Source organism: Melospiza georgiana, chromosome 8, assembly GCF_028018845.1.
Source record: "Melospiza georgiana isolate bMelGeo1 chromosome 8, bMelGeo1.pri, whole genome shotgun sequence".
Classification (NCBI taxonomy): Eukaryota; Metazoa; Chordata; class Aves; order Passeriformes; family Passerellidae; genus Melospiza; species Melospiza georgiana.
The window spans coordinates 16,319,834-16,795,586 of NC_080437.1; the positions used below are offsets into that span (position 1 = coordinate 16,319,834).

General features: G+C 38.6%; 4 protein-coding genes across 7 annotated transcripts; 1 reads left to right on the forward strand and 3 right to left on the reverse strand.

Moving 5' to 3' along the window:
• Nucleotides 1–11,957: 11,957 nt before the first annotated feature.
• Nucleotides 11,958–277,839, reverse strand: ADK (adenosine kinase). Of its 2 annotated transcripts, none has more exons than XM_058028956.1 (11): nucleotides 277,704–277,839; nucleotides 262,794–262,868; nucleotides 243,773–243,826; nucleotides 206,952–207,030; nucleotides 158,427–158,599; nucleotides 153,140–153,248; nucleotides 88,821–88,991; nucleotides 58,383–58,418; nucleotides 52,165–52,279; nucleotides 30,124–30,210; nucleotides 11,958–13,136 (listed from the first exon to the last, which is right to left on the reverse strand). In XM_058028956.1, the coding sequence occupies exons 1-11, from the start codon at nucleotides 277,763–277,765 to the stop codon at nucleotides 13,012–13,014; spliced, it is 1,086 nt and encodes a 361-aa protein (XP_057884939.1). In that variant the 5' UTR covers nucleotides 277,766–277,839; the 3' UTR covers nucleotides 11,958–13,011. The 2 variants fall into 2 exon arrangements, with proteins under 2 accessions (XP_057884939.1, XP_057884940.1); XM_058028957.1 differs by lacking the exon at nucleotides 277,704–277,839 and adding an exon at nucleotides 269,335–269,440.
• A 324-nt stretch (nucleotides 277,840–278,163) lies between these two features.
• On the forward strand, nucleotides 278,164–296,545 carry AP3M1 (adaptor related protein complex 3 subunit mu 1). The gene is made up of 9 exons (XM_058029716.1): nucleotides 278,164–278,241; nucleotides 285,779–286,054; nucleotides 287,080–287,251; nucleotides 289,484–289,621; nucleotides 291,484–291,569; nucleotides 291,925–292,058; nucleotides 292,760–292,967; nucleotides 294,076–294,220; nucleotides 295,518–296,545. The coding sequence occupies exons 2-9, from the start codon at nucleotides 285,782–285,784 to the stop codon at nucleotides 295,616–295,618; spliced, it is 1,257 nt and encodes a 418-aa protein (XP_057885699.1). The 5' UTR covers nucleotides 278,164–278,241; nucleotides 285,779–285,781; the 3' UTR covers nucleotides 295,619–296,545.
• Nucleotides 296,546–298,475: 1,930 nt separating this feature from the next.
• Nucleotides 298,476–353,165, reverse strand: VCL (vinculin). 3 transcript variants are annotated; one of them, XM_058029715.1, is made up of 22 exons: nucleotides 352,755–353,165; nucleotides 335,545–335,615; nucleotides 329,521–329,671; nucleotides 327,583–327,691; nucleotides 325,106–325,228; nucleotides 324,688–324,848; nucleotides 318,906–318,996; nucleotides 317,989–318,136; nucleotides 316,960–317,113; nucleotides 315,895–316,070; nucleotides 314,724–314,914; nucleotides 313,185–313,384; nucleotides 312,306–312,434; nucleotides 311,163–311,312; nucleotides 310,455–310,563; nucleotides 309,197–309,499; nucleotides 308,490–308,614; nucleotides 307,985–308,170; nucleotides 304,882–305,091; nucleotides 302,576–302,779; nucleotides 301,749–301,853; nucleotides 298,476–301,055 (listed from the first exon to the last, which is right to left on the reverse strand). In XM_058029715.1, exons 1-22 carry the CDS (start codon nucleotides 352,920–352,922, stop codon nucleotides 300,909–300,911), a joined length of 3,411 nt encoding a protein of 1,136 aa, XP_057885698.1. In that variant the 5' UTR covers nucleotides 352,923–353,165; the 3' UTR covers nucleotides 298,476–300,908. The 3 variants fall into 3 exon arrangements, 2 of the variants coding, with proteins under 2 accessions (XP_057885698.1, XP_057885697.1); XM_058029714.1 differs by lacking the exon at nucleotides 304,882–305,091; XR_009114770.1 differs by lacking the exons at nucleotides 298,476–301,055; nucleotides 301,749–301,853 and having other exon boundaries at nucleotides 302,761–302,779; nucleotides 304,163–305,091.
• Nucleotides 353,166–401,293: 48,128 nt separating this feature from the next.
• Nucleotides 401,294–409,666, reverse strand: PLAU (plasminogen activator, urokinase). The gene is made up of 11 exons (XM_058029269.1): nucleotides 409,637–409,666; nucleotides 407,983–408,093; nucleotides 407,349–407,400; nucleotides 407,075–407,179; nucleotides 406,400–406,565; nucleotides 406,060–406,145; nucleotides 405,745–405,934; nucleotides 404,962–405,116; nucleotides 403,899–404,039; nucleotides 403,166–403,314; nucleotides 401,294–402,347 (listed from the first exon to the last, which is right to left on the reverse strand). The coding sequence occupies exons 2-11, from the start codon at nucleotides 408,040–408,042 to the stop codon at nucleotides 402,153–402,155; spliced, it is 1,299 nt and encodes a 432-aa protein (XP_057885252.1). The 5' UTR covers nucleotides 408,043–408,093; nucleotides 409,637–409,666; the 3' UTR covers nucleotides 401,294–402,152.
• Between the last annotated feature and the right edge of the window lie 66,087 nt (nucleotides 409,667–475,753).

Below are 475,753 nucleotides of genomic sequence, written 5' to 3' on the forward strand. Positions count from 1 at the left end.
CAGCATTTGTGTTCAATGCTTTATCTACAAAAGGGATTTGGGGGACAGGGAGAGATCCTAAGGCTCCCAGATTGTTTCTCCAGCCAGATTCAGGCTGGGTCTGGTTTGGCTGCAGTGTAAATGAACCTTTCACCACGTCTGAATGAGAGACTCCTGCATCCCTCTAAAGAGCAGCTCTGACAGAGAGTCACCAGTGTGGGACAGGCCTTTGGGCATCTGTGGTGCCCTGGAATTTAAGCAGAAGCTCTGATATAAACCAACAGCCCAGGTCAAGCACTCATCCCTCCCTCTGCCATCCCAGAATGGAGCAAACAGAAGGGACCCTCCTGCTCCCAGCTCAGCTGTCCTGCAGGCTGGCAGGACAGGACGGTGCCAGCGCAGAGCACAGCGCTACCTCCAGACACCTCGGGGCAAGGAATGAATAAACAACCTCACCCATGGGCTGAGAGTGCAACAGCAATGAAAATGAAAGTGATTGGATACTCTGTGAATGCATGGATAATTCTCATAGCAAAGACAAGAGAAGGCACACAAAACATTGCTTTGGTAAATGGTGCAGAAAAGGTCTGTCAGCTATAGGTGTCTCATGTATACTTTGTAGTTTCACTGAGGTATTTTGCAGCAAAACAATCAAGACAAATATGCAGATCCCAATTATGGGACAAGCATCTTCTTGCATTGTGGTGCTAGGAGTTCTCTGCCATCAGGTTTTTTACACTGCGCTGGGACTGTCTGAGAGATCAGAGCCCAAGTAAGACCCCAGTCCAGCTGCCAGGTGTGTTTGTGTGGCCTTGAGGGCACAGGGACTGCATGGGTGAAGTGGAATCACTTTCCCCACTTAAACTGTGCACGTACAGAAAGACCTTGGTGTTTAGTTTGGGTTTGATTTCTTTTTTGTTTTCCTGTTTTTATTTTTGTTTGGCTGTAACAATGTGCTTAATTTCTGGCTGATCAGCTTCTGTGCTTTAATACTGATGAATCTGCAGTTGGACTCCCCAGGGTGTCATCCATCTCACATTGAGCCCAAACACAGGATGCCCGCCATCCCATATCCACCAGAAGGTTCACCAGCAGATGCTGAGTAGCCTCATGATTTTGTCAGACCCCACAGGTTTGGAAAAATCATTTGCCGGACCACCAGGCAACAAGCAGCAATTACATCTGGCAAGCCTAAATCCAAAAGGGAATATTATGGGATTTAAAGCCATCAGGGACCATTCCACACCACAAAGCAACTTTCTGACTTATTCCACGCTTCAGCAAGGGCAAACAGAGAGGTGAGGGCCTTGTGTGAGGGCCCTGAGAGCAGGTCCCCACCTGGCTGTTTGGCTGTCTGGGCTCAGGGCCAGCCTGGAGCTTGCAGAGCTGAGAGCTGCCCCACTCCTTGGCTGGCCTGGAAACAGCCAGGGCTGATGCCCCTTCCTGTGGGACCTGCTTTTAAGCTAAGCCCCTTCCATCAGGCCCCATCTGAGCTAAAGCTCCTGCTGTGTTGCAGCCATGCCTGTCCCTGCTTTTGGACCATTGCTCTGGATCCTACAAACCCATGAGATCCTACAAACCAATCCTGACCTGGAGCTGACTTCCAGCCTGGTCTCAGAGCTACCTTTTCACCAGGAACCTGCCTGGTGTTCACAGGCTGTGCCTGATCCTTGCTCCCCACACTGGACCTGCCTTGCTTGGCTCACTGGGGAGCTGTGGCACTGCTGAGACTCTGTCCTGCCAGCTGTGTTTGTGTGCTCAGCTTCCAGCTCACCTGTCCTTGCAGAGAGCCAGCTCTTGCTGCTTCCTCAAAAAAATCAGGCTGCTCCTCTCAAAATCTCCACAGCTTTTAAAGACTGATGATCTCAGCAAAAATGTTAGCCCATTTTCCTTCACAGAAGAGCAGAAATGGTGGATTCATCCAGGAATTCATGATACTGAACCATGGAAGGAGCAAATGAATAGTCTTACATTGTTTCTACTGCCCCAGGGATAAGAATGCTGGTCTGGACACTTTGAGAACTCTTTTTCTTGGACCTCTATACTTAGACAAAGTATAAAGGTGTCCTGGAAATAATGCCATGAATTCACAAGCAGAAGAAAATAATAACTTGTGAGAGCAGCGGCACTTAGATCTCTTGGAGTCCAGGGGGTTTTTCAGTTTTGTGCCCTTCAGCCCAACATTGCAACTTGTATCACACAGGTGCCACAAGGAGTATCACTGCCCCAGCATGTGTCATGAGACTAACAAAAAATGTTTAAAAATTTGCTCTGTCTTACTTACTGCTCTTTGAACAGGGGGTCTGGAGAAGCTGTGGTCAACCCATCAGGATCCTATTTTCTTCTTCCCATTCTTTCCTCTCACGCCTTCCTCCCCTCTGCCCCTGTTGATTTTGCTGGAGGTTCAGCCTCATTCCTGGAAGACATCTATTTGTGCCTACTGCTAAACTCTGCAGCAGCTGCTCAGACCTTTTCCTACCACTGTGTTGTGATGCAGTCATGATTTTGCCAGAAAAGCGGTGTTTGCCTGCCATGAACCCGAAAGAGTTCAAGACTGATTAGGAAGGCTGGCTGGCTGGCAGGCAGGCAGCATGACTGACTAAGCCTGGTTTCCTTAGGAACCCAGACTGAAAAAGTGAGAAAGTAAGAGCATGTGTGTTCTGGTAGGCAGTGAATAATCCATTAAAACTCTTAATTAAAAATTTAAACATGTGTCTGCTAATTACATCACCCTTTTCCTGCCCTCAAAAAGCAGCAAATGAGCATGGTTGCACACCTGCCCGTGTGTTTATTTCCTTAGGATGCTGCTCACTTGCTCAGCAACACAAATACCAGCTCAGGTAGCAGCTGCCATTGTAAAAACATTCTGGGGAAAAGTGATGACAAATATTTTCTTTTTGTTAATGAATGGCCAAACTGTTCACAGAAATCCTGCTCACTGTTGCTGCATGTCCTGAATTTGTTGATGTTTTTCACATATCAATCCTGATGCTACGAGTTCCCATCTCAGGCAGGGCTATTTAATGCCAGCAATACACACTTGGCTGAACAGCTACCTGAAGACCTGTAAAAACAGAAAGAGATGGAGTAAATGTCTTAAAAAGCAGGCTGAAAGGATATGGAAATGAACATGGCATTGCCTGTAAACTCAGAACCTGCAGAGAGGATCTGGACCCTCTGGAGCTCCTCAGTCCTGCAAGGATAGTGTGGTGCTCCACATTTGAAGCACATATGAGGAGTCTCAGCATGGTAAAAGGACAGCTCAGATTAACTGTTATCCATGCAAATGGGCACTCCCAGCAAATGAAAGCTACTTCCCCTCTGTAGTGACCCTGCAGTGAATCTCTGGTACACGTAGCTCCTCAGCTGCTCTGAGTTGGCTGGGTTGCAGCCACTTGACATCGGGCCACAGCCTCTGATTTGGGAAGGCTGTTTTATTCACTGCCTAGAGGAGTAGGATCATGTTCAATATTGCTGTTGTTATTTATTACAGTCATGAATTTGGCAGGAATTAGCCAGATTCTGGCAGGTAGCGTATGTCTCTGTACATCAGCATTACTGTGCTGCACTATAGTGGGTACACTGGGTGAAAAATCAATTCCCTGGTTTTTGGCTCCTGTCAAAACAGGCAAAGGCCAGAGCAGGAGGGCATGTGTGTCCACTGGCACACATATGGACACTCTCACCAGATGCTCCCCCAATATGCTCTCCTCAAGACCTGCCTTCATACCATGGTCTGCTGAAGCACAGACTGCTGAACCTCTGAGGAAAGGGTCCAGCTGGGATGTGGGTTTGTTTCCTTGGGCTTCTGAGAGCCTTACTGGTACTTCTCAAGGCCCCCTTTGACTCAACCTAAAAAGGACTCAACAGCAGGAAACTCTGAACTCCTACACCCCAACATTGTGCATCGCTAACAAAGCACTGCCTCGAGACTGAAGGACCTTATGAGGTTATCTTTAAAGTGATATTTTAATGCATTCACTGACTGTTTAAAAGCTTCACAGATGATGTCTTGGGATTATGTACTGGAGAAGGCTTCATTATCCTCAGGAGTACAGACAAGGAGACAGCTGCTCCACTGCTGAGTTTCCCACGTTGAGCTCACATTCATCCAAGATGGCTGGAGTCAGACAACTCAATTTAGGGGCTTCCAGAATGATTGAATGATTTTTCATTGAAGTGAAGCATCTTTTATTAACCGGCCCTTTCTTTTAAAAAATGGGGGGTTGTTAAAATCTGAGGTGTATATATAGAGTTTAGGATGCCACAGGGCAAATCTAGGAGCATATGAAAACCCCAAGCAAGGCTACAATGTTTATTGGCTCTAGTCAGAAATATCGGGGCTGGCAGGATTGAGCTCTCATCACAAGGGAGGGAACCCAGAGGTGCAATTCAAAATAAAGGCCAGTGTTTACAAGGTGTCAGCTCCCAGTCCCAGGGCTGAAATTCCTGAAAGCTCACCTTGGCTCCTTTTGTCTTTCCCCACCTTGACAGGAGTGTGGTGTGAGAATGTGCATGGTTTACCTGGTAAACTGCCCTGCTGTGTGGGGGTCAGGGCAGGGGAGCTGGGGTGAGGAGCAGGTTGGTGAGGCAGGTGTTTGACACAGGCTCATACACTCTGCTGAATGCCCTCAGGTCACTCTGTTGGGCAATGCTCACTCTGCTGACCAGGCTGAGCTTTCTACATTGCTTTTGCCCAGCTGGAAGCTGCAGTGGCAGAGCCCTTGAGGACAGCCTGAGGCTCTTCACTTGTTTGTCCTCTCCAGCCCAGACTGGACAGCACAGAGTGAAGCAGTGTGGTGGGGGGAGCCAAGACACGGGGCCTGGGTTTCTGCAGGTCAGCATCACCACCCTGTGTGCTGCAGTGGAGGAGAAGCACCCAAAGCTTACACCAAACCTGCTCTGGGAGTGGGAGGATGTGTCCACAGCTGTGCTCTCCAGACAAAGCTCAATTACGTTCCATTTGTGTAAAGAATGAGTGTGTTTAAGCCATAAACAGTAACAACCAAAAATTCATTTCATTGAGTAGCAAGATCACCCACCACTTGGGAGTACCCGGAACTATTTACAAAATGCTTTCATACTTCAACAGGGAAGAGGCTGCATGTTTCTGACTGTGAAGCAGAAGGCAAGCCTATAATAATGCCTCATCTTTACCAATCATTCCAAATTATTCACATGAAATATCCTGCTTTCTCTTTTGGACTGTAATGAAGCTCCTGTTGAACCAATTATTCACTAGCTATTCATGTATTGTCAAAAAGAAAATCACAAAAGCTTTGTCATTAGGAATAAGATTTGATTGGCAAGGCACATGGCTTTGGGGTGGGTTTGCTTATTCCACCTTTTTGCTCTCAAGCCATAGCTTTCAGCTGGCAATTTCCACTGCTATAATCTGATGGAAAGTGATAAAATGCATCAGACTGCAGTACTCAAATGAGAAAACACTCCAGATTAGTAGGAATATAATTATGTTTTTCATGACATTGATTTTTTATTTTCTAACTGATAAAAGTAAACAACTGAGGGGAGGGGGGGGGAGTGCCAAAAACCAACATTTAGACTTTAGTGGGATAATTAACTCAGCAATTAAACATATTTTGTATGCAGCATTTGTCCTCCAGAGCACACAGCATATGTGATGTTTGTCCTTCATTCAAATTCTTGCTTCTTGCAATCTTTTTATTTCAGCAGGAGTGGCAGCCGGTGGGAGTCCTGCATGAAGGCCCCTTCCCCAGCACTTTCCTTTTAAAGTTGAGCATTCACAGCTAGGATTTGGAAGGAAAGGGGCAGCCAAATAGAATTGTGAAATGAGCAGAATTGAGAGGCAAGAGGTCTGTGCAACAGGCATTTGTGTCTGTTTTCTTTTTGCCAGTGATGTTTGCAGGGGAAGTAAACCAAGCTCCTTGTGATCCTTTCTGGCCTGTGTGCAACCCAGCAGCTGCACAACTCTGCTGTGACTGGGGCTGCAATGGCAAATGCCCTGTGCTCTGCTCCCACTCCATAGCAGAGCATTGGAATGGGCAGGTTATATCCATGGAAAATTAAAGAACAAAAATTAAAGCAAATTAAAGAGGCCAGTCCTAGGGCTCCCTGTTGATGTAACAGAGCTGATTTCTCACTACTGTGTGAAATATAGGAAGAGACATAAGAAACAATGGATTGTTAGAAATCTCACTGGCCTTTTTAGCACAGGCTAGTTCTTCTGTCCTCAGTTCATCAAAGAGTGAATGAGTCTTCAGGGAAGCTGATTTTCTCACATTTTCTCTCCAGTAATACAGAGGAGATGTCCTCCCCACTGCCCCATCTTTATCTCTTTTAGGAAAATTAGGTCATTAGGAAAAAGTTCCTCATCTCAAATAAATAAAGCATACTCCTTATGATTTTGTAGGTAGGATGAAGAGGGACAAGCAAACACTGTGTCAGGAAGAGGTGAGCAGATCTGTCATGCTCAGGATGACACAGTACCTCTGTATGTCAACAGAAACTGCAAAGCTGCAGCCGATAGTGTGCAAGTTAATACCCAAGCACACCACAATTATCTTTTTTCTTTGAAACAACAATATGCAAAGCTTTCTTCAGGGCAGAACTCTGAGCCTCAGGGAAACCCAAATAACTTTCTATTCCGTGAGACTCCCATGGCCCAATTTAAGCTGCTGCTGCTGCAGGGTAGAAGGGCTAACTTCTGAGCTCACATAAATTTCTATAGTAAACACACTATGACAAGTCATTCCAAATTAATTTCTTCCTTTCCCAAGCTGAATTTGTTGGGTTATGTGCTAAAATCTTGTTTCTTGCTTTGTCCTGAAATGTTTTGGTGCATAATAAACATCAAGTCTCAAAAGGCTGTTTTACTGCTAATTTCAGGCAATGAAATATATTATGTACGTATTCATGTTACATGCAAAACATGCTGTATCTGGAGCACAGCCTTCCCCAAATCCAGAGTGTTCATCTTGTGAAATCTGTCACCATTTACAGAATGCAAAAGTTGCACTGACAAATGCTTTTTACTATCAGACATAAAATGGGTTTGTTATTGTACTGACCTTGGGAGACAAATAGGAAAGCTTTGTCCTTACCCTGCAAGACAGCCACAGCAGCTGGCTATGCTTTAGGACAGGCCAGACTAAAATAGGTCTGTCCATGTGAGGCTGATAGAAGAACCCTGGAAATTCTGCAAATTATCTGAGTGCCATTAATAGACCCCAAAATAAGTAATATCTCTGAAAATTAATCCCAAAGTGAGATTTAATTTAAAATTCACTGATCCACAGATTGACAACAATCTAATTTTTTGAAGAAAGCTATTGTGATTAGTAACTGCCTCACCTCTTAAAAAACCCCAGACCTACTCTTTTTATAAAGCTAATTGGGGCACGAGGTGTGTTTGAACTCTGCCTTGTCCTCTGGAGGGACACTCTGTAGCCAGAGCAGCATAGCCTTCTAATCACATACATTTGGTAATTATCACCACAGAGGAACAGCCAGCAAATACAGAGGAGATCAGGGAATGTAACTATTCCCTGGGACCCAAAAACTAGGTATGTTCCAAGCAGAGCAATTTTTAAGTACAGTGAAGTCTCACTTGTAGCATGGATATGAAAAATAATAGGTAGAATGAGAGGTGATTTTCAAGCTGAACTTTTCTTGAAATATTCTCTCATATGCCGTTATTATTCCACAGTAATGCTTCTTTTAGGGCAATATTTTACACCAATGTTACCATCTCCATGGCACCACAGACAGGGAGGCTTTCTAAGCCCACAATTTCTCTCACACTCAGTTTAGGAGCTCTTCCATTTTTTAATGCATTTACACTGCACCACTGACTTGAGATATTTGATCCAGAATAATGATAATGCTTTGCTTTTCTTCATTACAGCCCTTACTCAAGCTCCTTTACAAATGTCACTCGGGAGTGCCAGTGCCTTGAGAGGCAGAAAGCCCAGCCAAAACTTGCCTGTGAGTATCTGGTAAAGGGAGGACCTGAAGACAGATGCACTCCATCCTTCTCTACTTGAGAGGCAGCTCAGGTCAACATGACTCTAAACTTTGGAGATGATCTGCCTGCTAAGCTACAGCACATTTATGATTTGCAGGTTTTGAGTTTGACTTGGCTTCATTTTTTAACTTTTGCATTTGGCAGCTGACAGCTATTAACTGTCACACTCCAATAACCAGGGGGTAGTTAGAAAAGCATTAAATATTTGCACTGTGCAGCAAGGCTATACTTCATCTCAGCACACATGAATCCTGTGCTCCTTTCACACTGAAGAAAACCCACCTTATTGCTATTCAAATCTATCCCTCTCTCTTCCCATACTGCCATTACACATGCAAGGCTCGTCAGTGTCACTGACACAAAAAAACTCTCATGTCTTATACCAACAACAGTGACACCTGAAAAAAAACCCAGACACAAAAGAATTATTGCTTTTTAAGAATTTTGCTTATTTGGTCTTCATTTTCTAAAAAGGTCACTTATTCCATGTCTTCATAAAAGTATTTCTCCTGCCCTGCAAGGCTACATGTTTTCTTTCACAGGAGCAACTTACAGATAATTCTACATGAAAAGTGGGGTTTGGTAACTGAGGTTTGTCTATTTTCTAGGTCCCTGGTAAATTATGAACCTTTGTTTTGAAGACAATTTTTTCCCCTCCTTGTCTAAACTGCCATTTTGAGTCTAATCTTTTAGGAAATATCCTAAATAGGCACTCCTTGTGGTCTGCTTTTAAAAAAGCAAAATTTATTTTGGCCTCTGCAGGAAGCATTTAAAGCACATAATGAATAATGTTTGACACAGGAGTCAGTTAGCAGTCATTTTAGATTAATAACACTGCCCAGAAAAAAAAACCTTGCAGGGGATTAGACCAAGGGAAAGATGCTTAGGCAATAACCTCTGAGCCAGCTGGTTGCTGAACTATTCACAATAGACATAACTATCTCTGAAGGTCTTAAGTGTGAGAATTATCTCTGGGAAGAGAACAATGAGTTAGTGAGATATAAAACAATAGTCTCATGCTCTAACACAAGCAGTTAGCACTGCACATGTTCTCAGTTAATCTGCAAGGCTTTCAGACAGCAGCAGTTGGTGCCCAAATTAAGACTTCCTCTTTCCCTTTGATCTTATGTAAAAACTAATGAATTGTATAATCTCCAACACCTCTGAAATCCCGCTGGTTAAAGGGAAACTCTCCCTACCTTTCCCATGCCTGTCTCAATTCGCTAAATGGGAGCTATATTTAACAGCAGGCCAATCACATGATCACTGAAAAGGAACAGCACAAGGATCTGTAATCCTAATGCTCTGGAGCTGTGATTGCTATAAATCCTTTGCAGAATGATTTCCTTTAAATCCCAAACATGTCATCACACTTTTAATTAACATTTCTTTATGAAAACTGTGGATAAGACCCTTTAAATTAAAGATTGTTCCCAGACTTGTCATCTTAAAAGAGTGTGCATTCCTATTGTCATTTTCATGTAGCATATTTTATTTCACTTTCATATAAGTAAAGCTTTTTACTTTCCCTTCCCCCTCCTATCTTAACCCTCACACAAGTAGTAACAGCTAGCACTATTTTTCAAGGGTAAACAAATAGCCCTACATTAGTTCACACACAAAACAGAGCATTCAAATATTCAAAAAACCAGCAATGAACACAGGCAGAGATGTGGCTGATACTGCCCTACTTGAATTATTCTTACCACTTTCACTTCTCAACTTTACCATCTAATTGAGCTTATCATCTTTACATATAGAAAAAAATGAAGAGAGAAAAGTGATTTGCCCAAAGTTACACAGTGGCTCACCTGCAGAAACAGAAGCACAGCCTTTATTTCCTGATTCCCAGCTCATCATTCTGTTCAGCTATTTAGCATATGGCTTTCAGAATACTTACTGGGCCTGTTTCCTTGCCTGTTAATCTGAGCAGCATTGCAACCCACTTGGTATTAAAACAAACCTAAAATGCCCAAAGGGCTCAGGAGATGCACTTCTATTTCCAGCAAAAGGAAAGTTTTATACCAGTGAGAGATGCTTTGGCTGTTGGCTAGTGGGAAGTGGATTTCCAGTATTTGTTTTCCTGAGAGTAACCCAGGTAAAAATGCTGTTCGAATAATGGCTCAAGTTCAGTGACAGTCACTTCTGTTATCCCATCTGGGATTTGAGAAGTGGCACACATCACTGGCAGACAACTCTTTCAATGATGTTTTTCAGAAAGCCCAGTTTTCTAACACACCTCTGTGTGGAATAAGCTGGAAGACAGAGAAAGACTATTTGTGAAAGAAAGTATCAAGGGTGAAAACATTATGGATTATATAGACAAACCCCTCCTTCAGCAGTAAGAAACAGGAAAGGAATACAGATCCTGCAAAAATTACAGAATGAAATCATCAGGCAATCTGACAGCACAACCTGAAATTATTTAGCATGATTTAGCAATATATTTCTAAGTATCTATATAGCATCCAAAAATATCCATTGACAGATATTGGAGAAATAATGAATGGCTAAATAGAGCAGGTCAGACTCTGATGCCCTTCTATGAATTGGGTAGTAGTTTACTCCTCAGCTGCTCCCACTGGCTTCAAATTATGCTTTGTAGCTGACACTCAAAGCCAAATGTCAGGTGCCCAAGCTCATTGAACAGATCAGTGGAAAAGCTCAGAACAGAACCTCTGACTTGACTCCTGCATTCTGAACTGAAAACAAGGAATAGAGGAAGGTGGGAGGGAAGGAAGGAGGGAAGGAGGGAAGGAAGGAGAAAGAGTCTCCACAATGTTATGACTACTTGCCTTTACATGTCCTCCTTTTCTTCACAGTATACAAATGTCCTGTAGTTTCATTAGTAAGATAAACAATGTTTACATATTTATATTCATTTTAAATCAGACATAATTATCAGGCCAGGACATTGGTAAAGTTTTTTCAAAATGAATGGAAAGCATCATGGGTATAGAGCAAGAGGAACAGCAAATTTAACCACCAAACCTTTGGGGCTTTCCTTACTGACAGGCAAATTCATGCAGTAAGTGGTGTGGCATATGTGACCATATATTAAAAGCAGGGACTGCAACGCATCCATCTTCAGCCTGTCAGTTTTTCTTGATTAAAACATATCACATGGATACATCAAGTTAAGAAATTAGAAATTAACTATGAGATGTTAAAAAAAATCACATTCTTCTGATCAACCCATAAAGCCTGAAGATCATGCACACTGCAGACTCTTAGTTTTGTTTGCCATTCTATTTCCACTCCAACACATTCATTTCTCTTCCTCTCACCTATGCTCGAACATGAGAAATATACAGCCTAAAGCTCTTTTGAGAGTGGCACTATGATGAAACCAGAGCAGTCTTACTTGCACAAAGCTGTAGCGTTGGCAGAGAGACAAGGGCTGTACATGGAGCCATTCTCAGGTAGCCAGAGTGAGCCAGAGGCCCTGCAGAAAGGAGGGACTCACCGAGCGTGTCCTGTCCTTGCGGAGCCGGGAGCACTGGCAGAGGTCGCCGGTTGATGCGCTTGCAGGAGTCCCACACCTGGTGATCTCCACGATGACAGAGCCTGCTGTCCAATGTGTCAGACTGGACAGTGACCAGCAAGGGAACTGGGATCTCAGCCTTGATTCCTCCCTGTGCTCTTTGCAATAGATAAACTACAATAACAGCATTCAGTCTCTGTGTGTCCTTTGTTCAATCCTGGGCAGCAAAGTGTGAACCCTGCACTGACTTAACATTCTTTGGTGAACCGTAGCCTTTAATTTTTCATCTCTTCTATGCTACATGCACCAAGTTGATGTTCCTTCTCTTCCTTACTGCTGAGATCACCCTTCAACACCCACCTGGACACTGAAAGTCATGTATAAAACATTCAGATTTAGCATTCATGTGGGTTAAGCACCCATATCTTGTTCCCATTTCAGTAGGATACACAGAAATAAGACAGACACATACCAAAACAAAACCAGGAGTTACTGTATGACAATTTTTTATTTATCAGTATCAAATTACATAGCAAAGTAATGAATGCAGTGTCAGATCACCTTTTTGAATACTGTAAATACAAACAAAATCCACCATATTGCTTAATTATCCAAAGTAAATTAAAAGTTTAAAAATGTGCGTTTCAGAGATTCCATTTGGCATATCCTGTCAATGTATCCTGCATAAATATTTCTGTACCTCATTTTCATTATGTGTACCTTAATGCAGCCTCTAGAAAACACACATGGAGGAGATAGGACCTATCTGTATGTTTATTTTCATCACCAACTCATGCATCTGCCCTGAAATCACTGAAAGTACCTATCTGCTAGCTCACCTGACAGATAAAAGTGACTGTACCTATAGACCTAGAGATATACTGAGAGATAAAAGTGGCCAGACCCAAAGCAACTGCCATCAATGCAAGATGGCTGAGTGCAAGATATCACAACTGTGGATCAGGCCTTTAAATTACTGATAAAACAGTGATGTACTTTCATGGAAGCTGGACTATCTGATGGCCAGGTCTTGTACACTCCAATATGTATGGAAATTCCTGGGACATTTACACCACTCTTTACACAGGTCTGACTCTACTAGATAGATAGAACAACTCCCTGTTTATAAGGTTAAGTTAGGAATAAAGTCAGGTCTGTTGATTTCATGTAAGTTCAATAGGATTTGGCCACAGCTGGATACAAACTAGATAATTCAACAGAAGTATTTTAATGGTGTTAATCAGCAGTGTCATTTAAATGGGACTTCCTTGGAAATCTTGTGTAAATAGAACACTTTTTCCTGATGGATGAGATAGTAAGCTTCACTTAGCACTGTTCCCAAAAGTTAAGACTACTGAGATGTGGTAGATGTCTGAAATGGAAAACACCATAGAAATATATATTCTGTTTAGAATACAATGAACAGAAGTACAGAAGCGTTGATGCAGGTACTGGAAAGGTAAGGAAAAGGAAGGAGGAAAAATTTAGGCAGCAATCCCATGGCAACACAGAAGTTACTCTTGATCCCTCCAATTCACCACTATCAGTGGAAGTCAGGCTTCTCTGGGAAGGTGCAACCTGAACGCTTGATAATGACGCTGGCTGCGTAATGCCCGGCCCGGATGCACTCAGTCACCGGCCGGTCATAGACGAGCTGGGACAGAAAGCCTATGGGACACAGTGAGAGAGACAGAAGGAAGAAAATGGTCAGATTAGTTTTTTGAGTGTATCAGTTTGTTACAGGGCAAAGCACTGGCCTGCCTGTATGTACCCCTGCAGCCCGGCCAGTTTAAATTGAGAATCACTCTTCAGTGAACTGCAGGGCTGGAATGGTGGTGCTGCTGTTTCTTCATGAAGTCTCCATTTGGTAGCTTCCAGTAAATGAAAGATTATCAAGACTGATCATTATTAGTGTTCTCAAAATTATTTTAACAGAATTCCTGTTCTCTTCTTTATAGAGATAACCCCTGATTCCTCAAAGAACTACTTAAACACAAAGAAGTTTTCCCTGCAGAAGAGAGTTCCTTCTGCTCTTACTGGCTACAGCTACAGCCCCAACACAACTGTGTGCAAGCTTTTCTCCAAATAAGAGAAAGACATGTAATAGAGAAATATTACATTCAGAGTTACAGGTGCTCACAGTGCAAAGAAGGTGAAAACAATTTACCTGATGAGGAAAGTTAGATGACATCTGCTGCCTTTGATAATGAGACATTTAATCTAAAACTTCAGCAACAGCAGGTACCCCATAGCATGTGCAGATACCCCCCTTGAACAGCAAACTGTGCAGAGAACCAGGCGCCTCTCAGGATCGGGGCTTCAGCTGCCACAGCCTGGCATGCACAGCTTGGAAACTCAGGAATCACCTGAGCTGAGGGCTTTGGAAACCTGAGCACCTCCTAAATGAACAGAGTAGGCAGTCCTAAAAAGGTACTTGGAGAAGTTTAGTACAAGCAGCACCAGAAACTTTATGGATTGACTCCCTCATTTCTGAAGCATTTTGTCTTGGCTGAAGCTATTGTGATCAAAAGCATGACAGAACTTATGGCAGAGGTAAAATATGTATTTTAAATTTGGAAGAGGCTTTTAAGATGTGAGAAGTAAACTTAGTATCTCATAATTTAAAAACCCGCTCTCATTCTAGAGGTAATATTTTATTCACTTTTATCCTGTTTTTAATATGTTTCAGATGTATCTCTCTTCCTTGTCCAATCACAGAAGGAAAGTGAGACTTGCCCAAGAAAATCAGAATTCTAGCAAGCTGAAAGATGTTCTTTTTAAAGATTTCATCCACCATTTCAAGTTTCTGTCATGCTCAGGCTTTGTGCCTTGACAGTACAAATGTAGTCTTGAAACCAAGTCTCTGCTAAGTACTGTGCAAAACTCATAAGTACCAACTTCTGACATATTACAAATTTTGATTCTAAGCTGATATGTTTTGCTAGCTTGCTTTCATATTCACTTTCTCTGTTCATCTGGTTTACTATTGGGAAAAGGTTCCACATCATATTGTGATGCTGTCATTTAACCTGTGCTCTGTTTCTAAATATTTCCTTTGGTGATACACTACAGCATAATTTCAGACAATAATAAAAATATTTCATCCTATGCAATGATGTCTGCTCCCGTAAATATCATGGAAAACAAGAAAAAGAAGGTTAGATTAATGAAGGATAATACTGGTGAGCAAAATACCTGTTTCCATCAATTACCAATCTCTATCTTGTCTTCTTGGTCATGACTGATAGTGAAAAGAAGCCTAATCGATCTACATTTTCCTCTAAACTGCACCAAATTGGAGAAGAGTTTGAAACTGCAAAATCTATAAATCAAACACTTTTCATTGGAATGGGGAGGCCACACAGAGTAAGCAGATTAGTTAAAAAAGGAGAAAACTCATATGTTTCTGACATCAATACTTTTCTAGAGAACTATGTATTGGCTGGAATTTCCCAGATTTGACTGACACTGGCTGGGAAAAAATGACTCTTTCACCAACAAAAGGTAAGTCCATAAGCACAAGTGAAGAAGACAGGAGTTATCAATATACAAAGATAAGAATCTGAAACAGGAAGAAATTGTGCTGTGAGTGCTATCACTGATGGCAGTCAGGGATGACAGACAACACAACTGTGGCAGGACGGTCCAGCTGCAATAGTTGGGTAACAGTTGAGAAATTCAAACAGCATGCCTGGCAGAAATCAGCTCGTTTCTGAATAACAAGATGAAAATGGTCTGCTCTCCATTAAATTAACATGCATTCTTAGGAGAAACTTTCTTGGATATGTGGAGGGTGTCAATCATTAAATTTAAACTGCCTGGGAGGCAGGAGCTTGCCAGTGTGCTTCTGGGTGGTTAAAACTTGAGAGCAAGTTGTAACCATATGTAAAATGAGGCTGTTAAGACAGTCCATTTCTGACTCAGTAAGTATGAAGATGCACTGGGCAGGTCTCCAAAGGCAAATATGGGGCTAGCTTTTGTGCAGAGCATGAATTCAGAGAGAGGTTTATACAAGAAAGAACAACTATCCCCTACATTTATGATCAAGGCATCAAACATACATGAAGATGAGAAAATCCACAGAGCAAAGGACCATCAAACATGAATTACTTTTCAATACCAACTAGACTGACACTGTTGTCATCTCCCAGGCTCATTGTAGTTTCAAGTTAGTATGAGTCTTTTGTCTTCAGTGAACCTACTTCTTATTTATTCTGATCTAAGTGAAAGCAGAGTCAGGTGAAAAACCATCTTGTTCTAATTGGGGATAGAAATGAGAGATCTCTGTGATTTAAGGGTGTTGCAGAAATGACATTAAGTACAGCTGTCATATATGACATATGTAGAAACTGCAGTGGGGAGTTTGCCCTCAAACCATTCTCTTGTCTGCTGAGTTTCTCTTAAAAGGTATGTGTTTCAAAGATGAAATGGAAATAGCAGTATCTGACACAATACTGCATCGAATGACAATACAAACACACATATCACAAACAGAACTACATCACACAGTAAGACTAGGCAGTTGGCAAAGCAGACCCCGAGGGAACACCAGAAAGCAGTGCTGTTTGAGCAGAGAAGCAAAGAGCTCTATCAGGTTGGCTGCCTTAGCTGCAGAATGTTCTTTTTAGTTAATGCAGTAAAAAGCAACATGGTCAGAATATAATTCAGAGTTTGCCTCCCCCAGTGTATAAGGCACGGTGATGCAAACCCCATGAGTCATACTCTCAAGGCATCGATTCAGATCTGAGTTCCAGCTGAAGAAGTTACTCCCCCATCTGTTTTTCACCATGCTGCTTTGCTGCTGGTATAACCCGATACCCTGTCAAAAGGAGCCAGATCAGTTTAAACAGTAGGTGTTGAGCAGGGGATCTTTGCTAACACAGCTGATTGAAACTGAAGTGGGTTAGTGAGCACTCAAACAGCCCAACCAGAGAGCAGGGCAGGGGAGGGAAGATGAGAAGCAGTTGAAGGCTGTAATCTCTTAAGGTGCCATGATTGGAAATGCAAGAAGATAAGCGAGCATGGCTTCAGACTTACTTCACACTCCTCCTACAACTTCAGAGACCAAAAGGGCAGAATTGAACTCTGATCCTGTATCACAGGCCTGGAATCACAGACCTAGATCATCCCAGCACATACTAAAGTAGCTCAGCATCTACTTCATTTCTTTGTGGTCTGAACCGGTCCCTGGCTATCACTGGAGTGGACTGCAGAAAGCAGCAGTAAACTTGGGCTACACCAGACAGCCTCACATCAAGTATTTTACCAAAACAACTTGAGGCAATATTGTTTACCATGTTTTAACTGCAGCTGGAGCATTTCTGCACTGCTAGAGCTCTGGATGGAGCTCTCATCACACTAGCTCCAGGCTTTCCTGTCTGCCTCCTGCCCTGTTATCCAACATGCCAACTGCTTGTGGAGGAAGGGAAAATGCAGTTGCAGGATGTCTAGCAAGCCATCTTGGTAAGCTTTCAGAGTAGACTGGGATCCTTTTGCCCTTCACAGGCATGGATAGCCAAGTAACCACTTGCACCCAGTAATGGTGAGAACTTCTTTGGAACTGGGTCCAACTCATCCCACTTATCTTCCTAGAAAAAAGACAACTTTGCTTCAAAAGTTGCTTTAAACCTTGGAGTAGTAGAAAATGTATTTGCATTCTCAGATGATAGAAGTGATCACAACACACCAATAGCTATTTTTGGCCCTTAATTATTTTTTTTCTGCTCGGGAGAAAAAAAAGCGACTCTGGAATCACTTTGCTCTGAAAAGTGTACCTGAAATAACTGAGAGTTAACCTTTATTACCACCAGCTTCCTTATTACATATTCTCAAAGACAACGTTTGTAATAGTTAGGTCTACAAACAGAATGAGGGAAAAGTGAAGTTGCTTTGTTCCTTTTTGTGCTCCCCACCAAATGAAAGTCCTATAAGCCAAGAAGTGGTGCCAGACCCAAACTAAGGCTCTCACTGGGACCAGCTCAAATCTCTTTGGGGCTTTGGGGATGTCAGTATAAGTTTGAAAAAACACAGCAAGACAGTCCACTGACTGACACAAAAGGTGCTCTATTCACTTTGTTACTCCCTAGAGTTGAGTAGAACTTAAACATCACTAAAAGAGAACCAAGCTGATTTTCTAGAAAACAGATATTTCAGAGGCAATTTCACTGAAATCAGTGATTCATTTGAAAGTTTTATTTCCAGATTATTAGTGGTAATTCTGAATGAACACTTAGAACTAGTGCAGTTGGGCAGGAATGTGGGAGTCCGATAGTGGAGATTTAAAACAGTTCTGGTCTGCCCCAGTAATGGTTTAACAACACTCAAAAACAGCTCATATTGAAGCCAAATGTTTCATTTCAAACTGTACACTTGACAATTAATTTTAATGACTGTTAATTACTAATGCTGGCTGAAAATCCATTTATAGCCTCCGACACTCAGCTCCCCACTACTTGTCTTTCTGCAGTTTCTCTCACACTTCCAACCTTTATAAAATGCCCACGGCAAAATTAATTTTTTTTTAATGCAAGAGAGAAAAGCTGAAAAAATCCAATTATCAAATGCATCAATTCTAAACAACTACAGGCTGACCCTGAGTCAGAGCCCCTCAAAACCTTTTTGCTATGTGATGTTCCCAGACAATTCTGCTTCCAGATGAACCCTGAAGTATATAATCTATGCTAGCCAGGCCATGCACCATCATAATTGTCCCAGCCACAAAAAGGATCCTGATCAGCTTAGCTGACTCCTCTTTTTTGTATTTAAAATTTGTACAGCTTAATTTGTAAACTGCACTTTTAAAAATGGTGTTATTCCATCATGGGGACAGTTGCAAGCACCTTTTCACACTCTTGTTCACATACAGAATTTATCACAGTTGCTGGGATGCTCATCTATTTTTATGTGATCCCTCTACATTTCCAGGCCAGGAGTGTGGGAAGATGCAGTTTTCAAGACACATTACCCAGTCAAAGCCTTGTGGCTGATACGATTGGGGCTTTTTTTGAGGTCTTTTAGCACTGTTGGAGCGGGCTAATGTTGTAGCATGAGCCTGGTCAGTAGTAATCGAGTGGCTGGCAATGCTGCTGCCAAGAGCCAAGCAGCCACCCTTGATTTTGTGAAAGATGTTGGCATCAGTGGATTCTGCAACACAGTCACTGAATGACCGTACGTCAACATGCTGAGGTTTCTCCTTTTTTAATTTTGTGGCAGATGGTGGATATTACAGCCAAGAACTGTGGTAAGCCAGAGGCCCTGCCCATTGCTATCAAACCAAATGTTGGCTATTCGAAATGGAAACGTTTTTGATTAAGGGTGGGATTTGGCTTCTGTTTTCATGTCTTTTGGCACTGTGGTCTGACACATCAGACTTACAGTATATAAGACAAATTAAATGTAAGTATCTTCAAACACTCTATATTTCTTTCAACCTTTAAGCACTTTAGCACTTTCACAGAATTTATTGTAAAAATGATACCATACATGCATATATATGTTATTAACTATGAATGTATATGCATAGAAACATGTGTCTTTTCCTTTCCTCAAAAATGAAATGGTTCTGTGCTTTTAACAGGACTGTAGTGCCAGGCTAATTACAATTGAGAGAAAAAAGGTCACCAACCCTTCCGTAAAAATGGTCATTTAAGATGTATATCTAACAAGTGGCAACCTTGAAATCTCTCACTGGAAAGAACATTAGAAAATCCTTCCTGACTATACCACTGGAGGAAAGTTTTAATAAAAACTAATTAAACTACAAAAATCTCAAGTGGTTAACTGATTTTAGGGGCTAAATTTCTGGCAATTCTAATTATCCTCTTGTGGCTTCACTTAGTGTTTCACAACCATGACAGATGACAATGAAAAACTGCAGTTAAATTCATCCTCCCTGACACCATGCTAAGCACTAGCTTCTCCCTCTCCAAGTAAAATCAATACCATGTTTGAGTAAACACGTTTACAGCTTTATTAGGATGTCTTGCTTGTTCTGTAACAGCGACTTGAAGCTGTGGTAGCAAATCGACTCAACTCAGTTAAACCTAGAGAGCTGAGTAAGAGGCTCATCGATAAGGTTGTTATATAAATAAACTGCAGGAGACCAGAAAGCTGGAACAAACAGCTTGGTAAATGTCAATATTTTTACTTCCAGAGAATGACAAAACCATGAGATCACGACTAAAATGTTTCAGAAGTCTATATTTACTTTATTTATAAAATGGTCACGTGCTAAAAGCATTTCACTGCCTTTGTACAAGAAACTTATTTTATAATCAGCAGCATGAATACTAAACCAAGCACGTTCTAAGAAATGCAGTGATATTGGTATCACTATGCCTATCCCTCTTGTTTTCTTCTGATTTATGGATACATTTTCAATGCATTGAGTTTCTGTAAGGATCACTCAGATGGGTGTACATATTTTTCAGTCTGAGGTTATATAGTCAGTTATGGACACATGCAAATAATACAACTTTGCATTTACGAGACAACTATGAATAAGTGAAAGGAGTGTTTTCAGTTTAGCAGCCTTTTCCTGGAATGGAGAGGAGGTGTTGAATACACAAAATGAAAAAAAGAACACAGTGTCTAAAGCTTTAAAGCACTACATGTGGAAAATGTTAATGAAAGATTTCTGCAGAAATGTGACAATAAAAATAAAAAAAAAAGAAAGAAAACTTCATTACATCCCTATTATTCCATTAGGAATCAGTTACTCAAGGCTGAATAATTTCATTGCATTGCACATGATTGCCACTGTTTGGCTTTACTGGGCCAGCTCACTGCAGCTCAGAGAACAAGGTGTCATCATAGTTCCCAGGGTCTGTATGTGCTCAGCCCACCAGAAACTCCCTCCAAGCAGTCTCATTTCTCTGATGCTTTCAAGTAGGAATGCTGTATGCTGCTCTGTTGTGGTTTGGTCCTGAAGGCTGTGCCATAGATTGGGAAAGTAGACCCTGAGGTGAAGCCTACTTAGATTGATGTGAGATTTTCTATCACTGCCCTGTGCCTTGACTGCATACTCTCCACCTTCTGAGAGGGAATAGCTCAAAGCTGGAGCCTTGTTATATTTTGTTATAAATATAAGCAGTATTTTATGCTCTGACATCCTTCCACATTAAACATCCTCAGTGGACTCTATCACCTGTTGCATATCACTTCTATCAAATTCCCCAGTGCATCTTACTGTCCAAGAAAAGAACCATTTCAGTCTATAATGTGCTCCAAGAATAACGTGAAAGAGGAAAATGCTAACAAAGTTATAACTTCTCATGGTTTGGTCCTATTTTTCATTTTTAAGTCCACATCATGAGCATTGGGAAATTTCCTTTAGGATCAGGATCTGGTTGCCTTAGGCTTGTCTCCGGCAGCCTCTAGGGGAAAACATTTGATTAAAAAAACCCCCCTCCAAGCTTACAAGGAGCTGCATGTGCCAAACCAGAAACAGATATTTTCATTGCAAGCATCTTCTCTATTTGAAAAAAATACTCTCCAGGCTGATCTTTATCTTTGTTTTTCCTAAAAGCATTTCCCAGAAGCGTTCTGCAAAATCTAAACTTTTTAGAATTTTTTGAGACAAGAGTGAAATAAACTTTCTTTTATTAGTACCTGTGGAAAGTTTCTGAGCCTCAAATGTGTTGTATTGACACTAAATAGTGCCAATTATTACATCTACTGCTTGCAATAAAAGGAAGAGAACTGCACTAATTTACTATAGATACAATCAAGTTCTGAAGATAATAAAATGGAATAATATGTCCTATCCTCTACTCAGTTTTTAACATATATTAAAGTGCAAAAAGGTTGCACGAATGTAACTTCACAGCCAAGATTCATATGCATGAGTCTCAGGAGTTTTATTTGCAGGTGTGCTTCCACACAGCCAAGCCAGCAGTATGTAAGGAGAATGAGAAAGCAACACCCAGGGCAGAGGGAATATGGGAGCTAGGCAGCCTGTGAATTTCCTGACTTTTGTGGGCTGAAAGAGCCTACCCTAGCATTATATTCATAATGCTCCTATTTTAATACAGTGACACTTAATATCTTTTGCCTCTTTAAATATCTGTTAGAATTCTGGATTGATAGCAAAAATGTACTGATCACCAATACCAGTAACATCCCTTTCCACTGCGTCAGAGACCAGTGTCAGATCAACCTACAAGCACTGCTACTACCACTGCTTTTAACTGCGACCACCTTCTTTCTTCTAACTTCTTTTTACTGCAATCTTGCCATCTTCCCACTTCAAGTATGAGCCCATTGCAGTGTGGGGGAAGTGAACAAATTCTGGGAGACTTTACCATGCTGTTATATAACAGAGGAGCTGTAAGTGAGAGAGGACCCAGCTTGTGAACACCACGGCCTGAGAAGTGTCCTTTTGGCCATTGTGTCCCTGTCCTTAGCACCCACTGAGGCATGTGAGATGTCAAACAGACAATATCTTTCAGTGTGGTTTTGTATTTCATTGTGTGGTGTTTTATCTCCTGTGAATACAGCATCAGCTTAATCTGACACATCATTTCTTAGGGGACTATATCCTGCCCTGATTCCCAGGGGAATGTTCTTGATGATCCAATCTGACGAGTGCCTCTGTCTCTATTCAGAATACATTAAAATAACACAAAAATATTGCCAACAGTCTGCAAGCAAGGTAATAGTAACTCATTAAAGTAATTTCTAACCTTCCACATGAACATTTTCTTTATCATTACATGATTTTCTAACACATGACACATTAACATAAAATGAAATGTTATGAGGGTAGGCATAGTAGGCATGACAAAGTATTTTAAACGGTGATGACTTGCTTTGAGGCGTTAAGTCAATTTGTAATTGTCCCATAGCTATTACAGTAAAAATTGGAACTTCATAATTGGTTTTGAAAATCTATTTTTAACAGAGTAGGTTTGTTTTTTTAAAGTGTACACAACCTATTTGACGTTTATTTTTCACAAAACCTGTCCACAATGTCACTGAATTTATGGTGAGGTAAATTAGGTCTTTTAAAAACCAATTTTGCAAAATATTAATCCTCTTGCTATGTACTGAGGCTCCCTTAACACTGAGGTTTCACTGACAGGAAGAGAGACACAGAGGCTAAAGGAATCAAGTCCTGCTTCAATCTAATCAGAAACTTCTGAGGGTTTTTTAATTCCATACACTGATCCTTTTAAGTGGATCTTTTGCTTCTACGTGTTATTTAAGAAATGACAGCAAGTATAATATGTTTTGCCTTAGTTTTATTCTACTATGTGTTTTTCTAGATTGCCTTTAAATGGAACAGGTGAAAATGTGAATTACTATATTTACATTACTGTGTTATAAGAATACATATGTAATGAAATTAGGAGGAACAGTTAGAGACTAAGAGAAGGGTAGCAATTAAAACAATGAAAGCAGTATAATCACAATTATACTTGGACAACACATGCAAACAGGTTTACATATAATATCAACACAGAAGAGGGTATTCTTTGCAAAGAAATAATTTTGAATGGAAATTGGTAAACAAAGAAATAGGGAGTTGAAAAGAAAACAGAAATATTCTATGTATTTTTCTGAGTGATATCTATTTTTATGGTTTTGTTTAAGTAGCTGCAATTCAAACTGTGGCAAATTTTGAAAATGAGCCAATACTAATGTTGAAATTAGCATTAGCAACTGGCTACACTATTGATCAGAATAATGATGTGCCTCTAGCTGAGATTGAGAAAAAATCATCTGGGAACATACAACCTGGTCATTTTCTAGTTTGTAGAAGGTCAGTTACAGAGATAACGTAGTCCTCTAATAGCCTGGGTTTATGTGGGATGTTTATCTGACAGAGTTCTGAATGCCATCAGAACACAGGGGTGGTAAGTCATGGACATGTTGACAGGTTATCCCCTAGCAAGCAAAGATTGATGCCCTCTCTGCAGCTCAGCTATTATACTCCTGTACGCTGTTTATAAACCAGGAGTAGTAAAGATGGGAAAAAATGGGCTGTCAGTCAAAGTGCTGATGACACTAAGTGAGTATTTTTATTTCAAAGTCTCCTATCTCGCCCGCCATGATCTCAGTAACAACAGGATTGCTCAGAGGCAATTAGCCACCAATGCTGGACAAATGAAAACTAAGAGAGTGCTGCTTTCTGTTATAACAGTTATCTTTACTTCAAAGAAAAGCCAGAATGATTCAAAGTAGTATCCCCTCTCTCTTTGCTGGTGAAGATAAATTTTGTAGCAAATATCAGCCATTACAAGTTCCATGCACACACATATTTAATTGATATCACCAAAAAATTATCCCTTGCTCCCAGCTGGCAAGTAGCTCTGCAACTCAGAGCTCTGGTGTTATCAGAAGGGAGTACTTCACAGCAGTGACATTTTGTCCACTGTATTTCCCTCTATTAAATGTGATTAAAAAATGATGGCAATTTCCCAAGGTATTTCACACAAGTATAAAAACCTTATAAAAATTAAAGACCACTATAAGTGGATGAAGTAGCTTCTGATATTATGCTCCTGCTGTTCAGTTAAGAACTGTTCCTAGCTCCTTCTACTCCTATTTCAATGAATCTAGAATGTTCTAGGGGTGGTGAATACTGGAGGGAGAGCAGCCCTTACAGATTTATACAGAGAGGAAAATAAAACAAATAACAAAAATATTCACTTTTAGTGTAAACAAATTCTTCCCCAGTGTTCAAGAGCCCTAGAAATCTATTAAGTAGCTTTCTTTTTAATATAGTCACAAGCTTACTGATAAATTAGTATTCTGAAAAAACATTCAAATTTGCCTCTGCTGAAAGCATTATCAGATCTTTTTGCAAGTTTATCACTCCTGGAATAGCCATATAGGAGCTATTCATAAGAGCTCATTCCTCACATGTGCACATGCTTCTATCCCCACAATGCTTGCATGAGAAATACATAAGGGACTTATTAGACAGAGTCATAAGTACAGTCCCCCTTTGCCCTAGAAGAGATTTATTGCAAAAAGATGGAATTCTTACTCTTTGAGCTTAATTTTTTAATTCGGACAGCTCCTACTCTGCAGCCACCAACATTGCCCCCTGAGGATGATTGAGTCTGGATTTCCAGAGGAGCAGGAACTGGCACCTGGAAACTTAATACCAATAGGATTAAAATTCATAGGATCATAATACAATTTAGGTGGGAAGGGACGTCTTTAGGTCACTTGGTCCAGCTCCTGGCTTAAGGCAGGGTCAGCTCAGATGATATCAAATCCCATCAAGATGATTTTTTAATTTTAAAAATCACTAGATTCCTTCCCTAAATGATGGGTGCTACAGAGCAACAGCATAAGAATTATTACGCTGGTTTTAATTATGTTTCCATTTTATCATTATTACACTTGTTTAAATCCACCAGCTTCAGCCAAGGTATTCCAAAGCAAATCTAGTGTGTTCAGAAAACAGAACCAGACCTTTATTAAAAGAGGTTTCTGAATCAAACACTTAATAGTAGAGGAGTAATGATGGCCAATTTTTCTGTGCACTCTGTATTCTTTGTGAACCTGTACTTTTATTTCTTGTGCTGTGATTTTATAGATACACATACACATATGTTCATAATGTATTTCAAGAATGTTTCACATGAAATAGAGTATTTCAATATTTCAATAATGTAGAAGTATATCAAATATTAGTTAGTTCTGAAATCAAAGCTGATTGTCACTCTATTGAAAATCATTTACCTCATGAAAAGAGGCTACAATCTAAACAGTGTGAGAACCTTTAGGCAAATTCCTACAAGTCCAAGGTCTGTATTTAATTTGTAGAGACATTTAGATTAAGATGGAAAAATAATGCTTGCAATTAACCTCTCTATTAAAGATGAGGAAATGGCTTTACTGAGATAGTTTGAGTCAAACAGAATCAGAAAGAGGGAAGTATCTTCAGTAAGGGCTGTGGTCCCTAAAGAGGAGATAAGGATGCCATGAGGCCCACTCACAAAAGGACATATAAAAGAGGATGACTCCTCTTTTGCTGCTCTCCCTGTCTCTATCAGAGTAGTCGTCTGATAGTTGAGACAGGAGCTGACCATCTCATAAGGCTCATGCTGGGCTTCACAAGAAAGAGAAAGAACTGCTTATTCTTGAAGAACGCGCACCAAAAAATTGTGACTGCAGCTTTCAAACTAGCTAGCAGCCTTATGAGATTCCCCAGCACATGAAAGCGCCAATGCCATTTTTAAATTGACAGGTGGTTTGAGCCATTGACCTCCCCTTTGATACTGACAGAGGCAAATTGCTATCAGCTCCTATCTGGCACTGTACAATGCTTAATGAAGAGCTCCTTCTACCCTGGGATTCGTTTTCCTTGAGAATGGTATAACATCTTTATAGCATGGTGATAAGTAATACACACTTGCTGCAATCGTTCTGTCACTGCCTTATCAAGCTACTTGAAAATGATTTGTGGTTCCATTTCATACTCTAGTACTTTCCATGTAGTATATGACTAAATCATAGCAGATTATGAAGTCAATATATTTATATTGATGGAACCTGAAGAAACATCGATTTACACCTTCTCCTATTCATTTGTTATGAACTCTGTACTCAGTTCCAGTGACTAGACAGATTCTAGGGGAGAGATTTTGCAGGGAACAATGGCAGCAACTATCAGAACAGATGCTGATTGTTTTCATTAGTTACGGTGGCAATGACAAAGGGGAGTTCAAACAGAAGGCAAGCCTACTCTGGCTGAAGAGAGCAGGATGGCACAAAGGAAAGCATATGATGGTCAAACTGCTCATATTTATTGCCATTATCACTTTGATTATTATTACTGCAGTGCTTCAAACTGGGGCTGACCAGTAATAAATAAATGTTAATTTAATGATATCCCCAAACTCTACAAACTAAGGCTGTAATTTCATTAAGAGGACTTTTGTGGCATAAGCCATGCCAGCAAACCTCAAGTGATTTTTCAATGTCATAAGAATCTGGAGGTAGAATTGCAACTTGAATTTATGGGTATTTCAGGGATTTATAACCAAATATCTGTGCTACTCCTGAAAACTACAAGAGGTGCTGAGATGCTACAAAGGAAACCATTATTGCTTAAACCTGTAAAAGGTAGCAGTGTTGCTGGTAAGCAATAAAGGCAGAACTATGTTAGTGTTGTTTAGAGAAGTGTTTTTAGCAGAAAGATACCCGCAGAAATTTTAAAATCCAGTTTCTTATTCATGCACTGCACCAGCCTGAGTGGCAGATGACTTGATGATTGCAGTAAGAGGCAGGAAATTCAGAGATATTCCTGGTGCCAACTTAATAAAACCCACGTTTCAACTGAAGAATGTGGTTTATTTCTTGCTGCTAGCGCTGCTAGCTGTTGGGGTGAGCTAGTTCTCCTTGGAGGCTGGCAGCTTCAGAAATGCTGAACTCAGGAATCAACTCACAGAGTTACAAGTGCCCAAAAACTTTGTGCTTTAAACTTTGTCTTGACTTTAAGGTCTCAAGAGCTTCAGTCGTTAGTCTGGTTCTAGTAAAAAGAAAACCACACTGTTTTCTTCTTTTTCAACTTTTACGTGGAGAAAGATATGAGGGGTGATTTGCCAAGTTGGCATAATTATTGAGAAGGAATTTCCCTACGATCTGTGAGTTATACCTCTGGAAGACAGTGCCTCTGTAAAAGACCTTTCAAAAGACCATGATAGAGTCCAACAAACCTGACCCCCTAATGCAAAATAAACCTTGTGTGATGGGGTTAGTTCTCATTATATCCCACATTCCCCTCTCAGCCAAGACACCTGCTCCAGAAAAAACACTGTTCAGTTGTGTTAATATACTGGTTCCAGAGAAGTATGGGAAACTTTGCCATGGGAGTCTTGTTCTCTGCTGTTTGAATAAAAGAAATAGGTTTCCAGGAGGGGATATTGTCACACTGAGTGAATTTTTTAGTTAAGGTATTAATTTTGAAACATTTTACTGCAAGGACACCGAAATCAAAACATTACATGTCCTGTTGCCTAGGTAGTAAGAACTGATAAAAACCTCAATCAAAGAAAGAAGCAGAAAAGCACTGAAGAGAATATAACTTTCCTGCTGTAAAAATTCTGTCAGGACAGTAACAAAGCTGGCTCTGTGCTAGACCCAATGCCAGAAGATTTGCATGTTGGGCAGTATTACCTACACTACTGCACAGGGCTTGCTGCTAAGGAGACATTCAAGAACTTCTCCAAATGTGTTCCAAACACACATTTTGAAAACACACAACAACAAGTGTGCCACAGATAAAATACAGACATTTCCCTCAAATGAAACACAGACCAAATCAAAGCCTATCCAGTCCAGTATCCTATTTCCTACATATGGGAAGGAAAATAAGGTGACCCCTTGAAGAAGGAGATCACAGTACGTATAAGACTAGAATCAGCTGTGTAGCAAGACTGTTATGAGTCCCAATTCTCCCATCTGGACTAAACTCAGGAAAATCTATTTTCTGAGGAGAATAAATGATCAATTTATTATTTATGGAGTGCCAGAGGAGAACTGAGATATCCCAGAAGCCAATGGAAGAACTCTGGATGGATATCCTAAAGTTCATGTTGCTTTGAGTCACAGGAGAGGGAAGCATGGTGCAACAGGAGGCTGAGCTCACACACTCATGCTCAGGTAAGTGTCTCACTGCAAGGACAGCTCAGACAGGTTTGCCATTACAGAGGGAAAACCAGCTGTGGTCCTTTCCCTGATAGTGAGGGAGAACTGTACAGTGCACTGGACTGCATTGTACTTCTGCCCCAATGAAAAAGCATCTGATGCCTCAGATGTTTGTGGGGCAACTGAAGATAATATACATCCATAAGCTGTGATACAGGACTTTTGCTAGGATTATCCCAAATATACATGATCTTGCTGTATCTTAACACTTAGAATGATAAGGGAGAGTTAATCTTTTAGAATATGTCCCTTCATCCCTGTCTTCCACAGCTGAGTATTGTGCACATCATTTTTCCTCTTTGAGAAAGGAATCTCACAACTGATCCAAGACCAGCCTGACAGGATGTGCCCCAACTCCTTACACTGCTGGTGGAAGGCAGTAGTTTGGAATAGAGACTGAACTGGTTTATATCAGTCTTGCCATTCAGGATATTCTGATTAAAGTAAATGTTTTAGCCCTTCTACAGAAAACCAGCAGCTATGGCTGTACCAGGGAAAAGGATGTAATTTAAAGAGAAAGGCTTTTGAGCGTTCAATTATTAAATTTGATCTATTATATTATAAAACAGTTCTTAAAGCCCTGATTTAGTTGCAATATTCTTCCTGCAGCTAACATAGGAAAGAACAAAATTAGGATTCTTAAAACAAAAGTCCTGATTTCAAGAGGCCTAAACCTGAAGAACAGAAAATAAATACAACCTGAGATAAACATGGCAGACACATGAAAACAAAATATGCAAGGCCTATTCTCTCTTCCCCCTCCACAAGAACAGCAGCTATCTGGCACAGCTGATAAACAGAGCAAATGCATATAAGGACAAGCACTTGAAGATGATCTTATTTATGTTAGTCACTGTTACCTACTGGTTCAAATTCAGTCTTGTTTGTGATTTAGGAATAATAGACAGCGACAAGCATGCCCTAAAAGGTGTATGAATAATATGACCTAATGTGTTTCCCTCTATTTCTGTCCTTTTTGATTCATGAAAGCACTGAAGTAATGAGTAAAAACATTCCCATTCTCAGACAGTTTTAAGTATATACTGAACATTTATCTTTGGTTTAAATGCTGTATTAAGTAAGGAAGGAATTACTCACCTGCTTAAGATTAAGCTTATGTTGAATATTTTGTTGAAGTGGGACACAATTCTGAAGCTTTAATTTGGTAACACACTGCTTGCTATCCCCTTTGTAGCTACAAGACTGAGCCCTGCAATTCTATTTATAAAGTCTCTTTTGTAATATTTCCAGTAAATTAGTGACTAATGGAGCTCCTTACAGCTACTTCAGACTGGATATTAGAGCCTTCAGGATGCAGTAGTGCATCACAGAACTACATGGATGAAGGTTACAATGAATGACAGAAATCTTGGATTAGATTGAGTTTTGGCTTATATAGAATAATTTTTTAAACAGGCACAGACATAACATCCTCTTTTTTCCTTAGAGCTTGAGCCAAATAAAATAGTAAGTTTACAAATGGATATTAAGCAATGCCAGATATTTTCAGGGTTTGTTTTAACAAATTAACCCTTTGCATTCTTTTCTGATGTCCAAATAATTGTATCGGAAGCAGATGTTCTACCAAAATTTACATGATCAGAGACATTATGCTCACTTATTAACATACTGTTTAATATTCACTACAACCTGTTTTAAAGAACAACAATGTGTTAACATTTAAGCCAGGAGGGATTTCTGTACACTATATAGTACTTGATGCAGCTTGTTTATGCAACAGTCTGACAGATACAATTAATCTCATGAAAACTACCAGAGTACAGCATAAAGGCATATTATTTTTGAAGTAATACAACACACTTTCCCTTTGGAAGTCAGAACTTAATTAAATCATATAACTTCAGGATGCAGAGAAAAGATGTAAAAGAATGAAGCTTGTTCTGAAGGACAGCTGAATGAAAAAACAGTAAATTTTCTATAGAGAGAATAATAAGATAATCTCCAAACAACAGAAAGAAGTAAGAAATACCTCCAACAAATGCATCTCCAGCTCCATTGGTATCCACGATTTCACTCTGATCACTCACCAACACAGGGAAAGTAGTCACTTCATTTTCTGTAGAGAAAGGGAAGAATAAAACATGAGTTACTTGGCAATCTGACTTTGAAATGCACAACAAACAGGGAAAATCAAAACAAGTCAAAACTATGACCTTTAGCATGATAATTTGGTTTAAAATAGATTTGGTTTATAATTCTGTCTGTATTTACTTCATAGGAATATGGGAACATATTCAAAAAAGCCATAATTAGTGGGCATTTTCATCATTTAGTCCCAGCCTCATTTATTTCCTCTACCTCCTAATACTAAGGAAAAGAGAAAAAGAGAAAGGAAAAGAGTAAACGAAAAAAAGTAAATCAGAAAGGACAACATAAAACACCTGGGCATATTCACAAAACTGAGAAAAACTCATCCTGCCAAAACCAGTGCTTTCTACCAGTTGCAGGAAGGTGAGGTAGCCTCCAGAATGGCCAAGTACAAGCCTCCAAAAGATCAACTGAAACTGCTGCATTGTTAAAACCAAAATAGATGTGAATTAACTGAAATAAAGCTGTGAAATAAAAAGCAAAAACAAGTGTAAATCAAAGTGCTTTCAAATTATACCTTTAAAAAATCCATGTATGTAAGAAGCCTTGGAAATTGCCATCTGACTAGATTTGGTTTCAAGATTTCAATGATTTCATTCTCTTCCTTAGTATTTATTTTAAAAACCCCAACTATTTCCTTCAGCTCCCTGCCCTCTACTGGCACTCATTAAATGTATTGCAATAGGTGGATACTCAGCATCTTCACCTCCAATTCACTGCCACACCACAGTTCAGCATAATTACACCACTTAGGTATGATAACTTTAGAGTTCCAGGGTTATAAATTTAATATATGCCACTAATTAATCAGCTATGGCTTTCCAGGTGGTAATGTCATAATGACGTGATAAAAATATAATTACCACCTTGTCACAATACCTTGTTAAAGTGTAAATTACCCCTGTAACAGAGCCAATGGAAGTTCTGCCTCTGGTAGTCAGTATGCATTAAACTGTCTCAGAGCAAACAGATTGTCCTTTGGCAGACAGCAGGAATTACAAAAAGGGGAGGGGGAAGAAAAGCCTGTCAACCAGTGAAAAGAAAAACCAGCAGAGCTGTTTTCTTTTAATTTTTGGTAAAAATAGAAATAAAATGGAAAACAGAGCTGCCAGTAGCTGAAACCTGGAGATGAGTAGTTTCTTCACTGTCCAGCAACAGAGCAGATCATAAAAATCACTCTTACACTGACATACACAGTAGCAAACAAGGAAACCTAGTTTGGAAGGCACATAAAGAATTCACAGTCTCAAATCAGGCAAGTCTGTGTATGCTGCAGAGGTACCAGAAGGATCCTGGTTTCTGTGAAATGCAGTGTATCAGCTCTACTGCTCTTCACCATCTGCTACTAAGTGAACCAGGCAGATATAATGATGCTGCCTCCAGAGGGAACTGTTGGCTGGCCCACCAGGAGGGGAGGGGAGCATTAGCAACAACCATCCATGAGAGGCAAAGGAAAAAGGGTAATGAAAAACATAAGATGAATATTCCAATTAAAGAACAGGTTTCAGTCAGTTCTCAGGGCATCCTACTCTCTACTCTGTTAAGAACGCTATTTAGAAATGTGCTTCAATGCTGTGTTGTGCTCTTAAGTCTTCAAGAGCAATGTTTTTTAGTAATTTTAACAGCATTCATTTGAATTGGAAATCATGAAAGAGAGGTCTTACATTAAACTCTGCCAGACAAGCAGAGTGTATTCATCCATTTCACAAGAAGGTATATTGATTTGCTCTAGATAATACTAAAACAATGAACAATGTGCTAAGTCTGTTGAAGACACATTGTAATAAACTAACCTGCTCCTTCCCAAGTGTGCATGGGCACACACAGATGTTCCATGTTAAATGCACAGCAGACAATTGCATATGCATACAAATGTCTGTGTTTGGGCACACAGAGTGAATAATGCACACTGTATTTTGAAAGCTGTAAATGGGGTATAGCATCAAATAAGATTCTATTCAAGCAAACTAGCACAAATGAAAGTACTCATCATCATATTTTGCCTTTCTTTTCCTCTGTCTTGACTCCCTCCCTCAGCTCCCTCTAGTATGTGCAGGTAAGTATTGCACTAGGAACTCCTATTTTATTCTTTCTGTAGTAGATATAATGATAAGTAACTGAATTAGTCTAAAACCCCAAATATATTAGGAAAGTCAATTTTTAAAATTTTTCTTTTTTCTGGTCACAGTTTTCCATGTCTGCCTGGGTAATACATTTTCTTTCTGCAATTTCCTATATATTTTCAAGCAGAGCAATAGTCTCATCTTTTGAAGTACCAAAGTTTAAGAAGGAGCCAGCATGGCTTTGGAGGACATATTGAATTACAAAATATGACCATCTGCACATATCCAATAGGCAAATTATCTTTCTTTAACCTTATCTTTAGTTGATTCTAGCATAGTAGAATCAACTAAACTAGAGCTGACAATAACATATACTGTAAGATCAACAAAAGAATACCAAAGTTTGGGGTTTTTATTCCTTTCCTTTGCAATAAATGAAGTAAGTTAGAATTAAAGCTGCCATTAAATTACACTGCTGTGTCTGTGTAACAACATCAAAAGAGCTAATTTCTCTTACTGATCTGTGTTTTGTAGCAACTAAACACAACAAGATGAATCACGATGAAGCAGAAGTCTCCATTCTGAGTATCCTTTTTTATTTTTTGTCAATTTAATATTGCTTTAACTTCATTTTTGATCCATTGTGTTATAAAAGTCACAAATCCATCATAGCGGACACTGAGACACCTTGGCTAGGTGCACCGCTCGTGAGTGGCCTTGCTTTTCAAAGTCAGTTCTGATTTCATTCATCATTCTGAGAGGTTATGAAATAAATAATAATTACATAAGTCTTTTGAAGTCCAAGTGCTGCTGCTCTGGGCATAAAATCCAGTGTTCTATTTTTATGTAACAAATATCTTCTATGATACAACATATTCCACTTGGATATGATTTCCTGGAAGCCCAAAATTGTGAGGGCAAATTGCAACAAGGTGTCTACAATTAGGGAAATTTTAGAAAATAAGCATTAATGAAATCTAAAATTTTGGGGCTTTGATTCAACTTTCAGTGACTTTACATTTGTCAGGAACTCAGCTCTTTCAAAATGACATAGAAATAATCAAACCCAGACATTTAATGTGACTTCATAGGCTGAAGACAAGGTAAGTTCACAGGTAAATCAGAAAGATAGAGCTCATTGGTTAATTTAGTTCTTGTTAATCTCTCACATTACATATATAAAAAAGTGAAATCTCTATTTAATTTCCCAGGCAAAAATACATGCTAGCATATCGAGTTTAATATATTACTGTAGGCAAAACAGTCTGGAGAGATAATAACTGGACAGCAATAGTAACTGAAAAAACCCAGTGCTCCTTTCATTCTAATACTCTTAAGCTCCCAAATGAATACAAGCCAATTTCACAATGTTAGCAGGAACAATCGAACTCTGATGATAGATGCAAATACTACAGGTCTGTCTCTAAACCAAATTAGAATCACAGACTACATGTCTACTCTTAGTACAGTAATAAACACCAGCAAGCAATCGTTACATCCAATTAGGCTGAGTACTTTCCTTAACTGGGTCATTTACCAGTCTCTCTTGCTCTTAAAAGTAGATTAAATGTGTAAACTTACATTTAATTACCTGTAACAGAACTCTTATGGGCAACATGTTGGAGTGTCCTTAATTTTGTTTTAAAATAAAACAAAAGGAAGAAGGTAGACCTAAAATACATACAAAAAAGGTCTAGCTATTTCCTCAAATAATCTTTTGATCCGTGGGTTAGTAGTGGTAGTACAGATGCTTACAAGATGGAGTCACATTCATGTTTCTTTTGTGAGCTTTAACTTGTAAAATAACGGAACAACTGTGAAACAGAATTCTGTCCCGTCCCCTCCTCACCTCCACCCTCTCTAACTTTCCTTAGATCAGGGGCCAAATAAAAAAAAAAAAAAAAGAGATAAAAAGAAAAGAAAAAAAAAAGAGACAGGAAGAACTTAACAGAACATAGAAACCTGAACCTAAAACCTATAAATGTCTCTGGGCAGCTGTAAGGTAAGAAGTAATGAGAAAAGTATTTGAAACCAGACCATATTGCTTAGGATGATTTTTAGGTCTCACCTGTCTCCAGAAGGTAAACCCCAAAAGGCTACAGGCTCTAAATCTCTGTATCTTCTTCAGCACATCAATACATCTTCAAAAACCCTCAGTACAGCAATACTTTCTCCTGTTTTGTTTGACAGTAAAATAATGCTGTGCTGTCCTTCACACAATGACAGCACGCTTGCTAATGTCCATCAAAGAGACACTGCAGCTCCCCCACCCCACAAACACAGCCCTGGCCAAAGCCAAAGGCAATGTGGGGCAGGGCTGAACCCCAGCTAGGAATCCCTCACACCTGCAGTGATGATGTGCCCCAAACCCAGCGCAGCTGATGCAGCCTGTCCCTTCTAAGCAAACAGAAGGAGATCTGCATTTGCAGGCTGGGACTTCCAGGAGCCAGTTCTGGATGGCCACTCTGGTGCTCTGGCACTTGGTGGGTGTGTGTCGAGCTGGCCTTGCTTTGCACATCAACACCTCCTCCCTCCACCAGCTAGGTCTGTGCACTGTGGGCCTGGTGCTGTAGCTATGTAGGCTTGTCAGAAAAAGAGGGAATCTCTTTGTGCCATTCAATGGAGTTACAGCATGACAAGCAAGATTCAAGTCAGCCACACGCTTTGTGGGATCTTTCTATCCAGTATTTTAAAGGTACACAACAAATGATGCTGTATTCTACTGAATCCTATATGTACCCAAGGAATCTTTATAACTAGTAATGCAGCAGTTGTTTATTCTTTATTGCTATAATAAACAAATGACCCTAAACAAGTTACAGAGCAGTTGTCATTTATAATGCTTTAGTATGTCTGTAAATATTAATTGATTTCCATAATAAAAACCCCAATTAACGGGTCTCTTTAGCAATGGAGCTAAAATTATCTTCGCAGTTTGCTAAGCAAAAGTGTTGATCAGGATGTAAAGTGCTGTCCCTCAGAGACAGCTAGTTCATTTTCAGTAGAAACAGAAAAGGAATATGATGCCAAAGACTTCAAATCTCCTGTGGCTCTAGACATAGTCCCATAGATACCCATAGGGGAAATGACAGTGTGCAGACCCCATTTTCCTCTGTCCTAGGAGGTAAATGAGACTTGTCTTCCCCTTATAGCTCTCCTCAGACATATAAATTGTACCATTATCTGGTCAAGAGCATTTTGATTCAGAAGCCGTATTTGTAGCCTCTCACGGAAGTGTGATTCATAGGATTAGAGTTAATAAGGGAAAGAAGGTTCATGTGAATCAACTTGTACACTCATACACATCAACTATTAGCAATGATGTAAAATTAAACACCATTTTTGCACACAGCATGTGTCCTCTGAACCTACACCCAATTCTGTCTGCAATCCTGTTAATTCAACATCACTCCTTTGAAATAACTCTTGATTTATATCAGCACAAGATTGGCCTCAGAACTCTGTAAATAGTTACAGCAATTATAAGAAATGTAATAGCATTGACTAATGGCTCATGAACATCTTCTAGGGGCAAAAATTTGTTTTGTTTACTTTATCGAAGGTGTGGGGCACGCATAATGTCATTACTTTCTATATCTCACTGCCAGTTGAATCTCTACTTTATTTCTCATATTAAATAATTTTTAGCACAAGTAAACATAACACTTTGTTTAAAAGATGGGGAAGAAAGAGGTCAACAGAAAATACTAGTTCTGCTTCAGTTTGTTGCTAATAAAACATTTTTAAAAATATATACATGCATATATATATATATATGGAAAAAGTGCCCTAAAGAACAAGCTGCAGAATTTTTCTGGCATGTGTCACAATGTTTAAGGTTTAGAATGGCAATGAACTCTGTTGAAAAAGCCTTTTGAGCACACAGGAGTATTGCCATTTGCCCAGCAGGCACTGATTTCAGAGGCAGCTGAAACTGCGCCCACTGAACTGCCAGGACCGCACTGCTCTAGCTCAGCAGGGCTGCTGGAGACAGAAGGTCCTGCTCAGAGCTCCAGCCTCTCCTCTGCCTTCTGTCTGGGCTCACAAAGGGCTGGAGGACTCAGGAAAGGCAAGGGGTGTGAATTCACAGGCACCAAAATCAAGAAAAGGTATTTATTTCACTGCTACAACACAATGACTGTCTACGAGTACTACGAAGAGCTCAGATCAAAATCCTGAAGACAGGAGAGATGGGTTACAATAAACAAAGCCCATAAATTGTATGATCCTGGTCTCTGTGAAGAGCAAGCTCTACCACAGTGAGCTGAGCCACACCAGTGAGCACAGGGTGACACAAAACCACATCTGGCCTTGGATATTAACAAATGTAAGTGTCTCTCCCTGCACTGTAAATCCTACATGCACTGCTTTGGGCTCTGTACATCTTAGTTGATCCTCACATGTAAAATACCAAGCCATACAACTCCAGCATTATTTTTTGAACTGTGTACAGGAATTAGAAATACAAACAAATCTATTTCTATTTGTAAATAGGTAGCCAAGACTCATGAACACACACAGATGATGAGAGCTGGAATGTCAATGTCCAGTGTAAGGAACCCATCCCAAAGGTGTGTCTGGGTTACAAGGACACATGTTTTGCTCACATACACTCTTCAGCCTTCTGAAGTGTGGCTATGAGGACTGTGCAAAAATGAGATCTCTAAGCTCAGAAACCAGACCATGTGTGCATACACTGACCAACACACCAACAGGAAACATGTATGCTTGTACTTCACTTTGTGGTGTTCTACAGATGTATTTTAAACCACTGCACAGCTAGGCCACCAAAACACTGCCCTATGGGAGAATCTTCTGACAAGTACCAACCTATAAATCATGTCAATGCAATTCCTACTCAAAAGCTTATCATGGCATTGGCTAAAAACAAAACAAAACTAAATAAGAGAGAGAAAAACATATTATAATTTGATTTTGAGTAGGACAAAAACTGTATTCTGCCTCACATTTTTCATACATTAAGCATATTGCCCTAGCGGGGTAAACACACCTGTCAAAACTTGCAAGCTTTCTTAGCTATACCTCAGTTTCAGAGTGGTGAACACAGAAATCACATCATTTAAATAAATGCCATGTTACATGACAGCTTTTTTTATGCTACACGATAATCTGAGAAGCATGGGTTGTCAGTGGAGGCAGAAATGGGCCCAAGGCACTTCCATTTCACTTGAGCATCAGTAAGACTGAAAAGAGAAGGAGTGAGCATTAGGTCACTACAGAGCAGCTCTGAAGGAGATTTTTCTTCTGGGAGAATTTATATTTAGTTTCATAAATAAAATCAGTCCATTGGAATGAGAGAGACAGCCTTCCCTAGATATATTACTAAAAATAAGTTAATGTATATATCTGCTTCTCCTTGAAAAAAAAAATTTGTTACTAGCTGAACATTGATGAGGTAGCCTACCACAGAAATTCTACAGCACTGCCATTAAAAATTCAGATTACATGTAGAAATTTCAATTTTTCACCCTTTTATCTCAGAGCTCATCTCTAGAATTTTACTTTTTTTTTTCTTCTCATTCTATATTTGCAAGCTCCATGTTGCCTTTAATTAAGATCTCCCAAGACTACTTGTTTGCTTTTGAAGAATAAAACATGCTTACTAAATCAATTTTATCAGACTTTAGCAGGTTTTAAATCTATTTAGATCATGTCACTGCAATGGAGACCAAAATTTATTCTAAGGTCAATGAGGAAATATCCTACTCTTAAAATGCCAGTTGAAACAGAGAAATTCTGCTGTTTTTAATGGAATTCTTTAAGGGTTATACCAGCCTAAGATAAAAATATGGCCCAAAATAAAGGAGCTTATTTTTCCCCTACATTAGTTGCAGATAATTTATTAGATAATTATATTTAATATATATACATATATATAATATATATAAAAATACTCTGAACTATGATCTTTGTAGTATCATGTTACCAGTTTAACCATTGACATAAACAGGATGGTAAATCTATCACCTTTTAAAAATAACATCACACACATTTTGATGTAAATTATGCACCCCTGAATTTTTACAGTTATTGACTACGCAGTGGATTAAATTAATTTCCACACAGTTACTGTAATCAGCTTTGACAAAGAGTTTCTGGCAAGAGCTCTTGGATCATATGTTTGTGTAGGAAGGCCTTTAAAGCGTTGCAGTCCCCCCATATATGTGCACCCACAAAGGGAACCCAACAGGCTTTACAGGGCATGCACTGTCATTTCATGTAAACCCCAATGCTTTAAAGTGAGGCTGCTTGACAAAAGCAAAATAAGTGACCTAGGAGAAAAATCAGAATTGTCCAGCCTCTGTCTCTGCAGAACATTGTCAGACTCCTATCACTGCCTGTCACTCCTGGTTACTTTTCCTTTAAGTATTAATTTGATGAATACTTCAAATTTAAGTGATTCCAAAATAATACCCAAAATGACACACTTATCTTTTTAGAAGCAATAAAACATTTTAAGATTAATCAAACTTCAGTTGGTGCCTACAGGTGAGTTCAACTCATGATCTCTGTAATATGTATTATTCTTATATTGTCAAGATGACCACCAAGATACGTTTTAGAAGTAAAAGAATCCTGCTCTGAGGAGTTTCCAATCTGAAAAGCAAGGTTAGTAAGCAAGTAAATAGATGTATATAAGCAAAATATGGAGACTCTGCTGATACAATTAACTTATAAAAAGTTATGAAAAAAGGCAAGAAGCAGATACTGCTTTAAAAACTGCAGAGACATGCAGGAAAAACTCTGGTTAGCCTACAGAGTGAGATAATTTGAATTGCAACTCAAAAATGTGGAAAAAAATGGAAAATATTTGTTATTTGTTGCTTTTAGAAGCATTTCAGCAGAAAACATATACTTAATGGCTATTTAGACAGTTTCACTGCTTTTTTTGGCTATCTTTTCCTAGAGGAAATAAAACCAGATTTAAAAGGAAAGATGTTAACATTTTTAAAGAAAAACTTTCCTTTCTCTGTGGTAACAAATATAATGCCTGAAACTCTCAACTTGCCAAATTCATCCTTTTACCAAGCTTCTACTCATCTTTGTCTAATCACTTTTCCTCTTTTCCCAGACCCTTCACCATCACCTGTTGATTTTTGTTGATTAAAGCAATGACTGAGGTGTCTACTGCTGACCAGGAGGCTAATTGTAGCCAGTGATCCTGGCACAATCTGGATTTTTACACTAACACAAACTGAGAAGGCTTCATTCTTCTTCCACATAAATACAAATCTGATCTTGTTGCTGCTACTCAGTGGTAACAGTCGGGAGCAGACTGTGCCAGGGAGGAACAAAGCTGCTTGGAAGCAGACTAATGTTTGGAGCAGGATTCTCTGCTGAATGCACTCATCAAACTCAACTTTTGAGCCTGTGTTGATTTATTCAGCCAGTCTCTTATTTCCTTTCTGCTTTAATTCTTAACTACCTGTGCATTTGCACATTCAGGATAAAAGAGGAAGAGTGGTGCTCTCCTCCTGCAGCTTGGAGCTTTCTGAGCAGTCTCTGGTTCCCAGGGAGTCCATAGTGCTCCCCTCCATGGAGAGGGGCTGTCCCTCCCCACACATGTATCTGACTCCAGCAAAGGGTGAGCTTCAAGCCTAACCTATTCCTAGAGTTTGCCTTGGCCTTAGAGAGCCAAACCTCCTTTCTCTTTTTTATCAACTTCTAACATACTTTAATTTTTGTATACATTTCCCTCAGCTATTGGAGAGCACAGCTTCACGTACTCTCACCTTCTAAAGCAGTGCATTGTCTCCTCCAGAAGCCAACACACAACACATATCACAACACAGATATCTAATATGCTTTACTTTGTCCTTCCAAACATCTGTTTTGACTACATACACACAAGACCATTTTATGTTTTCTGCATGTTACTTTTCACAACAAAACAACTGTGCCCTGATTTTTGAAAAGTTCAACCTATCTAGACAAGGAGGAAATAAAAAACAATTCTTAGGTTCTTTTATAATATTTGGTTTTAGCCACGTATAAAAATGTCAGTGCAAAAGGCAGATACTTATATTTCATGATGTTCCAGAAATTGAAAGAATTGCAGTTTTAGCATTCTACTAACTAAAGTCTTTATTGCTCACAAAAGGATTTTCATATTTTTGTACCAATTTATAGCAGACAATAGGTGTTGTAATGTAATCCACTGCAATTGTAATTTTTGACCAAATTGCTGTTGATAAATAATGCAAGTATTACGTTATTAAATTTTTTACAATTAGGTGACTGAGAAAGCTGTTTATTGCCTTCCGTTCTACCCTCTGTTAATAAGATCGTTGTTGCAGATGTTCATGTGTGCTGCATTGATGTTTAATGGTGCATGATGCTCTAGGTGGTTCCCATAACCTTGCTTTGTCTACTATGAGCTGACTCAATTGATATGATAATAGAGAAAAGAGGTCTGAAACAAGCTGGGCTGTACTGGCACAATTTGCATAACCTTTAAATTTGCCATCACTTGATAGCCAACTGCTCCTAAAAATTCTTATTCAGTTGTCAGCGAGGACAATGTACTGTACAAACAGCATTCTGCACTTGGACAGGTGCGGAGGGAAGAGAGGGCACACACACTTTGCTGCACTGTTGTATTCTATCAAGAAATGTACTTATTATCAAATTTATACAGCCAACAATTTGGAGCACAGTTCTGCAGTTCCATTTTTGATCAATTGCTATTAGACACAACGCATGGCCTGGCATCTTTTCAGGTTCACAGTACAGTATCACAGTGTCACATTACAAGGGACATAAATATTTGGTTCCATAGACTCCTCTCTGATTTAGTTTTGACTGCTAATCCCTGGGGCAGGCAGAAGAATCAGGACAGATTAGGGAGGCAGTGGGGGGCACAGGGTAGCGAACTACAGCAAACAAAATCAGTGTATGCAGCCTCCTAAACTTTAAATCTGCTGTCAGACTGCTCTGTGCATTCCTTTTGAACAAACATTAGTGTTATATCATTCAGTAGGTATAGCCAAAACAATATAAAACCAGTCCATGTTTACCCTCTTCACTAAATCTGCTGTCTGTATATACTCTATGCCAGGTCTGCTTACTTCACTGTCTTTATTATTCATAACAAAGAAAACAGTTAGGGTGAAAATAAGACAGAGCCTACTTTCATTCACATGGGATCAACTACATAAACATTATTTTTGGCATCCAGAGGTTTATATCCTAACTGCCACTTCACAGCTCAGGTGTATCAAGGCCTGGTCATTGGTATCACACTGACAAGCACAGCCTATGTTTCACATATGGCATTTAAATAATTTCCACTTTGCATTATCTCTAAGAGCTACTGTGGAAACATAGATCATAAAATCTCACAATTCCACCTTTAGACAATTAACCATTTCAAAGCACTCCAATTAGCCTTCCACATGCCCTCAAAGTTCATTCTAGACATTTTGTCATCTTGCACAAAATAAATTCCAAGTCCTCAAAGTCAGGCAAAGCAGGACCCATTCAAATCCACTTTGTCTGTTTTTTCTACTATCGAGGATCTCTGCTCTGTGCCTCCTGGAGCTAAGGATTTGTCCACCATTCAGCCATCTACTTCCCACAACTTTCATTGTCTGAAATTGGATGCTACACTAGAGAAACTTCTAATCAAAGGGTCAGTTCCTGCAGTTAATTTTCATCCAGGGACACAATACATACCCACATTTTACTCTCCTTCCACTCTGTGCAATTATTATACAGAGACTATTAGAGCAGGTGAAGATTAGAGGCTTGAAAACATAAGTTCCATCATTTATGGCAAAAGCATGACACAGATAGCTACAATTTAAACTTTTCTACAACATCCATTCAACTGTAATCACAAGATAGGAAATAAAATCTCTAAATTAAAGATGATGGGCTACCAGAGTCTGTAGGGCACCTTCTGAGTACAGATTCTGCTGTTCAAACTCCTCTGTGATGATTTGTTATGAAGTGAAGTGCTGCCAAGTAAAAAACAGGCTAACACTGCCAAAATAATGGAAAAAATATCTCCTAGAGAAGATAATCTGCCTAGGTGCCAGTGGTCAAAGGGTGCAGTTTTTGTGCCACTCACTTCTACCACACAAAGACCTCCGGGTAAAATGTGTTATCAAATCTTTCAGCTCACATGAAGTTTGCTATCTCTATAACCTCTACGTAAACTACAAAAATTGAATCACAGATTCCAGACAAGGTACAACACACATAAAGACACATGAATCAGTATAATCCATTAATATTCATGAATGTTTTAAGTTCTCCATGACCATAGTCAATAGCCAATGAAGTGAAATGAGATCTTTCCATTGATTTCAGAAGACACAGGCTTGAGCCTCAGAGACAGCAACATCACATTCTCTCAAGCACTCCAGCTGATAACATACACTTTGCTAATTTGCCTCTTCCCACCCAGAATTTAAGGAATAAACAAGAGATGCTATCTTATTTCAAAGCGGTTTTGTGGAATGAGCAATGTACCATCATAAAGGTCCATATGGAGCATTTAGTATCTTTAACTGAAGAGCAGTCAAGACCACATAGCTACTCATGTTGTTAATGCCAGAATGAGATTCATAAATAAGATCTGTTATTTATTTAAGGAAACACAAAAAAGGCCTGAATGTGTCATCCTCCCAAAAGGTTGAGATTTTATTTTGCTTTAACTTTGGTCCCTGGAAAGCAGTGATTCTGACTCTTAAGTCTTCTAACAGATGTAAGCCCATCCAATATATTTAAAGATTGATAAGCAGAGTTTTTAGTTCAAACTGGCCTTGACCTTGGACAGTGTGACATTATCTGAAAACCATTAATGGTCTGAAACCAAAGGAAAAGCTCCTTAATAAAAGCAAAACAATACAAAGGTACAAAGGCAAAACAAAAACCAACAACCCCGAAACAACAAAAAAAATGAAGTTTTATTAAAACTATTGATCCTGACCTAGGGCATTACAGACATTGATCTTCCCACATCTCCACAGGAAAAAAACAACTTAAGCCAACAGATTATTGATCTATTATGAAACCTGCTGAACAAGCCATACATTTAATTCCTTACAATGAAAAAAATAATCACACCAAATTAGGATACTGAGAAAATCTATTTCTCAAAAATTATTGGTAAAAAAATACTATTGGATTAATTTCATAAACCAGACATCCTGTTAGTATGATTCAACCCTAAAATGTCGGGAGGTGAGAAGTGTAAGCACTGTAAACCTTTAAAGAACAGGTTTCAGATTTCAACTCATTAAAGCACATGTTCTTAGGGAGAAATGGCAAGTGTCCAACACTGAATACTGCAGGAACATGACTGCACAGAAAAGGACAGTGGCGAACTTTAAACTTAAAGCATACATTTAATTAAAAGTGTCTAGGATTATTATTTTCTATGAAACCAAATACTAAAGATTTGGATTTTCTTCCATTTTTTCAAAAAGATATATTTAGACTGACATAACATTGTAAATGTAGGGACAGTTGCTGAAACACCGAAAATCACCAGAATTCGGTGTTACAGGGAGATGGGGGGGCGGGTGGGTATGTAGGTGGGTATGTAGGTGTCATTTTCAGAACACAAAGATGACCTTGACAAAGTTGCATCAACTACATGTATATGTGAAAAGCACAACTTAAACTTGGAAGGCTGTTCTACTTCCAGTGCTTCACAATTACTGATTCTGCTGTTTCACCATCCTTTCCAGTTGAGTTCTATAATAAAATTGGTGGTTTTCAGCATAAGAGAAAATAGAGTTTGTTTTCCTTATGTGGCTCTGTCCCTGTATTCTTTGCTTTTTCTTTGCAGACATCATTCTACAGCATTAACAGCCAATGCTGAAGCTACTTCTATTCCAACTTGGAACTTGATTCTTTGCTGCTAGATGGAAATTAAAAACAAAGCACCATGTTTAATGCCTCATTCCCCTCCACCAAAACCACTGCAGTTTAGAGGTACTTTCCTTCCAGAAAGAGAATGCTTATTTGGGATTCAATGGCCCCTAAATCAGTATGTTACTGTAAATTCCTTCAATCTTGCTCTCCAGAGTCAAGCAAGAAAGGCCTGAAGTGATTTAAGGGTTGCCTTACCAAAATCCCCCTGCCTAAGTCCAGTTTCAATGTTAACTGTGTGTGCCAGCTCTGGGGTAGTGTCTCCTGCCTAGATATACCATTTCTGAGGGAGCAGTGCTGCAGGCAGTCTTCTTGTGAGATATTTAAATTAATTTGGGATAGTAAAAACAAAAGCCGAGAGTGAAGAATGTAAAAGTGTCCAAAATTAAAGGGCTACAGAATTCTTTGTCAATCAATGCAAAAAAGGTGCCCATTTAAAAAATGATCTAGCTTTAAATACACAATGATGGGCTCTAAACCACAAATTACCACACCATAAAGAAAATTTGAAGCCATAACAGATAATTCTATGAAAATGTCAGATCAATCATAAGTGGCAGCCAGAAAAGCAAGAAACTGTTAGGAACTATTAAGAGAGGAATACAGAACAAAGAAAACAACAAAATTAAGCCACTTTGTAAATTCCTCAGGAACCTGCAAGTTGAACATTCTGGTCCCCTACTCACAAAGACTAAGCAGACCTGCAAAAAGGTGCATTGAAGGGTGGCTCAGAGTGTCAGAATTATGGATCAAACACAGAACAAGTAAACAGAATACAAAAAGAGTTTGGAAAAAACACTCATCCAGGGGAGGTAAGCAAGACTTCTTCAAAATCAAAAGTAAAAAGTCACTGTACATGAAATGGTTATGGACTGGTCAAGCAGGATGTATTTCTTTACATAACATAGTCTCTGTGACACTCCTTATCACAAGACATGTATAATAAAATCCTATTCTGGCCTATTCAGCACAAAGACAACATCTCTAGTCCACAAATCCCCAAGCAACGTTTTGCTGGAGTGTAACATGGAACTATTACTCCAGATTTGCTCTGGTTTTATCCTCTTTCCCAAGTTCCCACTGCTGTACATTTGCAAACATCACGTAAGAGATAAATCTTTGATCTGCCTCAGTCTTGTTTCTACTCTTTCATTCTGTATTGCCACTCCAATATCATATAATTTCTACTACCTAAGCAGTGGACTTAGCTATTAATAGTTATGTCTCCTAGAATCCTTTTTAGAATTACAGTATAAAAACTCAATTCCTAAATCTATGTATCAGTATCTGAGACACAAGCACAAAATTCCTCCTTGGGAGAATAAATACAGGCTAGTTCTAAGGAAGGGAGTAGTGGCCCATACTTATTGTCATTTAACAAACATGCATTTTTCTACAGCCTAATTTTTCCTCAGAACTGTAGAATGTAAACTCATTGTAGCACCTGAAAATGGAGCTAGGTTTGATATTCCTTACTCCTGGTTATTATACATGAATAAGGGATTTCCCACCTTACTCTCAATTTCTGGGCTAAATTGGTGTACTGACACAGTAGACCACAGAAGAATCCTTTTCTTAAATCAATATGAAATTACTGAAACACACACATGTGCCTACTTACATATGTGCATACCCATTCTTTGAGGTGCAACACTTGGTACACTTAAGTCCAGTCAAGATACCTGTATCCAGGAATTTAGGTTTTAATAATGTGTTTCACCTCTCCAATAAAATGCTCAGTCTTCCACTCCCATGCAGCATAAAAGCATGAATGGTCTCTGTTACAAAAAGGTATTACCAGATTTTCTATCCATTAATCCCTACCAACAAATGCTAATTATTAATTTAGATTTTTTAGTTTCATAAGACACAAAAAACCTGATTATTTTGGGCTTTCTGGCTCACTTGTTAAGCCATTAGGGGACTAAAATGTCCTTTTTTTTTTCTAAACCCACTTTTGTTTTTGAAATTAACCTGTTTGTGAATATAAATGTACAGGGAAGAGTGAAAGTGCGCAATTGTGTGAAAAAGAGAGCACATGGTAATAAAACTCAGCTGCTATTTCCCTGGGTCCAAGGTACTACTCTGGAGTGTAAAAATGCATAGGAAGCCTAGTTGATAAAAAAAGGGCAAGTCAAGTTTTTCCTGTCTGGAAGGTCAAGCAGGAAAGCTGTAAGCAAGGAAAAAAAAAACATCTTTTCTTGCTTCTTAGAGAAGAACACATTATACTCAGGAACTTACAGAAGAAGAGCTGCAAACAGACCCACTATAAAATGTCAGCAGTGTCAATAGTATGAAATACTTCTCTGCTATACAGGTATGCTTACAGGGTAACATGTTGGTCTGGGACTGCAGCACAACCTGACAAAGAAAACCTACTGACCCTGTTTAGAGTGAGCTACGTGCTTGAGCATCAGCCCTCTTTATTCCTCTCAAAAAGCATACCCCATCATGTTATTGTGAGCTAAGAATGGCTCTTAAAATCTCTCATTGCACACCCAGAATGTGATAAACCTTCTTAAAAGAAGGGGTTTAAAAATCTTCTAAAATACTTAAGATCTAACATACTTACAAAGTAAAAGAAGTTTCATAATTCACAAGACATACTATCATTTGTCATTATTTTAATTAAGATCAGGTTTTAGTTCTATTCAAACATAGAAAATTTTAATTAGTGAGCATATCTGCACATATTACCACAAGAACAGCTGTATTGGGTGACACCAACACCCATTCAGCTCAGTTTTCTGTTTCAGATATCACATAGAGGCAAATGCCTACTATTTCTTCAACAGCAAGGGCTTGGTAGGCAGGCTCCAAAATTTGGTAACATTGCAACTTTATTGTGACATATTAACTTGGCTACACTGCACTGACTTTAATTTATGGACTAGATCAAACAACAATGATAATACAAAAATCTACAGAACTGTTTCTGCATGCACTATGTGGTAGGTGCACTAATGAAGTTTTAAGATGAACTTCTCTCTTTTTACCACATTTGCCCAGACTGCTAATAGATTTCCTGAAATATCTCAAGTAATATGTCCCAAAAAATGAAGATTTAAGTGGCTAGCAAGTCCAACCTGGCTTTAATGCTTGAATCCTTAGAAAAACCTATTTTTCACTGCCATAGTCTAGCAAATGAGGTTAGTACAAACATGCCCTTAAATAGAGGTGGTCCTGCAAACATCAGGGGGGAAAAAAGAATGGAAAGTTCTATGTTCAGCCCTGAACATGCCAGATTTCATCATTCATAACTTGAAAAATGCTGAAGTGATTTTCTTTAAATTTGGATTGTTTTTCTTTCCTCTATTAAAGCTATAAAACAAGCCAAGTTTAAAGTTTGTAGTTTCAGCTGGTCTTGAATTATGCAAATATTTCAATATAAAAGCATTTTCCATTGCTGAACTGATTTTGCTCAAACTTTCTGAAGATTTCCCTCTGAGCCAAGACCAGTCACAAAATGTATCTGACTAAAAGCAATTTGTTTAAAACTGTTATGAGCAACTCTGACAAACTTTAGAGCACACATATAGATAGGACATCTATGCTCCTACCAGAGCTTGTGATTTGTAGTGCATTTCTTAAAAGCTCCAGCTCCTGAAATCAGGAGACTGCATATGTTCAATAACTTCCCCTGCTTATGTATATTTCTTGTGGCTATAGAAGAAAGTATTGAAATGTATCCTGTAGGCTTAGTCAAACCTCAAAACTCAGTCAAATCTGGAATCTCAGGCCTGCTAAGAGGGATATTATGGAACAAGGCTGTGGTAGTGGGATTAGAGTCTTGATAGCCAAGTAACTCCCAGGACAGCTGAGGAGCATCTGCACAAGAAATTAACCCAATGCTGCTCCTTTCCCTACGTATAATCCTCTGTGCTGAAAGCTTTTGTCACAGGTGTCTCTCACAGGCTGGCTTTTCCACAAGAGTTTTATCAAAATTCAGTCATGTTGGGGATCAATGATAGAGAGAATTACAATCTTTTTGTCTGTGCTCATTCTTAAAGTCACTGAGAATGTCCAGCACCCTCCAAGTTTTTCAGTTAAAAAGATAAAATTCAACATCACCAAAAAATGCACCTCTGGCTGCCCAGAGGTGTTGCAGATGTTCCCAGCCCTGGAAGCATTCAAGGTCAGGCTGGACAGGGCTTTGAACAACTTGTTCCAGTTGAAGATGTTCTTTCCCATTGTGGGGGGTAGGACTAGGTGACCTCTAAAGGTTCCTTCCAACCCAAACCATTCTACAATTCTATGACATGGAGAGGAAAACCTCAGACCACAATAATTTCTTTGTGCTCTGTGGAGTCTTATTAGAAGGTGACAGTTAATTAAGTCAACACTTCATCTGTCACAGCTCCTGTATGCCAATCCTAAACACTCCTTTCCTTCCCTCTAAAACATACTGATCACACTCAGATTGAATTTGAGCTTGCCTCTTCCTTGCAATGACAGAGAACAGGAAGGAAGGGGAGAGAAAAGGGGCCTTGGGGCTGGAGTCCTGTGATGGAGCAGATATGAACAGACAGCAGAAAGACCCAATGCACTCCAGGATAAAGACAGAGAAATTTTTCCTCTGAAAACACAAATAATTCTGACAGCCAAAGAAAGTGGATTGACAAATGGGAATGGCTTAGATTGAGACTGCTGATGTAGTTTTTTATTCTTACTGTTTCATTGATCTGCTCCAGCTGCATGGACCTCTAAGCTGTCTGTCAATCCATACCTGACTTCCTACAGCTTGTGGTCTATTTGAGGTAAGCCACCAGTATTTTTAGTTGACATTAAAACAATGTTGTATAAATTGCAGCAATTCATAAGATGACAAAATCTTTGCAGTATGGCTAGGCCAGATTTTTGGAGGAAGGTGTTTTTCAGCTGTCTCAGTCTAAGCTCCCTCTCTCACATGCAAGAATATTTTCCAATCTGTTTGGTCAATCTTTTCTTTTGGCAATAAGCCGTGCCTTTCTGCCCTATGCTCCACTCCTAAAATACCTGTTGATACTTCCATTCTCAGAAATGAAGAACTGTTGCCACAGTCATCTCCACATGTAATGACCAGCTGTATCTGCACTTCTTCATATCACACACACCTCTACTGTGCCCTAGAAAGCCCAGGTCAAATTTTCAGCATGTATCATTCTGTGCCCCTTCACGAATGGCCCAGCAATCTGCAACAACCCCTTTTATCCATCTTATTTCCTATCCTTCCAGCCAGAACTGTATCCAAGTACATCCCCTCATAATTTCCATAACCTTATCCTCATTTGACCTACACAGAACTCTTCAAAGAGGTGCACCCTCCTCTCACAACCCAACTCCATGGTTGCCTTGGCTTGGAACATCCTTAGCAGGGCCTTTGAGAGAGCAAACAGAGCTCTGTTACAGATGTCCCCACAGCCTCTGGCTGCCTGTCTCATTTTGCCAGGCATGGGGCAGGGGAAGGGAAGGGGGCTGGGGGTGGCATCTGGCTGTGACTGCACAGAGCACAGCCTGATCCAAGCCAGACACGGCTGGCCCTCCTGATTGCCCGGGCACTGCTGACTCAGATCCACCTTGCCACTGGTGGACCTTCAGGTCCCTTTCCACAGTGCTCCTCTCCAGCCTCTCCTTCCCCAGTTTGTACACACAGCCAGGGCTGCCCCATCCCTGTGGGCAGGGTGCAGAATCCAGCACTTGCCCTCGTTAAACTTCATACAGTTGGTGATTGCCCATTTCTCTAATTTGTCAAGGTCTCTCTGCAATCTGTCGAGGTCTCAGCATAAACATGTTCAACATAACAAACATGTTGTTCTTATTATTGTTAACCTGGACAAAATATACAGCAGAAGGTATGAACAAGCATACCCAAATCCATAGCTGACTCTGCAAATACTATTTTAATCTAGACACAAGCTCTTTGAGACTTTACTGTTCCCTTAGAAAGGCAAGATAAACAAGTACACACAGTCTGCTTTTTCAAAAAACATACCCCCATGCATTAGAAAAAAGATAACAATTTTATGCTGGTAACTCCTAAATGTAGTAATTCTTTTAAAGATAATTTAGAAACTTTTATACATTCCACAGCAGGTTGTAAGTGTAGACCTAGTTAGCTCTGAAATAAGTATGTAAGCAGCACTCTATGCCATTCTATGGCATCATCATATGCTAAACTAAGGGACACATTTTCCTTCTTCCATTATTATTTTAATGTGAGGAGGTGGGAAAAAGATGGTCCACACCAAAGGAAAAGGGGGAAAACAATAACAAATTGGTATCTCTTTCGAGAATTGCCCCACAGGCCAAACATTTTTATGTTCTTAATCATTATTAAATGACTTAACATGACACACAGAGCCTGGCAAATGATTGCATCCTGACACAAGAACGAATTACAAATGAAATGAAAGATCAAGCTGTATTAGAGGACTGCCTCTGGGAAATGAAAATCTTTAATTCTCTTTTATTATTGACATTTATTTGGCTGCCACGAATAACAACATAGCAAAGAGATTCAGCTATGCTTGTGCACTGAATAGCTTATCCCACGGCTCAAAACTGCCTTAACATTTATCATGTTTGCTTTTGTAGCTGACACCATTGCATACAGTCTCTATCCATCTCACATTTATCATGCATATAAAGTGCCTTCTCTAATTTAAGTTCATTTCATAGCGAACAAACAGCTAAGATTAGCAAGTGTCAGTCCTCAAATAAGCTCCCGGTTGTAAAAATATCAAAGGAGGGATTAATGGATTTGTTAACAACTCCAGTTTGAAGAATAAAAAAAGTACTCAGTGAAAATTAAATAAGAGCACAGGAGGGTTACACATAAGATTTAGGTTTAATACATTATTACTAGCTCATGTATAAAAACATTTTTATGCTGCTATTTTTCAGTCAAGTGTACAATACTCAAGTGGAGTGCCTCCTCATGGGCATTCACAACAGGCAGTAACTCTCTGGAAGGAACACTTCCATCATCATCAGTGCAATACACCTACCCAGCTCTCAGTGACTGCTATCTATTCCCTTTAAAACACTTTGTAGCTAACAAAATAGGGGAAGGAGCAAACTGCTGAAGAAATAATTCAAACTGCTGCTAGGAATGATCTTTATAGCAGTGACATACCTGCTTAGTGCCTAGCCCCTGAAGCCACAGTCTGAAGCCAATTCTGATTTTGAGGCAAATATTGTATGAGTAAGCACCAGTCCCCCAGGTGCAAAGCTTCCTCTACTTCACTTGATTTCCAAAGGAGGAATTCAGCCCAGCCTAATAACTCACCTTGTGAAGGAATGAGCTACTAAAATGGTTCACCACAGCACATGTTTTTAATAGCTTTATTTAGTCTAGAAGCATAGGTGGACAGAATTAAAGAGACTGTCAAAAGGTAGGCAGTCATGTTTATAATGCTTAAATCTGTGTGTCGTACATCATCAATTCAGGCAGCAGAAACTGCTTGAATCCTGCTAGAACACCTTTTTCCCACGTACTCTTATGAGAATTGAAGAGCAGACGGCTGAGAAAAGCTAAAGTGAGACTTTCTGCTCAAAGTAAAAAAAGCCTGGAAATTCACTTAGTACTGGATTTCACTTCCTCCTCTTTGCAAATGTTTAAATATACTACACTGTTGCACAGCTGTTCTCAGCAGGCACAGTGTATTCTTGTTTGCAGCAAAGATGGCTACACAGATAAAATCTCAAGTCATAAAAGTCTAAGTAAAACCAACTGCATCAATATTTTAAATCTATGTTATAAAAATGTTCAGAACTAAATTCTCAGGCATTCTTGTGAAATAATAGCTTCTTAAATTCAGACTCCTGAAACAATTAAAAACATAAAAGATGAGAAACACAGAGTAACATCAAAAGGCAAATGGTCAGACTACCATTTGAAAATTGTAAAACCTCAACTTGTAATTGATTAGCTGGAATATTTACTGTGGGCGACAGTGGAGATTTGGAAAACATACCTGTAGCCAATACAGTGTCATCTTTGCCTTGGGTGAAGACCACAATTCGCTGCCTTTTAGTGTTCACCTTCGGCAGGGCTTGCGTCTTCCGGGCTATCTCTTTAATGTTTTCAGTCTATTAAGAGAGAGAAAGAAAATTCTTGTCACAGCATACTGGAGTGGTGGGAACTTTATTAGCAGATCAAAGATTTATTTTCTTACAGCAAGGTATAAAATAGACTTTACTGTCAGTAGAGGAAGATTTTTGAAAGGAAAGAGGGCATTCTCCTAAGGGCTTATGTAGTACTATGAGACTATTGTTTTTAATCTTGATAATGATAGTTCAGCTATTCCAACCACCGCAACACTGCAAAGCTAACAAAGGAATTACAGAACATTTCTTAATGAGCAATTAGTGGGTTTCTCTGCTGCTGACTGGATTCTAACCATACCTATCATAAAACTAAAAATAAAATTGGTTAAGAGAGGACTTTGGATAAACTCCGAGCCTGGTTTTCACCCAATTTAGCCAGGTTTTATACTATGGCCACACCTCTGACTTCAGCACACTTACAAATACTTTCTCTAACTTCCCTACAATAACTGATCCCATCAAGCAAACTGTACCCCTGAGAGGGTGTGCAGCCCAGCTCCCACTAGCTGGTTGCATAACTGAGATGCAGGGAAGCAAAGGGCAAAAGGAATTTCAGTGGGGCACAGAATATAACCAGTTTTCTGCAGGAAGGCTCACCTGCAAAAGCTTCAGAAATCTTCGCTTTAAAAGGATATTGTACTTCATTCTGCATGTAGGTAGGAGCAGAGAACGTGGCAGACTGAACCAAAGCTCTCATTCATCCAGTGTCTTACACATCAGAAGGTTTGGAATGTTTAAATTAATGCAGTAAACTCTAACAATACCACTTGTCACTAGAATATTATAATTTCTATTCTCACCATTGCCCTATGATCGAAACAAAAGGGTTTCAATTTCTAATTGACTTGGTTTCCAAGCTCATCTGTAATACGTATTTCTGTTATTTGTATTAACATCAAACCCTTTTATAATGTTATATGGGAAACTTTTGCTCTCAGATTTCTAACTCAAGTCAGTAAGTTCTACAAATTAACTTTGGTGTAACCTATTTCTTGCCATAATTGATATATATATATAGTTTTTTCTGTTATTTTTATAACATTAGGAAAGAAGTATGTATGACTGTAACTAATCACTGTGCTATTTACTGTGCACCACTTTGTTAACATCTGTGTTAAATAAAGCTGTATTTTTCCCCCAGTTTCTTCTTTGTGCAAGGAACTGTAATGAAATACAGCACTGGCCTAGCCTTGAATAATATGGAAACACAATAATACTTTCTGCATTGCTTTGTGTACTGTTTGTTATAATTCCAAACTCACCTGACACGATTACTATTACAGACAGAGAATATGCCTGGGTTAATATATTTACCAGCACCCCTTAATGTGAAAATAACTACATTTTCTGCAACACTTTCAGCCTCCCTCTAGTTTCTTCCCTAACTTTGGGTAGTCAGTGAACCCATTGATTTATATACATGTGGCAAACATGAAAATAGTTTCCTTTTATTTGTTGGTCTCTTCTCCTCTTTTTAAAATTCTCTCCTACTTTTCATTTCCATATATGATACTCTCACTTGTGTTATTTCTTCCTCCTCCTGCTCAGACGGCTAATAAAGCTTTTAGAAGGCAATGCCTGCTACCAGAGAAGAACAGAACTGAGGGCAGTAACAGGGGCCATCTTCCCACTAATTCTCAGAAGGCAAGGAGTCTCTTAAAGATGCCAAAGAAAAAAATTGAAATTACTGCTCTTCTGTTTTGAAATGTTTTTTAAGAGGTTTATGAACAGCAGGTATCAGCTGGTGGCACAAGCTGTTGAATATGGGATGGATGGAGAATGCAGCCCTCAGCCTGGTAATACACAGGCTTGCCAAAGCCTTGCCACAGAAGTTTAACCTCAATTCTGAGCTACTTCAGGCCTTGGGAATTAAGAGATCCACAAACTTATACACAACAAAGCATCACGAAGATCAAAGGAAACAGGGGAGAGGAGTTTAGTTTTTGCTAAGTAGGAAGTGGCTACTAGTGACTTTATTAGGCACATTTTCAGTGGAGTAAAGCAGGCACAGAAATCAAAGTGCTTGAAAATATTTGTACAATGTATTTACGGGTACGATGAATTTTAAAAAGAAGATTATGAAGTTATAATAGGAGAAAATGGCATAATCAAGAGATGATTTTTTCAGCCTAAGGAAGAATAAAGATTAACTTAGATGAAGAAAAGAGGTCCCTGAGGAAAGAGATTGTGAAGAGTGATGGTAAGGATGAAATAATGTAGACAGGGAAAAAAAGTAAAAAGCACATATGTTTTCAGGAAAAATTTAATATATAATAAGCATGTAAGAGGAGAAGGAAAATATTTAGGTCAAAAAGGTAACTTTTTTCAAAAAGCAGAAATTTCAAGACAGAGAGGTTTGGACACTTCTGATTTTGCAGATTTTGGAAATAGCTGACTAGTGTCTTCTGTGAAAAGTAACTTGACCATTTTTTGCCAAAATTACTTCCCATACTAATTTTTTTCAAAGGAAGAGAATAAATCAGAGCTTCAATGTGAGTGTTCAGGAGGCTTTAACTTTTGCACAGGTTTTTTTTGAAGGTACAAATGTGACATTTTACAATATGTGACTATTTACAGCTGAAGACTGCAGAGGTACTAATGCCTCTCAGTTTGTTGTAAGGCAAACATCATCAAATGCTACCATCTCTGATTTCTGTTCAGAATTAATAGCCAAAATGTGTAATATTTGTTTTGCAGTGATTTTTACCTGCCCATTTACTGAGTCTTTCTTACACATTCTGTGCCTCTGGACATAGCTGAGTGATAAGAGTAAACTGGTTTGTGGCTTAAAGCCTCTACACACTCCCCAAATACACAGGATACTCCCACATACCCAGTTACATATTTGAACCTGATTTAACAAAGCTGATGTACAAATCTCACTGAAGCATGATTTGCCTGTCGGTGCTGCACCTGAAGAATCTCACAGTGGCACCCATGGCAGCAGGTCAGTGGGATAGAGGCAGGTGAAGGAAGTGTGCCAGGTGTCCAGGATCAGACATGGGCATGTGCCAAACTGCATCCAGCCAGAACCACTACCAGACCTTGTCTTCTGAGTCTTGCCTCTGAGCAGATCCCAAATAGCTGGGACTGCCATAGCCCTGACCTAAACAGACATAAATCCTTCCAAAACAGGGCACTTGTGCAGTGTACCTCATTAACTTAAAGACCTAAAGCTGGTCCAGGGTAACAAAACTCCCTCTAATATGGTTCCCCAATGAATATGGACTTAGAGGAGACCTCTAACAAGAAAAGTTATTTTGCATGGCAGCTGCTACTAACCCCTTAGATATTTACTGTCTCCTTCTTTTCAGTTTGCTTCTTGGGTGGACAGACAGAACTGAACCCTAAACTTTATGTTTAAAGTAGTATTTTGGTTTCCTAACTTCTATGTAGAAGGAGCAGGAAGTTACTTTTTTGTAAAAGCAAAACCTCATAAGCCTTTGTTATTTGAAAATTAATGGAAATGCCATCAAAATATAAAGTTTGTATAGATATAGACTATCTATATCTCTATATAGTTTAAAAATGACATAGAACATGAAATTCACAAAAAAAATCTCAATCCCACAGTGATGTTCAGGAAGAGACAACACCAGAAGTAATGTTCTATTTTTGATTATTACAGATAAGTGTTGGTCAGGGGATAGAATGAGGGAAATAATGGTCTTCAAATATCGTGACTGATTTTATAAAAATACTTTGTGTTTCAGCAAAGTACAATAAAAAACTAACTGTGGGAATGGTGCTGCATAAAGATTAAAATTCCTTTGACTGGAATTTCCCTAACAAAGAAATAAACAGATTTGTGTCATGGAGGTGCTGTCTCTCACCTGTAATAAGATTTCATTTCTTCAGAAAAGGTGTCTATTTTGCTGAAGTTCTCTTAATTGTAACTTCTCTTTTTTTTCAAAAACTGTTTCAGATACATTGAACTCATTTCATGTGTAAAAGATGAACTCAGTATACAAAATTGTTGGAATTACTGTGAGGCAGAACAAAAAACCATAAACAAACAAATAACTAAACAAAAGAAGCTGGTCACCAACTGATTTTCTATGCTGAAAGATTTCTGATTAAAAAATAAAAGTCTTTCCAGGTGGCAATTGAAATGCAGCCACCAGCAACTTTTAATCACTTCTATGAAAAACATCCTCTTGATTTTTGCCCTGGTCAATCAAGTCCTTTCCTTTAATTTGCCATGTTTTACCAGTTTTCTCTTCTCAATATAAAAATCAAGCTTTTGAGAGTTGCTGGGAATTTTTCTTGGTTTTAATTGTAAGGCTAATTGAAGCTCTTCAAGTTTTTCATAAGATGCTTTATTATCAGTGTGATATTTTTTTTCTTTTGGTCTCCACAGCACAAAAGGAAAACAAAACTGTGGACACTATCAAGTTTTACTCATCTCTGTCAGCAAACTTGACATGTGAATTGTTGCCAAGCAAGGGAGTAATAAGAGATAAGATCATAATCATTGTGCACTTTACTGATATGCTGTAATCAAATGTGGCAGATTTAGGATGTTCAGGAGGAACTGTGCTAAAATCTCTAAGCATGCACTAATGGAAAGGTTAATATGATGGTAGTTAGCAGACACCAGCAAAAGCAGTTTGTCACTAGAGCTGAATTTAAACCAGGCACATTCAAAGTCTTTAGCTCAAGGGGGCAATAAAAATATAGAATGGGTAGACTTAATACACTACTTCCTTTCTTTTTATTGTCTAGCTACCAGAGGGTACCAATAATATCTTATGCTTCATATTTTGGAGGCATCTGTGAAATTCATTCATTAGCATAAACTCAAAGTGTATTTTTATGCCTAACAATACAGATTATACAAATGAAAACTGACAGTAATAAAAAGTCTGAATTTCTACAAAGCAGCCACGTGAATTTGGGAAACATAAAATGCAATGGGACAGCCCACAGTTTTAATAGCTAAAACAGTGATGGCATTGATGTACCTGCTGGTGTATGGTTCTAAAGAAATCTAAATTGTAGAACAAAAGCTGTCAGTCTTTCCCTCTTTTTTTCCATGCAACCAATCACACCCAGAAATGGCACACTTGGGAAGCGATGTGGTTTGAATTGCGCGGCTTCTATTATTTATGCAAAATGGGTGTTGAGCAGTCAAACTCCTTTCTATTTTTTTACACTGCAAACAAATCAATTAAGGTGGGTCTTATTCCAGTGAAAAAGCAACATGTAAAAGGATTTACGTGTGTTCGGTTCTGCAATTTAGATTTCAGTAAGATCACTTACTATCTGCAAAATTAGCACAAGCCTTGTCACATTAATTACAGTATTTAAAAACTGCCTGTTTCAATTGGTTAGAGACCAATAGCTGATGGTTCTCCAGATTAAGATATCTGAATGTAGCCAATGGGAGGTAGTAGTCAGATAAATATCTTGAGAAGATGAAATCAAAAGCTCTGAAAATCACTGTAAAATCAACAGTATTTACTTCAAGAAAGTAGAGGATCAGACATTTTTAGAGCTCAGATGGAAAACACCGACTCAAATATGTTTTGAAACAATTTCCACACTACCTTTTCTAAAAAGCAGCTGTTTGTAAAAAGCACAGTTTACATTAATCAGTACCTAACAATTTTATATACAACCTCTCTAAAATTCATTTGCATAATGATAATCCGCATATGGCAGGGTTTAAGTTATTTAAGCGGTGTTATATTTCACTATTTAGTGTTGCTTCACCACTGCTTTAGCAGTGAATCCTTCTGGAGTGTAATGCAGCTAATGAGGTAGCTTTTTAACTGAACAAACTGACAGGTCCCATATCTGCAGAGGCAGCTTGAAACCGTGCCCAACCTCTCGGCTTCCCAAGAGGCTTTTCAAAATTCAATAAATAACATCTGTAGGCGATGTTGGGTGCAGACCTAGCAGAGTGCGTCATAACACTGAGCTGGCAGAACAAAGAAACCATGACGACTGCCAAGTTTCCATGGCAACCGCTGCGAGGCTTGGAGAGTATAATAGCACATCAATCATTGTCCAAAAGAACTTCATTATCAGCAAGAAAAAAACCTTTAGGATCTGTTTAGTGTGCAATTGTGGGTTAACTCACCTCAAAGCCTTGCTCTCTAGCAAAAGTGGCAGCTTCCTGAAATAATAAAAAAAGAACAGTTAATTATAAAGTGCTAGATAATGAAGAAATAACACATTTTGAAACTCATTCAGCCAGTTTTCCTTTTACACGATTATCTCAATATAGCCATATACAGTTGTGCAATTCTGATAGCCGCACCAAAAGCTTCTCCCTCTTCCCTCAAGCCCGACAACAGTACAATGTCAACACATTTCACAAGTTCAAATAAAGAAGGTACAATATGATTTTTTCCAAGTAAGGAAAGTTACTTCTGCAGATAGGACTTGAACTAGGAAAAATCCCTCACATATATTTTTAATTGAAATTGTACTATCTCCATTTATGAATGACACTTCATGGGATACATGTTATCAAGCCATTAAAAAAATCATTTGTCATCTACAGTGCATTAAAAAATCAGGATCACTAAATGTGTTCAAACCCTTGTGGTAGAATCAGATGAGCATTTAAAAATATTCTGATGTCTTAATCACTGCTTTAAGCAATTTAACTATGTTCTTTTCCTGAAAGAACAGAGGAAACATCATGGTTATCAGTATGTCCTCATGTCTTATTTATATTAATAGATGCAACTAAAAATCTGTTTTGAAATAAAAGCAAGGGAATGGAAGACAATAGCAATGTTTTCCCCTTACTCACTTTCCATCTTAACATTGGAAATACTGCAGAATACCCTTGAAGTATTTATGTTTTAACTTGCATTCTTCCAGATTATCTTTGCCAAGTAATATTAACAGAGGGATAATCTAGAGCCAAAATGGTGAGTTGATCTAAGTAAAGAGAAATGGATACTGTACCAAACCAATCCAGTGTGCCTATGAGAGGTTTTAGTGCTTCAGAAAACACACAGTTGTGGACCTACATGATCTGTCAATTTGGGGGCAATAGAAGAATTTGAAGTGGGTACAATTGATTATAACAACAGTAAGTTGAGGTTAATAAAATGTGATAAGCTGAAAAGCACAACTCCTCAGGCTGCTTCACTGCAGAAACATAAGGCTGACCGGGTTACCCTTAGCTGATGTTGACAGAAAAACTGAATCATGGTCCTGACAATTGGGTGCGGGCAAGGTTAGCCACTTTGACAATTTACTTACAATTGAATCCCTTCTTGTACATCACACAGTCAATGACATTTGCTAGCCTGGCTGTCAAGAAGGAGTGTAGGGTTCAAAGATATCATGCAGTGTTTTCCTAAACCAGCATGTGATTAACAAAGCCTATGCTCATATGAAAAAAGGAGCCTTGCAAGCTTCCACTCCATAGTGATGCACTTACAATGAACTGCAACACAATCAAGAAAGCCTCAAATGGGACTGTGACACAGAAGAAAAAATAAAATAGGAGAAATAAGGGAGCGATAAGGGGAAGAGAATAAGAAAATTGACTAAAAATTATGTCTTCTACCCAAATAATTTCTTTAACCTCAGGTTTTTGGTCATGCAATTGAAATCGGAAGTTACACTGATCTGTCCTAAGGGATTTCTTTAAAATCCCAATACAGCAGGACATTAACATCTGTGTTAAACTATTGTCTGGCCAGGAAATTGGACACCGGTACATGAAATAAAAACTGCTTCAGTGAAGTGGTGCTTTCTTGTGTGGGAGACTTTGAGAGAATTCATCTTAATTTTCTGTACCCATGCATAGCACATGTGTTTTGGAAGACCTGGCCCTTCCACAAGAAAGGATAAATGATTGCACATTTGTTAAAAAGTATCTCATCTTCAGATTCTCCTGCAAGAGCGTCATCTTTTAGCCTGGTCTGCTGCCCAGCTACATGAATAATGGCAGCCAGCATAAAATCAGAGATTTTCCTGCAGTTGACCTCTAATCTAAGAGTGCCTGAGCATGCCAAAGAACAACAGCAATCTTAATTTTCTTCTCTCCTATCAACTGAACCTCAGAATGACTCCTGAGCAGCTTATTTCAATAAAGATTGTGCCTACAGTCCCCTACAAACCAGCCTTTCTCAGAACAAGATCTCGTTAAGAATTAAGGCCTTTCCAGTAAAAAAAAAAATAAAATAAATAATGAAGCTCAAAACACACATTTGGACTGTAGAGTTTAGTGCTTGTGAAACGCTGAGAAATGTGAGGCAGGCTCTGATTGCCAGGGACAGTTCAAAGTAAATTAACCAGATAAAAGCAACGAGAACCTTTTAGTATCTATTCACAATAACAGTGAGAACAGGAAACAAGCAGAACCCATCTGTGCAGCCCTAGGGCACCTCATACTGAGCTTCACGTCTCTAATAAAGTAGTCAGGTTAAAGTCTAAGTGGATGTAACATGTGGAGACTGCTTGGGTTACAGCGGCCAGCCGGGGCGTTCCCTGGTGCAGGTGATAATCAGTATGATAATCACTATATTTACAGGCTTTCCATTTTATATCTGACACTGAAAATCACGAAGAAGGAGGGATTAAGGAAATAAACAACCCACACAGAAGCTTTACCGCTCCCCAGAGAATGCAGCATTTTCATTCATGCGTGACATGCGACAACAGCAGAGCAAAACAGCGACAGAACAGAATTTTCTTAGGAGGCTTCATTTCACATCAGGACTTCTTTCAGTTTTGATAAACTTTACACATTATTCATTCATTATTCCAACTCAGCATTTTCAGAGCTGTTTCTGTTACTGCCTACAGAACATTTCATAAAACCCTCTCCCCACCTTATCACTGTTTCATACTAAATATATTAAAAATTCACACTCCTTTTTCTATATAGCGTTTTTACTAACTGTGACAGCAAATTTATTGTTGCACCATCTAAAGTAGAAATGAGATTTGCTTTTAGTTGTGAAATGTCATTTGGCTCATGCTGTTTGGGGGGAAAAAAAAATCCTAAGTACACTCAAGCTGACGAAACCTGTGTGCAATGCCACTTAATGGGAGTAACACAATGTCACCAAAGTTAACACACACCCTCTCTTTACACAATAGTGAGCAGTTTACACAGGAAAGCGAGATTAATTAGGGAGATAACAATAAAAAAGACAACTTCCGTTAGTGCTGGCCTTGCTGTTATGTTAGAATTTGCTTGCTAGCTGAAAACTATTTCCATTCTTGCATGTATTTTACTGCTGTCGGAGTCCCAGCTGAAAACTGTTTCCATTCTTGCATGTATTTTATTGCTGTCTGAGCCCCAGCACTCAGTAAAAGGAACTGTTTACAATCTACACACAGGCTAATTTTAACAGGACTTGTTAAAATCCTGAGTCCTTTTATCACAGCCAGTACAAACTATTTGTTTATAAGTAAACAGAAACATACCCTCCAAACACAGAATCCATCAGCCTCTGCAATCCTAGGAGTAACATATAATCCTATGCTAGCCCCCTGTGTTAGAATACTTTTATGATTATAGAGTTAACATGGCTCAACTTTAATAATTGCATGTTCAGTTTGCCATGAGACACAGAAGGCTCACCATATATTGAATATTCTTGACACATCCAAATTTTTTTTTGTTGGTACCAAAGTTTGATGATTACTTGATCAAATTACAGCCAAAATGGTAACAATATGCATAGTGGGTTAAAATTAATTTATGTAGGCCAACATAAAACTCACACAATTGCACTGAACAGCATTTGAAACCACATATTGCCAAAATTAGCTGACAAAGGCTGTTTCAAAAACACCAGCAACATTATTATGTACAATATGCATTTTAACCTTTGTATGGAAAAAAAAGGAGCACTGAAAACTAAATTTGCATTTCATTGCCGAAATCAACATTATCTCATAAAGAAATGATAAAACAGCAGGACAGCAATGATACCCTTGCACACTGAATGCATTTCCCATAATTGCACAAAACAGCAAATGCAGGGGACGCTGAAGATAATCCCTCCCCTGCCATCCTTCTTGGTAGGTAAACATCTCACAGAATAACCTCAACTCACATATTACAGTACTACCCCCTGGATTTACTGTTTTTAATTGGGAGATTACTGACAGGTTTTGAGGGAGTTCCTACTTCATTAACTGTGAACTTCCTGACTTGCCCAAAATGTACCCTATTCACATTTCCAGGAATACCATCCTCATTCTGTGCACAGTCTGTGACGCAGAGGGCTCAGCCCAGCCCGTGAATCAATGCAGCCTCAAGCCTGCACTCACACAGAGCGTGTGGAACTGCAGAGGAAGCTCCCTGCAGCCCAGAGCAGAGTGCATGACAACAAAAAGAAATAAAAAAGCCAACTCACTCTATGAGAAATAATAAATGACCATGAGGACCATATACTTTGTGTCTGTGTTTGATGGGACAATTCCTATGGGTAACAACCATGTTTGATTTTAATTTGAATAGCACTTCCAACACTCTACCTTATAAGCCTTTCTAGAGGACTAAAATATTTTAAAAATTACTCATAAACATTTTCTTCCTTTTTTACATTCAGGAGTATGGACTATTAGTTTTCTTCTATTTACATTGTTTCCTTGAACATACTGAATGCTATGATTTTCTCACTCAGGTAATTCCCTTTTTTTCAGTATAATCATTTAATACCATTCATTCCACTCCTGAGTTCATCTCCAATTCTGGTGTAAAGCTGTGTTCTTTGTATCCTCTCTGGCTTTCCTACACATTGTACTGTTTGTGACAACAAAGTTACTTTCACAACTCTAACATTAAAACCCTGCTATCTAAAAGCAATGTGTGGCACTTGAAATAAACAAATGAAGATACAGGGAAGATTTCTGGAGAAATGATGCCCACTGATATCCACAACTTCATTCTGTAGAAGACAGACTTAAATGATCAAGATTGGCTTAGATTGATAATCTCCTTTCTTAGACGTAGATGCTGAACTCATTATTTCTGAAACAGACATTTTTATACAAGATTTCCTAAAGGACAGCAGACTTGTAAAACAAAAAACCAAAACCAACCAAAACAAACAAACAAACATGTATTATTTGTCTCTCTGCACTATAGACACGAGTCTTTATTGCAATGTAATTACTAAGACTTGTAGTTTACCTTCCCTTAAGTAGGCACATCTGTCCTTCTATCTGTCTATCCCTTCTACCATTTTCCCCATTCCCTAACAAAGAGGTTTCTTATACAATTCTGTGTTTTTAGAGCTATACCTTTTTTTATATACATCATAGGTACTGAGAATCTCTGATTTCAGTGGCATCTGTTGTGCCCCGTAAATCTGAGTATAAACCAAAAAAATGATGCTCTCTTTTGTTAAAATCTCCCTTCTTATTTTCTTGGAAGATAAGTAATGAAGAATGAATTAACATGTGCCCTTCTTTTGGTATTTCCTTCCTAAAACAATTGTCACAGTGCAGGAGATCAACCAGTTTTTAAGAAAGAGACCTTGTGATCTGTGCCATGCCATGTTTTCTACTCTTCCAGCTCCAGACCAGTTTATACTAAATATGACCCTGGAAATGGGACTTGAAGCACAGAGAGGACAATGGATTTTCAATTGCTGCCTTTGAATTATAACAAAGATGTCATAAATACATTCACAAACTTCACAGCAGAGTTGATGGGATGTTCTATCAAATTATCAGGTATTTATTTAATGCAGCCCATGAACATGCAGCACTATGACCTGTCTTTATACCACTTTTTCCTGTATATGGTTCACAAAGCCAGACTAAGGTAAATCTGATTTTATTCCCTGTCCCAATTCTAGGAAAGTAATAGATTCATATACATACACAGAGAGAGAGAGCAATCACAGCAAATCCACAGTTCTTAACATGGTGAATTAACAGCACAGAAGAACTACAAGTACTTTCCTGCGATGCAAATAGGGGTGATGTCAAAGCTGTGGTAATGATAATCATGACCTCCCCAAGGAATTAGAGGTGGATTCCACTAAAGACTGCTGATCAGTTGAAAACATGATTTCAACAAGCAGCTGCTATTATTCTGCTACTTAAAATGAATGGATGAAAAGTCTACAGGACACAGTTCCAGCTGGATCACTAACCTTTAGTGCCAACAGTACATTTATTGTAGTTAGTGGTAAGATACATGTGTTCATCCTCAATCAGTGCTAAAGAGCTATCAGTGGTTACTCCAAACACTGGAGATAGTCCTATCCAGCCTGTTATGTCATTGTAGATGGATTTAGACAGACATTTAAGGTCAACTATTAATACATTTCATTGTGTAAAGGCAATACAAGCTCATATGCCTTTATTAAAAAATGGCCACTTATAAAGGCATTAAGGGCTCAAAGGTAAATGCAATTTCATGCTTTTTCTTTTTTCCTTTTCCTCGGAGATAGCTGCTTTAATATGGGTCAATAAAAAGAGTTTGAGAACGAAAGACAAAAGAACCACACAGGATATTTTCTGAGACACGTGGTGAAATTCTGCCACAGCTGGGAAAGTTTGTGATACACGTGGGGATGTGCTACACGGTTGTAATGCTTCAGTATTATTTTTGTTTGACAACACAGAGGCCTCATCCCTGATTCAGTCAGTAGTGTAAATCTGTTCATGTTTCAGAGAAGGTCAGTGAAAGTGGTCAGAGAACGGACAGACCCCGCACACAGCTTGAGAATCAACACTGAGAACCAGCAAATATCTACCCCTCCCTAGATATTACTGGAAAAAACACAGCTGGCATCAATTGGATGGGCAGATTATCACAAAGGAACACTGAGGGTTTTTTTACCCCACTTTCTTTTACATATGAGCAGTACTAGACCCCAATTTTATTTTTTTTCCACGAAGGATAGATAGTGAGAATTCATATCATATCCTAAAAAAACATTTCAGCTTGCTCCAGAAATACTAAAAGACACTGGCAAACATATGTACACTGCCTTCACCCAGCAGCTGAAAATATAAAATAATAAGAATCAGTTCGAGAGAATAATCAGAATAAGTATAAATACCATATGGGGTTAAAGTTGTAGTGTTCAGAGGGGGTTCTGGCACAATACCAGAGGTTTTTGTCTGAAAAAGCCTAGTGTGAAAAGAATTGAGAAAGAAACATATTTCCTGTCCTGCTTGGGCTCACCCTGGAGTGTTTGTATCACGTACAATTCATTAATATTCAAGCTATTTATCCTCCTATTCAGGTTACTACCAGAACTATAGTTCCTGCCAGAATCTTCTGTGGAAAGAATCACCCTGAGTCAGAGCTTAATGCCATTACAGGGTCTGCAACGGCTGCAGCAGGGACGTGCCTCTGAGCCATTTTGAAATTTTATGATGGATAAAATGGTATTACATCTCTATCTTACATCCTTACCTAAAGATCTGAACTTCTTATGACTCTGTATGTGTCTCTCTCCTCACACATTACAAGCACCAAATTAGTGAACAATACTTGTTTACAACATTTCTCTATACAAATGTCTGTTTCTACCTGAAAAATAAATGCATCATCATCAGAAGTGAGAAAGAAGGAAAAAAGACACCCCTTCCTTAAATATCATTAAATCAGGAGAACATAATAAAAATGAAAACAAAAATATTAATAGCTAGAAGATAAGAGTTCTATTTGTACATAAAAATAGAAGATGTGTGGGGTCTTTTGAAGTCTTTAACGCTGCTCATTGAATGCTCCCAGGGCTACCTTTCTGGCTGGAGGGTGACAAACAGAAATAAAAGCTTGCATCATTTTCAATGAGCCCTTCTGTGATTGTAACCACTTAAACTAGCCTGAAATCAGACTAGACATTCTCATCTAGCAATTTCAGATGAAGAGAATAATCAGACACTCTGCTAAAAGTGCTAGGATCTAGCAGGATTCTCTCTAGTCCTGGTAAAAGGTTAATGTATTTTTAGCAGTGAAATTGAGTTGTTTTATATACTTTGTTTAGTGTGATGTCATGCACAGCCATTTAGAATTGTAACTGAGGCTGTGGCATTGGGAACTCTGTAAAAAGCAATTGTGTCACACTCTTCATGCGCTGGGCCTGCTTTGCTGGTTAACTCTGGCAAAAAAATAAAGTTGCTCACTGCAATCTTCAGCAATAACAAATCTTTTAAATTGATCTTCAAATCACATATTTTACCCTTTCAATGAATTTCAAACCCAGGTGACTTTAGGATTCTTACTGGAGTTTCTTGTGCTGTTTAATGCAAATTCAATGATGCATTTATCTGTATTCAAGATATGAATACTCAAGATGAATTTTGTTTTCTGAAATTTTCAGTTTTAGCTAACCGTAGCTACTTTATGGAAGGAAAAATCTAGTTCTCAGTCTGTACCAGCAGTGCTTTCTCAGAACATGGCCATTGCACAGAAAAACAACATTTCAATCTGACCACAGTTAGATCACTGTGGTCCTGAGTGAAGAACACAAGTTCTAATTCCAGATGTGACTAAGGCACTATTTATCATTTTGGACAAGTTGCTAATTTCTTGGATCAATTTTTAAAAAATCCATAGAAGTTAGAATTTAACTGCTTTTGACCATTAAGTATTTATGGATGAGGGAGTTTGGTAAAGTTTATTTTTCTATTAGAAGCCATTCTGAACTTGAGACAGGCTCGAACAGATCAGAGATCAAAAGAATAATCAAATAATGAAATTAAAGGAATATGATTCCAAAATATTTTAAAATGGTATTAAAAAGACATGCAGTGGCTGAGTTTGGGAGGGGCCTCTGCACATCATCTCCAGAGTCCAACCCCACTCCTCAAGCAGGGTCAGCTAAAGCAGGCTGCCCAGGACCCCCCAGTTTTGAACATTTCCAAGGATGGAGTCTCTGCAGCCTTTCTGGAAAATCTGTTTCAACACTCGACCACCATCACAGCACAGCTTTTTTCTTATGCTTAAATGAAATCTCCAGTAGCTGAATGGGTGCCTGTTGTCCCTTGTCATGCCCTCTCTCACTGCTGTAAAGAGTCTGCCTCCCTTTTATTTACTACCTCTTGTTAGTATGCCTTGCTAACATCTCCCTGACCTCCTCTTCTTCAGGCCCTCACTCTCCCCTCCTCATACAACAGATGCTCCAATCCTCACCCATCTTTGTGGCCCTTTGGTGGCACCACTCCAGTATTCTGAGGTCCTCTTCTGCAAAGCTGCTTTGTACCCAAGTGGTTCCCAGCCTGTCCTGGGACTAACTTTGCTCCCTAGGTAAGAGGACCTTCCATTTCCATTTGCTGAACTTCATGAGATTCCCATCAGGCCTTTTCTTCTCTCTGTCAAGGTCTTTGATATTTGATATTATACTGTGATTTTTCTTGATGAAGCAGGGTTCAGAATTCCTATGACAAATGAAACTACAAAAATACTGATCATTCCACTTTACTTTTAAGACACCACGCTTAAAAAAAAGGAAAACAAAGAAAATTACAAAAAGCAAGAGGTAAAAATAATAAAATAATAAAATGGTGTATAAGTATGCATTAATTCCTATAGGAAAAAAACAGATATTGTAATTATGGAAAATTATATTCCTGCACTGAAATCAGTAATCTTTCACCTAATACATAACAACATCATTATGAAAACAACTTACTTGTCAAAAGTGCATAGTTTAGCAATGCATTACTCCATGGATAACTGTATGCAGATCCCTTTGTTTCAGTGTGACCATTTGCCCCAAGATGCACTGGGTATGCAGCAGTAATATTGATATGCTGAATTCACAGTGGTTTTGCCTGCTGGGCATTTGCCTTCCCTGTTAAACCAACTTTATGTACACACAAACATATACATACACTTACATGACTTTTACAAATGCATATATAGATCATGACAAAACAAATGTGATCTCCCTATCTAAAACTTCCTATGTTTCAGTTTTCCACATGCACTCATTTTCCAAGCCCTTCCTTGTTAAATTAGTGGTTTTCATAAGCAATTATATTCACTAGACCTCCAGCTAGGGAAAAACAAGGTGTCTGCAATGGAATCCCATCCAGTAAAATATAACAATTTATTGGCACCCTCACCTTTTCTGAACACTGGAAGGTTATGAAGACCTACAGCTATGATTTGAGATACATTGGCTATAGCACCATTCATATTAAGCAGTACTGATAGATATTTTTGTTACTATGAAGTTATTTTACCTTGTTAATATAGTTGCAATGACTTATTATCTGTTCCCCCTTCAAGATATCATTTGATATATTCACTAGTTATAAAATTTTAAATTATAAATACATTTTTCTTTCAGCATACTGACTGAAGTTGTTGTACAATTTGCTATGTTCATAAACTCACATAGACAACTTTTAAAGCCAAGATGAAAAATAAAATTTGGACTCAGTCCACACAGAGAAATGAAAGATTTGGTCAACATCTGAATAAAAGAAAATTCTGAGTTTCAACTGTGCTATTTTTACAAGAACACTTCTCTAAATCTCTGCTAAGCAAGGACACCATTCTAGTAGCACCAACTGTATATTCTAAAGGATCATAAAAATCTATAATAGTTTTCAATCAATAAAGTTTTATAAACTTGGTACAGAATGATACAAAAAATTACCATTTCTGATTCCACCATATGTGCATTCTCCACATACTTCCAGACTCAAGGAAATTTTTTTTATGCCTCAGCTACATTTCAGAACAGCAACCATTTCACCTCTAATTCTATTACTTCAACACACTACATTTATTTTCGGATTTGTCTCCCAATTATTCTTTAATTACTGAGATAACAGATTGACATTAAATTTGAGCATACATTTATATATTTGTTAACCAGTTCTATATGCTTAGTAGATGTAAGCAAATGAACCTACAATTGCACCTGATACCTTTCTTATTTTATATATGACAAGTGGAAGACTACAAATTATTCTGAAGCTGAAATTAGTAGTCATTGTAATAGTAGTAGTAATTCAGTTTTGGACAGGTTATTTTTAGCTATGTACTTGCTCAAGCCCTTCACTGCAGATTTCTCACACCTCTGAGTGTTTCGAAGTATAAATAATCTATTTTTTCCTCTGCCTCTAGCATTACATTTGTGTTTAAATATAACAGAAGTTATTTCAAGCTATTTAGTTTGACTCACACTTTCCAACACAAAGGATTCCTGTGATTTTTTTCCAAGATGCTGTGTCTCTTCCATTTTATGCAAAAATTGAAAAGAGCTATAGGGTCAGCTCAGTGCTGTTCTTTTGTTCAGACTGCATTCTGATTTGGGCTCTAGAAATTTACTTCTTTCTCTTACATTGGTAATAATTTTTTTGGCCAAATACCAGATAACAAGTGAATGAGAACATTCTAAAGCAGTAGTGCTATACTCTCAGAACAGAAGTAGTGGCAATAACAGCACACCAGATGCTGCATTGGAGTTTTTTTTTTTTTCTTTTAAAGACAGTTATTTATGGATTTAGGGAAATGAAGAAAAAATAGGCTGGGGCCTCTGAAAAGTGGCACAAATTTGTAAAATCTCCTTGGTTTGAGGTTTATTTTCTTTTCTAAAGAGCTACAAGGAATGTAGTGCTCACATAATTTACTAAAATATAATTATGTTATAAACAAGTCAGAACAGATATTCAGCAGTAGCAAACATGTATACTAGAACTTCCTAATTCCTTGCCTCTTGTCAGATTTTTATATCATGCATGCTCCTCTTTCAGTCATGTTAATCAGCTCTTCTGAACAGTGCTTAAAGAAGCCACATATGATATCTACCATGCCATGTTTTGAAAATCACCATGCTCTAAAAAGGCATTTTGATCTCAGGTTTAGACCATGAAAATGAACAGTTTATTTGGAGCCTGGATGGCTTACATGGCAAGCAGTGAACAGTTTGCAGAGGATACTGTGCTAAAAGTGTCACTTTAAAAAAATAATATTGAAGCAGTTCTTTACAAACATGGCACTTGTCCAAAGCACATATGGAACGTAAATATAATCGTAAAATTTTATGCACCAGATTTGACCAAGGTCTTGAGTGCTAATTTATATTTTCTCCATTTTGCTGGAAGACTAGCTGCATTTGATAAAGCTACTTCATAAGGACTGTTCTCCTAACATTTACACATCACACATCTGGACTTGGAAAAGGATTCTGAGTAAAAGAGCCAACTAATGCAGATCTTGTTTATGTTATGTGCAATTACTCTTGTGTCATGAATCTCTCTGGGATATCAGAATGTGCTGAAGACACTCAAACAATATATATACTTCAAATAAAAGTGCAAAAGCCTGAGTGTTTCTGTCCCTACCAATGATCTTGGTACACACGATCATGGAAGAAAATTAATGGTATTTGTATTTTCTGACAATATTTCACTTCATTTTTATTAATTATTTGTATGTAATTAGAGCTGCCCTTAGCATCTGAAGATCTCTGTTTGGATTGTTTTTCTCTCACAACTCGCTCACTGCAGCCAAGGGAACTAAGTGATGGCAGTTGCAACACTCAATTCAGTTACATAAACACATCTTCCTTGCCAGATTCCCCTGCGGTGTTCCCATTTCATAAAGTCAGGCTGTAGCATTTAGCAATGTACTGTACCAGCAAGTTTCTTTTCATGTCACAAAAGATTAGGTCCTCCGCTCCTGGCAGCAGAGCAGCATGTGTGTGAGCATCACACACATGGAATCCACCCCACACCACGTGGCTGCACCAGCAAGAGAACAGCAAAGAAAAACAATACTTGACTAGCTGCAGAACAAGAACTGGATGTCAGATTTTAGCAGGAGAAAGACAGCCTTCATCCAGAAAATAAAGCAGATTTATTCCTAAGCCTGTTGCAGTGTCAACAGCAATGAGTGTATGCTACACTTTCAACCATACACAAGATGCATGTGCTTCAGTCTGTACTGAGTGTATTTGGCAGTAATGATAAATAATGCTCTGGCCAGACCTTCCCTGTAGATGTAAACAGAGTTACACTTTTTAACATCACAGCTGGAACAAACACACCTCTGACTATGAAAGCAGTATGTGGTAAAAGAGGTGACATAGACAGAGTGACCTAATCCATCACACAGCCCATCAGCTGCAGGGATGAGGGGCTCTCTGGACAGAGCTTCTCCCACACCTGCCCATCAGTGTAAAGCTGGGTGGTCACAGCCCATTGATTTGCCAGATCTTTCCTTCCCCATGGACAGGTCACTGCCAAAGGCTAGCTGGGAAATTAGAGGCTGGATGGCTCTGCAAGGATCAGGCACAATGTGAGTCTCTGGGCATGTTTGTAGCAGGCACTGGAGCATCACAGATGTCTCAGAACTGCCTGAGCTACCAGGCTGAGCTGGTAATTCATGCACAGTCACACAGCTGAAGGTACTTTTGAAGCACCAGCAAACTGAATCATCTAGTTTTGCAGGTTGCCCGTCCTGGGTCAGTTCAAGTGTCATTGGTTGAAGAGTACACCTATGCACTTCAAGGATTAGTTGTAAATGCCACTTGCTGCCTAGATAAATATAAAAACACTGAGGGTTTTTTTCTGAGAAAGAAACATAGGAGAACTGAAAGAATCCAAACAAAAACTGAAGTAGCTGAAATTAGTTCTTAATGGTTAAGAATTACAACACCATGAAAGGGGCTTTTTTGAATCCTTTTACACAATTCTCAGTCAACACTGAAGCTGTGTAAAAAAGCTTCCTTCCTTCTTTGTAACTTAAGACTTAATTTTCCTTTGGGATCCTCTGATCAGATTAAAGAGTCTAAACAACAGCACTGCTATATAAAGCTGGAATCTGAACCACCTGGTCCACATGTTCACTGCCAGGACTCAGGGAGGTTGGATCAAACTCCCTAGCTAAAGTGATTTCCTTACTCTTCTTTAAAACTCCTACAGATAAATGTAATACCTAACAGGACCATGTCCATATCCCTACCCAGCAAAGTGAGATTCTTTCTTTGTGAGAATTCTGACACTACACAATGTAAGGAAGAAAAGATAAACCATTACATGAATGTAGATCAATTTTACTTTCACATTTTCACATGGCATTGCTAAAGGCTGGCTCCAAGTGTTGCCATGTTTGTTCAGTGCCACACTTCTGCTCAGTTAAACAAGAAAAATACCCCACCTCTGTTCCAGCATATGCTTGTCCACAAGTAGACACAATACAAATCTGAGTTAAAGCTGTTGTGCTCAAAATGATGTGCTCTCTCAGTTCAGATTATTGTTTCCTTGTAGACCAGTCTTTATTAAAAGAGAATGACTGCTATGGTGGATTAAGTCTGCAGTCCTGCAAACTGCTTTTCTTCAAGTATCCATACTTAAGTCACACTGCCTACACATGGGAAAATCCAGCTATGAAAAGGAGTGGTCTGCAAGTGTGGCAAGAGTTTTCACCTTTTACTAGTGCACAAGTCATACTGAGGTAATGCTTTACTGCCCAGTGGTTAATGTTGATTTGGGAAATCTAGTACCTGGCTTCTCAATTCTATTGGGTAGTGAGCAACATGCCAAGGTTTAGAAGTTGCCACCTAAATTCTTCATAAATTTGCCATTTCTAAAATAAAAGAAGCAGCAGGTAAAAATCACACCACTTTCTGTGATGCTATTTTATATAATACTAACAACCTGTAAATATCCAAAGGATAGTTTTATTTAACTAACACTTAAAATCAGATAAAGTGTCTTCCTGAATAGTACACATTATTTTCTTGAAACATTGCAGGTAAGTACCAACATTTCACAGAAGACTACAGGTTAAGTATATACTAGTGGAGTCTCTTCTGATAGGAGCCAGTGAAGCTTTTCTTGCAGCTTAGTGGCAAAGAATTTACAGTATTAGGGATGCTAACAACCCAACATCCATTTGCAACATAAAACGTTCTGTAAATCCGTGTGTTGCTGTTTGTTTAGAAAAGTGTGTGACACTCTCAACTTCTACTTTCATTACTTGTGCAGAGAATATTCACAGTTCAGGTGGCATTTGGGTATTTTGCATTTCAGAACTAGAAAAGAAGTCTGGTGACATGGTCATTGCTATGGTAACTATACTTTTGTAGTAAACACTGAAGTAAGTAGGTACATAAAACATGTATAAGTTGTCACTATATAAGTTACTGTTGCCCTGGGGCTGCAATAATTTCCTTCCTTTAAAATCGTTAAATCTAGCCATAAATACTTGGTATCTCTCAATGTCCAATAATTTCAATAAGATGACAAGGCTCCTCGTACATAATATAGTGCAAACACACAAGCATATCCATTTATCAAAATAGGAACTTTCTGAAGAAGTAATTTATTGGCCTGTAAGTAGCAAAGTATGAACAGGCTTCTGGCCTGAATAAAGAAAACCACTTTCAGGTTTGCACTCAGGCAAGACTGAGCTGTTGTGGGTATAAAATGCTAAGGCAATTTCTCCATCACTGGGAAATATAGAGTCATTTCCAGGCATAGAGCTCCACTGGATGTTCTCAAGTCTTTCCCTTATTCTTTATTTCCTCCTCTCATCAAATTATACACCAATGGCTGGGATGTGGAATGTAAAAGACAGGCTGGACCCTGCCTCCTTCAGCAAAGAGTACTAATGTGCAGAAAAAGGGTTTGGTCCCCCTTTTGTCCCAGCAGAGCAATATAACACCATTGTTATGTCTTTCATACACCAACTTGTTTTGGAATAGCGAAGCACAAGCTTAACACAGAGCTTAACCCAAGCTTCTCACACATAGCGACAATGAACTGATACTCAGAGAAAGGCAGCACAGTTGTCTTCCAATTTAGAGCAGGACTGTAACTCTGCTGGTCTGCCCATGGCACAGAATGAAGGCAGGCACCAATAGGTCAAGTGGATCCCTTGGGATCACCTCCTTGGCTTACATTACATGTATGGCTTGGAAGTTTTACACTTCAGAAACAAAGAGAACAGTGTTCTGTGAACAGCTGCATTATATCATCATATCAAATGGATTAGGATGGCCATGGAGACAGGAAGGCCCAGCCAGCTATCAGTGATGAGGGAAGTACAGCTGAATGAGTCTTTTACATAATATATACCAACATATGTCCAGTGACTCGACAAACATCAACAGACACCCTTTTAAACTAGAGAATCCTGCTGCTGCAGAAAAAAGAGAAAAGGTGCTCATTTTATGTATGATGAGAAAGTATCAACTTTAATGCATCATTGATGTTCTGGTCATCTCTCTAATGCCAATATTTAATACTGTTTTTCACTTAAAGCAGATATTTGACCTATGTTTGCTGTGACATATACTGTATCATAAGCATTCATGCTTTCAATATATTTTCTGAGTGTACAAGAACTTAATTTATGAATCCTTTGACAATGACGTCCTTTACCACAGATACTCACTGGCTGTATCCCAAAGGGTTTACCAAATATCATAAGTAATTATCATTTGAAATTTGACATTCGAGCTATATTCAGCTCGAAGATGGAAATTTGTACACAAACTATTCATGATGACTTTACCTAATTATATCTAGAAGGACTAAAACAGTGCAGGCAGCTCTAACATGGGATCACTGAAATGGTAGTTATCATTCCTTGCCTCATGATTTTATAGACTGTAACAATTTATCTTTGGGAAAGAAGCTCAAGGACTGTTTTTTGATTTCTTACTTTTAGATGGACTATCTCTAATTAACTAAATCCCAAATCAAGAAAATCATGCGGCCACATCCTCTTTTCTTAAAAATATCGCCCTTGTCTCTGCTGCCTTAGCTACACCATACAGAGGGAACCTGACACAGAAACTACAAGTCTGGAAAGGGACAACAGGGAGCAAGATCTCCATATTCCTCCAGCAGGAAATTCTTAGATCAACTCAGGCTGTAATGTCCAACTTCACACTAATATAACTGCAAATCACCCCCTCACAGGCTTCATTCACCACTGGTGCTCTCACTTCAATGTGCTGCTTTGCTGATCCAGAAGGTATCCAAGTACAGGTTAATAGGCTGGTGTACTGTGGCTCTTTGTCTCATGCTTACATTTGGAAATCTGTTCTTATGAGTCAACACCAATACAAAACAATTTAAGGTTGGTACCACTTGAGAAGAATAGAATTTTTGCATTGTTGTGTAATCCTTGGTCTTTTCTTTGGAGCTCACGTATGATGCTTTTAAAAAGCCATAATGATGATAATGATAACAACAACAACAACACTATTAGTAATTAACAATAATAATAAGGACAAGAATAATAATAATCCAGGATGAAAATTTACATCAAGTCAATATCAGTAAAAATCAGGGTATGAACTGATAACTTCAGTACTAAGAACTCAAGTGTGCTGTAAGAATTTTGCACAGCTTGAATAGAAATTCTGAAAACCCAGGGTTAGAGTGATATTGAAAAAAAATCAACTAAACTAAGGTAAAAGATAGACAAGCAAGTTACTCATACATTAACTCCTTCTGGTCTTGATACTACAAATGAAAACATGAACGAAAAACATCCAATGTTCTGAAAATGTAATTCCCAGCTAATTTATTTCTCCAAACACTAAAATATTTAGTAGCAACAATAGTTATTCTGTAGTTTTACTACAGGATACTGTATCATTAGTACTCTCAACAGTAGGACTGAGACACCTTCCCAACACAGCTCCTTCATGGTGCTCTTGTGCTGACAGAGGGCCAAATTACGAAAGAGCCAGCTACTTCTCACAGATCTTGCACCACACAAACCCTGCTGTCACATTAAAAACTAATGTGGAAATGCAGGGAATCCCAATCTCCTTTCCCTTTGCTCCCCTGCATAAGAGTTAGGCATAATTCAGTTAATGTATTCTTAGCCCACAAGCTTTCACTCGACTCTGCTAGAATTCAACAGTTGTTTTAAAACATGGGGACTACTACTGAAAGTTGCTGGAAGTATTCATGCAGGAAGCTGAAAAGATTGACAGTGATTTTTTTTACTTATATAGCAAAGACTAATTTGTATTTTACGCTGTTTCAGCAGTCTTTAACTGTTTTCTTCAAAATCACTGGCTCAGTGGCACCATATGGAGCATGTTGAACTTAAGGTACCAAGAATGTGTCCAAGATATATCTCACTCCAGTGTGTTAAAACATTCCACCCTGCAGCTGTCATTATAGGAATATAATTCATACCCTAAAGTTTAAAGAAAAACAGTGTAGCTTACTATGCTTACAAAAATACAAGATTCTTTTGGTTCCAAGTAACAGTCAGTAAATGGAAAACAGTCAATCTTAAAAACTGCTGTCTTAAATATTTGAAATTTCAACTGATCATGAACTGCTTTAATTCTGCATGATTTTTAAGACTGAAAGCAAACAAAGAAAACAAAAAACACCATGGAAGAAAATAAGAGAATTCCTAAAAAACCCATATGAAAGGACTTGTATATCTAACTTTAGCACATATCATCATTACTACTTCTCTTTTCCATTCACTGCATTTATTTTAAAAATTGATATATGAGATTATGGAGCAAAATCCTTAGCTACATTTTGTAATGGCACTGAACAAGTGTATCATCAGTGTTAAGAGATTTCACCTCTCTCTGGTCATTACTTCTCTTTATTCCTTTTCTTTATCTCTGTTTAAAATGTAAGTTTCTCAGGACAAGGCATGCCTCTTACTCTGTTTTGCACAGTATAGATATATATTTGGAAATGTTATGAAAAGTTAAGCATTGCAACTTGCTCCGATGTCAATTTAAATTAGTAACAGGGTTTAGGCAAATTAGCATAGACAAAATTAGTTACATCTCAAATAGTCTTCAGGATCAATTGATTATATTTCAAATCTCCTTCTGTGAATTTTTATTTACATGACAAATAATTTTTCTTCCTTGTGATCCTGAACAAGGATTTATTGCAGAAGATCTCACTAACAAATAAAAAACAGTAGTGCTGAAAATATTTTTCTAATCTAATTAAAGAAATAATTTGAAGCATTTCTACATATTATATAAGTTACCCAATTCTCTGCATCCACCCAACTCTCAAAATCATTATGCTATCATCGAATGTACAAGATTGTAAAACAGAAAAATTAGGGGGTTTTCTTTGTGCTTCATTGCATGAAACACAATTCTAAAAGTTGTTACCTTGAACAGCATCCACAAGACAAGAATGTCTGTATAGCTTACTCCTGAATTAAGCATTTTCCTGGTCTAATAGCATTGTTCAATAATCTATTACCTGCTCTCTTCCCACTAAATCTATGCAAATGTCTTCCAAGGTAGGTAACTTCTGTTAATTTATGCTGCAATATTTTACACAATGCATTTTTCAAATTCAAGTAACAATAAAGAGAAACCTTCTTAAGAGTAGCAGAGGTTAAGCATGGTTAAAAAGTGATAATTGACATTTAAGTTCCTAAAAAAATCAACTCCAATGGAAGAGGTACAAAATGAATCCCTACGGCCTTAATAAAGTCTGTTACAATGAAGACCCTCCCATAAAATACTTGATATCTTTACCATAAATGAAAAAATAACTTTGGGATAGGTAATGTTGTCACTTCCTTGCAGACTTAAAAATTATCCCAAGAATGTGGCTGAAGATGATGTTAACATCCTTAACACTTTGATCTTGATTTTAGCTTGTTCCACCTGAAATATATAATCAAGCACCACTCATCCTGGGACACAGAGTTCTTGTTTGAAATATTCAAGAAACTCATCTGCAAGTAAAGCTAATATGGACTCCTGAAACATAGGGTTTTCAAGGGGTCTAAATAATGGGTCCAACCTCCCACCATTCCACACTTTAGAATGCTCCTAAGCCTGCCCACCTACCTCTCAGGTAATGCTTATTCAGAGATGGGCTACAACTGGCAGCATAAGGCTATGTACTTCTTCATCTCTTTTCATGACTTTAGATTCTAGAAGAAAGGAATTTGGTTCCAGATGATGAGTGTTCTTTTTTGAGCAGTGAGATTCAGTAGTTTGACTCATTATCGTAATTCACATATACCAAGATGCAGCTCCATCCAAATCTGGCATTTACTTTGATGTTCAAATCAAATGCATAGTGTTTGGCAACTATATATGCAGAATTTAAATTGACTGATCCATTTATCTGAAACTGGTATGTGTCCAAGACCACTCACAGATGTATTTCTCCTGCTCTAGTAGAAATTCCAACAAGAGGAAAAAGACATGTTAATCATAGCTGCTCCAAAATAACACATACAGCAAATATTGTGTGTTAAGACCATCTGACTGCCCATCCACATTTCAAAAGAGGTTAAGAAAAACCAGGTAAACTGATGGTAAAGGATACCTGTGATCCCATGAAAATTCGGATATTTTCCCAGTTGCAGCGAGGTCCTCCTTGCAGAGCAATCAGGACTACGACAACAACACATTTTATGGCTACCACTTAATTTTTCATGAGAATTCTGGTTTTTTTTTATTTAAAGGACTGTTGCACACCTTAGAGAGGTCAACAGTCTGAGACACAAGTTAAACATGCCCTGGTTTCTCAGAGGAATTCTGGAGCAGAAATATGCTTTATTAAAAGAGATCCTAAAGAGAACATAGGATCAAAAATACTGTCCATAGCTTGGCCTCTCAGATTCTCAATAACAGAATCCTACAGAAGGGCAGTCACAGACAAAGAGAAATGAACAGAAATGCTGTTGATTGGTGCCTGCAGACTGGCTTAGACTCAGGACAATAATAGCAAGATGAAGAGGCAGAATTTCCCAAGTTCTGAAAAGATAGTGAATTTCCCTTGAATTGAGATCCATGACTTTCCAGCATCAGAAAAATTTAAAATAGAATTCCTAACTCCAGAAATACTTAGGACATCTTCAAACAGCTTATTCAGCTAGCAAGGCTATACCTTGACAACAGCCAAACAGCTTGAGAAGTACCACAAAGGCTGGCTGGGAATCCTAAGGGTCTTCCTCTGGAATGTGTAGCCCCTTGCCATTGCTTTCAGGTGAGTTTCTCCTACACTAAAGGGTTTTTCCTGCTGAAAGCACAGCCCAGCTCATTTGGTGAGACCAGAAGCAGATGCTGATGGCTGGTTCCTTTGCAAGAGTGGAGAGGAAGTCCTTCTCCTTAGCCATGGGGGAAGAAAGAAACTTTGCACTTGTGAAATTATAGCCTTCAGGGAACATAAATTGAAGATAATGGACATAACTGTTCCTAGAATTTCAAGTTCAGAATAGGGGGTTCCCCTCTACACCATTAGAAACATAACCAACAAACAGACAGCCTTCTGTATTTCAAAAGTTGTACTGTCCCAGTCATGAAACTGCTACAATTCTGTCCTTTAAAGAGCAACATATTGACAATGTTACTTATCACATGTGGATTAGCAGTAGTACTACTTAAGTACGGGTTTAATGGAACATTTCTCTGGAGAACTAAAAAAGATCCAAATGCAATGACTAGGAGGGATAAGTTCTGTTAGCTTAGAACAAAAAACTTATACAGCAAAGCAACTTCTCCACACTTCTTCCCTGATAGGTCAGTACTTAAACAAATGTTTTTTCAAGTCAGAATACGACCATCAAACCTAAAAATACAGCTTAAGGACACACTTTGATGTGGCTGCAAAATTATCACCCAAAGGCGTGATAAACAGGGTGGCCTAAGTTTATAAATAAGGCAAGGTTTTAGAGATCAATTAATGCCTTTGGGAAAACTATGGATGCTTTTATCTATCTTTTAAATATATCAGGTATGCTGCAATATACTTTTTCTATTTCTTTTCCAAGCTTATTTCCTGCTTTTAGGAAAACTCTGAAAAAAATTAAATTAGCAAAATAGTTTTGCAACCCTTACATATATTTATGCCCCATTGCATGTGCTTAATAATATATGCACAATTAATTTTCAATTTAACATCACTGCCTAAACTCAAAATTATAATTTAAAAAAAATACAGACTTTAATCAGTAATAGTTTAGTATATGTCCATTCTAAATACCCTCAGTGTTTATGTCAGCACATGAAGGAAAAATCTGTCTTCATTAACTTACTTATACATAGCAACTTTTCAATAGTATTAAGGCAAACATCAGCAGATTAAATTTATTCTTATAAAATCTACAGAAGGAATCCTGGTAACAGAAGATTATATAGCTAATTGGAAAGAAGAGAGGGTTCAAATGCCTAATTTTGCTCTTTGTTGAAGCAAGCCAGAAAAATGAAACTAGCTAATAGATTTATAATGAGATGTGAAACTCTCTTGAGGGAATAAAAATATTATATGAGCTATATAAACAGAGGGAAGGAAGGTGTTGACAGAGAAAGATAACATGACACAAAGAACAAGGCTGAAACTGCAGTTTTGAAAAAATAGTGCTATGCAATAGTACAGAAAAATAGGTTAACATAATAATGATATTGCCAATTCTATTCCAAAACCCCCAAACCATGTTTTCAAGATTCTGAACATCAGCATGGACCTACTACTGTCTCCTCAACTATCCTTCCATTTCTCCCCTTTCAAGAACCTTAGTTCAGACTCAAATTTATAAGCACAGGAAGCATCAATACATACTCTTTAGGTAAAAACTGTCTATTTATATAAAAACCTCTGGCCAAGAACATTTACAGCTGATTTACAACTTATCCATTCATAATAACATTTAAGTCAGTCAATAATTGTTTCTTTGCTGTATTGTCTGGGAGACCCTAACAGCAGTGGCTGCTTATATCTGATGAAACAGAGAGGTTATCATGCTTTCTCTTTCAAAGTCCTTTGTACCACCATGCATTACCCTCTCATCTAATCAGATCTAGTGATTGTGTTGTTTGAGAAAGCTGGACCAGCTCAGTGATTAACAGCAGTCTGGCCCACAGAACTCACTCTTGCTCTGGATGTAAAATTGTTCATCTGAGTAAAGGGGGATGACATCATGTGATAAGGGCAGCTCACCCTTAGATGCTATCCATGGGGATAACATGGCACTGCAGCCTTACAATCCACTGCAAGGACTATCTATAACAGGGGGAGAAGCTCCAGCACATATTGCCATAAGAGGCTTTAGCATAACCTAATCTTCTGAATCAGAAACTGGCTATATTTGCCCCAAACAGGGCTTGCAATGAGGCGGCATCGAATTAACCTTAGCTGGATTGGAAAACAAAGCTTTATTGTAACCTATTTTTCACCTGCATTGTTATCTGCAAATATCTCTGTAAAATTGAAAAGTTCTGAATTTACACTGATTTAATGAAGCATTTGTGAGCATTTCAGCTTCTCTTCTTCTTGTTCATATCAACTGTGTAACTCAATTTTATTCATACTCTTATTTTTGCAGTTCTTAAATTATATATTAGATATTATATATTATACATTTTTGCCTTAGTGATCTGAGTATTAAAAGGCATATGTAGTTTACCTTTGAAAGACTTTCAGAGACATATGTTAATACTATAGTGAAAACTGAAAGCCAGATTGTGCAGGTTCTTTCCTCAAGACAGGTGAGTTTTGTCCAAGATGTATTCAGCAGCTGAACACATTTCAGGACACTTAACTGAAGAAAAAAGTTAGAATTCAATTTTGCTTGTTCCTGGCTCTGCTCTTGCTGTATGACCTTGGGCAAATAACCTTTCAATTGTCCACCTGTAAAACAGTCAAGACTACACACCCACCTTATTGGTTTATTCTGAGCTTTAATGTTTATGAAGTGTTATGAGATGCTCTGGGACGTGCTACAAAGTGAAAAGGGTTATCAATCATTGTCAGTAAAACACAAGCTGCTGAAAAACCGTGGAATCTGCTTTCCTCTCTCAAAGGACATTCTGTCTTGTGTTGCATGTTCTCCAGTATTCACAGTCTTAAAAGTATCTCAACACTGCATAGCATAAGGAAGGATAAATATCCCTAAGCATTCTGAGAGACTACCAGAAAATATTTTTAGTTTTAAGAAATGAAGTCTGTTGGAAAGTATAAGCTTTGCTTCTAAATACCTGCTTGTTTCCCATAACAGGAAACAAGAAAGACATTTTTTGAGATAGGCTGCCTAAATTGCTTAAATAGCTAGACATTAGCTGAAAGCAGCACTAAATATAAATTTAAATACTTGGCTCTCAATTTTCCTTTCATTCATGATGTACTAGGTAAACTATACTAAAATAATTACTTGCTTATTACTCATGAATTTCAGTGCAGCAGCTGAGACAATATAGATAAATAAGATGATTAATTGAGACAGAATGAATCACAACAAAATATGTTGTTGTAAAAGGTATGGTTAACTCCACAGTGATTCATATCATTTCAGATAACAGGGCTTTTATCAAAAACGGCTGCAAGGTTGGGAAATGATTTAAAAGCATTTTATCTTAGAGAGCCACTGCAGTTCACATGGGAGGGGAAAAAAAAGAGGAGAGAAGAAGCAGCAGATTCAGTGTCTGTAGCTGAAATAGCCTTGGGCTGTTTCAGCATCCTTCCCACAGCACATCTTTACAACACACCACTGACATTATCAACCTCCCTTGTGCTAGAGACCCTCTCATTTTTCAGATGGCCACAATTTATTAGATATTCCACTACTGAGAAAGTTAATTCTATGAATTAAGGAGCAATATTACAACACCATAGCTGTCCTATAATTGAAAACACAACATCTATCACAGGAAAAGGGCATCAAAATTCTACAAAGAGATCAAACAAAAATAGTATTTATTTTTCCTCCATTCAGAATTACAATTTCTAATTCCCTCCATTCAGAATTACAATTTTTAATAAGGCTTTGCAGAAATCTTAAATGTAAGATTTATAAAAAGAAATACTATCTGTTTACTGCAGTTTGGAAAAGCAAACACCAGCAGCAGCTGACCTTAAAAACCTCTACCTGTTAAAATAGAAGGAAAGATGAGATGTCTCCTTAAAAATTTTTTTCCCATGTGTATTTAATAAACTGGGTCAGAATATCTGACTACGATTTTTAAGTGAAGCACAGACTCCCTGTAGGGAACTGTGCAAACCTCAGTCTCTCACCCAGCCTAGGAACTGAAGATAATTACCCTCACCTGTGGGGCAAGTTTCTGAGAACTGAAAGCACAACAAAAAAGAAAACATCAGTATATAAACTGAAATGCAAAACACTAACACCCAACTTAATGTCATTTAAGATGATTACTGTTTCTGAAAATTTAATTCCAAGTGAACAGAGATGTAGAAGGTAAAGGCTGAACTCTTAAGGATGATAGCATGCCAACAACCAGTGACTGACTATAACCTCTCAAAATAGACCAGGTCCAGTAAGACAAGAAGAAAATGTTTCTTAAGGGCTCTTTACATAACATACATGCAAGTCAGCTGTACTAAAATGAGTCTCTTCAAGATACCCTGTTTGAAATACCATCTATTATTTGCCTTTCAATAATAATTATAAATGCCTACTTGAAAATACTTCAAACAGAAACATCAACTTAGTGATATTTATGGCATGACCAGCAATTCTTTGCCACGTTCCTCACTCCTTAGCCCCATCTGATACTGAAGAACAGACTGAAATGTTGGTCTCTCTTTCATTATTTATTGACAGTCAAACTGTATTTCCCTTCTTCCCTACACCAAATTACATCTGCCATCTGATTTTCTCCTGACTCCTACTTCTTAATGGTTTCCTCAAAGTCAGACAACTCACCAGTGTAAAAGAACTCTCATGGTTGTGGAAAGCTATGTGCTGGGTCTAGAAACAGCAGGAATTGCACTGTGTAAATTCAAATAATTCAGTTATGCCATTATGAATGCACACTAGTTTGAAGAGAATCACCATGAAGCTCATTTATCTTACAAAAGCGATTATGTCTCATTCAAGATTTTTCTGGGCTGTGGGCAGATTCCTAACCCTGCAGGTATCAATCTGATCCCAGGTAATAATGCAGTAGAGGAAATTTGCAGGTGGAACTGAAGGTTGTTCTCAGTGTCATATCTTGTATGTAATATGTAATATATCAAATTCTGTGGACTGAGAGCTTACAGCAAGGGAATAGACAAATTTGTTTGGAAACTGCCATTTACGTGTAAATCCTAGTGTGTTGAACACAGTTTATACTAGAAAACTTATCAGTATTTCCATTCCCTCCCTCAGCTAAAACAAGCACAAAACTACAGACTGCCTTCAAGTTCAAAATAAGGAGTTCATTAATCTCATCATAATCTCACCAAAATCCCACCAACCCCTCAGTTTTATATTAAATATTTTTCATCACCACTGAAGAGAATTTTCCATGTAATTCAAGAGACTCGCCTTTATAAAGACTTAAAAATGGTATTAAAGGTTGCTGTTCAAACCACTTACATTTGTAGGGATCTTTCTGTTAGTATTTGATACCTCAACTGAAAATATTTTAAACAAAGGGGACACAATGTACCATTCCAGCAGAATTGTGAAGAGGAAATGATGACAAGACACATTTGCTATCTTATTCCAAAGGCATTTATCTCTTTAAAGCTCGGGATTTCTAATTCTAGAACCACCACTCAACCTATTGTCATAGCTTCTTAAAATGTACAAATCTTGTACACAACCTGCTTTCTTTTCAGCACATTTGCTGTCACAAGAGCAGCAATTTCACAATGGGATCACAGATGCTCTGTCTTTGCAAAACTTCAGCTTATAATCCTGTAATTAATTTGTTCAGAGACTGAGTGTTTAGAAGTAACAGCTCTTTACACTAGAGACAAAGAGGATCAAATTTTAAAGAATAATTTTTATCTTTGTTTTCTTTATTATTTTGTATTTCAAAATAATTTCACAATTTCTCTTCTACAAAAGCTCCTCAACCTCTATGGATCACTGTACACTGAATACTACCAGTTATATCATTGGTTTACTGTTTTTGTTGTAAAGCACCAGATGAAAAAGTTCAACGTGTCTGTAACTCCAAAGGTTCTAAATTCTAAAAATTTTCAGTGATGCCCTGCCTACACATAGCAAGAAAACCCAAAAGATCTTTACCACATCAATATCAACAAATATTCTTTTGAGTCATGAACTGGTGCCAGATGTGAAGATCAATCATATAAAAACCTTGCAGTCTCCCTTAAATCCTGAAGAAACTGCTAGCCAAGTGCACATGCAAAAATATACAGACTGTTCCCCCAAGGAAGTTCCTTCCCTGAGGAGATGCCATTGTAACTGACATCTTTTGGGGTGACTGGAAATTTAATTCAAATTCCTGTATCCATGATGGACTTTGATGGGTCACATATTTAATATACACCACCATTTAGCCCTAACCAGGAAAATGGAAAGTGATTCACACAAATTTAGTTTCCTTTACTGGCCTAGATTAATTACTGTATAGGAACCTTTCTACAGCTCTGTGTAAAGGTGTTGCTTACAAAGCTTTCATTCTTTTGACCACCCTGTTACTGGAAGTTACTCTGAGTTGTAAAATATGTATTCTAAGGTGAGCTTTTACAGCCAAATTAAGCAGCAACTTGTGACAAAGCAGTTATCATCAGGAGATAATTGACCTTATTTGAGAGTTAAGCATCCTGAGGCAAAGTAGAGTGTGCTTAATCCTGGCAGGTTAATTATCCAGTGATTATGGTAGCTTGGAAGGTATTACTGCTAAGAACCATTTGCAAAATGACACTATTAAAAAAACCTTAATTTAATAAAAATTAAAAGCAATGACAATAATCAAGTTCTTCAGTCATGTATTGCTAGATAATGACTGCACAATGGCCCTATTTGGTTAACTGCAATGACCATATAATTATTCCTTTTCTGAATGTTCTGTACTAAATTTGTTATATGAAGTACTGTTAATAAATACAAAAAATTCAAGACAAGATGTTTAGGTAGGTTAGAAATGAGATTTAAATAAATTATCAAAACACCAGTGGTCACTGAGTTAATACACTAAAATGGATACATATACTAAGTTGTTACCACAGCATTCAGTGTCTAAACTGCAGTTAAGGGTATGCTGGCATTTACATTCAAAACTAGAATATTTATTCTGAAAGATTTATAACTTGCCTATTTTAATTACCATCTGGCTGAAACTTGAAATAACCAATCTCCATTCAGATGTAAATTTTTAAGTAGAAGATGTAATTTAAAATCACTTTGCCAATTGTTTTTAGTTTAGGAATGGCAGCAATTTGTAATTTTGCTGCACTTGGATGTTTTCGTATTATTAAAAAAATAAACAGCTCAGTGCTTAACAATAGAATTTTATTGGCCTAGAATGTGAAGATAAATATAGGGAAGAATAAAATTGTGTCTAAAAGTATTGTTTGTACTAATGAAGTAACAACCACACAACTTAGTATGCCTTGCTTATTTGTTAACTTATGCACTTACACTAATGGAAGATGAAGCATAAAGCAAAAGGAATCACACCAAATGGACAAAAACTTGGTGTTGGCCAGCTGAAGAGGTTCATGGCCCATCAAGATATACACAGACACAAAAAAATTCCCTGGATGTGCTTGTAGCTGAAATTCACATGGGAGGAGAGAAAAAGCACCAAAACCAAGGGTGGAAGCGACAAAGGCAGAACATGTCAGACTGAGCTTTGAGTTTTGCAAGTACTCTTTATCAGAAACCATACACAGAGAGCAGAAACTCTGACAATGAGAAGACACAGAAGGTCCTCAAAACTAGAAGTACATCACGCCAAGAGCGTGGCTTCAAGTCACACAGAAAGGCAAGACAATAAACCACTGCAAGCAGCATTTCAACAACTCCAAAGCAGCAACAGCCAGCAGAAGCTGAGACTAAAAAGTGACCATGTTTTCATGATTAGCATAAGGAACAAAGAGGGTGGTACTCTGAAGTATTTATATATATTGTACTGCCAAGTTTAAGGATGATCACTAAAGTTTAAATTATAATCTTTTATCCTGAAACACACCAAAATGCTTCAGAAATTACATACAGAAAATGCAGGGAGTCTTTCAACTTTAACAAACACAACAGTACTACACAATATTTTTGACAGCAGGTGAATAATACCATAATAAACAAATGACAGAGGAAAATAATCTAGTCTGAATAAAATTTCTGAAATGGGAGTGTCACCTGTATCATGGGCTACTGCTTATATAAAACACAAATGCACAAAAAAGTAACAACCTCTGAAAAATAGCACTTAATGAAACATTCTGATCTGAATTATCCTAATAGGTCAGTGTAGTAATATTTATATAAAAGATCTTCAAGTTTTAATCCCAGAAATTTTTGTGAAGCTCTTCAACTCTAAAAATATCTAGACTTGGTATTACATAATCTGTGAAGTCTGGCAGGATTTTGTGTCGAGATTACACGGCTATTTAACAAAAATACTCAATACCATCTTTGTGAGGACTATATCAAGAAAAATGTACAAAGGTAACAGTTGGAAATAGCAAGAACATGCCTGGAAAATACTTTTTCTGTATAGTTAACTTTAGTTAAAAGGGTTTCCCTTAGCCCTTGCATTTAAAAACATTGCAATTTTCATTGTTTTAAAAATAAATATGTTAATTTTTAAAATCCTATCTATATCTATAAGGTATTTAAGTATAGATAACAGTGCTAGCCCCTATGTAGACATGCGGACAATAGTTTAACAACTGACTTGTGTTGGTGAAAGTCCCTTTGTCACAATCAGGAATAACCACTCACAGGAGTAAGTTGCTTTTCCATCATTTTCCTGTACTCCTGTAGTTATCTTGAGTGACAAACCCACATTTCATTTAGGTGTGTCACATATTTCAAGGCTTTTTTCAACCTTTTCCTGCTGAGAAAACTAATAAATATTTAAGAACACTTTCTAAAGTGAAGAAAAATCAAAAATGATGAGGGAAACCTGAATTAATTTGGTCTATTAACATATACTTCCGGGCAGAATTTCATGCAATCTGTTTGCCAACTTACACAGCAAAGATAAGCCTTCCTCTGATGGGCTGCCAGTCCATCCACCATAAAATCAATGAGAACCTTTTAAAACAACTCTCTATTTCTTAGTTTTCTCCTCCCACTTCTCCCCAAAGAGTTATCATCATCAGAGAAAATGCTATTAATAGCAGCACTATGGGTAAGGAATTGAGTTACAGGAGCTCAGTGGCAGCCCATCCTATGTTTTCTTGCAGCAGAGTTAAACTCAGGGTGAGGACATGATGCACATGGACAGTTATTACACAGCACCAATGTGCTGGGTGTTTCCTGCTAGAATGAGCAAGTTGTAAATCTCTAACAGGTCAAGTGACATCTTTGGTATCTACTGAAATATCCCAGTCCAGTGACCACAGATTTAACTTTCTAACGACATCTCTCATGGTAAGATTCCCGCTATTAAAAAAAGAAGGACCGTGAATTACCGAATCCTTAAGGTTGGAAAAGACTTCCAACACCATCAAGTCTAACCTTTGACCACCACTGGATCTGCAGCACTGAGTGCCACGTCCAGGCTTTTCTTGAACACCTCCAGGGATGCTGACTCCATCACCTCCCTGGGCAGTTCGTTCTTGACAACCCTTTCAGTGAAGAAATTCTCCCTGATATCCAATCTTGAGGCCCAGCCTGAGGCTATGTCCTGGGGAAACAGGCTATGAGACACAAACCCCAAAGTGCAAGAGATACAAATCCTTCCATCACTCTCTCAAGACTCACCGTTTCATTTCCAAAGAGAACATCCACGTAAGGCATGACCTTCATCATCGGTTCTTTGTAGAACTGGCTTATAAATGGTGCAGAAAGATTCAAGCTGAAGATCTTGTTGTTGGCAGAAGCCTGAGCAGCCACTTTTAATACTGCTTCTGGTGACACTGTCAGGAAGAATCCCTGCAAGCATCAAAACAAATCAATGTATGTTACTAATTTTATATTAGGTACCACATGAAGCAGGCTATTTCTGTAACGTCTCTCCCAGCCCACGTTTGTCATACACGTGCACACATAAAAACTTCTGGGAAATACTGCCTTTCCATTAAGGTATTAAAGACATGACAAAAAATCTGCATATGCCTAGCATCACAGCCTTCCAAAATGAAATCTAACTCCTTACCTCTGCATTCCACGGACTACACTTTCCCATGACAGCTAAGACTAACGTTCATATCTTAAAATGTAATGTATTATAATTCTAAATGTCCCTTTATAGTACTAGAGTCAATCAGACTCTGCTGCTTAATTCCACAGTCCAGTCTCATGGCTCTCTACACAGCTAGGAGACTTTCCTTCACTCAGAACATTCATATTTAAGTAAGTATCAGCTTCCACAAATCACTATTTGTCTACTAAATTGTGAATGCTGATCAAGGCTCAGCATGAGATGTTCTTCATGAGCAATGAAGAACAAGGCTCCCATTTTGAATTTAGCATTGGAGATGGTTACCCCAACCACACATGTTCCAGGAGCCATGTAAAGATCCCCTACAGTTTTATTGATCTACTAATTAAACAAAGGCTTAGACTTGCACTAATTAAACAAATTCTATACGTTTTGTTTTTATAATTCTAAAACTTATTTTACTAACTCTTCTCCTAACTCAGTAAATAATAGCAATTTTCAAGCATGAGCAGCAAGTGTTAAATTTAAGGCCAGAAGTAATGTCTAGGCACAGTGAGAAACAACTTTAAGGAGGGTCTGACAAATAAAACACCATCTCAGTCCTATCTATAACATCACCACCATGACACTCCAGAAGATATAATAGTGATACAGTCTTATTTTCCAGTTTTTATCCATATAATTTATGCCTTTGAATCACCGAATAGCTATATTTTCATCCTGCATACTTCAGTTATCAGATCATTTTAGGCATTCTAATCACTAGAAAATATCAGTCTATAGATTAAAGGCTACTTTGAGAGTATATCTATTTATTTCTCCTTACTCCACACTCTCCAGTCTCAAAGATACATTACTGATTTCAAAATCTGGGCACGATTTGCTAGTTGACAATCTAAGTCCAAAGGGCACAAGAATCCTATGCATGCTGTGGAGCTAGTTAGCACTCTGAAGGACTGGAAGCCTGTAAACATCCAAGCTTCTTTGCTAATTTTACATTCAGAAGAATTAAAATGAACAGTTTCTATAACTTCTAATCTCCATAGTAATCTCTACCATCTTTTAGTATTTTATGTAATGAACAGAGAGATGGATTTTTAAAAAGACTGTTCAAACACAAAATAAAAATCTTTCAAGGGTGATGTGTTGCCAGTTCTGGATAAATGACAGATAGCTCTACAGTGGTCTACATAAATAGTAACCTGGTCAAATAATTAGGCTTCTTACCAATTTTAGGCTGAAAACTTCATCTGAAGTAAAACACATCTGACTATAATTTAAGGTACAGAACACTATTCCCATGAGATCTAACTCAGGCCTGCATCCAACTCCCTTTTCCTTGTAAAGGCATCATAAAAGTGCTGAGACACAGATAGGAAAGTTTGCTTTTTAGATCCTGCAAAGTAAAGGCCAGGAAATCTCAAAGGCTATTGCTCTGTCTTCTGGGTTTCTTAAAAATCACTTCTGGCATTTAATTGCATTCTTCCAGGGGTTTGTTTATATTCTTTTAAATAACTGTTTGACATTAAAACATCTAGAAATTAAGAGTTCTTTGTATGACAACTCTTTTCCAAGTATAACATTTTTTTGCAAAACAAAATTGTAGCAGTACAATCCACACAAAGGAATTAAGAAAGTAGGGAGAAAATAAAATTTGATTTGAAGAGACATTGATTTAAAGAAACCTAATTCAGCCCCTCTCTTCAGGTATTTAAATTGACTTTGTTTCTACTTTTAGTAGAATTCCATGCAGCTATGACCAGTGTAGTTACAGTAACCCAGCTCCCTAAGCTTAAACTACAACCAGAGAAGCCACAGGCCACCCTACTGTGGCAGGCTACAATTGTGTACAGGAATGAATTCCCCTAAAACTCCAGGTTTTCTTATATCCCACTGGGATTCAGAGCAAAGTTGCTCTGTGACTTCCACAGAAACTCAGCCTGCAGACTCTTGCAGCTGCCACTGCTTTTGGTCCAGCCAGATGGAAACAAAGCAATGCCTAAGCCAGCTACTCTTACCTACTCTAACAATTAACTGTCAGCCAACATTAGCTTTGAGTGGGAGAATAAGTGTATCCTGTATCACTGGATACAGTGTATAAAAGACTTTGTAGGAAGTTCTATTCCCACTAACAAGAAGGTTAAGAGGCTCCTCAGAAGATATTCTATACCCACCTACATACCTTAGACTACTACAGAGAGTTTTGGGGTCCTATTTACTTGCAAAACACAAAGATACTTGAAACAACCATGAAGAAAATACCTCGAATCAAAGGATGAGACAGCTAACAAACAGAAATTGCAACAGCCTGGAAAACGTACATTACACAAAAAAATGAAATTACTGTGTATGTATGTTCCTTTGTGAAGGAGGGGGATGCTGGTGGACAACCAGCTCAGTATGAGCCAGCAATGTGCCCAGGTGGCCAAGAAGGCCAATGGCATCCTGGCCTGCAGCAACAATAGTGCAGCCAGAGAGAAGTGTGGCAGTGATTGTCCCACTGCACTGGGCACTGGTGAGGCCACACCTCGAGTACTGCTTTCAGCTCTGGGCCCCTCACTTCAGAAAGGCATTGAGCTGCTGGAGCCAGGCTCAAGAAAGATCTAGAAAACTTGTCTTACAGGAATGGGTGAGGGACCTGGGATTCTTTAGTCTCAAGAGCAGGCCCGGGGGACCCTCATTGCTTTCTACAGCTGCTTGAAATGAGACTGCAGTGAAGGGGGGACTGGTCTCTTCTGCTCTGCCTACAGAAGACAAGACGAAATGGCTTAAGCTGAGACAGAGAAGACTCAGATTAGATATTAGAAGGGTTTTCACTGTTAAGGTAGTCAAGCATTGGAATAGGTTGCCCAGGAATGTGGGGAAGTCACTATCCCTGGAGGTATCTAGGAGGCATTAGAGTCTGGTGCTGGGTGATGTGATTTAATGGATATAGGGTTACAGTGGTAGTGCTGGGTTGGATTTAATGACCTCAAAGGTCTCTCCCAACCTTGATGATTCTATGACAGAAGGACATGTGACAATTGGGCAGCACAGTCATAGGAAGTGAAAGTCAGGAATACTGTACACTAAGAAAACCTATAAAACATTAAAGGCTATCAGATATATTAGCAGCACACAGCATTCCTTTGGCATTTGCTGATAGAGTATACCAGATGCTACTGCTTCAAGATGTGCTACTATTTTCTGCTGCTCAAAATGTAATGAGTGTCTTTTCTATGCCAGGAGGAAGGTACCATTGTACCACAAGCCAGAGAGCAAAGCTGAACCAAAATACAGTCTAGGAAAATGGGATGGCAGATTGAATTATTTATATGAATGTTTATATGTACACATGCACAAAGCAATACCATTCTTAGGCACGGTAAGTATTTTTATTTAAGTACAGTCCTTTGGTGGGGAAAATTCCCCATTTTCCTTGTGGGATAAAAAGAAACAAAATTGAAGAAATAAGAAAAATGCATTCATGTATTGCAGACACATGGCTATGGGAGATACAGTCACTTGTTTGTAACTTAAGAGCTTTTAAAATTCAATGAAACGCCTACAACAGAGGACAAAGTCAATAGAGGATGTTAAACTAATCTCACTCCTACAATATTCAGGAATTCTTTGATGCACCTCATAAGATATGCCAGGGTACTGTGAATATTGGATAGTCTTTCCCATTCACATCGTTTTTCTTTGTAGACACTTAGCATTACCAGAAGGATTTAGTGAGTTTACACACCAGTAATTTGTCTTGTAAGCCACCTCTCTCATTTTTATCACACACACAGACCCAAAAGGTTTCTTCTGACCTACACTAAGCTCTTACAGCACCAGCTATAGCAGATGTGAAGGCAGCAAATTAAGGGTGTCAAAAGTGTCAGCTGCACAGAAACAGATAGTGTTGAAGAGGTGACCTCATGAAACCAGCACAACTCTGGCTGTGGTGAATGCATTTCTGTATAAGGTGTTCTGCCCAAGCTGAGAAGCCTTGTCTTACACTGCATTCATGCACACAAATTCATCCAGATTATGCACATGGAATGTTTGCACAATCAGGATCAAGTTTTTTTTTTTTTTCCTGAGGGAGTATTTCCAAACAAATTCAGGGCAAGATGATAACAAACTGCATTGCAATTTGGGATTTATTACTGTTTAATAGTAAAGAAGCAATATTGGCTCAAAAACATACAAAAAGGTGGTAAAAAAACCTGGGATTTCTTTCAAACTCACTACCTGTTAAAATGCTTTTCTTTCTTTCCAGCTCTTCCACTTTCCTTGTCACGCCCATTTGCACAGTGGATTACATGAAAACAACTTTATCATATGAATGACAGGATTTTGAACCATGGTATTCTGAGCTGATTTGGGAATGCCATTTGGTAACAATGTAAAATCAATAAATCATAAGTGTGCATCAAAATATTTAACTTTCAGGAAAACAGATACAACAGTCTGCTGCCATTTAAGACAAATTCTATTCTGCCAACAGGAAAGGAACACATAATTTAATACAAAATTATTTTATAGTAAGCATTTACATAAAAATACAATTATGATGACATCACAGTCCCATCCATCTAAAGGGTGGAATTTTTCAGACACACAGAAAGCTTGACAGTTACATAGTGACAGTCCTGATAAATATCACAATTCAGTAAAGCCCTAGAGAAATCATCTAACTTCAAATGTGCTGGCAGTTCCAGTGAGAGAGTGAGAGTGCTGAGGTGCTAGAAGAACTTGCTGCATTACATGACAGACACAACCAAGCCAGAGCTTTTGGACCTGGTCAAGTTTCCTACATTGTGCACAAAAAGAGAGCTTGAAGCCACACACTTGGGCACAAGAGGCATCCCTCAGCTCTGCTCTGCCATCAGTGTCACCTGCTGCCGCCTAGCAAAAGTGAAGGGCTTGGCAAGAGTGAGGCTGAGCACACAGCAGTCCCTGTGCTGGAGAGCAACCACAGGTAACTGCTCCACACCAAAGGACTTGCACAAGGCTTCCAGGTGCTCTCCCAACCAGAAGACTCTGAAAGGCTTTTGTATTCCAGCCTCTGAACTGCCTGAGCACAGATGGGGTGCAGCCCATGTACCACCCACTGTGAGACATGGCAATGAAATCATCTTCATCAGAACAGGAATCAGAAGGAATCTCCTTGGAATGACAGAGCAAAAACTCTTCATCTGCCTTAGTACTTATGTGAGCTTAAAAGAGCAGGGAGCAATTTAAAAACTACCTTTAACATTGAAACATCTGAGCACATTACTTGGAATGTGCAAGAATGTCAAGTTAGCAGATTTATCAACCCCTTACTTCTCCAATCTCTCAGTTGTGAGCATTTATATTTGTATCCTGTTCCTGCTTGAAAACACTGTTAAATTATTTTCCTTATTGAGCTATGACAGAATAGTCATGATGATGCAGATGATGAAATACTCATAGTATGGGGAAAAACCCTTCAGAAATAATCAACAAACCCCTACAAATTAAATAATCAACATGACCTTTACTAATAAAAGTTCTTGTGGCTTTAAAGTAGCATTTTACTTTCTCTAGAAAGGACAAAAGCTCTTTGTAACCATCCACTTGGGAAATGTTTGGTCTGTAAATTAGTGAAATAGATTAATGTTATTTAAATCTATGTACCTGTTCTTCCTGTAAAAGGTAATTTAGAATTTAGAAAGTACCTAGACCTAGTATCAACTGCATTTTTGAATTATATTTTATCTCAGTGATAAATCTTATCTCAGTGATCTCAGTGACCAGCAAGCAGTTACTTAATGAAACAAAATCCGCTGCTTTTCGTCCAGCTCCTACTGGAGGCAGTTGTTTTAAATCAGGAAGCAAGGACAGCAAGAATGCAACAATTTCTCTGAGTAATTGTTTTGGCTTGTTCCTGTATGCCTTGTTTATTTTTATGAAAGTATTGCTTTATAACTGGAAAATGACTAAGCCATAAACTATTGTTTTATCATTCTGAGTGGCCAGTGTTTCTGTTTTTGATAAAAGTCAAGTTTCAAACAGTTTTCAGGAACATAGGAAAAAACCTAACTGTCAGTAAATGTGCTTATATTGACCATGACATTTTCCTCTATGATGGTGCCAGCATGTCAGAAGGAGAGGATTGCTTTCAGACTTGAAGAGCTTCTTTGCTGCTGAAGTGAACTCTCATTATTGCCATATTTGTATCTATCAGTAGCAGAAAACCTTCAATATTTGGCATTGCATGCTAAAGAAAACAATTGTTTTATGCATATATTACCAATCTATTTTTAACTTTAATCAGTTTGAAAATATTTTTCAATCCTGTTTACTACTGTTTAAATTTGGCACTCTCCAGGAGTTGTTTTAAGCCATGCTAAGGACAAAATAATTGTGTGACTTTACTTAGGAGATGTGTAGTCACAGTAGAGATGTGAACTTTAACAATGAGGTGTAACTCATGTGGCAGAGAGCAGTAATACACCTACTTTTGGCATAGAGAAACGTCATCCCAAATAAATAAATTCTCCTATTTCCCTGAAAAGTACTAAGTTAGTTAAGATCTAAATTCATCTTGCCAAAATGAGCTTAAGAATTTGGTTTGACAACGCTCCCTTAAGTCGGCCCCTCTGTGAAAAAGCAAAAACACCTCTCAAGTATGCTCTCTCAAATTCAGCATATAGTTTTACATGAGTTTATTAAACTCAGGGAGTAAGATGTATACATTTAATTATACTGGATTTTTAACAAAATTTTGGAGGAAGTACTAAACATCATCTGGGAGATAGGAGCCCAGAGATTTTATTACTTCGATTAATAATTCAACCACTTTTGCCTCTGTTTACCCACTTGCAAAATAGTTACAATGATAAATGCACCTCCATTGGCAGAGCCAGTGGGAGGTTTAATTACTTAACATTACTGAAATGACTGAAATTTTGTGTTGAAAGGTATTATAGAGTATAGGGTATTACCATCAATAAAATATAAGCTGCAGATCAAGCAAGCTATGATGAAGAGCAAGCCACTTCATTTCTCCTAGTATCCCAGAACCACTTCACCACACTTTTTTTTTTCATTGAAAATCAATTTAATCCTTACTGAGAAAGCCATGCATCTTAAAAAATTGTTAAATTGCTGATTAAAGAGAGAAACCATTTCTTTCACCTTTCATCCTTTTAAAATAACTCTTTATTAGGTTTGTCTAACTTGATTATTAATATAAGGATAATGTTGTGTTTAGACCAAAAAGCAGACTTGGACATACTTTTTATTGTTTAGTTAATATCCAGAAGTCTAAAACTTGGCATCAATATTATTGATGATGTTTGGAGCCATGAGATAACTGGTTTTCAATCTTAATTGCCAAATTTTGAGCACAATCCCAGGATCCTCATCCCAACAAATAAACACTTGAGGAAGCACAGAATAAGGTATGGTTAATTTAGGCCCTCGATGATAGTGCAACATTTGCTTTTCTGTATATGGTTAGTTCCATTAATATAATGTGGCATCTCATAAATTATGTAAACATCAACCATATGTTGAATTCATTCAAGTTTGCTGTGTACATAATATTTACAGTATATTAGTAAATTGAGAGAATCTATGTAACTACAAATGCATAGAGAATTTCTAATTCTCTAGACAATTAATCCTCAGTTTGAAAGCTCTCTAAGTAAATACTTTAAACAAGCCCATTTCTTGCTTATTAAAATAGCCTTGAACAAGAAGAGAACAAATAGGAGTATTTGCTTAATTAAATGTGCTCGTATGAGCACAATGGTCTGTTTCATGAATACAGGCTAACACTCAGAGTGAAACAATGACTGATATTAGTAGATAATCACTACTGACCGACTGGGGGTCAAAAGGAAAAAAACCTCTCACCAAGCTCTTGCTCTATACTGGCATATAACTGCTATACCTGTGGCCTCTCTAACGATCCCCAGGTGATGCAGAGGAATGCAACAGTCCCATAACATAAACAAACATGACAATGAGTCCAGTGCCCTGGACAATAAATCTGTCTTAAAGATTTCCCTGTCAAGAATGTGGCTATGGTACAAAATGTTTCACTGAAATTCAGATTTGAAAGCAGATACAAAATAATAAAATATAGGTATCTTTCTCCCTAAGCACTCTAATCCTGAAACACTTCAGCAGAAACCTTTCTTCCCTCCCCCAGCTACCTTTGAGATCTTGTAATTTATAAGAACATAGCAGCATGGGGATTAAATATTAATCAAAGTCATTACCATCATCGTTAGAACATATTTCAAGAGCCCCAAAGAAAGAGCGTATTATTTCACTAATAAAGATGGTATCATCAGAAATATGTAGCATGGTAGGTATGAAGAGGAAAAAAGAAATGATCAAGTGGTAAGTCAAAAGATTTCTGAAGCTTATAGCACTATTCAAATGCTAACTCATCCTTTAACTGAGTCTGTTCAAACAAGGCAGACTCATGGGCAAAACTGAGCTCTATATAGGACCAGAGAAGCCCACAGTATATTTAAAATAAGTAACTTTGCTGAAGGAAAAACCCCACCTATGCTAATAAAATAAAATTTTTTTAAAAGAGGGACCCAAACTCCATCAATATATTAGTGAAATTCTGGAGCAGCTCCAAAGCTTCAGTGGAGATCTGAATTCATATGGTGTGCAATGGGGCTTTCCAAAGCACAACCAGGGCACCTGAAAACAACACTGCTCACAGGATGACTTATTCTTTGCATCAAAGAAATTACCAGCCTTATGAAATAGTACGACTTCAATTATTTGCAAATTAGGGTGTAAATGATTAATAAAACAAACACCTCTCCCAGCCCCAAGGTATTTCCCAGCTGATTTTATAGGGCCTACATATTACTTTCATGTTTAAGCACCACTCTTGCATAGAATTAAGTGCATAGTGCAACAAAAAGCTCAGAAGTACTAAAAATATAATTGGCATAATAATAATAAAGGATATATTTTTTCATTTTCTGGCTTACCAAGTCACGAGAAAGTGAGTTAAATATTTCTTTCAAGTATCACTCTTCTCACAACTCTATCCTCCAAACCACAGTTCCAACAAAATATCTTTCACAGCAAATATAACATTTAATATGAACATGCAATTAGGTCCTAATCACTTGGATTAATTACCACATCAGGGTTTACAATAAAACATTTATTGCTCACACTTCCACACATAAAAATTAATTATTTAAAAGAACATTAATGTTATTGCTTGGCCTTTTAATTTTCATTACAGAAAGACTCTTACATGGCTTTGTTTCTGAACACAAGTAAATGAGGGTCAGGATCTATGCTAATTCTAATAATTATTAAATAGTTGAAATGTGGACAGATGCTAAGCTCTAAACAGAGATATCTTCACTTAAATTAATTTGGGCAATAATAACTGGCTATAGAATATTTTGAATACAAAGAACTATATAAGTGTTTTGCATTAATTATTATAGCTTGAATAAGTACTTCCTTCAAATTCCAAGGGTGAGGGGAAATACTCTAAATTATTAGCTTTTTAGAGCCAAATAATACTTACATTAAGTTTCTATTTCTAATGAACTTATGAGTTCATATCTCAGAAACCTACTTTTAATAGCAGGACCACTGTGACCAGGGAGAATAGAGTAAGTCTTTTACTTCCAGATCTTATAACCTCAGGGGAAACTTCCCAGCTAAGACATTATTTTCTGCAAAGACATTATTTTTTGTAATGTCATATTACTGGGGGAGTAAGAGACTTTAGTAGGCGCTTCACTTTGCACTGCTATTCCAGATGCTTGAATACCCTAAGTAGGTTTTAATTTTCTACTGAATATTTTCCATGCCTCTCTGCCTGAAACTGACTCCACTCCCATCACATTATTTGCTATGAAAATCACACATTTTCTGAGAAAATCGCATTCCAGATACATGAAATATGAGAAAACAAACTTTTTTTTTTTCCAATAAAAAAAAGTTCTAGATCAATAAAAGATCAGGTTAGATGGTCAACCTATGACAGACAACTAACCTTTCTTGATGCAGAATATCAGTGAGATTCCAAGTCAAATGATTCTGAGAAGAGGAAGCCCCTGAAGCTTACTGAGCAAATACCTGTGCTCCCTAAGAATGGGTGACAACACCCCCTTGGCAGTAAAGGCACCAGGGACCTTCTCAGCCTTCAGGAACAGGACCCCAGCTCATGGGACCCAGGTGCCTTCTGTGCCTGCTGGGCTGTGTTTAGCACCAAACGCTCACCTGAGGGTGGGCTCAGGGAACACTGACTGAGGCTGCTCAGACAGGCAACACAATGTGATTTTTCACAGTAGGATTTTGTGCTACTGATTTCAAAAATGCTGTGCAATGCTACACACTTCTTCTGAAACGGTAGAAACACACGGGCACTATTTTTTAATGCATGGCAAAAAACGGATTTTGTAAACTGCCATGTAAATGAGAATTTATAGATCTAAATCAATTTACAACAGTGCAGAACACAACTAGCAATGAAGAAAATCACTACTAACTAGTAATTAATGACTTCTTTGGACTCATATAAGTCTCCAAACTTTTACTTTACGGAAACAAGGTTACATTCAAGGAGATACTTCCAACATGGAAATTCTAGTTTTAGAAATCAGACCTCACCTCCTGAACCAATGTCTCTTCTTGCACAAATTAGTTTGTGTGGTTTAATTCAATTGGCTTCTTTTTACAATGTTGAAATGCATGGGGAAAAAGAAGAGTTCATGTTCTTAAAAATGGTATTAAAAACCATATAAATCAAACTGCTTTTGAAACTCAGGTGAGTTTTATAATATTCAAAGAAATTTCACGTGGAGAAAGAATTTTCATGACAGGGATCAAACATCAGAACATCCTTGGAAGTATTCAAAATGACTGAACACAAAGCAACTGAAAACTTCAGATTTGCTCTAGCAAATCTCTAGGGGTCCCTTGAAACATGAATTACTGTAAAAATCTATGATATACTAGATCTATGAATATTTGAAATGTACGGACAAAAAAGATGTGGACAAACATTCTCTGATGTTCTATCAGCTTCTAAATAAGAATCTCAAAGCAGAGCATCCCAGGGGGTCCCCTAACAATCAGAAATTAGCTATTTTACCCTGAAACAGACACCACAAAATGCATGCACTTTGCAAACAAGCCACGTAGATGCATTAGAACACCTTAGAGTTTGAGATCCTTCTGCAGCCCTTCCTCTTCACATGGAGCATCTCTGAATTCCAAATTACGAAGTCAATGTGATCTTAATAATGCCTACAACCCTATATGTAGATAGTCCTTTGAACAGGAATGAACTCTGTTACAGAATATTAATCAGAATATTAATTATGAAAAAATGTTCCCTGTTCTTTTTCACCCTTTGCTTGAATCTTTGCCCATTCAATTTGTGTCCCCGAAAACAGAGAAAATAAGAAAAATAGACACTAAAGCTATCATAATGTATTTAACAGTGTTAACTTGTGTGCTAATTTATACACTATAACCACAATTTCTGGATTAGACTATCACTGAATAACTTTGGCATATTTGAGGCACATAGCTAAGACAAATGAAAAAGCACTCCTTTTAAAATCAGCAGCTGAACTTATGTTTCAGTGCTTTTATAAGAAAATGAAGATGGGATCTCTCAAAATCACCTACTTAGTTATGAGAGTTTTTAAATCCCTTCCTTATGCTAGATAAACAGAATTTCAACTTTTTAAACAGCCAAACAGGAACATTTTGAAACTATGTAACAGAATAACCTGATTTTAGGGAATAAAATTATTGGGCCATGTCAAAGTAAAATGCAGCATGCATTCTTCAAACATGGAAAGTGTCTGTCTCAAGTTTTTGATGTACTTTTATGCATCTGTATCAACGACATGCCTTAATTTACAGAAAAGTCAGATGATTTGGTACTTACTGGAGCTTGCTTTCTCTTCAGAACAGCTAACTATGGAAATAAAGGATTTCCTTTTTACTCCTGTCCCTACAATGCCTCCTCATCAACATCTCCAGTCCAACCCTGTCATGAATCTAGTAAGAAACCCAAGCTAGCAGAGTGGTATCAAACACTTCTGTAAATAATAAGAAACAGAAGTGATGATGGCACCTTGAAACCAGCACTCAGCAGTCATAGATAAATTCTTTACATTTCTTCAGTTTTCGCATGTTTAGAGCTCTAATTTTCTTCAGTAAAGGCAGTTGAGACACAAATCAGCCATTTTTACAAAACTTTGCCCTGGAGAGCAGTATCTATATGATACTGTTTAAGACATCTTCTGCAGAACAAAATTAAGCTTAAAAAGTTTCCTTCTGAAACAGATGTTCAGAACTGGTACAAATCACAGAAAAACTTATTACAACAGCCACATTTACCCATAGCAATAATCACTGATAATCAAAGGGTTAAGTAGTTGGCAATGACATGAACAACAGAAAAAATTATTTGACAAGATTCCACCCTCATTCCAATCTCTACCAAAGCATCAATTGTAATTATAAATTTTCACCAAAGATGTCAGATTCTTATGTTAATCTCTGCACAATCTGACACTGCCATTCTTCCACTTGTATAGATGTGAACAGTTATCATTTTGTTTGTATGTCACCACAGACAACATAATCAATAGTTTTCATATCTTTCTGTTCATACTTTTTGTTAAAATGAATTTCATGAGTGCTGCTTACTTTTGTTCCACTATGAAACTTGTTACTGCTTGAATAGAGAGTACTTAATCTCAACAATAAACATTATAATGTATGATGGAGTAGTCAAGGGGAAAAAAAAAAAGTTTCAACATTTTTTTCAGTCCCCATTTTAACACAGTCTGTCCTTATCAAATTAATATCTAACAACAGTGACACAAATGGAACACAATGGATGGCTTTGTTCACTTTATTTGTACTAATGTGAAGCACAAACTGCCTTTCACTCCTTTTCCTTTTATGCTCTGTAATTCTGTAGTATGGAAATCTTATTTCATGAAACTCAAAGCAAAAAATTTTAACTGGAAGTAAGTGGTTTATAAAATATGACATGTCTGGATCAATGATTTAAAGAAGATCCACAAAGAGATGGATTGCTTGTTTATTGTTTCCATATGCAAAGAGCCACCAGGAAAGCTGGAGAGCTATTCTTTCTGACCTGTCACTCAGGTGAAAGAACCATGCAGGCACATTCAGCTCTTCCTGCAGTTCTGTGGCAGAACTCCCTCACCTCTGAGCTGTCAGCACAGTTGCTCTGTAACAGAAATAGGCACTGATAGATTTCCATAACAGTTGCAAATGACACTTTTTGAAAAATTTTTCATCATAGGATGATGGCTCCTGTGCAGGTAAACTTGATCCTTACTGTGCTGATCCGTTTACCTATTTTTCACGGAAGCTACTTTAAAAAAAGGTAATTTTTTAAATCAGTCACCAGAGACACAAACTGAAATGCAAAGAGGAGAATAAATTTCATGCTGGCATAGGCTTTTACAAATGAGCACCACTGCACCAATGCTGATACTGGTCTGGATTTTATGTTTGCTAAACTTGAGTTTGGAAGCTGACTTTGTTCATATGCTTCCCTTCCAGGCACCAAAAGAGACCAGACTGCTCCAACAGAAAGAATTTTTGGATATAATGACTTAGCTAAGGTTTGAGGCTCTAGCTTCACCAAATGAGTACTTTAGACACTTAACACCCAACAAACAACATCCAAATCTTCTATTGCCAGCACTCAACTGATTTTATCCACTGTGAACTAGAATGAGTTAAGAATTCATCCACACCTTACCAGTTTACAACTGATACACATAAATAATAGAAAATGCTTATATCACCTAACTGTTAGGTTTAGCCAGAGGTAATTACTGTTAGAAACTGCAGGCCTGGCCTTGTCTAGCAGCAGAGACATTACATGAGTTCCCCTTGAATGAGAGCCTCAGGCCTGTGAAGTTTATGCACTTAACTTTGTAAATCCAACAGGACTCAAGTCTAAGCCTAATGTACATCCATAAACTTGGAGTAATAATACTTCAGGCTGCTGAAACAGCAGACTTCAGAGAATAGCACAGTAGTACTTCTGTATATTTGTATATTATTATATACAATCTCTGAAGTGTCTTCTGACCCTATTTACTCCTGACAAACTGCATTCATACACACAGGAGTTGCAGAAGTCTTCCTGTGAACTTGCTTTTCTAGCAATTTGCTCTCCACAACAATTTCTTATGTCTCATGTACCCTGCCATATCCTTGACCACTCTAATCCTGGAGCAAAGGAACTTTAAAATATTCACTGTTAATAATAGTCCTTGGAAAATATTCCAACAATTTTAAGCCTCTGATACATTTTAGAACTCAGATATTTAACACCATTGATGATTACCAATTTTCCACAATTACCACCATAATCATTCTATGAGAATTCTATGCTGAGAAGAGGATTAAGATGACCAGGAGAGGCTAGAAACTTTTATAAAACATCTTTTGAATGTCTGGCATTTTGACAGAGTAATACTTTGTCTGCTTTTCTGACTGCCTGTTACAAATTTGTATTTGTCTTTGGATATTCCTCTTATGGCAAAAGAGTCTGTTGTGAGGAGACATGTACCTTGGTTTTACTGCAGTGAATTATGCATCTATTCAGAGATCATGCTCTCCCAAATGAACATCCAAGCCTGCTAAAAGAGTCTGCCAACATACTGTGAAGATCTGGGAAATGGCACACCCTCACAAATGCCAGATGTAATTCTGCCCACAAGAAAAGTCAGATGGATTCCTCCAATAAATTCCTACTTCTTTTGTCTGCCTCTTGGTTGATATATGATACTACTGCAGATGTATCCAATTTTATTAAAATTTGTCCCATCAGCTCTACTCCAAAAGGAGAATTTTCAGATTTACCCTGGGTTTGTGCACATTTGTTACAAGCTGTTTTTAAGCTGAAACCCAAGAGTTAAGTTTTATTCCATTTAGTTCAGCAAGGTCCATATCTGCTCAGGCAGTCTTCTGTGTTTGTGGGTGTGAAAAACAACTGTATTTTTCTAAGACTGCTCGGATATTTAAGCCCCCATCTCAGTAAATTTTTCAGTTAGCCCTGAAACTGGAACTATTCTGTTGAATTTGGCTAAATTTGAAAATCTTCATAAATAGTGGAGTCGAAGCTACAATAAATCCCACGGGACTACATGCAAGCCACAAAGATCACCCCACAGCTAGCTCTTCAAATCCTGGCAGAAGCTTCACTAAAGAACTAAACTGGAGAATAACAGTTTTTAGTGTTTAAAAATTAATATTGAAAGCTTTTCTTTAATGAGTGGCTAATAAAGTACTTCACTATGGAGATACTGGAAAATCTGTAATTACAGATATCACTTAATTCTCCCGTTCCAAAGAAATCCCTATTGTTAATGAGTACACAGGAAATTCACAGTTGAAAGCCAAAACAGTTGTCTATAGTCTTTGCTCAATTTGACACTAATAAAATAGTGAACTACTCTAAAAACCTCATGTCCGAAAAATCACCACATGTTAGAAAAGTATCCATGAGAAAGTTAAATAAAGTGGCAATTCAAAGTAATTTTGAAAAGGCTTTTTGAGTGAATATTCACTAAAATTTAAGCACAATAATTTACAAGCAATCATATATACTGGAGAACAACTGCATTTGCTACAAATTCAAGACTTTCCTAAGAAGGAACACTGAGGAGGCCAGGTCAAAATTTTTTTAATTGGGAAGTATTAAGACTTGATATTGAGCTAACATTGTAACATCTTGCACTGAATTACCCATATGTTTAAAGACTGATGAAATAACTCCACATAAATAAATTCCCCTCCTTCCTCTAGCCCCCCAAAATACAGCTACACAAATAGACCGCTTGCTCAGCACTGCTTTAAATACAGAAGCTAAGCTTTTCATTCAACTGGTCTTTCTCTAGTATTACTACCCCTTAGAAAAGCTTGAATTTTGTTTCTAAAAATGACATTTTTGGCATTATGCCCACATTACTTAGGATTCTGAAGATATTGTCCACAGTCATCCTCCCACTTCCAGTCATTCATTTTGCAACTAGCGTTTGCAGAGACTGATGATCTAGAAAGTCCCTTGTGGTAAGATTTTGTATTCCACTTTCTTTTTTCTCCATTGAGGGTAGTAGGTTCTATTCTATTCACATTTAAAGGAGCATGGAGTGTAAAAGCTAGTGATGCCTACAGGAAGACACTTTTCTATTTGGGACAAAGAAGAGATTAATACTGTGTGAGAAACAGGGAGATAAATGTTAACACTAGTGTGAAAATGAATTGGGGTTACCATTTTTGTCACTGTGGGGTCACATTTGGCCTTGTGATGGATGAGTCAGTCTGTGTATGAAATTAACATACACAAGAAACTTTATTAATGGAAGTACTAATTACTCCAAAATGATAAAACATCTTGGGTATAAATCAGATACTGCTCAAGAGCACACCAGGGATAACTCAGTATTGTTACATGAGTGCCCTTCTCACATGAGAAAAATACAGTAAAGATTCTATACATTTCATTTCTTGCAGCAAACTATCTAAAAGCATATTGGGGCTTCCTGTAGAAACAGAAAATCTCTGAAAGGGGACTTTAGAGTTGGCAAAATCAGTAAATTTAATCTATCCACTTTCTTCTGACCTTTAAACCTGACCTGAAAAAAGTGTTCGGCAACATAAATTTGATCTCTAAAGGCTGCTGCAGATCTCATTTTCTGCTGTTTTTCCATTAGGCATTTATGGGACTTGCTGGTGTTACAGGGGACTAGTAAAATGTCGAAGTAATCCTGCAGTTCCTGTGTATGAATTCAGCTTTTCCCAGTGAGATGACAACATTTTTTTTGTCTGCCAGGGTTTTTTCAGATACTGGAGAATAAGATTAATACCATAGGTGTGATGCTATTTTTTTTTTTTTTTTTCATTCGATAACATTAACCAGATCTAGCAGTTCAAGTGTTGAAACAAAAGAATTCTTTCCTGAGCCAATAAGGTGGCTTGGTGCACATCTGCACTAATTGAAATCACAGCAAGGCTTTTCAGGACAGGAATTGTATCCAAAGCATACAGAGGATTTGAAGATCTTGGGTTTGTGTTTGTACATTCTCACAAGTGCAGAGGAAAGCAGCTGCTTCTATTTATGAACTGTGCTGATACATGTGCCTCAACATACCAGTGACAAAATGTGCAACTTAGCAAGCTAAAGATTGGCCAATTGTTTTAACAAGGAAAAGGAAAGGACAGGTATAAACGGCAAGACAATAGAAAAAAATTATAATAATAAAGACATCTAATTTTCAAGTAGCACATTCTATAATTTATGCTATAATTTTCAAGGATTAGAGCTAGAGGATGAAAATAACAGGTTAATACATTATCCTGCCCTTTCATCCACCTATAATGGCCCTTGATTTCCCAGTTCCCTTCTCCCATCTTTTCAGCTATTGCACTTTCTCCATAATACAGCCACCAATTTCCAACCCAAATTCACTTTCTACTCATTTTATGCTACAGTAAATTTTGATGTAAATTCTTCTTTCTGAAGTGTTCTTTTTCTCTTGATTTTGCCAACCTTTCCCTTTTAGATGCTCTTACCTAACAACTCCTTCAGTTCCTCTTTTGCAGTACATGGTTCTACAGGGTTTAACATATCCTCTGCCTCCCTCCTGTTTTGGGGTAATCATCACCAAACACATTTCAGCTGACAGTGGTAGGATCTTCATTTCTTCTCCTTTCTCTGTTTTAGTCCTGCCTTACTCTGTCCAAGCTGAGATCCCTATTTTCAAACCACATTCTCAAATATTTTTTTATGTTGCCCCTTGAATTCTTTTAATAGTTGATGCAGAAAATTTCCCTTACTTATTAGTCGCACCGCTTAAATTGAGCAGACATCACCTTATTCCAACTGTGTTTTAAAAAGGAATACAAATAATTTTCCATTCATCACCTTCCTGAATTGAGTATTTGGGATCTGGCTTCTCTTCCAGGCTTTGATACCCATCTTAAACCAAATTATTTGTGAGCATACACTGCTTGCAACTTCACTTTTGAAACAATCAGCTATCTTTTTTTATCCCATTCTGTCCCACAAGCAGGTGGACAGCTTCCGTTAAGCTCTCCCTTTCCAGGTCCACTATAAAGCTTTTAGCTCTGGAGATTCTGGGAATTCTGGAATACTCAGATCAACATCATTGCTATGTTCTTATTTTTATGTGCTGTCCCTACTGCACACTCTGCAACAGGAAATATTTCTCTGAGTAGCATCCCAGCAGGGCTTGGATCTGTCATTGGGCTCCAAGGCACTACAACAATAGGATGAAAAAAGAATAAATCTGTGTGAAAGTTTATAGAGAAAGTTCCTGAGACAGAGAGGAAAGAGCACAGTTTTGAGTGTGTTTTACCCCATGCAACTCACACAATACTGACCACTGCCAGTCCATATGCTGCAATCGTAGTTAAACAACAGAACTAATGGGGGGGTGGCGGGACAGCTGCAATTCTTTTGTTCAACTGCAAAAGTAAAATCACTCATTATTGATTTAGTCCTGGAAAACCATAAAAGCATTTCTATACAATAATTAAATACTGCACAGCAGAGGGAATTATACCAAAGATAGTTAGGATCCTGACATTATTACAAGAGAAGTAAAACTTAGTTCAATCAATGAATTTCAGTGTCAATGGAAGAAAATTAAGATTGTGATCAGATACAGTCATAAGCATTCCTTTTGGAAAAAAAATCATGTAATTAAAGGTGCTAGTTTCCACATCAAATTCCACTTTGGATGTGGTAAATTCCAGCTTGGTTAAGTATTTCCTGTCTATTTAATTTCATCCTGTAGATCCAGCTGCACATAGTTATTCCACACTTCCTGTTCTAAACTATCACACAGTGCCATTGTGAGTTATTGAGCAGCTTCATTCCTTTTGATTCTTTATATGATGTATCAATTACATCATCTAGAAAGTGCTTTGAGACTCTCTGAGAAGTCACCAGAGATGTCAGGTTGTATCCTTAGCAAACAACATGTAGTGCAAACTTTCAAAAAATCCAACTTTCAAAAGGCAGTATAAGTGAAGTAGGAATTGCTAGATTATGGCAAATTATGTGGAGTAACCAAAAAATAAAACCAAATAAAAATTAATTCCAGACTGAGTTTTCAGAAAAGTTACCTCAATTTCATCATAAAGATGCTGCAGTTTCTTCAAGAGTATTAGAAGGGAAAAAAAGCAAGGAGATTTAGAAGTAATTATACAAAACTAAAAAACTGATAACTGTATTTTTCTGCATATTCTCTCTATCACTTTTTTGCATTATATAAGAAGTACATGACAAAACACAAGTCGGCCCTGTCAATCACTCAGTAATACCCTGGCATTCTTACCAGCTCACAAAGGACCAGAGAAGCTGAGTCCTCAGATAACACCTGGTCTAAGAGCCTTAAAAGCATTTAAAAATTCTGATCAATATATAAAACTGCACCATATATAAAAATACGGATCAACATATAAAACTGCACCAAAGGGAATCAGTTCACTTTTAGGCTGTAGTAAGAAGTAGAAATAGCAGTCCTTGACTGTCCAGCTCCCACAGACTTGGTAAACTTAGGCTTACCAAGTTGCTGATATTTACAGTTTTTAATTTGGGATTCAGTCAAATAATCCAGAATCATTTATTCATACTATTCTTCTATTTCCCCCATGAGTCAGGACAACTAGAGCCCCTCTGAACTGAACTCAGAAATCAGGATCCTTTGACAAGCAAAGTGGCACAATCCATCCTTTACAACCTTACACGGTTCTGTCTGTGTGAAGGAAAAAGAAACAGTGCTCTAGCCATGAACAGGAAACAGGGGCATTCCGGCCAATGACCAGAATTACTGGTGATCCCAAGCATTCTCCACAGGTACCTCAAACATGCAGCACTCGCTCAGTCACAGGCACCAAGTCTGTGCATGGAACAAGAGAAACATTTTTGGAGGACATCACCTTACACATCATCTCTAACCACACAACCTGCTGGTGGGCACATGATTTTTGTGGGGAAGTAAAAAGAGCAAATATAACTTCAGCAGAATGCAGCTTCCTGATGTACCTGGACATCACTGCAAGAATTCTGCACAAATATTTTATATAAATCAAGACTAGTTGGTAGCAACCTTTTCCCCTCGTAACCAACACACAGGAGCATAGAACTTATTCTGGTTTCAGCCTTACAATACTTATATAAGGTCTATCTACACATCATTGCCCTTTTCTCAAGAAACCTAATTATAACACCACTTTTCTATGACATTCTAACAAAGAGATTTCATCATTCAAATGGTTTGAACCAAATTAATGTTCTTAAAAAAAGTCAGTGCTCACTGTGTCTCTAAACCTAGACAAACACAAAGAACAACATATGCTGCCTATAATACCACAAGGCATCAAAGGGTTTGGATGTGGTAGCACTACTGGTGGAAAATCCACTTCCTACCAATGCCAGGGACAAGTAAGATGTTATTAAGACTAATTAGTAGGACATATTAGAAAGACAAAGACTTGCTATGATTCCTTCAGCGCATTTCAGACTAATGACCCACAATAGTGAAAGACCTATTGGTTTTACAATGCAGATCAATGCTTCTATGCAGTGAACAGCTTTTCTTGACTTCCACAATACAAACTACAAGTTGCTCTGGAGAAATGGTAGCAGCACACTAAGTAAATGTAATTTCTCCTTTGTTTACACTTCTGTAAATCACAGTACTAGAACACCAATAAAGCTTCTCCACTCAAGTGAGGAGAAACGAAAGAACTTAATAGCATGTAAAGTTGCAAACATGGAAATACATGTCAGGGAGTCCATGAATGTAAAAAATATCCTGGACACATAGAGACACAGCCTGGGAGACTTCAGCTAAGCTATTTTCACATTCAACCTCCAATCAATTTTACTGCAACACACACATAATGTTTCACATTGGGATAACTTATAATAAAATTTACTTTACTCTTTCTAAACGTATTTGCTGATGTAGGGAAACATGACCAAACAATGAGTCTCTATTTAGCAGTAGAAACACAGAAATTATATTTGCTTTTTTATTAAAATAACATGTGAAAGATGTATTACAGATTGAACTTCCTTTCGGAAACTTTAGCAGCCCTGGGAGACAACACAGCCTATAATATTTCTTTACTAAGAATATCCATAATAGTTTTGGGAAGGTCTTAAAATAAAATTTAAAATATGCATGAAATATATGTTTTTCATGAGTTCTTTTTTTTCCCTGTCTTTGCCTTATGAGCTCTAAACTGCCAATTTTAACGTTTTAATATTTAATTCAATTCACTTAGTCTTTTCACCCTTTGCCTTGTAGGACGTAGGAGAGAAAGGTTGAAAAGTTACAGAAAGGGGGAATTTATCTAATTAAATGGAAATCTTTTAATGATGTTATGAAACCACTCAGAGCAATGTTTTAGATTTGCTCCTGCTGTTGTTTGAAGCTGTGGTGTTAAAAATGCCCTGGTTAGAGTTACAGACTGCTCTAAAAAACTGTGAGGAATTTATGTAGGATTTAAAACAGACACATGCTTTTAAAGTCGAGAACCTTCAAATACTACAGCTAATCCACACAATAATTCAACAACCAACCATGCTCAAATTCCTAACAGATACCATATGCAACCTGTAATAAAAACTGCATCAAGGTATTTCAAGCAATAGGATAATTTCATTTTCCACTCAAGAGCCCTATTTACTTTTAATTAACACAGTCTTATAAGGTGCATGAAAATTATTCCACCATTTTGCATACAATTCTTACACTGAAATGGTTCCTGAAGATATTTTACTTTCTAAAGAGATTGGGTTATTAAGTATATTATTTTTGAGAAAATTACTGCTCATTTATCTAAATATATCTGACAAACATATACCACAACAATACCTTTTATTTTATGTAACTAAAAAAAAAGATAGGACAAAGTGACACATCTGCTTCAGAAGTAGCAAAGGTATGTTAAAAAGCAATAAGAAAAGCAACTTCCAGAGTTCAATGTCATGTATTCTGTAATGGAAAATGGTGCTTTGACAATATAGGAACACACTATAAGGACATACTGAATTTAATGGTTGAGCCTTTACATTTTTCTATCTACTTTTTCATTCTAATATTCCCTCTCTCAACGTCCTCCTCCTCCCCAAGGATTACACGTCTTCTGGAATTGGACTTTCTCACAGGAATAACTGTGGTAATAAAGCTGAACCCAAATTCCTGTAGTAGTTAAAAAATGTACTTCATACAAATAACAGGATGTAATTCCTCTTTTGACTGTCTCTTTAGTTAAGCAATATATTTAGTTGGCTAAATAATTAGGCCATTGCTAAATGTGAAGATTTTTCAAATGTGAATCTAATTAGCCTAAGTAAAGAAGGTATTTCATGGGAAATTATTTTTTGCCTTCAAGGAGATGATTCTACACTCAGTGAAATTGTGTCATCTTATTAACACTCAGCTTGTCTGGTATAGGTCCTGAATGATTTACTCCTGTACTCTGTTCCAAATTACAGATTCAGTAGTTCTTGAATACTAGCAATCTCTACTGAAGTTCTCAGGATTTCTATTAAAATGCTATACTTTGCAGAAGCAAAAATTTGTCAGTGTGAGGATATTTTTTAAAACCAGTAAAGAATTCTATTATGTCAAAAGAAAAATTTCTTTAAATAACTGAATTAATTGTTCATTACTACGATGGGAACTTGGCACTTGTAACTGAGGAGGTTCAACTTCAGATCAGTGAAGTCCATAACTACTGACAGCCACAAGCTCTCAGAATACCAGAAGACAGACACAGTTTCCCCCCTGTCTCCTTAAACATTTAAGGAATAGCTGACATCTATCAGGTACCAGATATTTAGCTAGATGGATTTTTGCCCTGGTCTACTCTGATGGAATTTGTTTTGCAGATATGAGCAATTGGAAAGATTTTAATGTATCCTTGGGCATAGCAGCCTTTTACTCTATGAAGGAATTATAATTCAACACAGCACAGCTATTTAATAAACACAGCATGCACTAAACAAAGTATTTAAACTCTTCCATAAAACACCAAGAGCTCAGTGGTAATTCCTAAAGATGGCATAAATAACAGTACAGCTATACAACTCCAGAGAGCAAAAAAATCTTCCACTGTCCACCTGAGGTAATCAGTATTTTGCAGCAACATCGATTTCCCCTCATGAGAGCATAGGGAAAAAAAGAAACAAAATTAATAAATACATCATGTGACAAAAAATTATTTGTCCTGATTTCATTTTAATTCACTTTATAACTAATTAAATGGCCTAAATTTTGGGTGCTCCCTGCTTCTGCTTCTGACTGGCCACAGTGAACAATTCACAAAGCTTTCTTTGGACTACACAGTATCATTTCCTATGTACTAACACTTTGACAAACTTCAGCAACTTACTAGTGTTCACTAGTGGAAGCAAGATCAGTCCATCTTCCAAAGTCTGGTGTTCACGTCTCTTATAGAAATTATTTGGGAGATAATGCTGTACTTCAGCTGTGACTTCCCTTAAAGAACTACTTTTCAGAGTCCAAACTAGAATTAAACAATTCTTACTCTTACAAATTAAACATTTCAATTAAAGTATTTCTAAGTTATTGCTTAATTCTATGTTTGAAAGCTGTGTTTCTTTGTATTTATAAGTTACTCAATAAAATGGTGCTTTGTCTTTTTTTTTTCTTCCTGAAGTTATTTTATGAACAGATGAAGGAAAAATGATCATAAAACAAAGTAATTTCTAAAAGCAAAATTATTGACTTCAACTGAAATGCTTTCCAAAGATTTTTAATTGCCCTAAATTTGTGAAAAACTACCCAGGAGATCAAGAAATTCATATCAATGAACTGCATTATACTATTGAGAGAACCCTTGGCCTCAAGCCAGGGAGAACAAATAGAAAGGACCATTTTCACTTGGCTGCAAATTATCAAAAAGCTAAGAGAAAGCTATGCAGTTAAAGTGACATGTTTGTATGGTGGGAAAAAGATCAAATATTGATCGTCCAAGCTGAGGTAATTAGAGCAGTTGTCAAGGAGATGTGATGCATGTCGTTAGCCCTACAGAAATGCATCTTTGTTTTATATTGAGTGAATTAGCTGTTCAGCAGTTGGCAGTGATTTTTTCTTTTCTTTCTTTAAAAGGCCATACACCATTCAGTAGCAACATATTCCTGCAATCAAATTTTTAAAAAATAAACATACACAAATACACATTAAAAGCTTCTTCTAAATACTGAAAGGTTTTCTACCTAGACTTTTATGGCTATCTGTCAAATGCCTGTGTAAAACATGCATCTTCCCATGCTTATACCAGGGTATAACCTCCAACTGCAAATGGAGAGAAAGACACACGGCGAGGAACTGAAGCGCCTGCCGCTTCATTAGAACCCTTCCACCTCAACCCTAGGCAGCAAGTCCTTGCAGATTAATGCCAGTCCACTGAGGGCTGGAAGCACACACCACTATCGACAGCACAGAGACCCATCTGCTGGAGCTGGTGCCACCCATGCATTTCATTCAGCTGTGCAATGGTGCCCCTTCCCCAGCAGCGAGCCCGCGGTGCTGGGATCTCAGTGAGCCTCTCCTCCAGCAGCAGAGCCCTGGCTGGCAGCAGCACCTTCTGCCATGGCCCTGGGATGCTCGTGCCAAGAAAGGTCAGAACAGAAGGTGGCACCTTCCAGAAACACATCACTCTGCAGGGTTACCAGCTCCCCACAAAGACATGGCCGAACCAAGAGCTGCAGCTCTGCAAACTGGATTTGTACATGTCAGTCATCAAATCTGCACCTATCAGCAAAGAAGATCATTATGGATAGGACACATAGCCTTTGTGTCTGGTGTAATCTCTTCAGACAAAGAAGTGTTGTTTCTGGTAGACATCTACTAAATATCTTCATCTACCAGACTAGTGGCAAAACCCTCCAACACAGTTCCCCCCAAAATATCCCCAAATGACAAAACGTGAGATGTACAAGATCTCAATTCATAACCATAAAATACCCATCTGACACCTAACTGGGAACTTAATTTGCTGTATCAGGGTTTTTCCTTCAGTGTGATACAACTATTTAAGTGACTTTGTACTTCCAGTTACAAGACTCTTCTCAGTTGTGTATGGCTGTGTAAAACTTCCCACTTGGGTCAAGATTTGTCAGCACTGGATGTCTTCTTTAAGCTAAAATAATAATCTTTCCAGGAAATGTTAAGCAGAGGACTTAGTTGAAAAGGAAAGATGAAGTAACTCTGACTTGAATTCAATTCTCCATAGGATGACAAACACGTGAGGACTATGTTTTATCTTAATGTGCTGCTAAACCATTTTTTAAAATAGTAACGACTGAAAGATATGAATTTGATCAAATTCAGCAATTTATTTTTCCAAAGACAAAGTCACCTCTACAGTTCTATCTTGCAGACATTTATCTCAAAAAAATCTGGTCTGGAAACCATTGGAATAGAGAGTACAGCAAACAGCCACTTTCCAGTAGAATACTGAACTAAGCCTCAAAGCCTTGTTTTCTTATTATGATGAGCCAATATTCTTATTTTTTAAATACTTATCACCATTTTAAAGCTTCAACAAGCACTAATGATAGATTTTCATACTGTTTTCAAGAATTCAAAAAATTGTTATAAAGAGAAAACAAAACACAGCTGCTCAATCTACCAATAAAAAATCTCTCAGCATATTAATATACAAAATGAAACTGCCTGTCTTTACTGCTTTGCCATGTTGTTAGTTTATTCCAAGTAACTCAATAAAAATAACTAGCTTTAACAGAAGCAGACCAGGTACTGGAGTTGATACTTTTTCACAAGCCTCTGTTCTTTTCAAGCAGAGCTGCACACAATGCACAAACCTTTTGCTTCCTTTGGTCATTTACTCTTCCCTACATAGAATCAGATTCCTGGAATACCTATTTACTGGAAAAGGAACACATTATCACCATCTAATTAAAACACTATCCTTATAAAAGACAAACTAAAGCAAAGTCTTGAGCCAAGTACAATATTTCATCAGTCTGGATGCTATGGGGTTCCATAATAAGGCAATGCTTTTCAAAGACATACTAAGCAATCAGACATGAGTCAGAAACTGACAGTCAATTTTTAAGGAAACTTCCCTGTCTGACCATCCAGGAGCCCCTCTGGCAGACACATCTGCACCACCCTTGCTAGCACTGCAGGCCCTTCACAGCAGGAGGCTCCAGTGGGACCCCCTGTTCATCCTCACCCCCAGGCAGAGGAGGTTTCCTTACCAGCTGGATTCCCAGGCTTCCCACAGCAGAAGCTCAGGTGACCAAATCCTTCCAGTAGTTTAATCTTGGTGCAATAACTAAATAACACAATAACAGTTTGAGCTGGCCCCAAGAAGGGACCGTGGACAAAGAACCATTGGGCTTTTACACATCCAAGCATGGGAAGGTCTGGGGCCCTCGGCTCCTGCCATTCCCTGAGTGACCGGCGGTGCCCTGGTTTGGACACAGCCCCCTGAGCCCTGCACTCTGCAAAGTGCTGGCAGCTCACCACCTCTTGACTGGGCTCCCACCCAGAGCTCAACCTGCAGCTGCACCCTGAGCTAGCACTGAATGGCTCCTGAACCACATCCTCCCTGATAAATACTTAAGTACCTATTGCACATTTGCATTCCTGTCATAGCCAAACTCAGAAAAGAGTCTTCATTCTTTCTGCCATTAGAATTTGGTTGAAAATATGATGATACCTAAGTAAAAGCTATCCCTCAGATTGTGAAAAATTGCCCAGAAGAAAAAGTTCTTGTTTAAATTGCTACAGAATTTTACTTCTTTATTGCATATAGAAGAAAAATATATTTGTTATTTTTCATTAGAGTAACAACTTCCCTAATTCATTCTAATGGAGCCCCAGATTTGATATTCCATGAAAACTAAAAGAAAAGCAACTCAAAAGGCCAAACAAACCACTAACCCAATAACCACTGAGCATAGCTCTGATATTCCAGTTTCTTATATCACACAATTGGTCAGTACTTGTCACACATAACAGCACAATGATTCAGAGTAGTCTTGTCCTAAGACAACATTTTCACGGTATATTTTAAGGTGATACTTATTCTTAAAGAGACATTAACATTGTCCAACAGGAGAAATATAGTGGTAAAATAATCATGCCACTAAGACTATTTTATAGATACTGCCAGCTAAATGTTGAAAAATGCTGAAATTTTAATGTAACCAACTGCATATTTACTATCTTGATCAATAATTAAAATATACTTGTCAGAATACATAAACAAGAAACGTGATTTCAAATACCTTCATTTATTATGTTTGTTTACTTGCTTCATCCAAAACCTGATCATATTTACTCATCACTGAAGCTAAGAGTTTCAACAGCACAGTAAATACCACACATTGTGTTTAGCATAATGAGACCTTTAGATCTGCACAGTATTTCTGTTTCAGTACCAGTGCTGAAATTAGGATTCTTCTTACAACATAAGTCAAATTTTTGGCCAACAAAAATGTTGTTTCAAAAACAATCAGCTCTTTTATTTACTACAGGCACAAGGCAGCTGGCCTCTGAATAGGAACAAGGGAAGGGCAGAATTTTCCTCTTCATGTCCTGCTCACAACAGTAGACCTTTAATCTTATGTGCTGGAAACTGCATCAAGCTCACAAATCTCAGAAAGGAAAGCCCAGCAATGGGCCCCATCTCCATCTGCTTAACAGCAAGGACAGACAGCTCAATGGCTGCAGAAAAGAAATCATAAGGTGGCATGCACTGCCCTTTAGTGGCTGGAGAAATCCTCACCCACAAAGTACACAACTGTTAGGTTATCACTAAGCACCTTACTGTGCTTTTCTGAAAAAAATCCTATATGTGCTCCCCAAACTTGCATTTCTCAACAGTATGAAAACCACTAGTCTCATTTCAATGTAACAAATACTTCAACAGGAAAGGATTTCAGGGGATATGTCTAAATGTGCCATGGTTTCTGACTCATCCAATTGCAGAGCAGGATGAGAAAGGAGCAGGCTTGAGAAGACAGGAAAAGAGAAAAGGTGAAATTAAAGAGGAGAAATTTATTTATTGATCAATGTAACACTGGACAGTGTCAAGGGCTTTTAAAAAATATACTGGCATGTAAGATATTAACTACTTCTGGAACTACTCTGGATGATCATCAGTATTACAAGGAACCCAAGCAGCTCTGAGTACTGAACCCTTAATCTTCTCTTTCAATTTACTGCTGTTTTTATTTAGGTAACTTCACATTTGTTTCCCACTCATGCCTTTAGATGGCCAGTGATGACTGCTATTTCGCTTCAAAAGAGTATGTAAGCTTCAGAATTCTTCCACAGTTATTTTTTGTACCACCCACAGTTCCAGGATTGCAGGAAACAGCAGCATGAACTCTGAAAGACCTGATCTCCTCTGATGGTCTAGAGCTCAATGGTTGGCACAATTTCCTCTGGTTATTGTGAGACATTGAAAGGTTGAATAAGAAGTTCAAAGCTCATTAGAAGGAAACACTACCACATCTAGGCTAGTAAACTGGGAAATGAATTTAGTTTAATTTTAAGATCTTCTGTGAACTAGCTGGCCAGTCATAACTCTCATGTACGTTTTATCTTCTATGTGTGAACCATACTTCAAAAGTGTACTGAAATGTTCTAACAGAAGGGATATGTTTATTATCATGCATAGCAAATATTCAGGTCTGAAAATGAAGGCTTTTACATTAGCTATCCAAGGAATTAGTCTTGAAGACTCCTGCATTTTTGTCCGAAGTCTTCACTTTGCACATGATAAATGAGTGAATGCCATCCTGTATTTTCCTCAAAGCTACAGTGAAACAATGTTTACTGTGAAAATCCCAGGTGCTCATTCAGAATTACAGAAGATGACCTGTTGGCCCTGAAAATACCGAAAGTGAAGTATGGTGCAGACACAGAACATGAAACTGCTGCATTTTCCTGATGATTCTTGTATTTCAATAATGATTACTTGAGTCTCAGTACATTTCTTCTGCTTATATTAACATAAAACCATTCAGCAATTCACAGAATACCACAAAGAGTGAAGAAAAGACAGAAATGTATCACATGCAATTTTGGGCTGGAGAAAGGATGTGTGTGTCATTATAAGTCATAACGACACAGCAAATATTTGTTAATTATATTATTAGGATGGCATACCATTAAAAAATCCACTTTTCTAAAAAATCATGTTATTTCCTATTGTTCAAATAGGAACAGATCAGTACTCAAAGTCCTGGCAAAAACATTTCACAGTTGCCCTGTGACCATGCAGACCATGGCACAAGTCCATAGTCCCTGTTAGGCAACTGCCACCTGATTTCTTTTGGTTTTTCAAAAGTTTTTCCCATAGCGTTACTACATGGTTTACAGTTTTGAGTATAGAATTACCTTCTGTGTTAATTATTGTGGATTTGGTAAGAAGGATATGCATTGAGAATCCAGTGGCTGTTGAAAATTCTGCTAGCTGTTCATTTAGTTACATGTCCTGCCAGGAAAACACCAAGTAATACAAAAGCCTTCAAACCAGTCTTGTATCCCATGTGACTGGAACACTAGAAAATGTTTTAACTTCATTATGTGAAATTAATGTTCTAAATCTACATTGTTCCACTGCCTTTCTTTCTTAGGTATCTAATGTATTTTACCAAAATGAAAGGCAGTTTTATAGTATTCTCCCATAGAAAGAAGATGCATTTCCTGTTTACAAAGGGAAAAAATTACACTTTTGTAAAACTCAGATTTTCTCCAGCTCTCTCCTGTACATGAAAAACTTTTCAATTTTGCACAGAATGGATTTTTAACAGTATAGCCTTGTTCAAAGATGGAATCGAAGTTTGGTATTTTTTTCTCTTTGAACATCTTCAAAACTAAAATCAGTAGAAACAGTAAGGTGAGAAGTAAAGCAGTCTTCTTCATGCATTAATGTGCTATTGACCAGCAGATACAGTAAGAAGATAAGACAATTAGTCAAGAAATTAGCCTTTAAAACATGTGCCTTAAAAACATTATAACTTAATTATTTGTACTTTAAAAAAATTATCCATTCAGTTATTTTCACTATTTTCTCAGAGGCAGCATAGTGAGACTGGACTCATCCTGTTCAAAATCTGCAAAACCTGGCATTCACTGTGTTTTACTGGAAAAATCACTTGTGAAACAGAGGCAGCCAGTTGGGAGTACTAGACAGAAGGTCTTTGGCAGAACTTAGTTAATGAATCTAGGCCATGACATCCAATGGAGCACTTGGAGCACCTAAAGAGTAGCAAGGAGTTAAATTCTATAAGCTTTAAGTTATTGTGGGCTGCTTTCCAAAAAGCGTGACTCGCAATACTTGAGCACGCAAGCCAGATTTCATTTCTGGCTCCATCTCACAATGCTGTAATAGTTTAATTCAGTTGAACTAGAGATTCTCTTTTACTATAAAAAAACAAGAGCTAGAACAATCTAAGTGTTTCATTAACTGCAGCAAAATTAATTAGCAATTGATGAGAGAAAGGAAAATCAATAGTGTCCTGCAGCAATTCTGCATGTGTTGGCTTCTTGCAAATTCTGCTGGCTGCTGAAAACCCCCCAGTGTGAAAGATGCCTTTTTTTTTGTTGATAATATATTATATACTACAATGTTTTTTATTATCTTTCTCTAAAGTATGTGTTAAGTCTAGTGTATGTGTGACCAGGAAACAAAGTTTTCCTTAACTTTCTCTAGGAGTACTTTGCAGGCTGAAAGTACCAAATCTAACATTCACTGGTGTAAACACACCATGAGATAAAAACTAAATGTTATTTCTCATGTCTGAAAATTTGTTTAAGAAATTACAATCAGATTTCTATTGTAATAAAGCAAAAATTGAAGTTACATTCAAAACAAATTGCAAACTATATTTAAAAGTAGATACCATCCTGGTATCTTTAGGAAAAACAAAGCTTGAGACACCGTATTTCATCTCAGACAAACTCATTTCCCCTCCTCCTCCTAATAATTCTGGAGAGAACACTTAGATTTTACAATTAAGAGAAGACTCACATTAATTACTTGCTTCCACCTTTGTCACCTTCCTCATCTTTCTTGCCATCTGACACATGAGCATTCAGTCATATTGAAATGATAGACACCACACCAGTGCTGCTTTGTGAGAACTTTGTGTATGCACTGAGAAATGCAGTGAAACAAATCACTTTTTGGTAAAAATGAATCAAAAGTTTTATTATTTACTATTACAAAATGGTGGACATCTGAAGAGCAAACACCTCTAATTTAATTTTTTGGAGCTCTCAAATGTCCTTGTGCAAAAGAGCTTGTGCAAAGCTCACTGCCTTGTTTTCATAAAAAATTCCAAGGATATCCTAATAAGCCAAGCTTTTTATAATGAGGTAAGAGGTACAGCACAAACAAGTGTGGGTGAAACACCTAAACACCCTCCTCTTGCTTTTTTAGTCACATGTTATTTTCTGCTATCCACTACACAAAGTAAGCCCAGAGATATTAACTGAAAATGACTGAAGAACATGTATTGCAGAAAACCTGTTGAATAAGAATGAAACTGATTGCCATTCTTAGAAAACTGAATAGGCAAAAAATACAGAAATTACCTGATTTTTCTCTCTTTTTTTTTTTTTCTTTACAAAGAGCCAGCGGGCACTCAAGTCATCTACCTCTAATGGATGAAGAATTTAATTTCTAGTTCTAAAAAACTGCAGTTTTTTCAACTGCATTTCAGTAGTTTAAGCAACAAAACCAGTTCTTTATGTGTAGGACAGTAACTGCTTGATTTTGCTGAAGTTAAATGAGACAGTCCAACTTTCAATGAGACAGAAACAGACCATAATGCACATTTTGTATAATCACTTCTAACACAAAGATAAAATGCACATAGCTTTTATCTGCTCTTTTAAGGAACTGATGGACAACATTTAGCCAAATACACAAGAGGAGCACTTTTTCTTGTTTACCAACATCCTAAACTACAAAAACATTGTACTTACAAACTTAGGAGCAAACAGTATTATCTGCCTTTGCTAAAAATGGGCTGCTGTTTTTGAATTTGTTTTGCATTATGTTTCTTAACCTGAAAGTACACAGGAAGAATAACAGCCCAGAATTTTCTCATGCAAATACATAAACAAGGTGAGGAATCTTCCCCCTTCCCCAACCACAAGTTTCATTCAGTCTCAGGCTGAGTGAAAGAAGCAGGTTACAATGACATAGTTAACAATTCATATAAATAAATTTAACAATAATTACTCTGTAATCATCACTTATTTACAAACATGTAAATGCGTGCTTTAGTATGTAATTAATCATAAAACAAATATACAGTATATAATATTGTAATTAAGTATAGATTTATTAATGACACAACACTTGTAACTAATTAATGCACACAGTTAATCATTAAGTATCCTGCTAAGTGCTTATTAGGGTGTTTCTACCCATGGACATCTGATATTTTTCTTTGTCAGCTGCCTGCTATCTTCACATTTTGAAACAGCAAGGAACATAAAGGAAGGTAAGACCTCTGAACAAATTATTTTTTAAGATGAATATTATTTCAGATTTCATTTTGCTACTGTGCTTTCTAATTAGAAATTACCCAATAGCTTCTGTCTTGGAATACTTATAATCTAATAATTTGAAATCTCAAAAGCAGGAAGTTCTGCTAGATCCAGATAACTTCTATTTTTTGTAGAACATACACTTTTTTTATTTTAATAGGTATTTGCATACAAAAGTAGTTCTTTTTCAATGACAAATTATTTTATGGTTTGAGTCAATTTTCTCTACACCTAAAATATGCACTAACTCATGAAACCCAAAGCTTGCAACTCATCTACAACTGACATATACAGAATTTAGATAGTTGTGCATCCTGTGCAGATGGGCTAATGTTTCTTAATAATTATGTTTTATTGTTTATTCATGTTGTGGTAATGTTCAAAGTTTCTGATCTAGATTGCAACTTCATTATTGTACAGGTGATCTATACATAAAGGCTGACTCAATTCCTACCCTAAAATTCTAACTTCAGAAAAACTGCAAGTGAACAAGATACAGGGTACAAGTAAAGTAATTAAGAGCACAGAGAAACAATAGTTACCTACTGTTTTTATAACCTCTATAAATTCCCTATTGCCTTTCCATTTCCTCCTCTGTCACTCTAAATAACACAACAATTACATCTCTTTTCTCAATTTCATGTTTTAGCTAGAAGAAAAAAAGAAAGAAACATACTTCACTGAATGAGAACTGCTCAATTTACTTAGTACAGCATTCCTCCCAGGGATAGTTGTACAAATCTCCCACAGATATTTAACAATATACTATATTCAAGGAGGAGTGATGGCTATTGCCGTGTATGCCCTGATTGGTCATCCCAAACTCTGGAGTCAGGCCAGCTGTTGTTCCTGGTGTTTCTGAACACAGTCCTACTCCAAGGACGTTCCTCTGCCTTGCCCCTGTGGGGCACACCCTGCCTAAAGGTGCTTTAGGGGTTATACTTCTTTCATTTATAGTCAGGTTTTCTGGAATGTTTTCCAAGTGTCAGCTTCATCACCGGGAATATTTTTGGTGTGATTTCATATTTTAAGCTGAAGCCATACCCTCTGTATTCCTTGCTTGCCCATCTTCCCCTGTCACCTTGCTTCTCCATCCCTGTCTGCAAGTGCCTCTTTCTGTCTTTGTTAGTCAATAAGTGCCAGTATTTATAAAACAGGACAAGCGTCTAAAACAGGAAATGAAGCTCAAGAATTGGGAGCACAAAGGTATCCAGACATATATTTATATTTCCATTGATTCTGAAACCTGCAGATGTGACAGGGCTTGGTTTAAATGTGTTTTCCTGTAATAGCAGTGAAAGTAACAAAGGTCCTCATGATCCAATCTCACTGGTTAGTAAAATCTTCAATAATATTTTAAAATATCAGACAGATATTATTAAATTCATAACCAGTGGATCACATATTCTTTATCAAATGCAGAAGACTGGATCCTAAAATATTAAGATTTTTTAATTTACTAAATGAATAATTCTGTAAGCTTTTCAAATATTTCAATAAAATCAGTGATAGGTTTTTAGCAGAAAGCTGGAAGAGATGCAGCTGCTTAGTATGTTTAGGTAGGTAGCTTTGTTTTTTGTTTTTAATTACATTTCCAATAATAGGATACATATCCCATTTTTTATTTAATATTTTATCATGAAGGGAACTTCTACTACTGCAAATACTGGAATAAATCTTGGTGGCATTAATGTGTAATTTATATGACAGTAGCTACATGATAGATGTCCAGAGAATCTGAGATCAAAACACTGAATCAGTCAAGAGCACATGCATGTCATTATCTTAAGAGAAACAGTATGCTCCCTTTCTACTTCTGAAGAAATGATTCAAATTTCAATCCAACAATCTGAAATTTTACTTGAAAACAATTAAGCTGCTTTCTCACTATGAAAGAAAACAGACATCATGAACATCTAGCAAGCATTAATTTCTACGGTGTTTGGTTTCTTGATGTTCTAAGAGGGTTTTTTTGTTTCAGAAACAAACACCCCCCCCCAAAAAAACAACCTCAACGCAAAGGCTAACAGATGACTAAATGATCATGTTCAAATTGCCCAGACAAGCTTTTCTTGACCTGAGACCCTGCAGAAATAAATACATATACACTTATCTCCCATGCAGGAAAAAGGACATAAATGCATTGCGAGGAGTGCAACACAATCACTCATACAGTAATAAAGGCAGTGTAAACAGAACTTATTAAAACTTTCCAACAGAAACCAGTAAATGTGTGAAGCATAATAGATTTTATTCTTTTTGAGGAAGAAATGCATGCTGTGGGACTGGCACATTGATCCCTCTCCTTGGCCGCAGAGCCCCTGGCCAACCTCAGTGCAAGACAGCATCAGATGAGTAACAGGCACTCATCAAGCCTCTTTGTCATACCCTTATGATTTGAAATCCCTGAGCTGAGACAAGACAATAAATGAAATAGAGTTAGAATTATATGGTTGATGGTCAAAGACACTGATAAAAATGCCAAGTCCAGTGAGCAGTGATAGCTTCACATACACAGACAATTCTACCAGTTAAACATGCTTTAAAACACGCCTTACAATTTCAGGGATGCTGTTTCACTTTAAACTATTACAGCTATCTTTCAAAACCACATGTAAAAAGACAAGCCACAGGCAGATCTTCACCTGGGAACCTTTCAAAAGGAATTCAGAGTACCCCAAATAATTTTTATTTCAGTAACAATTGAGGTGCAACAAAAGAAGAATGCTAGCAATAGTACGGGTGGAAGGGCAGACTCTGAACTCTTTTCCCTGATGACAGTGACAAGACCTGAGGGAATGGCCTGAACTTGTGTCAGGGCAGGTTTAGGTTGGATACCAGGAAAAGGTTCTTCACCCAGAGGGTGCTCAGACCCTGGACCAGCTCCCCAGGGAAGTGGTCACAGCACCAAGGCTGTCAAAGTCCATTGCTTGGACAATGCTTTCAGGCACATGGTGTGATTCTTGGGGTGTCCTGTGCAGGGCCACGGGTTGGACTTTGATAATCCTTGTGGGTCCCTTCCAAGTCTGGATATTCTATGACTGGAGTTTTTGCACATCTCACCCACAGCAGAACGATCTGTTGCCACTACAGTGCAACATCTGAAATTAATTTTGCATTTTAGCTTTCTTGTGCTAAAGATTTTTCCAATCACTGCTTTTTGGCATGAGCCAAAAATGGGCAACATATAGTATTTGAATTAGTGTTATTATTGTATTTGATCTGCAAAATAAGTATTTCCCTCCAAAGCAAGCTCTGCTGGATGAAATAACTGGGTTTACATAAAGCGTAGTCTTCAGCTCTCCATTTTTTCTTATGTAAACAGTTGTATTTCCCCACATAGCTGAACATCAGGTGTTCACATCTATATTATTCTACCCAAACCCCAAACTTGTCCATGTTAGCAAACTTACTACTTCTATAGAAACCAGAAGTAGCATGGAAACAAGGAGTAGTAGCACAGTTGCTCCTATGAACTCTATACACAAGAAAAGCCTGTCTACAGAATAACAATTTATTACAAATTTTTGAATGTTTCAGAACATTCTGGAAAGGAAGCCACACCTTTCAATACTGAGCATAGCTATACTTATACAAAGATGTACCCAGTCCCATGTCCTACTTCTACTAATGGGTATGAGTGGACACACCTAGGGAAAACAGAGAACAAGGCATGCTGCATTTTTCACTTTCCCCATGTAATCATTCAGTCTCCAGTTGTTCCCAGCTCAAAAATTTTCCTGAGCACACTGTCTTTTCTCATATAAAGCAATACTCTGCAGATCCATCTTTCAAGAACTCATCTTGTAAGCAAATATTGTGCACCTACAAACACCTTTGCCGAAGCTGTAGTACATGTCTACTACCTGCATTTATTTTGAATCTGGTTTCTACTAGCTTGACTAAGTAACACTTAAGTCTCACCTTGTAAGAGAGTGAACACTTGATTTCTGTGTGTCCTCTTACACTATGACTGATTTTTTTCAGCTTCTGTAGTTTCCTTCTTTCAATTGTTACTCTTCAAAAAAGACAATTATGAACAATTATGTTCCTCCTCATAAAGGAACCATTCTTTATATTTGTTTATTGCCTTTCTCTAAACTCATTCCAGTTCTGTTACAGCTTTTTAGAATTGACAGAATTATCAGCATTATCCAAGGTGTGGATTTCTTTGATGACTTAATGATATTTTGTCTTCTGTACCTTTCTCTCTAGTCCTTGCTTTATGGTTCCTAATTTTTGGGTAGGATTTTGTTTAGTTTGCTTTTGTTTTGTTAGTCCTGTTGGCCAGCTGAGAACCATGCATTCCTTCCTAACGTAGACATAGCTGTACTGGTTGAAGATCCCTCACCCCCAGGTTTGTCGAGCCCTTCTAACAGCACAGATCGGATTTCCCTTTGCAGAAGCCATACTGATTTCTCCCAAGTGAACTATATTTAGCCAGGCATTCATTAATACTTTTTTATTAGTCTCTACTAAATTTTCCTGGTAAAATCTCCATCTCACACACATGTAAATACCTAGAAACCTCAGGGATTCCTTGAACAGGATTATCTCTAATAATCTAAACTACAATGTTGAGCTACTTGCTAGGGAAAATATTAATACAGAGATTCCTTTGTGTATGATTAGAATCCTTAGACAATTTGCTCTAAAAGACATACTCCTTGTTTTCAAGGAAAGGAAACACTAGATATGTTTTTATCTTCACCTCAGATAAGGCGGTAAGAGATACAGTTGTCAACCAAACCAACAGAAAATATTTTTATACCCTAAGATTATTTTCAGTTTCAACTTTCTGCCCCCCAAAACGACTTTTTAAAAAAATATTTTTTAAGTAGGGATATGACTGATAAAAATATTTGCTACAGATTTGAACACAGTCATATATGCTTCTTTATATTAACATATGGGAAGGGAACAAGTTGCATCTACATTTCAGCCACCACACTACCTATGAAGCTTGCATCTTCTGGTAGAAGGATGAAATACAATTCTATCATCTCTGATTGTCACAAAGCTGCAGATTAAAGTCATCTGTATTTATTAAACAGAAAGATACTGGGAAAGTCAGAAATAAATATATCTGACTAGGATAACACTTATCAGTTATCAATCACTAAGGAAAAAAACACCTAAGGCTTATTTAAAAACAGCTCTGACAAATCAATTCAGTAGTTACCAAAGGTCTTCTCCAAAAAATACTCCCTTCCCCACAATAGGTATGTTTTGCTTCTAAAACATTGTTGCTGGCAGTTTCATGCTGCTCCTGATCTCCCATGGCTGGATTAAGCCTGGAGAAGCCTGGTTTGCCTGGGGAGCTGGCTGTGCACAGGAGTGCCCCAGCTGGGTTAGTTCCTTGTAGCAAACGTAAGCGTCTACTTGCTCCAACGTGCCTAACTGGATGGGATCAGCTGGTCATACCAAGGGTTATCACAGGACTTTTACTTCCAATAAGCTCTCAATGGAGGCTCTTGCAATCTAATTTTACATGTGTTTTGTGTTAGTCACATTTGCAATTACCCAGGTTACCCTCACCTCCTCATTACTTCTCATTACGTTATTATAATTGAGACTTGACTAATTGAAACCATAGGTGCAGTTTTAGAGCAAGACATAATTTTCCTGTAATAATGCACAACTCCTCCTTCCTTCCTTCCTCCAGTGGAACCATGGGAAATTCTGAGACAACACTTTTCAGTAAAAAGCTTTTAAATATTGATCATATGCAGAAAGTCTACTGATGAATTGAAGAATCATCACTTTCTTACCCTTCACCTCTCTGTTCCTCAAAATATCAAAAGACAGAAATTTGATGAATAGACTGAAGACATAATACCATCTCAGGAAGGCATCACACAGGAGACACAATGAAGAAAGGACATCTACCTTTGCATTTCACATAATTTTTGACTTCCCCAGGGGGTGGACGAGAGCATTTCAACATATGCCAGAGCAGTGCTAATTGCTGCTCTAACGCATGGTGGTTGCCTTCTTTCAACAGCTGTTCTACAGCACAGAACACAGAGTTGAAAGTGCTCCATCCTTTCAGGCCCAGATGCTCCCATCCCCTCCCCCAGCAGACTTCCAGTCTGCAGTTTGGGAAAGCCGTGGGGAAAAGTGGCTCAAGGGGCTTGTTACATTGCCTTTGAAGCTGGAGATCTACTGCAGCATGAATGCACCACTACAGACCTGCCCTAACAGATAACACATAAACAAAGGCAATTCCAATTTTACATAGAATTTTAAAAAACCAACAAACGAGCAAAACCAAGTAATATTAATTTTATATAATTATGCTAAGTAGCAAAATTATAATAGGCCCATTTCTTTGAAATCTTTCAAATTTAACTTTTTGTGTACATAACAGTTTTTATACAGTTACTACTATACCATCTACCCACATCTAAATAAAAATATATTTATAAGACTAAGTTGTACATTAATGTCTTGGAAGTACAAAATAACAAATTACAAGCACAGTGGTATTAGAAATGGTGGTCAATAAATGTACTCGACACGTACTTTTTTTTTCATTTTAAAAAATGTAAATGTGATGTAGACAGATCACAATTATTTGCACACTTCGACTCTCAGCTGTGCTAGGGCAAGTAACTCCTAACCTCTACCTTCACCAGCTGCTCTTCAATATCCCTATACCATGGCCAGTTTTGTGGAGAAATGTTTGTGGTGTTGCTTGGTGACTGGTTAAAATGCCAACATTTATTTTCTTTCACTCAGCTCAGTTCCCTGCTTCACTTCAGAGTGCAGCCCAACAGATTGTATTAGCTCACTAGTGAAAACACAAATTAAGGGCAGGGAGAACATGATTGGGATACACTATATTCTCCATGAGCAAAGTACAGAAATTTCCTAACTTTTTTTTAGATATAGATGTGGGAAAACACAGGGGTTTTTTGTTGTTCTTAAACGCTAAGACTATATTGTCTGCCATGGAAATGTTGCAAGCACTTTTCAAAATAATGAATTTGTATATAGCTATACAACCATACTATGCTGCGTAGCAATTTTTTTTTTTTTCAAATGCCCAAATGAATTGATGCAGAATGTACAGCTTAAGGACTGAAGGTGTAAGACAATTAGTGCTGGTGGGCACAGATATTTTTCTGTGAACAAACCACCTATATGGCTGGCATTTGGTGGTAGGCACAGAAGGGAAGCAAGAGCAGACTGCACTGCTATCCTCCCTCAGCTAGGAGGCTTTCAAGGCCTGCTGATTCTCAGGACAATCCTGCTGCTCTCCCTCCACTCTGCTCCTTCACACTAGCCACAGGCTCATGTTTTTCCATCCCTGAAAATTACTCAGACTCAGAATCATGTTTTCTTCTGCTTCTTAATGCTGTTTCCTTCAAGACTCTTGGGGATACCTGCGACCTTGAGTATTTAGAGCTTATTGACCCATGCATCTCTGGGTTTTTTCCTATGCTTGCAGAACCCTGTTTTAGCTGCCATCCCTGCCTGGGGTGTGCTCCTCCCTGCTGGCTGCACACATTTAGGTTCCTGCCTTCCCATGCAAACCAAAGGCAATGCTCCCCAAGTGGTCAGTGAGGAAAAAATGCATCACCTTCTAGTCCTCAGGCACTCCCATATCAGAGCCTATTCGTCACACATAAAGTAAAAATTACTATTGTATTAACATTCACAAGACCAGTGAATACACTTCATCTGTAGTTCTGAAGTGACAGCAAACAAATACAGATATGAATGTTAATTTGGGAAGATGACACCTAAATACAGACACTGGAACTGGAGTGAGGAAAAACTGCGCTCAGATTTCTTAGCGCTCCCACCAGTCTGAAACAACTTGTACATGTAGTTTGTACAGTTACACACTCAGGATAGTCATGGCTTCAGGATGGCAGTCAGTGTTCCTGGACGAGTTTAAGTACTAAGTTCAAACTATTTGTTTAAAACATAAATACCAAAAAAAAAATCTTAAACACTGGAAAAGGTAGTGTAAGTATAGTTCCTACTATAAATAAGGAATATAGTAGCAGTTGCTGCACATTTCTAGTTAAATGCTGAATGCTTTGAGCACTGTTAGAAACATAAAGGTAACATCATTTTAGCCACTAAAAGAGGTGAGGAAGTTGTTCTCATCTACAGTATATGAGTGCTATTATGCAGTATATTTTACAACATCCTTAAAATGAGGCAGATCAGATTAATTGCACTCACAGGCATCACTGAAACCATAAAGCAAACAGCAGCTCCAGCCAGAGCTCCGAAACTATTTTATAATTCTGAAATTATCATGTACTTAGGACACACTGCTCACTACATTATTATTTTAGAACTAGTTCCCCCAGGTACTGGTAGCTTTCCAGACAAATTAACTTATAATATGTTATGGGAACATTGTTATTTCGGGTCAACATTTTCAATATGAACTCATTGTCTCCATGAAGCAAAGAAATATTATAATCCATTAATATCTCTTTCAACAAAAAGGATGAAATCTTCCCCTGGTTATGCTGATAAACACTTTGGTGTCAAAACTAAGCCTCTTTATCATGATAACCTAGAGTAATGGTCTGCTGCTCCAGGCACTTTACTTTACAGATGAAAAATCAGTTCTACTTTCATGGAATTAGATTAATGCCATAACAGGAAATACTTCTGGGGCTGAACTTGCTTCATGCCTTCAAAGCTGGCTGTAAATTTAAAATACTTCCTGAACTCAAAAGATAAGACAGGAGAGAAGGAAAAAGAAAAACAGTGAAGTGACCCTCTTTCTGAAGAAAAATATTGCTTCCTGAAAAAGCTGTCGAAAGCTACTTGCTCAGGGCATTGTGCCCCAGAAGGGCCAGGGCAAGTCTGGTTTAGTTGAACATGAGGATACTGGGTACATATCAGACACTTGCCATAAATCTGTTCCTTCCCTAATCCTCTACGATAAACTTTTCTTTTTTAGTCATCTTACTTGGCAAAAGCTGGGGTAATAACTTTCTCAGCTTCTCACAAATACAAAACAGCTTGCTATTTTATGTACAATATTTTTCAAGGGTAACCGTCTTGCAAACTGAAAAATGCTGACCCCAAGCCTTAAAATCTGATTTCAATGGTGAAAATGGACAACAAGCAGCAAATTCAGTAACATCTTTATACATAAATAGCCTAATAATGAAAGATGTAAGGCACTCTTAAGAGGAATTTAACATTTATAGGAACAGAACCCAAAGTCTGATACAAAATATTACTATAAAGGCAGACTTCATGGAATTCTTTGCTAACTTTGTCAGGACAGGGAAGGGCTTCTTTTGTTCCCTTTCCCATTGAACAGTATATATTAAGGAGTGTGGTATAAATTTGACATCATATGTATTTAAATGTATGTAATATATCATTAAAAACAAAGGATCAACTATCTTAGCAAATTTCACAGTTAAGTACTGAATAACAACAACATTTACATACTCAGAGGACGATAATATATACAATTTCCATCCATTCTAGATCTACAGTTGTGCCTAATTGAACCAATATTTGTATTGATTATATAATCCCTTTTGCCTTTTATGTTTGTTGCACTCAGTACATTTCTTCCAGCAGCTGGAAAAAAAACTCCACTTACTGTCTTGGCTCCCTGCTCCCACACTTCGCCTCTCTAACATGACTGGTCCAAAGATGCATGGGTTTAAATGTTTATTCCTCTGCTAAGGCACACTTCACTCGATCATGAAGCAAAATTATTAGTTTTAAAAAGTAAACAGGAAAGGAAGTTTATTGACCAGCTCAAATCTAAAACCAGCACAAAAGGGAAAGACAGCTACCTTTTTGTAATGATTCATGTTCAGGCTTCCGTGCCACATGTGGAGAACTGCATGCTATTCCTGAATGCCAACTTTACCTCCAGGTTCAAACAGGTAAATAAGGAGCCCACCCACAAATCACCACCAGCCTTCAAAGGTCGCATCAGAGCCACAAGATGCATAGCCTGCAGCTCACTGCTCTCTACTCATCTCTAAGCATCAATTTAATCAGTAGAAAAAACTACAGAGGTTTGCTAAAGATGAGTGGGAGGTGGGAGAATGCTGTGAAAAGGGCACATAAGTAATGCAACCAACTGAATCCTATGACAGAACTGTGTAAAGCATCCATTTACACATTTTTGAGAGATCAGCTTGAAGCTGAAACACACACACAGCTGTTCAAATTTTCAGAAAGACTGTAGCAAACCAGATGTTTTTCCTTGTAGATTATAACTGAACCTTTCACAAATTAGAATTGGATACATTATTCTGCTAGTATTTTCTGTAATACAAGAGTAGATGTTGGGAAAAAAAACAGCACTGCAGCAGGACCTAAGATCTAGACAACGATTCCATCTTTGACCTTACAGTATGCTCAAAAGTCCAAGAAGCAGAAAGAAAAAAAAACCTCAAAAATCTATTTTGAGATTCCCCCACTATGAATTGAGCCGTAAATACCCATTATTACCCCCATATACAAAATCCATTTGTAATATCCAATCTTTAGAGATTTTGGGGGGTGAAGGATTTCAATACTGCTATGAGTGTTCTTTTTGTTTTTAAGTCCCCAAGATGAAGTACTTCCTCTTGAATACCCCATGCTATAGCAGACACATTCAAGGACAAACAGGCTTAGCGCCAGGGAAATGCAGGATTTCAGACTAGCCTTACAAGTAAAATAGTACTTTTATATACCACATCTAAATAGTACTGAAATGATAAAAAACTGCAGGTACATTGCACCAGTTAATGCAGCAATAGGTCCAGCTGCTTCTAGGATAAAGCAAACTTTTTAAACAACACATCACTGGCATTTAACTCTGAAAGCCGTACAGATTGATGAAGATTGTTAGGGAGACAGAATTAGATGTCCTGTAGGTGTTTTATACTAGTCTTGTATGTGTTTTTCCTATCAATGTTTTACTCCTAAGACATATGGAAATCACAGAACACAAAGGGAAAATGTAATATCACACCTGCATATTTACCTTTGGTAGCTTTATGGAGCAGAATGCGATATTTTCCACTAATTTTATAGAAATATTTTATGCTGATGCATTATTAAAGAATAATAAGAGCATCGACTTCACAAGAAAGTTAAATTAACAGTGGTTTTCATCTGTGGAGTGGCAAATGTATGAAAAAGTCACTATTAAAAGAAAAGGTAGGATATTACAGTGACAACAGAAACACACACACAAAAAGCAATAATAAGGAATATAAACTAATTGGTAAACTAATTTTCTTTCGTTGTTTTTTTTTTCCTTCATGGGTAGGGGGTTTGCCTGCTTTTAGAGATGGATTTTTTTTGTTTTATGGAAGATTTGCTGAATCTGAGACCTTGCATTTTCTACCAATAACTCAGTGAGTTTGATGTCAGGATTGCTGATAAGCAGGGTTTCCACAACAGGCAGGTATCGTGCTCTGTGACGCTGGCACGGGACACCTGCACTCAAGAAGTGTCAAGTTTCCACAGAAATCCCTAAAAAGCTAGAGATAATACTGCACCCCATCTCTGCTTCCACAACACTTCCTTGCATTCGCAGACATCTGTTACTCTTCTCTTTCCTTGCACAGCACTGACATTCCTCTTACTGTGGCTGCAGACCACACATGAAAACACAGAGGCTATACAGGGCACAGGTCACTTGAAAGAAGAACCATTTGGATCTACTATATGGAAAAATATGAATTAAGGACATCCATTTCAGTAACCTATTCATTTGTTTTTCTGGAGTTAAAAGCATCATTATGAAAGGATTAAGCTCCTCTGCAAAATGGATATGTCATGTGGAAACTTCAGTGTAAGACTTTAGCTTTATCTATTATTCACTTGTGAAGGAAAATTTTATAAATTAACATTACTCCTGTCAGAATGTTGTTATATTCACATGTGTTTAACAAAATGCTGCCTCCTTACACCTACATTCACTAGAAATAGAGCTAACATTTCAGTCTTTTAATCAAAAAAAGCCACAGAAATACTGCTGTCCTAAACCTCAAACCCTCAATTTAATAAAAGGGAGGCTTTCAAGCCTGAGTAGAAGCTGTATCTTTTACTCCTTGAATCTTTCACTATGAAGTTTATTACTTCAATTATTGTAATACATCAAGTCTAGAGTAAGACAAGATCCATAAGCAGAACATGTGATCATGACAGGCACCAGCTGTAACACTCATTCATCTACTGGTGTCTGTATTTGTTACAAAAGGGGTGGAAGACTTCACTTGAGTGAGCTCAAACAATCCTTTTCTGTCCCACACAGATACCACATCTATATCCACTTTTGTAAAAGACTAGTCTTCCAGAAAATATTTGTTTTAAAAGAAAAGAACTGGAATACTCAATTTGTTTGGTATATTTAAGAAAATACTCTCCAGATTTCCCCCTGAGAACATATACTTGGTATTTATGAGCAGGCTTGTACTACAAACAGTGATTCACAGGAAAAAAATAATTCTTGAGGTGGTAACAATGTTACTGCTAACCATTAGCTGTTCTTATGCATGGATTTTTTTTTTTTATATTTCAAAGTTCAATTTTAAGTAAAAGAACATTATCTTTTGGAGTGTTGTGCTAAGGGTGGCAAGGGAAGAAGACTGTCCCCTGGATGCATTTGGCCACAGCAGAAACATCTGTAATACAATAAACAATAATATTCAATCTAGAACAACTCAGCTCCTGCCAACGTAACTACTCTGAATGTGGATGCTGACAAGCCCCATGACAAGACTTCCAATTCTTTGCCCCATAGAATTATGTGCCCCAAAAGGACTGAGTAGCTTTTCCACAACTGCTTAGGAGACATATGGGATAGTGTTCCAGCTAACCCTGTGATGAGCCCCAGGCAGCTCGGTCCCACACCAGGTACCACAATGCCAGGGCACAGCAGCTCAAGGCCATTGTGCACACTCTGTGTCCACCCTCACTCAAGGTAAGTAACCTACAGTGAGACAACTTGAGCTGAGAAAACCTGACCTGGCGCTGTAAATGTGCACAATGTCCTTGTACAGTAGCACAGGGCCCTTTCAGGGAGCACTCAGGCTGGGTGCAAACACTGGACACGAACATTTATTTCACACCAGGCTGTATGTGCAAAGGTTATGCTGACAAATGCATATTTGTAATTCAAGAACAGACATTAGAGGATGTGAAAGAGTTTTTGAGGGCAAAACAGATTAGAAGATCTGTACAGGAAAAAAAAATTAGAACAGGCTCTCACGGCAGACGGGACAAAACACAGGCATGGTTTTAGTGAGACCACGAAGACCATATCCAAACAAAAAGAAATTAAATTAAATGGGCAGAAATACAGCCCATTCACACTTCACAGAAGCCATGCTCAGACTATTTAAGAAAAGAGCAACCCTGCAAAAAAAAACATGCCACAAAGCATCACTGAATGGCTACCACATCCTCCTTGTCTGCCCACTATTTCCTTCTGAAAGTGTTTGTTGATTACTTTGTTAGGTTTATCTATTGAATCTAACCTTACAAATCATAAGTGGCCTGTACAAACAGCCTGCATGAGTAAGAATATTTGGTGCTATGAAAACATGAAATGATTTTTTAGCCTTATTTTGAGCAAAGCTACAGGCAATTGCTAGGGTTAGGTGTAGGAGGGTGGCAGTGTGACAAAATGCTTTTCAGACTACAACTGATTCATTGCAAATGACTGACTGTTCTGGCATTAAGCCATGTGTAGCAGCCCACATTTTATAATTACCAAGTTTGTTTTGTTATTTTGGGGCAATTGTTTGGTGTTTCCCTTGTTGTTGTTTGTTTTACCTTTCTGCTACTGGATATACAATAATCTTGGGCTTTCAAAGCAGCAAAAGTCTACACTCTTGGGAGATACCCACATACACAACATTTTGTGAGTTGTCTAAACAACTAAAAACAAAACCACACAATAACTTCAAAAAACCCCTTCGCATACCAATTCAAAACAATATAAGCAAGATTGATATTCTTTTTCTACATATGGGATTTTCAACTTCCTGAAAGCTAAACTATCAGAAACCACTTACAAAGAAGGAAACTGATTTCTGATCAGTCAGTCTTTCAATTTGCCCTCTTCTTCACCAGCAGCACCAAACCAGACATAATGACTCGGGCCTTAGGGCAAGGACTATTCTCACATGCTCATAAGCCAGATACACCCTCAAAGTTTACCTTTTAGAGAAAAACTCATTACTCAGCAACTGCAAAAAAAGCAAAATTCAGGAAATAATTCTGAATGAATTACAGTCATACATCCTCAGCTGAAATACAGTGTTCAGCTCTTGGGAGCCAGAAGCAGGACTCTGTGATTGCAGGGAAATCTGGTGTATGAAAACAGAGTAAGATAACCACAACTAAGAAATTTAGAGCCAGGATGCCACAATCATGTGGCATCATATAATTAAGAGATACTTTGTTTTATATGAGATTGAAAAAAGTGGAAGGATAATTAACATAAAAAAAGAAATACAAATCTACATACACTTGCTGTATTAGTGCTTGTCTACATCATAAAATATACATAGAGTAACCTAGACTGTAATAGAATCTATAGTCATTAAGGTTGAAAAAGACCTCCAAGATAATCAAGCCTCATCTCCAATACAGTTTGTACTCTGTGGTAACTCATAGCAAGACTTTACTTGGACCTTACCCCTGTTTTTGGAATCAAAGTACATCTTGCTGCTCCCTGGATGTGGTGTACATCCAACACCACTGAATGGGATAGGTCAGCAGAGTGACTGCCAGGCTGCCTTAGCACTGCCCAGCCTTTGTACACTGCAGCCTATTCCACCTCACAAGTCACAAGTGTTTCCTCACAACCTGCCCACACTAACCAGATCCATATGGGGTCACTCTCACCTAACTGCTAACTCCATGTCAACCACCTGATATAAAATCATTCCTTCTAGAAGCCACAGCCAGCTCTGAGCTTCAGGACACAGAAAAAAATTGCTCAGTGTCTCTGATGCTGTGGGGAGCAAAGGACATCCAATAAAACTACCATGTGGCAAGTTTAAAATTAAAAAATTCTACTTCAACCATACATTACTGTAGTGTACGACTTGCTACACTAGGAGACCACAAAGGGAGATGTTAAAAAAAATTATTATTTACATTTACTTGTAGAAAGCTGATAAACCTCAAGAACTCTTGAGCAACATGCCACTGCCTTTAGCTGAGGAATAACCTGAGCTGCAGATTACTGAAAGCTGAGAAGGTGTTTTGTGCACATTTCCCTACAGCATGGCTATGATCTCCTACTCTTCCCTTAGCACTTCCTGTACTCCATCAGCTCACTCGAGTTGTAAATGCTGCTCTTGCTTTGTTACAAAGTTTTATTGCTCATTCATATTTCTATTTTATTCTGTTGAATAATATTTTAAAGAGAATTAACAGTATCTAAACCCCAGTTTTATATGTTTGATGATCTAATAAGAGTGATATAAAAGGAAGAGTTTATGCAATAAACAGCATTGATTTAAAGCAACTAGAGGGGCTGAGGCTACTTCTTGTTTTTTGAACTTAAAGGAAAATCAATGACAGTAACTTTGTTCAAACCACGCCTGAATATTTGTGTTAAACTATGTCCCTGTAAGTTTGGAGAGCACCTTAAACTATCAAGATCAGAGCACAAAGTAGCCCTGAACAAAGCATTGCTCAAAGTAGCATAACTCCCATTTAGCTAAATCCAACTGTCAACAGTCCTGCTACATCCCAGCTGGAGCAGCATGGCCACCTCTGAAAGCAGCCTTATCCAACTGCTTTCAAGCCAGTCATAAACAGCTACAACTGCATGAAATATCAGCTTTGAAAGTGATAATAAATGTTGTGCATTTCATAGCAAGTTAAGTAGTTTTCATCATTTCTGTCACGTACACCACTTCTTGGGAGAATTCACTTAAATCCACAGGAATTTCCCTAACTAAATCCATTTTGACAAAGCAGCAACTTGAAAGTGTGCTTAATTTTGCATCTGACTTGTTAGTATCTGAAAATTTATTTTCTGAAATGAAATTATTTTCCCTTTCTTTTTTAGGATTAGCTTGCCAGAGTCAGATGACAAGTTATATTTTTATTAAACTCACCAACATTTATATTAAAAATTCAAATATCCATTATGAACATATGACAGTGTTGAATAAAACTTTAATAAAACTTTAATTAGCAATTATGCAGCATAGTCAACATAATGCATCAAATATTTGGGTGATCTTACCAGCACACAAGCTCTTATAAAAGAGATATGAGAGGTATATAACAAAAGTATGAGCAAACCTGGGGAAAAATTCCACCTAGATTTATGGCTACATTTGAACCACCAACCACAGGCACTCACATTAGCAAAGGCACATCAACCACTGCTGGTCTGGGGCTCCTAACACCAACAATCAGTGAACTTTAACCACATGTCTGGAGAAAATGATTTGTTTGCTTTATTGTGCTTAACCAATGTTACCCTCTCAGGAAAACCACACTGTAAAGTGAATGAGGTATCCCACATCCTAACAAAGTATCTTCAACATGTTGAATAAAAACATGAGCAGCATTACCTATAGGACTCTCAACTCTCTTATACCATGCTCTTTGCCCCCTCTCACTTGATTTCCTTCTATACTGTGGAAAAAGTCACACCTCCTATGTATGACAACTGCTGCAGACTGTACCATTACAGCTCTTCAGATGATTTATGAGGTCCATGACTCAGTTTAAAGGCCCACATGACTGCGGGCTACTGAATCCTGCAGCTCATCAGCAGGAGGGATTCCAAGAATGACAAGATGAATTTTTATATTTTAAATCAAACTACAGCAAGCAACAGAAATCTTCCATGTGACACAAGCAAATTAAACTATAAAATAAATGACAAAGTATAGAGAATATTATCTTGAAGGGCATTTAAAAAAAGAATCTCTGGAGACTAAACCAACCATCCTTTCAGTGTAAGCCCTCTGCTTCCACACACTTAAAATCCAAGATTCTGTTGCAAAATGGCAGCAATCTTTTTAATGTGGCAAGTTAGAGGGAATAAAGATGACAAAAGAATGAAATCCAATTTTTCTGGCCCATTATTACCAAAACAGCAGAGTGTATTAGGGGGTTGAAGGATCTGCGGTATTCCATTATTTGAAACATTATGCCAAACAAGGCTATAGAAAATAAGACAAAGGCAGATCAACCATATGTGCACCCTTTTACAATGAATTTTAGACAAAAAGCTGCTTTTTATCAGACATTACAAGCTAAGAGCTTTTGAAAAACAAACAAACTATAAAGTTCAATATAAAAACCAGTGTACTGAGAAATTTTGGGAAAGCTGTTTTCTCATCAGAGGTTTTGGTACTGAAAATTTTTTATGGCAATTACAAAGCCAAATGAGTCATTAATAATAATCCTTAACATCTGGGAAGAACTGGGTAGTTTATTGTAATATATTCTCAAACATTTGTGGCAATAAACATGACACAGAAGATGAATTCACAATGTTTCACAGGATTCCTAAAAGCTTTTCATTGTTTTTAAACGAGATTTTAATTTGGGAACCTCTTTTATGCCTGCTCTAAAACTTCTTACGCATTTGTCATATCAGGCAAATATTAACTCCCACTGATTTGCACAAGGCTTATTTTTGAACCATCACCCATTCCAGGGCAGTCATCATTTCTGAGTAGTGCTAGGCAAACTTATCAGTGAAGGCAAAGAGAACTCCAAGCAAATAATACTCTTGTAGAATTTACAGCTAACATATTTTACGCATTTCATCAAAATTCCCTATTTAGCTACAGCTTTTCAGCTTGAAAGGACTGTAAACACAGTCCTAGATTTGGCTCAAAACCTGTACAGGATTGTTGTGTAAGATTTTGCCTAATTCATAATGCAATTTTCCAGTTTATTGAGGTCATAGTAAGTATTTAATCTTATTTCATCTAAAATAATTAATGCACATAAGCAAAACATAAGAGTACACACAAAGTAACTGATATTTCATTTTATTTAGCTGTAGGCTACTGCTGCCCTTCTGGTACAGATGAGTCACTCTGGAACACTAATTTTTTGCCATCGGCCACATCAACAAACCAAAGTTCTTATTATCTTGATCCCCATTTTCTTGCTGTACAAAACCAGAAATTTATTTCCACTAGACATTTTGAATTGGCAAAACCAAAACCACAACCACAAAATAATATTAAGTTTTTAGGGTTTATTTTTCTTGTTTTAAGTCTCCCAGCTACCAGTGGAAGCAGCTTCCAGGAACTCCATGGGAAGATATGTATTTTCTATTATTTTTAAACCTAGTCTATTGTTGAATTGAAAACTTACCTGAATTGTAACAAGAGGACAAGACAGTGTTGTAAAACTGATGCAATACTAAATAGTGTCTATTTACAATAAAATGTCAGTGACTACTTTTACCATTATAATATATACAGTACTAATAGGATTGAAAAGATAAAATGATGACTGAGCTTAGATTTTTGGAAAAAACTCCTCTTCCTATAGCAATACTGCCTAATTATTGTTAGGAGGAGGAAAAAAAATTACTTTCCAAATTGCAACCGATTGATCAGTTGCATATGCATAGATATATTTATGAGTATAAAAAGAGCAAGCAAGAGCAATATCTAAGGTTTGCCTAACTGGGATGTGAGGAGAATGGGAAGAAATGTAGAAATACTCTTCCTTCCCAGCAAATATCACCCAGCACCAAAATATCCTGCATTCTGTCCAAAGGCCTGAACAATTCCTCTATATGAGTAAACAAGGAGCAAAGGATGACTCTGAAAGCAGCTCAAATACACATCAACTGTGATTCAGTTATAGCTTTTTAGGTATTATGACCATTTATAGCCTACAGCTAAGAAAATGGAATTCACATCCTGGGTAACATGCTGGATATTGTCTTCTACATGTAAAAGTCTAAATTCATCCTGGAATTTTCTACTTACTTAGATGTTATTGCATTGTACTATCAGAATTAAAACATTTGCCTTTAGGGCAGATGTTAATTGTTGAGTTGCTTTCTAATTGGTAACACAACTTTGAAACAATTATAGCCTCCCAAAATCTATTTTCAAATCTAAAACCAATAGCTTGAACAGTGTGGAAAATACATTAAATGCTCTACCATGGTTCACCAACATGTAAGCTGTATTCTACTATATTAACATTATCTCAATATTTCTGAAAATGAAACATTAAAGCACATATATTCTTTTTATGCAAAAGAGAAAGATACTGCATTATAACATGCCCAGGAGAATTTCTTCCCCAACATCTAAGGATTCATATTTTTCTTTTTAACATCTGATGCTTTTTGTCTTACTTTTCATTATTGTTTCCATTTCAGTTCTCGCACTAGGTCAAAAAGCAAGAATGAGAGGTGCAAGCCATGAATCTTTTGAACTGAAAAGCTGCAATAGTAAATTATCAGTTCAAAGTCCTTCCTAGTCCAGTATGGCATCCCAACAGCAGCCACACATGGATGTCTAGACAAGACTAAAACAAGCACAATATTCTTGCAGCTGCCAACTATTTTCAGCAGAGATGATGTCCTACACAGATCTGCAGTTGCAGAAGGACTGGAGTATTCTTCTGTTACTCCTTCCTGTCAGGTCAGCAGTGACACCACTGCTAGCGATACGAAAATCAGCAGACACAATCAGATTATTTATTAATTAGTAAATAAGTCCCCACAATGCTATCAATCTCAGGTTACTCTGTTAAAATCTAGATATAATTCTAAAGTGGTTTTGCTGCTGTACCCATCTCCTCCAACCTGTCATGCCACTTAACAGAGCAGACAATAATCCCATGTTTTTAAAACAAAATTGAAATTAACTTTCTTACAGATGAGATCAATTCAACCTAGTGCTGTAAAAAACCCCTACAAGACAACTGTTAAGCCTGTAATTCTACATTCTATAAAACAGGATATTTGGTTATGGAGCATGACTGAAGTTTAATATAAAATTGAAATGGTAGAGTGACTGAATTAAGCAGAGAATATGCCTCCAATTACAGGGGGTTTTAATACCCTTTTTTGTTATCTATCTACTAAATCATAATATGGGATGTTTTTCTGTTGTTACTTTTACCACTGTACAACACTTGGTGCCAACTCTGCAATTGGACAGATTACCATAATGACATTTTTACTCAAAAGAAAAGAAAGATGACACATGCTTTCAATTTTACTGACCTAATTTTATCATCATACTGATAAAACTAAGTACTTATTATATTCTTATTTTGAAGGTCTGTAGGCTTTGTAATAGAAAGAAATTCAATGTTTTCAAGATAATTAGAATCTGATTATCTTATTTTATGTATTTACCATGCTAATGTTCAAACATTTGACTCTGCTGCAATAAAAATTTCACAAGATTCCGTTGTCTAAAAAATTTTAACATTTTCTCCTCCTCTTCCATGGAGTATCTACTTCTGCTGTTACTGTGAAATGCATTAAAGGCAGGTCACATGATTTCCCTCATGTCACCAAATGATGGCTCAATTAGGCAGATAAGAATCTACAGTCCTCAGCAGAAACACTCTTCTGCCCATTCTCAGCAGTATAAAGAAGCACTTAGGGACAGCACTAGTTCTGGGGAATGAATACTTGCTATCCTTTATATACACACTCATTGAAAATTTCTCTCTTTCTTCAGCAAAAATTGGTTTCTTCTTATTGTTGAAAATTTTCCATCAGTATTAGTTTGTAATTTTTTTCTACATTCAGTTGTCATTCACAATTAAAATAAATAAAATAATGAGGAATTTACATTTTAGCACATTAGTCTATTAATTCTAAGTTGGATTTTTTCCTCTTGGAAATAAGCTGTCTTAACAACTAAACAAATAGAAGGTATTTCACTTTGACTACAGTCTTCAAAGGACAGGGGAAATTCATATTTAAGGAACAAAGTTCATTCTTACCTTACTCTGCTGTGATCAATGACAGTATGCACAGCTATAAATGCCAGTATTGTCCTGGGTGCCCACAGTAGATGACAAGGTTGTCTCTGCTTCATTCCAATTACTCACACAATCTTCTAGATCCACTCCTGCCAACTGTTTTGCTAAATTTCTTTCTTTTAACCCCACTACTGTGAAGAGAAATCTATGAAAAATTCTGTGGTCTCTCACATCAGGTTATGCAGAGAACAAGACAGAGTATTCAGTACCACCCTCTTTCTCCCATTTCTTACATTTGCCTCATTCTTTACATTTTATGACTCTTTATAATGCTTAGCCTTTACTTTTCACAAAACACCTCAATGTTGTTCAGCACCAATTATACTCCATATGGTCTTTAAAAGACATGTTCAGAGGCATATGCTGAGGCATATTTCATGATAAATACTGTTAACTGCTGTTTCCCACCATTTTCAAATATGCAGGAAAGCATTGTTATATTGCATCTGGCAATACCATAGTTGGAAAAACTATTAGGAGCAGTGGCATTCTGTAAAACAACTTCTGTAACTTCAGCATAAAAAGTGGTAACAAGACACATCTTCTCATCTACACAACTTCAAGAGTGAGAATTGTTAGCCATCTACAAACCATGGGAAATCTGCTGACTTTGGAAGAGTTTGCAATATTTATGGACCATGAGGTCTGAGTATTCATGATGAATACTCACCAAGTGTTTATTAAATTATTTTGTTCAAGCAGCTAAATTATTTAGAAACATGAAAAAAACACATTATCCTTAACCAACACAGTCCTGCCAATAGAAACATGGTGCAAGTATGATTGGGAAGGTGAGAGCTCTTCTGCTGGGGCAGCAGCTGTTACAAAGCGCCTCCATATTAGGGTGCTTATGCCAGAAAGAAGTGTAAATCCCCAGGACAGTTTTCCACAGCACCTGCATCAGCAAAATCCTTCTATTATGGAAAAATTCTAAGGGCCTTTATCTTTTCTTTAAGTCAAACATTTGCGATGATTAGTACTGATGTTTTTATCTTGTTCATATTGCTAAAATGATGTTTTATCTGTCAAGCACTACCTGCTACCATGATGATCTGTATATTCCTTAGAAAGAGTCTCACATGCACTCTTCCAAATTATAAAAATTCTTCAAAACCAGCACTTATTCCTTATTCAAAGAATGTAGTATTTCCTTGAGCATTCTACCCTTAATTTAATGAAAAAGAAAAGAAGAAAGGAGGATCTTCTTTCTTTTGACCAAACCAGACAGTCTGAAGCACATTTACCAAGGTGACCTGGTGCACTGCTGATTGAACAGCAGCCTGACGACCAGGAGGATTAAAGCCACACCACAAAAACTCCTCAGCAGCTCCTTTCAAATGAACGTCCAGAGTCTGCTTTTGGGATCAGTCAACTCCTGTTTCAAATAAACCTGATAACAAACAAAGCTGGCAGGACTCAGCCCTTTGCCTCCTAAAGGGCCGAAGAATTTATCACAAAGTTGTGAAAAGCCCAATCTGCAAGGCATACTATTTATGTATTTAATGTATTGTCACTGAAAATCCATGCAGAAGCATTTTTGCAGTATTAGTTTTTTTACTGGTTTTTTGACTCCAAGTACACAATTACTGAGCACAAAAATCTTCTTGATACAAACTTTTAGGATATTGGTTAGCGATGCTGTAAAAGTATTTTTTCTTTCTAAAATGGTTTGTTTCTTGAAGAATCAAAAAGTAGCCTGCAGGTTCCTATCCTGTTATTTCAAAGCACCTGTAGCCTACAGTGAAGATCAATGCCCCTCAGCACAGGTTAAGTTTTGGGATAAGAAAGAGCATATTTGAATCCCCTTGCATTATGTGCATGCATATTTTAACATTCTGTAATTTTACTGCAAGTTACTGGCTTTGAAATATCATGTCCAAATGTTACCACTTCAATGCTCGTTTCAAAGCAAATCATTCACCATAATCATTTGCAAAAAAAAAAAAAAGTTTTGTATTTAAACAACTGCACTGTCCTTATTATAGAGGGAAATAACAAATGAAACTATAATTTTCACTTCAGACCAAGTAGTGGGCTATCATAAATAGCTTAGCTCTAAGCTTATGCAGTCTTTGCTGTTAAAGAAATAAACTTTCTTCATGTAAAACAGAGCACAGTTGGTGCAGAATTTGTATGTTTTTTGATGTAAAAGTCAATGACATAGATACAATACCTATTTCAGGGTTATGTAGACTATGACATTCCCTCATGTTAATGAGATCAAGTCCTTTATAAAAAAGAAGGAACCTCACATTTCAACCAACTGTACTCAAGACTGGTGACTACGAATTTATGATAAATTTTGGTAGGTAGGAAACAAAACAAACAAGTTTAACTCAATCTAGAAAACTCACAAATTTCAAGTTTTAGTCCTTAGAACAGTCTTAAATAATTGATTCTTTTAAAATGTTATCAGAGAAGTACTGAAACAAAAATTAACACAAGATAGAACCAATATTGTTTCAGAGCTTTTAATGCCTTGATTTGATGGTGCTTTAGTTTTGAGATTTTGCTCTAAGAAAGTTGACATGGTAACAGACAAAATTCTTATGCTCTCATAAGGAGAGCATCGAATAAAGCCTGACATGCAAGAGCAGCTACAGTAAAAATTTCCCTTCCAACTGAGTCACCTTACCACTTACAGTATGAAGTCTTCCCTTTTTAATTTACATTTAAATAAGTGTGTTAAGTCTGCCCAGACTTTATGTATGACTTGAGACTCAGCGTCCCTAAAGGCAGAGGCACCTGGGAGCAGAGGTCTCTGCAGTGAGCTGTGGGTGGCACAGCAGGTCCCTATCCCTTGTGAACACCAATTCTCAGCACTCCCCGGCCTGCTGCTAAGCCTGACTCAGTCTTTGCAGACAAGTAGCTTACAACCAAGAGACTGATTTAATATTTCAGTAGATTTACATATTCTATTAATGAAATAAAAGCATGCCCTTTCCCTTCTTCTCCCCACCCCCCTTTTAAAAAGCAATATACTTTTAAAAGGGTAATGCAATCACAACCATTATGTCAATGAAAATTACACGCTGGGTTTATCTCCATAGGTATCTGTCAAATACAAAGCGTGCACAACATCTTTGGGGTAATAATGATGTTTTATCATTTTAATTACAAACACTTTGAAAAAAATCCCTGAAGTGTACCAATTGGGGTGGTCTGAATTAACAGTAGCTTGATAGCCCAAGGGTAGCAAAAATAGATTGAGCTACCAAATTTCATAGTAGTTATAGCAGCTGTCTTCTTGCCTCAGGGAACCTGGGTATTTAACAAAGCAGACAGCTTGGCATTGGCATCTGATTAGTAATGTGGGTTTTGTTGGACAGAATATGCACAGTTCTATTGTCTCACTGCTTGGTTCGGAATTCAGAGAGCTATGGAATCATTTAGTTTTTACAGTTAGCTTCTGTGTATTCGCTTGCAGGTATTGTAGAAGGTTATTTTCTCACTTATCACTTGCTCCAAGTAGGGAATATTGTTTTGAAACGAGCAATGAAACATGACAGGATTTAAATGTCAGGGTCAGTTGCTTTCCCATTTCTGTGCCAAAATTTTGTTGAACCAACTGTGTAAGTTTTCCTAATTGGGCAGAAAAGTGAAGAAGGTGAAAGCCTTTTCTCCCCTTATCACAGAATTATTTGGAATTTAATATAATTGAGAAACATCATTTATTCTAGCCCAACTTTATATGGGAAAATTTCTCTTCACAAAAGAACTCTATGAGGTAAAATCCAGCTATTGGGGCTTCTGGGAGAGGGGACTGATTTTTATTTTTTTAATCTCACTGTAGCCTGACAGTTTGGATAACTACTGGGGTAGGAGAATGTCTGGTTCAAACCTAATCTGCTTAATAGCAAAAAATCTCAGTTAACATGCTTTATCTAAAAAGGTTTGATCTCAGGACATAACCTTAGCACATACAACAATATTACTCCAAGGTTTGTGTTTGAACTTCATACAGCCAAAAAGACCCCCCACGTGGCTCCTCTCTCTTTCATTCTTTAAGTATACATCACAAATTATTGGGGCTTGTTGGCAGAGTTCAAATCACTGAACTCATTGCAAATAGCCTACTTCAGCTAGAAGTACATTCTTTTACTCTATCAAATCCATCTGAGGTAATAAGACTTGATGTTTTATTCAACAGAGCTGAGGAAAATTGTTGCACAATAGGTTAATTCAAAATGGCAGCATAGAAAATGCATCTGTCAGTGGGGATCAAATTACAGGGCAAGCTCCTCTCAATGCTTAGAAAAACAAGTCTGCAGTTCTACAGATTATGTGCATGTGTGTGTTTAAAGGGGTGGGAAAGGAGCTAAATATCTGAGCTAACCTCCAATTAAAGTCAATCATAAAAACAGCCAATTTAATGAGTACGGATTTCTTTGGGTAATTATAACACCAACCACTTTTTTTCTCCCTCTCTTTTAAATCTGTAATTCTGCCTTCTTTTTATTGCTTGCTTTGTCATTAATCGCCTCAGGAACTTGATTTCCTAGCAACAGACTCTGCCACCAAACATTTGGCTCCTTTTCAACATTTTCTTTGTGAAAAATGGCACTGCTATTGCCGCCTGGCTGTTGCAGCTAGACTGGCTGTGTAAGTGTTCTAATAAGGCATTCTTCGAAAAAACCACACAAAAATCACATGATAAAAGGAGCGATGACTGAACTTCACTAATTACTGTGCTGAAGAAACATATCTGCAATTTAAAGGCTACTGGGGTAGGAGGAGAAGGACTGAAAAGAAAATATGTATGTTCTTCATCTTAAAAAATACAATTAATAACATAGAGGTGAACATTTAGAACTAAATATTTTTACAATGTTACACAGATTGTCCTTAATTTTATTCTATAGAAACAGGAGGTACAACCTTCCTTAAAAGCTGATGACGTATTTTTCACCATAAAGTACAAAGCATTCACTTCGAAGAATGGCATCTTGAAAAGCAAATTTCACAATAAAAAATAAGAAAGAAGTTTCTCATTCATTTTTTCACATAAGTTACTTGAGAAAACACTAAGAAAATAGGTTATGCATGAGAAGTTATACCTGAAATGGTAGCATAATGCACTCCCTAAATATATCACAGGATGACACATTATGTGGCTGGTTTAGACACAGCTTTTTTGTATTTTCATCAAAGAAATAAAGCTGTGGGTTTCTGTATTTATGAGAGAGGAAGGCCTTTTTCCCCATATTTGCTTTGGAAGCCAGTAAATGGCAGATTTACTTCCTGGTTAGATACAGAGCCTACCATCTCTCCACAATAAATGCATCCCACTTCAGCTGTGATTTCCAGAAAACACAATGCCTCAAGACGGTGGGTTTCAGTAAGGGGATGTTATCCCAGGCCACAACTAACTGTTGCTAGCTGCACTTTCTTCTCTATGGCTAAGATACTCAGTATGGTGTTTTCCTGGCCATAAAACCTATTCATCATTGTGAGAAACAGTTTTGCATGTCAAATGGCATAACACACTGGTGCCAGAGCACTATGGCAAAGTTATCAATGGGAAAAAACTATTGTGAAGTTATTCAAACAAATGTCTTTTTTAAGGGATATTTTGCTTCCTGCCAGTGTCTTGTTTCCTGTGATGCACACACAGACCTAGCACATCTCAAAGGAAAAAGCCTATCAAAATCCATTGTAAGTTATCATACTCATCATAGCAGTAAATTACAATAAAAATGCATTCACTGAATATGCCTCTAAAAGGAAGAGAAAACACAAAAGAAATTTCATTTATACTTACATTGTTGTAATAATCAGCATTTTTTCTCAAGTAGAATAGCCAAACTCCATGTAAAATACTGTAGAAAGTTATTTAAGCTTTGCTACTCATTACTGACACCAAGCTTATGTTTTGACAGACTCATGTTGAATCCAGATAATTCCTCCATCAAGCCCACTACACTACCACAGTATCTCTCTGCTTAGACAAGCACTTGGGCATTAAAAGAAAATCAATATAAAAATACCACACTGTTTGTTGAAACAGACCAGGGTGGTTGGAGTTTTAAAAATTTCTCCAGCAGATAGGTGCGGTGCATTGGGTTCATTATGACTTGCTGTAATAAATGACATTCCCTCCTGGAAACTTGGCCTAAGCTCAGAATTCCTGGTATTTATCAGAACTGTCATTATCATCAAAATAAGCTACACTTGATATTAGCTTTGAAAGCACAGAAGATACTGAAGGTGCTGAATGTAGCTCCACTGTGGGCTAACAAATCTAAGCAGCATTAGAAAATTTTATAATCAATGTGGTACAACTGAAGGGCATCATCACTGAGAAACTTCAAGTATTTGCTATGCAGAAGTAGGAGAAGAAAACAGTTGAAACTTTTACAGATCATGAAATAACAGCAAAATAACCAAGATGATCTTCTTGGGTTTTGGAAGCTCCTTTAATGATCCATTCTAGGCTAAGACTCACATTACCACAGATTGGGAACACAACTGCAGTCAATATTGCCATTTCAGATGCTCAGTAAAGTAAAGTTCTTGGGAAACAAAAAAAACCTAAAAAAAATAACCCAACTGAAGCACAGAAGGAACTTTCAAGAAGAAACACATTACTTCAGCACCAAGAAAATATGAGCATCAAATGCCAGTGTTTCATCCACCTCATAATCAACAACTGCAAACATTGAACAAATGCAGGTGTTGGACCAAAGGACAAACTGAGTAAAACTAAATAACTGGCTGAAATAAGGATGGCTAACTGGAAGAGGAGAAAGCACATACCTGGGAAACCATCACACTTGTAAACAATCATGTTCATGTACAGAGAGAAAGTTAAAATTCAGTTATCTGTATGAGCAAGCCATATGGATTAATTGATACAGTTAAGATTTCACAAGGTTAAGTGCAGCTTTTAATGAAGGAAAGCATTTTCTCCTTTTCCATTTTCTTCCCATTATGGAAGAAAAAATTCAAAATTTCTTACTTATATACAGTAACAAAGACTTACCCATTGAAGTCAATTGACTAAAATTCTTCTCAATTTTTTCTGCTCTTCTAAGTAACTCTTATCAACAGATTTTTTTTAACCAAAACCACTGACAATAAAAATATCTTTGCATTTCAGGCCTTTGTAAAATATGAAAATTACCAGCTGTATACTGCAAGTTGCGTTAATAATGTCAAAATGTTTGTGTGCAATGTTAAAGAAGCTGAACACCAGCAACTCCCACAGATGCTTCTTAAAATAAGACAAGGTGCACAAATATGGAGTTTTATCACCCAAGTTTGTAAGATGCAACTCTGACACTTATGATTTCTAAAATGCAAGTCCTGACAGCAAGCACAAACTCACAGAGTAAAAAAAAGCAAAAGGAAAAAAAAAAGAGAAAAAAATTAACTTGCCTGTTCCTCCCCCAAATTTACAATTAGCTTCATGTTGTGTCCCACTCACAGCTCCAGAGACCGAATGACAGTGTTTCATGCTATCATGACTCTGAACTTATTCTGAAATAAGGGAAATGTCTGAGGAAGAGACATCTTCTAGCCTCAGTAGGAACCAAATAAAATTCCTCACAGTGAATTCTAATCAGACACCAGCAGCACAGCTAGCTGATGCACAGTGAAATGAATATGACAGACTGGAAGATATTATGTCAATGGTATAAATTACCACAAGTATAGGCATTATGTCTGGAGAAGGGAAAGAAATTGCATAGAGTTTGACAGTACATGTAGCCTATCTTAAATGATTCAAAATAGAGTAATTTTAAAGGATTAAAATACACCTTCAAAGTTTACTATCTTTGAGAAAGCTGGGGAAGCCTCTGTATTTTGCTTCTATCTGTGATTTACTAGGTCCTATTCTCTGCTAGCCTTTCTATAATTTGTCTGCTGGATCTGATTACCAGATGGCTAAAATAAATGTATTGTGTTCATTCATGGTAACAGAAGTTGTTTTTAAGGGTTTTGTCAGGGCTTCACTATCTTTTCCTTTGTACCTACTCCTCCCTCTGTGAATTGATTAGATATCAGAGCTAAGTTTCACATGAGGGTCATTCTGCTGAATGCTGCATTGAAAAGCTTATTATGTGTTCTAGGAAGCATATACAGATGACCACAGGATATCAGAGACCTGTCCTAAAGCAACAACTGCCCAGTTCTGCCAAGAAAATAGATTGCTTGATAATCTCAGGACATGGATTTCCAGAATAAGTATCTGTCACGGACATACACTCTAATGCAATCCCAGAAATAGGTGACAGTTGGATTGAAAGAAGGAAATTAAAAGCAACATATGCACAGTGCAAAGTCAAGGAAGGTAACAAAACTAAAGTGAAGACAGACAATAGCAGACAAATTAATGACTCAGAGCTACCCTCTACCTCAGGAGTGGTAATTGCTCACTACATAGTTTTGTTTAATCTGGTAATCACTACAAACCCACAAGAAAAGAAGCTAAATGAAAGAAAAGGGCATGCGCACACTATAACATGAAGAACCATGGATGGTTCTACACTTCTCCTCTCCTTCATATTACATATGAAGGAATTACATATTCAATCTGTAATCTGAAGTGATAATACTGTCCTAGAAATCTGAGTGACCCTGTCCTTGAATGCTTTTGCTATACATGTGAAAAAAGTTCTTCACTCAAAACATCTCCTGCAATCATATACTTCCCTAATCTGAATTTCATATAGTAAATATATAATACCATTTATCAGCAGTTCAATTTAATTTTTTTATCCATTATAACATGCTCATCTTGAGGTTTATTTTCAGTTTAGTACAATGATTCTCTGACTCCCAGACAAAGTCTGGATGTTGTAGAACTCGCATCTGAGAAAAATAATTTTTAATATATACAAGAATCAGTGTAGTGAATCACCTAGTCAAAATTTAAGTGATCTAACTGACTGAACACACAAGAGTGACTTCAGAACTGAAATAAGAGGACGGTTTTATCTTAAAAAGTACAAATCTGTTTAGCACCTCATGTAATGCTTCACAGTTTTCCTGAAGCATCTCCACTAAGTTAAATGTTTCCAAATTGTACATTGGAATTTTCATTGGGAATGATATACAGGCATGGGAAAATTTTAAAAAAAAAGGCATTCCCAAACTTAGTGCAGTAAAACTTTTGGGAATATTTATCGTTCCTCTTTATTTAAACTGTACTCTTAGTCTTCCAAAATTTTTCAGCCAACAGCAGTAATTCCCAAGCATGGCATTTGAAAAATAAAGACCTCAGAACATGTGAAAAAAACAGCAATAAAAAATAAGTAGACAATACACCTACAAATATTTTAACCACAGCACAAACACATGGTCATAACAGCAGGACGTATTTTCTTTGTACACTGAGAAGGTTGTAAGTATTTTTTGACACTTATAAAGGGGCAGTCTTGGCCTACACAGGAATCCATAACAACCATGTAAAGCCTACAGCAGTGCACACTAACTGTCTGTAAGAGACATTAACACTACCTAAAAGAAGTAACTGTATTTTCAATGAACTAGTTCCTCCTGGACAATCAATTTTTTACACTTCTTGCCAGCTGTTCCCATATAGCTTAGGTAGCAGAATGGAAAGAGTTGTCATACAGAACCCACATATTACATGCATGTTATGAGGTTTTAATCTGTTTTAGACTTCTGTGTTTGTTAATTTTGACCAGTCATATCCATTTGAGAGCAAGGTGAAAACAAATTCATCACTTCTATATAGGCAAGACATAATCTACACAAACACATTTATCTAGCTTGATTCATTCTGGATGGAAAAAAAAGAATACTAATTGTGAATCTACTAATGCCCCATCCTCAAACCCCCCCTTTATTCCAAAAGCAAGATTAAATCATTAAAATCAGTTTGCCCCACCACCCACATTTAAGAGATTTGTCAAAATCATTGTTTCTGAAATATTGAGTTATAAGGTGCCACAGTAATTACTATGGAATAAATAGCAATTAAGATTGTTCACACAAATAAGCTCAAACTGTTTGCAGTGAATAATTATGCTAATAGTGTTTTTCTACATAATTTGTGCATCCTTCACAACGATTTACTAGAAAATGTGAAATGTAAATTTGATGCATTACTACAAAAGCCCTGAAAATATGTTTAGGTCTTATGATTTTTCCCATCAATTTAAGTGAACATACAGCTAAAACATTCTTCTGCATTCATACATCTGATTTTGAAGAAAACAAATACTGAACTTGAAGCAGTCATTTTCTTTCCTTGTCTTTCTATAAAATCATTCAAAACCACACCCAATAGTCACTGCTCAAACTTCAGGATACTGTAACACAAAATTTAGCATTTTGAAAGGGGCTGAACTTACTGCTATATAATAAACTTTGGCCTTTTCCACCAACTTCCAGTTCTTCTCCAAATCCAGATGCTTTTCCTTCTTATAGCAATTAGCAGCAGCAAGGTTAGCTACAAGAGACCTGAAAGTGATTAAATAACAGGAATTAGACCCTCTGTAAATAACAGTACTGCCAATTTTGCACAATGAACACAATGTCACAAAGATCCTACAGAACATAAAACCAATTAACAAGGAGCACCAAAAGCCACATATACTTTATTTGGCCATTTCATGAAAAATAAATAATATATTTAAATAATAGATTAAATATACTTGAAATTTATATTAAATAATGTATCTTGAATCCAACTACATAGTTTAGATAACCTATCACTATTATATTCTTCTGAAGGCACCTTTGTTGGATTTGAATCAACCTTAGTTTCATTCTGCGATCAACTCCCTCCATATGCTTTAGCATCTACACACTTTCATTGTAACTCCTCTAGCACCTAACACCTAAAGAAAAGTAATCACTCCAGTTTATCTTCTGAAAACTAGTTTCCCTCACTAGAAGCAAAAGGTTGATGTCTATGTAAGTCTTGCCATTTTAGTTTTCCAATGAACAGTTATATTATTGATAAAAGGGCTTGTTTTGGGGTTTTTCCCCCCCATTAGGTTCACATTTTCCTTTAGCAAATAAAAAAGGGTCAGGTTCCTACTTTTAGATGATGAACTGTTAAAAAAAACTTTGGCTTAGCTGTGGATTACTGGAAGACTACCAAAAACTCATTTGTACTTCCTTCTTTCCTAACAAGATATAACACAAGCTGTGGGACACAACTTCCATTACCAAGAACAAAAATACTTGTATCACATTGCCTCTGTTACATGCAAGATCCATTCTATTTTAAATCATCTTCTTCACCCACTTCATTCAGCCTTATGAAACACATAAAACTTACACACGTACTCCTAAAAAGGGGCCATAACAAGACCTCTACCTCTCCACTCTGGCTACCACGACCAAATTCTTCTATGCAGTTGTATTATGAGAATGTTTAATAACATGCAATATTTCAGAGAAAGGGCATTGGGAAACAGATAATTTCCACGCTAACATACAGAGCTTTAAATATAATTTTCAAAATTTAATAGTCAATATATGCCCTTTTAACATTATCACTATTTTGTGATATTTAAGTGCATTAGCCAGATAAATAATTTGTAATTATAGATACAACATTTGGCTATTGAAAACTTTGGCCTTCTCAAGGTGCATGAAACTGATGCTGTATACATCATCCTCTTCTGTACAAGTGCTACTACAATCCAGAGATAGCTCCAGGTGGGAGCAAAGTGCTCATTTGCTCTCACCAAGGTATGCTTCTGCCTCCAGGTGTAAGGAGGTAAATAAGTGAGACATTCTTTATTTAATCAAAAACAAACAAAAGACCAAAATGAAACTTTTATGAACAGTGCAAGTAACTCCTAGTAAACTTCCTGAAGTAATCATCACTGACAATCCTTGTCAGTTAAACAGATCACATATACAAAATGACAACAAAGTTAGACCAACTTTATCTGAATATATCAAAATTACTGTTGTGTCATTTCATCCCATCAGCAGATTTGGGGCTTATCTCTTTAATTCTAAAATCTAAATGCAATGAAAACTAATGTACATTTGGAATAGAGAAAAAAGGAAAAAAAAGAGAAAAAATTATGAACAATTACACTAAGCCTCTGCAGCATTATAAGTAACAGGGCAACAAGTTTCATTCTTCAGGGTATTACTATTTCAATGACAAGAAATCCAGTGGAGATCCAAGTGAATCCAAGAAAGACATGTGCATAACTGTGGTAATTTTCTGTAAATCAAACTTTAAAGCAAATTAATTCTTTCAGTTTTGGCAAACCCTAATATCCATCAAGGACACAGTTTGAAAAAAAAAAAAGAAATCTTGTCTGTCTACGTATGTTGCTAAGTGAAAAGCAATTCTGTTCCAAAAAACTGAGCAAAGACTTTCTATATGTTTCCTTTCACTTACCACATGCCCCTGAAACTATAAACCTAGCTCTGTGTGGCTACATCCAACTGGAGAGATGCTCTGCACATATGGGTAATAAAAGATTGCTACACTGACGACAAAGCAGTGAACTTTTCCAAATTAAAACTGCAAGTCTGACAGCACTCAGTTCAACATGTGGAGCACAGACTAGGTAGATATTTTTCAATGAAATACAGTAATTGGAGACAGCCAGAGTGCTTCAATCAAAACAGCTTCATGGAGACACTGTGCATGTGGTTATTTCTAAGCAGAAGGCACAAATCAAAGTCATAGACTATGACAGGGTGAAGGTATTACTTCAGAGTTTAATCACATGCTAGGATTTTCTTGAAAAGCTCTGAGAAAACAAAGCATATTAGTATTGCTAAACTAGAGAATTCAGGATGGTAGTCATACATCAGATCAGAACCCTTTCTTGCAAAAAGCTAGACAGAGTAAGCAGAAGTTAGAAACATTTATATCAGGGCATCTGGAACATAAATATATACAGCCACTTCCTAGGAAAACCAGGAGTGCTACTAAGTCAGGTGCTCCAAAAGAGACAAGAGAGCTGAGGAAGAAAGTTAGCACATATTGGAGTTAAGACAAGAGATTGATCAATAAAAATGTTATCAGATGGGACAAAGTTGAAGTGATTCTTAGCAATATATAGAATGTTAAAACCAAAAAAACAATCAGAGGGTAATTAAAGACTGAGAATAAACTTGCTCTCACAGGATGGACAATTGCACAATAAAGCCTTCAGCAGCAACCATCAGCTAGTTTTTCTTCTCCCAAGGAGCATGAACTCCCTGCCTCTCTCAAGCATCGACTGAGATGAAGCCACTGTCTAGTATGTGAGCAAATATTTGATATTAAGAAAAAAGAGTGGTTTATGCTAGCAAACCAAAAATACTGCTTATTAAGTCAAAGAAGTATTTTCAGACCTTCTTATGAACAAATTTACCTAAATTTTTACATTCCATTGAGATGCATGTGTTTTGTTTTTTTTTTTAATTCATACTGTGTGCCTACTGGCAGTCTTGACTTCAGTTTCCCATCATGTTATCTAGAAAATGGTGATTCCTGCAGCATGTATAGACAGGCACTGTATGACTGAAGGCAGAGAGAATCACAGAGCAAAAACATCTTTATTGCTTTTCTTCTCTTTGAAAAAGTGAATATGGATCTTGGAGATGAAGGGGGAAGTCTGTAGACATAATTAGTGTCAGAACTCCAGACGAAGATGAATGAACTTCCTTCCTCCACAGACTATGTGCATTCATTCCAGAGAGTAAGACATTATGTACAACATTAAACTGGGAGGGACAGGTTGATAAGCTAGAGGACAGGGCTGTCATTCAGTGGATCTGCAACAGCCTGAAGAATTGGGCTGGCAGAAAACTTGAAGGTAAAAGCAAAGTCACGCAGTTACACACAACAATAGAGACTGAATGCTGACAGGGTACTACACACTACACTACTTCTCTTTTTCAGAGAAGGACCTGGAGATGCTGGTGAACCAGGCTTGGAACATGAGTCAGCAGTGCGTGACACAGGGATGGTACATCACAATCAAGTGTATATGAGCAAACATGGAGAGAGGAAGACAAAGGAAGTTAAAGATCCAGAATGGAGGAGAACCTCTGTCTCCACACCTTATCTGGAGTTCTGTGTCCAGCTTTGACTTTTCCATTACAAGACACTAACACAGAGCAGTGAGTCCAGCAGTGGGCCATCAATATTATTAGGAGGCTGGAGCACTTAAATGCAGAATAGTTTTGGGTGAACATTAAGAACAGATACCTAAGGGAAGACCTTCCTTCTTTCTTCAAATATCTAATGAAAGTTTACAGAGGAGATGGAGCCACACTATTCTTGAACACAAGAAAGAACAGACACAAGCTGAAAGAAGGAATACTGCAACTGGGTACCATCAAAATAATTTCTCCCATGAAGAGCGATCAAACATTTGAAGAGTTTGCCCAGAGAGCTTGTGCAACCTCTATCCTTTGCGATATTCACAACCCAGCTGGACATGGCCGTGAAAAACCTGATCTACCTTTGAAGCTGCTCCTGCCTTCTGCAGGGGTTTATCTCAGATGCCTGCTCTAATTAAAGCTGTTCTAGAATTCTACATGTTATATAGAAAACATTTCCTCCTCTGACTCTCATTTCAGTTCATGTTGCTCTCTACCACCTTTTCTAACTCTACCCAGAACACTCACTAACTTCTCTGGAATTATGGTGTGGACTTTAATTAGGGAACTGCTATCTCACCTGAAAAAATTATACTAACTCCTGATACTGCTTTGAAAGGAAAAGAGCAGGTCCTCAGGACCAATGGCATTGAAAGCCACAGAGAGAAACCAAAAAGGGTAATGACAGATATTTTTATCTTATTCTGAGCCAAAAAGAAAATATTCTTTAGGGTAACTGATGCAATTTTCATTATTGATTCAGTATGTAGTATCAAAAAATTTAAATATTGTCAGAAGTCAGGGAGAGCTGAGGTGTGCCAGTAATGTCTCAAAATTAAGGCTAACCTGATTGGCTGCTTTAAAATCTCTGAAGAAATTGTCAGAAGGTAATCAACAAAGAAGCAGAATACAAGTTCAAGAGTTCTGAGTAGAGGGTGAAAGAATAAAGCAAAGGGCCATGTTCAAGAAAAATTAATAGCAAAAAAGTAACAAATAAAAACATGAAAGAAATTCAGAAGAAATTCTTAAAACATAGACAAACAGAATTATAGGTACTAGAAGAATTTCTCAAAAAGTGCAATAGCAAAACAAAAAGCTTTTTTCTTGTATAAAATTAAATTAACCCTTTCAATCTGGCTATATGCTGACAGCTATCAGCATATAGCTAAACTCAGTATCACCTGAGGCATATTCCTGGCTGGCAAATCAATTATAAGCCTTATGTACCAATCAGCTTGCACATAGGCTGCATAAACATACTTGTTAACCAACTGCTGTCTCCCACATATTTTCTCTCTCCAGAGCAAGTGGAAGGTATCAAGTTCAGGAAGAAGTAGTGTATTATTATCTCACACTTTCTGGTCACAGTACAACTGCTGTTCTCTGAAAGTATATTAATACTGCCCAACCCCAAACTATGGCCTAGGCAGTTCTGTGTCTCAAAACAGTGCTAACACTTTATCATTCAAATCACAATTTTTCAAGGCTGGATACTCCAAGCAAATTAGGCTACATTCACTATGCCAACTGCACCTGTACCTTCAGAAGATATCAAAAGCCCCTGACCTGTTATCACTAGTGATGCAGGCAGCACAGGTTCCTGTTGGCTGTTCACTCTGCTCATAATAATGGGCATCCACATGAGCCTCCTCAGCCTTCTTCTTCAAAATCTCTCCAAATTTATCCTTGCCAATGCACCCGAAGAAAGTTGCAGCTTTGTGAGGTTTCTGAATCATCCACTGCAGATTGGCAGAAGAAAAAAAACAAACCACAAAACAAAGTTAACATATCTGGTATATTATTTTTTCCATTTTTTCTCTCCACTCACCATATTTAACTCTATGCCTACATTTTGACTTAAAGAACACTTGTATGCCTGAAGTAAAAAACATCTTGTGAATCAAAGGAGGAAAGGGCAGCAAAGAAAACAAAACTTACTCTTAATGATCCCACTGAGCCTGAAACATCTAATGTAAAACCTAAATAAATGTAGCTCATGATAAATAAAGCATATTAGTACGTTTTTACAAGGTATACAAAAAGAAGTTCCTTGCTCAAAGGAGTTGCCTCTAAACTTACACTAAATCAAGCAACATACAGTATCTTCAAAGAAAAACTGTAGAAAATACAAAAGAAAAAAAGGAAAAAAATTGTCCACCGAACCCCTCCAAACAAATAAAATAAATAAATAAAAAGGGATAGCATATAAGAAAAGACATTTGAGAAACGTAAGCAACATTATGCAACATTCATAATATATATAAAAGCTAAGTGGTACAGAAAAAAATCATTTTGCCTTACACTTAATTGCATGCAAAAAGGAAATGCTCCCTCTTTACACTGTTAAACCACACATGAAAGTATCTAATCTCCAACTTTACTAAGAACAGCTCTGTCACTTGAATTGTAAAGAGAATAGATGCCCAGCGTTGTTAAGGTACCAGGTTATTTCATAAAGTTTTCATTGTATTAATAAAAAATGTATCATTCAGCTGTTAACATAACTCCATTTTGTGCTAAATTGAAAACCAGCATTTATCAGCAATGTGAAATCAAGAGTGAATCAAAAAAATAAATGTGAAGAAACAATCATAGGCCCTACTCTGCTGGTGGTGAGTCAGCCAACTGAAGTCATTATAATTCATTATAATTACAGTCAGCAAGCTTATCCACTCAATCTATAGTATGAATTAAAGGCTACAGCAATTTTCTGCTATACTAAAACCCTACTTATAATTGTTTCCTAATCAAGATTTAAATAAATGATAATGTCTCCATTTCAAAGCAGCATTCGTGGTAGCTGTGGGTTGTAGAAAGGTCAAGTAACTAAGTTGCAAATACATACTTAGTCACATCTTTATTATTACCAGCTCCAGAGGGAAGAGCAAGAGAGGAAAAAAAGTAAACCTTTGGTCATGTAAAGTCTTATTAATAAAGACAATGGTGGACAAAAGTTGCCAGGTCTCTTTCTTACAGCAATTTTGAATAAAGTTTAAGGAGAAAAAAGATTTTATCATCCAATGGTGGCAGCATTAAATCTCTCATTCATGAAATGCATATGCTCTGCTTATCCATTCCATACCACTCTAACACAAATTAAGAAAATCCCTAATAAGAGAGTTAATACATTTCATACAAGGATATCAATTACATCCTTGTATTTGACACACATTTGCACATACATAATAGCATTTGCACAGTGTTCATTTAGGATGCCTCAGGAACAGTAATCCTTTATATTTGGAGGTATGATTAAGTGGAACAGATAATTTAGAAAGATGAAAAGTTCTGTGACCAACTGTAAGTAAATATGGAACAAATTTCCACACGGGTAAGAACAGAAGTACCTGAAGGTTTGTGCCCCATGCAAGCATGCTTTACTATCACCAATAACAAGAATTAATAGAGATCACTATGAACAACATTTATCAAAGAATCGAACCCAAAAATATCTTCAAAAAACATAAGACTTCAAACTGCACTTTAAGCTTACAACATTTTATCATATGATACTACTTTATATATAAAGTCTGACAACATTTATAGCAGTAGTAACTAATATTTCACATAGATCTCTGAAAAAACAATTCCCATTCAAGTTTTGGCTATTGGCACCAGCTCAGTTTGAATCCAGATGTGATACATGCCATATATAAGCTCTCACAACCCTGATTTTAAATTTAAGTCAAGTTATACTTGAGAATTAAAAGTTATAATCCAGACTTTCCTGAGATGAATCTCTGTATGTGGTGCAGACTACTTCTTCCATCAGCAGTTCTACTCATATTCATGATTATTCAAAATACAGGTATTATATAGGATACTCCCACTGTATAGGTATTATTTTGAGTATATGAGTTAAGGAACACTGAGGAAGACAGCAAAGCAGTTCAGCAGTGTTTCTGCAGAGACCCTCTCACCACAGATCTCCAGTTACCAACAGTCCTTTGAATGATCTGCTCTTATTCCCACAGTAATGGTGGTGAGGTGCTGTCAGCTGCAGAACTCGCCCAAGCTGATCCTCCTCTCCTCAGCTAAAAGGCTACATATTAGTAACAGTAAAAGCAGACATCACATTACAGACTTGGTGAAACTGAATGATAGAAGCATCTCTCTCTGTGGTACACCACCGAAGTTGCACCTTGTGGAATGAGCCACAGCAGGCATCTTTTGCATACATGTGAAAAACACAAGAGAGGTTCTTCAAGGCAGGCACTTGGGGATTTTCTTTTTTTTTTTTTTTGACCCAGAACTTGATTTTAAGTTTGAATAACCTGATATGAAAAAACGGGCTTCTCTGGGCTATTTCACACACTGTTGTTATTAGTGACTCCTTGGCTAAAACTTTCTAAATGGGAATGGGAGTCAGTCATCAGGAGGTGTTTATCATTGTGAAGCAGCCATGCAGCCTTACAGCCAGTATCATATGCAGGCCAATAACAAACTGCACACATTAATGCCAGGTATATGGTTATAGAGACTGAAAATTAGTTTCATAGATTTATGCGAAATAGAAGATTTAATTGAATGAAAAAGACTCTCAACAGAAACAGAAAATGACCCAGCTCAGCGGGAATCAGCATAATGAGTTAATTATCCAGGGTTAGGCTAGGCAGAGAGGCAGCTACTAACAAACTGTATTGACAGTCTGGTCAGGAGAGGTTGGCACCTGGCCACACCATGAATCCTCACCAGCACCCAAGGGAATTTGAGGCTGCTAATGGACCAAAGACAGAAGTGTCAAAAGTAGGAACTTATCATGAAAGAACACGACAGCCTCAGGAGCGGGGTATCACACAGGAAACTCAAGGAGGGTTTATGAAATCTAATGTGTTTCTCTGCTCTAAAGTTTTCTTCTGTCAATACAGCTTGGACATCAGGTACACACAAGGACAGGTCCTGACCTTTTCAGTTAGCATAAACATCTGTGACAGAGAAAGGAGCACAGGAAATAGAACACCTTTCAGACTTCTCTTGAGTTAAACAGATTGCATTTTCCTCACATTTTTCTTGCATGCACTCTGATGAATGAAAAGAAAACTTTTAATTTCAATTATTTTTTTATATTTATGCCTTGCCTTTAGCACAAACCTGTCTTAAAATTCAGCTGATTTCAAAATAAGCATAATCTAATATTAGGTTCATCTAATATCCCTACAGACTGTACAGATTGTTTCTTACAATCAAATACCGAGGCCAGTACTTGCAAAAGAAGCCAGCACCCTGGCTGCTCCAAGACACACTAGAGGGTGACAAAATACTTCTCTCCTTATTTTCATGAGGTTAACTTGGGTTCACAGTAGCAGGACTATCTGTTCATGTGATTTTTGATGATCAGAGTTGAAGATGATGAACTTTCTGGCAAGCTTTAGCTATCAGAGAAGTGTAAGAACCTTTGTGTTCCAGGGAGTGGGTGGTAATTGCAGAGAACAGCACCATCTTTTCTTGCAAGATGTTGAGATGCCAAGAAAACTTGGTAACAAGAAAAGCTTCTGAAGAGTTGTGACTTTGAGACTGCCTGGAGTGAACTATGTCCCACTCTTTCACTTCCTCAGACTCAAAGATGTAGTACACCTATTTCCCACTTTTGTCTGATTAGAAAATGGCTTTTGGAAACAATCTTTCTCCTTTCTTCTGAGTTACAGAAGCACTCCTAGAAGCACTTCTAACACTAGAAGTGACTTGACTTTGATTGGATACTCAGTGCTGCCTTTTGAGAACCAATATCCCTCCACAACCCCCTGCCCCCCCCCCCAAAAAAAAAAAAGAAAAAGCCCCTTCATATTATGTGAAAGAAAATCAGTGGCCTTATACAATTAGAGAAAGGGAAAGTTCTTAACTTTGAATTGCCCAGGCTTATGCTATTTATGTTGAGAATGCCATGCTTCTGCCACAGGAGCAGAATCCAGTATGCCCTACCACAACATTTGATCTGCATTTGAAGCTTTTCTTTGCTGTTCTTGCAAACCTCATTGTAGAGGAGGACCCCACTAATTTACCTCACTGTCTTCAGTTGCAAAGACACTCTCCTTACTAAAGGAGAGTTTTCTTCTGCTGGGTCTCAGTACACATTACCATAAGACTTAAAAAAGAAACATCCTACAGATGAATCCTAGAGCAGCTTTACAGCCTTCTGTCTATAACAAAGATCTTTCAGAAATTATTTCATTTTACTCCAACTCTCTGCTTTGCTTTAAGTGCCACCATTAACAGGACAACACTGATAACTGGAACAAGGAGGCTGATGAAGACACTCACAACCACATTGTTCTCTGCCTGAGCTCCTGAATTAATTTTTTAAGTGGCAGCTAGTAGTGCATTTCCACATCTGTCAGTCATCATAAACTAACAACGCCAAAGCATCCAAAGCTTTGCTTAGACTGACATACCTTCTCTGCACACTGGAGTTTTCAGCTGTGGACTTGAATCCCAAATGCCTAGGAACTGCCAACACAACAGGAAGCATTATGCCCCTTCACAGTGAAGGATCTTCAAAACTCATTAACACTGAATACAGACATCTGAAGTGCATCTGAAGTACGTTATTTGAAGTTGGACTCTTCTCTGCATGACCTGTCAAATCTGATCTTATTTTAAATTGCAGTTCACAGAGGAGAGGACTCCAAGGACCTAAAATTAGCTAAGATTTAAGATGCCTGCTAAAATCTAAACTAAACAATGTGAGCAACTACTAATGAAGTGTAAATCAAAACAGGGATGGAGTATCGCTTACTTTTATATTCTAGATTTTAGAATGAGTCCACATATTTTTCAAAATGTTTTACCTGTCTGTTGTGCCCCTCACCAACTGTGTCTCTGTGATGTCCAACCACCAATATATATACAGTCCATTCAATCCCTGCCCATTAAAACCCCTTTGAAACAGTTTTATGAATACTTTAGATGTTAAAGGAAATTAAATCACAACTCATCTTAGATGGCCATATAAAATGAGAGCACATGGGATCAAAAATTAAATAATATATCTTAAAAACTCAGAAGCCTGATAATATGCAAAACAATACTAAAAAAAGAAAGTGTCACTGTTCCAAGTGAGCTCACTTATTTTTTGTGTATGATATGATTCACCTAGGGCTCAAAAGAAATGCAATAGTACGTTACCATTGCACATTTAATTTCACATTCATTTAAAATCCCTACCATTGGGAGAGAATGAGAAGTGCAAGAGTGAGAAAAAAAACACAAGGCTCAAGAAGAAATTATGCAAAGACATTCATTCACTACCTTCCATCAGCAGATTGATGCCCAGGCAGTGTCTGAGTGGCCCAAGGCCACTTAGAAAAACACTCCCTCCCTTCCAGTTTTATTGCTGGCCATATTCTATGTGGCCTGGATTATCTCCTTGGTCAGCTGTCCTGACTGTGTGCCTTCAAAACTTCTTTCCCTCTACACAGTCTACTTGCTGGGGGCAGCAGAGTGAAAAAAACAGAGAAGGCCTTGATGCTGTGCAAACACTGTTCAGCAATAGCTAAACCATTGCTGTGTTAAATAACACAGGTGACCAACCTAAACCCAGAACCATATGGGCTGCTATGAAAAATTAACTTCATTCCCAGCAGACCCAGTACACCTAACCCCAGAATCACTGTTATGAGACAACACCAGCAAGACCCTGGGAGACAGAGGAGTTACTACAGTTTGTTTCAATACCTTTGCAACTTTCTTCCTTTCTCTTATTTTCATTGATAGATTTTTAAACATTGCAACAGCTATTATCACATAGTGGCCATAAAAGAAAAAAAATGGGAAAAAGAAAAAATAAGCTTATCTTTGTAAAAGCAGGCTTGTGAAAAGGAGGCCTATGTCCTGTACAGTAATTCTTCCACCATTAGCTGAAGCTGCCAAATCTTGCATGAGGAAGTGATATTGTTAAAATGCATGACAACACCCTCAAGCAACTTCCAGTCAAATTAGATAAAAGTGATAACATTTTTTTAAGGAAATGACTATTTAAAGCCTTTCACTGAGACCAATATCTAAATCTTTTCAGCATTTGACTCAACATGTGTGATACAAATCCCTGCACAGGAACGTCTATTAGTTTTAACATGGTGCCACAAGAGCCTTTTGCTACAGCTTTTCAAATTAAGATGCCTATCAAAATATTAATCATTCAGGAGCAGAACTGCATTCACTTCTACATTTACAAACAAATGTAACAAACTGCCTCTAAAAAAAAGTTCTATAACCCAAATAACTATTTTCAGTGCTGCTATTCTTCTGTATTCTGTTTCCTATTCATCATTGCTCTTCATCTGCTTGTTCACTGTTTTATTTTTAGTCTAGCTTGTAAGCTTCTTGCTGTACAAGGAAATACAAGCATATTTTCTGTAATTAAACATTTAGTAGCCATATTCCAAAGTTTCAATGTGATCAAAAGCAAGTGCTCTTTTTTACTGCTCCCTTTAAGTAACACTTAATTCCAACCTACCTTACTCCATCACACTCTTATGCTGTATTTATAATGTTACAGTTCTGCCTCAAATACCTGAAATGCTGTAGCCTCTCTTCTGAAGGTTAATTTGTGTTATCTGAGGCTAAAGGCAGAATGCCTCCTGCAAGGCCTCACAGGGCACACAACTGAGACACAGTTGGCCTTGCGTCCTATTCCCATTTGAAGGGCAGAGTCACCAACTACAGCCCCACTGCCCAATCTGATGTGTCATCCCTGTCCTCAAACTCTGTGCATTCCCTTCCCAAATCCAGGTAAAAGATGACAGACATACAGAACAGGGCTGGTCACACCAGTTCTTCATCACTGTCACAGATGACAGCTACCTGAAGGGTATCACAACAGAAAGAATTCCAGATTTACTTGGGACTCTTCTGCAGCTGTTGCAGTGTATACAACTATTTATTTAAAAAATTACCAATATTGCAAAGCTGTGCATGAAGTAAGGATTAAGAGTATCTTTATCAGTAAAAAAATCCAAATTTACCAACATCCTTCTTGAAGACTGGGTGTGAAATAATGAAAAGTGGCAAATAAAGTACAACAGAGAGTGTTGTTCCTCCCTGGTCAGAAGCAGCGGTGTTCAGATGTGAATAGAAGGATATAAAAACATTAAAATGGAACATCATGCCCAGATAGAGTGAGACAGAATCACTGGGCAACTGTAAGGTACTGTTAATGCCTCAGCCTACTTGTAAAGAATTAGCACTTCAAATAAATTTTAAAAACTGATAAGCAATTTAAAAATACCTTAAAATTCAGTGTAGAACATTGTATATGTATTTAGGTACTATTCTATAAGTGAAGCTGATGCTGGTGAAAAGTGACATTTTTAGGATATTTCATGTATGATTTTGCATATCTGTAACAGAAAAACAAAACTTCCTTTTCAAAACCCATGCATATGTCAGCCACACTCCCCTGCTAAATGATGTGCAGTCTCAATGAATACACCCACACTCAGAAAAGGACAGCATAAAATCCACAAGTGGTGAGACTTCTTTCATTGTCTGGCAGCACAGAATTCACATAGCACAAACTGTAAACAGCTGCCTATCAGTTTCTATCAGCAACAGTATCAAAAACAGATGGCAAAGGTCAAGTCAAAGTTTATTGACAATGATGAACTTGGACAACCTCTATTAAATTACTTCTTCCTTTAAGGTGTATGTGATCAAAGCAGCAGAGAGATTTTCACTCAGTCACATAACAAGCTATTTGTTGAGATTGAAACATCTGGTCAATATCTTCTAACACTGCAATTTCATGCACAGTTAGCAATAGGGTACATTTCTTTTCTTCTTCTTACAGGGTCCATAAGGGTGGCACATATGGCTGATCATTTCATTCAAAAAGGTTTCAATTCCAGGCATTACATACAATTGTCTCTATGCTTTATAGTATTTTAAGTCTACCTACCATCGTTTTCCATCATCACTGCTGTCTGCTCTACTCTTTGCTATAAAAGCCCACAAATATGACAGAGCACTTAAAGCTTAAAAGCTTTTGACTACTGGAGTTAGAAAGCAGTAAAGGCAAGGGAGTTTTTAAGGTGGCAGGTCTTCATCTATCTGTTGTCAAGAATTCCCAGTGCATTAAACTATTTACCAAAGCTCTCGTAACACAGATTATAATTTTTGTTGTAATGGCAAATCTTTTCTTTTTAAGGCATGCCAGAGCAATTGGAAATCACCCTTTTTACTAATTTATAAATTATTATACATTTTACAAACATAACATACATCGTATTTCAAGAAAATGTGTGCTAGTTATAAAAATTTGACGAAACATAAATCCTGTTTCTCAATCTGAAGTAGGAAAAAGACACTAAATGTGATCTACCTCAAAGGCTAAAAAATGCTTGCCTTTAAAATTATGCATCTATGTTGCCACAGCAACAAGTACTGGGTAATGTAAAATGTACTTCACCCTCCCATTTCTAAATCCCAATCTTTTTGGACAAAGAATGAAGGAGGGCTAGTTGCAAGCCTGCCTACACAAAGTACATTTCAAAGAATTTGCCTTTACTACTAAACAGCCTTCTCTTTTATTCAGTGAATATTTATTTGATTTCCACATCTTGTTCCCACAGTGACTGACTCCAAGTAGTATTTGAACCATAGAAGTTTACCTGGCAGTTGTAGGAAGACACTGATTCTAAAACTCTTTACTATAAGGATGCATCACGCCCAGATGTTGCACCAAAGGCACAATGGAGACGTGGGCTTGGAAGGAAAGCAGTAGATAATCTCCATGAGGGAAAAATGTACAAAATGCTTGAACAGAGACATCCTTGAGATGCCACTGAAGATACCTCAGGAGTGTGTTGACTTTTGGCACGATGGCATCTCTTCAGGAGATCTATTCTGAAGGAATGGGATATAACCTAGATCTAACAACAACAACCAAACAAAAAACCAACCAACCAAACAAAACCAAATTAAACAAAACCAGGATAGTCCACTAGAAACTGATGGGTTTCATGTAAATGCCAAGATATGGCCTGTAGGTAACAGAGCATCTTTTCAGGTTGCAAACATGAGCCTAAGAGCCTGTCACCCCATGCCACAAAGACAGACAATCCAGTCAGGAAAGCGACCAATAACATCACCTAGCACTAACAGCATCAGTGTAGAAATTAAGTAATTAGCCAGATTTTAACTGGGTTTTTTAATAAAAGTTCAAAACAAGGAAGGTTTCAGGAGCTCCACACAAATTCAGAACTGATGGTATTAGCACTACTGAATTGCAATATTTTCCCAAAGAAACAGAAAACCATCACACCCAGTAGCAAAGAGTACAAATTCAGCCTCAACTCTATCGTATATATCCAGTAAGGCTTACAGCATTGTGGTGGAGCATTCCATCTAAGCTGATATGGAGTTTATTTCTTCCAGAGTTAATAAACAAGCTTCTCCAAAAGAGAATAGGAGAAAAGAAGTTTTTAAAAAAAGATTAATATAGGGTGTCTTCCCTCTAACTTCAAGGCTTTCTCTTACTGGACTATGAGCCCTCTGACAGACCAAGTTAAAACATTGGAAAGGTGACATTAGGCTTTGAGTCGATCCTTTTAGGAATTAGAATTTCAGGATTGGCCTCTCCTAATTGTTGTACCATATACTTCATCCACAGTTCCACATGGAAATGCTCCCCCTCCAAAGTTCAACATTCTTAAGAAATGATTCCTCATTTAAGAAAGAAAAATGTGAATCAACTGAAAAATCACTGCCTCAGGACAGGCAAATCCCAGAAAAGCCTTTGGATTCCTCACGTGTGACTTGCAACCACATTTAGTTGGAAATGCTCTGTGTCCACCAAACCTGTGACTGGAACAGCCCAAGCTGAGATTCCAGGGGAATACTGGTCCACAGTGTGCAAGTGAACAATGCTTTGGAGAACTCATACATGCTCTCAAAAATAATAAAACTGGCATAGTATTCCTAATGGGAAGTACTCCCTCAAAATTAGAATGTTTTGTTATCAAAGCAAATCCATTAAGTTCTCTGCAATGTGTACAAACAGAGGTGTCTTTAATAGTTCAGAAAAGAACAAGAAACTTCGGATAAAGAATGCACTTCCACATTTCTAACAGCTTTTTATTCTGGTACCAGCCAGACACAAAATCAAGACAGGATATAAAGCTGCATGACTCTTTTTTTATGGTCGCTGCGACAGTAACATTGGGAATTCTGCACAAATGTCAACAGGAGAAATGACAGGGAAATTTTGTAGCCCAGTGCAGAGAACTTCTTCAAGCCCTTCTGTCAGATGCTTCTGCAGTCACTTAGGGGAGACATGGCATGTGGCTCCTCCACTGCAGTTCATGTTAGCCATTCACATAAATAGATGGGGCTTTATTCTAGTCACCAATAACTGAATGGCAAAACCCTTATTTTTACTATTTCTTAAGCATATAAATACTGTATTTTATCTGTTCCAATCACAAGAATCTCTTTTTGCAAGTTTTGTCCATAATGTCTTTAGATTTGCTGTGGCAGTACAACCAATGCTTCTACCAATTTAATTTAGGAGAGTTTCTATTTGCCACAAACTAAAAGACATCCCATTCTGATTCCCAAGATACATTAAAAAAAATAGCAAAATAGATTTATTTTAAACAGACATATTTCTTCCATCATGGTAATTTTTATATTTCATTGTAACAAATCTAATTTTTTTTTAATTTATTTTTACTAAATGTATTACAGAAGTCACATATAATTATTTGCAGTTGAAAGCAGCGCTTGACACTACCTGGATTTCTTGGCACATAGCTCAAACACTCCAGTAAGTTGAAATAATTTTCACAGAACAGATAATTTAGTTGCCAACTCCTGTGTACTTCTGAAAAAGAACTGCAAATTGCTCTTAAATTTGTTTTTTTCCTGAATTCAATCCCTGCTAAGGCACTTGACACTTTACTCCCACGATCAGCTCCACCTCAGCACTGAACTCCAAGACCCAATCTGGCAGGAGTGGAAGGCAATGGAAAGCTTACATTTACTAAAATGCTGGCTTTGATTTTAAAAAAGAGAGTCATCTTCTTGGCCATTGGCTTAAGAAAAACCACACAGGGTCATACCTGATAAACTTCACCTTATCTTTCATACTACAGGAAAACCCAAATCAACAAGAAAGGAGAAATACATAGACCAAACATTGAGAAGATGCTTTGCTTGCAACTGTACATTCCTGATCCAGATCATATTATTTGAGGCAGGTCTATTTTGAAGTTAACAACTTCCTTTTCAAGTTTCTTCTGAGAATCTGGAAAGCCCTGGCCCACTTGGGATCTCAATTAGTTCAGTGTTACACAGATGCCTTACAATACTACTGGCAACTGATCCTTTAACTATAGGCAAAAACAGCAACTCTGAAAACGCATTTGTTTCTCTCCCTCAAATTCACAGATTTTGAATTTTTTGTGGGGACCAAGGGGGTTATCTGTATTTTGGAATGCATGCTATTGATGAGGACTGTACTATAAGGGTGAAATGTGGATTCACAACTTAATTTCAAAAGGCAAGAGTTGGAAGGGCTGCCACACAAGAAAAAACAAAACTAAACCAAAACCATTCCTCCCCCAAAAAACAGAATCAGAAATATTTGCAGAAGGTACTGTTTTCCAAAACATACTCTAGGATTAGAGCAGCTTCTACTGGTATCACAGGCAATAACTGTTATGAAAAATAACAAAAAAATTGAAAAACCTTGTGGCCAAAATTTGGTGTGACATACTCTGGGTCTGTACATGTCATAGAGGACAATCAATGCTATTGAATGAGACAGAAATCCTCAGCTCATGCATTGGTAATACAAGAAAATTGGTAAATCTGATTTTATAATAAATCTGTCATAAAATACCTCCAACTGAGCACATATAATAGTCCATTTACTTTTTAAAGAAATATTTTTAAGTATGATTTATAGAAGAAAATAAAGAACAGTCTAAGCAATAATGTCATTCAGCAAACTGTTGTTTTCTGTTCAGGGACATTGGTGCTTTCAGCAGCACCAGGTAAGGCAACAGCCCCATATCCTGCTTGCACTGGCTGCAGGGCATGCTAATTGTGAACCCTCAACATCCAGCATAGACAGCAGCATGTACTTCATGTGAAACTCTAACAGTACATGTGCTCATTAATTTGGATCTATAATTAACTTTCATTACTCTGGTATTTTATATCATTTTCTGTACAGCATAAAATCTATTCTAGTGGCAGTTCATAAGTATAATTGTATTTATCTTAACATCCATGGAAAACAAAAAATCAAGGCATTTTGGACTGTAAGTATCTTGAGATACCTCCCTTTCAGAAAGGCAAAAACTGCAACATCATTTAAAGGTTTCCTTCTTGAGTTTTTTTATCTTATCATTATTTCTAGCTGCTATATTAATAGTAATTACATCATTAAATGATTTCCCATCAATAACAAATTGTAATTCTATCTATTTATTCACTTCTGAGGAACACACTAGATTAGAAGGCTGTCAAAATGATAACCTGACATAAAATGCAAATTTGCTTTTCTTGAATACATCATGCAAGGTTCAGAAATGCTTCTTAAAACAGAAGCACCAAAGTAGCTTCAGGCAGCCTCTGTACAAAACAATGCCAATGCATTGGAAGATATGACTCAACAGCAACAACAAAAAAAAAAATCTATCTAAACTTCATTAAGAGCAGAATCTGTCAATAAATCAACTGTAAGATAAGGACAAGTTTCAATAGTTATATATACCAGCTATAAAGACTATAAAACTGTTTCCTTTATGCAAAAGCTAACAAGTTATTATACAAAAGGTGAACTCATTAGTCCCTATTTTTAATTTTCCAGATCAAATCCCTATCCATTTCAGATGCTTTTAAACTAAAAGCCTAATTTCTGCTCACACTTATTTGAATGGAATGTGATTGATATCAGTGGGATTACTCCAGTATGCATTAAAAGAGAATTTGGTCCTATTATCTTAATTCTGTTGGTAAATTGTTAGTTGTTCTACACAGTGTACTACCACTCAAAATTAAGTCCTCAGGATGGAAAGACATTGCTGCATTAGTTGGCTACGAGGACATTAATTAGTAACCAGAAAGCAATCTGAAACCAAGTAGACCAGATCAATGCCAGATGCTGGTATGAAAGTTCTCCCTATACATATGATTTCAAAGGCAGCATCACCACTTTTTATTTCTAAAAAAATACAAAGACATTTCTTTTTATCAGCTGAGGTAAAAATACTACTTTAACTAAATCAAAGCAATTCAATATAGAAAAGAACAAATTGAAATTAAGGTAGACCACCCAGATACTAACAAAAATTATTTCTGCAGATCCATTATTTTAACAACAATCATCCCTTTAGTGACATGACATAACCCACACTCTGAAAAATGCCATATTAATAAAAACAACTGGGGATAATACAACAATGTGATTACTCTTATTTTGAGGCAGTCTAGAAGGACTGGACAATTGCTACTGAAATCTAAAAGCCACCCATGACTGGCCAGTAGCAGCAGTGGCCAGTGACAGCAGATACCCAGGTTTATAAAGAACATTCCTATACTCACAGTTTCTTTTAACACATACGAGTGTACAGCAGTGCCCTATGCATAGATGGTATGAGATGACCACGATGGGTGGTATATTGTCACGTCATCACATCATCTCACCAGGATCTAGTTACTATCACCACCACAGCTCCTATTTCTAAAATTATTATTTATACTTCTTTTTGCCTTTTTTTAAGGCAAAAGGAAGTATATTTTTATATATTATATATATTTTTATATATTTAAGGCAAAAGAAAGTATACATTTTATATATTTTCCAAAAAACAAACACAGATATCACAAAAGGACAGGCTGATTTTTATGACACTAAAATCTGTTACGTATTGGTTTTCACATTAAATGAAATTTCAGGGGAGCATGACCACCATTACCAACTTTCTCGGAGTCGACAACTATTTACAATTCAATTTAGGCTACTAAGTTGAATATTTCTAGTGATGAAATGCAACATGGTGCGAAAAGTCTTCATTTCCAGACCTTTCCAGTTGTTTCCTGGAAGTGGACATCCACTAGATTTTTGCAATACAAATAAATCCAGAGAGCAGACAAGGATTTCCTAATTTTATTTCTATGAACCACTTAACAAGTCTTGATCTAAAATCATCACTTGATCCTACCACGGACAAACACAAGGCAAATACTAAACCATATCCTCCTTCAAAGGGTAATGTTGTCATCTTATTGCAAAAGTTCAATACCTTCTTGGTGATTTCTCATGGGCACCTCCTCACAGCACTGACTCCTTCTTCACCACACAACCAAAAACCTCCAGCTCTCTCCTCACCCAGCTAACCCACTCTTTTGTAGCACTCATCTTCTTATTGGACACAGCTGTGGCCTATTAAGGGCAGGCCTGTTCCTAATCTTTGGTGATTGGTACAGCTGCAACTCCTCAGGTGTGAGACTGCCTTCTGCACTATTTTCTTGTATTTTATCCTTCCACAGGGTAAATTAGAAATGAATCCAAATTCAGCTAGTTCAAGTTGATATCTTTAATAGCTGCTCCTATTCCACCACCACTCCCAAACAGAATTACAAAGGAAACAATTAGCTTATAGCTAATCTTTTTTGAGAGACTGTGTGTCAAGCCTGCTGTGTCTAAATCCAGATTTATTAACTCTTAGCTTGCTTCCTCAAACAGCAGAAGTAACTGCCAAAGTGAAGATTCCTTCTTGATTTAGTGATACTAAAAGCTCACCCTTTCAAACAGTATTTTTGATGACTTGTCTCTCAACAACTCAGCTACAGCCTCAGCACACTGTCTTCTAGAACTTTTTATGTGAGCCAAAATAAACACTTGATTTTTCCAAATTTTATCTGTTAAAATCCCAGTCCAACCCAGTATTTTAACATTTTGGAAAGGTTAGGATGACAAATGTAGGAAAACAATGCTGTTGCAGTCATTCCTGCAATTAAATGACTTATAGCATTAATCATGTCAACTTTTTCTTTCTTTTTTTTCTTTCTTTCCTCTGCTAAAAGCCAAAAGAAGAATTCTTATGTCAAGAAATTGTATCCAATTTCCTTGCTAATCCATTATCCATTTTAAAAATTGCTCAAGCCAGAAGAAAAGATAGCAATGTTAAAAAATGAGAGCTAGAGATATGACAAATCTTGGACTGTTTCAGAATGAGGCTTTAAAAAGACAACAACTCTGACAGTACTGTAGGCTGCACATGCAGAAGATACCAAAGCAGGGAGCTGCAAAAATCCTTTTTATCCTGACAGACATCACACACATCTAGACAACTCCCTGTGTTACAAAAAGCTAATCTTCTACTTCCCCTCCTCAGAATAACAAAACCAAACCAAGCCTCCAGCAAAAAACCAAACCAACCTAGCAAAAACCAAAACAAACCTCAACACGCATACAGAAGTCTAAGCTTTCTGCAAAAGTGCTTTGGACTCCTTAAAAACAAAAACAAATACAGAAATCCTCTTCAATTGTTACTAATCTGTCTGTCTACAGCAAGCTAGTTTGCAGATAGCACATTTAGAATTAGCAGATTGCAGTCCTGTACACTGAGGAAGAACTGAAAGTGAGAAAAGACATGTCAGGCAGAATTCTACAGCATTTCAATGAATTGCCACAACTGGCAGTGTGCAGTGATGGATCCCACTGAGAAAGCATTAGTAACCTTTATCCAGTATGGAGAAATCAGCTGATTTATGGAATTCAGACTCTAACTCTGCATGTGAAATTTCTAAGAGAAAAATCCTGAGTTTTGCTAAGATGCAAACTACCTTAAAATAAAGAAGAAGTTATAACTACAGCACATATGGCTGAGCATTATACAGTCATTCAATATTTTGTCACTTTAACAGCATAAATACATCTCAAGATGTACCTTCTTTATTGCAATTCACAGCTATTGTACAGTCACCTCGTTATAGCAGGGGATTACTTCTTACTCACAATTGCATCACCAGAAGACCATGCTGACTTAACTGATTTCCCCTGCAAAAATTCTAGTTTTCTGTCAAGGAGAGTACGCCACCTCAAAACTTCCTATCATAGCTACTTGCAAAACAATTGCAAATTGTTCTACCTTGAACAACCTATTATTCCAAGACAAGGTCTCCTTGAACTGTACTAATGAGACAAATGTACCTGGAAGAGAACCAAGCTATTGTTACCATTACATGGATAAAATTTGTTCAGTCAATCACAATAAATTGTTCCCAGGCATGCATATAAAACTGTTCTGCTTTCATTAAGACAGAGAAAATCTTCAGCATCCCCTAGAAATTTAAATGAAAGATGAGCACTGGGAAGCCATTATAAAGCAATTTTCCATTCCTGTGTTATGTACCAAACTCCAGTGAAAGCCTAAAATTTGGTTCAGAAAAGATGGTAGATAATAAAGTACTTAAACATTTATTATACTGTTTCATACCAAAAAGAAGAGAGATTCTGCATATTCAAAACTAAAATATTCACCTAAACTAAGCAATATATACTCTATGTACAAATAGTATTATATGTGCTATTTTTTGTGCTCTGAAGACAATATCTACCACAAGGCACAGTAAAGGTGGAATTGCACCTAGTATTTGGAAAACAAAATGACTTCAAGTTGAACATCCAGAATGATTTTTTCACTGAAAGGTCTCTTAAGCACTGGAATGGGCTGCCTAGGGAAGTAGTAGAGTCCCCATCCCAGGAAGTAGTCAAGAAACAACGTGGCAATTAGAGCTATGGTTTAGTTGTGGTGGTGGTGTTTGGCCAAGGGTTGGACTCAGTCTGGAGGTCTTTTTCAACCTTAATGATTCTGTGATTCTAAATACGCAGTCTGAGATCTGGACCACTCAGTGAACCCTTCTACACAAACACCAACAGAAGCTATGGTTTATCTTCTACACAAACTGCAGGGTGTTACTACCTATTGAGGACAGGAAAAAATTCAGGCTAGTCTATCTATGAATCCATTTTTTGTTTCAGATCATACTGCACTCAAGAAGGCATTCATATTTGAGATATTATTTGAAGTAACAGATCCATGGCAGAGAGAACAGGTTACAGAATTTCCAGAACAGCCATAATAACTGGATTAGTTTGTGTTTGACAGTGGGGCTTAATATAGAGACAAACAAGAAAACAAGAACTCCAACTACCTGTAACTATCTGACTCAAAGAATAGGGAAAAACAAAGCACAACACTATTAATACCAAATGGAGCAGCAGAAGGGGTTTGAATACATACCTCAGTGGTTCTCTCAATTACAGTTCCCTAACTATTTCTGTGAGCAATTCTTCATGCAGTTACTACAAGAATGTTAAATGTCAAAATGGCTAGCAAAAACAAGTCCGATTTTTCTTTATAAGCAACCTTCAAAAAAAGTCTCATTTCAGCTTTTTAAGTTGCACAAATAAAATATGCTCCTTTTACATCTCAGGAAACCATTAACCAGTACTTTTGTCACACTATACATTCACCATACTTGTACAGCAAATACCCAAATTAAACTAATCTTCTAATAGCTCTGCCTTGGCAAATCAAGAGGTTTCAGCACAGTACAAAGTAAACTAGTCTATCACCCTAATAGTTTTTTTTTTCCTTTGAGTCTAATGATCACATTTCAGTAACCAATGAACCAAACACAGCTTAATTAATTCCTTTACTGCACTGGGAAGTGATTCTTCTCTTGACATTCTGGCATAGCTCCCATTAATGTTAATGGAAGTTAAGCATGTTCATCACAGTGACAACAAACTCTTTCCAATACACTGTATAGAGTCTGCTGGCTAGCGGGAAGGTGCTTTGGTAAGAAACTGCACTTCACAACTCTAAGACAGAAGAGCTCTGTGCTTCAGATCCCAAGCTATTGATTCACAGAAGAGAAGAGCTGTAAGTGGGGATAGTCCTTGTAACTGCTGAGAACGACTTCTGTTTCCTTATTCTGAACAGCTTAACTCTTTCATTTGAGAGCCATACAGAGAAATGCTGAAAAGCAAGAATTTTGTCTTAACTTCAAGCTATTTAGATACAATAGCTTAAGGCATTAGAGAGTGTCCAAAGAGGGGCTATGAAGACAGTGAGGTGAAACCACATGAAGAGCAGCTGAGGTCACTTGGTCTGTTCAGCCTGGACAAGAGGAGACTGAGGACAGACCTCACTGCAGTTACAGCTTCCTCTGAGGGGAAGAGAATGGGCAGACACTGATCTCTACTCTGGGACGACAGTGACAGGACCCAAGAGAATGGCCTGAAGCTGAATCAGGGGAGGTTTAGGTTGGATATGAGAAAAAGCTTCACCTGGAGGGTGATCAGGCAGTGGAAAGTGGTGACAGCTCCCCGGGGAAGTGGTGACAGCACCAGCCTGACAGAGTTCAGAAAGTGTTTGGACAATGCTCTCAGGCATATGGTGTGACTCTTAGGGGAGTTCTGTGCAGGGTCAGGAGCTGGACTTTGATGATCCTTGTGGATCCTTTCAATTTGGGATATTCTGCATTCTATGAACTTTGAGCGTATTGAGAAAACACAGCTTCTAACTTTAAAGAATAGGAAAAATCATATGATGGGACAAAAATGACAATATATTCTTGTGGGTGGATTTGCAGCTCTGAGAAACAAACATCAAGTGCAACACACAAACAGAATAAGATCTTGAGAAAAAAGTACAACTGCAACTGGCACGGAAGAAGCTGCAGTAGTTTAACATATGAAGAGAAGTCTGAGTAGATTTAGATGTCATAACATTCTAGACACAAAATTAATTAGATTTAAGAGTTTGACAGTGAATTTAATTTGGCTAATGGAAGCTTACCTGCAACTCTACCTTTTTTTTTTTTAACTGCAATTTATGCTGTCATTTTGTCCATTTATTATTTCTTTGATCTGAAACACTGATGAGAGTAAAACAAAGTTATATATCAGGTGAAAAACTGTGTGTTTAGATTTCTTAAATTTAAATTTTCAGAATAAATTGTACTTAATAGATTTTTAAATACTTCATAAAAACTGTGATATCCATGTTCAGTTTTACAGCTACAGTTTGTATAATCTAAATTCAAGTTATTTTTAACACACTGAATAGAAGACTGGATTGTTTCAGCCACAAAAGAAAAGTTTCTTTGAAAGACTGCCAGAAATACTTCCATAGCTGATATATAGCTGACACATTAACCTGCTAAATGTTTGTGGAAGTACTAATGACTAAGCAAGGAATATCAAAGAGAGTGAATAAAAGAACAAACAGCTGCCAGCTCTTGGCATTCCATTCTGCTATCATAGCTCATATGATTGGCAAAGGAAGTTACACCTACTTTATAATAATAATACTACATTTGGCAAAGACTTCTAGATGGAAGTATTCCAGCACTCACTTTTCCAAAAGGTGTTGTATGATTCATTAGAAAGATCAAAATAAAATAGACTACTAACTGTAACTGCAGTACAGCAGAGAATTAGAAAATTAACACATCCAGATCAGCAGTCTGCTAAGATATATAATCAGTATTATTTTGAAATTGATATACATTTTACCATCACCTGATTTTGATCTCATTGAAAGCATTCACTTGAAATATATATTAATAACCAACTGACTTGATGTTGAACATGTTACTGAATAATGGGGTTTTTTAATATTATGATACTGTGAGATTCCAATTTTAAATAATCCATTCTATGCTAGGAAAAATTAATCCATTCTGTGATAGGAAAAATTAAAATTTCAGGGGACTATTGAAAAAAGGTGAAAATTTATATATAAAAGCTACTTACAGATTTCAAAATCCCCAAAAGATCTCAAGTAGAACAAAAAGCAAATTAGACTTTATATCTTACTTTTATTCTTGGTCTAGTAAGTATTCAGTGTAAAATGAACCCTGTCTGAAGATGATCAATATTCATAACTTATGTTAATTTTACCCAATATGCTAATCTTGATCAAATAATTTCATGTCTTCAACATTTAATATATTTCAGGTACTGAGTGTAAATAATAAAGTGATATTTTAAAAAATGCTGATTTCAAAATATATTATCGTAAACCTGTAGATTACAGAATTATTATGATGATGACAGGAAGTACCATCATAAATCAGAAAAACAAAGAAAGTATAAATGGATCCTAAAATACTGCAGCTTCATGTAGCTTAATAAAAAAAGGCCAACAAGGATTTTTACTTTAGATGATTCACCTTTCTACAGTGAGATTACTAGGTCAGTGAATGAAGGGAATGCAAAGGGTGTTGTTTATCTTGACTTCAGCAAGGTTGTTGACAGCTTCTCTCATAACATTCTCAAGTGATGAAGTACAGCCTCTGTAAATGGACCATGAAGTGAACTGAAAACTATCTGATGTTCTGGGCTGAAGGTACATAGGTTTTAAATTTTTACCTTAGAAACTCATCAATTAACACACCTTGAGAAAAAAATGAAAATGGAAGAAACAAAACCAACCAATTTCCAGCTCCCAATTCACACCGCTCCAATTATCAACTTTCCCCAAACACCAAAGTCCAAAATTTCTACTAGAATTTTTAAATGCCTACATTGAGAATGATTTCTGCAATTAAAGATAAAACCCTGAACAAATAAGCACTAGCTAAAGAGTTGCTGATTTTCAAATGTACACCTGTTTCCAAGTGCAAAAATGGAAATACTTACAACAGGTTAAGTCACCTTTCCTTGACTTCTGGGTCTCAATATTGTTATATGGAAGAAACCTATTTTTTCTTGGAACTATTTCACTCCAAAGCATCTTCAGAGCCCCACCAACTATGGCATATCATAACTTCTGAGCAATTGATTTCATGCAGCAAGCAATTAATCATGTTTCTGAATAAACATTCAAAATATAGAAAAGTTGAGGGGTTTTTGGGTTTTGTTTGGTAGGTTTTTTTTAACAGATTAGCAAGTTATCCATTTAGTGTATGACTGTAATAAGGAAGTATCAAACAATTTATGCCATGGAATAATAACTACTAGTCATAATCAAATGTTTTGCATACATAAGAAAACAAATATCTGCAGACGTCATCTTAAAACTGTTTTCTACTGAAGTGCATTCCAATACAGCAGTTTGTGGAGTTATCCTGCCTTTTCATTGGCAGTTTTTAACTGCTATCAGTAAACTTCTTCTCTTGCAAACAGCAGCTGTCCACACGATACACAAAATTGAATTATAATTACTTTGAAATGGCAGGATTTTCTTCGACATTTGACCTATGCTGGCATTCAACATATGCTCTTTATTGGCTTTTAAAAGTCAACCTACTTCCAACAGTGTAAATGGACTACTGTAAAGTTAAGTAGAAATCTGAAGGTACTACTTTATCACAATACCCTTTTTAGTAAGCTCTTACTGGCCCCCTGATCTTACAAAATGAAAGTAACACAAAAATATTCTCCTTCCCTTCTCATCACACTTCCATAACATACAAGCAACCAAGCAATTTCTGAAATGGCTGTTGGGACAATGACATATTGTTTCTGAATTTAAAACTGTGATAAAACACTTCAAAAAATGCTCAAGTATCTACCATAATGTATTTTTCCAGGGAGAATACATGGATACTCCAGTTACAGATGAAGTGTTATTCATTTTTGCTAAATCAGAGGTGTAATTCTGCCAAATACTTCATTTGGTAATATCCTGCATGGAAATATGTCAGAAAAACAAATCTATAATAGCTACAAGCAAAAACACCCTGCAAGGCAAGGGAAAAAATAATACCTTGGGGAGAAAGAGTAATATTTAACTGTTACGAAGCCATAGGACAACTATATTTCATTTGAACTGATAACACCAGACATGTTTTTTTTTTGACCACAAATATGTAGAAACTGTCAGTTACTCTGTCTAGCAATCTTTCATCTCTGTAACAAATCTCTGTAGTCACATTTTCAATCCTAAAAGAAGGAAGCAACTTAACTTTTAAAATGTTTCATTTTAATAGAAATAGCTTCTTTCAGGATTTCTTCAGTGTGAATCCCCACTCATAAAAATTTTCAAGTGTACATGCCTCAATAACTGAAGTTCAGTATTGAATATAGTGGCTTCCATGTTCAGCAGTATTACAGAACTCCTCCATTTACTGACATTGATTGGAGATAAAATACTGAATGTCAACACTGACAGCAAGGTGCTTGCTCAGTGGCTCGCTCTCAGAGTGTTTCTGTGTGACCATTTAACCAAAAGAGAACATGAAATCTTTCATGGGGAGCTCCTATTCTCATGTACAGTGTAACCAATGATGTTCTCTGACACAGCTAAGACTGGCTGTATCAGTCTCCCATTTGCCAGCAGGACAGAGGATTTAAAGAATGGGCATCACAAAATTCAATTCTAATTTAAATAGTTATGGTTCTTCCAGCTTTACTATTAGAGAGCGGGGGCATAAAGGCATGCAAGAATCATTTCATACTCAAAATACATCTCTAAGTCCAAACACAACTTCAGATATTTACTCAATTCTACCGACACCTAAATGGTTCACAAGACAGTAGTCAAAACTGAAGATGGGAAGATGAGCTAAATGGCAGAAATGCCCTCGTACACTTGTGTGGAGGCTAAAAGACCCACCAAACAGAAAGCCCCAGATATGTAAGAATGGTGCTTCAGGCAGTCTGCAAAGACCAAGAGAAAAAGCCAAGGGAAGCCAGCAAGTGGCAGCCCTCAGGCCCTGCCTGTTGGTCAGCTCCCTGGCAATGTGCATCTTCTGGACTCCTCAGGCCTTTGCCACACACATATCTTAAGAACAATCTAGCAAACGTGTGCAGTATGAGGATTTCTGGGGTATGCCACCTAGTATTATTCTTTAAAATTATAATCAAAAACTATTAAAAACTCCAAAACAAGTGATCAGTATTCTTTATAAAGGTCAAAACCACTCAAAAAGTGATCAAGTCAATTTGGCTTTGACCTATGGTGAATCTAAATTCCTTTTTTATGTAGTTCAAGAACTGAAACCAGCAAGTCCAATAAAACTGTATTTGAATAATTTTCTGTGACATCAGGTAACCATAAGCAGAATTAATACTGTAAAAATAATCTGTTTTAATAATCCTCAGAGCTATTGCCTGTTCTGAGCAAATTGCACAGTGGTAAAACCACAGTTCCTCTTTTAGTAGCACTGTGGGCTTCCTATTCTTCATGTTACAATATTCAGTACAAAGTTAAGAGAGATACATGACCTTATGCTCACTTCCTTCTCTACTGTAACTATATGAATAAGACACTTTTTATCAGTCATCACCTGCATTTCTAATGTTCAAGGCAAAAGTACTCTAAAAACAAAATGAAGACATTAAATATAATGTACTTAATCACTTTGATGTGGAATATGGCTGTTTTAGAAGAAAATAAGACAGCTTTCCTGCATGCATAAACAAATATCCCTACTGGGTTTTTTTCTTAATTGGCACATGAAAAACACAGGTCTTGGAAAAATAGAAGAAATAAGATTTACCCTAACCTGTATGCAACGTTCTTAAATAATATGTAATTTTACCACTTTTGAAAGTGTTAGTTAAAAACCAAAATTGATAAAAAGAAAGTAACAACTGCATGCCACTGTTGTACTTTTTCACTGAACTACCAATAACACACACTGAGAAAGACTGGTGTTGAAAAATTACTGCCTGCTAAAATGGATTTTGTACAAACCAGAATGCATAGTATAAAAGAAAATTGATCACTACCTACAGAGTGCTATAAATGAGCACAGGGCTTTACAGATAAACATTAACAGGGTTCCTACCCCTTAAGAGCATATAATTGAACTCAAATGGGATACTCTGACAATTAAGGATTGTGAGAATGAGCAGAGACATTGTTATTGCAAAGATGGATATAAAAAGAAACAACAGAGCCTTGCATACTCCCTGCTTGATTTCCTGCAAAAGCCATAATTTGCACACTGCTATTGTTCTGATGGCTGTATGGATTTATCCAAAGGGAAGACTACACACCTTTAATTTAAAGGGTAACAACTGACTATTAGAATGATCAGGTTTGATATTTCTTTTATTAATACAGAACACTAACAGAAAATATAAGAATTCTGTAATCGATGCAGTTCACTGTCTAAAGTAAGGCATTATTTTTCATCCCAGAACAAATGAATGTAGTTACAGCATGCATTTTGTTCACCTCCTGGTTGTGGTGGAACAGACTGAAAGCTGTTTGACACAGCCAAGGAGATCAATATAGATGAGAAGACAAATGACCACCAGCTGTGTAGAGTACATCACAGATGCAATGCACAAAACCCAGAAGAGAACAATCAGAAATAAATGATGTGAAGTAGGAAATGGTCTCTGTCAAAAGACAATTTTAGAACAGTTCTTTTCAGGGTTCTGAGGCAGTTCACACATTAATTCACAGAATGAAACTATATGTGAACCTTAAGAAGTAAATAGGACAGCTGGGGATAGTCCACAGTCATTGGCAACAATGTAAAGTTTAAAAAAAAAAAAAAAAAAAATCAAGTGCCAGGTGAGGTCAGAGGCACCCTAAAAGAAAAGCTAAGAACATTTTAATGCAAATACTGCAGTTGAGAAAAATCAGGCAGACACTTTTTATAGTTTCGGTAAAAAGCTACTCCCTGTTCCAGAATCCATTCCGAATGCACCAGCATGCAAAGAACTGAAAAGAGGATCAGAGACTTTCTAATAAATTACATAAAAAGGGATAAATTCAAAGTTTTCTTCAAGAGTTAGATAGCAGACTGGGAAGAAAACTCTGAGGGAACAGATGGCCTGCCTGTTAATACACATGATCATCACTAAAGAGAAAAGCCCAAATACCCCAAGACAGGAGAGGAGAACGGTAAAGCACAGGGGAATGTAAAAGCATCAGACCAACACAGCAGGCCTGAGCACTGCAGTCAAGTTGTTTAAGAAATACTTGAATAAAAGCTGTTTTGGTGATTGTTTGGGGTTCACTGCTTTGTTTGGGTTTTTTGACAAACAGGCAGAAAACTTGAAATAAGTAGGCAAGAAGCAAAATACTGATACAGCAAGAGAAAATACTCCTTTTCCAGTAAAATCAGTTTTTACAAGATAATGTTTAGGCAACTACAAAGACAAAAGGAGATATAAAAGTATCTGAAAATTTTTCAGACAAATAAGGAAGTATTCTTAACCATTCATTAAGATGTTGAGTTTCAAATATCATTCCTTGACACAAGGGGAAAACCACCTATTTTTAAACATCCTAATTTCTTATCCATGATATCTGAGAAAAGGTGTCCACCCACATGTAACAATATCACAGTGCAGAAGAACAATCCAACCACCAAAAAGGAAAAAGAACACTGCTGTAGAATCTTCCAAAAATCTGCAGAGTTGTCACTTATAACACAGAAGGCAAAAAATAAGGTGAAAGTTATGTATACCATTATACAACTTCATTAATATATCTTCCTTTAATTGTGTTTAGATTTTCACACACTAACTTTTCTCCCTAATATCCAAAAGAAAAGTATTGCAACTTTTTTCATCTGGAAATGGAAAATAGATACGTATGAAATAAACAAAAATTCATCAATACTTATCATAAAGATAAATTAAGCTACAAACAGCATCCCATATTTAATCTGGCACAACAAAGGAATATCTGAAAGGGGTGGCAAGGAACAAACAAACCCCCATATGATTAAGCAGCTAATGCTTTTGCAGGGCACCTTCATAAGCATTTATTCTGTTAGTGATGGCTCATCTGTTAGAGCCTCTGGTTTAGTAAGTAGGAATTAAACACCATGAGAGTCACATTTAACTACACAGATGGGCAAAAGAAAGCTGTAAAGCAGCAGCAGCAAGAATGCATTACTGAAACATGACACTGCAAGCAGCACAAGCAATGCTCCCAACTGCTGTAACACCAGAACAGTCAGTGCAGCACCTAAACATCAAATCTCACTTGTGCTGTTGCTTTAAGCCTTTTCATCTAACAAAGGTCCTGAAATAATATAAAACTTGAGGAAAAGCTGGAGTGCTATTTTAACAGAATGTTCAGTAACCCATATTATACATAATAGAAAGTAGATGCTTAGGAAGAAGGGGCTTAGAGATGCCACTATACCATTATTATTCATATACTTGAGAGAGGAAAACTGCATTTGCTCTGTGATTCCAGATTGTCTGATCTCACCACAGAATTCAAACCATACCCTGAAATGTTTCCTTCAATGTAGAACTGCAGTGTACCACTTGAAAAAAGATTTAAAGCAGCTATGACCAATTTCTTCTTTCAGTAAAATGCAGTGACAAGCTGGTAGAAATTTGTGGATTAAAAACCAGAGTGATGAAAGCAATGCTGGCATTTGCAATGTTTTTGTTTATATTTGCTTCTTTTTGAAAAGGAAATTTTAAATAGGAGCAAGTTTTCAATGAGTTTTACACAGAAAAATTGAAGAGAACACAATACTTCTGCTAGAAGCTAATCACTGAGACAAAGAAGTGCATTTAAATTAACCACTGAGAATAATATACACATTTAGAGGGATGGGTATTGAAATGTCAATTCCTTATGCTATTTAAACATGTAATAAAAGCAGGCTAAACATTTCAGCTTCATTCATAGAATCTGTTTTACAGCATGCCACATAAAGTGAATCTAAATCTATCTCTTAATTGTAGCAGATGCAAAATTAGTGAAAGCTTATCCTTTAGTTATTACAGGACTGCACTCATGTCCATAAATACTGGCTGCAAGTGACAGCTGTACTATGCACAATCCTCAGTTATAAGAATCCTGATAGAAGCCTCACTGCTTTTATTGGGTAATAAAATGCAAGTCACTCCAGTGGAACCATTAGAAGTAATTTTTTAATATGTCATTAACACTACCTCATAAACTAAATTGCTGATTTGAAAAGGGTATGAGGTAAACAGCCCACATTTCCTGGTGGACAATTTACACCTAAGAATGCTGTAGTATAGTATTTTTACTTTTTATAAGGTGACTTTGCTCCTGTTCTTATGCCACATGCACTGTATTGGAGGAACTTCTCAAGAAATTTAATTTCTAGAAGTAATCTAACACCCAGCACTGGCCAAGTGCTGAATTTCCCTGTAGAAGCAGTATTACTGATGATAGTACTCCACAGGACTACATATTTTCCACTTCTACAGTGCGTTTTCCATCTGAAACTTAACATGATGCTGTTGTAATAAGATTTTATGTAAGCCCACTTGCCAGTACACACTGTACCATTACTTTATACAGGTTTATAATACATTTAGGTTTGAAAATACACTTGTTTCCCCCACCAATTATAGCTATTTTCCTCTTTTTTTACTCTTTCCCAACAGTTTTCCAAGTTATCTATAAAACTCTTACAATTAAGTGGGAAATATATTTTCTTGATTTTTTAAAATGTTTTTAAGAAAAACAGAGTAAAGTCTCAATAGCTTGCATGGGCAAATTAAAAAAGACTTTAAAATATGATATTTGCAACACTTCTGTACAAACACCCAGACACAAACACAGGCAAACCTGCACATACACACAATCAGAAGCTCCATTTGAACTTCTGAATTTTGAAGTACCTCCAACAATTGCTAAATTGTTTACTGAATATAAGAGTTCCCTCAATGTAGTGAGTTAGAGAAATAATTTATAACATTTATGTACTGGTTTAGTGCTGTTTCTGAATCTCTGTTCCTGCCAATGTGCAGCTCTTCGTTTGTACTGGGGCTATTTTAGTGCGCTGCGTCTCAGCTAGGAGAGGCCTAATCACTTTAAATCATTTTCCCAGCTGGATACTACAGACTTTTCACCTTCCTCATTAAAAAAAGGGTGTTACACACCCATTTAATGCACACTGGTAAACATTACTTAAATCTGCAAGTCTTCCTCTATTTGTCAATATTAATATTGAGTTTAATATATGGGGAAAAAATCCTATTAATAACTATGACTTCTGAAAACAAGCATAAAACCAAAATAGCTTTATAGTGATGGAGAAAATGTTCCACTCAACATATATCTTTTAATTTTTATGGTCCAGATCCCACCATTTCACAGTTCTCACCACTAATACAGCTGATTATGGTAACTTAAAATATTTTTCCATCTTGCAATTAAGAAACTATTAAATACTGGGACATGTTAATAACTCTCTCTCATTACCACATTAGAAATCATTATTGTCACCACACAGTATAATGTAATGCTGGATTAATATAGTGGAAAATTGCTAATCATATAATAACATTTCAATGTTTTTATTACATTAGCAAAACTGATTAGGAATAAAGTGCAAATAATAAATAAGACAATTTTACAAGCAAGTAGAAAATTACAAGCAAATGACAGCCCTGAGAATGCTGCCATACCAAATAATATAAATATCAATTATGTTATGCTTCTGGCTAGAATTTAAAATACTTCAGAGTTGCTGATACACAGCACTTTTGGAAATTAAATCTATTCTTCTACGTCTTAAATAAAACTAGAAACTCTTATGGCCTTTTCTAATTGCAATGAAATTTGCAACCAAATGGGAATTATTTTAAAGGTTGGAAACCATCTACAATTTTAACTTCTGTTAAATTGTACATATTTTTAAGCACTAAATTACAGCAAGAAAGTTAGCAGATAATTTCAAGTTTTGGCTAGGAAATAACTCTGTAATTTTAATAATTCCCTGTAGCATATTTAGATACTACACTTTTGACTTAGCATGCATGGAATGGAAAATGCCAACAGGATCCCATTTTTGTTAACATCCAAGTGGTTTTTTTCTAAGAACTTTCAAGCAACCACAAACACTACTTTTAATTTAAAACATCCTTTTTGTAGCATGCAAGTTCCAAAAAGCATGATGAAATATGAGATTACAACACAAAAGCCTTTCCCTTTTATCAGGCCTCATCTTGAATACTCTTTCAAAGTATGAAAGATTTATTATAAATGGATTCATTAGTTATTTAAATATTCTGAACAGTGCATATTGCTTCAAAAGCAGTTAACAGCAAATATTCAGATGCTTCTGCAATTTCTTTTGAAATAAAGAATGCAAAACAATTGTAACACAACTTTTACTAATTCTAGCAAGTCTACTGTAATGCAGCTCACAGAATTCGAATTTATCTGAATAAAGTATAATTCATCTGAATTAATCTCAACGTAACTTCAACATTTAAAGATAACAGGAGACTTCAAACCTTTATTCATTTCTGTAGATGTTTTAAGAAGTACTAAAAAGAAGAAAACATTGCAAAGTGTTTCATTTTCTACCTCTCAGACAATAATACTAACCTAAAGAAAGTGAAATTTTTCTAACCCCTTGCTTCCAGCCTCTCTGCCAGATTCACATTAAATTACAGTGCTAACTGATGTTGTTTCCAATTTGGCTCAGTTGGTACAGGCCCTTAAAAAGCTGGCACTTAGGAATCTTTTGGCGTTTCATAGGAAGGAAAAAGTATTCATTAACAAACATAGCTGAGAGTGTGAAGCATCACAAAACACCTGTGAAACTTCATTTTCTAACAGAGGAAAAGAAAAAGTTTCTCTATATTTTGTTTCCTAAACTCATAGAGATATCAGTCTTCCTCTAGTAAATCAGCACCAGGTATTTTCAAGTGTGAATACATTAATGACTCTTATATACATTTGGGAAATACTATGTTTTACACTGCTAGGAAACCCTGAGAAACGCAGAGGGAGGGGCAATGGGATTACAGTGCTTCGTAGAACTAAACCCTGTGTCAATTTCTAAACTCCCGACTTTGAAAATACATTCTTGCAATGCCCAAATTAACAAGACAGAAATACAGAAAAACCAACCTAAAATGTTAAAAAAAGACTTTTGAAATAAAACTAACTTCAGAATTAATTGTTGTTATTTGCTAGATGATATTTTAAATTTTATGTTCCAGTTCACTTTCCAAATGAGATATTTAAATACTCATCTTTCCTTCATTTCAGTTTTATTACCATGATGGTTCAGCTCTTTAAGGAAAAAAACCCAAAGCTCCAGAACTGAAAACCTTACCCTGACATTTATTATAGAAGTTATATTACAGAATCACAAGGTTGGAAGAGACTTTCAAGATCACAAAGTCCAACCGATGCCCTCACACATCAACTAAACCATGGCACCAAATGCCACATGCAGTCTTTGTTTAAACACATCCAGGGACGGTGACTCCACCATCTTCCCAGGCAGACCATTCCAGAACTTCATCACTCTTTCCATGAAAAACTTTTTCCTAATATCCAACCTATATTCCCTTGGCACAGCTTGAGACTGTGTGCTCTGGTTCTGTCAGTTGCTGTGTGGTGAGAGAGACCAACCCCTACCTGACCAGAGCCACCTTTCAGGGAGTTGCAGAGAGTGATAAAGTCATCTCTGAGCCTCCTTTTCTCCAAGCTAAACATCCCCAGCTCCCTCTGTCCTTCCACAAACACACAGGGTTTGTGTTCCAAGCCCCTCACCAGCCTCACTGCCCTCCTCTGGATGTGTTCAAGCATCTCAACGTCCTCCCCAAACTGAGGGGCCAGAACTAGCAGAAGTGTAGTATCTGCAGACCAGGATTACTTCCCTCATGAAAGACTCAAGTAATGCAATCAAGTCCATATCTTATCAAGGTGGTTCATATTTTGGCATGGGGTTTTTACAGTTTATTCATTTTTACCTTAAGTACAATCTCAGAAAAACATTCCTCTGAAAAGAACAAGGTGATAATTCCTGAAATTCACAGGAACAAGGGAAGACTTGATTCTTACAAAACAGATTTGTAAACCAATCATTTTCTATTTTATAAATAAAAACACACACTTAAATTATTGATATAATACTTTTTTGTGTCCTGAAAAAAAATTTGGTTTTTATTTGTCTCAGCGGAAATTTAAGTCTGCCTTGCTGTAATTCAAAAGCATTGCTTCAAAATCAGTTTACTCACATAATCATCAATATATCACTGTTTTAAAATTAGAAGTTAATAGATCCCTAAATTATTTTGTCATCTAGAAGATGGGGTTTTCAACTTACGCAAAGAAAATATTATACCATAAAAAGCCCAACACTCAAACAAGTTGGACCAGGCATTAAAAGCCTGAGTTTACCAACAGAAGCAAAGGTATCCTAGCAGGATTCCTCACCTTAACTGCATGGTGTCTAGGTAATGCACCACATGCCATGACAGATCAATCAGAGATATGTAATTGTTACAACAACTAGACACACACACACACTGCACTGAAGACAGCAAGTTGGTACACATTGAAAAGCTGTTACTTGTGCTTGCAGGATATTTTATTTCCTATTAAAGAAACATCAACAGTCTTGAAAGTGAAGAAAGCAACAAATTTGAACAAAAACATCCATGTGTTTTGTTTCATTATCCAAAAAACCTAAACATACAAGTAAATGCAAGTTAAGCTGCTACTACCATTAAATAACTCTGCTCTAGTACCACAGATAATGTCAATAAGGATAAAGCTGAGCCCAGGCACATTTTTGAAAAATTTTACAGTATTGTGGATCAATCCCAATTGTACATCTTTTTATTTCTAAGTTGTTATTGGAAGTACTTTAAAGAGAGGTTTTTTTTCTACAGACAAAGCTGACTTTTCTCATCTAGTACTTCCCCCCTCGCAATCACCTTCATGAGAAATTGATGGGTGCACATGTAACTTAATATACTGAGAGACAAGTAGAGAATGAGACTCTAGAAGGTCAAAGAGAAAGTAGGTGAAATGAAACTGCTGGACAGCATTCTGCCAAGCGATGCTCCCCTTCCCCAGGAACAAATACTTTTACATTCCAGCCCAACCACAGAGCTAAATATTTCTGAAGGTTCAACAACAAAAACCAAAAGACAAAAGAAACCCAAACAACCCAACCCCAAAAGTCTTTATTTTCCCCTTAGCTGCCTTTCAGTCTTGTCTGGACACTTTACTATGTTTATCTTGTTTTTTTCTTGCATCTCTAGTTATTTTACTCTGTAAAAATTCTTACATAAAAAAATAGTTGTTATCATAAGAAGCTAGTGAATAGCTACCTGGATTTCAGTTACCACTGAAAGCTTACAGGTGGTTCAGAAGATCTGAGGTCACAAATTTTCCTTGCAAGAAAATTTCTGGAGGCTGATCATCAGAAAAAAGTCTAGGCGATGTTCCAAAATGACATAAAACTCTCATAAAATATATTGCTTTACACTGACTTGCCTGATTTAGCCCTTGTTAGGATGCACATATACCTATAAATGACTTCCTTCTGTCTCTAAATCTGATTATTTATTTCCAGTTGTAATTTTTAACAGCTCCTCTGTTTCTGTGGAGGACAGCCATCATGGGACAGGCAGAGCAGTGAGCTTTGGCTTTTAGCACCGTGCTCTGTAGCCAGTTTCAGCATGTAGTAGTGTGCAAAACAACAGCTTAGAACAAACTTTCAGCTGAACATTAAGTTGCCATGTTCTGGACCAGAAAGCATTACTTTAAGCCTTAGGTCTTTTCCAGATATATGACTGTTAGTTAGAATAATGCAAGTCTCAAATAGAAGATCTGTATGTGTCACTGTAACAGCACAGACTTGTAGTCAATAAAAAGCAAATTTTAAAAGCTCTATCCTAGACTGAAGACCTTAAGCTGTACATAATTTTTAACAAAGTGTGACATTTGAAGCACTAACTTCTAGCAAAGGTTTCATTTTTCCTTTGGTATCAGTTCTACACTAAGTTCAGTCCAAATATATTGATTTTCTTTTATGTTCAGATTCTTCAGAAGCCTTTGACGCTCCCTGCACTGCCTTAAAGGAAATACACAATTATTTCATGTCTGCATACTGGCAATATTCGATAACCTCCTGGGGTTTCATGTGAATGCAAACTACCATGGAGAAGAAACCAGAAGTCTGAAAGACTCCATACAAGACAGCTCATGCAACAAAGATATCACTTCTCATAATACTGAATTACCAAACTTACTGCTACTGACAGTAGCACAGCATTTGGATCCCTGAGATGTGAGACAAATAATGAACATGACTGTGGAAAAGTTGTTTCCACCTCTTCTTTTATTACACCTCTGATTATAACCCTAATATTAGCCCTGCTATAATTAATGCTTATCCACATCCAAAGCCAAACTAATGAAAGGGCCAAGTGGAATAGCTCCACAAGAATGGCACAAGATGGGCATTTTTTGGAATTGTCCTTCAGTATGCCTCTAAAGCAGATTCTTCAGGAGTGAAAAGCTATCATTCACTGAGAAATATACAGAAGCATCAAGTGTTTTTCTTTATAATCTTCCCTTACATCTAAATTATATTTCATACTTGTATGCTACATATATTACTATTGAAAAAAAAAGCACTCTCCTTGAAAGAGTGAAAGAGATGCAAATATCTACACTTCAAACATAACTCTACAGTACAGGCTGGATCCTATGTCTGGCAACAACACTCCCAAGCATACTCCAAAACCGAAGCAAAAAAGGAACAGTTTGGAACTGTTTATAAGGTACTCTTTCCATAAGGACAGTGGAGACTGCTGCTTGTTGACAGAATAAGCAGCAACTGAAAAATTCTGTACTAACAAAGAGCTATCATCTCCTCCCTAAGCAGAAAAACTTTCTAAAAAGAAAACTTTCATGTAATGACATCTTGCCACTGCAGTCTGGGTCCCACTGTTTTAAGAGGAGGGGTATTTCTACTGTCCTGACAATAACCTGGAGTGGCTCCCTTGGAAAAAGGAATGTTCCCTTCTTCAGATCAGAACAAGGGAAGATTACAGACTCCTAAGAAGCACAGTGAGCTTGTATTAGAGAACAAATCCAAAGCAAACACTTGCAGAGATCTCAGGGTGAAGAGGAAATTGCACAGAATTTGTCTAGTGTCAGAAGCCATTTCAGCCCCTAGACTACAAAGCAAAACCATCAAAAAGTCCTAAAAAGAAGAGAACAGGGTGGGATTTATTTTAAAACTTTTTTATTTTGGCTGCCTCACCCACATAATTTTAAATTATAGCTTTAGAACTGGGAATATTTGGTGTTGTTTGCATGCTCACAACTAAAAAGGCATGGAAAGAGATCATGAAAAGTGGAAGAGGTCACTTCTTATTAAGCCAGACACATTATAAAAGAGAACTTCAATGTCAGTGGTCAGAGAGTAGTTCAGAGCATGAGTTAGAAAAACAATTTTATGTCTTTTTTGTGTCTTTGATGGAACAGATTTATATTTTAATAGGCAAAACCCTGCTTTCATCTGACTAAAAGCATCTTAAAAACTATGCACTTTTCATAATGCTAATTAAATAAGAAAAACCTGACAAGAACCCAGGTCAGATGACTGTCAAATTCTTCCCCTCCTTCTAAGTCTTCTTGAAAAGAAGAAAAATTAATTAAAACTCATCTTGATATGACTAACAAAATAGTTTATCAATATGTCTCAAAGAATGGATAGGAAAAATTACAAGATTAAAAACATTACAAGAGTAAAAGAAAAACAGAGAACCAAAAATGCCAATTGACTCTGTCATGTTGCAATTAAAAAACAATCATCTCACTCATCTTATTGCTTGCTTGACTTGGAAAATACCCAACAACTATACCTAAACATGGGTAATAAAGCATGCCATGGCATTCTCCATGTTGTGAAGGAAGCTGCTTTAGACTTTAATTATTAATCTTTAAATTGATTCTAAAATTTAACTTGGCCACAATATTTAACAAAAGCAAACCTGGATGTCAAGCTTGTGCTGCCTACATTAATTGCTCCACTCAGCTTCTCCTATTTGCAAGAAAAGTATTGGGCTATTGACACAGGGGTCTCTTGGAAACACCTTCTGATGACCAGGTCAGAGTTACCTATTCTTTTAAGTACCTTAATTCTCAGTATCTTCAAATCTTTGAACTGTACCTAAGAGTTAAATAAAATACCACAAAAAATATCTCATGGACAGAAGCCTGCTTTTTTTTTTCTATTTGCATATATATTCTGAATTTGTGTGTACAGCTCAGATTTTAAAACAGAAACCTGCTTTATTTTTAGCAGGGCAGCTTTGAGTCATCTAGTCTACAATTCTAACACAGTTAGATTGTCACAGAAAATCACACTTAGTCTACTTCACAGCAGCATTCCCAGCATAAAGCTCAAATTTACATTATGTATGTAAATTTAAAAACTGTCATTGCTACAGTTTTTAAAATCATGTTAGTTCTTCTGAAAAAAATTCTATGTGTCATACCTAAAGCCATTATCCAACCATGCCAGAAACAGGGTAGCAGAAAGAGAAAATTTTCCTTTGATTCCTGCCAACTTGCTATTATTTGTGACCCATCAGTCTCAGCTCATTCTAGATCTCTGGATCCTAGAACATGCTTAGTGGAAAACAAGGCATCCAGTTTCTTACAGAATTACTGCAAAGAATTTAAGAAGTAGATATATCTTCATCAATAGCAATGGTAAAATTTGATAAGCTCCCAGTTGAGAGGGCCAAGGCTTGTAATAAAAAAAACTGACAAGGTTATGAACCTAACTAAATAGGCAGACAAATGCTTACTTGAGACTAATTATTTGAGAATAATTTCTTGGAAGAAAACCAAAACTTTTCATATACTGTAAAGTATGTAATTGTTTAAAAATGCAATTAATGACACAATACTTAAGTATTAGATATAATTGTAGCAAAAGTATATTTCTGCAGTGTTCTTGGCATTTTGTATATTTCCATTTAATAAAGTTTTGAAAGTAATAGCTGGAAAAACTTCACAGTGACTCAAATAGACAATCCCTAAAGACTTAATCATGTGTTACCATCTTATGTCATTTATGAGATGGGAGTAGGGCAGATTGTTATAAGCAGCAGTAGTTAGCAACTTTTCACAGCAATTTTAAAAGGTAATGCATATCACCATGTTATCAAGGTACCTGCATTTCATACATTATAACCATTCCCAAAATTAATGTGGGGAACAGTTTCTGTAATTAGACTAATGCTAAATCTTGGACTACCTCACAATTATCTTTAGGAATATTCATAAGCAAAGGATGCAATAATCTGAGATCAAATTCCCTCTCACAACAGTGCAGGGGCCCATGTAGACACAGCTGGACCGCAGTGAATGATGCAGATGAATTCCTGTAATGTGCATCCCCCAGGGAGGCAGAGCTGATTTCCTGGGGTCTCAGCTTGGTGACCAGCTCTGACTTAGCAGAAGGAACAGATCTCCATGGCAGAGTTTAGGGGTGTTCAAGCAGCAGCCTCCCAATCCCTTTCCCAGGAACCCTTGCCCTCACTGCAGCAACAATTCACTGGCTCATGACGTTTCTACTGAGCTAGCCTAGGTGACAGCCTGGTAAATTAAAATAAACCAGCACCTATGTTCTCTGTATTCCAGCCTGCAGGCTGCAGCAATTCAGCAGCTGCTACAGAATAAACTCACCCATTTTGAGATCACAGATGAGAACTGCTGAGGCCACACAAAAGTCAGCTCTCTTCATCTGTCACATCCACTGTAGTCTCTCTTTGTATACAATGTCTTTTAAAAACTTGAACAATGAATACTAACAATGTTAAACATTAATAACAACAAGTTTCCTTTTTCATTTAATAATTATCTACTATAAACTATGGAATTAATCTAGAGTCATGCATATATTACTCCACAAAAGATACAGAAAATCTTAGCTAATCTTAAAAGTTCCAGTGACCTCTCAAAAACTGTTTTTTAAAAACTAAAACCCATTTATTTTATTTACAAATTAAGAATATGAGATCACTGATTTTAGGCTGTATTTTAAAAGACAAGCTAACCAACTTAATTGATCATACAGCTCACTTATACCACTACAAAGACAATAAGATTAAGATGTATTCTTAGGTTTACAAGTAAGTGTCAACACATTAATGCTACCATTGGCAGAGCAAGAGTAAATAATTTTATTGAATTAGTTTATTTGTCAGACTGTAATATCATGAAGAAGCTCAGTATAATTGGGTGCACTCATTTCACTTCAATAGGATCTCTATAAACTTCACTCTGCTTATACTGATATGTATGTAATATAAAGTATGTCTTCCATAAGTAAATACCATTCAATTCCACAAAGTCTGCATCTAAATCCTACAGATGCCTTAGTAAATCAGAGTAGTCTTCTTACACGAAAAATGGAAAAACTAAAACTGTGTAGAAGCAAACAAGTTGAATACTGCAGACATTGTTCAGTTAGTCCAGTGAGGATGGAGGAAGAGTGGAATATAGATCCTTAGGAACAGGATCTTGCATAGCAAGGCAAAGGATGAAGAATGCAGCTATTACACATAAAGGTCTCTTCCTCACTCACAAGTGAAAAAAATCCCCTCAGTTAAAAGCAGAACACAAGCACAGCACTTGAAGTGAATAACTACCAGCTTTCAGTACTTTATAGGTATAGTACAGCAAAAAACTAAGTGGAGCTGCTGCATGTTTTTTAACAAAACATGCTGCATGTGCTTTAACAAATTCACATTATACAAGAGCCATGTTTTTACCCTTCAGGTCTTGTCACCATTTTGAATGGAACTCCAGCAACATGAGGTAAATACTCTGGTACATTTTCTACTACAGTTGAGATGATAACAGGCCTAATGCCTCCAAATTTTATTTTGCAGAAAGAAAAACAAAACTGTGAAACTCAATGCCTATCAATGAGATCAAATTTTACAAAAGTTTTTGTTTGTTTCTTTTTTTTTTTTTTTTAACTAGACATATGTACCAATAACAAGATAAACTATAGGCCTACTCTTATGGGTCAGTGAACTGCTAATGGAGCAGTCCTAGGATTAGACTTCTGTGGGGCATTCATTGCACTATCCCATATCCTTTCTTTGAAAAAAGCAGCACATAATGCTAGTCACTGCAAAAGCCACTGCATCACAGTCTGTTCATGTGATTGACAATTTGTCCCTTTGAAATCATGCTCAGGATCCTAAAAAAGGCACTACTGTACCTCCTGACAAATCAGTCCTTACCTCTGTGCATTGTTAAAAAGTTTAAATAAATTCCTGTATTAAATTTCTATTCTGGTGAACCACTATTACCTCCATCATATCCATAAGAAAGAGAAAGATATACTAATTTATTACAGGCCTACGATGTAAGTTAGCAGTAATCAAAAGTAGAAAATCAGACATACATGCTCTTGGACTGAGCACAAATCATTGAAGGAAAGAAAAGAATGGTTTCAGGCAACAAACCTGTGGATACAACAAAAAAAAATGCGTAAGGAACTTATACCAATATATTTAAACTTTCTGAGGGAAGGATTTCCTGGAATAGTACCTCATAAAACCTGCATGGAGTTCTTAGCTAACAGCAAGATTGTCGATATTTGTGTTAACGGGGGGAAAAAAGTATACTTCCAACAGGAAGCATTCCAAAGATGTGCAAGAAACCTCTCTAACTTGGCATTTCAGATTTCCAGGGCAATTAACTCCCCACTGTATCACTTCACTTAACATTAATTAATTGCTAAAGATGTAGTTATGTAACTTATTGAGCTGCTAAGGATAAAACAGCTCCCGAGCTCCCAAGGCTTGAGTGGCACACCAAATTAATATCAGTGAAGCACAGGGATTTAACCTCTCTTCTGAGATTGCCAAATCAAGATCTCATTCTCCTTCCAGTGTCAACCAGTGGGAGCAAGTCAAATAAATGTCAGTCAAGCCATCAGCCCACTGCTGCATGGAAAGTTTTATGGGGCAAAATGTTCTGACAAAGTCCCATTGTCATTCTACACACAAAAACATCGGGGGATTCACATCATGGCACCTTTGGAACCAGGACTCCTTACTGTGGGGTTACAGATTTTTGCTGAAAAAGAGAAATCCCAGCCTGCACTAATTACTGCATTGCCTAGAAACAGCTTAATTTTCAGGATAAGATAAATTAAGGAACGTGCTAATTAATATCACTCATATATAGCAAGTTAAAGCTGGCATTGACTCAGGGAAAAACAATCAAAAACCAATGAAGTTTGAGTTCGCTCATTCAGCATTCAGGTAGACAATAGCTTAGAGACAGAGTCGAAATTCCTTTGTTGCTTTTGAAAAATCCAAAAAAGTTTTTACAGCTTCAAAACAAGATGTTATGATAGCTAAAGAGGCATATAAGCTGAGTCAAGCAGCAGGCAGCTGAAATGCATACCCAGAAAGAAGCAACTGCCACCATTTATATAGTGCCTTCTGATTCCATGTGGGTGACTGATGTTTGATTACTCCAGAATATGGAAACAGTTTCTCATCATTGAAATAAATGACCATTTTGGATGGATGAACAGAGGCTGCATACACATGCCGAAGCTCACTCAAACACACTGAAGAAGAGAAAGTTTCAAGGTTCTATCTGAATGGATTTAGCAGGAATGTAATGGTACAACTCCTCTGTTTTTCTAAAATATGTCACATCCAAAATCACTTTGAAGATCGTCTTCCTACAATGCTATTGATGTTGCTGCCAGGAGCAAGACCTGAAAAAACAAGTGAATATGGTTCTGGTGCATCAGACAGACAAGTCCATGGGACCAGCAGTGAACCACTCAATTCCACACCAAAGTGATGCACATAAGGACATTTGTCTTTCACTGCTTAGCAGTTACCATCTAACAAAGTCTGTTCTCAAACTGAAAGTGGTGCAACTGGAACACTCATTTTTGAAAGGACACATTTAGGGACCTGGCATTGCAAAATCTGAAAACCAAAGGGTCACAGGCTCCTCAAACCTTTATTTTCTGACGATCCTGATATTGGCTGAAATTATATTCCCAGGTCTATAAATATACACAGAGTTGTACACTACTTTCCAATTTACAGAAAAAAGTCCCACTATCAGCAGCCTCAACAAGTCAGGTCCTCCAGTCCACTGCTGATCCATAACCACATAAACAATAGATCAGCTTCCTTCACAAGCACAAAAAAAAAAGCTTGACAAGTTCCCAGTTTTGTAATCTGGGGGGAAATTTGCTTACATTTTTGCAGAGTTTGTCATTAGGATGAAAAAGCTTTGTTGCTATTTTTGAACTGTCCACATAGCTCTGAATAAGGCTCTGAAAATCATATTAGCTACAGCTGAGTAAAAGGTCTGGCAATTTTCTCTAAGACAAAAAAATCCAAAAAACTATCTAGGCAACTCTCAAATGTTACAAAATTTCTCTGACATCTGTACTGATCAGTTTAGGCATTACAGCAGTTTCCCAAGCTGCATGTTTTAATTCTGATGAGGAAAGGCTGTCTGCTCTGTAACAAGCAGGGACACATCACTGATTCAGAAACACACATGAGTGACAGAACACGCTCGAGAGAGTAAGTAGTTCAGGAAACTGATGTCACTGGCATGTGGTACTGCCTGCTGTGACACCATCAACAGGACATCATCTCTGCCATAGTGGGAATAGCCACTACGTATTATAGTGGCTAATAGTAATAGTATTAGTATTTCCAGAGGGACAAACTTAAATGACTGTTTTTGTTAGCTTTGAGGCACGTTTTGCTACTCCTTCAGCACATACACATCTCATTGATTAGGACTCATCACACAGAGTATTGAGGACAGGTGTTTAAGAAATCCACGTAACTGACTAGTAGCATTTAAATTTTAGTAAGGTATAAATAAGAAAAAAATAGCTCTAAGTCTCAGCACTTTGTCTGGTTTATCTTATTTTACATGGAACAGGACTGAGAAGCAGGTATGTGCACTTGCAGGACAGCATATGGCACTGACAGAAGACCACACTGAGAATGCTACCCCAGGATGGCACAAGCGTGTGAGATCTGGCATAGAAAGGAGCACACACCTCAGGATTTTTTTTTCTGAAGAGAGGGTAAGGTTATTACCCCTGAGTTTATTAAGCCATACCAAACAGAAAATCGTTTAGAGACCTTTTTTGTACATTTTCTTAAAAGCTGGATTAAACCACTGAAAATATTGGAAACACATGTTTGATGGGGCCACCAAGCCCATATGAGCAGAGCTGCTTAAGGAATGAAAATGAAGCTGCTTAAGGAATATCAAACGTATGGCCAAAACTAACTCTGAGGAATTTAACATTCCGGTCCAAATGGTTCAGAAAGCAAAAAACCTACTTCTCTGAGCAAAAAAAATTACCTATTTCCTTTGGGTCAGAAAGATAGAGAGCTAAATGTTCTTTGCTTCACCAAGTAGGAGGAAAAAGTTGTTTAGGGGACTCACTTGCACTTTCTTGGAGTGATAGTCCAGAAACAGTTTTTAGAGAAAGCTACTCATTGTGTAAGTGATTTTAAGCACACAATTAAGCAGAACATTTCTAGTCAATAGCATGATTGATTTCATTAAAAAAATGACAGTTCCTGCAAAGTTCCATCAACATGAAAAAATTGAGAGTATGCTTGGGGTGACCCCTCTGGTAGCCTTTCCATCACCTCCATGCCAGTTATGCATGTTCAATACATTTTGAAGCCTGCTCCTGAGCCAAATCTTGCCTCCTGCTATGCCTCAGTCTAATCTACTACAGAGAAGTAATCCAGAAATTCTCACAAGTGAGGAAAAGATTAAATTCATCACTTATATGCTCATTTATACAGAATGACAACAGAGCGAGGAGGAAACCACTGAAGGACTGATGGAACCCTTGTGTTACGGACCTTGTAGATTACATTCAGTAAGAACTGTTTAACCAAGGGCACTTCTTGGCAAACAGCAATAAACTTTATTTTAAAAGCACAGAATCAGTTGCAATGAAGCTACTTAGATGTTTACAAGATTACAGCTCATATTGTTTATGAAATGTAGCTCTGTGCCTGCAAGTATTCTTTATAGATAAATTTTTAATTTTACATATTATTTTTGGATTAAGTATGAAGTGACCCAGTAGACAGACGTGCTTAATATAAATCCAAAGTTTGGCTAATTACACACATAACAAGTAGTAAAAATTTAAAATACTTCTAAGCCTTTAGAGCATACCACTTTTTATAAACAAGCACAAATCTGTTCATTTTTCAAAGCTAAATTCTTATACTTATGAGCTCATTAGAATGCTAAAACACACAATCCCTTTAGATTAACAGAAGAATTTAATAATAATGGAAGAATGAAAATTTGGATTAATTTACAAGTGCTTGAAATAGAGACTCTTATTCAGAAAAGTGCCATACTTCCCTGATGTGAATTCAAAAGTTCAACATAATTTAGTATATTATTCTGTCAATGTTATCCCACATTTAAATGTCATTCCAATCAACACTTTATTTACTCTTAATAAAGATGTACTCTAGCTTAAAGCCAAACTTCTTTAAAGTATCTAATGACAGGATGTAGGCTTCTCCCAAAAATGTTGCACAGCTCCAAAACTGAAAGGTTACAATTAGATGGCAAGAAGTAATGCAGAAAGAAAAAGGGAGTTATGATGCTTTTGTCAGGTGTCATTATACAAACATTACTGTGAATTCCCAAGAGTTATCTATATGAAAGTTTCCCCAAAATTCTATTTTACATTTTTCCCTTTACCTGCCAGTCCTACCAATTCAAGTTGAAATGTGTCAAGCCACATTCTTCCAAGCTCACATAGCATCAGCAGTAATAAAACTTGTGTAATGAGAATTTCACAAATCTACCAAGGATTAATAAACAATACAGGATTCTCTAGCTGCTAAGTGAGATTCACAGCAACACTAGAGTTGCTAGAACAAAAATAAGCTATTAAGAAACAGGACAAATACGAGGAGCACCCATTCTGAGGATGAAGACTGTGGCATTCTCTGTAAGTACTTTCAGGATAACAAGAAAGAAAATGTGCTGTTTGTTGCCAAGGTCGTGTAGTTTAAAATCCAAGTTATAAAATTCTACCAAATTGAACTTGAAATCCAGCACTTGTGTTAGAAAGATAAAACTTCAAAGACTATTTCTTGCAGTTCTAACCTCAGCACTCTAAAACCAAAAGAAATGCTGAAAAAAATCATGCAAATACAGCCTGGTCAGCAATACCTGCCCTCTCTGCATGTGTAAGCTATTTGCTTTACATACTTTAAAGTCATGAGCCCTATTAAAAGACTCAGAATTTTTTTTTCCTTTCCAGATCAATGTCTGCTGTTAGATGGGCACAGACTTAACTAAAATTACAGAAGGAAGCTGAGTAGCAGTAAAACACTGTCTCTAAGAATCTGAATTTAGTTTGTTGGCAGAACCCTAAAACAATACATTATTTATGAACTGTATGCAGTTACATGTATGCATATTTTATAGATTTAATATAATGGATCCAATCATCTGGAGAGATTGCAAGAGCTCAGATTAAAGCAAGATGTCACATATCATATTAGATATAAAGCCAAAATTTAATGAGACAAGTAAAGGTCAGAGAAGCACACTGCAGTTTCAATTTGATACCCCTACACTTCTTGTTCTTAAGCATGCATCACAACTTCAAACATACAGCAAAACTAAAAGTTGGTATAAGGGATAATTCCAATGCCAAGCTAACAGGAAAGTTAAACGTTGGCTTCTATTCCAGAAATGAAAGGATTGCAATTCAGTCATCCTCTCTAGTCCTCATTTTCCAGAGTATTATCAAGCAATTTTTAGTGACTGATGCTTGATCAATTGAAATTTGATCCAGCAAAGTTATCAAAATGTCTTATTGGTGGGTTAAGGGAAATCCAAAAACCGTCTAATAGTAATACAGCACCTTTAGAAGCATATTACCTGCATTTTTCACTGATTATCTGGATTCCATCAATTTTCTGTACTGTATTGCAGTCAGGAAAGCCCTTTGTTATTCCTTTTACCCTCTTCCTGTTGTTTACATTCTGTCCCTATTTTTCCAGTGAGTACTAAAGTCTCAAACAAAAAGATGCTTCAATAAGACTTGTGTTTAAGGCCTCATAAGTGTTGTAGTTACCCATCTTTATTTTGCAGGTGAACAAATTTACATGCAAGAAGAATTAGAGTTGACCAGGAAAACAGATTGGTAAGGAAGAAACAAGAATGGGACAGTGAGGGAATACAGAATCAGAGCAACATTTGGATTTTTATACTGTTTTTCCATATTACTTATTAACTTTTCTCTCAGTTTTGTCATTTGTCTCATATTCTGTCTCCACTTTCTTCACTTCTTTTCGTCACCATTACTCTCCTAATATTAATTAGTATTTCTGAAGCATAATTTGCTGTTAATTTAATCTTATTAAGGAATGACTAAACTGGTGTCTCATTTATTTTATCTTTTCCATTTTTATGCCTGCTACTGTCATTTCTGGAATATATCAATCACTTTCCCCCTGCCCCTCACATATCATGAGTCAAGCTATGAAAATAATGATTCCCTAACTCTTTCCAGGATCAGTTCAAACAACTTGAATATTCCAGAAAACCTAACCATAATGAGCTTTAGCACTGCCCTTCAATACTTTCACATTGTTCTTGGTACTCCCTTTCACCATTTGCAGGTATTTTTAAGAAATATTATTCTACTGATAAAAATGCTTATATAACACACTTTTGAAGAGTGTGGTATTTCTGAATTTCTTCCTCTTTGTCATTTATCCTCCATCCTCTCAATGCTTACTCCAACAGTCTTCTGTATTTCTTCTGCAACAGGAATTTTTTCTTTGGTCTTTCCATTTACAGAGCTTTCCCTCTAATGTATGATGTGACCCTTCTTCCATATTTCATTTCCTGGAAATATGTCTTCTCCATTGTACCTTAGAAGCATTTCTACAAAAAAAACCCCAACTTTTTTATTGTCCCTCATATGTCCAGACCTTTCTCTTTTTCTGACCCTGCTGAGATACCCTGTCCACAAAATGTCTGCTTTGGGCAGTCAACAGGACCAACCTTCAGCTTTCTGATTTCCACAATGCTCTCCAAATGTTGTTCAGTCCTGCTGAGTGCCACACACTCTCCTGCTCTGCTGCTAGACAACACTGAAAAAACACAGAGGTTCGCTTTTGTACCTTACCAGCCAAATTCCTCCCTCATGGCTGCACTTCACATCTTTCCTTTCTGTTGACATGCTGGAAAAAAAATAAAATCTAACTCTATTCTTCACAGCTTAACTGCAATTCTGGTTAATTCTTTGTAAACTTCTAAAATCTTCACTTGCTTTATAGTTTATGCTACTTTAAATTTTAATTCCAAACCCCATGATTTAAGCTTCATTTTCTTCCCAGTTTTCTTCATAATTCCAAACTTCTTCCTATTGGCTCTTTCTGTGATTACCATCACAAATTTTTCACACATGACAAATACAGTATTTCTAAGATGTTTTTTTCTTAAAGAAATTGGCTTACCCTGCTCAGAAACAGAGAGAGCATTTCTTGAGTAGATGATACTACCTTTGCAGGTACAAAGGAAATATCCAAAATACATGAGCAGATGTAACAGATGATGATGTGTTCATACACCATGAGCAGATGATCACCAGATGATCACCATACACCATGTAAGCAAGCATCTGACAGGTTCATTTTCCCTTTTTAAACACATTATATACTCTAAAGTTTCTCCACCCATTGCCTTTGGGTATTTTTGTTTCAACACAGTGTTTCTTTTCTGACCTTTAAAGAGGGTCTATCTATCTGAAACAAACAATTCCATAACCTTGAGCTGTTTCCTAAGTTCTCCCTTTTTTAAAATTTGATCTTTTTGTTTTTGCACTTTTCCTCTTACACTCCTCTTTCCACTGAGAGCTCAGCTTTTTAAAAAGCAATTTGTCAGACTTCAGGGCCTATTTGCTCATTTCCAACCATTCGACTCAGTAGCATTTCATTGTAGTCAGGCTTCCAAGGATGCCTTTCTTTAACATCTCATTATTTCTGTCCAACTTTTGAACAGTTGGAGTAACCTCTTTTAGGTTTTGGCTCTCATAGCACGTGTTTTCAAGCTTTTCCCATAATGTTGAGAAATTAGTAAGAGCTGTATTCTTAGGACTTCTTCCCTGCATCGTGTCACAGACAATGCACATTCACTCCAAGTGTGGCTACCTCAGCACTCTGAACTTATTTATTGGTCCTTTACTTTTCAGTCACCAGATAAGCTTCCTAAAATACCGTTTCTTTCTCCCATTACTTTCAACAAATTAATATATATTTAAGTTGGCTCTCTCTAAGGTTACTTACACACTCATTCTCCCCAATAAGCCAATGAATATTGCTGCAAAAACTCTTCCAGAATTTCTAATTTAATTTTTGATTTACATTTCAACTACTTTTTCCCTATCATTCTATATTTTTTTCTTCTGCTAAAGCAGAATAACAGCTTCTTTCAAGATTTCCAGAATTCACTTTTTCCCTCTCTCTCATTCTCCCATGTCTCTTTTTAAAGTCTTTTAGTGATGTTATGTTATTCATGCACAACTGTTTAAGTTTCAATCATATTTAAAACAGAAACTAGGAGATGACAAACCTTCTGGAGACAAATACAATTCCAGATGGCAACTGGAGCTGAATGAGTTTCCCAGCTCTGAGCCAAGATAAAGGAAACGTTCACTGACAAAACCTGATCAGTGTAAGAAAGGCACATTGACACAGAAATACCTACATTACACTGATTGAAATTTCATCTATTTCCTTGACTCTATATGGGTTCTGTGTACTTCATAGTACAATTATTGAACAATGCCTGGACTGATAGATTAATGACAGTTAAAGAATGAAACATAGTTTACTAATAAATTAGCCAATGCCACAGAGGTCACTTCAAGGAGAGATGGAATTAAAATCCTGGGCTCTTTGAACAGTTCAGGGTTTAGAAACTCAGAGTTTATCACATACATTCACTTCTAAACCTCCACAAACTAAATGCAGCAACAGAAGGAGAATTTCACGTCTCTCAACTAACAAACAGTTCCAGAACTCCCTCCAAAAGGCTCTCCTCTAATCAGCTGTCAGGAAAAGGCACCACCTTTACACCATTGCCATAGGTTAAGCAGCAATGATATCTAACAGAAAATTATTCCAATAACTTGAGCTCCATTGATCAAGAGATTTTTCAGAAATATCAAAAGCAAAAGATTGTCTTGATCCCATGGTTTAAAAAAAAGCTCAGAACGCTGACTATATTTTAAAAACATACCCATTTCAGAATGACATCGCTATATACATTAAAACATATGCAACTTTCTTTTTAAATTCAAAATATTTTCAAGACATTTGTGGTTTCTGAAAATGAAAACTTTAGTAAGGAAGCAACAACTGTTTTGTAGAAAGGAGCAGTAATTATGACAATAATTTTTCCTTTTTATGGGGGGCAAAGGGAGGAGCAACCTTTATTATAATATAATTTTATTTCTTCCAAATGTGCATTTAATGCTATCTGGCAGTCAGTTTTAACTATATAGGGAGCTTCAAAGTTAATATGCCAGGATCATTAACAAGAAGCCCCTAAGTGCCAGCTGTGTATTTTTAACAGAATTTTTACATCTCTCATAATATGAAAACATGCACACAGGTATATGCTTGAAAGTGTTGTGACAAAAGGCATACTTTAGTTATAGAAAACCTAACACACCTGAAACTAAATTCATCATTACTGTTGTTCATCATACCCATAGCCAGAAACATTCCCATTGTATAAAAGAAAGTTTTATGTTTCAGTCTTTTATGGACAAACTTTGAAGTTCTTACAGCATAAATATGGTTAGAATCACAGAACAATGCAGGCGAGACAGGACATCTGCAATTCTCCAGTCCAACATATCAGTCAAAGCAGAGACAGCCTCAAATTTACATTTGCTGACCAAAGGACTCATCCTGGTACATCATGAAAATCTCCAAGCACAGAGACTCAACAGCTTCTCTGTTTAACCACTGTCGTTGTGACTTTTCCCAGTGTAAGATTCCTAACTGCAGCTCAACCTTGTCCTTGCCTCCTCTTCTTCCAGCACATATCTTTGACAAAAGCTTTTCACTCTTGGTACACTGGAGGTGCAGCTATAACCTTTGCAGAACAATTGTGAAAAGACTAAAGAGCACAACTACAAAACAAGTCACATACAACACTACCAGCATAGGCTGAGCAACAGAATCACAAGTAGCCACTCTGCAGTGCTCATGACAAAACAGACAACACAGAGCAGATCCAAACACAACACTTGAAATTATCAATCATTCTTTGCAGAGGAAGAACAAACCTGGGCCACTTTAACGGAATTTTGAGTGGAACCACCAGCATGATATTCTACTTTGAACTTTTTCACAAGTTCTTCAAATCTGTTAAGAAAAAAATAGAGAAAAAGTTAAACTCTGCAATTTTTTTTTCCAAAACAAGTAATGAAGATTAGAAGTAGATGACATCACATTACTTAAAAATGAAACATTCACATAGATTGACTGTTACACATAATGTAAGCAGGAAAAATGCATTTTGTATTGTGATTTGGACAAACTCAAAGTATGACATCAAACTGACCTCTTCACTTAAAAGTTGCGAGTGGAGTAAACAACCAGGGGGGAAAAAATAATCTGGAGCATAAACACAACTGCAAACTGTTAGAACTGAACTGTTAGATTGGTACAACATACGCTTGAAGAAAAATTACATAAATGAAGATATTCAGATGCTTATTCCACCTCATTAAATTTTATATTCTGTTTCTAGCTTAAGAGAGAAGACTGAGGAGATCTGGTGCCTAGCTCAAAATTAACTTAACCCAAACAGTAGTGCTATATTTTAAGATTTCATATGAAATAGTACATTTAGACACATTTAGGTGAAGAACTTTGATGAACAAATCCAGCAGTATGTGAGAAAATTTGATAAGAGAAAAGGTATCTCCAGGTGAACTTTCAAACCCTTCAAGCCATCCTACTATGAAAATATAGAATTCTCTGTCAACATTCAGTAGTATATTAGGTTTGAATACTAAAACAAATATTTGAACTTTTAACAGAAGTATCTACCCTCATATTTCAGATCACATTTTCTGGTTGAGACCCAGTGACTGTAAGGCACTGTTCACTGTGTAGGATATGTGCTGCAGCTCTGATCAGAGGATACAAGCACTCAGGAACAGTCTCCTTTCTGGTCACAAGCTCTAGAAAAGGGAACTGGAATGAGGGAGTAACGGAGTCTGCAGGAAGGCTAAGCACAAACACTGCATCATGCCTTTCAATTCCAAGTACACTTCAAAATGAGCGGATCAAACAGCAGGACCAAGCAACCTCAGATGATGTCAGACTCAGAAGTACTCCTGCAAGCCAGTCAAAATGTTTACAGTAAACTTTGTTTGCAGATATGAGGTTCAAAATTACTTTCATTACCCTAATTTTAATAGCATGTATTTGCCTTTAATGCTTATTAACAACAACAAAGCTTGCCCAGCTAGATGTATTCCAACACATTTTATTGTGTTTACCTTTTAAGCATCATTTTAAGGAGTGACACATCTTTATTTCAATCACAGTGCAAGTTGAATGCGATCTACCAACCCCACCCTTTCTCTCCTCCTCACAACTCCAACCTTCTAATATTATGTGAACAACAGCTTTGGGGATAGATTTGTCAAATAGTGACTTGTTTGTTTAAAACGTTTTTATTTTCAATATCGTCTTATTAACAAGATCATTTTTCTTTTTACAGTACTTTCCATTTAAAGTGTTTGAATAATGAGCTACTTACCCCTAGTGAACTACCAATGGGCAGACAATTAGAAAGAATCAAGAACTAAATTACTACATATGCTTTTCACAGTTATCCACACTACTAATTATCCACCAGTTCTAAGTCAAGCAATTGAAACCTTAAATGATAGCAAGTAGCCGAAAGTGGGAAAAAAATAACAAAACCCAACATGTCTCTTAACAATTGCTTTTCAAGCAAAGACAAACCATTATGAACCAATTAAGTATTTTGGCAATACTTTTTCTTTAATTTAATTGACATTTTACCTTTTCACTCAATTTGAGTATGTACTGTGCAGTCACATGATTATTTTTGTATTCTTGTATATCTATAAGCATGCAAGTTGATATTTTAATTCTTTTACCTAAAGGAAATTCAAGAAGTTTCCATGTACACATTATTTAATGGCATGTTAAACCTTGCAAACACAGTATACTTGAGTTGAGCACCCATGTAAGCAGCTCTACGTCTAGGTAAGTATGTGTTCAAATAATTATCTTGTAGTTCAAATGAAGAATAAAATACAGATTATCTGAATTTGGAAGAAAAAAAAATGGAAATTGCCATAAAATAACATCTGTATTATAAAAATTTCAAGGTGACAGCTACGCAATCTAATGAATAATCTGAACAAATTACTTTACAATTACTTAATACAGTAAGACAAATGAATGGTTACACTAAAAGATTGAACATAAAAACATGTATGCCCTTTTTTTCAAATTAAGATGGTGAATTTAACATCTCTAAATATCTTCTACATGAAATATAATGAGTTTATACAGCTGCAACTAAAGTAAATTTTGCTGGTCACTTTCCATGATACGACAGAAAGACAATATAAATTCTGTTGGTTTAATCCACAAGAGCCTGAATTGCATCAAGAATGACCTCAAAATTCAGAATGCTCACAGTTTTTTATCTCAAAATGAACAGTCAGATGGACATTTTTCCCCAAGTGAGCAGATGGCACAGGCAGTGTGGGAACTCAGACTTTGTGACTGTGTGCTGCCTGCCTGCCCTGCACAGAGAAGACTCATTCCAGCAGGCCTCAGAAACACAGAGCTTGCTTTTAGAAAACCTCCCCTTGAAGGAAGCAAGTCCAACTGTAGAAACTGCTCCACGACTCAGGAATGCTGAACAGAGCTGCTGTGTGTCCTCACAACTAAGCTGTTATCACACTTAGGAGAATTCAAGAAAATTAGAACCTTATGAGCACAATGGAATATTATTTTTGCTTCATGTTCCATAGTTGCTGGTTTTTCTGGGTATTTCTAAGGCTGTTCTGTATCTGAGAACTGTGACCTTTTTCCTGACCTCACAACATACCATTACCTTAAGTAACAGAATAATAAATCCCACAATCGGCACCATATAAAGGGGCCTCTATTTTTAGTACCATGAATTTGTCCACCACATTAAAGCATATTTTAACAAAAAGAAGTTTGCATTTGCAGCAGCATATGTTTTCAGCTGTGGCACTGATGATCACCTCTAGCACTGACCAAAGGGGATATGTTAATGTTTTGCTCAGTTACAGTAAAGGCAATAACACATCTGTCAGTTGCTTTTTTTTCCCTTCTTCAAAAGAGAATGTACTCCTAATTGAACGTGATAGTGGAAGGTGAGGCTGTTCACTAGCCTCACTTTTGGCAGAATTAATGGTTATTTAAAAAAAAAAATTATAGGGTAATAGTAGAAGAAGCTATTACACAAAAGAGCACAAACAAGAATGAGAATATAATCTTTTTTTTTTTTTTTTTAAGAAAATACACCTCCTTACTTCACAGGAGGTGGAGGCTGATTTTTAGAAGTCACAGACTTTTCTAACATATGCCATACTGTTACCTCAAAGTGGAGACAGCTGTTAGAATTTTCCCCCAGTAAATATCTTTGCTGACAATTGCAACACCCTGTTTGACTCTCAGACCATTCATAACCTGAGCATCACTAGTCACTTTCTCTGTGTGCTCTTACTAAACTACGTGTAAACCTTACACTATTCCTTCTCATAGCACCTCTTTTAAAAGCATGATTTACTGTACTGTAGAGAAAAATGCATTTGCTGTAATATCTAATCCCTTCAGACACCTGAAAAGACCATCTGTGTCAGCTCCCCCTCTGACCAGCTCTTGCCTCTCACCCCAGCTCTCTCCCAGCCCCTTCTCAGCCAATGCAAGCACAAGTCACTTCTGTACATTTTCAAGGCCCTGCAGTGCAATGCACTGAACATACCATCCTTCATTCGCTACATTCACATTTACAACAGCCTCCAGGCACAAAGCTGTCAACAAAAATAGCTTTTCTCTCACTAACCCATGATATCATCCAATGTCCAGTTACTAGAATTTTCTATGACTATTAGCAAAACTACTTTAAATCTTCCTTCAAACTATCTTTCACCATAATGTCATAAAAAAGTCATCAGCAAGGCTGTCTGATTTCCCGAGGCTACTCTCCAGCCTAATAACTGGCAATCCTCTCGTGGATCGATACCCATCTCTCATAACTTGCTTTATACACAAATTCTGAGGGGTTTGGAGCTGGGACTGTCTTCTTGTTACACAGCAACAGAGAGACTCATGTGTGGCTCACCATGATTCCAAAATCAAACTGACAAGAAAAATAAGCACATAAAACATTCCCTACAACCAAAAAACAGGCAACATAAGGCAGTGGAGCTACACTACGGAAAATTAAAGCAATTCAAGTAATGCTGTTAAGTTTTATGACATAATTTATATTAAACTACAAAAAAAACCTTTTTGAACAGTAAAATAGCCACAGAACACCAGTCTTACACTGAGAATGCACCAGAAAAAAACAATTCTGATGCATGTCAGAAGCTACTTATCTGCAAGAAATACAGAAAAGTAATCTCTTGTTTTTCAGCAGGGTATGTTGCCCTGGATATCTTTTGATATATCTGCTTATTACCTAAGATGTACTCAAGAGCACACATCAGCAGGAACTACACATAAAAAAATCACCTGCCAAAAGCAGCTAGAGAGGAGAGAAAAGTATTTTTTCCCTTTTGAATGTCAGATAACCAGATAATGACAGCCTAAATGTAAGACAAAAATCAGGCTATTTCATATAACAATAATAAAGTATTTTCAGTGGATTTTATAATTTGTTTGGTGTTATAAAAATCTTCAAAACCACTAAGATGGAAACCTCTTAAATAATCAATAAAAGGTTGCAAGCTGCACCTAAGTCTATAACTCCTTTTCTTTGAAGGTTATGTTCTAGCTGGGGATGCAGGCATTGCTGATACCTCTAAGAGAGGGAGGTAGACAAGGATGTTGTATGTTTTTAAGGTGTTGGATGACTTTTAATTAGATTTTAATTAAAAATCATAATTAATGGTGATTCTGACACCTTTGCCAGATATTTATTTTTACTGGCAAGAAGCAGTCATATTAAGACATGGCAATAGTTTTAAATGTTCAGCTGTGAGAAGAGCCAGACTAATACGCTGACAGTTAGATGTTTGATCCTTTTAATTGCATTTTTTTAAAAAGCTACTTAAATGTTCAAATTAAGTAACCTGTGTCCAATTGTCTATGAAATCACTCCATAAATTAAAGAAGAAAGTATGTAAGAGAGGGAGAATCATATTTTACAACCTGTTTTAATAATAATAAAAGCTCAGTAAAACTACAAGAACAACACCAAATATTATTTCAATCTTTAAGGAAACCCTCAAGGAATAAACCAACACAAACAAGGAAATAATGCCAAACCTGCATCCTGATTGTTTTGCAGGGCATGGCAGAAGTAGTTATGCGTACATCTGGACAAGGCTGTCATCTGTCACATTCTCAGTTTCATCACAGCCTGGGCCAGTGCCAGAACAATGCAGGCAGCCACACCGCCAGGCAGATGGGGCACATGTTGTGGAAAGACAACCTTCCCTGGTCAGTGTTAGCAGGCAAGCTGAAGCCCTCATAATCTCATCCTAAGAAAAATCTAATTTACATTTAAGAAAAAGGTCTAGTCTTGAGATTGAAACATGGTAATTAAACCACAGAGCATTATTGTTTTAACAGAAATAGAAGGGAGAATATTTTAGAACTAATTCTGTGGGTTTTAAAAAAGTGCAATTCATATTTTTAACTCTAATCAGTGTACTAATTTCTCTACCTACATTGTACAACTCTGTGTTCAAAGTTCAAACCCTAGAAAGGATAGTTACATATATGAACACTTTCCTCCCTAGTCTCTGAGATAGAACGAATTGAGATACAGATATAATTGGTTGCTCTTACTTAAAATTGAACCTGAAAGAGCAAAAATCCCCTTTTGAAATGAGGTACAATCACCGAGGTACATGAGGAAACTTCATAACAGCTGCTTGGCAATGACTGACTTTATGCAGAGCTAGTTCTCCTTATTAGCTTGGCACAGAATTAAAGAGCTTGGGAAGGGGTAGGGGAGCAAAGGGGAAGAACGAAGCATGCTAAGAAGGAAGTATTGCAGACAGGTTAGCACCACAGCCATATAACACAACAGAAAGCTAAATTTGTTAGGAATACGACTGCCACAATTGAATAGAGCACATCATCATATTTTTCTCCTTTATTTACTGAAGTTCACAGAACGGTGACTCTTCATGGAAGCATTTACTGCTGCAAACTAGAATTTCACATGAAGTATTTTCCTAATCACCTCATCCAAACAAACACCAAATGAAAAAAGCCAGTAATTCCAACCAGGTTAGGATTATGAGTACCAAATGTTATTATATGAAAAAAGAAAAAAATGCATAGGCAAATTGTAAGATTCATAGCTTTGAAATATTTTACCACAAATGTTAGTGAGGTTTAAAAAAATGCACTTAAATGTCAGTTTGATAAAAGCCAAAAGAACATTTTCCACATGTGTTTGCATTTAGGCATATTGAAACAAGATGGAAGAAGTAACAGTCATTCAAATGTAAGGTTAAAACATCAGCTCTTAAGATCATGATTTAAAGAAATTTCTCAAAGTTGGTTTTTTTTTTTTTTTAGCAGAGGCAAATTTATGCAAGTGTTCTTGAAAAGCCCCCCCTTATTCCAGATTATCTGGATATCTTCCTCCACATTATCTCAAAAATACATATTATTACACTCAGAAGTATCAGCCACAAGGCAATTTTTTTCTGTTGATATTCTACAATGGTGTAGGAAAATGAAACCAAACAAACCAACCCCACAGCCCTCCCACTCTATACCACTAGGTAATTAAAAGAGCACATTTCTGACTCTGTCTCTAAACACTACAAATACATACACTATAGATACACAGAGCACCTTCTCAAACCTTAAAGTTTGTGTATAATATAGAATTACTATTACATCCCTCCCTCTATTAAATTTCTATTCAAAATATTTTAAGAAGTTTCATATAAGGGCAGTAATTGAGAACACTGTTAATAAAGGAATTCTGTCAGTTCAGTAATTCACTACAACTGCATGCTTTCCTCCCACTGTCTTTTTGAAGGAAGATCTTCCAAAACAACAGCCAAGACTCAACCACTTTGTGGACACATCTAGGGATTTTCAGCACAGAGTTTGTTGCAAAACACCGTAGGCAGGAACAGCCCTCTGCCCTTATGCGTAGCCAAGAAGGATCAAAGGGCATCGCAGGCAGGGAAAAGAATGGAGCACTGACCTCCTCCATCCTTGCATGCACCAAGTCTGTTCTGGAGCACAAAGGAACATGGTCATTTCCTTTGTTATTTCTCAGCACCATTACATTTACACTTGCTCCTGATGTTCCCAGTATACATCTGGCAGCTTGTGTAAGAATACTACTTCAAAAAAAAAAAAACCTATTTTTTGTCTGCCCCTCAGAAGTAGCATGGGAAGAATATGTGTTTTATGAGACCTACTAGCAAATTTTTAGTGTCCAAATTTACTTCCTAACTAAAAACAGTAAAAGGGCAAATTGTTTATCATATTACAAAGTAGTGAACTTAATCCTTTTATCATCAGTATCTTTGATCTACAATAAAAATGCAGGAACAAAAGACTAACAGGTTTTGAAAGTAAGACTAGATTTACAAAATTAAAAGCAAATTAGAGATCATAATCCTAATTATGCAACAAATATAAGAGACTGCAATAGATGCTTCCCACTTGGCACAGCAGAGACCAGGTGTTAACTGTCAATAAACCTTTAGTGAATGCTAATTGAAACTGCTGTTTCACAAGCATCAACTTACTCCAGCTCACATCAAAGTGAAAATTTGTTTAACTTAATAAAGTATTTGCCAAGAATATTTTAAAATTAAGAGTATTTAGTCATCAAGATATCCTAGACTGTATATTTGCGACAATTTGGATTATCTAAAGCTGTAGTACAAATCATATTAAACTGTAATGAACTGACAAAAAAACCCCACAAAAAATCCATAGGCACATTCACACATGGTAGACAGAAATATTTTACTATAGAAATTTTACAGTTTGTAGTTTAATCTGTAAATACATTAAAATTGTAAAAAATGTGTTAGGTGCAAAGTTTGGGTTTGGATTTTGAGCCAAAAAGATATTAGAAAGCTTTGCAGAGCTGTTTCAAAACAGAATTATAAACTAATTGTTCCCATGCATCACTCAGATCAAGAAACATTTAATCTAAGCAATATTCTCTATTAACACAAAATCCAACATAATAGTGACAGTTGTTAACCACAACCTAAGCCAATTTTTTTGTGTTGAAGTAATTTAAATGGTTCACGTCAATGCAATTACATTGCTAAAACATCTATTCTTCTTCAACCCTTGTGCTATTTTAAATTCTTTAACTTGGTAGACAGTTGGCACATTTAAACCAGTAAAACATTAAAAATAGATCAGGAGATATAAGTAGACCAAGAAGACAGTATGCATGTACTCTAAGCTCCTGTTAACATGCAGTGAATTGTTAATAGTTTTCCTCATGAACAAATGATGAGTGCAGAAAACCCTGCTTAGAGCACAACCATCAGTAAATACCAAGAGATATTTTGTGTTTAGTTCTCTTTATCCTCTCTGTTTCTCAATACAGCTCTGTCTTCACTATACATTAAGACAGTCACCTACAGATAGCAGGAAAATGCTATTGCAGGTAAACTGACTCTGATACTCACAGAAGTTTATTTATAGGTTTCTCAACTGTTTTGACCCCAACACTGCTGTCCACAGTGTAGATATTTGCCAAATTTCTAAAATGTCTATTAATTCATCTTGACTAACCCAGTCCAAGCATTGTGAGTTAATTAGGAGCAGCACACACTGGTAATATCAGAATCACTACACTGGAATGTTTTAACCCATTCTGTAGAATGACCATAGCAATATGAGAAGCTGAGTTAAAAGAGAATACATTGAAAGGTCAACACCTGCTAATAATGCAAAAAATTTATCTCAATAAGGTAAGAGAAAGCATTCTTTTTTATCTCAGTACTCCATTTATAAAACAAGGGGAAACCCAAAGAGCTTAATAAGCAATGGAGTGTAAAAATTATTAGCTCTAAAGGAAATATCCTTTTGCCACCAAAAAAGAAAGGAGTCTTCAGATGTGTAATCTGCTTTACTGGAAGAAGATGTGTAAACAAAATAAGACACGTGTAAAGACTGTAAGTGGCATTAGAAGTACCAAAAGTGACAAAAGACTTGATACTCAAGCTAGTCTTTAAAACATTCCCTTACAGAAGAGGGTTTGGGAGTCTTTTTTATCCTGTCTTTCAACAGTTTGCCCTAAATATTTGCCTTTTTTTTTTAAACAAATGAATCATCTGCACTACCCAAGTCTGGAATTTCAATAACACAAAAACAAAGCAACCAGATCAACAGCTTTGATTAGTTACTCTTACATTAAGTTTTTTCCTTGAGTGTTGATATTGTCATCTCCAAAACAAAGCCTCCCATGCTATATCAACAAAAAACCCTCAGACCTTGAGGGAAGAAGTTGAAGGAGAGACCACAAATTGCACACAGAAAAGTAAAAAAAAAAAAAATAAATACAGTCTTCAGTAGGGAAAAAAGCAAAGATGCTAGTTAATCCTAGAAAATAATGCATAACGTTAATGAATTGGGAGTTTTCTCAAAGGCACAAGCTTTTTATGGTGCTCCTCTACTTAGGAATCTTTGCAGCAGATTCCTCTAGAATTAGGGAGCACGTTCAAATTTTAGAAAGTGTATAATGTTCTCAATTAGGAAGCAACTATATTTTCCTCTCTATCTCTAAAATGTGACTATTTTCAATTAACCTTCTTCCTCAAAAATATTTCACTATTATACCATTACCAGGCTCTTGCTAAATTTTCCAGGTTTTGAGATTTCATAAACATGATAGTATAATAATAGTAATAGTGAGTGCATGCTTATTCTTACAGGGAGATTAGTCTCCATTTCAGCACATTTTCTAGTTGGAGTTTTAGTTACTTGACAGAGTATCTCCTGCAGAGATTAGCCTATTATTATTTGCTACAGACCCTCTCTGAAAGCAAGCCCATTTTCTCCAGATGACTCATTAACAAGCACGACAGAATGAAGTGTTCCAGCCTGAAATGCCAACAGCTAAAAATAACTCATCCCACAGCCTATGACAAGTCAGTCCATCCCTTCACTCCACAGGCACCATCTCAGAGGGTCACCTTTTTGGGGAGAATTAGCATATGCAATGAACTGGGGAGGGCAGGGCAAGGCACAGGGGCACCAACCTAACAAAACAAAGAAAGAAAATCACAAGCTACAGCAAAGCTACAAGGGGATAGTACTGCATAAGTCACGTCCAAAATCAATGTTCCAAGCAGCACTTCAAAGACTAATTTCACAGCAAAACAATTAATGGACTGAAAGGAAAAATAGAAATATTTGACACAAATAAGACAACCCTGTGTTTTCCTCTGAAAAAAGTAATTTTGACTTCCCCTGTCTGCAGATACCCTGCCACTACACTAACAAGACATGTTTGGTGACACCCTGTGTAACTCTTCATGGTTTTATTAAGAAGCTTATGGTCAGCTGTCATGTTGCACAGAATTCCACCAGCTCTTTTGCTGAACAGTATTTCTAAAAAGACAGCATTTTGTCACAGGAGATGTGCATTAAAGAATTTTCCTCCACTCCCAAGAAGGCTGCAATGAAGGAGGAAGAAACCTACCTTCCTATCTTTAAGCTTGCAAAAAAAAAATAATCTCTCTTTATGAAGTACAGAAATACATTGTGGACCATGAAATCACAGACTAGTAGGTTAGAGAAAACCTTTAAAGGTCAACTAGTTCAAGTGCAATAAGTAAAGTATCTTTGCCTGGAACAGGTTGCTCAGAGCCCCGTCCAACCTCACTATCAAAGTATTGAAGGATGGGGCCCTTCTCCTGACCCCTTCCAACAGGTGTGTGTCTTTGCTGTGCTGAGGAACCCAGAACTGGATGAGCACTCCAGGTGAGGTCTCACACAGGCAGAATCCCTTCCCTAGACCTGCTGGCCATGCTGCTTTTCAGGCAGCCCAGGACGCTGTTGGCTGCCTGGGCTGTGTGCCCACCATGGCTGGCTCATGCTCACCTTTCTATTTGCTCATGACCCCAAGTCATCCTTGGCAGGGCTGCTCTCAGCCCATTTTATCCCACCCTCATTGAGAGCAGGGGCTGCCCTGAGCCAGGTGCAGGACCCTGCTTGCACTGGGCCTTGTGGAAGCTCATCAGGCTCACATGGGCCCACTTTTTGACACAGCAAATCCCACATAAATTAATTTCTTTGTCAGGAAAAGCCACTGAAACAAAACACCTGTGCATTAACTACCTGGTAATTAACTGTTTCCCAGTTACCACTAATTTGATAATAACATTTTCTTCACAAACTAATTCTTAAGAAAAGATTGAAAAAAATGGAGTTTAATGCAGAAAATAAATGTCTAGAAACAATATGGACATCTTAACAATGACTCTTCAACACAAATACTTAGAAATGCTTGTTGTATTTCACAGCCCTTCTCTCTAGTCTCAAATACCAGTAATTAAGCCTTTGAACTGAGTGGATGTGAGCATAACTACATTGTTACATAAAATCAGGTGAACGTGAGCCACTTCAGCTGTTTAAGCAGCCTTGGTCACAGTTGCACGCTGCTTTATTACTGAGACTACTTGGTGCATTACACTAATGTTAGCATGGCTGAACTGCTTGCAAAAGCACATTTGCTCTTATGCCCAAGGCTGGCTGGTGTTTGTCACACTACAGCAGGAGTACCCAATTCAAACACATTTCAAAAGGTAGTTTTTGCTGGCCTTGTGAGACGATCCACAAGGGAGCATTATTGAGTAGAGCTTAAAGATAGCATCACTGTCTATACATGGTGGATGACACCCCTGCAACCTTGATTATGCCACTCTGTCCACAGGCAAAGTCAATCTTTTTCTAGTAGAAACTCCTTAGGTGTTGTTAGAAACTCATTAGCATAGGAAAATGTCTCAAATTGCAAAACTATTTCCCTCTCCAATGTTTATTCATTAATTCTGCAAAAATAGTAAAAATATAAAAGCCACCCTCCAAACGCTTTCTGACATTAGGGAATACAAGAAAAGCAAGTTGAAGAAACAAACATTCTCTAGGTAAGAATGACTGAAGGTTTTCTGCAGAGACATAATTTGTATCAAGACCATACACAAGTCAGTAGCAATGGAAACATATAAAAAACCAACTTGAACTGATGTACCTTACGTTTTCTCACTTTGTATGCCATGTAATCCTTCAAGTATGAAATTTCAACCAAGGTGACTTAAGACCAACATTTAAACCAATTTTACATATTTTATTTTAATTCCTAAAAATCTAGGCTTTTAAAAATATGTTCTTAACAGGTTATAGTAAAAGTCACAGTCAAGTAATTAATTCAAAATCAGAGTCTTCAGTTTTAATAAGTAGTTTGATATAATGGTGAACCCTAATTTGTTTGCTTTTCCTAGGGAGTAGGAACAAAGCAGCTTTGAATGACAAACAATGCCCTGCAGTCAGTAAAACTCATGAGGTATTAATTTACAGTTTCATCTGTGATCAGTTAAACTGAATGTGAAATCTTAAACATCTTTTAAAAAAAACACCACAAATAGCTCAATAAGATATTTTTTCAACAGTGCTTTAACAAAAACCATACATTATTAACTACTATTGTCAAAACAGAGCCAAATGCAAGTTGTATTTAAAGCCTGCATTCTATAACTAAACAATTGTGAAAAATGTTATCCTTCAATATCTAAGAAGTTGATACAGAGATAACCAATACAGTCTTCAAAAATCACTTTATTGACTTTTAAGTCATACAAGAATAGTAATAAAAGCAAAAGTAACATTAAAAATTAAAAACCCCAATTATCAGAAAGAAGTATGTATATGTGCATATGTATAAAATACATTGTATGTATGAGTGCATGTATTTAGATCACAAGTCAAACACTTGGAAGAGAAAAATTAATCATGTGTAAAAATTGGAAAAGTTACACAGAAGACCAGAAAGCAATCTTCCAGGAGATTCTTCAATTCTGCTGTACAGGAACCTGCACGATTTTCTCTCTCTTTTCATTCCTATGCACATATCCCATTTTCCACAGTGTAAGATGCTCTATGCACAAGGACATCTTGTCATTTCAGAATGACCTTCCATTTCATATTGTGCTCTGAACAGTTCTACATAAAAAATAGCGTATGATCATATTGTCAAAGACCACTGGCATGGAGATACCACTGGTTATCAAGACTAAAGAACTGAAGACAATCATACTGCTGACAGCTACTGTCACCTTAGTGGAGAAGGCAATAACTGCCTGTATAAATGTGGATGGTCAGTTTCAGTGTAAAACAAGGCAAATTACTTCAAATCACCTTCAGAGATAATGAGGAGGCACATCCACAGTGAAAATACTCCCAAAGGCAAACACTTGTGTGACATATACAATCATCACATTGTTACTGGAACTCATACTAACTATGCATTTGTGAACTTGTAGAAAGAACAAGTACATCCACAAAATGAAAATATAAGATATTGCTGGACAAAGATACATCCTGAAGACCTGTAGTATTTAATACTCAGAGATGTTTCAAAGACCTTTTCTTACCTCTTTTTTCAGTTTAGATTCTACAACAGAGAAATCAGATTTGGCTGGCAAAGATTATTAAGCTAAATCAAGCCACAACAGTGCAAACTGAAGAGCTCTAAAAGGCTGATCTGAAAATCTGGAAAAATTGGCTGAATCTGCTGTTCAACTGAATACAGGATTATTTTAATATGCTTTAAACATTTAGGGCAGGAAAATGCAGCAGCAATGGCAATGACAATCAAAGGCATCACATACAAACCTCAAATTAAGATTTTATAAGACAAATAACTATATTTTCCCAAGCCCTTATTGCAAACCATCCAGATTTAAGAATTTAAAGCCTGCATGTTATCAGCACAAATCTTGAATGTTCCTTAATAGGCAGAATCACAAAAAAAAGTATTTTTTCAAATCCTTTGCTTTGCAAACATGCATTTTATCCATAACAGCAGGCCTGAAGATAGCAACCATTATCCATGTGTTCTCTTATTCCTGTTTTCAAGTAATGGTTTCCAAAATATTTTTCTGAACCTAATTGTCTTCCTGCTCTTTTCTCCAGCAAATATACATGAGAATTTATCATACTGTCCTCTGAGCAAGAAAATTTAACTTTGTTTATTATTCAATTTAATGCCTACCTGGTATTTTACAAAATATCTATTCAACTCCCTTATTCCCCTTCAACTATTTCTGAGAAGCACAGAGGTTTTTTAAGTGATCTCATCTGCAGACCTTGTTTTGTTAGCTGGGCTGTCTCCTCTATTTGGAAGAATTTTCTATTTGTCTGGTTAATGTCTTTATTTTGTAGTCCTTTAGGAAACCATATTAGCTCTGTGTGACCTTTTACTGTTGAAGGTAATGCACCCTGCAACTCAAACTTTCAGAGTATCTCCAGGCAGCAGACTTCAGTCATTCCTAGGCCCTGCACAAGGAGAAGGAAAAGAGTGTGCAGACAGCTCCTCACACACGTGTCTGTCTCACTGGTAAGCACAGCAGATAGGTTAAACTCCTATGAAGAGTTACATATGGATAATGCCTTTAAAAGTCTGGGCAGAATTTACACATTTAATTTATAAGTAATCATTTAAATAACATTAGAAGTGAGGCAACTGCATGTATTAGATAATTAGGTATAACAGAACAAGCACCATGATCTGCTTAAATCTATTATATTATCAGTGGTTTCAGCTCGTAACAATAATCTGTTCACAAAGAACTAGTTCCAGTTATACTTCCCTCAGGAAAAATTAAATCTTCTGTAACACATTATTGATAAGAAAGTATTTATGTACACTGTTTGGCCTAGTGACTTCCTTTATTTCCCCCTACTTGAATGCACCAATTTTTTGGTTAATACAGTCAATCTGTTGTATTAAATCTGAACCTGATTAATGATGCACTGTATCAAGCTAAGTAGAATTCAATTAGTGTATAATTGATTAGTGTGTAATTGGAGCAGAGCTCTAGATTTACCAACATTAATTAGGACGGCTTATTACAGATAATTTATGTTATCATAATATAAAACAGAAAATAGAAGTACTTGGTTTATCAAGAAAGCTTAACTTAAGATCAGGTGGACATCGTCACAGATTAGAGAGCACACAAACTAATGCCTACAGAGTTCTTCAAGACACGTAAATCATAACAAGCTAAGTCTTTTAAAGAAAGTTAAATTGCTGATTAACCTTTTACCCTGGATTTCCTAAGCAATTAGACTGTTCATACTAATTTACTATAATAGACCATTCTAACAGAATAGGGTACATCTCCAAAGCTGCTACAATTAAACATCAGATCCTTTCAGTCAGTACGCAATATTACCAGACTGAGAACAGAAGGATGATTATTACTCAAAAATTAAAATCAAACCAAAATTCACCCCAAAAAAACCCAAACCACCTTTAAGGTTAAAGTGTACACAGCATATGCCTTTATTAAAGCAGCAGAGGGAAACAAGCAGCAGCAACCCAGCTACCAGACCTCATCCATATTTGCTTAAAGCTCCTTTGGATGGTAACTCCAGTCTAGACAGAGGGAAGAACCACACATTCCCCTGAGTACACTGCCACAGTAATTATGTTCATTATCTTGCATGCTAACAACAAAGATATAATAATCTACCAGTGAATAATTCATACATTGTCAGGTCCCTCTATCATGTTCATTACTAATGGCACTACTCACAATGCAAGTTAGAAAGCAATTTTTTAAAAGATGCATTTACTATATAAACAACATCCTGAAGTCATTTTTACCTTCTTGGTCATTAACAAACTTAGTACCAGTGAAATATGATTGGGTTTAAAGAAATATGAGTGAATAAATAATTTTATTATATATTTAAATGAATATCAAGCAAGAAAAGTCAAACAGCCAGTCAGCAAGTTCACAGATAAAAGTTAAAAAATACTTTAAGAAGTAAGACCTTAACACTTTTTATTGCAAGCTAACAGCAAAAGAAGACTCAAAAAGCTTAAAGAACAATCATTGATTCTCTCCATCTCCTCTCCCAACGCTCACTTCATTCATTACCAGAATTAAAACATCTTACCACTATTTTTATCTGAATAAAATATTTTTATCTAAATACTTTAGATAAAAGTATTTAAATAAATACCATACTTATCAAAGAATCTAAACAAACATCAAATTTAAGCACACACATTAACATAACTGACCTACTTGCCAACTACAACCAATAATTACAGCCTCTGTTCATTATTAAAAGTAAATTCAATCTCCATACCTACTATTTTGCCTCTTATTTCCACTTGAGTTTATAAATTTCTTTTATTGTATCTGCTGAACTTCGCTTGGAAAAGTTGAAATCAGTGCATCTTTATCTTTTTCAAAAACTGTTTCAGGTTTAGAACTGCCTGTCTTACAACCCACACATTTAACTGAATTCCCTGAGACAATGTACTTAGCTTCAATAACCTGAACACAATAAGGTACAAAATGCCTTTCTTCATTTTTTCCCAGCCCTGCTCTCAAATTCTGTACTAGTCCCTCCAAAATATTGTTATAGGCTAATAGGCAATGTAGTTACACACATTATTTATTCATACAGCTTAGCACCAGTGCTGCTCTCCACATACACAAGACTATAGTGAAACGCAACAGGAATAACCACAATTGATCATAATGTTCTGATTTAGTTTTTGCACACTTAGGAAAATCCATTCACACTAAACAAACAAAAAATCAGTTTCCTGCTGAAGATAATAGTGAATTAGCCCGTGTCAAAAACACGACTTTGGCAAAATCAAACACCAAAATGTGATGAAACTAATATCAAGTTAATTCAAAGCATATGCATCACCCATGCCCTTCAGCACCAAGAAAATATTTAGCAGAAACAATTGGTTCTCAGGCTCCCCTTGCACATTTCCATGACCATTCCACTTCTGCCTTCAGTAAGGCACAGCACTATGACATGAGCCCCCTGTAACAAAGGGCACCTTCACAAACCTGGGGTTATGCTTAGCACCATTAAGAATCTAAGACAAATAAGAAAAAGCTCAGTATGCAGACATTCAAGTTCAGTTGTATAAAAAAACATTTAAAGTTTAAGAGCACTCTATGGATCAGAGGTCACTACATGAATGAATGAAGAATGAATCAATTAATTAATTAATTAATGCACTTCTTGCCATTAATTAAGTAATCCAAGGTAACAGAATTAACTGCCTCAAGTGGTTAAAAATTTCCCATAACATAAGAGTATTTGCCAATGTCACCTACACTTGGTAATCCAGTATTTAAATTGCTTGAAGACTTACACTCCAAGTTTGTGCAATTTCACTTTGTTTGATACAAAACACAGTGTACATTTCCACATGGCCTATCTGTATTTGCTGGCTCCACAAACTAGCCACAGCATTAACAGTTTATCCAGAATATTATCACCAGGTGCAAAGGTTTAGAAACAAAAAGAGTTCAAATTTTACTGTCACACACCTCCCCCAGCTGTTGCTTCTCGGGGTGATTTCAATATCTGACATCTTTTCAAACTTTCTAGTATACTTAACTTCCTAATTTTCCTAATGAGTATCTTCTGAATCTAATATGCTAGCAAATCATTCTCACTTATTACACAAGGAAAGGCTTTTATTTTGAAGGTTTTATTAAACAGACAGAATGTTTGCCAGCCAAATCTTCAATGCATACTAAAAAATGAAAGAAAAGAAATGCAATGGTAAAAAATGTGATGGTATGTGGAAACGCATTTTAACAGGAACTCCAGAAATATTCAGGTATGTTTGATTTTTAATAGGTTACAATGAAATTATTCCCTGAACAAACTGTGATAGCCCTTTTATTTCTTTCCCAGCACTGCTGTCACTCCATTATCTACTTTATTATACGAGTACTCATGCTCCAGTTGGTCTCTAAATAAATCATCCTCATGTAAGTAAGAGAAACTAGTTCCATTCTTAAATTATGAAATTTAGATCAATTTTCTGGCACTTTAAATCAATGTAACTAATGGTCCAATTTCAAATCAATTTGATGCATGTAATTTACAATAAGCATGCACATCTTTCCTCTGAAAGGCTAACAAATGAATTTTACAACGACCACACCATGACTATGATAGGAATTCAAACAAGTTAAGAATGCTCAGCTATAAAGTTCAGGAAAAAAACCCTAAACAAACCAACAAGAAGACACAAGCCTCTACCTCCAAACCTTTGAAACTTAGCACATGAGCAGCACATAAAAGGTCAAAGTGCTGACTTCACCACAGTGACTCAAAGGTACTGTCTGTACTGTCCAGCCTCTCTCATCCCCAGAAGTCAGTCATTTTTTTCATGCCTGGTCTACTGACAATTTGAGACACACTGGTACATTTTCCAGAAGTTTAAGGATAGAACTGATTTCTCTCTCTCTCTCAGTCACCAGTGATACAATAACAACACTCACCAGAAATCCCAGTTCACTGCTACTCAAGATCTGGTAGACATAGAAAAAACCCAAAACTATTACAGGCTGAGGAACAGTCATCAAAAAAAAATCAAATCCTATACATTAGAGAATCAAGCCTCAGTCTAGATGCTCAAGTTTAACCTCAAAACCAAAGTCACAAAACCAATCCTAAAGAAACAGCTTAGTACTCTAACAGTTCAAGAAAACTGAAGATGATTTAACAGGCTTCAAAGCAAATAACAAGAACATGAAAATAAAAAGTAAACCTCAGAGAGGACAGTAGATGCATCATCTATCAAATTCCTCCTCCCTTCTGTCAAAACTCAAACCAATTTCTCTCACTTACGTCAAGAGTCAGAGGTGGCAACTCCCCAACAATGCTGCTTATATCACTCACTACCCAGGTGGTGCAAAAGCACAACTATTCCATGTCTTTCTTTTGCTACTCCCAACAATTTTTCTATGTTCTATTGCTATTTAATATCTGTGAACTTTGTTTTACTTAATTGATTTTTCAAGCAGCAATTACTCTGACAACTTAGTATTGCAACTGAAATTAAAAATAGAAATTAGACCTAAAAATCCTGCAGTGATGTTAAAGTCTCTATTAAAACAGTTTGTGCTAAGCCTAAATGCAGAACTTGAACTGCAAAAAGAGGAGCAACCAACTATTACTACTCCAAATTCAGTCCCTGAAGAGCCAACTTTTTATAAAATCTTAACTGTATGAAGACATCCCTAAGCTAACAAACAAGCTTTATTAACAGCCAGTACATGCATTTCAGTCCAGTCCTGACCTCTGTCTTTTCTTTAAATCCAACATCAGTGGCTATTCGTTTCCCAGAACAGTGTGAACTCTTCCGCCATGTCTTCACTTATTTTTTTCTTCAAATAAGATAGAAGCTTCAAATGCATGAACAGCTATGAGCTCAGCAGCAGAAGCCCCACATTTGCAAGGTTTAACAATGCAAATATAAGCATGCAGATAGCTTGTGGATTGCCCCAACAAGTCCTAGATCTAGAACTCATTTCAAGCTCCTATATGTGGAGCCATGATGGAGCCAGACAATTAGCTGGCCTCAGAAGTAGCCACACATTGCACAAGTATTTCAGGGCAGCTGTCACACTAGCTCGTCTGCTCCCACAGCCTGAGTTCACAGCAGCTCAGGCAGGTAAGGCCTGCTCCTCGAACATTCTAGCTATTTTGTTTTGTCCAAAAAGAATTCAGTTTATGTCCTCACAGATCACTCTGCAATGGCAAGTTAAGTGAAATAGGTGGGGACAGACGAAAAGATCAATTCAGAAGAAGAGGAAATCCAAACCAGACGCTAATATCAAGGCACCTACACAATACATTAGTTCAATATAGTCCAGACAGAACCCAGATTAGCTAAAGGTCTTTTCCTCAAAGGCTAATTCCCTGCCGTGTTTTTAGGATTATACATAACATCCATCTTCCCAACTGGTATTCCTGCATGTAATTCCAGTGAGTCAGCTTAATTAAGCATCCTTCATTTATGTATTAACACTGACTGAGATAACCTACAGTCTACTTAAAAAACAAACAAAAGCAGCCTTCCAAGTCTGGTTTCCAGAACTGTAGTAACCCATAGCATTATACATCACACAATCATGATACTTCCCCTTATCTCCCAAAACCAGCCATAATCTCACTTTTCCACTGCCAAGTCCACAGAGGAGGTAAGGTTAAAGCAGAGTGTCTGCCCCCAAGGTAGGGTACTTGGGGCAAATTACTTGCACTCTATCAGCACCAGAAAGAATGAGGCTAACACTGCTTTGTATCCTTGAAGATCAAGCCTGTACCACCTCATTCCAAACCCATATTTGCATGATGAGAGAGCAGGAAGAAAGAGCAAGTCCAAATGAATTCTTCGTTCTGCTAGGAGAAACTGAAACATCAAGCACAATGTGGAAAGCAGTAAACATACACATCCTGGCTAACAGAAATGTGCATATTAACCTATAATACACTAAATACACTAATTTTATATTGTTTAGATAAACATTTAACACTTGCAAACAATTCTTCAAGATAAACACCAGTTGAAGTCTGCACTTAATTCAATCAAATGTTCTTCATTAGGATCAAAGTTCATCCAATTCAACAAAGTTGTTTTAAATAACGCCAAGTACTCAGAGACAAGTCTTGACGTAATAGGAGAAATGTCCCTACTCTGTTCCCTCTCATTGCATCTTTGGGTGTTTAATGCAAAATTTAACATCTGCATATATCTTCTCCTACCTCAGTTTATTAAGGACTTAACAAGGAAAAATAATTCATATCATTAACTGTCAAGATGGTGCTTGCAGGATTGTCATTCCTTTATCCAACCAGCTTACCAATTTCAGCATGCTTCATCTTAGACCAGTTTGCATGCCTTAAACTTCCAGACTGGTTTCATCTTGGTTAGCTTCTCTTTTACATTAAAAACCACTCTCCAACAGTCTGCATTTTCTCCCTATCAAGGCTGTTGTCAAGTCTGGGACAACATCCCTAACGCTGAAGTTTTTAAGGCACAAGAGGCAAGCTGTTCCTGGGAGAACGCCAAGATTTCCACCCTCCTCCTTTACTTGTGCACGTGTCTGCACACAGTGAAAGACAGAGCTCCCCCAGACAGGACCAGTCACAGCACAACTGAAACAGGACAACTCCAGCAATTCCATCTTTCAGAAAGAGTGGAACAACAAGGTAACAAATGAAAACCAGCTTACAGATTTAACACATCTACTATATGGATAACAGATGAAGAAGAAAACAGGCTATATTATTTAAAAAAACAAAACAGAGGAGCATTATAAGAGGCCAGTTTTCACTCTCCTTAAAATGCATCTATTAAGGATTCTTACTTTTGCAAGGCAGAGTGTTAGAATAGCATCCCAAGATGCAAGAGGTGACACAGGGCACTAATGTGTAACCCTGAGTTCTAACTTCTTTTATATAAGAGGTTGGAAAAATTATGGTTGGGAAAGAAAAGTTGAAATAAATAGATAACTGGAAAAAAGTTGGAGAAGGGACTTCCAATAATCAGTGAAGATTTCTGAATTTACACTACAAAGATGCTGAATCCTGTTCAGATGGTATCTTTAAAGAATTGTCTTTATTTATCAAATGAAGCTGGATGCTCTCGGACAATATCTGTTTTACAAAATCTATCACAACTACTATACATTAGAAATTTTAAAAAAGACATGTTACTACTGCATCTTGATGTTGAACACCCTATCTATATTCACAGTCACACTGACTAAAACATGAGTTTGTGATGTGTTACTTCATTACACTCAGAAAATGAATCTCTAGTAATAAGAATTTAAGTGAGGCAGACCTATGACACACTGAACATGAGAACTCCATGTGGGAATGTACCTTGGATTTCACATTCCTTCAAACAAGGGATCATTCTGTTTCACTACTTCATACAGAAGCTGGACAGCATAGCAGCAGTCACATAATAGAACATAATGACCCTCCCACAGGCAGACCAAATAGTCAAGGAAAAAAAACCTGAAAAACTGAGGTGTATCTGGAATCACATACCTAGCTACAGCGATTCAGAAATTTCATCCCAGTTTACTGACACTTTTTTGTATGGCTGATCATTTTTGAGCCTACAGTAAAAAAAGAAGAATTTGAGAAAACCTAGAGGGGTGAATAATGTGAGGTTTTTTCCCCACCGTTAAGTAACATTATTTTATAGTGACTTACAAAAAATGTGATATAAAGCATGATCAATAAAATCATAAAAGGCATTAATCAAATTCCTTTAATACCTCACAGAGACATGACATTGTCCAATAAATATCCATAGAAGACTTCCAGTTTTCAATTACAAGAACACAGATTCTTGCAGGTATTTGATCTTGCAGATGATCTCAGTTTGTCCCAGGAGGAGAGACACAAAGAAGAATGCAAAGGTAATTTTCCCATTTTTTCTTTCTTAAACACATCAGCTTCAGGTATTCAAGAGATGAAGAAACAAAAATACATCACACTAAAAGTAGTCCATCCAGCTTACAGGTCCATGTACATAGAATAAGATTATCATTGACCAAGATCATCACTTTCAAGCATTTTAGGTCCTTTTCACTACTAAGCAATTTTTAAAAACTTCAGCCAAGTGGAAATTTAAAAAAAAAAAAAAAGGCAATAAAACCCAAGATCTAACTTCCCATTTGCTCATAACAAGTGGAAAGAGTTACATATTCTATTAAACTATTTAAACAAAATGAAGGGGATTTTCAACTAGAATTATATCTCTTCTGAACCCTCGATGCAAGAGGAATGGGTCCATTATTCATATTTTTTGAAATAATGTCCTAGACAGACTTAGTCACTTACTTCACATCTCTTTTCAACCTCTACCACCACAACATCTATCTGCTTCAAGGAGTACAACCTTCAGTCCAACAGACACTCCAAGTATGAGATCAATACCACTTATCTCTGTCATAAAAAACTTTCACATGAAGCTCCAAAGTATGTTGGTCAATTCCTTGTAAACTCCTGCACTTCAGCTCCTGGCCCCAGGAGTCTCCACTGAGACCCAACACTACTGCAGCATGTCCCCAAGCCTCTGAATTTCTTCCCGGACTTCTCTCAGAAATAATCTGTCAACACTTCAAGCCAGCTCCTCACAGTCTAATTCCATCCTGTCTTATCCCAACCTTGTTCTTGATAAGAGCTCCAGGAAGAGAATTGCCTTCTCTTTGAGAATTTAAGACACATTACCTCATATGATTACACACCTACTGTTACCTCAAAAGTTTAAGTTGCCATTGACTATGTCTGTGCTAGATAGGGCTAACATCTACAACAGCAAGTAAAAGTAAACACAGTAAAAGAGCTGATGGGTTGCAACAGAAAGGAGAAAAGTTAACATAAATCATATGAAAAAATTACATCAGAAAAAGAAGACTGAAATCTATGCCTGTTAAAATAGAGACTTTGGGACAGGCTGTTTGTTTTTAAAAAGCAAATTTTTAAAAAGAAAGAAAAAAGCTAGCTACTCTCATATTTGAGAATTCAAGTAATAAAAGGAAAACTAAAACTCCAGGACAGATGCAGCATAAACAAACTAAGGTCTTTCAGGTGCAGACTGAGCAAGCATACAGCTTCTGATTTCAGCAATTAATGAACATATCCAAGGAGCAGCCTCTTAATATACCTGCTGAAATATAAAGAAGCCTGGTTTCTTAACAATGCATATTGTATATTTGCTATATCAACAGCCTTACTCCTCTGCCATGTTCTTGAAGTCCCTTCAAAGTACCGTCCCACCCTCATTCTTCTCCCCACCTCCTCCAGCCCAGCTGCCTGGCTGGTGGAAGGGGAGGACCCGCTGATTTGTGGTTCCCTGCACCGAGGTTTACATTGGCTGTTCCAGTCCATCAGGCCTGATCCTGCTGCAGGTAAAAATGTCTGTGTTCCACCCCCCTTTCCCTACATGCAACTCCCTTCTTTATCAAGCCCCAAACTCGCTGGAGACCTTCAGTAACTTCTTATCCTACACATTTTCTCTCCCCTGTCAAACATGGTTCTGATATTGCCCCCTGAGCTTAGGAGTTATCAGAGACAGACACAGAATAGCTCAATTGGTAAAAGAGACAGGCCATAAATACACAAGAAGATGTCTTGCCAAATCTCATAATTTCTTCTGAAGTCAAGACTGACAACAGCAATAGTTTTCTTAGGTTCTAGGGACTTTCTTTCCCTTCCTCTCCTCTCGCAGGGCTCTAAAAAATTTACCCCAATTGCTCCAGACAGATCAAAATATGTGAATGAAAATGGAAGGGAAAGAGAAAGCAAGCACCAAAAAAAAACATTTTTAAGGCAGCTTATAAGAAAATTTGAGTATGTTTTCAATTGTTCATAGCATATTCAAAGATGAATTTCAAAAATTTATAAAGCCATTTTAACACTCAAATCTCTAGCTTATCAAACTGCAATCTTTAAAAGAAAGCACACCTTTTCAAGTAGTTATTTACTTCTTGAAATGCAAATTTGTAAGAAGAATTCATTTTCTCCACCCTCAAAAAAACATGAAGGGCTTTCAAAAGCTGATTTACCTTCTCATTTATACAAGGTAATGCAGTATATTTGCATAAAACAGTCAAAACTTTTTTTTTTGTAATGTAATAGGTAGCTAACTATGTAACCCCTGCCGTTTTAAAAGACAGTCCCCTCGTTAGGAAACCGTTCAAAGTGACAATTTCAGTAACTCAGCATCTCTTTCTGGATAATTAGATGTATTATGAATATGCAGATTTCACACAGCTGATTGGCTTAAATGTATCCCATTCCTCAAGAACATCACCTTCCCTACTAACAACTGTATTAGCAAAGGCAGGCTGTCATCCAAACTTGTTTTAAACACTCATCTGCTAAGCTCAAATACAGATCACAGTAGACAGAATTACCTTTGCCCAGCCTTCATGAAGGTACAGGATGACTATTTTACTACTGGTGACCTCTATACATAGGACTTTGTTGCAGCAGATCCTCACAAAATATTTCAGGGGGACAGGGGTGGAGATTTCATGCCATTCACATTATCACAGAAAGTAAGTTAAATAACATAACAATAGCACCATCCAGTGGCAGTATTTTACCTTTGAGATATTCATCACTCATAACATTTAGCATGAAGCAACCTCAAAACAGGTAAGCAGGGTACTGCCACTTCGAATCACAGTTTTTTGAGCAGCCAGCATGCAGAGAATACAGGGGTCTTGGTAGGAAATGCAGTACTAGCAAAGAGTTTGAAAAGAGCAAGTGCACATACAATAACTGGGGAAAAAATACTGAAAAAGCAACAGATATAACACTGTGCAAGTTATAAATATTGCAACATCTGTAATTCAAGTGTATTCTGATACTGAAACCTTCTAATATGTTCACTGAAAGTTGAAAATACTTTTACCTGAACTAGGCCACTCCTTATTGCTTTTTAGGCAGAAAATTATTCAGTGTCTTCTCAGTATATACTTTAAAATTAAAGACCCAAACAAAAAGATAAACCTGGAAATTTCCACAAAAAAAAATATTTGAACAACGGTACCCTGTGTATCGTACATCTGCTTGTCCCTCCCTCCAGTTTTTTTACTCATATTAAGATTTTCCCTTCTATTCACTTGCTTGATGTCCCATTTCCTCAGAAAAACAAGTATTTTATATTTTCAGTAGCAGAGTGGTAGGTAACCTTTACTCATGGTAAGCACCTGTGGCAGAGCCAAAGGAAACCCCATAAAACAATAAAGGGGAAAAGGCTGTTGCACAGTAATTGCCAACTGCAATAACCAAGCAACAGAAATAAAGAAAGTACTGGTTTTAAAGATATTTTCAGAGTGTTTTTCTCAGAGTAGACAGTAAATAAACAGTCACAAAGTTTAATAGTTCAGTGTCCAACCCTTGACACAGGCACATCCTTCCAGCTTAGGAAGGATTCCCACAAAATGTATCAACCAATAACACTGTGTATTTGGACAACTATGATGGAATGATCTTCCCTTCATTGTGAAGTGGGATATTCACACTGCAAAGTTTTAACAAAGCTACTGTTTGTTTCTAAACATTCTCATAACTGCTGCTGGAATTCTAACCCAACATTTTTTTCTTAAAATTCAAGAAATCTGTGCAGGACTGTCAACAGATGGAAATTGGTAGGCTTATTCACTGATGCATGCAGACTGATATATCACTGTTGTTGAGTGCTTGAAATGTTAGCGCAAGAGATCGCCTACTTTTAGAAAAGTTCTTAAAGTTAGTTCAGAAGCTTTCAACAAATCTGTGAGAAAATTTGTCACTAAAGTTTAAAATCACAGTGTTAGCTGCTGGAGTTGCATAGCCTGTTTAAATACTCAATTTCAACTTAAAGCACCCAACACATTTTTGTGCTAATACTGAATTTCCCCAAATATTTTTTCCCATAGCAAAAGACTCTGATTCTGCCCTCCAATCTTTGATAGTCCAGTATTGGACCTGAATTACATTGAGGACAAGCAAGACAGGAGAACATATGTGTCTTCAGGGTGTTTTACACAGAGATTATAAATAAGAAATTGAAATTAAGTAATGCCATTATATTGCCACTGTCTGTAGCTCTCTTGCCACTCCCCTCACAACCAGAACCAGTGTCATCAGTTAAAGAGACAAGATCAGGCCAGGACTGACATACTGGGTGCAGGGTGGTTCAGATGCTCAAGTGGCACAGGCAGTTTGTGTCCATCACCTCCCACACACCCCTGCACTCGCCTGTGTAAGGTCTGTGTGTTTCAGCTGCTCAGCAGAGACACTGGCAGCTGCAGCTGCAACTGCACCAGCTGACTCGTGTGACCAGAAGGTAGCACTGAACCCCTTGCAGCAGCTGCACTCCATCTGTGATTGCTGGTTGGGGACAGAAGCTGCAGTGTGTGTCAGTTGCTGTTTCCACTTCTTGTAAACAAGGTCATCTGATCATACAGCCACAACAGCATCAGGGCAGGAGACCCCCTTCAGAATAAGCAGATGGCTCCATCCTTTCAGGCACACAGCTTCTGAATGTGCAGCAAGTTTCCCATGCAATTTAGAGCCAGCTACATTCCGTTTGCTTTGGCCACAAATCCATAAAATTACAATCTTATCTGGTACAAAGCTTCAAGAACAAATCAATTTAGATGTCTGAGAGACAATTACATGAGACAATGATTATTGAACTATATAAGTATGTAGATCAGACAATATTTCCTGGCAAGTCTTCAATACTATTCATGAGCAGGAAGAAAGCAAAACAAACATATCTCTCTGCAAATGCAAAACTGAACATCCATACCAAACACATATCCTTAAGACTGCTAAGCAGAGGCTTCCAGCTGTCCTGATTAAATCAGATGCTCAACTTTATGCAACCTCTTCCATCACACTACTAAAATGGCTAGATTCTCAATATTTTCCTCACACTGCAGGCTACTCTGCTCTATGTTTTTGCCTATTGGGGTGCATGGGTGCACAGAACCTTACCCTAGCCAAAATATATGTCCATGTTCTCTTTGCACACAGCCTTGTCCTACGCTGTCCTGGCTCCCCTGCTTAGAACCACTGCCTTTTCACCCCCATGGCAATTCCTGTGCATCCTGTAATCCATCCAACTCCCTCTTCACTGTTATGGGCAATAGCTCTCTGTTCCATCCTGCAAACAAAGTTTTCAGTGGGAATGAAGGAGCACACCATTACAAGTAATGTACTAAGATTGCACTGTCTCCACATGACATCTTACTATTTCCAAAGACCCTTGGAGACAGCTAGACAAATATCTGCCAGGAATGACAAAGATGCATCTCTAGTTGGATTGGGGGATTGAAACTAAATGATCTCTTGAGGTCTCTTTCTAAAATTCTATGAAAGGAAAGGCAATTAATGGGCAGCTACTAAATTATTTTCACACAAGCCATTTAATCTGCTCTGATAGATGACCACCTTTAAAATAGCAGAATTCACTATTCTGAGCACTAATTGGTACTCTTGGGGCTAAGCTTAACTCAGAAAAGACTGAATGGGCAATAGAGACTTATTGTTCTCTCAGTTGCTAACAAACCCTACACTTTATTTTACATTTTATTTGTGGTGATTACATCTCTAAATGAGGATACTTTTAGAGCCAAATTAGCAAAGAGAGTGATACTTCATTAACTGCTTTGGAAATGGAACATCTGATGCAATTCTGCCATTTTTATAACAGGGTAAAAAGCAGGACATCAGTGGCCATTCTCTGGCAAGTCAATTCTTAAGAGCTTCACTAAAAAAAGATTTTAAGTGAGAAAATTGAAGTCCCAGCACAGGAAGAATTGATACCATGTTATTAATTGCACACAAATGTCACAACAATAAAGCTCATTACCTGATTATTTAGGAAAAATTCTGGAATTATATCCTAACTATGTCTCTTATGGAATTATGAAAAAATAATATGCAATAAATACACATACTTTATTGATGTAAACAGAGCAGGCAAACACAAGTGCCACCAATAAATAAGTTCTATTCTTAAAATCCTAAGAGTTCACAAAAGCCTCAGGCTACTCAAAAATCAAATGAAATGTGCCTGCATTTGGAAATTCAGTTTTAGTGTATTATCTGTTACAGTAATTTTTTTGGTCACTAAAATGCAAAACATATTGGAAGTTTAAATTCTCCATCTACTCTCAGGATCATAAAAAAAATTACTAAGAATTAAATAATGAACATTTTTATTCTCTTTGGCATTGACCATTGACTTTTAAATAATCATACCAGCAACACATTAAAAACCAGAACAAAATCAAAACTTAGCTTAGAGAAGAGATGATTACACTCTTATTCCGGGTTTTGCAATTTCACTTAACCAGTTAACACAGCAATCTGAACATGAATGATGTTTGTGGTCTGAGTGACACAAAAAGCCCTCCCAAGCCCCACCTCGCTCAGGTGTACCTCATCTCAAGCTCAAACTGCATGCACAGGAAATTTGCATTTCTTACCTCCACTGGTTTTAAGGAGCCTCAGTAAAGCAGTAAGGCCCCTCACCTCAGCCTTAGAAGTGTTTAAGCAAAAAGATAACAGTGCACTGTCAAGTCCTTTCAAGTGGTTAAAAGCTTTAGACATTTTACACCTTTTACAACAGGTTTCAAAGAGCCGCCAGCGAGGTGGCTGCTGCTCAAAGCACCCCCTCAGCTGGTGGCACTCCCAGCACTGACCGCACCCTTTGCCAGGGCTTCCCAACAGCACCTCCACTTCAACAGCTTTGGTGTTATGTCATTAAAATCAGAACAAAATCAGAATCCAAACAGGATCTGCAACAGAAGATTATCTGAAGGCTCTCCTTCACACACTATACATAAGGCAATAAAATTAATATAATTCCACAAAATGGTTGGGTGAGCATTAGCTTTTATTGATTCTGGTGCTATGTCTGGAGGACTGCAAGCAGAATACATGTAAGAAATACAATAAGAGAATAGAATAAAAATCCCATGTTAAATTCTCACTCTTTGTTTCAGAATATGCAGTTTTTGCTGTGTAACTTGCAGCTTTAAGTTAAATAATTAGTCTGACAGCTCAAAACCATCCCACAGCCATCTTTAATACATTCTCTTTCTAAAAGACACTAAGACAAAGTATCTTCTAGGGTATTAATAGGTCCAATTAATAATTTCTAAATTTTAGGAAAATCTCTCGTTTAGTGCCACATTGCATAACAAAAATTAATACTCTCAAGACATATCTTGTCCAATGCTAAACTATGCAGTAAAGATGCAGAAACCATAGCTACCTTAGCTAAAAAGCAGCAATCCCAGGAGATTTTGCATGTTCTGTAGCACAAGACTGCATCTTAGTCTAAAAAGCGTGCACCCCATCCTCTATTGGAAATAAAGCACTACAGTGACAGAAATATGCAGCAGTATGGGAAAAAAAAATCATTCTGCATATTCAAAACTCAGTCTTCAAATACATCTGTCACTGCACACAGTCCCATCACTACTGCATTAGCACCACACTTCATCAATACCAGGAGTCAGTGCTGTGGAAACATTAACACCATTTTTTAACAAGTTGTATAAATAAGAAAAGTGCCAAGAGAAATCATAAGGGAAGTCATCTTCTGGACAATCATGTCTTAGCCCAAACTGCATTTATTGGAGATGAGCCCCAGGAGGACAGGAGGGTGCGGTCTGTGAAGCCTTTGCTCTGCACGGGGTGAGAGGCAAGCTGAAGTGCTTTACAGGAGTTCAGATCACTTGAGCCTTCCAAGTCTGAGAGTTCAGTTCAGGTCTGTGGGTTCTCTGCTCAGTTTGTGCAGGAGGGCGAGCTTAGGAACAGGCAGCAAAAGGAAAAATGTTATTTCCTTGCTTTAAAGCATGTATGTCTAGTACACACTGAGGAACAGTAATCACTGTCAGGAATACTATCAAAAAGAAAACTGGCCTCATTAGCTTACTACACAGAGGAACCAAATAGGTGATCCATGTCAGTCCACCTACTCCTGCACAAACTGTCAAAGTAAGAAATCATTACAAGAGATCAATTTAATTCAATAACCAGTACTGTGAGGGTTTCTGTAACTAATTAAATTTGAGCTGGAATATCGGAAAACATCTTTCCCATGAAGGATCTTTTGAGATCTCTTCTGTACCACCTATGATAAGGCTGTGGTAATCAAAGCAGATGACACAAGAAAACCTCTACTGAAGGTAAGAGAAGAAAAATTAATATATGTGAATTAGAGCAAGAGTACAGAAGAACAGTGAATCTGACATTAGGAACCTTTAACAAATAAAGATTCAATCCTTTAGCAGCAGTTTTTACACTTTGTATGTCACATACACAAATATTTTGGATTCTCCTTTGGCTTTCATAACCATCCTTCTCTCTCCCTGCAGCACTCGTCCTTCCCACTAACATGGAAGTCTTCTATCCCACAACAGCCTCAGATAAGCATCTCAGGCTACAAAACCAAGCTCCCCGGAGGAGCATAAGCCTTGCTCTTAACTGCCAGCCATAGCTGTTATCAGAAGTTTTCTTCTATTTTACATCAAATAAGCACTGCACCATGCAAGAATGAATTGACTCTGATTTCCAGGAGCCATTCAACAATAGAGACTATTCTAATAGAGCCTTTAAAGCCACACAGCAAAGTTGGGCTTCAATGTACTATACACACAAAGGAACATGAACAGAGGCAGGAGGCTCAATTAAAACAATGTACTGATACACACATACAGTTTTAAAATACTGATGCAAACTGCTTACCACCCTGAACATGTATTGTGCAGGTTACTTATTTAACATCTCCAACAGCAGGATGCAAAATGAAATTATATACTAAAACTAACTTGAAATTTTTTATTTTAAATTTAAGCATATGTAAAGACTGCTCCATGAAAGAAGTTAAAAGTATTTCTGCTATAACTTGGTACCTTAACTTCTAGAAATTTTATGCAGGACTGCCTGTGACCAAGAATTTCATGAGCTGATTTCTATACTGCTTATTTGCATTGGTGCTGTAATTCAAAATAATTGCATGAGTGGTAGACATCCAGAAAAAGGAAGGAAAAAACACAGAGGGAGTAATCTGTCATAGAAATTCTGTAGCTAACCATAAATCATTCCTTTTCCACATCTGACTCAAGCTTTTATGTGTGTACACAGAAGTGACAAAACAATTCGGGAGAAATTAAACTGCAATTTAAAGTAGTTTCTACAGAGGGAGCCAACAACTCAAGGAACTGGATGAAGAAAACATTCCAGATCAGTACAGTGTTCTTCCCATCCATCAAGATCATTCCTTACAAGTTTCTCAAAAATAGACAGCAAATCATGCAGATTCTTACTCCACAGAATCCCTAAGTACTTAATGGAAGTTTAATTAATGAAGTACTTAATTACATGTCATGGAACAATCAGTCAATATATACAGAATTTTATTTGCTTTGGGAAAAAGTGGCAGCTTAAGAGACTAGTCATTCTAAATTACTCTTTATTCATTAAAAAGAGAAGTTTAAGAGTTTTCCTCTAAAAACTCAAATATTTGATTTTGTAAAAGCAAGTATCAGTTGCACAGTAGTAGTGACTTTTACTGAAGTTTTCAGACAAAACTCTCCACCTCGAAACAGGTCAATATGATATTTGATTTTTTAAAAAATGAGGAAGGAATCTAAAATAAAGTCGTGTAAAGGTGGGAGCTGGCAGGTTTTTTCATTAATCTGAGCACCTTGTAATAACTGCCATAACAGTTTTCCACATTAATTCATTGCCAAATCATATTTCATAATATATATTAATCTACTCAAATGTAATTACAAGTGAGGCATATTATATGGAGTAACTCAACAGCTGTGACAGATTCATATATCACCTCATCCATACAAATCACATATATTGTCAGCATCTATGAGAAGGCCAACAAAAGACTTAAAGCTTCATATTTCTGATATTTTACTCTCTCTTCCCCCTGCTTCCACAAACAACTTGCTACCCTCTTTTTTTGTCCTTAGGGGGGAAAGAGGATGGATAAAAAGCAAAGGTATTTTAGAGAGAGTTCAACCCAACAGGACAAATCCTGCACCCCGCACGCAGGGAAGGATTTCTGCGAGCGCTACCGAAGACAAAGCGCGCCCTCTAGTGGCACGGAGCACTCGGCTGTGTCCCGAAGCGTTAGGGGGACAGCGGCGTCCCGCCGGTGACCCAGAATCCACGGCTCCTCCCTGCAAGCTGAACTGCCAATGGCACACGGCTGCACTCGCACTGTGCTTGGTCGAGTCCCATAGATTTGTACTGAAGTACTGTGATAGACAGTCACCCACACGGGGTAACTCCCCCGCCCCCAAATACAAGGAAACTGCTCTCAACATTCCTGTGACATGGTTCTAATCCCTTTGAGATCCTTGAGCTCTCTGACATACCCAGACTACTTCTAAACCCCTACTGTAGATTTCTCTACTCTTTCCCAAGCAATAGAGGCCCCCTGTAATCCCCAAACATCCCTATTATGACTCCAAGATTGACCCTTTTACTTAAATATCTATATATTGCCTAAGCAAAACCAGAAAATATGCACACACCACCTCCTGCCAGATGTTACAGGTAAATCAAAACTCCATCAGTCACCCAAACAGCTGTGCTCAAATTTAAGAGTCCCTCTCTCCCTTGTTCAGTTTCACAATGAAAAATAGCAAGTATGCAGGTAAGAATGAAATCCCTCTCAGCTAAACAAATCCCCCTCAGCCAAATTTCAGCAAAGCAACACATCTGCTCTCTCCCTTCTGACCAATACATCAAAAATGGACTGAAGAGAAAGAAAGCTGCTATTTATCTTCTTCCACACTTCATGGTCTTGATCGTTGAAAAATAAAGCTTAAAAAATGAGAAACACAATGTGGATTCCACATTTCTTACTCTCTCCTTCAACTAACTTTCCAAAATGTCCCATCACAGCCAAAACTGCTTAAGCACAAGTTTATAAAACTGTTCAACAAGGAGTCAGTCAAAGCTGCACTAAAACAAGTGTTCTGAAGCATTGCTTACAGACTCAGTGGTACTACTGAACTCCAAACAATGTTTTTAAAACTCACAGTGACTGTATTTCATCACCTGTATTCATACAAGCTAGTCGAGCTTCCAAAATTTGGGTTACAGTCCCTAGTTTAGTAAAAGAAAATATTAATAAGAAATCCCAACTCCTCTGTCAACACTTACTCTACAGAGTGAAGCTGAACTCTGTATTAAAGTATTCCTACTTTAATATCAAACAACTTCCAGCACACCCCATCACTGGCTGCACCTAGCCTAAATTTATTCTCCTAAAAAACTTTTGATGTGGAACCATAGTAAAACCAAAAGAAAAATCAGCCTAGGCAACAGCATACACAAGTCTATACTTGCTAATATGACCTTCAGTTAAAGCCAATCAGGCCAATTCTGAGAATTAAAAAAGAAACTCCTGTAAAAGGACTATACAAAGGGTCAGGAAAAATATTTTTTTCTCAGAGTTTATATTTTTTTATTGTTCTGAGAAGGAGAAAAAAATATACACAACATTAAGGCCTCACCTTATTATGTCCGAGTTTCCCTAGCAGTCCTGCAGGACTCAGAGCTGAGGGGATTAGCTGGGTTAGGGAAGGTGGGAAACATCTGCAGGACATCCCTTGAGCCACAAATGCTCAATACTTCCCTTGTAAAACACCAGTGCAAACAGAAGACACCACCTTTGTTATTCCCTCTGCAGAAGAGCAGACTCCTCACTGAAAACAAGGCTGTTGCTCATCTGGTTCCTTACAACATGGGCACGGCTTGGCTTGATCACCAGTGCTGATGGCTCCAACTAATCTGCTCATTTTAATGGAAACAGGCTGAGCTGTGGGACAGTACCTTGCACCCTTCATAAGGTATATTCAGAAATTGATTGGGGTGGGGCAGGAGTAGATATTTCCAGCTAAATTCTGAAAAGAATGCATATATGCCCAAACTTAACAGCTTTAGTGCAAATAAATTGCTGTTAACAAAAGAAGTGTACACAAAAAGAAAAGACAAATTTAGAATGCTGCTACAGTTGAAGTGCATTGAAAGCAGGGGGGGAAAAAGGTGATCTTTCATACCTTTGTGCTTAAAATAGAAGTTAAGCATGATGCCATGCCTGTAAACCAATGCCACTCTTAGTGGCTGTACTTCTCTCTCCAGATAACTAAGAGTCAAGGACTAAAGGATCAAGCCAAGTCAGGGCAGCAGGCTCAGTTACCTTTGGAGGTAAGGAATTGATTACTGAACAAAATTTACATTTTTATCAACAACAGCTATACTGAAGTATCTCTGAGAAACTGAAGGACATTTGACAGTCAGATAAATCACCATGATGGATTTTGGATGAAGAATGCCAAAAGAAGTCTTCTTTACTACTAAGGAAGCCAATATAAAAGCTTATGACATTTCAAAGACTGAAAGATAAATTATTTTAAGTAGGAGGATTTTGGAACTGAACAGTAATATGTAGAAACTAACTTTGTATTTGACTTTAAAACATTACAATAGGGTCAGGAGAATACCTTAATTATAAGGGCACTGTACTAAGAATAAATTTATAATCACTTCAGCAACAGTTACCCTAGCAGTAAGTTGTTTTTCATGTTTCTTAGAACTGGCATTTCTTTAAATTATGAAAGTCTATTTAACATCAGAAAAGGTTAATTAAGTACCTAACAACTCATCTATAAGTTAAATCAGAGACTTTAGCTTGCAGGACTGAAAGTGCTCTGAAGTTCAACAATGTGCAGTCTGTGGTGGTCACATGGGCCAAGGAGAAGAGTACACAGCTTAGAAATGTTCCAAAGGTCTCTCCTGAAAACAACATGACACTGACCTCCAGGAGTTTTTTTCCCTGGTCAAGTATCCAGTGACATTCAAGATGACAAGATCAGTGGCAAAAGCATGTTCAACCTCTTTCATTATACCTACCAACATATAAATAATCTCAGGAGCTAATGCAGTATGTACAACAAAACACTAAAGAAGGGTTTCTGTTGCAGCTGATCCAGGTAAAACTTGAGTTTTACTGAACTTTCTGTATTAAACAAAATTTAATAAAAAACTACTTGAATAAAATTAGTTCAGTCCTCCATTTAAGAAGTGACTATGCTCTAAACATATCAATAGTAAACATGCAATTAACTAATATGCAATATACCTATAATAAAAAGCTAAAAGAGAAGTACTTCAAATGAAATATCTCACATCAAAAGGCTCAGTTTAATCAGTATCTATTGAACAAATAAAGCTTGTGTACACAGTACAACTTGTACAGACCTGCATGTAATTTACCTTGTGTTTAACCCCTCTGCATTTTTTCTGCAGTACTTTTAACACTGTAGCTCATGGCATCTAAAATGGGTTAATGGATTAATCAAAGCTATGCTGTCCATAAGTGTTCTGCCACTAGAGAGTGTGCTCTGTATAAAACCAATCTTATCATTTATCAAAGGAAACTCATGTTGCCTGTCTCTTGCCTGGAGCTCAAGCAGTTTTAATGTCACAGGTACATTACCATGATGTACTAACTCAAGTTAAATGTCTTTTTCCATCCTCTGAAAGAACATGGAACATTTGGTTAGTAATTAAATCACTAAAGCTTTTGGAAAAAAAATGTTTTCCAGAGGAATTGAATCCTTGTTACCAGAATATATTTTTACTATTTGAAATCTTTGACCTTTCTAAAAACATCCAAAATTTAATATGGGAAAACTTGACAGCTATAGATGTGAATTCATCTGAAACAGGTACATTACCTTACACGAGGATAAACTCCATAAGTCTTCTGGTGTATCATGAAATAATGCAAAATAATGCAAAACAATGCTAATGTAGTAATGGAAACAAACAGTTATGTGCAAGAGCCTAAAGTTTAAAATAGTAAGGAAAAAAAGGGATGTTATTTTTATATCTAAGCGTGTAGATGAACACAAAATGGACCAAATTCCCCAGTATCTCTATCCTGAAAGAGAGAAATGTGAAAGTAATCCTAGAAATCTGTAGCTAATTTAGAAATGAATGTAGGCATTAATGATGAACATTTACATGGTGCATTTAAATTGCATTAGTACCAACTGCAGTTAAAGAATTTTTAAAAGAAATAAATGAAAAAAGATTTTAAAATCTCTTTTCATAACAATTAGTCTTCAGACAAGCTTTGCAAGTTACAGCAGACAATACTAAAGAGCAAAAGCTAACATTTTTGCTTCAGGTATTTTACAATAAGTCATGTATATACATTAAAAAGTATACAGGTAACATGCATGTATATCATCACAAAAAAGCTTACAGTTCTTTGTGCTTCTCCTCTGCCAAAATTTGGTCATTTGGCTTCAGCCCATACCTTGGGGGGAAAAAAAGAAAGAAAAAACACAAAGCAGTTACTCACATGAGAATATGGCCATAAAATGAATTTTTACAGTTTCGAATTATTAAACTATGTGTTTGCTGATTCAGATACAGGTATTGCAAAGACAGTCACAAAATTTTCTAAAAACTTGTAACATGTTTATCAAAGTAAACTTAACATCACACAAACTTTTGCTTTATATGTTGGCTTCAAACTCCACTGGACACTTTGGCTGACACTATCTACCAAAAATGACTGCACTTCATACCATGAACCATACATTGATCTTATCATTTGAATCTGCCAAAACATGAAAGGGAAGATTACAGACAATAAAAACACTAAATGTGGCTGTAGTGTTTCTCCCTGTACCAAATAAAACTATTGAAATAAATACCAAAATAATTCTGTAGAAAAAAAATATACTTTAACAACAGGCTATTTAGGGAAACTTCTGCAGTCCATACAAGCAACTTCTGATAAAAGTGAGTGCTTGAGAGAAAGAAACTTTCTTTGCTAGCTTAACCTAATGGCTGATTTAACAGAATAGGTTGCCAACACTGCCTGATCAGAGGGAAAAGAATGCAGTCTCTGCCAGGACAGCCTACTGCCAGCCATGCTGCAGCCTGCACTGTCACTCACGGTGGAAAACCTTTAAGGGGTGACCTCACTTTTGTTCTGCATCAGAGTAAAATCTTCTGACATGTCAAAATAAATTGTTCTAGTATTCTGTGGTGTCAGAATACAGAAGTCAAGTGTCCATTAGACAATTCTGCAAGCAGCTATCTGCTCACACTGCTGAAGGTTCCCACTGTCCCTTTGTCCTCTGTGTTTGTTCCTTACTGTAGACAACTGCAGAGCCATAAGTTGTTCCTCCTGAGGGAAGATTCTGGTCACCAACAGCTACACTCAATCTATCTTGCAAAATTATTTTTGTTTATAACAAATAGGCACAATATCCTTTCTCTACTCCTTACAGCATTTTCTGATGATACTCTCTGAAACTCATATTTTCAGCATCCATTTAAAATGCAATGCTGGACCAATGCTGGACAGCTTCTCAAGCTCACTAGTGCTCACTGCACTCAGACATACAAGACACTGACTGACTGATTTTTATTGTTTACAAACACAGAGACTTCCCCGGGTTATTTGCTACAGTATCATGCTGAGTTGAATCCATTTATCCACTTTGCTGCTAAATCCTTGGTGTAGACACTCCTAATGAGGATACAGTGGTTCATCCACGTTCTGCTTCCAAGTGCAGGGCTCAAGTTTGACTCAGGGTAGGCAGGGGTTTCCTGTACAGATTCAGGTCACTTGTTTCAATTCCCCAATCTTCTTCATACTTTACCATCCTATCAGTCTTTAAAGACACCAATTTTTACTCTTATGATCTTACATTTATTTCCAACTTAATGTTTTCTGTAATCAACAGTATCAGGCTCTTTTTCTTACACGAAAAAGGGTCTAGCCCAATACCAGTCTCTTCACAATGCTGCTACACCTCCCCAATATCTCCATTTGTCACATCTTAATATGAATTTCACTGATAGCAAGTACTCATGTATCAGAGAAAACGCAGTGAGTTACCAGGAAATTCTAAAAGGAACATCTTTCAGAAGTGAAAGGACACTGTCTCTTCTTATGAAACTTGCAATCTGACTTAAAATGAAATCAGGTCTATGTCCAAAGGATTTATCTGTCATAGATAGATACACTAATATGCAATCCATTTTGCAAATGGAGATCATTTTGCCCATTAACAAATATATCCACAGAAAGTCACAGACATCCTTCATTAAAAATTAAGCTGAGTGCTTTTCCTCTACCAGTAGTTAGACTATTTCAGCTTCAACTGTATATAATTTTCTTTGCTGAGAAACAAAATCTATCTTTGAGTTTTTCAAAGCTTCCAGAATATTTGTTACTACACCTTTTTTTTTTTTTTTTTTAACCACAATTTTACCCCCACAGTTATTTAGAGGAGAAAAAACTCAAACAAATAAAACCTGTCTTATTCAGCCTAGTAAGTCAGCTACTACAGAAATCATGAAACAGAAAAGGAATCTTGTTCAACAGATGTGTGATTTTGGGCTGTGTTACTGACATACCTCAGAGGGGCTGGGAGGGACACAGTTGCTACCCCTAAGGTTTGCAGAATGCTTCCTTTGGTGAACCTCAGCTTGCACAATCTTTTTCACCACCACCACCTATTTTTTTACTGTGAAAACAGTTTTAAAATATTCTTCCTAAAGACATTGCTTAGATAGCAAGGTGGCAAAGAAAACTTCCCACAAAGGGACATGCTTGTAGAGTTCAAATTTTTATGAGTACTTTATGCATTAAGACGCATATTTTATTTCATACACAGCTGCTGAACTATTTAATAAATTTAAATGTGCAACTAGCACAGTGAGCAGCTTACATAATATTTTCCCAACATGTGCTTCATAGGCAAGATTGATAAACACCAGTTGGGTCTTCCTAACTAATAAAGGTTAGATTTGTCACAACTTCTCTAAGTAACATTTAGGAGCTAACAATACTAAGTGCAAAAATTAAGCCAAAGATAAGCAAACAAAAAATTTAAAATAAGGACATCTAAACCCTCTAAGCAACCAGAACAACCAATTGTGTACGTATTATAGATGTAATTGCCTGATATTAAACTAGTGAGTAGAAGAGAGCCGTATATGCTATGGACGTAAGCAAAGGAGTGATCACAACTTCCTTTTTTCTACTCTGAAATTCCAAGTTCAACACTTCCTAGAACACAATTATTATTCTTTCAACTATCCAGTAGTAAACTGCAATAGTTTCAAAATGTTAATAGCCTCTTCATCACTGCTTGAGGTCCTATTTTAAAAAAGTAGGCTTAAGAGTAAAAACTTGCAGAAGGGTCTACAGCCTGGCTGTATAAGTGTCAGAACACGCTGCAGCGCCTTTCCAAAATTGATACATTGAAGCCCTTTGATTTGTCCTTCACAACCATTTAATCTACGGGAAGAGCAGCCCGTGTTCCAGACACGCTAGAGAAAGGCAGCTGTGCATGAGGCTGGGCAGCACAGGGCCGGGCTGCAGCGCTGACCCCATGCACAGCTGTGCCTGCACGGGGCTGCGCAGCTGCCGCTGCATCACCGGGATGGCTTCTGACAGCCCCACTGCACCGGGCACGCTGCAGCTCTGAGAGCTGCTTCTTCCCCAAACTCAGCTCCTCAGCAACTTTCTCCAGCCATAGCAGTCTGGTTTAACCTCTAGTGCCACTGTAATATGGCCACTCCAACACACCCTACTCTACCCAAAGCTGAGTGTCCCAGCTGCAGACACAACTGTAGTTTCTTTTAGCACCTATCATCCATCTCTAATGACACTTTAAATTGGAAGTTTCACAGCGCTACGCAATAACTTTTCCAGTGTCAAGAGAATTCTTTCAGACAGTATTTTTTCTGACACTACAAAAAGACATGTTTACACATTTAACTTACCAGGACAAATGAGCAATCTCATGTGCCTGCATTTCATCAATAAACAAAGGCACAACTAATTATAAATTCATAGCTATAGAAATCTCAAATATTTTTCCTCTCCACAAGCCTGGAAATAAAGTAAGGAACCCAGACTAAATCATTATTGCAGGCATTCTGAGAACATGGTGTTGAGGAAATTTGCTCTAGGTACACCCAAATATACTCTGAAAAAAATGCCATGGCCACTTGGAAGAGGTCTATTCCAAGAGCTAGAAGTACAACTCTGACCATTTGGTTACAGTGGTAAAAAAGGTGCTATATTCTTCACTTCTTCATGTACATTGAAGAACTTGCCCAGCATTCACCTGCAAGTTTATCATCTCGATTTCTGCCAAAATGTATCATTTTTATTATATGCCTGTTTTTAATTTTTTAAGCATACCAGAACTTCCAAATTCAACTTCTGTAATGTACTTTAATGATCCTTCTAAAATAGTAATCCCACAACTCCAGGATTTTTTATTTCCCAGCTTCTCATACAAGACAGAATGAAAATTCATGTACTTAGACAGTAGTGAACATTTTTACACAAATATTTTAATGCAACAAACAGCCATAAAGTACGGTTCCTTTCAGGCAGCATCCAATTTCACAAAGCCTTGACCAAATTAAAAAGAAAACAGAGCCTGCATGAAATATGCACTGGTGATAAACTCCAAACATTTAAAACATTCAGATCTTCTCTATCAAAAACTTCCTGAAAAGATGGCAACATTCACCTGTCCAAAAGCCCAAAATGAAACTACTGATGAGCAAATAGGTTTAAAAAAAATGGCAATAGATCTTCACAGCTTTAAAATTAAGTCAACTTTCAAAGTTTTTTAGTTGAATCCACCAATCTAAACAAAAAATACGTAATAATTGCACAAATATCAAAATGAAAATCAGCACACATATATATATATATGCTGCATGGACCAGAAAAGCCAAGATTAAATGTATACCAGGATGTATGAAAACCTGCATATCTATGACAGTAATATTGTGATCACTATTTTCAAGAGTACTTGTGAAGATCAAGATAGTAGAGATAAAAGCATTTTTCTAAACATTGACCATCAATGTGAGTAGTGAGCAAAAAAACCTCTATATTTAAACTATGTCCATGACAGAAAGCTGGGACAGTAAAGCACTCCAGGAAGTCCAAAATCTGTATCTGCACAGACATTACTCTGCTTTGGTTGATGTACAAATAAATACAAACTTCTTGCCTCAGTACATGGCTCTGACTAACCCTGCTCACCTTTAAATGCACTTGGGCTTTGCTATTCCATAAGCTTATTGTATTTGACGTGCTTTGCTGCACTTACTCCTTTAAGTATTCCCCAGATTAATTAAAAATTCAATACATGAAAGGGCAGATTTTCAACATGTTCTTTGAACTTTGCAGAAAAGTCATCAAAAAAAGGAACAGAGTGTGATTTCTCCCTCAGACACCTGACACCCATTGGCTGCATTAACTGGACCAGACAAGTAGATTTTATTTATACTAGGTTATGCTTCATCAATAAAAGAAGATACCTGTTAAGACAGAGCTCAGCAGAAGCATTTCTTCATAAATTTTCAAAGAAGCCATTAAGGAACCTTAAGGATTTCCCTATAGTCTTATTATATTTCAGATTAATTTAAAGAAGGTTGCATAAGAATGATTCAGCAATTGTATTACTTCAACTTCCAAGTGATGTTAAGGCTACCTTCACTAAGCTAAAAAAAAAAGGAACCACAGTCCTTTTTTTTCTTCTTTTTCATAATTATTAATCTTGTCAAAACTAGAACAAGGCATCTCTGGGACATTGCATTCACATGTCCTTTTTCAGAGTATATTGACTGATTTCCGTGCAGTTCTCACATCCCACAAGATCATCAGCCTTGTGTGAACCTGCTACAACAGGGCATCCTCATGAGCATTCACAAGCCAATGTGCACAGCGAGCCCAGCTCACAAAATATTTCTAATGCCTCAGATTTATGGGGGATGGGTACAGAAGGTCAGCCTGTTTCTCAAGTTCCATCTGCAATTTATCAGACAGAATAAGTAATGCTGCCATAAGTGCTAACTCCATTTCTTCTGACTTGATCTATACAGAGATCAAAAAGCAGTAAGGAAACTGCTTTTCCTACAGTAGTCAAATTGCATTTGAAGTATTTCTGCATTTTTGACAAGGTTACAGCTGCATAGAAATTTCAGTTAAATCTAATGTAGCCTTGCTCTTCCCACTAGCCCAATAATCTTTCCCACGCACACAAATAGTGTGAGTATCATGACTTGTACATGTCTGGATCATTACTTTGAGCTTGCTAAACCAGATTCTAGAGCTGTGAATTTTCTAAATCCAGACACAAAAAAAACCCAAAAAAATCCACAACCCAGACCACACATGGTATGTAAGTTTAGCGGCCCAATTCATCATGGACCAGATGAAAGCAGCAAAACCAAACTGAAGTTTTCTGTAACTGGCAGATACAAGGACCTTAGTCCAAATATGTAAGACATGTTTTTTCCCTCCACTAAAAAAAAAGACAGACCCAAACAGTACAGGCCTTTGATCAATATTCTGAAAGTCTCACTGCCTTGCCTGACTTGCACTGTTTTTACTCCAGCAGTTTAATATATTTACTTTTTTTCCCCCTGTAGACTGCACTGTTGCTTGGTCTCCTAGTTTCAGCATCTGAAATGCACCACACTCTCCATCCCCTCAAAGTTTCTTCCCCTCTTTAACCTCTCTCCTATTCTATACCAGGGCAGCTGGTCCTCCCTATCTTGTCACATTCCTTCCTGGCCTCAAGTTGACAGCAAAACAGAGATATTTTCTACACCAATTTCTGAGTTAAGTGACACTGTTACTTAAGGATGATCTTGTAACAGGTTAGACCATTTTAGAAAAAATTCTTACTGAATAGATACTGCTTTGTTGACAAATATAAAAGGCCAGATTGCCATCCCTGAAAAACTGGAAGATTAAAGACAGACTGTACAATAGCAATAAAACCCCAAAGAAAGCCTGCTTCCAGAAAAAGGTTTTTCAAGGATTCATTTATACCAACAAAAGAGGAAACTGATTAAAACACCTTTCAGACATTTCTTTGGGAAAATATTAGAATTGTGAGAGAATGTATAAATCAGACTGATTTCAACATGGATCAGTGCTAGACCCAACACTATGCCACACATCCATGAGTGATCTGGCCTCAAATACAGAAGCTACTGATGAAATCAACAGATGACAGGAGACTGGCACGGGTATGTCACGACAACTGACATCCATGACCATCTAGCAGACAGTAAGAGTTCAAAATACTAACACATGTGAAGCCAAATAGGTAAATTAAAAGCATAAAAAATGGGTGGGGTTAAAGGCATCTCACAGGGTAGTAACTTGGGGAGAGGGGAAGGTGTTTTGAATTGTAACTAATTCAGCCTGCACTTGTAACTCACACCAAACATTGAAGACAGCAATGAACTACTACAATCCAGAAACAGGAACAAGCAAACAAACCAAACAAAAATTAGCAAAAATATCCCAGAGTGAGCTGTCAGCCTCACTAATTATTTTTCTTATTTTTTCAAACAGAAAAACTTGTAGCTAAAGTGTTCAGCTTCAGAAGAAGAAATGTAGGTAGGATTAAAGCACACAATGGTGGTGGTGGGAAGGAGACTTGAAAAAATAGCAACAGAAGGTTAAGATACTTCAATCTTAAATTCTATAGAATGCAGAAAACAAATTACTTCAGAAAAAATTAATTACTTCATATTTATTAGGAAATAAATTACTTTATAGTTATCAGTGACAAAGAATTAAGTTTGGTTTGGGAAAGGGCACATACATTGACTGGCAGAGAACTGCACTGTTCAACTAAACAAAAGCATCTGCTTAGGGAAAAAATTAACTGCAACTCAAACCACAGGTACAGGGTACTTCATTTTAAAAAAATTCCAGACTTTAAACCTTGCTACAGGAATAGACATGTCAGAGCTGAGAGAATGAAGGACCGCCTTGGAGAACACATGGAGCAAATTTCTAGTGTTTTCCTTTTTACTCAGTTCCTGTCCACTATTATGACTGGAGTCTTTTTTGGCTGCATGACTCCCTACACAAACCTCTCTTCTTCAGAAAAAAAAGTTGGAATTTCTGAATGAAAGGGATTCAAAAAATATTAGCAAAATTTTTTTAACACATTACTTATTATGAAAGATGGATTATGGATTTAAATGTCAACACAGAATTAGCTTAAAATGACACTACTGAAACCTAAAAGAAAAAAGAAATACAGTTATTCATGTCATAAATTAAAACATAAATTTTGCTTCCCCCACTTAACACATGGATATGATCACTACTTTGAATATAACAATTACTAGGTCCAGTTTTTCAGATGTTTTTTTCTTTCATCCTTGATCAATATTTTCCTAGTTGTTTCTGAATTATTCAGAGTAATAAGGTAAGACGCCCCACTGATAATATGGTTGGAAATCAGGACTTTAATCAGCTATTAATATTGTAAGACAGATTTAAAGGGCTTTTGAAATTGAAGTCAAAACAATAATAGGTTTAAATGATTAAAAGGGATTAAGAAAGCCAGGAAAGTTCAAAGCCTGTTAATCACCAGACTGTGAAAAACTATGATCATTTAATAGGGTCAGCCCTATCACTCTGGACTTAAGCATATAGAAGTGGCCTTGTCAAAACAGTTTCCTTAACTACAAACTAGGAAATTAAAATTTTAAGACAGCTAAACACTTGCTGTATGGAGATATATATGTTTTTTAAATTATGACCAATAAACATTTTCCTGACTACAAGTACCTTTTTAAAAGCTGTACACTCTGTGCATTTTTTTAAATTGGTACTCTTAATTCTAGACTCATTGCACCAGTAGAAATACATTTTGTTGACCTTTAGTAACTTTATCAAGGGATAAAATATTAATTCAATTTGTGCAGAACTATAGGTATTCTCCTTACAGACTGAACTCTTAACATACTCCATTACTATTATTCCTTTGAGCCTCGAATATTTAAGCCACTTCTTTAGTTTTCCTAGCTCTTCTTGCATTGTTCCTGTTCTGAAATGACCGTCTAACATTTACATATCTATTATCTTCAATCAGAAATAAACACTCATTTGCAGTTTAATTCATTTTGATTATAAACACAAACCAGTTTCCACAATCACGTCTTAAAGTTTTACTTGCATAAAACTTACTGAAAAACAACAATTAAAGTAACATGTACATAATCTAAACTGAAGGGCTCCTTTTCTTTTCCTAGTTACCTACATTTGCTATTATCACTTTAAAATTTATTGTTCAGACCAACTTGTACCAGTTCTACAACAGATCCTGTTATCACTAGTACTGAAAATCCCCAAATAACTTCCTCTGCCTCATGAGGAGCTCTGCTTTGAGAATTTAGCATATATACACACACACAGATATATAATTCAAAGAAGGCACAGTAGTGTGATTGTTAATGCAACCCTCAGATATATTTCTTCTAAATATTGATGATTTCTTCTAAATAAAGACTCGCTGTTTGCCATATATGAAGAGCACTGCCAACTACTCAATTTACACTTGAAAACACACTCTTCATTGACTCCTCAGAGAAGGTAGACTTCTAAAAGGCCATGGGGATGAATTTCAATAGGCTCTACACCTACAATAAAATACAGGTTAATACTCTGGATACACTAACACACACATTACACTGCAAACTTACAACTATGCTGGGCTCCATTAATACAAAGTACATTTCATAACTGAATTACAGCTCTGTCCCCATACTAGATCTGTTCTATCTCTATCTCCAAAAAGAACAAATGAAAATAGAATCTCTAAAGTGCACTTATTTTAGTCTCTAGTACAAAGAAATACATGCCACATCAATAAAAATCAATTAAGACAGAGAAAAAGACATTTATTCGTCAGTGAAGACCTCACAAACCACAAGTCAGCCCAGAATATTACCTTCAAGCAACAAGATCCTCCAAAAGGAAGGAACTGAAATTTCTGAGACTGTATTAAATCTTGATTGACATTAAATATTTAACTGTCTTCAAAATGCTAAGAATGGACCTTTTTCGTCATTCATAGAGAGACACAGAAAAAGACTGGTGCATCCTATTTAATAAAATACACATTGTTCCTATTTAGAAATTATAAGGAAACTAACAGTAAGTCTTACATATCAGTGAAAACCTCTCTTCTTTCTTAAAAAATTATAATTTAAAATGTATTCCATTTTCCTGTTAGACAACTTTATCAATGTGCTTCTGCTTGTGACAGGCTAGGCTGAAGTACTCATTTCATATTATTGCTGCAACCTAAATGAGTCTCAGAGCTGTCTAAAAGCTACACCTCTCTCATCACCTGTCTCTGCACCCAAGGGCTTAATACAGGACAGTCCAGCTTACAGAAATTTAAATAGTAATTGTCAGGGAATTAATTTACCTTAATTTGCCTTCTCTACAAATTATTTTAACACTGTTTGCAGCAAACAGAAAGCTACAAACAAATATTACAGCTGTGAAATTTCAGCCATGCTCAATGAACATATCCAAACCAATATAGTCAACAGCTTTCTAGGAAAAAGTAGCACAGGGAAAATGGCAGAGAAAGCTTTTTTACTGCACTGAAAATTCTGATTTTATCCTGAGAAATGAATGAGCAACGCTAAGATGGAGATGTAGGGCAGCGTTCTTGAGAGATTAAGTCCTTGCTCTGCTGCCACTGGGGCATACCAGGAACTGCAATTACTCTTTCTGGGAAGAACTGTTCCTCCCTTTTGCCTCAAGACATGGCCACTGCTCAGTATATATTAAACTCTTCACCCACAGTGGGACCTGCAGCATCAAGTCCAGACATGCAAGGGGTCTGGCAGAGGAAACAGACTGACTGAGGTATTTGGACAGTTCCTGTCACTTTAGGCCCAGGTGAGTGTTTTGTCCCAGGACTGGTTGTAGAATTACATACAGAACTTGACACGTCCTGAGGATTCTGTTTGGAATTTTGGCTGTTGTTTAACACTGCCACAGATAACATCACAAGCACATTTCAAAACAGCTTCAGTGAAACACACTGGAACATATTCTGGCAAAAATGGGAGTTATTGCAATCATATTTGGAGAAGGTCTTTGATCTCTTGTCTACACAGTAACTATACTAAATAAATTGTATAGGAGACATGTGAGATTCTGGAACACTTTGTTGCTTTTGCTGGGAAATGTGAATGGCAGAAATCAGAAGATTTACATTTGTAACTGTAGTTCTTATGTTGACACAGACCAGAAAAGTTATGATAGCCTGAAGCCACATAGGACACCAGGCTTACCTTAATATTCACAGGTGAGACTGCATGCAGCCTTTTCTTGGAGTGGTCTGGAAGTGAAATTGGGTATAGTTTCATCTCTAATGGAGAAAGTTGACTGTACACTTCCAGACTACAGTGACAGCCTAATGTCACAGTAATCTTTATTGTCTACCTTCCTACCAGTGGGAAGTTTCTGTTACTTAAAAAGAATAAAACCCAGCCTCAAGACTGAAGAAAGAAATAGCTTCAATAATACAAGAACTGAAAAAATGTTCTGGTAATGTTTGTATTTCTGTGGCTTCATGCTAGTGTTCACTTGGTACAGCTTGTCATGTTAGACAGTGATTTGCTCCCCTTCACACTTTGTCCTGTGGACCTCAGATTCTTACATTGAAACTGAATCACTTTTGCTGTCACAAAACAAGGGAAGAAATAAAAGGAAAAAAATTTACTAAATTTTTTTAGTAAAGGGACAATCTGCTAAAATAATCACCAAAAATTGTTTAGCCACTGCTGCCCAGTATTCATGTGCCATAAACCCACAAGTCTCAAGTAAAACTAAAAAATGAAAATAATTTGTATGCTAACACATTGAAGAGAAGAATCAAGGGTTTGTAAAATGAAAATAGTCTTTCCCCAGCTCTGCATTTACTCTGAATTCATAAGGGAACTGCAGACTTTGTAACATCCTGTAGTCTACAATACAAACAGATCTGCAGTAACTTGGAATATTGATGATTCTGCCCTGACAAAAATAACATAAAACAACACTCAAACAGCTAGTTTACCCTGCTCCAGCTCTTGGCTACGGGAAAACAAGAACACCAGTAATTAAGAGGAAGATGGGCTGCCTCCACCCTTTCCCTGTGGCTGCAGCAGAGACCACAAGGCAAACAGTTCCTTTTTTTGCCTCCAAAAGAACAGGACAAGAAGAAGCACAACACAGAGCAGGCCTGGGCAGGGTCCTGTGCCGAAGAACAGAGGCACAGGATCAGGGATCTTCAGTGGCATAAGCACCTCATACCTCAGTGTGGTACCTGCACTTTGCTCAGGAATAACATGATGTAATAGGAAGTTACTAAAAAGAAATGTTGACAGAATTTCATTTCAAAAGGAAGGACAAGTCTTTCTCTTCTTGATAAATGCAACGTGGGAAGAAAAACTGTTGAGATTGCATATTCTAACCTGAATGCATATTCTAACCTGAATGAAGCAAAACTAATCAAGTAGTAATGAGCATTACAATTTACTTAAATATCTCAGTTTTTTGAAACTAAAGTTTTTAGAAAGATGAAAATATTCCAAGCAAAATGTTATCACTAAAAAGCCATCTTTTCCAAAACATGAGAGATCAATTTCATTTAGAGTAAAAAAATTGAAACTATGTAAAATAATTGCTAATTTTTGACTGGGCTTTTTTATTCTTCAAGTCACAAGTGATCAATCAGCTACACTTTATTACTGTAGCAGAAAAAACCCCTCCAATCTGTACTATGCTATTGAAAATTTTGGATTGGACAAGCAGGATGGGAATGGAAAACAATATTAAAATCACATCTTGGAAATCTGTAATTAAAAAGAGTGCCTGAAACCATATCCAGAACATGAATCACAATGTTTGTTTACTGTATCCTAAATAAAAATCAATCTTGTAATTGTGCCATCTGGAAACTCTAATATGCAAGGTTTCTCAGTAGAAAAAGCAAGTAACACTTTCAAAGAAAAAGTTTTACCATTGAGTTTAAGATGGATTCTGGTTCTTTACGGACAAGACCCAGCTTTTTCCATCAAAGATATCATCAGCAAGGGTCTTTTCATTTAATATTATTGCCTAATTAAAACCAGAGACAATTAGTTAATTCATAGATCACTTCCACTTAAAGCTCCTTGTTTGCATTAAAGATGCAAATGGAACCCATTATTTCCTCATTTGCCTTGTAATGCAAGACACAAAGTTTTGTTAAACAAATTTTCACTTGTAAGCAAAGGGAAAAAACAAATAAGCTGTGTGTGTGTGTATCTGTCACATGCTTAAGGTTATTCTAAAGAATACAATTCGTCCATTAAATAGACATTCTACTGACATGCATTAAATCTGTAAGTCTTCTGATGAATGGGAAAAATAAAAGAATAATTCATTATTTACAGTTAGTTCATTACTAATAGAAGTATTTAAGAAACTGAAAATACACCATAAAGAAAAGAGTGGAATATTTCCCATTTGTGAACATCTTACATTCTATTTTACAGGTAAATACATAATTACTGCTCAAGCCCTATATACTCTGAAAACATCAGCTCTTCATGCAACACTCACTCCATAGGAGATTTTTCAAACAGCCTTTTCTAAACGGAGCATAACTAAAATCTTTCACACATGTAAACTACATATTGAACTAAATGCTCTAGGAGCAAGCATTAGGGCTGTAGAAAGCTGTGATTATGTTGTCAGGAACATTACCAAATTTATAGACAAATTAGTATGAAGAGGACCTTCTTAAGACAGCAATCATCATCCTAAGTTTCTGCAAGCAAACAATGGAGTTTTTATCATTTATCAGCAGTCAGATGATGCAATTGGGCTCAACAGTTTCAACCATGTTTTATGTTCAGACCTTGTGACTAATTAAATTAACTTCTACTGATACAACTAAAACCACAAGGTAATAATATAGCACTCAGCTATTCAGCCTCTCTGCCAGATGAGCCAATGCAACAAATACATTCAGGATTAATCTCATCCAAGAATTACTGAAACAATGGAATTACTGAAACAATCATACACCAAATTATCTTCTGCAGGGGGAGGAAATATACAAAAATTTTGGATTTTTCAGAGAGATCTCAGGCCAAATTTTCAGGGAGATTTTAAAGTTTTTACCATGTACTTTACATACCTTCATCCCTGTACAGACAGTACACACTACATCCAAAACACACAGCACTGCAACACCTACTAGAAAGAGAATTAACCCTGTCTCAGTCAAAACCAGGACAACAGGTAACACAACTTCTAGCTCAAAGCAATACAAAACCATTGACCTCTCCCGAGGGCTGATGAAGCACAGAATCTAAGTTAACATATCAATGAAACTGAAAAGGCTGCAAGTCTGAAGGGAGATAGGGGGTCCCCACTTATAAAAGCAGCAAAGCCCATGTTTGCAGGCTGTGCATTCCTGGATACTGCAACTTCCAAGTACAGAATTGCCATTTGTTCTTCTCATTTTTCAAGCTCACTTCAGCATGAGTTTTTGGGGAAGGGTTTGTTTTGCATTGAAGCTGAGTTTGGTGAACAGAGAATCACCTCTGGTTTTGACCTTTGGCCACTTCATGAGAGTTAACTGCATCAATAGAAGAAGAATTAGTCCTTTGATTTTTTTTTTTTTTTTTTTTTTTTTTTTTTTTTTTTTTTTTTTTGCTATGGGAAGCTACAAAGGCTTCTGTTAAGACAGGAGCAAAGTTAACAAACTGAAAATGCTGAGAATAACACAAGCCACAGATCATACAGACTAACCTACATTTAACACAAGTAAGCACAAGTTTTTCGTAATTGTCAACTGAAGCTGCTTCACAAACTTTTTCTAAATTATAATCCACATTTCCACAAGACTGGAAAAAGGATCAAATATCTTCTTGCATCTTCTTACTTTCATCACAGCAAACACTAAAATAGCTTCACACAAGAATGTTTAATTTACTAGATGTTAATGGTGTTCTAGCACAATAATTTGTGCTCAACTAACCCATCACCTTCTGCCAGTACTCTGCAGTGAGGAAAGGCCAAGGATGCTCACACATCTTGGGATCTCCAGGAAGGACCCAACCTCTTTCAGTGCTACAGTTAAGTTGGTAGCACACTGCAGGAGATCCACATCCATACTTGTGAAATTAGGGATCTCAATGACAGCATTTCTTCCTTCACTGAAATAGTCTTTTCAGTGGTTACCATCACTCCAAACACCCCATTCATTCTTCCTTCCCTGTTTCTTCAAACCTGTTCTTTCCAGTGAAGAGGGAAAAGAATATAAACTCACTTCTTGATTTAAAGATAGTTTGTATTTACACCAGAAAAGGCAGGGAAGAGAACAAAGGAACAGATGGTAGAGGGCATGAAAGTTATAAAAATTCCAACACTGAGCATTCTAAATGAACTTGTGCAAAGATTGCCACAGACCCTAATTTTAAGGGAAAAAAAAAAAAAAAAAAAAAAAAAAGAAGACCTAAAGAGAAAAATACTTGTCTGCTTGGACAACCAACAAGTAATCACACTTGTGATCCTGCACCATGATGGTGACAAAATAGTCTGCAGGTTTTAACTATAATGGAATTTGGCAGCCCAAGTAGTAAACATACCTCAACTTATGAGATCATGGCTCTGGTCAAGAGACCAGAAATTAGAGTGAAATACAGCAATATGATTCTTGAAACTTGCTGTGATAAATAAAACATATATCCTAATTTCCCCTATATCTCCACTCCTTTTTAACAGCATAGGCTGAAGAACATTTCCATGCTTATACAGGTGCTGGCAATTACAGGTATTTTCCTTGCCTTCCCTCTGATCAGTCAGGGAAGATACAAGGTTTCACATATTGGGAAGTTTCAGGGCTGGCACAACAGTCCTGTCAATGTCGATTTGTAAACATTGATTGTCTTCTCCTCCTCAGCTCATGCAGCCATAGACCCAGCAAGAGAAGATTTATCCATACCATGAACACTCATTTCTCAACCACTGAAGTGCACCTGAGGTGACAAGTAATGCCCAGATCTCTACAACCTAAAAGTTAACTGCAACGAGGTAAGCTAAATTAAGTGTCAAATACTGAATATTTGCAAAACAAAGTGCTCTAGGGAGAGCAATGAAACACATGCAAACTCCAGATTTTAACAGCAGGACGACATTGGAGTATTTACAGGAGTCAGCAATACTGAGTTTAGTCTTAAAATGTTATTGGCATGTTAATCCGAATTTCTTTGCCCATTTTATCAGAGTTTAATGTAAGTAGTGTAGATTAAGTTATTTTTAAATGCCTTCTGGAGTTAGAAGGTAGAAGAATCATTTCTGTTAAATGTCATAGGTAGAAGTGAGTACACCAAAAGCTTTAATGAATACCTGTTAGCAAAGTCATTTTCATAGATTAGCATAACTATAGTTAGCAATTCACCCACAAAGCATTAATTCTTCTTCTATTCCTTTTCCTCTCACCCCTAAGAAGCTGCTCTTTGAGTAAGTATCAATATCTTGATAAATTAAACAAAAACACTCCTAGGTAATGGAGTTGATGCAAACTAAAAGGAGACAAACACCAAAACAAAACCACATTTTTGATATTTCTTTCATGCAGATACTAAAACTACCCAAAGCCATATGGTGGACTATATTTATTTCAAGACTTCTTTCCAGCTCTGTAAACAGAAACTAAAGTGGTTTGTGGTATCACCAGTTTTCAACAGTGCCATCAAAGCTGCTAACACTTTTCCAGATTGTCTCCCTGAAGAGAGGCAAGAAATGGGACCCAGAAATCACAACAGAGGCTAAAGCTTCTCTGGCTCAGGTAATGCCAGACTGCTGATATGGTCTGAGAAGTTCAGATGGGCATGGTGAAATTCTGTTTGATATAAATTAAAACTGCCTCTCCTAGGAAAGGCTTAAAGCCCTCCAAAACTTGTCAAGGGAGCAAAACACTTTGGAGATCAGATTAAACCAAAATCCACTTTGAAAGCCAAGTATCAGGGTTCTGCTAACCCAAGCCAAAAATACCCACCCAGCCCTCCAACACTGCTCAGTTCCTCAAACCAGTATTACAGGGCAGTAAACTGTTTAGAATCTGCAAGGGGACTGCATTATGTTTATTTTCAGGTTTATTTCTAGCATGCATTGTAGGCCAATTAAATATTGTTTAAAAGGCCACTTTCTATACTTCCTTATGCTGCTTCAATTTGCACTTTCTTAATAGAAGTTACAAAAATAAGCTGTTTACAGGACTTATTTTAATACTCTTATTTCATTGACAATATATAGTGATTTAACTTGCAACATCAAGTCCTTTATTCTGAACAAAGGTATTTATTCTTAAAACTGAATGTACAAGAAGTGGATAAAGTAACAGAAACACTGTAAAAATTAAATGCATGAATTTTTTATGTGTGTTTACCTAAACTTCTCTTGTTTGCCTAAGCTACCTTCTCAAGTCAGAGCCCTGCTGGCCTGACAACCCCATTAAACATTCCCACCCAGCAGAAGAGGTGAGAAACAGACTCAAGGTTGCCCAGATACCAAAAGCTGACACTACATGGCTAGAGATGGCTGCGGGTCTTGATTGAAAAAAGAGAAACTACAATGATCAACAATTTCTCTTTCAAATGCTTCACAGTCCTGAAATGTCTATGCTCTTGCACCTCCCTGCAGCATTTGACTAGACAACTTTATTCTAGCAGTTGTTCTACAGCTCCATTTTCCATTTTATCTCCCTTCACAAGCACAGGAAGGGTGGGATCTGATCCCCATTTCAGAAAGTGTTGCAAAAGGTGTTTGGACCTGGAGTAGAAACACTCTTGTTGGTTTGCAGGACTTCTCTGCACACCCTGACTAACAGGGAGAGGGATATGAGGTGCAGCAGAAGGTAAACAAGCTCCTCAGTTTTGAGGTCATTACCAGAGCCACCACACCATCAGCAAGCTCCTGTGAAACTGCTGGGGGAAGACTGCTTATGGCTTTCAATAATGCAACACCCCAAAAATGCATCTTGGAAGTAAAGCAAGGCTCACAGAGCATGTGCTGCTCCAGGACATAATTTAATTTGTCTGACAGGACTCAAATTTGAGTACATAAGACTTCGAATTTTTAAATTAAATTAAATTCTGCACAGCACATCACATCCAGTGAAAAGTACAATGCACTCCTGAAGGCTTTCAGTGCTGCAGTGGAGATCCCATCATCTCTTTTATGTCAGCAATTTATAAGGATTAATTGGGGAGTATTACTGGGTTGGGAGAAGGGCATTACTCATTTTTAGAGACCAGCTTTCAAGTTATATCAGTGGAAACATGAGGCAGAGAATTACACCAAATTAATTCACTTTTTTGAATATTCCAGACATAGACCTGATTTCTAAAGTTCCAGGTGTTTGAATTTGACACAATCCATTACATTCTTGTCTTTTGTTTCCAGCTTACAACATAGAGCCTTTTACTTAAACAAACCTTATGATAAAATATGAGTGATTAAATATTGATGACAAATTATTGTATTAAAAGCTGCAGAACAAAATATTTGTGGCTGACAATACACATTCAAAAATAAAAACTCTGTACCTGTTCCTTATTTGGTGATGTGAAATTCAGTTTTGATGCCATATTCCCATTAACAAAATAAATAACTATTGGAGAAAAAAATTATTAACACTTTAAAGAAAAAATTGCAAGCACTCTGAAAGATCAAATCAACTTACAGAGCAGAGAAAAAGTGGCAATAAAAAATGGAGCTCAAGCAGAAAGATTTAAAAGAGCAACTGTATTTTACACCTCTGGAAAAGACAGATCTCCAGGCTGATTCAAGAACAAGTAAGCTTAATGCCAATTAAGCAATCCAGCAATATGGTTATGTGGGTGGTAGCATAACAAGTAGGCTTAAGCAAGATAATAGACAACCTGATAAGAAGCAGTCCTGTTCCTGACTGATAAATGCATATATTTTTTTTAAAGGTGTATTTGCACAACTCTTCTTGGTGTGTTACAGAAATGGCTTATTTACCCCACAGACATCACTGAAAAAGAGTACAGTAACAGTAAATCAAAAGTAGCACATGAAGATTCATACAAGACCTACCTAAATCTTACTGAAATTGATGACTCCTTCCAATTAAAGACTGACAAAGAGAGTATGAGGACAATAGAATAAATTGATAAAAAAACATGAAAACATAGCAGGTTTTCATAGATACCACCACCACAGTTTCATAGAGCAAGAACAATCAAATGACAAATACTGGCTACTTCTAGCACAAGGCCAGAATCCCAGAGATCAGCCTAAATACATCATTATACAGGCAGGTAGCCATTTATTTATAGGCATAATTCTGGAAACAAAACTGACATTAAAAAAAAACGACATCAAGCCTTACTTGTCAAGGAAGTCCTTGTCCACAACTGCACAGATATCAAGCAGAGGATTTCCCATTCCAAACAGGACATTTTCACTGTAAGAGAATCAAGTATTTCATGTTAGCTTTGCACTGTTTCTAGTATATGTAAAGAATTTATTAGAGAGAAAAACAAAAGAATACACATTTTGCCCAGCACAGTAAATACACTGTGACCTGGCATATACACAGAATCAAACTTGAGTGAAGGACCATCCCACAGTGATCTTTGATCAATACAGACTGCAATAATAAACACATTATTCTGTTAAACTGTCACTTACTTGGATAACGAATTTTAGCTGCATGCCACGTTCTGGAGTTTTAAAGGATGACATTGAAGTTGTAATACCAAATTTTAGACAGGGGCAGCATCACACCAGAGTAATAAGAATTTCACTGAACCCTCTCAGTTGTTGGGTACCAACACATAATTAACAATTTAAGTCTGTTCTACTAAACTGAAACAAAGAAACTACAGATTCTGCGTTGTCAGCCATTTTAAACAGTGCAGCTGTCTATTAGTACAGTGGATGTACTTTTTAAGCAATTTGACATTCACTTCTCTCACACAGAAAAAAGATATCAAAATTACTGCAAACAGTATTCTTGAGACAGATAGCTTTAACCTCTTTTTTTAGATTAATTCAGAAACCATGTGTTACATTTTCCTGAATAGCATGTACTTGGGTGATAAGGCAGTAATACCAAAGGATTAGCTATGTGGCCTAGTGTCAAGTAGGAGTGAATGCAGCTGTTCTCTAGAAGTACATCCAAACCCATCACATTCCTTGCCAAACTAACACCTACTGTCTCCAACCAGCACGGCACACCGTGCTCCAGCTAGCAAAGGTAGCTTCAGTATCACCACCTGTGCAGGGTTGGTGTGGCCAGGTTTTGGTAGCCAGGGCCTACAGGGGTGGCTTCTGTGAGAAGCTACCAGAAGCTTCTGCCATGTCCAGCAGAGCCAAGATGGGCATGCTGCTTGCCAAGGTGGGGTTAACTAGAAATGATCATTACACCTCAGTGATCACAGATTTCAGAGGAAGGGGGGAAAAGTTATTGTGCAGATGTAATGAGGCCAGAGAAGAGCAGGGTGAGAACATGTGAGAGGAACAGCTCTGCAGACACCATGGTCAGTGGAGAAGGAGGAGCAGGAGGTCCTCCAGGCACCTGAGCTGAGGTTTCCCTGCAGCCCATGGTGAAGATCATGGTGAAGCAGGAAGTGCCCCTGCAGCCCATGGTGAAGATCATGGTGAAGCAGGATGTGCCCCTGCAGCCCATGGAGAAGATCATGGGGATGCAGAGATCGTCCTGCAGCCATGCAAGAGACCCAGGCTGGAAATGTGGATGTCTGAGAGGGGGCTGGGACCTCCTAAGACACCCATGCTGGGGCAGCCACCCTGCAGGGACCTGCAGACCCATGGAGAGAGGAGCCCATGCTGGAGCAGGTTTCCTGGTAGGACCTGTGACCCTGTGAAGAAGCCATGCTGGAGCAGCCTGTCTTTGAAGGACTGCAGTCAGTGGAACAGTGACCAATGGTGCACTGTGGAAAACATGATTAATAACCTTGATACTGAGAGACAGCAAGCCATGTTTTAAGTATCCTAGTTTTTGTAGCTTTATGGACAATCCTTTAGAGGCTATTTCACTGTAAATAAAATGTGGAAGATGGAGCCAGAAATCCAGCTCACTCCTAACTGGAATAGTTAACATCTGCTTAGTAAAAACCTGTAAGACTGGCTAAATACTTTAGTCAGCATGACAAACAGCACAGTGTTTGAAATAGCATACCCATAAGTTACACCTGGCTAGAAGACAAGAAGAGTGAGAGACATGACAGCTCAGGAGACATAAGGATAAAGGGGATTGCAGCTGAAGTCACAAGACAGAACATTCTCCCTGTTGTAAAACCTAAGTGTTGCATAAGTAGTATATAGGGCAATGAATGAAGTCAGAACTTTTCAAGTGTTGAATACAGATTTGTTCCCAAGCTATATGTTCCTGTACTTAATGTTTACGTGATTCTCACATGCTACGAAATCCTACACATCAACAGATTTATAACTACACTTACAAAAAAAAAAAAAAAAAACAACACATAGTGGATAACTTCTGTATAAGAGCCAGCACTTTAATGGTCAGTATGCCAGAAAAGAGCAGCTGTACTTAGAAAAAACCATCTGAAATACAGCTGACATGCTGAGGTCACCGCCTATGAAGAAGTTACCACATTCAATGGAAAAGCAGAATAGAAGCTACCCAACATTCAATGAGCTGTGGGCTACAGAACCTGCAGGTCAATGTGCTCAAAGCAGCACAAGAGCAACTTTGTGCAGCAGCTCTATGAAGCCAATAATGTGTACAAACTCCTCACACGTCAGCAGCAGCAGGAACCAGAACTTTCGGTGCCATTTAATCCAGGCAGCTCTTTCCATCACATGTAAGTCCTGCTCATTCCCAAGCCTTCCTTCGCCCACAATATTTTATTATCATCCCCTTTCAAGTATTCTAGAGGCTGTATGTAGGGCACCATTTGGAATCAAGTTTGAAAAGCCAAGGTAGCTATCATTAGATTAATAAATCTATGTTCAGAAACATTCCACTGAAACTTCTGGGCAAACTCTCCTTGAATTCAGTATAGCTGTTTCTCAAAACAAAATGTAGAACAGCAGGACTTGACAACATTTTACACACATAAACGTTTCAGTAGATTTAACATTGGTTTTGCTGAAGAAATCAAGTTAAGTGTTTATCTATTTTTGCAAATAATCTAAACACATAAGATAACATACACTAATCTCTAGTTCTGTGTCTTCAACTAAAATGTATTTCTACATTTTTGGTTCTTCCTAGGTGTTAAAATTACCTAAGCCCTGAGATATTAGAACTTCTGTGCTTAAAAATATGCATTAACATTCCATTGGAGAAAAAAAAGAAAAGAAAAAAAAAGAAAAATCCATACACTCCACTTGTACTGGGGACTGGAGTTGTATTTTTCATTAACTGTCCCTGTATTTGATAAATACACCTTTATGGGCAAAACGGGAAAAGTCTAAAGAAAAGTCTAAGTAACAAATTTTTAAAAGTCAATAAGCAGGTATTTAAGAGGTTGGACTCCATCTCAGAGGTCTTTTACAATGTAACTGATTTTGGGATCCCTCACTGTGATCACCTTTTTCTAATACAAGCTTTCTGACCAATTTGGAAGGTGCTGCTGTTAAAGGGAAGACTTGACTGTGTAAATTGGTAGCATGTTCAACCTGACTAACCCAACACTGGCTACATGTAGTGCAATGCAAATCACCTTTCCCTTCTGGAGGAGCTGCAAAGTTTCCACACTTATACTATGGCACTGCTTGTGGCACTACATGAGGTACAGCAACTACTTAGTTTCAGGTTGATCCTCAGTAAAAATAAAAAAAAATAGCATAAAATAAACCAAACATTTATGATTCTGGAGAATGCTAAATTTACATGTCTCCAGAGTGAAAAACTGAGATATTAAACAGTTATATTCTCACCAAGTTGTTTGAACAGCAGATTTGAACCTTAGAGGCCTTATGTTTGCTGTTCAGTCACACTGGACATCTGCAGTTATTAAAATTTCAGTGATTATTTCCAACCAACTAGAGATAAAACATAGTGAAGAATCAGTAATAATTTCCTGCAATTTGAGATTCCACAATACACAGGTTATTTGGGAACACATCTCTACCACAGAACCCACTTTTGTAGTCCCCAGCCTCCCTGACTCCCCCCCCGGTCCCTTCTCCTCCCTGGAGTACTGGGACCATTCAGCAAGGATGTTCTTGTTTAACCCAACTAACCTATTGCAAAAGAATATCTGGATCAGTTCTTCAAGAAGCAGGTGATAACTCCTTCACCTGCACAAATTAAGGGCACGTATCATTGACTATACAGTCAGCATCTATGTGCATACACATATAGACACACAAAGAGTACATATATATGAACAAGATACATACTTTCTAAACTCCAAACTACAAATAAGATGTTCAAATAAGATGTACAAATCTAAAAGTTGTTTGGACAAAATACACCATCCATCTAGCAGGCAAAACTAGAGAACAGTAACTACAGAGAGCTTTGATGTACATCACATTCACATTCGTAACTATTGACAAGCAAACTCATTTTATGAGTTTGGCTTTTAACTTAGGACTACATGAAGTGTGAGTTGCAATTACGAATTCAAGCAATGTAACTCGTTAGGTATAAATGAATCCTCACCTGTTAATTAGGTGTTTTGTTCAGACATTACTAATATGACTGATTTTATGGCCAGTGTTTCACACCTTACTCTTATCACAAGTGGCAGAAGTAATAACATGAAACCAAACTAGATAAAAACAAAACAACAAATCCAAACAAATAAACAAAAAATAACCCAAAACATCAGTGCTGAGCTACCCTTGAACCTCATAAGAAGCCAACGAAATTAACTGCAACTGAATGATCTGGAAAGCTGTGTCCAATCTCATGCTCTACTGCTGCAGGCATTTTTTAAAATATGGTCCTGATTGAAGTTGGCTGCTGAGCATTAGCAGCACTATATCCAACTATCACACAATATTGTTATCATCCCAGGCTGCTGCGCGCTTCCGTGGAAGAGCAACATCAAAATATCAGTGAAAGCTTATTATTAGCTACTGGCATGGAGACAGAGGAATATTTTGGGCCTTTGGATACTGGCAACTCAGAAAGCCTTAAACATGGCTGAGACATTTGGGTGTGCAATTGCATGGCAGCACACTGTGTGCCTAGTCTTTCTTTTACAAATTTAAGATATGATCTTGTAAGGTCTTAAATATTAGTATTTCTGAAGGGTTTCACTAAGCCCTTTAAAGTAAGGCAAAAACAAGCCTTATTTTAAGCTGTCCTCAGCATATCCTTTTCAGTTTAAAACCCCATATAACACAAGATTTGAACTTACCAAAAGTCACTTTTATGTTTAGTTAAAGCAAAACAGCAATAGTACCAGATTTATAGCACTTGACTAGCTATAAGCTCTTAACTAAGAGCATCCTTCTCTCATCCCACATACCCATGGAACATCATTACAAGTAGAACGATATATCAGTAAGTAACTCATCTAACACAAAATACCTTAGAACTATTATCCCATCCTTCCAGAGTTCAGACAATTTTCTTGCATCACTGGGCAGCAAATCACTTTAGCATATAGACCTTAAACACATAAGGCAGCCTGCTGGACTGCTCACATGCTTTCCTGACATGGGTCTTAAGCAAAGACAATATTTGGCTAAGCAGTTACATATTTACATACTGACTTAGAGAAACATCTTCAGTGAAGGTTTCATTTATTATGAAACTTTTGTAGTTTTCTAAAGTGACACACTCACAAGTTCCAACTTTGAAAACAAGCCTAAAAGCTTCGGCCTTATGTAAGCAAGGCTGCCGCAGAAAAAAACTGTTCCACCACTACCCAGCTCCTCACACAGCTGCACTAACTTCACAAGCCCCAACAGTGACATACTATTGCAATTTCAAAGTTACCGTCTCAGTCAGAAACAGTGTGAGTGAAACCTGATACACAGAGTTTGGAGGGTGGAGAGAGGAGATGGGAGAATTGCCTTGAATTATAAAGGCAATTTGATAATTATTAGGCATTTCTTGAGCAGCCAAAGGCCCGATCAAAGGTTACCGATTTACCTCACAATTGTTTCTTCCTCACAATACAACCCCATATTGAGATGAAGTGTTTGGGGAAGAAAAACTGTTCACAGTAACTCCTTTCACTGAATGTTAAGTTACGGGGGTTTGTCATCCTCCGGGTTTGCTGACAGGCTGATATCACCGCAGTTCCAACAGCCTGCCAAGAGCCTAGCCCGCTATTAACACTCCTCTTCTCGTTATTGGGGATTCTTTTAAAATCCAGTTCTAGTCACGGCAAGCCACAGCGAGGGTTTAAGGTTCCAAAGCGGCCGCCGGAGCCCCTGGACACGCATCCTCCCACGCCCGCGGGCGGCACCCCGCGGCGGGCGGCGGCCGCCCACGCCCAGGCGCTACCTGTGACAGCGGCACCGCCGCCGAGCGACGCCGCACGCGGCCCCCGGCCACCGCCCCGCGGATCAGCGGAGCACCTGCGGGCCCGGCGCTGCTCGGGCTCTCGCTCCCGGTGCCGCTGGCAGCCCCGGCCGGGCGCGCCCACCTGCCCGCGAGAAGCCACCGCGGCGCCCCGGGAGCGCTGTTCCCACGGGGCTGCGGGGCCGCCGGGGCACCGGCACAGCTCTCCCTCCTTCCTCGCCCCAGGGGAGCGGGCGTGCAGCCACCAAACCAACTCGCGGCACAGGGAGAGGGATGGGACGAAGCCGCGCTGCCCCGCACCGTGATTACACAGCGGGGAGAAGAGCCCGGCTGCGGCGGAGCATCGCGCCGGGCGCCTCCGCCCCGCCAGCGGGAGCGCATCAGCACCCGCCGCCCCTTCCCCCGGGATGCGAGGCTGTGCTGCGGGCGCTGCGCGGGGGCTCGACATTACCTGACAGTGGCCATGGCTCCACGCCCGCCCGGCCGCCCGCAGCAGAGTCCCCTGGCAGCCGCGCCGTCACCTCTCCGCCCGGCACCCGCGCCTCAGCCGCGACTGAGCGCCCGGCAGCGCTCGGCCGGCCCACCGCGCGCCCCGCCCCGCCCGCTCGCGCGTTCCGCCATTGGCCGGGCGGCCGGCGGGGCGGGCCCGGGCCCTGCGCGGCGGCCGCGGGGCGCGAGGAGCCGCGGGGCGCTGCCGACGGGCCCCGCGCCCCGGTTCGGTAGCGCCCGGTACCGAGCGGTGCCGCCCGCCCGGCACCCCCGGGCTCCTCGGCCGCCATCTTTGGTACGGGCGGAGAGCGCGCGCCTCCCACACAGCTCCTGCCGCTGCCGTCCCCTCCGCGAGCCCCGGCGGCCAGCGTGGGAGACAGTGACAATTGGCCAAGGAAAACCGAAAAAAGTTTAGCGGCGGTAGCCCCGCGGAGGTGCGGGGCTCGAGCCGCACCGCCCACAGTAAAGATGGCCAGGGGAGCCCCTGGCAGCGCTGCCCCTCGGCCGTCACGGGGCCGTGGGAACCGAGGGGACCCCCCGCCCCGGCTGACGCCCGCCCCGACACACGATCGCTACACCCTCGACACGAACCCGTTTTCATTCTCTTTATCCAACTGTGCCTTGGGTCAGCGAGTGACCCCGTGCGGAGCCTGCCTTCCCCCGCAGGGCGCGGGGCCGGGCCGCCGAGCCCGGAGCACATCGCCTCACGCCGGGCTGCCGGAGCGCCTGGCAGCCACCTGTGGAACGCAGCGCTCCGCCTGCCCAGGCGGCCAGAGGACACGGCTGCAAACACGGGAAGAAAAGGGCAGCCCGGCATTGCTTACTGCCTTTTCTTATTCGCCTGACACTGGCAGAACCGCCGTATCAGAAAGGGAAAGCCTCGCTAAAGCCAGGTTTCTATCGTCACTCCTCATTTGGCTGTCAAAGTTACTGCCACATTGTGCAGATTCGGCACTTACTTTGTTAGCTTACTAGCACCAGAAGCACTGATTCATGAAACTGAAGCCAATAGGTTGTTTTTGCCAAAAATGAATCCCATGTTGTTAAGTACTGCTGTGTCACCTCTGACTAAATATTTAAACTTCACAACTTCATAATCCTGTGGTTATTAGTCCGAAGTTTCCCTTCCTTTCCATCTGCAAAATGGGAATATTGTACTCAGAAAAATTAAAGCCAAACTTTCCATATATTTCTAATTTTCCTCTCAGAGGAGATGATGCCAAAATATGACAAAATATGACCATTGATTAAGGTCAAGGACCTGCATTGTCACATGAAAATAACAGAAAAAATTATGCTCAATACCTGATGTAGGACAAATCACCTAGGTTCTCTAAATCAGACACTCAAAAAATAATCACCACTTATTGAACTTGTCACAAAATTCTCATTATTGATGTGTGTCAGGGATCCTGATAAGTCAAATAAGAGTAGGAGACTAAGAGTAGGAAACACATCCATCCTCTTACTGTTATTGCAACACAATGTGTAAGAGTCCTCAAATCCTGAGGGAGGATTCTGAGCTCTATTGAAATGCAAATACATAGATACATAATGGTTGCATCTTCTGATTCATGTTGAACTATTTATTATGTCCAGTTTAACAGTTTCAGTGCTTAATAGCCAAACCTCTGTTTTGTAACCTAGAAGGTGGGGAAGGAGGATGCCAGCACCAGCAAATGTAGTAATAGATACGTAACTTGTTATTGTATATAACTATAGAATGCAGCTGTCTTCTTGGTTCTATCACTGTATTCAAAATATTAAAAACCTTTAAAAAAAAAATCTAGTTGTAGATTGTCTCATAAATAATTGCCTGATTTTAACAAACACATAAAGATATGCAAAGGAAAAAATATATACATTAATTATATTTACAGTAATTTGCAACATACAGCTGCATATTATGAATAGCAAGCCACAGAGCAAGAGGCCAAATGAGGTACCATCAAATGTTTCTAAATTTTACCACTTGAGCATATTTTCTCTAAAAAATATCAACATCTTTTCGTGGAATAGCATGTATGGCACCTCAACAGCAGTCAATAGCACTTTATAAGCTTGCAGCTCTTCCCCGTGCCCAATCATCTTGGCTGTGCTATCACACACACACAGGTTCTACTGCTACTGACATCTTCGAGACACCACCTAACTCTACACCATTATCGCTGTGTTTTTAGTCATTGGCCAGGGAACTGCTACACGTCCAGACCTAGCCCTAGCCTAAGGAAGTGGAGAAACAGCAACCAGAGTATTGCTGGGAAAATGGTCAGTTATGACTCATGGTCCTTTAGAGATGAACTTAATGCCTGTGCCCCAAGTTCAACCTGCAGTCCCACCATGTACGTGCTGGGCAGGCAGTCTGAACTTGCTCAGCCTTCCGGATCCCTGACCTTCCAAACTCCCTCTGCTTGCATGGGGCAGCTGACCTTGCTTTCACATGTGATCCAACCTCAGAAATCCCTGAGAGAAACATGAAATTTACAGCTTTTGTATCTAAAAATATCTAAGGTCTGACACAGTCTAACCACTGTGTTTTCTTGACTGTTGTTGTTAGTATACAAGAGAGAAATCTTCACGACTGTGTCAGTTTCTCTACATATATAAACAACTTCCTCGGGTTATTTCACTAAAATGTTTCCTTTCAAGCACACTATAAATTCAAAATTAACTCCACCCCTACCTGATAAAATAACAGGCAGACATATGAGAACATTTAAAATTGTACTTTAGTGAAGTAATCCATGAAACTCTACACATTATATATTTGTAACTTGTGTAACCGATAGGCAATCTAGGCCTTAGCCTTGGACTAATGTGTTATGTTTTACACCACAAATATTTGGTATAAATCTTACAGTGTGTAATATATAAACAAAAAGTTCTCTGTCAGCCCTCATATTTTCACTCAATTTCAAAGTACAAAAGTAAGGTTGATCTTAGATAAGCTGCCCATCTGTTTGCAGGATTGATCTTTTATGCAATAGCCCCAGCAGACATTATAAAATGGGACTAGCGAGCAGCAAGTCCACAAATTCTCTTTCAATAACAGCATTTTGCAGAGCTTGCAAATATCTTCTATTATAACAGTTGTTTTGGAAACTTTTCTACAGAGAGAATTTAATATCTTGCAACATAAAATTAGATGCATTTTTAGCTTGTATGGATTTTACTTGCAAAGTGTTAAAAATCTTTTATTATTTTTAAAATTCTGTAACATCATCCCATTTCTTTCCATGTAACTTCACAGAGTGTTCAGCTGTAAAAGCAAAGGAAAGTCTATAAATATGCTAACTCTTCAGCATACTGCAGACATCTATACTTTCTTCTATTTTATTCTAATCAAATAACATAGCCCTTGAGACAGTTACAACTGCTTTGTACCACTGAACGTACGAGGAAGAAAACCCCACAACAATCTTTCACTGTAAATGAAATCCCAAGGTAGCATAAAGCCAGCAAGTAGCTTTATCTTACCATATCCTTCAAGTGCAGAACAGCTTTGACTGTGGTCAAATAATCATTATGGAAATTATTACAGTTCAAAATGGAAAAAAATCCCTTTCCCTTCCCTGAAATCTGAGTAATACCCAAAGACTTTTTTCTTCACACAAAAGGCGTTGATATTATATAAATAGCAATATTTTGTACTACTATTATACATTATATGAATAATACATTTTTAAAAATCAATTTATGTAAATAAAAAATGAACAGCCTTGAAAAAAACATTGTGTTCACATTGTATCTGCAAATTCAATTTACTTTTTCCAAGATGATAAGGTTTTCCAATACACTGTCAGCAAATAGTAATTAATGACCTTTAGATAGCAACCCATTCCCTGCTTCTGAAACTGGTTTTGTGAAATATTTGTGTGCCGTGCCTGTGTAAGTAACTACTAAAATTCAATATCACAACCTTGTATCACAAGCCAGAATTTTGCTTCCAAGATTTCCACATGAAATATACCTTAGCAACAGCAGAGTAAGCCAAGGTCTCGTGCTACAAAATTTCACATTGCTATACTAACGCCATAGTCAGCTAATTCTACATTCATTCAAGTCTCTTTCCTGGGCACCTTCCTTGTCTGTTCATAAACAATATTAGTAGATCTAATGAGGTGAGTAATCCTACACAAACTGTTTCTTTAGTTGAAAAAGAAGGAACTCAAACCTCAGGAAAACACAATTTCAAGATGAAATAGGCCTATTTACACTGGCTCTTCTCTCCCAGGTAATCCAGCTTGCAGGCAGCCTCAGGGACAGGACTAGTCCCAGTGACTTAAGGGAAGCAAGGACTTAGCCCAGCAAGGCAGAGCTGCACCTCTCTGCAGGGTCTTGGCCAAAGCTGTTATGTCTAAACTGCTGCTGGGGGAGTGACTCTGCTGGCCAGGTGGGCTGCAGGTAACATCAGCAAGGAAAGAGAGCCTGTGGTCCAGAGAACAAAGAGCCTTCCCACAACCTCTTTCTCCTCAGGTTACACACTCCCTACAATAAAGCAAGGAATTACTTCAATTAAAAGGATGAAACACCACAGCAAGCTTCTCCAAAACAAGAACACAAAATTGTGGAAACATGACACATGCTGTGCAGAATCCCAGAGGATTACATCAAAGGCCAGGTGAAGACACTTGACAATGGTAATTTGAGAGTTACATATCTGAACAATGGGAAGCAGTGCCTGCACTGTAAGAGCACAGGAGTTTCCATGCTGCAAATTATTCCGGTTTTGGATGTATTTCTGTCAACACAGCTTGGAAGGGAAGGTAACTGCTGTTACATCCTAAATAAAACAAAATTAGCAATGTCTGTTGCTAGGGTCCTCAAGAGCATTTGTCTGCTTTCTAAAGCGGACTAAATATTCATCTGAAGAAAAAGTCTATTGCTTTAATTCTGGGAACAAACACAGCAAAGTGCTTGGGCTTCAGATCTTTCTTTGACCTGAGGACGTTACGAGTACCAACATGGAAAATGTTACCTGTATTTGCAGATATAAGAAATAGGAAAGTAAAAAAACTAAAAAAAAAGCCGTGAAGACAAAAACTGAAATGAATACAAATAAGGAGCAAGGTGAAATTGAAAACAAACAAAAAAAAGCCCAAACCCAAACCAAGAGATAAAAGAGAAAGAAAAATTATTTACTAAATTCTAACTGAAAGCTTAGTCACAGCTATATTAAAATATTCACTCTTTCATTTATAAGGAGTTGATGAAGGAATAAGCTAAATTAAATTAAAAGTCAGCTTATTAAAAAAATTTAAAATGCGTGAAATTAGCAATATTTTTTTAGAGCCACTAGTATCAAGCTTTCTAAAATCTACTGGAACAGTAATGACAAAGGACTGCTTTTGATAACAATTATTCACAGAGTATTTGACAATTTATTCTTAAAATGAAGAGATGTTTAATAGCAGAAGAGTAAGAATACTGTACTTTTATTATGAACTATTTGCCAAACTCAATGCTTACATTGTCTTCTAGATAAACTGATTTGTTCAAACAACTAGCCACGTCATGACTATTCAATCAATACAGCAGCTGCAGAACAGCCAGAAGGTCATCACGCAGCACAAGGGACTTGACAAGTTTGTGTGCAGAAGGAAAAAATGAGCATGCCTACTTCTATACAGACACGTACATATAAGTTCAAACATTCCTACAGAAAATGTCCAAATTCTTTCATAACTGTACCAGGCTGTTCACAGAAGCTGCTTGTGGTTTTCACAGACTTCCCTAACAAAACCAAATATAAAAGGACACAAATCCTTAGTAATTCTCCTCTAAAGTAACACCTCATGATGTTTCCAGCAAGTTGATGCTGCTGCTCCATGACAAGCCATTTGCAGTTTTGCAAGCCCATTTTCTGTTCAAACAGAGCAGCTCACACACGTACAATAATATTCTACTTCACACAGCAGAGATGCAGTCAGAAGCCCGAAACAAGGCAGCACACATTGATGGCCTTGCCTAAAGCCCATTGGTTTGTAGTGGGGATTTGCAAGCCTCAATAAAGACAATGCAAAACCTGCCACCCAGCAGATGAATGTCAGCACAACACATTGTTGAGCTGGGAATACCAGTTTGGGTCTCGGGCTTTGTGTGCTGCTCACTGGGTGGCAAAAGCCAGCCATCCTATACTGCTTTCAAACAAGTGTACCTTCCTGAACCCAGACAGCTTTGCCACCTCATGAGGGAGTTATATTTGCTTTCCTTTGCCTGAAAAGATCAAAAGGGTCTAAAAATGTATCCATGAAACCTCTATGAAGCCACTTTGAGAGGATAAATATGGTACAACTGCCTTTGTTGAATCCATTAGACATGGTCTTCTGAAGAGACTGGAGAGCCTCAGACCTACATGTTGAGAAGAAGGAATCATTCTCTATAATTTCCTCAAATTCTTGATATAACAAGTATGAAGTTATTGAGCTCCAAAAATTTTTAAGTGATTTTTCACTTCTTTTCTAATCTATAGAGGAACTGTTTCCAAGCCTATCTAGCAGTGCTTTACATTAACAACTGAATCTCATTACAAATACAGCCAAGTCAGGGAACCTCAACCAGTCTGGTACTTTCTCTAGTGGCTTTTAAGTCCCACAACAGCACTCAGCCAAACACGTTCTTGCCAATGAGTGTTGAGGTCTGCTAAATCTAGTCCAACCACCAACTGCTTCATGAGTTCAACCTGTGGCAAACAGCACACATTAACTTTATTTGATCACCAGTTAATTACGGCATTTCTCTTCTTATGAAACAGAGCTGGAGCCTATTTATACTTTGGCTTGAAATAACTTGCAACAGAATTAGCATATGCAAGTTCTAACAACATTCCTCATGTTTTATCTATCATACCTTACAGAAGTAGTATTTGCAGTTTAGTCAGTCATTACCAGAGCATGTCACCACTGCCTTTCATTCCACTGCAAACGACCTTTAAATTTTTAACTCAGAACACCAATAATATAGTCAAATTTTAAATTTTTCTCATGTTTCATCTTAAAATGCTGTTTCCTCTAATAAACTTTATTAACAGAAACATTGCAGCTGCCAGTTTCTTGCCTCATCTTGCTTTAAGGGCCATGGATATAACTGTTGCTTTTTGACTACAACCTTATCTCCCTGTCTGCCATTTATTTGCTTTCAGAGCTCAGCCACATCTTCCCTCTTCTACTATCTGTAACTGAGCTTGTCAACCATCATTAAACTTGAAAAGTCACTTGGCTGCTGAAGAAGCAAGTACCCTGACTTTGACAAATTTAATAGGATTAGCTCTTTCAATAAGGACATCAGTACCAAAAAAGACTGTTTTCATCTCAGTACTAAAGTACATCCCCTTTATGCTATATTTGAGTGAGTTATTAGTTATCAGTTATCGCCAAGATAATTTTGAATCTTTCAAGGCTTATGCCATTAATTCTCTTCATACACTGAACACTTGGAAGGAAGTCAGCTATCTTACAATTATATTCATATCTGAATATTCCTGAGAAAACAAACTTGAAACTGCACCAAAAAACCCCAAGCTGCTCTACAGCTCTCAGTACTCAGAGTTCTCATTTTGACTGTGCATCCTCCATTGAGAAACCTTACATTTTTCTGCTATGACATTTACAAATACATTACTTATGTCTGTGCAGGCCATCATTCAGATGGGATTCAGTGAGCGCTATTGTACTGTAATCACAGAAATGAGGAAGTATAGCAAATCGCACACATTATTTCAATATGAAAATATTTAAAACTATACGGTATGTCTTAAAGAGAATGTAACTGTTAACGGGGATTTTCAGTTTCCTGTCCAACGGGGACAGAGACTCTCGCACGAGTATTAATAGGCATTTTTCAGAGGCTGTTTTCAAAGGGGAGGCAGAAGCATTGACAACCCCAGCTGTGCTCTAGTTCGGGGCCATCGCTGCGGGCAGCGTTCCGTTTCACCGCACCCCATCCAGATGCTCAGCACTGACCGACCCGACCCCAGGGCACAGCGCGACCCCCGCGCCGCCCACCCACCCCTGCCTCTGCTGCGGGGAGCCCGGTGCGGCGGCGCCCCCGGGCACCCGCCGGGCCCGGGCAGCGGTGCCGCGGCAGGAGCCGGAGCAGCGCGGCGGGACGGCCCCGCCGCCGCCTCCACGTGCGCCCGGTGCCGCGGCGGGGCCGCCCGCACAGCCCGCGCAGCCCGGCCGAGCACAGCCGGCGCGGCGGGACCCTGCCGGCGGCGTCTGACCGCACCGCGGCGGCGGCACGTGTCTCGCCCTCCGCCGGGGGCAGCACCAGCCGCCCTCCGGCACCCGCAGGGGTTGCTCGCGAAGCAGAGCCCGTCCTGGAGCCCGTTACCTCAGCTGCTGCTGCTTCTGCTCCAGCTTGAGCTTCTTGGCTTGCGGCTCCCCCGCTGCCATCTTCGCGCTGGGCGGCGTGCGGTGCGCTCCGCTCTCCTCGGCCCGCCCGCCGGCCCCGATCCGCCCCGCCGACCGCGCCGGCACCGCCACCGGGGGGCGGAGGCGCCGGGACGAACGTACGGCCGCGCCGGGCGCCTGAAGGGGCGGGGAGCGGAGCCCGCGCCGCCCGCCGTCCCTGCCCAGCCGCGCGCTGCCGCGGCGCCGGCCCGGGTGGGTTTAGCGCCCGGGGGCCGCTCCCCTCTCCTGCCGGCCGCCGAGGCCGAGCGGTGCTGACCGGCGGTGAAGGGCGGCCGTGGCAGCGGGGCCGGCGGGCCCGGGGAGGGAGGGGGCCGCGCTCGGGCGCTCGGCGCAGGCAGCGCCCCGGCCGCCCGCGCCTCCGCCGGGGGGCGGCCCCGCGCCGCCGCTGCCGGGCCTCGCCGCCATCTTGGCCGCTGTCCCGGGAGCGGGCCGGGCCGGGCCGTGCCGGGCCGGGGGAGGTACGTGGGGCGCGGGGGGCCCGGGCCGTGAGGGAGTGGGGCGACGCTGCCCTTGCTCGAGGGGACGGGATCCCTGCCAGGCGGGAGCCGCCCGCGCCCGGTCCCGGCCGCGCTGGTTGGCCGGAGTCGGGCAGGGGCGACATTCCCGGCAGTGGTGGCACCGGCAGGCTGCCCCGCAAATCCGAGACTTTCCGCTTTACTCGCCTCCGTTTCCGTTGTTCGATGCCTATTTAAATACAAGATCATTGTATTTAAACGGGGGGGTGCTTGAATACCACTCCCCCGTTCCCGTTGTTCTGGGCTCTGGCGGAGGAGCGGAACGGCCCGCAGGGTCGGGTCCGAGCCCGCTAGCGGCGGATCTGCCCCCTCACGCTCCGAGATGAGGCTCAGGGCGAAGGATCGGGCCCCGGGCTGCCCGGCAGGCAGCGCAGGGTGAGGGATCGGGCACCGGGCTGTCCGGCAGCGCAGGGTGAGGGATCGGGCCCCGGGCTGCCCGGCAGCCAGCGCAGGGTGAGGGATCGGGCACCGGGCTGTCCGGCAGCGCAGGGTGAGGGATCGGGCACCGAGCTGCCGGGCAGCGCAGGGTGAGGGATCGGGCACCGGGCTGTCCGGCAGCGCAGGGTGAGGGATCGGGCACCGGGCTGTCCGGCAGCCAGCGCAGGGTGAGGGATCGGGCACCGGGCTGCCGGGCAGCCAGCGCAGGGTGAGGGATCGGGCCCCGGGCTGTCCGGCAGGCAGCGCAGGCCTGCGCAGGGGCGATGTGGCAGCCGCCGTTCGCTCGCAGTACAGCCCGCAGCAAGGCCAGGCCGGGAGGGGCAGGGCGGCCGGGGGAGCGGCGCCGGCTCACCTGGGTCCATCTTCAGCAGCCCTGCTCAGCCACGGTGTTTCTACTCAGGCTGTTGTGCTTAATTAGCAAGGGCCCCTGTGAGTGCGGATCTCCATAATATGCGCTGGGAATAACCCGTTATCACCCACCTCTATGCGCTGCACATCGCTCCTGCCCTGTTCAGTAGCCAGCGGTAACTGAGTGGAGGTTGTCGCGTCTCTTCTTTTGTTTCAGTTCAAATCTGTTGTAAATTAGTAATGCACTTACCATCTTTTCAGTGTATGATGAATCGTTCATACCCATGAAGTGTTAATCGAACTGGAGGAATAGCGTCACCATTCAGTGTAGCTTTTCTATAACCAACCAGGCAAAAAATCATACCTGGATGATGAAAAATTGTGTTCATAGCAGGCAGACTGAAGTATTGGAGAGGAAAAGGTATTTTACAAGAAAAACAAAACCAACTTCAATTACTCATGTAAGGAGTAAAATGATGGAAACAATGTTTCACAAAATAACTGACTATGTCAACTATGGAACTATGGGAATGTTTCTGCTGTGGCAGTTTCCAGTGGGTTTGAATCATACATAGCTTCTCATTTATTTGTTAAAGAAAAAATAAAAGAAAAAAAAAGAAAAGGAAATATCTGAATGATATTTCTCTGTAAAAAATGTCTCATGTTGCATGCTAACTCAAAAACACAAGCAAACTTGGGGGGTTTTTTTGGGGGGGGGAAGGAAAAATAGATTCTTTACTGCCTGTATGCATAATTGTTTTGGTGTGGGTTTTTTCCTAAGAAACTCTTGCTTTTCCAGCAAAGCTTTCTATTCTTGCAGGTCCCAAAGGGAACTGCAGTTATTCAGGATCAAATATTGTTCGATTATTCAGAATCTAATATTGTTCTGTTAACAAGAGATGGAGCTCTCTTGCCAGCAGTTAGAAGATTTATACTGAACCTAAACTGAACAGAGGCACCATGCAAATATATTATTGGAAAGCTCATCAGACAGTAGATTAAATGCTGCACAAATTCTCATGCAGGCTGTAATAACTACTGGTAAAAGCACAGAGGAAGTTGCAAATTTTGTTATGGATACCAAACACTGATTTAAGTCAACTTTAGAGTATTCTCAAAGGACTAGTTCCTCTTAAAAACAATTTCAGAAAGTTACTAACAGTGTTTGAAATGAGAGCAAAGATAAATAAATATATGCTGAACATCTGGGAAGCAAAGCATTTCGTCTTTAATAGGGATGATCTTGCTGATAAAATATGTCTGAGTACTTGTACAGACACAGGCACTGCATGGTGTTGAGTAGATATGAAGTTTTGCTTGACTAACAGAGGGGGACAACAAGCAGTTCTTAAAAAAGATTACAAAAATGTTTTTACTTTGACATGTAGATACGTAAGCTGTGAGCATCTTATATGTAAAAATATTCATGACACTTGAGCAGCATCATTAAAACACACAAACAATAATAGGAGCATAAAAAGCCCTGTGAAATTACAGAACAGTCAACCTGAGACTTACAGATTTATCAACTTGAATCATAGCTGCTAATGAGGTGTCATGTTGGTCCTGCCTATTAAACAATATTTCAGAGCTGCCACATTGGCTGTCTTGAAAGTGTTGTTCAGGTGTTTAATGGGATTTCCCTTTATTAGGTTTGCTGGTTTGAAAACCAGTGAATGGGGTTGGGGAGGTCAGGAACACATTTGTAGCATATATTGAATTTATAGGAAAAAGCTAAAGTGCTGACTAGCTGATTGTGACAAAAGTACTAGCTTCAATAGAAACAGAACTGCCTATTTTAGGTTATTTCTCCAGATTAAGCATGTGATTACTTTCTATTCACTTGTCACTAGAAGTTCATTTTCACAAATACTTAACAGAGACTCATACAGTCTACCACCACTAATTCTTGCACCCTTCAGAGCAGCTATGCCAAAGTCAGGGAACACTGAAGCTGTGGAATACTTTCCTAGTGATGCTCCTATTTGGAGTATTTTCAGTAATTAGTACTAGCTCTAAAGGGCATTGCAGAGGTCAGTGATAAATTCCTCACTTTGTGGTTTCAGAGCTTTGTATGTAACTCAGCTCAGTGTTATGAAAAAGCAGCTGTTGACAGTATTTCTGCATTAATTGCACTTTAGAGTACTTAATTGCAGCTAAGGACAAGCATGTGCAATCAGTCTTTTTTCCCATGCTCACAGCCTCTCTCTCTTGCCAGTGAGCTCCACTTTTGTCTTGTGAGCCTGCTGTGCCTTTAGTCCAGATGTTTCCGTGCCAAGAATTTGAAAAATCAGTAACATTGCAAATCCAGATTTAGTCAAAAGAAAAGTTACAGATGTGGAAAGAGCTCATTGTAGGCATCTTAGTTAAAATATGTTTTTCTTCTATGTGGACTTCACATTCTGGTAGGATGGAAATGACTGAGATGAATCGTGTGGAGTTCTGCATGCTAGATGAGGGATGGGAAGTTTGTGAGAAGAAACTGCAAAACTGCAGGGGGCTGTTGGTTTCTGCAGAGCCTGTAAGGTGCCTTGCAGTCAGGCAGTAACATGGAAGGCTGCCAGTCTACTGAAAATGAGCTTGAACAGTTTCCTTTGGCCTGGATGCAAATAATGATCCATGTACACCTTCAGTCTGCTCTTGGGGAGGCCTAGAAGCAGAGAGATGGGAGGCATGTCCTATAGAATAGTCCTGGAAACACCTTCAGTGCCTTACATAGAGTGGTTTTATGCTGACATCTCGAAGTGGTGTCTGTGTACACTGCTACATGGAGAAGAATCTCATGAGTCCTGAATTCTGGTCATGTACTTTTGCTACTGTTTTTTTTTAAACTTAGGAACTTTGTTTCAAGACTTTTACCCTCAAAGTGCTGCAGCTCTTAACACACTTTGCTGTTGACCTACTGGTGTGAGGAATTTTAATGTTACTGGATTGATTTCTTATGTTTAGCATTTGTCAATCTTTTTTGCCTTTCAAGTCATGTTCTGATGAGACAAAAAGTCAGGTACTGCAAAATTAGTTGAGGGATCTCCACATGTGTGAAATGAAATCTGGCACTCAAAAATAGAGTAACAGGGAAAAATCTTCAGTACTTGGAGCAATATAAGTAATTTTTGTTAAATAATATTTATATATCTTGTATTGATATTTTTGTAGTGTTACCAGTTTTAAGATATTCAACATGAAATCTGTCTTTAATCAGCTGGTGCCAATTGTTTGACAGTGTATGGGATAAATCAAATTACTGAGCATTGTGTATAATTGACTGATGCCCCCAGTGCTCTAGGAGTGTCTTTATTCTAGTCAGCTCTGGGAAGTGTATCAGCTGAGCTGCTCCTTGGCTGGCAGGGCAGGGCTTGTGCCTCTGGAGCTGCCTGCTCTGCACTTAGGCTGCAAGGAGAGAGCTTCAGTTTTCCTGAGCACTTCACATTAGCAGCAAATTAGCATACTGCTAAAACTTGTGAAGGAAGAAAGGAGTATGTGAGAGGATTTGAAGGGAAGTCTTACTCTAGAAGCAGAATATGTATCATGGGAAATTCTGTAATCCTGATCTTCCTACTTAGAAGATAGGTTTAGGCAGCCAGGGGAGATTTTACTGCTCATATTCCATAGGTACTACAAAGCTGTCATGTGCCAGGCGTGGTCCCCTGGATGTGTTTGCTACTCTGGTTCACCATGAGACCACACAAACACTCCTGTGAGCACAGCTGGTACCCAGGCAGCTTGGGGCAGATGAGTAAAGAAGGGCAGTGGCCAAGTGCTACCTCCCCTTCTGGCTACCCACACCCTCCCTTGACTGCATATCAAGTCATGGTCTAATATCCTCAGTGGAACTTGGGGCAAAAGAAGGGGCCCTGCTACTGCAGTCATTTGGTGCTTGCTGGGATTGTGTGGTCTGCTGCACAGCTGTGCTGGTTAAAAGTATATTGAGACAAATGCAGGCATTTCTGATCTGTAGATGAATAGAATCTGGATGAATGTTACCAGAAGCACTACAAACACTGTCACACGTGTCTGATACTCTTTGTCAGTGAATCATTGGAAGCTGCCTGCTGTCCAACATAGCTGCTCCAGCGCGGGCTGTGGATCAGCTCCTCTGCAAGTGGAGTCTTACCAGTGCTGCTTTGTGTGCGTTTAATAGGAAATGTGTCTGATACTTGTTAACAGATAAGCTATTGAATCGATTTTAAAATGTACAGAGATCTATTCTAAGCTTTACAGCTGAGCACCTTCGTATGTGTGGGCAGCCGTGGTGTCGAACAATGCTGACATTCAGTGGTTGATTATACTTGCCACCCTTGTGTGACTGTCAAGGAGATTTTGGAAGGCTTTAATGTTCAATGCTGGCTAAATTCAGAACATGTTTACTGGAGCTGGATTAAAGCAATTGTGTCAAGGCTCCTTTATAAAAATCCTGTGCTCACAGTATTAAAATTTTCTGGTTTTATTAACAAACTAAATTAGAGATTAATTTGGTCCAGGACAGAGATAGAAACATGCAATCACACTTTGTAGCTTTGTTTCCTTTCCCACTTTTAAGCAAATTTGCAATCACAGTTTCTAAAATAACTTCCTTTTACATTCCCTGTTGGCTTAGATGAATATTTTTGTCCACCTTTTGGCTATTGGGATTTTTTTGTCAGCTACCAAAGACAGCATGCTCTTGGCAGGAGGTATCTGAGACCTGGCATGGCCCCAGTGAAGATGAGCACGTTGCTGTCATGGTTGTGAAGGAGCAGCTGGAGTTTAGAATTTGAAAAGCTGGATCTTGGCTCTCTTCCCACATCTGCTGACTTAGGTGGGGGAAATACCATGCTGACAACCTTCCTGAGCTGTCCTTTTTTACTGTCTTTGGTGAGCTTTGGAAGACATACTTTTGTTTTGTGAAAATCTGGAGGGCCAGACCATTTTTCATTGTTACAAGTTTATTGGTAGATGAGTACTACTCTGGGTAGTTCAGATTCAGACATGGCAACACGAGCTCACTCTGGGTGAATCTAAGTGCTTATTCCAGTATTTTGGAATGAGATTTAGCCATACAGTGTTTATACTCTTAAAATCTCTGTGGGACTGGGCCATGTGCATCTAGATGCTTCCGTGCTATTTTTAGTGTGCCAGAGTTAACAGAGGAGGAGCGAATTTTATCTGTGTTTTAGGACAATATCCTGGGCAAACATAGTAAAATTAATGACAGCTATGATGGGTTTTTGGTAGGTGTGTTTGGCTTCTCTTGGACATGCAGAGATCATGGTGGTCTTCCTGTTTCAAGGTGCAGACACCCAGTAATTGTCTGGTCTCTTTCCAGTGATGTTTGAATCCCTCCAAAGGCTAACTTTCAATTCTGGAGCTCCATTGCTGTCCTCTGCCCATTTCCACCACATGCCCTGTGCCAGCTCTAGCACTCCCTGGCCATGAAATAACTTGCATTAGGAAGCTGGTCTGACCTGCAGCTCCTTCTGCTGGGTCAATTTCTGGCTGGACTATTTTCTTAATGTAGATAATTGCAGAGCAACAGACCTACTCAAATCAATACCTGAGAGGCAGAAGGGAAGAACAGCCAGTGCCAGGGGCAGCTTCTTCAACTGCAGATGAATTTATGCTTGACATTGAATACCAGGTTAACTTCACCTTCAGAAGCTGCTGTTGGGGTTACAGTTTGGTTTGTTTTCTAAGCCCAAGTTTTAACTTATTTTTTAAGAGGATCATTATATGCAGGTCAGCCAAAGCACTGTATCTGTGTCATGTAAAGGCTGAAGAGATAAACTGGAGTTTGCCAGCATTTGTCTTCTCTCTGGGTTTGTAGATCCAGAGATAACAGTCTATTCATTTTATCAACTACTTAGTTCACTTACTATCACACTGAAAGTTGAGAAATAGGCTTGGAATTATTTTTTTAATAGGCACATAAGCTTCTTGCCCCATGAATAAAATGAAGGATCAGTGGCTGAGGCATGTTATTTGTAAATGTTTAAAGAGATAAGAAAAAAGTTACATTCCTTACCTGCAGTTCATACTCCCCTCTTACGTAAGTGAGTTTTTAAGTGAAAATCATTTTATGTAAATATATTTCATGCCTGCCAAGCACATTTGAGGCAATTTTATCCATTAAATCAGATTTAAATGGCTAGTTTTGTGTACTTTTAACGAATTCCAACCCTTTACCCAAGTGCAGCTTGGCATAGATCATAAGACTAATCTGCCAGCAAGTATAAAGCACTTTTCTAGTTCAACAGCTGAAAGCTGACAAGCTAAAGGGCTGTATCTTTAAGACAGAGCAATTCTAAGTTAAGTGGGCAACTGGCAGGCCAGCTGCCTTAGGAAACTTCTGTACAAGTAACTCTTTCATGTCGGCAAACACGTTTGAGCGAGTGCCAACTCATGGGAGTCAGCTTTTCTTAAATAAATAAATTGCAGATACCAGATAGGGATGAAAGTGGAAAATGAGGGTGCTTTCTTCATGCTTGCATTATGATATACATTAACAACTTAATCCAATGGCAAATATTTTTTGTGGAATGTTCTTGTAAATAAAGAAAATGGAATTCAAAGAAAAGCAACAAGGTAGATATTTTTCCTAAATTCACAGTGCATGTTAATAAAGAATAACCATCGTAAGAAAGGGAATCTGGGATATGAAATGTCAATCCACATATCCTTTTGTTTATTTTAACTTCTTTTAATGTGTTTCCAACAGAAAATGATCCACAGCCTGTTTCTTATAAACTGTTCTGGTGATATCTTCTTGGAGAAGCACTGGAAGAGCGTTGTGAGCCAGTCTGTCTGCGATTATTTCTTCGAAGCTCAGGAGAAAGCAATCGATGTTGAGAATGTGCCTCCTGTCATCTCAACTCCACATCACTACCTCATCAGCATCTATCGGGATAAAATCTTCTTTGTGTCTGTCATACAGACAGAAGTGCCACCACTCTTTGTAATAGAATTTCTGCACCGAGTAGCAGATACTTTCCAGGTCTGTCACCATTCCATGATTTTAAAATTCGGTGTCTGAAGGAGGCCTACAGGGAAGCCAAAGAGGGACTCTTCATCAGGAACTATAGTGATAGGACAAGGAGAAATGAGTACAAACTGAAAGAAGGGAAATTTAAGCTAGATATTAGGAAAAAATTCTATTCTGTGAGGGTAGTAAAATGGTGAATGGAACAGGTTGCCCAGAGAGGTTGTGGATACCCCAACTGTGGCAGTGGTCAGGGCCAGATTGAATGGGGCTTTGAGCTACCTGATCTAGTGGGAGGTGTCCATGCCCATGGCAGGGGGGTTGGGATCACCCCTTAACATTCTGTGAGTCTATTATTCTAAAATGACTTCAAGGGCTTTTTTTTTTTTTTGCATAAACTTCTTTTAGAGAAAGGTAATAAACCCTTCTGTGAGTGACTTTTCTGTCTGCAATTTTTAAGCACAGGTTTATAGAGTACAAAGGACAAAAGAGGTTTATTTTGTGCACTCACAAGCACCAGAACCCAAATCTGACTTTATAAATGCTGGGGTTTTTTTCTGTAAGCTTTTGTACTATTAATGTTATGTAGATGGGAAGAAGGAGCATGTAGTAGGGCAGCATGCACTCTGTAGTGAGGAAAGGGCTGCAAAGAAGCAACTTCTCAACCAATTTCACAGATACTTTATATAAAGGAAATGCTGTGAAGATTGAGCATTGCCAAATGATAGTATCTTTATTTTACAAGAGTCTTGGAACAGAACATGTGTTAATATTCACAACTAGAAGGACCTTTGTAACATAAACAGTAGCACATCACATTACATTATTTCAATGTTCACACTTGTATTTATTTTCAGCTAGGTGATAAATATAACATGAACAATATGATGCTATCAGACTATAGAAATAGTCAGTTTAGTCACTAAAATGCCTTCATATATTGGAGGGTTTCTGTAAGAAAAAACTGAACAAACTTCCTTTTGCAAAGTATTTTAACAGGAATAAAAATCCTCTCTTTTGTAATCTCTGAATTTGTTTAGGATTACTTCGGCGAATGTTCTGAGACGGCAATTAAGGACAATGTAGTAATTGTGTATGAACTTCTAGAAGAAATGCTAGACAATGGCTTTCCACTGGCAACAGAATCTAACATACTGAAGGAGCTGATTAAGCCTCCCACAATTTTGCGCTCTGTTGTCAACTCCATCACAGGTATGAAAATATGTCATTTCAGCAATGGGGCTGTTTTTTAAAAAGGCCCATCATTTCTAAATTTATAAAATTAGCTAAAAAATAATATATTGGTGTGAATCTGTAAGGTGAGGGCCCTGTCCTGCCACTTCTCATCAATAGGAATTGAATGAAAACAAGTCCCTCCTTGTTTGCAGTTTGTGCCTGGCCCCTTTGCTGTCCTCGGAGGCACTGCCTGGTTCAGCCACAGCTGCTGAAGTCCCTCAGGAACAGCAGCTCAGGACACAGTCAGGACATACTGGAGACAGGTGCTCTGGGATTGGTACAGAGCTCACCCCAAGCCTTGAATAACTGAGGGGCACTGGAGAAGGTTAAGCATTTTGTAAGAAATGCATATAGGAAGGTATATAATAGATATGTAATAAATCCTTGATGGGTGGGAGCAGAAGGGAAGCAAACAGCCTGTCCTCATCTTCCACCCTGCCCCCAGCACTGAGCAGCACATGGATTCATATGGATTTGATTTCGCAACTGATTTCAGGCTGTTGTAAATGGGTCTGTCTTGCAGTGAGGAAGCCAAATGTCTGTCAGCTGAGCTGGTGGAATCTGCTTGTCTGGCAAGCGGGTGCAAGGGAGGTGAGCCATGAGTGTCACGTGGGCAGAGAGACGGGCACTGGTACATTGTGTTAGAGAAGGGACTAGTGGGGCTGCAGGGCCACACACCTAATGCTCAGAGGAGCTGCTCTTTGGGGTAGTAGGTATGGTTTAGTCTCTGAGTATAAATCTCATCAGTTTTCATTTCTGTTATTTGGAGTATAGCTAGGTTTTTTACATGTGGATTGGAATACTAGTATTTCCACTTATGAAAATAAGTGTTTTATCTAAAACCTTATTAAAATTCCCTAGGAGCCTGAACTGCCTGCCCAAGGCAGCCTGTATCTTGTCACTGTCAACAGCTCAGCGCTGAGCAGGTGGAAACAGCAGCCTGAGAGGTCTCCTATCTACCTGGCTTGGCAGCACTACTGCACCCTGCAAGGCTGCTGAGGGACAGACACAGCAACTGCTCCTCTTCAGAGATGCAGTGGGAGTGAAGAAATGGTTGCAACTCCACCCCCCTGAGTTATAGCACATACAGGGGTGGACTTTAGGAAGGGGTTTTTTTGAGTAACTACTTCTACTAGCTCAAAGGAATGAAAACTTCTGTTTTCTGCCTGCCAGGCTAGGGCCTGCCCAAGCAGGTTTTGTGGAAATGATACCTGCTGGCCACCAGCTTCTCAGTGAAGCTGTTTCACGTGGCAGGACACACTGCCGTGTTCATTGTGCTAAAGGGCACAAGTCAGCATGAGCTGTGGCCCTGTCCCAAGACCTACTTCTAGCAGAGGGAGTTGTTTACACTGTGCTGGGATTCTGGCATCAGTCACCTAAGCCCCAGAAGTGATAAGATTTTTTTCTTTTTCTTTTTAAAGTATCATCAATTTACTTTATAACTCAGGAAGCCTTCTACTCATGCTGGGTGGTATGGAGAGCCAGGAGGCAAGGGTGAGAGCAAGGCAGGCAGGGACAGTGGTATCATTGGTCGGGAGCCCAGAAGTTGAGGCAACAGGTCAAGGACTGGATCAGATGATTAACAGGTCATCTACAGCCCAGTGATTGCCAGTAACATCCATCAGAATGGGACAGGTCAAGCCAGAAAGTCCAGTCTGGGCCAGGGCTGGATCGATTTGACACATGGTCAGGTATAGATATGGCTGTCATGTTGATGCAGGGCAGCTCAGATGGGTACCAAGGGTGAGACCCCCAGCCTAACACCAACTCCAAGCAAAGATTGTAGGAGCCCTCCCTAAGGTTTCTTACACATCTTTCTTGCTAATGACCCTTACCTGTTAATGAGCCTTGAAGTCATCCAGCTAAAACTCTTAGGAGAAGGGGGGAGCAGGCTTAAGGCCCTCACAGGGAGCTGTCTTGTCTTGAATTAGTGATGAAATCCTCCAGAAAATCTAGCCCCACATCTATTCCCACTCAAACCTCCTGCTGACTTGAGTATTGTATTTTGCTGTGCAAGATGTAGTCTGAAAGCTGTTAAGTCTGGACACGTGTCTCCGGTGCCTTCATGTCACCTCACAAATAACATTGAAGGCTCCAGGCTCTAACCTACAGTACCTGGGGCAAGCCTTGCCTTGATTTTTAATTTTGGCAGTTGAAACATTCATTTTGTAATTAATTACTGATTTTAAGTTCCTTTTCATTTTTAAGGCAGTAGTAATGTGGGAGACACACTTCCCACTGGACAGTTATCCAACATTCCCTGGCGCAGAGCAGGAGTAAAATACACAAACAACGAGGCCTATTTTGATGTCATTGAAGAAATTGATGCAATTATAGACAAATCAGGTAAGATGCCTTGCAAACTGAAATTTTTCTCTCAAGTGTGTTTACATGTAGCTAACGATGTTTTAAGAGAATACAGTCCAACATGAGCTTAAGTGTATTACTTCAGTTCATCTTAAAACAGCATCATTCTCTGGGCTGCTTTGAGAACATCCACAAGAATGTTTGTAAATTGATTATCTCATAACAAATATTAATGGGAAAAAAAGTAGTTGAAATGTGATGAGAAAATTATCTCCCATTGTTCCTGCCAACAATGTACTGTAGTCCTTGAAGGCCCTCGAGTAAGCAAGACAAAATCCTTTATTAGCTTTCTTCTGATAGCAAGCTAAACTTGGTGCAAAATAGTTACACAGTGTTGTTTTCCTTATATTTAAGGAGCCAGATATTATGAAGAATAATAATACTCCTTTTCTGTGAATGAAACTTATAATTTTCAAATACAAAAGTCTTTATTCTGAGATTTAACTTTGAGGAAGAACCTGGTAACTTGTATGCCAAGAGAAAGAAAAAAATAATGCAAAAACAAAACTGCAAAGCTGTGGGCAGAAACGTGCTGTTTTGTTCAGTATTGGGGCCAGCAGTTAGCAAGGGCAAAGACTGCAGGACACCCTTTTGTGGTGGTATGGGGCAGGGAGCAAACCTCTGATTATTCATTCAGTGCTGCTGTTGTAGCAGTGTCAGTGTTGGTTTGATTCTGTACACCACTTCAGCAAATGCTTTGGCCACTGTTGAAGTGGAGAGTCATAAATAGCCATTGTGCAGCTCTTACTCTCCCCACCTTGAAGCTAAAAGAAGGTGGCCCTTACAGGGCTCTTATAGAACATGCTGATGCCTGTTGCTGTCCTGGCTCCTTAGGATTCCCAGGAGTAGTGTGAGTGCTCAGTCTGAGAAGGTACAATCAAGGACATGGTGAATTTCTGTGTGTATTTCAGGCCAAATCAGTGTGTACTGAGTATTCCATTTCCTACTGAGGATCTGCTGCAGTAGTCATAGCTACTCTTTTCTGCTCTGATCCCTTGGGGAGCAGCAATGCAAGAACCCCTCTCTGTAGCCTTCACCAGGACTAAGGCAGATAAGGTTGCTCCCCTAGAATAGGGAGGTTATCTTGTTTCATAGGGATATGGTCGACTGCCTTAACCTGAAACAGGATCACTTCTTTTCAAAGTATAGAGCCACCATTTCTCCTTTCCCTTGCCTAGATAAGCCAGTTTCTACGTATCTTCACGTTATCAAATAACCTTTGCATGTGGAGTTAATTAATTAGTCCAGGGTCCTGCTTGTACCTTTTCATACTTAGAAGATATTGCAGGAAATGAGCATTTCCTGGGTAAAATGCTTGGTACTCTTGCTTTGGGGTTTGGGATTTTTTGCTATAGATTCATTTAACATCAAAATGAATATTTAATTTAATTGTTAAACAACCTTTACTTGTGAAAGCCAAAGTTAGCACCAACTTACTGCATTTTGACATTGACTGTTTTGATGTGCTTTAACTTCCCTGCACCACTACACCACTTGCTAGTTTTCTGGAGACCAGGGACAGGGATGAAAGAAAAGATTCAGAGCTGGTATGTTATGAAACTCTTATTTGCTTATTGCTGGCAACCAGTTCAAGCACATCAAGTATAAGTCCTGTGTAACAGCTGGCATGAGTATCATGAACCAGTTTGGAACAGGCTGTTTGCTCTGGCTCATGTATTTTAGCAAGCTGCCCAGGACACAGGTAACTGGAATGACCTTTCGTAGCTGGGCTTGGCATGTTGTTGAGTGTTGTGCAAATGTCATCTGTGCCCTCTAGCTGCACTTCACCACATCTGTTAGGCCTTTCATAATTATGTTAAGTGTCTTGTTTTTCTCTGCAGGTTCCACAGTCTTTGCAGAAATCCAAGGCGTTATTGATTCGTGTATTAAGCTCTCAGGAATGCCAGATCTTTCTCTGTCTTTCATGGTAAATTCAGCCTATATTTGGGAATCTTAATTGCTCAGGATTTATTTTTCTTAGTGATCAGAGTTAAACAGCTTTAAGATCAGTGTCACTATTTCATGTGTTACACATATGAAGTAACAAGTTCTATCATAGAAGCTGCATTGTTCAGTAGTTGGAAAGGCTTTTGTGTGTACATGAAAATACCCTCACAGGAGCTGCTGTACTGGGTCAGATCAGAAATCCATCTAGCTCAGTAACATGTCTCTGATCATGGCTACTCAGATTCTAAGAAATAGGAATTGGGTATAGTGCAGTAGGTGGCTCAAAGTGCTGGTACTTGATGAGATGGCACTCACCATTGTGGCACTCCTTGCAGAACCCTCGGCTGCTGGATGACGTCAGCTTCCATCCGTGTATCCGCTTCAAGCGCTGGGAGTCTGAGCGGGTCCTGTCCTTCATTCCTCCCGATGGCAACTTCAGGCTCATCTCCTACCGCGTCAGCTCCCAGAAGTGCGTTTCCACCCAGGCACTCTGCCCCTCCAGCTACACACACTGCTGCTTCCCACCTGAGGAATGGCACATTCCTCCTTGTGAAGGGGGAATTTGCACTGTTCTGAAATGTGTGTGCTCAGCTTTTGTCTCAGCTCTTGCTCTGTCCCTACTAAAAGAAGAAAACCATTTTTCAGTGACCTGCAGATACTCAGCAATAATTTTTCAGTGGAGTAAATCACACATGATATAGGGCTATTCTGTCCTAGTAACTGTTGTTGGTGCTAGATTCTTTATGAGTAAGTCTCTGTGTACATGGAGGACTCAGAGCTTCATGAAGAGAGTAAAGCAAAAAAGTCCAAACTGCAGATTTTGCAAACTAAAGCCTGATTTGACTAGTGGCTCTTCTGAAATTTGGCTCAGTGAGATTACTTTAAAAAAAAAAAGCAAAACAGCAACCAAATGAAGAGAGAATAGGACAAGGTATTTGGACGAAAATAAATTTTAAAAAATTCTTTATTTTTATTTTGATTCTCTGCTGATAAAAGCATTTCAGCAATGATGCTGAAGAGCAGAGTATCACTTCATTTATCACTTATGAAACAAACCAGTTGTAACTTGAACACCTACCAGAAACACAAGATCCATTTATGAGAAAGTGCTTTGATTTCTCAAGCAGAGAAGTAGCCAGGATGCATTCAACTACTGTCTTCTCTTTTCAGCTTGGTGGCAATTCCTGTATATGTGAAGCACATGATCAGTTTTAAGGAAAATACTTCTTCAGGAAGATTTGATGTTACCATTGGACCAAAACAGAATATGGGGAAAACAGTAGAAGGAGTAGTCATGACAGTTCACATGCCAAAGGCTGTACTTAACATGAACCTCACTGCTACACAAGGCAGCTATACATTTGACCCAGTTACTAAAGTAAGTAATGAAATTTTACCCATATTGCAGAATACTGAAGCAGTGTTCCACACTTGGCAGAGAACTCTGTTCAGCATATGTTTATGAATTTAAAATTTACCTTTAAAATTTTCTTTTTCAAACTTAGATACACACCAGCTCTGATTTCTGACTTTGATAGTATCCTTTTCCTTCCCTTCCCTCTCTTTTCACCCTGCTCTTTCACCCACTAATATCTTTCCTTAGTGGATGCAGCAGTATTTTGCCAATAGTTTCAGCCATTATATATTTTGCATATATGTTGTGGGAAAATATTTTTCTAAAGAAAATGCACTAGCCTTGAAAATGGGCAGACAGAAAAACTGGGAGCAGGAGATGAGAAAAAATTTCTTCCAAAAGATCTGCCTAAAGACACACAGGAAAATAAAGTGTCTGAAAAAACATGTCTTGGGCTCCTGATTCTTTGCCTCTGAGTTGGGGTTTGAGATCTAAATTTCATAAAGCTTCTGAAGCCTTTTAGTACCCAGGAGCCGTTTTGCTGAAAAGCAGTTTGAGCCAAACCATTCTGCTGGCTCCAATACCCTGCTCTGAGCTTTCTGCTGCCCTTGGAATATCTCAGTCAGCAATTCATTGAAATTGTTAGGGAAAGGTCTCCAAGTAGCATTTTGTTTCAAAAATAATAGACCTTGATCTTTTTAAAAGAAAGCACCAACAAAAAAACTCTCTGCAGAAATAAATTTTACTTTGTTTTTATCAAGAGTTTGGATAACTAGGTGAATTGAAACTGCAAACATTTTTCCAATGCCTTGCACCTACCCTCCTCATTCTTGTGTTTAAGTTTCTATGGTCTCTGTGCTGGTTACTGTCTTGGTTTCACAGATCCAGCTGACCCAAACAGAATCAGGGTCAGTTATCCTTAGCAAAGATGTTCTCAGTGCACAGACCTACACTGACAGGGTGAGAAAAAAGACCCCGTATCTGCAGGAGCCCTCTCCCAGCCAGTGAGGAATTCTTAGGGTTCCCAGGCTACTGTTGGTACCCAGCCTGCAAACTAAAAGCTGGACATGAACTTGACCTCATAGGTTGTTTCCTAGAATGCTACTACTATTTTTCTCTCCTTCCTGACAAGGTGCTAACTTGGGATGTGGGCAAAATTACCCCTCAAAAGCTACCAAACCTGAAGGGCATAGTGAACCTGCAGTCTGGAGCCCCCAAGCCAGAGGAGAACCCAAGTTTAAACATCCAGTTTAAGATACAACAGCTTGCAATTTCAGGTGAGTGGGGGGGTATTACATGAAATTGGTGCTGGCAGAACGAGCTGGTGTAGGAAATGAAGTGGGAAACTGTTAATCATTTAATTGGAGGTGCAGGTCTGAAGTCAGCTTAATCCAAAATGATAAAGTCTGATTTACACAAACCTGGCAGTTTCCCTTGATGAAAGATTTCTTTGCTGGGAATTGTGAATTCCCAATTGTTTTGCTCAAGAAAGACTGAGAGAAGTATACAGAAGAATGGATTTTTCTTTGTTGACTGGTGCATTAAACATGCAAACATATCCTTTTAGTGAAGATTGATGCATGATGATTTAGTGTGCTGCTCCTGACATGCTTTAGCCTTGTGCCACTAAAGCTCTTTCTAGTGGTCATAAGAATGCATTAATTTTGAAGAATGCCCTTCTTATTCTTTACTTCTGGAGCTGGTTAGTTTTTTATCTTTGAAACAATTTGCAAGTAAAAGCAGAATGAAGTCTATAGGATAAGTGCAAAAGTAAATTTAAAGCAGACAAGACCTCAGTCTGCAAACACTTAAATCATGTGAGTTGTCTCTGTGTAAAGTGCTTCTCCAAGCAAGCTTTGCAGGATTAAGGCTCTAACAATGCAAGAACTCACATTCAGAGAGGCAAAGGAGGAAGATGATTGAAGGCAGTTGGTTAGAGTTGGTGGTAGTACATGTGGTACCTCTCTGGATAGGTACCAGGCTATGGTCTTTTTGGCCCCTATTTGGAGTAAACAACAGTTCCTGTGTAAGAACAGAATCCTGCAGTTTCCTCCTGAACTAGTTTAAATCTTACAAGATACAGCTGTTCCAGTGGCTGGACACCAAAGATAACAGACCTGTGAGAAAGCACAGAACAGCCTGAAGCTGTAGGTATTTAATAGCTACTGGCCTCCCTCAAGGAATAGCAGAGGCATTGCTGGTTCTTGCAATTATGACTTGGAGTGAAAAGAATTCTAAAACTTGTCCTTTGCTTCATCTCCACGATGGGAAAGGAGTGCAGTGTACAGGAGCTGTGGAAGACAGACTGGTTGTTCCATGGTTCATCTCTTGGAAGGAGGATGTTGGCTTATGGAGTAGAAGAGAAACAAAGGTGTTGCCCTGCCAAGACAGCTATGATTAGGTGACAAGAATGTTCTCATCTGCCACTCCAAACCAGATGAACTTGTGAAAGAAAGGAAAACGAGCTTCCTAACCAATCCTAATGTGCTCTCAAGACAGCTGGCTTTCTGATCAGACTGCTGTGATTCCTAGCATTCTGCTTTTAACTTTGTACTTGTCTCTGTCTTTTTTCAGGACTGAAAGTGAATCGCCTAGACATGTATGGAGAGAAATACAAGCCTTTTAAAGGTGTCAAATACATTACAAAAGCAGGAAAATTCCAAGTCAGGACATGAGAAGATGCTAAGAGAAAATTCCCCTTAAAAAAAAACTTGACTGCTTAGTGACTTATGTTGGTTAGGTGCCAATTAATTAATAGACACTGATTAGTTTGGGATCAAAGCAATTGTGCACAGCAGCTCTTAAAATGAAAGCATAGCTTAGTTTTTCTTAATATGGCTTTAAAATAAGGTACTTTTTTTCTATTACACTTTCACTCTTTTTTTACTGAATTGTTCTGCTGGTGAATAGTTTGATATGGGCAACCCACAGAATGTTGTAAACACTACACTGCCAGTCAGATACCAAAGCCCTGAGGTCAAGCACATTCTGAAGGCCAGACAGGCCACTGGAAAAGTCTTCTGGTGGCATATTTTGCTGCTGCAGGCACCTGCGAAGAAAGCTCAGTTCCACCCACAGCCAGCTGTGAGCTGGCATTCCACAAAGCAACATGTAATCCCTTCAGAAACAGAGTAGCAGTGAGAGGGGCAGGGGTCCCCCCAGGGCCTGGGACATTGCAAGTGTCACTCCAGAAAAAGCTTCTGATGAAGTAAAAAATAATTTCTGTGTTGTTTACAAGAAATCGCCTTTCTTAAGAAGCATTTGCCTTAATCAGCTTTCATTTCTGCCAGCAGCAGATGAGCTGATAAAAATAACATCCTGCATTAAATCTGGGAGGTGATTGTTGCTTCAGTAATCCACTTTCTTTCCATTCAATCCCATCACCCCCATCATTTTTTTAAGAATACAGTTGCAGAGAGCAAGATCTATTTTTTATGTGAAGCCTTTGCTTTGATTTAGATGTTCCACTTGTTTGAAGTGGATGCCACCAGGTCTGTGCAGCGTGTACCTTCGAGCGTAGCTTTATAGATAGCACAGTAGAAGTGTCAAGTGTATTTAATGGTTGTGTGCTTTAATGTTCTGAAATAAAGGGAACTCCACTGCAACTACGTCTCACCTTATGAAATGTTCATGATCTTGTAAACAATTCATGGGGCTCTTCAGCAGGAGGCATCTGATACACTATTAATCAATGACTATTTGCTACATCTTTACTGAACTTAAGCACTGTGCAGCTGCTCAGAATTTTAAAAGGCTGTTAATAGCACAATAGGGAAAGTCCCTTTCATATTCCTTATTTTCAAATGGAGGACAGATATCTATTTATGATATTTCAAAGGCTCAACAGTCAGAGCAAAGCTGACTGAACTTCTTGTTATACACCAACAAAACCATCTCTCTAAACCAACGCATACTCCAGAGTAGCCATCAGGTTCCAAACCATGCATTTGGTCAGTATTAATTAAGGATGGGATACTGGAGACCCTTTGTTTGTCTATCCTGTTTGGCTTACAAATCAATGAGTAGGTTCTGGGTTTGGTTCCGACTCTTCATCTGAAGCAAAGTCACTTAGTCAAAATTTCAAATACTGAGACAAAAATGATCAGTCTGGAAAGAGGAGGGGAAATCCATCTGAACCCTGGCAGCAAGGCAGTAAGGAAAGAAATGGGCATACAGTCTCTATCTGTAACTTCAGTAATATCATTAGAGTAAACTTGGCCATAAACAACCATTTTGAATTTCTAAAATTACAGTAGATAAAACAGCACTTTGAAGAACCAGTGGCATGTGTTTCAGCAAATGGCATCCTTCAGTTACTGTACTTGTAGAAGAAATCTTGTTTTCAGAGCTAACAGGTAACATCCAGAGCTGACATCTGAGCAGCTGGAGCTGCTCTCTGCATTAGCAGCCTGGAAATGCTGCCCCATGGCCCTTCAGAGCTGACACCTTTCCTGAGCTAGGACATACAGAAGTGTCAGAGCTCCAGTCCCACCCCAGTGCTGCCTCCCACGTGTGACTGAAGAAGCCCTGCCCACCCCAGGACCTCAGGAACCAGCGAGGCTCCCACAGCAGGTGAAAGCCCAGCTCATCACCACAACTCACTGGCAGCAAGAACTGCACTCACCTTCAGGAAACCAGTCTAGGCATGGCAATGTGTTTTGTCAAGATGGCTGCAGGTGTGTGTGGCCAGAACCTTTCTTCTACATTTGCTGGTGCCCTCTGCATCTCCAAACACATCTCCTAACTGCAGAAGGGGGCCTGTGTTCCTGCTCTGTTTGAAAAAAATAATGTACTAGCACTTCTCTGAAGAGCAGAGTTTAGGGAATCAGACAGTATTATTAGCAAGGAATTACACTGCAAAGTCCTGATCTCCCCTTCTCCTCATGTCCAGCTCTGGGAGTGCTGACAAAGGTGGTTGTCTGTCAGGGTCTCATCTTCTTTCAGATATGGAGAGAACTGTGAATAGTACCAAACTCCTAATTTTACCAATTATTACTAAATACTCTGGGACTATGAGGCTATGGTTGGTCCTACACTACCAATAAACATTGGTTCCAACGAGTCAGAACACTGTGTGCTGGTAGAAATTTTTAGTAAGAAAAAGTGTTTATAAGATGTTCTTACAGTGATGGAGTGAAGGAAATACAACAGTGGTGCCATACTCATCACCCCTGCATTCATTTTAGCAAGTAAAACTCACATTAACAAGATGCTGGTCAGAGTAGCAGGTCTTCCCTTGACAGGACCAGGCCAACCCCATTTTAAGTTTTCACAATACAGCAGATCACTGTCAGGTCTCAGGAAAGTCTCCTGTTCTCTCCCACTGAAACACAGCTTCCAGTAAATTCTTTAATTACTAGTTTGACAGGCACAAGAGACAAAAACCTTTGTTTAATCTTCTCCTGTTTGAGAAACTGCACTTTCTTTCTGTTCAGAACATGTAGAAACAACTGTTCTTTTGCTTTAGCTTTTTGCTGCTCTTCTTGGTACTGCTGTTATCCACTGCTGTTATCATGAACACTCAGAAGCTGATTTTTGTACAAATGCATTTTTATTGTTTTAACAGAACCAAAGAAAGGTTGAAAACATTAGACTATACAATACATTTTGGTTTATAAACAAAGTTTTATAGTGGTAAAACATTTCTAAGTGACATTCATGGTCTTGTTCAAATTTTTGCTGCACATCAGGTCTGAAGACCAATAGTGTTCAAAAATGCAGAAATTGCATAAGGTGGTCAAGTATCTCGGCTTCTATAAATAGTTCGAGAACTTAGAGCAAACATTCTGGAAGAATATCAAAGGCAACCATGATTCATAATTCTCCTGCAAACATTCCTCAAGAAACAAAAAGTGATCTTTGGCATAAACAATTATGTATTAAAGGCATTAGTAATATTGCATTAATATCATTCAAGCAACTAAACAGTGATGTAAAATAATATTAATTTTAAAAAAATCTCACAGAGAAGCCTGGATGACAGGAGCAGGATGAGGGGATGTGAGGAGCATTGGAAAGCAATACAGGAAGACTATTTAGAAAATCCCTTTAAAATAATCCCTACGTATTCAGTGTTATGTACTATTAAACAGAAATTACTACATTAAAATTAGGCTAAAGATCTGATATAAACCAACCAAATGCATCCAGGTTAAGGCTCTGGCACCCCTTCCTTCCTCTTCCTGTTGCAGGTAACTGCAAGAAGAGAGTACTAAGGAAAGATCCTAAGTACCAAATATTTCATGATACCCAGACACAAGGAGCAAATTCAAGAAGAACAAGCCTTCTCTTGCTGAGGTCAGTTTGAGACAGTTGTATTATCAACAGTTTAACTTCCCTTTTTAGATAACAGTGCAATGAAGGGGGTGGAGGGGAGAAGGTCCAAGCACAGAATAACTGTGGCAGGCAGGTAGAGGACAGCGGAGTGCGCTGTGTCTCTCCCTTTGAGCTGTTAAGACTGAAAAGTTTTTCCCCAAGGACACTTCTGTTCAAGGTGGTTTGATCGTGCAACAATTCTCAGCAAATTATGAGGGTATTATGAGGTCAGTGCTGATTTGGGCAAAAGTCTGCAAGTACTTGCAAATATAGAAACTCATTCTCAAATAAGTGTTCCTTTCCATTAAATGAACGGGTATAAATATATGTATATATATATATATATATGAAGGCATATTCAATTATGGAAGGATAAAACATCGTAAGTCTATTTTAGTAAGGAGAGGTGGTTTGGGGGGGGGTTTGGTGTTGTCATTTCGTTTGGGATTTTTTTTTTTTTTTAAGTATAGCAACACTTTGTTCAATTCACTTGAAAAAAGATTTTGAGACTCCAAACTCCGCAAGCAGTAAAAATAATGAGGTATGTGCAGCATTAGGAACCACCATTTGCTGGTAGGCACCAGCTTACCTAAAGAGGGTTTCATGCCCCTGCAGAGCTCAGGTTTCAAGAAGTTTATGCATTGTTAGAAAGAAGAGCAATGAGCCTAAAGGTGGTTTTAAACTGAATATCTTTATCTTTTAATTTTCACCTTGAGCAGCTGGAATAACATTAGATGGAGGGATGAGGGAAATAAGAATAAATGCATGTGCTCATTTGGTTTTCAAAAGAAAGAGCCAGCATGTGGCATTTTCTGGTCCTGGACATGCAGCTAAGTTAACAGAACCAGGATTTTTCAGCTCATTGCTGAATTGAGCAAGGAAAGAGTTCCATGATTTAAGGTCTCCAGCCTTAAGGCTCAAGCTGTCAACAGTGTGCCACTAACATAATCTGCAAAACCTTTCAGTACAGTACGAGAGTTCTGGAATGCCTACCTACAGGGTGACAGGAGGGGAACAGAGAGAGCTCCAGTTTCTGGTAAAGTACTGTTGCCAGGCAAGAATCAAAAACAAAAAGCATTTCAGACATGGAGCTTTAATCCTCAGCTTACAACTGTTCTGCTGCCCCACCTTCCCTCTTTTAATCAAAAACCCCACACCTTCCATCATTTCTGCATGGTTTTAGAATAGCCAGATAAAGTCCTGTTGAGAATTTGAATGTTTGTGTGTCAATGACTGTCCCTAAAAAACTGCTAAGTCACCAAGTGTCCTAAACTCTCAAGACAAGCTTATAGTGAGATCCATGTTTTATATCATCACATGGAAATTACTGGAACATACAGTGCATAAATGAAATGTGCTTCTGGGAGTACAGAATTCACTAAGAATCTTGAAAAGGAAAAAAAACAAAAAGGAAAAAAATTAAATATAAGAACTGTCTACTGTTGGCAGCAAATTAGAGGTGTTGGATATCAAATGTGTTTCAAAGACACTTGAAATGCATTATCTTATAATTCATACCCTTAGAATGGGGCATTAGCATAAGCTCATCTTAAGCTCATGTATACAGCACCTTCTGCTGTTAATATATCTCTTCTGCTTCCAAAAAAAGGCATTTTATTTTACAGAAAACAATACTAATGTGGCAGGTATTTACTGATACCATGGGGTCTTTCTGACCCAGCGAAGAGTGAATCCAGCATCTGTTCTTATCTTAATGGATGCTGCTTCAGCTTCTCTCACAGTTTCCTTCACAGACTGCATGAGATTCTGGGCATTATGAACCAACATCTCAGTTGCCTGTCAAGAAAAAGAATTTCCAATATATCAGTAAATACCATGATTAGGACAGTAGCCTGTAATCTCTTTGTGCACAATCTCTTTGAACTCTTAGTACAAATATATTAAGTCTGCTGCCTGAAACTATGAAAATACAAGTGAAGTAACTGTCTCTGGGAACAAGCATTATCCTGACTCCAAACAAAACTTTCCCTTTCCTCACTGTGTATTTGCGCAAAATCTGAATACAACCTTTATGTTGCTAAGTAGAATAACCTCCCTTGGAAGCCAAAGCTGTGAGATTTCTCCTGAAAAGATTCATTTGGAAGGTAATTGAGCTTCCAAATGAAGGGGGACACGAGATGATGTTGGAAAATAAACATTTCCCCTGAAATCCACCCGAGGGCGCCCCTGCCCCTCCCAGGCCCAGTCTGCGGTGGCGAGTCCTTCCCTCTGCTTTTTACTGGGCAAAGCAGGAGGTTAACAAGTTGTTTGTCAGAAAATTGGAACCCAAGTAGCTTTCGGGCTTGTTCCTCTATTAAACTGTAGCATTTGAGCCAGAAACCAAGGTGCTGTACTAAAGTTATCCTCCCTAAACAGCTGAGGTGAGCTTCAACATCAAGTTCCCAGAACACATCTGAAAGAACAGGTTGTATATTTGAGCCCATAAACAATCAACAATTCCATGCTACCATCAGTCTTTACACCTCTTACCTGTTCCGACTCTTCATCACTGATATTAGTTCTGCCCAGCATGGTAGCTTTGACAGTGGAGAGAATTTTCAGCTGCGTACTGATGGTTGGGATTCGCTCACAGACCTAAGTAAAAGGGATAAAAACCACTCCATATTGTAAATTGCACCAATACATCATGCATCCATTTTCTTCACATAAAATGTTTTATTTTCTTTTACTAGTAGAATATGAATGAGCATAGAGGTGATCCTCCACCTTCAAGACTATCTGATAAATATTGGTAGGATATCTGAATCTTATTTTACTTGCTTTGGGAGTATTTGGGATGGAGACAACATACTTCTGTTCCTCCTTTCCTTTTAAATGTCTGCTTGGTTAGGAATAGCATTATATGTGTGTATATATATATACATATATATATGTATATATATATATATATATATATATATATATATATATATATATATATATATATATATATATATATATATTTGCCTGAGACTGAAGAAAAGTTGTTGCATTTCTAGTACTATTATTTGATACAAAGGAATAAGTAAGTGAAATACAAAACAATGCCAACTTAGGACAGATCAGTATTTGTAGCACAGTATTTTTTTCAGGAGTTCTTTTGACATCAGATTCTAACATTACAGAATATATGTTCACATAAATAGATATAGATAGGTAGATAAGTAGGTAGATATTTCCATGGGATCTAAAAACACAGACTTTGACAAAACTTTACAAGCCAAGGGAAGATAGCCACGATTTCCTGGCATGATTCCTGTGCTCACCCCCAGCGAGAGAGGCAGAGCAGAAGCAGCATTGAGCAGCTCCCAGGTTACCTGCAGGAGGTTGGTTCTGATGCGCTTGTCCGTGCACTGCTTGGCCACCTCCTTGGCGAGCCGGGTGACCTCGTCGGAGGCCTTGGCGATGTCCTTGGCGCACTGGATCAGGGCGCGCTTGTTGCCGCTGCCGCCGCGGACCAGGCGCGACATCTCGGCCATGAGCAGCGCCATGCGCTTCGCCGCCGCGATGATGTCGTTGCCCTGCGTGGAATGACACGGTCACTGCTCCTGCCAGCACGTCACTGCTCAGCAGAAACACTCAAAGGAGTTAAGGATGGAAGAACCATTTGTGAACACAGAAGGGGTTTCTTCAAGGAACATGGAAGATCTCTACTAACTACTCATTTCTGACTTTTTTTTTAACGCTCAGAGAAAAAAGCTCACTTCAAAACTGAAAAAGAAGTTGTAAAGTGTTAGTTTATCCACAGAAAGAGTTACTGCTCTGATGACTAGATTTTAGGATAAAGCATGTTATTAGCATTTGAAATTCCAGATTTTCCCCCAAAAAAAGACTTCTTTTAAAGTTAAAAAAAAGTGCTAAACAACCTGTTAAACCAGTTGTTGTCATAGCAGTTGAGCATGGGATTTTCAGTGGCATCTGAAACTGAAGTTGGTAAAGCACCAGCCATGCTGCTAATAATGCCAAAGGATAAATGGAAGAGAATGCAACACATAGCTTTTGTCACCAGTAATGGGGAAGTGAGATGCAACTTTTACTTTTTTAAAAATTATTCCTTGAAAATAAATCTTTTTTGATACAATCTCTCTCTTTAAAATAAAGCCTCCAGGAGATAAGAACCTGGATTATCAAAAGATAATCCAGTGATATTTCTTATATTAAAATCAAGATTTCTTGTGCATCAAAATTTACAGTCACAGCAATACATCTGAGAAATATTTGATATGTGAATTAATTGTGAACAAGGCAATCCCATTTCTTATACACTGTTCCAAAGAGAAACCTAGTGCAAGAGAAAGCAGACCTAACTGATTGATTGTTAGTAGTCTGTCAGTACATTTAGTTTATTTATCTTATTCCCTTTCATAGAAAGTTGTTAGTCACAAGAGAACTATTTGGTGCTTTGAAGCATTCCTACTGTGTGGATGAAATAGCAGCAGAGTGAGTTTAAGTATTAGTACACCCTTCCCCTGGAATAATCCCACAGCTAATGACCCATGAAGTTCAGAGCAAGGAGTACACAGTGAGAACCCAGCTAAGCCAAGGTATCCTGTACCCTGTGCACACACTTCTGTGACTCACTATGAGCAAGTTCAAGATGAGATCCCAGGCATTTTACAGATACAGTGACCCAAACAGCTGAACTACTCGTTACCGTGGCCTATTAGCTAAACAGTTTGCTACTATAACCAGTTAGGATATAAATGACATAACACAAAGTTTTTCCATGTTTTCACGTAGAAGGATCAGTCTAACAAGTTATCCAAGCACCAGAATCTGAAAAGGACAAGAACATTTTTAAAGCCCTTTTTATTAAAATGGTTTAGTATAACTATCTATGTAAGTATACACACACACATACATATGCACACTCCCCTAACTTTTGTTTGTTATGGGACACCAACCTTATTTTTTGCAGCATGCTATGAAAAGTGCCCAGTCTTGCAAACATTTGTGCTTAGACAGAAGACAGACTACTTGTGAATGTCTGAACCTCGTTAGATTTCCACTGGTTTCATATAGACAGGGTCTCAATTCAACAGCTAACAGCATTCAGTGCAGCTTCTTCAGAAAAGAATTCTCTCAAGACCAGCATTTGCAATACAGCCCAGTGCAAGCCAGCAGTCAGGCAGTCTCTTCCACAAACACTGCCATACAAAGCCATTCCTTGTTGGAAGGGATGTTAATTGGCGGCATCAATTGAGGCCAAGCACAATAGACACCTTAAATGACTTCTTGAATTCTGTAACTCGGCTGCATCCGGAAGTCATCAGGAAACCATTAACCACGGCTTCCCAGGTAGCCCACGTGAATGGAAAAAGGAACCAAAGGGGAGGAAGACAATCCCTATTACAATTTGAAAACTGCCATAACAAAGAAGACCAGGCAGATGCAAAGGGAGAGGAAGTCTTTGAATATTAATAAGTGACCCCAATCAAGCTTCAATCCAGCACTGACAAACAGATCTAGCACACTTGTGAAGCCACTCTCAGTCCTTAAAATGAAGTGCAGACACATTTATTCATTCAGGATGGCGGGGCCCAGCAGGGATCAGGAGTGATGCAAATGTGTCACGTTCCAAGTGGCCGGATGCACGCGGATCAGTCCCGGGACTCAGGAGTACCTTACTAGACCACTTGGTTGCTTCCCGGTGTAGAGACTGAGCAGCAGCCAGAATGGGCTGGTTAACGGGCTGATTGGTTGGCATTAACAGCAGCTCAGGCTCGTAATCATCTTCAATGTCATAGGGGAGAGTGAATTCAACATCTGCATCATCCTCCTCATCTACATCTACACCAGCCTCAGCCGCTTCATTAATCACAGTCACATCAGGCTTTGCAGGTGGCAGCAAGGGTGGAGAAACAGGGGACAGTTAGTACAAGAAGCAGAATTTGGTAGAAGAGCACAAACTGAGCAGTTTTAGTGACCAAAACATCCTCTTGGCCTCTCAGGATCTGACAAGGCAGCTCTAGGATCAGGTCAAGGGGAGGAGGGGAAGGAATATGAAATTAGCAGAAGGAAACAAACAGTTCACCTGTGAACCAAAGTTACCAAAATATTAAAAAGTTACAATTCAGATATGCAGCAACATTTTCCATCTGAGCATTCAGCTTCTGTAGACAGAGGCTGACCCACAGAACATTTTACTGGCAGGTCAACAATGAAATGAATGGCTTTCTGTCTCAATGGAAGCTGTTCTGACTGCACAGGAGCAGGCACAGCAGCAGATGACTGTGGTATTTGTGCAGATACAAAGCTTTGTATGGAAGCCCATTCATATGTGTGATAAGAGCAGATAGCAGCAGAAAAGCCACTGACACTGCTTGCTGTAGAGTAAAAGAAAAAGATGGGATGGCAGACAATGTAGAAGCAAGTACTGAGGTACCACATAGAACATGTAAAAGAGCAACACAGGGTTCGAAATAGAAGAGGTGATGTTGAATGCCATGAATACTGTGAATATGACAGTTCTTACAGAAGACTGAAATGGAATTAATTAAAAAAGAAGATTATGAAGCATATGATACTATTTTGCCACGGTATGTTGTATCCATTACCTTCAAAAAGAAAAAAAGGGGGTTCAAGCAAATTACATTAGAGATGTTTTCAAGGAAGAGGTGAGAGTTATAACAATATAGGCATTAATAAGACTGCAATATCAATACAAAAATAGTCTACAAGTTTACTAACAGTATTTCTTCAACTAAAGCCAAGTGTGATAAAAGTAAAGGTACCCTTACCAAAAACTGTGCATTTGCAACTGTGTTTTGCTTAAGATACAATCTTATATAGGAAAAAAAAATCTTTGGCAACAACAACATACAGGAATTTTGGACTGTGATTTGTTGATTTGTAAGGCCAAATCAACTTGTCTTCAAAGGCAGCTTTTGTATAAGTCTTAATCTAATGAAAAGTTTTCAAATATCCCTCATTTTCTGATTTATCCAAATGAGGGGGGAGCCAGGGAAATTAAAGCAGTAGACATTGTTCAGCTGTTCCATGAGAAAAATGGAGTACACAAAAACTCAGAATCCACTCAGTGAAGAGCAACTTTTGTAAAGAAGGAAAAAACCCCAGATTTTCATTCTTAGAATAATGAACAATGTTGTCAATATTTTTTTAAAGACTAAGTACTTGCTCACTCACCCCTCCCACTTTACTACAGGTAAAGTCCAGTAGACTGTGATCAGCAAAAAGGCAAAAGACAGTTGACACACAGTCTGTTGGGACTTCATATAAGCAAGACCTTACAGTTCTGTTTTCCCAGGGCTAGCCCACATTCCTCAGCAGCACTGTCCATCAATCCCTCTTCCAACCAATCAGGTGAGTTCAGAGACTACAAAAGTGTTTTTAAAACTTCTTTCCCCAAAACAGACTGTGAGAATAACTGAGCTCCTATTGCTAAAATGATACTGCTTAAAAATAATTAGAAAGACAATTGGCAGGCTGACTCACTGGTTTGTTAGTCTCAAATGAAAGAAACAGCAATGAATACAGTGTTTTATAATCTAAAGTCACTGAGCTTGGAAATCTTTCATAATCAGCAAGGAGTTTTAAGGTCTGCTGCTTGGCTCTGCAATACTTAATGCAGAATGCATATAGTATATATATGGTAAAAGCATTTTGTTACCTACTCTGTATTTAAGTTCAGGGATTGCAAAAGGGATCAGTTCTGAGATTCCAACATCAAAACACTTTTAGGAAACTGAAATTAAAGCTTTTAGCCTCAAAACTACCTTCTGAAATCACTAATACATTCCAATACTGTCTCTTTAGTAATATAAAAAAGTGCTTGGTATATCCAGAAGTATGGGGAAAACAGAGCTTTGGATTTTGGATAAGAGACACCAAAAGAGATTTGCAGAAACTTCTTCTGTATTTTATCTGCGCTTTCAAAACAGGTGTCCAAAGCACTGAAGTGGATTCTGTAAGCTACTCAAAGTTATGTCCTTACTCACCAACTAATTTAGTGCAGAAAAAGGGAGAGATTAAAAAAGCCAAATTCTGTCCCTTAAATTTACACTTGCAGAAGCCTAAACCTCTGAAGTTCTTTCTCAGCACTCAGCTTCTGCCAGAGAAAAAATGTAGCTCTTGGGGGAAGGAGGGAGAAAAGAAAAGCAAAAGAAAGTGATATTAGCATTTATGAGACCAGCAAATTCACACTTCTTCATAGGACTGAAATGGAAATTCAGGATTTCAGCCTTAACAGGAAATGTGACTCACTCCAAAAAAAAGAACAAGACCAGGCTACCAATATGTGGTCATTTTCCCCATCATAAATGCATCTGATTAACAGCAGAGTACCTTGCAGCTTCTTCCAGAATTAAGACAAACCAGTTCACTATTTCTGCAGCTGGCATCTGCAACATCCATATGGACTTTTCCACACAGACTTTTCAAAGTCAATTAAATACAGCAATCAGCTTGTCAGCCTGCACAAGCATGAGTATTAGTGACTCTCTAGGCAATACCAGCACCAAGGATCACAAACAGCTTGGCACACAAGAGCATATTTGTGTTCCCAGGGCTATGTTAATAAAGCAGTCTAGCAATCCTAAGTATTGTTGACCCTAGTTCACTCTGATCTTGAAAGGGTTTCTAATTCTTCCTACACCAGTGCTTTTACTATTTAGTCTGTGAAAGACACTGTCTTAAGACAAGACACACTGATCCTGAAAACAAAAAGAGAATCCTTTAAGCACAAAACACTTACAACAATTTCCTACCTTGCTAGACCATTTCCGGGCTTCATCATGCAACTGCCTTGCAGCCATCATCATGGGCTGATTGATTGCTTCTCCTGCCTTTTGCTCTGGGAACTCTTCATCCTTTTCTTCAGGTGGTGGTGGTCTGGGTGGGGGAACCTCCCCCTCTGGCAGTGGTGGTTTCGGAGGAGCGAGCTCGTCAGTCAGCTGAGGGAGGCAAAAATCTTATTGAGAGCAATGCAACAGAGCAAAGACTGAGCAAACAATGGTGTCATGGCAGGACACGACTACATGACCTCAGGTCTTTTTCCAGTTTTCCAAGTGCCTCCTGTTAAAGAAAATACCATGTTTTAAACTTTCCTTTTGAAAGGTGGATGGATATTTTTTAGACTTGAGGCTACTTGTATGCATGGCTGGCCAGACAATACCTTTTATTTCTAAGGAAGAATAGTACACTGACGTCATTTCAGTGTAATCCACACGTCAATGACAACTTTGTCTTTTATTACCAACTACCTACACTTACACGAAGGTGCTCAAGGTCAGGAGGAGGAGGAGGGAAATCTGGTTCCTGAGGCTGGAAGGCTTCTCTGACTTTGGCCACAGCTCCCAGAATTTTGTATCCAGAATCCAAGAAACTCTTCTGCAAACCTGAACAAAAATTCCAAAACAGTTTAATACCAATTTAATAGAACTTGGTAATACTTAGAACACTACCCCCAAAAATTACTTCTCCAATGTACTGTGCCAAGTACACTTGCATCTGTATTTAGAAACTACCAAATGGTTTACAGCAGACTTGCATGCTTGAAATGTTAGTGTCACATGCAACATGCATACAATAAAGCCTTGGCTGAATAATAATCACTATCAATAGCCAAAGTAATTCCCTGAACAACTTTTAGAATCAAAAAAACTACATAGCATTTTCTGCTATAAAGTAGTATTACTTAAAACTAGTAACAAATGCTTCTAATTAAGAACATAAAATTGTATAACATATTAGAATGCTGAATCCTGTTCCCTTGAATATGCCAAAGGCCTTTGATTGCATTTTAGAACAGCAGGATGCAGCAGTTAATGGTGTGAGCTTGATTTCATCATTCTGAGATGTAAGTGTACACCATATTTCCATAAAAGGAGATACACAGCTGTATAAAAAAAATGAGCACTACTTCACATCATCTCCAGTCAATAAAAAGCACATTTTAAATTAGCTGACTGAATCCTTACCAGGATCGGAAATGTTGCCTGCCACAGCTTTAGCATCCATTACCATGGGTGATATAGTTTTGCTCAGCTCATCAGAGGCTGCTTTAACAGCCTCCCGGAATTTGGGGTCTTCGGAGTTTTCCACCTCCCGCTTTGCCACCAGCAGGATGCGATTTGCTCGCCTGGCAATGCTGGTGGCACCAGCTACCAGCATCTGAGGCTGCATGTTGGCCATTGCAACTTTACATTTGTCCAGGTCCTTCTTAATGGCCTCTTCTGATGCATCCAACAGAGATTTAGTATCGATGGCTTCATCCACCAACCCTAGAATAAAAGTTCAATACATTAATATTCTAGTTTTATCTGTGGAAAGGGATATTTGGTACTCCAGAGACAGTTCAAAACCAGAAAAGTATTTTAAAACTGAGGTCAGGGGAAGAATAGAAGAGGGCATGGAAATCAGACCAAAGTACTACAGCAGTTAACTCATGATTCTGTACCTCTGTGACAGTTACCATGGTAAGCTTGTTAATGACATCCCAAGCTCTTATTCCTCTACCATGGAATGTTGTTTTAGTCAAGAACTGGCTTACACAGAATATGCAGCAGAGATTCTTTCTTCACACCAAATTTTTTTAAGCATATTCAGTACTTTTTGTACTCTCCCATTTATTCCAAAGGAAACATCCCTCTGTCTGTGCTTTTTACATAGAGGTGATTTAAAATACCCGGAATTTAATTACTGAGATGAAGGAGGAGATAGTACAGTCAGCTGTTCAGCAGGTCAGTGCAAAGGATCTGCACTTGGGAAGGACTGAAACATTTCAGTGCCTCAGCAGGAGCAGTAGCTTTGTCTTATTCTCTGTATTCATTGAGCTGTTTCAGTATTTTGAACATATTTTCTTTCCTTCAGTTAATTATCTGTCCTATTTCAACATGCCAAGATGATACAGAAGAAAACCTCAAGTTGTCACAGTGATATACTGCTAGAATAGCAACTGCAATAAAAAAAATGATGGTATTCCAATTTTCCCAAAAAAGAACTAAAGCAGGATTTGCTCCTCTACAGCTCAGTATTAATAGATAAGAAGCCAGCTATTTTGTATATTCTGTAACATATACATATTCCTGGGGTGATAGAGCACATTCCCACTTCTCCTAATTTATTTTTAATCAATCATTATTCTTTGCATGTTTCATCAATCCAAACGGCATGGAGAAAAATCTATACAAGCTAGTTAGCCACAGGTAGGATCTTCAACAAAAATTCTTACTTTACCTGTCATTTTCTCTACATTATCAATCCACTGGTTTTTCATGGTCTCAAAATGTTCATAAGCAGCTTGATTTCCAGGATTTCTCAAGAGGATACGAGCTGCTGATACTACCTGCCAACAGAAGACATTTTTAATTATCAGTACACATCAACATTACGCACATTCTTGGAAATGCTTTTGTTTTTTCAGTACTTGATGTGCAGCTCCATATTTGAAAACCTAGTTCATTCATCCTAGTGCAGTATCTAGCTCCATGAAGATCTACCCTACTTCTGAAATTAGCTGGCATAAATACTTTTTTCTAGAACTTCAATTATGCACTAATTTCGTATAAACAACTCTTGAAAACACAAAAGTACAATACTTATTAGGCTACCAACATTTAGATAGAAGTTTAGTTTGGAATAAAAAAGGAGCATTTTTTCCCCTTACATATTTTACTAAGCCTCAAAATCATTTTGTTTCACGTCTAAGTCACAGACATTTCTATCCAAGCATTGAAAAATAAAATGTGTCATTTGATCTTTTGTTCTACTTTTAGGATCATGTATAGAAATATTTGCCATTCCCCTTTTAAGAGTGTCAGCACTATGTTCTTTGTTGGTATTAACCAGCATCAATCAACAACAATCTCTTTCTTTGAGAACAGAAGCATGAGGAAAATTCCCCAGAAGTCATCCCCAGTCCTTTTAACAACCCTTCAAACCCACCTGTGGGGTGAGTTCCCTTGCTGATTTCACTGTTGCCTGGATGCCCTCCACAGTACTTTTATTGGCAGTTCCAACTGCAGCTGCTTTTTCTGCTGTAGCTCCCAGTCTAGCAGCATGGTTTTCAAAGTTTGCTGCTCTTTCATCAAACACCTAGTTGTCAGAAGACAAAAAAGCATTTAAAAAAGCCCTAACCTCCTTAACAGAACACACAATTTCTTCAAAGTGTCAGAAACACCTTTGTAACATCCCCACTTAACTCATCCTGAGAGGATGCAAAAGGACACAAAAGCTTTGAAAGCATTTGGTTTTTTTAATCTTTACATTACCAAACTTTCTTCTTTACTAACTCAATGGGACAACTAAGGAGAGGGCTATGCACTTTATAGATTCAAGGTATGAAGTTCAGTAATTCCTGGTGACTACTGCTGCAATTAAAACTATTTTAGCTCAGAGATTCATCTTCAAACCCTAATACAAAAGTAACTATATTTGAAAGACAAATAAGGGAGTTTACACTGGAAAGAGTGTGAATTGCCTTCTTTTACAGTGCTTAGATCTTCCAGAAACAGATTACTTGGACAAAAAGCTATCCTGCCATAAAGCTGAATTCTCCAAAGCCTTGGGAATTATTTTGATCATGTAGGCAGATGCCAGAACAGCCAAACAGAACTGCCAGACACTGCATTTTAGGTACTTCATGTGCAGCCAGTGGCTTTCAAGTACAGGAAACAATATCCAGCAAGAGAACAGGTTTAGTCTGTTGATTAATTCTGGCATGAATTTGACTATTGTAATCAGCTTATGTAATGCTGGGATATAAAAATCCACCAACTAGTGTGTTAGGGATTTTTGCACAAAAATTTTGCCATGTGGTACCAGCAACATGGGGAGACATTTTTGCCATTTATGAAGTCAGGGAGAACACTGTTTACTGGGTTAGACAATTCACAGTCTCCAGGATTCTGGAGAGGTTTGCACAGTAATCAATGTTGTCAGAATTAATAAGCATGTACCACAAACTTGAGAAAAAATACCAATTCATTTTTCAGAGCACTGATTTATTTTTCAAATTACCAATTCAGGTAAAATTAAACAGTAACTGAAGCTTTATATGGAAAGAAAAGACCACCTGGGTATACTTGCCTCATCTCTGTTGGGAGCATCAGAGGGAGCAGTGGCTGCTACAGCTAACAATTTAATAGGAGTTGTGGTGTCACTAAAAACATCAGAAACTTCCTGGGTCATTGCTTCTTGCATTCGTGCTTTAAGATCCTTAAAAAAGCGGAAAATTATTAGCATATGACAGAGGGATATTAAGTTGTAATGGTTCAAATCCCATAAAGCCTTCTCTTGCAAAAAAATGCCTGTTCCAATGACAGACATTAAGATAAAATTTCCTTACAAGTATGACCAATTCATCACCTTTTACATAATTTGAAATATACACAGCTTACATACCACTCCTTGAAGCAGCTTATATTAAGCTCTACACCTACATTTCACACCCTACATTAAACTCTTCTTGATCAGGCCTAGTGACAAGCCTAGCCCTCCTCCCAGCCTTCAGAGTCAAAGCCCCCCTATGGGGCCTACACCTATGACAGCCTAAAGCCCACGTGGCAGCCCCCATTGCCAGCTCCATGCTGCTGGCAGCCCTGCTCCTAAAACTTGGAGGCTATGGTATTATACCAATCACAGTCCTATGAATGAACAGCATGATTTGAGACCTTGCCCTTCAAATCTGCAATGCTAGTATACTATTTTTTTAAGACAGACTTAAATTTTCCTTCTAAGCTGTTCATCTGAAATTAACCCCCATGGCACGATAACAAGGCCTTTCTAGAAAGTTTGCTTTAACCACCTCAGCATAACAAGGCCTTTCTAGAAAGTTTGCTTTAACCACCTCAGCTCAAGCAGCAGCTCTGTAGCTGCACTGTTGTTTCTATGGGGGCCTCACACACACAGGGCTGGCTCAGAGCAGCGAGGGCTCTCAGTGCCTGCCTGCCCAGAGCAGGCCCTTACCTTGAGCGAGTCCTGGAGCTGAGCTGCAATGGCCCTGGCCTGCGGGGACTCGCCCTCGCCGCGGGCAGCCAGCTCGGCCAGCTGGGCAGAGAGCTGCTCCACACGGTCACACTTGGCCAGCAGCTCCTGCCGGTACGGGCCCATCATGACGTTGGCCAAGCGCCGGCCCTCGGCAACCAGCCCGCGGATGGCAGCCTGGCCTGCAGGGGACAGGGCAGTGACACACGGGTACACAAACACCAGAGCCACAGCAAGCACTGCACGCCTGTGAGCACGCATCACAACCCCTGGGTTCTTAACAACGCTCCCCTAGGCGGTAGAGAAGATCTTGTGTCGTTTATCACTGAATAATTACAGTTCAAAACCACTGAGGAATTCAACTGTCTTCAGTTTCTTTTTGCTTAATTCAGCAACTCTGGCTAGAGATACATCCTTTTTAATTAGAGTAGTCTGACAAAAATTAACCGTGGCAGCTGTCAGGTATTTCTACATAACTAATCTGTTGAATCCAGTGGAGCACTTAGAAATTTCCAATACTGCAATTCATCCCCTCAATAGAAGATGAGCAGCAAGAGGGAAAGAAAAGACAAGTAGAAACATAACTTAAAAAGCCAAATGCCCTCTCCCAGAATTCCAGAAGCCATAAGTAAGAAGTGTCAAGTAGTCTGGATTGCAAGGGACAGTGGGTAGGGAACACCTTACAAAGCCTCCACAGTGTGTCAAAAGCTTTTCCATAAAAAAATTATTTTTAGCATGGGTAATTTCCTTCATTCACTTACAGATGCTTCCTGCTCATTCACAAGAATATAGTTCTCTGTTCTTTCAATAATACAATAGCAGTATTCTTTTAAAAGAACTCATCATGTATTAACTCCGAAGACCTACTGAAGTATAATTTTAAACTAATGCTAACCCATAAGTAATCCAAGTTTGTGATCAAGCTTTAAATTACTTAGGAAGTTGTCACAGCACCTGACTATCCAAGAATCACTCAGCACTGCTGGCATCTTTTGCATTCTTAATTTACTTTTCTTATGAGTACCCTGCCAAGTGCCAGCAACTCCTGAACCAGAGTTATATGCTCATTGAGAGTAAAATGAGATTATCAGATCCCCCTTCTCTTTAATTGTTAGCATTCTCCTCAGATAACCCAGAAACCATACAAGAAGTGATACTTCTAGGTCAGGTATATGAGTGTTTTTCTCTTCTCAGAAGGACTTAATTACTCAATTTGCTGGAGTAGGTATAAATTCAAATTTGAGATACAGTATTTGCATAATAAGGAAAGCAAGGAGCAATCTTAAGTTTGTTTTCTCTACAGAACATGTTCTTCCATTCTTCAGGAAAGAACACAAAGAGAATCATGGGCCAGCTTAATTCCGTAATTGCAGTCAGGACTTAGCTATAACTCTAAGTCTCCACACCAGTGAAGATACAATGCATCCTCAGCATTTCAGGAGCAGTAGTTTCCACCACAAAAACTGGTGACGGGTTTGATTCTAAATCTGGGCGGGGGGGAAATCACAGAGAAACACTTACCTACTCCCCTATCAGCAACTGTGGGATTGTCTATCCACCTCTGAGCTTGTTCAATCTTGCCCTCCAAATGGACAGCTGCTTTAACGGGCCTTGTATTTGCTACAGCCCTGTTTGTTTTGGACTGTAAATTCTGAAGTGATGTCGCTATTTGCTTAGCCAAAGCACGGGCCTCAGGAGAGTCACCTTTCCCACTAAGGATTTAAAAATAAAGTAAAAAAAAACAGTGTAGTCATAGAAAGATCATTTACAGATTATCTCAAGTTCAGCAGAAAGACACACAATAAAAGAACCTTAGTATTTTTAAATAAGGTTGAATTTGACCCTTGGGTTGAGACTCTGAGGAGCAATTCTCTGCTGTGGTACCCGGACACCACACATGTTGAGCACAGCACTGAGGTGGGGGAAGGCATAGACTGGCATTGCCAATACTGGTGTAAGAAATGATTTCCCATTTCCATGGCTGTCTTATGAGCAACTGCAATCATGCCACACAGATCACAAGCAGAAGAGTAAGCAGCCACAGAGCAAAAGCTATATACAAATCTGACAAAAGGTAGCACATTAAGACCTACAGCAGCTAAAGTTCAATGAAAACTTGATTAAAGCATCTAACTAATGAAGCAAAAAAAATATCTATTGCTGTATTGCAACCAGCCTTAGGTGAAGATGAAAATTTGTACAATAACAGCTTCTTTCTCCTCTTCCATTCTCAAGCAGCCTCTTTGCAAAACTGATACAGAAATAGAATTTCTGAAAGGCTTATCTTTTGTATAATTTGCAGTTACAGCTTAGAACACTGACAGTGATCGAACTGGTAGATATTCCACCTTGTTATTTAGTAAAGTGCATAGCAAAAACCAGTCATGACACCCATCTGCATAAACTTATATTTCCCTTTACCTTGTTGTTTCAACAATACAAACAAGCTCACTTTTGGCTTCAGTTTCCTTCTCAAATATTCCACAGGCAGTAAAAAGAAAATACTTCCATATCTGGTTAACTTTTTCTTAAGGAAGCTAGTGCAAGCTAGGCTTTGAGATAGAAATCACTAGGCTGAATAACTTAAAAGGGTTTGTTTTAATGATCAATATTCTGATCTTGCTCAGCATTGGAAATTGCACAGGAAAGTAATTGAAATAAATCAATCAGTGGTGATGAAACAAACACTTACTGTCGGCGCAGATCTGACAGCTTGGCTGTCAAAGCAGAGATCTCCCCCAGGGAACGAAGGATGTCATCTCTCTCTTTAGGCTCCTCACACATTTCTGCAACTTTCCTTGCCTCAGCCATAATGCCCCGGATGTGCTCCTCCCCTTCACTGCCCCCATTAGGATCTGCAAGCCAATTCTTAACAGAAAGAAGTTGTGTTCAAGTGAAGACAAAAAGTACTGTTTATTCTATACATGATTTTATAGGGAAAGAAAATACCAATAGAGCTTTCAAAATTCTACTGCCTCATAGTTTTTCTGTTTTGAAAAAAAATGTCAAACTAGATAAAATCTAGATAAAACCCAAAGATTTTACATTCTGTCTCTCCCATCAACATTTGCCAACAGTATTTTAGAAGTAAAATTGAATCACTGCCTTTAGAAACTGATTATGTGACTTTCAGAAAAAACTGACAACAGATGCTCTTGAGCCCAGGGTGGTACACAGAGCTCTTCCTAAAAAGTCCCATTACCATTTAATTTGATGCATATATAATATTAATGTATCTTTATATATTGATAATAGACACATATACACATTTAGATAAGGTATATTATTTGATGATAATCATAATCATCACTGGGTAAGAGACTGACCATTGAGGGACATTAAGACTAACAAAAATAAAGAATCAATTGAAAGAAAATGCAGCTTCATTAACATATAGTTCTAAATCCTGAACTCCACTCCCTAAACAGAGGCCAAAGAAAGGGCTCTGGTTTTATCCACAAATAGGTCTGTTCAATCTAAAACCCTTCTATTCTTTTCTTTAGTAAGATTAGTTCATATGCAAATTTAGGGTGTTCCATCATTTTAATTTAATAATAATGCCAAATAAGTCACCAAAAAAGATCATCAACTGAAGCAAAATTCACCATATGCTCTAAATCACTGAATTTAAGATTTTTCTTTGTTAAAGCAAGTATCCCCTCTATGTTCTTCCTATCAAGTAAGTGCATTTTGTTTGGAAACAACTACAGTAGTTCAGTAAAACAGCTCTGAAAGATTTATTAATCCCTAGTGGTACCTGAGCAGCATCAATCTTCTTAGCAATTGCCTGCTTGGAGTTGGTCATGGCCTCCAGCTTGCGGGCTGCGTTCTCCACCTTGGCAGTGAGCAGGTCCAGCCCCTGGGACACCTGCTGGGCTTTCTGCATGGCCATGGGGGTGGCACCCTGTCCTCTGCCCGAGACAAAGAGAGCACCACAGATTCAGCTCAGGACTGACTAAAGCTATTTTCTAGTCGAGGAGCAACAAAACCTGTTTATGCTTATTCCCAGCATGTATTGCAAGAGATATAGTACTTAATCACATCTTGTTTCCTCCTTAAGGAAACAAAAAATAAGTGAGGAACAGAAGTAGAGATAAAAACTGAGAACATATTTTCTGTATTCCATAATGTGACATTTAGCAGTCTCAGAGGAATAAACATTTTTTAAGAGTCAAAAAGTAAAGCTATTTAAGGATACAGTTCCATTCAAGTACCCAGGACAAGTCCCCTTTTCTCTTCATTTACAGACTGTTGCAGAGAGTCAGAATCTGCAGGATTTAAAGTCTTCCTACAACTAAGTGATGACAGCAAGTCAATTAAAAAAATAAGTATGAAAATAAAATGTCTTAGCTGCCTCAATCATGTGACACACAAAGTTCAACAGAATTTGCCAGTGAAGGATAAACAACAACCACCACATGTGATCTAAAATCCCAAAAAACACCTAAAAAGTAGAATATCCAAGTATCTTACAGTAATTGGAGTATATCCTCTTTGGAGAACAGACTTAAGAAGAGAGTTTAAAGTTTCCTTTCTGCCTAATTTGGACGAAAGTTATGTGTTAGACAGCAAGCAAAGTCAGAATTATCTACTTAAGCAATTCTAATCATCATATTATGTAATTAACATTTCTCCTATTAAAACATATTCTCATCAGAAAAGAAGAAACTGAAGTAAAAAAGGCAAAATACACTTCTAGCCTGCTTTCTACAGGTTAGGAAGTGACAACTGCAGAGAAAACATTTCAGTAGCAGCTGGGAAGCGCCCAGCCCGAGCAGAGCTTTACCTGGCCCGCAGGTCAGCCAGCTGATCTGTCATCTGCCCCAGGGTTTTGCAGGTGCCCAGGATCTCTCTGCGCTCCTTGCCTGCACACAGCTCTCCTGCTTTGCCAGCTTCATCAAGGATCTGCCTTATGGCCTGCTCACCAGCATCCCCTGAGGCACAGGGTCAGTCAGTACAGCAAACAAGACATTCTGTCACATGTATGAGAAAACTTCTGATATCATCATGTCACGTGAACTGCATTAGGTTCAGTCAGGAAAGCACATTTACCAAAAATGGAGATACACACCAAAAAAACAACAATTTCACATCCAACTTTTACAACTCTATTAGTTTGGCTTTGATTTTAGAGGAAGTCCATTTAAAAAGGTCTTTAAACATCCAAATGGAACAGGCCTCTATTGAGTTTTGTTTACTTTAAAGATGCATACAAAGGTAAATAAACCCCTTATATAAGTAAAGGTGATCGCAATTAAGCATATTTATGGCAGATACTCATACTAAAAATTTTATGTCAAGACTGAAAGAAAAACACTTAAAGAGATTCTGTTAGGGAAATCTCAAGTTATAAAAATTTGAAAATACAAAAGAAGGGATTTTAAATATCAGCCATGGCTATAATTAAGTACTGTTCAAATCCTAAGTTTTTGGGTTTACTGCTGGAATGCAAATGAAGAACATGTATGTTCCACAGAACACATATATTTCAGACCATTTAGAAGAAGCAAAGCCTTCTAGGTCATTATACACATCTTGTTCAATTCCCAGTATCTAAAGAAAGGAATAAATACAGGTACCTTCAGAATGATCCACTATGTAAGGGTTATTAATGCTTAAAGACAATTTTGTCTTAAACAACAGAAATAATGAGACCTTCAAAAATCAAAATACTTTATGCTGTTGTTTGTGTTTAAATATTACCTGGAGGTGCATTTGGATCTCTCAGCCAACCTTTTGCCTGATTCATCTTTGAATCTATTAAGGCTAAAGCTCTCTTCATGGCTTCAGTGTCCTTTACAAAAGAGAAACCAGCAAAATTATACTCAAAACAAAAATATCAAAGAACAAGTAATCAATGCAACCAAAGCTGACAAAGATTCTATAAAGCAGAGTCTACTTATAAAAACCTATTCGTATAAGCAGCTCAAAACCCATTTTCAAACTAGCAGGTCAAAATTGCTTCTTTCCAGTTAGAACAGACACTTTCATTTCACTCAAAATGCAAAAATTATGCATGCAATTTTAGTGGTTTTTCTATTTCTTTATTTACTAGTGCTTTAATTTCCAAAGTTGGAGCTCTAATCAGCACACATCTTGGAGTTAGTTCCATTTTACATCAGGGCACATAGAAGAGTGATGTAATTGGAGTATCAATATCTGGTAATTGGCCAGTGAATTTTACTGCTTACTTCAGCATAAGAGGCTGCACATCTGCATTTCTCACCTGCTCTGCTGCTTAAAGTCAAACAGTTACTGTTTACAGAAAAGGAAGACGACCAGCTAATTTCTGAAAGTCTCAGATATGGAGCTGAATGTCTTTGGAGATAAACACATGTATTTACATGTGATTGTTTAAAACTCTGAACTCCTCTGCCAGGATCATCAAAGAAGCTGTTTCTTTCACTATTATGCCACTACTATCCAACACCTCTGGCTGCAGGGGAAACAACCTCCCAGTTCTGATTTCTCTGCACAGTCTGCACATTGTTCATCCCTCCACTAGAGGCCACAAGTTTTCCATCTTACACAAATGGAAGGACGATGAAAACAGTAACATGTACCTAAGTAAGAAGTTGTGGAAAAGCCAAAATAGCTTTTTACCACACATTTCATGGAAGTGATTTGAAATGCATCCAAGATCCCATGAATGACAAAAAGAAGCCTGGCTCTCATGTAGCATCTGAATCAGAGTGCCCATGTCCAATGCTTTTGAAGAGAAGCCTACTACCATCAGTGATCAGTACCTTGCATAGCATCTGCTATCCTGACAACACTAAAGAAATGCCACATTTGGTGGAGCTGTTCATTCTGCATGCTTAGACTCAAACATACAACACTAATACTCTGGCATTTTTATTCAGGCATATTAGTCTGTCAGCTATTCATAAGGTGCTATAATATAATTCAGCAAGCAATTTTCTAAAATGTCATGCAATGCAGCTGAATATTTTCAAAGGCTCTTAAATCGCAGCCTGAGAGAGAGCACCAAAAGCAGAATTATTTTCACCTAGATGACTGGCTCTCAAATCTACAAACTGGCTCTCCAAACTCAGTTGGGACCTGTTTGAAAAACCTTCCAAAAGGTTGGATATGCAGCTAGGGATGGGAAATGGGAACATTATTTTAAAAGTTATCTTCTCTACAGCTCAATAATTGTGCATTCAATGTATGCTAAGAGACAGGAAAATATTCATTGAATATTCAAATGTATATATAAATCTTACTATCTATGAAGGTAGGTGTTACTGTTTTCTGTTGTTTATGTCGGGCCTCTGAAGCTACTTTAGCTTGAAATGAACAGTCTATTTCAGACCTGTCTACCCAGAAATAATTTGAAACAATTAACTGAATTTTTAAAAAGGCAACAGATGTTTCTTATTGTGTCAATGAGATGGCAGGAGTGGGTGGAGAAAAGCAGTGCTGGAAAAACTGTCTTTGCCCCTCCCTTTTCACTCTCACAGGCTTTTGTGTGGTCTCAGCTGCCCACAGAGTTGCAGTTTCAGCAGAATTGTATAGAAACCTCTGAATCTGAGGTCTAATATCCGAGGATAAAATCATAGGTGTTGCAGATTTTGCACTCATGATTTTGTAATTTCCAGCACTGCCCCAGCAGCAAGGATCCATCTGCCCTGTCATATGGAGTTACACAACTGCATTGCTCTGCAGGGTGAGTCTGGCTATCCTGTGTTCCTCTGCATATGTCCCCTTTTCCTATTTAAAAAATCTGGTAAAATCCTAGCATAGCAGTTGAAGTGTTTTAAGACAACTGCTCTTAAAGCACCAATTCTCCATCTACACAGCCCAAGGAATCTCTCTCAGCTATAGCCTGTCTGGAGTTTTCATTGCAGTGAGCTGAATAATGCAACAGACAACTAGAATGCATCCTTAACTAGGGTTGTTGGCACAGCCCTTTGTGTCTGCCAGAGCTGTGTCTAGTGTCACATACCTGGCAAGCAACAAAGGCACAGCCATACTCAAAGGTCTGGACTCACCAACCAATTTGGGCTATTAAGAAAGGAGGAAGACAAAAGCACAAACACTCCATCTAAAAAAACACAGCAACTTGCTCAAGGTCTCACTGCTTCAAAGTGTCTTGATAGTCTCAATTTCCATAGCTGTTTAAATATTTTATTCCTCCCCTAAACAGCTAAATATGTTTAAAATGTTAACTCTTTGGAATATCGTTTGCAAGCATGAATTTTTTTTTAATCCCACTGCTCTTTTGCAAAAAAAATTTCTACTTTATCAGCAAAAATTGATTCTTTCCCTCCTCTCTCTGCCAACAGTACCCCTGTTACCAAAAGGAAGTTTATTAACAAAATCAGCACTATTGCATTTTCAGAAGAGGTAAACTATTTCAGTTACTCCAATTAAACAACTAGGGCAACACTGTCTGAAGGGGAAAAGAGCAATCTGGATTTGTTCCAAACCAATTCCTAAAGCAAATATTACTGAAGACACTTCTGTGCATCATTTCTGCCACTACCAAGAATTTTGAGCTCATTCAGGGAGCAGGTAGTATTGGCTCTGTTACGCAAAAGAGCAAAATAAATCCTACACAATTCCTTGCTGGATGTAAAACACAACCTCTGACTCAATAAAGTGGTCTAGTCTAAGGATATCTGCATTTCATGACCAAAGAAGGCAATGCTGGAGGAAATAGGCAAAGCCAGTGTTCTGGCAAGATAGATAGCTTAGTCACCATTCAGGGTTCAATCCTGCAAGACATTAGATATCTCTCAGCTTCTTACAACTGTTAACTCCCTCCAATTCCATGGAAATGAAAGATGTTTGAATTGAGTATTACTGGAAATTCATTTTTAAATAAACACTAACAATATGCAAGAGAAAATTAAATTCCTTTGAAAAACAAAAAATTCAAGGAAGAAAGTTCAAAGCTATGAATGAAAAAATAGATACAATTCTTTTCCCCAGGATTTTGTCCAAGAATAGTATTTCAGTTCTAAAGCACCATACTATTTATAAAATCCAGTGTAAACAAAGATTATTGCAATCCAGTAATAGTAATGTGTAGAGTCCAGAAAGACCAACAAAATAGTTTACCTACAGCTACAACTCCTACAAAACCTACAACTTTGGCTCCACACCTTGTTCATTCTCCAGTCTCTAGACAGATTGTGATAACTCAAGGTACAAAAATAACTCAAGATAGAATAATAAACATAAAGTCCAACATCAGCAATAGCATGTACTACACAGAAAAATTCAAGGCTGAATTTTTACACCTTACTTTATTACACCTTACTTTATTCCCTAAAAGCATGGGGAAAACATTTTCTTTCACCACCGGGCACAAAATGCATGCAACAGTGACCTCAACTACAACTAAACAGCTCCATCTTCCTCCTAGCAAAATAACAATTGTTAGTCAATTGTTACATATGTGTGCAAATACAGGATCATGTCTGTGATAGGTGGCTATTAGCAAACTAGTTTCTGCTTCTTCATCCCACTGCATTTTTCAATTCAAATGCTTTGTCATCACTGTTTAATGCCCAGTGTTGCAGTTCCAAATTATCAGGATATCTTAATTCAAAAACAAAATACAATTTAAAAATTCTCCGTTCAGAACAGAATGATACTTTGATTATACTAATCCACACACATATTCATGCATTAAGCATAATGACCAATAGTTTCCATTAGGAAATACTGCTAATATACCAACTGTTTTCTTAATTAAATCCTTTATTAATCTGCCTCACCAGCAGTATGAATAAGAGTTTCCTAAGCTTAAACTGCCAACTCCTTGCAATAGACATTTTTCTTCACCACAAAAATTTCCACATTTGTTGTGTAAAATAAAATAGTATTCATATTTCATAAAATACAGGAAAGCTTAAATCCAAAAATAAAATTGAATTGAAAAAGTACCCATGCAAGACTGCAGTTTTAAGCCTAGACCTAAAGAACATGAACCATCTGAAATGAAGGAAGGCTATGGGTAAAACACTATGGAATAGACAAAATTCCTGACTTAAAGCTTTCTGGCCATGCAGAAAGCTGGTTCCTGCATGACTGGACCCTTTATTTGTCACTACAGAGACTCATAAACTAACATGAAAGCATTCAGCAAGAATGTGCTGTAAAATCTTGCCCTAACTCTAATCAGATTCAGAAAGTCTTGATGCAGATCAGCTTGCAATTACCATTTTCAGTGACAGCCAATGCTACACACAGCCAGACAGAGCTATTATGATCTTTTTTAAACTGTGTGTATACCCCTAATGCCAGTGCCACAGCTGGCAGTCAGAGAAGTTGCACAGCACACAGTCTGCACACAGCACAAAATCCCACAGACATGCTTTTTTTGGTTTTAGTGCAAGGGAGAGGTGGAGGGTGTGGAAGAAAGCTTACCTTCTAAAGGTGAGAAAAGGGTAAGAAACAGGACAACAAAAACAGAGATGCATACAGTAGTCATAATAAGGAAGTGATAGTGACAAAATAAATCAAGAAGCAAACTAAGGGTCAAGTGCCAAAAAACATAGGCCAAAGTGATTTTACATCTTGGTTACATCAATGTTAGATTTCCTGCTAGACTTTGTTTACTAACTAGTCTGGCTTCAGGTCTCAGTAAGTCTTCCATGACATTTATGCTTATTTGTTGCTCATATTATTAACCATTAAAAAAATATCCTCAGCAATTTACCTCCAAGTACTCAAAAATAACTTGGCAGGAATTTCAGTTATGCAGCTGCATTTATTTGTGAGCCCAGAACACTTATGATTCTGTCAGACCTGCTTTACAGTCTTCTAGACACTTCAGCATCACTTCAGAGCAGCAATTAGCTCCAGGTTAAGTGGTTGCAGTCACTCACACAGCTCAACACTGAGGTGTAAGAACCAATCCTGTATATAAGCCACTTTCCCAGGCATCAAACTTACCCAGAAAGCCTCTTCAATCTAACAGATTTTGTTTTGACATAAGACAAAACCCTGAAATTTACTCTCATGTCCAGAATAAAAATGGGGCAGGGAGAAACAGGGCAAATGTTCAAGGAGGAATTCCCCAAAATTGACTAAAATTTCTCAGTTCCAAGCCTTTTGCACAAGGAATACAACAGCAGCCTATCTTTTCTGGCAGGATCTAGAAGGAAAATCTCAATCTCACTTATGAGACCAGCTGAATGAACAGTAACTTTTATACCAAACTTTCCCATGTCAAAAATTATTATGTAGGGTAGTTATAGATAGGGAAAACATACTTCTGAGTGGAATATACCATATTCCAGGACTTCCTAATGATGCTGAAACTAAAGCATGAATAAATCTGTCTTCTGTTAGACCAGTGAGTTACAGTAAACCATTGAATTACCTTCAAATACCCCACTAGTTTAACTTTGCTTATTGAGAGAAAGCTCAATATTTGATATTTCAGTGGTCTCAGAAGCACAAGTTTAAAAGGGTAAAACACAGTAGACAAAAACTAGACTTCTACATACAAATGCTGATATGAAAATACCTTGCTTGCCCAGGCATCTTCATCCCAGGAAGTGAGTTGCAATACACGAATTATTTCGTTTATCTCAGCACTCATTTTTTCTACTGTGAAATTGCGATTTTTCAAGGCCTCTTCTATTCCCTGGCTTTTAGAATTTTTTGTGGTTACAAAAATCTTCATAGCTGTGGAAATACCAGAGATTAGAAAAAGATAAATGCAAGACCAATCAGTGGTCAAGTTGGCCTTCTACTGTATTTATATGGAACATTTCCTTTTGCTTGGATCATTTTATCTCAAAGAGACTGTAGTTTTATTACAAGAAGCACAGTTACTTGCAATTGATTACAGATGTCAAGACTATTTTTAATTAACATAAAACATGGGAACTCCAGTTCAAAACAATAATTCAGAATGGTATTGAAGAACAAAGAAAAAATACCTGAAATAAGTACTGGCAATAGCTCCTTGACTGTATTCATGGAGTTTACCAACATAACCCGATGTTCCTGATGAGTTAATTCCTGTTGTCGCTCGTCAATCATTTTGGCCATCTTTGTCATTCCTAAAGATTGAAGTAATTGAACATTAAAACACTTGAGATTTCGAAACAAGAATAAGGCATAATGATTGATGAAAACTTTTATATTAGCAGCTGTTACTTCAAACACATTCCAGATACTTCAGAGAAGTCACCTATTCAAAAACTAGCCACTTTCTGCCAAAACAGAAAGACTACTCAAAATTCTTGATTTAAAATCCTATCAATAAAATAGGAAAATACTTGAAATTACAGGTTTAGGACATGAAGTCACTTAATGAACACTGGAAGCTGATTAAAAGGGCAGGAGGAGGGTGTCATCTTTTCTGTTAAGATTTGATCCATGGCTTAAGTGAAGGACAGAAAAAGGAAATGTCAGGATTTTGTTTGCTTGCTTGGAGGTTCTACCAGAGGTCAAGAATTTATTTATTTACGCTTCATATTTGCTAGAAATACTTCAGTACCCTAGAAGCCTGTAAAGAATTCCATTTATTCTAGAGCAATAGCTAAGACTTGTGAGGTTTATCAAACAGTGCATGTGGAAACTTCAGATACAGCTTCACAAAAACTTAAGATTATTTAAATTGGTGCTCTTGTGCTCCTACTCTTTCTCCTTCAGGGTATCAAACTGGAAGGAAGCTGTATATTCTTTGGCTGAATTACCTTTCTGCTGGTTAGCATCTTAAGCATCTTAATACTGTTTCATGACATCACTGAAAGTAGTAGGATCCTCATACTGAGAGCACAGAAAGGCAAGCTGTGCAGAACCACATTTCCTTTTAAATGACAAAAGCCTTAATAGGTAATCATGTTCCCCTCTCTAGTTCCAGCATAAACCCTGTAAGCACTTCCTTGACTTTAAGTGTACCTGCTGGTACTCCTGTTATTTATACAGTACTCACATGGATGGTTCAGTTCAAATGCCCATTAATATAACTACAAGGACTCTGGGCTTTACATTTTGTGGGCATGGGCTGCAAATGTTGAGCAGCAGCCAGTTCAGACAAAGACAGAGCTTCTACAGCATTCCAGAAGCACAAGGCTCACTATTTATTCACAATACCATGAGTTTAGAGAAGATTATTTGCAATTAAGATGACAAGCCTATACCTCACTGTAAGAAACTAAGACACTTACCCAAGACCTCTGGCATACATATGTAACAGCAAATTATGTATGTGAGGTTCAGTGAAAAAAGCCAAATACTCATAACTGAGCCCAACAGAGCAAACTGAATTTACGGAAAACTTCCATTTTAAAGATAAGTAAAACAATAACCACAGAGAAACTAAATGTGTATATACCAAGTTGAAGAAAAAGTTTCAGGGAAAGAGAAGATTGCCCTTTTGTTTTATCATTTCCTCTTCAAAACAAGGCAAAAACTATTTAATTGAAAGTAATTTCTGATGGGAAATAAAAGTTTAGAGAATACTATTCCTCCATATGGAACTTCAAAGTTTTTCCACATCTAGAAACAAGGTCAAGTCTACATGTTAAATAAAAACAGGATAATCTATAAACATGCCCTGTGCCATGACATCTATTAGTCATTTCATTTATCACCTAGCCACATTATACAAGTATTTATAAATAAAAAGCACTAACTAGATTCCTGCTGGTTTTATATAAGCATTCTTTAGTTCAGTGTAATTTTAATTCCAACATCTTCCTACACTACCACCACCACGTCTCCATTTCACAGAATGCATTTGTTAAATACTTTAGCTACTTCATGCTGAAGCTAAAGCATTTGAACCAGCAGATGACACAGATTAATGGTAGGTTTCCTCTAGAGCAATGGAGAGATAGAGACAGCAGCTCCTCACTTACCCATCACTTCCACCACTCAAAGTGTGAGTTAACACAGTGAAGTAACAAGTAGAGAAGAGCAAACAGAGAATTTCCATAACAGCTGGGCTTTTGTATCATACTTCAAGACAGCTATTTCTGCAGCCTCATTAAGATGGTAACATATGACATGTAGCATATATTATTCCAAGAAATTCCTTCTGGGCCTAAGTATCTCAGCCAGTGCAGACATTTTATCAGCTTAATGGATTTTATATCTGTGAGTGCTTACTTACAGAGTTTCTTCAAATTTTTTTTTATCCTTACTAATGCATGCTTACTTCCTTCACAGTACAGGAAAAGTACAGTACATATCATTCATGTGCAAATCTCATTTACCAACATCTTCTGCATTCTTAAAAGAGACTGTGAAACAGAATGAGTCATTCTTCCCAACAGAAACTTCCAAAGTAACTGCTTTACCATTGTCCCAGTGTTCAAAACTTGGGTGAGGAAGATGCTGGTGGGAGAACAAAGTAATAGAAAAGACTATACTTAATATATTTATGAAAGACTGAAGCAAATCAAACCTGGCCCTAAATTCTTCGTGTAAGTCACCAGATCCTCCATTGTCTCTACCACTTCTGCCACAGTCAAATACTCCAATATTCCTTTGCAGACACGGATGATTTTACGGACCTAAGAGAGAAACATCAACATTATTTCTTAGCTAAAGCTAAGTTACACTTGCATTAGAAATGCAATTCTGTTATTAAAACAGTTTAGTTATAGCATTTGCTAATAGGACAAATGGGCAACTATACAGGTCTGAGATCCTGAATAAGTTACCCAAATTCCATTAGTCAAGTGCTATAGTGGCAAGCCAATATTTAATCAGCTTTCCACTACTCAGAAATGCAAAATCCTACTTCCAATGTTTTGCCTTTGTATGATATATGAAGGATGGCATTGAGAAAATGGGTTAGAAAGAGCTTCATCTATGTATGCTGTCATGCTTGAAGTTTTTCATTGCAATTTCATCAATAAAATATTTAACTTAAATCATAAAGCAAAGCTACATAGAAAGCAGACTTCAGGCTTTCAGAGGAAGTATCATTTACCATACAGCTTTACATATGGATAAAGCATTACCAAGCATTCCAGCAGGGAAGATAGATCCAACATCTTAAACTTTCCAGAAAAGTCTGTGAAGGCTGTATTTCATTTACCTCTGGACCTCTGCCTCAGCTTAACTTTTTGCAGTCTACATTTGATTCCCAAACAGTTCTGTCAGTAAATATTCTAACCTCTGAACCACATTACTTCTGACATCACTACATACAATTATTATGGAAGAACAAGTTAATTGACATTTAATTTGTATCAATCACACGCAGTGTTTAGCACCTAGAAAAGACCAAAGCTTCCTCTGAAACTCATTTCAGTTTGTCCCAATGCTACTTTATATTGAAACTTAGCACAGACACTGGCCAACTTAAGTACTTGTAAAAAATCAATCATTCCTGACTAATGGCATTCCTCTCATTAACAAGGAGTTGTCAGGTGAGTCGCACAAAACATTAAATTCACAAAAGTCAATTCATTTCCTAAATACTAGAAAGAGAGATTAAAAGCTATAAACTTCCTTGAAAGCCCCATAACACTTCTATTGAACACCATTTCAGAGGAACATGCTAACATTGCCATGAGATGATTAAATGAGAAAAGGATACCATGTTAGATTACTCAGAACAGCAAGAAGAGCAACACAATTCCATAGGTTAACAAATTGTAGCAGAATGAGAATTGACATCAGTATTTCTAACAGCATGATCTTTCTTATTCAGAAATAAGCATGACTCTACATCCCCAGAAAGAGTATCAAAACTATGATTTGTAACAAAAAAGTTTCAAACATAAGACATTTACATTTCCTTGCAACTATGGCTTTTTTTTTTTTTTTTTTTTTTTTAACATATGAGGATGGACAAACAGCACTTCTGAGTCAGTTTCTGGCTAGTGCAACAGCCAAAACGTAGCAACTGTTAGATTTATCAGAATACATCTTCTGCCTGACTAGCCAGACAGTCCAAATTTGTATTACCACCCATGCCCCAAGGCCAATTAAATTGCCAGAGCTATTGAGCCAGACAAACATGTTAGAAAGGCCTAGGGCTTTTCAATGAAGGGATACAGAAAATATAAGGATCAATAATGGGTAAAGTGAAGGGAATACAGAAAAGCATCAGGAAGGTATCAGACAGTTGAAGAGATCTGACCCTCTTGAGCAATAATCACAGGCAGCACCTAAACATTATGCCATGCAAAAATGCTCCTAAAGAAACAGAGCAACAAGTCTTAAGCTCCTTCTGACAGAAAGGAATGCAAAATATGTTTCCAATCAAACTGAACCGGTCAAAACCTCATTAATCTATTTAATAGCTTGGTTTAGCTACTTTAATGAGGGGGACATTAAATTAATAACCCTGTTGTGCAGGCACTTCTGTCAGTCGGGGTGGGATTCCTACCTCTGCTTCATCGAACGTCAGGAGCAGGTCTGATGTTCCAGAGAGGATTCCTCTCGAGCCATCGATGAGATAATCACGAGCTGGGACTGAGTAGGGGTCTGCCTGCAGCATCTGGGCTGCCCGCACCAGCTTGGTGCAGGCGTTCTCCACTCTGCGGGAAGCCAGCACACAACAATTGCTGGTTAGCTCCTGTCTGTGTGACCACAGGCTTGAGAAAATGCTGGATTTATTTTTAACTTGACCATTTGAAGCAACACAAGCAAACTCATCATTCTACACCTTTATAGTTTAAAAGGCGAGAGTATTTATTGTGTTTTTTCTAACAAAAAGTCACCAGCAACCACACGATCCAGTTTTTCAGAAGTCACACAACCTTCCCACATAGGGAAGGTTTGAAGTACCCTTTACAGAGCGCATAGCACAGTGTCATTAAGGAGAGCTCCCAACCCAGCAAAATACCTTACATTCTTCATGACAAGGGCAGGGAACAAAACAACCATTCTTTCAGGACTTCACAATTAAACTAACTGTTAACTTTTATCAGCCTTGTATAGGCATTATTATTCAAGTGGCAATTGCTATTAATAAATACTAAATGACAGCTACACATGAGGACAAAATAACATGAAAGACACTGTGCTCTGGTCATTGAAGCTGTAGTCGAGGTCTTCAGAATGTTAACACTCATAGAAAGAGCAATTTAAATGACCACAAAATGCAGTGGTAAGGTACAATGCTCAAATGCAGCTTGCAATTCCAGACATAAGAGCAGAAAGAAGATTTTGCAAGATATTACAGTATGTAACTAAAGTAACACAAAAGGTACTTAGAATAAGAAGATAAGCTCTAAAATTAAGTTCCATCAAATAATTTAATATAACAATTTTAAAATATCAAAAATTGGAAGACTGAAAACGTTTTGATTTGGTTCTCTTGTAATTACTTTGTAATGCCTTTGGAGAATAAAAAATTCCAACTTCCCTGTCACGTTAGCTATGCTACTCATGACTGCACTTTCCTCCACTGTCTCCCACTTCATTTAAGTGTAGTGTACTACATAACGCTCTGTGCATGTGAATGCCATGTGCTCATTCAATAACAGGAGGTTCCAACAAACATAAAACACTTTTACTACAGCAATGCTACCTACCTCTTGTGACCACTTCTGCATGCTTGTCACATAGCCCATTTTCTACTGACCACTTGGGCGAATAAGACACCCATTACAGGGGAACTCACTTTTGTCCTGAAAGTCAAGTTTTCAGCTTATAGCTCCCTAGAATAGATCACATTGGACCAGCTGCATTATCATAACTCACTCTTCTTGGGAGACATCTGCTCAGTGTATCACGTGGCAGAGGCTCCTAACTGAGCAAGAAAATGCCAAAGGATTTCAAGGCAGAAAGTGAAAATGGTCTGCTCATCACTATGCAATGCACTCAGTTGTGTTATCAAAGTCAACTGACTTCACTAAATTACATTTCTGTGTCTGCTTCTCACATTTATTCTTTTCAACTCTGCCAAGAAAGGGATTAAACAAATCACCTATTCAGCAGCTCAGAGCTATAGGCTCAGAAATACTTAATTTCCTACAGTTTAATTTCATGGTTGTCTGTTTAATACTGATAATTATCTCAAGGCTGCCTTTCTCATTTGTTAAGACAAGAATTAACATAAATGCATACTACACCAGAAGCCACCATAATTAATGAAAATAGTGTTTAAAAAGATTTAAAGTTTTCTTTTACAGTTTTTAGGGTTGAACCACTTAAAGGTAAATGTGAATTTCAATTGTATAATGCCTATTCTGTATGAATTTCCCAATGCACTTAAAATGCTTAGGAGTGTAAGCTGTGTACAAGAAAATCATAGTGGTGCTTGAAAATCAGACACTTCATCCCCTGCAAAGCACACATGCTAGGGAGCAAAAGATTAGGATTCATTTACTTCCATGAAAAAAACCCAACCAACCAAAACAACACAAATGACCAAAGTCCCTAAAAATGCAATGAACCACTTGTTCTATCACAATCTACCATGTTCAGAAGTTTCAAACAGAAGTTTATTACTATGGTGAAATTTCTAATCTCTGTATTATATTGCAACTTAAAAAACCCAACAACATATCTTAATAAAAAAGTATATTTATTTTTGAGGCATAATTACAATGAAGCTATCTTAACACCAGCCAAGTTCTTTGTGGGGAAGACACTGGTCACAATATTTCTAGCCATACTACTTTGGGTAGCCAATCCACCTCATCACAGTAATGCATTCCTTACAGAACATGAGGGGGAAAAAGTAGCTTATGCTAAACTATCATTCTAGTTTTTAGGTTTCAGGATTGACCTCTGCTTTTCCCTGTGTTTGTTTTCCAGTTTAACCACTACAGTTTAGACTGCTTGCAGTTCTAGAAATATAAAGTAAAAAGCAGATCTTTTACATATAATTTGTTAATACAGATACCAGCAGTGCAGCTACAGCTCAACTACCAAAATAACATTAACATAGAATAGCATTATTGCTTGATTTGTTAAATGGACATGAAAGTTAAACAAATTTTTATTCTCAGTGTAAACCAATAGTGTAACCCTATTCTTTGCCTAGAGACTGCAGTTCTTCACTTCTTTACAAGAAAAGCTTAACAAGTAATAGGAACACATTGCAAAACATCTGATGTAAATTATATGCATTACTTATACTCCCTGGTGATTAAGACAATTAAGATAAAGAACTCAGCATTTTTTAGCTCTAAGTGAACAGTTCCAATGTGGTTTATGTCAGTAGCAAGTGAAGGGATGCATGATAGCTTTTCAGCAGCCAGCAAGTTATTTTGCTGCTCAATCACACTCCTACTGAAAAGCTTTACAGATTGCCATAATATATTTTTATTATGAGCCCTCAATGCCTGTCTCAAGTTTTCAAAATAATAAACACACCTCTCTATCATCCAGGACTGGTAATCCTTTTGAATGGAGGAAATGCAAACTGGAGGGAATGCAGTGCTAGCACATGTGTACTGCTTCTCACCCATCATCCATGCACCAGTACAAACTCTGCCAGAGCACTCCCTTAAAAAGGAATGCCACTTCCTGAACTAATGCTTTAGAAACAAAAACTCCCTCTCAGGAAAACAGAACCAAAAAAGACTCATCTGTTTCAATTCTTGCATCTAAATTCTGTCCTTTACAGCAGTAAAAGATAAGGCTCCCTTTGTACCTCACCTGTGACTACCATCTGTCCCCACAACCAAGATACCCAGGACAATACACTCCCTATGTAAACAACAAACTGTTAATTTGTACTAATTCATTTTGATATAAACTCCAGATGAACAAAAACCCACAAGTGGAACATGTTATCATTCATAAAAACCATTCAGCATTCCTAACTCATGTTACTGCATCTAGGACAGTAAGTACTCTGTGGAGTGGGTCACTACTCTGACAGATACCTTTGATTCCCGTTTTACATTGTATCACAGCTCATGCAGTCATGAATTGCTGCAGACAGAGTTCTTGCACCCAGCACAAAGTGGCACTACTCAGCAGTACCTGTGTCACATTTCTACAGTAATTTAATTATTCAAGTCTTGCACAATTTGCTACATTTTGATCAAAGGCTTAATACAGTATAGCAATTTAAAAAAAAAATCTCTTTTCCTTAGTCATTTACTTGTCTAGGTGAAGAAGCTGGAAATTAAGTAAAAATTACACACATCCTAGAAAACGAGCACAATAAAAATTACACATTTGCATCAAGAAGCAAGGAAAAACCTTTGATCTCATTTCATTAAATAAACAGTCCCCTCAAAAACTCAAACCCCCCGATAGCCACAGAAGATCACACACCAGGCCCACAGCATGATAAATACTGCAGTGGATTGAATCAAAGGCCCATTTAGCTCAGCATCCTGTCCCCAATAGTAGCTGCAAGTAAAAGCCTAAGGAAGGTTAAAAGCAGGATAAGCATTTATCATGCTTCCTCTAGGCACTCTCCCATCCTTCAACTATTTTCAGTTCTTGGGACTTCCTGCAGTTTGTGTATTTGACCCACAATGGATCCCTCTAAGTCCTTAGCTATTGACCTCCAAACCCACATAAAGAGTTTTAACTGTACACAACTAGCTGTACAAAAAATCTCTCCCTACTGTTGGCTTACAAACTGCTAACTTAAACCAATTCCCCCATCAAGTTCTGCCCAGGAAAAACACAAGTTTTCACTTTCTCCATGCAACTCATCCTTCCTTAGACATTGTCAGGGCCTCAGTCCCCTCTGTCACTTTCCCAGTTTCAGTCTACTCAGCTTTGCATTATACAGAATTAATTCTATGCCTTTGTTCTATGAGCTTTTCTAGTCCTACTACAACCTTTTGAAACTTGTGTGACTACCAGGACATGCAGTATTCAAGCTGCAGAACAAAACAATATTGTGACATTTTTATCTCTCATTCTTTGATGATAAATCTAATATTTTATTTACTTTTACATCGTGAACAGGTAAGGAGGCTCTCACCAGTCTTTGCTCATTATTGGTAATGGTCAGTTCAATCATCCTATCTGCCATTAGACCTGCTGCTCTCCCAAGCATGCAAAATTTCAGATATTTAGAAGTAATTTAATCCATACTTAACATCAAGTCACTTCAATTAATAAGGTACTGTAATTTCCCAGAGTCATCCATTAACCTCTCTGCCCTGCATAAGACTTGTACTTTTCACTAAGTACTTTTGCCTCCCAAGTCAGCCTGGTCTCCAGAACATTTATTAACATGGTGAAAAGCACAATCCCAACCAAGAGCTCCACAGTCCTACGGATTTTCTCCTGCCATTGTCAGGGTTAACCATATCATCTTTTCTTCCACTTTCAATTTCCTTTCTCACACAAAAATTTTTCTAACTACTCTGCAGCTACTTCACCTTCACCTGCCAAGATTGGAAATCAGTGTATACTGTATTACCTGGACTACCCTTTCCCCTGTTGGCAATATTTCTAAGAATACCAATAGATTTATAAGGCAGAATTTCCCTCCACAGAAACACTGTCAGTTCACCCAAAGCACACTATATATAGGTGAGCTCCCTCTGTTCTCTAATACAGAATTTCTAATCATTTATTCCAAAAGTACACCAGACCTATACATCTCCTGTTCCCCAGATTTCCCTAGAAAGTTTCTCAGGCTGTAGCATCACTTTGATAGACATACTGGTGGTCTCAAGTGACAGGCTACTTCACTAATAATTCAGCTACTTCATTCTTGAACTCATATGCTAATACCACCTCGTCCTAAGCATTATTTTTGTAATTCGTTTTGTCACCCTACAGTGCAATAAACTAAATCCTTATTCACTGCCTACCACAAATTTTCTCCTTAGACATCACCTCCCTTCTCCCTTTTATTATTTTCCCAGTTGTCTCAATGCTTTCTTGTTTTGACTATCTGCCTGTTTGGTGTTTGGAAATAACAGTAAAATACTCAGAAATTCTGTATACACTGGACAATGCTAACAAAAAGGTTCCTATAGGTAGTAGAAGAAAGTTACTTCAATAGAGGTCTGGCAATAAGCAGCTTGGAAACCCCACAACAAGGTGTGATGGATCATTTTTAAGGCTTAAGGCAACAGAAGGAGAAAGTTGTCCTTTACACCAAGACATGCAATTAAGAATGTCTGCTGTAAGAGGACTGTCTACTGCACTGCCTGCAGTAAGTCACTGCTCTTCAAATGTCTTAGATCTCCAGGCAGTTATGCTATCAGCTGCCTATACTGACAAATTCACATTTTCCCATCAGCCAAATAAATAGAAAAAGATTGAGACACCACATTGTCTCTGACACTTTAGGCAAACCTACAGGAGCACACAGCTAAGTACCATTGTTACCCTGATTAATTTTTGTAACTATTTTTAAAGGAAGAAATACCATATATACGGACTTATATATACAGAATGTAACAAGACAAATCCCTGCTGCCAAAGAGGTTGTTCCTGTACACACAACACAAGATTTAAAATAAAATTAATTTACTTGATAAATGCTGGTGGCATATCCCTTTTCAAGATCTGGTCTTCTGTTGTCTGCACAGTCTCTTTTCCAACCTGCAGGAGAAAACAGACATACTTAAAAATCAAAATTTCAATGTCAAGGCCAGATAAAAGCAAATAGTGAAATAAAAAAAAAAAAAAAAAAAAGGCACTTTGTACTAATGACAGCTCCTTTCACCAGGTTCCTGTTGCTGTGTTTACTTTTGAGATCACTATATACTGTGGTTAACTTAATGCTTCAGAAATCATAAGTTGTTTCCTATCAACATGTCTGCTAAATTAAATGAGGACACACCAAGACACTTCTCCTTTTTCCTACTCTCCACAGAAACAATACTGGTTTTCTCCTGCACTTAGTTGTAAAAATTTAATCTCTGAAGGTTTCCCTCTGTCCTAATATTCACAAGTCAGAAATCAAATTCAAAGATAAAAAAATTTACCCCCCTTTTGCTAGCAACTTAGTCTATTAGGAAAATGTAGTTAATTACTGAGAATGCACCCCACATCCACACCATCCTTTAGGCAAAAAATAATTATGCAGAAGCCAATAAAGAAAGAGAGTAAGATCTGGAGCTTTCTATACACTAGCTCTTGTGTTACACAATAGAAGTCTTTATAATTGGTAGCTGACTCTCTGAACTGTGAGATCACCAACTTGACAAAATATTTCCAGCTCCTTTGTTCACTGTATTTTCCAGCTGAATAAGCTATTCAGAAAGGCATCACAAAGCAGAAGGTCTTTAAATCAGACACCACTTTGTGTTAAGAGCTGCCAGACCTGCTCAAGCTAGACAAGATAGCTCTGAAAATCCCTGATCAGCTGGTGCTTAAAGATTCACTGGCTTTGGACAGAAGATGCAGTGTGTCAGTATGCACAGCACTTGCCAATTCTAATGCTTACAGCCTTCCAGAACCACTGTTTCCTTGCAAACTTTTGCTGCTTGCCAAAAACTGTCTCCCTGGTCTGCTCCTTTTCAGAGGAACTTCACAGAAGTCCATTGGCCTGAGTATTTTACTTGCTTCAAAGACATTGAGCATAGCCTGCTTCTTTTTTTTTTTTTTTTCATCTATTAGTACTACAATCACAATTAGTCACACAGATATTTAAAAGTAATGAAAGTGCAAAAAAAGTTAAAGATCTTGAATTTTATGGTAGGTTTCTGTCTCTTATGTTCACAGCAGGTTTACAAACAGTCATGCACTGTCCTGGTGAAAACAACACTGCAGTGTTGCTTTGACTATTGAACTTCATGGCAATGCCTCAGGAGCATGATTCTAAATGTATCTCATGGCCCACCTGAGAGTGTGCCTGCTTTTTCTAATTATTTCCATTGCACTCTGGAAACACATCCTTTATATCTCCCACAAGCTTGCATGGATAAGTGCATCAACATGATAACAAAAAATTGAGTAGTTCTCAGTAACTCTGGATTACACATTGTTAGACAAAAGAGTCTCACAGGTGAAAATGAAGAGCAATACTGTACTTACAAGAACCATCCCTTCAAGATTTATTTTCCTGCAGCTGTACCAACCTGCATACACTTGAGTATACTGGAAAAAGTATAACTTTAAAGAATGCCAAAAAATAAAACAGCGTGGGGGGCACTTCAAGTTGACAGTCATTTACGCAACTGTTATTTTATATTGGCCAGGTATATTAGACCATACAAAAAGCATTTAATCACTCACTCTAGAAAGGACAAGTCTCTTCCATAAAAGGATAGATCTAGGTTCAGTGCTCAAAGAAGCATACAGCTGCCTATAAGTAGCTGATAATATCTATTTCATATGTCTACAGATGCACATATATATATATATACACATTTTGCTATAGCTAGCAAAGTAGCTATTAAGCTATCTTTAATTTTCAAATAGAAGTAACATATAGGATAAGAGTCAACTCCTCTTCTGTCGTTTGGGGGTTTTCTGTGGAGATTTTTATCCTCAAAAAAGCTGTCCTAAACTCCAGTGACGTTTCTCTTCCAAGTCCATCCATATCCTCAGCTCTGTATACCACAGAAGGCACACAAGATTTCAAGGAGCTTCAAAGTTGCATCAATTAAAAAGATCCACTACCTTTCTAGTAAAAAGGACTTTCAACCTTGTTTTAAGCACCAATATAGAATGTACTCCTGAACTTGTTTAAATAGAAAACCTTGTTTGCATAGCTGGTATTTAACCTTTCCATTTACTGCTCTTTGCAGTCGTTGCCAAGGTATAGAAGTGGAACGTAAAAAACAAATGTACTCCACATAACACTTCACAGGAAGAGTCTCAAAACATAAAGACATATTAATGAGTGAAAATATACATCCTCAAAAAAGTTCAGTGAGTTTGCCCTTCTAGCTTTGTGGTTAGGGGTTTTTGTTGCTTTGTTTCCTACTTAGTTTTCACAAGATCCTGTTTCTTCAGATTGAACTTTACATGGCCTAAGCAAGTTTTGGACACATCACAGTGTAACACAAGGTTAACAACTACCTTCTTCACAGTCCAATACCAAGAAAATGAGGATTTTTTTCTCCCTTGAAAATGTAGTATCTATTGCTTATTTCAGACAGATAGCTTGTCCAGCTTCATGCTATTATAAAACAATCACCTGAGAAAGATGTTATTTCTAGCCAACAGTACACATGTAGAAAAAATGACAGGATGCTTGCTTGGGGTTTGGATATTCTTACCTCCCAAGATGATCTTTCCTTAACTTACTGGGAAGTGACAGACTGATACAGAAGCTTCTGCTATTACACAGTGTTGGAGTGGCACTTACTCATGGTTCCAAAGAAACTGCCCTGACTAACACACTACAATAACAATAATTTCAACACTGCACATTACAGAGTAAGGGGAGCTCTCACGCAAAGCTGACCAAGACAGTTTCCTAGTTACAACTTCTACCCCATTTCCAAACTCTTTGGAGATTACAGACAAATCAGATGAATAAAGAGTGAGCTACCTTCCCTCTTGCTCCCTGCTCAAAAAGCAGGGAACAAGAGGCAGACAAGTCAAGAAATTTAAAGAAAATGGGACACACAAAAGTCAGAGGGCATATATATGGCCACAGAAAACTGTCTAGGAATGTAGCTATAAGCAGGAGGAAGAGATTGAGATTTCCTGCTCCTGCTTTTAACCTTGTTCATCAGTCTCCTGCAAGTCTTATTTGCCACTGATTAGTATAAAACCAGCATGCTTTAGGCTTTCTCATGTGGAGAATTTTCTTCATGGAAAAGAAAGAAAAGGTTTTCTGGCCAAGTTTCTTCCTTATAAGCAGTTTTGCAGTTTTTTGTCATATTTGCTTCAGCTGCAGGAAAAGTAAGACAAGCTCCCTTGCCTACCTTCTTAGCCTTTTAGATAAAACAAACAACAGCTGCTCAGTGAGAAGGAGAAATAACTTCATCTTCTGTAATTCTATGAGAGTTTGTTTAAACAGACAAGCACCCAGTAATATCCAGCCCTTTTCACTTGGGCAGTTTGAAAGTAAAAACTGCACATATCACATCAAATAAACCACAAAAATAATTAAGATGGGAGTCCAAAGTTTATTGTTTAAGGGTCATTTTATTTCTTTTTTAAACAGAGATTCCTCTGAATGCCTCTGTTGACAATACTAGTTTGACAATTTGCCAATTGCTGGAAGAGACATTTTCCTCACAGCTTATATGATTTCCTCTGTTAAAAGGGAAGATGACCTTAGAAGAATTAGTTCTTGCAATGTTCCAGAAGCTTAATTTAAAACATCTGTCATTTTAGAAAGGAGCCTTAAAATATTCCTTCACCATCACCCAGTGAACACACAACAGCCCTGGCTGTTACCCCCATGGCTCCCCCAAGAAATCAGCTGCAGTCTGAGTTCTGCTTGACAAACCCAAGTACCACACAAAGGGATCTAAGTCTGTATGCTGTAAAAGCAACTTTACCAGAGGACAACTCAATAAAAATCCACTCCCTGGTTTATGCATTAGTCCATGTCTTGCTTTCAGGACGGACTGTGACAATAGTAGGAGCATTAAATCTCAAATCAAAAATTTTTTATTCACCAGCTCAGTCCTATCAAGTTCCCTGCAACTTCTTCACAAATTTCTTTAGATGTCTATCCTGAAAAAATAAAATTAAGTATTTACTTTAATTCTACAGTGACAACAATCCCTACATTGCACAGCCACATCTATAATACATCTCAAAATTGAGTACATTTAATACAACTGAAAAAGTGAGTCTTCAGCTACAACTAATTTTTTTTACACAAACTTTTGTTTTTCCTTCAAAGGTTCTCAGAAGCCTTTAAAAAAAGCAAATTTCCAATCTCTTCATCATTCCACTCATCTTGCTTTGAATTATAAATAGGATTGATATGTCAATTGCAATCAGTGAATTTACCACTGCTCTAAGAAGCTTTAGAGTTTTCTACTTCTCTGTAGGTGAACAGGCCCATATAATTAGAGATGGAAAGCAGTCCAAAGAAATGTGCAGCTAAATTCTCCTCCTGCCTTTAGTTTACACCAAATGAACAGTGCACATATCCCAGCAGTGAGGCAGTCCCAAGTCTGGCTTGAAGCCAGCCCAATGCTAGAGACTGGTGAATCAGAGCCTATCCCCTGTCCTTTCAGCCAGCATGGAAGCTGTGTCTTGACTCCTGCTTTTCTCATGATTGCCCTGCAGACTGCATTCCACCCATAGCAGGGTACAATTCCAAAGTCATCTGGCAAGCAAATTAGAACACACCAGCCATCTGGTCCCCAGCAGCAGCAAACTGACCTACCTGTCTGCACTGATGGTTAAGAAAAATTTAACTGGCTTAAGGCTAAGGAAATCCTGCTGTCCACTTAAAATACAGAACTATGAAACAAGAAGCATATGGAAAACAGAGAGCAACATCCTCTGGATACCAAAAAACTTCTTCATGTTGCTAGTACCTACTAACTCTGTTACCTGTACAGAGCTGAGGCCCGGATGGTTTGGCAAATTACAGGATTAACTTCACAAAAGTAAACACATATTGATTATGTGATATTTTTAACAGAACAATTCTAATTTGGAAATTAGTTTTTCATGGAAAGAAGAGTTTCTTTTTCCAAACCAATACTTCAAATTAAAATTACTTTAGGACATTATAACTCTACTTCAGTCAAATAATTAATGTTAAGTAATCTCTAACCCTTGGGCATTTACAAAACTCACCAGGAAAAATAAGATACAGCAACTGTAGTCTAGAAATGAGATGAGCTGCTAACAGCTACCTTTACAAGAAAATCTAAAGACAACACCACATACCAAACAGTACTGCAGACTCCAAAAGCTATTCCAGTTCATTTCCATGTACTCACATCTGTGATAAAGAATTTCAGAGTATCTCTTAACACAAATCCTGCTGCCTGTGTATACACATACTAGGACTATACTAAAACATAACTTAGCTCCAAAATCATGTTTTCTCATTATTCAGATGGTTGTCTGAAAAACAAGAAACCAAACACCATGATTCTGTTGGTAGATTTATACCAGCTTTGACAATGTGCTAATATCTGCATGTTGCAGAGGATTTGGTGGATGAGGAACTCCATCATGCCCCAGAAACTCAGATGTATCCTGTCCTCCCAGCACTTCAAGTGTTAAGTCAAGTAGAAGCAGCCAGCAAGTTTACTAATCTTAAAGCTTTTTGGCCCTGTTGGCAAGAGTAATAGTAAGAAGTGTCATCATAGGAAGTGTGCAGATCATATCAAAGGGAAGGCAGATATGGCTCCAGATACAGCAGGGCTGCCTATAAGAAACTGTGATTCTGATACAGATAAATATGGTACTGCAGCATCTCTAAACCAACCCAAGTTATAGCTACACATAGATAATAACCGAGTCCACTCAGTCTGTTTTTTCCTTCATCAGAAGGATAAACTAACTTATTACTGTTCACAGATCACAAGTTAGTATTCCGTTTACCCATGTGCTGGCACAGAGATTCAAGAAGCTAAAAAAAGCAAAGACAAAATGTGTTTTCTATTATTGAGTAACTTTCAAATGTAGAACAGTAGTGCAGTTTCTTTCTCTACAGTTACTGATGTAGTAACTGACTGTATCAGCTACAAGGCAGATATCCAATACAAGTGCCTCAATTTCCCTTTGCCTAATTAACTACAAAATCTCTTGTTGCCTTTTATAACCCATTTTACTTTTTGAAAACACTGCTGATTTGACAGGTATTGCTACCTAAATGAGACATTTAAAAATGTCACAACTGAAAATGTAGGATGGCTACCAGGCCTTGAATTTTAGGATCTTCCAGTTGTTATGCTTGTACTGACTTCTGAAAACCAGACTATTCAACACTGATTTTCCCTCTTGCACAGAAAGAGTGGCACCACTTCCCTTATCAGCTCTGTCCTAGAGGATCAGTGGTTCCAGAGAACAGATTTTTTTTCTCTCTATGTTCATGGCAGTAATGGTTCCCTGCAGGAAAACAGAATAAGGAAAAAAACACTCATCTAGAATTCCTTTATTGATAAAGTAATATTCTTCACTATGTCTTTAATATATTGAAAATATCTTCACATGCTCACTAATATATGACTCAAGCAACAGAAATCCAGAGCATTAAATCTTTTGGCATAAGCTCTGCAACAGCAAATGTATCTTGACCAGCAAGATACATGTTACACAGAGCTTTATAGCAATTACCCACCTTCTGTAGCACACTGGACAATTTGTCTTTTCTAAATCTCACTTTACTTGTCTAACAGCTATTTCTAGTGGACACTAAGTTCATGGTGTAAATTATCATTCACATTTTAAATGAAATCTTCTAATTGGCTACAACAGTATTTAGTTACATTAAAGAGAAAATAAGAAATGTCATGCTATTATGGTTTTTTTTTTACTCAGAGAAAAACTGAAGTGAAACCTACCTAAAATTTACAGAGGTTCCTGTTCACCATGCTTTGACTTTCTTGAGGAAAAGGGAGCATTTTACAGGTGTGGCAAAGACTCAAAGATCACTTCACTTGCTACAGTTAAGCCAGTGGTTTGGCAATTACTAGGCCTTCACAAACCATTTTTTGTCATTGTATCAGAGCAAGCTAAATAAATAATGACCTTTTTGCTACTACAGCGTAGTTCCAGAGAAACCTCATTTATTTGTTTCTGTTATTCAGCACAACTATTGTGCTGCAAAAGCTGCAAAGACAGCTATGCTTATGAAAGTGATTATTACTGCAGTCCAAACACTAGTCAGTTTAATTTGTTAACTCACCTAAAAACCTGTAAGGGTTATGCAGTAATTTGAAAAAGCAATACTTGGAGGAAAACTTCTTATAAAGTGTAAAACCAGAAGCTTTTGAAGACTTAGCTGAAGGGCAAATAGACACCTGTACACACACTCAGAGGCTGAAATGTGAAGCACCTTTTGTGATTTATCTTGACCAAAGTTACAAAAACCCTATGATTTTAATCACAAACAGGCACACCAAAACAAGTTAAACTTCACTAACTTCCATCTGGGTGCTTGATGCAGCAATCTTTTTCTAGTGATAACTCTTTAGATAAATATTCAGTGCATCACACAGCTCAGAATTAAAAACCTCCTCTAATCAAGTACACGAATGTCTGTTAGCAACTTACAAGGTTTTTCACTCAGTTATGTATTACTACACCCCATTTTGCACTGAAGAGCTTAACTATTCCTTGCCCATGAACAGACAGGTATCACACACATTTATAAGAAGTCCATTTGTTCTAACTGTAAGCTTGTGGTCACCAGGAACCAAATCCACCCAAAATGCTCACAGCTCACAACATCTGCGACTCACATGTACTGACTATCAGTCTAGTCAAAGTCAGTTTCTGCTCCTTCTGGCAAGTATTCCTACAGGTGAACAAAACAAAACCTGCATAAAAGAAGGAAGCTTTATTAATGCTTCCCTCCTCTAAAACAGCTGCAATGTGCAGCCTCTTGAAAATTCAGGAAAAGTCTGGAAGCCAGAACTAGCAGCAACCTGGCTGAAATAAGTTCTAGATGACAGATTTAACAGCTCCTCTGCTTGACAGGAAGAGTCAGACTTCTGACACTGAAGAGCTGATACCTGGCAAATAGATGAAAGATGAGAATGGGCAAGAAGTTGATATTTGATATGGACTTTCCTGGCTCAGCCTTTAACAGGCTTCCATTTTGATGCACCCATTCAAAAAGAAAGGCTGAGAACATTCATTAGTTTCCCATCACACAATGACTTAACCAAGGTGACCAGACTGCCTCTCATCTGTTCAGGGGTGAGAACACATGACCATTTCTGACACTGCTACTGCAGCACTTCTGTACACACCATTTCTCACACTGTACTGTAGCACATACTCATTTATGGAATTAATGGCCATAGCTCTTTTCTTGCATGCTTTTCAGCATTTAAGGAGGGGCAGGCTTGTGTCTAGCTCATTCTAAGGTTCAGCTACTAAAATGAAGTTCAAACTGAATACCATTGCATTTTACTATTCCCACAAACACGTGTTAAACATTGAGCAATGAGACCAGAACAGCTGCAACATACCCAAACATTTTAAGCTGCATACACAAAGATATCTGAACATAATGCTTGTCAAGTTCACCAAAGCAGTGCTTTCTCAGCTCTGCTATTCACCATTTTATTTATGCACCATATGTACCTTAGGTCAAAGATTAAGCATGATACTTGCTGAAATGAAACCTTCTTAAGCCATCCCAAAAATTCAGTTTAGTATGAAAACTGCTTGCCTGTACTTTTCCTCTCACAGACTGTAAGCTCTAATTATCTTTTACTGGTAGATATAGAGTGAGGAGGTGAAGGCAGGAAGGCTCTGCTGTTAGAAACAGAAGAATTGATTGGGAATGCCAATGACAGGTGGAGTAACCATTAAATGGTAGAATTAAGAATCCTGAAAGGAAAAAGATAGACAAATCAGAGCTTGAGCTTCAGAACCAACTTTAGCCTCTTCAGGGACCTAACTGGAGAAATCACATAGAACACAGTCCTAGAAAGAGAAATTCTGGAGAGCTGGTTCATCCTGATGAGCAGGAAGACAAGCCCAAGTGGCAGGAGGCCTGCCTGAATGAGCAGTGCTCCTGCTGGAGGAGCACAGACCTCAGCTGAGCACACAGGGATGGGGTCCAGCCCAAAGTGTATCTAGAGTTGAACCTAGTGAGAGCATGAAAAACAAAAAATGCTTGTGGAAACACAGCAGCAAAATAAGGACTAGGTAAAATATGGGCCCACTGTGAGATAGGTGTGGATGTCTGACCACAACACAAAAAATTATGTACTCAAAAACTTACTTACCTCTGTCTTTTCTGAGAATATCTGCCTTCAGCAACCTCAGGTCCCTAAAATAATCTGAGAGTTTGGCACAAGGAAAATTTACATTTGCTATTCTGGGGGTGTAACCATTGATTAAAAATGCAATGCAACATTATTACAATAGGTCTCTTCATAAGTATCCTAGGCCAACCCCAACAGAAATAGCTCATTTCTCCATTCTTCACTGGAGAAACCCAACATGAACCATCAGTTTCCTACCCTACCCATGAAGTCAGAATACTAGGAAACTGTTCCAACACTTGTTTTTTCAGCGAGACAAAGTTGATGATGATGAAATCTAACCCTAAGAGTCAACAAGCTGACAGTTTCAGAAACTCTGGAATGGCTTTGATAATGAAGAGGTTTTTGGTTTTTTGCTTTTGTCACCCTTCATTAGCCACTGTTGTTACCCATTGTTCATTATTCACATTGTAAATAGCTCTCCTGAAGCATCAGAACAACACTGACTTCTGAATAGGAGATATGTTACAAAGTGAGCTGTTCAATATATTTTGACACAAATGTTTGGTTCTAGTCTCAGGATATGGACAAGTAAAAGTCATACCTCAGTACACTTTAATTATTAGGCAAAGAAAGCAAAGGAAAGGTTTGTGCCCTCTATTGATTCTCCAGTCAGTTATTCATATCCCCACAGAAACACTAGGGCCTGATTTACTCCAGGGACAAAGCAGACCCACTCCAAGCACTGTGCATGTAGGGTCATGCCCCCAATTCTCCCTCCTCCCAGCTCAGTTTGGAGCTGCTGGGACGCTCAGCTCCCAGGAAGAAATCCTTAGAGGTGAAATATGTGTAACTGAAAAGAAGATCCAGCCTTCATTTGATCACTTCATGGGCCCAGGCAGCAAGTCATCTTGTACCCACAAAGCATCTTCAGAAATGAAGGCAGCTGCAATATTCATTCATCTGGTCCATTTCCAGATGGTTCAACATAAGCTGCTACTCTAGACTCCAAGTACAGGACAATATTAAAGTTAATTCTCTCTCACCTCTTGTCATAAAAATTAAGGAAGAAATTATACATCTATATGGCAATTAACATAGTGGATAAAATTTTACAACTATACAGTTACCAAAAAAAAGACACTTCACTGTTCAAATTCAATAACAACAATACTGCCATGGCTGTGTTTAAACATAAATGTCAGGAAGGCTATCAGTTTACAAAGATTAAGAACTGTGGCTGCAGTGAAGTTCTTGTATCAAGAACTTCTCAGCATTTGAATGAGCAAGTGATAGAATATAATTAGTGCCACAAAAGGAAAAAAAATACTATATTGCAATACTTGCATATTACTCTGTGTTCTGAAGGTACATATTTCTGACCCATGTTTTGTTTGGTTAATTTTTTATTAACCTCTAAAAGGAATTCCACACCTACAGTCCAATATCACTATGTGGAGAAAAGTGTCTCCTTGTTTCAAAATACAAAGCAAAATTACATCACTCTCTAAAGTTACAAGACTAAATGTTACAAGACTAAATCAGGAAGAATAAATGGCTAAAAAACACTGGTCCTTAATATGGGTTTAACTCTTCCCACACTGGTGGGAAAAGCATTTAGTAAGCACTGCAGAAAAAAGCATTTTACTAAGTTTTAAAAGCAGAAGTGGTATTCATCAGATTCTTGGCATATGGAACTTTTTAATCCAACTGCCACTTAAAGACTATCCATTCCACAATAATAGTCTCAGTTTTTATGGCCAAAAAAGCAAGCTGCATATGAGGACACATTTAACAATCTCTATGTACATTTAAAGGAAGAGAGAACAAAAGATTGCTTTTAAAGCTGATGGAAGAGACTGGAATAAATTAAGTATCCAAATACAATAACACAAAGAGATGATTCCATTCAAATCAAACTAATTAATCACTTATGTAAAGATGATTCCTAACAGATAAAAGCAAGAAAGAAGTTTATGATGTGCTTTTGTTATTACAAAGTTGCTTTCTGTCTGATTAATCACTCTTCTGCCAGCTCCTCCCACACACACAGCCTGATGGGGTTTATCCACTTTCTCAGAGCACATGGCCACAGTTCCCAGAATGGTAAAAGATCCCTGAAGAAATTGCTGTGCACTGAAAAAAGATGTTCTAATTTTAAAAAAAGGGAAATTATTATTATTTGTAAAACACTAATCTGTTTTCTACTACTCACAGGTAAGACCTAGAAAGGTGTAGTGAAGAGACATTCTCTCATGAGATCTTCAAGCTTATTCTAGTGCTCATTCACTTGTCAGTAATTTGGAGCTCTGTAGAGTTCAGATTATCTGCTCTTTTGACCATTTCTTTCAGCTTCAAAACATAACATAATAAACTGGAAATAGGGAGGCACAGATCTGTACATATCCCATGACAAGTTACAAACATCAAGGAAAAATGCAAAAACCACAGCCTCCTTGAGAGTTATCTTTTGTGCTGTGAAGAAATTCTGCAAGGAAAAAAGCTTATCTTTTTCCTTTCTTCTCCATCCTTTTCCAAGATATATAAACATATTGCAAGCTAATTTTTCCCCTCAAAAAAAGAGAAACTCTAAGCTGCTCACAACTATCTTTGTAGCCTGAGTTACAGGCAAGTCAGCTATGCCAAAGAAAACTTAGGATGATAAAGCTGCTTTACCATCCCCTCTCCTCAACAGAGCACTTCTCCTCATTCCAGGTGTTACCTGTGTACTTAACTTTTGCTGCTGAAGTCATGGCAAGGATTTCAAGGCAGGCTGCATCCTTCACAATTTCATTTAAACAGGTGTTTTCCAAGCTGGTGGTTGGCAGGTATCAGTGTACAATTTACAGCCTGGCCAGGGAAGATGGATAGCCCTTTCCAAATGACCCTACAACCCCAGGCAACTTCTCACCTGTCAGAGGCCCTGCATGCAGACAGAACATGCCAGTGGCTTCAGGTGATTGCTGCTTCTTCCTCTGCTGAGACAGGACAGCTGCTACAGCTACAGTAAATGCAACACTCCCTCTGTTAACTCTTTTGTTTAGTTTAAACTTTATTTCTCTGCTGAAGTACTGGTATTAATTCCATCTGTTTTAAGAGCTATCTGGGTACTTTTAGTTGTGCCTAGATGGGGTGGGCTTCAGCTGGTGGTAGGTGAAGGAGACCAACCTCACAACTTCAGGCAATCATAAAAACCTTTGACACATGTGACTTTGACCCAGCAGTACAGGGTCTTGTTCCCATCCAGTACAATCTCCATTCAAGCTTAATCTTACTCTAGAGTGCTTTTATTTACATTTTAAAATAGTACTTGGCCCAGACCTACTTAAAGGAAACATCTGATAAACCCTGACTATGAGACAGGAGATTTATAAACTGAGAGACCCTTCCTGATGATTAGCCTGACCTAGTCAGGCCTGACCTGGCTAGCCATAGTTATTAGCTGAGATACAGAAAGGTGTCAGTAGTGTTTCATAAGCCTCCAAACCTCAGTAAGTAAATAAAGTCATATCACAGCATACAACAATAATATCTTCTTAAAAATGTGGTCATCAGCAATTTAATAGCAAGTAAAGCAATTTTTCCCATTAAAAAAATAATTAATAGAAACTGGAAGCATAGAGACACTTGTGAAGCAGACTCACACATAAAAGGACAACACACAGGATGGAATGGCAGAAGTTGCATCATCAAACAGACAAGCACTGTTTTTTCAGAGCAGATCCCTGTTCTGAAATATCTCAGTCACTTCACTTGTTACCATTAGTGTCATAAATCTTCCATTATGAGATTTCATAGGAGTATCACTTTGCTCAGATGCCCCAAGCTCCATGAAAATTAAGGACATGAACACAGGGTAAGTCTCAAGCAACTGGTCTCAGATAAAGCAGGTCTTTTAGGCCATTGACCTCATTCACCAGCCCAGACTCTGAAAAACCAACACCTCCTTGAGCTGCTGAGCCTGCTTCAATATTTTAAATGGTGTGCTTCCCAAGTCCCTTCTACTACCTTAATTTTCATGCAGAGAATTACAACCTAATCTGTCAAACTCAGCAGCTTCACCCATGGTATTGTTGGCATTTGGCAGAGCAACAGCAATACTGCTCTGAGGCAGCTCTGTGTGGAACAGCAGAGAGAAGTGACCAGAGCAGGCTCTGCCTGTACTGACACACTGCCAGCATCCATACAAAGCACTATGGAGCTTACAACATCAGGGTAGAATTTGCTTTCTCTCTTTGGCAATAATATAACATTGGTCTGAACATAAATGCTTGTAAATTCACTGCTGCCAAGTAGCAGGTTTTTTTCTCCTCCATGAAATAAAACCGTATATATAATGTGTTATTGGATCACCATTTCTGCATTATCATCAGCCACCCTTGATAAAATCCTTATTTTTAAAATAGACTAAAAGTCTGGTGAAGTAAAAAAAACCAAAAAAACCAAAACCAACCAAGAAAACAAAACAATTGGGGGAGGGTGGGGGGAGAAAGCCTAAAACAACTAGAAAATCACCACATGGTTCATTTCCTCCCTGGGAAATTTGACTAGTTAAAACTCAAAATTTCACTCTCCTCTAAACTAATAGGATATTTAGCAAGCTCAAAATTATTCCATACCTATTAGGGAGCCTTGACTATTACCCACCACCAGCACCACTTCTGCTGATTTACAGTGTCATGTCTTTTATCTAAAAGAAATATCAAATGCCAACCTTCTTTCCCATAAGAGGCACACATCCACTACAAATACAGGCCAATACAAACATTAAGATTTTCAGTTAAAAGAAGGACCAATTTAGTACATTTGTAGTCTTGTGGTATCTGAACCTCGCCCTCAAATTCCTGCCTCCAGTCAAATTTGATTTCCATGTAAAAAAGCTTCTGAGGTTACCTCCACATCATATTTTTGCACAGGCAACAAGAACTTCACACCACAGTTAAGAAATTTCATCAAAACGCTTCAAAACAATTTGAGAATTATTGTGCAAAAGATTCCCAAAATAATCAAGATACAAAATAATCAGTAGAAGCAAATTGTCGCATATTGGAAAGAGTACCAAGTCTTGCTTTGGTATTTTACTAGAGCAATGACTAACTTGTAAAAGATTTAGTTATTTCATTAACTTCAACAATGACTTGGACCATCTCTTCTCCAGAATCACTTTACAATTAGGTTCTGACAAGGCAGTATCTCTAGGATAGGTCCACTTGAGTGTGCAAACTTTACATTAAAAAAGGTATGTAATTTAAGATGGCTTCAGGCAAACCTTGAAACACAGCAGAACCATTAATGACAGGAAATACAGAAATGCATGCCAAAGGAAGAGCTCTCTTATAAAGGTCTCCAGTCAGGGTATTTAGGAGGAGGACCCTTTTGACTCACCTAATAGTCCTAATGTAAGACTGTCATATCTATCAACCTCTGTTCCATCTTGAGTGGTGTATTGTGCTAGCTCCATCTCAGGAATGTTCAAGTTGTTGCACACAGGTCCTTCCTTACAGCCATATAGTCATACTGTGAGGGGAAATGCACTAGGAAATATCTTCTAGGCCTTCAGCACAGTACATCTTCAAGGCCTTCAAGCACCGCTACCAGCAATGACACACACACATGATAGTTAGATCAATTAAATATTGCATTTTCCAAACTGCAGAATCCTTACTATAGGCTGGGTAGCTGGAGAGTAATGCTGCTGTATATGAAAATTTATCACTAAAAAACTCCCTGCTCCTCAGTACTTTTCTTTATGTGCTTTGTGATACTCACACTACACTGAGAACCCTGAGCAGACAGCAAGCAACACAACAAGCCAGCACCACATTACTCTCTTGGTTGCACTGACAACTCCATCTTTGCTGTCACCTAGGAAGCCACCAGAAGGCTCGTAATTTGAGAACCTGTCTGCACAAATTCTCCTGCTCCTGTGAAACTGCTGTTTCATAAATCACCTTTACACTTCAGAGCAATGCACTGAAAACAGAGCTTCAGATAGGAATGAGAACATTAATTCTGCACTTTTCCTAATATAGGCAAAGCTGTATTTTAGCAGATCAGGGTATATTCATGGCAACTACCACCTCAAATTACCCCACTTTTACTGGCTCTTTGTGAATAAACACAGAAAAAATAATTCAACAATCATTCCTTTTATCAAACCAGCAGACAAGAAGAGAAAAACAGAGGCTTCCAAAACAGTCCAAAATGAAAGATCTAGTATTAGCAAGCTGCAGAAGGAAACTAAATCTCTTTCTGTATTTCTCTAATAAATGAAATTTTATCAGATCAAGTTTCTTTTGAGATAAAGGTGGGGTGAAGAAAAAGAGTCACACAACCCAGGGTTACAGGGTTAGCTCAGAGAAGCAAAGCATTATTCCAACGTCCTTCCTTTCAAGGAAAAGTATTTCATACACACAGGCTTCGCACCCTTACAGCCAAAACACCTATTACATCAGTGAACTGCTGCAGAACAACTGCTCTTCATAAAGAGATGAGTGGCTGCTATAGTCAGCAAGAAGCACAAGTATTCTAGACAGTCTGTAATATTTATAGTCATGGCGACCAAGAGACCTAGTTACACTGTAGTAAACTGCAAAACCTCCAAGTGGCAAGTTATTCTAGCCGCAGCCAGTAGTACAGGCCAAAACATGATTAACACATCACATACATTAGTCATCCTGACAGCTTCTTATGCCCACAAGTCTCATGATTTCAGTGCACTCAAACATTGGTTAACAGTGACACAGTATTTTAACTTGCATAGCTATTCATTTTAAGGCAAAGAGGCAGCAAGAGGTACCTTTCCATTTATTCATTTACTGGCAGGAGTTATTTTTTGCTAGGAACGACTTCAGAATTTAACAGGATTCAAAATGAGCAAGGAACATGTATTCAGTACTTGTAAACAAGCTTAACAAAGGTGCAAGGTAAGTGTTACCAGGTAATTCTCAATGCAGTAGAAGAGCAGGCAATGTCACAGTGCTTTCTATATCAAAGAAAGTATTTCTGCTTTGCAACAGTTCGTTATTCTTTTGTTTATTATAAAAGTGCTAATAGGACTGAAACATTTCAAATGTATTAGTCACTTGCACTTCTCACACTGCAGTGTCCATACTGCAAATACTCAGATCTTAAAGAGACAAGCTATGCATAACCGCTTTCAACAAGTCGAAAGAGTAGGCCAAATTTCCGTCACCTTTAGCTCACCTCAAGCAAACAGTAACTCACACTCGAGGCTAAGTAACAAGAACAATTCACAGCTCCAGACTTTGCCTGGAAGCCACAGGTCTGTCCCGCCTCAACTTCTGCACTGATAAGGAAGGGCCAGCCCTCACCGATTTAAAAATGAAACCCAAATGCCTGGGAGGTCGGGGCTTTATTATTGGTTGGGATTTTTTGGATAGGCTCACGCCAAGTAAGTATTTTGCCTTTTATAGCGCATACACTTAAAATAGGAGTTTCCTAGGCAGCAAAGAACCACGCAGCGTATCAGAGCCATCTGTGAAGCGTTTCGGGGCGGGTATGAAAGCAGCAACTACCGCGCTTTACTGCACTTTAATGGGATGCCGCGCCTCAGGTGGGCAAAGGCTTCTCTTCGCTCCGAGACGGCGAGCAACTCGCTCTTGGGACAAACTCACTGCTCCGCTGCACGGCTCTCAAGGCTCCTCCGCCGGCCGGAGCGGGAACAAACGACGGCGGCTTCCAGGCGGGAGCCGCAGAGGTCCAGCCAGCCTTCCAACTTAACCCTTTCCTGGGCCCCAGCACCGCGCCCAGCCGCTCCTCACGGGGCGGGGGCCGGGACACCTGTCCGCGACAGCCCGGGCCGGGCGGGCGCCGCCGCACTCCCAAGTTGGCCGCGGCGGCCAAAGTCGCTCCCAGGAGAAGGCGCGGAGGAGGCGGGCCAGCCGCCGCTACTCACCCGCACCAGGTTGCTGACAGCGGCCTGCACGGCCGACACGGGGGCGGTGAGGTCCGGGATGGCCTTGCCGTCCACCTCCCCCTCCTCGTGCATGATGACCAGGTGGGAGATCTGCTGGGCCACCGGCTCCAGGATGCTCTCGATGGTGCGCGTGTGGAAGACGGGCATGGCGGCGGCGGGATGGGGGGCCGGGGCCCGAACTCGGCACAAACTCCTGGCAAACTCTGTCCCTGCGGGCGCCCCACAGAGAAAGCCGCGGCCTCTGCGCGAAGAGGAAAAGGAGGAAGACTAGAAAACCAAACGCCCACTCCGAGCTCCCCTCGCCCCGGAGCGTTGTGCGGCACACGGAGAAGCGGCTGCCGGCTCAGGCTCGCGGAGGCGGGACTCGAACTCGCTGCCCTCCTGCCCCCCGCTGGCAGCGCCCACCCTACACTGACACCGCTCCTTAGCCAGGCGGCGGCTTTTCAAGCGCCACAACCCGCCCCGCCCGCGGCTCCCGCCCCTGGCCGCCTTGCCCAATGGCCGAGCCGGGCCGCCGCTCCCAGTGGCGCAACGCCGCGTCCATCAACATTCCAGAGCCTCCTTCCCCTCCACCCCCCGCCTTTCCCGCACCACCCGCCTTCCCAACCAAGCTTGGTTGCGCGGGCGCTAGTTTCCCAGCGTCGAGATGACGTCAGACATTCTGGTGTCCATATAAGGAGACGATTAATGCCAGGGCGCCGGGATCGCGGGGGGCGAGGGCGGTGGGATTCCTGCGCCACGCCCGCCGCCGGAGTGAGTTCGCTGCGTTGAGCTGAGGCGGAGCGTGGCCGCCTTGCCGGGCGCGTGGGGCTGGGCACCGCTAGGACAGGAGTGGTCGAAGGAGAGGTGGCCCTCCTGGCCGGACCCGCTGTCCCCAGGCTGCCTGGGGCGCGCCGCTTCGTGCGGGGTGTGCGTTTTCACCGCAGCCGGCTCTGCGCGGTCCGCCCTGGGCGCGGCCCGAACGCTTCCGCCCGCAGTGAGGAAAAGTGGCGAGAGGCTGCGGGCGCTGCTTCTCGACCGCGCTCGGGTGGGGAGGGCTGTCCGCGCCGTCCCGCTCCCCGCGCGCCGCCCCTCAGCGGCTGAGGGGACACGGCGGGACAGCGCTGAGGCGGCGGCGGCCCTGCGGGGCGGCACGTACCGGGAGCGTGAACCTCGGCTCGGGTTTTACCGCTATGAGTGGTGGTAACAGCGGGAGCTTGTTTAAATACACTTAGGTGAGCGGTGTGGTGTCGGGAGAAGGAGTACAAGCCGTAGGCAGAGAGGAACATAAATCCCCACTTCCCCGGAGCGCCCGTGTGGGAGCGCGGCTGCCGGTCCCAGCACGGCTCGGGGTGAGCGCTGCCCGCCCTCTGGCGTGTCCCGGGCACGGTCTCTTGTGGCACGGGCAGCACTCGTGGTAATAAAATAAAACGTGAGTCAGGAGTTACAGTCTACGCTTCTCACTTTCTTTGATAAAAGAGCGCAGGTTCAGATTTGGAAAGTTATTGCTGCCTTCTAGGAGTTTTTATCCCTGTGCTGCTATTTTAAGCTATAAATCAATGTCCCTGTCAGACTAGGTTGCGCTCTGAAGTGATCCAGAGCAAACAATGTGTTTTCTGTGCAGTGTTTGAACACAGCCTCTCCTACCAGAAAACACAGGCACGTATAGAAAGAGCAGTTAAATCAGCAAGGCTGGTGTGAGCTCAAGGATCTCTTTGTAACTTGTACTGGTGTCGCTGTTGGAGCTACTGGGACAGCTACAAGTTGTAGGCCTAAAAAGCTATGAAAACCAGGTTTTGTTCAGGGTTAAGATATCTTAGCACCACCTTTAACTCAGAAGTTTTCTTTTTGTTTTGGTTTGCTTTCTGTTCTCTTTTTAGTATTATGGAAATTATATTTCTCTCTGTGTGTTTATTGACTCTCCATTAGTAGAAATCATAGTACTAACTTCCACGTTGTACAAGTCCACTTGGTTTGGAAAGAGGTATACCTGTGGGCTCAATAACAGATAATCAAATGATGCTATTGGCATGCAAAACATAATTACAGGATCGGTCTTTCAGCAGTAAGGAGTGTTTTAAGCTACTTGAACTGTGCAATGTAAGACTAGCTTATGTTGTTTGCTATTGGCTGTATAGCAGGTACCATTTTTAGCATATACGTGCCTAGCAGTGCCTCTTTCACATACTGTGGATCAGTAATAATGAGAATAGATAAAAATCCTTCTCAACAGCAGTGTGCAGGATCTGGAAATTGCAAAAAGCAATTAGTCCATGTCTAATAATCTGCTAAATTCTGTTTTATGGAAGTACGCAAGTTTAATAAACCCCACTTACTTAGTAATTTGTGGAACTTGCACATTAGCAAACCTCTTTGATTAAAAATAATTGCTTTAGATTTAGGATTGTGTGTACTGACTTATGGCTGAAATATGCATGTTTGTGCATATGACTTTCAGGAAGAAGTGTTATCTGATCATTATAAAAGGCTGATCTGGTAGCTCAAATAGGTACACTTGCTATAGGCAAATTAAAATACAGAACAGATGGAAATTTTTGGTGGCCTCCTGGAACTTTTCCTGCCTACAGGACCAAAACTTATACTTGTATTTGGGATGTATTGGTGTTAAGAGTTTGTTTCACTATTTCACCTATATTGGTGTAATTTTTGCCCATACAAAATTGAAATTTTATTCTTTGCATTATGTGACTGTACTGCATGTCCATCACTGAAATTTCCTCCATGCTATTGGTGTGGCTGCCTAGTTTTTGAAGCCACATCCAGCAAAATTCTGTGCAATTAACAGCAGTATATGTAACACTGCTTTTCTGGTTGTTTGTTGGTTTTTTTTTTTTCTTTTGAAGTATGAAATTTACAAAGTTTTCTCTTTCCTTTGCAGTATTCACAGCTGTCACATTGATGTCATATGAGTAACAGCTTTGAGGCAGGTACTTTTTTCAAAAATTTCTGTTTCTTACTGTGATGTTGTTTCCCCAGGTTCTACATTAATTATCAATTCATTGGGTCCTACTAGATTATTAGAAAGTAATGATAGATTTGATATTTTCTGTTTATAAAATCCAGCATGGAAACATGTGATGTCTTTTGTCCTCTTCCAATATGGTATTGCATATCAAACAAAACAAGCAAAGGGATGCAAAATCTCCTTTTCTTTCTTCACACTCAAATTGTTAGTGTTATTAAGAAGTAGTATCTGTTATTAGTATGACAATGGTGACCAGCATCTCAAGTAAGTTAATGTGCTTAGAATGAAAGGATTAGTTTCTGAGGAATTCTTTCTGTGGAGGGATAGAACATAAGAAAATAAAGATAGTGCAGAAGGCACTCACCCCTGAGGAGTTGCAGCTGTACCAATCACCAAAGATTAGGAACAGCCCTGCCCTTAATAAGCCACAGCTGTGTCCAATAAGGCGAGTGCTACGAAAGAGTGGGATAGCTGGGTGAGGAGAGGGCTGGAGTCTGTTGGTTGTGCTGTGAGGAGAGATGGAGTTTGTGTCTGTACTGTGAAGGAGTCAGTGCTGTGAGGAGGTGTCCATGAGAAATCACTGATACGGTATGGAAGATTTGAAATGAGATGATAACATCTTTCCATGTCTTTTATTGTTTCATACAAACTCAGGTGAGTCCAGTTAAACCCGGTTCTGCAGAAAGCCTGATGTCAGTGGACTCTTCTGCTTACAGAAATCTCCATTGTCATTTGGGGTATACTATCTCTATGACCCAAATGAGCTAATAAATTCTCCTTTTTCCACAAGTCTTTCAACAAAGCAAAGAAATTCTCTCTTTACTTCCACTGAGGTGAGATGTATGAATACAGAAGCAATAGGTGGAGAAAGGGAGGACACTGTGTGCTTACAAAATGTGTAGCTGCAATGCAGCCTCTGCCACAGTGTCTTTTGGGGAGTTCTGTATCCCATTCTCAGGGTACATGGCTCTGCAGCTGCAAGTGCTGGGAGCAGTGGAACTGAGCTCTCTGCAAAGAGGTTCACGAACCTGCAGTTGTCTGCAGTTATAAGGTATTGTGCTAGTATTAATACTTAATGGAAGTGAATATGTCTGATTAACTCAAAGTACTAGCCTCCATTTTACAGTAGTTATTTTCAGTATTAGGTACCACAGCAGAGAACAATTATGCTTTCTAGGCAAATACACTTGTCTGTGATTAATCACTTTTCCCTGGAATCGTCTGCTCTTGTTCCTTTACTGCACCAGCTTCTAAGTTTTCAGAGTAAAAACTAATTAGCTACCTGAGGAAATTTACAGAAATGTTATTTTCATAAAATGTGTAACTGGATTGTATAAGTGTCTTGATCCTATGAAGATTTAAGCACATGTTGAAATTTAAAGTTTAGAGTCCATATTATCAGCTTCTGGAGAACTGGAGGCTAATGTCAATCAGTGGACCTTCTGCATTTCCCTCTTATCAAGCATTAACTGGGTAATCTAAGGAGTAAGCAATGGATGATTGAATTTTAAGTAAAAAGGTGGTTTTTTTTTTTTTCTTCTTTCTGCAGTAATGTTCACCTTAAACATAAATTTAAAATTTGTCATGAGTTTGTTGTAGAATGGTATTACTATACTGACAGCTCTAGTGTGTAGGTGACTGGCACAGGAGGAATAAATTTCATGCCTAATAAATGACAACCTTGGAGAAAAAAGAGCAGATTACTAAGGTGTTTGACAGTGTAACTTCACCACAATGGCCTGTCAATGTGCTTTGCCATTATATAGATGACTTTTGCCATGAAACCAGGCTAGGTTCTGTTTAGTTCTGCATCTTGGCTGGCTGTGTTCTGGGAACTGCAATGACACCAACACTTCAGAATTTTTATACACTGACTCACTATCTGAGCTAGATGGGAGCAGCCTATTACAACTGGAAAGTTTACATCACAGTTGTCATCCAGCTCCATAATACAAACTTGGTTTCATCATACAGCACCACTTGGTTCCCAGCTGCCCTTCTATAGCTGTGTTCTGTTGCTGTGCAGACGTAGTGGGGCTTAGGTCAGCAGAGAAGGCTGCTACCAATAACCTGTCTCCTGCACAGGGTTTCTTGCTAGAAGTTCTGCTGGGAAACCAAGAGTGCAAATGTAGTTAATTTTTTTCATCTTCTCAGTTACTGTGTCAATTGCACTGAACCCAAAACTTTTTTTTTAACTACACTACATTCTGAAGTGGTTTATTGTGGAGTAAGTATTACAACAATTGTAACAACAAAATTCAAGGAATGCTTTTAAGAACATGAAATATGTAGAAAAGAAAGGTAAGCATAATAAGTACATATTTTTGTGTATTTATTCGAGAAATTGCTAATTGGGGATGAGGTTCAAAAAAAGCATTTTTCAACTTTTTGTCTAAAAAATTGCAGGTGAAAATATTATGTACATGCAAAGCACACATGATAGGGTATGTGCAGTTAAAATTATACAGTCTCTTCACAGTAAATGCAAACAAAAAAATCTTTCTACTCTTGTGCTAAGGTTGCTATTAACTTTGGTGTTTCATAGAGCAGCCGGTGGTTTTCAGGAGCTTGACTCCTACACTGGCTCAGAGCTCAATGTAATTGACTACCTGGTAAACAATCCAGGTGCTTTATTTACAGTGGGTGACCATTTTAACAGTCTAAACGTTCATTTTGCAAATAGGGATTTTGGCTAATATTTATGGTCATTTCTACACATGGGCACAAGGAAATTGAGGCAAATATGAAGCATTGCTGCTCTCTGACTCCTTTCTAAGAACAGGCTTTGTGAGAGCAGTAAAACTCTTGTTGTCAGGCAGTTAACACAGCTGCTGCATTTACCAGCTGAGATGTGGCAACCAACTTCTTGTATGGGCTTGGTGTACTTCCTTAAAAAGAGAAGGCTGTTTTAAATTACTCGTGTTGATCAGTTTCAGCTTCCTCTGTTTTGCTTTGCTCTGAAAAGAACAGATATATCAGGCGAGATGCCTACAGTTAAGGTCTCACATTTTTTATCTGCCTTGCAAGAGCATATCTTGATACTCTTGAGTCCTTGATTATTTTTGTGTGCAGATATGTTCAATTTCATTTCAAAGACCTCTGTATCCAAATCAGCCTCCAAGATGAGCTAAGCAATACTTGATTTTTTTGGGAGTAGGGGTACATGTTCATCACTGTCTCTGCAGGCTTTTCTCTGATTTCTGTGTTATATGTTTGTATGTCTCAACTTCTTTCCTAGTGGTTCCTTGTGTTGGATTTGACTTAGTCAACTATTAAAGCATGTGTGTGTTGGGAAGTGTAAGTTTGGCCTGAAATTTTAAATGTTCTCCTGGTTTGGAGTCTCATAAGTTATTTATTTCCCTACTACAGGATTAACAGGCTTGAGAGGTTCTGCAATTCTGTGTATGCTCAAATTCACCACGAGGTCAAAGCCCTTAGACTGGGCAATGCTTCTTGAAAAGCCTCTGGCTGAAATTAAGAACTACTACATGGAGTAATAATGAACTCTTTCTATATATGCCTGCATGTCATTGGTTTTTAACTGCATAACTGTAGAGATATTTAACATTTTTGTAGATTCTTTATGGCTTTTATAATAACCTGCTTTAGTGTGCAAGCTAAAGATTTGTAGCCATATATTAGTAGATATAAGAGTTTATTGATATCAGCAAATACTAAATGGCCCAATTGGGCTTCAAAGAGAAAATGCTAAATAGCACTTAATTTCTGTATCAATTTGTAGACTCCCTCCATATACAGTGGAGATAGGAATCCACAGAATAAATATATTTTTTTGACATACTTTTGAGTTTCTTATCTGTGTTGTATTCAGTAATACATCTTAACTAAAACTCTTCCAAGTGTCTCAGAAGAGCTTCAAGTAATTACAATAGAGAAAGACAACCTAATGCAAAAACACTTCCTTCCTCCTGCCCCCAGGTCCTGAACTTGCAGTTATTTTCATATAATTGGACCTTGTACTTGGGGAAAATTCAGTAGGACTCATTGTAAGATTGCTTTGTGAACATTTTTGTTCTGTGTTCCACATTCAAATGCAATGGCATTACAGAGAGACAGTGTGGATTCAACACTGGCACTCATGATTTTAAAGATTATTAGGATTGTAGTGAGAGTTTTATCCCACTGCAAAGGGAAGAATCCAAAATAACATAGATTCATGCTGGGCCTGAAAAATCTGTTGTCATGGTGTGTGATTTGTTTTAGAATCTCTTCAGTCTACCAAAAACATTATCATCTTTCTCTTAGTCTCCTTGATAGCTGGATTCCCAGCTATTAAATATCAAACTGTGACTTTTATCTATAGGGAAAAATCCCTGTGCTGTGCCTTGCTTTCCTGTAGGTGTCAGGTGTTAGTGGCATTGTGCCCCAAACCACAGGTGGCATTGCCATCTCAGTATTCAGAGTTAGGAGTGAGAGGTTCATAAATCCTGTCTTAAAGGATCTTGTCTGTAAACCATTAGTTCTTTTAAAATATTTCAAAATAACTCCTATATAAGGCATTATATGCAATACTACATCATGTATTCGGTGTACTTACAAAAGGCAACAGCTGATTAATAAAAAATTTAATGTTTTTTTAAATTAGGAGCTATTTGGGTTCTGCTTTCTTGAAGCTGCTGGAGTACGAGAAGCAAAAATTACAGGCTATTGAATTTGCTACAAATGCCCTAAAATGCCAGAAGTGAAATAAATTCCTGTGTTGGTTTTGGGCTTTGTATATAGAAAAATGTCCCTGATGCCAGGCAATAATATTTTCCATGTGAGTTCTCCTCTGTTGCATACTGTGTCAGCACTGCCAACTCAGTGGTAAAGTTTGGGCAAACTGATGCTGAAAGAGGGGCCACAGCCTCAGCAATGTCCCACTGTGCAAAGCTTGCTGTGCTTGTGAAACGTTGCCTTCTGGGACAAACTTTCTGCCTTCCTCACTGTTCCCCTTGCAAAGCAGTTAGCCAAGCCTAGACTCACATTTTTCACTCATACTGTATTTGATTTACATCAGCTGAAGGAAATGGTAATGTGCACCAGTGACTCTGGAATTTAAACAGAAACCCACAAGGGATCTCCATGCTGAAGGCCAACTTCCAAATATGGGAGAAGAGAAGCAGCAGTAATAGCCTGGGAAGACATCCTCAGCACAGCAAGGGACAAAATAGTTGGAAGTATGTGAGCTTTTTGGAATTTGTTCAGAAATGTAACTGCTGTCATGTTTTAGTCAGAGTGATGGAATGAAATACAAATACTGTGATTGCAGAAAGAAGCAAGGTTTATGTTAACTGTCTAAGGCCTGAACAACAGAAGTGCAGCTTTTTTTTTCAATTCTATTTTTAAGTATGTAATAGTGCACTTGCTCCAGATCCAAATGTGTATCTAAGCTCTGCCAATATCAATCTGTTAGGATCACAGTTTAATCAGGAAAACCCATAAGAAAAACATTTGTGAGGAAATTAGTGGGGCTCAGTGCCAGGTCTGGTTGAAATTCTGCCAGAACATTTTCTCTCAATAAAAATAAATTCACCAATATTTATTCCCCACATTCTGCAAATTCTGATTCAAAGGCTTGAGAAGAGCTTTTAATATACATATTAAAATGTATAAGCCCCAAAAATGTAAAGGCTCAACAGGTTCTGTTTGCTGGTAGAGTCACTTGTATTTAGCTGTTGCAGGTTTTTGGGGTTTCTCATTTCTATGAGCAGCAGTAGCTGCATGTCAGCCAGGCACATAGAGCAGCAGTGACCTACAGGCCAAAAGGGCACAGGGACGGCGCTGCAAGGGCAACTGACAGAGGAGGGGAGTGCAGTGTGCTTCACATTTCTACTGGGCCACTGTTTACAGAATTCTCTGGAAGTGGTACCCTTGTTCACTGCATTATAGATGGGGCTTAGAGGCTTTTGTTAGCATGAGGATAGATGTGGCTTTTAGAAACAAACAAGGGGAATTAAGCCAAGGTCTTACAAATTGAAATACCATTAGAAAAGCCTACCTCTTAAGGATGTGGGCTTCTTATTTTCAAGGTGAAGGTGGAGCAATAGATTCTGTTTTTCTTTTTAAACTCCTTAAAGTAAATGTCCTATGTTCTGTCAGAAAATGAGAATTGATTGCAGTGTGTTTCAAATTTCTTGAACTGACTCTGCTGTCTAAAAAATGAGTGAATTTGAGTTTTTTGAATGGTGGTGGTCATATGGTGGTCCATATAAGAGTATATTATTTATATGTCATTAGGTAAAAGCATCAACACTTTTCAGGTTGATGAAAAGTGCAAGTTGTAGTGGAAAGGGCTCCTAAATTTCAAGTTAAAGTCTCTCAAATTAGGATTGTATGTTAAAATTGAATCATTGTGAGTCTGCTACTGTGCCATCAGTGAAAGATTTAGCAGGAGTGCTATGAAATTACACCCTTATCTTTCAGAGGTGTTCGAAATAGGAATGTAGCAACTTGGATAAAGTTGTTTCTGCCTACCTGAAGAGGTTTTGGACATTATTCTGTAAGAAGACATCCTTCTTACAGGTGTGGCTGCTGTTTAGGAGATATATTTTATGCCTCAAAAGTCTTAAACCCTAATGCCTGATTTGTTTCTTCTTTTCAGCTTCCATTCCTGTACATGATCATGGAGTCCAAAAATTTTGCGATGTTAAAGATTCCTCCTCCCAGTACATGCCAAAAACTGTTCAGACTTTAGTTGAAGAATTAAAAAAATAAGTGCTACATATAGCTGTAAATTACAAAATAAGGGGTTCTGAATGTTAAGTGCTTATAACTTCAGTAGAAATATATTTTCACTATATCATCATCAAAAAAGTTACTGATTCCAAAAGCTTTTATGAAAAAAAATTCAAAAGCCATTTTTACAAATTCACAAATATAGACCCATCAGAGTCTATTAAATACATAGACACTATTTTTAGTTCAAATCCCCAGCTTTAGATTTTTCAGCTGATCATATGTACTTGGGGAATTGTTATTTTCTTCTTTCCCCCTCTTTTTTACTCTTTCATAGACATTTACTGTTGACCACCATCAGAGTCAGGATACTGTGCTAGGTGACACACACGGCCTGACTGGGCATCTTCATGTTGTTCCTGGGAAATGGTTACTCATGAAAGAAGGACCAAAATTTGTGTCAGGGTAATAAGAAACTTCAGGGTGATAATGTGTGATATGAAAGTAACTTCTTATCTGCTGTTCCCCTTACATCCTCTTTTCTGTGACTGAGCTTTTCCTCTCCTAGAGCTGACTAGTCTCTGTTGCAACAAAGATATATATTGTATAAACACAGTACTGTTGCCATTTGATAATTAGTGATAATGTGAGGAAAAACAGCGTGTGCTGTGTCATCACATCTTGGCACTGTGGACAACCATGGGCACAGTGATAGGGGAAGCACAGCTGTGGATCAGGTCATGGAGTGGGCTTGCATCTAGTCATGTGGCAGGGACTACTTGTGGACAAACTTTTAAATGCCATGCATGCTTTTATCATGCTAAACACGAGCTGTAAGAAAAGAATTGTACATATATTGAATATATGCACATTATATATTAAATATATGTACAGAAATACTTATATTAATGTATGTACTCCCCTGCACCTGATTAACATGCTTCTCATAAAATGGGTAAGGTTGGGAAGGGATCACAGGTGAGGTCATCTGGTTCAACATCTCTGCTCAAGCAGGGCACATGGCAGAGGATTGCATCCAAATAGTTCTTAAATATTTCCAGTGTGGCAGATTCCACAGCCTCTCTGTGCAATCTGTTACAGTGCTTGGTCTCCTGCACAGTAAAGTTCTTCCTCATGTTCAGGTGGAACTTCCTGTGTATCAATTTCTGCTTGTTGCTTCTTGTCCTGTTGCCCAGCACCACCGAGCAGAGCCTGGATCCATCCTTTCAATGCCCTCCCTTCAGACACTTTCTGACATGGATGAGATCCACTCTCAGTGCTCTCTGCTCGAGGCTGATCAGGCCCAGCTCCCTCAGCCTTTCCTCATTAGAGAGATGATCCAGTCCCTTAATCATCTCTGTCACCGTGTGCTGGACCTGTGCCAGGAGCTCCACGTCTCTCGTGTGTTGGGGAGCCCGGAACAGGATACAATGCTTCAGATGCTCCTCACTAGGACTGAGTAGAGGGGCAGGATCATCTCCCTCAGCCTGCTGGCAATGCTCTTCCCAAGGCACCTCATGATACCTTTGGCTTTCTTGTCCACATGGGCACACTGCTGGCTCATGAACAGCTTGTTGTCCACCATGACCCCTGAGATCCTTCCCTGCAGAGTCACTTTCCAGCAGATTAGCCCCCCAGGTGACAGTATTTATGGCACTCTCTGTGAAATATTTTCCTTGCATCTCCTTTATGTAAGTTGAGAGTAAGCTTGTGGCATCTGTCTCCTAAAAAAGAAGTCTGGAAACAACTTCCCATAGCTTCATGCAAGCCTATTTTCAATCAAAATGTCTCTAACTAATATAGGCTAGAAAAATGCCATGTGTCTTTAATTAGGTTTGCATTTCTCCTGGAGACTGGGAGCAAAGGCAAAGAGAATATAATGCAATAGAAACTCTGGGAAAATTAGATCTGAAAGTGAGGTAAAGAAAACAGATTCTGAACACAGGACCAAGACAGAAAATTTATTTTGAGAACGTTATTTGGGCTTTCTACTGACAGAACTATGTTGACAAGCTGAGAGATTTCATGAAAGGAGATTTTGTTTTGTCCATGAAATTATAGTGAACGTAGAAAATGCTTTCTATATTTTAAATTAAATTCAATTAATTATATTTCAAATTAATGATAAAGGAGATGAAAAGCATGGGTCAAAACTGAGGCACAACATTTTGAGAAGTTACACACACACACGCAGACACACATCTGAGTACATACAGTTCATGTGTCCACAACAGAAACCTCTTGGGATGTCAGCTTCCTTCTGTTGCTGTAGGAAACCAGGACTTCTATAACTTTCAGGAAGAGTTTAAAATAATATCACTAAGTGTATTTCCAAATGTGAGTTTGAGCAGGGAAGGCCATTTGCTGCACTAGCTGTTGTCAGGAAAGCTCTGTACTGAGTTTCTGAGGACTGATTGGGGTCCTCGATGGTTATGAAGAGAATCACCATGGCACAGCTGCTTTCCAAATCTTGCAGCTGAGACAATCCTGGGACACACATAGTAACCTTCACCACTGCACCCTGAAGTCTGGTTCTCCGTTTAACTGTCTTGTTGCAAAATACAGGAGTGTTAGTTAAATAGCTGAAGTACAAAGAGAATCATGGTTTGTGGATTTGTGAGGCTCAAACTCTAGGAGCAAGTGCCCTTCAAGTGGCTACAAAAAGGGCTCCAATACTCTGGGGAACCCTTTGATTGCATGTCAAATGTACAGTGACTAGATGGGATCTAAATATCAATTGCCACATGTTATGATAGAGAATAAACCTGCCAATGAAAGAGCAGACATCATTGCATGAGGTCTGTCTTATGTGGAATAGGAAAGAGATAATCATGTCCGTGACATTGATCAGGGTTGTGCAACAGATAACAAGGTAATTGAATTTGTGCATTTGGGGTTAGGTTGTAAGAAAACTGAAGTCCTATTCCACCCTAGCAATCAAAAATCCAAAGCAGATATACTGATTTTATAGTTGTGAGAGATGTCCTTTTTTCCAAAGCCTCAAGTGGGTGCACACAGAGATGCTGTGTGAGTGGGGGACCACGGCCCTTGTGCTGAAATCCAGCAGATCATAGGGAACCATGCAGCAAGCTACACCACGGAGGAGGAAAAGTAAACACTGCATCCTGGCTGCTGCCATTCTGCTCTCACTGCCCACAAAATAGGAAGGAGCAGAGTTGCAACTCAGACCTGTGTCTCTAAGAGAACACTAAGAGAACACTAAGAGCAAATAAATCTAAAAAAACAAAAGTATGCCCCCAAATAGCCCCAAACCCAACTAACCCCCCCCCCCCCTTTAAACCCAACACACAAACAAACAAAAAAATCTAAGTCCCCCTGACCTACAAACAGCCCAACAGGCTGAACCTGCATAGCTTAAGTTCTGCTCAGGGTCCTCCAGTCCAGGGCTGGAACTGCAGGACCTGCATAAAGGCAAGAACTTGGGAGGTCCAGGAGTAGAAAAACAGGGAGTGTAGACACGCAGAGAGAGAAATCCATAGTAAGTGCAGCACTAGAAGAGCAGCAGCTGCCAGAGGCCAAGGGTTGAGGTGCCTTGTCCCTGAAGAGCTATGTAAAGAATCTTGCCCAGCACCTGTCCATAGTGTCCCAGGCTTGATCATTTTGTGATAACATCTAAAGCTGCTACTATATATTGGGGGGGGGGGGGGGGGGGGGGGGGAGATAAAACAAGGAAAAACAAGAAAAAAATAAAAGAAAAAAATAAAAGCAAATAAAAGGTAAAATAAGAGGAGAGCAATGATAATGATGACATTGATTTGGAAAGAGTCATTTAGAAAAGATTCAACTCTGGCACAAACTGAGACCAAAAAGGACACCTAAGGAGAGGAGTAGCCATTATGATAAAATAATTTGGTTTTTTTACTGATAACAAAACAACTCAAAAGTGCATGCAAACATAAACTGAGTTAGATTCAAAGTGGTGATAATTGCCTCCAATGAGCTTTGAGCCTGCTATAAACTGTTAAATACTCTTAAGTTATGGCTTACTTTGAGTATATTGCAATATGCAGACACTGTAGGAGCATCCCAGGGAATTAACCATGCAGCTGATAAAAACTGTAAAATGGAGAAGTGTGCTTCTTTGCTCCATATCCAGTGTGTGGCTCTTCCACCTCACCCAAAATCAAAGGAGTTTTGTTTCTTTCTACTTTACTGTTTCTTCTACTTTCACCTTCTGTTCTCTGTATACTGAATTTCTACCAGGTCAATACATGGGAAATAAGGTGCCACTGCCCCCTTGGTCTGCAAAATCCAACAGATGGCAGCTGACACCTTAGAAATGTATTCTCTAACAGGTACCATGGCCAGAAGATGGCTTCTGTGGTGAGAAGAGGTAATTTGGCAGTACTGCTAGTGCTGCTGCAAATGTATGATGTGTGGAATATGTATGTGTATGGAATGTGCCAGAGCTTCATGAAAATCTCCAGGCTGTTTCTCTTTTGTCTTTCCCAGCTAGCATCCTACAGCCACACTGAGTTCAGACTTCTTAGTATTCCCAAAGCAGAGAAAGATCTCTTCATTTGAGATAAGAAATAGAAAGTCCCTTCTCTGTACATTTTCCTAGGAGCACAAATACTTCCACAGGCATTCCCCAGGAAGGTAGCAGCTGTCACAGCTCAGACCACTAACCCCTCCAAGTTCAATCAGTCTGTGGCCAGTCCTGACACTTTCAGAGGAAGGTTTTAGAAATCCCACTTAGGAATTCCCACCCATGGTAGGAGACTGTGTGTGTTCTTTTCACCCCAATTATGTGGCAGTGAATTCTTACTGTTACTTTCGTTGTAACCTGAGGATAAAGCAAACTCCTTCTGGACATGAAATAGTGCTGAATTCAGAATTTAGATACATTCATTCCCCTACACATGAAAATCCCATTAGGGTGGGATTTCACAGGCTGCATGATTCACATACTGGCAAAATGACATTCATAAGTATTTGGATTTACAAAACTGACCAGCTCACAAAATTCCCATTGTAATCTGCAAGAAATACAGATACAACATAATGATTTGAGATTGTGAACAGTAAATATTCCTATCTTTTTGCTGCCAAAATTTATAGTTATTAAGAAACTGGAAGTATTGCTTAGTAATAATAATATTAATTTATCTAGTGGTAGATTGTTCTCCATGGTTGTGGATTATCTGTTTTCTCTGCAAGTAATGGTATTGCTTATTTCTACTGGTATGCTTTGCAAGTTCATTCATCACTGTATTTTTCAAAGGATAGTGCAGAGATTAGCTAATTGTGGTACTCTCTTCTGAAGTTGGCATGGGCCATTCTTATTTTAGAAAAGAAGGAACTGAGACTTTTTTAAAAATAAACAATTTTTTCCTTCTTTAGTAGTGCCTGAAATTGCTAAGTCATATTTTTAGGCTTAGTCTGTACTGCCTCTTTTTGGAATACTTGGGAGCACTGTCTCTGTGCTTTTATTTTACATAATTTGACATGAACAGGGTAATTACACATCAGACTCAGAGTGTCAAGAAGTGGTCTCAGAATTAAATCCTATTATAGGTTTTAGCCAATGGTCTTGGATACATCTGTGAATAAGCACCTGAGTTACAACACCCCAAGATGTTCAACACTGTTAATTCTATTCTCCAGTTCTGGATATTCTAAGCTAATTCTTTTGACCTCTCTGGTTCCAGTAATACACATGGCTGTGAATCCATTCTCTTAAATTCTTAACTGTAGGTGTTAGATTTCAGATAGGGATGACGTGATATTACTTATGTCTTGGCAGTGTCTTTTTCTCTGAGCTCTCATTCTTGAAATGTTTGGCATAGTTAAAGCTTTCTTACATGGGGGGTTTATTTACTCTGTGTAAATTATTCTCTTGTAAGACTTCTGCACATCTCTCAAATTTTTATATGAACATGTGAATATGTGGAAGAGTATTTAATATAAGCTACTAGCTTTTTATATGTTCAAACAAGACAAAAAAAAGTGGAGCTTATACCTCAGTCTTCCATAATTTCTGCCTAAGCCATTATTTGACCCAGATTTCTTAAGTACTTAGCCCAACTTTGCAAAATTTTATCCAAGTCCTAAGCACCCAAGAAAATAACTTTACTGAAATCCTCATGTCACTGAATTAAGTAATAGAATGCACACATACTGTTATATAGCAAGGAACTTACCCCTGAACTTCAAAGGAATTCTGTGACCAGGAAAAAAAAATCCAGAGACTATTTCTCTGTTTTAGCATTACCAGAACTAATGGAACAGAATAATATTTTTAGGTATGTGCACATTATTCCCAAACACATTCAGTCTAGACTTAAACACTCTTGACAGTCCAGAGATGTTCCTGGATATTGCAAAGGGAGCTGTGAAGCAGAGCAGGAGCTGCCCTTGGACTGTGTACATAAACACTTTGAATGTTACTTAGTCTGGTTAAAACTAAATACAACTTCTTGAACTGAATAATTTTCTTCTTCTTCTGTAGAAGTTGCAGGCAGTAGTTCAGCAATAGATAAGGTCAGGAAGGAATAAGTAATGTGTAGGAGACTTTACACCTGTGGGTGGAAGTTGAGGAATATCCATGGATGGAAGTTGGGGAATATCCATTCAGTCATGAGCGTTGCTGGTGAGTTTTAACCTCTTCCAGAATATCTCCAAGGGTCTGCAAAGCTTTCAGGCACTCTGGGAGATGACAAACAGCTCACATAGGACTCTCAGACAGAATTTGTAGAGTCTGTGACGTTCCAACATGCTTTTTGGTAACAATTGTCTTTTACTGTTACAAAACTGCTATTATCATTTTTCTGAAAGGTGAACATATGCCCTTAGTTATCCCTTAGTTATCCCTGACAGCAGTTGAGGGCAGTGCAGCTCATTTGCTAATGATTGTCCCAACATGCAGAGTAGAACAGTAAACTTTTCCTGGCAGATCGTTTATGCCATCTCCCCTAGTAATTCTAGGAATAGTCTGCTCACTTCATGTGGGACAATGTTATTTTTTTCTTTGCTGAAGCACTGGACGTACCAAGTAGCACACAGACAGCTAGCAGAACCACAGATATTCTTGCAGTGGAAATTGTATGGAGTTTTATGAAAACAGTCACTAAGGTGGTGTAAACATGTATTTTATTTATGTGTTGTCATCTGTAAAGACAAAGGCCTTGTCTTTGTTTGAAATTTGGCCTGCAGACACTGAGGTAGAGGAAACAGTGCAACTTCCAGTTCTGTAAGAGAAAAAGCTTTTCTCCATCCTGGAGTGATCTCTGTTCACATTATTTTTTGTCCTTGTTTCTTGTGAGTTTATCTTGTGCAGGGACACCAGAAACTGTAACTGTGGTTTACAGACCAAACAGTGCCCTAGATTTCAAATGATCTGCAGTGTTGCAACAGTGTGAGCTGTGACAAGGTCAAGTTTTTGAAGAGCAGCACCAGAGGGTGTGCAATTCATTGTGAATGAGACAAGAGTTCTCACTTCAAAGTATTTATATGAAGCAAAGACTTTTAAAAAGAAGTAAAAATAATTCATCTGTAAAAAAGCTAGTTTAAAAGCCCCTTTAAAAACAGATCACCCTTAATCTGTTCAGAAATGCAGTTCATAGCTCTTTCAGTGACAGGATTTCTTCACACCCTGTGTATCATCACACCCATTTAACCCATTGACTAATCTACTTGCTAATAGCTCACAGTCTGAAACAAATTCATCACCCACATCTGTATTGCTTAGGCTGTAGCTTTGTCCTGGACCTGACACTGGTGGTGCAAAAGAGGCATTGAAACTGCATACTAATGCAGAGAACTCTTCACACCCACAAACTCCGTGGTCAGCTAGGTAAGCTTACAATGAATTCCCCTGTGACTGCACTGTCTTCAGACACTCAGTAGTGGCTGTTGTTTAATGACTGGATTGTTGTTGTCAGGATTTTGTTTTGAGAGGCACAATTTTGTCTGCTTATTATCTGACAAAAAATCTGCTTTCATTACATCAATTTAGGTAGTTTTCTCATCTCAGCTAATTTAACATTAAGATTTTCTGGCTACAATTTCAGTTTTTGTCTTAGCATTTGTATTACTACTAATTGAACACTAGTTTTTTTGAGTTTTCTAATTATTTAATGTCATAAAAATTCTAAAATTAATATGCATAATTCCTGTATCTCATTTGGGGAGAAGAGCTCAGGAATGAGGCACTCTAATTCTAAAACCCCAGACGGCAGTTTGAGTCATAACCCTTTATTAAAAGACTACTCTTAATTACATTACTGCATGACTTTTCAGGATCCAACTTACTTTCTGTTGTCCCCATTAAATGTGGCAGTTCATTACTGTATTTACTTTGCATTGGGCTTATCTTTATTAGTGCCCAGCACCAGCCTAGAAAGGGATTCAGAATTTTCTCCTATTTAATGTCAAATATATTTATACTGTGGATTATGTCTATAAATCTATTGCAAAGAAAGTTACTGGTACTCTGGTGCCTTCTGAGACTTCATAATCTCACAGATGGTGACTCCTAAAACACACCTTATTACAGCTTGGGAAATGAACTTTTCAGTGCAGAATGCTGGAGTTTATAAATATGAGTTCTACTTCTGCAAAAATTCCTGGTTTTCATTGGGGCCTTCAAGGTCCTCCAGTGCTTCTGTAACAAATACTGTCAGGGAAGCTGTATTAGCTTCTCCAGCTTAAAGCTGTGTGGTGGCTAAATAGCTAAACTTGTATAGAATACATCAGTCATCTTTATGATGGCTTTTGGAAGTATTTCTTTGAAGTGTCAGGCCATTTGATGGTTGAAGAGAGTTCAGACTTTTTAAATGACTGTTTTATAGTGCAGTTCAAGTCTCAGAAGGAATTATGAAGTGGCTTTGGAATGCTCTCCATTTGCACATTGGTACCTACCTCAAAATTTATCTGCTTATAAATAAAATGTTATTTTTGACAGCTACTCCTACATATTTTGATTGGAGAGTGAAAGCCAAGAAAAGTTTTCCTCCTGTTCATGAATTCCTTGCAGTAAAGAACTCAAGTTAGGAACCCAGATTAGGAAAAACCTAATGTGAGAACCCTTGTAAAGACTGTTTGCAGCCTTGGTATTCAATCAGGAGCCAGAATAAAGAGCACATTCTCTGAGTGGCATATGATGTGCAGGTACTATAGGAATAAAAGAAGATTTCAAATTTTCCCACTAGTGTTCATAGGTCTGGTTAGGAACAGTCCTTAAAAAACAAACCAAACCAACCAACCAAACCCTCACACCCCCTCCAAACCACACACACACACAAACACTTGTTTGGGTTTTAGCTGGCACTTTCAGAAGTAATGCAACTTCTAGTCTAGAAAGAACCAGGTGCCTTTTGCTTGGGACAGTGGCTGTAGTGGATTCAAATACAAACTTAACCCAGGTTTTGGCTTGAAGCTATTTGAAATACAGTGTCAAATATAGTGTCAACAATTAGGAGACTGTTGGATTTTAAATTTTGTGGGACACTGAGTTATTATACAGAATCCCTAGATACTACTAATCTTTTGAACAACTGTTGATTCTAGCAATATGTATAGACAACTCAGCAAATATTTTGTCCAGATTTCTTGCAAAGGAAGTACATGCTTATTGCAAGCTTTCTCCTTGTCAACACCAACTGTGATAACAACTTAATATGGTTGTCAGAAATGTTCTGTATTTCTGAAATCTGTAAATCCACACTTGTGTTCATACACAAAATAGGAGAAGGATTCAAAAATAGTAAGGTTGAAGATTGCTTAAAAACTGAATCAAATCCAATTCAACAGCAACCAAACCCACAAATTTTTTATCATCAGATGCTTTTTGTTCAAGTGGAAAAAAGATATTTGGGATCCTGTAGCATCAAATCCTAGCTTTTCATCCCACTAAGTGATCTGTGAAAATACTTTCTGTGATCTAAAATAAGACATGCAGACCGGAAGTTTAACGATACTGTTTTTCTGTGGGAAACCAAATGCAGATTCAGAGCTCCTTGAGTCAGGCTTTTTGCATTGTTTATTTGGAAAGACCTTGGTTTCAGTTGTTCTGTCAATGTCATTCATACAAGAAAAAATATTTCAGTGTGACAGCTACATGGAGAATAATTCCTTTTCCTTGCCTTGTTTCACTCAGTTGTTACTGGCTGTGTAACTGGCCAATGCACAAATGGTCCATGCTGTTCCTGAGAAAAGCCTTGCAGCAATAGCTGCTAGAGATATTAAAATTTTGGTTTTTCCTGTTTTCCTTTTGACAGAAATATGATGCTTGTATCTCTTTCAGACTAATCTATTAAAAAATTTCACCAGGGTTTGTTGTTATGCTGACATGCTCTGCCCTTTTTTTTTTTTTGTGAAAAAGTACATATATCAGAACTGAGTTTTTTAAATGTTTTAGTTGCTATATTTTTTCCCTGCAATGTTAAAGACTGGTTCAGGGTCAGGAATGCCCATCAAATAGAAGAGACACAATAGCCTGTAGTTCCTTTTGGAAAGCAATGCTGTCTTGCTGCCAGTACCTTTGCCAGACTTATAGACTGGTGCTCAAGCATCTCTCATATGGGAAAGTGAATTGTTGCCTATCAGCTACAGCTGCTGTGTGTTGCAGTGGCTACGGGTTATTTCTTACTTTGGGGGAGAAAATTCAAGGTGGGAAAATGGGGCATCTGTTAAAATTCCTAGAAAAGTATTTATAGGTTGGCACAGAGATCAGGGCCCTTGAAGACCACTCAGGAAGGGACTGTAACTCACAAGGGTCGGCACCACACAGCCCCTCAGTAGTCAGGGACGATGCTGAGAGCTTGTAGCAGCTCTGAATGAGTGAGGGATCTGCTCCACCCCTGCTGGGCATCAGCTGAGGAAGTGCTGGGGAGGTCACACTGCCCAGAACTGAAGGGAACAGTGTGGATATGAGGAGTAGGGTTAAGCCTGTGTATTGGTGCAGTCTCCACTTTGTCATGATGCAGATTCTGAATTGTTAACAGTCAAAACTGCCCTCCACCAGTTTTCTGTCTTCCTCACTGAAGTGGATGCAGCTAAATTATGCTCTCTCTAGCTATTTGTTTGATTCTTGCAGTTGTACCTTGCAGTTGTATCTGCTAGGATATTTTCTTGAGCTGCCCCATTCCTGAGGTAAATAAATCCTTCTTCCCACTCTCCAGTCCTACTGTATCATCCTTGATAGGGAGTCTTTTATGTCAAACCCAAAACATTTTCATAGCAGATCTCATAAATGGATAGTTATATACTGCTGTGGCTCTTTTTCTGTGTACATACATTTAACTTATCTACAGTATTATCAGGGTAGGAGTAAGACCTCATCATGTGATCTTTATCTGTATTGCACCTTTTTTCTGATTCTTGCAGAACCAATACTGGTGTGCACAGTTATCCAAAATATTATAATTTCTTTGTCTCATGTCTCAATGGTAATGGCAATCTCTGCATTAAACAGAATTAGTATTGTTAGTATTTTTTCTGATATATAAGTGTCATGATTTTATGACCCTTGTAGCCAAATAATGTTTAAATTCAGATAAGTTTGACTCAAGGAATTCTACAATCTTGTGACATAACACTGAAGTAATTTGAGAATTTTATATACATATATATATATATATATATATATATATATATATATACACACACACACATATATACACCTCATGCAAATTTAAAATGTGTTATTTCACTTTAAAATAGAGTCATCAGCAAATGTAACTGTCCCAGTGCTCACTGATATGATCTTGTGACCAGCAGGAGGGGGAAGGATGGCTTAAACAGAGACCTGTTTACAGACATTTTCTTATCTTCTAGAAAGTAGAGCATACTGCTCCTGCTATGTGATGTCTTCCTTATCATGGCATATTTCTTGAGATTACCTAGAGAGCATCAGCATTTTTTACAAGGAAAATAAAAACCCAGAGTCCAGATTTTTATTGTCTCTTTTCTGCTCCACCTGTGATGTCTGTCTATTTTCAGACAAATCTGAGCCTCCATGGCTGAAACAGGTTTAGCATTTACACAGCTCAGAGCAATGAGTCACATCTTGGTTCTGTTCAGTAAAGCACATAGAGTTCATAATGAAATACAAAGTTATTTCCAGACAGGGCCCCTCTCTGAAAAATGTTAACAGGTGGAAGCCCTAGTAGATAACTTAATGTCTGCTCTTCAAGAGAGGGTTATTTTTACCACCAGCCTGAGTTTGGTGAGTGCAAGTGTACCATGCAATGATATACAGAAAGCATTTATAGCTGGAATGCTCTGGAGTGCCATGTCCCTTCCCATTTTTAAAGCAGAAGAGGCAAACAGTCTGATAATGTGGATGCATTTGTGCATTCATAACACCTACACAAGGACATGATTTGATTTCTAGGCACAGAATTAATTTGATCACTTTGAGAACTGGCTTATGAATAGAGAGTACCCAGTATCAAGTCCATAGGTGCTTTGATGAAAAACAGTGTGCAAGAACATTTTTCATGAAAATGCAGCTTTTCTTTTTGAGGTTACTGATCACACTAAGTTTACAGCTATGTAAACATTTCTAGACTTTCATATGCTTATATATAGGAAGTCATCTAAGAAAAAAGGTATATTTCTCCCTCCATTCATTTTTTGCTTGAGGAAAGATTATTTATTTGTAGCTTCTCTGAAAATTCTGCTTTTTTTCCCAGTGTCTAGCTTTGTTTTTAACCCTTGAAGAAACGCATGCTCAGGAAACTGAGGAGCTTTATGAAGAAATTTGAGCTGGTAACTGAGTGCTAAAGTCTTGTCTGATGGCTGCTTAGCTGAGGGAGAAGAGATTTATCACTTGTGGAATTCCCCCTGCCTCAGCCCATGTGGATGGGCAGTGACCAGCATTCCCTCCTGGCTTGGCAGCTCTGGTCCATACTCAGCACAGTGACTTCAGTGCCTTTGTCAGCAGTGTCTGCTGGAGTACTTGAAGCCCACCAGTGTCCCCTGGGAATGTGGGACAGCAGTGTCTTATAAAAGCATAATGCATTCCCAGTGTGCTCCTGAGAGAAAGGAGGCCAGCTTTGCTCAGGTCCAGCTCTGTGGGAAGGGCTGTAGAAAAGAAAGCCCTTGGCAGCAATGTCAAATGATAAGTCCCATTGTGGTGTAAAAAGAGTTGAGGTTTAGAAATGAAAAATTCAGTGGTGAATCGCATGAACTCTCCTTCCCACTTACTGAATACATTACAAGTTTTTAGAAAAATATGCATTAGTAATTCTATAAAAATCAGCTTTTATTGGATTATGGATTGCATTGCATATCCTCAATTGAAAAAAGGGAGGTTGTGCCACCCCCCACATGCTTGCCACTAATATATCTTATTGTAAGAGAACTGCTCCGGGTATTTTCATTTCTTTGTCTTTTCTGAAACACCCACTTTGCCAGAATGCCTAATAGAGGCATGTTTTTGATGAGTATCTTTTCTTTAGAAACTGGGCTGAGAGCCACAGACTTGCTTCCAGTGAACCACCAAACATTCTTTTAATTTGATGACTTCAGTAACTGTTGTATTTAGATGAACCCAGACAAGTTTATATGTGAAAGTGTCTGTCTTTCATTGCTAATCCTTTCAGCTATTCAGTCTTTTTAAATCCTTGTCTTTTTAGGCTTAAGAGAGCTACATCCCTATCCAGACACTTAAAATATTCTGGTTTTAGGACTTAAAAAAGCATTTCAAGGCTCTTCCTGTATTTAAGATTATACTGATAACTGCAAAGAAATTTTTTAAAGCAAAGATTTTTGCAACATCATCCAGCATACATTAGTATTTTTTTCAGGTATAGATGTGCTTCATAACTAAAGAATATTGCTTGCATAGATTAAAATCATCTTTTCTAGGAAAAGACATTAAGCATGGAGTTATCTGATGTATTGCTTAAAAGAATTCTCCACCTATAAAACCTGGGCTTGCAGAATGTCCTTTCAACAAAGGAGAAATGATTTAATGTTTTTCAAGGTTACATGACTACAGACTGGGATACTGGACAATAGCAATGAAATGGAGTAAAGTATCTGCCTTCAGAATAGTCAGTGCTTCATATAAACAGGCTTTGAGATGGTGGAAGAAAGTTTTGTGCCACAGGCTCTCAGATGTTCAGCAGACTTGGGCACTGCAGTCTTCCTTCCAGACCTGGAAGGAATCCAAGTGGTCACTGTTTCTGTACTATCACCCTGCAGAAAAGTGAGAGTTCCCTGCACCAAGCTACTTCAAGCTCTAAGTGTCTAAACTTCTCAAAAGTTACTTCTCTGTTTATGATGAGCTTTTTTTCTGTTTTCATTTCTTATTTTGTTTCTTGAAACCAAGGCCTTTGATGATTTCAACAGCCAAAAAAAGTATAAATAAAGAAAGTGTAAGTGTGGTTATTAAATCTGGGGAGTTCTACAGAGTTTCAGTGATACTAAAGATGTATCCACATCTTTATCTTAAAGCTTGCTGAATCAAGATGGTGATCATTAATTCAGCTGAATTTAAAGATAAATAGTGACATGAAAGGGATTATTTTCTTCCTTTGTTTTTCTTGGTTTTAGTGAAAATCCAGAGTATCACAGAACATAATACATGTTTTCATGAAGTTCTCAACAACAGAAGTTGCCATCTTTTACTGAACAAATTACAACTTTCAGCTACTCATGGAAATTGCTCTTAGAATACTCTTTTAAGGTCATGGACAGCTAAAAGTAATCAATTATGCTGGAAAATGGTATCTGAGAGAATCTGAAATTGCCTGAACATGTTAGCATAAGGGACTCTGTGCTTGCTTAGTGGGAAATAAAAATACTCACAGCTACCATGAACAGTAAGAAATGCAAGATACTTAATTTTTTCACAACTTCATAAAGTGTTTTAAAGCACTCATATAAGTGCTGTACTCTGGTATGGTGGCAATGTAAGCATCTACTTCTTAATCTGCTTCTAAATTCCTAGGTAAACACATTCCTATGCCTTACCAGATATTAAAAATGTATCAGGAAATATCAAAAGAGGAAATATCAAAAATAGAAAGGCGGTTCAGCCTTCAACACAGTAGGTCTGCATTTTTCTGTGGTGGAAGACAAGGGTTCAAAGGAATTACCCTTAACCTTTTGGTTCCAGAAAGAACTGCACTGAACATGGACTTGCTTTACTTTTAAATCCCTTGTCTGACAACTGCCCCTCCTCCTGCAGTACACAATGATGCATACAGGTCCAAAAGCTACAATAGCCTTTAAATCCTGAAACAATCCTTTGTGCTTGCTGTTGGCTCTATCGTGGAGATGGATGCTAAAAACTTGGCACTTTCCTCTCTGTGAAACACAGTATTTGAATTAAAGAGAATAGTTCAGTTTAAGGTTTGCTGACAGATGCAAACAAGTTCCTGGGAAGCAGAGCCTGACCTCTCCAGTGTGATTTTTTTCTTCCTGTGTCTTACTCCACAAACTTTGAGAAAATGCTTCCACTTATCACAAAGCCTCCCTTGTCCAGACAAAGAGGGAATGCCCTCGTTTCCATGCACCCTGAGGGCTTCCTGAAACACCCCTGTGTTCCCCTGTCTCGCTGGTGCCCTGGGGCAGCCCGACTAAGCAGAACACAGGATTGGTTCCAGGCACTGCTGCCTGCCAGCACATTGTAGGACTAACTTGCAAGGAATGTTCCCCTTGGCAGGCAGCCTCCTCCTGGCATCAGTGCCAAATGTTATCAACCATAATTGTTACTATTTATGATTTTTCTTGTTGCTTTTATGAATCACTGCTAAGACAGCTAGGTTATTCCAAAGCTTTGAACAACTTGTACAGTGGAGAACCTGATAATAGGTAGAGGATAGTATGAATTATTTTGAATTGAGGCTACAATTTTTTGAGCTGAGAGATAAAAGCATATTCTTCTTAAGCTGGGAGATCCAAATAAAAGAAATGCTGAGTCTTAGGACTCCAGCATTGACACTGTCTTGCTGTGTGCCCTGAAGAAGTTTCTTTCTGTTTTCTTTTACTTATACTTTTTTCTATATTCTGTTACTTTGCACTTTTTTCCAGCTGATTTTAAACTAATGTAAGCAAGCATGTCCACATGTAAATATATATTTCAGCACTGAGAATAGCATCATCTGTATGCAAAGGATCTGATTGTGTACTGAACTTTTTGGTGTGTGGATGAAATACACAACTGAAAATGGTGATTCTATTTTTACCTGAAAGTAACACATAATTAAAAATATAACAACTCCGTTCTGTTTTGCTTTTTCCAAGTAAGCAAAATGCAAATATATGTGAAATTCCTGAGGTGAACAATGCTGTAAGTGCCCAACAGCTCTGATTGAGGTTTGCACTTCCAGAAGCCCTGAGCCTGCTGTCACAGGCATTCTGGAAAATGTTGAGTGAAACAGCTATGCATGCACAGTCATTCTGGCATGTCCTAAAAGCAGGTGACTGCTGTCAAATACAGTGTCATATGAATGCAAGCAGTTTTTATCAGGAGCTCCCAAGCAGAAATTTGTTTGTCCTTTTCTATGTGTCATGACTAAAGCAGACACAAAAATCCATTTTCTGTAAAAGAGAGAACATTGTGTGCAAGGTGCTCTGGGGGTGGGTGGGTTGGGATGCTCGCTGTAACAGCAGAGGAAAATAAGCCCAGTCTTTGGTGCTGGAGAATAACCTTCTGTAGCACACATGGGCTACTAGAGACTTCTGTGGTAGGATGCTTTGAAGGATGCTCTAAGTTCTAAACAAGGGTGTTTGTCAGTGTTTTAATCCACTCCTTGTGATTAACTGTGGGAAAATATAGTACCCACCTCTTCTTCCATTTCTGGTGTGTTTAATGCCTCTGCAATGATGTCATATGAATAATATTGCTTTTTAAACTTCCATACTGTTGCCAAGTGTCAATAATACTCATGATAGAATTTGAGCTTTTTATTGCCTTTAGTTATTATTATGTGATTAATTCTAAATGCAGTACTACATATTTCATTTTGCAAATGAGAAGTACCTATCAAACATCACTGTTTACACTGGCAAGCTTATGAAATATACTATTCAAGCAAAATACAATATTTTTTAAAATTTGAGATATCACAGGAGTGCACATGCTAATGTGGGCATATAATGCAACTGCATATATCCCCAAATATTTGCATTTTCATCAGGCTGATGTTTCCTTGAGGAAGTGGGCTGTTAGCCAGTGTAACAGACAGACCACAAATATGAAGCATCTGGAGACCCAAGCAAGGCAGCACAGCTGTGTTATGGCATCAGAGGGCATGACACTTGTACAGAAATAGAAGAGCTGGTGGCTTGGAGGCAAGAGGCAGAAGGTTTGAGCTGATTAGGGATGCCCTGCCCATGCCAGTTCTTCTTCTTGCCTTCAGACAGGCATTGTGGCAGAGCAGGCACAATGCTTATCCTGTGTAGAAAAACAGGATATTTCTTAGTACAAGGCATGGAGAGAAGTGGAAAAATGTTGAGGTACACTGCATAGGTCACTTACTCCAAGGAAAGGAGAGGGTAATTTTTTCAATGTCTCAAATCAAAGACTGAACTGTGGGGAAGTCTCTAAAATGCTCTGAATGCCTACATTGGGGCAGCCAGCAAACCCTCCCCATCAGCTTTAGAGAGGGCACCCTCACTCCTGGTGCCCAGCACAGCAGTCTCCAGCTCACATTGAAAGAATCTACGAGTTCAGTTGTTTATTCTCCTGACCCAAGCCCATAAATGCACAGAAATATTTTTCATATCTTGTTTACTTTATTCCAAACTCTAGTTAGTGCAAAACTCTGAAAACACAGGTTTGTGGACAACTAACGAGATGCTTTATTATGATGCAGTTTCAGAGTCAAGAATCAAAGGATTTTTGGTGTAACCCTGCCTTGAAAAAATTGTAATATAGCTGGGAAATGTTCATGTTTTGTAAACATGAATTACAGAAACCAGAACCAATACATTAAGTTTGAGGCCATTCTGAATGAATGGGTCTAGACATACTGGCGTTTTAAGCACAAACACAAACTTGTTTTGGTTGTTCGGGTTCCTCTTTCTTTTTTTAAATCTTTGTAATTCTTAGAAAACTGAATGCAACCAGGGGAAGGATGGCAGGGAAGTGGTGGTTCATTTGGTCAATGCTACACTGAAATGTTTTTTCTGTCTTTTCTAGTGAAGAAAAGGCTTTTCCAGAACTCTTTTTTCCCCCCACTCTAGTAGTAATGTTTCAATTGAATTACCACATATGTTAATTTTCAGCAGTCATCTGCCCCACCCAGGAATGTGAGTCTTGCATTTTCCCACTGCTAAAATCTTAGAACTAAAACTCTTCCATGTTTTAGCTACACTATCAAAGTATATTTGTAGTGTATCAAACTGTAAATCTATCAAAGTGTCAGCCGTTTAATTATGACCAGTTCTGGTTTATTAATTGTTATTGGAAATGTTTTGTCTTCCTTTATCTTTCCTCTGCCCTGAAGACAACAGGCCCCAGATTGCAAGGTGTTGGCTGTGTGACATTATGTACAGTCTGTTCAGGTGTCTCTTTCTCCCTGATAAAAAGAGTCTTTCTGCTGCTTTAGCCCTTGGATGTTCTCTGCTGATGGCTGGGATAGTTTTGAACACACCACGAAGGCAGTGGCCTGAGCAGTGATTTTGCTTTAATGGTGTATTTCTCAAAACCATCCAAATGCCATAGTGATAGACAGCATATTTAGCTTATACACTTTAAATTAAAAGCCTGTCTGTTGTGCCAGAGTGAGAAAAAAGCTTTAGAAATCATTTATAGCAAAGCAAAAGGTTTGATTTATTGGTCTTTCTCACTTCTGCCCCTCATATGTTGTTCCTAGTGACCACACTATAACAGAACATAACTTTCTTCTTTTTGTTGTTATTTTGGTTTTTCTTGGACTATAATGTTCTTTATAGAACTCTGACTGAAACCTTTTCCTAACTTTCTTCACTAGTGTAATTTCTCTTTGCATAGTGTTTCATTTTACTATAAAATTATTTGCATCAGAAGTTCAACTCTTGTATTAGTTACTGATGCAGGCCACAGCACTGCTTCTTGTTTCCATCTGACAACCAAGTGAACAGAAATAAAAGGGGAATAGGCAGGACACAGACTAGCCAAAATTTCTTAGGTTTCTATTCAAAGTCGTATTTGGAATCCTTATTGTGACAAGCACTGCTGAAATTAGGTGGGTTTACTGTGGTGATGGGGAACTGGCATCGTTCTGTTGCACGTGGTTGCCATAAATTGTAGCTTTTTATAACACAACACCTTTGCAAATTGTACTGGTAGTGGTGCTGGGCTGTCAGGGGCACTTTGCAAATAACAACTGCTGGAGTCTCAACAGGATGTAACACATGTGGCCTTGTGATCACTGTCTAGCAGTTTTTAGCAACCTACCTGACTACATTTTGCTCTGTTGGAATGTATGTTTAAATAGTCATATTTTTAAATTAATGATAATGTCTTTACTTGTTCTTGATGATTTAGGTATTGACTGCTCTTTAAAATTTCAAACTATTGTCTGTCAGGTAATAACAGCAGTTAAATACAACATTTTTAGAGCACATATTACAAAGCACAGAATTCCAGCCTGGAACATCTGGCTGATAAATTAGGTTGTACACTAATCACCATGTCATGGTGGTCAATGGCAAGTGCTAGGCAACTCTAAAGCAAATATATCACTATTTCTGTCTCTCCAACCAGAGCCCTCTCTGTACAGTAATTTGCTTAGCACCCAGTAAGCTGTAATTTCCTAGTTATCTAGAGAAAGATACAATTACCAATAGGGAGTGGTTCTAAGGGGAGAAATTTGAGCATACTTGGACATTGTAAGCTGAAAAATTTCAAAATAATATTCATAGTTTGGGAAATACTTTTTTTTCTTGACTAGGAGATACTGTTTTTCACATTGATGAATCAGCACAATAATTCTAAGTGACATTGTCCTCCAGATCCTCAGAATAAAGTTATGTGGTTATTGTCTGATTAGAGGCTTGGTGCTTGTAGAAGGAGCTCTACTTCCATTTCATAGAGAAAGGCAAGCATGAGACAGCAAATAAGGGTGTGTGGCACTTGCACATGAGAGATGTGCCTGTACATAAATGTCAGATTAAAGTTGATAGATAGGATCAGTAAAGGAAACTAAAAAAAAACAACTAGCAGTGAAACAGAGCTGCAGTTTGTTGTTTTTCTTCATGATTTCTGTTGCTCACCTATGGCTAAAGATTTCTTGCTGAGTGAGGTGTTAGGCCTGGCAAAAAAGAATAGAGTCAATATAACTCTTTAGTTGCTGGGTGCTCTTATAGCACTGGTGCACCTTATGACCTGTAGAATATAATGTTTCAATTCTGATTGTAGGAAAAATTCAGATTCTATTTGTCAGCTCTGATTTTATATATTGTCTGGTAATGAGCCATTGTGTTTTCCAGCCACTCAGCAGTGCAATGCTAATTCTGGATGACTGATGAGCAATGCTAGCTCATCTGGCTAAGTTTACAATGACTTTATGCTGAGCTGGGGCTTTCTAGGCACCAGCAGAACTCCTTTTTGTTGCTGCCTTGTGTACGTGCTGCTAGGCAGCATCTGCACCAAATTTCAGATCTAAAGCTCTTCTGACTGAAGCTCTTGTGACAAGTGAGGAGGAGAAGTCTAAAAGAAGGAATGTTTCAGCTTTTGAGAAACTTTACTACCTCCTTCAATGCCCAATTAGATAAACTTGTTTTTGTGTTGGTTCTGAAAATTGCTGCAAATGTTTCTGTTGTGTGGATCTATCCTGTTGGTAAGGCACAAGCCTGGAAGGAAGTGACTAAGCCATATGGTGGTGGCTGGGTGATTGCTGTGGTTAGAGATGGTGCTGGGTGTATGGGAAGTGCAGCACACAGCTGAGCCCCTCGTGCATGGGACTTAAAGGCAAGGGTAATATGTGTCAGTCTGCTGAAGGAAGTGGAATGAAGGCATGTTCATGAGATATACTGTGCTTCTAAAAAGGAATCATGATTGACATTTTATTTGTCTAGCCTTGCCTTCACTTGCCTTCCTTTTGAAATCTTTCTGTCACAATGAATGGAGGCTCCCAGAAAAATCTACTCCCTAACTGTTGACTCATGTAGATTTATTTTAGACTATTATAGACTATTTGCTTATGTTCCTTTAAGCCTGAATCCACAAGCAATAGCTACACCATGGCAGTGGAGGATAGAAAATGAATGCACTTCAATAGAAAATAATATTGGCCCTATAAGAATTTTCTTATTTAAGGTTTGAGTCACACCACTTTGAAAAATTGCTTGTTCCTCTCAGTGGTTCAGCTGCTATTATGTCTGATTCTGAGTGTGCCTGTGTTGCAATGTCTAATTTAGGGGGGAATAAAAGTGTTACACTCACTTATATGTAGAAAATTATTTATGAGGTAATGATACTGTGGAGCCTGATTTGAGCTTTCAGGAACGCTGACTTTAAGGACTACAAACATTTGCAAACGTAGTTACTAAAAATTATTTGGAAACATAGGTGACAATGAGACAATGAAGCAGTATAAAATTTACTCCAAATCAAAATTCTACCTCTGAATTTGCTAAGACTCTCCTTAAATCTATGTTCATGAAATTGATGTTGTCTCTCTCCTAGGGATCTTCAGCAATCCCAAGGGATTACTTCCGGGTGAGCTAAAAAATGTTCTTGCATTATTTACCAATGACTCATTCGTAACCATCTGCCACTCCTCTTCCTTGAGTAAATATTGGCAAATGTTATTGCTGCATAAACAACAGTCAGCTTTACATCACAGCTTTCTCAGATACTGGCACAATGGCTGTGCCAGGATAAGGCAAAGTGCTTTTCTGAAAGTAAAAACCATCTGGGGCTTTCTCATAATGCTGGTCAGAGTAACCCTAAAACTGTGCCATCTGATGAGGGGAAAATCATGGCTGAGGTCAGGAAATCACAAGGAATCTATTCCTCACTTGTTGCAGTTGTGCCAGAGGACTTGATCTGTTTTACCTTGGCAAGGAGCAGTTTTGTGGCTGGAAGAATAGAGCACGGACAGGTGATGGCTCTGTGGAATCCATCTGGGTCCTCATCTCTCGGAGAAGTTTTTGGAGGCTGATGATGCAGATTGTTCTTGCTTTCTTCTGCAGGGCCATGAACGAAGAAAGACCCTCATGTACATTACTTTCATGCTGTTAGATGCAGTTGCATTTAATTTCTATGTTTTCAGTTTCTACTTTGTCTTTGTTGTGGAATTGTGAAATTCTTTGTGATCTGATGCTGTATAGAAATTACTGAAAAATTGGCGTCTTGATATAAAACAGCAAACAGTACTCTTTTCTATTTTTAAGAATTTGCCTGTTTTTAAAAAAATGGCAAGAATATTTTTGCTGCATTCTTACTCAGTGATCTAAAATTGTATCTTCATTGATTTGGCACTTACCAGCTTTCCAAATAAGACATTACAAGATCCTTAATGGATGTACTTTTGTGGCTTCGTAGCAGACTGGCTGCTGCTGTTTGCTTTCAAGGTAACCTTTCACGTTTGTTACATTTTTAGAATACTTTGACTATGTGCCCAAAACCACCAAAGATGTTCATCCTGCCCCATCTAACTGAAAATGCTATTTCAGCCACTCTCATGAGCAAGTGAGCAAGGAAGATTTTTCCAAGTGGTTTTTTTCTCTCATAACTGGTCCTTACTCAGTGCACACCAGATCCTGTGCCTTGCTGCATGGAGGTGCCCTGCTAGACCCGGGCAATTTAGCTTGGCTGCTGGAAGCAGTGCAGTTATATGAGGGTGTGTGTCTTCACTCTGGCTAAAATTCTCGGATTTCAGTTCAACCTGGTCATTCTGAATACAGTGTCAGTCAAGTGAAATGTGCCTAGCCAAAAAGAGGGAAGAAAATACATTATTCTTTCATATTTTCATGTGTTATCCTGGTAGATTCTGGTGATTAGGTATTGGCTCTTTCCAAGCTGGCATTTCAATGCAGGAGCAATCACTGATGTGGAAGTCTTCTGCATCCTCCTTGCTACATACAAGCCTAGAAAAGAAGCTTGTCTTCTAGGACTTAAAACTTGCTTCCACATGAAGAAAAAAGATTCTTAAAAGACAGCAGTAATATTGCTGATATGTAGACCTAGTTTGTGGAAATTAGTTCTTCAGTACAATTACTGGTTAATGTGAGCATTCTTAGACATAGGCAGGAGATATTTAAAGACTGAATTATAGCCTACTGGTTGGCTACAGCTTGAAAAGTAGGGCTACAGACATGGTGTGTGAAAAAGCCCATTTAAAACCATGATCTACCATATTTAGAATCGTGTAGGATGAAAATTCACAGTAAATATTCCTAATCTATATTCAAATATTAGAGCAGGAATTCAGATCGTCCTGAACCCTTGTGTTGTTGCAAAAGTATGGAAATTATTTTCCTGCTACTATTGCAGAGGGAAAATAATTTTGGGATCTTGAAAGATTCTGCAAGGCAGAATTAAATATGCTGGCCTAGTTCTGTGTTTTTTTTCATTTTGGTCAGCATGTGAAAGTGAAATGCAAATGTTAGCAATCTTAGAGCCATTCAGATTTGTTTTCTGTTTGCTTAAGCTTCCCTGTGGATGATCTACACTCCATCACAAATACAGTTACACAGGATTCAAGGATGGTAATTTTGTGTGCAAATCCCTCCCCTCCCCTTCCCCACCATCCTGTAAAATCATGGGCTTCTTTTGTGTGATCCATGGCTCTTTTTCACTTTTTTCTTTCTGTTGTTTAAAGAAACATCTGAGTCATGATTTTACTTTTTCTCTCTAGCCATGAGGAATGCAATTTTTCTTGTGGGTGAAAGCTTAAATCCTTTGACTCTGGGATCTGAGTTAAACAACAATTTTCATTACAAGTTCTCATAGCTTTTCTTATTCCACTTTGGATGAGTGGTATCATTTCCAATTAAAGACCCCATTAAATACCAGTGGTAATTCACAGAAAACCTATTTAGCTTGTTCTGCAGTACAGGATTATTGTTGACTAGGCTGCTTGTTTTCAATCAAGTCTTATCTCTGGCCATGAAAGATGATGAGGTGAAAGAGGACAGAACATTGCAGGTCCAAAATGGGAACCTAATTTTATTTCCTATATTTGACACACAAGCACCAGGTGACAAACACAATTCAGTTGTTTTAATTGCTGTGCCATGATCTTTCCCAGTAGGATAACAAGCATTTAGCAGCTTGGTGACACCCTCACAAAGTTATGTTAGGAAGGACTCTAAGGTTTCCTTTGTCAGAGTCAGGGATGCAGAAACACCCTTTCACTTCTTTGTATACAGACAATAGAAAAAAATTATCACATGTCTGCTGCACATCATCTTCTGGCATCGTTTGCCTTCCTGTCATCATGTAGGTTTGCATCATAGCTGTTTCCAAAAGCTGTTGTTACCCTAAGTCCACTGAGATCAATGTCTGCTGAAGGAAAGTGAGGACAGCTTTCACACTCAGAGCTTGCTTTGGTTGTTGGTATAAAGTCTTGCAGTCCCAACACAAGAATAACCACTCATGAAATCTAAGTACCTCATTCCTTTTGGTTTATATGTGTTTTATCTGGTTTTTTTAAATTGAAAAAAAAAAAGTTACTTATGGCTAACCACGAGTGTCAGAATGTCTTTATATTAATATCTATCTTCACAACCAATATGCCATTTTTAATGCTTTAACTGCCCTTACAGATTCCAAATGAAGACTCATCTCCTGCACATTTCCTTATTGTTGGAATTATTAGTGAGTTTTCTGTCTTCATACAGCACTAAGCTTCATTTCCTTCTCAACATACAAGCAACCAGCCAGGTACAGAATAGATAATGTTGTAATATTGTTCACTTTGATTACTAGTGCAGCTTTTGCAGGAAATTCAATCAAAGCATCAATTTTAGACTGTGATGATGATAATAAATTCCCTATTTAACAGAATTTATGCTTTCATGCTTTTTGACATGACATTTTAATTAATCAGTGTAAGTGCTAATGAAATAATGAAGTGGTTTGAACCATAGAAAATAATTGTTGTCTGCTAAGTACCATGTGAGAAACAATAGCAGGACTTACCAGATGGATGCATAAATTAATGTGGCTTCCCTGAGTTAATGGTTTTCAGCTTTTTTTATTTTGTATTTCCATTTGTGCTAGGAATGTGTCACAAAATGAAGTAACCTACAGCATGAAGGCCCAGTGCAGAAAGTTAATGCTTAAGTTGTGTAATTACAGTCAGTAAAGGATGTGATTTATAAGCATAATTAGTTCTTACTGAATAGTCTTCCACTATGCCTTGAAATGGGAGTCTAGTTCAAATGGGAGTACAGATGAGAACAAGGTGCAGCCTTTTGATTCAGTCATGGCTTTGAGAAACAGAGGAGATGAGTTATCTGGCTTTTCATGATGTGCAGGGCTTGCAATCTCATTCAGTCTCAGAAGCAAAGCTGGACCCACAGGCTTTCCTCCCTCAGTGTTTGAGCTCCATTTGTTGCTTGGAGCAGAGGAAAGTTACAGTCTAGTTGTTGACTTGTTACCAGTCCCCATGAATTGGCAATGTTGGCTGTTTGCTTCTGGTAGATTCCACTTGAGTGCAAGCACAGTCTAATTAGCCATGAAGAGATTTGTTGAATTCTATTCCCTGTGCTCACTCGGTCACTGCTCCGAGCAGGAATCTTTCAGCAGACATTGCTGCTGACTCACGGGACTCCAGCTGATGAGGGATTGTGAGCTTTGTGCATCTGGTGTGCTCAAGGTCATGTCATGGCTTCATGTGTTTGTGGGAAAGCACAGAGCTGCAGGCAGCTGCCCAGAAAATGTGCACTGCTGCCACTTCTGCTCTTTCTGGAACGCCACGGACAAGGCACAGCAAAGAGGAGAATCCCAGCCCTGCCAATGCAGGGAGTGCAGACTGAGGCAGAGGTGTGAGAGTGCAGAAGCTGAGCTCTGATGGAGTGAGTCACCGCTGGGAGCAGTGAGACCTGTCAGGTGTCCCTGAGGAAAGGCCCGGAGGGGCTCTTCAGAGGAAGAACACTATTGCTACCACAGTTCAGTTCCTTGTCAGCCTCTTGCTAGAGCCGCAGCCTAGCCTTGCAACTATGACTTGCAAATGTTTGCAAAAATGAACTGCATAAGAAATTCATACTTGGGCATTTTGTAGTTCTGAAGCTCTTGTCTTTGCAGGAGTTCAGTTTTGCTGCGGTATATTTCTATTTCACGGCAAACTGGACTTTAGGGTAAAAGCAAGTTGCCAGATTCTGCTTCTGGAATGAGGGCATGGTTCCTGGCAGATTCTGTGGGAGCTGCTGGCATTGAGGTGAGGGCTGAATATTTGGGATTGACCCTGAAGAACAATTTCAAGTCCTGCTGTTTTATTCATTGGGACATAATCTAGACAAACAGGATTTGCAGAGGATTTTCTTTTTTATTTCATGTGAGATTCTTTAGGATGTCTTTTATATTTGGTAAAATAGTTGTTTGAAAAATGATGCAACATAAATACCATTTCTGAATTCGACTCCAGCCGAAGAAGACACATGCAGAGGAGATGGGGGAAAAAAGCATGATGGGAAATCTGATCTCAACCTACTCCCTTGCTGGGTTCATGCTTTTTAACTCAAGAGAGTTACCCATAAGTAATAGAATTTTTAAAAATCACCTTTTTTAAAAATTTAACTTAAATCATCAATGCATTTGAATAAACATGTTTAGCCATTTCTTTGCAACTTACAGCTGCCATAGTGTTTGATTCCCCAACATTGCTGTTAAAGCAATTGTGGGCTAATTTATTCTACACCTACCTGAGTCTTGTCAGTTCTGAGAAGTCAAGCAAGTCGACAGCTTAGTTTTTATTCCTTTCCTGTCACAGAGGCAGAGAAATAGCCCTGCTGCTGGGCTTGTTCAAAGATGAAATTGCTCTGGAGTCCCATTAATATAGTGAATCAATATGTTCTCCTGAACTGGCATTTTTTATGTACTTAGTCTCTCCTCCCTAGGAAGACACTATTATTTAGGAATCAAATCTATCCAGCAAACTAAAATTAAGCAATTTCCCCCCTCTCTTTATATATTTTTCTAGCTAAAAAGTATTCCAAGCAGGATTCTAAATTATTCAAAACTCTCTAGTCTGTGGAATTTTCAATCTGATGGAAACAGCTGAAAAATAAAAACCACATGCTCCACTGGCTCTGCATGCAAGAGTCTGCATTTTAATCCAGAGCTGCTGCATATGCTGTAGCATGTGCCTCTATCATTTGGTGTTGACATATGCATTATGATGAGAGGAATTATTCAAAGCTAAATTACTATTCTGGGTGGTAGTGTGAAACAATGAAAATGAGATTGCTAGAGGGGAAAATATATGCAACAGTTTGTATAGTTAGGGAAGAAAATTGGATTCATTTGCTGAAGCACTGCTTTCCTCTTCAGCAGACTTTAACCCCTTTACACCAGCTGAAATAAATCTGTGACATGTTTCATTACAAAATTCAAATACTTTTTCAACTGATACAGTTGTAATATTTATGGACCAAATCAGAAAATGTCCTATAAGTAGGAAATACTTAGTTTAGACACACATCTATACTTCGTTGGAACAGTGGGAATCATTTGCATCAAAAAGTAAAATACAACCAAAGAATTACCACCTTTCCTTTTATTTTATTAAGCTGTGAATGCAATGATTTTGCTTTTTTTTGTTATAAAAGGAAAAGCTTTTCCTTCAGTGTGGATCTTGAGTGAACCAGGCCCATGCATTGTGAATATTCTGCCATCTCCTGTGTTGGTGAACTTCATGGCACAAGCTCAGGATATTAATTTCTTTCCCCAAAATAGTTTTCTTCCTTAGCTAACCCAGGCAGTCTGACTAATCAATACTGAAATACCATATGGAAGTGGTTGGTTTTGTCAACTTTGTGCTGGTCTATACCTCTTTTAGAAGTAGAGTCACAATGTTCTTCAGCTATTTAGAAGTCCTAATGAAACATTTGGAAAGTCATCCTTGCCTTGTACTCTGCAGAGAGGTTATGGATTCTTCCTATACTTAAAAATTATCTACAACAGCAATAAACTAAAGAGTTTCTCTATAAGTTTTGGTCAGAATTCCAGCTTTGCCCATCACATCTCACAAAATAATATGTTTAGAGCTTACCATTGTTTTATAACTCCTCAGCAGAGCAAAATTTCCACTCATTCTTGAAAGGTTTATGGCAAAGTGTAGCTCTATCCTAATTGCTGCCTCTGAATCCCCCTCCTTTTTCTTGCATTGTCTGTCCAGTTATTTCACAAGGGACGTCAGGTCTGGGAGGTGACACCGTTCCCATTTAATTTCTTTACTTTTGAACTGTGTGCCAGACCAAACACTGGCATGTGGACACATTTGAACTGGTTGCTAAATAAGCAGTAGACACTTGTCTAGCTCCTTGAGGGCTGTTTGCTTACCTGCAGTTTAACTTCACTTATGTGTCCTCTAACTGGTTGCAGTAACATTCTTTATGTGTGATTACAAGAGATCACAAAATTCCTTACTGACCACAGAGATAACTTTAAAGAGACAATAAAGAACTGGAAATTCAGATTTAAGACCTGGGACAAAGTGAATAATGGTTTTAAGGCTGGCTTTTTTTTTTATTAATTTAGATTTGTTAATATTTTGAGTCTTCATTTATATAAACAAAACCCCCTGAATTGAGTTGTTTCTTTTCCAGCAAGAATGATGGGTTTTATCAATGTACATTTTCAACAGAAGAAACAAAGTAATTGTTACAATTTTATGGTTACTTGAGAAAGAATTATAATAAGCTATTGAGGGGGTGGGGGGAGAGGAGGGCTGGGCTGGGCTGGGCTGTGATAAAAGGAAAAGACAGTAAATAACCAGATTTTTTAAAGATCCTCTATTCATGCTGTGTAGCACCTTTTCTTCTAGTGGAATTCTGCACTTTCTTTGGAAATTTGTAGCTTTCTTGCAAGGGGAAGCAGAAGGACAGGTGCTGATCGTTTCTCTCTGGCTGCCAGTGATGAGACCCAAGGCAGTGGCATGGAATTGTGTCAGGGAAGATTTGGGTTGGGTATCAGGGAAAGGTTTTTCACCCAGAGGGTGGTTGGGCACTGGAGCAACTCCCTAGGGCAGTGGTCAGAGCACCAAACCTGCCAAAGTTCAAGTGCTTAGACAACACTCTCAGGCACATGGTGTGATTGTTGGTGCTGTCCTGTGCAGGGCCAGGAGTTGGACTTGGATGATCCTTGTAGGTCCCTTCCAACTCAGAATATTCTGTGATTCTATGATTATAGCAAGAAAATCTGTTCTATGTATATTTGCATGATATGCCTCCTTATGTAAGGTGGACATAGCCAGTGAATAGAGAAATGTTGCAACTATTAAAATCTAATTTTTGGGAATGGACAAGCACAGAAACAGAAAGGGAACACACAAGTTTGAGTAGGTTTTGTGGTGAGGAGACCAGGAGTACACTCCAAAGAGTGCAGGAAATGCACTCCAGGCTCTTGAAGTGTCTGTAACTACTCAGACTGAACATCTGATGTTGAGATTTGAGAACTGAACGTTTGATAGCTGAAGAGTGATGTATCTGCACTGTGTTCCAAAAGATCTGAAGAAGTTACCAGCTGTGTTCATGCTTTGAAAGGCCCAATAAGCTTTGGTGTCAGAGAATTACAAAATCAGGAGCTGTCCATGATGCATGACACTGGTAGAAGAATTAAGTTACGCAAGCCAATAAGGGTGGTTGCACTAAGGTGCACAATTCTGTCTTCATACATATGCTAGAAGATATCAGTTCTCTGGACTGTGTTTATCCCAATGGCACAGGTGCAGTATCTGCCATTGCTGTGGGTTTAGTAACCTTCCTGCAGATGCTGGGGGGCTGCCACACAGAGTGCAGCCCAGGCAGTAACAGCAGGAGCTGCTTCATTAGACTCCCTTCTTCAGCAGGGACTGGGAATGATGGCTACTTAATTCCCATTTTTGCATGAGAGACATCTTTCCTGTGTAATGCAATCTTGAATTTATGTAGCATATGTTAATAGGTCACATGAATCTTGTTGAGGAAATTTATTACTTGATGGATAGTGTTCATTTAATTCATAACTGAATGCTCTGGAAAGACTTCTATGCTGAATTATCTTCACATTCTCAGGTAGATTTTATCCTTAAAAAAAAAAAAGGCAAAACTATTTACTTATCCTTGGCATTTAAATCACCAATTTTTGCAAAAGATATAAATTCTAGAAATATTTTTTTAAATCACTGAAGATTATGACAATTATTTGCCTCTTCCTTTAACTTCTGAATCAATACCGATTGCCACAGCGTGGTCACACTTGCTGTCAAAACACAGTATATCATATATCTGTAGCAGAAAGAGCTCTAAAAGGAATGGAGGGTTTGGCATCATTTTAGAACTTAAGTGATGCATAAAGAAGATCTATAGTAACCTAAAAACTGGGTAATTTTTATGTGCTGTGCTCTTGTAATAGTCTAACAGAGTAAGTAACAAACCTATTTAAATGTTTCAAAACCTGTTTCTAATGAGGATGAGTAATTTGTGAGAAATGCAGAATATCTCAGCACTCTGACTGATATCATGTTTGTTTGCCATCTGCAGAATGAGATGAAATAAATGTTTGCTTTTGTTAATTTGCTTCTTTAAGCAATACTGAGTTCTATCCATGTGTAAAGAAGAAAATAATCTTTGAAGTAATCTTTAATGGAATGATGAATTACAGTTCTTAATATTTTACATATATCTTATCTTTCTTAAAAATATGTCAATTTGGAAATTCAGAGCCTGTAAAAGTTTCTTAATCTTAAAATTTTCCAGTCATGGATGCTTTAACAGTTTCTTGTTTCTGAGGTTCAGAATGATAGTGTTTGGGTCATGGGCTTCTTAAAATTTGGTAACAAGTGATAACACACATCAGACAACTGTAGCAAAGAGGTGTGCAGACTTATTTATTAAACACATTCAAGTGCTCTCTGGCTGGATGCTCTGTTAATCTTTGTGTTACACCTATTTTGATATTGTAATGCTATTCTTAATTTCAGAACAGGACAACTTCTTGAAGAAATTGATGTGTCATTTTAGCTGTGCACTGATGCCTGAATAGATCTCAATAATTAGTCAATGTAAGATCAGTTGGGTTCTGATAATGTTGATGCAGCTTCCAGTGGCAGCATATTTTCAGAAATCACTTGACCATACTTTGCTTCCCTGCCTAAACGTGTCAGATGTGAAGACTCATGAAAAGTAAATTGTAAACTTTTGCCTGTTATTTAAATGTGTTTGCACCACCCTTAGAAAGCAGTTGAGGACTGAGTAGAAATTTTGTGCGTGTTGTCTTGACGTTAAAATTTCAAACGTCCAAAATCCAAGCGATTAAACCAATTCAAAGTAAATTGCATTGTGTTGTTCTAACTGGGGAACAGCAGAGTACTTGTCTCTGTGTGTAGCAAGTGACAGAAGCGATCCAGAGCAGAGTCAGCATCTCTCAGGCCAGAGCAGCAAGTTGGTTCCTACTTAGACGTGGCCACACGGCCTGAAGTTAGTATTCTTATAAAAATATGGGAATTACTACTTTCATAAGCGGGGTTACAGCCTCTCACCACTGCGGGTGCCCGGGATGTCCCTTGGGGAAGGCACCATCCCCTCTCCACGGTGTTTGTATGGCAGCACGCACGGCTGCCGCGGTCTGGGCCGCCCGGCTCTGTCCTCGCACGGCCCGCTGGCCGGGGGCTTCCTGCAGCCGCCGTGCCCATCCCTCCGTGCCCATCCCGCTGTGCCCATCGGCCGTGTCCATCGGCCGTGCCCATCCCTCCGTGCCCATCCCTCTGTGCCCATCTCGCCGTGTCCATCCCTCCGTGCCCATCCCTCCGTGCCCATCCCGCCGTGCCCATCGGCCGTGCCCATCCCTCCGTGTCCATCCCGCCGTGTCCATCCCGCCGTGCCCATCCCGCCGTGCCCATCCCGCCGTGTCCATCCCTCCGTGCCCATCCCGCCGTGCCCATCCCGCCGTGCCCATCGGCCGTGCCCAACCCTCCGTGTCCATCCCGCCGTGCCCATCCCGCCGTGCCCATCCCGCCGTGCCCATCCCGTCGTGCCCATCCCGCCGTGCCCATCCCTCCGTGCCCATCGGCCGTGTCCATCCCTCCGTGCCCATCGGCCGTGCCCATCCCGCCGTGCCCATCCCTCCGTGTCCATCCCGCCGTGCCCGTCCCGCCGTGTCCATCCCGCCGTGCCCGGCCCCGCCGTGTCCATCCCGCCGTGCCCATCCCTCCGTGCCCATCCCGCCGTGCCCATCCCTCCGTGCCCATCGGCCGTGTCCATCCCGCCGTGCCCATCCCTCCGTGCCCATCCCTCCGTGCCCATCCCGCCGTGCCCATCGGCCGTGCCCATCTCGCCGTGCCCATCCCGCCGTCCCGGCCCCGCCGCCGCGGGGCGCGGGCGCCCCCAGCGGAGGCGGCAGCGTGGAGGCGGCGGGAGATGCTCTCAGCCGATGCTCTCAGCAGATGCTCTCGGGCACGTTTTAATGATCCAGAGCTTTAGAGCGGCTCAGGGAGGATCACTGTCAGCGCTCCCACTCAACACAATTATAACTGTTACTCTTCTTAGGTAAGATTTAGTATTGCTGCGTTTGCTTGTGCTTTGTTTGCCAGATTATCTTTGGCTGTGCTATTTCAGTCGAGCTTGTGCTTTGTTGGAGGAAAATGGTTATGGGGTGTAGTACGCTTTTGCAGGTTCTTCTTAAAACACTTTTCCCGCTGTTTCCATGCTTTCCACGACTTCCTGTGGACGTGACATGAAATAATTGCTTTTATTTGGTTTTGATTAGTTTTGAGTTTGGTTGTTGGGGTGTTTTGAGTTTTGTTTTTTGTTTGTTTGTTTATGTTTTGTTCGCGAAGTAACTGTCTTTGTTGTGGCGAGGGGTTCTCATAAGGACAGCGTTCTGGCCATTCTGCTGTTGTAGAGGGTGCTAGCATTACCTGAAGTCTAGATAGATCAGGAAAATGCAGGATTATACATGTCAGTGAGGAGTCACAAACTTGTCTGGCAGGATCATAGTTAGAAGTGACAAGTTGTATACTTAAATGGCTGAGTAACTACTGTTTTCCTATGCTTACCTTTTTATAAGTGCTCGGGTGGAAGGGGAGCAAAGGCTGTTCTATAAATAAAACCCCTTCCCTGTGATTTACGTGCTCAACGAATGGTCTGTGCATAGGCTGCGAGCGACAGCGTCTCCTTTTCCGAGGCTGCTCCCCCATCTAGCGGCAGGTCTGTGCCTTGGCTGCCGGGACAGGGGTGGAGATGCTGCCCGCCGTAGGCACCCAGCTTATTCATGGATTTGAACAGCAGCAGGTGCGGCAACCATCAAAGCTGGAGTCTATCTAGACCAATCATAAAAGACGTACTTATTTTTTCTGCAGATGTTCATAAAACTTTTAATAGAAAAGAATGGGATTTAAATCAGGGAAACCACCTTCTCTGCTGTGAGCTTTGTAGGTGTGAGATTATTTCATGTGAAATGAGAGATGAGGCTGGCCAAACACTTAGTACTAAATCTGGAGATAAGAATTCAGTCACTCTTGAAGATCATTCGGTATTAAAGGTGTGCTTGTCAGTGCTATATTTACATTCTCCCTTTAAAACATTCTTTTTCTAATAGCTCGAGTCTCCAAATGGCTCTGATTACCTGTATCTTTCAGCTGAAGGCTTTTACATTTCTTTTCTCAAAAGCTTAATGTATAAACCCTGTCTTGATATATCTTTTTTTCCATACCAAGATTCTGTTACTAAAAATACAACACTAAAAGCCAGGAAAAATACTGACTGTTCAGAGGCAACAGAGCTGTCAAACATACAAGATGATAAGTGGTGGAAGAAGATAAAGAAATAGTGGATTTGTCTCTCCAGGTAGTAAACACAAGATCTCTTGATGCTGTATGTATTAAAACAAGACCATTGTAAATAGAGGATGCAGTTATTGTAAGACAGAGTGATCTTAGAGGGCAAAAGATTTAATATGTAAGATAAAATTAATTGCAGTTATTTTAGATGGAATTGGGTTGTTCTGGAAAAATATTTCTAATTTATCTGTGTATGTCTAATTTCAAATTAAATTAGCAATTGCTTGTTCTTTAAGGGGATATGTAAAATGTGATGTCTTTAATCAAATACACTGCTCCCAAATGCAAGATGTCTAAGGAAAATAATTTCTGAGGTAAATCAATTCAGTTTTGAATAGCAGCTACTTAAATCCCTTTGCTGTCCTGTAGAGTTGGCTCAAGTGTGGTCTAGCAAGTTCTAGAGCAAAATTTGACTGAGATGGTCACAAACAACTGTTTAAGGCAATCCTTCACGTGGCTGGGGCTGCTGTTAACACAGCATGTAAGCATGTTTAAAAATAAAAATATTATCCAACCACACAAATTTGCAATGTGTCAGACTTTGCAGGTGCATTTGAAGATGAAGGAGTTGGAACATTAGTGAAGATTTTTTATCATGGGTGCTAACATGCTGTAGTAATGCCAAGTACATGCTGTGATCTTCATGGAACAGCTGCAATTTCAACAGCTGTAGTGATGTCACTTGGGCATGCTTTGTTTTAACTTAGGCTAAAGTTTTGTGCCACAAGGCAAGAAAACTTAGGGAAGAATTTGTGGTAAGTAATTCTTAACTACTACTGTTGATGTTATGAATTTACTGCACTTGGAACATCCCAGCTGTGACTAGCAGAGTTCATTGGTTCATTTCTAATAAATGTGAAACTGCTTGTGGATGTGTAAATGTGTCCATCTGGTTTTCTGGAATTATACTGTCACCAAACAGGCACCAAGTCCCAAAATGCACAAGTCTGTGACCAGCAAAGTCTCGTGGTTGCCTGTAATTTTCATCTTCTTCCATGATTGCCTCTTGCAATAATATTGAGCTTTGGGAGATTTTATCATACACTCAGAGGCCTCTAGCTCACAGCATACTGAGGTAATTCATGTGGATGCCAAGTCATAGCATTACATACAAACCACTTTTCTGTTACTCAGTAGAAAAAATAACATTTCCACTATCCAGTGGGGGATAATAATTTTACTCTCTTGTCAGTTGCATGTTATTCATTGACATTATTTTGTCCAGTGGGACATGGAAACAATTTTATTCTAGTCCTTTCTAGAATATTATTTTGTTAAGAGTCACTGAAAGGTTTGCTCAAAACTCTTTGTAGTTATTAGTCTAACACTAAGAGGTTTGCCTTTAATTGTTAATTCAGAAATCCAGACATTTTTCTTTCAGAGGATCCATTTCTTAAAGCAGCTTTTTTTAAAGATGGGTAAATTGTGTAATATGATTTCTAAATCTCCCTGCAATGTCTTTATTTTCATGTAGTCATCTCAGTCACTGAGCATGTTCTTTGATTTCATAATAAAGCTGGGAACCTGAGGTTAGATGATTTCTCAAAATACCTTTCAGTTGCATTGCAAGAATCCAAACCAACTATTTTATTTCTGTTTAAATTTTTCTTGAAAAATTCCAGTGAATGAGGCTCAGCACCACTCAATTCCATTTATTTCATGCTTCACTACTCTTACCAGTAGAGTAATTTCATAATATTTTAGTTCAGTTTCCCTCCCTGCAAACAAGGTTATTGTTTTTCACACCAACTCCAGAAGATGCAGAGAACAGTTTATTCCCTTCTCTGCTTCAGCCTTTTCTCTTTTGAAGAAAGTGTCTCTCATAGATTTTACTTCTCTGGAATGTTTTCAGTCTTTTCTCCTTGTCATGTTCTCGACCACTGATTACTGTTGTCTTCTCATCAAGAAGAATGACACTCAAAACAAAACACAGCAGAGTGTTTGCCTTGTCCTGGTGTTTACAAACTCTGCCCTGAAGTACATGTCAGTATGTTTACAGTTTTTTACTCAACACTGTTGACTTAAATCTGGCCTGTGGTCTGCAATGCTTTCTGGATCTGTTTTAATACCAGTCATCACTCATCTACTTCTGTGCATTTGGTTTTTCCTGTTTATCTTCATTATCTTCTTCATTGTCAATGACTCTGGATTGCTGCATTCACTCTGGGTTCTGTTTGGATGCTGGTATTCTCACAGCCCTTTCCAGCTTCAAAGATCATGAGAGTATCCTACCAGGCAGCTGCTGCCTAAATCCCAATGAGTCAACTTGTTGGCTGTAGCTATGGAGCTGCACACAGGAGCTGAGCATACTGCTCATGTGGGTCTGCATCTCATTTTGCTGTTCATTCAGTACATAGTCCTTGTCCCTTCAAATGTACGTGTTTCCACTTCTCATAGTTCCATTTCATTCACTTGCCAAAAGGTTAAACAGCACAACCCAAATTCTGTTCAGATTGTCCACTGGTATATTGCATGAGATGTGATGGATTTGGAAGGGTTATTCCAGACCAAGTATGAGCCTAATTTTTTCTTCAATTAATATGTAGTGTTTCAAATATGTCACTTTTTAAACTTCAGCTTAAGATGGGGATATCTGAAACCTGAAATTACAAGACTGATGGATGCAGAAAGATTTTATTATCTTTTTATGGATTCTGTGCTTGTTAGGCCTAAAACAAGAGCTGTGGTTACGTGTCAGAAGTGAGCCAAAGGCTTAGTGACCAAATAGTCATGTTGGGTTTTTAGTTCAGGTTTCAATATGCACAAGCAAAATACTCTCATGCATACAATTCCACGTGGAAATGGTGTAACAAATGGATGATGATGTGTTTCATTTCCTCATCCCTTAGGTTTTTTTATAACAGACTTTATTTTTAAGTGCTTTGAGTCACATTTTAGTTTCACTTCCATGAAGAAAGCTTCAGCTATATAAGGTCAAGTGGTCTGTTCATTCAGGATGCATCACTTCCTCCTAAGAGCTGACAGGTTGAACAAGCTTCCTCTGTGCTCTGGACACATCGGATGCTGCTTTTTCCTCTTTATTTGAAGTCTTTCTTCTGTGGGAGGATTGAAGATAAGTAGGAACTTGAGATTATGTTAGTCATGCTTCTAATGCTTCTGAGAGTATGATCTCTTCACTTGGGCTGATGCCCACCTTGAGCTGCTTCTAAATACATGTTGGACTCCTATTGTGCTCCTCTCCTATTGTGTGCCAGCAGATACCTGAAGTCAATGAACCATATTAAGTAAGAGTAGCTCTATGATACCAAATTTTGTCTTCCATGTATGTTTGTACCCAGCAGATCTCTAATATCTTCCAAAACCATCCTCTCTCTGCTCATGCTCCTGTCATTCTGCAGGGGTGTTCGCCAGCCTCTATGCACAGTTCTCTGGGCTCTTTCCATCTTCACCAGCACCTCAACCTGGACCAACACCAGCTCACTCTCTGTAACATGGAAAGAGTATTTCCTGAGGATTCTGTTGCAGGAAGAGGATGTTTTGCCAAATTGTGCTCTCATCTTTGCCCTTCGTTTTTCCAGGCTCTGATAACTAGCCAGGCAGTTGATACTGTAGCTGTGGGGCCAAAGAACATTGAAGGAGACTCTATAAAATGGTATAGCAGCCAGGGCAGAGGTGTATGTATAGTGTGTGTTTGTCTAAAAATTTAATTTTTGTTGGAATAACTTATCCAGTATAAACCAAACAAATAAGATTCACACCCAAACAGCATCTAAATGCTCTCTGCCTTCAAGATCCTGTTTTTATTTATAATTTACCTACCTAGAGTTCCCTGGACTTCAGACTGAAGAACACCTAAACGCAAGTTTGGTTTTTCACTCCTTTTTCATTCTTACTTATACACATAATTATGGAAATAAGTTGAAATTTAAATTATACCTCTGCACAGAAAAAGCCTAGAGAAATTGATGATAAATGTGCTGTTCATTGCAATGAAAATCATATGCAATGGCCATGAAGGTATTTATAATCTCCACCTGTTGAAGATTCACTGATTTAAGTATTTTGCTACATATTAAAGTGGAATAGTAAAGTAAGAAAAAGACTGCTTAAAACCTAGAATATTTTTGTCTAAAACTGTATTACCATTGCTTACTTTGGGCATGAAGCATTCTCTGCTAGCACTGGTCAAGCAGTCCTGGTAGTTGCTGTCAAAAGAAGCAGTGAAGAGATATTTTTCTTCTCACAGTCTCTAGTCTCCCATCTCTCACAAGAGATCTCTAACTCCAGAAACAATGCAATTGTAACCAGCTCCCTGCACAAACTTGAATCAGGAGTCCACAAACTTGCCCCAAATAGCTTTACCACAGGCAGTGGTAAACTCCGCTAATAAATTTAGTTGCAGATCCCAACCACAAATTGTATTGCCTAACAGATTGCAATCCAGCAGTGCCAGTAATCATTTCAAGTTTTCAGCAGTGCTTGGTGTCCCTGTCCACCACTGGGCTGTCAGGGCATTAGCCTCAGTACAGTCACACAGTTGTCAACTCTCACTCCTGACAGCTCAGAGCCAGGCACAGCTGTGGGAAAAGGGAAGTATTGTCCCACCCCTTTCATAGCCTAGAGACTGAAGTCTAAGGACACATGACAACAATAACAGCACTGCAAAGAGTGGAGATGTTACCCAGTTCAGTCTTGAGTCTTAAGGACCAGACTTCATCAAGGTATCAAGGTTCTTCTTCTTATCATTCCATCACCATTGTGCAAGGTTCATGTACCCCAACTACATAAAGCTACAGCTGTAGTAGCCTTTTCACAGACACCCACATGCATTTTGGAAAAAGAATTTAGCTTATGCATATCAAATTCTTCACTAACACTTATTTTTTACTAAGGAAGATTACAGTGAGATTAGAACTTAATAATGACAATTCTCTTTTGAGTCACCCTTCTATTTTCCAGAGAAGAGAAACAGATATAAGAAGAAAGTTTTTTTTAATGATAGTTAACATCCATAATACAAACAATAAGTTAAACACAGTAAAAATAATTTAAATAAAGCTTGAGGTTCCAGCCCTCATACAAATAATCCAAATCTACAAAACAAAGACAAGTTTAAAAATAAATCCAGAATAAGTCGGAGGAAAAAATATCACTTCCATATAATATCAGTTAAATGAATGGAAAAAAATTTCTGACTTTTGATGCCTGCAGCATTTGACAAATGCCAAGTCCTTAAATCTTCTCCAGGGTGTACAGGTAGATGTAGAAGTTGCATAATCAGACTTTCCAGGGGACACCTTCACATGTGACCTGGAAGCCCAGCAGCTTTCCAAGTTGCTGCCTTGCAGCACAATTCTTAAGTTAAATACATTAACAGTTTGTAATGCTGACTCAACTACTACTTTTTTTCCCCCCAACTTTTTGATGCCAAGTCTGATCACTCTAAGTACTGGTCTTAACAGGCTAGGTTTGTGGGACTTGAGACTTAGTATTATTCAGTACAATAAGGGGAGATTTTAGACTCAGGTCATGTATAAAATGAATACTTGAGTTAAGTAAGTTGAAACTGTATCTATTTCCAGAGCAAATGCTGGTTCATAAATGGAGTAGATAGCTAACTTGCTATGCATAGTATCATGCATGGGAATACTCATTTAAATGTTAAATATTTTAACTTTCCACTGAGTGGTTTCCAGGTAATTCAGAGTAGTAAGATAAAATATCAACCCTCTCTCTGCCTCGTGCCTCAGGAACACTGATCTGAGTGACTGACCACACAAGCATTCAAAATGAAAGCCTCTTATGACATTCAGGTGTTCACTGTCCTGGTGTCAGTATAGGCAAAATTCTGTTCATTTCAGTCCAGCTGTCAAACACAGGTCACTTTGGTTCAGGAAGAAAATGACTCTTGGCAGCTAGCCCATTCATGCTGGAGTCAATCCAGTTCAGGTATTGAGTAACTCTGGTGTAAACACCAGGCTTGTTTTCCTTTGCACAGCCATCTCCCCAGCTGACAATGCCATAAACCATCATCCTGCCATTGTGCTCACAGACCATGGGGCCACCGGAATCTCCCTGACAATAGAAAGAGAACATATTAGGTCATTGCAGATGGAGGCTGTGATTGTTTTTCTAGAGTTAAGCAAGCTACTGAGGACCTATGAGCTAAAGCTTTGATCTTTAACAACATTGCTTAGATGGAACAGAAGGTTTGGCATCTGCTGTGACTTGAACAGTCTCTGAAGCTGAGATCTCTAGTTCCCCCTGTCAGGATACCAGGAGAATAGCTACCTTGGAAAACAACCCTCCATCCCCATCCCAAGTTTATAAGCATAGATATTAGACTAGTGATACAAGGTCAAGGCCAACATGCCCTATATTCATCACAGAATCAACTGTCTCCCTGTCCATAAGGTACTCTGACACCTGAGGATGCTTGTTCTTCTCAGTGGCTCCTCCTTACTCCACCCAGAAAGATGCAGGGAAATTAATCTAGTTTTGAGAAATCTGGAGGCGCTCAGTGTCCCCTTAATCTACCCTTGCAAAGCTATAGTTAATATGCAAACAGATTAGAACAGTTGCTATATAGCTCTGATGGTATCTATCAGCTATTGCTTGAATAGATTGAAAATAAGGCCTTGAGGAAAAACAGAAGCTAAGACAGTGCACTTGCACCTCCGAAGGAAGGCCTGGAGGGGGTAAAACCTAACTGTGGATTCCAACTTTATTCCAGATATTTGGCCATGTGACAGGTCAACTCCACTTGACATAGTAATTTCTAGTTACATTAGAGACTCTAGTGACTAGTAGAGTTATAAGATGCTGCCAACTGATCCATGTAGTAGTGTACATGTATTTGAAGTTATTTAGAAAATAAACCAAACCAATTTTACCTTGCAGGCATCAATCTGCCATGTGGGATCCCCAGCACAGACCATGTTGTCAGTAACTCTAATATTGTCATAGTATTCATATTTGCATTTTCTCTGTGATATTAAGTTCACAGTGGCTGACATCAGTCTTTGAGCATAGAAGATGTCATCTGCAAAAACAAGAAGTATTTCATTGTTCTCACTCTCCAAGAAACAAAAAGCAGCAAGAAACCCCCCCATAACAATTTCTGCACTTAAATTAGCATAACAATTCCAATTTTCCATTGAGGTTCTTACTTTCACCTTTCACCTTTTGCAGTATTGGTTTGCTTTTACTGTTCATAAAAAGGTCTCAAAGAGAAAAACAAGTAGTCCAAACACAAAATACAAAGTTTAGTTTTTAGAAGGAAAGCGTTCAATAATTTTTGATGGAAAGTCTGCACAAACAATCCCTTGCTAATCCTCCCACACAACTTTTTTTTTTTTCTGCTCCTCATCACATCAGGAACAATAAAAATTGTGGTTTATATTTTGCCTTACTTTGTATGGTTGATATGAGAGAGAAGCATCAGTTAGGAAATGCCATAGACAACTAGAGAAGATGATAGCAAAGGTCATCTTCAAGAGATGCACATGGAATACACATACAATGGAAAGGAATCCTTTTTTAACACTTCACAGATCATGGTGTAAAAATCACCACATTCTCACCATTGTGGAAGACCAACTTTGGGAAAAGAAATAATTTACTTACAAAAATCTTGTTTTCCATAGCCAGCTATTTCACAGTGCGTATTTTCTTTTAAGTAGAGGTTCCTCTCTGGCAAGCAGACTGTTCTGACATACTTGGATTCTACTGCACACTGTCCAGAAGTTGTCCTTATCCTTATCAAAGCTATTAACCAAGTCAGAAAAGATACAGTTAGATTTGTAAAGTTTTCCCCTCAAGTTCTGACAATAGGAGTACTTGGTACAGGTAATGGGAATAGCTGCAATTATATTTAGTTCTGGTTACACACGGCTCCCCTCATTGCTTTTGGAACAAGTCATTACTTAATAACAACAACATCAGTTTCCCAACACTAAAATTAACAAGTGTTCCAACTTGTTATCCTTCCTCAAAGGATAGGGGCTAATACTCTTGCACAAGACTCTTTTGCCTGAGCTATCTTTAGATGTTTAAAAGATCAACTTTCTGACTGGCTGTAGAGGGCAGTACCCGCTATCCTGAATGGCTTACAAAGATATTCTTGGATTTTCTTTACTTCAGCAGCAGCAGGAATCTGGAAGGGGTGGTAGAGTTCTAAATGACAAGTGCAAGAGTGAGAAGTCTGGTCTGTTCAAGTTGCAAAAAACCATCTCTGACATGGTTGCTTTAGGAACAGGCTTGTGAAACCCGGGTTTTTATGGAGTCTGAATTAATTCAGGATAATCTTCAGCTAATGAGGTGGTTGATATGGCAATCCCATGCTATATGATGAAACCTACTGTGCATGCATTTTTTTCCATCTTTTACTATATATACAGTCTGATCTTTAGGCACATAATAAAATGGCAGAAACGCAATGCTGCCACCAGTGCTTATGGAAAAGCCATGTCTTCCACAGGTCCAGAGACTGCTTGCCAGGTAATGCACCTGATATGCACCACAACCAAAACTTAACAAGTGCAAAACCTGTCAGCACAGGCTTAGTTTTCAGACTGTTCCTGCTTCCCTTCTTCCCATCTCTGGTTCTACTTCTTTTGAACGCATGTCACAATTATGCAGCCTTCACCTATCCCAGTGTTTTAAAGGCTTATATTAAGACAACACTTACCAATATCATTCTCATTGCCACCTGTGTCATCTGTAAAGTCAGGGTGAGAGATGATCTCATCAACCATGAATACTTGTTCTTTATCATCAGTAACATTCAGTATGGACTTTCCAAGGAAAACTTTGTAGACAGATTTGTTTATTGGTCTTCTTGACCTGAGTGAGAGTAGAGAGATTGATGAGGACTACTGATTTCTGAAAGTAAGGTCAACAGCTGAGATCCACTCCAGTTCTCTTTGACATTTATTTTAATGCTGATAAGAAAAAGTAAACTTTAGTTTGCTTTGAAAGTTGATCCAATATTCTGAAGAAAAGCATCCTAATTTTCCATTTGAGGGGATTAAGATAGGTATTTAGACATTCTGAAACATGCCTAACTAGTTGCTACTAATGAAAGGCGTTGGCCTTAAGAATCCCCTGCAGGATGCCAAAAGGATCAGCTTTCCATAGAAAAGTCAACAAAAAGCAGCCATAGATGTATTACACAGCTCACCATCAGTACAACTATTAAGCTTAGGGAAGGGCTGAGGTAAAAATGAAATCCTGGCACCAATATACACTGAATTGTTAAAATTGCATCCCACCCAACCATCCACATCTTGCTAGTTCATTCTGCTAGATGTGGGCTCCCAGAGGCTTAATGTTTCTTTTGCTGCTCTTGTTTTGTTCAATCAAAGGAACATTCTTACTGTGGTGCATTCCAAAGGGTTGCTCAGGGAGCATCACACCAAGAAATCAGTTGAAGAAAGTGTCAACTAAGAAGGCCATGGAACTGAAAACTTACGGAGTGTGGAAGCAGTGTGCTGCTGTGAGCACCCAGCAAGGGTCGATGAGGCTGCCCCCACACAGGAAGTGATCCATGCCCCTTATGTTTTGGAAGATGCCTGCTATCCAAGGCTGAGACTCAACCTCTGCCTGCTTTCCACCAACAATCTTGAACATCTTGCTAATGCTCCTTTGACCACATGTAGGCCCTGTGAAAAGAAAAATTTCATTCAGATGTTCTTACAAATAAACTCCAAACTTGTGCTATTAAAAATAAAATAAAATGAAAAAAAATAAACAAAACCCCAATTGTGTTGAAACTAATATTACTTACCACACTTCTCTATGTTGCAAGGTGTTTCTTGAATGGCAGATCCCCTTTTGGTGTAACACCAGGGTCTGCTCCTTCCATTTGGGTTTCTAAAAGATAAAAAGAGTGTTCTTTTCATAAAGACAGTCATAGTATTTTAAAATTTCCAAGTGTTTTGGAAAAAACAAAAATATTTTGTTGTAATATATGCCAGGGAAATAATGCTTCAGAAACTCACATTCCAAATATTTTTAGTCAATAATTCAACTCTGTAATGTTATTTTTTAAAAACATGTTTCTCAGTGAAGTATCTCTGGGACTGTGATAATAAAAGTTTCCACAAGATGAGTGCTGCTTTTCTTACCTGCAGTAGCTGTGTTTGCCCAGCCCAAGCTGCAAAGCATTCTCTGAGTAAGCGTGGTAACGACCCCTCCTAATTAGTGAGGGCAAGTTCCATGGCAGACATTTGTCTTCTGTTGCCATCCCTCTGTAGTTCTCCCCATTTTCAGTATAGCATGTGCTGTCAGTGTCTGAGAAAATAAATATTTTATTAGCAGCACGCTCTTGCGCATAATTGTTCTGTAACAGACATGAACAAATCCTTCCAATGAGGAAAAAAGTTCTTGCATTACACTCAAAACCAGATGCAAAATCCAGACTGACTAGATACTGTTATTAAATTTGCTCTATATGGATTTTGAGCGTGCATATTAATTCTTTAACAGTTTAAGTGAATTTCACAGTCTAATAAGTTCTTCTGCTTCTGACTACCCACAAACTAGCTTGTTTTTCCACCCCAATCTAAAAGTAAGGTTGAGGTAAGGAACCTTAGTGAGGAGGCAGGGACAAAGAAATTAGAGATCCTGATTTTGCACCAGCATTTTCTTGCTTCTCCTCATTTAGTCTCTTAGTATGAACTGCTAAAGGCTATCCAGTCATATCTCTGGGTAATGCTTTCACTTGGCATTTCATATTCTTTGGCTATCTTTTAGACCTTTCCAATCAATTTAGTTAGCATTAAGGAAGACAGATACTCTACCTAGTTCACAGTGAAGCCCAGTGTATCCATCTGGACATATGCAACGACCAATTCCACTGAAGAGGTAATAGGTAATGCATGTTCCTCCATTCAAACAAGGGCATTCTATAAGTCAATGACATCACTGATTAGAGGCAAAACATTTGAATGTGGAGATGAAATGTAATTGAAAATTAAGTTTTAGGTGTTTCAGTATCAATAAGGATCTTCCTTCTTGTACAAGTACAGGATAATAAGTTCCATTTAGGTTCAAATAGAACAGGCAGATGCTTACCCTTGTGGTCTGATCTGCGTTTATATTGCTTGTAGTATTTCCAGCTATAAATCTACAGGAAAAGAAAAAAAGAATTTTTAAGGAGGCAGTTCCTTTTATGTGGTTTAATCATCTTTTCCCTACTGCATACCTTCAACTGTTTAGTTTTTTGCATGCAGCTACCTGCTGAACCTACTCTGTGGAATCTGGATATGAACGAGAAGTGCAACTCTAATTAGGCAAAGCAGAATGGGGAATAAAAACTAATCCCATGTCACGCAAACAAAAACCACCAAAAAAACCCAAAAACCCCAGGATCAGAAAAGCCCCACTGAACTGTGCCACTGCATCAGGTCAACATTGCAATTATTTATGCTGTAGGATCATCAGCAGCTCTTAATGGCCATTGTCCCTAAACAGGGAAGGAAACTGCACCCTCTCCACCAAGCAGTGCAGCAAAGATGCAACATTCATCAATTGCCCCTATCATTTTGCTGACCTTGGTGCTTCACATTGTGCCAGAAAATGAAAGCCAGAAAATTTATTCAACAACGGATTCTTGTTCTGTCCTTCAGAGTTTTTCCCTCTGCTTTGCAGGCTGGGTCTGCCTTTATCCATGAAATAAGATTAGGCTTTTGATATACTTAAAACTTACAGACTCTAATCCCGTGACAAGGGCACCCAGCGTTACTGTGAGGAAGATGAGTAACTTCATGTTGTTAGTTAACTTCTCTCTTTGTTCTTCTTCTATCTGTATTATTTAATTCTGAAAATAAAAGAGGAATTTAGTGTCATGCTGTAGCCTGCAGTGCCAGTTTTCTTGCTTCTGTTGTCTTCAGTTACAACACAACTGATGAAGAATGAAGCTTTTACTTGCAGCAGGATATCTGCTTATTATTTTCATAAATTAAATTAGAGGTTATACTTTGAAGCTTTTTTTGAACAGCCAGCAATAAAAACAGATTTTTTTTCAAGAGTGTAATTGAAACAGAGAAAGAGAAATTGGAAAAATCCATACTCCATTTTTGCAGTATGGACTAAGTTGGAAATTGGCAGATGTATTTAGCTGCTGCCCAACTGTTTGTACCTATTGAACTGACCATTGCTACCATCAACAAAAGCACTGAGCATGCACCTTCAGGGTATGAAAGGGAAAACTCCGTTTTTCAGTCCCTCTCTAGTTATCAGCTGCATTTTGTTGCTGCTCAGCACTTAGGTAAACCTGGCCAGCTGACCAAGTGCCTCTGACCACTGCCACCTCTTGAAAGTCTGCTGGTGATGTTGCCTCACTTATTTTCAGTGTTATAGGTTTACAGCATAGTCTGTCTCAACTTCTTATATGCAGCTGGATCTTGTAGCCAAGCAGGTATAGCAATCTTTCCAAAAGCAAATAATTATAACGTAATAACAATGGGGGTACAATAAAGTCCCATGTGTCTTTTCCCTCTTTTTAAATTGCAATAGAAGTCATGAGAGTATTTTTTTTAAGCTCTGACTCTTTCAGTGCTCTCTCACTTTTAGAAAACTGTAAAACTTCATTTTTAAAAGATTCCATTGGAATCATAGCTATATTTATATTAGCAAAAAAAAAGCAATGCAGTAGAAGAAGATGCACAGAACTGAGCTGTACACTGTACCTGTTTCAGGTTTCTACAGCGGACTAATTTCAGTTTGGTCCTGCAGACTGAACGCCTGCTGATATGTGGATTGCACCTTCTAGTTTTACTTCATTTGGAAGAAATGGAGTGCAAGTACTCTACAGCTCATTATTGAACACTCCTAACACATGTTCACACACTCAGCGGTGTGGACCAAAACACAGGGTATACAGAAGATCACTAGATTCATTTGGAAAATAGACACAATACAAATGAAAATGCTAATGCAGATGCAACCTCTGCTGTTAAGCAGGTGTCATAATGCAAGAAAGCAAATCATGCCTCAGGTACTTGGCTGTGCATGCATTTCAGATTCAGATAAAATTTTAGCAGATATACTTCCCTTAAACATTATTATGACAATTATTTTTAGCATTTGTGGCAGCAATGAAAGTAATTTATTCTTTGCGACTATAATTAGTTTCTCAGGCCCAGCCTCCACACCATAAACAGCAGTACTGCTGATTCCTTTAAAAATTCTGCTATACTGTGGCAGCTAGAACTGACCTTCCCCGCACCTGCGATACCGCATCGCAGTAGCATTTTCCTTATTTAATTTCAATGCAATTTTAAGGGCAATCGTTTCATCCCGATCGATTCATCCGCTGGTGCCTTTAGCTACCGGCGGGGTTGCAAAGGCACGGCACTTACCGGTGGCGGTGCCGGGCTGGCGGAGCTGCGGCGGCTGCCGGGGCGCTGCCCGCTGCGGGCTCTATAAAGGCCGGCCCGGGGCGGGGCCGCTGCCGCCCTGGGGCGGCTCCGAGCCGCTCCGCCCCGCCCCATCGGGAATCCTCCGGCCAGCCGCGATCGGAGCTGCGGCGTGACTCAAGGGGGAATTTTTTATGCTGCTTTTTAGTTTCGGGGAAGGGGACTACGGTCAGGGCGAGTAAACACCTTTGTACGGGGTAGGATTTCTGGAAGGGGCTCCTTGACAATTCCTTAGGGACATATATAAAAACAAAAGAAATGTGAGAGCTATGAAAGGAATGACTAGAAACATGCCTGGAGACTTGACAGAATGATAACAATGATAACATGTATGTATGTATGCATTAGCAATAAACATAGAATGACTATGAAACATGCCTGGAGGTACAAGCAAATGTGGTGTATTATTCATATGGTACTACCCATAATGAGAGAAGCACAAGTGATTTTTTAAATAACAGAGGATTAAACTCTTTCAGGTGTGGATAAAACACAGCCCGCTGGGAGGGAGTATTGGGTCAGAATGCACTTGAAGCACTGGGTGTGTTTTCAGCGAGCTGTCTGCAGCTGAAACACACAACGTGGGGGTGAGCAGGGTGCAGTTCTCATGCCAGCTGGAATGTGTTAGGACTCGGGGCTTACAGCAGGTGCGAAACTCATCTCCTCCAAATTACTTATGCTCCCTTGGGCCTGAGCAATCGTGAGAAAGTGGTCATGGTTTTCTTATAATTTCTGCCTCCCAAAGAAGTATTCAAAGCAGCTCATTTCATGAGATGAGGATGGAAATTTGAAGTGACAGATGTCTAAGAATGCAGACCCAGCACAACAGATCGTCTCTCCTGCCCAGATAAATGTGATTTTGTTCACATTATGCTGTGATGTTTTAGCAATGCAGTGAATAACAGCAAACCAATACATGATATTTGTGGGTGTATTCATAGAGTCTAGCTTCAGGTAGTGCTGGTGACTAAGGTGAGGTAGGTGTCCACAGGCTGTGTAGCTGATGAGGAGCAGTTTCTTTAGAGGTCAGGTCAGAGAAGTAGCTGACCTGAAATTCCCTCAAGAGAAATGTTTTCATAACTTTACAATTCAGAGCTTAAGGAGACTACCTTTCTATATTTGCCATGTAACAACTGGTGTGACTATTCTTCTTCCCTCCCCATTTTCTATCTGTGTCAAGTCTGTGGTATAACCATACCTTTATTTAGGTACTGTCTGCTTGCATGCTCTATTTCTTTCCGTTCAGATCTTCAGGCTCACATCAGAACAGATCTCACATTTGCAGAACGCACTTCACTTCACTGTATGGCAGGAACTGAGTCAAGAGAAACAGCTCAAGCTGGAAGTCCATAAGTGAGCATAAGTGAGGAATAAGCCTTTCTGAATTTCAGGAGAGAAATGTGTCTCACATTCTGTGGTGACTTAATATATCAACATCACAAGTAATTAGACCCTCTAGGAAACAGGGCAGAAAGCATAAGGATAGAATCCCCATGACACTCTTTATTTCAGAGGAGTGGCTGTCAACTAAACTTACCTCAAGGAATCAATTCTGCAGAGGGGGAAATAATCCAGATTTTAAAAGCAGTCTGGAACATTTACTCAATTAATTTTAATACACCAACCTTACGCATAATAAATGAAGAAATAGGTCATAGTTTGATTCAACAGGAAGAGCAGGGAGAAAACTGCATGCAGGAAGAGGGTGGGCTCTTCAGGCCTGGGCAGCACCTCTCCTTCCTCCTCCATGCTTCCAAGGAAGAGTCTCTAGGCCTTCCTCAAACTATCCTTCTGGGGAAAAAACCCTAGAGCAACTGTTTCCTCTTAGATATTTTTGTTTCCTGAGAAGTGTGATCAGTTATCCTCTTCCTGAACCTTTGACCAAGCTTTGCAGATACCCCTGTTCCTAATTTTCTCCTTAAAACCTGCAGGTTCATACTTGTTTTCCAGATGCAAGAACCAAAAACTTTTGTTGTCTTCACTCTGACACAAGATACAGCAAGATTCAAATCTCCCTTTTTCTGCCATTTGTCATATACTCAGGTTTTGCTGAAATACTGTACTTCTTAAGTACATCTAGAAGGCCCCCAGGAGAAGTGACTTGGGCTGTGGTGTCACTGTCTTTTAATCAGACTGGTGACAGCTATGATCAGAAATTCTGATGTGCTTGCAGTGCTGCTTTAAAGCTATCCAATTCCTTTGGTCTAAATATTTGTACTACCTAGATAAGTAAATGAGTTATAGTTGGCACTGGACTGCACTGAACTGAAAATATGATTTAGTAGAGAGATATCCCAGCCAGCTGCAAATAAGTTTGTTCTGGTGTTCCAAGTAACCTCACAGCTGCACTATCTCTATGAGCATTGAATGACTCCTAGGGAAGCAGAGATGCATGAGATAATTTCCAGCACCTGGATTCACTGAGCTGGCTGATGGCTAGCACAACAAGAGCTGAAGTGAAGTTTCAGGTAAAATAATTCCTTGGAACCTTGTCACGTGCCCTGCCTTAAGGCAGAGACCTTGGAAAATCTGTAGCATGGCACTTCTGCCATGTCCTCCATCTGACCTCAGAGCTGGACCTGCCAGCACAGATGGGAAATGCACATACTCAGTGAGTGGGAGGGATGAAACAGGACCGGTTCTGCTACCAAGGGATTTTTGGTAGCTTCAGGGTCAGCATTTGTTCTCCATTGCATGTCTGAAGAGTTTAGAAGGGCCTGGTTACAGGCCATGTCTTCTGTCCAGGACAAGACTGTGATAGGACAGAGAAAAAGCAGGTCTTTATAACTCAAAAGCAAAGTTGTTTGGGAAAAACAATGAATAAAGTTAAATGCCTACTGCAAGACTCTCAGTGGAAGTGGAACTTGAACTTACTTGCTCAGTAGATACTGATTATGAAAAGTCATGAGGCTTAAGAGAGAAACACTTGTACAGACTCGTGAATAAGTTTTGTATTTTGAGAGCCACATTGTGCTTTCCACAGTTAATTTCCTTTTCCTTTTACATGTCCGTGGTTTCATCACTTCGATCTCTTACCGAAATTTGGCTGAGGTGTAGGCAGGATGGAAGGAGGAAAGACTTCTGAAGAAAAAGAGGTAATAAAGGAAGTGCTAGAGTGACCTTGTAAAAGGTACTTTACCTGCTTAGTAGGATTACAGCATCTACATGAGAAAAAACTACTCCAAACATCTCAAGTCATTTGCTCATTTTTTTAGTTAGGGCTGTTAATAACAGGGCTTTATATATTTCTCTTGTGTGCACCTGGATTATATCACGGAGTAAAGAAAATGTATACACCTATTATGAGCTCCTAATGTGATTTGAGTCTGCAGTCATATGGCACTTCTCTAAAATAGAAGTCAGATGCAGTGGATGTAGCCCTGTCAGAGCCACTGCCAGACAGTTCTTGGGTTACTGTGATTTTGTGTTTTAGGTTTCAGTTCCAAATAAAAATCTTGCTGATTCTTTTAATTTATTGTTGAAGTAACTTGAATGTTTCAGACTAGTCGGCCAGCCTGACTTAGCAAATTAAGGAAAGATAGCATTCCATTCCAGCTAGATGAGAACACTGACCCTCAGAGAAATACAGGGGTTTTATCTCATGGTGGTGTACTGAAAGAGATTGTGAGGTTTGCATTGTTCTGCAGAAGTTGCTGTGGTGGAGGTATTATCGGTTACAGTGTTCATTTTCACAGCTGATGATAAAATATTAAAACTCAAGAGAAATACCATCCACCATGCATTGACTGTGGTGGTCCATTAGTAAACCCCAAAAGGCTAGAACTTTTCAGGGATTTAAATAACTCTATAAATATTAGTAGCAAGAACTGCTGCAGAAGTGCTGTTCTACAAGGAAAATTTAGGCCTGAGGCTTTATATTGCCTGAAGTCTGATGGTCTAGTTGTGCATGTTCTGGTTTATATCCAGCATAAGTAACATCAGAATTAGTGTGCTTTGACTAGTAAAATATGTGCTTTGCCAATGGGAATTTCAAGTCCTCTCTACTCGTGCTACATTATGAATGGAGAAGTGTAAATTTGCATAAAAGTGGTTATATGTGCTTAAACCTCTGTCATCTCAAATGAAAGAGCAGGGTTAAACCACACAGTGTGTATTTGCTTAGTGATTAAGAATACAAAAGTTAAGAAAACACCTAGAAGTCATGCCAAAAGATTGACGTGACTTGTCATCTCTGTAACAATGATGGCTTGTTGTTGTCAGTTTTGTTAAAGAAATTGGTTTGTCATTGAATTAAGTAGCCCCAGCTATGGGTATAGAATTTACAGAACATAGCTATATTTACAATTTCTTTGTGTATTGGAGTGTAGCTTCAAACTCGAACTGTGTTTGGTTACTGTCAGTTTGGGATTAGGATAGAAAGGATTTTACGTCAGTCAGAAAGTGTGTCATGAGTTTAAGGGAAATTTTCCAGTATAAAGTTGATTTAGATTATTTTGTCTTCATCTTGAAAAACATGGGTACTTTTACAGTAAAACGTTTTGTATTCTCTCTCTGATGTTATTCAAGTTAAATTTTTTAATCAGTTTACTTCTAGCTCTTGAGATAATAACTGGAATTACTGAATAAACCATTAGATTTTGAAATGTAAACAACTAGATTTCAAATGTTATGTTATCGCTATTCATAAAGTTAAAAATATAAAGCTCACTCTTTAATCTTATTTTCTCAAATTACTGTTTGTATGAGTCCCAGGAATTTCCAGAGTAGCTGATTTTAAGTTGAATGTGATTCATAAAAATTCTTGTACTTTAATGACTCTTGATTACTTGTCAGTTGTTTGTGGTTGGAATCTGAAGCAAGTGGTGATCTCATTTCCTTTAGGTACAATTCAGCTACTCAGGTTTCTTTATTTAATTTTTCTTTCCTTTTCCTTGCTGCCTACTGCTTTTCCTCTTATCTCTGTTATCCGTGTGCGCAGATGTGGCAGAGCATTCTCACTTGGGGGCCGCTGGGCTCTCTGGGATGCCTGTGGGCACTGCTTGTGGCTTTGCAGGCAGCGGAGCAGCCAGGCTTTATCTCTGGCCTGAGGCAGTGTCACCTTGGGCACCGGCCTCGCATTCATGCCAGGGAGCAGCTGCCCCACGAGTGCTCTTCTTGTATGCAGTGATTGTTGTTTCAGTGAGCTGTCCGGATACGGGTATTTTTCAGAGCAGCGATGATCACATCTGAGGATTTCTTCATCAGCTTGATGTGCACCTGCTTTTAAACTATGCTTTGTATCTCATTTAGCAGTTATGAAAATTCATTGATTATGAAAATCAGCAATCTCTCTGACATTTGATCAAATTGCTCATTTGAGGCAGCTAATATCTAAAATTTAAAGATTAGTTGAGCTACAGATCTTGCATCCAGATCATAAATACTTGAAAATCATGTTTGTGTATAGGTGTAGGCCTGTCTTTAGTTGAAATCAAAGTGGTGATAGCACTGAGGAAAACATAAAAAAGATTTCTGAGTCTGAAAGTAGAAGGCAGAAAACAATTAACAAGGGTTTTTAGGGATTCAGTTGTGCTTCCTTTGGTGATCTTATATTTTTCAAAGGAATCCTTTTTCTACCCTACCATTTACTGGTCTGGAATAGCACATTGAAATCCAACGCTGGAAATTTACAGAAAGAACTGATTTTGGACTATTTTTTCTGCAGTGCATCAGTCAATCAGATGCACATTCCACAGGAAACCAAACAAACTGAAAGCATGCCAGTTAGCACATTTCTGGAGAAAAAAGATTGGCTAAAATCTTGGAAGAAAGCAGATTCTGGGGATTGACTGCAAGCTGTGTCCCAGTAAGGGCATATCCAAGGAAGCAGCATACCCTAAACCCCCTGTGCAGTACAGCCCCAGAGAGAAAACTGGCACTGTTCATCTCTGTGAAACGCTGCCTGGGAAGATCATTTAGGATTCCACTCCCTCTGAAGCATTAATTATCTAAATAAATACAAAATATAGGAAGAATAATTCTTATGTCTTGACATTAATGACACTAGTAATGGACTGTTTTGAAGAAGCTCTGGAGGGAACATGATGGCAGCTCTGTGAATTTATAGTTGAAGGAAAAGGTTACTAAATGCAAAAAATTGGTAGAGAGCCCATAAAGCAGTACTGCCCAGTGTGTCAGGCTGTCTTTATAGATTTGCACGTGAACAACTATTGAACAATTCGGGGGATCAGGGGATAAAGAGTTTTAAGGAGAAAAAAGAAGTTGCTTCCTGGGTGCTGTTGAATAACTGCATTCTTCCTGCATAAACTCATAAAGAAACCATGCTGAAAAGAAAGGAGAAACAGCATTAACTTGGGCACTCTTGGGTAATAATAGCATGTATATCATGTGCTCTAATAATAGCACTTATCTTCCCCCCACCACCACTCCTGTGGATGTTTTGGCTGCATTCTTCCCTTTTTTTAGTTCACTTCCTGTAACTTATTTCTACTATGGACAATGTACTATTTTCCCTAATCTTTGTTTGCTGATTGTTGTTTCAAGTTTATAAGCCTTAAGTAAATACTTCTCTAAAGTTGTGTTTACTCCCCTTATCCTGTCTATAGCAGTTGCAGATTTTATGGGCAAACGAAGTGGACCAAAAAAAACCCCAAAAAATGAAGAAAAAGACTGCAGAGCCTTCTCATATATCAGAAGCCCAACAGAAAAACAAAACTTTAAAAAATATGTTTTGTTTGCAAAATAGGCCTTTTTTCCTCTTTGTGCAAAGGCTTCCAGAGGGAGGTTCTGGCACAGAGTGACCTATCATCAGTACCAGCAGGACTATTCCTGCCAGAAAACAGAAATACTTACTTTCAGCCTCTCCCTTCTGTCTCCAAGGCTTTTTCTTGGCCCTACTTGTTACTTGTGCCATTCTGTGATTTTGCTTAGAACGGTTGGAAATGACAATATTTTCTTTCTTCTGAAACATGTGTGTTTTTGATAAAAATTGTCTCAAATTGAGATACAACAAAGTCTCCATCATGTGGAGTTTTTGGAGTGTATCTTCCCATTGTTCCCCAAGGGGTGTCAGGAGTATGCTCACTTCTTTCCATGGACCAAGCAGTGAGGGAGACCATCATCTACAGGGGAGATGAAGGCAAGGTGGAGAGCACACTCCATGCTAATAAATCTGTGAGGCTCACCATCTTGGGCTGCAAACTGGTACTGTTGTGATGATCAGATCAGAAAGATAGGGAGGGAAGTGGGGAGATGGGGGAAGAGGCAGTATTAAATGTCACTTTCAGGGAGAAGGGTAAGAAAAAAGTGTTATTGTCAGAAATGGAAGAACACACTGCTGCAAAAATGGAAATGTGCTTATCCATGGACATAATATCAGAAAAATTACTATGTGGACAATGTAGGTTGGCCACATGAGTTATTCAGGAGGAGTCAGCATCCAAAGGATGAGTGTGAGAGGATAGGCCTAGCGGGCATAGGTCATGAGGTGCTCTGAGAGTGAAAACAAATTATGTATGGTTGACTCAGTGAAAAACAGGCATAAGATACAGGATGACTTGATCAAAGAGATGCCTTTGCAGGAGCTTGTCTGTGTGCAGACAAGAGAAACATAATTGCAATTTTCAAGGCTTCTGTCAAGCAGGAAAGTTACATTGCTTTCAAATGACAGCCAAAGAAAATAGAAGATGGTTGTTTTGGACCCAAAAGGACTAAGAAAGATGGAGCTCTGTCATAACTGAGTTAGATCTTATGAAAGGTCTTATGAAAAGCTAATACCAGAGAGATGTTTGAATTTACTCTTTGACAGAGTTTACAGAAAGTTCCCAGTAGAGATGTAACATCACCCACATGGAGATGGCAAATTAGTTTGTGTTTCCAAGTGAAAAAAGGAAACCAGAAGAGAGCCATTTCAAAGTAAAAAATGTGTTAGAAGAGTATGGAGAGATTCAGTGAAGAAGAGAATTGTGCAATGTGGTCAGTGATATGTAAAGGAAGCTTCCCAAGCTCAGAAAAACAAGGACAGAACTCTGCCTCTGAGCAGTTCTGTGAGAATAGTTTGAATTCCATGTAAAGGACAGAACAAGACTGGAGGAAGCCTAAACTGGAGTTGGAGGAGAAACTCCACTGTTAAGTTTGTATTTGGTAAGCTCTAAGGAGGTCACCATGTGAAGGAGTTGCAAGTATGCAGTGGGATATTGTTAAGGTAAGACTTAGTGTAGGAAAGAACTGGATTTTCCCTCATGGCACCTGTGATGAACATTCATGTTGCCATCCAATAGGAAAGCTTTTGTAGCCCATGTGAATCCCCCTGAGATAAATGGAAATTTCTAACACAGTCTGTGTAATACAATTCATTATATGGAACTACTTCTATGAATAAGCATTACTCAGTGAGTGTAAGGAATGTCAGGACAAATCCTAGGCTACTGTATTATGCTGTACTGAATATTGCTTAAATTCACCTTGAGCTGCACTGAATATTATTCAAAAGAAAAATAGCTTAGATAGATGCTCATTTTCTGTTCATTTCAATGGAATAGGTCCAAAATACCTACTAAACCAGAGATGTAAACTCTCTTCTGAAACACATGTTTATAATTGCTCCATAGCATCTTTATACTACTGTAACAGGGGTCAGTATTTGGCCTGTAATAACTCGTTACTGTTTTCCTGTATCCACCAAATTATGGAAAAAGCCCACTATAGAACATATGTTCCAATGGAACAGCTTTTCCGGAAGGCTACTTGGTTATTCAAGTGTCTCTTGGGCCTCAGATCTGTTTCTCTCTCTACAGGGCCTCATCAGAAAAAGGTGGAGACTGACTCTTGCCCTAGACCACCCTTTTCACAAAGGCTAGAAATCCATGACTTAGACTGACAAGGGCCTGGAATCCAAATCTTTCCTTTCAGGATAAGTGCAAAAAGTGAGTACTGCTACTGCCTATTCTTTTGTCAAGCTCCTGCTCTGAGAAGATAACTTCATATGCCTTGAGAAGGTGCAGGCACTGCATGCAATCATTCTACAAATATACTAGAGGACCTGTTTAATGTTTTTAGGGGATGCTCTCATGGGACATAAGGACATTAAATACCTACTCTAGGCATTCTGAACCAGGTCACGCAACTTTTTAAAAAATATTTCAATGCCTAAGTTTGATACATATGGAAATTAAGCTGGTATTAGTGATGATTTTCACTAAATTCCAATAAAGGTAATGTAGGCTACTAGGTCACTTGCTTCAAATACTTTTAGGTGATTAATTGCTATTCCTCTGCCTTTCATTCTTCCCCCTATGTGATTCATAATGAAAAAGGCATTTATCCTGTCTTTCACAGTATGGTGATATATTAGTAGATGATTCCACAATAGTATTCAGTGCCAGGCAGAGGTGTTTCCTTTCACCCCAAAGCATGTTAACACATTAACATGAGATCATTCCTCAAAGTGAGGTTCATTAAACTTCCAGTGCTGCCCAGTTACAATTTCACAGCTGTCAGTTCTGGAGCAAGATAATTTGGCACACTTGGACCTCCGTGTTTCTATGCATTCACTTCTATAGGCATGTATGACATTTTCTCTCTAGCTGCGAGACCGATTCCTAAAAAAAAAATAAAACCAAAGCCAAAATACTAAAGAGGAAAGACACAATCATTTAAGGAACATAAGAAAACCGCAGTCTGAGCATGTGACATTCAAGCCTGTGCAAGCATATATCAAGTACTAAAAATTGAAACAATTTGTGCAAGTACCTTCAGGCTAGGCAATGCCAAACTTTACATTTAGCATCTTCAAGAAAACCCTATTAAACTATTAGAATGAAGTATAAACTCTACTACATATGTATATAGTATTGACAATTCAAAAGGCAAGAGAAATAGTATAAGCTATGCTTTGGTTGTTAACAAATGACATGAACATTTACAGCAATTTCATTGAGTGAAAATAAGAGTAGATACCTAAACATCTGGTGCAACTCATTTGCAAGACAATTTTTTCAGATGTTTGTTGGACCAGTGCTATTAGAGCCAGCAGAACCCAGGAGCTGTGACTCATCAAAAACGCTGAGAAACCTTTGCTTTGACAGGTAGTTCTCTGAATCCTGGCATGAAAATTACCTTCTGAAACAATGGTAACACTTCTTTTAAAGTCTTTCTAGAAAAAGAAGGGGGCAAAAATCTGAGCAGCTGGAAGTCAACATCGTGTTTTCTTTTTAGCTCTTGATAAAAAAGTATTTTCAAGCACTACTTTAAAACAGGTGATTAACAGTAGAAGTGTGTCCTTTTCTGTTACTCTTATTTCAATATGAATGACTGAAGGAAACAGTGAACTCCTGAGTTCTTGTAAAGTATGATTGTCGTTTCATCTCTACTGAAACCTGTATTTCAGAGCAGGGCCATTATTTGCAGCACAATGTTAGATTATGGCTATGGGAAATTCCACAGTAAATACTTAGAAGCTGCAGTTTCAGATATATAGGTATATTTGGCATGCTGTGATCTATTTGGGCTGCCTGTATATGCTGAAATTATATTAAATTCAAAAGATTTGTTTCAACTCTTAGTGCCTGGCACATATGGCACCTTAGAATTTCTGACTTGAATTTTTGAGTTTGCCAGTGGTTCTTACTTTTGTCATTCAGGTATGGAATAGGGTGTCAGTGCTGTTACTCTACTGGCAAAAATAATGTCCTAATTCCTTGAGCACCAAATCTCAGAGAAATTGGAATGTTTTACCAGTTCATGGTTAGGCTTATACAGTTGCCTTCTCATTCCAGTACTCTCCTTTTGGACAAACTTCTTCAGAAATTTAGTAGTTAATTGAGGCTTGAGACTAGCAATATCTTTCAGAAGGAAAAGTGACTTTCTGCCCATTAAAGATGATGTGAAATATTGGCTACTTTGGCAGACATGCAAGTAGTCAGATATATTTTAAATAAGCTCTCAAGGGAGAGCTTAGAGCTGGGCTAACAATGAGAAATCTAAACAGAAGTATCTATTACTTACTTAATCAGCCTGATTTCATGCATATTCCTAGGACTTGACAAACATCTAAGCACAACTTGCCAAAACTTTTGCTAATGGAAATCATAGCAGGAGTGTCACAAAACTGTAGGAGAGTGCCTAGGCTTGGCAGGGTTGCAGAAACAGCTCTGCTGTCCCATGCACAGCTGAGGTGGTTTGGACTGGCACGCAGGCATGACCTCATGATAAACTCACTGATCCTCACTAGGAATTAATCATTTGGCTACTTGTAGCCAGCAGTTTATCACCAAGAGGAAGAGACTGCTGTCTTCCGTTTGCATATCATAAGGGCAAGTATATTTATCAGCAGTGTTGACCAAAGACTTCGCAATGAATTTATGAGCTGATTTCTGCAATTTCTGAAAATAGTACCACGTAAAATTTCCCCACTAGTAATTTATTTGTTTTAAAGATTTGCAATATTACAGTGACCTAAGAGTTGCTTATTTTGGTTTTGTCTCTTTCTAAAAGTCTTGTTCAGCTAAAGATATGGAACTCTGACTCTCATAAAGTTTGAGCTATCATGACTTCCTGATAAGGAAAAATTATCCTAATCAATAAGATATCCATTCTTATGAATTGTTATTCATTCTATCCATAACAAAATGCTTTGCCATGCCACTGAAGAAGGACATAAAGCAGAAGAAGCACAAAGATATGAATGTTTTCTTTTGAAATAAACCTCCTATTTTATCTTCCTAAGAAAAAATATTATATAACACTTACGAAATGGTACTGCGTTTGAATAACCTCATTCAAAGACTATGGGATGGAATAGTGCATTTTGAACAAATGTTACACAAACTCTGTGTGTTCTGAGATGTTATTGTCTTAAGTGTGAGGCTGATTTTCAGCCAACCAGCCAAGCAGTCCTTGGAAATACTACAGGCAGCAGGAGTCCCGCAGGAAGTGGTATTTGTGATTCAGTCAGCGGCACCTTGCCCACTGAGTCAGTGTTGAGCCAAAGTCCAAATGTGTTTCTAGAGTGTGGAATATAAAACTGAAGTCATGACTGCTGCAGCCACTGGGAAATTCACTGAGCTATTGACGAGAACAGGGATATTAACCGCAACATGCCAGATTCCAGACAGGGATAATGACAACTTTCCCCCACTTACTTCACTGGCAGAATAATTCTAATTTTTTCTAAGCCTTGTACTTTTTTTCTGTACTTAACAGATCACCATCCTCTAGGCATGTTGGAAGGATGAGTGCTACAACTCAGACGTGCAGTCTGTCTTTCTATGGGCTATGCTGGAAATGCTAGGTGTGGCCCTTGCAGTTTTGTAATTCCATGACTTATCCCACTTGGAGATGTCAATGGACACCATCATCGTAACCCATCGTAACCTACCTGAGCTTTTCCAGCTCGTTCAGTTTTGCAGCTGAAGGGATGTGCTGAGGCATTTGCAGTACATTTCTTCTCCAATTCTTGACCCACTAGATGGGCACAGTGACTCAGAACAGCTTTTTCTAAACAAAGCCTTAATTCATGGGTAGGAATTGAACAAACCTCAGCTAAGTTTTAAGCAAAGATGCTCCACATATTTAATCTCTCCTACTGGCTTTCACATGCCAAGTACAGAATTGTTCTCTAGTCATTAGGTTTTCTGGTGTTTTCTTTTTTTTTTTTTTAATCCAGTTGTTATATATACTTTAAAACGTAACCAAAATAAGTCTTCAAAACAGATGTTTAATGTCATTCATCCACACAGTAATTTATGTGAAGGTTTGTGGCAGTAAATTTTGGCATCCAGATTTCCAAAATAATGCCAAAAGTTGCTGTGAAAAATCACAGCTACAAATCTCAAGTTGTCCAACAGGCAGTCTAAGGGCTGTGACCCTGCATATTATTGATGATATAGTACTTAGAATTGTAAATATTTTTCATGTCAATTGCTCACAAACATATTTTTATGCTTGTCTCAATTTTAATTTTTTTGTAATTATGAAATAATATCTACCTGCATTTGACTGAAATTTAGAGAAAAATTAGTAAGACTTTTGGTAACGCTTGTTTTGGACCTGCTAACATTTTGATCAGAATCGTTGCTAGGTACATATAAATGAATCAAATTTTGTTGCAAGCAGATGTGGTTTCAACCATTTAGCTGGACTCTGTAATCTGTATGCAATGGCTAAATGATTTCTAGTGTTATGGAACATATTAAATACTAGGTAGCTCATTTAGCCGGGGGATAAGGTTGTCAACACATGAGTTTCCCCATTAATGTTGGCAATGTGTTTAAATGTTACATGTATCATCTAGGCTAGAGCGGGCTCATCAGCCCGTGATGCAGTAGCTTCCAAGCAGACTAAGGGACATAAGGACACAAAATTCACTTCCCTGGACACAGCAGTACTACCTCTGAGCACCTGCTAGATCTGGACTTGCAGGTCCAAGCCTCATTGTTCTTCATTCCATTGGAGTGAGGAATAGAGGGTTATTCAGTGTGAGAAACAGTGACAAGATTTCACTCTGAAACACATCAAGTTTGCCTGGTGTCATATGAAGAGCACAAGGTTTATGCACAGCACACCAATCAGTCCTGGTCTCTTCCCTTCTCCTTCCTTATCTTTCCTCCACCCTTCAATACAAAAGTTTCTGCTTGGTCATGAAGGAAATGAGGAAACCTGGATGCTACCCCAAGGGAGAAAGCTAGAGGAAGGGCTGGGTGACTTAGTCAAGCAAAGGGGAGGAGAAGGAAATGATCATTGAAAAATAAGGTTCTAAATACAGGATGAATTTGGATGAGAAATATGTGGAAACATTTCTTTAGAAGTGAGAAGTGGGAATAATGTATGAAAAACAGTTTCATCATATGCAATTAGTAAATGGAGATTTCAAAGCCTGGGGTCTTATGTGAGACCAACTACCAACAATGAATTACAGTGTTGATTCTCACTTTGTATTGTACCAGAAATGCCTATTTTTATGGAACTCCTGGGACCACTTTGTCCTATGAGTCTAGTTGACCATACTCCATTTTGAGTGGAATTCTTGCTGATGCCTTCATCTGTCATATCCTTGCAGCGCCTTTCTTTGTGGCTTCCCTCTCTCAGATATGATGATTTAGGCTGTCTGCATTTTAACACTTAAAACCCACAGCAACACAAAAAACTGATCATGTCATAATCCAGTTACCATATTAGTGTACTTTGCAAGTGTCTATTAGTATCTGTTTAGTTATAAAACCAAGGAATTGTTGGTATTTATAGTGTGCTAACATACATTAATGTATTTAGTGTTAGCCCATCCTAAGGTTTTCCCTCTTTTTCAGATCTTTGTTGGTTTAAGTGCTGTTTTTATGGTATTTCTTCAAGTAGCACTTCTCTCATAGTTCTCTGAGTATCTGTAGGAGCCAGCCAAGCTGCTTGTGAGCATGCTGGGATTTTGTAAGTGCATTGCTCTCATTTTATAATGCTGAAAAGACCTGCATAGTGCAGAAAATGAAAATCTTTTAAAAGTTCTTCAGTCAGAAATGCTGGTATCCTACACCTATATTGCCATAGCATGGAAGCTCACAGCTGACAAGAGCTGTGTGATCACAGACAGTGGAGCCCCTTTGCAAGCACACAGGCTTCCTGAAAAATTCTGCTCTTAAGGGCTGGCAGAAAAGAAATGAAAAAATAGTAACAGTTTTAGATTTTATGACTTGACTACCTCTTTCCTATCCTGAACTTCCTTTTGGATATCCTTTCACATCCTGGGCTGCATCAAAAGCAGAATGGGCAGGAAGCTGAGGATGTGATTGCCCCCTTCTTGTCCACTCTGGTGAGACCCACCTGAAGTGCTGTGTCCAGCTCTGGGGTCCCCACAGAGGACATGGATCTGTTGGAGCAAGTCCAGAGGAGGGACACCAAGCTCATTAGAGGGATGTAGTGCCTACAAGGCAAGGCAGAGAGAACTGGGATTGTTTAGCTCCAAAAGAGAAGACTTTGGCATGACCTAGTTGTGCCCTTCCAGTACCTGAACGGGGTCCATAAGAAACACGGAGAGAGACTTTTTCAAGAGTACATAGTGACAGAACAAGGGGGAATGACCTCAAGTTGAAAGAGAGTAGATTTAGATTAGATAGTTGGAATAAATTCTTTGCTATGAGGCTGGTGAGGCACTGGAACAGGTTACCCAGAGAAGTTGTGGAGGCCCCATCTCTGATAAGTGTTCAAGGCTGGGTTGGATGGGGTTCTGAGCCCTGATCTAGTGATGTGTGTCTCAGCCCATGACAGATGGGGTTGGAACAAGATGATTTTAAGGTCCTTTCCAACCCAAACCATTATAGAATGGTTCCTAGCCTTTGGGGGACTCTGAAGATATCAATACATGCTAAAGCAGTTAGTTCAAGTTGCAAGGGAGAGTTAGTAGTTGAAGACTTATTGGAAAGATCTTGCATTGCCAAGTAGCTAAGGCAGCTCAATCACCTTGGGAAGATTTTTTACAGTGTATCAGTGAAAAGTCATTGAGTGGACAAAGTGCATTGTCCTTTCCTGTACTAAGCCAGGTTTATGAATAGGATTTTTTCCCCTTCCTGCACTCTACTATTTGTGAGCCTCATGGTATTGTGAACAGGAAAATGTTATCTGTTTAAGAGTTGAAAGGGCAGAATTATTTCACCCTCTCCTTGGAAATGCAGGTTGAAGGTAAAATGGTTAGAGTATACAAGATGAACAGCTGGCACCACTCCTTGATGGCTGTTATCATTGTGCTTATAAAACTCCCTGGCTTACAGTGAACCTCCTCACTTTATCCAGCCCTGATCAGCAAGAAGAAATTGGGTGCTGTATCCCCTAACTGTAAGCTTATTAGCCAGGGTACACACAGCTCTCTGGAATGAAGATTAAAAGACTAAAAGTCAAATACTGAAAAGAAACATGTCTCTCACCCACAAATTTTTTTAGGTACATTGGGGCAACTTCCCCATTTCCTTCAGAAACATAAACAAGAACACAGTGTTTAGTGGCACAGGAAATTTCTGTTTCTTTCACTTCCTGGGAAAGTACTTTTCGTGACTTTTTTTTTTCCCTGTAGTGAAAAAAGTTCTGCTAGCAGATTCTTCTCCAGGTTCAGCCTGCTGACAAATGATTGTCAGTTCATTCCTTGAAAGCAGCTAATGGAGTTGTTTCCAGGTGCAGGAAGATGATACATTTTCACAGATCCCTTTCTAGCTGTGAGATTTCATTCTGAAGTGTGTGGCAGTAGGAGTAGCCTCCAGATGAAGACCTCTGTCAGATGCAGGCCTCAGTACACCTGCCTGTTACTTGTCAGCTGAAGATGCTCATATCTTGCCTGTCTCTGCCTCACATTTTCATTTGCCTTAACTTCTTGCCTATAAGTGCAGGGGGAAGGTAAAGCTAATTTTTCAAGGTCGTAAGCATTCAGACCGAAGAGTAGGACAAAGACCTGGCCATTATTATTGTGCTTGAATTTTAAGCCTGAGGTTTCCCCAACTATTGCCTGAAGAGATCTAGGTTATTATTTGCTACAAGTCCCCATTCTGCTATTTCCAGTGATCTGAAAAAAAACCCAGACTCTTTGACACCTAGCAATGTGAGAAAAAGATAAGCTCAACCATCTCCCCTCCAAGCCTTCCAGGGAGAAGTAATTTTCAGGCCCACTGGGTCAATGTACCCATCAGCAATTTTCAGGAGTACCATGGACAGCAAAGACTGGTGCTGGAAACAGGTGCTGGAAACAACCATATCTTTAACATTGCAGCCATTTATTCATACTGCACTTCTCTACCACTTTTTTGAGTTTCCATGGCTTGCTAGGGAGGTCATGAATGTAAATGAGAGGTGGGCATATGTTTGCAGCTATGAAAGGAGGTAATGTAGGGCAAGCTCCCTGTTGAGGTGTGATGCACTTGGTCAGGACATTTCTGAAGAGTTTTTGCCTGTGCTTCATGGACAAAAAGTCAAATACCTTAGAATAGATGATATTAAAACTTAAGGCAAGTTCATTGTCTCTGATGGAACTTCATACAAATTTAGTTCCTTTTCCCTGTTCTTGTTTCAAAATTAAATGTTAGAAATGAAAGTTCAGGCTTAACTCTTTTTCTCTGACTTGTCAGAATTGAGTTCTGTTTCCAAGTTGTGTTTTTAAATGCTTATGAACTATCAGCTTTATCAGGAGAACAAAAGTTGATAATTTTGACCTTACAAGAACTAGGATGTAGCAGACATCCTGAAGCCCATTTCATTTTTGAGGTAATGAGACAGGAATGAGTTTCACATTGTGAAATTAGTTTGCTTCAATTCAACTAGTAAGATTAATTTTTTTGGCTGCACAATTAATAATTTCCATTTCTTTAATTAAAACATCATTAATCCTTTCATAGAAATAATTTCATTAAGGTCTTCTAAGAACAAAAAAATCTTTTTAATGCAGCTGCTCACCTCAAAAGTAGCAGAATGTTTCACAAAGTATTATTTTATGAAGATCAAAAGTATCTTCCCCACCTGGAAAAGACGTAAAGAGAAACAGTTTCATGGAGGAAGGCTAGAGATCATCTTTCCACTGCACTGGTCTGGTAGGATAGGAGCTAAACCTATTGCCAGTAGGATCTTTTTGGGAGGAAGCATCTTTTCTAAGAGTTCCAGGCAGATCAATAAACCAGTTTCACCTGAAAGTAAGGTGTAGCTGGATATAACCACTCAAGCAGCAATAAATGAAAGAAGTTTATCTTTCCCATATTAATTCTAAAATTTATCTGACATGATAGAGTGGTGGGCTGAAATGACATCATGTCCTCACAGGGAAGAAATTCTGTGTTACTCCAAAGATATGCAGAAAGCAAGGTTTCTGTAATATGTTTAAAAGTAGTCTATGATAACATAATGAAAGAAATTATCAAACTCTAAAGCATGGGGCTTAATTACTGACGTTGTATTAAAAAGCAAGGTGTACTGCACATTATCTTCTGTCCTGTTATGGAAACTGTTTATTATCACTATTCCAAATAAGCCAAAATTTGCAAATACATATGTTTCAGGAGATGCTAGCAGTATGAGTTTCTCAATGCAGTGCTTTTTGTGTTCTTACTGCTAATCTGCAACATCTCAGAACTCACCAGTGCATCCTGCTGCGTGACATTGCATGGGCATTTGGTCATGTTGTATTTGAACTTATTTGGGATAAACAAGAGGGGACTGTACAGTTTTGTTTAGATTTTCAAGATTTTTAAAGTATGATAAGAATAGTCCAGTGTGTTGAAATAAATTCCTTGTGGAGTTCAAAATCATTGCTCATTTATCTTGTAATCTAGAATTAGTCCTGACAAGAAGTATGTAAACACATCTGAAATTGATTAAGATATCTTCTTGGGTAAAAAAAGAAAGAACAGGGTTTTTATTTCTGCAATATTTATTATTGTGAAAAGTAATAAAACAAGCAGGCTTTGGAAGAAAGATTTGTAGCTGCCACACACTATGTCCAGTTCTCACTAGATTTGAACTAAAAACACATTAAGGAACATAGCTATTTTAGGACACAAAATAAAAAGAACTATAATAACTCCCTGCAAACTGTATCTGGAACTTCCTGAAATCTAGGTGTGAAGAAGAGTTGCTGTTGGTATTCCTGAGGCAGCTTTACACTTGCTAGCTTATCTCCATCTAGTAGAGCTGCAGGGACAGGGAGGTTCCAGTGTTAGGTCTGGAGTCCCTTCTGGCCATGCAGAGCTCAGGCTGCCCCAGCTATGCTGGCAGCAGTGAAGAACTTGTGCTAAAAGCTTTTGGGATATGTTTACACAAGTTGTATTGCCACTGGATTGCCCTCTAGACAGATCAAAAGTGTGAAGCCCACTCAAATCTCTTCTGCACATCCAGCCAAGTTAAAACCATTTCCAGGCTGCTTTTCTGTGAAGTCCACCACTGTCTCAAGTCCACAGAGCAAATGTCATTCATCTCCAGTTCTCTTGCAAGTCTTTTTGCCAAGGCTCACAGACAGATCTCTGAGCAGCACTGTCCTGCTGCCCGCTCAAGTGCCAACTCAGTGATGATCCAGCCTCCAGGCACAAAGGCAGTTAGATAAATTATGTTCTCACCTGAAGTATGTGTTTCCTTGTCCTATGTAATTTTTGTATCTCAGTTCTGAAGCTGTATGTGCTTCTGCCATTCAGTTTGCTGAGGTGCATGAAACATACTGTACTGAGGACGTTTGTCATAAAATTGTTTGTTGACTTTGCACTTGAGTGCAGGAAGCTCTTCATTGAATCACTAACCTAGAAGAGGAAAAGCAAGGTAGTATGACCAAAGTAGCTGACTGATGGAGGACCATGAATTAGTCATATTTACTGTAGTATGTCATATTTACAGTAGGATGTGTTCCTAAGATAGATGAGGATACTCTGAGAAATTTGTGTGAAAGGTATCAGTGACTTGTCCATTTTCCTCCTACTTCCATCCTGTGCTCTATCTCACCACGTTCAACTATTTTCCCCAAGTGTCTCATGAGGGGGAATCTTTCCCTGAGCAGGCCGGAGTATCCTCCCACAAAGCTACCCTTGTACCATCAGAGGCATGTCCCGTGGGAACCATTATTCTGTCAGCTCCTCACACCTCTTGGGGTTTTGCTTACCTCCTCTCATCAGATTGTTTGCTGTTTGAGGCAGTCAGGTTATTGAAACAGGGTGTTTTTCTGGTCTGAGTGCTGTATGGAGTCCTTTCCTTATTTTTTAGCTGTATGTTTTAGCTGTAAACACTGCTGATTTGACTACATGTCCCACCAATTTATTCACAGAAGAGAGAAACTACAAGAGTGAGGGGTTCACAAATTGCAAGACTAGTAGCCTGGTTTTGTAAGTCAAGTTGCTGTTTTCTCCTAAATTACAAAAGAATTTGAAATTTAAGGCTTCCTATTCATCTTGGTTTCCATCTATGTCTGAGCAGTTCTATCTGATGATAACTGCACAGTCAATAACCAGTGTAGTTCTCTCAAATATGTATCATAAGAACTCTTGCTGCTGTTTTTTAACTGCTGAGGTAGAAGTGAAACTCAGAAATTGCTGACACTAACATCTGGGCTGAAAACTCAGGAACACCAAAGTACTGAGTCCCCAGGTAGGATTTCCATGAAAAATCAGTATTCACAGATGAACTAAAGAAACTCTCACAATGTCTTCACTCTCAAATTCTTTCACAGACTCGACTAATACTTGTGATTAGAAGTACCTAAACAGCTTCCCATTTTAACTTTCAGGTGTTTCAAAAGAACTCAGGCTGTTCTATCTGCAAGTCCTTGCTTATTGTTTCCCATGGGCAAACATACACCCTAGAGCTGTGCAGTCTTGACAGCTGACAGCAATTTTGCAAAGATACTGTGGTACTATCAGATATTGTGCTTGTCACACTGTGTTTTAAAAGAAAAGTATTCAGTGCATATAGGAAGAAAGCAGCCTTGCATTTTTGTTACTAATGTATGAATACTACTTAAATAATTAGAAAAATTTCTGAAAAACGGTAAACATCTTACACTGTGATGAAGTAGCTCAGTTTCGGACTGGTCACTATACTGATCATTTACAAATAGTGAGTCAAAATATGTCCCAAGCCACACCCTTAAAATGCCACTGACGTCACAGCTTGTGACCTTCAAACAGTTGTATTCACTGTTTTCAATGATGCAGTTAGGAACTGTAATGATGGTGGTGTTGTATGCTACTTTTACAGAACCTTTAGTTGTAATAGTGAGAGCTCTGGTACAATTAGTAGGAGGAAGTAGCACGAGTATTCACAGCAAGCAAATACTTCTCTGTGTTGCTTTTGGTCAACAGGTGTTCCATTTTTCTTTCTTTCTTCTTTTTTTTTTCTTTTCTAATAAGGAAGAGGGCCAACTATTTTTAGTCACTTCATATGAACTGGGGAGAAGGGCATCCAATTTTCAAGCCAGCTTTCCCTCAGTCCACTAAAAAAGTCTTACTAAAGATAGAAGTAAAAGTAGAATTTTATTTGCCTTTCTCATTAAACAAAATTTAAAGTATTTAAATGCTTCCTAGCTAGCAGATCAGCCCTTTTTAAGAACAAAAGGTAAAATTAAAAATGGAAGAGAGATCAACTTGTGTTTTTTCCTGCTCTCCAGTGTAGGTGAGAGGTAGAAGGAAAGCTGTGGCAGAAGCTATAGCTAAGGGTACATATTCCACTGATGGCCAGCTGGAGCTGTCATCTCCCACACCCTGATCCTTCCTGTGAAGGCAATCACAGGAGCACGTTTGATTTCTTGCAGCTCTGGTCATTACTCATTTCCAGTTGTGCCCTGGAAATCACCTGCTCTGTGCAACTGCCGGCACTTCGCCTGCTCCGAAACCAGTCCCACACAGAAATGTAAGACAAAGTCTCCTTGCAGAGTTTTAAATTTCCCCTGAATAGTCTCAGAGTTAATTTTCCATAACACATGATCCAGATTAAAAACCCTAATAAACATACTACCTTTCTGGGGAACACCTGCTGCAAATTGCATCTGATATTCTGCATACATGAATGCATAAATGAATGGTTTAGCTGCAGCAGGAGGCACCAGAAGTTTAAATTACATGGTTTATAGGTCAGTGGAAAAACAGGGTGCAGATTTAAGTCTTGAGTTCCATTCCAGCGCTCTATTTAGATATCTTCAAGTGAAATCATGTGAACATTGAAGTGCCCTGAGGGCCGTGTGGTGACTGTGCATGATGTTTTTGGTTTCATTATTTCCATTTTTAATGGCTCCAGAGTAATAAATCCCCTCAACTATTATTTCTGTTGGAAAATATTTAGAAAAGTAGCCTCCTGTTCTAGAAAACACAAGGTAGTTATGAAAAAAGTCATTAATAAAAACAAACCCTTTTGAAATCAAGACCTTTCCCGATGCCCATATTTCTCTGACTCCTATACCAGACTTTCCTTGAAAATTACAACCTTATGATTTAAAATAAATGATAAATATTTGTGTTTTTATGTTGTTGCATAGTCCACATTCTTTCTTAGCATTTAATGTGTTCCAGTTTATAAATACAAGCTATTACAGGAATCCTTAGTACTTACTAATTGGAACAGCTTTGTTTATTCATTGAGTTTGAAATAAAGTGGCCTGCCAAAGTATCCTCTCCTTCCCCTAGCACTTGGGCCATTGCATTTGCTCCCACATCTTCTGCCTCTGATGGAGTCAAAGGAGCTCTGGGTCATTCATGGTACATTAGTTTAGTTTGGGTGTGGAGTAGTTTTTAAGATTACGTAAAGGACCTCAATATGTGTGTTCTATATTTAGGAATAAGAACCTAGCCAAAGTCATGTGCCATGCCAGGGATTCATGTCCATAAGGTGTATGCAATTACCTTGAGTACATTGAAGTGCTGAGGGGTTTTTTAAATGTGGCTCCTTCAGTTCACCTTTTTAATGATTTTTGGAGTTTGCACTTAACTCTGATGTTGACTTAAGTATCTTAAGCTGATCACCCCAAAACTTTGTTTTCAGGTATTTTTTGAAAGCCCTTGCAATCTATTCATATTTTCTTTATTAGTCCTTCAAAAACCTACAGTAGAATAAGATTTTGTGGTTTTAAGCCTTGTATAGATGCATAGAAAGTCGTGCTTAAAATAAATTTGCAACTCAACTAATATACCATTATTTAGTAGACAAGGAAATGAGAAACAAACTTATGGCAAGTTCAGGTGGCAGAGCAATGTAATAAAATTAAAGTATAGAAAAAGGCATCAATGACACTAAAATAAAGATTTCCCAAATAATTTCCATCAACTGCAGTCAATTCCTGTGTATCTCTGTCCTCTTAACTCATAGACATCTGCCCATCTAATAGATATCACAAATATTGACAAACTGCAATCTTCAGTCTTAAAGATGATGTGTCTATCACAAGCAGTCTTTGCTATGGTATGATTGGAGGTAATTTTTGTGGAGATTAGGGGTTTGTGTTTGATTGCATTCCTCCATTTGAGACATAGTAAATCAAGAATTGTTTACTTTCCAATGATACATGGTATTGGCATTCCAGCTGGAATGTTTACTGGCTGCCAAAAATGTGTTTATATGCTAGGTCTTTACAAAACAGTGCACTTGAGAAGTGAAACCTCAGACTTTTAAAAACATATATGCACACTAAACAGCACCAGTCCCATCTGCTTCTTCCCAGCTTTAGCACTATTACCAACCATTATCTGTCAATTCCTGGAATTAGTTTCTCCACCAGAAAATCTGGATAATTGTTCTTTGAACTACCATCAGTCAGTACTGATAATGTTGCACTTTTCTAAGTCTGATATTTTACAAGTCCTGCATTTTTCAAGCAAAATGTTGTTAATTAAAGTGGCAAAAAAAAAAGAACAGTGTTAGGAAAAACAGTTTCCTGTGTGAAAGACAGAGTCCAACAGCTGGTAATGGTAACAGTATCTTAATCTGATTACTGTGAAATGATGAACAAATCTAAAACTGGAACTGTTTGGAATAAGGACTGCCACAGAACACAGATGTTAGAGTAACCAAGGCCCATTTTTTAAAAAGAAAATTAGAAGCATCTTCATGTGCTGGTTTATGATCATAGATGTTGTGAGTCAGTAGCAAAAACCCCTGAACTTCTGTAGAATTCCTGTCTCTGGACTGGAAAGATGGTTAAAGAACTTCATGCTGCATATAAATTAATATCATTACACCCTTAAACCTATATGAAGTTAATTCAGCAAAGATCTCTCACGTGCAAAATATCCAAAGGGATGAATAAATTTCAATAATTCTTCTGCCATCAGTCCCTTATTTTTATGTGTCTTGGAAGGGAAGGAGAAAAGGCTAAGGGTCTGCTTGCCCTCGAAGTGAGAATGACTGAAGATTGCCCTTTAGCTAATTTGATACTAATAGGAAATACTAAATGAACTTCAACATGTTTTTCCTTAAGAAGAAAACACACTTCCACAGGCATTTAACAAGGGTAATGCAAGGATAATTAGGAGATATAAAGTGAGCAGTTTTCCTCTGCTCTACATACTCAAAGATTTCTCAAGTCAATGGAGATTAAGATGGGCATGTTGGAAAAGGCAAATATCATCCTGTGGGACAGGTGGAGGTGCAAAAGAGATGCTAGTGCCTGCTAGAAAGCGTAGAGAAGTATGTGTGGGGCCTGCTGGGAAGAAATATTTTAATTTTAATAAAAACAACATCATTCTGAAGTCTGGATGAATTTTCAAACCTGTTGGACTATGGAGGTTAAGTACTAACTTCCAGAATCTTTATGATTTTGCCAGGATTAAGTAAAACATAAATTGAAATTATGCTATCTGCTTTCCTCCTTAGGAGCCACACCATATGGCTTCTTCTCAAGTGTCACCTTATCTGAACTTGAAGGCACACAGGAGAATAGGCCACATGCTTGCAACTCATATGACTCATTCCTCAGATCCAACATAAAACTAACCTTTCTTTGCATGTTCAGTGTTTCTGATGGCAAGGAACAGTTTTTAGATATACCTGCCTCTTTGTGACTTTGCTGATCCCCACAGGGGTGAAAGGATTGCAATTGCATGAGCAAGAGGACTGCCTAACATCAGTCAGGTTTTCAACATCTTTTTCAGCTGCTTCCTTTATTTACGCTATTGTAAATGAGTTTATGCAATTGTGACTTGACGCTAAGTCTCTCTTGCTTTACATAACTGTGGGCTGCCTTTCCTGACAAAGTAGGATGTGACTTAAGTAGCCTTTTAGACTGAATAGACTGTCAGCCTTGTAGGGTCATCTTTATTCATTTCCTCTGCACAGATACTACATTCCGTACATTGAGGACTCTCTTGGTCTGTTACGTGCAGTTTGTTAATGACTGCTAACTACCAGCCAACTTTATTTTTTTCCCCTTGAATTTACATCTCAGGCCTTGACTGATCTATCCACATTCCACACTCCTTCATGAATTTTGTGATTTTGTCTCAGGTTTTTTCTCTCTGGCCTGCCTTTTTTGGTGTCCCACTTCTATGACATTGATTATTTGACACTTGTGCTGTTTCAGAGTGTCATTGCATTGGTATGATGGATCATGTTTGATCCTGTATCCATGTGTGCTTAATTTCAGTTAATTTAAATTCCTTTAAGAGGAACTGCAGCAAAATACAGAAGTTTGAAAAAACACTTGCTCCATTCAATTCCAAATAATTGTTTTGGCTACATGGTGAGGTTTGAAAACCCATTAAAGCCACACAGCAGCCTTTGATGCATGAGATCAGTAAATTATAAATACAAATTGAAATACAAATTTCTTCAGGGATAAAGAGGTAATATTACAGATAATTAAGAAAAGGGTTAATGGTGTAAAATCAAACAAAATAATACTGTGCCAGCTTAAGTTTATTGGGAAAGAGAAGCCAGTGGTTTGGTTAGCCTAGAGGATCATGAGATGGTAGGAAACATGAGGAAATGTAGACAATTGCTGTGACTGCAAACCAACTTTCTGTATCTATCTTCTCTGTTAATTTTGGAGTTGCATCTGTCTAAGACATGTTTTCTCCTTGTAATGTACATTAACAAAGAGATATCCAAAAGAGGGGTGCCTGATCAAATCTGTAATTCAGAAAGAAGTAGTGCTGTTAGGAGGTAAGCAGCATCTCAAGCTTCTGAATTGACTTTAATTTGAAGTACAAGAATATTAAAAATCATGCTGCTCCTCAATTAAAATTGCTGCTGCTGAGGATCAGAATTCATAATAGTCCTCTTGTGTTAAAAACTATTCCAAGGCTAACTCAGTGTTTTATACCACAAAACCTTACCTTTATTCCCAACAATTTTTTGAACCTGTAGCTGCAATAGAGAGAATGTTGGAAGATTATGTTCTCAAAGTAAGACAGAAAACAGGTTTTGCAACGGTAAATCTTGCTTCTCTTATTTGACCATGTCAGTATAATGAGGAATAAATATGAATGAGATTGTTTAGTTTTATATTTTAGAGTTTGATTTTAATATGCTAAAGAACTTGAATAATCTTGTAGTAAGAACAAAAAAAATTTTGAAATGGAGTAAAATAAGTAACTTTTTGGACCTTCTGTTGTTTTTCCTGCATATTGGCATAGCTACTCTGATGGCATTGGTGTGGAACTAAACCATGATTATACTGGTTTGTTCTGTAATGGAAATAGTTTTCAGATCTGGCTTCAGCTGTTGTTTTTCTGATAATTGCTTATGGAATTCATGGCAAAGCTGCATAATTCAGGGACATGTTCAGAAACTTAGGCCAACCTAGGAAATAAAATAATCCTCCCATAAATTATGAGTATATGGAGAAAGCTGTCACATTGTTTTCCTGACTAGTCTTAAAAGCTCAATAGTATTGATCAGGCAGGACTTCCTCTTTTTTATATTAGATACAGTGTGATAGTTTGAAGTATCCTGAGTGCATTTCTGGCACTATGCAATGTAAATGTATTGTGATAACAATATGCTAGAGAAAAAATATGTTGAAAAGGACAAATGGAGTTTGGTGAATCAACATTGCAAATACTGTAAGACATAGAAGCACAATCATTTGTGAGATTTCGTTCAAATAGTTTCAGATACTTGTGAAAATGTTATGTTCACATGACCCAGTGACTAGATATGAAGAAATCAGAAGTGACTCATGAAATATTTGCAAACCAAAAAAACCTTCAATGTGAACGTTAAAACCAAACCCATTTACAGCGCAGTCTGTCCTTTATGGGGCTGTAACAGACTTTTTGTTGTATGCAAAAGCATGGGATTTTTGGGGTAGTCATTGATACAGTTACTATGATAAACCCCCTTGTAGCATCTTTTGTTACCAGATACCAGTGATATACTGGAAAAAAATAGAAGTTTCAGACCTTTTCCATTGAATTCCGGAATACTCTGTCAAAAGCTAAGGTATGCTCTTAAAATTCTGAGACGAATCTGAATTTTACTAGTTGAATTCCTGTGCAAGTGAAGCAACTTTTCCTTGCCTTTGTCAAATGAACCTGAGTTTAGTGAATCTCAAGAGGCACAAATGGCATACTGGGATGAAGCTGACATGCTTATAAGTTACTTGTCTTCATCTTAGTTCAGCCACGTTAACCAGTGGAGTTCTATATTTCCTAAACTCGGTTACTTCTTGTCTGAGATTGCCCAAGAATCATTTATATAACCCCAAGGGGTTATATAAAAGGAGTCTATAAAATCTCCAAGTCTGTCTTTTCTGCAGGATATAATGCAGATGTGCGGTGGTTTACTCAGGATTTTAAAGAGCTCTCCATGAGTCAGTGTCCCCAGTATTGTTCTTGGCCCTTTTTTCAGAGCTGAGGTTGCTGGGTCCATCCTCTGTAACCTCTGGTTTTCTGTGGTTTATTACTTTGGAGGCCTTGTTTAGAAAACCATTCCTGTTTGACAACTTGTCTATTAATATTTTTGCCTTTAAGATCTTAGCATATCTTTGAAATTTCTTGTATGTTAACAAATTCTGTCAGATCAGGAGAGGCAGATAGAAAAGTTCATTCTGAGTCGTTATGTCAGATGCAGAAAGGGGAGCAAGAGCCATCGTGTTACCACACCAGTATTTTGTGTCTTACAAGTGTCTTCATCAAATTGAATGAAGGATAATTGTCTTTTCAGACAGATTTTTACAGGCAGTAAAAGCTCTGTGCTGGTTGTCCCTCTTATCCAGCCAAGAACCCAGGATTTCCCTGGCTACAGGATTGTGTCCATGTTCTCTGTCAGAATCCAAGTTCTCCTACTGCTTGTAGTGCTTGCACTGTGTAAATCTAGTTCCTTAGCAGATGGTGGGGATGTCTATTTTTTTCTCTTCTGCAGCCTACTCTTTGCAGGATTGTAATCAGGAAATGAGGTTCAATTCCTTGATCCAAGTATCCTAACCCCTGAGTATGGATGAGAGTTATGAAAACTTTATTTCTCTCTTAGTTTGAATCCTCAGTCATCATAAAAATGCTCTCATAAGGATTTTCATTATAGTAATACTTCCACCTGGGAAAACAGATCTTTAATTTCAGATGTTCTCATGAAGAAAATGTATTTATTGAATCTAGATACCTCTTATCTTCTGCAAGTCATTGAAGATCTTTTAGCAATTACAGAAGCCATTTCTGAAAATGGAAGAAAGTGAGAGTTGTGTTTTTCCTGGTTTTTGGATCTTTTTGAGACTTTGTGGCTGCTGGAGGCATCTTCCAAATAATACCAAAATAAAATATTGATAAAATACCATTAATTTTAAAAGCTGTGTGTATTAGGATTAGTTTATAAGCTTTCTAGACAACATACTACTTAACCTAGTCCCTATTTTTGTAGGTATTAACAAGGAAAATAATGTTTTGAGTATATTGTGATGTATCTGTTCAGTGACTTTTCTTTGACAGTCATGCTTTTAAGCTTTAATATTCCCAGGAAATAAGAACTGAGGCTTAGGGAAATTAAATAAACCTGCAGTCATAGCAAATTAAATAGTTTAACTAATTCCTGGGCTTCTGGAGGCAGTGTGTCTCACTGAGGCTTTGGGCTGTGTGATGGATTATAATGTTGGGCAAGGAATTAATTTATGGAGGGAATAATGTTTGTTAGAAAGATTTGAGGTTAGTGTGTCAAAGACTTAACCATTTCCATAATAGGCATAAACCAGAGAATATTTTTTTTATTGTTGGACAGAGAAGGAACTTGTGTTAAAGAGGAAGAGAATGATTTCCTTGAGGTTCTTTTTTTCCCATGTTAGTATTTTTGTTTCTACAGATCATAACAGGAATTGGTAACATTCACATCCACATGGTCTTGAGAAGGATGTCATCTGAGAGGCAGAGAGTTGTACATAAATTTTTAGATTCATTTTCTTTTATAGTCTTAAGTTCAGGAATGATCCATCTGCAATAAATTATTAAATTATAAAAATTAATTATATTAAATTATAAAAATCTTATTCAAAGGAACCTTGGGTTCATCCCTCTGTCCAAAAGCAGGGTCATTCTATCTGTGACATTGTTTCACCTGCTTTAATAAACCTATGCTAACAGAGGCAGTATATGTTCCTCATCAATTTATTCTGATGAAAATCGGGCACTGCAACTGGAATCCATTAGTTGTTGTCCTGTCTACCATGGGCATTTAAACATTTTATTTCTAGATTCCTGATGTACTGTAAGACTTGTATGGCACCCACCTCTTGCCTGTGCCTGTGCCTGCTGCAGTGTGTCTCATGTCTGCCCACAGGCAGCATTTCCTGAGCCCCTGAATGCATTGCTTGGGTTCCTTCTGTCTCCTGCTGGTGTGTGCCCTTCTTGGCACCTAGAGCCACACTCAGTGCTGCAGCTGAGGCTTTACAAGTGCCCAAGGGGATAGTGAAGTGGGATTATTTCCTGTGCTGTTCAGGCCATACTCCAATGTAGACAATCGGTACAATCCCTGCTGTTTTCACAATGCCATGATGTTGTTGACTCATCTGTGAATGATTATAACCCTGGAATCTCTTCCCACAGACCTGCTGCTGGCACAGTAGGATCCCAGCCAGTGGCAGCTTCTCGTTGAAGTTCATTTTCTTGTACTTGCCAAAAAAGATTAGCATTTTTTAAAAATTGTTTTTCTAGTTTGCCAAAATTTCCAAAATTATAACCTGATCTTCACCCTATTATTTGATCTTCACCCTCATACCCTACTATTTGAGTCTTTCATGTTGAATAATAATAATCTCTATTCTACCCTTCTTGCTGTTTTGAAAACATTAAACAGTCCTGGGTCAAAGACAAACCAGTTTTTAAAACCCCACCCAGTGAAACCCCAACCCATATCTACCCTATGGCAATTAAAACAAAACCAAAAAAAGCAGGTTTCTCTGGTTTGCTCTGAAGAACATTTAGTGTGCCAGGATAAGAAATCTGGTACTCGTTGATCATGCAGACCAGCCTGCAGAGGCTGTGCTATCTGTGACTGAGAAAAGGAATGTGAAGAGCAGCCTCCCTGCACGAAAGGAAATTGAGGTGTGGCTCTAGATGGCCACTGCATGGCCCTGCTCTTCAGGGTGGGCAGGCTGAGTGACAAAGGTTGACACCAAGGAGTCACGTATTCTTTCACAGGCCCAAGGGCAGTCTCACATTCTCTGTCCATAATCCCTGTTAAAAAAGTGGGACTGTTTAACATTGTTACTTCAGTTGATCTGATGTTCAGTACCATTAAGTTGCCAGTCTTAACACTTAATATATGAAGGACAAAGGAGGAGGAGGGAGCTGGGAGTTTCCCTGATGGTTTTAGGAATGCATTTGCTCAGTGCTGTGTGCATAGCAGGGATTTCTCTTATAGAGAGAAATTGAAATCCAATTCTGTGTTTTCTCTTGGCTCTTTCAAGACTTTCTCAGTTTAGGGAAGTTAATACTGCTGTGCTTTTTTTTTTTTTTCTATCTGACTAAAATGATCCAGAAATGTGAAAATGAAAGGGAGGTTTGAGAGGTCATGTAACCTCCCTACTGAGGGAGGTTATACATTAGTTATAAATTCCTACATTATTAGGGAGGTTATACATTAGTTATAAATTCCTACATTACATAAATTCCTAGTAATAAATAACTACATTAGTTATAAATTCCTGAGACATATTTGTGTTCAAACCCCCTGTGAATGGGACTTAAAACCTCCACAGGTAACTTCTTCAAGAGCTTTTTCCTTAGTAATGCAGTGTTTGTACTAAACCTCAGCTTCCACATATTATACTTCTTGTTTTCCCTACCATCAAAGCTGGAGAAAAGTGCATTGCTATTCTTTTAATAACATCTTCTCTTATCTTACAAACCTTAGACCTGGCTGTTTCTTCATGGTCTTTCATGGTTATATCTTTTCCAGATGCTGTCACCCCAATTTCTTCAACCTTTTTTTTTAGGCCTTGCTGTTTGGTTGAGTCACCATTCATATTGCCCTTCTCTGGTCTTTGTCCAGATCTTGGCCTTCATCTTTATTTTGCTTGTCTTCAAAGCAATACATATTGTTCTTCACAAATATTCAGAAGCGCTGTATTTTCATCTCCATTGTCTAATCCACAATGAAACTGTAAATTTAGAATGAGTTGAGATTTACCTTTTTTGTATCCATCTTGATGTAATTACTTTATAATCAGGTCAGTATGGTAGGAGAGCACTTTGTAATTAAAATGTAAATTGTCTTGATTCAAGAAATCATTTCTTGTGAGATCTGTGTAAGTCACATATGGTGGAAATGAAAAATATGCTTAAATGCATTTCTTAACTAGAGTTCATGAATTTGAAGTATTTTAATTGGAAGAAAAATATCCGTGGAGTTTACACTTCATCATGATACTGTGTAACCCTGGCAGTTTTCTAAATTTCTCCTCAAATTCTTGTTTATCACATACTGACTGTGGTAGACTGGAAATAATATGTTTATTTTTAGCAGCTTGCCCACACAATCATGCAAATTTAGAGGATAAAATTGTCAAAACTTCTGAACATAAATACCATGGAGTTGATTCTGCAACAGATGGAAAAGTGCCGGAACTGCCACTGACACAAGGGCAGCCTGACATGCGGGGTGAAAGTAATTTATTGTAGAGTGGTTACAATGCAGTGAACAGAGGGTTTGCATTTGGGAAAATTCGTGTTGTCTTCTTCCATATTTCCCTCTCACAGTCATGACAGCTAAGCAAAAACAGGAGGTGAGACAATAAAACAGCTTAATGAAGGATGGATAAGATTTTTCTGGTTTAAGTTCATGTTCAAGTTTTTTTATTCATAGGTCACATTTAGAAAAAGACACTTTTCACTTTCCTGCCACCCTTTCTTTTGAGAATAGATATTGTATCATCAATGACTTAATTCCAAATATTGCCCCACCACCTTTTCACAGTGGACATTGTCTATATCTTGCTCTCCTTAGTCACAGGCTGTCACTTCTTTTCACAGAAATGAGGAGGAAGACATCAAATCACAACGCATTTGAACCCCCTCCCCATCCCCCAAGGACATATTTTTACAGAAAGAGCTGGCAGTATTTCAGAATTTGTAGAATTTTTCCTTTCCCTATGGGTTGAATCAGACCTTGGCCAAGAAAACCCAGTCATTAAAAACAAGCCATTGTAATAGCAGTGCAGCTGTCAGATGTAACACTGGGCTGTGAGTGGTGTTGTAGGTGGTGCTTCTAAGTAATTGTTTCGTTATTTCATTGTTAGTGAAGAGCTGAGGGATAAGGCTGAGAGAACATGACCCTTAAGAGACCATGTGTCCTCCCATGTACAAGTCTCAGAGAATGTGCCAAATTTGCTTGCCCTGAGTGTTGTCATCCAAACCATGATGCCGGCACTGTTGGTCACTGAGCGCTTTCCTGAGAGGAATCCGCGTCCTGCCGGCCTCGCGCCGCCCAGCGCGGAGATGTGTGAGTGCTGCCCTGGGTAACCGTGTGCTGGAGCAAAACTGAGGAACAGCCTGCTACCAACCAATGCAGGCAAGCTCAGAGTAGCTCCAAAGGATGTTGCATTTTAATGGTTTGTGGGGCTTGGGTTTTTTCTTTCCAGAAGTGAATGTTACAGTGATGGACCTATTTTAGTGCAGGTAATTTGCCTGGGAAGCAGAGAGAATGGTGAAAACGAAGAAGAGCCAGCATGGCAGAGCAGGATATTGAAGAGCTCTGATGTCAAGAGGAAGTGTTCATCCCACAGTCTGCCCAAGTGGGCACTCCAAGCAAAGCACATGTCTCTCTCAGACACCATTTCCTGGTGTTAATAAGTTAATAAGTGGAAGTGGTCTGCAGGGGAAGTGATGTGTCTGTCACAAGTTTGAAAGTCCAAGGATTTGACTAGCAGTTTGAGGACAGCTGTCAGGACTGCAGCTGTCAGTTCAGAACTGTTCTGTAAAATTCAATTTTTAATTCACCACATTACTGAGAATACCTTTTTTGTTGTTGGGGGGGGGTTTGTTTGTTTGTTTTGTTTTGTTTTTGCTCTTTACCTTCTGAGCATGTCATAATTCTTACTTGCATAAGAAAGGCAGAGGTGCTGAACCCAAATCCACTTATAAGGCACTAGGTAAAGGAGTAAACAAATTAAATCAGCCACAATAAAGTCATGCAAGCCACACCTTTCTCCTGAGGCTGAATATAAGGAATTTGAAGAATTCCTAAAGTTAGCTGCCCAGCAATGTTGCAGCCTCACCTCCACCCCAGCAGCACAGATTCAGGGAACACTACAAGGAGGAAAAACCTAGATTCATTTCAGAAATTACGAAAGTTTCAATAAAGAAAGTAAAAAAAATCTAGAATTTTGAGTTCATGCTGGTCATGTTTAATAAATTCGTGGAAACATTTGAGGTGTTACATAGACACCATGTCACAAAGTGGACCCAAAGGAGTCTGTGTAATAACTCTGTTTCCTTGCCTGGCTGGGTGCTCCTATGAGCTAATTATAAGGGAGCTGCAAGCCACTCTTGTTTGTCAGTATTGCCAAATTTCACAATTTCATGGCAAGACTTTCTGCAGTTGCTTTAACACTTCAAGGTTGCTTGGTGTATCAAAGCAGTGGAGAATGTGAGCTACCTTTTTATACCTTCCTGATTATTGGAAAAAAGAATTGAAGCATAGGACAATGGATTTCATAGCGGAAATCATAGGACCCACAAAATATTGTACTGTGAAAATGTCATTAATTGAAGCAAAATCTTTCTTTAAAGCATTTGAGGTGATAAGTTTTCTTCTTGCCGTCATTAACAGACTCCCAATTGATGCAGTATGTGATACACTGTGTTACAGCTGGGTTCTAAACATAGAACCCAGAGCCGTGGTTCTAAACATAGAGCCATGTCGAGATAAAGTAATGATGCAAACTCTTGCTCACTGAAGATTGCAAGCTCAAGCTAGTGGCTTGTCTTCCTCTCCTGGCCACTGATCAGTAGAGCCAAAAAATGAGATGACAGGGATAAATCTGCTTTTCTATGGATTTTGGTTAATTTTTGTATATTCCATCTCAAATTCAAACCCACCAACTTCATGCAGCTATATTGTGTGAAGTCCTGGCCTCTGCAGCAAGGTTTATAAAGAACAGGCATCCAGTGAAATGTTTATAATCAGCAGGCACCGTAGTGAGTCACTGGTATGAGTCACTGACCTAGATGTAGTGCACGGGATTGTGAAAATGGGGTCAGACTTCCCTCTGCCACTCAGACTGGCATCTGCACTGTGCCAGAGTGAGGATGTGGCCCTGCATGGTGGGTACTGGTAGGATCACAGAGCATGTCTTCAGAAGTTTCTCCACAGATTGAAGTTAAATGCCATATCAACTTTAAATTAGAGATTGCCACCAGCAGCAACAAAATCTTTACAGTCCTGAGCACACTGACCAGTGCTCGGTCACCACCAACAGTGTTCTCCTGGTGTTTTGTGTTTTCCAAATTAAGGACAGTTATGAGCACAGCCAGAGGGGGCTGTCAGGCAGGTTGTATGGTTGTGGTTCAACCAGCTGTCCATCTACTGAGCTATACTGAGCAATATACTGAGCTACTTACCATACTGAGGGAGAGAGCATCCTAGGTCAGCTATCAAAATGGCAGGCTCACCCTTGTGTATAGGTCACTTTCTTCCTGACCCATCACTTCCCCTTGTAAATATTTCTCAAATGATGGACAAGCATTTTGTCAGTTGCAGACATATGTTTGGTGTTGGTAGAAGTTTGATGTAAACCAGAAGGTTGTTATAAAGGGTTGATTACATTCTGTTTACTCGTCTCTAAGCTCATTTCCCACTGGGAACTGGGTGAAATGTATTTCACAAACACGGTGGAAAGATCACAGTTTCAGGCATCTTTCCATGAAAATGTTCAATGAAAAAGAGCAATGTGGAAACTTACAGTGAGAATGTATGCACTGCCCAGGCCATGTACCAAAGGTACACAGCACCCTGGTGTGGGAGAGACCATGAAAAGAGATGAGGCTGGCCGGTAGCAAGAGGCTTACAGAAAAGAAGAGACCATGGAAAAGAAAGGGCTTAGTTGCAAAACCAGTCAAAGGGTGAATGTTATGGTGTGGTGCCCATTCACAGAGCAGCTGCCCTCAGCTTGACCACCAAATTGCTAGACAGTGAACTCAGTGAATCTCACAGATTGGACCAACCAGATGTCATAATAATTAATTCCAACTGTCCACTAATTGAAAACAGAATAGAGACAGCAATTTCTTGTTGACAACATTAATAGGAAATCATCTTTAGTTGGAAAAAGCTCAGGTTTTATAGTTTTGAATAAATGCAAAAGGAAAGAATAAAATTCTGGGTTCTAAGATAGACTTTGCTATTGTTTGCATCTTTCAGAAGAGACTTGCTCAGCAGCCGTAATTCTAAAATATGCATTTGAAAGCTGGTGTTTGTGTGTAAGGCAGGGCTTCTTCACAGGTATGCATCTGTCCATTAAGAAGCAATAATTTCAAATCATATTTCACAAAATACTTTGGAATTTTATAAAGGTTTTCCAAAAACCTTACCATAGGGGTGCTTTGTTTCTTTAGTGTCAGTTCTAACTTTACTGCATAGTATAATTATCCTTGAAGTAAATCGTTCTTAGGCTGTTTTTTTTTTCTTATTTAAACATGATCTTTTGATGTGCATTTTTGGCTAAGGATTTAAATGCCCAAATTGCATTTAAATGCTTTAGGGCCAAAGCACACAGTTCCTGTAAAAACGGTTGCCTTTATTAATGACTCCAATGTTCAAAAGATCCAAAGTGAAGGTTCTTGTCTGCATATTCCTGATCTGTTTCTCACTTTATCTGAAGGGTGTTAAAAATGAGGAAGGCAAAGATTGTGCTTGTTGATACACATAACAGTGCATGAAGAGTGCTGGACATTCTCTTTTTTAGGATGAAAACCTGTCTGTAAAGTAATATGGCAGTCATTTGCATCTGATCTCTAATGTTCAGGTCTTTTAATTGACTAGCAAAGTATGGTCCTCAGGATACCACAGGAACTTAACTAAGCAGAGCTACTTTGTTTACATGGTGCAAATGGGAGCAAAATTTACCTGCAGCTGAGACATGATTGAGATTTATGTATTTCATCAGAAATATATTAGTATTACTTATAAGATTTATATATATATATATATATAAGAACACTATCACTTATAAGATTTGTATGTCATTAATTGTTGATAGTTTAAGAAATTGTTCATTAAAGAATTCACATATAATTGTTGCAATTACACTCCTTTATGCTGCCTAGCACTTTAAATGGAAATCTCAGGACCTGGTTTTACAGTTGTTTGCCACAAGGAAATGGAGAAATTAAACAGATTAATAATTAAGGCATTAGTTTTAATGGAGGCTTAGAAGTTTGGTTAATTGTTTGGGTTTTTTCAGTACAATTGATACATGTTATTATAAAAATACCTCAAGAACAAACCAGCCAAAACCAACCAAAAAGAATGCAAACAACCATCTAGCACTCAGTGTCTTTAACACAATAACAAACATTTCTACAGTTCAGCACTTGTGAGCAACCCTAGAATAGCAAACCTGTGCAAACAACTCAGATCTTCTGAGAAACTTTGAAGTAAAAAATTATTTTGTGCAAAACTCAGCACTTTGTGACCATTCAGATAATGGTAAACGAATGTTCTCATCTCAGCACTTGCCTGCTTTTCTGCAATAATATGCCAGTGTGAATGTATGACAGAAAAAAACCACCAAAAACCAAAAAGCCAAACACTTCAAGATTTCTTTTCCAAGTTCATATAGAGTGAGTAAAAATAGATTTAGTAATTTATAAATGCATTTTATAATATACAGAATCAAGTGCAAAGGGATATACCTGGAATTTCGATATTCTGGAATACTTGGAGTTAGTACAGGAAAATGTGATTTTTTTTTTTCCTCCTTACCAGAATCCTGAGACAACATTAAATAAAGAAGGGTGAGCTGGGTTGGGGTAACTGATGAGCTGAGATTAAGTATTTGTTCCATTTCACAGCAACTTCAGGTGTAATTCTGCTGTTCACCCTGATGCTTCCCGGGTGCCTTTCTGGCTTTTAGCAGTGTGCTGCAGGAAACCATTTCAGTGTGTGCTGTGGGTGTAGCTGTGTGACAGGGACAGCTGGACAAACTACTCCAGTCTACAGAGCTGGCTTCCATCCCCATTCTCTTCCTGGTCAGAAACATGGCTGCCCTTTTCCCATATTCTCTCTGTTTCTGACTCATTCACCGTTTCTTTTTATATACAGAAAGGAATTGTGCAGGAGAGTCAGAGAGTTCTGCAGCTTTGTGCTGCTCATTCAAAGGCAATATCTGGATACCTCTCTCTCACACAGTGCTCTGCAGGCCTGGGGGACCAAAGTATCTGGCTCACAGCAGACTTTTTTCCTACAATCTCTGTATGTGTCATCTCCTGGTGGCAGTGGAGGAGGGGAGGGAGAACAGAGCAGCTGGATTGGCATTTGTCACATGGCATTAAAAATAGCAAATCACTATTACAATTTTGGCCTGAGTTATATGAGATTCAAGGATTTTTTCATGATGGTTATGAAAGTGACCTTTAACAAATGTTTTGTGGTCAAATAAACATGAAACTTAGGGAAGAGGAAAGTCCAATTGCATACAGAATATTCTCAGCTCTTACAAAGAACTGAGATTCTAACAATTAGATTACTGACGAACCATCATAGTCAGAACGTGTTTCACAAACTGGAGTTAGTCTATGGACTATTTATCATGGATTTAATCAGAAAAAGTCTGGAAATTCATCTGGAGCACAAGCAGGCTTTGTTCAGCAAACTGCTGACATGTTCCTTCAGGCAAATTTTTCCTTTGGCTGAATTAGTTAAGCAAATAACTATGCAGAGTGCTTAGTCCTGGGTTTTCAATTCTGAAGGAAATTTATCTCCTTTACGGGTGCACTGCATATATGCGTATGTCAAAAAAAGAACAAAGTCACAGTCTTTGGGACTAAGTTTTGATTCAGTAAAGTTTGAAAACAAAGGAGAACTCTGGTTCTGGGTTATCAGCAGGACAGCTGGTGGTTATCACCAGGTGGTTAAGAAACACTTTTGATACCACTGAAATCCTGTTCATATTTTTGTGCCCTTTTAAATAAGGAAACAAGATTGAAATAAAGATTGAAACAAGATTGAAATAAACAAGATTGAAATTCTGATTCTAGACTCCTGAGGCAAGATGCTAGCAAGCTAGAGGGCACTTGGCTGTACCAAGTAATTCATTAATACACACCAGTTTTCCCATAACTGTAAGATAATGGCCAATTAAGAATATGCCTTTGGAAAGCCCTCTAATAGTAAAAGATAAAATTTATAATTTATAAATCCTTTAATAGACAATTCAGAGAAAAATAACTCTGCATGTGCAAGTGCTTGGTAGTGAGCTGGCTCCTGTACAGCTAGAATTAAAAAAGCCAAATACTTTTCTTGGGAAAAATAATGTAATTCTCTCTGGTTTACTTTTTGGAGTTTGCAAGGGAATGTCAAGTAGAGATGATGTTGAAATTCTCCTGAAATATCTCATGTCATTAGCACTAAGTGAGAGATCAGTTTTGTCCAAAGGTGTCCAGTGGTGTCTTACCTAAGTCTTAAAGTACAGTCCACAAGTATTTGGCAAATAGTTAAAGTATGTTTTTCTTTCTTGGCTAAGATCCATATTTTCACTTAACCCAAGACACTGTATTTATTTTTTAATGACTGCTACACTACTATAGAGACTTTTTCAATTGTGTACCAGCTGTGTACTCTTTTTCTGAGTGTCCTGCATACTTGATTTTTTTTTTTCACATATTTCACAGACTGATTAATTCAATCCCACCTCCTTTGCCATTAAGAAATTTGAATTGCCTTTCTGTGACCACTACAGACTTGCCTGCAGCTGCTTTTGGACTTTGGCAACACCCAATTGTTGTTCATAGGCCTGAGTGATGCTCTGACTTGACTGGGCCTGTGTCTTGTTCTGCAACATGTAAGTCGTGCAGCTCATTGCCCCACTTTACTTCTCCTGAATTCCCCACTTTACTTCTCCTGAATTCCCTTCCCCGCTGCCTTTTGTGGCTCAGAGTGGCAGAGCTGAAGTCAATGAGACTGTCTGAGGATGGAACCGGTCACATCTGCCTTTCCTGTTGAGTTTTTTCTCTTTTACTGTTTTAGTAGCCCTACTAACACATGAAGGAGTTGTTCCTCCTACAGAGTACTGTACACTGTAGTGGAAACATCTCCTAACACACCCTCCCTGTGGGCAGAATGGAAATGTGAAAGCATTCCTGGGTCTTATGAGGGGTCTGAGCATCACAAGCCAAAGTCCACATTAAGGTACACAGGGAATAGAGATGCCAGATCTTTCAGAAACCATTTTGAAAATCATGAACCAAACAGGAAAGCAAATAATAAGATAATGAGAACATACTAATGCAGCCATGCCCTGCACCCAGGTGAGAGAAGTTAACAAAAAGCCAGGGTGAGCTTCCAGGAAAGACTACTCAAAGGCTCTATGTGGGGGCTGAAGAGGTTTGGGAATCTGGAGGCATCCTGAGAGCATGAACAGAGGAAATGTAGAGGGCTGTGATGGAAGCAGAGGTTGTTGTTGCATACATGAAATAGGACAGAGGTTTGCAGAAAGCTGCTTGTATAATTTTGGATATAAACACACCAGCCAGCCCCTAAAGAGAGTGTGGAGAGACAGGGGTGTGCCTCTCCCACAGCTAGATTACCCATCTAAAAGGGAAATGGTCTTAACCGGTCTTGCTGTACAGACACTTCAATATGTTTCTCCAGTTTATTGTATCTCTTGTACTCTGCCTTTCAGGAGCACCCACATCCTTCTCAGTTGTATGGAAGGATCATGCAAACAGACAAGTCATGGCTGGGGAAACAACAAATGAGCTGGGATTCACAGCCAAGAGAGAGGAAGTTCACCTTCCTCTATTTCTGTGTTGTATCTTACTCTTCTAGCCCTGCTCTTCAGTGGGTTTGTTTCCTACTGAATGCAGCTCTTCCCAAGCTCCAGCTGCCTTTTAGCACATCTCTCTCACATGCCACATTGCTCGGTCTGTCTGGCCAAACTGATATTTGATAGTGGCAACATCCAAGCCAGCACTTTTAATATAAATTGCTCACTATCTTTAGCTGTATCTCTGTGTTGAGAACTGAGATTGCAGGGTTTGGGGGAGAAGAAAATGGCAACATAATGGAAACTAGACAGAATCCCCACCTTCTTTCTTGAAACATCTTGACAACCTGTTGAGATTGTAGCTCTTCTTCCAGCTCTGCCTGTCTGTGGAAGGCCCCCTTATAACCTGCTCTCTCTTTGCACTGTACAGTATTGCAGCTCTTTGGAGAATATTTGTTTCTTTCCCTTGGTTATTGGAGGTTTATTGGCTGTTTGGTTGAGAAAAGCTCAAACAAGCAAATGTGTTAAGGTGGGTGTTGTTCTTTCATTCAATGCACAGACTTTTCTAACCTGTTGAGGACTGGCCTTCTTATTAAATGTGTGAGACAGCAGAAGCTGTCTGGCTTGACTCATGGGTTTGACAGAGGAGTTAGTAAGTTTACCTGAGGACATTCTGAAACATCATGAGACTGGTAGTAGCTAAATATAAGGCAAGTCTGTTGGTGCCACCCTGGGAAACAGAGCTCATGGGTGTGTGGCACAGAGATAGCAGAGCCTGCTGTGCAGAGGCAGACAGCCTGTCCCACTGACCACTTGCAAGGTGTCAAGGCAGTCAGACTCACATTTGTAGAGCTATGGCTGGAGCTAATAATACCCAAAACCTGTAGGACGTTAGGGAGGGAAGAAGAAATTATAAAAAGAGACAAGAATTAATAGGACAAGGAATACAGATAGTTAAAAACTGAGAGTTTCAAGAGATTCCAGATTCTAGGATTTTGCATCTTTGAACATGGAAAGATTCTCACCTAAACTAAGCATGCATCAAAATAGCCAGAAAATAGACATCTGCTGCTTTTCTTTGAACTGCATACTGATTTGATCTGCTACCCTATAGCAACTATGCTGTAATACATCTAGGCCCAGATGTTTTCTAATAATAAAACAGTAGCTTGCTAACACTTAAGGAGGAAAGAGGCTGGGTCTTCTTCAGGAAGAGAATGGTGTGTGCTGCTTAATGCAGCTGGACAGAGGTAACCAGACAGAGTATTTGCTGTACAGAATAAGCCAGTCCCAGCACCAAACAGCAGTCTCCAACCCCAGGTACTATATTAAGCTTCTCTTTGTCACAGGTATAAGAGACCTGTTTTGATTTATACCTGCCCAGATCTGGCTTCCAGTTGTGGATGTGGAAGGACTGTGTTTTGGAACTTGGCACTACCCACGGGTAGCTCTCTCTCTGTCATTGAATAGTTCAAGAATTTAACTAGATTACCTAACTCTGAAGGTCTTGCCATGCATGTGTAGTTCTTGAAACTTCATGTCTTCTCAAACTGATTCTCAGCTGTCAAATCAGGCTACCAGTACTTCCTTGCACCCACTACTTTCTTTACTTTTTCTTTCTTACTTAGAACCTGAAATCTTTGTGGTTTATGATCTTAGAGCATAGCACTTCAGCTTCTCATTAGTACTTCCAAAGCTTAAGGGAAGAAACAGAGACAGGAGCATGTGTGTAGGCACAAGCCCATGGTCAGTGAAGGGTCACAAAGCAAGGTTTGCTCTTTCAATGACTCCAGAAAAGACATGACCATCACAGCTTGCAGGTGGGACTGTCACCAAAAGAGAATAAGAATTAAATTGCCTTGTATTTGTAGCACCTGATTACTGATCTGTATGAAAAAGTTACACAAAAAGCAGCTACCATAGCGGATGTTAAAGCATACTAACTTCCAAAATCTGAAAAATGTGAGTTTTATTATCTTTTGGTCCAGACTAAGGGAGATATCTTGAAAAGAAGTTAAAAAATCAACTCACTGTCTCAAGAATCATGTGACATATATTTTCAGCAAGCAGCCAGAGGGTGGGGAAACTCCCAAGTTAGCAATCCCATGAAAATTAAAATATTCATTGGCAGCACCCACAGAATATCCATGTCCCTGTAGAAACTGGTTTTGCTGCTACAAGCACATTCATGTTTAGATCATTATCTACTCAACAGTTCTTGATCCTTGTACTTCAGAGGAAATACTGTATCTGTTTTGAAGGTGGATGACAGAGAATGTGAAGACTGACTTTATATACAGGTAATTAAAAGCAATATTGCACATTTATTTTAAACTAGAACACCAGTAGAGTTCATATATACCATCTTACACCAGAACCACTCTCCCTAGCCCTTTGGGATTTAAAAGAATATTACAGACATAGAGGATAAAATGACACACTTCTATAATTTTCCTACATTTCTATGATAGACTTATTCAGGACAAGTCATATCTATGGACTTTTCTTCCTCTCCAGATCTTTCTATGTGAATAACAGTCCCAAGTCTTTCTGTTCTGGGTACAAACAGGTTTCAAAGGTGTTTTCAGCCTAAAGTTCCAGGGATTGTTATTTTTTCAGCTTCATTCTGCCTGACCACTTCTAAACAACTTGTTTAGAAGACAGCTGTAATTTTTTGTTAACGCAAAGACCCAGAAAAATTTCCTTATTATGCATACATCTAGAGGACAGAGGAAGCACGTAACAATAAAAGGCCAGCATGCAAATTATTCTAGACAGTGCTCAGCACCTTCCTTTGCACTGAAGCAGACACTTACTCAAGTGTCACTACTCACAGGGAAGCAAAATTTCAGCTCTTGCCTCTCTTACTCTGGACAGATCCTCAGAAATTCTATTCACAATTGCATGTCCTGTAGCAATGTTCCACCCAAAATATGTGAGGCCTTTGACACCTGTTTTGTTACCAAATATGTGAAATTTCTTACCTTTTCCCAGGTACATATATGAAACACCATTAGATGTAACTCTTAGCCCTCTGCAAGCAATGCAGAGCCATCAAATAGACAAGGCAGTCAGATAATGATCACTGATAGCATCCAGGTGCTTCACAGGGAAGTTGCAGCAAAGTTTTTCTCTTGCTTACCTTTAAGGTTTTGCCTGGAGGCCAGTGCTGAAATCAGACTTCCAGCCTGCCAGAAAATTTACAAGTGCTTGCTAAGTCACCCTCCTTGCCCTGAAGACTTTCTATTCTAAAAAGTCCCTTTTCTATAGATAGAAAGGTGATGCATAAACCAAATCCAGACTCGCATTTTGCAGCAGGTTGACAAAAATTTTCTTGATGTCTTACCATGAGAGAATCAGGAGTGTTTTCTGGGAATGCCCCGAGTTTCAGCCCTGTGTCTTTCCTCACCAACCTTTTCATATGCCAGAAAGACATGGAATAGTGTGTGACTGAAGTATTTAAGTCACCCTATTCAGTGGAAGCACTAATAGTTATGGAAAACATCCAAATTTTCTGATAAAATGGATATGCAAAACCCCACTCAGTTCCTATAGGAATGTATATTCTACCAAACACCATGTTTTCAACAGAGATCAGATTGGAGCTAGTTCTGTGGGTTTTTGGGGTTTTTTTTTAAGCCTTCTCATGGAAAATCATGGAGTTTATTTCATCTGTGTGAGAAAGGGCAGGATGTTTTGCTGGTTATTTCATCATGTGTGAAAAATAAAATGTTGCCAAAACCTACATTGAACATACTTCCTTAAGAAAAGCAGCTTAAATTACATTAAGCCTCAAGGGGTTTTAGTCACTGTAGAAAAGTCAGTCTGTAGTTTCTACTACACTAGCAGGTTGGAATGCCCATACTTGCCCAGGATATCACTTCTCTATTATACCACCTTCTGAATTTTATTTAACATACTAATGTCTAAATACAGGTGACTTTTTTTCTATATGTGAGATTTTGGAAACTCATATAAAATCCTTTGAGATAACATTTTCTTTTTTTCTCTACATATATCACAGCTTGAGCCAGAATTCCTTAAATCTGAAATATCTGTACATGAAAGGAACAGATAGTGTTGAACTGGAAAAATGCAGAAGTGTGATAGCATCTCAATTAGTTCTCATATCTTTATGTTGATGGGACATGAAGCATGAAATGGCACTTAAAACAAGTTAGGCAATTGAAGGTGATCCGTGTTTGCCACTCAAGTTGTTTAAAGCCTTTATCAGCTCTCTGAATGCCTGTTCAAGAGATGTAACTGCCCATCTTGCAGTCAATGATATGTTGTTCTCAGTAAATGTACTTAGCATAGAAGAACGGTGCTTGCTTCTGCACACAGTCGTATGAGTCATCCACATGATTTTACAGCAGACTTTCATGCAGCACCTGCATGAAAAAGGGTTGTCAGAATCAGTCTTTAATTCTGCAACGTATTTTCCCTTTTTTTTTTTTTTTAGGATTTTGTAGGGTGGAAAGGCTCTAAAAAGACAAATATGAGTAAGTCATCAGCAGTGAAATGTGGCAGTTGCAAGTTTTATTATTTGAATGCTGACAGGTCACTTCCCTTTTGCCTCTTGCATAGAGTGTAATATTATCACCAGTCAGCACCAGCCATCTGGCTTGTCAGCAGAAGGGCAGGGAAATCACACACTAGGCAGGGAAAGCTTCTTCTTTTCTTTCCCAGGGAAGTCCATGACAGGAAACAAAGGAAGAAATTATAAACTATGATCAAATAAGATAGAATCATCTACTCAGGAATTTTGTTCTCTTTTCATTGGGTGATGAGAACAAAAGGCTCAATGTTTAGCTGCTCTGACCTCGAGAAAGCCAAGCCAGTTCTCTGAGCACTGGGGCTTAAATGGTGGCTAAAAGCAAATGCAGAAAATGGTTATGTTCCAAGGGGATGACAAGTGGAGTAGGTTGGGAATGGACTACACTTCTACCAGCAGTGAAAGACTGCTGAAGAATCCATCTTTGCAGAAAAATATATTGACTAGAAATTTGGCTTTTTTCTTGGTGCATGTCAGTCTGACCTATGAAAGAAGGTGCAGCACTGCAAGTACTCAAATATGTCACCAGACCTCAACAAAGCCCTTAATTATACAGTGGTTAGGGAATTACTGCATTGCTAGGAGCATGAAATGCTCAGTAATATCCCACAGCTGTCTGAAGAAACCTTTGTGCTGCTGCCAAATAGTTTGTGGGGACATTAAAACAAATAGTGAATTCTCAGCAAAAAATTAGACTGAGCTCCTTTACTTACAGAGAACAGCAGTGTTTCTGGGCTCCAAATCTGGGCAATCCTGCCTTGGTGCCTATGCCAGTAAGAAAAAAGGGCTCTTAAACCTTTTCTCAGTTTCAGCTTTTGAAGGGATGTTGATACCTCCTTTATCCCTGCTTTTTATTGGTGGGTCTGGGCTGTTTATGGTGTGTCTTGTCAATTTGTGTCTTCTCTCTTTCAAATACTGTTAGCATGCTTGAGTCCTTTTAGACAGATATATAAACAGCTAGGACGTGGACCCTAAGGGAGTGATAAGTTACCAGATGAATAGGGCACATCCTCATTGGATGTGATTTTACCATTTTTTTACAAGCTTGAAAGTAGTGGAGACATGGAAATTTGTGACATGCAAACAATTTTTTGAAATGTAGGTTTTTTAATAGCATGAAGGCTGTTATTTCCAGCCTGGTCAGTGTAGAAGGGGAAGATCTTACAGGTATGGGATGAAGAGAGTTATTTTTGGAAACAGAGTTGAAGAGTTCTGCTAGTTAACCTAAAAGAGTAACATCAAACAAAGTAGAAAAATGTTATTGTGTAGATCTGAATTATTTGCTATCACCATTTTTTGTTGCTTTAGGTGAGTCAGAATTTTTCAGTTTCTGACTGACATATCCATTTAGTGGACTATAAACCTTAGTTACTGCCCAGACATGCTGTGCAGTTTGACTAATGACTATGTGAGAAGCATGCTCTTGTCCAAGATAGATCTTACAGATATGCAAAGCCAAAAGTGTTTTTAACAGATGAGAGTCTGAACATCCACAGTACTATGGCTTGGATTTTTTCGCTTTGTAAATCTTTGTAAATCTTTTTGACAAATACGCAGATCTTCAGTCAACCATTCTGTGAAATAATTCAGAACTAAATCTAACAATTAAGGGGCCAAATTTTCTAATGAAATATTCTGACACTTGTGTAAACAGCACTATCAATTACTAAGCATCAGTCCTGGGAAGGTCAGGTGGGGTTTCCTCAGGGTTCCTGTCACACAGGCCTAAAAAAAAAAGAAAAAGGGCTTTGCAGGGCAGAACTTTTGTAGGAAAATAGGCTTTGATTATATGCCTCTATCCCATTTTGGCTCCATAAAGTCTTTTTCAGGCCTGCCACTCCTTGCTGACACATTACCAGGTCACCTCCGCTTCCGTCCTTTTGCTCTCTTTTTCCCAGGCAGGCCACCCGCCAGGTCTTTTTGGACAAGTGCCATTCAGTGAGCCTCTGGTCTGCACACCAGAATTATTCTTCAGACCAGATAGAAATCTATTAAAGCTGCTGTATTTTTTAACTGCTTTTATGGGCCATCAGTATTACACTTGTTCATATCCTTTTGTGGAACAATACATATGGCTTCTTGTGAGTCAGAATGAATTTTCTTGGCAACCAACAACGTTCAGGAGGTGAATTTGTCAAAGCCTATGTTATTCAGTGTCCTTCTGTCTCTGGGGCATTTTAACCTCTGCAGCCATGGGGTTCTTGAAGTGTTTGTGTCAGGCAGCACTCTCATTGCACAGGAAGATGGCTTTTCTGCCTACCAGTTCTCAGTGCATTTCCTGCTCAATTCTGTGCCACTGCTTGCAGAAATAATTGTAAAGTGGCCTTACCTTGCTTGCATAGGTTTCTGTTGTCTATGTCATGATTACTGCTAAGAAAAGAAGTACCAAAATGCAGATGTATCTTTGTAAACTCTCTTCCAACTTTTCAAATACGTTTGCCTTCAGTTTGTTTTCTATCAAGTTTTTGCATGAGTTCCCAAGGGAACAGTAGGAGTTGGTCTCACCTTATAACATGACTGATAATGACACTCTCAGTGATTGGGAGTGTACAGCATGGTGAATGTGTGGCTTTAGGAGGAAATGGTTCCTTGTTTCCTTTCACACCGCTTTCCAACAGGATGGTCTTACTTTCCTTCATTGTATTTATTAATAATTACAGACATCCTTTATAGGATGGCTTATCTCCTTCCTCCCTTGAATAATGTTTAACCTTCAAGGAGCTGGTTTCTTGCAAATTGGGAAGTACGCTCCTTTTCAGGACATCATGAATGTAGAGTAGCAATATATCATAATATTCTGAATACCTTGGGGTTCCCATTCTGTTCTGTGGATGGAAAACAACCAGAAGAGCAGTACTACTCCCACCTGCTGGAAAGAATGTTGGTGGGGCATATAATTGATTCTATTCCTGCAAATTGTTGATGGAGAAATTCAAGCACATCACCACTCTGTGCTTTAGCATGTCTGAAACTGAAATTTGAGCCTGAATGTTATAAAGGACAGATATCTCTGGTGAGAAAAGCAACGAATGATTTCTTTTCTTCTGCGGAGACTAAGAAGCTCTGGCTGCAGGCTAGCACCTTTTTGCACCAGTGTCAGTGTAAAGGTGAGCACGTTTGAAGGTGCTGATTCACATGCTATGTGATATTGCATTACAATTTTGTTCCTGACAATGGCTTGGGTAAGTGATTCCAGAGAAACCACAATCCCCTGTGCTCAATGGATCAGCTACTTAAAGCTTTATTTGCTTAATTAATTTATCCTTACACTCGTTTTCAGGCCTTGTGTTTGTGGTGAGGGTTAGTGCATTGCTATAGAACTAATGAAAGGCTATGGGTCGCTGAAAAAAAGTTGCATTTTGAAGCCACTTTGTTGTGATCAAGTAATTTTTCATACCATAACAGCCTTTGAGAAAGAATCCCTACTTATTTGACCCACCACATGTGGATCATATTCTTAAAACAAGTGAATAATTGAAATTCTTTCATTTGTAGTGAATTGTGTGTGGGGTTTTTCAGTTATATTTTCTTTTCCTAAGGCAGAAGTGCCTTACAGCATAGGTATGTGAAGAATATGTTCACTGCATTCAATCATGTTGAATTTGTGGTGCTTCACTTTATTGCAGGGTATCTGTATTGGAGAAGGTTGGTAACCAGAGAGGTACAATTAGCTTACCTTAATGATGAACCCATTGAATAAAGCTGCTCCAGATGCAAGTGTAAATGGATTAAGCTACTTTAAATCTGACTTATACAAAGTTAGCTTACAACTAGCAGTTTAGCCTATAGTTAGACAAAACACAGGGACATGAATCCTATTGGAAACCTCAGAGTGGACATTAAAAATTATCTTTCAAGCTTCCTACTTGATGTATTCCTTGCTTACTTGGTACATGGTAATTGGAAAAGCAAGCCAAGTGCACACTCCCTACGTGATGTTGGGGGAAGGACCTTGTATGCAAAAAGCTACAAGACAAATATTCTCATTCCTTTCCCAATTCATTAAGCAATGCTGTGCTTTTTGTTGTGTCTGCTTTCTTGCTTTCTCATGCATCAGTGAGGGGTTTTCTTTCTCTTCAAGCTAAGACAAGACTGAGAGAATGTGGAGGAGCTCAAATAAGTATTGCTTTTCATCAACTGGGAAATTCACCGATACATAATTATAAATGATCACCTACTCAAGTTGCCTGGGTAACAAGAGGTCTAGTCCACAACAGAATCTGTTAATGCAGTTCTATATTTCACATGCTTTTAGCAATGTCAGCATAGATAGATATTTGATCTATCTAATTTGGCCTCCTGCCTTTTGACCTGGCTGCTAACTGAGAGTTAGGTGAGCAGCACAGTTTCCAGTCTCTTATCTCACCCTGAAAATACACATAAGCTGCTTTACTGTAGTAGCTGTAGTACTGTAGTGCCTTAGAAGGACCCTGGATTCATGAGTTGCAAAGCTAAGTTTTAGAACCAGCTCTGTCCCTGACTCACACATTGGATCTAAGAATCTTCATTCCTGTTGGATTATTTAAAATGTCCAGCCCACTTATTTAAAGCTTGTCTTTTCTTAGGATTCTTAGGATCTTTTGTAGAGTTATTTCTTTTCAGTTCCAATCAAATCTGTTCAAATACGTTCAAATTAATTCCCCGAACCAACATCTTAAAATATGTTCTTTAACTGCAAGTGCCTAAAATTCTGTTGATAGTCAGAAAAGTTAGCTGTCTGTCAGGCTCGGCAAGTATCAGTTTGTTGAGCTGAAGGTCTGCCCCCTGGCTGACCTCTGCATGTGCCATGTCATCTGCAGCTTCACCTCTAGGAGATGAGGATGAAGGCCTGGTGCACTGGGGAAGGCTGGAAGGAGGCTTTTCTCCTTCCCTTGCACATGGCTGATGAATCTGCTAACACTGTATGTTACACAGACAAGAGCAGAGAGTCCAAGGAAACAAAAAGCAGTAAGCAATAGGTACCTGTAGGTGAGTCTGTAGGAAGCTGGACACCCAGGGAGTGTAGGGTATAATATCTGTTTGAAGAGATTTGGAGAATTACTGTGGGCACAAAGATGACTGGAAGAAAGAGATGTATGTTTCCATTGGCCTTTACATGACAGAAATTACTTATGAAAAAAGTGTCACTTAGGGGAATCCCTGGAACAGACTGTTCGGATTGTGTCCACTGGTTGTAAGTATGTTTAGACTGGAAATTGAAATTCTCTGACCATCACTGCTATTGGTCTGGGGCATCTTCCCAAATGAGGCATGTTGCTGTTTCACAGATAAGATCAGTAATTTTAAGAAACAGGATGTTTTGAAGTGGCTTCCTTCAAAATTCAAGGCTCAGCATGTCCCCTAATCTGATATTCTTAATATTTGTTCTCTAGCAAATTAAAGCATTAGTTTTCTAAGGATCCTTGTACTGGGGTTCTTATATGTTTGCTTTTGAGCATCTGTGTTTGGATAATTTAATCTTTGTTTTCATCTCTGTCACTGGACTTCTTCAAGGAAACCAAAATATTTTGTGGAAAGAAAAACAGTGCTATTAGGCACAGGCTGAAGACATAATGGAAATACACCATGCAGTGTAATCTGCTTTTAATTGGTCATATCATTCTACTATTGCTAGTTAGAGAAGACACTGGAAGCAAAGTGTTGGCCTTAGGAAAACTAAACTATGTTACAAAAAATAAATATAGAAAATTGATAAACCAGAGTGAAACTAATCAAATGAAAAATCTCAGCAAACAATCATCATGCAATGGCTGGGATAATTTCAAGTATATTAGAGGCACAAATGGGCTTGAAATAATATGGGCTTTTTGCTTTGAGTTACAGCATTAATATGATAAAACTTTGATTCTTTACTGCTACATTTACCCAAAAGAAAGACTAGCTTTTTTTAAAGTTAAGCTACTTGGAAAAAGTAATTCTAGATTCCATCATTCTCCCTTTACCTTAATGTGGTAATTAATATCTGTGCAACTATTCAAAAGCTTTCTTTTTTCATTCAGATTATCTAGTGTGTAGCCACAGCGCAATACTATCCTACCATTTTATTTCTACTTTTCTTTTGAAGTTGTTTTCTTTGTCCTGTCCTTAGTTTGTCCTGTGACAACCAGCTAGGCTACCTGCCAGTTGTACTGGGCAGTTTTCTGATATCCCTTAAATGCCTCAACTATTGAATAGCTGTAGGAATATCAGTTACAGACCAAAGCCCCATTATGCTAAGGAACTGTACAAACACAAGGAGAGGACCTAATGCTTTGCCTTAAAAAGCACAGGCTAACTGGAGTAACATTCTAAGTGCCTGTGTCTAATTGGTCAGCTGGTAGCACATTTGTTTTGAATCTTACCTGTGTACAGGATGGTGACAATGAGTATCTCTTTAATGAGCCAGTGAAGAGGCTTTTCTGCCTTTTTTTCTTTAGATAATACATAATGCATTGCTACAACATTGAGCTACACTTTTGCTTTCTCCCCCAAGCATGTTTACTGGGGTTGTATGACACATGGTGAATTTTGTTGGTGTTTGCTACCGTGCCCCTCAGCAAAGGCAGGCCAGTGTGGCTGACATGCCAAGGTGGTGTGTTCATCAACCTGAGCTCTGCCAGTGTCACAGGCAAGGCAGGTTTGTTTCAGACTGAGTTGGGCTCTCTGGGTGAGTCAGGGTTGTTCACACTGCACCTCCATAGGCCTCTGCAGAATGGCAGCCACCTGTGTGTATGGTGAGGACTGGTGATGTGTGCATGTGCTGAAAGCATTCAGCAGTTTCCATTTTAGATTATAGGAAGTTTTGGCGTGAATTTTCCAGGTATACTTCGTTCATTTGTGAGTCCCAGCTGGGCACTTGTCCTGTAAGAGCAGAGTTTCCAGGAAAGCTTTCCATCCAAACAGATTTTTTAATCAATTCACAATGAAGACTAAAGCTAAGTCACCATAGGCACAGAAGTATGAAGGGGCCTCTATGAGCTTTGAAGCCTTGTGAGGTCTCCCTGCTTTGGCTTTGCTGGGAAGAGCTGGCCAATAAAGTCAAGCACAGCCAGGTATTGGACACAGGCCCAATCAGAAAAGTGAACTTAGAACATGACCTTATAAGAAAAATGTCTTGACCAACAGTGAAGGAAGACTGGAAACTTGACCAAATATAGGAAGGTTCTATTAGCATACTGGCTCCCAAGAACCTATGGTTCCTACTGTGTCCTGGTCAGGTGTCCCCTCCCCTCAGTGCCCTGCCTGCCATGGGTTATGGTCAAATTCCACTGTAAAAGCATCTGAGGTAAAAACCTCAGTAGGGCAAGATTCCACAGGCCTCTGGTTACCCAAAGCAATCAAAGAAATCATAATTTTTCATCCAGAATAAAGGAATATAATAAGGAGACCTTTTTTTTCCACCTTTGATCCCTTTGTGAGAAGGGGGAAGGGGTGTCAGCGAGCAGCAGGGGCAGGTGCTCGGGCCAGGAGGGCAGTGGGGCAGGGAGGGAGAGACCAGGCATGGGCACACCCTGGACACAGCCTGGGCAAGGTTGGGGCTGAGGGGCTTCGCTTCAGCACCGCTCCTCCTCCTCCTTCTATTCCTGTTGCCTGGAATAAAAGGGCAGGTCCCAGTTTCCTAATCTGAATCCACATTACAGTCAAACGCTATCAGGACAGACCTGGAGCGCAGACACAGAAACCCTGGGGCAGGGGAGGTGCAGGCAGGGCTCTGGCAGGTACAACTTGCTCAGTCCCGTGGTGCCCTGGCTCCAGGGACTGGGTGGTGAAGGTATGGACTTGCCTCCATTTGCACAGACCTGTTTCCAGTTGTTTATGCAAGAAAATCTGAAGTGCCTGTTTATTTGCAGGCATTGTTCATATCAGTAAGGTATGGCTTTGGCTTTGATTTTAACAAGGTATGTAAGTGCAAGTGTTTGGGGTTTTCACTTACTTGTCAAATTAACAGTTCAAAAGCCAAAATCTTTAGAAAAGGTTAAATTACCAATTTGCCTATTCCTTATGTGTGAGGTGGACAGTAATTAATCAAATCTATTATTTGCATAGCATTATTCAGACAAATTATAGGGAGAGATATCATTATTATGTATATAATCCAGAGGAGGAAAACAGGTCTCAGTGAGGTCAAACAAGAAGTGAGCCAGCATGCGTGTGGTCAGTCTTCCAAGAATTAATATTTAGCACAAGAAAACAACTGAGGGTCTCTTAATTTTGTTTTTTCCCAGAGATACTGAACATCTACAGCTTTCTTTGAAATTACCAGGACCTCAAGCATTTCTAAAAATCAGTTCATATTTGTTACCCACTTCTAAATAGACATGGTAACTTCTGGTGCTGCAGTTTGAGCCAAGCAACTTGCATACAGAGAATTTACACCTAGCTCTTCTGAAGGATTAGAAACTGAGATCCATGATTGAAAATCATGTTTACAACCAGGTTTATTTTGAAGTTTCTGGGTATCTGGGTATGACAGGATGAGAGCAATAGCTTTGCTCTATTACTGTGTTTTAATCTGCCAGTTTATACTAGTTGCCTGGCTGATGTTTTTTTCCTCATTTTCTGATTTTTCCAGTTCACAGCTGAAAAAAAAAAAAAAGCTGTCTGTGGAGTCTATACAATACAGTTTTGCTGAAGTAAGTCTTAACTGTCTGACATGTCATTCTCATTTGGCTCATGTCTTGCTAGTGAAAAACACTCTGCATTTGGGGTTGAGACCACACAAGCCCCAGGAAGAAGCCACACTCTTGGCCTAGAAGGGGCTGGATGAAGCAAACTGCACCATTTCCCATCACAAGAGCACCCACCTGTAACCAGCACCCACACTGCACCTCCAACACACTTCTAGGTGAGTCAATGTCACAGAATACCAATTGCCTAGTGGAGTGAAGCAAAGAATTTCCTTTATACATCACCAGCTGAGACCAAGGGCTGAAACCTTTTGGAAACAACCTCCAGATGGTCATTAGCCTGGAGCTGGAGTGTGCCCAAATCTTTGAGGAACCCCTCTGAGCCCTCAACCAAGGTGCCTTGCTGGCTACCCATTTCTAACCCAAGGACTATGTTACTAATTTCCAAGACAGTTCTTGCTGGACCAAATAACTTGTGTAAATATGATGGTCAGTGTTGCTTTTACAATAAGAATTAATTACTAGTATCACCATAGCTATAGCTGGCTGCTTTCTGTAGGGTCTTCTAAGGAAGGGCTTAGTTTTCTGTGGGTACAGACCCAGGAGAAGCAGTGAATCAGGCTCACTTCTTTGCCTGGGTAGGGCATGTCTAAGATCCTTCCTTTCCTTCCTCACTCCCCAGGATACTGTCAAGATTTTGCAGAGAAGCCTGCAGAGCACATAGTGAACTAGATCTGCTGCACAACAGAGCTTATTAGTGCAGCTTGCCAGTCTCTTCCAAATATCACAGTTGTCTTCACATTTTGAAAAGCAATTAAAATCAACAGCACATAACAGATTACAGCTGTAGTAAACATTTCTCTTGGCCATGGCAAACAGCCCTGGGAACCTAAACTGCAAACAACAGCCCCTCCTCCTGTTTGCAATGGGGATGCACATTTAGGTTCAACTGCAAAAACTGTTTCTCTCCTGAATTTTTGTTTGTCCTTTGTAAGTCACCTGGGGAGTCATAGCCTCCAGAGTATTACATTTAGAAAAATTAAGTTCCCCAAGCAAACTGGGGCTCATTATTCTGGAATTTATGAAGAGCATAGACTCTAGTAGAATCTATTAATCATGGATTGCTGAGAGGGATGCACACCCTATTCATTTCTCACTGGCTACAGGTTTATCTGGTTAATCCCACACACTGATATTCATTAGCTAAATGAATACACCCACGGCCAAACAGCGTGAACTTGCGGGGTTGTTAGTTGGCATAACTTCAGTGACTGTTAATAAGCCTTCATTCTTTATATACTAGTTGTCAGCCAGAGCCCTGTTTGTGATTTATGGGAGAGATAACTGCTATCACATCTTGCAAATAAAAAGATAAAAGGCAAAAGCATAGGGCTTGCTGAGGCTACTGTGGAGCCAGTACTTAAAATATGACAGCTCCAGGTCTATATTTACAAATGTAAAGTGTCTGGTGGCATTGACCTTTTCCTACTGGTCTCAACTCCTATGAAGTGCCTTAGGCCACAGAGCCTATATTTGAAAATAATTTTTCAACAATAATGAGCTCTCAGAGCCTGGTAATTTTAAGCTAGATGTTGCCATAGAAATGTTTCATGGTGTATTATCCTTTTGCTCTTTGATCAATTCCTTCTTCTTCTTGTTGTGTTTACAATTAAGTGTCTTGCAGGAGAGTCCCAATTTTGACTGGGTTTGCTGATTACTTGTCGGGGCATTGCAGGAATTAGACTGCAGGAGGGTGATTTGTTCAGGGAGGGCGAGCACCACACCCAGCCATTCCCTCCCAAACCTCAGAGCCACAGCAGCCCTTACAGTGGGTAAGTGCTGAATTTCATCACCTGCACTACAGCCTGTGCTTGGGGCTGAGCTGGGCACAGCTTCAATTGTACATTTTCAGCAATCTTGAGTTGCTGTTCAGATAGCCAAAAATCCAGACAAGGCACTTCCTACAGCCTGCATAAACCCATTGATTTATTTGAAATTTTTCTGTCAGTGTAAATTTTTGAAGGATTTTGAACAGGTCCTGTCTTTAAAATCTTTAAGTCAAATTTAAGAGACTACTAAGGACACAAAGTACGACTCAAAAAAACAAACAAACAAAAAAAAAAAAACAAAACAAAACAAAAAAAAAAAAAAAAACAAAAACCAAAAAAACCATCTCATCCGAGTCACACTTTGAACCCCTCACGGGTAAAACTAAAACTAAGTGCTGCTGTGTCTCGGGCCGCAGCCGAGCAGCACGCAGTGAGTCTGCAGCCAGCGCAGGCCAGTGCCTGCACCCGGCCACGCGGCCCGGTGGCGGCTTCCCGGCCGTGCCCCTCCGGGACCAGGGTATACCGGGATGCCTCGGGATACTCTGGGACATCTCGGGATGTCCCGGGATACTCTGGCACACCCGGGGTTACTCTGGCACAGCCCGGGATGTCCCGGGACAGCCCGGGCCCAGAGAGGGGCCGCGGCGCTGTCCGGGGGCGCCCCCTGGCGTCCGCAGCCGCCCGTCCCCGCAGGCCCCGCCGCGTTGTCCTCCCCGGTGTCAGGCGGGCTCCGCATTCGCAAGCGAGGGTTTCCATCACTCTGTCCCGGTACGTGGAATGTTCTCGCTGTCGTAAGTTGCAATATCCTCCGATTGCTTTAGTCTTCATCTCACCCGGCTGGCCTGGGCCAGGCATCCCTCTGGATCGCTCCCCTCTGCAGTTCCAGGAGTGCTGCTTGTGCTGTCATTGAACAGTTGACTTATGAAAGCATAAATTTCACTTTGTTTACAGCAAAGTATCTTGTGGGGTCAGAATTTAATATTTTAACCCTGTTAGGAAATGATAAAGGGAATTCTATTACTATAGTTGTGTGTGTGTGTTGTTCTGCAAAGTGGAAGTTTGGAAAACGCTTTAAAGCTCTCCCAGGCATTGGAGGAAAAGAGTATCTCAATAAATATAAACAAAGTGAGAAGACCATGCAAAAAATTTCTCTGAAGGTAGCAGCCACTTAAATATCCGTGACTTTCTCAAGGTCTGCATACCTCTGCTCAGGGTTGTGATCTATTTGTGCAGGCCCAGATGACTGCTGGAGGGAGCATTCAGAACCTTGCTTGAGATTGAGAGATCTTACCCGATTCCTTCAGAAAGTACCAGCTCAGTTCTGTCCAGTCCATTCAAGGCTCAGGCTGTGTGGTTGGAGGGTGTTTCTCTCTGCTCTGATGTACTTTTGGGGAGCCCAGGGTGGCAGCAGCAATGTGAGGAACTCTGGAGGACCATGTCACCCCATTGTTCTGAGGCCTGCTAGCCTGATACTCACCTAGCAAGCCTGAGGCGTGCTGATTTCCAGGGGACAATACCAGAACCAGCTACTTAATGAACAGGATATGTTTATGGCACTTATCTGCTTCTTTCTCTTTTTTCTCTCTTTCTCTGAATCCCCTTGTTATTTTATATGCAAGTTTCACATCACTTTAATTTGTTATCTATGAAGAGTCCTAGTTTACTTAATGTTCTCTGTAAGAGTGGTGTTCCATGTATTTAACTATCCTTGTTGCAGGCAAGTGAGAGGGAGCAGAAAAAGGCAGCATAAGTGGGAAAGTGTGGGATGCTGCCTTCTGGGGGCAGTGTGCGCTTGTGTAATTACAGGAACTGTGATGATTTCTCAAGCGCAAACTCACGGTGGTTGTTTCAAGAATTCCTCTTATGCTGGAACTACCTCCCCATAGGGTCTACTCTCACTCTTTACACCTCCTGTACTCATTCATGGTGGGGCCATTACTTGAGTAGTTGAGTAAATCCTTCCCCTTCCTGCAACCTCCTCTTCCCAAAGTTTTATCTCTTTTTACTTCAACTATCTTTGGAGTAATTTTTTTCTCAATAGCTAGGCATGTTGATTTTTTTCCTTATTACCTACTCCTAGTAGAGGACTATTTAAGGGGTTCTGCTGAGATACCCTGTGTGGAGGCCAGACTTTCAGTAAAGATTGTCTCAGCAAGCTGCCAAATCCAGTGATCAGAGGTTCTCCTGCCTGTTGTGTGGCAGAAGCAAGTGGCATCTTCAGCCTGAAAAAACTTTATTCACATTAAACTGGGTGCTGAAATGTAGCCTTTGGGGTCTTTGATATCTCCTGCTGCTGTATATATACAATATATTGCATCATTAATTTCTGAAAAGCACAAGAAATTGCTAATTGACATTGGTTTGATTGTTGTAGTGCAATGCTTAGAAATGTCTTTCAGTAGGTGCTCTCTGAGGTAAATACAAAAGGAAGAAGTACCTCATAGCTGGCCCAGACTGATGTTAAATTTGCAGTAATTTTCAGGGAAAATTACTTAAGTGAATTGTGATGGCATCATGGGGTATGCTTCTGCATTTGTTCTTGTGCTTTTTCCACTCCTTTTTATATGTAGTATTAAGACTGTTTAAAATAGGTTCTTAGAAATTAAATTTGAATATGCATGCTTGGCTATCTTGTATAAATCAGGTATTCTCCTCAAATATATTAGTGAATATTTGTAATTTCTCCTCTAAATAGTTAAAAATACCAAGTGGTAAAGATAATTTCCTAAGCGCCAAAAATCTTTTTAACCTGGTAAACGGAATCTAAATAATGGTTTCTGCTTTCACCATTGATGTAAATGACACAGGAAAGGAAGAGAGAATTTTCTTCTGAGTCCCTTCTCTAAACACTTTTTTGCCTTGATTAGGAGTTCTGCCTCTGTAATGATGTCGTCATGACTTATTAATGTAACTCACTAATTATCTCATTGTATCGTTGTACATCTCTGTGCAAATACTTGCTGACCTGTGCAAATAAGAAGCCCATCTCCAAAGAGCTCTCTTTGCTACCAAGAAGGCACAAAGTCTGTTTAGTAGAGGAAATTGTTTATGCTAAGAAGGCAGGATCATCTGTTTCAAGATCCTATTGGTAAAGTTTGATTTTAACAAGGGAACACTGGCAAATGAGCACAAAGAGTTTTACAGGAGCAGAGGACAGCAAAAGCAGAAGTTGTGTAGAAAGCTGGACACACACAGCTGAAGTTGATTGAAAGGAATGTAGTTTTGCCATGTGGGTAATTCATAGTTCTTAAACTGGAAGTATTTTCTTAGCTAATGAAAGCGCAGGATTGAAGCGGCTGTTGTAGGCGGGTTCAGTCCCGGGCAGGCTGGGGGCATTGCCAGCTGGGGGCTTTGCCCCGGGCGGGTCCGTGTGTCGGGAGCCGCAGGCCGGGTCCCTCTGCCGCGCCCGGGCCGGGCTCCGCTCCGCGCGGCGCCTCCCGGCGCTGTTCCCTGAGGGCGCCCGAGCATCTCGGGCTCTGCCCAGCATCAGAGAGAGCCCTTCCAGCGCGGCACGCAGCTCTGCCGGCGCGCTCCTTTGCTACTGATCTTTTTAACTGCTAAGGAAGAAATGTGAAGCTATTTGGTTTGGACTGTCTTTCATGGTATTATGTACTGTGATCTCCTGATGACTTTCATTGTCTGTAGGTCTTGAGATCTTGCCATGCTTAAGCACGTTCTATAAATGCTAAATTGCATTGGCAATGGATTGCAGTTTTTCCCACAGTGGCCTCTTTTTGCTTATGACGCAGTAGTAGTAGCAGGACTGTTCCAGTAGTCACTGATACTTTTCTTCTTCCTCACCCTTCACTCAGATGTCCTACATCTGTTTTGGCTGTATGCAGCTTGCATCTTTTCCCCTGCTGCTTCTTAAATATTTACTGCTAGGAAATGTCCCTATACAACACATATGGAGTAAGTACTCAGCAGTGCTTCCCTTCCCTCTCCCTTGTGCTGGTGGACTTAGGTGAGGATGGGTCCCCAAAAGCACCATTCCCAAAGGGCATGCCTGCTTCCAAGGTGGAGCTGAAAGCTGCAGATTAGTCCTGAATGTCACTTGTCCTGTGCTCCTGTTCCTAAAACACTTTCAGAAGCAAAAATAGTCCCAGAAGCAACACACATTGACAGGGTGGCACACAAGCCCAGCATGTGCAGCATGTTATTGACTGAGCCAGTGCTGCCATTTGGAGAAGTTATGCTGCAAACTTGAATTGTGAATGTTGCTGTTGCTGGGCCTTGTCTTTGTACCAGCCTAAGGCCAGAACAACCACATGTTGTGTGTTTGAGCAAATCTTTATGCTAATGTGCTGTGAAGGTAGACTTGAGGCAACCAAAACCCACTCATAATATATATACTTTTCACTTAATACAACAATTGCTATTGTTCTGGCTGTATACTTTATAACTAACTAAGTCCTAGTTTGAGAAAGGTGTTGGAAATATAGGAGGCTACATTCTAATCTCCAGCATTGAGATGATTTCTGTAAGGTTCGGTCTGTTAGCAGGTGGACAGAGAGAAACAAATAATAAATTTAATGCTCAAAGTGTGCATGGTGTCCATTAGAAGACCTCATCTCTAAATCAGCTGGGTGGTAATCATAGCTCAAAACTGTCCATCACAATGTTTCACGTACAGAAAAGAACTGCTGATCTAGGCAGTTGTCTTTGTGATATCAGTGTTGGTAAATATGCTTTAGAAAATAATAAAGAAAGTTTTAGTTACCAAGAAATGCATACTATCCCAAGAAAACAAGAGGATTAGACCCTTGAGACAAAAGGATGAAGGTATAGATTTAAATAAATAGGCAATATTTAGCTTTAGAAAGCATTTAAGTTGTGACAGAAAAATATGAATATGATACGAAGTTCTTCTAAAGCAAGAGAAATTAAATCACATGGGAGTTCCAAACATTTTGTGTGTGCCTGTGAAACTCTTGAATTTCACTCTGAAATGGTATTTCTAGTGACATGCAATACAACTGAGTTTTTAACTCCCCCATTCTCTCTTGCCAAAGGGAAGTGTGGGCTAGGAATAGGAATTTCAAATCCTCAAGTGGCATTATTCATTCCTCAAATGAATTACCCCAGCTCCTGGACTTGAGGACCATCCAGTGGAGTCAGGAACAGTCCAGACTGTGCTTTCAGCTACTCCTGTGCATATCGAGGAATAGAGACAGATGCCAAAGCTGAGGCAGATGTTAGTTCTGTGAATTTTAGTTATAGCCAGCAGGTGTGATTTCCACAGGGAGCTTGCTTTTCCCGTAAGAATGACAGCCAAATGTTCCAGCTGCATGGGATCACAGAGTGCACATCCTCTTCCATACTCAATCAGAAGTAAAAGCTAAATGGAGTTTGGCTCTTAATTGTATTGACAGCATTTATTTTCTCATGTAAACATAAAATGCTTTGTCACTCTCTCTCTGACACACCCTGGCCTATTCTTGTTTGCTGCATGGAGCTCACTCTAAGTCAGTTCCTCCCTATTGTTTCTGGGTCCTTGGCTTTTGCACGCATTGTGTGTCTTGGAATATATATTTAAAAACACCTTTCATCTTTCCTTGCAGTTTATGGTGTCTCTGCTTTTGTTCCCATTTGTGGGACTGCAGTGCCTACACCTACCTGGCCTGTGCACCATGCAGTCACACATACACGTGCACACCTCAGCATGAGTCGCCTTATCCACATCTTTGTGACCAGAAGCACGGTTCTGCTCCATGCACTTGCACACACTTCTGTGATTTGCAAGTATTCAAGAAACAAGGAGCCATGAGCTAGCATCTTATTTTCTTGCTGGGATATATTTTTTCCACTGGTACTTCTCAAATGTAACATAAGGTCATTAAACATGGAAATAACACCCTTCTCTGCAGTATAGAAATTAGATACTTGAGGGCTTCTGAATGTGCAAATATTTGTGTTTCCGCACAGTCAGGTGTGTTTGCCTAGTGCCCTTCAAAGGCAGGAAGTCTGTGTCACTACAGACTCACAGTGGTGGATTCTTAATGGGGATCCCAACCCAAACTGACAGATGTTGGGTGTAATTTTTTTAACCTGTCAAGAATCATCTTTTTTTCCTTTGCATTTTATTTTTATTAACAAGATACAAGGAACAAAGAGCACTCAGAAGGAGGCGTAGAATGCAGTGGCAGTCACAGCCATTCCATAAAAAAAAGACGCAGGAACATAAGAAAGGTTTAGTGAGTTTTTGATTGTGGGTGGCACTCCATGCATAATTTTGGGGAGAAAGCTGATGAGAGCTGCAAATTTAATTCAGAGTGGCACTACTGCATTACCTTCACCCAAAATCAAGATCCACAGGAAAGTGTCTGCATCTGTTCATGTTGGAGGAGCAACCTGAATTCTGCCTTCCATGACAGATGCACTCCCATGAAGTCATGAGAGAGTCACTGTCCCACTGTCTGGCTCATTTCTCTCATTGTAAAACATTATTTACTTCACTTATTCCCACAGGTTTTGTGGCCCCATTTGTAATGGGGAGTTTAAATCATTATTTTACTATTGCTCTGGCTGGGAAATCAGGCCTGTCTTTCTCACTGTGTTCCCTGTTTGTTACACACAGGCAGAACTGAAACCGGGAGAAGCCAGAGTCCAGCTGCTGGGTGGAGGTTTTGCTGTGGTTCCCAAATACCCTCTTGCTGCTCTTGTTGGCTCAGGCTGTTTTTGTAAACATTCACAGGCCCTCTCCTTTGGATTGTTCCTTGGAGCCAGATTTTCTTTTGATGTGAAACAGGATGTGTGTGTTAATTAATTTATTTTACTCAAGGTAGAAAATTACAGCCAATGCTCTTTGAGGAGTCCTGTGAGCCGTCTGTCCCGTCGTGTAAACATTCAGGCAATTTTGGTGAAAATGTTTATTTTTTTAAAATGATGCATAAATGTTAAACTGGCTGGTTTACAGTGGAGAGGTTTTACAGGCTCTTTTAAAAATATCAAGGTCATCTTTAAACAGTTACTATTTAAACTGAGGAGGTGAAACACTGGACCAAGACAATTCAAAGATGAAAAAATGAAAACCAGTGTTTTCTGCTAACAGGTGTTATTTGAGAGTTTTGTGCTGGTGAAAGTGATGGTGAAATACTCTGGAGATATTGCTTCTGCATCTACTCCTTTGTACTTGTACTGTGGACATTGTTAGTGAAAATACACCCTTCCTGCCTTAGTCCTAAATTTGAAAGGACTTCTGCCTGGTGATGACAGGAAAGCACAGGCTCTGTAAATGTTGATTTCCTGACACTGCCAGGAGGGGCCAGTTCATGCCAATTTTGGCAGTGACGTTTGTGCTGTGGAAGTACACTACTTCATGGCTATAATGGACCAGGAGCTTTGATGATTAAATGTTGCTTGTAATGTCTCCCAGATTCAGAGTAATCTCTCAGGATAAAAAGGTTTGAGAATCCCAGTGCTGGATGATTCTGTCATGTTACATATTCAGCACTCCTATGAGGGCAAGGAGCACAGGGTGTTCTTTGTGAAAACCAAAAACTTTCAAACTGCAAGCTTAACAAAATTAATAATAAACCCCTGTATTTTTTAAATAGCTTTCTATTATGTTGTGCTAACATTAAATAACTCCACTCATGGTTTGATGTTTAATTGGTAGGGTGCTATGATTTCAGAGTTTAAAACTGATCAGTCAATGACATGCTACCAGATATGCACAGCATTTGATGAAACAAGACAGATGCCTTGTTCTGAACAGCCTGCAGTTTGAGATTGATCCATCAATATATTATATGACAGCAAATTTCCCAAGGGAATGATTTGGTCTCTTTGTAATCTCAAGAGTCTGCACACACTTTAGGGTTTCTTTGGTGTTAAGCACTTTTATTCTGGGGCAATAATCCACAATCATTTAAATCAAGAACTAACAGAAAACTCAATGGAAGTTTAGTATCTCCCCAAGGACTGTGCCATAAATTCAACTGAGATGACAAGATGACAAAATGGACAGTGTGAGATACATTAGTTTATCTTAATTTGGATTTACTTAAATTAGAACTAGTAATAGCCAAATGTTTTGATGACTTTTGTTGAGAGTTAAACTGGAGGTTTTCTCAGTGATCTGTGCTCCATTTTGAACAGCAAAGAAACAAAATTTGTTGCAGCTGGCACTAAATGGAAGTCTTTTCTTTCAGCAGTAGCAATAGATTACATTGACTGATCAGTGGAAACCAAATGCTCATTTCTCATTCCTTTTGGTTATGGGTGAACCCCAGTAATGAGGGAGTTACTTGTTCATATTCTTCTCAACCCTCAGAAAGGCAGCATTCAGCTCTTTTAGCCTGTTCATCCATCATCTTTTTTGCAATATTAGCCTTTCCTTTGACAGGGACCTTAACTTAAAAAGAGGGAGTCTCCATTCCAGGATGTGGCATTAATTTTCAGTATTCATTCAGTAATCAATACCATTCAGCATGGAATATATATAATTCCATACAATATCTAAGTTGGTAGAGATATTTGGGATATAGGGAGAAATCTGTGTTCATCCTTTACGTAACAGTCATTGAGTCATGCCATCTTGTTTAAACAAACAGTGTGAATCTTAAAATAGCCCTGAACATTCCACTGCGATGGCCATATTCAAATGAATGTTCAAGATGTTTCCCCACTATCGTATACCCACAGAGTAACCCTTCAGTGACAGCAGAGCTGCCTGGAGTCACTATTCAGCTAAACTGGGCACTGATCATATGGATCTGTCCACTTCCTCTGGTGAAGCTGGAAAATCTGTTTCTCTGTCATCCATCCACCAAAGGACGCAACAGAAATTAAATGTTTTGAGGCTAAGCTCATCTGATAGTGATTTTAGCATTCCAGTTACTGTTACTGGAAGTTATTAAAGGAGTTTGTGGAACATGACCTTGTTGCCATAAAACTGGTGGGAAACCCTGCTCTTCATCCGGTTAACAGTTGACACTGGCCAGTTTCAAGAAGACAGAAGTGAAAACTTGGGGTTTTTTTAATGCAACATTATTAATATTCTTACAGATACAAAACTAGAGGAAGTTCTTACTGCTCACATTATTTGTCCGGCTTTTATAATCCTTACTGTTTTCTATAGGGTCCTATGGATAAATTTCAAAGGATAATTTAGATGTGTTAAAAGCATAATATGTTGTAAAACTGATCAGTTAAGAGAGCAGCCAGCAGACACTGTAGCTCAGCATTCAAAAAATGCTTAGTGATGTCTCTCTAGCAAAAAAGGTTCCCAAGAAGAATCCGTAAAGGTGAGTCTTCTGGAGCTCACTCAGTTTCTAACCCGGAGCTCATGCTATTATTGAAGGGACTTGGATTTTCATGAGATGAAAAACATAAAATCAGGCCGTTGCAGCCCATTCTGTATTGCTCTGTGGGTGAAGTACTCGGGTCTTCCAGACTATCCACATGTTGTCTTCCACTAGGCTTTGCCTATATTATATGTAGTTGTGCAGGAATCCATAACAGCTTGTGAAATCAGTCAATAAACCTGATATTGATCTCTTATTAAGGTAAGATAGGGTTCTAGAGAAAAGATAGTGCGGAGTGAGCTTTTGCCAGTTAAATATGCAAAATGTGGACCAAATGCTTCCCCTTCCTAGCTGAGGACCTAGCCTGTGCTTCTGAAATCCAAAGCTGCAAGCTCTTCAAGCTGAGAGGAAAATACCTTGTGTCTAGGTGACTTGGAAAGATCCCAGGGAAAGACATGTGCCCCCTTGGCTCACTAGGGGGGCTGGGGAAGCAGGCAGGCTGCCAGCAGGTACACAGAGCCTGACCAGAGGCACCCAGGCACTGAGACCCTGCCAGACACAGCTGCCCCCTCCTTGGTCTGGGTTCCTGGGGCAGTGACCCACAGCACTGAAGAGTAGAGATGTACAGAACAGGGCTGGCCACTTGGTCACACTACCTATACTGACCCTGTCTCGTAACAGTAGAAAGCACTCAGAGACATTAAAATAGAACAAATTTGCAATGAGATCAGGTTATATGTTTTATGAGCCATATAATTAACATGCGACACTCAGAGCCGTGGGATATTATTGACTTAAATAGCTTAGGAACTATCAAAAAGGATTAGGCGTTGACATGAAACAGAATAGCATGTGCACTGACACAAGCTAGGATCAAAATTACAGGGACTACCAATCCTGGTGCTTCAGGGCATATTTTGATCATCAGCTTGGGGTCAGGAGGAAAGCCAGCCTCTAATCAAGAAGCCTGCAATATGCACATGGGTCATAGTTACATGGATTTCTTTATTGGCCTGCTTTGATTCCTTTCCCTTTTTCTTCTGTCTTCTTTTCATACCCTTCTCTTCCCCCTCTCTTACATTTATCATCTGGAATAGGTCACTACTGAAGACAAGACACTAAACTAGATGGATGGCTGAATAGTCCCTACTAATAGGGTAATTTAATATTTGCTTCTCTCCAGAACTCTATCGTTTATTTCAAATATAAATTTTATATTCATTCACTAAAAAGTTCCTCTCTTTCCAATCTTCTTTCTAAGCATGCTACTTTTTATTTTTATCAGTCTCACTTATAAATCCTCAGAGGTAGCAAATGAATGTCAGTTTGGGAGAAGGAAGAAAACAACCAGACATATTAAAGAAAATTGATTTTCTTGGTAGATACTCCACAATGGCGTAAATAAAAAAAAAGAGATTTTTTAATAGCCAACATGAATGATCACCTTTGAAAATAAGGGGGCTTTCTTCTGTGAGCATGAATGTGAGTCCATGAACAGTATGATAAAATGGTGCTTCATTTAGGTAACTCTGCTTTTTTTTTTTTTTTTTTTTTTTGTAGATTCAGAAGCAAGATAATAGTTAAGAATTTCAAAGCTTTTCTCCTCACCTGCTAAAAAATCTCTCATTTTAAGATTATGGAATATTTCACACAATTTTAGATGTTTGGATGTTTTCTTTTGCATTTTCATTTGTTATTATACTGAAGTAGTGTCAGGAAGCCCCACACAATAGCAGGGCAGGTTGAATTTTATGCCCTGTACTATCTGTGTGAGAGATAAGAGCTACCTGGACCTACTCACTTTAAAGAGACAAGCTGGAGAGCAGAGACAGAGAGAGAAAAATTGGCTGATTCTTTGTGGGACCCCAGGTTAATAGCAGAAATCCAGAAAATATCTGTTTAAAAATATGCCTACTCATTTTCTTTATTACATGTTTCTTTTTTGGTACTTGCTTTCAACCTCCCCAACTGATTTCGAACTCCACCCATTCTTACCCTTCCCAAGTCCTTTACTTTTGCTAACACTCTTTTC

What these genes read in the sequence shown, in the direction of transcription:
- VCL (XM_058029715.1), bottom strand. Translation starts at nt 352,922, where the DNA reads ATGCCCGTCTTCCACACGCGCACCATCGAGAGCATCCTGGAGCCGGTG. An exon ending in CCCGGAAATGGTCTAGCAAG is followed by an intron (nt 305,092 to 307,984) that starts GTAGGAAATTGT and finishes CCACCTGCAAAG; the next exon opens with CCTGATGTGACTGTGATTAA. An exon ending in TCAGAACCAACCTCCTGCAG is followed by an intron (nt 301,854 to 302,575) that starts GTAACCTGGGAG and finishes CCTTTTACTTAG; the next exon opens with GTCTGTGAGCGAATCCCAAC.
- ADK (XM_058028956.1), bottom strand. Translation starts at nt 277,765, where the DNA reads ATGGCAGCGGGGGAGCCGCAAGCCAAGAAGCTCAAGCTGGAGCAGAAG. An exon ending in ATTCCGTTAAAGTGGCCCAG is followed by an intron (nt 158,600 to 206,951) that starts GTTTGTTCTTCC and finishes GCCAATCTGCAG; the next exon opens with TGGATGATTCAGAAACCTCA. An exon ending in TGGAGATGCATTTGTTGGAG is followed by an intron (nt 13,137 to 30,123) that starts GTATTTCTTACT and finishes TGTGTCCCATAG; the next exon opens with GCTTTCTGTCCCAGCTCGTC.
- AP3M1 (XM_058029716.1), top strand. Translation starts at nt 285,782, where the DNA reads ATGATCCACAGCCTGTTTCTTATAAACTGTTCTGGTGATATCTTCTTG. An exon ending in CATTTGACCCAGTTACTAAA is followed by an intron (nt 292,968 to 294,075) that starts GTAAGTAATGAA and finishes CTTCCTGACAAG; the next exon opens with GTGCTAACTTGGGATGTGGG. An exon ending in ACAACAGCTTGCAATTTCAG is followed by an intron (nt 294,221 to 295,517) that starts GTGAGTGGGGGG and finishes GTCTTTTTTCAG; the next exon opens with GACTGAAAGTGAATCGCCTA.
- PLAU (XM_058029269.1), bottom strand. Translation starts at nt 408,042, where the DNA reads ATGAAGTTACTCATCTTCCTCACAGTAACGCTGGGTGCCCTTGTCACG. An exon ending in TGGGCTTCACTGTGAACTAG is followed by an intron (nt 406,566 to 407,074) that starts GTAGAGTATCTG and finishes TTATTTTCTCAG; the next exon opens with ACACTGACAGCACATGCTAT. An exon ending in CTATGGAAAACAAGATTTTT is followed by an intron (nt 403,315 to 403,898) that starts GTAAGTAAATTA and finishes TTGTTTTTGCAG; the next exon opens with ATGACATCTTCTATGCTCAA.